This window comes from Schistocerca piceifrons, chromosome 6 (genome assembly GCF_021461385.2).
Source record: "Schistocerca piceifrons isolate TAMUIC-IGC-003096 chromosome 6, iqSchPice1.1, whole genome shotgun sequence".
NCBI classification, from domain to species: domain Eukaryota; kingdom Metazoa; phylum Arthropoda; class Insecta; order Orthoptera; family Acrididae; genus Schistocerca; species Schistocerca piceifrons.
The window spans coordinates 57,394,188-57,913,918 of NC_060143.1; the positions used below are offsets into that span (position 1 = coordinate 57,394,188).

The window sequence follows — 519,731 nt, forward strand, 5'->3', positions numbered from 1 at the left end:
GAGGAGGACTCGAAACTCCGCCGGAACCAGCCGCACAGTCCATGACTGCAGCGCCCAAGACCGCTTGGCTAATGCCGCGCGGCAATTAGTATTATATTAGTATTAGTTTCTACATCTACATCTACATTTATACTCCGCAAGCCACCCAACGGTGTGTGGCGGAGGGCACTTTACGTGCCACTGTCATTACCTCCCTTTCCTGTTCCAGTCGCGTATGGTTCGCGGGAAGAACGACTGTCTGAAAGCCTCCGTGCGCGCTCTAATCTCTCTAATTTTACATTCGTGATCTCCTCAGGAGGTATAAGTAGGGCGAAGCAATATATTCGATACCTCATCCAGAAACGCACCCTCTCGAAACCTGGCGAGCAATCTACACCGCGATGCAGAGCGCCTCTCTTGCAGAGTCTGCCACTTGAGTTTATTAAACATCTCCGTAACGCTATCACGGTTACCAAATAACCCTGTGACGAAACGCGCCGCTCTTCTTTGGATCTTCTCTATCTCCTCCGTCAAACCGATCTGGTACGGATCCCACACTGATGAGCAATACTCAAGTATAGGTCGAACGAGTGTTTTGTAAGCCACCTGCTTTGTTGATGGACTACATTTTCTAAGCACTCTCCCAATGAATCTCAACCTGGTACCCGCCTTACCAACAATTAATTTTATATGATCATTCCACTTCAAATCGTTCCGCACGCATACTCCCAGATATTTTACAGAAGTAACTGCTACCAGTGTTTGTTCCGCTATCATATAATCATACAATAAAGGATCCTTCTTTCTATGTATTCGCAATACATTACATTTGTCTATGTTAAGGGACAGTTGCCACTCCCTGCATCAAGTTCCTATCCGCTGCAGATCTTCCTGCATTTCGCTACAATTTTCTAATGCTGCAACTTCTCTGTATACTACAGCATCATCCGCGAAAAGCCGCATGGAACTTCCGACACTATCTACTAGGTCATTTATATATATTGTGAAAAGCAATGGTCCCATAACACTCCCCTGTGGCACGCCAGAGGTTACTTTAACGTCTGTAGACGTCTCTCCATTGATAACAACATGCCGCCTACTCCTTAATTGCTTGTGTTTTACATGTGCTATGGATCTGTGGGTTTTGCCCCACGTCTCTGCGTCGTTTAACGGAGCTGACACAGGTGTTGCGTGTGTGAAAGACCGTGATATTATAGCTATTAGGTATCTTTTAGGGCATCAGTTATTAGGCTGTTTTGTTGTGTTATGCCACGTATTTGGTAAACGTGTAGATTAGTATCCTGTGCGCTTAATTACACGTAGTAAGGCACGCAAACAAATTACTGTAGTACCAGTTGACGCAATGGCAAATATAGAGGGCAGTTGGACTGAGAGTGTACCCAACACGGGGAAAATCGGGCGGTCATTCCTGCAATATAGCCAATATCAGATGAGTGGTTCGATCATGCGATTGAGTGGAATCAGATCCAAGTTGAGGCCGATTCCACCACTGTGGTGATGGCGTAGACGAGGACGATGATGACCTCGCAAATTCACGCACATCCTCACTCAACAGGAGGCTGGCAAACGAACAGAGAGGGGACGACCTGTTCACGTTCTTAAAGAAAGAGGAAGCGAGGGAAGTAGAGAGGGAACAAGAATTCAAGAAAATGCTAAAAAAATGAGGTAAAAGACACAGGCGAGAGGGCAAAATAAAGGTAAAAAAGAATGGAAGCAATACAATGGCAAAAATAATCGGAAGACGGGCCAGTGAAGAGACAAGAACAGAGGGCACAAGTATTGATCGAGAAGATTAAATCGGAAGTGAAAGAGGAAAGCAGAAAGATCAGAACACTAGCTGTGCGTGCCTTGAAGGAGGCATGAAGAGCTAAACAGTTAACAACAACAGCTGTCAGAGAGGTGGAGAAGGCTCATACAGCGATCAAAATGTTAAAAGAGAAAGGTCTCGGGTGGAAAAGCAAGAAACAGGTAAGGCGAACACAAAATGCACCGTCCATTGTGACGAAATTGCGAATGATTTTACCAAATTGTGGGAGCTCATGGAACAAATATCACGATACGATAAAACAACAACTGGTAAAATCAACTGCATACCATTAGGCAGAGCTCACAGGCAGATCAGCAATGTGGTGAGTCCTGTCGTAAGTGACGCAGGCATTACGAGTTTGGAGTCAGTACCATACAGTCTGTAAGGAACATCATTACGCGGACGTACGGACGACACGTTCGATTTTAAAGATTTTGCGTCCGTCAGAAAATTCCAGAACTACAGAGACAGCCACACGGGGTAGCCGTGCGGTCTAGTGCGCCTAGTCACGGTTCGCGCGGCTGCCCCCGTCGGAAGTTCGAGTCCTCTTCCTCGGACATGGGTGTTTGTGTGTTGTTCTTAGCATAAGTTACTTTAAGTTAGATTAAGTAGTGCGTAAGCCTAGAGACCGATGACCTCAGCAGTTTGGTCCCATAGGAATTTACCACAAATTTCCAAAAACTACAGAGACAACGGGAAATACTGTACACGCAAAGACTTCCATTTCTTAGAGTGACCTCTCTCTACCTCCAAACTGACCTCTTGAGTGCAAATTGGATTTTATATGTGTGCACATTGAGGGAAGTACCGCAGAAATAATGCATGCAATCGCAGCAACATGCTCATTGCACAATGAATTTAGTGATGCGTTCTTGATGAACTATTGGTCGACCAAGACGCAGGAGTGCATTAAACAGGTTATCATACTTAGCAAGGATCTGGTCGCCTCAATATTTAAAAGCCCTGTGAAATTCTTCGAGGTCACCTCGTTGTTCAGCAAGCTCCTGGAATCCATCCTTACCAAGTGCATCCATCACCACCTCCACCGACACCACCTCTTCCCCAACACCGAACGTGGCTTTCGACCTTCCTTCTCTGATGATGACCAACTCCTACCCCTCACTCCTCTCCCTCCAGCTTAACTCCCGTCGTTCCGCCATTTTTGTCACCCTCGACCTCGAAAAGGCCTACAACTGTGTCTGGCATCCCTGTCTCCTGTTTAAACTTCAGACCTACACCCTTCCTATCAGCTATGTCCGTCTGATTGCCTCCTTCCCCTCCTGCCGCCCCTCCTATGTTACCATCCATAACGCCGATTCCTGCCCCTGGATTCTCTCCTCTCCCCTCTCCTCTGCCTCCTGTACATGGCAGATATGCCCCAACCACCCCCTCCAGTACACCTCCTGCAGTATGCCAATGTCACCACCTTCCTTGCCCTCGCTCCTGCCCTTCAACGGTCCCAACGGCTTCGCCAGAATCACCTTGACCTTTTTGCTATATGGTGTAACCAGTGGCTCCTGAAAATCAATCCTTCTAAGACCCAGGCAATAATCATGGGTTGTACCACTTGCTCCTTCCAGCTCCTTGATTTCTCCCTTACCATCTGCGCCCATCCGTCAGCCTTTCCCCCAGCCTCACCTATCTTGTCCTCACCATTGACCGTCACCTCACCTGGATCCATCATCTCCACTCTATCCAATCCAAAACCCACAACTGCCTCCGACTCCCCAAACTCCTCTCTGGCCGGATATGGGGATTGAGCCTCTCTACCATCCTCCATACCTACAAATCCTTAATCTGTCCCATTTTCTGTTATGCCAGTCCCGCCTGGATATCCGCCCCCCCCCCCAAATTCTATAAGTCCCTCCAGATCCTCGAGCACCATGCACTCCGCCTCGCCTTCCGTATACACCTCCCGTCCTCCACTCGGATCCTCTACGACCTGATTCCTTTCCCCCATCTGCTTCTTTTCTCGAATATATCCACATCCTCTACACCTCCCGCCTCCTTGACCCCCCTCATCCTCTGGTTGCTCCTCTCCTCTCCAACCCCTGCCCTTTGCCACGCCTTCACCATTCTGTCCCCCCTACCCTTCACGACTACACCCTTTATCTTCTTTCCCAAGGTGGCTTCTGTCAACTCCCCCTCCTGAATGATGCCCTCTCTTCCTACATTTATCCCTCCTATCAACTCTGATCCTCACCTCCCCCTCTCTTCCTCTGTCCTTCCCCTGGGCTCCCTCTTGCCCCCCTTCCATCCTGTATTTTCCCCACCTACCATCTCTGTGCCTCCCTTCTCTCCCCCAAGTCCTTTTCGCTCTCCCCTCCACTGCCTTTCCCACTCCTTCTCGCACTGCCCAGCCCCCCCCTTTTCTATGTCCCCTCTTCCATCGGCTCCCCCTTTTTTTCTTTTCCTCTCCTCCCCCCTTTTTCTCCCACATAGGTCTGGGTCCTCCCTCACCCCCCATTTGCCACCGTCTCCCTGTATAGTGCTGTTATAAGTGAGTGTTCAGTGTTGTGTGTCCACTATCAGTGTTTTTTATCTTGTGCGAACAGAAACCAGACTGTTGCCATGTTTTTTCTTAATTGTGCCTGTCTACTTTGTGTCTTCATTTGCATCATCACTGCAGTTGTTTTTTATATTTTAAGTTCCACAACATTCCGCCATTATACAGTTCTTTACAATGTCACCGTTTTATCGCCTTTTTTTCTTGTTTGTTTATATTCTCATTACATTTTTTAACTTTTCTGTAGGCTGTAGAGTAGAATATTACACCGCTGCCAGCAAGCCCCCCCCCCCCCCCCCCGCCAGCCTCTGGGGGGGGGGGGGGGGAGGAGGGGGGAATCGAAATGCAAAAAAGGAAAAACAATTCATCGAGGCGCTAGTCAAAAAGAACTATTTCGTCGATGACCCATAAGTGATGCCAAAATAATCCACTTATGCAGTATGAAGCTCCCACCACATGTCCAACAAATATTGATTGGTATGTGTTGGAACGATATCGAATCACTCAAAGACACTCTATGTGAACTAGATTTCACACTGGACGAACAGAGTGCGAGGTAACGCAGACATGGGTCTGATACCAGAGACAACAACCGGCAGAAATTAACTGCTATGAAGAAGGACACGCAAACGGTGATAGAACCGCAGGTGACAGCGCACACAATCATAACCAGTCCCACCAAACATGAGGCTGGAATAACCAGTACTACCGCCGTAACGATAGTGGGAGACAGTTCGGACAAAACAGGTTTGTTCCCGAACAACATGCAGTAGAAGGAGAGGTTCGATGAACAGCACCCACCAAGTCCTAATAGCGATAATCAACAGGGAAGTCGAGGGCAGCAATGACTAGTTGTATCAGTGGGACAGGTCATGCAGATACCCGCAAAATCGATCGGGAAACTCCACATCAATGACTTCCAGTATGAGGACATGTTGGACATTTTATTAGCGGAAAAGGACATTGTAGAGTCGCAGGAACTACCTCCAGTCATTAAAGAATGCATAGGTAATGCAGAACTGAAACGTATTCTGGACAGCGTAAATGAAGTTTCGGCCAATGCCGACACGGTTTTTGAAAAGTGTGCTTCCGAATTCAATTGGCCGATCCTCTCAGTGAAGAGAGCAAAAGTTAAAGGGGCCATTGAAGGCAAAGTAACAGAAGTTAAGTAACAGTGACTTCAAATGTCAGGGACACACATTAGCAGTGTACTATCAGGTGGTGCCAAAATTGGCAACTGAGCTCGTCATCGGGGTAGATTTCTTAAAACAGCAGCAGCACGTACTCAATGCCGGGAGACATGTCGTGACATGGAAAAAGGACAAGGAGATCCAGTTGCGTTTCGAAGAACAAGCTATTCATGCCCAAATCCCTGAAAACTGTCTGAAACTTCCAGAAAGAGATTTTCACTCTGCAGCGGAGTGTGCACTGATATGAAACTTCCTGGCAGATTAAAACTGTGTGCCGGGCCGAGACTCGAACTCGGGACCTTTGCATTTCGCGGGCAAGTGCTCTACCAACTGAGCTACCCAAGCACGACTCACGCCCCGTCCTCACAGCTTTCTTTGGAAGGTAGGAGACGAGGTACTGGCAGAAGTAAAGCTGTGAGCACAGGGTGTGAGTCGTGCTTGGGTAGCTCAGTTGGTAGAGCACTTGCCTGCGAAAGGCAAAGGTCCCGAGTTTGAGTCTCGTCCCGGCACACAGTTTTAATCTGCCAGGAAGTTTCATGTCTGAAACTTGGCCATGTGCAGGAACGCTCTGAAGAATCGTTAGAGGTCCTTTACGATTACCGACGCCGACAAGCATGGGAAGACGAGATTACACAGGAGATTGCGAGTAAAATTGACAATAGAATCGAGCACATTAACCGTATTCACCACCATGATAAGGAACAACTGCATAATATACTGCACTCCAACATGGAGGTGTCTGTAGAGGAAGTGAGAGACATTAAGAATTCACAAAATGCATTTAAGGTTAAAGAAAACAATAAGTTCTTTGTCGCTCATATGCGATACCACTGGTGCATAGAAAGAAAGTAGCACTCGAAATACAACGGATGCTCAATGATGCAGTAACTAAACAGGCTGTGTCAACATATTACCGCCCTCTCCCTGTAGTCGAGAAGAGAGACAGTTCGATACGACTGGTACTCGATTCGCGACAAATCGATACGAAAACGCGCCAGAAACCGATCGACCAGAGAAGCTCGAAGAGTTACTGCAAAAATTTCGTTGGGTGAAAATGTTCAGACAATGTAGAAACGATAGCCAAATATCTGATACCAATGCGAGAAAGCAATTATGACGGTTCCTTGGTCTTATTAACTTCTACAAAGAGTTCATAATGGTAAGGTCACTAGGAACCCCACGTCTCTTCGAACTTACAGGCAGAAAGACACCTTGAGTGTGGGACAGCACCCCAGAGAGCGATATCTTATCTTTGAAAGACGCTTTACTCAGACCACCTATATTGTCTCACCCTGATCTCTCACAAGAATTCTGTTCGGCAACTGACAGCTCCAGATCGGGCGTGTGTGTTTTGGTCTTTCAAGAGATCGACGAGAATGGTGTATGGATTCACAAAACCGTTGCTCTCGGTTTCGAGTTCTTACCAAGTGCGAGAGAAACAACTCGATCACAGAATTAGAGGCTCTGGCCGTCGTCTGAGGCTTTGCGAAGTTTCGATACTTCCTGTATAGTCGGAAGACAAGCGTCTTCACCGATCATAAAGCCCTGGAATTTCTCTTGACCGTCAAGATGAATAGTGGACGGGTGTTAGCATTGCATGATTTCGACTTCACAATTACTTATGTGCCAGGAGAGACCAACATAACTGACGATGCATTGTCACGCTCACCGACAGGTCTGGTGGGTAAGGTTCATGGTGACTTGGAATAAAACCATTTCAGTCTCTTCTAGATACGTAATGTCTCGTTGGAAAATCAAATTACACTATCCATGAGAGACATTATTGCAAGACAACAGGACAAAGATCTGGCATTCGTAAATTTGGAAAATATGTGGAAAGACAGGAGCAATGCGCACATCAGGCAGCTTACATCCTGAGAAAGGTTATTTTGTTTTACTGCATGAAAGCGGTGGACTCTGTGTGAGTAGTGTGAATCTCTAACACCTTAATAAACAAGATAATATGGTACACACCACACAGTTACGCGCATGTCGGTCCGCGGAAACACTTTCTCAAATTAAAGACGTTTAAAAATATGGAAAGGCACTTCAGAAAGGTATTGTCCACATACAAGGATTGCCAAAAGCCCAAACCTTCGGCACGGGCTACCCAGACACCTCTCAATCCAACTGTGCCTGTCAGACCGCGACAAATCGAGGCTGTAGATCCAATGAGATCCCTCCCAAGAACTAGGTGTGGCTTCTGCTTTATAATGGTGGCGATGGAACTGACGTCTACGATTGTAACATTGATGCCATTACGTAAGGCGACAAGATGGACGGTCTCCGCAGCATTATGCAAAGACTTTCTCCAACATGTCGGTCACATCGACAAGCTCATTTCGGACTGCCCGCAGTTCAAATCCCAGAAGTGGAAGGAGACCTTGAGACTCCACAAAATCGAACTAGTCTTCATATCAGCCCATCACCCATCGTAAAATTTCGCGGAACTTATCATGAAGGAATTAGGTAAACTATGCTGCCTCAACTGTGTGAAACAGCACACGTCTTGGACCGTCCTTCTCAACAATTTCCGAGATATAATGAACGAGTCAGCACAAAGAACCAACACCCAACCAATAAACTAAGGAAGATTATGGATTATCCACCCAGAGCATAACAACAGCATGCTTAGATGGTGGACCAAGCTTTGCGCAGAATTCGGGAAGAAGCCCTCAAAAGAAAGAAGAGTACCGACAAAAAGACAAGGCAGTATCAGGTGGGAGAGAAATGCTGCTGAAATCCTTCCGCCTTTCCAATCGACAGAAACGTGTATGCCACAAATTTTTCCCTGAAGACAGTGGTCCGTTACACATCAGCCCGGTTGCACATCTGAATGTGTATGAATTGGAGACACTCAAGACTGGGAAATCCTGGCAACTCATCACATAAGTCACCTGAAACCGTTCATCGAGTAGTATAGCATTAGAGTGCAGAAATGTACTGTTTAGCGTAATTGGGATACTTGGTTAAGTGATTTTCATTGTTGTACATAGCTTTACTTTAGAGTTTTATTGTTAGGTAATTCGTGTAAATTGAGTTGTGCAGTGAGGGCTAAAAAAAAAGTGAATGCTCAATTTATCTGCCTACATGCTAGGGCACCGAGTGAGGTGGTGCAGTCGTTAGCACACTGGACTCACATTCATGAGGACGACGGTTCAACCCCGCGTCCGACCATCCTAATTTAGGTTTTCCCTAAATTGGTTCAGGCAAATGTCAGGATGATTCCTTTAAAATGGCACGGCTGCCTTCCTTCTCCATCCTTCCTAACACGATGGGACCGATAATCACTTTGATTTGGGACAAATCTAGCCAACGTTGCATGGACCTATACCTAGAGAGTGGAGTTTTGGATTTTGTGTTGTAGTCTGAAGCCAGGGAGCATTGGCACTAATAAGGCATAAATAATGAAGTTCGTCTATCATGTAAGTGAACAGAGTCTGCACCACTGTGTGTAAGAAGATACAACATTCGACAGGATACAAGACACTAACTTTTCCATCTCCTCTCATTCGGCATAACATCTTAGGCTGAGAATTTTCTAAAATTGTTTCCAAAGTACGCTCCAGACACATTTCTGCTCAATAACGGCTAAACTAAAGACAAGCCGACAACAAGCTAGAAGAAGACGTGCATTTCTTTGTCTTTAACCACATAACTTTCATTTAAAGGCTCAAGTTACAAGTTTAATTTCACTGGTAAATAGGTAGTTGCATAGTTTCCTCAAGCAACCTAATGATGTGAATGTGTAGAGTGTATGGACTTGTATGGGTCTCAGGTGGCAATGGCTTAGTTAAGGATGTAGCTGCAGAATTAGTAACAGTGAGTTTGTTTCTGTTAGTTCTTCTGTCTCGTGTCATGTTGTTGTCTAGCCGCGCAAAATCTGAACACATACCTGCAATATTCTTCAGGTTCTGCGAGACAGCACCGCAACAAGGGCAGCAGACTGAAAGGCACTCTAATTCTGGTTTTACATGGTGGTGGTAGTATTAGGGCAAGGAGGACACCACCCCAAAGTACCGTTATCCAAGATGGCTGCGATGACGTCATCAAATATGGCGGTTGTGATGTCATCCTATGACATCATCCAAATGGCGGCTTTTGGCGGGAAGTTTGAATTTTGGTGGAAAGATAGGTCAGTTGGGCTACCTCCACTAACCTAACCCCCCGTCCCCCATAAAATAGCGGGAAGTTCAAATTCCATCAGGACAATGCAACAAACCTAAGAAAATGGCGGAAAAATAGGTTACTTGGGCTACCTCTACCAACCTAAGATAATGGTAGTAAAGAAAGGGCACTTGGACTACCTCCACTAAACTAAGTCATCCGACCGCCACCTCCTCCTAGGAAATGGCAGGGAGAGGACTCGACCTGTACTGGACACATGTCTTTATTATTTTGCATGCACCAGTCTTTATTTAAGCAATTATAGGCACTACCATCATCCAGTATGTTTGCCATGAGGTCCGGATCCCAACTGGTCTAGTACACAATATCACCACCAGAGGATGCTCTCATCCATGACGTAAACCAATGTGGCTGCAATGATGTCAGCTGATGATTCAAGTACAGTTATCGAAGATGGTGGGAAACAGCATGTTCACCATGAAGTATGGACCTAGTAGACTGTAACACCACCAGAGGGCACTGTCATCTGTTCCATGATGTAATCCAAGATGTCGATCTGGGTTGGGGAGTCCAACTGACCTAGTACACAGTACTGCCACCAGAGGGTGCTGTCATCCATGATATAACCCAAGATGACTGTGTGGAGGGGGAAATGACTCAGCCTGCGCTGGGCTGCTGGAGAGAGTAAAGAAGGTGTGTACTACATTTATTTTGGAACAATTTATTTAGGGACGGATTTTGAAAGATAGTATATTTATCACACTGCCACAAAACACTCCCCCTTATGTGCTTGGGGTCACAATACACAGTCTGCAGATCTGAAAACTACTCGTAAATAATGCAAAAGACATGCTTGCTAATTGTAAACTGTCAAAATAATGCATTCTACAGCCTACACACATGCAAACTACTACACCGAAGTAATTTCTGCACACAGTACAGAGACCTGCAAACTGCACCTAAATAATGATGTGTAGACTCAGTCAGTACTTGTAAACTGTCCAAATAATGCATAGCACAGCCTACAGACCTGCTAGCAAAATAATGCAACAGTCATGCAAAATCAACATATGCAAACACCACCCACCGCCCACCGCCCCCTGTCCATTGGACCGCACAGGAGGCTACTGGCAGCCCCTGCAAACTGATGCTGCTGCTGCTGTCAAACCATGCACAGGTCCTGCAACGATGAGGCGGCGACATACGTTTCATACTTGACACCTGAGAAATTCCTCTCGAAATTCGTGTTCACCTAGGCACCATTGCTGACTCGACCAGACGGGAGCAAAGACCTGTTTGCAGAGCCCGCCGTCGCCACCACGAGCCACTTCCCGATGCAAGCCAGCACTCTCACGCCGCTGGTACCTGCAGCCAGCAGGTGAAAGTTGCTTCTATTTTCGGGTATACAGTTAGAGTTCGCCAAGTGTTATACTGACGTCACAGTGCTCCAACATGTGCTTACACCGGTCCCATGTCCGAGACACCTCTGGGCAGCATGTGTGTCTTACCATTGCTGATGCGATACCTGGGGATAGTGACATCACCGAATAGTACAGGGTGCATTGTTCCTAGCGTGACATGCGAGACATGTCTAACCATGCTTAACTGTCCAACGTGACTGACCCAACGCCACCAAGTCGCACGTTGTATAGTGTCCCAGAAATAGGTAACGCTCTCTTTCTTGATGTCTCAGCTTGTATGCATGGAAATTCTTGCCCTAACAGAACCTTTATACGAAAATAGCGCAGAATAACTTCAAATGCATTCTTCCTCACAGTCTTAATGTAGCACCCCATCAATCATGTGTTACCCTTCCTGCTTTCTCACCAATATGTAAAGACTCCTATATACCAGCATGAAGGATGCTGTCCATTCACCAAAACTCTTTCTCCAACTCAAACAAGCGATATCAGTCAATGATTACGTGGTAACCAACAGCGTGCCAGTGCACACAGATGGGATGGAAAAGACACCATCAATATATTCTGATAAAAAGCATCACAGTTGATAGTGCGAACAATTTTACAGTAATTTCAACACTGACCAATGATGTGACAGCATGTTTCTCAATGTCAGTATCATAGATAAACCACCCTTTCTGCACTTTGCGAGTATCACTGCAAACGTGGATGATGACTGTGCAGTATGTCCATTCACTGTTAGTTCTCGAACACATACACCATCAAAAAATATCAGACAGCGCTCTACATATTTCTGACACCTCGAGCATAGTGCTTAATTTACGATCTACCTCTCTGTGTATGGGGGTCACAGAGCTGACTTAGGGTAAAATTAGAGAGTGAAAGACCCTCCTCACAATCTCATTGACCAACCCGCCCTCCAGCACCATTACCGATTTAATCTGCAACCGACCACAAGTAGACCACTACATTCTACATCTCGTGAATGAATGTAGCTTGCTGAGTCCTCACCCATCCAAGTGCACAAGATTTCTCAAGATGCGCCCATGTCAAGGAGGTTAGCACTCCTTATCGATGTATAGTAACAGATTTGAAAGTGTCGTGATGTAATAACAGACAGTTAAGAAGAACAATAAATGGATGATTTTTATGTCTGATGGAGCTCCAGGCGGACAGAGTTCGAAGCATTTTTAAGTAAATCAAACAAGCTATCAATTTATAAGTATTATTCCAGAGTCTAGGATTAGGACCTGGAAGGTGTTACTAAGAGAGAACATAAACATATGTTCTCCTAAGGCTACAATGTTCTGCTCTTAAAACGGGCTATACTGTTAGATCGTTTGCGTTTCCGATCTATCAGTCATATGGAATGTAGCGCTGTTAATATTCCAATGTAAAAATATATATTTCAAGCGCATGACATACACACTTCTTCCCTGTTTCTCTACAATAAACTGTGTTATCGAACAGCAAAGCGAAAAAACTACTTCCGTAAAACATTTTCTCTGCATTATACGAGTACAATATAGCTTTCCAGAGACGTACAGCATCCACTGTTCACACTCGATCATGGTTCAGAAATTATACGATGCCTGCATCAGCTCTATATAAAATGATCATTAGTATCGGGGGATATCTCTTACAAGGAAACAGATAAACATATGGCAGCAGTGTCTGACATGTGAAAATTGCAAGCCATTCAGCGACTAACTCTGTAAACACTACATCTGCCAGGCAAATGTATAACAGGAATTGCATTACCTCACAAGCACCTCTGGCTAACTTAATTATGGAGCTGAAGTCTCGATTTTACACCCAAGATGCGATAGGGGGATGGAGTACATTGCATAAGTCAAAGTTCGTTTAGAGGAAAGTGTCATGTTTCATCACACATGAGATGGATGTCCTCTGATGACCGACAGGTTTACCATTAACGATCGCAAGTAGACTGTGCTTTATATCACATACAAAACACCTAGCTGTATATGAGTCAACTGCAGGCTATGTCACATGGCTGATGCATCCTGACAGAACAGTGAAAAAATTGACCTGTAGCAACTTCTCCCTCTCTAGAATGCATCATTAGTCTACCATTAAATCGTACCTGTTTACAGCTCCATCTCAATCGATCACCCAGTCCACTCTCTATTATCCTTTAACGCATATGCAAGTAAGTTTAGAGGCGGATGGTTCTCTGTCTTCCAGAAAAGCGTCAAATACGGTAGTCAACTCATGTGTATCACTGGCACCTCAATAGACATACAGTATAATACTACCTTGATGGAGAAAAAATTGTCTGCTTCCCTGATTCCCTTTGTTTCCATGTCGACATTTTCTCGGATTCCCATTGCTGCCGCATACTTGTCCCCAGTACAAATTGTTCTGCGTGAACCAGAAGAAACGCAAGTACTTCCTCAATTTCCCCGCATTTTGGTGTATATTTGGTCAGTTTATACCTATTCCCCATCATTTTTCGCAAAACTATCGATTTTTTTTTACGTGAGTTCTATCCATGCGATCATGACATACCTTCTCCTTCTGCGTTCTTTAACCGCTTGTAAATGTATCACAGCTGCCAACGCCAACCCCAAATGCATAGTGTAGCACTGTACTCGATTATATCCAGTCACCTCCACATTTGGAGAGCATTTGCTCTGTTTTCTGTATGTCTGTGTGTATACAATTCAGCCTGTGCTATTCGGAGACATCAGTATACCCAGGTATTGCATCAGCAAAAGTAAAACACACGTGCTGCCCAGAGGTGTCTTGCATATGGGACCGGCGAGAGTGTGCATTGGAGTTCTGTGATGTCAGTATAACACTCGGAGAACTCCAACTGTATCCCCAAAAATAGAAGCAACTTTCACTTGCTCGCTGCAGGTAGCAGCAGGGTGAGAGTGGTAGCTCGCACTGGCTTGTGCCCGGCAGTTGCTCATGGTGGCAGCAGCACGCTCTGCAAATAGGTCTTTGCTCCCATCTGGTCGAGTCAGCTAGGGTGCCTAGGTGAACATGTATTTCGAGAGGAATTTCGCAGGTGTCAAGTATGAAAGGGGTATCGCCACCTCATGCTTGCGGGACCTGTGCTTAGTTTGACAGCCGACGGCTGCGTCACTTCACGGGGGCTGCCAGTAGCCTCCTGTGCGCTCCAATGCACAGGCGGTGGCGGCCAGTGTTTGCATACGTTCATTGCGTGACTGCTGCAGATCACGGTAGCCTGGGCTTCAGCAGTGGTGGTGTTGGGAGTAGGATTCAGGTAGATGATCAGATGATCAGATCAGGAGTGCAGGATGTCTCTTAAAAAGGTGTTAAGAGCATTTTTATCAGCTTTTTTAAATAGATATACTTTGCGTTTCTTTTTTATGGTTGTAGGAGCGATATTCAGCCTAGCAGCTACCGCCTTGTGGTCGCTAATTCCTGTATTCGTCACGAAACTCACTATTTGTCCAGAATTACTTGTTGCTAAGAGGTCAAGTATGCTTTCCCAACCATTTACGCTTCGAGTGGACTCATGAACTAATCGTTCAAAATAATTTTCTGAGACAGCATTCCATTCAATTTCGGATGACGTTTTATGCCTGCTGCCGGCTTTAAACGTATAATTTTTCCAGCATATCGAGGGTAGATTAAAGTCACCACCGAGTGTAATTGTATAAGTGGGGTGCCTATTTGAAATGAGACTCAAGTTTTCTTTGAACTTTCAGCAACTAATCTTCTGAGTCGGGGGTCAGTAAAACGCCCCTACTAATAGTTTAGTCTGATTGTCAAGTATAGCCTCTACCCATACTATTTCGCAGGAACTATCTACTTCAATTTCACTACAAGTCAAACTACTTTTGACAGCAATAAATACCCCAACACCAATTGTATTTAATCTATCCTTTCAGAACATTGTTAGATTCGTAGAAAAAATTTCTGCTGAGATTATTTCCGGCTTTAGCCAGCGTTCTGTACCTATAACTATTTGAGCTTCAGTGCTTTCTATTACGGCTTGGGGCTCTGGCTCTTTCCCAACATAGCTACGATAATTTACAACTACAATACCGATCGTTTCTACAACTAACTTAATGTGTTTTATCTGCCCTCTTTTAGACGGATGCCCTTTCTGTAGTTCGCTGAGGCCCTCTAACCTAAAAAACCTCCCAGTCCCTTCCACACAGCCCCAGCTACCCATGTAGCCGCTCCCTGTGTGTAGTGGACTCCTGACCTATTAAGTGGAACCCAGAAACGCACCACCCGATGGCGCAAGTCAAGGAATCTGCAGCCTACATGGTCACAGAACCACCTGAGTTTCTGATTCAGGCCCTCCACTCGGCTCTGCAACAAAGGACCACAGTTGGTTCTATTGACGATGCTGCAGATGGTGAGTTCCGCCTTGATCTCGCAATCAAGACTGGCAGTCTTTACTATTTCCACTAGCCACCCAAAACCAAAGAGAATCTCCTCCCATCCAAAGCGACATACGTCATTGATACTGACATGTGCCACCACCTGCAGTTGGCTGCACCCTGTACTCTTCATGGCATCCGAAAGCAGCCTTTCTACATCCGAAATGACTCCTGCCGGTATGCCAACAGAGTGCACACTGGCTTCCTTCCCCTCCTTGGCAGTCATGTTCCTAAGCGGCCCCATTATGCGCCTAACGTTGGAGCTCCCAACTACCAGCAAACCTACCCTCTGTGAAAGCCCAGACCTTGCAGGCCAAGAAGCTTCCTCTGGAACAGGGTTGATGACTATGTCCAGCTCAGAGACCTCATCAGCCACAAATAATGCCCAAAACCTGTTCGTCAAATGAACCGGGCAGGCCCTACGATTGGCACTCGGAAAGTTTTTTGCTGCCTGCTGGACTCTGGAATGATCTCCCACTCAACCACGGGTGAGGGATCAACCTAAGTGCAGGCAGCCACAGTAGTGGACTGAACGGAACGGGTGTCACTTGGGGCATGCTTGATATCTCTTGCATCCCTGCATCCGACCTCCCACAGTGATGCCCCTTTGCAGCAGCCTCAAGCTGTGTGATGGAAGCCAACACAACCTGAAGCTGTGAGCGAAGGGTCGCCAACTCAGATTGGATCTGTATACAGCAATCGCAGTCGCTCCTGTTTGAAGCTCGTAAAAATATATAACAAACAAATGGTGTACTCGCCTTCTATAATAAGAATCTTGCCAAAATCAACTCTAACTAATTGTCATGATTGATAATACATGACCATTTCATATCCATATTGTTAACCAACGATTTGCTTTCATATGGTGCTGTTCTCTGTCTGTTTTGATGTAATCTAAGATGTGTTTACAATATTAGTTTAATAAATCATATCATGTGCACAACGTCAGTCAGCATCACAGTCGCTCTTGTGATATTCCACTGTTAAATGCCAGAAAATTTGCATAACACAATTTATATACCCACAATTTAACTCTCCATGATGTGACTTGTATCACATTTTTCTCTGTATGCACTTAACACAAATCCATTTTGTGCACATCTAACTTCATTTTCTAAGACTTGTTGTTCATCATGTTTGTAGTAACCAGTTTAACGGCCAACTCATTCTTTATGCCTATCATTCCAGTGGCATGAGATTACATTTATCCCATATTTCAGTAAGTAATAGATCTTACAGCTTATCGTACAATTTATCGGTTGCTCTTTTCTGCTTGAAAGAGGCAGAAATTATAACTTAATTAAACAAGAATAGCTTGGACTTTAAAGTTGCATGAATAAATCTTGTGCCATCTTTGTTTAGCGTACACTTTTCTGCAAAACAGGAAACATACAATGAGGCCAGAGTTCCAGCTGATAACTTTGTACTAAGCTGTAACTCTAGGCAATTAGTAATTGTACTAGCAGCCATTTGTTGCTATTTTGGTATTGTTGCACTTGTTAAGCCTGCTGGTGCAGATACTGTGTACCATCAACATTAGGCCACTTTATATTTCTTCCAAGTATGTGCAAGAGAAAGCTATTCTTTGGTTGAATATAGAGCGTTCATTCTGCTTGCATCCCTTTTAGCCCATACCATGCTGCGCATTTCAGTGTTTTATATGGGCCCCACGATTAGTCTTGATAGGTATTTTTTTCTAACAATTTTGTTTGGAGTTGCCTCTCTATCATGCTTCAGTGGAACAACTCCAACTCAAAATTCTATTGTAAGGGGGAGATTATGGCTTGCCTCCACCAATACATACCAAATTTATCTGCCCTTGTCACAACTGGCGATAGGCAGCACACTTTAGCTGCATCTACTTAAAGTCTCATTATATTGTTTTGTTACTGAATAATGTATTTTATAAAATTTCAGTAGTCATCAGTAAATGGGCTAATAGTTCCAGTCTGTGAATACCTGAGAAATGCACGGCCTACACACTGCTCTGAATGCGACAGGTGTGTCATGGGAATTCAAAGCTTTGTGCTGGCTTGTGCATGTCAAGTGGCCACAGCTCAAAGCTCATGGAACCTTCCGGTCCTCTTCACTATGTTGGATTTAACGGCCTGTGACACAACTTGCCTCTTGAGATGGCCAAGGGCAAGATTTTCGAGTGTTTGCTGGGACATAACAATTTATGGCAGAAAATTAAAGTCTTGGAATGTTGGGGCAAACCACGGTGCGAACAGGGACCTCGCAGAAGGCACGTGATATTCTTTTAGCCTTGGGAAATTCAGAAGTATTAAACAGCTCTCTGATTTGGCCATCGCCGGCTGACCTCAACAGGAATTTCTAGGACAAACTAGCAAGAAAGATATGCTGTGATTAGCAAATCAGGGTGGAAATCCATTAAAAGTGTCAATGATGTGCTATTGATGGAAAAAAGAGTAACCTTTTTCCTGACTAGCATTTACAGTAAGACTGACACAAACTGCTGAATTGTGAGCTGGTGGAAGGAAATGGGACACTTGGTTTTATTGCAGATGGAGACACATCTCTGGTACAAGACCGTGTGCTGCTTGGAGATGTCCAAGTCCTGACAGGCGAAATTCTGATTCTCCACTACCATTATGATCCTCCAACTTACCACCACAGCAGATAAGTGAGATTATACATCACCATGGCTCCATATATGGGGGTTAATTCTTTAGAGAGGAAGCGTACCATTTCCACTGTTCCGCTAAACCCGATTATGCCTTAGTACGGTCTGATGTGGTATAGAATCAATCAGTTTCTAAATTAATCGTTGGGCTGTACAGGATTAATAATTAAAGTGCTGCTAGGATATGGTAGCCACCTCCTCTGGCTACCTTGTTAGTTGTCGTCAGCAATTAACTTTGATTTTCGTAGAATGTTGATTGCAATACTTTGCAATTGTTTAATATAATAAATAATCGGTTTATGTATCATTTGAATTTTTGTTTGAAGGAACATGTAGTTACCTTCAATTCAGTGATTTATTCTGTTGATTGAACAGATGGTTATATAGTAAGGTTATTGCAATTTCCTAACTTATGATACTATGTTATGGTATTTCAAGTTAGCGATTCCGTTGTGTAATTTGCAGTCAACATGGAGTGTCAAGGGGAGTGTGATGGAGTCTGGGTAGGTCTATTACTCTGATAGGTTTCTCAGTGTGCGATATTGAAAAGTGTGCACTTGAGAGTTGAGGAGTAAAATAGCTGCTCTGATGTTTGCATGCAGATCTCTCATGTTGCACATAGGAAGAGGTGCCAGACAGAAGTGTCATATGTCTAACATTTTCTTGATGACAGTGGAATTGTCCATTGTGGTGATGTTTCCATGTGTGAACTGTAGTGACTTCCCCTTTGCCCAGGGGGCTTGTTGCTTCATGTCAATGTGGTTCATGAACATTGACAGCACTGTCCCCTGCTTCAATACGACATTGCAGAAAACAGCATTCAGGAACAGATCACATCCCGAATCACAAAGGTTGTGTCACAGTCAGGAGAGGTTGTGGGCAGAAACAATGCAGAGACCGACATGGTTGCTTGCAGCACTAGGAAAAATTCAGTGAGAGTGGCAAGACCACAGTGCATGAACAATGATAAAGAGACAACAAACAACACAAGACATCAACAGATAGCAAAGCTGGACCTGAAAATGGGGGTAATCGACACAACAAAACAGAGATGGAGGCCGTGTCTTGAAAATGGGACCAACTGAAGTAACAACTAAGAATTAGAGGCCATTCCTGAAAAGGAGGCCAACTAACAGAGCAACTAGAACAAGTGAGGAAGAATCCATGACAAAAACGAAGCATTACCATGGTCCATTACCAAAACATGATGAAAAGATGGTGGACCCCATGGTCAGAAGCTTTCCAAACCAAAATGAGATGAAGTGGTGGTGCAGCTGTGTGTCAGATACCAAGTTCCAGTCTCAGATTTAGTCTAATTCCAGTCATGAGAATCTATATTGAGCTATAAACCAGACTGAAACCATGTGTTAGTTTGTGTCAAAGTTTTGTTACACTACGGCAGAGACAAAAAGAATAGACAGAACAAAAAATGACATATTTGTCTGGTTGTCACACTTATGATAAAAGAATCACCCAGGTAGAACTGAATTATGCTTCCTGAAGATAAGTATTCACTTAAGAACTGACTTAGTTGTGCATTACCATTCGTAATTTTAGATCTTGGTGAGTACATTGACAATATGTGCCAAATCCTCTCCAGTATTTTCGAAATTCAAATGAATACTAATGACTTCTCATAAATGAGTGAATCATAATGTCACAGAATGCAGTCACTCTCTAGCCACAATCAATTGATATTGTACATTTAGACCAAGTTGTGCTCAAGTGCTTCAACAATGGCCAGTATAATGTTTTGTGAATCCCAGTGAAAAGACCCACCACAGTATTCCATGGTGATAGAAGGGCTCTCTTTCCAAAATAGCAACTATCTCTAATCAAGGTGCTCATGAATGTGTGCGTTGTATGTGAGATGTTTGCAGGTCTCTTGAGCATATCAACAAAAGTTAAAGGAATGCAATCTCATATTGCAGTGGTACCTAAGAAATGATGTACCTGTAGATTGAGAATGGGTACAAGACAGTTAAAAGCATCTCAATAATTATTTTATTCTTGACACCAAACATTGTTGAAGTGGATCTCAGACATCATAGTATCTAATAGAGTGGCAAGTTACACCAACATAAAATTTTGAGTCTCATAAAGGAAGTTCAGATTGCCCGAAGAAACTATGTTAGGTAGGACCCTTTTTCTTGGCTCTAAGCACTATGGGACTTAACATGTGAGGTCATCAGTCCCCTAGACTTAGAACTACTTAAACCTAACTAACCTAAAGACATCACACACATCCATGCCCGAGGCAGGATATGAACCTGCGACCGGAGCAGCAGCACAGTTCCGGACTGAAGTGCCTAGAACTGCTCAGCCACAGTAGCCTGCCGTAGTTCTTCATGTTGTATATTAATGGCCTGGCACATGAAGTTATCTGTAATGAATCTCCACAAATATTGTCATACCTTGGTAAGATTTCAAAATGATGCAAATCTTGGCAACTTGCCTAAAATATACAGTAATGTAAAATTATGCAGTTCATAAAATGAAGAAAGCATAGTCTCATTTGACTACAATATCAATTATTCACCGTTAGTATTAGTCAAATCACATAAATACCTAGGCATAACATTTTGTAGGGATATGAAGTGGAATGAACATATAGCTTCAGATGCAGGAAAGGTAACTAAATTACTTGGGTGTGTTCTGTCTTATAATACTGCTCAAAAGTGAGATACCCATACCATGTGAGACAAACAGGGGATACTGAACATATACAAAGATGAGTGGCAGAAATTGTCATAGGTTTGTTTGACTCCCAGGAGAATACTGATATAATCTTGAAGACAGACACCAGTTATCCCACAAAAGTCTACTTACAAAGTTTCAAGAACCAGTAATACATCAAGAATGTAAAGTTATTCTTCAGCTGGTTAAGTATCACTCCCTTAGGGATCTTGAAAACAATATTAAACCAATTATAGTATACACAGAGGATTTAAACAGTTATCCTTCCCATGCTTTATACGAGATTGGACTGAGAAGAAATCCATTCTTCCCATGCTATACACGTGATTGGAATGTAGAGAAATACTAACATACGATTATGCTAGGTACCTTTTGTCATGTGCCTCATCATTGTTTGGGGTGCATGAATGTAGATGTAGAAAGTTGTAACAAACATCTGTGGCATACATGCTTAGGGCCACTGGAAAAACCATTGGTTACCAAGAACTGTCTCAGTGCAGGGAACAAAGTAACAGATCAAATCCATAGCTTCTTATTTCTGGGACTATGTTATCAAAGAGGATATCCACATTCACAAAAGTAATAACTTAGCAATACAGCTTCAGCAAAGCAAGAGATCCAATGTTGGCCATCTAGGAAACCATGATATTCAACGGCCATCTTTCTTACTGTGTTTCATCCGAGTATAGTATTATCAGGAAGGTAGAGTTAAACATTGTTCTTAGTTCGTGTACACTGTCGTATGATGCAATGTCTGATGACCACAGCCACATTGTTGATTCTGCTGGACCAGATGAATACCAAATCTGACAGGCAACTAACAATAAACGTTTTGGATTAAAAGAATGGCTAAAGCTTTGTTTTAGTTTAATTTATATTTTGATTTCAGGTGAATGTAGCAACATATGAAAGATACCAAACATATTTCAGTAATTTATAAATGTTTTAAGTAGAATCTGCCAAAGACAATCTTTTGTGTGCCTAGGCATTATGTCATTGTACACCAGTCAGTCACAACACCAGAGTGAGAAAGTGCTAAAATATTTTAAAGAGAGACTGAAATACCTTGGCCTACTTTTACAACCCTACAACTGTAATGTGCTGTAATGGAAGATACTCTCATATAATAACAGATATAGAGATTCACCTTGCCTTGTAATACAGTCAAACTAATGGCAGAATGTGACACAACCTTTTAGTAAACAAGGTGAAACATCTTGTCCTACATACATAATTGCTTATTATTGCAATTTTATTTTCTTCTCACTGTAATTATCAATTCATTATGCTGTATGCAAGCATAATTAATACCATTATTGCCATATCTTAGATAACCAATGTTTGTTTGTCAAATAAACACTAACATATGACATGACTCAACAGAATGTGAAGTTCAGAAACAAATGTTAGTAAAATAATAGATACTGATGTGTTTAAAAAAAAAAACTTGATCGTTTATGGTTGTTAAAAACACTTATTATGTAAATTTGAAGCCAAAAGAATTTAAATTACTTAATTCTGATGAAAAAGACCGTATTTATATTTTATCAAGTGTGTTTTGGTAACTCTGCAATAATTCTTTTGTAAATATCATCAAGTTAAAGTACTATTCTCAATAAGAAGTGAAATGGCTCTAAGTGTTAAAAGTTTATTTACAATTAGATGGTTGTGCGTACCAAACCAGTTCACAGTAGCAGCAGAGCAGTGACAGTTCAGTTCACGTTCACGAAAGTTGAGAGCATGCGATCATGCCAAGGATGACTTTGTCTTGTGAAGTATCACTCAAAAAAGTTTAAAAGTATTTAATGGACTGTGTAAACATATTTAGTGCATATATGTTTATTTAGAATACCAATCACATCAAATAATGTAACCAACGACTACATTACTGCAGCAAGCAGATTCAGTTAACAACTACACGTAAGACAGCTGGGCATATGACATCCCAATACACAAGATAATTAACTCAAAAAGAACTGTTACATTTTCTGTCCACAATGTACTGAATTTACACCATACTTTTTAATTTATGTTGAACCACACACTATATAAATGCATATTTTATCTGAATTGAAGACAGGTAAGAGGAGGTTACAACCTTGTAGCCTATTAATCAGCCTTTTTACAGCCAAAACAGGTGTTAGAAGTACCTCAGTATGAAACATTCCCACATAGTAAACCCTCTACATCCGTAGAGGTGACAGGCAGTTCATGTGATTTGTACGAATGTGGTTCATGATCTCCTTACTGCTGCTCAAAGATATCCCATATGGTGTAGACTAATTTGACACATGGTGAATAATTGTGGTGCTAGATGATCAACTAGACTCATCCTCATGTTTCCCAAACACTGATTGCTGGAAAATTCAATGTCATAGGAAGAGGACGGCCTTGGGAGAGCCAGTCCTGACAAAACTCTACCATCTGGTGAGCAAGATCTATGAAACAGGCGAAATACCCTCAGACTTCAAGAAGAATATAATAATTCCAATCCCAAAGAAAGCAGGTGTTGACAGGTGTGAAAATTACCGAACAATTAGTTTAATAAGCCACAGCTGCAAAATACTAACACGAATTCTTTACAGACGAATGGAAAAACTAGTAGAAGCTGACCTCGGGGAAGATCAGTTTGGATTCCGTAGAAACACTGGAACACGTGAGGCAATACTGACCTTACGACTTATCTTAGAAGAAAGATTAAGGAAAGGCAAACCTACATTTCTAGCATTTGTAGACTTAGAGATAGCTTTTGACAATGTTGACTGGAATACTCTCTTTCAAACTCTAAAGGTGGCAGGGGCAAAATACAGGGAGTGGCAGGCTATTTACAATTTGTACAGAAACCAGATGGCAGTTATAAGAGTCGAGGGACATGAAAGGGAAGCTGTGGTTGGGAAGGGAGTAAGACAGGGTTGTGGTCTCTCCCCGATGTTATTCAATCTGTATATTGAGCAAGCAGTAAAGGAAACAAAAGAAAAATTCGGAGTAGGTATTAAAATCTATGGAGAAGAAATAAAAACTTTGGGGTTCGCCGATGACATTGTAATTCTGTCAGAGACAGCAAAGGACTTGGAAGAGAAGTTGAATGGAATGGACAGTGTCTTGAAAGGAGGATATAAGATGAACATCAACAAAAGCAAAACGAGGATAATGGAATGTAGTCGAATTAAGTCGGGTGATGCTGAGGGAATTAGATTAGGAAATGAGACACTTAAAGTAGTAAAGGAATTTTGCTATTTGGGGAGCAAAATAAATGATGATGGTCGAAGTAGAGAGGATATAAAATGTAGACTGGCAATGGCAAGGAAATCGTTTCTGAAGAAGAGAAATTTGTTAACATCGAGTATAGATTTAAGTGCCAGGAAGTCGTTTCTGAAAGTATTTGTGTGGAGTGTAGCCATGTATTGAAGTGAAACATGGACGATAAATAGTTTGGACAAGAAGAGAATAGAAGCTTTCGAAATGTGGTGCTACAGAAGAATGCTGAAGACTAGATGGGTAGACCACATAACTAATGAGGAAGTATTGAATAGGATTGGGGAGAAGAGAAGTTTGTGGCACAACTTGACCAGAAGAAGGGATCGGTTGGTAGGACATGTTCTGAGGCATCAAGGGATCACCAATTTAGTATTGGAGGGCAGCGTGGAGGGTAAAAATCATAGAGGGAGACCAAGAGATGAATACACTAAGCAGATTCAGAAGGATGTAAGTTGCAGTAGGTACTGGGAGATGAAGAGGCTTGCACAGGATAGAGTAGCATGGAGAGCTGCATTAAACCAGTCTCAGGACTGAAGACCACAACAACAACAACAGGAAGAGGACACTAAGTTAACACATCAACAATAATACAGATATCGTTCATGGCTTCCATATTGCCTCCTGTAACAATATTTCTTCTGTGTGTGTGTGTGTGTGTGTGTGTGTGTGTGTGTGTGTGTGTGTGTGAGAGAGAGAGAGAGAGAGAGAGAGAGAGAGAGAGAGAGGGAGAGGGAGAGAGAGAGAGAGAGATGTTGTACCAATATTGTTGTTTTTCTGTCCTTTTTTATGTGCATGTAAAACAAGAAAAAATGATGTCTGTATGTCTCTGTGCATGTCCTAATCTCTGTCATATTATTTTAAGATTGGATTCCCTTACAATGACCCAAAGCCAATACAGCAACAGAGAGTGGAGTGTATGAAACTAATAGTCATTTAAAATCATACAGCTGGAGGTATTTGAAGCTAGGTGTTGCACAGAAGTTCTAAACATCTATTTTTGTATGAGAATCTTAAAAGGGAAGAATTTCTCAACTCAAGACCTCACTTGCCGACATGGCACACAACAAATTACATTTCACAGCATGCCTTTTCAATAGGATCTGCAGATTATCACATATAGAAAGTCTTAAAATCAGGCAGAAAAAGACAAGAAAGCAAAATGTGTGAAATATGATGACTTCAGTTAAATCTAATACACTGGACACACAAACTTCTGTCATCAATCAATACAAAAAAAGGATGATCACATGATGTGAAAGCAGTCCTCCTCATACAAGAAATATGAAAGTACAATGTCACATGATACAAATATTTGGCTTATGGAGATAACAGTAAATAATATTGTTAAGTAATGAACAACATTTCTTGTAAAACAAGTATATTTGGCAGCTAAAACACTGGAGATAAGAGGCAAATTATACACTATAATGACACTTACTCTTATGTCACTTGTACTGGAATTTTGACCTTCTGTTTCTCAGTAATACAAACTTGTTAAGTCAATTGCTGACTGAAGTTTGTGATCTCCAGCTCGAAATGTCTTTCAGTGGAAATCATTGTCAGAGCCCATAGTCTTTTCTGTGTCATAAGAGTTTCTTAGTAACGTTTTTATTCTTTTCAGAGGAGAAAAGCACCATAATGTTTTGAGTGATGTAATTGATAATGGAATAACTAGCTTTAACAATATCAAAAACTCAGCGAATGTCTTCTCTACGTTGTTGGTAATTACAAACGCAACTAGACTAACGCACCAGACAATAACCTGAATTCTAGTGTTAAATAGCTGCAACGTACTTTGTGGCATAGTTTCAGCTTGTACAAAAATGTATACATACAATGCACTGTCTTTAAGGCATTCTCAGGGAACTTAGAACAGCACAAATTGAACTTCTGTGGAAGAAACAATGATGAAACTGCAAGATAATCTGAGAAACTAAATGAGATTTTTAGCCTCCAGAAAGGACGACATTGTCTAACTCCTTTGTTTCTCTTTTTAACTCAGTTTTGTCCAGTTTCCTTTTCTTTAGTGAGCAATCAGTAAGTAAATTACTGCTGTAGCGGTCAATTACCCATCAGATCTTGGTGATATTTGTAGCATGAAAGCTAGGAAGACTCTTCAACTTTTAAATTGTTTACACTATTCATTTTCACCCACAGTCTAGTACACTGATGAAGTAGTAATCACAGTCCAGAACGTATCAGACACACAGAAAACTGTCTGATACCAATACATTCAATCACTTCAAAACACTGCACAAGTTATAACAACTGATGCACATAAACATAATGTCCACAGTTTCACCAACAATACCACATTGTTATAATCTGGCCACTTTACAACATCTGACAATGGTGGCACTAAGCTCAATTTACCCTTGACAAAAACATAAAATGAAATTACCAGTGGAAAATCCAGGCTGGAATGTAACAATATTACGAGAAGGGCAGTTGCTACTCACCTTTTAGGGGAGGTGCTAAGTCACAGATATGTACACCAAAAAGTCTGTCAGGAAATGAACTTTCAGCCAACAAGGCCTTTACCAGATATAAAACACACACATACACACCACAAACATGACTGAAGTCTGACTGCTGAGTCCATAGTGTGGCCACAGCAGTCAGAGACTGATGTGTGTGTGAGTTGCATTTGTGTGTGTGTGTGTGTGTGTGTGTGTGTGTGTGTGTGTTCTATCTCTGACGAAGGCCTTGTTGGCTGAAAGCTCAATTTCTGACAGTCTTTCTGTCATGCCTATCTGGCACTCTGTATCTCAGCTATATGATGAGTAGCAACTATCTTTTTAATAAAGTATTAGATAGATAGGTATTCGGATATCACAGGCCCTGCAGACCATGTGCTGCTTCCACAAACTGCCTCCATTCCTTCCTGTTTTGTTCCCGGTTTCTTCACGTGTCTTCAGTCCCCAGGGCTGCTAGGTCCTTCGTCAGGTCGTCCATCCAGCGCTGCCATGGTCATCCAATTGGGTGTTTGGTTTCCCCTCTAGTGGCATCTTCGCCTGTCGTCCATTTGACATACAGGCTACATGGCCCACCCATTGCTTCTTTTGCTCTTTATCTTCTGTAGGATAGTTGGCTGTCGTGTCAGGAGGTAGATTTCAAAGTTTTTCCTCCTCCTCATTCTCTGTTATCAAAAACTGGTCCCTGTATCTTCCTCATTGCTTTTCTTTCAAATATTAACAGTTTTTCCTTTTCTCACTTAGTCATGCACCATGTTTTTGAACCGCACATTACTGCTGGTCATATCACTTAGTGTTCACTTAGATCGATTTAAAGCTGAGTGTCTCTTTGAGGGAATGCATGCATTTCATTCCCACTGCTATTCTTTCCTTGATGTCCATTTTTATGTTGTTGTCCATGGTAAACCAAGATCCCAAGTACTTGAACTGGTGTACTCTCTTGAACCTCCTGCCATCTATCTCAAGAAATTCTTCCTGCTCTTGTCTTCTTCCTAATTGCATTAACTCTGTTTTGTCTTGATTCACTTTGAGCCCTACCTTCTGTGCACAACTGTCCATTTTCTGGTACATTCCTTTCAACTCATGCTTTGATTCACTTAGTAGTACTGTCATCTGCATAAGTGAGACAATCAAAGTCACGGTCCATCTGTACTCCAGCCCACTCCTGTTGCCTACACTCTTTTATTACTTTATCTAAGGTGACATTGAACAGAACACATGAGAAAATATCCCCTTGTCTGAGACCTGTCTCAATCTCGAATGTTTCTGATGTGGCTCCTCGGAAATGTACTGCTGCCTTTGACCCTTCCATACAAGCTTGCAGTATTCTCACTAGCTTCTAAGGGTTCTGAAGTCATGCATTGCATTGTATAGGCAATTCCTGTGGGTGCTTTCATATGCACATTGAAAATCGACGAACAGGCTGTAGAGATCTTTATCATATTCCCAGTGTTTTTCAAACAATTGTCTTAATGTGAAAATCTGATCTATTGGTGATCAGTTTGGTCAAAATCCAGCCTGGTACTCCTGTATGTTGTTCTCTATGAATCATTGCAATTTTCTGACAATAACGATGAATAGTACCTGATACGTTACATCCAACAAGCTGATTCCTCTGTAGTTACCACATTCCACGTTGCTTCCCTTCTTGTATATTGGGCATATTGTAGCCAATTTCCATTCTTCTGGCAGTGACTCCTTCTCCCATATCATATGGATCAGTTTATATTTTTCTAAGTGTAAGCTCTCACCTCCCTCCTTGATCAATACTGAAGTTATTCTGTCCTCCCTTGAGTCCTTTGATTGCAATCTTCATGTCTTCCCACTCTTCTTCATCTTTCCTTTCCTCTGCAGTGTCTGCAGGTAACATCTCATCCAGGTCTGGGCTATTCAATAGTTCTGAGAAGTATTTTTTCCATCTTTCTATAATTCTTTCCTCATAATGTATCAAGTTGCCGTTCTTATCTCTAATGAAAAAAATTGGGCTCTGAAATCAATGTTTCCGATTTTTTATTTATTGGAAGAATTGTCTTCAATTCTAGTTTTGGCTCTCTGCCTCAACTTGTTCTAGCAAACTGGTTAGATATATTCTCTTCTCTGCTCTTAGGACTCACTTTGTCTCCCTTCTGACATTGATAAAATGTTTCCTTTTATGCTCATTCTCCCTGTCAGCTAGCCACTTCTTCCTCATCTTCCTTCTCTTTTCTGTAGCCTTCTGGCATGTCTCATTGAGCCATTTTTTCTTCTTCATTATCTTCTTTCTTCCCAATATATCCTCCGCCACACTTAGAACCGTGGACTTTATTTCTTTCCACTTTTCCTCCACGTTCTCTATTGCTTCCAGGGTGTCTAGGACCTGAAAATGGTTTTTGATTTCTATAGCATATTGCTCTTTAACGGCACTTTCTTGTAGTTTCTCAACATTCAAAGCTGGTACTAGTGTCCCCTTCTTCTTATCCATGTAGGTGGAGATGAGTTTAAGCCTGCACACAATGAGCAAGTTGTCTGATGCACAGTTAACTTCTCTGTACGAACTGACATTCATCATTCTATGGCAATAGTGCTGGTCCACCAAGATGTGATCTATCTGATTGGTGGTTCTTCCGTCCAGTGAGCACTGTATTCTCTTGTGTTCGAAGTAAGTCAAACTTGCACTCAGTTTCTTTGAAATACCTAAGTTGATCATCCTCTGACCATTCTCGTAGTCTCATCATGCAAACTGTGCCTTCCTATAATTGATATGTAGATTTCTTCTTTACCTGCTTTTCCATTAAAATCTCCCAGCACTATCCTGATATTTCTAGTTGGTGTGCTCTCAATTGTTTGTTCTAGTTGGTAATAGAACTCTTCCTTTTCCTCATCTGTTTTATCTTTAGCCAGGGCATCAACATTGATGAATGTGATGTCTGGCACTTGGTTTCCAAGTACTATGTACGATATTCTCTTGTTAACAGCTTATAACAATATTATTAATCTTAAAATAAAATTATGCTGATGGGAAAGCGTTTCCTCTGAAATTCTGTTCTCAAAAAAATTGTTTCCATGAACCAAAATTTTTATGACTGTTCATTAAATATCAGTGCTGGTAATGTCATGAGTAGACAGTAATGCGTAAACTAGTGGCATGAAAAGCAATTGCTTTTATGAGAGATGAGAATGCTGGAATGTAATCATCTCCACACAGTGGTGCTATCTAATGGGGACATCTAAAACTGTTTCATCACAGGCACCACTTCAGGAGAGGTGCAGGTGAAAATTCCACCTATTGATATGTATGGAGCCAGGCTTGTCGTTTCTGACACTACACTGTAGCTTTCCACCTGTTGGAGAGTACCAATAGGAAAGCAATCTCTTAAGTTTGATCCAAAACCAGCAGTGTTTTTGTCCCATTATGAATATGGTGTTGAAACATGAATGATGGATGATATACTATGTTAAGTTTATTGAACTAAAATGTGTGAAAAGTAACTGAGAGTTGTGTAACATTGCTATAACCTCATGCACTGCCCCGGTATGAAAGTATTTGAGAAGCCATTCCTGTAATACTAAAACAGTAAAGGACCAAGCACTGAAGCTCTCTAGATAAAGTTTTGAATTAGCAAACAGTAAAAGAAAAGGCAATATTATATTAATAACAGTGAATATAGATGCAGATTATATCAGAAACTCATATGTATGAATAAATAGTGACCTACCTCGACTTCACATGTGTTGAACTTCAGTATCTGTGGCCGGATAATCTGTATAGCATATGGGTAATAAATTTTATACACAAACCTTCCTCATGAATCTATTTGTGAATCATACACAGAAAGAAAAATGCTGCAGCGGTCTTTAATTCATCATAGTTGAGCCAATTCGCATGAAATATTTATAACTTGTACACACAAATCTTTCTTGTGATTCATTTTGTATATTAATGAAATTGTATTACAATCCATAATGTAGTTCCACCACATACAGACAGAAAAAAATGGTGGGGTACTTGATGATATATATACAGATATAGCTGGTTGAGTTGAGTATCTATCTTTCTAAATATTCATAGACAGTTTGGAAATTTTAATTATTTATAAAATTATGATGGCAATATTTTACCAGTACCTTCCCCAAAGTTACTTGAAATAAACAGGTCTCATGCACTATACCTGTAGTGTTTTTCATGTGGAATGTAAGTCATGGCTCCAAATGTACGTACGAAAACCATCAACCAGTATTTTGGACATGCTCAAAAGCACTACCTAGAATGATTTATTTAAAATCCATATTTTTAAAATGTTTTTGAAATTTTAATGCAGCATCATTTGTTAAAATTTTGCTAACTGAAGACCTCAGCTGTAAGCAATAGTTAACAGACAAGTTGGTTGTTTTTAAAAATTGCTTAGTAAAGTTTCAATGAAATCTCACAGATATTTCAAGTAGATCCATTGCAATTTTTTTATTCAAATAAATTGTTGCTTCCAAAGATTTCTAGCATAGCAACAAGTTTAAAAAATCGTAAATTCTTTTTTTTTAATTTTTTCTTAAAAATATGTCATTGGGTACTGAAAATTGTTTACTTGCAAGTTGTGTGCAATTAACAAGAGTTACTATTGGCTTACTACTGTTTACTTGCTGGGAGCGTTAATGAAATATTACTGTGAAACCTCTAAAAATACAAATTTAGAAAGTTCAAATTGTTTCAGTTCATAATTCTAAGATTTGCTTTACTACATTTTGAAATAATTAAGTATAACAATCTCAAAAAGTAACCTATGATATTAAGGGTGTTCCTTAACATTTCTGCCATCACAGTCATGTAAATTCACATGGGCAACTGCAAGGGACAACTGAACTTCGTTTACTTCCCTAAGAGTTATGCACATTTATCTTTTTAGCAAGTACCTCTGTAGCATACTTTATATTTAACTTCACCATCATCACGAAAACTAAACATTACTATTGCTGGCAGCTGCTTTTTAGAACTTACCACTATTTACATGCACACACATTGACAAAGTTGCCATCAGTGAGAATCTGAAATCAAGAGACAGAGCTACCATTTCCTGGTTTATTGTGGAATTATCAACTGATATGAATAAAGCACATCATGTATAAATTTTTACCTCCAGTAACTCTGTTTCTCAGTGAATGTCCCTTAACACTGCTTACAGCTGTGGTCTTCAGTTGTGAAAGTATTAACACCCACTTACACAACAAGTATCTATGACCTAAGCTTTTACCTTTAAGAAACAATGGAGATCGAGTCTAGAATAGAATTTTGAGAAATCTCTGGTTAACAACCACTAGATTGCTACATGTGGCCTTGCAGCAAAATAAACCAGACGTATGTAATGCCAAATTTCACACACACCCAAAGGAGCATGTCCACCATGTACCCCTTTTTCTTGGAACCTTTTACAACTTAACCCACTTCATTTCAAATTCTTATTTTATTCATACAGTATGAAGCAATAAATCTTATTTTTAGCTAAAATTCTGTTATAACTACAAAAACTGTGCATGTTGAACTTATAATTTCTTTCTTCTTAAGTCAATTTTAGATTAAGTATCAGTGTAGCTGCAGGGAACATTAATGATAATTGTTCTTTGGGCTAATTAAAATGCACTTTCATTTCTTTTTCATTAAATATTTTAGTGCTAATTAAATTCATGGGTCTTTAATTACTCTGAATGTGTACAATCAGTACGTAGTATACATATGCCTAGTTTCAGTAATTTTTTTTCTCCAAAGTTTATTTATCTATCTCCACTTTAAACACCACTTGAAGGCAGTGGTCTGAAATACACATATTTGAAACTAACATTGCAAGATGTTTGAAAAGCTAAGGAATTTACTCTTCTCAAAGAGTTCCAAGATTATGTGACTAATGATTTAGATTTCTTATGTGATTGTACTATAAATAACAACAGGCTGTAGTATGCATCTTTAAGTCATGTTGTGCCCATATTTTATGACTGGTTGTACTTACTTTCATTTGCCAAATTGTTTAATATTTTATTGTCTTTGTCATTCACACATTAATGTACTGAATGTATTTCATAAGTGACTATTGTGTGATTATTTATTGTTATTGTAATTTATCTAATTATGCAGTGTATCTGTCTCTTGTGTTATTTGACATTTACCTGATTATTTTGCCAGACAAGACTCATAGCCTGTAAAAACATTGAAAGGTAATTACTAAATATGTATTTGTAATATAACCGTCTCAAGAGTAATAAAAGAAGGTAAGTTAATTCAAGCACTAAGAAGTTAGGAGGTTATATGCCAATTAATGGAAAAGGAACTTTGTAATACATAAAATGGTGTTCAGGCTATAGTGTAAACTTTCTTTGTAAGCGTGAATGAGATCAAGCCACCAGAATGGTGAGAACACTTTGCCATTCATACCGAATAATTTAAGGGCATCTTAACTTATAATTTCTTTCTTCTTAAGTCAATTTTAGATTAAGTATCAATTTAGCTGCAGGGAACATTAATGATAATTGTTCTTTGGGCAAATTAAAATGCACTTTCATTTCTTTTTCATTAAATATTTTAGTGCTAATTAAATTCATGGGCCTTTAATTACTCTGTATGTGTACAATCAGTACGTAGTATACATATGCCTAGTTTCAGTAATTTTTTTTCTCCAAAGTTTATTTATCTATCTCCACTTTAAACACCACTTGAAGGCAGTGGTCTGAAATACACATATTTGAAACTAACATTGCAAAATGTTTGAAAAGCTAAGGAATTTACTCTTCTCAAAGAGTTCCAAGATTATGTGACTAATGATTTAGATTTCTTATGTGATTGTACTATAAATAACAACAGACTGTAGTATGCATCTTTAAGTCATGTTGTGCCCATATTTTATTACTGGTTGTACTTACTTTCATTTGCCAAATTGTTTAATATTTTATTGTCTTTGTCATTCACACATTAATGTACTGAATGTATTTCATAAGTGACTATTGTGTGATTATTTATTGTTATTGTAATTTATCTAATTATGCAGTGTATCTGTCTCTTGTGTTATTTGACATTTACCTGATTATTTTGCCAGACGAGACTCATAGCCTGTAAAAACATTGAAAGGTAATTACTAAATATGTATTTGTAATATAACCGTCTCAAGAGTAATAAAAGAAGGTAAGTTAATTCAAGCACTAAGAAGTTAGGAGGTTATATGCCAATTAATGGAAAAGGAACTTTGTAATACATAAAATGGTGTTCAGGCTATAGTGTAAACTTTCTTTGTAAGCGTGAATGAGATCAAGCCACCAGAATGGTGAGAACACTTTGCCATTCATACCGAATAATTTAAGGGCATCTTAACTTATAATTTCTCTCTTCTTAAGTCAATTTTAGATTAAGTATCAATTTAGCTGCAGGGAACATTAATGATAATTGTTCTTTGGGCTAATTAAAATGCACTTTCATTTCTTTTTCATTAAATATTTTAGTGCTAATTAAAGATTTTTATTGAATATTTACACAAATCTGAAGTACACATATATCATTTAATCATTTTGTAAAATATGTTAAAAATATATAAACAATAAGATTCCTTGCAAGACATAAAGAATGATGCAGTGGTCCAATTACAATTACAAAATTCACTAATCAATAATTCAAATATTTACAGCCTTCTTTGGTATATTTCAAATTGCTAAAAAATTACACGTGTAATTTTTGCTAATAGAAAGACTAAAACTGATTAAAAATACAATCTGGAATATACAAGCGTTTATATATTTAACATGTATTCCACTTCACTTTCATTTCCAGCTCTAACAAGCATAGATAACTAATTATAATTTATCATCAGAAATTTACAGCACGGGGCCATTCAGCACAGAGAGGATAAAATTTTGTACGTGGCCATGATTGTTGGAACCTGTACATTTAAGTCCGATACTCTTCTCTGAGATATATTACACATATTGAATAATGTACTAGAAATCGTGCTCCTTCTTCGACCAAACTGTGTACAGACCTAACTGTTGTAGTTAGTGAGTGTTAATACAGTGAGATGCAATTCTGGTACTTTAGCAAAAGATGTAAACAATTACACAGAGATCAGTTAACTGTAGAGTCAGGAATTAAATGTGTGTATGCAAGTGAGAAATAGGTTATGGGAACCACTCTATCAACCAGAAACAAGATACAGCATGATTTTTTTCTCACTGTGTGCCAAAAGGAACTTTAGTTAGCAAAAATGTGGTGGTTAGCATTGCAGAACTAGTTATTTGCAGAGCAAGAACTCTACAGAAAAAGTACACTTAGCAAAATATAAATCTGCATCACTCCTATTCCATTCTGACACACTCCACAATTTCTCAGAACTAGTCTGGAGGCAATTCTTGGACTGTAGTTTCTCTCCCACCTGCATGCTGTCGATGTCACCAAAAGATGTGTGAAGGTTAGAACAGTGACAGTGTCAGGGTGAAACTTTACTGTTGTTTTACAAATAAATTAAGAGGTCTTGGATGGTTGACCACTGCATTTAGTGTTCATACAGACATGCAGTTTTCATTTTCAATTAAAAGTTCAAAGACACTGATGTCTGACATAATCAGATTTTTGAAAATACCACTGATATATCTTCCAAGGCTGTGTACACCAAGTCTCCATTTCATTAACATTCTACTGTTAAATAAGAAGCAGTTAACATGACAGCTGTATAACAACTTTTCTGCTGACAGAATGTTGGACTCCACTGTTATAAACTTATATTGAACACTACTTCTGGAAAATTGGCTTTATTCCATTACAGACTAAAAGAGCCTAGTGTCTGATGGGCTAAGATAAAAATTTTGTTAATTGGCTTGTTACTATAGAATGTATAACCTTTACATGACATAAACAACCCTTGTACCATAAATGGAAAAACCGATGTAGCAATTATCGACTGAGAAATGTGTCTTTCCATAACTTGACAAGGAGGTGCCTATCATCAACTTTAATGACTTCCTTTTTTTTTCAAACTTGTTAATGAAGCAGTCATAAATCACGCCTGGTAATGTACTTAACTGATGTACTGGATAAGATGAAGCAGGATAGTACCACAAAAATCAGAAAGACTTAGGAACTTTGTTGACAGTATCTTTTCATTTATAAGAACATGCTGGAAGACAAATATGCACACGTAACATCTTTGCTTAATACGTCTACCTATCAAACCAAAATTATACGAGGTATAATTTCTATGTTGAAGGAGTTATTCCCTTAAAATTAAATGATCTGAACCACCATCCCCCCCCCCCTCAAGTTATACTAATATGCTACATGTGACACAATTCTGTAGCTATCATGAGTCAATCTGTTTTACCTCGAAATGTACCGAAACAATTTAATAACAATAAAGCAGGAAGTAATACAAGTTACGAGCACTACCCCTTTTAATTTCAATCTGTCAGTAACAGATATGCTATAGAAACTTAGTATTTTTTATTCCTTTTGGCCAAAAATATATCCTAGAACACTTCTGTAACCACCCATATACAGCCCATGTAGAAAACTGATTACAATGCACAGTAAGATAATTTGAAAATGTGCTATAAATGGTGTGTGTGTTGGAAAATGGGATTCAAAATTTGCAATAATGTTTGCCATATAGATGCACTCTGAAAACTACATGTCATACTTCATGATTGCACAGATGCTGAAACCAAATTTTCTGTAAAGCCATAAAGGCATTAAAATTAGGCCTCCAGTAGTTAGACTGACCCCTACAGATGGCCAGAAACCTGGTAACACTGCCCATATTGCAATCATTCCAGAAGAATGTTCCATGATTAAAATTCAGATGTAATGTTCCAATTATATCTGGAACTACACCACCAAAACTAACCACAGGAAATACAACACAATACAATAACATCTTTTACATAATGACAAATAACCATATTTAATGGAAAAGATGTGCTGTGAATGTTAGTATGAGCACATCCAAAATGGTAAATCCTCTAAAAACACAATATACTGTACTTAATTAATACAGAGAGGGCAGCACAGGGAACCTAACACATTCACACGCTATTTTAGTACAGTCATTTGCGTTTTGTGTACATTTCATCCGTTTATAACACAGATACCTTTCATGAATATAAAAAGAATAAAGTGTTTGTCATTAAAAAATTTGGTACACGCATACAGTGTAATGGCTTTGCCAGTTTACTTTACAAACTGTGCAAAATTTGAACTCAAAATAAATACAGTTACTCACAATTATGCAAGTTTTCTTTTTTATTTACCATATTTATTAAATAAATGCCTTGCATTATTTTTTAATTTATTCATCATATATTTTAAAATGGCATTATAATTATGAATTGCTGAGTTGTGTTTTGCTTGGAACCAAATGTCTCCAGTGTTTGCTTAATGAATATGGAAGCTACATTCAAATTCCATGCCCAAGTAATTTATGAAATTCAACATACAATATAAGGGATACGAAGGTCTCAAAGCAAAATTAAGAATACGTTTGCAGTAATGTTGCTGTATAACGTATAGTTGGGTACTGAAACTCATCTACAAGAAATATGATGATGCTCAAAGAAAAAATGTATTAAGAAACAATGGCTAAAAACCAGTGCTGCCACATCAGCAATATTTTATCAAGAAGGAAAGGCAGTGTAAGACTCACATTTTGAAATAATATTTGGCAATTTCATGTTATCGGGAAAACCACCAAGGTTCACATATTTATGTGCATATATCTGAGCATTTATAAAATTTAAATAACATTTTGTTGTGCAAAGTTTCCAGTTTTTAAATGTAAAAACAATAAGTACTCCCAATAACAAAAGTAAAGCATCTAAGCAAGGACTTATTCACTAGCCAGTTCATCATTTTGCAAATTCTTTTATGCAGTTCATCATTCTGTAAATTCTCTTATACAGTAAATTCCAACATGGAAGAACAGTCTGGAAACACTTCCACAAAACAGTTGAATTCCTTATTGTAGCTGCCACGAACATCAACACAGATTAATATCAAAAACACAACACCGAGAGTTTGTCACAAATGAAAAGATGCATCCATCTACTTAAATTTGAAACAAGACTGTGTGGTGGGTATAAAGTATTAAATCTTTGAAGCTGCTATATATATTTAAGTACAAATTTTATTTACATATATGGACAAATACTACAAATATGAATATATGAAAAACGCATTTTTGACTTACAGACAAAACATTTGAAACATCGATTGCACAGTGCTGCTGAGAATATTTTAAAATTTTTTTGCCAAATAATTTTCTCTTTTTAGAGAAGTTGCATTAAGTAGTGTGCATCAGCTAATGCTATGGATGGAATTAGGAATATCCACATACAGAGGTTCGAATTAACATTATGATTGCACAAATATAAAACACATGTCACAAGAAACACAGAAAGAATATGAGGAAACTGACAACGAGTCACACAACCATTACATCTTCCTCAAAGTGCGTTTTGTATTTGCATGCATGCAACAAATGTTATAAACTAGCAAATATGTTTCTGGTTTCATGAAAGACAAACATGTCCAATACGCTTACTCTGTGTATTGTCCTCAGACATTTCCTAATCAATGAATTAAAGACAGCTTCTATCTCATGAAAAACACATCAACCATATTTGTACAAGAGGATGTTTCTTTTTTTTCGTTTTTGCAGAGTCAGAGGCCTATAACTTACAATTTCAAAAAACTGGTAAACTCTTTATAATCACAAATTACTGGTAAGTTCTGTCTGTGAGTCATGTTCCTGTTGAAGAAATCAAAAACATGACCAACACTTGTCTACAAATGTATCTGTTAGGAACAAAATGTAGTCAACACCAAAAATATACATTTCATAGTAAATGACTGATATAAATAGTGACTCTGATATTGATAATGATAACAAAGGCATATGACAGTGCAGGGTCAGGAAAAAATTGTTATAAATAAGTACAAAAGTGCTGCATTAGCTATTACATGAGTGAGAGCATGTAATTGGTCCATCAAATATCTTTACAGAGTTTAAAGTCTTTTTTTTTTCATCTTGAAAAATGTTTAGCACAGTTTAATAATGTTAAGTGCTTTCCATTATTACACTCATCATGAATAAGTTGTTGAAGCAATTTGCTTCTTCTTCACGCAGCTGGAATATCCCAGAAAACTTGTTCTGTATCACACATCAGTTTAAGCAAAGTGTTCACATGAAATACATCAAAGTCAAAGAAGTACTACCAGCACACACACAAGGACACCAGATCATGAAATAAGATGTTTAAATGCACAATGAACCAAACATCCCTTGACACAATGTCTTCACACTTTGTACACAGTGGAGAAATCTGAGATCCCTGCATTCATTTTGCTTCAGTCTCTGTGCAGATCACCATGTCCATTCTCAGGTCAATCATTGTTGCTGCAAGAGCTGTTCTAACTCATCTGCAGACCGGAGAAGAAATGCAGCAGATTCCCTGTACCCAGTAATCAACTGCCTTACTGCTACTATTTCGGCGGTGCTCAGTTTGTGGCTGAGCAGTGGTTTTGTCTTCATGCTTAGATCTGTAGGTCCTGCAACATAACAAAAAAGTGTTAACTCCACTTAAATGCTAACAATGAAAATATAACCAAAGCGACATTAGGCTACATAGTGTTGTCTTTACTGAATGTAGATCATTTTTTTGAAACCATGTTTTCCCCCATACTTAAAGCAGTAGGGTTCTGATACATCTCCAATGCAACTGACTAGTACTCCAGCTGGGCCAATCCTTCTCCAGTTACAGCATCTTTATGGAAACAACAGCCAAGACATTCAATGTAACATAGAACTTCTTGCTTGTATTTGACATGATTTGACATGCATGTGCTCAAGTAAAAGACTGTACAAATGAGCTCAGATCAGCAGCTGTCTACAAGAGCTGAAAAATGCATTGCAGTTAATGGTGAAGTTTTTGAAGATCTTTAGTGAGGAAATGTACATACTTAAGCAAAACATTAGATCACAATGTTTAATTTACTATCACTTGCATTTGTCCTGTTCTCACCTGGTTTCATTAGTTTCCTCAGAAACTATTAAGGACAGATTTCTGTTCACCTTAGACACAGTTGCAGTCGGAGCTTAGTGACCAAAAACGGCAATGATCATCTATGTGTAAGTTCTGCTTGTGTGAATGTATGTGTATTTTCTATATATAATGAAAGACTCATTCCAGTAGCAGAATGTTTGTAGCATTCTTTTTCATTGTGCCTCTCTGTGACTCAACATCTCCTCTATGTGACGAGTAGCATATTGTTGTAAAGAGGAACTATTACATGACCTTTATAGTAGACACTAATGTAATTTATAACGTGCCCAAGAAACACACAGAGATATTCACCAACCACATACTTTGGTTGCAGTAATGAAACTAGTGACCAAAAGACCTCAAGGCCAGTAAGGTAGAGCAATCTTCACCAAATCAGATCACCAGATTCTTACAACTTCCATCACAGAACAGCAACCTTATCATTTCCTTTGTCTCAATCCTCCTAATGAGATTTTTTCATTTAATCCTCCTGCTAATCTGAGGAGTCAGAAAGAATCTGTTGTAGATGATTTCAATAGTTATAGCTCTGTATGGGGCTACTCTCAAGACAATTTAAATTAAAATGCTGTACTAGAGCACACAGAACTACATCAGCTATCTTTGGTCCATGATAACAAAGTTCCTCATCTTTTAATAATGGAAAATGGCAACACAGATACAATTAGGCAAACAAGGTACAAAATCAGCTTGCACACTGATCCCTCCACACACAACGTCATCCATTATGAGTCAGTTAGTAATAGCAATCCACCCACACACCATGAGCTTCATGCAAAGACACAATTTCAATATGACAAAGTGGCAGAAATTCACCACAATGCTCAATGTGAGGATTACAGCAATCAATCCCTATCCAGATGATTGTGTAGCATTTCTGGAAAATGTCCAGTCATAGAGAATGTAGTCTAGTTACATTCTAGGTCTTAACCTCTGAAACATCAATTCTATTGAAAAAATATCAGAACATTTTCAAAAAGATTCTTCCAATGATGAAACTATCTCAAGCAGGCAGTGTGCCTCAACCTGAAATTCTGAATCCAGATGCAACCAATGGATTAAATTAACACAAGATCTGAATATAAGAATGAACTGCTACTATGCTTGGCAGTTACACACACATCTCCGTAATTACAAAACTGAGAGCTCAGTATATAGCAACTTATCTGCAAATAAAACTGCAAGTCAACTCAAGGAGGGTGGGAGACCAGTAAAGCTGGAATCAAACAAAAGAAATATGTCAGGAAAACAGCATTCCCTCTGATCATTTTGTTCTGGAAGATCCGAACAGAGAGCTCAACAAATGTAAAAATGGTAAGGCAGTAGGTCTTGATGATATCTACACTAAGCAACTCAAAAGATTTGGTCCTGCTAGTAGCAATGGCTCTTGAACTTATTCAACAACTGTGAAATCCCTAAACTATGGAGAAAAATCAGTCACTGCAATACTCAAACCTGACAACACAAGTGATCCCAAGAACGACAGACCAATCCCATTGATCGGACATTTAGACAAAATCTTACAACGAATGAGTCTAGATCAACTATTTGAGTGGTGCTCATGCCAGAACAAATAGGCTTTTAACAAGGGAGAAGTTTTACTTCCCAAGTACTGCACCTCATGCAGTATATAGAAGACAGCTATAAAAACAACAAACGCTGCAGTGGCTTTCACTGACATGCAATAAGCCTACAACATGGTTAGTCACTGTATAGGAATATAAACTCTCTCAAATAACTGGATGCTTTCTGCAGAACAGATAGTTTTCTGTTTAATTTCGAGGCCAACAGAGCAGATAGAGAAACCCAAAAAATGGCCTGTTACAAGGAAGTGTGCCAGCTCCTATACTCTATAATACTTACATTAATGATCAACCCTGCTCATAAAGAATAAATAGCATTATTTATGCATAAAATGTCACCGTATTAGCTCCAGAAGCAACATGTACTACAAATTCAATGCATTATTGTCAAGACAACCCATCAAAAACAAAATTCTGTGCCTTCCACCTTCCCAAGCAGCAATACATGTTGAAGTGATCCAGTAAGGTGTGCAAATAGAGCACTGCTTCGCTTCCAAATCTCTAATTGTAATTCTTCATTCTTGGTGTTCCAGATCCAACCACCTTGCAGGATGGCTGATGCCTTCCAAAAGCCTCCCCTCAGGTCACGAGTATAGGTGGTCTGTATGGAATACACTCAACAGGCTGTGCTCTGGAACTCGCAGTGTGATGATTGACATGCACCAGCGGACATTTGCCTATGGATGACATTATGGGCATATGGTGTGAAGAGACAATGCACTATATCCTTGTCTGGAAGTTGTGTCCACTTACATGCTCTCCCCAGGGGGGGGGGGGGGGGGAGATATTAATTAGCCAATTCCATTAACTATTAGCAGAAATGATAGTGCTTATAATACCAATCTGTCTGAAGTATTTTTGTTAATGTTCATATCCTATAAGTAAAGATGTATGTATGTTTCTGGCATTATTAAGTAAAATGCTGTAACTCAAACCAGTGATTTGTCCTTTAGTTCCTTTATTTATGATGTTGTGAGAAGTCACTTTCGATGATTGAGAATGGAATAACAACAGAATAATGCAGAGTGAAACAATGTGCTGTTCTGGCTTCCAATGTGGCCAGATACTACTTTTGATCAGGATGAACTCCTTTACTTTCACTCAGGTGGTGCAGCCAATCCAGTTTTGCATCAAGTCATTCACCTCATTCAAAAAAAAAAAAAATGGCTCTGAGCACTATGGGACTTAACATCCGTGGTCATCAGTCCCCTAGAACTTAGAACTACTTAAACCTAACTAACCTAAGGACATCACACACATCCATGCCCCAGGCAGGATTCGAGCCTGCGACCGTAGCAGTCGCGCGATTCCGGACTGAGCGCCTAGAACCGCTAGACCACCGCGGCCGGCACACCTCATTCAGCTTGGGTAGACAGACAGGTCTCTTGATCCTTTAAGTACTGCCTACAGCAGGAACTTTGGGGGTTGGGGGGATTCATATACCAAGTTATTGGCCCATCAGCATGTGTTTTGGCCCAGCATTGACAGTGACATTGTTCTTTGCAGCCTGTTCTCAGTGTTCTACCCAGCAGGCAATGCCACAGATAATGCTCTCTCCATGGACCACACCGCAGTTTCTGTGAGAACACATCCATGTTCATTTTGCAATATCCTTCCTAAATTCTTACTGGTTGTTGATGCTTTCTCTAGACTTTCGTACACTATCATCTGTCCTTCAATGTCAGCCACATGTTTCAGGCCATCTCCAAAAGTTTTTCTATTGAAAAACTGCCCTATATGCTTGTGAGGGATAATGATCCTTCCCTCAGATCTTCCATAATCTCTGCACTTGTCAAGGCATTTGCCAGGTGACTGCTCCTTTTCTTCACCCCAAATCTACCAGTGAGGCAGATCCTCTCAAAAGAAAGTTCAAGGTTCAAATGAAGGAGTATGTTGCGGACTCCTCCATGGGCGATTTCTCGACATGCTTCTTGTGTTCCTACAGGTTGGCGACAAAGGGGAATACTCCACGGTTACCAGCAATGCACCCTCCTGCATGTGCTCATGCTGCCCCATCAATGCCCACTGGTGTGGCCCTCATTCTAGTTCACTCCTGGCTCCGCTGTCTGGGCTCAGTGGTTCGACCGACGGCCAAAATTAATTGTGCTCATACTTATTGTCAGCTCCTGCCCAAGTCAGTACCTGGATCTGTGTCTCAAAAACTGTTCGCCTAAATATTATGATATACACATATTTGAAACTATCTTTTTAAGCCCATCATATTACGCTAAAATTTAACATAGGGTTCCATTTAAAAAAAAATGGCCTCATAACTCTCTAATAAAAAATAGCACAAACATGAAATGTGATGTATTCAAGTAGCCCCTGCTCCTGCAATTCACTGTCCAAAATGGTATCTTTGTATATATTACGGATTGGGAGATACAAGGGGTGTTATGACTTAGCTGCCTTACCCTGTGTATATGTGTGTGTGTGTGTGTGTGTGTGTGTGTGTGTGTTTGTAGATATACAGGGTGTTTATTTAACTGAAGACTTTGAAATATCTAGAAAACTACACACTGGATCAGAAAAAGATATAATTCCAATTCGTTTGTCTCGGAGGGGGAGATGTAGTGATACCACACTCAACCCACACCTCCACCCCCTGAGTGGATGATGGGATAAAACTTTGAAATCTTCAATGGGAACACCTCAAATGGTACTGTAATCAGAGGAATAGAAATGAGTACACAATTGTAATTTCCAACACACTACTCAATGGCTCTTGAATATCCAATGGCACATGGGACCCCCACTTCCATGCTGCAAGGGTAGGACAGGCCAGTATTTCATGATTTCTAACTGGCAACCCCTTTCACAACATTGTATTCCTCCAACATAACAAACAGCAGACTATTCAATGTGCCACTGTGGTCCACCATGTCTTCACGGCCTATTGGCACTTGTAACTACCCATTATCTTATAAATATCCCTACAGAAAGTAATCCTGAAACATCAAATCTGGCAACCTAGCTGGCCAATTAATAGGACCACATTTGCTGATCCACCGACAAGTGTAATCATGGTCTAATACTTCCTGTGCTTCAGTTGCGTAATGTGCTAGGCAAACGACATGTTGAAACCACATACATTGTCGAACATCCTGCAGTAGTACTGGTAGTTCCTGTTCCAAAAACATTCAATATTTGTGTCCATTCAATGTGCCATCAATAAAATACAAACCAATGAGTTTGTTCCCTATGATACTGCACCAATGTTAACCAACCAAGGACGTTGATGATCAACTTGCCGTAACCGGTGGGGACTGTCTACACTCCATGCCAGTTAACACTACCATGGTTTGTGAATGTAGACTCATTGGAAAATAGTACCTCGGCAGAAAGCATGGGGGCCATTTGCATTTGTTGATGTGCCCATTCACAAAATGCTACTCAGTTATGGAAATCGGCACCATGATGTTCTTGATGCAGTGACATGTGGTGTGGATGATACTTATGACGATACAGTATTGTGACAATACTACGTAAGGAGATACCGGAATCACAGTGTAATTTCCAGGCACTTATCTGTGGGCTGTGGTGCACTGCTGCTACTACATATATTTCACTAACTTGTCCGGTAACATATTTGTTCTGTTTCCTTTTGCTGGTCCACATGCTGCTATCAGACATAAAAGCATTCACAACCTTGTAAAAGAACAAATGAGAGTGAGCTTTCCCTGGAAAACGCTCGGCATATATGGTAACAGCAGCCTAAACATTTTTGCTACATTCTCCATAAATCGGGATCATTTCAATTTTTTCTTCCATGGTCCACTTCCACATCTATTCTCCAAATGATAGGTAGGTGTGCAGGCAATAAACACAGCCAAGTATTGTTATGTTTAGAGCTGCTATCTGGTCTACATCTGCACAATAGGTGAGCTCTGGTTGCAAAGTACTGCCTGTTATGATACATCACAGTTCACTACACGGCCATGGTGGCACATCGAGTAGTCCTCTGTTTGATGTGTCAGATTAATGGGGTTTCCATTTATAAGTTATGAAATACTGGCCTGTCCTACCCTCGAAGCATGGAGGTAGGGTCCCACGTGCCATTGTATATTCAAGAGCCATTGAGTAGCATGTCATAAATTATGAATGTGTACCCATTTCTATTCCTCCGATTACAGCATCATCTATGGCAAAACAATGAAAATGTTTTGGACGAAATGTATGTATATTTTGTCATAGAGTCATAATCTGCAATAAAAAATGGGAGTTCCCACCGAAGATTTCAAAGTTGTCCCTTTCCCCCCCCCCCCCCCCCCCCCCCAGATGGTGGGGTGGCGGGGTAATGTCATACCATTGGATGCCCACTCAAAGAAAAACAAATCGGAATTATAATGTTTTTTTATCTGATGCTTAGTTTTGGAGGTTCTTCCACACCTTCACTTAAAGTGAACATCCTGTATCTTCAGACTGGACATTACGTGCATATTTTACTTGTGTAAGTACAGTAACTTCTAACCACTATATGTATATTGCTACTGCAGTCCTCAGAAATCAGGCTTTCCTTCTCTTCCTGTCTTGTAGGTCTCCCCCTGACCCGCAGATCTGGGCAACTTTTCCAAACTCTACCCTTTTTCCTAAACCTCACAAGTCCATTTCCTTCACCCATCTTCCTTCCCCTTCAACCCTTCTGCCAGAAGGAGCCACTAGCTCCAAAAACTAGCAAACTGTAATAGCTTTAATATGCATGTTCTGCTGCCGCTTGGTGAGTAGATTTTTTTATCTATCCATTTACTTATTCCAAGAGAATGAAAAGAATCATAATAGTCCCAATGCATAAAAAGGAGACAGGGAATTCCTCAGAAATTACAAGTTATTCAACACACCCTGTTAGATTTTATTCTGTTTATTGCTAAACCACTTGAAACCATATGAAGAAAATATAATCATCAGGCATTATCTGAATCGCTTTTACATAAATAGACCTACTATTGACAATATATTTGTAATCAGAACAATAACTGAAAAAGTATGGGAATATAAACAGAAAATACATTACTTGTGTATTGATTTTTTTAAAGCTTATGACTCCACTGACAAGAAAAGCCGTTGGAATGTAATGATGCAATTTGGATTTCGAATTAAACTTATAAATCTTTGTAAAATATTCATGGATGATAATATAAGCAGGGTTTTGCTAAATGAGATAACATCTGACAACCTCTATGGGTATCAAGTTAAGGTGTTTGCATATGCAGATGATACAATGTTCAATGGGAAAGCACAACAGAGATTAGACTGTTATTTGTAAGCCCACAGAGAAAGCATCCAAACGTGGTCTAAAAGTAAATGATCAGGAAACAAAATACATGATACTTCAAAGAAGTAGAGATGAATAAGTCAAAAAATCACATCTAATAATTGGTATACATAAAATTGAAAGCATTAAACAGTTCAAATGTCTGGGTGCAGACATAGATGAAGAAAATAGGAACAAGTAGAAGTGAAAATGAGTTTGGAAAATGCTAAGCATCAACTACTCCACATGAAAACTTCTAGTGCCTAACTGCTGACAAGGAAAATTAAAATGAAGACATGAAGTTTAACTAAAATGGAAGAAAACCAGCTAAAAGGTTTTTGAAAACAAAGTTTATACCAAAATCTTTGGTCCATGCTATGATAATGAATCGCAAAGCTGGAAGCAAAGACAAAACACAAATTCAGATGCTATCACAAAAGACAAGAATTATCACCACAATAAAATCTGAAGATTTCAAGGGGCAATCCATGTGATGAGACTGAAATAGCATTCTAGGATAAGTCACATGGTGAAAGATGAAGGGGAAGACCCATGAGTACATACCTAAATGAAATTAAAATAATATGCGACATGATAGCCATACAAAATTTGCAAGAAGTATGACAAGATACAAGCATTTGGAGGCAAGGTGCTAGGTCGGCATGGGATCTTCAAATCCCTTAGGAGCCAAGAAGAACTTGACTAAAAGAAGAGATCAGTTGACTGCACAAAACTGGAAGCATCAAAGAATAGTCGGTTAGGTACTGGAGGAAAGGGGGCAAAGGTTAAAAAAGTAGAGGGTGATCAGGGCATGATTACAACAAAAGGGTAACATGTAGAGGGAAACCAAGGCACGACTAGAATAACAAGTTTTAGATGGATGCAGATCTCAGTAGCTATGCAGAGATGTAAAGGCTTGTGCAGGACAGACTAGTATGGAAGGCTGCATCAAACCAGTCTTCGAACTGAAAAACCCAACAACACGAATATGTAAACACTTTCTATCACCAGCAGTGGATCAGCTGTTATTAGTGAATTGGAGAATGGGAAAGGTATGGATGACATAACACTTTACTGAAGTCTTAACCTGGAGGGATATGACTGCATAAGTTCCTAGAATAGGACAACATGAAAAGAAATGTGAAGGATGCATAGCATTGGCATGTTGTTTCAATTAACAAACTTGGCTTTAAACCTATAGACTGGAATTACCATGGCAGTAAAATGAGTGATATTACCCAATTTTATCCCACTCAAAGAAGCTGGAACATGAAAGTGGTGATGATAGTGCAACATCACTAGCTCCTCTCCTGAATCCATGAAAATTGCTATCCATTGTCATCCGCAACAACACCAAAATGCATAACTCACTGCAGTGGTGAGGTTGGGGTCACTACAACAAATCTGTTCTTGCCTGACGTGACTCTTAGTGACTATGATTTTTTCCCCCAAAATTAAATGAGTCACCAATAACGTAACAGTTCCAGGACATCTCAAGCATCAGTTCTGCCATGAAGTTTTTATTCAATCTTCAGCACAAAGCCATGAAGTAGTGGCAACCACAGTTGGGCATTTTGTCACAGCAATAGTAAATTAAAATAATCAATTATAGTCATTTACAGATTGGCTCTTCTGGAGTTCAAATTATTCAATACCTTCCTCCTTTTCAATAAACTGCAAACAAAAACCTGCTCAAGTATTTATGATCCTCATCAGGTCGGATTAAAGGAAGACATCAAAGCAATTCAAGGGCATATTGTTGGATTTGTTACCAGCAGGTTCATCAACTTCCAAGTATTACGGGTATGCTTCATGAACTCAAATGGGAATCCCTGAAGGGATGACAACACTCTTTATGTAAAACATTATTAACAAAGTTTAGAGAGCCAACGTTTGAAGTATACTGCAAAATGATTCTACTGTCACTAACTTATATTTCATATAATGACCAAGAAGGTAAGATAAAAGAAATTACGGCTCACATGAAAGCATATAGACAGTCATTTTTCCCTCGTTTTATCTTCGAGTGGAACAGAAAAGGAAATGACTGCCAGTAGTACAGGAAACCAACACCATGCATAATATGGTGGGTTATGGAGTGTGACATACATGTAGATGTTAGATGAAACATTATCTTCTACTGGATCTGTGAATTTACCACTCTCTTCTCTACAGGATTTTACCACCTAACTACTCTAAGATTACTAAGTCACTGACGTTTCTACCCACAAGTGAAATAAAATTCAAATACACAAAATTCTGCACATATGGCTAAGAAGTACTGATTACAATATCAGAATCATTAAATTATAAATTCATACACATCACATTGGGCATTAACAGATATTGGCATTAAAAAAAATGATAACATACGGCAACTCGAAAGAATATCGCATTAGACAATAACAGATACTCTCATTAAAAACATGATAAAATATGGCAAATCAAAAGAATAAAGAGTAGAAATAATGACAGTAAGAATACGATTCCTTCTGAAATGTACACATAATATATTAATTCTCACTTATATGGCACAAATAATAATATTCCTTCAAGCAACTCATTACAGTGTATGACTATTTGTCTGAAAAACAAATTATATGAGAGGAGGTGATGAGTTGCAGACAGGCACAATAAAAAGATTCCAAAAATATTAAGCTTTCAGACAAAGTTCTTCTACCAAAACACAAAACACAAACACACACACACACACACACACACACACACACACACACACACACATTCACAAAAGCACAGTGCGCTACACCGGAGATCTTTGCAAAAGTGATCAGCAACCCTTCAGGCACCTCTGGCACATATGCAGCCTACACGGTCCATGTACACTTACCCTGTCGCAATAATGGACGGACATCACACAGCAGTACCTGAGCTAGACCAGGCTGTCACTTCCAAGGGACCTATTTGCCCCTGCCACACACATGGCCAGAAAATAGTGCACCTGCTGCTACAAAGGTTGGCGCCAGAGCTGCACGTCAGTTCTTCTGGCTTCGAGAGCCACTCCTAGCCCCAGGCGCATGCTACACACCCTGTCATCTTAGGACACAATCAAACTCCATTGTTGGGACTGACGGTGCTGTATTCAGCATTCATCACTGTTTCACCTGGTGCACTCAGACTGTATCTAGGAGAGACGATCTTGTTCCTATGTTGGCGTTATTCAAGACAGCTTCACCGGAACTTGAACACTTTCCACACAAATTTATTTGTCTATGAAGATCCTAATTGTGTTACTTTGTCAAACTCCAGAATCATCATACTGTCAAGTCTTCATACCCGTGAAACACTGTAATTGTGATTTTGTTATTATTGTTGAAGCAGGTGTTTTTTTTTTTCTCTCTGGTCAATAAACTTTTGTTAACTGTTGTCATTGTTTCACCTCTGTCCGTGTGAGCACCACATCACAATGTGAGTGTGTGTGTTTTATTTTCAGCAGGAGGCCTTTCTCCAAAAGCTTAATATTTTAGAGGTCATTTTCATTCTGCTTGTCTGTGACTCAACACCCTGTTTATGTGGTGATTAGCAACCAACTGATGTTACTACATCCTGGACTTTTCACTGTTTAATTATAAGAATTTCGAATTTATTTGAAAAAGATTTTGGCTACAAACTGTACTTACCATTGCTAATCATCCCAGCAGCTCCAAATGGTGGTGCTGGAAACAGCGGTGCTGAATAAGGGCCAGATGTAGCAACACGTTGGAAAGCCTGTCCAAAGTTAGGGCGGTAGGCAGTGGCAGGTGTCGTCGTTGGCGTGATAGGGGTTGCACCATTCACAACTCCAACAGTACTTGCTACCTTTGCAGTGGAGTCTGTTACTGGGGACGGAACTGAGCTCTTCAGGCCAGAACTTACAGTAACTGGGCCAAATGTCGGGGGCATGTTGGGGCTTCCATCTGGCAAGTCACTTGAACCTCGAGTATGGGCGGGACGAACATCATTGCCTGATGTGGTGGCTGGGAAGTCCAATGCAAGTGGCCTGCCCTCTGCCTGCAACAATATCTAAGATCATAATGGTCTGTCAATAATAGTGTAACTTTAGCTACCTCCTTAAAAATGACTGAGACTCTCCTCTTAACAGAAGTCAGAGATATATATATATATGAGTGAATTTTCAAAGAAAAAATCATTACTGCTAACTTCCTTAGTGTTAAGCAATAAACATAAAATATTTATTAAATCACTAAAGCATTAGTATTGGCGTATTACCCTATTTATAAAGTGGTCTGACAACAAGTTTATCTAAAGTATAACCTACTACCAGTTTAAAAAATTAGTGCAAAATGATAAAGCACTCATTAATCTGAAATTCAGTTTGGATGCCACAACGGTCAGTAAAGAATGATTCTGCTCATGGTGATTTATTATTGCCTTGTCCTACCCAGTGTTTCAGTTCACCTGGCCATTTAAATTGAAAAATATTTCACGTGGTACTGAATCACATTGACATTTGCCATTTTCAGATTTGTTGAGTAAGGCAAAGATTAAGTCATGATAAGTATCATAAATAAATGCAAAAATCAAACAATGATTGCACCTCAAACCATTAGATTCACAGTCTGAATTTCACACAGAGTGTCACTTAACTATTCTATTTCCATGCCAGAGAACTTTCAAGCACAGGAATTACGAAGTTCAGAAGGCCTCAGTTTTGTGTGTGTGTGTGTGTGTGTGTGTGTGTGTGTGTGTGTGTGTGTGTGTGTGTGTGTGTGTCAGGAGGGTGGTGGAGGAGTGGGGTGGGGGGAGTGGAAAAAAGAGACAAATAAATGTTTTCACTTAAACTAAAGTGTCTGCATCAAACAATATGCAAAATATAGTGCACAACTTTGGAAATGCTGGTGGTTCTTCATCTTTACCCACAAGGGAAACTCCCCATTACACCCCCTTCAGATATAGTGGTAAGTTGGCCCATTGGATAGCCCATCAAGAACTGAACACAGATTAAGTGTGAAAACAGGAAGAAGGTGCACTGAACTGTGAAAAAAGAAGCACAATAGAAACAGTGAACAGTTCAGACTTAATATGTGCAGTACTGAGCAGTGGTAACGACTGTCATGTCGTGGTTGTGTGTTCGACTCTGGAAAAGAAGATCTGGGTTCAAATCTCCCTGTCCCATCCCCCCCCCCCCCCCCCCCACACACACACACACACACACACACACAAATATTACGAACTTTCCATCCGGTGATTTATGTGTCTGTTCGCTGTATTCAAATTTGTGTATGTGTTGTGCCATAATGTCAGTTTGAAATAGCAACATGTAATGAAAAGACCTCCAGATGTACCTACCTCCTATTTGTTCTACACAGATATCACATGTGTGTTCTGTTTTGGAAGTTTTGACTCTTAAATTCCTTCACTGGAACATAGTTCACACTCATTTATTTGTTGTTTTAATTTCTGTGATAGGTCTATGTGGCACCTTGCCTGCTCTCACTATTCATCACATTTACTTGCAACAGTAATATAGTCTTACCATATGACTTGTATTCTGTGTTGAATAGTGACAGCAGGAGAGATTCTACATAGACTTCTCACAGAAATGAAAACAACAAATAAACGAGTGTTACTATGTTCCAACGAAGAAATTTAAGAGTCAAAACTTCCAAAACGAAATGCAAGAGGCATAACATGTGGTACCTGTGTAGAACAAATATGAGGTACGCATGTCTGGGGGTCCCTTCATTACATTTTGCTGTTGCAAACTGACATTACGGCACGACATATACATAAATTTGAATACAGGAAACAGACACGTCAATGACAAAACTGAAAGTTCGTAATTTTGTGGGGGGAAAAAATGCAGGACCAAGGGAGAGATGAACCCAGATCACCTCCTTTACAGTCTAACACCGTAACCACACAACCATAACATGATGGTTGTTAAAACTGCTCGATAATGCAGATATTAAGTTTGGACCGTTCACTGTTTCTACTTTGCCTCTGTTTTTCCACAGTTCAGTCACCTTCTTCCTGTCTTCAATGCTTGATCTTTATTTAGTTTTTGACAGGCTATCCAAGGGACCAACTTACCACTAAATGTGAGAGAGGCGAGATGGGGAGTTTCCCTTGTCAATAGTAGATAAATGGTATTTATTAGTTGTTAACTCTTATCAATGCATTTGTACACTAGCGTACAAAAACATGACAGTAACATCAATCATCTTCTGATGATGGATTATAGGCAAACTTCAGAATCAGACTATCCCTCACACGGATATGGAGATAAGTATATTTGTATGTGTGTGTGTGTGTGTGTGTGTGTGTGTGTGTGTGTGTGTGTGTGTGTGTGTGTGTGTGCGCGCGCGCGCGCGCTTGTGTGTGCACACGCACATGCACATGTGTGTATTGTTGGTGTTTTTGGAGGGAAGATGAGTGCTTTTGTTCCAGAACTGGAAGTAGACTGTAAGGTCAAAAGCCATTACCATTATCTGATCTTTAAATGAATTATGTGCCACCCACTACTCATATGAAAGTGACTGGTTGCTCATTCTCAAGTTTTTTCCATGCCACAGTTTCCATTGTATTATTTCTGATCATTTTCTCATTATAGGGCTCAGTCATTACCAACTGAGAAGTATATAAAGTCTGATATGAATTAATGACATAATTAAATATGATCATGTATGTAACACTTTGCTTTATCAAAGAAACCATGTTGAAATATGAGGCTGATTAAATCCACAGACAAACTAGTATATTGTCACACATGAAAACATTTGTATTATCTCAGTGCCAACACCACACCATGAGCTAATCTTCCAAAACCAAACAGTCTGATGCACTCTCATACAACAGCGTTACCTCTGTAGCAGTCACATCTGTTAAGTAACTTGGTGATTTTTTTAGAGTTTTTCATTTCTGACAATAGTAGAGAAGATTCCAGAAAATTCTTTGCCAGCCTCCAAATAAGCTCTGAGAGGTAAATGCTTATTTATATTTATAACAGACACTGCCTTAATATACAGTTAACATCAGCTCTAGAACACAAACTTAAGTAGAACACAAAAATGTACATTAAAAACAAAAAAAATTAAAATAGAACACGAACAGAAGAAAGAAAAAGGCAACATGGGGAAAAGATGGAAGATTAATGGAAAAAAAAACAAGAAAAGTACGGGAACTAGAGTTGCTGTGCTATTCCAGTTGGTCAGTACTAAGGTAAAAAATACATGAATAAATAAACAAACAAATAAAATCTCAGGCCTGAAGCACTTACAGGTTGTGGTGTAAGAGGCAATGGCTGACTGACAGGGTCCAGACCAAGTCGCATTCGTTTTGCATTGTGGCTCTCATTCTCGCAGGCCTGTGCCAGAATTTGCTCAGCTTGAACTGAAGTCAGATGTGCAGGGGTGGGTCGTGTCTGTAAGAAATATTAAATCTAAGTCACGTACACTACATTAGTATTCTTAAGCAATTTTAGATACACATACCACATATATTTCAGGAATTACATTTTAATGACTAGTTTCTAATCTCAATCACATTAACTGTACATACAATGTGCAATAGAATTCCAAACAGTCTTACAGAAAATGAATTTCATAAGCTTTATAAATGATCCAGAGGTTATTAAACATGCAAAGAGACTGAGTCCCCTTGTGAAATATATTTTTTAGTAAGAATGTATAACTGTTAACAATTAATTTTATCAGATAATGGGGACTCATGGAAAGTGATCCTCACAGTCCTTACAGCTTCCCATGCTCCATTTCCATCCCGAGAGCGCTTATTGCGGCGGCACGACTTAAGGTAAGTCCTGATCCTCTTGCGTGCTCTCTCGGCAAATTCGGGAAATTGCCGTGTGCAGGAGTCAATTATCGCCTGTATCTTCTCCTTGGGCTGCTTCGAAATTGGTACAATACGATCCAGGTTCTCATCCACAAAGAGGCGTACAAACATCTGAAATGTACATGAATATTTTTTTTCTTATTTATATCTCAATATGTCATACACCATGTCATTGAATCAAAAACAAGAAATCAAATCTGTCTCAGAACTGCAATGAAAATCTTGTTCTATTAAATAGAATTTGTAATGAAGGGGAATAATTACATTAAAAGCTTTGAGCCTCTCAGGGTCGTATTGCTGGGGATCAATCTTGTCCTCAGTGTCATCATCATCATCATCTTCGTCTTCCTTGTTGCCACTTGATGATGTCTCATCATGCACAGAACCTGTTTCCTGAGTAAGGCTGCGATCACTTAACAGCAGAGGGCTCTACAAAGAAGAAGAATATTTTGTTTTGTGAGTTCCCACAATATGGTACTAAAATAATCATAATATTGTTATCAGAATAGTTAAGCTGCCTGCTCTCCAAATCAGAAGACAACCAACAAACATGAAAGTAAAGTCATTATTTTATTCATTTAAGTGAAGTGGACCGTATCTGAAACAGATTTTTAAAGGATGATAGTAGAAACATCAGAAGTAGAAAGCTAGCTCATTTCAACAGTTCCAGGTAAAAGAACTGGTCCTTATTCTTTTACCACTGGCAATGTGAATCTTGCATAAAAATGTCTTAATCAGTATTGAATTTAATTCCTTCAAAACAAGGCTCAGTAATCAAATAAACTTGTAAATGAACCACATTTTTTCCAAAAGCAAAGCACTTAAAAAATTGGCAATAAAAGCTCGTTTTGAATGGAAGAGAAATGAGTACAACAATAAACACAAAAAGTACTTTGAGGAAAAGTTCAATACATTAAGAATTATATTTAAAATGTGCTTACAGACTGTTCACGCTGGGCCGACTTCTTAAGACCGAGGGCATTGTGGTATCCGCTCCACAAGACCTCATCAGCAACTCCATCTCTCTCTTCATGTAGACGTAGGTCACCATTACGACCTGCAAAATGATGCTGTCAGTTACCATGCATATACATACACATGAGAAAATGGTGGAATCAGAAAATTTATTTCCCCCATTTTTAGTATACATACATACGAATAAAACTGCCATCATCCTCTTATATCATCACAGGAACCATAATGCAGAACACAGAGGGGCAGGCACTTTCTTGATAGTTGTGTGTATTCTCCACACGCCCTTCATACAAGAAATGTCTTGCACAAATAAATAATATAACCGTTCGTGTCATGAAAACACTAAAACCAACATCACTGCAGTAACCAGGGACATTGCACACATAATGGAGAGGGATCCATGAAATAGTAACTATATTCAGCTTCATTTCAAGAAAGGATTTATTTACATTTGTGGCTATGTTATTATTACACAAATATTTTATGGCCATTCACTTGCTTTCACCACCAACATCACTGCAATTACATCACCTTTATCACCAACAAACATACAAAATGTTTACAGTCAGAAAGTAAAACACAGTTAACTCAGTGACCAGTATTTGAAGGACACCGGGAGTATCTTCTACTAAAGCCAAGAAGGCTTCTCTTTGGATCTGGCACAAACTGAATATGTCTGCCTGCAACTGGTTGTTTCTCCATTCTCTCAACAGAGGCTTCCACAAAACTATTCTCTTGGGTCCAGTTTGTTACATTGCTTGATGTATTTTGAAGGAACTTGTCTGAGTGTGACGCCTCAGTCATTGTAAAATCGCCACAGCTTCCGGAGGCTGTCACTTCATGTGAGGCTCCCTGCCCACAAACTTTTGGGGTGTTAGCTATCAGAATGTTGTTGTTCAGATCCTGCTCCTTAGTACTACAACCTGTCTGAGGTGGGAAGGAGATTGTGACAGCAACACTATTGGTACCATTTGCACACTGATGCATCACACTGACACTTCCTGTGCCGAGAGCATGTTCATCCATTTTCTGAGCACCGGCATTCTCCTTGTTCATGTTGGATGGATAATTAAACTGAGATTGGGGATGATTTAGCACAGTTTGGCCATTAAGCCACTCTCTGCCAGAATTATTATTGTCTACCTCAGTAGTTGATGATATGCCAGCATCGCTGCATACTGTTTGCCACTTGCAGCCAGTGCTAGAGTTTACACATTGTTCACTGCACTGGTGATTTTGCTCACGAGTATGCTGGGCTTCCCTGTTTCCCGCATCCAAAAAGGATGGTAGCTGATTTGTGACACGAGGAAGACTAAAGTCGAGAGGCTGTGTACCATCGCCAGGATTATTTGTCTGCTGTTGGGGAGATTTGGAGGTCACTTCAGAAGAAACAGGTGTCACTGTAACTCCACCTGCTGCCAAACGCCTTGCCCATTCTGGGGTGGTGTCAACAAGGGTACCATTCGATTCAGTGTCTGGGATTGGACCTCGACGACCTCCTTGATCACTTTCAGTGTTGGAATATGGAGTGCCAAAGTTGTTCATCCTGGAGTTGGTGAATTGTTCGTTCCAGGACGAAATGTAAGTGAACGGCTTGACGTCAACTTGTGAATGGCTACTCGAGCCATTCAATAAGCTGTATGACCTTTCATCACTTGCCAAAGGTGTGTCGTATGGAGTGTAGCAGTTGGTGGAGGCGTACTGCATCCAGCTCAATGGAGACATGAGGTACGATGGCAGGTACGGATAACCCTCTGCCAATGCATACGGCTGGATCATTCCCGTCTGTTTTCTATATGGTGCAATAGCAGTTTCCACACTGCTTTGATTTCCATTGGAGGCATTAGTGTTAGTCATGGAATGCTGTGAAAGTGCTGTTCTACTGCCAGTGTCCACCCAGTCACGGAGATGATCCTTGTTGTCAAGTGGAGGCCTCGCAATAGATCTAGCAGCTGCAGCAGTCATCTGAATAGCAGGGCCTAGACTATTTGCCAGTCCCGCCAAGAATTCAGCATTTCTGGCGTCTACATACGCACTGCTGCTTGCTCTACTCGCCGGTCTGTAGCCACGAACAGCTTCCGATGGAGTCGTATGATACGAAACACCATTGCCAGAAGATGCGTGTGGATTTCTAGAAGCGTACAAATGACTCTGTTCTTGTTTGACAGCTACTGGCTGCTGGAAAACATCACCAAACAGATGTGTTTTTTGCTGTTTCGCCTCATGTCTGTTACAAATGTCAACATTTGAGTTGCTGGTCATTTTGGAGTGGTGAGTCAATGGAAGATGTCCCTGGTAGTTCCCGTCTTGTGCAAATTGCCAGGTTGGTGCAGAATAGCTGCTCGGCGTTCCTGTGGCCGCGTTTGTCGCCTGAGTCTGTGCTCCGACAGTACTACCAAAGGCTGCTTGTTGTATTTCCGGGTAGTGCCCAACACTATGAGAGGTTCCTGAACCATCTGAGTGCTGTGCATTGCCCCAATCAAAGTACGAAAAATTTGCAGATGTTAATGCCTTTGCTTGCTGCTGTTGTAATTGTTGTTGTTGTTGTTGTTGCTGCTGCTGCTGTTGTTGTTGTTGTTGTTGTTGTAGAAGCTGCTGCTGATGATGATAATGAAGATGTTGTTGCTGCTGTTGTTGTAGTTGTTGTAGATATTGCTGCTGCTGCTGTTGTTGTTGTTGCTGTTGTTGTAGATATTGTTGCTGCTGCTGCTGTAGTTGTTGTAGATGTTGTTGTTGTTGTTGTTGTTGTTGCTGCTGCTGCTGCTGTTGCTGCTGTATCCGCTGTTGCTGCTGCTCCAGTAGCTGCTGCTGCTGGATAGCCACGAGAGATGGCCCCGTCGAGATACGCGTTGCCCGGCCCCGGCGACGGATAACCGGAGGTTCTGGTACGGCTGAGTCCGATGCGGAGGGATTCTCAGCGGCCGGGCGGCTATCACTGGTTTCGTCGCTTTGATTGTGAACGATCGGTGCCTCCGTGTCACAGCCGTTCTGTGTCGCCTCGGTATTGGCGTATCCCTCGAAAACTATGCAGCACTCGTCGTCGCCTTCCGGAAGCGGCCCTCTGCGGCGTCTGCAGGGCAGACGCTGAGTTTCCTCTACAGTCACCGTGGCGTCGTCATTTTGCGGTGGATCCGGCACCTTCTCGTCGAAGAGCTCTATCTTGCAGTAATCGACGCGTATATTCTTCCACTGCTCCGTATCGAACGCGCTGAGAGTATCAATGTGGCGCTTCGCGGTGTTCACGTGCACATTGTACTTGGCCGCGACCTGCTTGTACGAGAGGCCGTGGTTAACGAAATCGGCGCACATGCGCCATCGGGTGAGGAACGGTATCCTCCTCGGACGGCGTCTCCCGTCCGGAGGTCTCTGCGTCGTCATCGCAACGGCGCCTGCGGCGGCTACACGCGGCACTTGTTCGCCCATCCAGAGCGCGCACTAGACTGAGCGCGCAGCTTCTGCTATCCTCCTACAACCCAGCGGTCTCCCCGCTAGGGCTGCCAACCGACGCCGGCGGAATGTCCCCAGAGGGACGCGCCCGCCGCGAAGCTGCGGCGTCGCCGGCCGACCTGTTGCTCTCTGCGTTCATTCTGGACAGCAGGCTTGTGTTGGTATCTTCGAGATGCCTGTTCACCGCACTAAAACTGTGTTTTGCTTCCAATACAATAAACAGCTCGTGCTTGCACTGTGAGATGCTTATGTTTTTGAGGATTGTTCTCTTATTAACTTGCGGCTTACCTTGGCAGCCTTATTTATGTTACTAAATGGCAAACTCGAAGTACGATCAGCCGTTTCCAGTTGCAGGGGTAACAAAAATTTGATTTTCACTATTTCACTTAATTACCGAGCGAACTTAAAAATTTGAAGTGCTGTCGGAATCTACTCACTGATAGGTACAACCTTACGTTAAGGTCACATATTAAACTTAGAAACTGTGTGTACAGTGACAAAAAAAAAATATATATATATATATATATATATATATATATATATATATATATATATATATATATATATATATATATATATATATATATATATATATATATATATCAGGGATAGGATAAGGGTACTAAAGGGCACACTTTAAGAGACATGACCACTTGTTCACCTTCCATATTATGAAACATCTCTTCTACTGCAGGCTCTTTGCTTTTCATATTTTCGGAGGAGGTAGTCGGACCAAAGCAAGAAAAAAATGATTAATAAACGTGGCATCTAAAATGCGTACCTTACGAGCTACAAGAGCTTGTTCAGCAGAGTTTCACGTCAGCGGAGATAAACAAGTGCTCACAGCCCATGTTTCATAGACATTTATTACTTATTTCTGTATAAGTGACCTGTCCCTAAAATTTGTCGATGTTTTTCTGGGACACACTGTATATTACTAGGTGCCATAACACACGAAGCGCAATTTATGCTTAACTCTGTTCATCCAGTATTTGTGAATGAGAGCACTTAGTGACTTGCAATAAACTAAACACACAATTTCAAACCTCAACAAAAAGGCTTCTCGCTGACACCCCGTACAAAACGATGAAAGGTAAAAAACTTTGCCACTTACTACGTTTTGGCTGGTATGTAGTAAAACTGGCGCATCAGTACTGACGTTTTAATTTATTAGTTCTTTATTAGCAAAACTATTCGCAACATATTTTGCAGATAGTGTCCACGTATATCACTGAATGTGCTTGCAAAATTATATCATTGTACGACGTACAGTTCAAGAAATGGGACGTCATAAATACTGAGCTTTCGTTTAAAACAGAGCTCAAATTACGTACACTATACTCATTCAGTGTTTGATAATGGTAGCATTTAGTGACTTCCAACAACCCTAATAACATAATTTCTAGCCATTTCTAAACTCTTTCTCGCTTGCATGCTTAAATCAAATATTTAACACATTAACTCATTTGCTAAGTTATCAGAAGTTTGAACCTGCTTTACACGTGGCACTTCGATTCTTCAAAGAAATGGAGGTTTAGTAGTATTCTTTAAACGAAATGACACAATGTCTTAATGAGCAACGAAAGTTCCCATTTGCTACTTCCATTAGTCTAGATAGGTATTTCAAAGATGCATCTTTGCATCTACGAGGAGAGCTCATAAAACTGAGTTATCAACTCGAGAAATAAAGATACGTAATTAATTTTTTGTTTCTCTGCAATCCTGATACACATTTAATCTCCCCCGCCACAGTACCGTAGAATGACTCTAAAGCAGTCATAACAAGACCTAATGATGCGCTACCATACCAACTATGTTAGTTGGAACGTTTTTATCATACATATCAAATTACCACTGAAAAGTATTACTCTAAAAGCTTGCTTAATGTACAGCACTTTCTGCAGATCATTGGGGCCAATATCAGTCATCACAGAATTTGGTGGCTAGACAGCCAACAAATGTGTGTCTGTTTTATTACATAAAACACAATCTATGTTCTGTGTACTATTTTATTACATACGACACATCTATGTTCTGTTTAGGCACTACTTAAACCTAAAATATAATCGAGTTACTGAAGATCGAACAACATTTCCGTAAAAAATGGTCCTGCAAAATGGCCCAAGGCCAAAATTTTCAAATAGTGCATAAATAAATTCGTCAGTTGAAGGCAACATGGAGTATTTAAATTCATGGCCACTGCGGATCCGATTCCCATCAAAACCATTAAAAAGCAGTAGGTGAAATCACACGTCCATATCTGTCGCAACAAACCAAATTTGTATTTTTTATTATTATTCAGTCTACTCACGAAGTTTTAAATGAATGACACGAAACGGGTACACATTTGAAATATCTTAAGTAATTATACAGCAATCACGGACAATTATGGCCAGACAGATGAAAAATTCACTTCTTCTTTATTTAAAGAAGCAAATACGACATTGGTAACAAACTACTGTCAACGCTTATAAAATTAATCGGCTAGAGGGCTGGATCAGTGTTGAATGCACTGGGCTCGTTTTCTGAAATTCAGATTCCCAGTCGACTAGACAAAATACATTTTGTGTAATTTCCCTAAATCAGTTCGATCCGGTGTTAAGACGGCTTTAGTGGTTGATACCGGCGCATGGCAAAAACAGAATATAATCTTAGTAGTGACTAATAATCACAAAAGACCTTAAATAATGTAAATTCTTCGTAACCATACTACTTTTCTGTAGACTTAAAGCAAGTAGTCTACTTACGTAACATAGACATTTTTTGTAATAAATAGGACGGTTTTTCTTTGCCAACTGATGGCAAACCTAAGCAGGGCAGCAACAAAATCACTAAATCCCTTCGGGGGAAAGCTGAGATGTTACCATTAAGATGGTGAGCGATTTCGTATCCTACCCATGTTCAACTGCTGTCTTTGAATACTACAGTGTCGAAGATACCTCCAACCTCACACTCTACATTTAAATATTTACCTGGCGGCTAATAAACAAACGGGGATTAAATAAGGGACTTCAGCTAATGAAAACACCGGTTTACATAAAATGAGACACTAAGGGACTAATGCAGCTTGTAGGTTTTCTGCGCACGGGAAATCACACTTGGACAGGACAAATCCGAAAATGTGTGCAATACTGCAATTACTTCCTCCCATACATTAAGTCGCCGTTTGGAGCCTTATTGACGCTGATGCACTGAAAATCACTACTGAAGCGAAACTGTGACTTACAGGGCCAAAATAAAATCATCTGATCGTAACACCTGAGAATATGTGTGAGTGATATAAACTAATTGCAATTGTTACGTACACAATTCATTGGGAAATTTAAGTTGAAAATAATACGTAGATGCGTGTTCTTCTGTTTAATATTCCTCCCGTATGGTTTCTGGTGGTCAGTGTGTTGGATTTTGCCGTCCAACCGTTGCTTGAGCGCGAAAACAGGCAGCTACATATCAGTGATGTCGCTGCGCGCCCGCTTGGAAATACTGCGCCCCGGAAACATAAGAAAAAGGCGTGTAGCAGAAAATCAGTAGCTGGCTCCGTGCCGTCGCTATAGCAACCGATCGATCGGTACCAGCGCTACCTGACAAGTGGGGCTTCAGCGGAGGAGGCGCACCTGTTCCCCGCCCTTGTGGCTACAGCACACATCAACTGTTCATTCCCGGTACAGGCTGCGCGAGAAGTCTCTGTGCGATTGGCGCACTTACCTATATACATCATTAAGGGGCTGATGAATAGCTGACATTACCTCCTAGCACCACGGTGCTCAGAGTTATCACAAACAGGGATGTGTTCGATGATCATAGACACTGTCGAAGCCGGGAGGATAAAAATCGATGTTTCAATATCGAAAATGAAATCTTGGAAACATCTTCACACCCATGTTAAAGACAAAACATCTACCTTTTTCCAATTAAATCCATCCTTGCTCGGGGAGACTACAGGCCTACAGAAGGATGTAATAGGTGTAAGAGTAGATATTTCTATTGGAGACAGAGGACTGTGTACTGAACAACATTACTTCGGTATTTACCTCGTCAGCAGACTAATAATTATAGCCATTACAAGTCTTATGTTTTTAGGTTGGTTAGTACTTCCAAGTACATTTGGCAACAGCGTGCCATTAATGCTTATTTTCCTCTGGGCAGCAAGTCGGGTGTTGAAATGTGGACGCAAAACGGTTAGTCTATGATAGACGCAGTCCATTTAGTAGTGCAGTACGACCATGCAGAAAACATCACGTCGTACTATTTGTGACGTGTTTGTGGAAAGACTGTTCTACACATTAAAAAAAACAGTCAACACACTGACGTGTGTTAACGTTAAGGTACCATAATAAAAATGTCTGCACTGATACCGGTTATACCGCGTATAACCAGCAATAAATAAACCAACAGCTGTATTTCCATCTCTGATAAATCAGAAATGAAAATATTGCTGTAGTTTTATTTATAGTTGGTTACAAAAATATCAACCTGTCATTGTTTCCCTTCATTTAAAAGAATCTTTTTCTTCTGAACGTGTCTCGTGTGACCAGTGCAATACATTCGCGACTTGCCAAATGTGGCAATGGGGTCAGAAGAGTGAAATATTTTTGAACGAGCTATGGCGAGAACATTGCCCACATTTACAGATTTATTCGTTCAGTTCATGATTTTGTGGTGTCGAGTAATGTTTATCCGCACTGATTGGAATTGTTTTAAATGTTTGTAATGATAGTCCGCATCAAGTAAGTAAAAAGTCGACAATGAAACCAAAATCAGCACCTATGATCTTAGACAGACTGGTCGTAAAGCAAAATGCTGAACAGGGAATAAATTGGAAAAAATTAGATAAACAAAGCCAGTAAAATAAAATGAGTACTTGGTAAGACTACTTCAGTAGGCATCAAATATGGAGAGTGATACACAAACCAATTAAAAGAATTATCACTGTAACTACAGAATATATGAGGAACTTAAGCAATATTTATAAGATAAACAGAAACGAATAAATGCAGGAAAATGGAGGAGTTTGAAGGAAAACACAGTAAATGCCATCTCTGAGAGTGTGGTGGTACTGCATTTCAAAATATAAAAAGTTGAACAATATACAAATAAAAGAAGCAAACAGGAAAATCATTAACATTATACTCAAACTGTGCCTATGTAACAGTTTGCATTAAATAAATGAACCAAATAAATTTATTTACTGTTCAACTTTTCAATTTTCACTGCATTATGACCGCACTGTCAAAGACGTTATTTGCTGTATGTTTCAGCTTCAATCTAGATGTGTAACGTCTTCTCCAAGACATTACACATCTTTTCCAGTGTCGTTTACAAACATTGTAACTTTTTTGGCGGCAATAGTCAGTAAATGTCTGAAGATGGCCTTGTAAGCCGAAAATCGGTTAACATAATAAAAGTAATACTGTAGAACAAAAGCAGACTAGCGCTTTTCATTTATTATAACGTTGGTCTACCACGAATCGACGGAAGATTTAGTAAATTTACTTAGTAAATTTCAAGAACCAAATTTAAGCGGTGAATCTAGGAATATAATACCAACAGTAGACGCTGCGAACACAAGATTAGACTAACTACAGCCCGCACAAAGGCGTTAAGCAATCACTCTTCAACGAGCTCTATACACGAATGGAGCGGGAAAAGTCTTAATACGTCGTACAATGGGAAGTACCCTCTACCAAGCACTTCACAGTGTGTATGTAGTTGTAGATATACAGGATGTCCCAAAACACAGCGACAGACTTTAGAGACAGGTTCCTTACACCAAAACAAGACAAAAATCTCTAGTAAACATGGGCTCTGAAATGCATACCCTAATAGCTTTGAGCACTTGTTCATCTTCAATACAATGCAAGATATCTCTTCTACTGCAAGGACTTTGCTTCCCATATTTCGGGAGGAGGTAGTATGGCCCAAATCCAGAAAATATGTCCAGTTAAAATGGAGTCTAAAATGCATACTTTAACAGCTACAGGCGACTGTTCATCTTCGCTAGTGTGAAAAACATTCCTTCTACTGAACAAGCGCTAATAGCTCTGAAGATACGAATTTTAGAGCCCATGTTGACTAATTTTTTTTCTTGTTTTCGTCCATTCTACCTCCTCCCAAAATACGGAAAGCAAAGAGCCTCAAGTAGAAGAGAACTGTTTCACAGTATCGAAGGTGAAATGTTCATAGCTTTTGAGGTAGGCCTATGCATTTCAGAGTCCATGATCACTAGACACCATTTTATTGTTTCGGTGGAAAGAACCTGTCCCTAAAGCTTATCAGTAATTTTTATACCCTGCAGCTGTAGACTTAATGTGAGTGATGAAATAGTGCAACGACGTTTAGGAACACTGGTGTATCCTAGCCGCTACAGTGCGTGACAGTCTCTCATTCCACGCAATGATTTCTTTCACTAAATTATGTTTACATAACTCCAGAGGAAATGAGAATGGCGGTGGTAAGACGGTGGGGCTACATTGAGAGAAGCAGTATGCTGTTGGAATTACCAGTCTTCCTGGACTGCCGTAGCCATAACTTCCGCTACCTCAGAATAGCTTTGTACGATGTGTGCACGCCCTGTAACTAAACATTGCTCCGTTGGTGACGTCTGTCGTTCGTGGCAGGCAAGAGAAACGTAGCGATGTTCGACTTCCAATGTTGTCGACGAATCCAGTAGAAAAGGTCCTAACAAATGAGTCTGTTTCTCAGCAATAGCAGGAAATTCCATCACTGTCCATATAGATTACAGAATTCTGTTCCTAACGTGTGGATGTTTGCTTGCCACAGTGAGAGAAATGAGTCTACGGCGAGACATGGGCACGGCTGAAACATTCTACATTATCAGTTCTGTTTGATTCAGTCAATAGATCGAAGATATTTCAAAGGAGTTTCATGTATACTTTCATAGCTAACGTTACAATGAATCGCCAACTTTGAGCAATAATGAAGCGTTGTGGCGTGTCTGCTTTTCTGTCGTAGGTTGCGAGGACGTATCCTTTGTCCAATTGGCGAAAAAGAACAGGCCTATGTTCGAATATCAGGTTCAAAATGGCTCTGAGCAATGTGGGACTTAACATCTGAGGCCATCAGTCCCCTAGAACTTAGAACTACTTAAACCTAACTAACCTAAGGACATCACACACATCCATGCCCCAGGCAGGATTCGAACCTGCGACCATAGCGGTCACGCGGTTCCAGACAGAAGCGCCTAGAACCGCACGGCCACACCGGCCGGCAACATCAGGAATTACCTCGAAGAAAAGGCTCTATTGCCACACAGCACGGATTCGGAAAATATCGTTGGTTGTGAAACACAACCAGCTTTATTCACACAGAGTAATGAGTGCCACTGACAGGGGATCTCCAACAGATTTCTTACTTCCAGCTTTTCAGAAGGCTTTTTCCAGCGTTCCTTACAAGCGGATTCTAATTAAAATGCGTCACTATTATCGTCTCAGTTGTGTGACTGGATTCGTGATTTCCTTCCAGAAAGGTCATAGTGATATCTGGGGTTCCTCAGAGCAGTATTCCTTAGTTCAATGAAATGGATAGTGTCTTTTGAAATGAGGTCATAAGATCTACATCTACAAATATGCTCCTCAAGCCGCCGTAGGCGGAGGGTACCACGTACCACTAGACCTAATAGTCATTTCCTTTCCCCCTCCACTCGCAAAGAGAGCGAGGGGAAAACGACTATCTATAAGCTTCTAAAAGAGCCCTAATTTCTCTTGTTTGTTAACGGCAGTAGGATAGCTCTGCAGCCTGGCTCAAATGCCGGTTCTCTAGATTTCCTCAACAGTGCCTATTTGAGTTACCGAAGCATCTTCGTAAACCTCGCGTGCTGATCGGAACTGCTGGTAACAAATCTGGCATCACGCTTTTGAATTGCTTCGTCGTTTTCCTTTAAGCCCGTTGAAGCAGTGAAAGAAAAAGCGGCACGCGTCATCAAAGATCTCGCAGGGGAAGACTTCCATCACTGTCTCCTTCAATGGAAAATTCGTACGGAGCGTTGCAGGGATACGGGAGGGGTGTATACGGAGGTTGACAATAACTAAATACGTATGTTTTTGAAATAAAATGCTTCACAGCAATAGTCCCGTTTTATTGTAGCATCAACTCATACGCTCGGTGTTAGCAGAGTCCCCACTTGCTAAGACAATTTTAACGTTCCTGTAGTAACTGTCGCCCACCGTTGTTAGGGTCTGAGAACGGCCAGTGCACTGAGAAATGGCTGTTCCCCAGTGGCGTCCGCTTCTTTGACGACGAGGGTAAGACAGTATGGGAGTAGCATGAGCTAACAATAAACCCCCTCTTCTGCATCTCGCTCCGACCACGACACGCCGCTATCAACACCACTGCTTCGAGCCGCCTCGCTTAGAAGAAACGCCTGGTCGGACGCGGCTGAGGGCACTAAATCATGTGAGCAGCAAGTCACGCGCTTTGAAACCCCGTTTACTGCGCAGTTTCTTACCAATCGTAAAAACGCCCTGGCGCCAGCGGACCGCTCGCCATCCTTTCAGCCAGGGCAATGAATGGATAACCTCTAGGGCCTCCTAGCGTCAACCCAATCGTTCTGGGACAGATGTTTTCATGATTTCGCAATTTTATTTTATTTCAAGTTTTGTGAGCGGATTCCCTTCGAGACGCCACAGTCGTCGGTAAACGTGACGAGTGGCGTGAGAAGTGGTGTAGCAGATACACTGTAGCGGCGTGGTACGCGTGTATGGCTCAAATGGCTCTGAGCACTATGGGACTTAACAGCTGAGGTCATCAGTCCCCTAGAACTTAGAACTACTTAAACCTAACTAACCTAAGGACATCACACACAACCATGCCCAAGGCAGGATTCGAACCTGCGACCGTAGCGGTCGCGCGGTTCCAGGCTGAAGCGCCTAGAACCGTTCGGCCACACCGGCCGGCGATATGCGTGTAACTCGACGTCAGCAGAAGTGGCCTTACTAAAGCGATACAACGTCTTCTTCGGACGATGAAGATGTTCAGCTTCCATCAACATGATTTATGTCAATCAACAAAAGTCTAACAACTTCACTAGCATGTTAATGTAAACAAATGTGGTACTTATAAAGTGTTTAAAGAGTTGAATACACCGCCAGAGCTGTGGCCGAGCGGTTCTAGGCGAATGTGTGTCGTGTTTGGCCGGCCGAAGTGGCCGAGCGGTTCTAGGCGCTAGTCTGGAACCGCGCGACCGCTATGGTCGCAGGTTCGAATCCTGCCTAGGGCATGGATGTGTGTGTTGTCCTTACGTTAGTTAGGTTTAAATAGTTCTAAGTTCTAGGGGACTGATGACCTCAGATGTTAAGTCCCATTGTGCTCAGAGCCATTTGAACCATTTTGTCGTGTTTGTCAAGGTTTCATTTATTAATTTACATATTTCATTCCTGCCCTTTTTGTGGAGAGATAGGGTTTTAAGAGACCGAAGTTTGTTCAGCTGTAGGTGGTGTTGTGCTTTAGTGGCTGAGTTCATTTGGGATGATTAGTGGGTCTTGATTATTTTCTTCTTTCCGCATCTTTTCGGTATCTGAGGAAGTAACTAAGTGGCGTAGACAGCGACGGCCTACCTCCGCCGTCTTGCACAAGAAGTTTTACTGCAAACAGTTACAAGCGTCATTCACTTTCAGTAGCCCTGTTGATTATGAAGTTACGAGCGCTGGTGCACACCACAAAATACTCGTCCATTTGCAGACTATCACGGGTAATAAACCTTATTTCGTAAACAGTTTGGGTGACTTACACGGCATTTAGGAATGGTGAGCATGCAGACTAAATTCACAAGGAACGAAATAAACAGCGAAATCGGTGGCTGACGGTCATGTTTAACTGTAATGTGGCCATCAGAAGTTTCTGCGAACTATACAACAGCTTCATGAAAAAAGGAATAAATGGTAGCATAAAATGTTGCCGGGAGACATCGTGAGGTACCATTCGTCTTACTGGAAAAGCATTTGTTTCTTCTCGCACACTTGTATCTTCCCATCTGAGTTTATGACTGGTGCGTTTCTCTGCTTGTGACAGACCTCACAGTCAGCAGATTAATTTTGTTTTCTTCAAAAAATGCAGGTATTTCTAATTTATGAAGGGCAAAAAATTATGAGGTTGCTAGCGGTGAGGTTGATGCTGGTGACAATTTAAATGGTGAATATGAGGATGATGATAACGAGGAGGAGCAGGAGGAGAAGAACAAGGAGGAGCAACAGAAGTCTTTTACTCTTCGCAGAGTTACGGGGGATTGCTATAGATGGCATAACTCTGACTCGAGAACCAACACAAAGCTTTAACTTGTCGCTGTCTGCGCTCCATTTGGGCACCAGTGCTCAGGGGTGCCTGACTGGTTGAACTGCAGTTCCATGCCACTCATCAGTCCTAATGATGGTTTCGTGCAGGTCTCCATACCAGTGGTTTACCAACTACCGTTCCCACTTCAGCATAACTGATGTGCCCGCATCACCGACGGCCTCCGTTATAAAGCATACACTATCCGATCAACAGTATCTGGACAACTATTGTTTGTTGTTGTTGTGGTCTTCAGTCCTGAGACTGGTTTGATGCAGCTCTCCATGCTACTCTATCCTGTGCAAGCTTCTTCATCTCCCAGTACCTACTGAAGCCTACATCCTTCTGAATCTGCTAAGTGTATTCATCTCTTGGTCTCCCTCTACGATTTTTACCCTCCACGCTGCCCTCCAGTACTAAATTGGTGATCCCTTGATGCCTCAGAACATATCCTACCAACCGATCCCTTCTTCTGGTCAAGTTGTGCCACTATTAGTGACCATTAAAATGCGTTGCGTCTTTCAGACGACTTGTATCCCGCTGTGGACACTCAGTGAGGTACCTGTAAGTCTGTGGTGGAATGGTAGCCCATTCTTCCTCAAAAGTCGAAACCAGAGAAGATTGTGTAGCTGGATGCTGAGGTCTGGAGCGAAGTAAACGTTTACAAGAATCCAAGGCTCACTTTACCGAAACTGATGTCATCATTCTGCGAAGTAAATACTGCAATTGACGACAAGCATCAATGCAATAGAATTAACCAGCACATTCAGAACAATAAACATTTAAAGAACACTGAAATTCGCAAGTCGAAACCTAAGAAACGTACTCTGATACACGCCGTGGCTTCAGAATCTGAAACGCATAGGTCATTGGTTGAGTTTACTGTGGATATTGCCATGGAGCTAGTCCGATCAGAAATTCCAATCCACAAGGTAAATAATGCTGCATTCAAATCATTTCTTGAGAAATAAACACAAAGGTCAATACGGGACGACAGCACTCTGACAAAAAGTTACATACAGCCTATTTACGAGAATATTTAGAGAAAACATAACAGGCAGTCGGTAAATACGAAATATGTTTCGTTTTAAACTACCGATCTGAGCTGCAAACATATACTGAATGAGTTGGTTTTTTCCATTATCTAGAGAATGGGTAAAACCTATGCTTTTTGAAATGTACCAACTCGATAAGACAAATTCCTGCTCGATAAAGCAATCATTCAACGACTCAGGTATGAAATTTTGGCCATGGGCATAAAGTACGAAAAAGTCAGGCTTCAAGCACGCTACGTCCTCTCAGCATATACCCCAACCTCAACCATGTGACACGTATTGCACATGGGTTTCACCCTGTTGGCGAAAGTATCAGAAAGAATTGCTGCTCCGAAGAAGATTCCGGTAAAGGCTCCCAGTCGTCAAGTTTCGTTATCAAGAAATGACAGAGCTCCACCTTCTACATTTTCCTGTCATCACAAAAAATGTTCAAATGTATGTGAAATCTTTTGGGACTTAACTGCTAAGGTCATCAGTCCCTAAGCTTACACACGACTTAAACTAAATTATCCTAAGGACAAACACACACACCCATGCCCACGGAAGGACTCGAACCTCCTTCGTTCTCTCTATAACACAACCACTGTCTACTATCTTCCAGTATTTCCTACTGTACCATCTCTTTACCACTGTCACTGTCTCCTCTGTGAGCATAAAAAAGAGAAAATACGTCCGCAGACCAAAATCTTTGGGAAAATTTTTTTAAGTTGCTGAGGATGGTAGAACTAGGCAGTTGGTATCCCACTTTTCAGTCGGAGTCTTTTAAATTAACAGGGGCGAATTCGCATTTTTTGTGCTCCGATAGGATCTTTTTCAGCTGGTCCCCTATGTTTCCTTTCTGTGGCAGGGCATGTAATCCATATGAAAAGTAATGTACTGGTGAGTAAAATTTAGATAGTTCAGTTATGTGAAATCGAAATAACGCGAACTAATTTCACATTTCACAGTGGATTTTAAGTATTAAAAAAATCCACATGTGCTTCAGTACTATAACCCCGTGACGGTTCCCAGGTGATAACGGAGACATGAAGAAAATTTTCAGTTGTACATGACCGTGATCTTAGAGATACATCGTAAAAACCAGAGTCATCCCCTGCGCATAGACGTCTCGGAATCCGCGGGTGGGTTTTGGTACCCAAAAAACAAGTTATTGGAGGGTCCCAGGATAACGGGCACAGACTTTTGAAAACTGGGTGCTGGCTCTTCTAGATAAATACCTAGTAGACGTACCGTTAAAATTTGAGTAATTTGCTGCGGTTATTTGTAATTTAGACTTCCCCTGACACAGGATTTTACGTGAAAAGTAGGGTAATTTTGAACCTCTGTATCTTGGAAACGGATATATACATCAAAAACATTTTCAAGGCTTTCGAGATCGGGCCTTTAGGAATATATCGCACAAAGTTAAGCCATTTGCTGTGTATAGCCGTCTTGGAATCCTCGGCTGGGTTTCAGTCTGCTGGTGACGACGAAATTATGATAAAAATGTCCTTTTTCTTGAGTTTTCCGAGGAACCACCAATGAAACAATGGTGCCTCATTAAGTCCCGCCAACCCCACCGTAGAACACATGAAATGCAAAAGGAACCAACCGATTTGCTCCAATCGTGTATGCAGGAGGAAGTGTGTAACATTCATACTTTGACCTTGTACTATGTGGTAGCGACACTAAGACAATGCTTCTGTTGGGTATGCAAATGGTCCCTAGCCCAACATCTATCCAAAATACTTGGCCCTAACTTTTTATCACCAAAGGACCCGAAGTATGAGCATCGGAAAGGCTCATTATTATGCGCGGTGTTTTGGAACATATGCTGCCGCATGCATACCAACAACAGAACCCTGTAAAAAGACAAATACTTTAATGTAGCTTGTTTAAACCCAAATAAATTTCACCAGCAACTTTTTGCATGTAAACTGCTGGCCATTAAAATTGCTACACCAAGAAGAAATGCAGATGATAAACGGGTATTCATTGGACAAATATATTATACTAGAATTGACATGTGATTACATTTTCACGCAATTTTGGTGCATAGATCGTGAGAAATCACTACCCAGAACAACGACATCTGGCCGTAGTAACGGCCTTGATACGCCTGGGCATTGAGTCAAACAGGGCTTGGATGGCGTGTACAGGTACAGCTGCCCATGCAGCTTCAACACGATACCACAGTTCATCAACAGTAGTGACTGGCGTATTGTGACGAGCCAATTGCTCGGCCACCATTGACCAGACGTTTTCGACTGTGAGAGATCTGGAGAATGTGCTGGCCAGGGCAGCAGTCGAACATTTTCTGTATCCAGAAAGGACCGTACACGACCTGCAACATGCGGTCGTGCATTATCCTGCTGAAATGACAGGTTTCGCAGGGATCGAATGAAGGGTAGAGCCACGGGTCGTAACACATCTGAAATGTAACGTCCACTGTTCACAGTGCCGTCAATGCGAACAAGAGGTGACCGAGACGTGTATGCAATGGCACCCCATACCAACGCCAGTATGGCGATGACGAATACACGCTTCCAACGTGCGTTCACCGCGATGTCGCCAAACACGGATGCGACCATCATCATGCTGTAAACAGAACCGGGATTCATCTGAAAAAAATGACGTTTTGCCATTCGTGTAGCGAGGTTTGTCATTGAGTACACCATGGCAGGCGCTCCTGTCTGTGATACAGCGTCAAGTGTAACCGCAGCCATGGTCTCCGGGCTGATAGTCCATGCTGCTGCAAACGTCGTCGAAGTGTTCGTGCAGATGGTTGTTACCTTACAAACGTCCCCATGTGCCGACTCAGGGATCGAGACGTGGCTGCACGATCCGTTACAGCCATGCAGGTAAGATGCCTGTCATCTCGACTGCTAGTGATACGAGGCCGTTGGGATCCAGCACGGCGTTCCGTATTACCCTCCTGAACCCACCGATTCCATATTCTGCTAACAGTCATTCGATCTCGACCAACGCGAGCAACAATGTCGTGATACGATAAACCGCAATCGCGATAGGCTACAATCCGACCTTTATCAAAGTCGGAAATGTGATGGTACGCATTTCTCCTCCTTACACGAGGCATCACAACAACGTTGCCGGCCGCGGTGGTCTCGCGGTTCTAGGCGCTCAGTCCGGAGCCGCGCAACTGCTACGGTCGCAGGTTCGAATCCTGCCTCGGGAATGGATGTGTGTGATGTCCTTAGGTTAGGTAGGTTTAAGTAGTTCTAAGTTCTAGGGGACTGATGATCACAGATGTTAAGTCCCATAGTGCTCAGAGCCATCTGAACCATTTGAACAACAACGTTTCACTAGGCAACGCCGGTCAACTGCTGTTTGTGTATGAGAAATCGGTTGGAAACTTTCCTCATGTCAGCACGTTGTAGGTGTTTCCACCTTGTGTGAATGCTCTGAAAAGCTAATCATTTGCATATCACAGCATCTTCTTCCTGTCGGTTAAATTTCGCGTCTGTAGCACGTCATCTTCGTGGTGTAGCAACTTTAATGGCCAGTAGTGTATTTCAGAATTCCCTCCCCCCTTTCCTGGCCATAATTTGCACCTTAAAATCATTTCACTAATGATGACCGTGACTGCGGCAGTCACAGCTGTATGTGCTACCGAAGCCGCCTCTGCGCCGGCGCGCCTGCGGCAGAGTCCATCCAGCCAGTGCAGCCGCAGCCCAGCGCCCGTCGTTCCAGTTGGGAGCAAAAGCTGTGTTCGGCGCGAGGCGACGCGACCCGGCCGTTGGTTGCCTCCATCGATCTGTCTGTCGTGTGGGAAGGGCGGTCGGATTTCTCGGAAACACGCGGCCGGGCGCGTTGTGCGGCGCTGGGGGAGGTGGCGGGCGGTGGTAGGCGGCACTATTCATATCCGGCGGCCGGGGCTCGGCACGGCAGAGCTGCCGCAAGTCGATAAACACAGCTCGACGCGCGGACCCACCTGCCGCGCGCTCTTCCAGTCGGCCGCTTCCGTCGGCGCACTTCGGTAATCGAATTACTAGTCGCAAATCGGGTAACCAGATGCCTGGTGCGTCGCCAAATCTGTTTTTCGCGGCAGATCTAGTTTCGCTAGTTTCCCAGGACTCGAATCCGGTTCTCTGAGTTAATCGGCCTTCCCGCCTCTCGTCGCACCCTCCACCGCCACATACACACTTGCTTCTTGTCCAGCTGATTTTTCCGCAAAAAATAGCATTACACGGTAGGTATGTTAAAGAACACACAATATTTACACAAAGCTAGTGAGACACCCCTACCAGGGTGGTCTGATACGACTGGTAAAAAAAGCAAAATGTTTGTTTCGTAAACAACTCACCTTACTTCTCGACATAATCTCCTTTGAGGGACACACACTTGGTCCAGCTTTTTCATCCCCTCGGATAAATACGTACTGTCAAACTCCGCAAGCCGGCCGGGGTGGCCTAGCGGTTCTAGGCGCTTCAGTCTGGAACCGCGTGATCGCTACGGTCGCAGGTTCGAATCCTGTCTCGGGCATGGATTTGTGTGATGTCCTTAGGTTAGTTAGGTTTAAGTAGTTCTAAGTTCTAGGGGACTGATGACCTCTGAAGTTAGTCCCATAGTGCTCAGATTCCAGTTGGGCGCTTCCGTCGGCGCACTTCGGTAATCGAATTGCTAGTCGCAAATCGGGTAACCAGATGCCGGGTGCGTCGCCAAATCTGTTTTTCGCGGCAGATCTAGTTTCGCTAGTTTCCCAGGACTCGAATCCGGTTCTCTGAGTTAATCGGCCTTCTCGCCTCTCGTCGCACCCTCCACCGCCACATACACACTTGCTTCTTGTCCAGCTGATTTTTCCGCAAAAAATAGCATTATACGGTAGGTATGTTAAAGAACACACAGCATTTACACAAAACTAGTGAGACACTCCTACGAGGGAGGTCTGATAAGACTGGTAAAAAATATACACTTGGTCCAGCGATCCAGCTTTTTCATCCCCTCGGAAAATACGTACTGCCAAACTCCGCAAAATACACTGACGTGACGGAAGACATGGGATAGCGACATGCACATACAGAGTGTTTCAAAAAGGTACGGCCAAACTTTCAGGAAACATTCCTCACACACAAAGAAAGAAAATATGTTACGTGGACATGTGTCCGGAAACGCTTACTTTCCATATTAGAGCTCATTTTATTACTTCTCTTCAAATCACATTAATCATGGAATGGAAACACACAGCAACAGAACGTACCAGCGTGACTTCAAACACTTTGTTACAGGAAATTTTCAAAATGTCCTCCGTTAGCGAGGATACATGCATCCACCCTCCGTCGCATGGAATCCCTGATGCGCTGATGCAGTCCTGGAGAATGGCGTATTGTATCACAGCCGTCCATAATACGAGCACGAAGAGTCTCTACATTTGGTACCGGGGTTGCGTAGACAAGAGCTTTCAAATGTCCCCATAAATGAAAGTCAAGAGGGTTGAGGTCAGGAGAGCATGGAGGCCATGGAATTGGTCCGCCTCTACCAATCCATCGGCCACCGAATCTGTTGTTGAGAAGCGTACGAACACTTCGACTGAAATGTGCAGGAGCTCCATCGTGCATGAACCACATGCTGTGTCGTACTTGTAAAGGCACATGTTCTAGCAGCACAGGTAGAATATCCCATATGTAATCATGGCGGTGAATCGAGGAAGTACAGTAGATACTGACGAAACTAAAATGAGCTCTAACATGAAAATTCAGCGTTTCCGGACACATGTCCACATAACATCTTTTCTTTATTTGTGTGTGGGGAATGTTTCCTGAAAGTTTGGCCGTACCTTTTTGTAACACCCTGTATACAGGGTGAAAAGTATTTGAACCGACAAACTCTGGGAGGTTGTAGGGGACATCAAAACAAATATTTTTCCCTGATGTCATTTTTTCCTATGAGGAGTATTTAAACCGGTAGAGGAAGATTTCTCCGACGGCAAATTAATTAAACCAACAAACACTTTTCCATTTTTTTATGACCAAGAGACAACAACTAGGTAGCAGATACGGCTCAGTTAAACAGTCCCTAAGAACACCGACGCACACATTAACGAAGAACCGCACTTGATGAGGGCTAGTAACTGTGGCATGTGGGTTATCCTCACGCCAAACATGCGAATTTTGCACCTCGAAGACTCCATCACTCCCGAAAGTCGCTTCATCGGTAAACAAAACAGAGGATGGAAATGTAGGATGCATTTCACACTGTTCCAGGCACCACTGCGAAAACTATGCCCTGGGTGGATAATCAACTGGTTCCAGGTTGTGGACACGCTATAAGTGAAATGGACGTAAGAACTGCTCTCGAAGGACTGTTCTTACATTCGTCTGATTCGTCCCCATGTGACGTGCAATTGCACGAGTGCTGATTGAAGGATCCCGCTCCACATGCTGCAAGACAGCTTCCTCAACTTGCAGCGTTCTTACCGTGCGACGGCGACCCTATCCAGGCAATCTGCTAAATGACCCGGTCTCACGCAGATGTTGGTACACAGCAGAAAAGGTCGTATGATGCGGGATACGGCGATTAGGATATTGTTGTTGATAAAACCGCTGTGCAGCTCGTCCGTTGTGGTGCGCTACGTAGTACGCATCAACCATATCGGTGTACTCACTCCAGGTGTATCGCTCCATTAGTAAACAGAGACAATGCACTACTACACTGGTGGACAGCAGTTACCTACAACTGAAGAGCGTAATACGCCCTCAAACAACTGAAGAGCGTAATACGGCCTCCAACGGTTTAAATAATCCTCGTAGGAAAAAATAACATTAGGGAAAAATATTTGTTTTGATGTCCCCCACAACCTCCCAGAGTTTGTCGGTTTAAATACTTTTCACCCCGTATAGGATGACGGCAGTATCGAGCATACAAGGTATAAAAGGGATGTGCGTTGACAGAGCTGTCATTTGCACCCACGTGATTCATGTAAAAAGGTTTCCGATGTGACTACGCCCACACGACGAGAATTAACAGACTTTGGACGCGGAATGGTAGTTGGAGCCAGACGCATGGGACATACCATTTCGGAAATCGTTAAGGAATTCAATATTACGAGTCAACAGTGTCAAGAGGGTGCTGAGAATACCCAATTTCACGCATTACTTCTTGGGAAAGCTGCCATAAAGAAAAGAAAAGAAAGATAAATAGCAAAGAAAGAAAACCAACTAAAAGAAAAAATAAAAAAAGAGACAAAAACAAAACACGATCAACTATGACCTGCCTCCACGTGGCGGTACACGGGCAACGGTGCCATCGGATGTGGGAAATGGTGTGGAGGTTCAGCCATATCAGCGCCCATATACCGATCGCAGCGGCTAAGTGGTCAATAAAGACCCACCTTAAGCAATTAGGTGGTGGGTTGTAAAATCAGGGCGGCAAGTGAAAAAAAAAAAAAAATCCTCTCACCACGGACGGCTTCACTTAACGGCCGAGAGCAGTGGCATTTGCATTGAGTTCACAGTGCTAACAGACAAGCAACAATGCGGGAAGTAACCGCAGAAATGAATGTGAGGCGTACGAAGAACGTATCCGTTACGACAGTGTGCCAGTGGGCTATGGCAGCATGCGACCAACGCGGGTGTCTTTGCTAACACCACGACATCGCCTGCAGCGCCTCACCTAGGCTCGTGACCATTTCGATTATACCCTAGATGACTGAAAAACCGTAGCCTGGTAAGATGAGCGCAGACCCCACGAAGCCAAGGGTTCAAGTTGTCAACAAGGCACTGTGGAAGCTGATAGAGCCTTCATAATGGTGCACCCAATGTTTAAATGGAATGGACTGGGTCCTCTGGCACAACTGAACCGATTACTGACTGAAAATTCTAGAGCTACATCTACATCTACATTATACTCCGCAAGCCACCCAACGGTGTGTGGCGGAGCGCACTTTACGTGCCACTGTCATTACCTCCCTTTCCTGTTCCAGTCGCGTATGGTTCGCGGGAAGAACGACTGCCGGAAAGCCTCCGTGCGCGCTCGAATCACTCTAATTTTACATTCGTGATCTCCTCTGGAGGTATAAGTAGGGGGAAGCAATATATTCGATACCTCATCCAGAAACGCACTCTCTCGAAACCTGGACAGCAAGCTACACCGCGATGCAGAGCGCCTCTCTTGCAGAGTCTGCCACTTGAGTTTGCCAAACATCTCCGTAACGCTATCTCGGTTACCAAATAACCCTGTGACGAAACGCGCCGCTCTTCTTTGGATCTTCCCTATCTCCTCCGCCAACCCGATCTGGTATGGGTCCCACACTGGTGAGCAATACTCAAGTATATGTCGAACGAGCGTTTTGTAAGCCACCTCCTTCATTGATGAACTACATTTTCTAACGACTCTCCCAATGAATCTCAACCTGGCACCCGTCTTACCAACAATTAATTTTATATGATCATTCCACTTCAAATCATTCCGCACGCATAGTCCCAGATATTTTACAGAAGTAACCGCTACCAGTGTTTGTTCTACTATCATATAATCAAACAATAAAGGATCCTTCTTTCCATGTATTCGCAATACATTACATTTTTCTATGTTAAGGGTCAGTTGCCACTCCCTGCACTAAGTGCCTATCCGCTGCAGTTCTTCCTGCATTTCGCTGCAATTTTCTAATGCTGCAACTTCTCTGTATACTCTGTTTGGCGACTTGGAGATCATTTGCAGCCATTCATGGACCTCACGTTCCCAAACAACGATGGAATTTTTATGGGTGACAACGTGCCATTTCAACGAGTCACAACTGTTTGCAATTAGTTTGAAGAACATTCTGGACAGCTGCGCATGGTCTAGGGCGTCTTGTCGCGGTTCGCGCGGCTCCCTCCGTCGGAGGTTCGAGTCCTCCCTCGGGCATATGTGTGTGTGTGTGTGTGTGTGTGTGTGTGTGTGTGTGTGCGTGCGTGCGTGTTGTCCTTAGTGTACAAGCCTAGGCACCGATAACCTCAGCAGTTTGGTCCCATAGGAACTTACCACAAATTTCCAACATGTTGGACAATTCGAGCGAATGATTTGGACACCCAGTTCGCCCGACATGAATCTCATCAAACATTTACGGGACATGATCGAGAGGTCAATTCGTGCACAAAGTCCTGCACCGGCAACACTTTCGCAACTATCGACGGCTACAGAGGTGGCATGCTCAGTACTTCTGCAGGGGGCTTCTAACGTCTTGTTGACTTCATGGCACGTCTGATTCCTGCACTACGCCAGGCAAAAGGAGGTCCGACACGATAGTAGGACGTAACCCATGACTTTTATAACGTCAGTGTCCTCGTTGACTGCAACTATATCTCCCTCATTTCACGAAAATTTCTTCCGAGCGAGCCAAAGTTTCAAATTAGGGTAAAGGAGGAAGTCACTTGGGCCTAAGTCTGGTGAGTAGAGTGGATGAGGAAGCAATTCAAGGCTCTATTCATGCACTTTTTCCATTGTTACCGCTGATGTGTGGGACGGTGCAATATCTTTGTCAAAGAGCACCCATTTGCGTGCCAACCTTGTTCTTTTTTCAGCCAAACCAAGTTTCGATTGACCCAACAGTGAAGCATAATAGGGTCCAGTTATCGTTCTGCCTTTTTCCAAACAATCTTTGAGGATTATTCCTTACGATTGCCAAAAAACAGCGGCCATCATCTTACCAGTTGATATAACGATCTTTGCCTTCTTCGGTGTACTTTCACCAGCCTTTGTCCACTGATTTAACTGCCGTTTTGACTCGGATTTGTCATGAGGGTTCCAAGATTCATAAAAAGTCATAGATCATCAGATTTTCACTGTATTTTCCATTTCGAGACCGATCGTTTCTTACTTTCCAAATAACCGCCATACATAGGTGCACAGGGACTGCCCAAAAAATTCAAGCCGTACGTGAAGTACAATTATACACCGTGAGAAGTGAGATGCTAAAATCCAAAAATTGACGTCGAGAGGCAAAAGTTGAATTTTGTGCGCTCTTCAAATTGTGTGCCGCCTCGAGGGAAGGTTCCTTGCCCTTTCTGGTAAAGAAAAGCTCAAATGGCATTACCGTCTGGGAGACCTTGTCCAGGGTAGTTCCTTCATCTAGTGCAAGTCTTCTTTTTCACCGCCATTTCGGTGAGCGTGTCAGTAGTGAGGACAAGAAGATGAAGATTTGGTCAAGTGAAAAGTGTTGTCATTGTGTCAGTCAGAAAATAAAATAAATTACGATCACTTTTGATGGTAAAAAATTTGGTATTACAGTTCTTCTTCCAGCAGTTCCAGTCTTCTTCATCACTGGTTATTGTAAGGTAAAACATCACTACGCTACTCCACTTGTCGAGAAAGTTGGACAGTTTGGATAGAAAATATGTGGACCTTTCCTCCAGCTTGTCTGGGTACACGTTGCAGAGGGCCTAAATTTCACAACCCAATCCGTATCTTCTCTTGATTTCCTTTCATACAACTTCGCCCCTTTCCCATTTTAATGCCCTCAAATCTTTTGCCTTCTTTCACTTCTTGTTTTCCTCCTCCACTCCTCCTTTTCTGTGGTATCCCCCCCGCCCCTTAGAAACGGCGCCATGGGCAGGCGTCCCGGCTAACATACGCCACTATAGACTTACTATCGCACGTACGAACTACACAGAAAGTTTTCTTGGTGGAGGACTGAAACAAGCCACATGGTGAGGTGAGCAATTGCTGGACTAGTATTTAAAGACATTTCTGCATTAAGAAAATATTCCGCCTGTATATCAGCCTTTCTGAGTCAGAAGCTACCATCCTTGCTTATAGTGGAGTCGGTTTTGTCGATAAATTACACATTATATAGTGAAAAGTTGTAAATACAGTAAGCAATCACTTAATTACGTTAATTCCCAAATTAGCTGGACAGCTGGAAGCCACGGATAAAAAAACATGAAATGGCACTGCGTCGTTACAGTGGGACATTCCTTCCTCCGTTATTCTCTTTCGTAGTCACAGCTTCTTTAACGAAATGTCTTTGGTAAGCTCGTCTTGCTACACTTCAGTGGTTATTAGAGGTCGCAAATTTAATTAAAGGCACCGGAAATAATTTTTAGGGAGAAAGAAAACTTCTAAAGGTAAACGAGGTAAGTCTTAAGAGCTGTGACCACGTGCCTGGTACAAGCACCATGTCCCTCTTTCGGTTTCAGTACTGTTTGATTACTGTTTCTTCTAATTTAATATAAGTGCACAGCTTATTTTCAATAAACCTGATGCTCGACACTTGTGATTATAGTCACAGTTCATTATGCTAAAGTTTCATCTTATGCTCGCCACTACGTTTACAATACTATTTTCATTGTTGTTAGTATCATTCTGTAAATGTCCACAGGACAGTTATGAAACAAAGTTATCAAAATAACAAAAGCTGAAATGAAACATTGTTTACGGTAATTACTGTTTCTTATCAGTCAACACTTGAGCCACTTTAAATTCGAGCGCAACTTCCAGATATGACTCCTTATTGCTACCTTTTCCTCTTATTTCTCTGATGAATATCGTTCCTCTCATCCCACTTCAACTCACACTGACCCCACTCACACCCTAAAACGCATACGCGCTCAAACCGCACAACTCTATGAGTGTCAGCAGTACAATGGCAGTACAATGCCCACCGTCCGTCTCCTAATGAACTTGGTCCCCGTTAAGTATGGTCACACGGTCTTTGACGCTTACTATTCCCGCCGCCCAAGCTGAAAAAAGGCGCAGTGGTTGATGAGAGCAAGCGTAGAGGAGTCTGCCATTCAAGTCACTCCCATGAGAAACAGCACCGAGTGTCAACTTGACCGAGTGTCAAATTGATCGACGCTAATGGTATACGGTCAGCCGGCCGCTGTGACCGAGCGGTTCTAGGCGCTTCAGTCCGGAACCGCGCTGCTGTTACGGTCGCAGGTTCAAATCCTCCCCCAGGCATGGATGTGTGTGATGTCCTTAGGTTAGTTAGGTTTAAGTAGTTCTAAGTCTAGGGGACTGATGACCTCATATGTTAAGTCCCATAGTGCTGTGAGCCATTTGAACCACGTTGGTACGCGGTCAACGTTACAAGACTACGAAGCTGTGCTAGTTTCGGCTCTGTCGCAAGCTACACACTATGATCCACGCTTAAGGTAGAAGTGACACCCAGTAATCACCGAGGTTCGCTAACTACGAATGCAGATCTGACGCGGGAGCAACAGGCGGTAGGCGAGAAACACCGGCCGCGCTGCTCGACAATCGATACGCTCCATCAACAAGTGTCCCTGTGTTGCTTCGCTGTCTGCTAAAATTTTTAACGGTATCAGCTAAGTGGTATAAAGGGGAGATCGAGATGGCTCAGCTGGCTTGAATTCTTCTTCTGCGTTCATTGTTTCCGCAGCCAGCCGCAAATACACTCTAAAACAATAAAAACTATGCACCACGGAGTAATTAACCGCATGGGACGGAAGTCGGTAGACGTGATGTACACGGCACTACAAACTACGAACAAACTACAACAATTTCAGAAATACTGAGCAAGTCAACAGCATATTGGTCCAGCTCTGGCCCTTATGCAAGCTGTTACTCGACTTAGTATTGATCGACAGAGTTGTTGGATGTCCTCCTGAAGAACATAGTACCAAATACTGTCCAACTGGCGCGTCAGATACTCAAAATCCCGAGCTAGCTGGAGAGCCCTGCCCATAATGGCCCAAACGTTCCCAATTGGGGAGACATGCGGCGACTTTGCTGGCCAGTGTAGGGTTTGGCAAGCAAGAAGACCAACAATCGGAACTCTCGCCGTGTGCGGGCAGGCATTGTCTTGTTGAAACGTTAAGCCCAGGATGGCTCACCACGAATGGCAACAAAACGTATCGTAGAATATCTTTGAAGCAGCACTGTGCCGTAAGGGTGCCTTGGATGACTACGAACGGGTCCTGCTATGAAATGAAATGACACCCCAGACCATCACTCCAGGTTGTCGGACCATACAGCGGGTGACAGACAGCTTGGTATCCCACCATTGTCTGGGGTGTCTCCAAACACGTCTTCGGCCGGGAATCTCCTTGACTGGAGTAGAACTGTGTTTCGTGATGAGTTCCGCTTCCAAATGAGCTCCTATGACCAGTGAAGAAGTTTCTGGGACGACCCCGGACAACTTTGGAATATCAAGCTGACTGTTGGGCGCCTTACGGTCCGACAACCAGTAGTGATGGTGTGGGGTGCTACTTCATTTCGTAGCAGAAGCTGTTTGGTTGCCATCCGCGGCACCGTTGCAACAAAGCGGGGCGGTACATCGACGAAATTCTACATCCCATTTTGTTGCCCTTCGTTGCTATCCACCCTGGTCTTACGTTCCAGAAAGATAACGCCTACCTTAGACAGCGAGGTCTCCCCAGCTCTAGATGTTTGGAGCATTGTGGGCTGCGTCCTCCAACCATCTCGCGATTTTTACGATCTAACGCTCTAGTTGGACAGATTTTGGCACGATATAACTCAGGATGAGATCCAACAACACTATCAATGCCTATCCGAATAACTGCTTCCATAAGGACCAGATTTAGACCAACTCTTTGCTGACTTGTTCAATTTGCGTCGCTATTTCTCCTCAAGAAATCTTCCAGTTTTTCTGAAACTGTAATCACTTATTTGTCTGTACATGTACATCACAACTACCGATTTCCATCCCATTCAGATAACTCCTTCGTAATGCGACCAAAGAATAGACTTTCATACAATGGACTTAGCGGGTTCAGTCGAGCGTGAAAAGTACCTAGTTAATTCATGAGTCGTGTAATTGCAATGCATACAAGCGACTTCTTTGATTTTAAAGATGCTGCGGAAACACTGTTGTAAATGCAGGCCTGTAACACATCTAAATGCAATATGATCTCAAATACCTACCAAAAATTCTTACTCTGAAACAGAAGAATGGAAAAATATCATTGTCTTCAATACAGGAAAGGTCTTGGCTGATGCATGCCTTCATCTGAAAGACTGGCTACATTTATCAGTTGCAACATAGACAGATCTGTTGACGATATTGTCATTTCTTCCTCGGCAGACTTCGCAACATCTGATCTCAAGAATGCAGTTATGTAAGAAATATAAGTCAGTACACAGAGATATTTCCCCTGAACTGAATTTTGCCTTTTTCGTTTAAAAAATTTGAAAGCTATGACAAATGATTTTTTGTCTACATTTTTACAAGTTAAAACATTATTGCTTTATTTTTTACTTATATTACCACAAATAAAACTAGTGCCTCAGTATGAATGACACTTGAAACAAAATCATTCTTATTTGTATTTAGAACCAATCAGTTTCCTTGTATGACAATTAGAACAGTCTTAACGAATTACTTATTTTCTAATTTGTCTCATTGTTTGCAGTGCTAAGGTGAGCAGCATAAATCTGTAATACCAGAATACATTACCAACTTTTTCGATACAAATAAGTCATGTACAAAAAGAAATACGTAGTCTTTTTTATTCTCCTGGTAGAATGTGAGACCTTGTGGTTCGAGCAACATTTCCGCTCATCAGTTTTTGATGAACGGTATAGTAACAAGGATATGCTCGAACAGCACAGTACTGATGTCGTTTTAAGATGAATTCGTTAGCTCTGGAGCGGAGTGATCTCTAAAATAAATTTCCCTGTCAGTGAGAAGTTCTGTAACAATTCTGACAAATGTTGGACTCAAATTTAATAATAATAAAACCAAAATTATGATGATACGCAAGTAAAAGGCGAGATTAACACTTTATATTAAAGATGAAAGAAATATAATGAAAGAGTTGATAAGTTATGTTATTTAGGCACCTTAACTATAGAAGTCAACAGAAGGTGCGTGGGGATCAGAAAATGGAAAGAAACGCTTCCCTATGGCAGTCAAAGATGGACACTGTTGGTGTCAGATAGAAAGCACTTAGAAATGATGGAAATTTAGTTTTCGAAATGCTTAACGACGGACATTTGAAAAGGAAGACAATCCAATGAAGCTGCTTAGAATTAAAACAAAGAGAGGTAAATCTCGTAGTAACTATTCACAAGAGGGAAAAGAAACTACAGGGTCTGGCAAAAAGACCCCCATATCTGAGAAAGTAATTACAAACCAACAAATATACAGAGGAAATACTTTTAACTGTGAACAACAAATACTATGCCATTTTACATTAGGTGGTTTTTAAAATTTTGTCCGGTAAATGGCGTCCTCCACTGCTGATACATTGACGACGCCTTTTCCCGGAATTTGTCGATAGTTCTTCGTGCAATTTCCGGTGGTATGACAGCCACTTTCTGGGTGATGGCCACCTGAAGTGCTTGTAGGACTGTGGAACTATTTTTGTAGACTTGAGCCTCAAAGAAAAGAATTACAAGGTGATAAATCGGGTGACTTTGGGGTGCAGGCAATGTAACCTCGCGAAGAGAGAAGACATCTAGGAAACAAATCTGTCAAAAATTCCTAGGGATTGCCGAAAAGTGTGAGCTTTGGCTCAGTCTTGTTGGAACAAATATTGTCCGTCTTCACTGTCCCCCAACAAATTGGTTAAACTTGGTCGGTGGAAGGTGTCTAATATGCGACAGCAGCGATGTGAATTAACCATTATAATTACCCATCTTCTTCGAAAAAATACGGAATCCAACAACAAATTCGGCAACGGTGCACCAAACTATCAAACAATGGGTGGCAAGTGGTCGCTGGTGAAGTTTCTGAAGGTTTTCTGCTGTGTAGTACCGGAAATTTTGTTTATTTGCCGTACCTGACATGCGGAAGTGAGCCATCTGGAGAAATCAAAACAGCGGCTGGGGGAATGCTATGAAGAATTTCCATAAGCACAGCTCTGCGAGTTTCTAAATCTCTCTCGCTTAATTTTTAGGTAGATCTCCATGCAGGACAACCCTAGGGCACCTGTATGTTTAAGCGCTTAACGCTTTGGATATTGCTGGACGGAAGCTCTCACACGCGCCACATTTTCCTGCGTTGTTACAGTCCGAGGTGGACAGTAGATTTACTTTTCAGTGCAGGACCTGATTCCTAAAGTCTGAACCCAAACTCGAATACACCTCTACGAGGAACGGAATCAAGCCGACCAAGTTTGAACCAAATGAGAAATGCTCGCTTAGTAGTAATCACAGAACCACCATTACGAATATAGTCCTTCACAGCAACAGCACGATGCTCACCCAGCCACTGCCATTGAAAATGGCAGGTACACCGCTATCGATCGATAGCCCCTCCACATCACTATCCCCGCCACAGCTCACACAACGCCCCCTCGAAATACGACAGGTCTTCCTGCCGGACCATGTACATTATAAAGCGACTACCCGGATACCAGTACCAGTTTCATTTTCCTAACCTATCGGCCTCCAAGGGCACTATAAATTTGATTTACAGTATTTCGTGTAATTACTAACCGAATTTAAAAATTTACAAATGCTTTCCTAACAAAATCTTCTGCTTAAGAGATATATTCTTATATTATAAGATCAACACAATGAGGAAGTATTATAGTTAGAAACTGTGTGTTTGTCTTGAGTCAGCTTAATTGACCTGGACTATATTCATCAAGTATTTGAGTATGCAAGCACTTAGCGGCTTCCAGCAAACTTTACACATAAATTCAAACGTTTACAAAACTTTTTCTCGCTGAAATCCCTCACGAAATGATGAAATGAAAAAAGTTTATCACCCACTACGTTTTCGCTGTTCATGCAGTAAAATGTCAGCATCAGACATGACGTTTTAATTTACTACTGCTTTACTAGCGACTCTTTTCCCAAGACAGTCTACAACCAGTATCCACATATACCACTGAATGTACCTGAAAATGCTATCATTGTAGGCATACAAATGGGAATATTGAGAAACGACATGCGTCCAAAAAACTTAACTTTTCAGGAGATACAAAAAACATTCAAGACCTTAATATTATGCTAAAATTCCGTTTTACTTTTCATTTTTCCTTAAAATAAATGTAGAAGGAAGAATGACAATGCACTGTAAGAAATCTCGATACACTTTCTACACATTAAGTTATAATTTCTGGGCTTTCTCAATATTTTGTAATGAATAAGCACTAATCATTACTTGACTCCTATTTTATTGCCAATAAGAACAAAAATCAAACAAATTATGCCAATTTTCCATTCTCTTTCGCATTATACTCCACACACTATTAATTCTTTCACACATGTTGGTCAGCTGTATATGTCAGAGTTGGACTTCTGGATGATTTCTTCTCTTGGTAGGAAAGGTAGAAAATTTCGCCTTAGGTCAGGCATTTGCTTCTCATATACAGACATATGATCTCGATAAACCTGACTTACAAGCTTCGGTGTAATTATCGATGGGTCAGCCATTTGGAATATGCTCTATTCTGTCCCATCAATGAAAACCACAACATTAACAACGCCCTGTATTAGTATCTGGGGCAACTGCAGCTTCTGCAGCCTGGAATGTTAGAATTTGTTTCAGTTTTCTCTTTAATTGCACATAATTTCCCAAATAATTTATAAGCACGCCTCTTGTGCACTATTAACTCCACTGCTGCTGCCCTTTTAGCAGGATCATTCTCAGATGGACTTTTAATTTTTACACCGAGCTCTTCACATGTGCGACGCATGTCCCCCTGTGGTTGCCCAAATTTTAATTAAAGTGCCCACAGGAAATTTTAAAATAAAACTGATAGCCAGCAATGCTGGAAACTTAAAATTTTGAGAAAGCCCGTACCTTTTGTACATGTGTGGTTTCTCTTCGGTTTAGCTGATACAAAGGCTACATGACACTGCCGAAAATACCAGAACATAGAGGGTTTCTCTATATCATGATCGGTCTATATGTTTAAAGTACAAAATCATAGGTAACTCAGTTTTATCAGTAGATGGACGTGTGGGGGTTTCTCAACATTCCCTTTCACATAGTTCAGGAGATAGACCTTTAGATGCGTGAAAAACCAGTTTCTGCTTAAAATGGCGCGCAGCAAAACTTCACCATCAGGTACGACGTTTTAAGTTTTTACTTCTTTACTGCTGACTTTGTGGAACGTAGCTGTATGCATCACTGAACGTAACTACAAACAAGTCATAGTTCAGTACATACGACGTCATAAACATTTGAGGTGCGTAAATAACTTACTTTTGTTTAAAATGGGGCGCAAATTATCCAGATTATATTCCACCAGTCTTCCATAATGAGAGCATTTTGCGACTACCAACAAACATAGACATAGTTTAGAACTTTTTCTACACTTTTTCTCCGTTAATGTCAAATATTTAATACACAGAATAATCTATAAAGTAATCAGAAGTTTTAAGCTGTTTTGTACATAGGAGTTCGATGTTTTAAAGAATATGGGGTTCATTGGTTTGTTTAGGGACAACAAGTTTCTAATCAGTGAACTGGAACGAAAATATTTAGTAAAGAAAGGCAAGATAATGACGAGGAAACAAATAATAAGGGATGAAAAACGGCAAAATCACCCAGAAATGAATAAGACAGCATAAAAGGGGGAAGCGCACTTGCAGCAACAAGGCATAGCCCTCAGAAGCTGACTGAATGGCCACACAGAGAAATTAGCCGGACCTTTTCCTATCGCCGGCAACGCTTTGCTAATTGGACCACGCCTCACGGCCCAATGCAAACGTCCATCTTTCAATTAACTTTCTCCTGCTCTTCCAGGCGACGTACACTGTTCGACGAGCGTTTCTGGAAGGAGGGATACAGCCAATAATATTCCGCTAGAGCCAAAGAATTTTTTTGAGGAATAAATCTTCTTGACAAATTAAAACAATGTGCCGGACTATGTCTTGAACCGAAGCCATTATCTTTTGCAGATAACATTCTTACCAACTGATCGTGTAGACCCCAAGCCCAACTTTACGCTTACATCGCCCTTGTTTCTCTCCTTTGTCAAAAGCCGAAGTTTGTCTGGTAGAGCCATCAAATTTTCTACTGGATTAAGGTCGGATGATTTACGGGACAATCCGAGGTGCATTACAGCCCGGGTAATAAAAAATTGTATATATAGAGAGTTCATCCGTTCCAGGAGTTGTTAATTTCGGCCATTTTTGCCAGTTATCGACATTGATACCGGCAAAATATCGGTCCTAGGGCGATTCCCAGATTTTCGAGAACCTTTTAATTTCAATATCATAAACGTGACGTAAAGTCATGCAGGAGGCAGCTGGCTTTTATTATAATAATCAGTAATTCTCCAGTCAAGGTTACTGGGTCGCAATAAATCAACCATCAGGCAAGGAATGACTTTATTAATCATATGACTCATTTCGGAATTTATCCATCAACTGGTATCCAGGCGCAATTACTGCAAGTAGATACAGCGTTTCAAGTAGTATGTGACACAAACATTCGCATACTAGACCCCATATTCGCGAGGAGTAATCGCTCCTGGCTATCTGATGAGAGGTAAATTCTGAAATGCGTCACAACAGGCGGATGAACAGACGGAGAGTCAGATACTTCTTACTTTTGTATTCTGCCTTTCGGCAGGTCTTGTCATGGGGAAAGCCACGTCAGAGAGGTCCACCACATGAGCGTCTAGGGAAGTGATTCCAGCGGTGGTTTCCCGTTGCCTTTCACTGGTGATGATGAAATGATAATGAGAACAACACAACACCCAGTCCCTGAGCGGAGAAAATCTCCGACCCAGCCGGGAATCGAACCCGGGCCGCTTGGCGTGACAGACCACTCAGCTATGGGGGCGGACAGAGTCAGATAAGAAATGACAAAAAAACTCTTTTCGTGTGAAATAATTAAAAGTTTACAGTTTTCGGATTTTTTTTTTCCTTTGGCTATACTGTGAAACCCTCCATTCTGCCAAATTCCATATTTCTAGGCCAACGGAAAGTGCCCTATATGTTTTGAAGGGTGAGTTTTCGAGTATGAAAACATGCGACATAAATGGCCGTGCCTTTTGACTGCATTGACTTAGAAGCTTAAAATTTTTACACCGCCAAGGGACTATGGACCTCAGTATGTGACGTACGTGTACCATTCGCTGAGAGAAAAGGTTTTTAAGAGTCATACACAGCAAGACAACAAAGCGATCATTTAATGGTTATGTTTTTACCGATTGAGGCTCGGAACCCTAAAAAAAACAGAATCTCGCAAATTTGGCTGTGTTCTAAATCACACTGGTGTACACAAGCTGCTGTCCCGCTATTAAACCCAGCATGCTGGCCACAACACTTCATTTGCACGATTTATGCCAGCGGGTCGGGGGGGGGGGGGGGGGGGGGAGGGGGGCATAACCATGCGCTGTGCTTTCTAACGGGTATACATACACTGACGGAAAAGAAGATCGCAACACAAAAAAATTATAGTATACGGTTATGAAATTTCGAGAATATATTTGTCAAGGTAACACGTTTAAGTGACTATCATTCCAAGACCACAGGTTAATGCAGGCACAACATAAGCCATTGCAAATGTGAAGTGCTGGTACATTAATAACCGGTGCAATCACCAAAATGTTGAGCGTAAGCATTCAAATGTGCGTGCATTGTGTTGTACAGGAGCCGGTTGTCAGTTTCTGAGAGGGGGTTCGATGCCTGCTGCATCCGATCGGACATTACAGGGACGGATAAGGATGTACGTCGATGACGCTGGAGCTGTAATCCGATGATGCCCCATATATGCTCGACTGGAGACAGATCTGGCGATTGAGCAGGCCAAAGCAACATGTCTACACTCTGCAGAGCATGTGGGTTACAATCGCGGGCGAGCGTTATCCTGTTGGAAAACACCCCCTGGGATGCTGTGATGAATGGCAGCGCGACAGATTGACGTACAAATTTGTGAGATAACCACGACAGCGCTCCTGCTGTCATGCGAAATCGCAACCCAGACCTTAAATCAGGTGCAGGTCCAGTGCGTCTAGCACGCAGACATGTTGGTTGCAGGCCCTCAATTGCCTTCCTTCTAACCAACACTCGGCCATCACTCGCAACAAGGCAAAGCCACCAGCTTTCATCAGAAAATACAACAGACCTCCGCCCTACCCTCCAGGGACTGCACGCTACAGGCAGTCTGGCTCGCAGGTGTTTTTCAAGTACTGATTTAGTTATGTCACTGCAGCGCCAGCCCGGAGCCGCGCTGCTGCTACGGTCGCAGGTTCGAATCCTGCCTCGGGTATGGGTGTGTGTGATGTCCTTAGGTTAGTTAGGTTTAAGTAGTTCTAAGTTCTAGGGGACTGATGAGCACAGCAGTTGAGTCCCATAGTGCTCAGAGCCATTTGAACCAACTGCAGCGCCAAATGCTGCTCATAGTGCTGCTGCAGATGCAGTACGACGCACCAGAGCCGTACGCCGAACAAGATGGTCCTCCCTCTCGGTAGCGCCATATAGCCGTCCGGAGCCCGATCTTCTTGCGACCGTACATTCTCATGACCACCGCTGCTAGCAATCATGTAGAGTGGCTACATTACTGCCAAGCTTCTGCAATATCGTTCAAACTGAGTTGGTTGTCGATATGGCGTTTTTCTCGCCTTTAAGGCATTCTTGACTAACATCCGCTCTTCACGTCCAATCTTAAAGATAAAAACACGCCCACGACCGTTACAGCGTGCATTTAAAGTAAACCTGATTTGCATACCCAAAGTGGCGCTACTAGCTTCACTCTTATGCGACAAGCGCGAAATCTGAATAACACCATCTTTCAGATGCAGAAACACACCAACTAACTTTCGTTTGCCGCACGGGGTAGCCGCGCGGTCTCAGGCGTTTTGTCACGCTCCGCGCGGCTCCCGCCGACGGGGGTTCGAGTCCTCCCTCAGGCACGGGTGTGTGTGTTCAAAATGGTTTAAATAGCTCTGAGCACTATGGGACTTAACTTCTGAGGTCATCAGTCCCCTAGAACTTGCAACTACTTAAACCTAACTAACCTAAGGACATCACACTCCCATGCCCGAGGCAGGATTCGAACCTGCGACCAAAGCGGTAACGCGGTTCCAGACTGTAGCGCCTAGAACCGCTCGGCCACTCCGGGCGGCAGGGTGTGTGTGTGTGTGTGTGTGTGTGTGTGTGTGTGTGTGTGTGTGTCGTCCTTAGCGTAAGTTAGTTTAAGTTAGATTACGTAGTGTGTAAGCTTAGGGACCTTACCACACATTACCTAACTTTCGTTTATGTCGCACAAGTCCTTCTTGGTGTAGCGATTTTACCCCGTCAGTGTGTTGGCCGGTGAGGTTACATTCGGCTACAGAGGGAGGCTATGCGAGCTTGCGAAACGGAGGCAGGCAGTAGCTAGCGGAGTGAAGGGCAGCAGCAGCCTGCCGGCCGGACAGTAGTCATAGCGGGCGGGCGAAGCGCTGCTGGCCAAACGAGCGGAACTGTGTGTCCTGCCCCACCTCCCACCCACGCCGGTGGCATCAAGTAGGCAATCGATACACCAGCAACTGCGTTGACGTGGACCCCACGTCGGCTGCAGGCGTTCCCTTGACAACAGGCCTCCCCACGCCACCCACCGCTTCGCCTGCCAATAGAGGTCATACAGAACCCAGAACGTGAGGCTCAGTCCCGAGACAGGGCTACCTGCACGCTCCAAAATCTGTCTTCTTACAACGCGCGTTGCAATGAACTACGTTGTTCGTGTAACACGAGTCGCCCCTTATAAGCTTTTACAAATGACCATTGTTGTTTTTGTTGTTGTTGTTGCGGTCTTCAGTCGTAAGACTGGTTTGATGCATCTGTCCTCGCTAGTCTATATATATACGCCGAGGTGACAAACACCGACTCTCCATATCAGATTAGAACAGCGCTAAGAAGGAAGAAACGTGACCACCTACAAAATCAAGAAGATAGGGAGCTATTCAAGTCCAGGGCGTTCCTTCCACACGTCGGCAACCTTTCATCTAAAATAGGCAGGATTCTAAGGAAACATCAAGTTAAAGTGATCTTCCGGCCACCGGCGAAGATTAGTGCCCTTCTCGGTTCAGTAAAGGACGATCTGGGTCTGCGGAAGGCCGGGATCTATAAAATTCCTTGCCAGTGTGGCAAAGCTTACATCGGTCAGACGACACGCAAAGTACCTGAAAGGTGCGTTGAACACGAACGCCACACTCGCCTTTTGCACCCCAGTAAGTCGGCAGTAGCTGAGCACTGTATTACCACAGGACACGCTATGGATTTTTCTGCCACGAAAATCTTGGCCCCAGCGAAAACTTTCTGGGATTCAGTAATTAAAGAATCTGTGGAGATACGCCTAGCGCAAAATCTTATAAATCGTGATGGCGGTTTTCAACTGGACAAGACTTGGGACCCGGTAATCTCTGTAATTTCCTGTCTGGCGACATGTGACGTCTGTTTTTTGCGACGCGGGCGCGTATTACGACAAGGGGCGGACATGTAGTTTTCACCTTTACGCATGCGCCTGCGCGCCACAGATAGAACAGTAGCTCCAGAGAGCGCGGATTTCGATAGAGGACGCTCCTGTGACGGAAGCCAATGCGCATGCGTTTTCGCGCCAATTTTTTGCCATAAAGTTGACTCCGGGAACTTGCAGTCTCCAGTGACGGACACTCACCTGAAAATGGCTGGACGATTGCCAGCCGAAATATCGTGGCAAGAAGTCAACATGATCCGGCTGCAATTCCGAAATCTCATGGAACAAAGAAAGTAGCTGTCTGAACCAGTGCTTGAATACTGCTCGTCAGTCTGGAATCCGTACCAGATAGAACCAACAGAGGAAATGGAAAAGATCCAAAGAAGAGCTGCACGTTCATTTAGGGGGCACGAAAGCGTCACGGAGATGCGCAGTCAAGTGACAGACGCTGTATCACGGTATCGTCTACTGTTAAAATACCGAGAGCGGATGTTCCTAGAAGAGTCAGCCAATATATTGTGACGTATATCTCTCGAAAACTCCATGAAGATGAGATCAAGAAATATTAAGAGCCCACACGGAGGCTTACCAGCAATCTTTTTTTCCCGTGAACCATTCGCGACTGGAACAGAAAAAGAGGGCAATGACAGTGGTGCACAAAGTACCCTCCGTCGTACACCGGAAGATGACTTCCGGAGTGTAGATGTAGAAGACAAATTAGGCCTGCTTTTCCTGTCTATTTTGAAACAGGTGAAAATGAGTCGGCGGCAATGATGAAATTGCTCATGTGCAACCTGAGAACAAAGACAATAATATGGAAGTGTGGGTCCGCCTTGATGCAAAATGCTTTTGTTATTTATTTATTTATTTCCCAAACTAGTTTCAGCGACGAACAACGCCATCATCAGTGGGTTCTTCGATTCAAAAACACGTAGAAATAGCATACTTATAAAACACTGTAAAACATTACTATATGTGTACTGTTGTGTTGCAAATACTGTTTCTGTGAATAATTTTAATACCTTAATACTATACGTCACATCATGATTTTCCAGTTGTTGCTGTTTTCTGGTTTTCTTTTTAATGTTTTTTTTTCAGCATACATCATGTTATCTGCAGCTCTATGAGTGACAGTTAGTAAACAAATACAAATGCATGAACTTACGTACGTCAGCCGTTACGCTATTGGGATTGTGGTGTGTTGTCGATACAGTTTTGGTGTGTACTGAGTTGTTACGCAGTCCGTCATGTACTCACGTTCATTTGACGGCTTGCAGCTACTTTTAGACACAGAGAAACATAACTTTCGCAACTTGTTCGTGATACACAACATTGCGCCATCTTGCTGCTCGCGTGAGTCGGGGAAGTGTATCGCATATTGCGAGGTTATGAAAACTGTAGCGGGAGGGGGAAGAAGGATATGGACAGAGAAGCGGAAGAGATGTACTGGGAGTCGGGCAGGAGGAGATGGACAGACAGATAAGGGAGGGGGAGATTGACTTAGAGCGGTTGAGGAGGAGAGATGGATAAGGAGCTGAGAGACAGAAGGAAAGGAGGAGTGGGGAGGGAGAAGGAGCAAAAGGGAAGAGAGAAGGTTTGTGCAGAATTCTTGAACATGTTCTGAGTTTGAATATAATAAATTTTCTAGAGACTTCGTAAGTAACAGAACCCAGTATGTTGTCCCCGACGTTGGGTATTCATCAGAGGCAAGCATAGGAGTGCCCCAAGCAAATCTGGCAGGACCACTATTAACAACATAATACATAAAAGATCTGTCGTACAGGGTGTGCACCAATTTGCGTTTGTTTTCTGATGATGCTATGGAGTACGGGAAGGTGTCCAAATTGAGTGACTGTAGCAGGATACAAGATGACTTAGACAAAATTGTTGGTGTGATGAATGGCAGCTTCCTCTACATGTAGAAAAACGTGCGAATGGATAGGAAAAACAAACTCATAAATTTCGGATAGAGCATTGGTAGTATCCTGCTTGACACGGTCATGTCATTTAAATATCTAGGGGTAGCGTTGTAAATCGATATCAAATGGGACGAGCATGTGAGAATTGTGGTAGGGAAGGCGAACGGTCCACTTCGGTTTATTGGGGGAATTTTAGCAAAGTGTGATTTCTGTGTAAGGAAGACGACACTAGTTCGACCTATTCTTGAGTGCTGGTAGTGTGTTTGGGATCTGCACCAGGTCACATCAAAGGAAGACATCGAAGCAATCGGAGGTGGACTGCTAGTTTTGTTACCGGTAGGTTAAAGTAACACGCAGGTATTACGGAGATACTTCGTGAACTCAAATGGGAATCCCAGGAGGAAAGGCGACGTTCTTTTCAATGAACAGAAAGGAGAAAATTGCGGAGAACCGCCGTTTGAAGCTGACTGCAGAACGATTCTACTGTCGCCAACATACATTTCGCGTACGGAAGACGAAGATAAGATGAGAGGAATTATCGCTCAAAGGGAAGCATATAGACAGTCGTGATTCCCTCCATTTTCGAGTGGAACAGATAACGTGGTACCCTCCGCCAAGAATGGTGGCTTGCGGAGTATATACGTAGATGTAGAAGAAATGCTTGCTAGTCTCGAACAGAAAGGTCGAGACTTGGTTCCCACCACGTGGCATGGCACGCTCTCGCGCAACTGCGTGTAGGGAGCGAACTACCTGGAATTGTACCGCGTCAGCTGTAGAGACTCACCGCAGAGTTGCTGACGCCCCATTCTCGCTTATCGTTTGATACGGCTTGGTGAGAATTCCTGAGCCGATGCCGCAGTTCCACAGAGGCAGTCGTAGTCAACTGAAACGATAATTTTGAGACATGCGCGTGTTGACTGACGGGGGCAGAAAGTCGGGAAGCAGCAACGTACGTGATTCACACACAGAGAGAGCTATTGTCCATTAACTTACGGCGCGAGCCTGCGTATGAGGCTGAACGCTGCGATTGCGACACGCACCAAACAGTCATCAGACAAGCACAGAAAGAATACGCCGGATCTGAGTCATGGTGGAACTAGTAATCAGTTGAAGTTTCTGACTAATAAAACTGCCTTATTGCAGAAAAGGGCTGTCTAGTGATTTCACTTCGTGCTATTTCATCACGTGCCACGTCATCATGTAAACCGATCACACTGGAGAGAGTGTTTTCCTCTGCCGGCATCAGTACCCAGCTCAACGGAACTGTGTTCTGCAGGGCATATCGCTACAATAACATAAAAAACTAAACCGCTATCGAATAATTAATCAGTTGAATGGCACGTTGATGACGTGCCTTCGGAACGTGTATTAACGTCTCACGAAGGTGGTGAATATCGTAGAATGAGCACCTGTCACTAAGAGAAGGAAAGAAACTACTTAGTGGCCCTCTCGGTGTTGACGTCTATGTCATTAAGACAGAGCAAAAGCTAGAACTGCCGATAAAAGAGCCCTTGGCCTGCTGAGGGAAACTACGGAAAACCTAGATGTATCTGATCACACGCGGATATGAAAATTCCTGTTCTCATATGAAAATTCCTGCTTCCAGAATGACAGTCTAGTGTCTTAACCACCAAGTCATCTCACTTGCGTTCTCATTCGAAGATAACGCTCCGACCACATCAGCCTCGGTTAAACAATTCTTTGCTTTAGAGACAAAGGAAATAAGCCACCTTCAGTTGAATGGAAATATTTATGGCTTTTTTATACCAATGCTAGAAACGATCACAAAGGAAAGTAAAGTCGCTTAATTATTGTATAGGGTGACAATTATTGAACTACATGAAAAAAAAAGGAAATTAGTTACAAACTATGGGGTGCACACACTTTATTCAACATGTTACCATCACTACAGATATTAAGATTTAGGTTATGAAATTTTCAATACGCCCGCCATCATTTGCGATGATGTGGCGTAGACGAACAGAGAAACTCTACATGACAGACGCTGTCGATGATCTCCTGAATGGCAGTTTTGTCTTTAATATACCCCTACAAAAAGGAGTCGCATGTGTTCATATCAGGACAATACGGCGGCTAATCGAGGCCCTTGCCAGTGGCCTGTCGGTACCTCAGAGCCAGAATACGGTCCCCAAAGTGCTCCTCCAGGACATCTTAGCCACCAAGTCATCTCACTTGCGTTCTCATTCGAAGATAACGCTCAGACCACATCAGCATCGATTAAACAATTCTTCGCTTTAGAGACCAGGACATCAAACACTCTCCTGCTTCGATGGGGTCAAGCTCCGTTTTGCGTGAACCACACCTTGTCGAAATCAGGGTCACTTTGGATAATGGGGATAAAATCATCTTCCAAAACCTTGACGTACTGTTCGGTAGTCACGGTGCTATTAAAAGGAATATCGCACCGAGTATTCCGTGACTGGGTATTGCACACCACACAGTCACCCTTTCAGGGTGAAGAGACTTCTCGATCGCGAAATGCGGATCCCCAGTCGCCAAAATGCGTCAATTTTGCTTATTGACGAATTCATCCAAATGAAATGGCCGACAACAACATGTAGATACTAATTCCCGTCATGCCCCGCGGCCAACCGTGCAGTTTGTACGTCATAAATCAAACCGTTCAGTAATTTATGATTTTATTTAATATAGTTCAATAACTGTCACACTGTAAATAAAATAAACCAACAATGTAAACATTGTGCTATTTGCCATTACGTACCATTTCACATATCAAACATTATTAGTGAGTTGTCGTCAAAGACTCAAATACTACTGTCGTATCACTTACTTATTCTGTATTAATAAATGTCGCTTGATTGCGTGGACTTATGCCGAACGATCAGAAGTTTACACGATAGTGAAAATAGAGTGCTTATTTCCCTGTGCAACGTATAACGATGAATACATCAGGGAAAAAATAATAATTAACAGTAGACAGGAAAAAGGTTTGCAGTTACTGCAAAACTTACTTAAGCTCCTTACGGTGTGTATTACTCTGCGATTTCCATATTCAATTCGTACAGTATACGAGGGACAAACTTCGTGCATTCTCTCAGGCATGTACATCTATGTGACAAATTCGAAGACATGTCACCCTAATTCTTAACAAATTAAATGGCTGACTCTAACACTCACACGCACGAACAAACACGCACACACACACATGAATATACACGTTTAAAAATAGAGCAACTAATTTCACTTCATCGTTTCTTTGCAGTACATTCCTTTTAATCACCACAAGGGTTTGTCGCTTTTGTGTCGTCCTTTTCCATGAAAGGAACTGTGTTCTAAGAAGACTGAACATTACGCTGCCACATGTGTACATCTCGCGTAGGGAATATAAGAACAAGATAAGGAAATTAGGATGCATTCAGTGGCATTTAGACAGTCATTTTTCCCTCCTGCAATTCGCTTATAGAATCCATATATATTATAAATGTGGATGCCCATTTCTTCCTAAACTACTGGATCGACTTCAGCCAAACTTGGTACCCGTATACCTCTGGGGGTAAGAAGTGTATACAAGTACTACGAAAAATAATCTGATCTAAATAAAATAGAAAAACACCAGAACTATATTGATTACGTAAGTACATTAGTTGCTCCTTACATGAGAGAACTGTCTCGCTCATATTGTCTATTGTCCATGGAATCTCACAAAATTTTGCGAATAAAAATATATAAATTCTTCGAGTCTACGTCTGCACGGGAAATCACTTTGCACGAGGCACATGATTTGAAAAGAATGTCTTCAGTAGCCGTTAACTATAGATCGAGCTACGTACCTGGAATTGAGCGGTTGTCACCAGTGTCAGTAGGAAAGGAGCACGTATCAGTTAACAAACAGCAGTCTTCGAAACACGTGTGTTTTAATAACCTATAGCCTCATAATTATTACTCGACTAGTGGGAACAGCAAAAGTATATAACCGACAGTGAACTGAGTCGCTGCTGAATCAGTACAAACAAACAAATTAATGGAATGAAACAGGAGCTACATCAGAATTCTCGGACGCAAGACCAAATTATACATACAGGCACCTGCATCTGTGAGACTATGTTATCGAGACATCATTTTCATTCTCGGTAAGGATTTGCGATATTGGCAAATCAAAGACGCATTCAGCATCGACAGTTCGACATCGACGGCGCTGTCACCCGGTTGTTGATACGTAACTTTCAAATGCTTAGCATTCGTGCGGTTACAAAAGGCACTACAAATATGGAGGAGAATTCTGTGTCTCGTTAAGCGTGGATGCGCAGTAGCAAACCGTTTATATCCGTGTTGTTACTATATGGTGTAAGTGCGGACACAAGTCGTATAATGCGGCAGTTGGCCGTGAGCGTAAACAAATGACAACTAGGACAGCCTGTGCGGAAAGCAGCGGTGCAAGAAAACCAGCTTCGCTTTTGTTTCACAGGGATGTGTGTTCTGTGCTTCGGCGAAATCAGAACTGACATGCGGCCATACGAATCCCATCTGGTGTTGTGAGAGTCGTACTCAAATCCAATGATGGACGAGGAATATTCTCTTCAGTCATTAGAAAATGAGAAAAACAACGAGGAACGCGCAACACAAAAACGAAGTGGATTACACGAAAGTGTATTACACAAAACTTTCCGTAACGCCTAGAGCGCAATTGCTGGCTGACGTTGGCGATGTCGTGTCGTAAACGTGGAGTGAGTACGTACAGTGACGGATGATAAATTAATGTACCGGTCTTGGATGCCCTAGGCAATATTTATTGATCTTCACTATGAGAAACTGAAGGAATCATTGGCCCTATAAAATTTATGTTCTATGATTGCGTCACTGCTGCAACTGTTCTGCTTCATTATCTCCTAAGGTTTCCTGCTAACACTGTTTTAATGTTGAAAACAGCTTACGAAGATGGTCCTCTGGCAAACAGTCTGCTCGATTTAAAACATCAAAACAAGGCTGATTTACGTTTTTGATGCCAAGGGCGTAATTCATTCAGAGTTTGTTCCACCAGGTCAGGCCGTCAGTAAAACCTTTTATTTGGAAGTTTTAGGAATATTGAGCAACAGTGTTCGTCAAAAAAGATCCAGTTTGTGGCAGACATGAGAGTGGTTCTTCCACTACGACAACGCACATGCATACACAGCCATCTCCGTTCGACAGTTTTTGGCTAAAAATGACATGGCTAAGCTGCTCCACGCACCTTACTCGCCTGACCTGGCCCCATGCGACTTTTTCTTATTTCCACTCGAAAATGTGCATGAAAGGGTACCGATTTGACAATACTGAACAAGTCATGAAAAAAAATACGAGGGAGGCGCCATTTCTAAAGATGACTACAAAAAATGTTCCGAATAGTGGAGGCACCGGTGGGGCAAATGTATTAGTTGTAATGGAGAGAATTTTGAAGGAGATACGGTTGAGTTAAAAAAATAATTCCTTTTTTGGGTACCCCTTGTATTTAAGGAAGCTCAAAACCCTCCCAAAGGAATTGTGGATCTACGAGGTTCAGTCACAAAGTGAAGCCCATTTTCACAGTTTTGGTCCAACTTTTAACAAGGGTATGTTTTCCAGAGTGGTAAAACGCACGGTCGCCCCTGACGCACGGACGTTTTCACGGCCTCCTGATCTTAAATGTGAATTCCACGATGAGCTTCTTTTAGCAGCCCAAACAGATATAAGTCTGATGGTACCAGGTCAGGGATGTATGGGGGATCAGGCAAGGCATCCCATCCAATTTTCACCATCTCTTCAGCGGTGTGGCGACTGGCGTATCGTCTTGCAGTGTCATGCGAAAGAACAACATCCGCCATAACTTTTGTTGGGCGAACTCGCTGAATACGTGATTTAAGCTGTCTGACGCATTGGACAGTATTTATTCTTGCATCCATGCTCCAAAAACTAAACGATATCACATCCTCTGCACCGCAGAATACTGTAGCCATAACTTCCCCTGCCGATCGCACAATTTTGAGCTTTTTCTTCTTCGGCGACTTTCTGTGATGCCACTCCACTGAATGTCTCTTTGATTCAGGTTTAAAAAAAGTGAACTCATGTTTTGTCTCCGGACACATGTCTTTCCAGAAACTCAGCTCTCCGTGCAAAAGGAAGCGCTGCAAGAGTTGTGAGGCAACTGTTTTTCTTGTCTCTTTATTCGGGTCGGTTAACGTTTTTGGCACCCAAGTTGCACAAACCTTTGGGCGTGCCAGTTGTTGCATAATCGTCTTCAAACTGCCTTAACTGAGAGAGGTAATGCGACAGTAATCATCTGCTGTCAACCGGCGGTCACCACGAATGATGTCATCGACTCGCTGAATGTTGTCTTTGCACTGCAGTCACTGGCCTGCCGCCGCGCGTTTCATCAAACAAGGGTGTTTGCCCATCGTCTAACTGTTGATATCCTCCGTTGCATGACCGTACATATTTTTCAGTCTTTCATGGGCGCTTCATCTTCTGCATTCAAAAACTGTATCAAACACCGCTGCCTAATACGAACATCAATGGAGGTATAGTAAGGACACTTGTCATGATGACGGATATTTGAAGCAGACATGTTCGTAGGGAAACACGTTAACTTCTAGTGGTAATAAAAAAAAATGCCAGCTTGCATCATTTACAAGTATATTAGTCCTTCCCGTTAAAGTGTAAAGGAATCATGTTTCATTTGTAATTGGACTCGTTCAAGCGATATTTTCTTTTATATAAATTTATTGTGCTGGTTAGTTTACTGTTGTGGCTCTATTTCTGCACCTGATTTTGGATTTCCTTTCAATACAACTCGAAGAGGACTCTGGTTGAAGGATGTGAGAAGGAAATACTGCAAACCTTCAAGACAGCAAAATATTTTCTCGACATTTTCGGGAAAAGGACACAGACAGGACATCACTTTCGTCATTTCGTATTTAGAAAAAGTTGGGTTACGAGGGCAGCCTTTTCACATCACGTACTTCGCTTCTTGGTCACTGGAAAAGTGTAACAAAAAGAATGTTACATTAACGAGGCCAATGCGTCGTATTGCTGTATCAAATTTGCCTTTTAAGAACCAGAAAAACGTCTGGAAATGCCTTTCTAGCACTGTGTTATTCACGGAAGCACTGTAATATTTACTATTTAATAAAAGTCATATGTGGACACGACAGAAATTAAGAATAAGAAGCTATTGTAAACAGCAGTCTGCTAATCTTCAGGGGTTTCTAACATGGCAGCGCCGGCTTCAAAGCAATGTACTGCATAACTCTGAAGCTCCACCTCCCCTTGTTATAACTTCATGCGAGCATCGATGTCGGCCATTTTGCAAGCGACTGCAGTACTGGCATCTGTTGACACAGAAAGTTACTGCTGCAGTGGACTGAAGAACAGGCTTTGCGGAACAGGGTCAAATTCAAATTTTTCACCTAACAAACTTTTATTTAAGTGGAAAGTGACTCACCATCGTAAAAAAGTATTAAGACTTCGACCACAAAAATGGTGCAAGATGATGAAATTCTCAGGATATTTGTAAGGTATTAGAAATACGACTTCGACAGCATAAAAATGGTGCAAGATGACGAAATTCCAAGAATATACGTAGAGTATGAGAAATATAAGTGACACAAGATGTAGAAGAAGGAACAATAAGAATGAACGACGAAACGAGAATTATTCAAAATAGAAATGGCCTATAGCATGGCTGCAACCTGTCTTCCCTGCTGTTCAAGTTGCACACCCAAGAAGCCATAGTGTATACACGAAAGGTTCAGGAGTGGGATTAGGGTTCAAGAGGAAAGGTTAGCAATGATAATATTCGCTTGTCGCTCCTGAACACAGTGAGAATGAGAAGAAATTACATACCATGTCGGATAACTAGTCTAAAGAGCACTGAGTATGGACTGACACAAAAACCAAAGTCTAACGTAATGCGGACTATCTCCAAAGAGATTAGTGATGTACTTAGCATAAAAATTGTACATAACGAAGAAATGGAGCAATTCTGCTACCTCTGAAGCAAAATAATGCATGCTGAACGGAACACGACGGATATGAGAGCAAGACCATCAGACACAGAGGCCAGTCCTCGCTAAAGGAAACCTACTAAAATCGAACGCAGCAACTGATTTGATTACACTTGTGGAGCACAGCACTGTGTGGAAGTGAAGTAGGGATCAAAGCATTTGATATGTGGTGTTACGGACAGATCTTGAAAATTACGTGGAATGATAAGAAATGAAGACGTTCTCCGCAGAATCGAGGAAATGAATATGTTTACTGTTTTATCCACCTTCAGAAATCATAGGTATAATTGGTGAAAAAATTAGCAATCAGTTGTACAAAAGAATTTTTCAGTTGTGTATATCAATAAGTTATTTTGATATGTGGCAACGACATATGCAAAACTTTGCAGAGTAGCCTCTGTTGCGATGAAAATGTATATAGGATTATTTGGCGCCGCGGCGTCAAACAGGAGCAGACGAAATAAAGCTCCACAGTGAACGAGCGACATGTACATGGTGTCTGCTTTGACTTGAGACAACTATACATGTCGAAAGGTGATATTACTAAAGGGGACATGTGTTTGTAGTAGACCTGGCCATCTCGTAACCACCGCTCCTCTGTGGGCGGGGCCGGTTTTATATTTTCAAATGGCAACCCCATTTTATTGCATATTCGGATTCTACGCCAACAAATACGTACGATTTACTCAAATAATCGTTTCCCATTCGTGGTACATGATACCATAATGACAAATAGCAAGTGTGACGGTGCATTTAATTGTACATTTTATTTACAATGTAAATGTAAACCTTTGTGTTCTAACGGTTGACACTGATGTTAAAAACTTTTGAGTTTTGCAGATGTGATTGTACAGTACAAACAATATGGCTAGCTATTGACTTTCCTGGCAAATAAGCTAATTATATGGTAACGTAATTTTCTGTTCCTACGGGGTAGGCTGAGGTGAGTCCCGCGAACTGGATGACTGATTTCGGTTTGTTTTTATCCAACCGCTGGTCAATACGTGGCTACCGGCAGAATACAAACAACAACTACTGTAATACGATAAATTGTCCATGATGTGATAGCGATAGGCGCAACGGCCATGGATACTCACCGAAAACCTCCACCCCGATGGTGAGAGGCAATGGGATTCGCCGATATCAAACATCCCAATGAGAACAGAAAACTCTTACATCAACGTCGTTGTTTATGGATCCCGCTAAACGCAGTTTCTCGCCAGGCAATGGAATGGCTAACCACATCGTACTGTAAATGACATTTGCAACACTAAAGCAAATTCCGAACATAAATATCAACCGTTAGAACACAAAAGTTTACATTTACATCATAAAAGAAATGTAGAATCAAGTGCGCCGGTTCTTAATTGCGAAAACCGGCATACCTGACATTTGTCGATTACATTGCAATCTACCACGAATGGGAAATAATGGTTTGAGTAGTATCGAAGATGTACCCCATGTCCAGCAAAGGATTGTGGTGGACAAACCAGACTTTGGGCAAACGGCTATTCTTCGTCCACTGCTATATTTCATAAAATAAATGCATATATGTAGCAAAAAAATTTTTTTTAAATTTTAGAATCATGTAGAATATTTGTCTCACTTCTTCATCATCGAGTACGTGAACAGTTCCCAAATCAGAATTCTCACATGACTTACTTCTGTCACGGAAAGTACTTTTTGTAGGCGAAAGGTCTGGCACGTGGGTTTTAGAGAATAACGGATATTTTAGGTTCAAAATAATAAGTCAAGGGGAAAAAATCAAATGGGCCGCTTTATAAAGTGTTATGGACGTTGCCTTATGTTAACCGCAAGAAGCACTTAGCTAGCATATAAGGTAGATATGTATTTAAAATACTATTTGCAAAAGCAGAAAGATGAGCGCCAAACGAAGTTTTTCCGATACACAACTGAGAATGTTGCTAATTGAAATAGACTACGGTATATAATTTATGAATGTCCACACAGTGGTGTTCACAAAAGGCTTCATAGCTGCATCGGCAAAAGCAACCAGTTTTAAAATAATAAATGTATGCACTAATTTTCGAAAAGTCCCTTTACTACAGTGTTCATTATTACGTGAAAAATGTTATTCTCCAACATATTTAAGGTGGCTAAATTGAAACTATACTTGCAGTTTTTCGGGGGAAGGGGGGACAATAAGATTAAAGCATATTTATTCGATGAATTCATTATTTCGACATGGGGTAGTTCTGTTTCGGTTACTGTATAGTAAAGAAATCAAGTGACCAAAGTTCAAGCCACCTTGCAATTTTTGGCGGTTGTTATTTTGTCTCCAGTGTAACACAGGTTCAGAAATAGATGGGTTGCAGGGGAACATAACACAGTTAAACAGTGTGACGCTCTCGCTTACAATTAGATTAAAATCACGCACAAAAAATAATTCCATTTCCTCTAGCGAATCGCAGCGCTGTCAGCACTGATCGAGAATGGGGCGTGGTCGTTTCCGATGTGCGGTCCGCTACGATCGATGTTTGGCTGTTATGACATCGGTTGGCCGCCGATGGGAAACGAAGAGTCTCGAAGGTACAGAATAGCAGTTTCCCGCGCCGCCAACCTCCGAATCTAACAGGTATGGCGCTTGTGGGACCTCTACTTTCCGATGGTGGTACAGGGTGGTGTGCTTATCACTCGCGTTTGGAAATGTATCGAATAATTATTGTACACCAAACTGATTGTTCCCTTCGAGTCAATATCTGAATGTAAGGGAATCGTCTTTAAAACTCTTGTTGCGTACTTCTGCCCTGGAGGAAGAAAAGCTATAAGATATAATTTAAATGAGCTTACTTACTTACAGATTGTTCAGTCTATGATAAGGTACATTTTTGTGTGTCTCGCCCAAATCAAACGATCAATTCTGCGAATAAGAAAGAGCTGCGTAGCCTTTCAGTAAGTACAGGTTATGGTTTTGTTGAGTTGAAACTGAAAAAGCATGAGTCCGAAAGTTGTCAGTATCTTCTTCACAGTTTTAAAAGTCCATTTAGAACTTTTTGAGTAGTTCACACTAAACTTCGTATCAATTCCTTAAAATGTAGTTGTGCAAAATGACCTAGCAGAAAAATAATCATTTATATACACTGCTTATCCACAAATTCTTCGAAGTAAACGTACGTGTGTGTTGTGCTCGGCTTTTACAGAACTGATAGCAAGAGTTTTCATACACTGACAATTAATAACAAGAAATTTAGCATCTGTAAGCGATTCGTTTTTGTTCACATTTGTACTACTCTTGTAGTTCAGTATTCCGCCACCAGTCGCGCCGATACCAGCGTGATTCACATGTAACTCAGACTTCTGCCGGTAGAGGGCAACTGCGCGCGGGAACACGAGCGCCAATGCAGTTCGTCATGCGGCCAGCAGAGGGCAGCACACACTACGTCGTGACCAATAGTACGTCCGCCGCGCAAATCAAAACATACGGAATGCACACAGTCATATAAATTACAATGTAAGCATTGAACAGTGACTAAAATGAACTAGTTCGGGTGTATAACGGAAACAGTTGCAAAGAAAAAACTGTAACTAGAAATAAAGTTTTGCATTGACGCAGACAGTACGCACATATGGATTCACTGCTCGTAATCTTCGACGAATATATTCACGGCAGTTGTCCAAATGTACGTCAAATGAAAAGCCTACGAAAATCGTTCTTTCATATTTTCATCGTTTCGTTTTTATTCGGATTTTTGTTTCACGTGGGATATTTAGAACAATTACGTACGAGGGCAGAGGGTGATATATAATACGAATTATGTCTCAGTAGTAGAAAAGTACTGTTACCAAGTTACAAATTCCGCTACCTACTTTCGGTTGTGAAAAAATGTCAGCGACACAACCGAGAAAAGCATGATTTTCTCGATAACTGCCGATATTCTTAATGCCAGGAATGGGATCTGTCCGCACGTGCAAAATTCCACTGGCGTTTACACAAGTCTTTGGTATGAGGTGAAACTATTACACATTTGAAATCCTATAAAAGTTTTAACAACACTAATGATTTAAAACAGGGTCTACATATTTTACAGTGACTACAATAATATGGATTTTGCTTTTAACATTATTAGTATTTTATTAGGTGATGGAATATTAATTAGTTTTGGCCCTGTGTAATCGCACTGGCGGTAACAAAACAATATTCAAGATTACTGTTCTGCATAAATGACACTTGAAATTATCTTCGTTGTACGTGAAATATTTTCTTTGGTGATTACACGGAGGATTCTGACGAACTTGGTTTGCGCTTCCGCTACGTAAAAATACAAGGAAATGCCCTTGCTTTAGCAGACAAGATTTTAGTTTCAGACGGATATATCCTGAACAAATATTGTTGTTAAAGACATTATTTTTTTCCCTTGTGGTGCAGTGTAAACGTACTTTTTTTTAAGTGCAGCCCTGAACCGACACTTGGTCGTCGGGCTTGTTTACTTGCATATGCTCTACTGGATATTTTCAGGTGGGGACTTGGAGCCTTCGAAGTTAGTTTAAGAAACAGTGGACACAAATCAAGTTTTTGTTGGCAGTGCTTGGTGTTCAGCATAATTTATTTCAGTTTCATTCTTTTTTTCTCTCGATGAACGTTGATATACTGTTCACATTCATGTTAACAATACATCTGTTCACATTTATTGAGAGGTGTCAACTGCTACCAAATCATTTGCAGTGCTTATGTAGCAACAGATAATTTCATACCTGACAACTACAAAGGAGTATTGGTAGAATTAATCACCACGACTGTAGCAGCCTGGGGTAATACTGGAAATATTCCTTGGATATTTGAAAGATGTGGTACAACCTCTCTGTTACGCATGAGGTAAGAAACTGTCATTTCGAACGTCTGTTGTGATTTATTAATGCTTCTACTGCAAACGATAAGGACGAACTTCCCAACGGCAGTGAAAAATGAAAATCGCGATAAATAACGCCACTAAAAAAGGTCGCTTATCGAAGCAATTACAGATGATTTTGCGATGTTATGGTACACGCATTCCTAGCGTCTTCCTCCAAGCTAATTAATGTATACGGATGTCTGTCATGTCATTTAGTATGTGATTCTAAGGTTTTGTTATGACAAATTTTCTTGCCAAAGGACTAGACGTTGCCAGTTTGGTGGTTTTTATAAAACGAGAGTGCAACGAAAATATGCTGCGTCGAGGAATAAAGGTTTACGAACAGCGGGTAGTTTGCGGTGTGAAAATGTTTGGATATCAAACGTCGGTAAGTAAAGAACTGTAGAGGGGGAGAAATAAATAAATAAGCTTTTACTGAACATGTTTTGTAGCTATAAGACCATCAGACACGATTTGATAAGATACAGGTCTTAGTTGCAACGGGCTGATACCACGACAGGTTGTACAGAGGGACTATGGAGATAAGTAAACGGGCCAATAATTGTAGTCTTTAGGAAGAGGATGTAATATTGGATTCCGGCTCTGAAGTTATACCAGTCTTCCGCCTCTGGGAGATAACAATAGCCGAAGATAGCAACCGTCAGCGTCCAATATGGGCTGGAGTTATGAAAACATGTGACGTCACACCTTTTGGCGGGAGCAAGCGGAAACAAAATTACACTCGTCAGTACCGAGACAGGCTGTGACTCTTACCTTCACAGAAGCTACAACAAGCTCCTCCCAGCCCTCTCCCCTTGAACATGTCCACCGCACATGGGAACGAAACGTTGGGTTTCTCCAAGAAGTTCGTTTTTCGACAGCATAACCCATAACATTTAAAAAAGTATGTCGCCGTATGAGAAACTAATTTCCAGGTGACTGACCATTCTAGCTTATTCGAACTCCCTCATACGCTGATGTTGAACCGTTTGATTCCAATGGGCATTCCAGCCAATATCTTTGACATTCCAGACAAAAACAGCTGCAACAAATTAACTTAAGTCTGACTGACAGACTGCAGCACTAGTGACTACGATTTGCTAAGGGCTGGATCCTACCACTCATCTCGTCTAAACGCCCATCACAGAATTAATTTATGCGAATAGTAGGTCCATTTTTCGTTGGTGTTAAGTTTTCAAAAATATTAACGTAATCATCTCATGAAAATGGACTGTGACTGATTGTCTCAAGGACTGCTGCTATCGTAGAACTAACAACCGTAAAATGCCTAGACGTAATCGTAAAGAGTGAACGAAAGTGGTATCATTAGGAAAACCAAGCTAAAGGAAAAGCGGATGCAAGAACGAAACTAGTTGGAAGAATCCTAAGGAAACGTGATCAATCCGCGTTATATGAATGAAGGAAGTAAGTTCCCTAAACGTGTCTGAGCGTTTTGGAAGTTTTAAGAATGAAGCCTTCTGAATCGATTAATATACATTAATTTATTAATAGGTTGGGCTGTTGCCAGTGTCGGCATAAAGACGTAGAAGTCTAAACAAAATTCCGTGTATGTTTCACTGCAACTGACACTGAAATTTGTTATACGAGTTCAAGAGAGTTGACCTGACTGGCAGTAGCCGACTGTATTAATAAATTAATGTATATTAATCGAAATAGATGGTTTTTTTCACTCAAAAGGCATCCACGAATACATAGGTTACAACACATTTGTTCCACTGACTATTGAGTGTTGTTCGTCAGCCTGGAATCCTTACCAGTTTGAGGTAGACGAGATTCTACGAAGAGCGGCGCGTTTCGCCAAAGGTTCGTTTAGCAAGCACGAGGGCGTTACGCAGATGTTGATAAAACTGTACGAGAGAGACAGTGTGGATGAAGAAAATTACTGTTAAAATTCCGAGAGTGTACGTTCCAAGAGGGGCATGCTGAAAAGTAATGAGTCCGAATTTTCTATGTGAAAATCATTTAAGCGTTTTAAATAAAACAAACGTTAGTAACATTCTACATCTTTATTCTTCATGTCTACATATTTGCAGCCCTCTGCCGCCAGATGCCTCCGAATTGTAACGTGTAACATGGTGGTATGTAACGTAACTATGTTGGTGCTTGAGAAACAGCGTGCTGTAATTGAGTTTCACGAATTAGAAGAGTTCGTCTGTACATGGAGCACACCTCTTTTTCAGTATGGCGTCAGACCGCACACGAGCGCTGCGATCTGCAACAATCCGACGCCTTGGGTTCACTCTCATCGATCATCCTCCATACAGTCCCAACTTGGCCCCATCCTATTTTCCTCGTTTCCAGAACTCAAAGAACATCCTCGAGGACTTCACTTTGGTAGCGATAACGCGTTGCAAGCAGAGGGGAGGTTGTGGCTGCGTCAACAAAGTCAAACGCTCTACAGTGGCTGTATCAACAAACCGGTCCCTCGTTGGGAGACAAGTGTTCGTCGCCAGGGTGGCTACGCTGAGAAATAAATAAGTAGACATGAAGAATGTTCGTTTTTAGTACTTCCTCGTAACACTTCCATCTACATCGACATCTACATGATTACTCTGCAATTCACATTTAAGTGCTTGGCAGAGCGTTCATCGAACCACAATCATATTATCTCCCTACCATTCCACTCCCGAACAGCGCGCGGAAAAACGAACACCTAAACCTTTCTGTTCGAGCTCTGATTTCTCTTATTTTATTTTGATGATCATTCCTACCTATGTAGGTTGGGCTCAACAAAATATTTTCGCATTCGGAAGAGAAAGTTGGTGACTGAAATTTCGTAAATAGATCTCGCCGCGACGAAAAACGTCTTTGCTTTAATGACTTCCATCCCAACTCGCGTATCATATCTGCCACACTCTCTCCCCTATTACGTGATAATACAAAACGAGCTGCCGTTTTTTGCACCCTTTCGATGTCCTCCGTCAATCCCACCTGGCAAGGATCCCACACCGCGCAGCAATATTCTAACAGAGGACGAACGAGTGTGGTGTAAGCTGTCTCTTTAGTGGACTTGTTGCATCTTCTAAGTCTCCTGCCAATGAAACGCAACCTTTGGCTCGCCTTCCTCACAATATTATCTATGTGGTCTTTCCAACTGAAGTTGTTCGTAATTTTAACACCCAGGTACTTAGTTGAATTGACAGCCTTGAGAATTGTACTATTTATCGAGTAATCGAATTCCAACGGATTTCTTTTGGAACTCATGTGGATCGCCTCACACATTTCGTTATTTAGCGTCAACTGTCACCTGCCACACCATACAGCAATCTTTTCTAAATCGCTTTGCAACTGATACTGGTCTTCGGATGACCTTACTAGACGGTAAGTTACAGCATCATCTGCGAACAACCTAAGAGAGCTGCTCAGATAGTCACCCAGGTCATTGATATAGATCAGGAACAGCAGAGGTCCCAGGACGCTTCCCTGGGGAACACCTGATATCACTTCAGTTTTAATCGATGATTTGCCGTCTATTACTACGAACTGCGACCTTCCTGACAGGAAATCACGAATCCAGTCGCACAACTGAGACGATACCCCATAGGCCCGCAGCTTGATTAGAAGTCGCTTGTGAGGAACGGTGTCAAAAGCTTTCCGGAAATCTAGAAATACGGATTCAACTTGAGATCCCCTGTCGATAGCGGCCATTACTTCGTGCTAGCTGCGTTGCACAAGAACGATGTTTTCTGAAACCATGCTGATTACGTATCAATAGATCATTACCTTCGAGGTGATTCATAATGTTTGAATACAGTATATGCTCCAAAACCCTACTGCAAACCGACGTCAATGATATAGGTCTGTAGTTCGATGGATTACTCCTACTACCCTTCTTAAACACTGGCGCGACCTGCGCATAAGGCTTGTGAAATGAACAAGTCAGAAAAATCAGATAAATTAGGGCTCATGCGACAATGGCTATTCCAAGGCACCACCATTCACGAATGGAAGAGGAAAGGGGCAAATAATATAGGAGGCAGAAGTACCCTCCCACACACCGTTAGGGACGTTGCGCAGTACAGTTGCAACAAGTAATGAAAATACACCGTTGAAGAGAACTAAACCGGGAAGCAGGCTAATAAGAAAGGTTTGAGCTGCATCTGACGGGGCCGGATCCCGACATCCTGTAAGGCTCAGAAACCACTTCCACAGGTCCCCCCCCCCCCCCCACCCCCCCTCCTACACGAAGCTGCACTCGCAGAGGTTCGCGAAACGGACGCAGCGCTCCCTCGGTGCCCCAGCAAGCCCCCCTTCGCAACTTTCATTATTCATGCGGAGGAAGATATGTGCGAAAAGACATCCCCCGCTACACGCCGCTCCGCGATGTGCGAAAACTGGGCTGGAATATATTACCGCAGGGTAAGGCAGGGAGGTCCCCCGGTTTCGCAAACACTAGCTCGGAGGCCTCGCAGGGGCGTCCACAGCTCATTGCGAACGTGCAACGCGTAACGAGCACCCGTACCCCACAGGCGGTGCAGCACGGGGCAAAATGCATCCAAACACACGTACACGTGCATACATCGGTTGCAGTACACGCTTCCGCCCCTTCCACTGAGCCCCCCCCCCCCCCCCCCCACATACGCACACACACAACGATCCCAAAACCTGGCAGGGGTCGACGCACTCCGCTATATTTGCGGTTCTCTGCACTGTGCTGCACAGCTGAAATGTTACGACAAAACAAAGATTTGTGTGGTAACTGTGGTCGCCGCTTCGAACGTCTCCTTTTCATTTTGGAGGGAAATTACCGCATACTTTTGTATTAATCGTTCTGTCATCTGCCGAATGTGATTAAATATTGAAGCTGCTATTAATATTTGACGGGTAACCTCTGCCCACACGATCAGCAACATATGAAGGAGCAGTATTTGGAGAGGACCAAAAGCGCAGTTGTTCACATAATCCGCGGAAATTATGTTTGACATTAAGCAGGCCACGCCCAGAGCGCCCTACCAATCCCCAGACAGGGGAAACTTGAGTAAAAACGTGAAACAACGCAATACAGCGATTTTTGACTTCTTGGTGTGTCTCGAGCTGTGTTTGGTGAGATTAAAAATAAAACCGAGTTGCTCTTTGTCGTATCAGTGGAGTGCAAAAAAGTTATTCTCTGTCCGCACCCTGGACGGCATTTGCGGTGGCAGTCTATAAACCTTTTCCCTGTATCCCTGAAGTCATATTACCTTCAAGTTTAACTACATGTGAAATTTAAAACTGTGAAAATACGACCTGTCTTGGTCGTTATGTGGCAGTCAAACAGAAACTGCAGCAATTAAAATGTAAAAGTATAATAAAGTGTCAGCTTTAATCGGATGGAACAAGTTTCGTGCACATAGCTGACAGCACTGAACGACAGTAACGTACAAAATTTTATGCAGGGCGATCTTTACTAATCCAATGTCTGTTCGTCGAATGGGCCAGATCTTCAGAATATCGTGTGAGAGTGATTGTGTCTCAAAATCAGTGGTGCGCTACAAAAACAAAATATGTACGCTGATCTATGTGTGTATAAAATTCCTACCAAAAGGTGTGACAAGTTAAAGAGACATTTACTGAAGCATAAAAGTTAGTACTGGATAGAGCAGTACGAATACTGTAGGTGGAGACAATGATTATAACATTTAAAGCAGATTACAGGGCATTTTGAGTCTAGTAGCAATGAAGAGTCCTACAACACGTATTCTAGAAAAACGTATTTTCCTGCTAGGCGAAAAAGAAACCGGCGTCCGAAAAATCGTGTATTTATGCCACATTCCCTTTCAATTCGAAATTTTTAAATGTAATAATGATCTCAGCAACAAAAAATACGTCGGAAGTAAATAAATACAACATTTTGCACATTACATTTTAGAACAGTTTATTTTAGACGTTCCTAATGTCCAATATATGTTGTCCTTTGGTTGTGACTGGCACGGCCGTTGGTAGTTTGTGCGTGGAAGACGCACTGTTGATGGTTAAATGCTTCGTGGCACTCGACTGCACAGCTGACATCTCAGCTGCCTCCCACCTGCCCCTCCCCCCAATGCGACCGATCCCACTTTTCGTCGTTGCAACCTGTGCAGTTTTACACACACACACACACACACACACACACACCTTACCCTATTCGCTCTCCTTCACTAATGACCACCCCGTCGACGTGGTATCAAATTCCAATCTTGGTGCTGGCTGTCTCAGGCTGTTCTCCTATACTTACAGTAGCTTCGCAAATAACTTCGAAAATTTAGTGGCGTTTCAAGGCCGACTAATGTAGCTTTATTTCCAGCCTGATGCGGAACTTTTGATTCGCGTCATTTCGGCAACTTCCATGTCAGTTTCGCTAATTATTTATTGAAGAAACTGCGTCGTGCAGCCTGATGATAGTGAGTAGAGAATCTGACTTTGATACGATAGAAAAATCCGAGTTACTAACTGAACTACAACCAACAACGGTAACGGATAAGCCTTCTCTATTATTATGACGAGGGTCTTCTTGAACTGTTGAATTACAGAAACGGGTGAATTTTCACGTGCGTCGATGACACAAAAAGCGAGAACGCTTCCATTATTTCCCAAGCAAACATAGCTTTCCCACAGCAAGCGTAGTTCATGAGTTGAATGTCCACGTGCGCCGATAGTTCTACAGCATAAAAATGAAAGCAAAGACACACCCGTCAACTTTTGAGTGGCAATCAGAACTTCAGTGACAGATCTCAAAGTTCAATCAGTAAACTGCAACTGAAGACCATGAACAATCAAACGTCTCGCAATTACCCCGTTTCCCTCAATCGCACGGCGTCATGTGATGTTTTCCCGGTTCGAATTGGTCTCGCACACGTCCCCACTGACTGTATACCTTCACCGCACTAATTCAGCGCTACTGAATTGAGAGGGTGCATCGGTATAAGCTGATCGCTGCGAAGAACAATTCGAATGTAAATACCGTTGAGCAAAAAAGCGTCACTTACTAATTTCAGAGCACCCTACAACAATGTTACCAGTTTTATCGTCTCACAGAATTGTATATTATAGAAATATGTGACTGCACAAGTGCTTAGCTATAGTATTTCTTCGCACTAGCAAGAATCCGAGAAGCATATACACGACACCTTATGATAAAGCGCTAGATAACGACATTGCTGTACAGAGCGTAGCCGAGTTAGAAGATTGTAACTGTACTCATCATCCGGTAAAGATTTACATAGTGGCCTCCCTTGCATTTATCGTAGTTAATGTACGATAAATTAGGCCAAATTACTAACTGGAAATTTGTCCATTACGCAGTACATCTGTTCTGCTACTTCTTTTAACGATGAGTACCATAAATGAACGTAGGCGGGGCTACAGATCAGTCTGCCTCTCTTTATTTCACTTTCACATTCATTGGTTTCATCAAACTCAAACCGGACTGTCATCTTCCATGCTAACTATACGTCGGGCTACCTATAGATTAGTCCCATGTGACAACCTAAGTATCCATGTGGAAAAGGGGAGGAGGAAATCACTATCACACTTTATCGTTTTAGGCAGAGGCAATGACGAGTCATTTGACGATATATACATTAAAATCACAGTTACATTTGCCTACAAAAGTTGTACGGCTGAAAAGGCGAAGTGTGACAAGGCACTGCTACGTGCTTTGTCCTACACCAGAGACAGAAGTATGGTATGTGGGTGGTTGACACGACTCACTATAATGCCTGTGTACCTGACGTTCTGTAGCACGTGAAAAAACGCATGAAGATATCTCAACGAACTGACGGGGTTGCATCGTCCGCGATTCTCCATTGGTAGATTTTGTACAGCAGAACGACTTTTCACATGTAGGCCTATCATCCAGAGAGGAGCAGAAATGTTGGTCCAGTGAGGTGAGCTGACCTTGATCGTCGGCTTCCGAGGCGACTGCAGGAGTGGAGCGCAGCCGCTTGCGCGCCCTGGTGGCCATGGAAAACTGCGGCCTGGCTGGGTGTTGCGAGCGGACTGAAGGGTTGCTCCGGCGGGCCTACCTGCCCCCCTCCCCCCACCCCTGGGCTCCTGCCCTCACTACCTGCCCCAGCTATTACGACAGAAGGCCAAGCTGCACCCGCAGTGTGACACACACCTGTCGAAACACCCGCTCGCTCGTCTCCATTACCAGCCATTCCTCCCCACTCTCACCCACCAAGAGACGGTGGCGAACTCCCCCACATTCCTACGACAAACGGACACCTTCCCCTGCAGCAAACAGCTGGTGCACCGTTACATATACCTGGGAGCCGCATCGTCCCTCGGATATGAAGGACTGCCAAAAGTCTCGCGTCACGATACAACTAACTCTGGGTGCTGAAAGTAATTTGTGTAATTCTAATGTGACTATAGATCGATTAAAGTTAAGGCCGTTACAGTGTAGCCATATCCGTCACCATCTCCCGCTCGGTTATAAGCGACACACAAAAACATGGTGGGTCACTTCACAGATGCTGTTAATGTGTCACGCGGAGCAATGTTGGAAGCGGCCGCCAAGAGGAATGACAGAAATGGGAGATGCTGTGTAGTCAGCATATTTTTCCCGATAGAAGACCCTATATTTACTATTAAAATTTACGAACATCAGCATATTTTTTCTTAAAAGCTCTGAGCGCTATGGGACTTAACATCTGAGGTAATAATAATAATAATAATAATGGCGTGTGACGAGGGCCTTCCGTCGGGTAGACCGCTCGCCTGGTGCAAGTCTTTCGATGTGACGCCACTTCGGCGACTTGCGCGTCGATGGGGATGAAATGATGATGATTAGGACAACACAACACCCAGTCCCTAAGCGGAGAAAATCTCCGACCCAGCCGGGAATAGAACCCGAGCCCTTAGGATTATCAGTCTGTCGCGCTGACAACATTTTTTTTTATCTCATTTTGTTCGCTTTTTTTTTCGTTGTATCTGCTCGGGGCGGACGTCGCAAGACACCCGTTTCAGTTCGTCCTCGATTCATTAACTCAGTTTTTTTTTAATTACAGAGGGCAGCTAACCCTCTGACCGAACACGCTGAGTTACCGCGCCGGCTGTCTGCTCGGGGCGGACGTCGTAAGACACCCGTTTAAGTTCGTCGTTGATCGGTTAACTCAGTTTTTTTATTACAGAGGGCAGCTAACCCTCTGACCGAACACGCTGAGCTACCGTGCCGGTACCACTCAGCTACCGGGGGCGGACAACATCTGAGGTCATCAGTCCCCTAAAACTTAGAACTACTGAAACCTAACTAACCTAAAAACATCACAAACTTCCATGCCCGAGGCAGGATTCGAACCTGCGACCACAGCGGTCGCGCGGCTCCAGACCGTAGCGCCTAGAACCGCTCGGCCACTCCGGCCGGCTAAACCTAACGAAACCTGAAAACCATTACTTATAAGTAGCAAAATATTGAAAGAAAACGAGTGTGTAATACACCACCAAATAGATCGATTTCTCAGTTTCCAATGGAATTTAACATGTCGTGCATCTATTAACAGAGAAGAATAAACACTTAGAAGAAGCTATAGATGCTTGGACCGTCCCACAGCCGGCAGCGAATAACGGACTTGAAACCTGCGACCGGCTGTGAGCCGACTGTATAAGCCAATGGGTTAAGTGACCAATGACTGATCGGCAGACGACGCGTTTTGTAGCCCTGACTTTAAACTCAAGTCCTAAACTAACAACCACCGCGTGATGTGTAATGCATCCGAGAAAAAGGCGATCGACAATATGCGGCAGAATTAAAATCACGATCGCAATGTTCACAGCTTTTAAGGCTAACCTCTGCGAGGAAACTAAACACAGAAAAACTTCAGTTTCAGCGGCAAAAACAAGCTGTAATTTCTTGCTGTCATTGGTTACCTGGAACTACTATCCTCACACTGGCTACACGGCATGCATCGTTACCGACCGATGAACAGTCTTGGTTGGCACTTGGTTGCAGATTACAGGGGACACAAGCAGATTCCATACGAAAAAAGAATGATAAGAAGAAAAGAAGAGCAAATAAAAAAGTCAGTCCGACGATGAGAAAGACGCGGCAAATTATTAGGACTAAAAAGAAGCATTTAAACCAATTAACTGAATAAACACAATAATCAAAGTCTTTTGATTAGATTTAGACAAATAAAAAATTTCGCTTCATTTGACGATATTCTAAAGTATGACCTTCTATTTGTCTTACTCTACGCCATTACATTTCGGAAGGTGGTTCCTTTTATGACTAGTGATCCAACCGCAACGATTAACTGAAGCCCCTCGCACATTCGGCTTTACCCAATGTCGTGCGAAGCTTATCTAACGTAAGCAGATCTACAAGGGCAGTTCAATAAGTAATGCAACACATTTTTTTTCTGAAACAGGGGTTGTTTTATTCAGCATTGAAATACACCAGGTTATTCCCCAATCTTTTAGCTACACAACACTATTTTTCAACGTAATCTCCATTCAATGCTACGGCCTTACGCCACCTTGAAATGAGGGCCTGTATGCCTGCACGGTACCATTCCACTGGTCGATGTCGGAGCCAACGTCGTACTGCATCAATAACTTCTTCATCATCCACGTAGTGCCTCCCACGTATTGCGTCCTTCATTGGGCCAAACATATGGAAATCCGACGGTGCGAGATCGGGGCTGTAGGGTGCATGAGGAAGAACAGTCCACTGAAGTTTTGTGAGCTCCTCTCGGGTGCGAAGACTTGTGTGAGGTCTTGCGTTGTCATGAAGAAGGAGAAGTTCGTTCAGATTTTTGTGCCTACGAACACGCTGAAGTCGTTTCTTCAATTTCTGAAGAGTAGCACAATACACTTCAGAGTTGATCGTTTGACCATGGGGAAGGACATCGAACAGAATAACCCCTTCAGCGTCCCAGAAGACTGTAACCATGACTTTACCGGTTGAGGGTATGGCTTTAAACTTTTTCTTGGTAGGGGAGTGGGTGTGGCGCCACTCCATTGATTGCCGTTTTGTTTCAGGTTCGAAGTGATGAACCCATGTTTCATCGCCTGTAACAATCTTTGACAAGAAATTGTCACCCTCAGCCACATGACGAGCAAGCAATTCCGTACAGATGGTTCTCCTTTGCTCTTTATGGTGTTCGGTTAGACAACGAGGGACCCAGCGGGAACAAACTTTTGAATATCCCAACTGGTGAACAATTGTGACAGCACTACCAACAGAGATGTCAAGTTGAGCACTGAGTTGTTTGATGGTGATCCGTCGATCATCTCGAACGAGTGTGTTCGCACGCTCCGCCATTGCAGGAGTCACAGCTGTGCACGGCCGGCCCGCACGCGGGAGATCAGACAGTCTTGCTTGACCTTGCGGCGATGATGACACACGCTTTGCCCAACGACTCACCGTGCTTTTGTCCACTGCCAGATCACCGTAGACATTCTGCAAGCGCCTATGAATATCTGAGATGCCCTGGTTTTCCGCCAAAAGAAACTCGATCACTGCCCGTTGTTTGCAACGCACATCCGTTACAGACGCCATTTTAACAGCTCCGTACAGCGCTGCCACCTGTCGGAAGTCAATGAAACTATACGAGACGAAGCGGGAATGTTTGAAAATATTCCACAAGAAATTTCCGGTTTTTTCAACCAAAATTGGCCGAGAAAAAAAAAGTGTTGCATTACTTATTGAACTGCCCTCGTATGTCATTATGGTAACCGTATATGCGACGCTGAACTGCGACTTGTGCGAAAGAATCCAATAGTGTTAAGTTAGTGCCGTATATGAAACGTGCGTATTTCGTTAGCATCGTGTGTGTGTGTATGTGTGTGCTGTTTCTGGTGTGGTTATCATGTGTGATGCAATACGAAATAAAAAGGCCAGAGCCAGGATTTGGGATCCAAACACACCAAGAAAGGAATCCCATAAAGGAACAGGAAGTGAACTAATTGTTGTGGCAGTTGGCAACGGCGAACAGTTCGGGGGTGACGTTAAGCGCTCTGCTTGGAGGAAACCAGCTACAGTGCGCGAAGTGTCAACTATCAAGTAATTTTAATCGGGCTACACAAAATGGTTCGGACCAGGGCTATTAAATTCCTAAAGCCCTATCTGCTTACGCCGCCAAAAATCACTTGAAAGCTGTTGTGGAATTCACTATGAAGTTTGGTTTGATACAGCTCTACACGCTAGGGCCTATAGCCAGTGCTAATTTCTTCATCTATTGGTAGCTACTGCAACCAACATCCACTTGAACTTGGCTACTGTACTCAAGCCACGGTATGCTTCCAAAATTTTTACACTTCATACTTCCTTCCATTATAAGAGTGACAATTCCTTGATGTCTCAGAATTTATCCTGTCTACGGATCCCTTCTTTTAGTCAAGCTGTGGCATAAATTTCTTTTCGCTATCTTCTCAAAAGCTGCCATATGAGAGACGTGGCTCTAGTACACTTACGAGTTTTGCAATTTAAGCAGTAACGAGTCAAGTTGTGGCTGGCTACTGCTGAAATTATAAACCTTACGAATTTCTTTTTTCCCCAGTGCGATTCAGTGCCTTCTCATTAATTATTCGATATACCCATCTCTTCTTCAGCTTTCTTCTATAGCACCACATTTCAGAGGCTATTCTCTTCTTGTCTTAAATGCTTATCGCCCACGTTTCACTTCTGTACAAGGCTACACTCTAGCCTCCAGAAAAGACAATAATCTTCTGTCTCGTTAGTGTTCAACACTGACGTTGGTTTGTAGCAGTACGCAATCCCGCTCTTTTGTCTGTCTTCCTCTTCGTTTCTGCGTACGTAATGCATCCCACATCATTCATAATCTGCTGCTTGTATGACAATCTTGCTCGTCCCCGGCAATCCTTTCCCTCTATAGCTCCCTCTGCTATAGTTCCAATGATGTTATTGTGTCTCAACATGTGACCTCCGAGTTTGTCTCTTCTTACATGGATGTGCCTCGACAGAGATCTGGTTTCCTGTACTCTTCTCAGTACCTCTTGATTGGTAACTTTATCTTTCCAGCTGATCTTCATCATCATCCTGTAGCACTAAACCTCCAGGGCTTCTAGCTGTCTTCTCTCTTGTTTTCCTATTTTAAGTTTCACACCCGTATGGGGCTACACTCCAAAACATGCTATCATGATCCATTTCCTTATTTCAAGACTGATATTCTAGCTGGTGATTATATTCTTCCTCAAATTAAAAACAATTTTAGTCTGCTGTATTCTGCTAACAAATTCTTTCTCCTTCTATCATCCTTCCCAAATAGTTAAATTCTTCTATCATTTCTAGTTCCTGTCTTCCAGTTCTTATTCTTAAAGATACCCTTCTTCAGCACTGTATACAAGTCTTTCGCTTGTTTATTCCCGTACCACACTGACTGCAGAAAATCGTTTCCATTGTGCCGAGGACCTTCGATTTCTGGTATAGAACGTTCGGAACCAAACAATCATTGTCTGAGCTATTTTCTTGTCACGCCAGAATTAACACAGTTCTTGCGGACGCTAAACTCAGGGGGTCCTCTGAAGGAAGAAGAAACACGCAATAAATGGTTGTACATCGTTAATAGTACATCACAATAGATATGAAACAAACCATGTGACATTTGCAGACCGTCTTACAAAGCAAACTTACGTCTACGTGATCACGGAGGAGGATATATAAATAGGCGAAAGGAGCAATGACAACAAAAGCGCAAAACTACTACGATGAAGCTACCACATCCGAAAGGCAATAGCAGCAATGAATTTTACATTAACTGACTATAGGAAAAAAGTTGTCTTCAACCGTTTGCTTCTTTCATTTCTCACTCCCTTCCACGTTTAACAATGTTAAAACGTACCTCTTAAATATAAGACATACTTTACAGCCGAGAAGGAATAAGAGAAGAACTGGGTAAGATGATGCTTCGTTGATGAGGTCATTAAAGACGGAGCAGAAGGCAGTATGATGAAGAGAAGCGATAACATTCTTTGCTATGGAACCATCACGGCATTCATTTTAATCGATTTAGGGAATGCACGGGAAACAAAATCTGTATGGGCGAATAAGGGTTTGAACCTGCTCGTATATGTGAGTCCCCAGTATTAACCATTACAGCACATCTAAACTATGATTTTTAGTGTGTACTGTGCATTTGATCTGCTATGCCTGTAACTGTTACTACTTGCGTTGTTGTTAGTATGCTACATGCTTACATATTTGAATTTTTCGTATACACATTTGACACAAGAGAATCAGCTTCATATTTAAAGATTAAGTTAATTTTGCACAACTCTTTCGTTAACAAACATTTATTAGTGCTGTGATTATCATTCAGTTTCTTTCTCTGAACTGTTCGCCTTATAGCGTTAATTCGCACCATCGAAAGTGGCAAAAGCGTAAAGAATCAGTGACCATGAAAGCAAAATTTAAAGAAGAGATCCCTCGATGATTAGACTGTACCCTTAAACACACAGTGGCGATTGAGAAAGTTAAGATAGCGGCTGTCAGAATAAAACCCATTTTCTACATCTACATCTACATACATAATCCGGAAGCCACATACGGCGCCTGACGGAGGGTATCTTTTACTACTCCTAGTTATACCTTTTCCTGTTCCACTCGCAACTGGAGCGAGGGAAAAATAAGTCCGTATGATTTCGAATGAGCCCTGGTTTATTTTGTCTTCGAGGTCGTTACGTTAAATGTACGGTGGTGACAGTAGGATCGTTCTGCACTAATGGTACACTCTGGTTATCTAAACTTTCTCAGTAGTTAGTTTAGTCACCTTGAATGGTAAGGGGCGATCTGTAATAATTACTTAAGAAACTGGTAATCGGCAATAAAGGTTGTTTACAAGCGATCTTGGCTAAGAAGCCCACCTTCTCTCAAGTAATTTCTCAATAGTGTTTCGGGAAAATACTCGGGAAAAGAAAGTCTTAACCCTCCAGGGATTCCTGTTTGAATCCACATAGCTTTTCCGTAATATTCGCGGGTTGGTCGAAGTTACCGGTGATAAATCTAGCAGAACTCCTCTGAAATATTTTGATTTTTTCCTTTAATCCACCTTGTGGGGATCGTTAACACTCGAGCAATACTCAGTTATGGGTCGCACACATGTTCTGTACAGGGTCTCCTTTACAGATGAGCTACACTTTCCTAGAATTATGGCAATTAACCGAAGTCGACGATTCGACCTCATTACTACCGACCTTTCGTGCTCGTTCCATTTCATATCGGTTTGCGACGTTAGGCCTAGATATTTAAGCTAAGTGACTGTGTCATGCAGCACACTGCTAATAGTGTATTCGAACATTACAGTATTGGTTTTTCTACTCATCTCCAGTAACCTGCACTTCCCCACGTTTAGAGCTAGCTGTCATCCATGACATGAAGCCGGCCGAGGTGGCCGAGCGGTTCTAGGCGCTACAGTCTGGAACCGCGCGACTGCTACGGTCGCAGGTTCGAATCCTGCCTCGGGCATGGATGTGTGTGATGTCCTTAGGTTAGTTAGGTTTAAGTAGTTCTAAGTTCCAGAGGACTGATGACCTTAGAAGTTAAGTCCCATAGTGCTCAGAGCCATTTGAACCAAGACATGAAACAGAAGCTCTGTACAAGTCATCCTGCATCCTCCTCCAATCAGTCGACGACGATACTCACATCACAGGGTCATCAGCAAACAGTCGCAAATTGTTGCTCACACAATCCGTCAGGTTGTTTGCGTAGCGCTCCTATCACGCTTCACTGGGGTACCCCTGACGATACCTTCGTCTTAGATTAGCACTCGCCATCGAGGGCAATGTGCTGGGCCCTATTAATTAAAAAGTCTTCCAGCCACTCGCACAGCAATCGATTACGTCAGCTGAGTTGCGTATTGCTGATAAAAATAAAGGAAATGTAATTTCCTGACAACTCTGATAATTCTCTGCGGGGTATTTGATTTTCATTTCTGACAATGCTAGGTAAATGTTGAAATAAGATTTAAGATTTTTTTTCCCGAGGGCATGCAGCTTTACTGCATGATTCAATGATGATGGCGTCCTCTTGGGTAAAATATTCCGGAGGTAAAATAGTCCCCCATTCGGATCTCCGGGCGGGGACTACTCAAGAGGATGTCGTTATCAGGAGAAAGAAAACTGGCGTTCTACGGATCGGAGCGTGGAATGTCAGATCCCTTAATCGGGCAGGTAGGTTAGAAAATTTAAAAAGGGAAATGGATAGGTTGAAGTTAGATATAGTGGGAATTAGTGAAGTTCGGTGGCAGGAGGAACAAGACTTCTGGTCAGGTGACTACAGGGTTATAAACACAAAATCAAATAGGGGTAATGCAGGAGTAGGTTTAATAATGAATAGGAAAATAGGAATGTGGGTAAGCTACTACAAACAGCATAGTGAACGCATTATTGTGGCCAAGATAGATACGAAGCCCACACCTACTACAGTAGTACAAGTTTATATGCCAACTAGCTCTGCAGATGACGAAGAAATTGAAGAAATGTATGATGAAATAAAAGAAATTATTCAGATTGTGAAGGGAGACGAAAATTTAATAGTCGTGGGTGACTGGAATTCGAGTGTAGGAAAAGGGAGAGAAGGAAACATAGTAGGTGAATATGGATTGGGGCTAAGAAATGAAAGAGGAAGCCGCCTGTTAGAATTTTGCACAGAGCACAACATAATCATAGCTAACACTTGGTTTGAGAATCATGAAAGAAGGTTGTATACATGGAAGAACCCTGGAGATACTAAAAGGTATCAGATAGGTTATATAATGGTAAGACAGAGATTTAGAAACCAGGTTTTAAATTGTAAGACTTTTCCAGGGGCAGATGTGGACTCTGACCACAATCTATTGGTTATGACCTGTAGATTAAAACTGAAGAAACTGCAAAAAGGTGGGAATTTAAGGAGATGGGACCTGGATAAAATGAAAGAACGAGAGGTTGTAAAGAGTTTCAGGGAGAGCATAAGGGAACAATTGACAGGAATGGGGGAAAGAAATACAGTAGAAGATGAATGGGTAGCATTGAGGGATCAAGTAGCGAAGGCAGCAGAGGATCAAGTAGGTAAAAAGACGAGGGCTAGTAGAAATCCTTGGGTAACAGAAGAAATACTGAATTTAATTGATGAAAGGAGAAAATATAAAAATGCAGTAAATGAAGCAGGCAAAAAGGAATACAAACGTCTCAAAAATGAGATCGACGGGAAGTGCAAAATGGCTAAGCAGGGATGGCTAGAGGACAAATGTAAGGATGTAGAGGCTTATCTCACTAGGGGTAAGATAGATACTGCCTACAGGACAATTAAAGGGACCTTTGGAGATATGAGAACGACTTGTATGAATATCAAGAGCTCAGATGGAAACCCAGTTCTAAGCAAAGAAGGGAAAGCAGAAAGGTGGAAGGAGTATATAGAGGGTCTATACAAGGGCGATGTACTTGAGGACAATATTATGGAAATGGAAGAGGATGTAGATGAAGATGAAATGGGAGATATGATACTGCGTGAAGAGTTTGACAGAGCACTGAAAGACCTGAGTCGAAACAAGGCCCCTGGAATAGACAACATTCCACTGGAACTACTGACGGTCTTGGGAGAGCCAGTCATGACAAAACTCTACCATCTGGTGAGCAAGATGTATGAAACAGGCGAAATACCCTCAGACTTCAAGAAGAATATAATAATTCCAATCCCAAAGAAAGCAGGTATTGACAGATGTGAAAATTACCGAACTATCAGTTTAATAAGTCACAGCTGCAAAATACTAACACGAATTCTTTACAGACGAATGGAAAAACTAGTAGAAGCCGACCTCGGGGAAGATCAGTTTGGATTCCGTAGAAACACTGGAACACGTGAGGCAATACTCACCTTACGACTAATCTTAGAAGAAAGATTAAGGAAAGGCAAACCTACGTTTCTAGCATTTGTGGACTTGGAGAAAGCTTTTGACAATGTTGACTGGAATACTCTCTTTCAAATTCTAAAGGTGGCAGGGGTAAAATACAGGGAGCGAAAGGCTATTTACAATTTGTACAGAAACCAGATGGCAGTTATAAGAGTCGAGGGACATGAAAGGGAAGCAGTGGTTGGGAAGGGAGTAAGACAGGGTTGTAGCCTCTCCCCGATGTTGTTCAATCTGTATATTGAGCAAGCAGTAAAGGAAACAAAAGAAAAATTTGGAGTAGGTATTAAAATTCATGGAGAAGAAATAAAAACTTTGAGGTTCGCCGATGACATTGTAATTCTGTCAGAGACAGCAAAGGACTTGGAAGAGCAGTTGAACGGAATGGACAGTGTCTTGAAAGGAGGATATAAGATGAACATCAACCAAAGCAAAACGAGGATAATGGAATGTAGTCGAATTAAGTCGGGTGATGCTGAGGGAATTAGATTAGGAAATGAGACACTTAAAGTAGTAAAGGAGTTTTGCTATTTGGGGAGCAAAATAACTGATGATGGTCGAAGTAGAGAGGATATAAAATGTAGACTGGCAATGGCAAGGAAAGCGTTTCTGAAGAAGAGAAATTTGTTAACATCGAGTATTGATTTAAGTGTCAGGAAGTCATTTCTGAAAGTATTTGTATGGAGTGTAGCCATGTATGGAAGTGAAACATGGACGATAAATAGTTTGGACAAGAAGAGAATAGAAGCTTTCGAAATGTGGTGCTACAGAAGAATGCTGAAGATTAGATGGGTAGATCACATAACTAATGAGGAAGTATTGAATAGGATAGGGGAGAAGAGAAGTTTGTGGCACAACTTGACCAGAAGAAGGGATCGGTTGGTAGGACATGTTCTGAGGCATCAAGGGATCACCAATTTAGTATTGGAGGGCAGCGTGGAGGGTAAAAATCGTAGAGGGAGACCAAGAGATGAATACACTAAGCAGATTCAGAAGGATGTAGGTTGCAGTAGGTACTGGGAGATGAAGAAGCTTGCACAGGATAGAGTAGCATGGAGAGCTGCATCAAACCAGTCTCAGGACTGAAGACCACAACAACACAACAACAAGATTTATGAACCCACAAACATACACAAATTGCTGGATGTGTTGTTTATAGGAAGACAATGTCATGCTATTTGCTCCAAGCCAAATTTAGGGCCGGCCTCTTGTGGCCGAGCGGTTCTAGGCGCTTCAGTCTGGAACCGCGCGACCGCTACGGTCGCAGGTGCGAATCCTGCCTCGGGCATGGATGTGTGTGATGTCCTTAGGTTAGTTAGGTTTAAGTAGTTCTAAGTTCTATGGGACTGATGACCTCAGAAGTTAAGTCCCATAGTGCTCAGAGCCATTTTGAACCAAATTTCGGGTTCTTAAGCGTTTAAATTTGGCGGATGATTGGGACTTGAAGGAGTCTGAGTTTAAGGAGTCTGATTTTCCTAATAAAATGCTTTAAAAGTAATTTATTATGAAAATCAGACTCGTTAAAGTCCCACTCATCCGCTACAAAATCGTAGCTGAACCGTAAACAAGGATTCCTAAACAAGCTACAAAAAAAAAAAAAAAAAAAAAAAAAAAAAAAAAAAAAAAAATAAAATAAAATAAAATAAAAAAAATAAAGAAAAGAAAAGTTTCGATTGGCTACGTGCTCACTAGCGAAACTGAAATTTCAATCGGGTCGGACAAAAGTCGCTTGTTGTGGCCTCGGCGTGGCGTTCTGCTTGACGTGGAGCGCGCTGCAGACTGCGGCTGGCTTCGAGAGAATGCCTTCCGCGTTCCCACTCGCGACCACCATTGACTCGTCAGGGACTCCTGCCCCGCTTTTTTAATTAAACCGCCCAGCCCTGCATCCAGAATTAAAATTGCGTGACGAATATTTCGGCTAAAAGTTTTTAAAAAAATTAAAAAAATCCCACTCGCGGGCACGGCCGCCGTTCAGCACGGAGCCCCGAGCCGTGGTGGCCAATTTGGACCCCCGGTTATTTTTGTATCGAAATGCCGTCCCCTCTGTTTGTCCATCATTATTTATACTTCGACCTCCCGTAGCACGTTACCTACAACATACCTATCAATTTGTCTCATTACACAGCGGTCGACAAGACTTGCCGCTGGGCAAAAGAAGAAAGCGCCTTCTATTACAATCCGTTCTTCTACTTCATTGCCTTTTCAAATAGTCATAAAGTAGCAATATCTATCGAGGAAGCACTCAATTGCGCGGATTTTTCATCACCATTTTTTGCCTCCAAGATCACCTGACAATGGTACGGCGTAATGTTTACTCGTCCTGCAGATTTTGAACGCCATTGCGTGGCTAATACAGACAGATTCAGTTCAATAGTATCGTAGGTTTTGTACGTGCTATTCACAGGCAGTTTAACAATTTCCATTCGCTACTTGTTCGAGCTTACGATGTTGCACTGCCTGTGTTACTCTGAAAACGATGCAAAGTTCCTTTGGACATGCATGGATGCATGAATGTGTGGGCATGCATGTCCAATGGAACTCTGCATCGTATTCAAAGTAACACAGGCAGTGCAACATCGTATTTATCTGTCGACAACGGGCAAGCTACTTTGAAGTAAAATGTCTCACCTGTACGGGAATACACATAATGGATGTACGAGTACAGGTTGCAGTCGCATGGGTGACGACATATGGAAATTTGAGTCTGGTCGTGAGTCGTGTACGAATAGCCAAATGGTAAGGCGACCGCACGCGATAAGCGGCAAATCGGGGTTCAAGTCCCGGTCCGGCACAAATTTTCATTGTCGTCATTCCATTCTACAGATGATGGTTGTCCATATGCGCAATTGCGAATACATTTAATATACAGGGTGATTCAAAAAGAATACCACAACTATAAAAATGTGTATTTAATGAAAGAAACATAATATAACCTTCTGTTATACATCATTACAAAGAGTATTTAAAAAGGTTTTTTTTTTCACTCAAAAACAAGTTCAGAGATGTTCAATATGGCCCCCTCCAGACACTCGAGCAATATCAACCCGATACTCCAACTCGTTCCACACTCTCTGTAGCATATCAGGCGTAACAGTTTGGATAGCTGCTGTTATTTCTCGTTTCAAATCATCAATGGTGGCTGGGAGAGGTGGCCGAAACACCATATCCTTAACATACCCCCATAAGAAAAAATCGCAGGGGGTAAGATCAGGGCTTCTTGGAGGCCAGTGATGTCACGGGCTGCCTGGCGGCCGATCCATCGCCTCGGGTAGTTGACGTTCAGGTAGTTACGGACAGATAAGTGCCAATGTGGTGGCGCTCCATCCTGCTGAAATATGAATTGTTGTGCTTCTTGTGAGGGAACAGCTAATTCTCTCACATCTCCAGATACTGTAGTCCAGTTACAGTAGCACCTTCGAAGAAAAAGGGACCAAAAACTTTATTGGCTGAAATGGCACAGAAAACGTTCACCTTAGGCGAGTCACGTTCATACTGAGTTGTTTCCCGCGGATTCTCAGTGCCCCATATACAGACATTGTGACGGTTGACTTTCCCGTTAGTGTGGAAAGTTGCTTCATCACTAAACACAATCTTTGAAACGAAAGATTCATCTTTTTCTATTTGAGCAAGGATAAAATCACAGAAATCGATTCTTTTAATCTTATCAGCTGCAGACAGTGCTTGAACCAATTTCAGACGATAAGGTTTCACAACTAACCTTTTTCATAGGACTCTCCATACAGTTGATTGTGGAATTTGCAGCTCTCTGCTAGCTCTACGAGTCGATTTTCCTGGGCTGCGAACAAATGCTTGCTGGATGCGTGCATTTTCATCACTCGTTCTCGGCCGTCCAGAATTTTTCCCTTTGCACAAACACCCATTCTCTGTAAACTGTTTATACCAACGTTTAATACACAACCTATCAGGAGGTTTAACACCATACTTGTTCGAAATGCACGCTGAACAACTGTCGTCGATTCACTTCTGCCGTACTCAATAACACAAAAAGCTTTCTGTTGAGCGGTCGCCATCTTAGCATCAACTGACGCTGACGCCTAGTCAACAGCGCCTCAAGCGAACAAATGTACAACTACATGAAACTTTATAGCTCCCTTAATTCGCCGACAGATAGTGCTTAGCTCTGCCTTTTGTCGTTGCAGAGTTTTAAATTCCTAAAGTTGTGGTATTCTTTTTGAATCACCCTGTATTACGAAGCTGACTTAAATGTTTGAAGCGGTAAATCACAGAACTCGCTTGTTTGTGACAAGTGTCACATTTCAGATGTCGCTACTTTTTTGTTATAGGAAAAGAAGGAACGGTCACCGCTATTTCTTACATTTTGTACTGCGGTTTATTGCAATACTAAAACACAGTTTTAATTAATTATTCTGCGGTGGCAATGCGAAGTGGCTTCGTAGTGCGCTAAAGTGAAAGGGCCTAGAAAAACTTTAAATTTGAAGCTATAGCATGCAGCAAATTGGTGATTCATGGTAGTTCGAAATATTTTTTAGGGATCAGATTCTTACGTTTTTAATTTATGGTACAATCTTTTACTGTTGGAATGTGGGTCTCACGGGAGGCGTGCCAGAGGTAAGTCCCTGCAGTCGCACAATCTGTGCCCTCGGTGGCTCAGATGGATACCACCGGCACGGTAGCTCAGCGTGTTCGGTCAGAGGGTTTAGCTATCCTCTGTAATAAAAATAACTGAGTAAACGGATCAACGAATAAACTGAACGAGTGTCATCGGACGTCCGCCACGAACAAATTCAACGAATAATACAGAACAAAAAGAGATTCACAAAAAAATATTAAAAAAATGGATAGAGTGTCTGCCATGTAAGCAGGTGATCCCGGGTTCGAGTCCCGGTCGGGGTACACATTTTCAACTTTCCCCGTTGACTTATGTCAACGCCTGTATTCAGCTAAGGGTATTCATTTCATTGTAATTTCTTTTAATCTTTGTTAATCGTTTATCCTTGTTCATCTGCAGATCAACACTGCTCGGAATGAGTACACATTCAAAAGGCTGACTGCCAGCACATTACCAATTTTCTCAATATATAGCCATACAGTCACGTAAATTACCCGTGCAGTATGAACTCTCTATTACAATGTGTCTCGATATCTTTCAATACATGCAGCGCCTTCTGCCAGCGCGATAATCGTAATTAGACCTTCTTGCTACATAGCTATGAAAAGTAGCTTTTTTGACGTATTTCGATTGGCATCTGCAGCGGTAACAATAATTCTCCATTATCGTTACTAACACAGGGTGTATGCGCTCCGTGACAACCTGGAAATTCGGGAAAAACCCGGGAATTTTTTTACAGTTCCAGGAATTATTCATCATTTTAGTTTTCCGTTAAATTTTTGTAATTTTGACAGGTATGAGGTGATACTCTAACAAAAACTTTGCTTTAACCAGCTAGTTCAGAATAATGCTGCAGCAACAAAACTTAAGCGAGAGTAACACCAAAATAAACTTTAGCTGCAAAGAAAATGTGTCATTTACAACAATAAACAGTGCACACACAAGAGGATGATGACAGGAAAATGTGTCAAAGACTGTGCAATACTTTGTAACAACAAAAGAGTGCGAAACGAGTTATTGAGCGATTTCACACCTTATCGGCTTTTGTATGGAAAAGTCGAAGTGCTGGACGGATCATGTAGTCAGCCTACCAACCTACGAAATGTTCGGTGCACAGCAGTGAAATTTACAATTGTGCTTGTCAGAAATATTTAGCTGCTGCAATTGAAGCTGGTGCAGTTAGGAACCCGCCTAAACACTCCCTCGGAAAAGACTGCAAAAATTTTTTGACTACCAATATATCTGAAAGCTTAGCTTTTCCTGTGGTGATACTGTTTGTATTTTAATTTAAACCATTAACTTTTTGTATTTGTGTGTTCGCGCTACATCGATGATGTTGCTGTGGGCAGACTACATCACTCATAGACCGGTCTATGGCATCACGTGTCCTATGCTCTGAATATTTGCTGTCATTAGCTGGCGAGATCACATGACAGGGTTGTGTTTCCTAAAGTGTCAAGAAGTTCGATGCTGGTGTATAAATCCCTCACCATTCAAAGGATTGTTAAGTTTCACGCTCCAGGAGAAAGTATTTTGTCACTTAACTAAGAAAAAATGTACTTTCACTGGAAAAAGTGTATTTTCACCAGAGCAAAGGTGTATTTTTAATGGGAAAAAATCCGGGTTTTTTTTCTTGTCCGCGTGTACACCCTGTAATACATAAATGCGTGAAAGTGGGACAAATACATGTAACATTAAAATCTTCGTTTTATCGCGAAGCATAAACAAACAGCGTTCTATGAAAAAGTCACTTTGAAGTTGGTGAATGTGGAGTACGCTATGCTCGTTCCATAGACATTCCTACTTTATGTCAACAGTACAAGATGGTCCATGTTTCCGTTTAGAATTGGTGCATACTAATAAAACGAAGTTCATATGGCGACGTCATGGCACGAAAATAGCAATGAACGCACATTTACGTATATAATCGAATAATCATAAATTAAAGCGCCTGAAACGTCCAAGCATTCAGTGTCATTATTTGATAGAAGCAGAATTTGAACTGTTCGCTGGCCGGAGTGGCCGAGCGGTTCTAGGCGCTACAGTCTGGAACCGCGCGACCGCTACGGTCGCAGGTTCGAATCCTGCCTTGGGCATGGATGTGTGTGATGTCCTTAGGTTAGTTAGGTTTAAGGAGTTCTAAGTTCTACGGGACTGATGACCTCAGAAGTTAAGTCCCATAGTGCTCAGAGCCATTTGAACCATTTTGAACTGTTCCATAAATTAATTTTACAACCGAAATGGAAACGTCGTCAACACATGATATACGTTTTCGATTTATCAGTACAAGAAAAAGTCACGGAATAGCTCCCCGATACCGCTGAGGAGTCAGTCAGACATGGGATGGAAAACGTTTGGAAAACTATTGTCAGTAGGTGAACTATTTATACGCGAAGGTGGAGGATCTCTTTACTGCATTCGATTAATGGTCGAATCACTTCATCTTTGACGAACGAGGTAACTGTTCCACGCCACGATATTTTACAACGTGTTTGCCAATCCACGTTTGGAGGCTATTCATGGTTTCGATTATCGGCTCTCATGTTTTGCCGTTATGCGGAAATGTGAACTGTATAAAACACTGTAAATAATTACCAAACAGCATTCGGCAGTGGTCACTGTTGACTGAAGTTTGTAGAAGATCAGCAGATCCGTTCCGTGGAACGAAAAAATGGTTCAAATGGCTCTGAGCACTATGGGACTCAACTGCTGTGGTCATAAGTCCCCTAGAACTTAGAACTACTTAAACCTAACTAACCTAAGGACATCACACACAGCCATGCCCGAGGCAGGATTCGAACCTGCGACCGTAGCGGTCCGTGGAACGAGAAAACACCGAGCCATATATGAAACTAGTGTTCTTTCATTAAATTTTATAACCTCGTGCGATCTCTCATACACTATTGGAAACTATCAATTGGAAGCAAGTGGAAAAGTTTAAGAAACGTAGCACTCAAGTAACTGCAGTATTTATAAGAAATAGTAAACAGGCAGGGTCCATTCGTAATAAATAACAGGCCCACAAGAAGTTTGCAACTGTTAAGACTTCAGTGGTCAAAGGAAACATTTTGAAGCGCTGTAATATTTTATATTTGTAGTATAAAAGTAACCATTCGGCACAGTGCAAGAGCCAAAGAAAAATCACAGGCAGATATCTATCTTGTCTAATGCAGATACAATAGGTGACTGTAGCTAATGTTGTGCAACTCAAATTATGCCAACCAACTGTAATTAATAAATAATTGTTAAAATACGTTCAAAAACCAAGATCGCACAAAATATTTTTTATTCAAGACAACCGGTTCCAACAGTCTAAGCTGTCATCTTCAGGTCTTCAGCTAAGACTGTTGAAATCGGTTGTCTTGGATAAAAAAATATTTTGTGCGATCTTGGCTTTTGAATGGATTGTAACAATTAAAACAGGTCGCCCTTCAGTGTTCTCAAAATGAGAAAATTCAATCAACTGTAATTAAATTGTGTTTACGACTAATTCACACAAATGCTCAAACCTTAACCATGGTTTTTGTGTGTCCTAAACGACCCATTCGCGTACAGCGAGCGGTATAGTGGATGATATTGTGGTGTCACCGCCAGACACCACACTTGCTAGGTGGTAGCCTTTAAATCGGCCGCGGTCCGGTAGTATACGTCGGACCCGCGTGTCGCCGCTATCAGTGATTGCAGACCGAGCGCCGCCACACGGCAGGTCTAGAGAGACTTCCTAGCACTCGCCCCAGTTGTACAGCCGACTTTGCTAGCGATGGTTCACTGACAAATTACGCTCTCATTTGCCGAGACGATAGTTAGCATAGCCTTCAGCTACGTCATTTGCTACGACCTTACAAGGCGCCATTATCATTTGCTATTTATCTTGTGATGCATGTACCGTCAGACCGATGTTCACCAATTATGGATTAAAGTTAAGTATTCCAACAGCTACGTACTTTATTTGCTAGACTCAAATCCTTTAACTGTTCCAGACCTCACGCCAGCCTGCGTGAGCTTAAACGCGTGCCTTTCGGCTTCACCTCGTAGTGGCTTGGCTGTCTTGCCAAGTCACAATAGATATCATGCGTTTTTAGAGTTTCCAAGACTGACAAGGAAAAGGAGCTTACGTTAAAAGCAATTATAATGTACAAATTTATAATGTGATCATTGTTGCAGCCCCAGCCAGCAATATAGTGGAGAATTTTTGCTACGCAATTACCAGGCTACACATACAGGGCGCCTAGTAATTAGTCTGATGGAAGAAGGTCAATGTTATCGTGACAGTGTACTCCTTCCTACCTCTTTTCAGAGGTGCGTTGGACCCTAACGTCATTGTTATGAATGGCAATACACGACCGCATCAAGTAGCGCAAGTGGAGGAGCTCTTCGAAAGAGAGGATATGAGGTCGTTTGGCGAATGGACTTGCATGCCGCGTGCCCCCCCCCCCCCCCCTCCTTACCGATCAAAATCGCATAGAGCACGTGTGAGATGCATTGGGGAGGCATATTGCAGCACGTCCACATGCACCGAACGACCATTCAGTAGTCGTGAACCACGCTTATGGAGGAATGAAACGCCCTGCCACAACTTACGGCCAGCGTGGGAGCATACTGCACAGCGTGCACTCAGGTCCGTGGTGATCACACACCACACATTAAGAACCATATGCCTTCTTTCGGGGTGACTTTAGTGTAATCAATGTTTTTGAGTAAAAGTATCATTTCTGTTCGTGTAATTCCGAATTTCCTTCAGTTACCTTCTGCACTACGCTGTAGCTGTGTACGGTCCAAGCTTCATCTAGCTATGCTACGCGGCAGTGACACGTGATGTGAAAGTTACATTCGTGCTTAAGTTTTGCACACCAGTGTGTTTGCAGACGAGAGTGCTCCTCGTCGTGGAGCAGCAAGAGGGCAGCGACCAGGTGCGGCCTACCTTGGCCGACGTGACCGCGGCCACGAAAATTCGCGACACGGCGCTCGGCTCGCTCGGAAATAGAGCCGGGCGTCGGCGTCGGCGTCGGCGTCGGCCTGGGCGTCGCGCGAGGCGTGGGGCAGCCAAGGCGGGCGGTGCGGAGCGCGCAAATATTTACCGCGGGCCGCACATCCGCCGCTCGCCGGCCCACCTTTCGAAATAAACCGGCGGAGGCCGCTCCCGCTCTTGGGCAACGCGCCTCTGCCCCAGCGTCCGACAACACTATTCGTTTCATTAACCCCTCCTCCTCATCTCCCTCCAGCTACTGCACCCTCTCCCACTCCTTACTCTATTCTTCTTGTTCTGCCTAGCCACATCACCACCTTCCCTCACTTCCTCATCGCTATTTTGTATCCCACACACCCTATTTCCTTTCTTTCTTGGTCGCCCCTTGTTTACTTTCTGTCCCTACTCCCTCACCTACCGCCTGCCCCAGTTCCCTCTCCCTCCCCCCCCAAAAACCTCCAACCACCCCACTCTCTATACCTTCCTACCTTTCGCCTTGTAATATCTCTTTATATTCGATGAATTACTCTGATACAATTCTACCCTTGAATGACGTTTACTAATTTTCTATCTTCATACTCGCAGAATCCATGCGCAAAGTAGTTTCATACAATAGCTATGCCACGAGCGCATAATTATTCTTTGTAGTACTCTCTCTGGTGGTTGTTAGAAAAAAAGCTTCCGAGATTGTCTTCGTGCCGATTAGCCTGAGCTTTGTTTGAAGAATTGTAATCTGAATATTGCGATTTATGACAGAAGTTAACTCATACGAAATTGTACGATAAAACGGGAAATATATATATTGCTCCTTCATACAAAAGTTGTGTATTTGACATTTGAGAATTAATGATATTCATCGGTATATTGCGTAGTTGTTAACCAGAAGGGAACCTCCGAAGGACTGGATACGAACCTGCATTTAATAATCCAAGAGCTCCATTACTTCTTCGGAAGGTTAAACTTCATCAAAGCCAAATATGCGCTTGATCTGAGGTTTCCCGACTGATTATACAACGCTCCCAAAATTACGAGGCATTTTATTTGTATAGATTAGCAGACTGCCGCAAAGCACGAGCCTGCAGAGAAGAAGAATCATCGCCTGATTACATTCTAACAAGTACAATTTCTGAATCATTTTGAGTGACTGACCTATGACTGTGTTTCCTATTATGAATGATTGATTACTCGAACGAACTGAAAACTGCATAATTACATAATTACATAGATAGGAGGAAAAATTACAGCCTATTGCCCTTTCTCCTCCTGGTTACGTCACTGAACTGAAGACAGAGAGAGCTTAGCCGAACATGAGAGGAGATGTCGCTTTGGAAAAACTGCCTAGTCGGCTGTAGCGGAACATGGATTACAATACGAAGACCATTATACAGAGCAAGAGAGCCGGCCGGTGTGGCCGAGCGGTTCTAGGCGCTACAGTCTGGAACTGCGCGACTGCTACGGTCGCAGGTTCGAATCCTGCCTAGGGCATGGATGTGTGTGCTGTCCTTAGGTTAGTTAGGTTTAAGTAGTTCTAAGTTCTAGGGGACTGATGTTCTCAGATGTTAAGTCCCATAGTGCTCAGAGCCATTTGAACCATTTTGAACAGAGCAAGAAAACACTCCAGTCGTATTTACAAACTAAGATAATTCCCATTTATTGTTCCATCCCAGTTGAACATTTCTAATTAGATTACGTGTTTCTATCACTCTACATCTTCTTCAGATCTAAAACAAGGTAAAACTAAGTTTGTACCATATAATAATTTACAATAAGTATGAAAGACAAGAATTGCACACAGACGTAGAATTTACCTAAGCAGTTGAGTCAGCAACCCAGCTTGCCTACCTAGTACTATATTTTGCAACTGCAATCATTGTTTGAAATAGGTATGTGTTGCAGGTAAGGGGGACAGGGGGGAAGGGCAAACAGAATGATTCTGACTGGAGGATGGGAAAGGAAGCAAGGCAGTTGTGATGAGGATGTCATGAGATTAACAAGAGAGGTCGTGCTAAAATTATAAAACATATAATTATGTAAAAATTCTCGTTGAAACACTAATAGTGTAGGACAATTGCTATGTAAATTGTAATGTATGTATAATTTCAGCGTGAACTCTGTTGTTAAACTCACGACATTCCCACCATCCACTCCCTGCTTCCTTTGCCATCCCCAATCAGCCGCCAGCCGGAGTGGCTGAGCGGTTCTAGGCGCTACAGTGTGGAACTGCGCGACCGCTACGGTCGCAGGTTCGAATCCTGCCTCGGGCATGGATGTGTGTGATGTCCTTAGGTTAGTTAGATTTAACTAGTTCTAAGTTATAGGGGACTGATGACCTCAGAAGTTAAGTCCCATAGTGCTCAGAGCCATTTTTGAACCCAATCAGCCTCACTCCATTTCCCCTTTCCCCCCTCTCCTCCCCTCACCTCTACCTTCAACATATACCTATTTAAACCACTGATGCAGTTGCAAAACACAGTCCTCTGATATGTGTTTCTGAGTACACGAGAGGGTTGCTGACTCAACTACTTAGATACACTCTATGTTTATGTACAATTCTTGTCTTTTGTACTTCTTGTAAAATGTTAGATGGTTCATATTCAGTTTTACTTTACTTTAGATCTGAAGATGGTCCAGAATGATCGAAACAGGTAATCTAATTAAAGATTTGCAACTGAGACATAACGATAAACGAGAATTATCTTAATTGTCTAAACAATTACTTATTCTCTCAAGACGATTATGTTGACTACAGTGGATATTTAGAAACACCGATAGACTAAATCAAGCAAATACCAAGACACTGATGAATTCAAATCAGTGTATCTGGGGTCATTCCAGGCAAAAACTCCAAAACCAGACGTAAAGAACACATAAGAAGCTGAAAGTATGAAAATAGTCAATCTACCTCTGGTGAACAACTGCTAAAACGTGGACATGATCCTTATAACGTGGAACAGAACATGAAAATTATTAGAGTGAACCATTACAACAGAAAACTCCTAACGTTGCAGGAAAACTTTCAAATACTACGGGCACTTGCAATGAACAAAAAAGTAATAAATTACCAAATGAATGTAAGCAACAACTCAGTGATCAGATTAGCAACTAAAATAACAACGAACAGAGATGTAAAACATAAGCAGACAAATGATAAACACACACAGCGAAAGTTGGTAACACGTCACAATGAGAACACACGTCTAAGTATAGTGTTCAAACAAATCTGTAAGAAAAAACGCCGAAAATCAGCTAACTAAAGTACGCAGACCAACTAAATACGGCTTCAGGACGACAGAAATGGATTAATAACACCAGAAATCGTAAGTAGTACCAGACAGTAATTTAACCTGATCGCAGTATCATATACATAAAACAGACATGCATTAATAGGCCAGTGAGGATGCTCCACAAATAATAGAAGTGAAACGTGAATGGCACAAAACAAACTGCCTTTGATTTAGTTGCTAAGACAGAGTACACCCTCATAGATCTAGAAGCAACTAAGGAAGAGACGGGAAAAATATAAAATGATATTAAATAAAATTTAGCGAAGACAGCTCTTTATCACATGCGCTTGCACAGAGAGGCAACAGATATTTATATACACTCTCATAACTTCAACACAAAGGATAAGAGAGAGTTAAATAAAATAAAATGTGAATGACTTTGCATCATTTCATAAATAGTAGTGCCATCTATAAAGTTTGTACGGTTCCTTTATTGCAGGTCCTACGAATTTGCCGTTTCTAGCATTATATTTGAACGCTGTGTGTAAGCTGGATACGTTCCTGTCATGAGCAGTATTACAGAGCACTACTGCAATGCACAGGAAGGTTATTCCCACGGTCGGCAAGCGCCATATGTCGCTGGAGCTGCGGTGATTGTGCGAAGAACCGATCGTTGCGTGAGAGAGTATTTAACGACGTAAATATAGACCAAACCAACATTCAGGCGTGAAGTAGTCACTTTTACAGTATCAAATATTGATTATTTAATTCCACTTTTTATATAATAAATGCTAGGGACATTCCAATATTCATCAAAGTTTCTTCCAATATGCAGTGAACTAATTGGAATAAGTTGCAAACGACAGTGGAAACTTTACCGACAAAGAACGAATCCTCCCGATGCCGTACTGTTTGCTAGTGGTTCCTGATGGGCCGAAATAAGTCAGTCGGCATAAGGACGTACAGTAGGTTCAAATGCCTCCAAGCACTATGAGACTTAACATCTGAGGTCATCAGTCCCCTAGGCTTAGAACTACTTAAACCTAACTAACCTAAGAACATTACACACATCCATGCCCGAGGCAGGATTCAACCTGCGACCGTACCAACAGCGCCGCACTGTATATCTGAATTGAGTGTCACTCATGCTCTCGGTCTTCATTATTATACGGAATTACAGGTTTTACACTGTGTTATTGTGTATTATTTTACGGTGTTTATCAACAAACGCACTGTACGAGGTGCATTCAAGTTCTAAGGCCTCCGATTTTTTTTCTCCGCACTGGAAAGAGATGGAAACATGCGCTTTGTTTTAAAATGAGGCCGCATTCATTGTGAAAGCCCCAGAGATGGCAGCACCGTACAACAGATGGAATTTTACTGCCAGCGGCGAGAATGAGAACTGTTTTAAATACTTAAAATGGCGACGTTTTCCTTACTTGAACAGCGTGAAGTCATTCGTTTTCTGAATTTGCGTGGTGTGAAACCAATTGAAATTCATCGACAGTTGAAGGAGACATGTGGTGATGGAGTTATGGATGTGTCGAAAGTGCGTTCGTGTGTGCGACAGTTTAATGAAGGCAGAACATCGTGCGACAACAAACCGAAACAACCTCGAACTTGCACAAGCCGGCCTGACGACATGATCGAGAAAGTGGAGAGAATTGTTTTGGGGGATCTCCGAATGACTGAACAGATCGTCTCCAGAGTTGGCATTTCTGTGGGTTCTGTGCACACAATCCTGCATGACGACCTGAAAATGCGAAAAGTGTCATCCAGGTGGGTGCCACGAATGAAGATGGACGACCACATGGCTGCCCATGTGGCATGTTGCCAAGCAATGTTGACGCGCAACGATAGCATGAATGGGAATTTCTTTTCGTCGGTTGTGACAATGGATGAGACGTGGATGCCATTTTTCAATCCAGAAACAAAGCGCCAGTCAGCTCAATGGAAGCACACAGATTCACCGCCACCAAAAAAATTTCGGGTAACAGCCAGTGCTGAAAAAATGATGGTGTCCATGTTCTGGGACAGCAAGGGCGTAATCCTTACCCATTGCGTTCCAAAGGGCACTACGGTAACAGGTGCATCCTACGAAAATGTTTTGAAGAACAAATTCCTACCTGCACTGAAACAAAAACGTCCGGGAAGGGCTGCGCGTGTTCTGTTCCACCAAGACAACGCACCCGCACATCGAGCTAACGTTACGCAACAGTTTCTTCGTGATAAAAACTTTGAAGTGATTCCTCATGCTCCCTACTCACCTGACCTGGCTCCTAGTGATTTTTGGATTTTTCCAATAATGAAAGACACTCTCCGTGGCTGCACATTCACCAGCCGTGCTGCTATTGCCTCAGCGATTTTCCAGTTGTCAAAACAGACTCCTAAAGAAGCCTTCGCCGCTGCCATGGAATCATGGCGTCAGTGTTGTGATAAATGTGTACGTCTGCAGGGCGATTACGTCAAGAAGTAACGCCAGTTTCATCGATTTCGAGTGAGTAGTTAATTAGAAAGAAAATCGGAGGCTTTAGAACTTGAATGCACCTCGTAATGGCATCCCGAACATTTGACGTAGATTTGCTACCCGCACATTCATCTATAGCCACTAAAGTAGAAATATTGCAGGTCAGAATTTTTCCAGAGGCGGTACTTCATTTGCTGCGAGGGACGACATCAACGAAAGGACTACACAAGCAGGTAGGAGGATGTCTTACGTGTCGATTAGGAAAGTTAATTCATGAACGGGTTTCTTTTTCTTGCAGCCTCAGGTGAAAAGGCAAGCACATTTCAGTTTTACTGTACAGCTTCCACGTCACCGTCGATGGACTGTGGCTATTCTGAAATAGACACACTGGGGTCTAGATCACGAGTGCATCTTGCAAGCTCAATAATACGCCTACAAATTCTGGACCCCGTGAGGTTTCGATGTTACTTAGGATGTCTCCTGCAGATGGGGACGAAACGTCAGTAAAGAGTTTTATGCACTGGACCACGGCCTCGCAGCCGATAAGCTGTAATGTGTGTGTGTGTGGGGGGGAGGGGGGGGGGGGGGGGGAGTTGGTCTACTGTAAGCTCACCTTTTAAAAATATTGTAATCCAGTCGGTTATTTAATTTTTTAAATTCTGGATAAATATTTATTGTTTATAATGAGTTCTTCTGATCAGATTCCATAAATGTTTTAAATATTTCAGTTAAAATTAACCCAAAGATTTAAGTCTTAGTAATAGATGTCACTTTCCACAATGAACGTAATATTCAGTGTTTTCAGGTTCAGGACCTTACTTAGACGTCAATATCTTTTTGAAGGTATGTTGTGAGTAAAAGCCTAAAACAGTTAACGAAATTCGCATTTTTTAAATTTTTATTGTAGTGGCCATAAAGTTACCCCAGCTTGGCAGTATACGTTATTGAAATTACATTGATCTTGCTAAGAGCGTGCTAAAATATATTTCGAGGTTCTGGACCCTACTTACACATCAGAACCTCTTTAAACTGTATGTTGTTACGAGAAGTCAACAACAATTAACGAATTTTGTTTTTTAACAGTTTTTACGGTAAGCATGGAGTACCATCCCTCAATCCCACTGGTAATGTGCGTTATGGAAACTGTGTTGATACTACTAGAAAAAATTCACGAAAGGGATGTCGTGTAAATCTCCTTCTGGGAACCATATGTAGTAAATAAAGGCATGACCAAATACCACTTGAACTTACCATTCTTGGCTACTCAGCGGTGTCTCCCTCTTAGCATTACGGAGGCAAACGCATAGGACCCGCGCCTCCCGTAACTAAGTATGCTCATCAGGTAGCAGAACCCTTGCTCTGCCTGGCCTCCGAGCAAGTCTACCAGCAGGTAGAATCCCCGAGACTTCTTTGTCTCCTCGGAAGGGTTGTTTGTGTCTACTACAGACCGTTTCATAGAGAACAAGTCCCTCGGCGCTGTTGCCGTTACTGCTAGTAGAATGGGTTCAAAAATGGTTCAAATGGCTCTGAGCACTATGGGACTTAACTGCTGTGGTCATCAGTCCCTTAGAACTTAGAACTACTTAAACCTAACTAACCTAAGGACATCACACACATCCATGCCCGAGGCAGAATTCGAACCTGCGACCGTAACGGTCGCGCGGTTCCAGACTGTAGCGCCTAGAACCGCTCGGCCACTCCGGCCGGCAGTAGAATGGGAAAGAAAAAGTTCAGAAAGGTTACGTTTTCGTATTCCAAATATTGTTGAAGTATAATGTAGAACAATGGACGTGCAACATAAAGAATTGCAAAAGCTTCATTAAAACTGCTTCTGCTGAAGACACCGATGTGCTCGAGAGTCCAAACGACCATAACCACACAGAAATAGCTGGTGACAAAATTCAGAGGCACAAAATAGTTTGTGATCTGAAGAGGAACGCTACAGAAGATGTAAGTGAGAGACCGTCAAAACTTACGCGTAATCAAAACATAAGAAATAACCATTAAATACGTCGACAGCTTTTGTAAATCCCTTTACAAAGCTACGATTAAAATTCTGCCGAAATTACCTACAATTATTCACAACGTTCATGTTATTCTGAACACAATATGTGCGAAAACCACATGTTGCTACATAATAATGCTGACAAAAACACAGTAATATTTTGTGAAGCTCAAAACCTCAAAGTAGTCAATGTGAGACAACATGATGTTGATGGAACTTCCAATACTGCACGAAGTTTTTTGATAGCTATTTAGGATCCATGGGGTTGTTAATGGAGATTACATTCCAATGGTTTTCTTCTTTCTTGAACGGTATCTGTATGGTTTTTCAACAGTTGTTGATAAATGTGACAATCTAAGTCTGAAATTATCTCCATGAACAATGTTTTCAGACTATGAAGAAAGAATTCTGGAAACAGGAAGTGATGTTTGGACTAATGTAAGAATTTAAGGATGTAAATTTCATCTAAGAGAGCTGGTGGCGATAGATACTAACAATGAGACTTGCACATGACGACTATTCCGAAAACGAAAACGGAAAGTTTCTGTCTTACATTTTTGGCTCGCCAAAGCTGGATCTTAGTATGTTTGGTGACAGCTTTATTAAGGCCTTAATGTCAGCGATGCCTGTTTCTGGAAAAAAAAACCAAACGTTTAGCGACTGCTTAGTTGATCCTTCTACGGGCGAAAAATTCACTCCCATGTGGACAGAACTAAATTGCAGCAGACAGAGATCCACCAACGCTTGCGAAAGTTTTGCATATCAAGTACAGAAGTCAGCTCTGCACCTACAGTCCAAATATATTCACATTTCTTGAGGTACTGAAGCAAATTCAGCTCGACGCCAAAATTGCAATCAATGCCTCAAAAATTAAGAAAAAGGAAAGGTTTTGTCCGGATTTAATATACATGAAGCAACAATTGGCGAACTTCAACCCTGGAAAAATTGCAAGAATGCAATATGTGAAATCAGTTTCCTATAAAGTAGAACCTGGAAGCACAAACTGAAATCTCAAATACTGCCAGTTGTAAAGATGGGCGTACGTAATAGGCCGGTACGGCAGTAAATTTGTAAATATATTTACAAATAGAAAACATTCTAAATTTGTAAATCCTTTGCGGTGTGACACGGTTTATCTCCTCGTGGTGCATCCTGGGTAACGCTATAAAAACTACTAAACCATATTTAAACATTAGGGGCTCATTTTCTTTCGATCCCAACGTACAGGAATAATCAGAGCAGTTTTTCTTTATTACTTACGACACAAAAATGTTTTACAGCTCCGGCTAGAAGTACGTGTTTTACTACCTGCTTGTAAAGAGAGGACTGGGTCCCTTTCTTAACGGCGGGGAGCGTGGATCCTGTTCCCCAAGCGGATCCTTTAGCGTCCGGGAGGCATGATTTCTATTCTTCTGACCGCGGACGAGTGGGACCTTCGCTCGAGGCAAGAGCCAGCCAGCTTCAGACATGTTGCGAATACAAGCTTTGTCCAGTGTGGCGCTGATGAAACGCTCTGTCCCTAATCTATCTGAAGTGGATTTTTGGACAACATGGTTGTGGAGATGAAGCAGCGATTAGTATGATTAATCAATTATTCAAAAACAGTTTTAATCGCATTTATTATTATTATACCGCCAACCGGTTTCAACCCGACGTAGGGATCATCTTCTGGGCGTTTACACCATTGGTCGACTGCTGGTGGTGTCACTCCTGTCTACATAACGGCAGGAAACTTACGTTGCCCTAAATCCATAGTTCGTAGGATATCATGTGGGGAAAAGACAAACCTAGTTTCGCACGAGAGATGCTTTCTAAATCTGTGAAGGATTTTGGACAGAAACTCTTTCGCCTCAAAGAAATTTATTATATTCTAATTGAGAATGTTTTCAAGAATTCTGCAGCAAACTGGTGTTAAGGATATTGGTCTGTAATTTTGCTCCCGTCTGACCATTCAATTTTTATCCCACACACTTCCTTCCATGCTAAATTGCCGTAAAACTCCATTGGGCTACACTCGGAGCTCCTTTTACGCCTGAATATTTCTCTCCGCTGTTGTTGTTGTCTTCAGTCCTGAGACTGGTTTGATGCATCTCTTCATGCTACCCTATCCTGTGTAAGCTGCTTCATCTCCCAGTACCTACTGCAACCTACATCCCTCTGAATCTGCTTAGTGTATTCATCTCTTGGTCTCCCTCTACAATTTTTACCCTCCACGCTGCCCTCCAATACTATATTGGTGATCCCTTGATGCCTCAGAACATGTCCTACCATCCGATCCCTTCTTCTAGTCACGTTGTGCCACAAACTTCTCCTCTCCCCAATTTTAATCAATACCTCCTCATTAGTTATGTGATCTACCCATCTAATCTTCAGCATTCTTCTGTAGCACGACATTTCGAAAGTTTCTATTTTCTTCTTGTCCAAACTATTTATCATCCATGTTTCACTTCCATAGATGGCTACACTCCGTACAAATACTTTCAGAAACGACTTCCTGACACTTAAATCTATACTCGATATTAACAAGTTTCTCTTCCTCAGAAACGCTTTCCTTACCATTGCCAGTCTACATTTTATATCCTCTATACTTCGACCATCATCAGTTATTTTGCTCCCCAAATAGCGAAACTCCTTCACTACTTTAAGTGTCTCATTTCCTAATACAATTCCCTCAGCATCGCCCGATTTAATTCGACTACGTTGCATTATCCTCGTTTTGCTTTTGTTGATGTTCATCTTATTTCCTCCTGTCCATTCCGTTCAGCTACTCTTCCAAGTCCTTTGCTGTCTCTGACAGAATTACAATGTCATCGGCGAACCTCAAAGTTTTTATTTCTTCTCCATGGATTTTAATACCTACTCCGAATTTTTCTTTTGTTTCCTTCACTGCTTGCTCAATATACAGATTGAATAACATCGGGGAGAGGCTACAACCCTGTCTCACTCCCTTCCCAACCACTGCATCCCTTTCATGTCCCTCGACTCTTATAACTGCCATCTGGTTTCTGTACAAATTGTAAATAGCCTTTCGCTCCCTGTATTTTACCCCTGCCACCTTCAGAATTTGAAGGACAGTATTCCAGTCAACATTTTCAAAAGCTTTCTCCAAGTCTACAAATGCTAGAAACGTAGGTTTTATAACTCTTCAACCCAATGACATAGCCGGTCTGACGTTCCGTACGCTCGTATTTTGTTCATCAGGCGACAGTGAGAAACAGTGTCGACGCCTTCTGGAAGTCCAGGGACACGGCATCAACGTGGGACTGAGTACCTCAGCCCGACTGAACGCGCACGCCTCTGTTATCGGACAGACGCGTTTGCTGGCTTCGGTCCAGACGAGTGCAGGGAGGGACGTTAAACTTCGGCTACGGATGAGGCGGAAGGTTGCGTGACGGTGTAAGGTGTGTGCTGACGGTCCAGACCGGCAGGCGACCTGTCGTTTGGGGAGCTGTTCCCGGAGGCGGTATTCTGGGCCGCCCGGTTTTAACCCGCGGGCCGCATTCTTCCCGCGGTGGCGATAGGCATCTCGCAGGCCGGCTCGGTGCTGTGCTACACACCCCGGCCCGCTGCGGCCACGCACTATTTCTGGCCGTGAAAGTCAGCGCGGGCCTCCACAACAGCTAGCCGGGAACCAGGCTCCCCCCAAGCAACGGGATCGCCACAGCACACCCCAGCCTGCTGTCCCATCGTGACCGAAGATTCACGGACAGCAACACTCACGTTTCCTGAAGTTCTCTCTCTCTATCTGTGTTGCAGGGTGACAATTATTGAACTATATGGGAAAAAAGTAAAGTAGTTACAAACTACGGCGTACACACACTTTATTCAACATGTAAACGTCACTATAGATTTTCGCATTTAGGTTATAACTCGACATGTAAACGTCAGTACAGGTATTCGGATTTACGCTACGACATGCCTGCAATCACTGGCGATGATGTGGCACAGGCGAATAGCGAAATTCTGCATGACCCGCTGAAGTATCGGAACATCGATGCTGTCGATGTCCTGAATGGCTGTTTACAGCTCAGCAATGGTTTTGGCGTTATTGCTGTACACCTTGTCTTTAATACAGCCCCACAAAAAGGAGTCGCATGTGTTCAGATCCGGAAAATATGGCGGCCAATGGAGGTCCATTCCAGTGGTCTCTAGGTACTACAGAGCCAGAATGCGGTCCCAAAAATGCTCCTCCAGGACATGAAACACTCTCCTGCTTCGGTGGGGTCGAGCTCCGTCTTGTCGAAATCAGGGCCACTTTGGATACTGGGGATGAAAATATTTTCCAAAACGTTTACGTACCGTTCGTTAGTCACCGTACCATCGAGGAATATCGCACTGATTACGAGTATTTCGTGACTGGACATTGCACACTGCACAGTCAACCGTTGAGGATGAAGAGATTCTATATCACGAAATGCGGATTCTCAGTCACCCAAATGTGCCAATTTTGCTTACTGACGAACCCATCCAAATGAAAGTGGGCTTCGTCGCTAAAGCAAACCATACAGCGCATACTAATTCCCATCATGCCCCGCGGCCAACTACGCAGTTTGAACGGCCTAACGCAAATAGTTCAGAAGTTATGACAATTTTATTTCATATAGTTCAATAATTGTCACCCTGTGTATTACATTACTAGCGTTATGCCCTCCGCTTCGCCCGAGTACGCGCGCGTCACATATATTTCACACATAAATATGTATGTTGTGGGTTGGCAGGAGAGCCAACACCGTGTTACTAGAGGAAGCCGAAAGGCACGCGTTTTAGCTCACGCAGGCTGGCGTGAGGTCTGGAACAGGACAAGGAAATTAGAATTTAGAAAAAACGGACGTAGCTGGTGGAATACTTAACTTTAATCCATAAATGGTGAACGTCGCTCTTGACGGTACATTATTCATAATATCAATAGGAACTGGTAATGGCGCCTTGCTAGATCGTAGCAAATGACGTAGCTGAAGGCTATGCTAACTACCGTCTCTGCAAATGAGAGCGTCTGTATACAGTGAACCATCGCTAGCAAAGTCGGCTGTACAACTGGGGCGAGTGCTAGGAAGTCTCTCTAGACCTGCCGTGTGGCGGCGCTCGGTCTGCAATCACTGATAGTGGCGACACGCGGGTCCGACGTATACCACCGGACCGTGGCCGATTTAAAGGCTACCCCACCTAGCAAGTGTGGTGTCTGGCGGTGACACCACAATATATATTTTACGAACATTTAACACATATCACAAAATATTTGTACATATATGTAATCCGTATCTCAGGCGAATGTTGCTCCGCAGTTTCATATGAGTTCTGAGGAAACTTGTAATTCTGCCAGTAGCTGATTATTGTCTCAAGGAAAAGGACTGTCGCTAACAACCGTCTGCCCTCCACTATGCGACTCTAGAGAGAAAGTTACATGTACCTGTAGTATTAAGCTGTGTGGCATGATCTTTGGCCCCGAAAATCGGTGTCGCTGAGATACTGAACTATGCAAATGATAGCTACTCATATTTTTAAAGTATTCCAAGTCAATCAGTTACAGGAAAGGAATAGCGACAGGTCGTTTTCGGACGTTTTTGTATGCAACCCTTCTCATCGTCACCCCCACCCCCAATGGTAGTAGGGACATTGACTCTCAATGTATTTTTAAGCAAGTAATGAGGCATGTATGGACCAAATTTCGTTGAAATTGCTCCAGTCGTTCTTAATTTAAGCTTCCCCTTCTTAGTCGGTGTTAGTGGCACCCCTAAGGGTGGTAAGTGGTTCTGACCCTTATAGAAACCTTCACGGGCGTAAGCACAACAACTCACGAAGTTTCATGGTAATCTGATGAATAGTGTAGGAACGCATAGTAGACTAACAAACAAATATTCCTTTATATATATATATATTTAAAAACAAAGATGATGTGACTTACCATACGAAAGCGCTGGCAGGTCGATAGAAACACAGACAGACACATACATACACACCTTAGGTAAGTCTTTCCGCTCCCGGGATTGGAATGACTCCTTACCCTCAACCTTAAAACCCACTTCCTTCCGTCTTTCCCTCTCCTTCCCTCTTTCCTGATGAGGCAACAGTTTGTTGCGAAAGCTTGAATTTTGTGTGTATGTATGTGTCTGTTTGTGTTTCTATCGACCTGCCAGCGCTTTCGTATGGTAAGTCACATCATCTTTGTTTTTAAATATATTTTTCCCGCGTGGAATGTTTCCCTCTATTATATATATATATATATATATATATATATATATATATATATATATATATATATATATATATATATATATTAGATTTTATTGTTGGCAGAGCATATTCTGTACTGATTGAATATAAGCTGAACCAAATAAGTCGTTAATTTGCTTTAGTTCGCAGCCGCTTTAACTTTCTTAAAAGGTGCAGGAAAATTTTTTTATTAAATATCATCATCATCATTATCAGTCCTTTGACATCGAATGCGTGATGAAGGGCTCGTGCTGAGTCTAATTTTATCCGTAATACGCGAAAGCGAACTGTTCAGTACGCGGGAAGTACAATAACTTATGCCTTCACCCGTGCTTTATTATATTACACAATGCATTTATTACTCTGTAGACATATCCTCAGGTGTAACGTGAGTCTTACATCATTTTTCTTGGCGTTGAAAGAGGTAAGGCAGTAGAAATTACGGTTCCCTTTACGAGAACGTTACGTGATGAACTTTGAAAATGGCGAATCCAAGAAAACGAAAAAACTAAAAGAGACTAAAATGAGAAAGCGTGAAACACCAGTGAAGCGAGGAGAAACTATCCTTGCTGTTGTGATGTTTGGTGTTAACAACTGCTCTTTACGATTGCGTATCAGTTCGATGGAGGCAAACAAGATTACGTATCCGTCAAAACAATTCACTGATATGGTATGAGATTTAACGATTGATTTAGCTTCTGTCAACGCACAGTTTTAACTCTTGACATCGAGTAAGAAGCAGTGAGCCCGATACTTTGATAAGTCGGAGCAAGAGGCCGAATTGTTCTGCTAACAAGGAGAAAAGATGTTACTGTTTACCGATATATGTGGATCTTTGATAACTTGAATTGTTTGGTAACTATTTTTCACTGCAAAAGAGGTCTGAAATTTCTATTGGTTTCGTTAAACTGAATGTAACGCTCTCACGTGTAGATGTGATTAGACATGATTATATTTAATTTATTAAAATATGAAACTATGTCGACAGCTGAAATAGTTGAACTAATAAAATTACTAGATCTTATTCTCTCCCACAACAATTTCACATTCAGTGCAAAATGCACAAACAGGATGCAGGCCTAGGAATACGTAGTCCACTGAATGGCATTATTGCTGTAATTTTCATTAATCACCTTGAAATAAACTACTGAACAACAAAGACAACAGCACCCAGAAAATTGTGCTCTACCGTACATATGTAGATGAGACATTCATGGTACATAATGTAAATGAATAAGATTCTTTTGACATCACAATAACCAATTCAAACCAGACCCTGAACATCAATGTTCACAAAAACCCAACATATATATACACACACACACACACACACACACACACACACACACAAACACATATTAGTAAATGCTCCACACACTCCAACTCACATAAACTAGATACATTCTGGTCCTTCTTAAACAGAGCACAGAAATTCCCATTCTCACTTAATGCTGCCGACTACAATACAGAAATAAACACTATCAAATACATAGCACATAACAATGGCTATCATGAACTTGAAATAGACACACTTCCATAACACACAACAAAAAATAAAAGCAAACAAACTGATACAGACTTCTTCCCGAATATACAATAACCCAAGTATCTAACTGTACCATACTGAGTATTAATTTCAGGCAAAATAGCCAAGCTGTTTAAGAACACAGGAATCAGTTTTACTTTTGCCACTAACAACAACAAAATAAAGAAACTGGTCCATGACTTCGCACAACCGACAGAGAGACCAAGAAAATCAGGAATTTATAAAGTCACATCCAGTCATTGCAAAAAATAATACACTGGCCGAACGGGAAGAAATTTTAAAACCAGTTTTAGAGAACACATCGACTGTTTCAGACTTGATGAAGCTAATAAGTCAGCCATAGCGAAACTTATACACGAAACATAACACAGTGTTAACAATAGACAGCGATCTTAAAGTACTGCATACTTCAGGAAAAAAGCTGGAAAATGGACATCTTGGAGGGAATGGAAATATTCATCCATGGCTAAAACTGGAAATACGAGACCCTCAATGAAATGACAAGAGTTAAAGAATTCACATTTCTTCTCCAGTCTCAACTCAATACTCATAAAACAGAAAATACGTAACATTAAGATTGTAATGAATGAGTCTATATTCGGGCAATGTCTTTGTAGTTATTAAAATAAAATCTTTACACTGACGAGAGACTTTTCGTTCTGCCTTCGTAATTGTGCGGCCAGAGCGGCGGATTGCCACGGGAGCGGTTCAGATTTTCTCCACTCGGGGAATGTGCTTGCATTGTTGAAGACAACTGTGCTGATTCTGACTTGAGATCCTAGTTAATGGAAGAAGAATCAGCTGAGTAAATAAGCTGATACTGCCTGATGTATGAATAGCTGTCCACTCAAACAAAACAGGGGCTGGGCCATTCACTCAGAGCCCAATGACATCCTCTCGCCAGTGCTTTAGGCAGGAGGTCTGATAATGCTCAAATTTTGCCGTTGTTGACTAGAATGGAGGACAGATCTCCATCCAAGCTAAAAGTTACCCTGCAGTCAGTATATGAAACGTATTTAATTAAAGTATGTTGTGTCAGTTGACAGTGTCCTATTCGTAAATTAATGAGCAACATTTCCTTCTATAAGTGTGACTGACATGAGATTCGATACGCGTGGGTGGTCGAGCTGATTGACTGCAGTTACCTGTCTACCACCTCCAATCACTCATCTTTCCACTGACGAAAGACTTTTTGTCCTGTCTTGGTAGCTGTGCTGTCAGAGCGGCGGTTTGCCAAGGGAGCGGTTCATATTTTCTCCACTCGGGGTATATGCTTGCACTCGTATCGTCTTCATGCCTCTTATGAGATGGCTGAATGGGCGCATCCTGAAAGCCAATAAATTTAGAAAAAAAGAATTTTCTGTCGGACAGTTAAACGATAGCGTTCCAGTCGCAGTACCTCATGTACGCGTTCCTTGGGTGAGGTTGATTTGACAATAGCGTTATTTCCCCGTCCCGGTATGCAGCAGAATATTCCCTTGTAGCCTTGATTTTGGATCTGCTGCAAGGCATCTACATCCATACGCCGCAAGCCACCTGACGGTGTGTGGCGGAGGGTACTTTGAGTACCTCTATGGGTTCTCCCTTCTGTTCCAGTCTCTTCTTGTTCGTGGAAAGAAAGATTGTCGGTATGCCTCTGTGTGGGCTCTAATCTATCTGATTTTATCCTCATGGTCTCTTCGCGAGATATACATAGGAGGGAACAATATACTGCTTGACTCCTCGGTGAAGGTATGTTCTCGAAACTTCAACAAAACCCCGTACCGAGCTACTGAGCGTCTCTCCCGCAGAGTCTTCCACTCGAGTTTATCTATCATCTCCGTAACGCTTTCGCGATTACTGAATGATCCTGTAACGAAGCGCGCTGCTCTCCGTTGGATCTTCTCTATCTATTCTATCAACCCTATCTGGTACGGATCCCACACTGGTGAGCAATATTCAAGCAGTGGGCGAACAAGTGTACTGTATAACCTACTTTCTTTGTTTTCGGAATGTATTTCCTTAGGATTCTTCCAATGAATCTCAGTTTGGCATCTGCTTTACCGACGATCAACTTTATATGATCATTCCATTTTAAATCACTCCTAATGCCTACTCCCAGATAATTTATGGAATTAACTGCTTCCAGTTGCTGACCTGCTAAATAGTAGCTAAATGATAAAGGATCTTTCTTTCTATGTATTCGCAGCACATTACACTTGTCAACATTGAGATTCAATTGCCATTCCCTGCACCATGCGTCAATTCGTTGCAGATCCTCCTGCATTTCAGTACAATTTTCCATTGTTACAACCTCTCGATATACTTCAGCATCATCCGCAAAAAGCCTCAGTGAACTTCCGATGTTATCCACAAGGTCATTTATGTATATTGTGAATAACAACGGTCCTACGACACTCCTCTGCCGCACACCTGAAATCACTCTTACTTCGGAATACTACTCTCCATTGAGAATGACATGCTGCGTTCTGTTATCTAGGAAGTCTTCAATCCAACCACACAATTGGTTTGACTGATAGTCCATATGCTCTTACTTTGTTCATTAAACGACTGTGGGGAACTGTATAAAACGCCTTGCGGAAGTCAAGAAACACAGCATCTACCTGGGAACCCGTGTCTATGGCATCTTGGACAGTCCGAATATTTTTTTCTAAATGATACATCTGCTGTGCAGACTGTGAAGCACTTGAGTGAGCAGTTGAGGAACTTTCTACTGCGATGGCTGCAACGTTTCTGGAATTATTTTTCGACAATTCCTGAAGGAGTGTTGGTAAGTGGCAGAGACACAGGTGATGCTGTACCAAATATCACCGTCATTTCGGGTGTGGAAATCCAAGCGCGAGCCCGCGGATTGTCGAATTTAATTAAGAGCGGGCTCTGGCGGCGCGCCGAGCGATTTGAAACGTCCGGGTCAGCTCCGGGCGTGGGCGTGGCGGGGGCGGGAGGGGTGGGGGGCGGTGCGGCCGGCGCTGATCGAAGCGTGCGCTTGCGTCGCTGCGCGGGCCGTCGCAGTTCGTCGCACTCTGCGGTCGGCCGGGCGTCGGCGTCGGCGTCGGCGTCGTGTGTACAGAGGGGCGACCGTCGCCTAGCAACCGCCGCAAACAAAAAACAGGCGCCGCGCACGGGTCGGAGGGCCGCGCGGGGCCATTCCCGAAGCCTCGCCGCTCGCTACGCTATCAGCGGTCGGCGTTGCGTCTTCCCAGGCGGTCAGCCGCGGCACTATGCATTTCTGATATTCTTGGCCTCATTAGCGAGCCGACTTTGTGGCGGGAAAAAAACCCGGTGAGATTTACGAGAGAAAAGTGAACATTATCCTGTCTTTGTACAACACATCCGACAGAAGCGGGTCTATGTGGAAAAGAAGTAACGTGACAAGATGGCGGAGACAGAGGGGGGAGGGGCCGCGAATGATTCTACTACTCTGGCCACTTTGTCGGAAAGGCTGTTCTTGCCACTGCGCACGAACACTTTGTGGTTCACGATACAGAAATCTTCGTAGCAGCACCTCTACTAGATGTACTTACATCTTAAAGACCTCTTTTCAGTAAATAGTCATAACCACTAATGAAATAATAATTAAATCGACACCCTAGCTGCAAATAGGCGTTGATACACATCATTGGGGACATGTTGAAAATGTGTGCCCCGACCAGGTCTCGGATCCGAGATCTCCCGCTTACATGGCAGGCGCTCTGTCCATCTGAGCCACCGAGGTCACAGAGGATAGTGCTCCTGCACGGACTTCCTTATCCCTTGCACGCTGTCCGTGAGACCCACATTCCCAACATGTCCACACTACTACATTCGTAGTGTGCCTAATAGATGAAACTTCCTGGCAGATTCAAACTGTGTGCCGGACCGAGACTCGAACTCGGGACCTTTGCCTTTCGCGGGAAGGTGCTCTACCAAATGAGCTACCCCAGCACGACTCACGCCCCCTCCACACAGCTCTACTTCCGCCAGTACCTCGCCTCCTACTTTCCAAACTTCACAGAAGCTCTCCTGCGCACCTGTCTGCGTCATTGTGAACCATTAAACAGCTAAACTGCCGACGTTTCCACCGAAAATGGTTCTGAGCACTATGGGACTCAACATCTGAGGTCATCAATCCCTTAGAACTTAGAACTACTTAAACCTAACTAACCTAAGGACATCACACACATCCATGCCCGAGGCAGGATTCGAACCTGCGAACGTAGCGGTCGCGCGGTTCCAGACCGTAGCGCCTAGAACCGTTTCCACCGAGTTGCTGCAGTCCTCTTCAGGGTGGTTCACAGTGAACTGCCCTAAAGAGGGGGACTGATGACCACAGATGTTAAGTCCCATAGTGCTCAAAGCCATTTGAACCATTTTTGCCCTAAAGAGGATTGCAGCAAGTCGGTCGAAACGTCGGCAATTTAGCTTTTTGACAGTTCCGTTGACGCGGCCCAGTACCCCAAATTATTTTATTTTTAACTGTGCTAGTAACGAGCGAAAACAGTGATTGCGCTTCACGAAGTGTTCATCTAACCGTGAACGCCGAAAGATCCTGAAGAACATCCCAGCAAAAGGGTTGAAACATCGGAGAAATTGAAGAGAAACATGGTACGGCCTGACAACCTAGAAGATTTTACCTGCAATGACAACGGTCGCCTAAGCCTGACTTACGTAATTTATGAAGCCTTGAAGTTATTTATGAATACAGCTACGGTACCTTTAGAATAATTACCTTCAGAATGTTATTATTTCGCGGTGTGCTACTTGTTTTCAGAGACCGAGGCTAAGTTTGTGTGTTATATGCTGTTAACCTGTTGATTATTAGTTTTATTTCATTGTTTTGTTCCGTTGTTTTTGTCCGTTGTTTTTGCACTGTAATATTTGTCAAATGGATCATTCCGTTATAGTGAACAGATATTTGCTGTTGCAGGAAATGAGAGATCAGGAGTCGACTATTAAATAGTTGGAAAAGTTGGCTGTGGTTGGTGGTGGGAGCAGAGGGAGGAGGGACGAAGTTTGTCTTGTTGCCTTGGGCTCCATTTATGCGACTACCATGTTTACACTGAGCTACCTAAATTAGGGAAAAATTAGAGAAACATCACGGAAACGAATAAAAATGGACACAAAAGTAATATATGCTTGTCCTGTGCCAGTGCTACATCCAACTAAGCAAACCAACAGCGCTACAATGCGCCTACTCTTCTAGCCGTGACACAAAGCGGTTTGTGTGTGTGTGTGTGTGTGTGTGTGTGTGTGTGTGTGTGTGTGTGTGTGACAGAGAGAGAGAGAGAGAGGGCTGGGGTGGGAGGAGAACTGTGAAAGCCAACGTGTTCGAATTGAGTCGAGTCGCCGAACTGCGATGGAGGGCCATTAGCAAATTGGAGACAGTTCAGACGGACGTAGCCTGCTGGTTAAGTATTGGTCATTCTCTTGCTCTTACACTGTGGTAACAATTTGTAACTCTAGTTTTGGCACCCACAAGATTCGTCCAAGGCTTCCGAGCAATATTTGTTGTTACGACTTTAAAGAGACTGGATCAACTACGCCCTGTCCTTGCCGAGCCCATTAGATGGGTGATATGATCAAGCTCTGTGTACAGAAGGCTTCGTGAAAATGATAAAGGCGACCACCCACCCCTGTCCCGTCCACCACCTGTGAGGAGGCAGTGTTTGCCGTAGACTCCCCAACGCGATAGCAGATACGTACACTATGTGATCAAAAGTATCCGGACACCCTCAGAAACATACGTTTTTCATACTAGGTGCATTGTGTTGCCATTAGACATCGAGAGAGAGCAGAACGGGGCGCTCCGCGGACTTCGAACGTAGTCAGGTGACAGGGTGTCACTTCAGTTATACGTCTGTACGCGATATTACCACACTCCTAAACATCCCTAGGTCCACTGTTTCCGATGTGATAGTGAAGTGGAAACGTGAGGGGACATATATAGCACAAAAGCATACACACCGAGCCGGCCGGTGTGGCCGTGCGGTTAAAGGCGCTTCAGTCTGGAACCGCGTGACCGCTACGGTCGCAGGTTCGAATCCTGCCTCGGGCATGGATGTGTGTGATGTCCTTAGGTTAGTTAGGTTTAATTAGTTCTAAGTTCTAGGCGACTGATGACCTCAGAAGTTAAGTCGCATAGTGCTGAGAGCCATACACACCGACCTCGTCTGTTGACTGACAGAGACTGCCGCCAGTTGAAGAGGGTCGTAATGTGTAATAGGCAGACATCCATCCAGAACATCACACAGGAATTCCAAACTGCATAAGAATCCACTGCAAGTACTATGACAGTTAGACGCCGGTAAATGCCAAACGGCGCCTCGCTTGGTGTAAGGATCGTAAACATTGGACTATTGAACAATGGAAAAACGGTGTGTGGAGCGAAGTATCACGGTACACAATGTGGTGATCCGATGGCAGAATGTGGGTATGGCGAATGCCCGGTGAACGTCATCTGCCAGCGCGTGTAGTGGCAACAGTAAAATTCGGAGGCGGTGGTGTTATTGTGTGGTCGTGTTTTCGATGGAGGGGGTTTGCACCCTTTGTTGTTTTGCGTGGCACTATCACAGCACAGGCCTACAATGATGTTTTAAGCACCTTCTTGCTTCCCACTGTTGAAGAGCAATTCGGGAATAGCGATTGCATCTTTCAACACGACCGAGCACCTGTTCGTAATGCACTGCCTGTGACGGAGTGGTTACACGACAGTAACATCCCTGTAATGGACTGGCCTGCACAGAATCCTATAGAACACCTTTGAGGTGTTTTGGAACGCCGACTTCGTGCCAGACCTCACCGATCGACATCAATACCTCTCTTCAGTTCAGCACTCCGTGAAGAATGGGCTCCCATTCCCCAAGAAACCTCCCAGCACCTGGTTGAACGTATGTCTGCGAGAGTGGAAGCTGTCATCAAGGCTAAGGGTGGGCCAACACCATACTGAATCCCAGCATTATCGATGAAGGGCGCCACGAATTTGTAAGTCATTTTCAGCCGCGTGTCCGTATACTTTTGACCACATAGTGTATTATACCTAACCACTGACTTGTCGACCGATTAATCCCGGTTTACCTTCCAAAGTCTGAACAGTGACATCTTTTCCTCCAATTGAATGTTTATTCATAATATATGTGTGTTTTACACTTTAACTGGTTTGAACCGCTTTCGACAAAAGACTTTTAATGGTCATTTTCTTGATGTATGGAAACCAGGGTTCGCTCTAGTTACCTAGTTCTGAGTGCCATAGGGGAAGCCTCACTAATTTCTCCCTTGATGTGACAACAGTTTTCCTCTGGCTGCTTTCATAGCTTCTTATTTTTAGCGCGTTCAGTTAGCAACATGAACCTGCAACAGCAGGCTAGACAGAGAAGACTATACGCCATCGATAACGCTTCTGTATAGAGGGTGCGGCGCTTAAATCCGGACAAATTTCAATTTGAATTTCCCGACATATCGTATCTCCACCGGAGGTCGCGACTGGCGTTCTTGAAAGTCATAGGATGTAGTAAGCAGGCAGAACTTCAAAATGGCCCAGTTCTTGCGGACTAGTGCGGAGTACAACCGAAGAGCCGCGATTATCGGAAGTCTTGGCGCTGGGAGTTCGCCCACTGAAATAGTTCTGTTCTTCCGCCACCCGAGGCAGCTGTTTACGACATTGTGGTGACCAAGTATAATGCTTCGGAGAAGTCTGGGGAAGGTTCCGTTAACCCGACGAAAGAGGAAACCTCATTCGAGGAAACGCTTTTCGCGAACTGTGACAATCATCGAAAAGGCTCAGGCGCTGGTTTCGGAGGACCCGGTGCAATCGCTGGGGAAACTGGCGTCAATACAGAATGTCAGCGAGCGAACAATGCGTTGGATGGCAAAAAAATGGTTCAAATGGCTCTGAGCACTATGGGACTCAACTGCTGTGGTCATAAGTCCCCTAGAACTTAGAACTACTTAAACCTAACTAACCTAAGGACGGCACACAACACCCAGCCATCACGAGGCAGAGAAAATCCCTGACCCCGCCGGGAATCGAACCCGGGAACCCGGGCGTGGGAAGCGAGAACGCTACCGCACGACCACGAGATGCGGGCGTTGGATGGCAGAGGAGGACCTTAGACGAACTATTTAGTCCAAAACTGGCTCTCGGATAACGTTGACATGTTTTGGTCAATGGAGTTCTGATCCCCGAATAGCCCGGATTTGAACCCCCTCGACAACTATGTTTGGGGCGTAGTCGAAAGAGTTAATAAGACGAGGCAGCCTAATGTTGCATCTCTAAGCACCGCTACCGAAGCAGCATTCGCGAATATGGACAGCGATGTTTTGAAGAGTGCGTGCAATCACTTCAGGACAAGATTGGAGGCGGTCTTTGCTGCTGAAGGGGGTTACATCAAGTAATGTTACTCTGATTTTCATTTGATTTTGTATTTTGTTTTAATAAATTTTGTTTAAAAAAAGCTTCATTTCTCATGATTTAAGCACCACACCCTGTATTCACTACTTGATGCGCAGATGCTGTGCAGACGCTTCACGTATCTACGCGCTGTTGTCAAACACACACTTCTTTCTGCGACCGGGTTGTCAAACACGCGCGCACGCACTCTCTCTCTCTCTCTCTCTCTCTCTCTCTCTCTCTCACACACACACACACACACACACACACACACGGCGCGTCGCAAACAGATAAGCTAAAAATTACACCATAGTTACTCGATCTTTAACAGAGTATTTTGAAATAAGAAATTCTTTAGAGTCTCATTCCCATGTACAAAATAGCTTCATATATCTGATTACTTTACAGATGAGTTAATGTGTTATGTATTTGACGTTTAGCTTGGAAAACGTTTATGGTCGGTAAGATGCAAAATCCTAACTATGTTGGTTTTATTACTGTCATATTATCCATCCATATACCACAAAAAAGTGAAAACCAGAAAAAAACATTTATACGACCCAGGATGGGCTCTAAAACGCATATTTTAAGAACTATGAGCACTTGTTCTCCTTCGCTAGTATGAAATACATTTCTTCTACTGAACAAGCTCATAGTTCTTAAGGTACACTCTTTGTAGCCCGTATTTACTAGACTTTTTTCGTTTTGTTTCATACTACCTCCTCCGAAAATATGGAAAGCAAAGAGCTTGCAACATAAGACATTTGTTTCACAGTATCGGAGACGAAGAACTGCCCATGTCTCTTAAAATATTTTACAGCCCAAGTTTAGACTTTTTTGCTTCGAATGATCGTTCCTGTCATATTTCTGAATACTGGCCATTCTTCCCGGGACACCCCTATGTTTCTGCAAGACCTTTTGGTAAAAAGTCTGGGTAGTTTGCGGCCTGGTTTACGAACAGCTAATTTTTCACGCATCTCAATGTTTATGATATCATATCTCCTGAACTACCCCCCGTAAAATGAGAGAATGTTGTAGGTATATTCATTTGTATATGAGGATACCGTCTGCAAAATGTGTTGCGAATAGTGTAATTAGTAAAGAAGCAATAAATTAAAATGACATGTCTGGTGCAGTAGTTTAAACCTTGAACGTCAGATTATACTCTTTAGTGGGTAGATTATGAAAACCAACTTAAAATTTCAAAGTCGGTCAGTAATTATATGAAATAATGAACATGAAATTTTTGTTGCCCCTGAAAGTTGTTAGGCAACCAGGAATTGGAAGCGGATGATAGTTTTAGCCATTTAGCGATATTGATATTTCAGGCAATAAGACCTTTTGAATTATAGTGCCACATAAGTTGACCGGACAAAATATTAGTCATCCCCCTCAAAGTGTGTATGTTGTGGAACTGGTACCAACCTGTCATGTGATTCTCTACCACTTATCCAGGTCATGACAGTGAAGTGATACGTATGTGCCTGTTGGCTGTATGTGTTATGACGTCTTTTGTACGCTGTATAGTTTCATCAGAGGATACAGGAGTCAGGATCAGATGCTGTTCATGAACAGAGAATTCATGATAGTAATTTATTTTACATCTAGTATCAAATAGTAAAACTAATACATAACTTTTTTGCTCTATTTGCAGCGTCTGTTGCTAAATGGTACACCTGCCTAATATCGTATATGGCCCCCGCGAGCACGCAGAAGTGCAGCAACACGGCGTGGCATGGATTCGACTAAGCAGTGCTAGAGGGAATTGACTCCTTGAATCTCGCAGGGCTGTCCATCAATCCGTAAGAGTGCGACGGGGTGGAGATCTCTTCTGAACAGCAACGTTGCACCCAGATATGCTGAATAATGTTCATGTATGGGGAGTTTGGTGGACAGCGAAAGTGTTTTAACTCAGGAGAGTGTTCCTGGAGCCACTCTGTAGGAATTCTGGATGTGTGGGGTGTCGCATTGTCCTGCTGGAATTTCCCAAGTTCATCGTAATGCGCAGTGGACATGAGTGGATGCAGGTGAAGAGACAGAGTACAGAGTCGTATCTAGACGTATCAGGGGTCCGATATCACTCCAAATGCACACGCCGCACACTATTATAGAGCCTCCACCGGCTTGAACAGCCCCCGATCCACGGATTCGTGACGTTGTCTCCATACCTGTGCACATCCATCCGCTCGATACAACTTGAAACGAGACTCGTCCGACGGGGCAACATGCTTCCAGTGATCAACAGTCTAATGTCGGTGTGCCGGCCGAAATGGCCGTGCGGTTAAAGGCGCTGCAGTTTGGAACCGCAAGACCGCTACGGTCGCAGGTTCGAACCCTGCCTCGGGCATGGATGTTTGTGATGTCCTTAGGTTAGTTAGGTTTAACTAGTTCTAAGTTCTAGGGGACTAATGACCTCAGCAGTTGAGTCCCATAGTGCTCAGAGCCATTTGAACCATTTCTAATGCCGGTGTGTACGGGCCCAGACGAGGCGTAAAGCTTTGTGTCGCGCAGTCATCACGGGTACACGAGTGGGGCTTCGACTCTGAGAGCTCATAGCGATGATGTTTCGTTGAATGGTTCACACTCTGATACTTGTTGATGGCCCAGCAATGAAATCTGCGGCAATTTGTGGAAGGGTTGCAAATCTGTCACGTTGAACGAATCTCTTCAGTCCTCGTTGGACCCGTTCTTATAGGATTTTTTTCCGGTCGCAGCGATGTCGGAGTTTTGATGTTTTACAGGATTCCTGACATTCACGGTACACTCGTGAAATAGTCGCACGGGAATATCTGCACTTCATCGCTACCTCGGAGATGCTGTATCCCATCACTTGTACGCCGGCTATAGCAATGTCTTGTTGAGGTCCCATGGAATGTTTGGCTTTGTAGATAACTGTGTAATAACCATACATGTGATGAGGGGATTCCCAGCATGTACAGTTTATGTAGCAGACCCTCATGTCAGACAGAGTCCAACGCTATATTTCGTCCTCTCTTGGGCTTCTGACTTCTACTAAACGCAGAAGTTGGTGCGTGAACGAGTGTTCTCGGCAGAACCCATCATGTTCTTGAGGTAAGATATCTTCATCCGCTATGTGCTGCATCAGTCTTCTGAGGCAGAAACGTTCAAATACAGGGTGGCGCAGGGGAACGGGAAATTTTGAACGCTACAGTTGGCAGCACTGTAGCGCCGCCACATGTTCGAAACTTTGCACAATTGATGTAAACGCATTGCCATTTAGTAATCATGGAGAATTGTACTGTTGCGGAACGTGCAGTAGCTGTGAGAGCGTTTTACAAAAATGGTGATAGTGCGACTGCCGCGCAGAGAACATTTCGACAGCATTACCAGCTTGGACGTCATGGACGTGTCCCGTCTGCGCATGCGATTACAACGTGGGTGCGTAATTTTGAAGAAACAGGATCTGCCTTGAAAAAGAAACCTCCACGCGGCATTCCAACGGTACGTACCCCAGAGAACATTGCAGCTGCTAGAGCTGCAATCGAGAGAAGTCCTCGCCGCTCCGTTCGACAGCATGCATCTTCGCTAGGGATTAAGCGACGAAGCTTACAAAGAATACTGCACGAATTAGACTTCCATCCCTGTAAGTTGCAGATTGTGCAACACTTACATGGACGAGACCCAGCGTCACGTATGGAGTTTAGTAGCCAGATATTGGCTAAAATCAACGAGGACGCGAATTTCCTTGGTAACTTATGGATATCAGACGAAGCCCATTTCCACCTGAACGGATTCGTGAACAAACAGAATTTTCGTTATTGGGCACAGGACAATCCTTGTGAGTTTCACCAGCGGCCACTACATAGCGCCAAGGTCACAATATGGTGTGCTGTATCATGTCATGGTGTTATCGGCCCTTATTTTTTTGAACGTGAGGATGGTAGTGCAGTGACTGTAAAATCCGCTCGATATGTTGAAATGCTTCAAACATTCTTTACACCGAGACCGTACGAGCTTAATCTTAGCGTCGAAAACATGTGGTTTCAGCAGGACGGAGCCACGTCACACACTGCTCGACAATCGATGGCAGCAGTTCGTCAATTGTTTGGAAGACGCATTATTTCACGTAACGGTGACATTGCATGGCCTGCGAGATCCCCTGATCTTAGTGTGTGCGACTTCTTCCTGCGGGGAGTCTTAAAGGCAAGGTGTATCGTACACGTCCTGCAACAATCCATGAACTGAAGGAGAACACTGAAAACGAAATCACTGCCATTCCCCAAGATTTGCTACACCGCGCATTCCAGAGTTTTCATAACAGGCTGTTAGAGTGTGAACGCCGAATGGGAGCACATCTTTCCGATGTCACCTTTAAAAAGTAAAGAGAGACTTTTGGACATTTTGATTGTAAAGACATACTGAATAATGGCATACTGAATACATTCACTTTCGTTAATAAATTACTAGTTTTATGAATTTATTTATGGAAATGACATTATTTCGAAATTTCCCGTTTCCCACCCTGTACTCGGGACAGCGCTGGAAGCAAACTGACTGATCGGAGAACAATGGTAGTGCAGGCTGTCGTGTTAGCGTCGCAGCTTGGTACTATGGCCGAGAGAAAGATTTTTCGTAATGGATGGGAAGGATTTGGTGAAACAGGGTGAATGTACGGCCCAAGAAACTGTGTCAGTTCGTCAGTTAATTGTTGTGAATATACCAGGCTTATCCCGTACGCTTGCAACACCCGCCACTGAGGAAGAGTTGAAGAGAGCGAAAACAGTTGAAAAGGGAAAATTGTAAGAGTGAGAGAGACAGACAGACGGACGAGAACGAAATTGGGGAACGGTGTAGAGCAGTACGCGTGTGACGCGGTCCACCGGTCGCGAGCAGCTACGCTGCAGAACGGGTTCTCAAATTTCTGAAGCAGAGCCGCGGCAGCGGCCATGTTCCGGACTGCGTCGCAGATTATTTCGCCGCACGCGAAGCGGGCCTGCTTAATGAAGGCGCGTGTCCGCGCGCGGCCGTTATCAGATCCAAACACAATCCCACGGCCCGCGACAAGCCGACAAACACGCCGCCCAGCCGCTTTTTCCGGCCGGCGGGCTGCGCGATTGGCTGGTGGGACGCGGGGAGGGGGGGGGGGGGGGGGTGACGGGTGCGCGGGTGGGTGGGTGGGGGTGCAAACGACCGGCTGTGACGGCGGCGGTAATTGCTAGCGGGCGGCAGCGAACCCGGGCCATACGGGCGCGCTCGATGCAACATCGATTGCGGGCAGGATGCTCTGCCCTGCCGACGCCGGCGGCCAACCCGCGCGCGCCTGCACTGCTGTCTGGCCCAAAAATACTCCGCACTCCCAACTGTAGCCCCCGAACATAACAATTCAAACAATTTTCTGGGGAGGGCAACCATAGCTCAGAGGCATTATGAATAACGATAACAACACTCGATGTTGTTGTTGTTGTTGTGGTCTTCAGTCCTGAGACTGGTTTGATGCAGCTCTCCATGCTACTCTATCCTGTGCAAGCTTCTTCATCTCCCAGTACCTACTGCAGCCTACATCATTCTGAATCTCCTTAGTGTATTCATCTCTTGGTCTCCCTCTACGATTTTTACCCTCCACGCTGCCCTCCAGTACTAAATTGGTGATCCCTTGATGCCTCAGAACATGTCCTACCAACCGATCCCGTCTTCTGGTCAAGTTGTGCCACAAACTCCTCTTCTCCCCAATTCTATTCAATATCTCCTCATTAGTTATGTGATCTACCCATCTAATCTTCAGCATTCTTCTGTAGCACCACACTTCGAAAGATTCTATTCCCTTCTTGTCTAAACTGTTTATCGTCCATGTTTCACTTCCATACATGGCTACACTCCATACAAATACTTTCAGAAACGACTTCCTGACACTTAAATCTATACTCGATGTTAACAAATTTCTCATCTCCAGAAACGCTTTCGTTGCCACTGCCAGTCTACGTTTTATATCCTCTCTACTTCGACCATCATCAGTTATTTTGCTCCCCAAATAGCAAAACTCATTTACTACTTTAAGTGTCTCATTTCCTAATCTAATTCCCTCGCCATCAACCGACTTAATTCGACTACATTCCATTATCCTTGTTTTGCTTTTGTTGATGTTCATCTTACACCCTTCTTTCAAGACACATAAAAATTATGACAATTACAAAATCGAGAATGATGAAGTGTCTCCAAAATCCGCATAGCTGTATCAAGGTGCTTTATTCGCAACTACCGGTTTCACGTCAGTATAGACGCATATCCAAGTTTCGAGCCGGCCGGAGTGGCCGAGTGGTTCTAGGCGCTACAGTCTGGAACCGCGCGACCGCTACGGTCGCAGGTTCGAATCCTGCCTCGAGCATTGATGTGTGTGATGGACTTAGGTTAGTTAGGTTTAAGTAGTTCTAAGTTCTAGGGGACTGATGACCCAGGAGTTAAGTCCCATATTGCTCAGAGCCATTTTAACCACTTTTAAACCAAGTTTCGAATGGTTAGATTTCCATAGTGTAGATGAACAATTACAGAGTCCCAGCTTTCAGGAAGTTGTCCACATTAAGACTGAAACCACACTGGTGGGCTGTCATAATAAATCTAAGTATACCCAAAAGTGCTTCTCAAAATGAGCATGACTGTTGAATGAGTCAGGCTAGATAACACCCCGAAGGATTTACACACATCAAAATAAACTGTTGCATCACCTCTGTTCAAAGCTCTCCTGAACACTGACGTTCAATCTGTATATTGCACAGACACAACAGTCCCTTAGATTGTTCATAGATGTCATTCAACCCGCTCAAATATATAAACAACCATGCATCCACAGTGGCTGGCCGCTGTGACCGATCGGTTCTAGAAGCTTCAGTCCGGAACCGCGCTACTGGTACGGTCGCAGGTTCGAATCCTGCCTCGGGCATGGATGTGTGTGATGTCTTTATGTTAGTTAGGTTTAAGTAGTGCAAAGTCTAGGCGACTGATGACCTCAGATGTTAAGTCCCATAGTGCTTAGAGCCATTTGAACCACGCACAGTGCCTTTGCGACGGAGTGGGTAAGGCAGCCGCTCATTTCCAGTCTTAATATAAGGAAGGAAGCACACAACTTGCGTTGTGTCCGCCATGCCTAGAAGGTCAGTTCCAAAGTTTGATCGTATCCGCATTGTTACATTGTGTCAGGAAGGGCGTCTCAAAATGAACCAATGCGATGTTGTCCCGACATGGAGGTGGTACAGATACAGGAAATGTAGATGACTTGGCTCGCTCACTCCGCCCTAAAGCTACTAGTGCATCTGATGACAGCTAAATATGGATGTCAGACCGAAGAAATCCTGAGAGGAAAGCCGCCATGCTGAATAATGATTTTCCTGCTGCCACAGGACGTCGTGTTTCGACTCACTGTACGAAATAGAGTGCATGATGTGCAGCTTCACTCCCGACGTCCATGGCGAGCTCCAACTTTGACACATAAACAGCATGCAGCACGATACAGATGGACCCAACAACGTTCTGAATGGACTCGTCAGAATTGGCATCAACTTCTATTCACAGATGATACTAGCATATGACTTCAACCAGAGAACCGTTGGAGGCGTTTTTGGGGGCAGTCAGCATCTTAGACCCACTGTCCAGCCAGTGAAGAAAGGTCGTGGTTCCCTGATGTTTTGGGATGGCATTACGTAAGGCCAACATACGCCACTAGTGGCGCAAATGGTGCAAATGGCTCTGAGCACTATGGGACTTAACTTCTGAGGTCATCAGTCCCCTAGAACTTAGAACTACTTAAACCTAACTAACCTAAGGACATTACACACATCCATGCCCGAGGCAGGATTCGAACCTGCGACCGTGGCAGTCGCGCAGATCAGGACTGAGGCGCCTAGAACCGCTCGGCCACCGCTTCCGGCCGCCTCTAGTGGTCACTGAAGGCAATCAAATGTTTATGTGATTCAAGGATGAGATTCTTCGCCTTATAGTGTTACCATGTTGGCAGCATTTCAGAAAGGGATTCGTCTTAATGAATGACGGTTCTCACGTACGTAGTGCACATCTTGTGAATATGTTCCTTCATTATTACGATATCGCTAGATTAGAATGGCGAGCGTGTTTTCCAGACATAAACCCTATCGAACATGCCTGGGATACATTGAGAAGGCTTGTTTCTAACGAGATGATCCACCAAGCAATCTGAGCAATCTACGCCTAATCGTCGTTGAGATATGGTGCAATCTGGACCAAAAGAGCCTCGACGATCTAGTGGACAATATGCCGCAACGGATACAAGTATGTATCAGTACAAGAGTATGTGCTACCGGGTATGCCGTACGCTGCAATCTGGGACACAAATTCAGAAAGTCTAGATTATTACTGTACAACTTGCAATTTTTTGTTTTTACTAGCAATAAAGAGAGCTGTAATGCTGTTTTTGTATATTTGCATTCCAGTTTTATGTAAAGGGTCACGAACTCCTAGAACCGTGGTGATGCAACACTTATTTTGAAGTGTGTATTATAAGATTCGCCAGTGACGAGCTTCATAAAACCAATATAAGTAAAACTTTAAGTCCTGTGTACTCAATTTTATTATGACAACCCACCAGTTTGGGCCGGCCGATGTGGCCGAGCGATTCTAGGCGCTTCAGTCTGGATCCGCGCGACTGCTACGGTCGCAGGTTCGAATCCTGCCTCGGGAAAGGAAGTGTGTGATGTCCTTAGGTTAGTTAGGTTTAAGTAAAGGTTCGAATCCTGCCTCGGGAAAGGAAGTGTGTGATGTCCTTAGGTTAGTTAGGTTTAAGTAGTTCTAAGTTCTAGGGGACTGATGACGTCAGATGTTAAGTCCCATAGTGCTCAGAGCCATTTGAACCATCTGAACCACCAGTTTGGTTTGACTCTTAACGTGGATAACTTCCCGAAAGGTGGGGCTTCGTAACTGTCTATCTACAGTATGGAAACATAAACCTTATAAACCTGAAGACGTGTGTATAATGACCTGAAAGTGGTAGTGGCAAATACAGCAGCTTCATACCGCTACGCAGCTTTTGGAAACACCTCATCAATCTTGCCTTTTAATTGTTGTAATTTTTATAGTCATCTGAATGGTATCGAGTGCTGAGTGCTGTTATTGTTACTTAACAATTATTTCCCTTATTAGCAGTACTAGTTTGCGCAAATTTGTTACAACGCAGGTTACATGTACGAGGTGTGATAAAAAATTAACAGAAAGTTTTTAATTTCGCGAGCTTTATACACCCGAGTTTTAAATTTTTTTATCTCGTGGGTGTCCCTAAAGTACATTTGCATTTTCAGCTGTTTTGAATATTCAATTTATTGATGACAGTCGAAAAGTTTATACGTGTTTTGCAGTGCTCGGCCAACTTTTACTTTCGAGAAAGATGGATCAAAGAATTTGTATTAAATTTTGCTTGAAACTGCAATAAAGTGCAGCGCTGGATTCGAAATGTTGACTGTGGCCTTTGGTGAATCTACTATTAGTAAGTTTACGATTGGTATAAACGTTTCAAAGAGGGTCGAGAAGACGCTGAAGATGACAACCGTCCCGGGCGCCTTAGTACATCACTTACTGACAAGTGTGGAAGAAGTGAGGAAACTTGTTCTGGAAAACGGCCGAATCACCGTCAGAGTGGTTACTGATGATGTCGGCAAATTCTTTGCCTCATACCAAGCAATTTTTTCGGATATTTTGGACATGAAATGTAGCAGCAAAGTTTGTTTCGTAACTGTTGAATTTCCACCAAAAACGACGTCGCGTAGACGTCGCTCAGGAATTACTGAATGAGGTTGTCGACGATCCATAGCTTATAATGATGATTATATTAGGTGGCGTCGAGAACAAGACCCCATCCTAAGGGAAACTAACTGAAGAGCCAAGACCGAAAAAAATTAGGTAAGTTTGATCACATGTGAAGGTTAAACAGCAGGCAGGGGTGGTCGAGCGGTTCTAAGCGCTACAGTCTGGAACCGCGCGACCGCTACGGTCGCAGGTTCGAATCCTGCCTCGGGCATGGATGTGTGTGATGTCCGTAGGTTAGTTAGGTTTAAATAGTTCTAAGTTCTAGGGAACTGATGACCTCCGATGTTAAGTGCCATAGTTTTCAGAGCCATTTGAATTTGAAAAAAATTAGCGTTTGTTTCTCCACACATTTTTATCCCAAATATGAAGGAAATTTATTTTGATATCTTATTTACCCTATCACTCTAAAATGTTTCGAGGGTACATTAATCGTTTCGAGGGTGCATTAATCAAAAGAATATAGAAAAGTTAAGATGGTGCTTTTACTGCTTCAGATGTTTCACATAGTATCACTCCACGTCATAAATAACGTGGAACTTCCACAAAAGCCCTTGTTTGGGATGTTCAACTCGTGCGTCAAATTGGCTTGAATACCGGCTGCGTCGTCAAAGCGTTGACGCTTCGTGTGAATCCCTGCACATTGGCGTTCTGTGGTAGATGCGTGTTGATAACGCCATGTCTCAGTTTCCTAGGAAAGAACTGTCCACTCGTTTCATTTTCAATCAAGCCGCAGCAGGCGTCCACGCGTCGTTGTTTTTGTTCGGAATTCGAGTTATATGCTGACCACATGACACTCCATATCCGCATCGAGTGGCGCCTGTGGGCTGAGGATGACACGGCGGCCGGTCGGTAACGTTGAACCTTCATGGCCTGTTCGGGGGGAGTTTAGTTTTTTTTTTTTTTTTTATTGTAGATATACTGCAGCCAGAAGTAACGTTTATGGACTATTAAATTTATAATAATTTATTTCCGATTTTTTTTAACCCACAGGTGCTCATCTTCAAGCATCAAGAAATACAAAACGTTTAAATGTTGTTTACGCTTCTAAGACTGCAGTGTTGTTGTCTGGTTGCGAGATCGTATGCCTCCGTACATCGAAACAGAAAAGATATTTCACATCTTGAAAAAAAAATAGTATTTGTGCCTACATATTATTCGGCTATATTTTGTTGGTGACTTGTTGCATATATGTCCTCTGGCTGCTACGAAGGGCCGGCCGTAGTGGTCGTGCGGTTCTAGGCGCTTCAGTCTGGAACCGCGTGGCCGCTACGGTCGCAGGTTCGAGTCCTGCCTCGGGCATAGATGTGTGTGATGTCCTTAGGTTAGTTAGGTTTAAGTAGTTCTAAGTTCTAGGCGACTGATGACCCCAGAAGTTAAGTCGCATAGTGCTCAGAGCCATTTGAAGCCATTTTGCTACGAAGGTCGAGCATCAGTCCACGTCTTATTGCTCAATTTTTAAGTTACGCACCAGTCTTCTTTATGTTTTTATATGAGGTTTACAAGCACATCAAAAAGAAATTAGTCGATCCCAGGAGACTGTACAATCTGATGCATTAGAATTGTTTTAATGTATCGGATTGTACAGCTTTTTATAATTATGACACGCCAATTTTTCTCATGACGGCATTGGGCGCTAACCTTTTTAAAATCAACTTGATTTCTACTGTTTTTATCGTCTGACGTTGCTTCTCTTTATCATAATGTAAGTTGTAAATTATTTCTGCACTTGTACTGTACATATGACTGGGTGTTGTGTGATGTCCTTAGGTTAGTTAGGTTTAAGTAGTTCTAAGTTCTAGGGGACTGATGACCATAGATGTTAAGTCCTATAGTGCTCAGAGCCATAGTACTCTACATGAATAAGCACTGCCCCTCATCTCCTATAAAAATATATTTATTTGCCATCATATTATGTATTAACATGTGGCAGTTTCATATGAACTTGATAATGGTCTAATATAAAGCCTGAAACCGGTGGTGTGAACTTACTAAACTTTTTTAAAAAAATGAGGCAGGAACTGGGGTGGGTGCAAATCTACATCTGCATGATTTCTCTGCAATTCACAATTAAGTGCTTGGCAGAGGGGTCATGAACCACCTTCAAGGTGTTTCTCTATCGTTGCACTGTCGAACAGCGCGCGGGAAAAACGAACATTTAAGTCTTTCTGTGCGAGTTCTGATTCTGTCTTATTTTATTAATTGTATGAGAAGATCCTGCCGTGACAAAAACGGCTTTGTTTTAATAATTGCCACCTCAATTCAAGTATCATATTCCCGGCGCTCACTGCCCTATTTCGCGATAGTACAACGAGCTGCCCTTTTTTGAATTTTTTCGATGTCCTCCGTCAATCCTATATATGCGGATCCCACAATGCGCAGGATTACTGCAGAACAGGACAAACAAGCGTATTGTAGGCAGTCTCTTTAGTAGACCTGTTGCATTATCTCAGTGTTCTGCCAATAAATCGTTATCATTGGTTTGCTTTATCCACAAAATTATCTATGTGATCGTTCTAACATACTATTCGTAACTGTAATCGTCAAGAATGTGGTTGAATTTACAGCCTTTAGATTCTCGATTTGTCGTGTAACCGAAATTTAGCGTACTCCTTTTGGTATTCGAGTGGATAACTTTATAATTTTCATTATTTAGAGTCAATTCACACTTTTCGCACCATATAGACACCTCGTCTGAATCGGTTTGCAATTTGTTTTGAACGTCGGGTGCAGAATCAGCAGCATCATCCAAATTTGGAGAAAATAGTAATGAAACATTCAGGTACCAGAAGTTTTGTGCTCGTTACGTTTCGAACTTCTCAAGCGTCAGAATTTTATGCAAAGTGAATGTTGGAACTCGTTAAGAGATGCGACAACTGCTTAGATCTGATTGATGACTACGTAGAGAAGTGTACAAAAGAGTGGTTTTCAAATAAATTTATCTGAATTATTCTCGTTTTTTAATTATATCCTAGCGTGGTTCATTTACGGATAGCTACCCCTCGAAACAACAACACATATTTAAAAAACCAGCAAAGATCGTGCCGTGTGGCAGTCAGTAATATGTTAACTCAGGGATAGTCCTCATTGATCTGACATCAGCGTGCGACACTGTATGGTTAAATGGTCTCCTGTTAAAACTGGCAAAGACAGTCAAATGCAAAACAACGTTGAAGCTCATGAACAACATGCTGAGCGAAAGGAAGTTCAGGGTCAGATTAAATGGTGAACCCAGCAAGTGCCACACCCTAAAAAATGGTCTCCCGCAAGAATCGGTCTTAGGTTCCTGGCTCTTCAACATCTATATAGCAGATTTGCCTGATCTGCACTCACGTAAATTTGCCTACGCAGATGATTTAGCTATTACAGCGCAAAGTAACTCGTTTGAAATCTGGAATCAACACTAAATGAAGATCTCGCTACACTGATAAAATACTATGACACATGGCATCTAAAAATCAATGTGACAAAAACAGTAAGCATAGTCATGCATCTAAACAACAAGGAAGCGAGAAGGGAACTGCGCCTGGTTATAAATGGTAAGGCTGTCAGCCACGAGAATTTCTCAAAATATCTCGGTATAAGTTAGATGGCAGCATGACTTTCATACAACACCTAACTGATACTGCCCGAAAGCTAAAGACGAGAAATTACGTGCTCAACAGACTAGCAGGCACCACTTGGGGTTGTGATGCTGCCACTCTACGAACTGCTGCACTGGCACTGGTGTATAGCGCTGCAGAATACTGTTCCCCAGTCTGGAGCAGAAGCCCGCACGCCTAATAAAGTTGATGTCCAACTAAATGCCACTCTGAGAACCGTCACCGGCACCCTCAGGCCAACCCCCGTCGAGTGGCTTCCGGTGCTGGCAAACATCGCTCCTGCTTCCATACGTAGAGAGAAAGCAACCCGGGACATAGTAGAAAAAATTGAAACAAAAGCAAGGCTACCCATACATGCCGACATGGGAGGGACCCACGAGACTCAAGTCCACGAAATCTATCGTCTGGAGCAGAACATTGGGCACAGAGGGTCTCGATGTTGAATGGAAGAATGCATGGAAGGGTCTGAGAAGAGGCGTCGTGGAAAACCATCACCTAATCCACGACCCAACCAAAAGGGTTGAAGGCTTCAACCTCAACAGGAAACTCTGGTCGGCTCTAAACAGGTTTCGCACGGGTGTTGGACGATGCAGACAGCAAACAACCAAATGGGGCTATACAGACGATTCGTGTTGTGACTGTAGCGAGGTACAAACAATGGACCATCTTCTGGTATAAAACATTTATGGTTTCACACACGGCTCTCTGATGTCGCTCCACATGTTAACGGACAATGCCAGGAAATGGGTCCATAATCTTAATGCTACTGTGTAATTAATTGTCTTCAATTTACGTGATTTTTGTTCCATTTAATGTTATAATGTAGTTTCCCTGACATAATTGTAATGTAATAGCTGATATAATTTGTTTCCACATTGTAAGTTCCAAACGTTTATTGTGATTTATATTGATCTTATCTGTTCTTTGTAAAATGTATCTGGCAGATCGAACGAGAAATAAAATCAGGATGGTGTTGGCGTAGCGGTATGCCAGGGCCAATGCTTTCTGCAGACAGGGTCTCATAAGGAGCGCGCATTGTACCTGGAGCGCGGAGCAGGGTAAATGTAGGAAGAGTCCACCGCAAATGAGACAAGTGAACGCGACAGACTCGACGCACTCGGCGAAAGGCAGAGAGTCAGGCACGGTGACGAAAAGAGAGGGAGAAGAGGGGTGGGATGACTGCCGGCGGTCGGGAAAAGGGGAGGGGGCAGGAGGTTTTTGGAAGGTAAGGGGAGTGTGGAAAGGAGTACGAAAGCGTGCGAAGTAGGACGGAAGAGGTGGGGTTGCGCGCGAGCCGATAAATCGTGCAGCTGGGACTCGCTAACGAGCTGCACCCCTGCCTAACACCTCCCTCCTCCCAGTCCCCCCTCCCCGTCCTTACAGACACTCGCGGGCAAAAATAAATGAATGCGAGTCTGTCCGCGCCGCGCGCAGCGCCTCGGCTGGCTGCTGCCGGCATTAGCGCGCGTCCTGGCCGCCGGGCCGATGCGAGCGAGGGTGGTGAAAAATGTTTCAAGGCGAGGCGGAGCGCCCGGCCGGCGCGGCGCAGCCCGGAGCGTCAGCAGGGGGCTGCGGGAGGCAAGGGGGGGGGGGGGGGGCGGCGGGGGCGGAGGGCTTCCGGGGGGTCGCCGCGCGGGAGGAGCAGCCCTAGAAGGACGCGAAGAGGGGCAGGAGAACCCGAGTAACAGGCGGCGCGGCCGGAGCGGACGCTCGGGAAAGAAAGGAAGGAGAAAAAAATTAATTACCAGGCTTGGTAGTGGGGGGAGACCGTCTTTGTAGGGTCCCTGAGGACATGATTGAAGACGTTCCCTCCGCCGTCGTCGTCGGCGGCGGCGGCGGCGCTAGGGGCTGAGCCGGCACCCGGGCCCTTCCGCAGGGCTGGGGTGAGGGATGATTACGACTGGGCCGGCGAGGGGCTGGGGGCGGCCAGTGCTCCGAGCTGCCGCTTCGCCTCTCCGGGCGGGGGCGGCGAAAAACAAAACTGTTCCTCCGGTTGCCTCCGCAGCCTGCGGGGGCGGCTGCGCGCGCTATCTCGGCTGCGCCCGGGAGATGTCCCGCGCTCCCGAAAACAACACGAGGACACCGTGCGGGACGCGCTCCAGACCTCGCCAGATAGCTGCCTTCCAAATTTCTCATTATGCGGCGCTGTGCCTCTTTGTCCCGGTTCTGTTGTTTGCTGAACAAAACTGTATTGGTCTAGATCTGCGTTCACAAACCACAATACACAAATAAATAAATTGAGCGGTGGCGCAAGGAAGACTAACTTTTAAAAAATACCAGTACATAAATCACATGAAAAAATCTGTTTTACCTCCTCGCATACATGATGTTTCAAAGTATTTGCTTCAAACGTGTAGGTGTATTAGAGCACATCACGGGGAACGAACTTTTAAGAGGCAAAATGTTCGCTGACATTTCCGTGTGACGTCAGGCGTGCTTTTGTATTGGTTACGCCCCTGAGAGGCGACAGGGTGTAGGTCAGGGTCGGGCAGGAATCCTGCACGTGTGCGGTGCACTTGCGCGTGTGCAGTAAACAGGTGTTCTGCGTGCACACTGGGGCAAGTTGGCCACCCGCTTCTCTCCCCTCCACACCATACCGTCTCTCCGCTTCTTCCTCTGTAATGCGTTTTGTTTGCTGGCCTGCTTTATTGAATGAAGGAATAAGGTTAGTACGAGTGCTTGAAAGAAATCATGGTTTGAAAGAGTACCTATTAACTACGATACGTTGTATTTAATTATCACAGGTGGAGTTTACAATACGTTTAATGTCTTGAACAAAATTTCTACATACAGAGACACGCAAACAGTTACGTAAATTTTCATTACTGATGTTTGCTCTTAACCGAGACTTATTAATTTTCATAACAGAAAAAAAATCTCTCTCAAACGTATGTCGAGCCAAACATATTATCTTCGCGACTTCACGATGGAGACGAGGAAACACTTTCTGTGGAAAGTTGTGATAAAAATCTGTTACACATCTTGCCAAAAGGAACTTGTCTCTCATACGAGAATTGCGCTGTAGAATCTACAGGGTAGATCTATTAATTCGATTTGCAAACTGAGATGAATATCATCTACAGAAACAGCAAATTGTCTCGAGAACTATTCAAAACCTTGGGATATGTATGCTATATCCCCGAATCGCTTGAGAATTCCCTCTTTTATTGCACTACGTACGGGAACATATTGAAATTTATTATAATGGCGTTCAATATTAAACTTCTGCTGACCAGCGAGAATACTGTCACATATTATACATTTCGAATTTTCACGTTTTTGCACAAATAAAAAATGATTTTCCCATTCCTTTTTAAAAGATAGCAAATCTCCACGTCTCCGTTTCCTTGATTCACTCTGCATTTTCCGGTTCTTGAAATACAACGTTCACTACGTAGTAGTCGCTTCGCTTCAACGTCCACAGGTTAGCCTGGTACTACACTGCCGCAACCTGCCACCTGTCACCACTGTCCCATTCGACGATTGCAAGCGAGCAGCACACGTGCAGCGCTGTGTGCTCATGAGCCGCGTGCAACGTTTGCCCGCCCCTGGTGTAGGGACTCTGCGACGTGCCCATGCCTTGTGTGTTGCCTATACGCAAGTCACCTGCTGCGTATTAAAGGCGGTGGGCTCTGCAAAATTAAAGTTCCCGATTCGCTTCTAAAACATCTTTTTCCGCTTTGAGAAACTCATTCTTAAGGGTCTTTTTTTTCACTCTGTCAATATACTGGGGTTGGTAGTATGTAGCACATCTGGTTCGTAGGCCCTGCTAGTTTGGTGAAATCTGATCCCAGAGCCGGCGATTATTAAAGGTTGCCAACGTCCCCAGGGAGTCAGCGAACACTTGTCTCTAACAAAGTTGTTTCTCATAACGTGATATATTACCCTTGACACTTGATACAAAGGTTTTGGAACACCAACAGAACCACTGTAGGATCACTTTCTTGTGCTTCTGTCTGTCTGTCTGTCTCTGCCGTCTGTGCGACGGATTCAGGAACGGGTACATGTATCAAGTTGAAATTTATGTCATATGCAGAGGTCTATGGTCCCTTGACAGTGTAAAACATTGAAATTTCTACGTCAGCGCCATGAAAAGGTATGGCCATTTACATCACATATTTTAACACTCGCAAACTAATTCATTAAAACCTGTAGGGTATTTCCCGTTGGCCTAGACTCATGAAATTTGGCACGAAGAAAGGTTTCATACTACAAATAAGGGAAAGATCCGTAATTGTTAATTTGTAATTATATCGTTTTCGTCGAAAATGAAGGGCAAGGGTTTCGCAAAAACCGTGTCCTCCCGATTTCCACCCTACCTTCCGCCCCCCAACCTCACCCCCACTGACACCTGTGACTGTCGCCTGTTACATAGAATGAAAAGTGACCTTACAGGGGAACGGTTTCAGGACATAGAAGAAATAAACGAAAATCGTCGAACGTATGAAAGAGTATTTACGAAAACAAGCGCTTGTATCGAGCTATCATTTCCTTACGGATGACCGTTGGCAAACCAATCCAGACCAGTGTGTAGTATCGTCAATATCTCACTAAACAGTGGCTTGCAGAACGGACGAAGATCAATATAGCCTCAGTGGGAACTCTTCACCAAGTAATATGATTTGTTCCTGGAAGTAAATTACTGGGAAAACATAGATTATACTAACAATAACTAACGAAAGACGTCGTTTAAATATATTACGTAGTTTAAGCTTTAAATAAATGCTGGGGCTTACAAAAAATAAAAATAATTGTTTTCGATGAAACTGACCTTCATAGGTTTCAAAAAAGTTAATCATGCTGTTACCAGTCTTAATTACTACAATAAATGGAAAATTCATTTATACAGACATTTTACAGCGGGTGTTTTGCGTGCATCGTGGAACTCCTGTTGCACGTCATTTATTTTATTCGTGCTTACATGCTACATTATCCACACTTACAAAAAGGAAAAGAATGAGTATGAAAACTTAAAGCAGTTAATTTATTTTTAGACTTGCAAATGTTTCTTTGATGACTTACAGGCAACTTAGCGATAATTTCAAATGTCTTCTTGGACCGTTGCAAATAATGTGGTAATACGATCTCGGCACGCATGAAGCGCATGGAAAAACTTATACACCCATTAACCCTATTCGCAGTAGCTGCAGATAATTTATTTGCTTCTGCTGCTGTTTGGCCTTCATTCAAACACAGCGCTCCCAAACCGGAATAATCTTGTCAACACCTCAGGTCACGACAGCGCTTAAGAAGCCAACTCGTGTGACAATGTAGTTCGGCCGCCGGGCCAGAGAGGGCAGGTACAGCGCCCATGGCCGTCGCGCCAATCATCAGCGCCCCTAGCGGCAAAATCTGCACTCGCACTAGACAGCTACCAGACAGCTGCGGACAGATGCCAGGTCACGTTGGGTGGGCTGGGGTACGGCAATAGTCTCGTAGCGTGCGTTCAAGGTATTCTCCTTGTGAGTTCCCAGCGGATCAACACGCGCTGTCGTTTAGAGGAGACTGTACTTATGTGGATGGACTGACGGAAAGAATAAGTATTCTTGTACATTATTTCGAGCTTGTTGGTGAAGGGGCGATAGTTGTTGAATAATATACGCTTGTGGGATGATGTGGAATGGTCTGAAGCAAAGAAGATAGACTGCGAAGGAAGTTATGTCTACAGGCAGAATACACGTTGACTTTTCTGCTACTGTTATGCCGGATCAGTAGTGGCAGTGAAGGTTAAATGACTTTTAGTTCGATAAATGAGAGAAAATTTGTTGTTAATTAGACTATGTCCAACCAGTTGGTATGGTTTTCAAATATAATAATAAGGTAAAGCCTTGAAAACGTTGTTGTAGTCTTCAGTCCAAAGACTAGTTCGACGCAGCATTTGATGCCAATTTGTCCTGTGCAAGCCTCTTCATCTCTAAGTAACTATTGCACCTACATTGATGTGAACCGGTTTGCCGTAGTCACAGACACTGATTTCCCTATACACATTTTACTAACCCCCTGCCCCCAAACACACACTTACTTTCATTACCAGAAAGCCTTTTTTTTGGAAGAACGTTCTGAGAATGTGATCTTGGAGCACAGCAGTGCATGTAAGTGAACGACGGATTGTGGGAATCCTAAAAGAAGAAAATCGAAGTGTTTGAGCTGTGATGTTGCAGAATAATGCTGCAAATTGGCCATAAGAAACGAGGAAGTTTTCCGTAGAATCGGAAAGGAAAGAAATACAGTGCATCGACAACTGTAAGTAGTAGAAGGACGGACAGGATAATACGACATACGGTATAACATGGGGGATGACTTCCATGATACTGAAGGGAACCACAGAGCGCAAAGTTATATAGGAAGACGGAGTTGCAATGTACTGGTATCGTTGTTTCCAGTACGAAGACTGGTTTCATACAACTCTCCAAGCTACCCCATCCTATGCTAGACTTTTCTTCTCAGAATGACTACCTCCACTTGAACTTGCTCACTGTATTCACCCCTTGTCTAACTCTACAATTTTTACCTTCTACACTATCCTCCATTACCAAATACATGATTCGTTCATGCCTCAGGATGTGTCCAATCTATCGGTTCCTTCTTTTAGTCAAGACAGGCCATAAATATCCTTTTTTCCCCAATTCGACTCCGTACCTCAACGTTAGTTACTCCATCTACCCATCTAATCTTCTGCAGCAAATAAATAATAAAAGCGATCAGAGCTAAATAGTAGCCATTAAATACATGAACGAGAATAATTCGAACCTCGCAAACTTGATATTTGGACATGAGCACATTTGTGATCAAATGAAACTATATACTTCCAGAGACCTTTTCAAGTCTCTCAAACATCTATGTTGTATATACGCAGACTGAAGCGACGAATGAAAATTTGTACCAAGGTTGGAATTCGAACCTCGGGATCGAATGCCGGCCTTGGTACAAACTTTTGATTCGTCGCTTCAGTCTGCATATATAATTCACATTTAGGATCAGTATGATATTTGCTTTGGTACCAACACCTGAGAGAAAAAAGGGCAAAGAACGGTTGATACACGACGTTACAAACTGCGAGGAAGAAATGGTGTTTTGGGATTTAAGACCCCGTCGACGATTGGATCTTTAGAGACGGTGCTCAAGGCTGGATTGGAGAATGGGGAAAGAAACTTTTCAAGAGAGCCGTCCGACTATCGATATTGAGGTTTTCTTCGTAAGTTGACGAAAAGTCGTCGAGTAAAATAGAAGAGATTTCTGGCGTTCCCTAAGGTAGTGTTATATGCCCTTTGCTGTTCCTTATCTGTATAAACCATTTAGGAGGCAATATGAGCAGCCGTCTTATGTTGTCTGCAGATAATGCTGTCGTTTATCGACTAGCAAAGTCATCAGAAGATCAAAGCAAATTGCAAAACAATTTAGAAAAGATATCTGTATGGTGCAAAAATTACCAATCGACCCTAAATAACGAAAATGTGAGGTCATCCACATGAGTGCTAAAAGGAATCCGTTAAACTTCGATTACATGATAAATCAATCAAATCTAATGGCCCTAAATCCAACTAAATACCTACGAATTATAATTACGAACAACTTCAATTGGAAGGAACACATAGAAAATGTTGAGGGGAAGACTGAACAAAGACTGTGTTTTATTGGCAGGATACTTAGAAAATGTAACAGATCTACAAGGTGTACAACCTTGCTTCCGCCGTTTGCCGATATGTTGCGGCAACAGTAAGTAGCCGTCAAAAGAAGCAGATCGCAGACGTCAGGCAGTTAGCTTGGACCTCGGTCAACATAACCTCATTCAAACATTAGTCGATTTGTGTCTGCATCATAAAGTTGTTCTTGATTGAAAATGTCAGTTTACGAGCGTAATTCTCGTCATTTGCGGGAGGTGTGACTGTTTTGTATCAAAATGATGAAAACAGCGGCTGAGTCTCGTCGAATGCTCTCAAGTACATATGGTAAGGACGCTATTAGTGAAAGAAAAATGGGTTCATTACGACAACTGTAAACACAAAAAATCATGGTGATATCCCGGCCATGCTTCCACGTCGACGGCCAAACCGAATATTCCCGCTCCAAGATCATGCTCTGCATTTGGTGGGACCAGCTCGGCGTCATGTTCTATGAGGTGTTAAAACCAAGTGAAACAGTCACAGGTGCTCGTTATCGAACGCAAAATGGCTCTGAGCACTATGGGACTCAACTGCTGAGGTCATTAGTCCCCTAGAACTTAGAACTAGTTAAACCTAACTAACCTAAGGACATCACAAACATCCATGCCCGAGGCAGGATTCGAACCTGCGACCGCAGCGGTCTTGCGGTTCCAGACTGCAGCGCCTTTAACCGCACGGCCACTTCGGCCGGCTCGAACGCAATTAATGCGTTTGAGCAGAGTATTAAAAGACAAACGGCCGCAATACAGCGAGATGCACGGTAAAGTGATTTTGCAGCACGACAACGCTTGATCCCACGTTGCAAGAGAGGTCAAAACGTACTTGGAAACGTTAAAATGGGAAGTCCTACCCCACCCACCGTATTCTCCAGACATTGCTCCCTCTGATTATCACCTGTTTAGATCAATGACGCATCGCCTGGCTGACCAACACTTCCGATCTCATGGAGAAGTCACAAATTGGATGGATACGTGGATCGCTTCAAAAGATGAACAAGTTTTTCGACGCGGGATACATAAATTGGCTGAAAGATGCGAGAAAGTAGTGGCCAGTGATGGAAAATACTTTGAATGATACATGTGTAACCAATTTGTTTCATTAAAGCCTCAAATGTTGGGGAAAAAACGACGGAAGCGAAATTATACACCTTGTACTAAGAAGACTGCCCACACTACGCTTGTCCGTCCTCTTTTAGAATACTGCTGCGCGGTGTGTGATCCTTACCAGATATGAATGACGGTGAGTACATCGAGAAAGAAGAGTAGCACGTTTCGTATTATCGCGAAACAGGGGAGAGTGTGTCACTGAAATGATACAGGAGTTGGGGTGGATATCATTAAAACGAAGGCGTTTTTCGTTGCGGCGGAATCTTCTCTCGAAATTTCAGTCACTAGCTTTCTCCTCCGAATGCGAAAATATTTTTTTGACGCCGACCTACATAGAGAGAAACAACCATCGTAATAAAATTAGGAAAATATGAGCTCGCACGGAAAGAAATAGGTGTTCGTTTTTTTCCGCGCGCTGTACGAAACTGGAATAATACAGAATTATTATGAAGTTGGTTCGACGAACCCTCTGCCAGGCACTTAAATGTGGTTTGCACAGCATCCATGTAGATGTAGATGGCGAATGGGAATAATCCGTTTGAAAAGGTCATTGACGATATCCTCCTATATCCTTGAGCTATATTAGTTTGTGTAATCATGATTAGGGTTCCTTTTCTCTGTGCCCAGTATCTTATTGCAGCCTCATTTCTCCCATTGTCAGTGACGTAAGTTCTTCGGGGCTGACTGTCACTGCACTAGTGTGCTAAAAGTGACTTCGATCACGGAAGCTAGGTTTTTTTACCGTTTATTGTTTCACCCCTACTGTATGAAACTATTTTTATTTGAAACAACACAATGTTTATTACGGTTTTAGTCATTGCTCTCTACCGTCTTTAAAGCTTGTTTTGCTTCCGCGACCGCATTTTGTGTTTATATCTGCGGAGATACACGTAGTGGCACCAGAAGCACGAACATACAAGGTCACAATGCGCGACGAATACTGCGTTCAAATTTATACTGTGTCAAGCTGCGACAGTAGCCTCGAGCATGTGGCTCCAAACCTTTTCGATCCCGTGCCTCTGTATTAGCAAACATTAATATCATGGACGAACCGACGAAAAAAAAGACTATAAACTTTGGAATGAGAGGTCGTGCGTGTAAAATGGAAATAAACACAAATAAAACATACGCAAATTTGTGCATTTCAATATGCTGCTGATGTAGATCCGGGGGCATGGTGAACCCACTGCGCGGAATAACATATAATGTAAATGACAGGGGGATGATATTCGTGAAAGAGGCACGAGTGACGTCACGCACATCAGAGGAATGAAGAGGTGGAATCAGAGAGTCGCCATCTGCATGCGGATTGCGATACAGCCGAGCGACCGCTACGGTCGCAGGTTCGAATCCTGCCTCGGGCATGGATGTGTGTGATGTCCTTAGGTTAGTTAGGTTTAATTAGTTCTAAGTTCTGGGCGACTGATGACCTCAGAAGTTAAGTCGCATAGTGCTCAGAGCCATTTGAACCATTTTTTGAACATTCAGATTTGATTTAATTAATGTAGAGGTACTTCGATATATCGATATGTTTATATTGCAATGATATTGTTCTTATTTGTATTCTTTCTTTTGTCACTATGATTTTTGACGTACTTGTAACTCTGATTTTTGGGCGCGTAAGCGGTTATTAGAGAGTCAAGCTTTGGTCGTCATGTTGAATAGACGCAAATTGTAGTCAGTTTATGAAATGTGAACTTTATCAGTGAGGAAGATATTTTCAAGTATGTTTTATATTGTGAAGTGATGTTTTCGAACGAGTTACGTGATATTGCAACAAAAGTAATAGCCGGCCGAAGTGGCCGTGCGGTTAAAGGCGCTGCAGTCTGGAACCGCAAGACCGCTACGGTCGCAGGTTCGAATCCTGCCTCGGGCATGGGTGTTTGTGATGTCCTTAGGTTAGTTAGGTTTAACTAGTTCTACGTTCTAGGGGACTAATGACCTCAGCAGTTGAGTCCCATAGTGCTCAGAGCCATTTGAACCATTTTTGAACAAAAGTAATAAACAAGAAGTGTAACTTAAATTCGGAGTGCTGATTACTTTTTTACATCACTATTGTCCTAACTTGCAAAAGTTTAATATTCAAGAATGGTTTATGAAACACATCTATAAAACTTTTGAATATCGCAGAATAACACCTCGGCCTCTTTGCATCCGAGCTTGGAATCATCACTACCTAGATTTTCGACGACTGAGCCATGAGTTTATCCATTATTTCAAGAAATGACTTTATTAACTGTGCTCTAATGACACCTGCCACATAATATAACTTTGTTGTTGCCCGAAAATGCAATATTTAGCAGCGTGAGCAACACTACAACCATAATTAATTTTTGACCTTTGTTGTGGTAGGGTTGTTAGACCGGGGTGCGCCGATCAGGGATCGTATCCAACTGGCACGTTAACGACATGGGCCGGTGTGCCAGCCAGTCTGGATGTGGTTTTTAGGCGGTTTCCCACATCTGGCTACGTGAATATCGGGCTGGTGCCCATGTTCCACCTCAATTACTGGATTCGAAACATTTCCCAAAAGTTTCTTTCACTTGGGATAATGGTAAGGACAGGCAGGTGGGGTACGTCAATTTCGCCCCCGGGGGGAGGGGGGTTTCCGGCCACCATTTACCGCATACGTTGAGAACTCCTGAATAACTTGCAGAACCAGTGAAAAGACGGAATAAGGACAGGAAAAAGAAACTAAAGGATCGCAGACGGATGAATCTGAGTTGTTGTTGTTGTGGTCTTCAGCCCTGAGACTGGTTTGATGCGGCTCTCCATGCTACTATATCCTGTGCAAGCTTCTTCATCTCCCAGTACTTACTGCAACCTACATCCTTCTGAATCTGCTTAGTGTATTCATCTCTTGGTCTCCTTCTACGATTTTTACCTTCCACGCTGCCCTCCAATGTTAAATTTGTGATCCCTTGATGCCTCTGAACATGCCCTACCAACCGGTCCCTTCTTCTTGTCAAGTTGTGCCACAAGCTCCTCTTCTCTCCAATTCTATTCAATACCTCCTCATTAGTTACGTGATCTACCCACCTAATCAAAAATGGCTCTGAGCACTATGCGACTTAACTTCTGAGGTCATCAGTCGCCTAGAACTTAGAACTAATTAAACCTAACTAACCTAAGGGCATCACATACATCCATGCCCGAGGCAGGAGTCGAACCTGCGACCGGAGCGGTCGCTCGGCTCCAGACTGTAGCGCCTAGAACCGCACAGCCACTCTGGCCGGCCTACCCATCTAATCTTCAGCATTCTTCTGTAGCACCACATTTCGAAAGCTTCTATTCTCTTCTTGTCCAAACTATTTATCGGCCATGTTTCGCTTCCTTACATGGCTACACTCCATACAAATACTTTCAGAAACGACGCTTTCCTTGCCATTCCCAGTCTACATTTTATATCCTCTCTACTTCGACCATCATCAGTTATTTTGCTCCCCAAACAGCAAAACTCCTTTACTACTTTAAGTGTCTCATTTCCTAATCTAATTCCCTCAGCATCATCCGACTTCATTCGACTACATTCAATGATCCTCGTTTTGCTTTTGTTGATGTTCATCTTATATCCTCCTTTCAACTGTCTCTGCTCTGCTGTGCCCTGTCAAACTCTTCATGAAGTATCGTATCTCCCATTTCATCTTCATCTAGATCCTCTTCCATTTCCATAATCTTGTCCTGAAGTACATTGCCCTTGTATAGACCCTCTACATACTCCTTCCACCTCTCTGCTTTGCTTAGAACTGGGTTTCCATCTGAGCTCTTGATATTCATACAAGTGGTTCTCTTTTCTCGAATGGTTTCTTTAATTTCCCTGTACGCAGTATCTATCTTACCCCTAGTGCGATAAGCCTCTACATCCTTACACTTGTCCTCTAGCCATCCCTGATTAGCATTCTTGCACTTCCTGACGATCTCGTTTTTGAGACGTTTGTATTCCTTTTTGCCTGCTTCATTTACTGCATTGAATCTGAGTAGGAAGTGGTGAAGTGGCTAAGTTCGAAGGAAGCAGCGCCAGACAAGAGCGTCAGCCTAACGCCCCCGAGCGTGTGGCCGGTAGGGTTAGTGGTGTGCCGATGAAGTTGGTGGAGGACGAAGACGGCCGGCGGGTGGGACCTCGGGGGTCCGTCCGGGCGCCGACGGCGGTCAAAGAAGGCAGGCAGCTAGGCGCGCGTGCGTGCCTCGGCACGGCAGCCCGGGCCATGCATAATTCATGGCGGCCCGGCTGGGCCGCGCCGGCGCTGGCGCACGGTCTGCGCTGGCGGCAGGTAGGGCACGGCAGCCGAGCAGCCAGCCGGCGTGCACCGCGCTCTGCCGGGCCCGAACCGACCAGCGACAGGATTGTGTGATCGAGTCGACATAATGCTAATAGGCAAACCACAGGCAGACACCGTGATCGAACTAGACAAGACGTAATACAACAATACGATGCCTTGGTATGCACACTAACGACTAAACTTTCGTAAGTGCATACAAACAGTTTTCGACGACGCTGTCGACTATTACCAGAGATGTAAAACTGCCGTAGCGTACCATGAGTAAGCGTAAACTGCGGTAGTCTTCCTAGTAGCTTTGGTCAGTTATTGTCGTACCCGCATTACCTGTAAGGTAGGTGTGTTGCGTACCTATCAGGCGTTACCTCATATTTATCACTTTCTTTACGTATGCAGTCAGTATCTTACTACAACCCCCTTGAATCTAGTAGCAGTAAACCGTCTAGAAACTGACACCGTGATCGAACTAGACAAGGCGTAATACAACAACACCCTGCCTTGGTATGCACATTGACTAACGACTGAACTTTCATAAGTACATACAGATAGTTTTCGACAACGCTGATCGACTATTACAAGAGATGTAAAACTGCCGTAGCGTACCATGAGTAAGCGTAAACTGCGGTAGTTTTCCTAGTAGCTTTGGTCAGTTATAGTCGTACCCGCATTACCTGTAAGGTAGGTGTGTTGCATACCTATCAGGCGTTACCTCATATTTATCACTTTCTTTACGTATGCAGTCAGTATCTTACTACAACCCCCTTGAATCTAGTAGCAGTAAACCGCCTAGAAACTGACACCATGATCGAATTAGACAAGGCGTAATACAACAACACCCTGCCTTGGTATGCACATTGACTAACGACTGAACTTTCATAAGTACATACAGATAGTTTTCGACAACGCTGATCGACTATTACAAGAGATGTAAAACTGCCGTAGCCTACCATGAGTAAGCGTAAACTGCGGTAGTTTTCCTAGTAGCTTTGGTCAGTTATTGTCGTACCCGCATTACCTGTAAGGTAGGTGTGTTGCATACCTATCAGGCGTTACCTGATATTTATCACTTTCTTTACGTATGCAGTCAGTATCTTACTACAACCCCCTTGAATCTAGTAGCAGTAAACCGCCCAGAAACTGACACTGTGATCGAACTAGACAAGGCGTAATACAACAACACGCTGCCTCGGCATACACACTGACTAACGACTGAACTTTCATAAGTGCATACAAATAGTTTTCGACAACGCTGATCGACTATTACTAGAGATGTAAAACTGCCGTAGCCTACCGTGAGTAAGCGTAAACTACAGTAGTTTTCCTAGTAGCTTTGGTCAGTCATAGTCGTACCCGCATTACCTGTAAGTTAGGTGTGTTGCATACCTATCAGACGTTACCTCATATTTATCGCTTACTTTACGTATGCACTCAGTATCTTACTACAACCTCCTTGAATATAGTGGCAGTAAACCGCCTAGAAACTGGGCGACGTTATAGAAACGACCGGGTAACCTAAGGAACCATTTTGTTCTACACATTTAACCTCCTGTCTGTTATTCAATAGTAAAGAGCATTTATAACAAAATGCAATTTATATTCTGTAAGAACATAAAATACACTATAGACTAACACTGAATGATGTGCGGTTCTCATTATGTGAAAACAAAGAACCAAAAAAAAACAAAGAGAAGCCGTCGGCTCGCAGTTTCCCGCTTACATGTTCATTTATGTTTCTTTCCCTACCACTGCTACCAGTAATCCTACTATATACCACATCATTTAGCTGTACCAAAAATACCACAACGCAGTTTTCTGTACGTCCGAACAGGCCTCGCAAGGACCAACTCTACTGACCGACCGCCGTGTCACCCTCACCCAACGGCGTCACTGAATGCGGATATGGAGGGGCAATACGGTCAGCACACTGTTCTCCCAACCGTTGTAGCCGCTACTTCTCAGTCAAGTAACTCCTCATTTGCCTCACAAGGGGTAGTGCACCCCGCTTGCCAACAGCGCTCGGCAGACCAGGCGGTCACCCATCCAAATTCTAGCCAAGCCCAACAGCGCTTAACTTCGGTAGTCTGACGAGACCTGGTGGTACTATTGCGGCAAGGCCGTTGGCACAACGTAGTTTTGGTAAAGTGCACATCTATTACACAAACTAGTCAGGTAAACAAAAAATGGTTCAAATGGCTCTGAGCACAATGGGACTCAACTTCTGAGGTCATCAGTCCGCTAGAACTTAGAACTACTTAAACCTAACTAACCTAACGACATCACACACATCCATGCCCGAGGCAGGATTCGAACCCGCTACCGTAGCGGTCTCGCGGTTCCAAACTGCAGCGCCCAGAACCGCGCGGCCACTTCGGCCGGCTCAGGGTAAACAATGAACCCTTTAGATCACCATTCTCACACTGTTGACAAATCACTGCGCGAGTTTTGAGTCAATGGTATACTTTACGGTATGCGAATGGACACAACGCCTGAGCTTTGTTACTACCAAGACAGTTGTTAGACGAAAGCAAAGAAGTATACTGCTCAGGCTATCTGGGGCTTTTCGGACGACGTGACTAGAAGCTTCGTGTGCAGTCTTGGAAATATATGTGATAGACTATGCCATTAGATATCGGACCGCTGTATATTGGCTCAAGATGGGAAGACTTCACATGATAACCATCATAAAAGGGGAGGAAATACGACAAACGCCACTTGCAGAGGTGGCGGCAACTAGCTGGCAACGGGATGGGATAGCAGTGATAAGGGCCGAACAGTTTATACCTTATTCCTCAACAACATGGAACGGTTAAGAATGAGACATGTTGACCCTAGCAGAGTCATTGTCCACTTCTTGAATTGACGTAGGCCTTACCCGATGCATTTCAAACATATGCACCTCAGTGAAAGAGAATAATGTACATGTGGGAAGAGAGGTTCCCCAGAGCACGTTGTATTGCACTGCACAGGCTATTACACAGTACCACACCATTAGAGATGAGATAGCGTGGAAAGAAATCAACAGAATGGCAACTCAGTCTCAATGGCCTTGCACCTTCAGTGCATAAAAGAAAAAAACAGACGTGACGAGATGCAGGACACAACAAATAATTAACATGACAGACTGATAAAGGCGATGATGACGACAAACTTGACTGAATCAACTAGTATGCAAGGTGTTTCAGCTGCCCCTACCTATGGGGTTTATGCAACCTACAACGCCTTCAAAAAGTACATGCGAGCGAGATTCTACGTGCAAACTGTTAGTCCTACAGAAAAGAATGAACAGAACCTTTTTCTAGAAATTTTAATGTAGTTAAATTTTGTTTTGGGTCACATTTTTGTTGCAGGCCGCGGTTTTCGAGATATTCAAGAAAAACGCGATTGAAACTCACTTTCGTTCTGTTTTCTTGAACAATTCAAAAAGGTCCTGTTCCTTTTTTTCTTTACGACTAATAGTTGGGACTATGGAAACCTTGCCCAGGGTTTTGAAGGCACTGCAGATAACGTAAAATCCATATGGAGGGGCAGCTGAATCGCTGCGTGTAAGATGGGACAGTTTATTGTACTTAGAATCAATTAAAACGTGTACAGTGGAAGTAGGCACACAGCTTAGCGAGTAGTTGTCCTTCGTGTCACAGTAGACCGTGCCCTCTCCATTCACCACTTTCGCCTTCCACCATTGGAGAATGGCCTTACAACTAGACTAAAACTGGACACCATTTTAATAAATGTTTTTATCCTATCAAGACTGCTTTAATTTTTAAAAACGTTTCACTTTCATTGCTGTTTTTCCAATGATGTTTTTTTATTACATAGCTTAGTAACAATAAGAACCAGCAGTGGGTGCATGGCCCGATGTCTCTCTGAGGTATCCCCCACAGTGGGCTTCGGTGGTGGCAATCTACAACTCATCTGTAATATTTCCTAGCATCTTAAAACTTCGTAACGTCCTTCAATTTCAACAAATTACTAACAATCATAATTATCACCCTCAGTTTCCGTTATTTAATTTAATTTTTCTCTGTAACACATTATTACATAGATTTTTGTTACTAAATACAATATTTGCTTGGAATAACGAAAATTTATGTTATCGCACGAAAAATTGTAAAATGTGCGACTTGTTTTAAAATACTACGCAACAGGTCTCTAAATATAAAATAAATAAAATGAAAAAAGGAAAAAGGTAGTTAACTCGTCCAAAGACTGGCTTGATACACTTATCCGCCCTAGTATGTCCTGTGCAAACCTCTTCAACTGCACAGCTGCAACAACATACATCCATTTCAACCTCACTGTGAAGCCATGGAGGTTCTTTACAATTTTAACACCCGCCTACCTCCCACGCACCCCTCCACACACATATATAAACATTCTCCTCCACCAACCAGTCCATTATTCCATGACGCCTCAGACTGTGTCCTCCTTTTTTGTCAGGTTGTGCCATATTTCTTTTCTCCTCCATTCAGTTAAGTATCAGGCGCGGATCTGGAGCCGCTACTTCTTAGTCGAATAGCTCCTCAGTGACAACGCGGGGCTGAGTGCACCCCGTTCCAGTCCTCCCACAAAGGAAAAATCCCGGGCAGTCCGGAAATCGAACCTGGGCCCACCACATAGCAAGTCAGACACGCTGACCGCTGAGCTACGGACACTAGAATCCAATACAGATGTTTTATTCCGATTGCACCCGTACCCAGGGGCAAGAGCGGGGGGAAGGGGTGTATACCCCCCACCCCCTCAGTTCTTAGGGAAAGGAAAAAAATATAGTGTAGTCAGGTGTTTTTCTTTCAAGAAAATGATTTAAAAGTCGGTATTACGCAGATTTTTAAAAGGGTCGTAACAGGAACGTTTTTATGGCTGTTTCACGTCGCCATTCGTCTTCTAAAATATTAAAAATACGCCTTACCTCCGTGTCTAGGCCTCTCCCCCTACAAACTATCGTAACGGCGCCCTTGGATACAAGGCAATCTTGTATTGATACGGCAACAAAAAACCAATCCATAGAATGGTGTCACCCCTCTTCTTCAAGGCACAGTAAGTTTAAAGATCAGTGACCAGCAAATAAAAACGGTGATAGCCTTCTGGGAATGTGGCCATATTATCAAGCAGGACATTGAGACTGCCCGGAAGCGTTGAGAAACCGACTAGAAGAACAGACCGCTCAAGAATTTCCAAGAAATTTAAATTTACCTTCACAATTCTTGCTCTCTTACTTCTTTGTGAACATATCGGGTGACTGGCAAACCGAACTATGAACTAGCGTGTCGTTATAAATCCACCGTATATCTCACATCTAATGCCCTGTGACTAATGCCTGTCTGATCCAGTGAACGACAATTTTCCGTATCACTGATTTTGATGACAAGCGCGAGGTGAAAAAGGTTTGTAAATAATTGGCTAGGGCAGTGCACAACTACCATTGTTGAAGTCTAGATTACACATTATATTTAAAATGAAATTTAAAAAAATTGTAACGCGTTTAAGGCACCATGTGCTCTTAGTCCACAGAGAGCACACTAAGGAAAACTCAAGAGGCAAAGTGTCCTTCGCTGCTAGCAGCACCAGTTCCAAGTCGCTCGGCAACTTCCACCTTTCCCCTCCTATCTCCCAGGTCTCCAGATGGTACAATGAATTTATTCAGCCTTACATTTCAAGAGTTGCTGTCCTTGTAGGGCTGGACTTTTACATATTTTAGTTATCTAATCTAGATTTCAATTTGGAGAGTGGTGATATGCATATTAAGTGGAAGGCGAGAGAGCCCTGTATCTTGGACGGAATTTTCTTGACATTTCACGTCTACATATATATGATTACTCTGCAATTCACTGTTACGTGTTTGACAGAGGTTTCATAGAAAAACTTTCAGACTCCTTCTCAACCACTCCTCTTTCGAACAGCACGAGGGTAAACTGAACATCTAAATCTTTCAGTGCGAGCTCAGATTTATCTTATTTTATCATGATTATCATTTCACTCTAAATAGGTAGGAGCCATCAAAATACAGGGTGATTCAAAAAGAATACCACAACTTTAAAAATGTGTATTTAATGAAAGAAACATAATATAACCTTCTATTATACATCATTACAAAGAGTATTTAAAAAGGTTTTTTTTCACTCAAAAACAAGTTCAGAGATGTTCAATATGGCCCCCTCCAGACACTCGAGCAATATCAACCCGATACTCCAACTCGTTCCACACTCTCTGTAGCATATCAGGCGTAACAGTTTGGATAGCTGCTGTTATTTCTCGTTTCAAATCATCAATGGTGGCTGGGAGAGGTGGCCGAAACACCATATCCTTAACATACCCCCATAAGAAAAAATCGCAGGGGGTAAGATCAGGGCTTCTTGGAGGCCAGTGATGAAGTGCTCTGTCACGGGCTGCCTGGCGGCCGATCCATCGCCTCGGGTAGTTGACGTTCAGGTAGTTACGGACAGATAAGTGCCAATGTGGTGGCGCTCCATCCTGCTGAAATATGAATTGTTGCGCTTCTTGTTCGAGCTGAGGGAACAGCCAATTCTCTAACATCTCCAAATACAGTAGTCCAGTTACAGTAGCACCTTCGAAGAAAACGGGACCAAAAACTTTATTGGCTGAAATGGCACAGAAAACGTTCACCTTAGGCGAGTCGCGTTCATACTGAGTTGTTTCCCGCGGATTCTCAGTGCCCCATATACAGACATTGTGACGGTTGACTTTCCCGTTAGTGTGGAAAGTTGCTTCATCACTAAACACAATCTTTGAAACGAAAGATTCATCTGTTTCCATTTGAGCAAGGATAAAATCACAGAAATCGATTCTTTTAATCTTATCAGCTGCAGACAGTGCTTGAACCAATTTCAGACGATAAGGTTTCATAACTAACCTTTTTCGTAGGATTCTCCATACTGTTGATTGTGGAATTTGCAGCTCTCTGCTAGCTCTGCGAGTCGATTTTCCTGGGCTGCGAACAAATGCTTGCTGGATGCGTGCTACATTTTCATCACTCGTTCTCGGCCGTCCAGAACTTTTCCCTTTGCACAAACACCCATTCTCTGTAAACTGTTTATACCAACGTTTAATACACCACCTATCAGGAGGTTTAACACCATACTTCGTTCGAAATGCACGCTGAACAACTGTCGTCGATTCACTTCTGCCGTACTCAATAACACAAAAAGCTTTCTGTTGAGCGGTCGCCATCTTAGCATCAACTGACGCTGACGCCTAGTCAACAGCGCCTCAAGCGAACAAATGTACAACTAAATGAAACTTTATAGCTCCCTTAATTCGCCGACAGATAGTGCTTAGCTCTGCCTTTTGTCGTTGCAGAGTTTTAAATTCCTAAAGTTGTGGTATTCTTTTTGAATCACCCTGTATATTGATATTCAGAGTAGAAAGTAGGTAATTGTAATTTCGAGAAAAGATCTCGCCACAACGGCAATAGCCTCTGTTTTAATGGTTGTCACCCCCACTCGCTTATCTTACCAGTGACACACTGAAACGAGTTGTTGGCGTTCGGTGAATTTCCGTGTGTGGATGCGTCCATAAGCACTAGTACTTTGTAGACATACCAGGATGTGGCTTGGAGTTGGCTTCGGAATGTTTTCCATGTACACATGACTGTGTTTCTAGGCGGCCTAAGAAGATTTCTCATAATGTCTGCAGAAAATATTCTGAGGATCGTGACAAAAAAATACCACCGTTCTTCTACGAGGCAGTAGCAAGTAGAGAACCGCAGCAGCTGGAACAGTTGCAGTGGCAACGCCTGTTACTGATGCAAACACATACAACTCGCTAACTATAGTGGCAATTGGCTGAAAGAGCTGACGTTAAATGAGGTGGTCGGCACCGAAAACAGGGTAAATGACATCTGTGCTGGCAAATAACGACTAGAATGGAAAAATCAAGAGTAGCGTCAGCACTAGAAATGGATACGGCTTCTCCTGGAGTGTTTCGTCTACTGTGTTTCCAACAGTAGAAGTCAAACCGGAAAGTATTCCAGGCGCAAGGTCAGTGGAGCTCTTGGTTACCTTGCGGAAAGAAATTAGGTGGTTCCTTCCAACTTGGCAAGGCTGTCTTATTTTCAAGATAAGAGAGAGCCAGACAGAAATACCCAGACACTTAAAGGGTAACGTGTTTTTCGTTAGAACTGAACGAACAGCACTTGAGTACGAAGAAGGAAGCAAGATTAAGTTTTGACCTACCGGCGACGATATTAGAAACGAAGCACAACTCTGGCTAAAGAAGAATGTGTTTGTAAATTGGTAATAATAATAATAATAATAACAATAATAATAATAATGTGTATTATTTCTCAAATCAAGATTCCTTTTTCTCAACACATATTAATCGTATAGGGATGAACGAGGAATCGTTAGAAAGGATTTTTAACCGGCTTCTGACACTACACACAGATTTTGCGCTAAAACTTACTATTTGTGGAGAATTTTAACATAAAAGAAACTTTTATCTATCTTAGGCAAAAGGGCAGGTTTAGACCTATATTTCGCGAAGCTAACTAACAAGAATAAAAGATTACCTTGTCCTCTCATTACAAATATCATTTTATTTGTTTTAATGTACTTATTAACTGGATAATTTGTATACAAACCATTTTCTTTCTTTCAATGTACTTATTATCTGGATAATTTGTATACAACATTGTCATAGATAATAACCGTGACCACTGCAGTGTCTATCTTTCCACCTTTTCATTCTTTCATCTGTCTTTAACAGTGGAATTCCCACTCTTAATGTTAGTACTCTTGCTTTTGATTTTCTTTATGTGAATCAGTCCCTCCGACGACCACTTCTTTTCATCTGCTAGCCAGAAGCGAAGTCCAGAGAGTAGCGTCATCGTAAAGGTGTGCAAAACAGTCGAGCGATCGATCTGAATCGAAAAATAAACACAGGCAAGTTCAGTCACTCTACTATCAACGGCGCATACCGAAGGATTTAGAAAATATCGAGGATCTGAGGAACAAGTGCAGGGCCGTGGTATTACTGGACCTCTCGCCTTTAACTTTTCCTCCAAGTCTGTACTTAGGCTGGGCGGTGAACCCGAATCACTGCTGGATATTTACTCGTAAAGTGTTTCATCCAAATGAATTACATTTACAGCCACTTCCTTGGCCACTGATGGCCTCAAATTGAAACGATTGCTTTTTTGGTTTGTCTTTTGAGGTTGTACCAAAAATCTTGTTTACTCCACACCGGTATACTCTGAAATGGACCTCGAAGCTCTAAGCAGAGCTACACCGCAAGTAGACTAAAGCCACCTGCTTAATTTTTTCATACGCACGTGAAAACATTAATTATGCGATTCAAGGACAGTCTGCTGCTTTAGAGTAAATCGCATAAAATGTTTTTCACTATAATAATGCCTATTGGTCTCTTTCAAGACATTTTCAGACTTTTGGATAATCGTTTTTGCACAATATACAATTAATTGCCTCAGTCTCCTGACCCACTCTAAGCAGTTCTGCAAATGTTGCTCTGTAACACCATATGAAAGTAAGCCAACCATCCGAATTTTCTGAATAACAATAATTTATCGTATTCGCTGTCGTTACTTTAATTAAAGTATCCGTTTACTTTGCATTCTACACTACTGTGCAATTTCGACTGTGTAATCATTTTCAAGTATATAACACTTCAAACGACATATTTGCATTACAGCCAAAAATTTGTTTGGCCATACATTGTTAAAATGTAGTGCTATGTCCATTTTAAGGAAGTATGAGGAACCTAATAGATTTTCTACTGTAATCAAAATATGTGCGTTTGACGGGTTATATACTTGAAAAAGGTTACACAATAGAAATTGCGCAGTAGTGAAGAATGCAAAGTAAACGGATACTTTAATCGAAATAATGACAGCGAACGCGGCAGGTTACTGTCATTCAGAAAATTTCTTTTGGCTGTGGACCAAGTTGCAACTAAACATTGTTTTTAAATGCTCTAGGTATTTTTTATTTGCAAATAAAAATAATATTTTGTTTATGTAAGGTCTAACCAATTTATTTTTCGTTTCCTTGTACGCATACACGTTTTAGGATTTTATGTGCCGTCATCAGGGGAATTGTGTCTTGTGTAATGTCGGAATTTTCTCTAATTTTATGTAGTAGTAATAGTATGGCTATGACATTCCTTACTTTTGTTCTTTTTCGTCGTATTACATTAGCATGACTAAGCCACGATGAAAAATTTTATTGGATATTTTTAAGGACAGATTAATTACCATTTAGGAGAAGAAAAATTTCGGTTTAGGAAAGCAAAAGGAATCATGGAAGATAATGGCACAACGAATGATCTTAGGAAAACATACTGTAATGAACAAGAAAATACATGGAGCATTTATTGACTTGCAGAAGGCTTTTGACAGAGTGGACTGGAAGATACTGTTTGGAGAAGTGAATAAAATTGGAAAAGACTGGAGAGATAAAAGATTGATACTTAAAGTATACAAAAAGCACAGTACAAAAATAAATATCAATGGCACTAACAAAGAGGCTAGGATAAGATGTGTCCAAGTAGGCTGGCCTCTCTCTCAATATTTATTTAATTTTTATTGAAACTGAAACAAAATACAATCAAAAGCGGCACCAAAGAGACCAAAATTAATATTAAACATATACCGTACATTGTACTCGATTTGCTGACTGTATAGAAGTCTTAGAATTTTCTGGAAAGGATATGACCTGTATGTTAATAATTTTGTCTGATACCTTGGATTATCACAAATGAAAACAAACTCGAGCAGTACTAAAATAATAGTGATATACAAATCGAACGTAAAAGTAAGTACGATCATGAAGATAAGAAATAAAATACTAATGTTAGTAAAGGAATTTTGCTACTTGGAAAGCAAAATAACAGAGATGACGGATTAAAAGAACGACTGCACTGACTACAGAAGAGTTGAGAAATAATAGTAAACAACCACCTTATAGAAACAAGAAATAAATTCATCAAGACATTTCTATGGAGCATTTTAAGCTATGGCTGTGAATGGTGGGCTCTGGCAAACGAGAAAAGAAAAAAAATTAAACGCAATAGATACGTGGAAATGAAAAAGACTGAAATAAAATCTAATGAAAAAATTAAAAGAAAATAAAGAGAAAAGGACATTAACATGATTCGGAGAAGAATAATTAAACTGATTGGTCATCTCATTCGACAAAACAGCTTCATAAAAAAAATTCTTAGAAGGATAAATCTTGTTTAAAAATTAAGTAGTAGGCGGAAATAATTCATATCATGGTGTTATCTGTGGAACACCTGCAGGAACTGAAACCAATTGGTAAATGGTGGTGAACTGAAGAGTGTCAAAAATGGTTCAAATGGCTCTGAGCACTATGGGACTTAACATCTGAGGTCATCAGTCCCCTAGAACTTAGAACTACTTAAACCTTACTAACCTAAGCACATCACACACATCCATGCCCGAGGCAGGATTCTAACCTGCGACCGTAGCGGTCGCGTGGTTCCAGACTGAAGCGCCTAGAACCGCTCGGCCACACCGGCCGGCGAACTGAAGAGTGTCCTCCTCCTTGCAAGGACACATTTTTTTGTTTTGTTTGATCCCGACACTTGTTTCATTACAGTGGCGGCATCTTTAGTAGCCGCTTCCGCTATTATTTCTTTTCCTTTTTACGTTACGTGTGCCCTGTGGCTGCCGACAAAAACCAGTCTGAAGTATCTAGTAATACAGCAAGTCATCGATGCTGTAACTGACCTGTCCTGAGCCGCACTTGGTTACTCGTTGTCAGTTAAACGTATTGTTGTTGTTGTTGTTGTTGTTATGTTTACAATTACATGGTGGCTACGTGGACAAAAAAAAAATTCCCGGACTTTTCCCGGATTTACCGGTTAAAAACAATTTCTCCCGCATGAAATTACGTATAAAGCGGGTGAAAATACATCCGTGTTAAGTAACAGTATACTTTCCCTCGGAGCTGTAAAACCTATCAGTCCTTTGAATCGTAAAGGTCTTATACCGGCGGAGGACGTCCCAGCACTTTAGGAAACGAAATCCAGGAAAAACAAAAAGTTGTTTGATGCGAGACAATATGCACAGAGTTTATTTTCGTATTGCGAAAGTATATACACAAATTCCACAAATTACAGCACGGTAGCTTCCGAAACTCTAAAATAGAGACTGCGTTGAGCGATGTACCTTTGTCAGCCAACCATAGCTCATGTCACGTGATCTCGCTAGCGAATGACGGCAGTTATTCAGAGCACGAGGCCTACGAGAAAGACAGGCCGCGGCGCGTACGTTACGAAGGTAGGCCGAGCTCGCTCAACTCAGCAAAGTGCGTTTCTACACCGGTTAACTCGTAAGCAGATGTGTATGTACGAACGAGAATTGCATCGTCTATTGGCATCCACTGTTATTAGTCCTACAATGATAGGAAGTCAGTAGGCCTACTAACAGGCTCCAATTCGGCAATTAAAATCGTGCCAAAATGATTATTAGTTGCGTAGAAAAGTCGAAGTGTTCTGGCATGAAGAGACTTGTGACATTGCTCAGTAACACATTATGCACATTTTTTTGAAGGTCAATTACACTTTTTGCCGTCGATTGCATAATTTTTTATCTATGAAAGAACAACATTAAATATGAAAACTAACTTGAAGCTCGGTCTTTTTTAGCGTGTGTTACACGTTAAGTCATATCAAATACAAATGTGCCGGTAAAATTTTAAAGAGTGGCATAAAGGACTTATTTCTGGGCCCGACATTTTTCAAATGGCTGATCCTCAAAGTGTTACGTTTTGAATGAGAGTTATAACGCCCTGCGATTTAAGAAATTCACTGCACATTCTCACACGTAACATAAATCATCTTGCGTGGAAATTTACTTTGAAAGTAACGCATCTCACGCCACTATTCGTAATATTTTCTGGTGATCTGTTAGAAATGTAAACAACTGTAACATCACGCACATCGAATGCACGTTAGTTGTTACGGACGTACTGCATAATCTTCGACCTAAAGCCTTTGACACTTTTCGGTGTCGGCAAACTGGTCTGTGCATTGTGTAAATTACCCATTTTCTATGCAACTAAACTTTTATTTTGGTGTTATTCTCTGATTTATGTTTCATTGCTGCAGTATTATTCAGTAGTGGAGCCATTTGAGTAGTGGACTAAAGTTCTTTGTCAGCGTATCAGATCTTACACGTCAAACCTACGAAACTTTAACTGAAATCTAAAACAATGAAAAATCCCGGAATTCTAAGTAATTCCCGGGTTTTTCCCGGATTTGTCCCGGATGAAAAAATTCCCGGGTTTTTCCCGGATCTCCCGGATGTCCCGGGCCGTATACACCCTGAATTACGTTTTCTTGTGCTCTCACTGGCGAATTCTGGATGTTACTATATTGTTATAGCTTACGTGCACTTTTCACTGCACGTGATGGCGGTGGACAAAGACCGCTGTATCAACAAGGCGTTGCCTTTAGTGTCTGACGATGATACGTTATTGTTACAATCGCACTCGAAGGTGCTACCGGGCGGCGGTGCTCGCGGTGGGAAACACGCCAGCCAGCAGTCGTTTCCGCAGCGTGGGAGTCGGTTGCGACGGGCGGCCGGAATTGGCATTCAGCAGGCAACCCAATCGGCCGGAGTGCGGCGCGGGCTGCGTCGGCGGCCGGCAGGCGCTGCTGAACTTGTTGCGCGCGGCGCGACCTTGACTCCATTCCGACTCGGACGCTCTCGCTCTCGCAGCCGCTGTCGCCGTCGTCTCGCCGCGGCCTTGCCTGTCTCGTCCCGACAGCTGCCGACGCCGGCCGGGCCCGCACCGCGTCATCTCCGCCGCGCTACCTCGCGCCTCTCCAGATCCCCGCCCAACCGCAGCGGGCTTCATTTTATTATCACTAGTCGTGCATTCACGCAACACAATGTAGAGTTTAAGAGTTAGGACGGTCAATTTCTTGGATGTTAAAGACAGAGAGGAAAGGGAGAAAGTTACGGACCACGTTAAGTCAAGTGGTTGTCAAACTTCGTTGCTCAAGAGCCAATACTGACGATGATGGGTGGCATCTCGGGCCGCGTATGTACCAATATTACACTGAAGAGTCAAAGAAACTGGTACACCTGGCTAATATCGCGTACGGCGAGCACGTGTAACTTCTGCAACACGACGTGGCATGGACTCAATCAACGTCTGAAGTAGTGCTGGAGGGAATTGCCACCATGAATCCTGCAGGGCTGTCTATAATTCCGTAAGAGTACGAGGGGGTTGAGATCTCTTCTGAACAGCACGTCGCAAGGCATCACAGATAGGTAGAGAAGTTGCATCATTAGAAAATTGCAGCGAAATGCAGGAAGATCTGCAGCGGATAGGCACTTGGTGTAGCGAGTGGCAACTGACCCTTAACATAGACAAATGTAATGTACTGCGAATACATAGAAAGAAGGATCCTTTATTGTATTATTATATGATAGCGGAACAAACACTGGTAGCAGTTACTTCTGTAAAATATCTGAGAGTATGCGTGCGGAACGATTTGAAGTGGAATTATCATATAAAATTAATTGTTGGTAGGGCGGGTACCAAGTTGAGATTCATTGGGAGAGTCCTTAGAAAATGTAGTTCATCAACCAAAGAGGTGGCTTACAAAACACTCGTTCGACCTATGCTTGAGTATTGCTCATCAGTGTGGGATCCGTACCATGTCGGGTTGACGGAGATTGTTGTTGTTGTTGTTGTTGTGGTCTTCAGTCCTGAGACTGGTTTGATGTAGCTTTCCATGCTACCCCATCCTGTGCAAGCTTCTTTATCTCCCAGTACTTACTGCAACCCACACCCTTCTGAATCTGCTTAGTGTATTCATCTCTTCGTCTCCCTCTACGATTTTTACCCTCCACGCTGCCCTCCAATGTTAAATTTGTGATCCCTTGATGCCTCAGAACATGTCCTACTAACCGGTCCCTTCTTTTTGTCAAGTTGTGCCACATACTCCTCTTCTTCCCAATTCTATTCAATACCTCCTCATTAGTTATGTGATCTACCCATCTAATCTTCAGCATTCTTCTCTAGCACCACATTTCGAAAGCTTCTATTCTCTTCTTGTCCAAACTATTTATCGTCCATGTTTCACTTCCATACATGGCTACACTCCATACAAATACTTTCAGAAACGACTTCCTGATATTTAAATCTATACTCGATGTTAACAAATTTCTCTTCTTCAGAAACGCTATCCTTGCCATTGCCAGTCTACATTTTATATCTTCTCTACTTCGACCATCATCAGTTATTTTGCTCCCCATATAGCAAAACTCCTTTAGTACTTTAAGCGTCTCATTTCCTAATCTAATTCCCTCAGCATCGCCCAACTTAATTCCACTACATTCCATTTTCCTCGTTTTGCTTTTGTTGATGTTCGGAGGAGATAGGGAAGATCCAAAGAAGAGCGGCGCGTTTCGTCACATGGTTATTTGGTAAGCGTTATAGCGTTACGGGGATGTTCAGCAAACTCGAGTGGCAGACTTTGCAAGAGAGGCGCTCTGCATCGCGGTGTAGCTTGCTGTCGAGGTTTCGAGAGGGTGCGTTTCTGGATGAGGTATTGAATATATTGCTTCCCCCTACTTACACCTCCCGAGGTGATCACGAATGTAAAATTAGAGAGATTCGAGCGCGCACGGAGGCTTTCCGGCAGTCGTTCGTCCCGCGAAGTATACGCGACTGGAACAGGAAAGGGCGGTAATGACAGTGGCACATAAAGTGCCCTCCGCCACACACCGTTTGGTGGCTTGCGGAGTATAAAAGTAGATGTAGATATGCTCAGTATATTCATGTGTGAGGAGTTTGGTGACCAGCGGAAGCGTTTAAACTCAGAAGAGTGTTCCTGGAGACACTCTATAGCAATTCTGGACCTGTGGGGAGTCACAATGACCTACTGGAATTGCGGAAGTCCGTCGGAATGCACAATGGACATGCATGGATTCAAGTGATCACACAGGATTCTTACATACGTGTCACCTGTCAGATTCGTAACTAGACATATCAGGGGCCCCATATCAATCCAACTGCTCACGCCACACACCATAGCAAAGCCTCCACCAGCTTCAACAGTCCCCCGCCCGCTGACACACGGGATCCACGGATTTACGACGTTGCCTCCATATCCGAACACGTCCAACCGCTCGATACAATTTGAACGCGACTTGTCCTACCAGGCAACAAGTTTCCAGTCATCAACAGTCCAATGTCGGTGTTGACGGGCCAAGGCGAAGCGTATAGCGTTGTGTTGCGCACTCACCACGGGTACACGAGTTGGCCTTCGGCTCTGGATGCCCCCATATCGATGGTGTTTCGTCGAATGGTTCGCACGCTGACACCTGTTGATGGCCCAGCATGAATGCTACCAGTCCTTTTATTTATTATTCACCTGTTCATTCCTTCGTCATTATGATGCTCACTGTCCTGCTGCGAGTCCAATGACTGCCTCTCTGCACTTTGCTCAGGAAATCCATTCCTTCGTTTATCTTCTATTTCCTGAGTTGTATGGTCGATATCGCCATGAGTGGAAGGGCTGCATTTCTGTGACGTTGAAAGATTCACTACATTCGTAGTTGGTCCCGTTCTTGCAGGATCTATTTCCGGTCGCAGCGATTTCGGAGATTTGATGTTTTACCGGGTTCCTAATATTCACGGTACACTCGTGAAATGGTCGTGCTGGAAAATCCCTACTTTATAGCTGCCTCGGAGATGCTGTGTCCCATCGCCCGTGTGCCGACTACAACACCACGTTCAGTCTCACTCAAATCTTGATAACCTGCCACTGTAGCAGCAGTGACAGATCTAACAGCTGCGCCAGACATTTGTTGTCCTATACAGGCGTTACCCACCGCAGCGCCGTATTCTGCCTGTTTACATATCTCTGTGTTTGAGCCGGCCAAAGTGGCCGTGCGGTTAAAGGCGCTGCAGTCTGGAACCGCAAGACCGCTACGGTCGCAGGTTCGAATCCTGCCTCGGGCATGGATGTTTGTGACGTCCTTAGGTTAGTTAGGTTTAACTAGTTCTAAGTTCTAGAGGACTAATGACCTCAGCAGTTGAGTCCCGTAGTACTCAGAGCCATTTGAACCATTTTTCTGTGTTTGAATACGCACGCTTATATCAGTTTCCTTGGCGCTTCAGTGTATTATTATTGGTAACTTACATAAATTAGTAAGTTACGACCCCGCAGTTGTGAGTCAGCAGAATAGCTCACTCTACAGATGTCTACAGTTGTCTTCTCTGATGGCAGGAATTTACAAAATATCACAAAGAAGAGCAGAGTCATGTAGAAAAGGGGCGTGGCACTGCTGGTTGGTTGAAACAAGGTGGATTTTACATCACTCGCAGCACGAATTAAAACATGAAAATTGGCGATAATATTTCTAACATGCTCCAGAATTATTTAGTGGCAAAAAATTTCAACATTTTTGGCTAATTTTACGTATATCCCCTCTTAATAGAGAAGATCCAACGAGGACTGATGCTTTTCGTCAGAGGGTTGTTTACTCGGTGCGAGAACCTTATGAAGACGCTCAACAAACTCTAGTGGAAGACGCCGCTAGAGCGGTGTTTTGTACGACGGAGAGTTTTGCCGCTGAACTTCCGAGGTCGTAGGTACTAGTAAGAATCGGGCAATATACTACTTCGTCCCACATATGTGTTGCGAAACAGACACGATCAGAAAATAAGAGGAATTGGAGCTCGTATGGAGGTTTATAGACAGTCCTTCGTCCCAGGCACCATACGCGAATGGAACTTGGGTGGTACGGATGTAGACATGAGTATATATTCGCAGTGAAAATTTGTGTCAGACCTGGACTCGTACTGCGAGCGGTTGCCTTACCATTGAGCTGTCTGGGCAGGCTACATGGCCAGACCCAAATTTTCATATGTTGTCAACCATGTGTCTACAACCTGCACTCCTATAGCTTTTATGTGTATGCATATCCAAAAGAAAATTGCATCAAATTTCTGAGCAATACAGGCACTGCAATATAGTATTTATACACAGGACACGTCACTTTCATTTAATATGTCTCCCCTGTACTGGAATATACGAGGTGCATTCAAGTTCTGAGGCCTCTGATTTTTTTCTCCGGACTGGAAAGAGAGAGAAACATGCGCATTGTTTTAAAATGAGGCCGCGTTCATTGTCAATACGTCCCAGATATGGCAGCACCGTATGGCAGATGGAAGTTTACCGCCAGCGGCGAGAATGAGAACTGTTTTAAATACTTAAAATGGCAACGTTTTCCTTACTTGAACAGCGTGCAATCATTCGTTTTCTGAATTTGCGTGGTGTGAAACCAATTGAAATTCATCGACAGTTGAAGGAGACATGTGGTGATGGAGTTATGGATGTGTCGAAAGTGCGTTCGTGGGTGCGACAGTTTAATGAAGGCAGAACATCGTGCGACAACAAACCGAAACAACCTCGGGCTCGCACAAGCCGGTCTGACGACATGATCGAGAAAGTGGAGATAATTGTTTTGGGGGATCGCCGAATGACTGTTTAACAGATCGCCTCCAGAGTTGGCATTTCTGTGGGTTCTGTGCACACAATCCTGCATGACGACCTGAAAATGCGAAAAGTGTCATCCAGGTGGGTGCCACGAATGCTGGCGGACGACCACATGGCTGTCCGTGTGGCATGTTGCCAAGCAATGTTGACGCGCAACGACAGCACGAATGGGACTTTCTTTTCGTCAGTTGTGACAATGGATGAGACGTGGATGCCATTTTTCAATCCAGAAACAAAGCGCCAGTCAGCTCAATGGAAGCACACAGATTCACCGCCACCAAAAAAATTTCGGATAACCGCCAGTGCTGAAAAAATGATGGTGTCCATGTTCTGGGACAGCGACGGCGTAATCCTTACCCATTGCGTTCCAAAGGGTACTACGGTAACAGGTGCATCCTACGAAAATGTTTTGAAGAACAAATTCCTTCCTGCACTGCAACAAAAACGTCCGGGAAGGGCTGCGCGTGTGCTGTTTCACCAAGACAACGCTCCCGCACATCGAGCTAACGTTACGCAAGAGTTTCTTCGTGATAACAACTTTGAAGTGATTCCTCATGCTCCCTACTCACCTGACCTGGCTCCTAGTGACTTTTGGCTTTTTCCAACAATGAAAGACACTCTCCGTGGCCGCACATTCACCGGCCGTGCGATTTTCCAGTGGTCAAAACAGACTCCTAAAGAAGCCTTCGCCGCTGCCATGGAATCATGGCGTCAGCGTCGTGAAAAATGTGTACGTCTGCAGGGCGATTACGTCGAGAAGTAACGCCAGTTTCATCGATTTCGGGTGAGTAGTTAATTAGAAAAAAAAAATCGGAGGCCTCAGAAGTTGAATGCACCTCGCACATAATGGATGTACAAGTATAGGTTGTAGACACATGGCTGACGACGTACAGAAGTTTAGGTCTGGACTGAGTTCGTGCTCGAATGGCCTAATAGTAAGGCGGGAAATCCTGATTCGAGTCCTAGTCCGGAACAAATTTTCACTGTCGTCATTCTGTTATATAGCTGATGGTGTGCATGTTAGCAAATGCGAAAATTTTTCATGTATTTCAAAACGGCTGTAGTTAACCGCATTCCCTGTTCCTTCGGACCTGCAGGCGTGTTCCTAGGAACATCGCATCGTACTTCTGAAGAACACGGGCACTGCAATATCTCACGGATGTATATGTCGATGTCTGAGTGAGGTTGGGAGGCTACGGCAACCAGTACGGCTAGTACGGGCACGCTGCGCCATTTCCAGAGTAATGAAGAGCAGAACGTGTAGCTGGTTTCCGCAACGCGTCGAAGAGCTGGAAAGTGGGACGCGGCGGCAGTGGCGCATTTTGGCCCGGTGGCACTCGTCTCGTATTCCGCGACGGCTTGCCCGGAAACCACGGCCGCCGTTCCGGACCGGAATAATTCCTAACCGCGGCCATTTTCGGCGGCGAGCATCCGCGACCGGGAAATGCACTCGGCGGCACACAACAATGCGCGGCGCGCGAGCGATGATTGAGTGATTCGGCGTCACGTTCCGGGAGCCAAATTACTCGCCCTCGTTACGACGAGCTAATGGGAGCCGGCCCGGTTATTCAATAATGGTAATGGGGCCATTAGAGCGGCGGGGGCCCGGGCGCCGCCAAAAAACAACAGGCGCGCTCGCTCCTCCGCCGCTGCCGCGTATTTACGAGTGCGTCCGAGTCGCGGCTGGCGGCGGCAGGCGTTGGGAAACTGTTTACCCCCGGGGAAGTGTTTATGTGCAGCCAAATTAGCCCCGTACCTGCCGCGCGTGCGCCGACGATGTTGACGTCGCGTTAATATTCCGGGGCGTATCTGGCTGCGCCGTCGCGAGACGCGCCAGGGAAAGCCGGCGACGGAGGAAAGCGGCGAGACACGCCTGGAGCCTCCAGGAGGCCCGCTGGCTGCTCTCCGGCGCTCTCCAGCACTGCGCGCGGCTGGTCCGTGTAAAAAGGTTTCACTCGTACGGTAAGGACCCGAACGTGCTGCATGTGAATAGCGATAAGTGGAATTCTGGGTAAAATGACACTCTGCTCTGTGGAGCAGACGGATTGACCCTTTATTTTACGAGGGAAGCTTACGTGTCACAGATTTTTCTCGCTGCGCAGCGGCGTTAGCGCAACCACTAAAAGATAAGAACAAGACAGAAAGAAAAGTTCTTCGCCTCCGTAGCTCAGGGGTCAACGTGTCTGGCTGCTATGCAGAAGACCCGGGTTCGGTTCCTGGGATTGCCAGGGATTCTTCTTTGATGAGTAGACTGGAACGGGCAGCTCTCAGCCTCGTCATGCCAACTGAGTAACTACTTTAGTGAGAAGTAGCGGCTCCAAGATCAAGAAAAGCTGACAACAGCCGGAAGGTAGATATGCTGACCCCATGTCCCTCCACGCCGCATTCGAATCACGACATTGGGAGAGAATGACATGGCGGTCGGTAAGTTTCTATTGGCTCGCCTGGGCCAGAATAAAAACAGAAAGAAAAGACTTCATTTAGTTACAAACAACAAAGATAAAAAAAATGGTTCAAATGGATCTAAGCACTATGGGACTTAACATCTGAGGTCATCAGTCCCCTAGAACTTAGAACTACTTGAACCTAACTAACCTAAGGACATCACACACATCCACGCCCGAGGCAGGATTTGAGCCTGCGACCGTAGCAGTCGCGCGGTTCTGGACTGAAGCGCCTAGAACCGCTCGGTCACCGCGGCCGGCAACAAAGATAAAATCTGGAAAAAAAGGTCATGTTGCATACTAGAAGTCCGCACTTACTGCATTCGGGTCTCGTTATTTGCTTTTTTTCCCCCTAAGTTTCCACCAAAATCTTCTTGCGCTACTATGGGACATGTTTCTGCGGGAAAGAATAATAATGATAGTCATGAAATGCTATCGCTGTATAATGGAACGACGACAGTGAAAAGCCGGCCGGGGTGGCCGTGCGGTTCTAGGCGCTACAGTCTGGAACCGCGTGACCGCTACGGTCGCAGGTTCGAATCCTGCCTCGGGCGTAGATGTGTGTGAAGTCCTTAGGTTAGTTAGGTTTAAGTAGTTCTAAGTTCTAGGGGACTGATGACCTTAGAAGTTAAGTCCCATAGTGCTCAGAGCCATTTTTTTTACAGTGAAAATTTGTGCCGGACTGGGACTTAAAACTCGGATTTCCCACTTATCGCCAGCGGTTGCCTTACCACTAGGCTATCCGAGCACGTTACACGACCAGACCCAAACTTCCGTATTTCGTCAATCATGTGCTGCATCGTACTCGTACTTCTTAACAACACAGGCACTGGTGACCCTTATTTTCATGATAATCACTGTGGTACATTTGCGGTGAGGAATAAATCGAGGCAAAGAAGAATCGTGATGGACAATTAACACAAATACAATGCATGTTGTTCCCGGGCAAGTGGAATGAGTCGAGTACTATGGCTCGCACAAAACGTATTAGATGGCGGGGCCTATTAGTCCAAATGCTGCATGAAAAAATCAACAATGCGGCATGTGTCGGTAACGTAATACGGTAGATCTGAAAATGATTCGACCTTCATACTTATTTTATATCAAACGGTACTTTTTCGGACATGAGTCCCTCATCAAAACTTAAGTCCCCTATAAAACCCAAAGAAGCCTGTAACAGGATTTCTGAAAAACCATGTATATGTAAACTGATACATATTTTCTTTGCCTTACGCAACATCTTCAGCAATTAAGTACATCTACAACCTAAGAAAGTCCACACCATGTCAAATACACAGCTTTACACGTTTGCATACTATCAATTCGATATTGCTAAGATGATAACATTCCGTAAAATTCACAGGGGATTTGTACAATGTATGACATCATTATTGTTGGAATTTGTCGTTTTTCGTCGAGAAGGTCGGAATTCATAAATGTTATAAACATGTGTGTATGCCTGTGTCTGTGTGTGTCTTCCACATCCCCTCCTAAGCCAATGGGCCGACTTCAAAGAAAAGTGGTACACACATCCCCTACTGTCTGACAATAGTCGCTGTATGTGTAAGAATTACCTACCTATCATAGTTCGGGGATATGACGTCACAAACACTGCGATGCGTGAAAAACTTCCACCTTATGTATGACGTTTAAATGCTACTAACTCTACTCGCAACACATTTTGCAGACAGAATACATATATGCAGCTGAAGGTATAAATATAAATATACCACCCTACGACATATAGTTCAAGAGATATGACGTCATAAACACTGAGATGCGTGAAAAAAATTCGTCGTCATGCATGAAGTTTTAATACATTCACTCTTTACTGCCAAGACACTCATGCTGTCGAGTCAACTTAAGGAAATGCTTTTGACGGGTTTCAACTGCGAAGCGTCGTCGCCTACTATAGAGCTATCAAGATGTGTTGCCACACAGACGTTTACAAAATCACGTTGTACACATGCGAAACAGCTGCGGTCAGCGAACAGAAACTGTCCGGGATATTACACTACAAACATAGTTCATGTTGCGTTTTCGTTTCTAACAGAAAATTGGCAAAATGAATACCCGAGAAACGCCGGTTTTGTCAGCCAGTATCTTCATAAAATTGATGGAAAAACTGTGGCTGACTGAGATCGTTCTTATCTGGGAGTTTTATTTTGTGCATAATTATTTCAAATAGTTCAGACAATTTTTTTCAGGTGGGACACGAATCAGAGTGTTTATGTTGTCTTATGTATGGTTGGCTATTTAACATTTTTTTAAGCCTGAAAACATATGTGTCGTTTCTTTATACCGTACACGGAAAGTTCATTTTTCTCGTGACGTACAAGGGAGGGCAACTTTCAAATTATAACCTGTATCCTACGTTGCGTTCTTTTATGGGTATGTTTGCACTTACTGTTTGTAATGACTTAATTTGTTATTTGTGGAAAAATTCAGCATTGCATCAGTATTCTGTTCCGCATTTAAAATTGGAAATAAGGAATCCATCCAACACAAGCTCCAACCCATAAGAATACTTGCTGCAACATCCCCCTTGGTTTCATTTAGTCACCATGTTTCTGCATACGTGATTGGGGAAGTCGCTTATGTCTACCGCTCACTGGATACATCACTGCTCTCGAAGTTGTTCCTACCTTAAATAATTATTTTTATGATTGCCTATCTGTTTACCAGAAGATCACACTAGTAGTTTTGCATACCACCACCTACTTGATTTTCTCCCCTTAAGCTTTCTGTTCCTCTTAATAACGGCGAATGTGTAGTAACTGTAAACTACGAGAAAATTATAGTAGCGACAGTGATTCTGTTTTCATATCACCACCTACTTGATTTCCCCTCCTTAAGCATTTTGCTCCTGTTACCGGCGACAAATGCGCAGTGTGTAACTGCAAGGTAATTACAGAAACCCCAGAAACTGGATGTGCTGAAAAACGACTTACCTTGAAAGTGCTCCTCGTCAGGCATCTCGGGTTCCGGTGTCGACACGTTGTCCTGCGAATAGAAGCAAATGTTTTAGAATTTCAGTCAGAATAGTGTGGATATAGTGAGTAATTAATGCAGTCACAAACAAAATACAGTAGTTTACTGATCTAGGCTTAGAGGAACAATATTTTGTGATATATTGTATCGGAGTTCTAATATTACAATATACACTGACTGGCAAAAAGTCATAGGAAGGCACTTGGTGTTACGTTAAGAGCAAAATTAGTATTGTATGTATGTATGTTGTATGTTAACCGGGGACCTAGAAACGTCGGAGATGCTCCGTCCCTGCCGCAGCTGCAGTGGTCCACAACCCCACGACTACTACCGCAGTCCACTTCACCCCTCCGCTGCCACACTACGAACCCAGGGTTATTGTGCGGTTCGGTTCCCGGTGGACCCCCCCATCCCCCCGACGAAACGCCTCACACGAGACGAGTGTAACCCCTATGTTTGCATGCTAGAGTACTGGTGGTGTACCCGTACGTGGAGAACTTGTTTGCGCAACAATCGTCGAGGCGGGATAAGGGGAACCAGCCTGCATTCGCCGAGGCAGATGGAAAACCGCCTGAAAACCATCCACAGACTGGCCGGCTCACCGGACACAAGTCCTGCGGGCGCATTCGTGCCGGGACCCAGGCGCTCTTTCCCACTCCGGAAAGCCGTACGTTAGACTGCTCGGCTAACCGGGCAGGCTAAAATAAGTACTGGTGTCGGAGGTGCTGAGAAACAGCTGAAATCGTTAAAATGGAACCAAGTTTCAAGGTCCGATGAAATCCCTATCAGATTTTATGCTGAATTGGCACATGAATTAGCTCCTCTTCTAACTATAATACACTGCTGGCCACCGTAAATGCAACACCAAGAAAGACAAAAGGTAGCACAACAAAATTTATTTTGTATATAACATGTTGACCAAGTATCAAATGATTACGTTTACAGACGTCTGTGACATGTGGTTCCTGCCAGAATCAGTAGCCAGAGTAGCCGCCATTGTTGGAGATCACCGCTGCCACACGTCTCGGCATTGAATCAAAGAGACGTTGGATGTGTTCCTGGGGTACAGCAGCCCAAGCAGCTTCCACACGTTGCCAAAGATCATCTGGTGTGGCAGCTGGGGATGTAATCTGGGTCACTCGTTGAGCAACCATGGACCACATGTTTTCTATCGGCGAAAGATCCGGAGAGCGAGCCGGCCAGGGAAGCAATTCAATCTGGTTATTGACGAAGAACCTTTGGACAATGCGTGCCACGTGTGGTCGCGCATTATCCTGTTGAAATATGGCTGTGGCCGAGCCTTGAAGGTAAGGAAGGACAACTGGCTCCAGCACCTCGGATATGTAGCGCCGGCTATTTAAAGTACCGGCAATGCGTACTAGAGGCGTGCGAGAGTAATATCCAATACCGCCCCATACCATAATACCCGGTGCAAGACCAGTGTGGGGGTGCATAATGCAGCTGTCCAGCATCCTCTCTCCACGGTGTCTCCACACTCGAATCCGACCATCGTGGTGCTGCAGACAGAAGCGTGCCTCGTCAGTAAAGACAACGTCATTCCATTCTGCCGTCCACAGCCGTCTGTCATCACACCATTGGCGACGGAGACGTCTGTGGTTCTGCGTCAATGGTAAACGAAGCAATGGACGTCTTGCGGACAGACCACTCTGCTGTAAACGGCGTCGAATGGTACGCGCAGACTGGTACGCGCAGACACTGGATGATGCGTTACAGACGCAATGTGCTGTGCTATGGTTCGGGATGTCACTGAGCGATCCGTCACTGCCATGCGCACAATTTGCCTATCAGCACGTGCAGTGGTGCACCGAGGTGAATGCGATCGACCACGTCGGTCCGTCGTAGCCTCCTGCATCCAACGGTCACATAACCGCATTACAGTTGTTTGGTTTCGTCCAACACGACTAGCGATTTCTCTGTATGATAATCCACAATCTCGGTAAGCCACTATCCTTCCTCTGTCGAACTCGGATACTTGATCAAAAGATGTTCGCTGTTGTCTACAAGGCATAACTGATCGTCTTGTGAAACAACCACAAGGTAAACACACGTGCCGAACGTACACTCGTCGAAATCGCCAAGCTTTAAATGGCGCTATGAGGTGGCGCCACAGGCGCGCGTGATGTGCGTCTGCGCTGAAATTCTAATCAGATGCATATCTCATCGCTGCAAACCCATGGTGTAAATTTCACTTGATTCGGATGCTTCCTTCAAGGTGTTGCATTTACGGTGGCCAGCAGTGTATATCGTAGATGTCTCTAATAAGAAACCGTGACCAGATCTTGAAAAAAAAGCGCAAGTCACACCCGTCTACAAGGAGGTTAGTAGAAGAGATCCACAAAACTACCGTCCAGTATCCTTGACATCGATTTGTTGTAGAATATTAGAACACATTATGAGCTCAAACATAATGATATATCTCGAACAGAACAACCTCCTCCATGCCAAACAGCATGCATTCCGCAAACATCGATCATGTGGAAGCCAACTTGCACTTTTCTCACATGAGTCTGAAAGCTTTGGACCAAGGCAGGCAGGTAGATGAATATTTCTTGATTTCCGAAAAGCATTTGACTCAGTACCATGGCTACGCTTATCGTCAAAAGTAAGATCATATGGCGTATCAAGTGAAATTTGTGACTGGACTAAGGACCTTTTTGGTAGGGAGAACGCAGCATAACTCTTTGGGCACTGTTGGCTGGAGTATCCCACTGGGTCGAATATGCCGTCTGCCAGAAAGGGTGTTCTTCCTCCGCGCACACTAGCCCCTTTCATTGCGAGTATGTGATAGTTGTGTTGTATGTGTATCTGTTGTGCACAGGTGAGTGTAACGAATTCGTGTATAGTCTATTGTTGGTGTTGTGATCAAGATGACGATGAGAGAAGGAACAGGGTGCAAGCCGGTGCAGGCACATGGCTTACTGCTCTTGAACAGCACCAAGGAATTCTGTTACTATCTAGGGAGCAAAATAACCCAGAACGGACGGAGCAAGGAGGATATTAAAAGTGGAGTAGCCCTGGCATACAGGGCATTTGTGGTAAAAATACGTCAACTGGTATCAAATATAGGACCTAACTTGAGGAATAAATTTCTGAAAAAGGTCCATTTGGACGACAGCACTGTATGGTAGCAAAATACGGACTGTGGGAAAACCGGAAAAGTAGAGAATCGGAGCATTTGAGGTATGGTGCTACATAAGAATGTTGAAAAATAAGTGGACTCATGAGGTATGCAATGAAGACGTTCTCCGGAGAATCGGCGAGGAAAGGAATATGTGGGCCGGTTGCTGTGGCCGAGCGGTTCTAGGCGCTTCAGATTGGAACCGCGCGACCGCTACGGTCGCAGGTTCGAATCCTGCCTCTGGCATGGATGTGTGTGATGTCCTTAGGTTAGTTAGGTTTAAGTAGTTCTAAGTTCTAGGGGACTGATGACCTCAGATGTTAAGTCCCATAGTGCTCAGAGCTATTTGAGCCATTTGAATATGTGGGAAACGTTGACGAGAAGAAGGGTGACGATGGTAGGAGATCTGTTAAGACATCACGAAATAATTTCCTTGTACTAGAGGGAGCTGTAGAGGGTAATTACTGTAAAGGAAGACGAAGACTGGAATTCATCCAGCAAATAACTGAAGACGTAGGTTGCAAGTTCTTCTCTGAGATGACAAGGTTAGCACAGGAGAGGAATTAGTGGTGGGTCGCATCAAGCCTGTCAGAAGACTGGTGGCTTAAAAAAAATTAAAAAAATAATTAAAAAGACCAGAAAGAGGGCCGCCGAGTTTAACTTCCTAACACAACATACTGGTCATGATATAAAATGTCACAGGCCATCACTTCGTGAGATACTGCGCAGAGGTTTGGATTTTAATGGGGGACATTGGCACAGAGACTGGTGATCGGGAACTTCACGCCACAATCTCTCACCCCCTTGCCGGCTAAATACTCGGAGCGAAAATTTCACACATCATAAGGATTCGAACAGGCTTACCTCCGAGTCGAGCGCCACATGCAGGCGAGCGTTAGGGACCAGGTTACATGCAAGTAAAGAAACATGAAAGGGAAGGGTGTACTACTCTACGGAAGAGGTGTAGCAACACCGTGATTCTGTTATGCAACAGCGATAGAATTACTAGAAACGTGCCACCGTTTCTTTCAATGAGACACAGTCGGAAATGCGTCTAGTATATACAATACCATAATAGCAATGCAGATTCGAATACTTCTGTGTGTGTGTGTGTGTGTGTGTGTGCGTGTGTGTGTGTGTGTGTGTGTGTGTGTGTGTGGAGATCGATACGCTCAGGTCGACTGGCAGGCGCGCGAGTCCGCGAGATGGCCCACCTGTTGCATCTATCAATTTTCCGCGTCTTTAACGGCGACCGCGAGAGTGTAGGGGAGTGGGTGGGGGTGGGAGAGTTAGGAGGGGAGTCCGCGGCCTGAGACAATTTATGATTGCGCGGGGGGAGCGCCGAGAGGTGGCTGTAATTGCCAAGCTTATCTGCGCCAGCCGCAGCCGCAGTCGGACCGAAAAGGCCGAATAAATAGGGCGTGCTGGCGCTGACCCGCGCTCAAGGTCGCGCCCACAAGTTGTCGCCGCCCGCGTTGTCGCGGCATGTCGTGTACTGAAATTAACGGAAAGACAGCTTATTTACACGTTCCCTCTTCTAGGCGACTAGTGAGTGATGTTCAGTTAACGCGATATTCGTCATACACTGACATGACAAAAGTCAGGTAATACCTCTTAATATCGTGTCGGACGTCATTTTGCCCAGTGTAGTGCAGCGACTTAGCACGGACTCAACAAGTCGCTGGAAGTCCCTTGCAAAAATGTGTGTATGTGTGTATGTGTGTGTGTGTGTGTGTGTGTGTGTGTGTGTGTGTGTGTATGTGTGGGTGGGTGGGTGGGTGGGTGTGTGGTTTGAGGTTTTCGGGCGCTAAACAGCGTGGTCATCAGCGCCCAAACGCATAGAAACAGGAACACATGCGGTGAAGGGACGAAGACGGACAGCGAACAAGGAGAACGGCTAAAAGACACAGATCTGACGCAGTTCCAAATCCTCACATACAGAGGCAAAACAAGAGGAAAAGAAACGCACTAAAAAAGGAAAGGAAACTCAAGGAAAAGAGAACAGAAATCGAAGTGAAACAAGTAGGTAATCGTGACTGGCAGACCTCTTGCCTAAAACCTGGGTGAGCCAGTCACCCAGCAGCACATTAAAATCCTCTCCCTAAACTCCGAGGCAACAAATTGGACAGGACACAAAACCGTAAGACCTTAACCACAGACGTTGCGTCGTCTTGCAAAATAGAGGACAAATCCGGTGGCAAGGAAACCACCGCCCTCTGGCCAGAGAATAAAAGACAGTCAAGTAAAATGTGGCGGACAGTAATCTGGACGCCACAAGCACTGCAGATTGGGGGGTCCTCCCGCCGGAGTAAAAAAACATGCGTTAAGGGACCGCGCCCGATGCGGAGGCGAGTGAGGAGAACCTCATCCCGCCGTCCTTGCAGAAATATTGAGCCATAATGCGTCAATAGCCATACATAGTTGCGAAAATGTTGCCGGTGCAGGATTTTGTGCACGAACTGACCTCTTGATTATGTCCCATAAATATTCGATGGGATTCACGTCGGACGATCTCCGCTCGAACTGTCCAGAATGTTCTTCAACCCAACGGCGAACAACTGTGGCCTGGTGATATGGCACATTGTCATTCATAAAAATTCCCTACCTGAGTACCTCAAATGGTCTCCAAGTAGCCGAACATAACAATTTCCAGTCAACAATAAGGGGGGCTTGTTCACAACCTGGGCCCATGGCTTCGGGGGGTCTACGCCACACTCGACCCCAACCATCAGATCTTCCCAACTGACCAGACCACTGTTTTCCAGTCGCCTACGGTCCACCCGACATGGTCACGATTCCAGGAGAGGCGTTGCAGGCAATGTCGTGCTGTCATCAAAGGCACTTGGGTCAGAAGTCTGCTGTCATAGCCCATTAACGCCAAATTTCGCCGCACTGTCAAAACGGATACGTTCGTCGCACATTCCACACTGACTTCTGTGGGTATTTCGCGCAGTGTGGCTTGTCGGTTTGCACTGACAACTCTACGCTAACGCCGCTGCTCTCGGTCGTTAAGTGGAGACTGCTGGCCACTGCGTTCTTTCGCGTTGTCCGTTAGGAGAGGCAACAGCTGGAATTTGCTATTCTCGGCACAGTCTTGACACTGCTGATCTCGGAACTTTCAATGCCCCAATTTTTCAGGAATGGAATGTCCCATTTGTCTAGCTCCAACTACTATTCCGCGTTCAAAATCAGGTAATTCCCGTTGTGCGGCCACAACAACGTCGAAAACCTTTTCACAAGAAGCACCTGAGTACAAATGACAGCTCCGCCAATACATTGCCCTTTTATACCTTGCGAGCGCGATGCTACCGCCATCCGTCTATCACCTCAGTGTGATTTTCGTTATACACTGAAAATACAGTATCATATCAAAAGTATCCGAACATGCAACGCAGCACACAATGCTGTAAATTGTCTTTATATCATTCCGCATTTAGCGTTTCCTTAAGCGCTATAAAGGGATCACCCCCTAACCACGACGCTCCCTTCACCCCCCAAAACGGTAACACTACTTCCTCTGTACTTTACAGTTGGCACTACACATGATGGCGCGAAAAGCTGTTTGTTGTTGTTGTGGTCTTCAGTCCTGAGACTGGTTTGATGCAGCTCTCCATGCTACTCTATCCTGTGCGAGCTTCTTCATCTCCCAGTACTTACTGCAACCTACATCCTTCTGAATCTGCTTAGTGTATTCATCTCTTGGTCTCCCTCTACGATTTTTACCCTCCACGCTGCCCTCCAACGCTGAATTTGTGATCCCTTGATGCCTCAAAACATGTCCTACCAACCGATCCCTTCTTCTAGTCAAGTTGTGCCACAAACTTCTCTTCTCCCCAATCCTATTCAATACCTCCTCATTAGTTACGTGATCTACCCACCTTATCTTCAGCATTCTTCTGTAGCACCACATTTCGAAAGCTTCTATTCTCTTCTTGTCCAAACTAGTTATTGTCCATGTTTCACTTCCATACATGGCTACACTCCATACAAATGCTTTCAGAAACGACTTCCTGACACTTACATCTATACTCGATGTTCGACTATCATCAGTTATTTTGCTCCCCAAATAACAAAACTCCTTTACTACTTTAAGTGTCTCTTTTCCTAATCTAATTCCCTCAGGATTACCCGATTTAATTTGACTACATTCCATTATCCTCGTTTTGCTTTTGTTGATGTTCATCTTATATCCTCCTTTCAAGACACTGTCCATTCCGTTCAACTGCTCTTCCAAGTCCTTTGCTGTCTCTGACAGAATTACAATGTCATCGGCGAACCTCAAAGTTTTTACTTCTTCTCCATGAATTTTAGTACCTACTCCGAATTTTTCTTTTGTTTCCTTTACTACTTGCTCAATATACAGATTGAATAACATCGGGGAGAGGCTACAACCCTGTCTCACTCCTTTCCCGACCACTGCTTCCCTTTCATGCCCCTCGACTCTTATAACTGCCATCTGGTTTCTGTACAAATTGTAAATAGCCTTTCGCTCCCTGTATTTTACTCCTGCCACCTTCAGAATTTGAAAGAGAGTATTCCAGTTAACATTGTCAAAAGCTTTTCTAAGTCTACAAATGCTAGAAACGTAGGTTTGCCTTTTCTTAATCTTTCTTCTATGATAAGTCGTAAGGTTAGTATTGCCTCACGTGTTCCAACATTTCTACGGAATCCAAACTGATCTTCCCCGAGGTCCGCTTCTACCAGTTTTTCCATTCGTCTGTAAAGAATTCGCGTTAGTATTTTGCAGCTGTGACTTATTAAACTGATAGTTCGGTAATTTTCACATCTGTCAACACCTGCTTTCTTTGGGATGGGACTTATTATATTCTTCTTGAAGTCTGAGGATATTTCGCCTGTCTCATACATCTTGCTCACCAGATGGTAGAGTTTTGTCATGACTGGCTCTCCCAACGCCATCAGTAGTTCTAATGGAATGTTGTTTACTCCCGGGGCCTTGTTTCGACTCAGGTCTTTCAGTGCTCTGTCAAACTCTTCACGCAGTATCTTATCTCCCATTTCGTCTTCATCTACATCCTCTTCCATTTCCATAATATTGTCCTCAAGTACATCGCCCTTGTATAAACCCTCTATATACTCCTTCCACCTTGCTGCCTTCCCATCTTTGCTTAGAACTGGGTTGCCATCTGAGCTCTTGAAATTCATACAAGTGGTTCTCTTCTCTCCAAAGGTCTCTTTAATTTTCCTGTAGGCAGTATCTGTCTTACCCCTAGTGAGACAAGCCTCTAAATCCTTACATTTGTCCTCTAGCCGGCCCTGCTTAGCCATTTTGCACTTCCTGTCGATCTCATTTTTGAGACGTTTGTATTCCTTTTTGCTTGCTTCATTTACTGCATTTTTATATTTTCTCCTTTCATCAATTAAATTCAATATTTCTTCTGTTACCCAAGGATTTCTTTAGCCCTCGTCTTTTTACCTACTTGATCGTCTGCTGCCTTCACTACTTCATCCCTCAGCGCTACCCATTCTTCTTCTACTGTATTTCTTTCCCCCATTCCTGTCAATTGTTCCCTTATGCTCTCCCTGAAACTCTCTACAAGCTCTGGTTCTTTCAGTTTATCCAGGTCCCATCTCCTTAAATTCCCACCTTTTTGCAGTTTCTTCAGTTTCAATCTGCAGTTCATAACCAATAGATTGTGGTCAGAATCCACATCCGCCCCTAGAAAAATCTTACAATTTAAAACCTGGTTCCTAAATCTCTGTCTTACCATTATATAATCTATCTGATACCTTTTAGTATCTCCAGGATTCTTCCAGGTATACAACCTTCTTTTATTATTCTTGAACCAAGTGTTAGCTATTATTAAGTTATGCTCTGTGCAAAATTCTACAAGGCGGCTTCCTCTTTCATTTCTTCCCCCCAATCCATATTCACCTACTATGTTTCCTTCTCTCCCTTTTCCTACTGACAAATTCCAGTCACCCATGACTATTAAATTTTCGTCTCCCTTCACTACCTGAATAATTTCTTTTATCTCGTCATACATTTCATCTATTTCTTCATCATCTGCACAGCTAGTTGGCATATAATCTTGTACTACTGTAGTAGGCATGGGCTTTGTGTCTATCTTGACCACAATAATGCGTTCACTATGCTGTTTGTAGTAGCTAACCCGCACTCCTATTTTTTTATTCATTATTAAACCTACTCCTGCATTACCCCTATTTGATTTTGTATTTATAACCCTGTAATCACCTGACCAAAAGTCTTGTTCCTCCTGCCACCGAACTTCACTAATTCCCACTATATCTAACTTTAACCTATCCATTTCCCTTTTTAAATTTTCTAACCTACCTGCCCGATTAAGGGATCTGACATTCCACGCTCCGATCCGTAGAACGCCAGTTTTCTTTCTCCTGATAACGACTGCTGTTTAGGCATTCAAAAATGGTTCAAATGACTCTAACCACTATGGGACTTAACATCTGAGGTCATCAGTCTCCTAGACTTAGAACTACTTAAACCTAACTAACTTAACGACATCACACAAATCCATGCCCGAGGCGGAATTCGAACCTGCGACCGTAGCAGCCGTGGGGTTCCGGACTGAAGCGCCTAGAACTGCTAGGCCACCGCGGCCGGCTGTCTAGACATTCGCCAAACCGATATCCGCTCATTCGATTGCCGCAGAGTATAGCGTATTCCACCACTCCATACAACTCGTTTCCAGTAATTCTCTGTCCAGTGGCACTGCGTACCGAAATGTGTGGTTTATGAGGAGCGCTCGACCATTATGCCTCATTCTTTTTAACTTCCTACGCACACATTATGCCAATACTGCTGGTGGTACTTTGGAACTCATGATTATCTGTTCCGCCGATATCATGTATCTGCCAGGTCTTGGTTTAGCTGTTGTTTTCGCGTTTCCACTTCAAATTCAAATGGTTCAAATGGCTCTGAGCACTATGGGACTTAACATCTGAGGTCATCAGTCCCCTAGAACTTAGAACTACTGAAACCTAACTAACCTAACGACATCAAACACATCCATGCCCGAGGCAGGATTCGAACCTACGAACGTAGCAGCCGCGTGGTTCCGGACTGATGCGCCTAAAACCGCTCTGCCACAGCGGCCGGCGTTTCCACTTCACTGTCACATCATAAGCCGTCGGCTTGGGTAGGATCTGTTACTTAGATGACGTCTAATGACTAGTCCATGTTCCGACTCACTAATCGCCCGTGACTAATTTAAAAATAAAAGTCACAGTTGCAAAATGGTTCAAATGGCTCTGAGCACTATGGGTCTCAACATGTGAGGTCATCAGTCCCCTAGAACTTAGAACTACTTAAACGTGACTAAACTATGATGTTTACAGGTTCTTAATGGTTGATTACACGCTAGCAGAGTTCCTTGACATACATCTCATTTATGGGGAGGCACGATGTAACAGATGGCACACACATCCATGCCCGAGGCAGGATTCGAACCTGCGACCGTAGCAGTCGCGCGGTTCCAGACTGCAGCGCCTAGAACCGCTCGGCCACAAAGGCCGGCCACAGTTACAAACGTGACTGTTTTATTTTTAAGATAATCATTAAAAACGGTTGCTTATCAATCAGCCACCGATGGAATGGGATGAATGTTATAACACTATTTTTTTCAGGGTGTAATATATCCGAAGTACTACCTTCCTTGAGGTTCAAATGGTTCAAATGGCTCGGAGCACTATGGGACTTAACATCTGTGGTCATCAGTCCCCTAGAACTTAGAACTACTTAAACCTAACTAACCTAAGGACATCACACACATCCATGCCCGAGGCAGGATTCGAACCTGCGACCGGAGCGGTCACGCGGTTCCAGACTGAAGCGCCTAGACCGCACGGCCACACCGGCCGGCCTTCCTTGATGCTGGAGGTTTTGGGTGGGGATGTAAACGAGTTAATGTTTACAGTTGTCTTGACTGCTTCGTGCTCGGGCACGGATGTGTGTAATGTCCTTAGGTTAGTTAGGTTTAAGTAGTTCTAAATTCTAGGGGACTGATGACCTCAGGTGTTAAGTCCCATAGTGCTCAGAGCTATTTGAACTGCTTCGTGGACAACTCGTAGTCACTGGAATATGATTTGTAGCACTGTTATATCTTACTGCTAGCTAGGGTAAGTATTCATTACTGGTAGCAGTGTCCACATCCATGGATAAACAGCTGCGACGTCTTTCTTTACATTATGTTGTGTTTATATGAATGTTTCTATGATGTTTACATGTTCTTAATGGTTGATTACACGCTAGCAGAGTTCCTTGACATACATCTCATTTATGGGGAGGCACGATGTAACAGATGGCGCCTTTGTGCAAAACTATTTGTAAGGAGGAGGTTGCGAAATCCAGGTCAAATTTGAATACTTGATGTTTGTCATCGTGAAACATCTGAATTGTTTTGTGATCGGATAAATCTTTTCGAGACACACTTCGTATCATTATGTTTGTTGCAATGGTAGAAACGATACGGAGAGAAGAAAATATTATTTGACGCTGTATATCGTATGTTATTTGGTCCGCGTCGTGTACTGTGGCAGCGGCAAGCTCGGCCGCAGAGGTGGACGGGTCCAGAGCTGGTCGGTGGTCCGGCCGGACGCGGCTTGTGGGCCAAGGAGACAGCGGTGCAAAAACCAGAAGGCGGGCGGAGTTCCCACCTGACGGCTTCCCAACTGGAACGCCAGCTGATCTCTCGCCCAGCGGCTCCGCAAGGCCGTCGCGCCGCGCCGAGCCGAACCCAGCCGGTTCGTTCTCTCTCGTCTTAGGACGCCGCGCACTTTCTGCTCGCACTTGTTACACAGTGACAATCAGCAGTGCCACCTTACAAACTTCAGGTACAACTATATCTAGAGAGCGACTTCCGCAACAAGTAACATCCCTTTTTTTGGCTGGCTCTGAGCACTATGGGACTTAACAGCTGAGGTCATCAGCCCCATCCCTTTTTTTCTCGACTCGACATATGGAGACGAGGTTTTCGTCAAACGATAGTATATTGAGGGGCAGTTAATATTGTTACTTGGGTAACGCTCGTAAACTCACTGGCTTATGAAGGCATAAATGACGGACAGAGTGGCCGAGCGGTTCTAGGCGCTACAGTCTGGAACCACGCGACCGCTACGGTCGCAGGTTCGAATCCTGCCTCGGGCATGGATGTGTGTGATGTTCTTAGGTTGGTTAGGTTTAGGTAGTTCTAAGTTCAAGGGACTGATGACCTCAGAAGTTAAGTCCCACAGTGCTCAGAGTCATTTGAACCATTTTTCAAATCACGAATACTTCTGAGAGACGTAATATACGTACGGTATCAAGCAGATTAGATGCAAACTTCCTGGAAGAATAAAACTGTGTGTGCCGGACCGGGATTCGAACAAGGGACGTTTGCTTTTCGCGGACAAGTGCTCAACCGACCAAGCTATCCAAACTCGAGTCACGACCCGCCCTCGCAGTTTTACTTCCAAAGTACCTCAGTTGCGAATACAGGTTGTGACTTGAGCTTGGATAGCTTAGTGAATACAGCACCGGCCCACGAAAAATAAAGGTCCCAGGTTCCAGTCCCTGTCCGGCACAAAGTTTTAATCTGGCAGAATGTTTCAAATTACCGCACACGCCGCTGTAGACCAAAAATTCGTCCTGGAGATAAGATATAGTGTAGCTTCTTAGGCTAGGATGCAGAAAAAGGGACTGGCGTCACTCGAATTCTTCCAGACATAGCCGTGAAACCTTGAAAGTGAGTTGAATAGATAAAAAATTCTAGTAAACAGATAGGGCACAGATTCTTCTAGCCGCGCGGGGTAGCCGTGCGGTCTTAGGCACCTTGCCACGGTTCGCGCGGCTCTCCCCGTCGAGGGTTCGAGTCCTCCCTTGGGCATGGGTGTATGTGTTGTCCTTTGCATAAGTTGGTTTAAGTTAGATTAAGTAGTGTGTAAGCCTAGGGACCGATGACCTCAGCAGTTTGGAACTTACAAAAAATAAAAAAAAGGTTCTTCTACTTAGTTGGGGAACGGTTTAAACCATTTTCATGGTATCCTAGACATTATGTTAAAGTATCTTATTTTGCTATAAATGACTTTATATTATAATTCCAAAAACAGTGTACTATAACATAGGGCCACTTGTGCGTTGAACGACCTACCTTAGAGATTGAAGACTGCACGTCTTGATAAAATAGCAAAAAAAAAAAAAAAAAACAAAGAGCTGGCGGGCAGTGAAAAATGTACAACCAAACTTTCTATTAACTTCTGATCGTGCCCTTCTTTCTAAACTATGGCGCTTTTTTCCAAGAAACTTCTTGCGATAATATACCACATGGCAATCATTCTGCGAATACGTAAAATTAAAAAAAAAAAATCGGCTAAATCGGCAATGCGAAGCCGGATTCAACCGAAATAACAAAGTTTAACGTCACATTTATTGTAAAGTATTTAACAAGTATTTTGGCATAAGGCATCCACGGTCTCTGGCGGCTCGTTGCAGAGTTATTGCGTTTCGTGTCGTTTCTTGTCCCAGTTAGTTTTGTGTCTGTACTGTACTGAAAACAATGCACAAATGTGCAGATGACGGTGTGCGCTGTGTGTCTCGTATGGAAACAAACTTGTTCCACTCACTCAAGGTACTTCCTGTCGTCAACAGCACAGCCTACTTTATTCCTGGCCCTCAAGCTTGCGTTCAATACTGCTCGGTCCTCTCTCTGGTTTATTTTTCAGGCTGTGTTAGTTGTACACTACTAGTGGTACACAGCAGTATGGATAGGTTTACTGATGAAGAATCGACCGATATGCATTCCTTTTACGAGCTCAAAGAAAATGCAATGGAAAAGCGGCACGGCGACACTATGCTCAGATGTTCCCGCAGCGACGAAAATCACATCAAAATAAATTTGCATATGCGCATGGGCGTCCGCGAATAACCGGATCCTTTCGTGCTAGTACATTTTGGTAATTGCATATTACAGGCTTTTGCACTGTAGTGAATATTTTTTCACGGAAGCAAAAATAATTCCGGTAACAAACCAAACAAATCACAATTACATTACTACCCTGTAACCACAGGTCTCTTATACCGAAATACTAATAAAAATACCCCTGAACAACCTCCGAAATTTTGTCGCCGGAGTTCTGGTTCACACTGTATTCAACGTGCGAGCGAGTTGGCACTGTGGTTAAGATACTGGACGGTGGTTCAGTTCCTGTCTGGATTATCTTCAGGTGTTTCTGTAAATCGCTTAAGGCAAGTTCTGGAATAGTTCCTTGAAATGCAAGGTAAAGAGTAATATTCTTTCCTTTCTCCTTTGATACACATAACAATTCATTAAACAATTTCTGAGGTTTTCTCAGCGTGATTGTAAGAAAGTATGTTCTCACATTAACCAGAAAATTTGCGGAGTCCATTTCTATGCATACTTTTTAATATATTAAATATTAGGGATAGTGTATAGTGCAATTATTCCAACAGCCATCTGCGAATAGCGAGCTTCGACAGTAGCAAGACGAAATTATGTTGTCGCTAATTAAAGAAAAAAGGGACCTCGATAGGCACGGAAAACTAATTTTTGGTCTAACTGCTACACAGCTAAATGATACGTATGTATATTTCGGCACGCCTGTATTTCGCGAAATGCTACCCTCGCAATGAGGACTGATAGATTTCAAAAGTAGTAGTTATTCATCGAATCATATAAATTTTAGAGGCGAAAATTCTCCCAAAATGCGCCAGAGTTGCACAGTGGTAGAAAGCATGCTTTATGCTCTTCATATTCACACCAATCCTAAGAACAGACGTTAGCTGGCAATCTGGTTTAAATACATATATTTTGCAAATTATTGAATTATAAGCGTATTTCTTCTTCACTTCAACTTGGTTGTAAGTTTCCTACAAGCGGAAATGGAAATTAAGCAACTAGAAAACGTGAAGCAGCCTTAGGCTGTCTTACCCGATTTTTTCCAATAACAGCGCTACGCCTAGAGACGTTATCAGCCAAGGTGTCGGGAGGGGGTATTTTTGTACCGCGAAGTTCAGCCTCCGGGCTAGGCGGATGTCTGGCGTTACTTTGGAAGCTCCGGCCCGGGCGTCAACAAGATAAAGCAGATCCTATCGGAGAATAGTGGGGCCCCGAGGCTCTGCGCTGGCAACGTCAGCTGTGTCGGCCTGGCTAGACACACACGGGGCTACCGCATCTATGTCTGCAGGTGCTGCCTTGTATCCGCGTTATTCAAAGCAGAACGGGCAACCGATAACTGTTGTAATATTTGCCAGACGTTTACACCAGAGTTATTCATAAGAAATTGCGACACTGTTTCCGTGCCGTAGATCACTCGTCTCAAAAATCCTTCAATTTAATTTTCATGTTAGTTATTACAGAGTCCACATACTTCCACACTGTTATATAGGCCTGCAAGACAAGGCTATTTATTCAGTAAAACTCGGCTGGTCCCGACGGAGGTTCGAGTCCTCCCTCGGGTATGGGTGTGTGTGCTTGTCCTTAGGATAATTTAGGTTAAGTAGTGTATAAGCTTAGGGACTGATGACCTTAGCAGTTAAGTCCCATAAGATTTCACACACATTTGAACATTTTCAGTAAAACTAAAATTTCTTTGTTTCTTGCCCTCCCCCGCCCCATTTCTCTTCCCTGTTTCTAGGTAGCTGGATCCAGATATTTCCCGAGCATCTAATGCCTTTTTTTCGCTAAAATTATAAATTTTTAGATGTTCGAAATCAAATAGAGACGACGGCCTGGGTGCAGTTTGTATGTAGTCTCTTAGGGGACGCGTTACTTACGTACAGGCTATAACAGCACAACACCACATGTTTGAGTGGCGTTCAATAAGTAATACGGAATTTCCGGTGGGACATCGTAGTACAGTCCCGCTTCAGACCCTATAGTTTCATGATCTTCCGATAGGCGGCGGTGTTATACGTAGTCTTCAAAATGATGTCTGCAGCGGAGGTGCGTTCCAAGCAGACAGTTGTCATTGAGTTTCTTTTGGCAGAAAACTAAAGCTTCGCAAATATTCAGAGTCGCTTGCAGAGCGTCTACGGAGACCTGACAGTGAACAAAAGCACGCTGAGTCGTTGGGCGAGACACCTGTCATAATCGCGACAAGGTCGCGCAAACCCGTCCGATCTCCCGCGTGCCGGCCGGCCGCACACAGCTGTGATACGTGCGGACACTCTTACTCGAGGTGATCGACAAATCACGAACAAATTTCTCATTCCCAGTGATAGCGCAAGGTCTGCATACCTGAGACGTGTTCACAAAACTTTGCTGGGCTGTGCCACCTCATCCACTCTACATGCAGGATCTCGCACATTCCGACTTCCATCTGTTTGCCCCCACGAAGGATGCACTCCGCGGGAAGCAGTACGTGGCTAATGGGGAGGTTATTGATGCAAGCAAGACGATGGCTCCGATGTCGACCAGCAGAGTGGTACGTTGCGGGCATAGAGGCCTTCCCAGGCCCAAGATGGTATAAGAAGATTATGTTGAAAAATAGGGGTTTGTAGCCAAAACGAGTGGGCAATAATATGCTGTATTGGAATCGTGAACAAAACCAGCCAGCTTTCAGAGAAAAATGTGTTGCATTACTTACTAAACGTCCCTCGTAACAAATTGAAGGAAAAGAAGAAACCAGGCTGAATTAATTGGAATAATCTGTGAAGGAAATGGCTTACAAAACATAAGGCCGATTCCTGAATTTGCGCATCAGCCTGAGACCCTTAATAAGCTGGCTTAATTGAAGAGACAGAGACTGGGCCGTTTCGTCGCCGGGTCGTTTAATTAGCGCTACAATATTGCAGAGTGATATTTTCATTTGAAATTCCGAGAGCGTACGTTCCAAGAAGAATCGGGAAACACGAGCCTTTCGGGAATGAATCAGGGAAGAGAGGAAATGATAGTGGTACCAAAAGTACCCTCCACCATACACAGTAAAGTGGTTTGCAGGTTATAGTTGTAGCTGTTCATTACGTGCCAGCGCAGAAACAAAAAAACAAAAAAAAAAAGGTTCAAATGGCTCTGAGCACTATGGGACTTAACTTCTGAGGTCATCAGTCCCCTAGAACTTAGAACTAGTTAAACCTAACTAACCTAAGGACATCACAGGATTCGAACCTGCGACCGTAGCGGTCGCGCGGTTCCAGACTGTAGCGCCTAGAACAGCTCGTCCACCCCAGCCGGCGTGCAGAAACGTGAAAAGCTTAGTCGAAATAGTTAGAGAACACTGTGAACTTCTTGTACTGATTCTTTATACTTATTCAAGAGAAGGGTGCGATTTTCACCCTCACTAGCCGTCTATGTACTCATAGCTGAATTGGTATTCATCATCTAATAGTGATGTTGTCGACTTCAAACTATAATCATTCTAGTAATAATTGGCACAAATTCGCCGGCCGGTGTGTCCGAGCGGTTAAAGGCGCTACAGTCTGGAATGGCACGACCGCTACGGTCGCAGGTTCGAATCCTGCCTCGGGCATGGATGTGTGTGATGTCCTTAGGTTAGTTAGGTTTAAGTAGTTCTAAGTTCTAGGGGACTTATGACCACAGCAGTTGAGTCCCATAGTGCTCAGAGCCATTTGAACCATTTTTGGCACAAATTCTGTGTTATCGAAACACAAATACTGGAAACGTCTTTGCTATGATGAGAGCTGGTACTCTTATTTGCTGGTTGGTAGTTCTGCTGTTATAGCTGCGAGTCCGATGAGTAGAATAATTTAATGAAGAAAGCCGTACCCTTTGTCTGCCTCCCTAGCTGAGTGGTCAGTGTGTTCGGCCGCTATGCAAAGCACCCGGTTTAGGTTCCTGGTACCACCAGGGATTTTCCCGTGGAGGGAGGACTCGAAAAGGAGCTGCTTGAATGAGAAGTAATGGCTCCAAGGTCTATAAGGACGAAAATGGGCGGGAGAGCGGTGCGTTGACGACATGACCTTCCATACGGCATCCTGATGGTGTCATTGGTAGAAAATGACACGGCAGTTGATCAGTCCTGCTTGGCCCGTCTAGGGCAAGAACGCGGAACTTTGCTTTCCTTGTCTTTCCCCTGTGGAACGTAACGTTTTCCCTGTTTCTTCACTGCTATGAACTGTACCTTTAATTTTACTCCCCGCCTGGGTTCCCAACTAGACTCCGTATAAAATCGAATTGACAACTCAGCTGAGCAGCCTAAAGAAAGGACAAATGGCTCTGAGCACTATGGGACTCAACTGCTGAGGTCATTAGTCCCCTAGAACTTAGAACTAGTTAAACCTAACTAACCTAAGGACATCACAAACATCCATGCCCGAGGCAGGATTCGAACCTGCGACCGTAGCGGTCTTGCGGTTCCAGACTGCAGCGCCTTTAACCGCACGGCCACTTCGACCGGCAAAGAAAGGACACCATTAACCCTTAACTCACGAGGTGACTTTTCTGGAACTATCCTACGAGCTGGGGTCTCTGGGACTCCTAAGTTCAAACCGAGATTTTAGGGTCAAATCGTTTGAAATTTTTAATTTAAATTATACAGAATTTATTTTTGCCATTATTTAAGTGGTATTTAAATACTCGTTGTTGATGTTATAGTACTAAATAGAGACAGCAGAATTTTGCTTTTTATCACACAAAACCACATAGTTTTTTGCTGTTTTTAAATACTATACATAAACAAACTGTTGGAGACCTGGATTTTACGTTCGGAAAAATTGTAGTATCCCTGTAGCAAGTAAGCTTTCGTATAAAACTAAATTCCAGGGTTTAAACTTGCACATAAAAATTTCGCTCCATAGGTACAAAAAGAAAGTCTGCAAAACTGACATTCAGTGCTAGGTTCCACATTTTTCTTTATAGTCAGTCAGAACACATCTGATTTTAACTAACACATTAAATACATCAGTGGAGAAACAGGAACGTCCCTATCACAATTGTCCTGAAGTTCTTTCTCTGAATGATCCTCCGCTAGCAGAACTGCGATCACTGGCTATTGTAAAATCGTCGTCTTTTTCATATATTTCTTGATCTATATCATTGACATGTTACTCCACCAATCGACTAAGAATTTCGTCACGCTTAGGATGGTTAACACTGACACTTATCTGCCGGCCGGAGTGGCCGTGCGGTTCTAGGCGCTACAGTCTGGAGCCGAGCGACCGCTATGGTCGCAGGTTAGAATCCTGCTTCGGGCACGGATGTGTGTGATGTCCTTTGGTAAGTTACGATTAATTAGTTCTAAGTTCTAGGAGACTGATGACCTCAGAAGTTAAGTCGCATAGTGCTCAGAGCCATTTTTTTGAACACTTATCTGGGAACACATTTTCCACTATACTGAAGAAAAAAAGTTCGTAGTTCACGAGACGCGACCCAACAAGTGTAAACAGCACGTGTCAACAACAAACAAAAACGGCGATAATGCAACCGACAATAAAACATTGGAAGGTTGGAAATTTACGAAGGTTAGAGGGGGTATTGAAGGATTCCATCAGAACTAACCCCGAAGGGTGAATTAGAGAATCTTCGCGCGGACTGGGAGACAACGCCTTGTGAGTTACGGGACCAATCACGCCGAGAAAACCTGAGAGACAGTTCCCTGATAATTACCACACACTTGTAGATCGTTACGACATTGAACAGTGAAAATAAGCGAGGTCTGGAAACGTTCTTTTTGACAGCATGCAGTAACATTTCCAGAATATTACGTCAGATTCGATGAAAGACCACAGGAGGTGGAGGCTACACTATCCACAATATCGGTGCCACACAGCGAATGGTAAATCAAACTTAGCCCCAGAACGAAAGTGTCGAGTCTTATGGAAACAAAGGTCAGAACAGAGTGAAGCGTGGAGCCTGGTGTTGTGGGTTGCGCAACGAGAGAGGCAGGTGTTTAGCTGGTGTGAGGTGTCTCAGGCTGGGTCGCTAATGACGCGTGAAAGCGGCTGGGCCTCCGCAGGTAGCGCGGGGGCCCGGGCCGAAACATTTCAAAACACCTTCCTGCTTCCCATTTAACTTCCCTCAGCAACTTCCTAACGCTGTCACGCTTGATGACAAGGCAGATTACAATCTTCACAGGGCGTCCCTCAAGGGGAGACATAAAACACTCTGCAACTCAGAGAAGGACGACGAAGGATTCACGAATACCCCTACCCGAACTCCGCGACTTGCCTTTTCGGGGGGGGGGGGGGGGGGGGGGGGGGGAAGAGCGCGTACATACATTTGGTCTTCTACATTTTGGAGAACGACAAATTTGCACATGAGTTTGCATTTTCGTTTTCACTCTCTGTTTGAATCGGCTTTACCTGAAATCTTGCATATTTGTGCGTAACATAAGAAGAGTACATACTATTTTACATTCGAAGAAATAGTGTCGGCTCAGATTCTGTTACAAAAATCGAAGAAAGACAAGAAAAAATGGTGAGATGAACCGATTGCACTTACGAAAGTGTGTTTCGTACTAACAAGGGGAGGCCGCCAATTGTGAAATTCAGATTCGAATCATACTGCGCGTAATAAGAGCTCATGGCCAGAGGTCTAATGTGGGAAAGCACCAAGATGCACTTCTCAGTCGTTGTAGAGAAAATCGACAGTTAAAAGAAACCGTTGCGGTGAAATACTCTCTACGATCAATAATTTTCTGCAGCGTCGTGGCGCAGCGGTAAGCGCTCGGGTTCGTAATCCGAAGGTCGCCGGATCGAATCTCGCGCCATGCAACCGTTTTTTTTGTATTTGTTTTTGTAATATATATATATATATATATATATATATATATATATATATATATATATATATATATAATTCCCGGCAATCAGTTGCAACAATTATGCATATAATAAGATGTTGAAAGGCGTTTGTCGTGGAAAAACTGGCGACTTCGAACATCATTATGTTTTCCGCAAACAAAGTTGTATTTCACAAATGCTATTAATTATCTTCATAATGTTATCCACGTATAGTTAACGGAAGACGTAGAAACGATATTCCGAAACGAATACGTATAGCGTAAGTCAAACGTTCGAATTAGAATAGAGACACCACGAACACAAATTTGCTGTGGCAGGTATGAAATATAAACTCCGTTACTCGTTCGTTACACTTGAAGGACAGATGCTGAATGGGCCGAAACGAGCCGCCGCATAACAGCGTAGTTGCGTGCTAACTTCAAAAGAAGGTAGATGCGGTCCCTAGCGCAACTTATAACATCGTCGAAAATCAGTGCGGACGGGAGAGCTTTGGTACACCCTGTTAAAAAAAAAAAGGGAAAAAATGGAGGCGGTACAATTGGAGAGCGATCCGCCTTCACCAACATGCATAAGCAATTCATTACTAGTATATATATATATATATATATATATATATATATATATATATATATATATATATGAATTACAAAAAACTAATAATAATAAAAAAAGTTTCATGGCGCGAGATTCGATCCGGCGACCTTCGGATTACTAACCCGAGCGCTTTCCGCTGCGCCACGACGCTGTAGAAAAGTATTAATCGTAGAGAGCATTTTACCGCAACGGTTTCTTTTAACTGTCGATTTTCTCTACAACGGCTGAGAAGTGCATCTTGGTGCTTTGCCACATTACACCTTTGGCCATGAGCTTTTATTATGCGAAGTATGAATCGAATCTGAATTTCACAATTGGCGGCCTTTCCTTGTAAGCTGAAAAGTGTCTTTTCAATAAAGGAAGTTGCAATTGAAACTCGTTATTGTGTACTTTCTCTCTTTTACGCCACCCTTCGTCACGCTTCAAATATATCATTTTTTTAAAATTATAATAAAATTTTACGATACTCTTTTGTATAAAATAGCTACACTCCTACAATGTGGCTTATCGACATGTTGCAGGGACTGACCAGAAGGATATCAAAGTACTGCTGTTGGCTGCGCAGCTTGGGTACTGAGCAGGTGTAAGTTTCGGAGTTAGTGTCAGCTCAGTTCCTTCGATATCTTTAACTGTAGGCCGATTTGCTGATGATTCCAAAATCTCGACCAGTGCAAGGGTATGGGCGATATCCATCTATGTGGTCTCCCACGCAGGGGCTCAAGAAGGTAGGTTTCACATGGTGCCCCACGCTAAGATCATTGCGCAACAAGAGTTGCACATGTTCTGGTATTTCTACAGAGACAGTTCTGCTGCAGTATGGATAACAGGTGCATCACAGCGGCGACTGAAATAGCACGGCAACTGGAAACGTCGTCACAGTTGAAGTTGGCGGAGCAGTACGATTCTCGTGAGCAGGAAGTCTAAACTGCTCAAAAGATTCACCATAAAATTATGGATCAAATGCCATGTCGGGTCCAGCCATGGTGAAATGACGCCAACAATTTGACTAAGGCTGCGCAGACGTGGCTGTTGCTGATTCGGAAGGTATGTCATATCGACATCGATCACATATGGCAATGTCCAAGCACTCTTTTTCCGCAAGCTGAAACAACATCTGGAGGTAAACAGATCTTTCAGCGATGAGGACATTCAACTAGCAATCGTCGAATGGCTCCGTGACCAAAGGGTGGATTTCTGTCGTCGACAAACTGAGTGATTGGTAGAACGTACCGACCGCTGTTTACCGAGTCTTGGTGACTACTTTGTAAAATAGTGCCATGTATCTGTGTCATTTTCAAGAGTTGTGCAGCGTACAAGAAAAGTTGCTTGACCTGCCATAATATCGTGTAACTTACATTCTGAATTCCCCTCGTATACACAGTAGATGCGACTAACGGCCTTTTCCAGTTTCTCCATTTCTAGTACAGATTTGACACGTTCGTTCCACTTCGTTATAACTGCTTAAGGTTATCCCCAAGATAACTGCTGTTACTAGTCCCAGATTCCCATCTTTAAGCCTGCTATAGACTATTGACTTCCCTCAGCCTTGTTAAGTTTACTAACAAGGTAGATTACAATCCAGCCAGGTCGTCTCTCAACTGCTTCGATTTCTTGACTTCATGCCGACTTCGTGGTGATTCCAAATTCTCTAGCACTGCCGGAGTGCGCACAATATAGGGTGATTCAAAAAGAATACCACAACTTTAGGAATTGAAAACTCTGCAACGACAAAAGGCAGAGCTAAGCACTATCTGTCGGCGAATTAAGGGAGCTATAAAGTTTCATTTAGTTGTACATTTGTTCGCTTGAGGCGCTGTTGACTAGGCGTCAGCGTCAGTTGATGCTAAGATGGCGACCGCTCAACAGAAAGCTTTTTGTGTTATTGAGTACGGCAGAAGTGAATCGACGACAGTTGTTCAGCGTGCATTTCGAACGAAGTATGGTGTTAAACCTCCTGATAGGTGGTGTATTAAACGTTGGTATAAACAGTTTACAGAGAATGGGTGTTTGTGCAAAGGGAAAAATTCTGGACGGCCGAGAACGAGTGATGAAAATGTAGCACGCAACCAGCAAGCATTTGTTCGCAGCCCAGGAAAATCGACTCGTAGGGCTAGCAGAGAGCTGCAAATTCCACAATCAACTGTATGGAGAATCCTACGAAAAAGGTTAGTTATGAAACCTTATCGTCTGAAATTGGTTCAAGCACTGTCTGCAGCTGCCGCCAGGCAGCCCGTGACAGAACACTTCATCACTGGCCTCCAAGAAGCCCTGATCTTACCCCCTGCGATTTTTTCTTATGGGGGTATGTTAAGGATATGGTGTTTCGGCCACCTCTCCCAGCCACCATTGATGATTTGAAACGAGAAATAACAGCAGCTATCCAAACTGTTACGCCTGATATGCTACAGAGAGTGTGGAACGAGTTGGAGTATGGGGTTGATATTGCTCGAGTGTCTGGAGGGGGCCATATTGAACTTGTTTTTGAGTGAAAAAAAACCTTTTTAAATACTCTTTGTAATGATGTATAACAGAAGGTTATATTATGTTTCTTTCATTAAATACACATTTTTAAAGTTGTGGTATTCTTTTTGAATCACCCTGTATTTCTCCATGCGGCCTCTTTTACAGATGCGTTAAACATCCCTTTTCTCTTCCCTATCTATAGAACAGATTTTACACGTTCGCTCCACTTCAGATCAATGCATAAGGCTATTGCCATATTATCTACTTTAGAAATGACAACATTTTTCGTCTGGTCTGTTATTAAATGTATGTATTTATTGAGGATCGCAGTTCCGGTTATTGTGTCATTCTCAAGTAACAGCTCGAAACGCATCTACAACAGGTTACGTAACTCGAGCCGCATGAGCTGTCCCAGACGCTAAAAGGAAAGTGAGATACATGTAGTTGTAGAAATGACTAACATTTAGTACGCTTGAAGTTCCCTGTTCCTTTTGTAATAGCAATCTCGTAACAGTGTCCTCGTACATGAGTTCCTCTTTTAGCGACTTGGAATAATCCCGTCAACTTCCAAATGCAACTGTGCATGGTATCTTTGAGTCTGTGTTTGCATGCGACAAGTCTTTGACCAGAGGATGTTTCGAACCTGTCGAAGCCTCTTTTCCGCCAAAGGTGGAAATAATAAGGTAACGCGTGGCGGGAACAGTTGGGGAAGGGGGGAAGACAGACAGACGCATCGCCAATGGAATGGTCTAAGAACACTTCTTCTTTGACGGTGTTGGTGGTTGACGGAAACGCAGTTAGACTGCCCAGGTATACTCCAGTCCGATGTGAGGAGCTAGTGTGTCTTCTCTATGTACAACGGATAGCTGAATGGTCTTTAACTGTTTATAATATCGCAGAAATGGTTCAAATGGCTCTAAGCACTATGGGACTTAACATCTGAGGTTATCAGTCCCCTAGACTTAGAACTACTTAAACCTAACTAACATAAGGACACCACACACATCCACGGCCTTAGAATCTGCGACCGTAACAGCAGCGCCGTTCCGAACTCAAGCGCCTAGAACCGCTCGGCCACAGCGGCCGGCTATCGCAGAAATGTTTTAATAATTGATTTCATAGAAATTCCGTTTTAGTTAAGTGAAATGATGACACTGTCTTTGTGCAGTGAACCACATAGCTACAGGGCATCCTATTCCCATTGCTAAAACATCGATAAAATATGTCGCTTTTTATTTCTTATAGACTACGATTTAATTAAGTGAACTGATGCCACTATCTGTGCGCAGTGAACCACGCAGCTATAGATCACCCTATTCCCACTGCAATAACAGTAAATCTTCCAGACTGCTTTCATTCATTGTTTAAACATCGCTGGAGTGTGTCGCTTATTGAGTTCTTATAGACACCGATTTAATTAAGTGAACTGATGCCAATTTCTTTGTGCTGTGAACCATATGGTTCACTTTGTAAAACCAGCCTTGTTTATAATATCACAGGAGTGTGTAGATTATTAAATTCATAATAGGCCCCGATTTAATTAAATGAATTTATGTCACTACGTGGCCTTAGCTCAGTTGTGCCATTTACAGGATCCATTATTCTTGTGTGTTGCAGGCCGCTGTGACTGAGCGGTTCTAGGCGCTTCAGTCTGGAACCGCGCTGCTGCTACGGTCGCAGGTTCGAATCCTGCCTCGGGTATGGATGTGTGTGATGTCCTTAGGTTAGTTAGGTTTAAGTAGTTCTAAGTTCTAGGGGACTGATGACCTCAGGTGTTAATTTCCATAGTGCTCAGGGCCATCTGAACCATTTTATTCTTGTGTGTGAGTTCAAAAATGGCTCTAAGCACTATGGGAGTTAATATCTGAGGTCATCAGTCCCATAGACTTAGAACTACTTAAACCTAACCAACCTATCACACACATCCATGCCCGAACCAGGATTCGAACGTGCAACCGTAGCAGCAGCGCGGTTCTGGACTGAAGCGCCATGAACGTTCGGCCACAGCGGGCGGCTGTGTGTGTGCGTGTGTGTGTGTGTGTGTGTGTGTGTGTGTGTGTGTGTGTGTGTGTGTGCGTGTGTGTAATACATTCTGTTTTGCATGCTTCTTGTGGATAATGCGATGTGCTCTCCAGCACCAATTTACTACTAACAGCAAGTTTTCTTTTGTCTTGATAAGTATCATGTCATTGAGTTTATGTTTTTGTTTTACTGTATCACAGGCTAGAGGTATTATACATAAGTTATCCATACAATTAATGTCACGAAGTCTGATTATTCTTTTGCTCTCGAACAGGCAGCTGCTACACCCTCCTGACAATATTATCTGAACTGCTAAATGGTTAATTACCAATCCTGTTTACCAGGACAACTAACCACTGTTTTTAAAAGTGAGCTTCTCACAAGCTCACTGTGAACTGCGTCAATGAATACTCATTCCTCTCATCGTGTCAATCGCATTTACAAATTTCATACGCATGTGTGGACCAAAGCCGAAACCGCCACCCCCGGCTCAGCAACGAAGTTGTAACGTGCTCTTGCAGAGGAATTCTTTGGCAGTTTTACAAAAAGAATGCTCGGGAGAAGCGACGCGTCGGCAGCTCCGCCCGCGTGCGGCTGCTGGTGTAACAGGATGACGGCTCGTGTGGGTGGAGGCTAGCGGGGCAGCCGCGATAATTCTGAAATCTGACGCGGGGGTGGCCGCTGGGGCCGAGGCTGCGGCCGCCACCCCCACAGCCCCCGTGCCGGCCGCCGCGAAAGAAATACAATCTGGTCTCGCGGGGCAAGGGCGCCAGCGTGCCAGCTCCTTCCATTTCCGGACGCTGATGAGAAAACAATGGGTGCACGCGCGCCCGGGGCGGAGTCGCATCCCACTCCACCCTTCCCTCCTACAGCCCCTCAGGAAGCAACTGACCCAGGCAGCCGCTGCCGCTGCCATAACACTTCTTTTCCTGGCGTTGCCGTCACCACGGGCGTGTCCTCTTTGTCGACCTGCCAGGATACTTACGTGTATCTGATTCTGACACACACACACACACACACACATCAGAAATGGCGGTTATTGTTGAAGAAACCAGTTTTCGCTTATATTGGCTTTTTCTACATCTACATCTACATCTACATCTACATTTATACTCCGCAAGCCACCCAAGGGTGTGTGGCGGAGGGCACTTTACGTGCCACTGTCATTACCTCCCTTTCCTGTTCCAGTCGCGTATGGTTCGCGGGAAGAACGACTGTCTGAAAGCCTCCGTGCGCGCTCTAATCTCTCTAATTTTACATTCGTGATCTCCTCGCCGGCCGCGGTGGCCTCGCGGTTCTAGGCGCTCAGTCCGGAACTGCGCGACCGCTACGGTCGCAGGTTAGAATCCTGCCTCGGGCATGGATGTGTGTGATGTCCTTAGGTTAGTTAGGTTTAATTAGTTCTAAGTTCTAGGGGACTGATGACCTAAGATGTTAAGTCCCATAGTGCTCAGAACCAGTGCTCAGAGCCTCGTGATCTCCTCGGGAGGTATAAGTAGGGCGAAGCAATATATTCGATACCTCATCCAGAAACGCACCCCCTCGAAACCTGGCGAGCAATCTACACCGCGATGCAGAGCGCCTCTCTTGCAGAGTCTGCCGCTTGAGTTTATTAAACATCTCCGTAACGCTATCACGGTTACCAAATAACCCTGTGACGAAACGCGCCGCTCTTCTTTGGATCTTCTCTATCTCCTCCGTCAATCCGATCTGGTACGGATCCCACACTGATGAGCAATACTCAAGTATAGGTCGAACGAGTGTTTTGTAAGCCACCTCCTTTGTTGATGGACTACATTTTCTAAGGACTCTCCCAATGAATCTCAACCTGGTACCCGCCTTACCAACAATTAATTTTATATGATCATTCCACTTCAAATCGTTCCGCACGCATACTCCCAGATATTTTACAGAAGTAACTGCTACCAGTGTTTGTTCCGCTATCATATAATCATACAATAAAGGATCCTTCTTTCTATGTATTCGCAATACATTACATTTGTCTATGTTAAGGGACAGTTGACACTCCCTGCACCAAGTGCCTATCCGCTGCAGATCTTCCTGCATTTCGCTACAATTTTCTAATGCTGCAACTTCTCTGTATACTACAGCATCATCCGCGAAAAGCCGCATGGAACTTCCGACACTATCTACTAGGTCACTCCAAAAGAAATGCACAGTATTTTTGTAAAAATACAGTTTTCATTCTGCATGTGTGAAAGCTTTACAGTATGTAGATACATCCTTCCCGCTTGTTTTCAAACTTAGTTCAACCTGTTCCCTTGAGTGGCGCCGTCACAGCATGTCTTCAAGATGGCTGCTACACTTGACGTTCGTCAGAAGCAACGTGCTGTCTTAGAATTCCTGTGCTGTGAAAACGAGACAGTGTGAAACATCGACAAGAAGTTGGAAAAGGTGTATGAAGATGCTGCTGTCGATGGCAGAACAGTTAGTCGGTGGGCAAGCAGGTTACGTGATGAAAGCGGGCACGGCAATATTGAGGATTGTCCTCGCAGCGGCAGGCCTCGTACTGCACACACTCCAGACAATGTGCAGAGAGTTAACGAATTGGTGACTGCTGACAGATGCATCACAGTGAATGATTTGTCATGCTACGTTGGGATAGGGGAAGGAAGTGTTTGCAGAATACTGAAAGTGTTGGCGTTGAAAAAGGTTTGTGCCAGGTGGGTTCCCAGGATGTTGACAGTGGCTCACAAAGAAACAAGAAAAACGGTACGCAGCGAACTTTTGGAACAGTATGGTAATGGCGGAGATGAATTTCTTGCAAGAATTGTGACAGGTGATGAAACATGGCTCCATCATTTTTCACCAGAGACGAAGAGGCAATCAATGGAGTGGCATCATGCAAATTCAGCCAAGAAAAAAAAAAAAATTCAAAACCACACCTTCTGCTGGAAAAGTTATGGCTACAGTGGTTTTCGATTCCGAAGGACTCTTGCTTGTGGACATCATGCCAAGTGGAACCACCATAAATTCTGATGCATATGTGATGACACTGAAGAAACTTCAAGCTCGACTGAGTCGTGTTCGACCACATTGGCAAAAGCAGGATGTTTTGCTGTTGCACGACAATGCACGGCCACATGTCAGTCAAAAAACCATGGAAGCGATCACAAAACTCGGATGGACAACACTGAAACACCCGCCTTACAGTCCTGACCTGGCTCCATGTGATTATAATCTCTTCGCGGAACAAGGTTTGAAGATGATGACTCCCTTCTGCACGCTGCCACACAGAGGTTCCAACAGGTTAGTCCAGAATTTTACCGTGCGGGTATACAGACGCTGGTTCCAAGATGGCGTAACGCAGTTGAGAGGGATGGAAATTATGTGGAGAAATGAAAATATTGTTCCTAAAGGATGTATCTACACACTGTAAAACTTTCAAACATGTAGAATAAAAGATGGATTGCCGGCCGCGGAGGCCGTGCGGTTCTAGGCGCTCCAGTCCGGAGCCGCGCTGTTGCTACGGTCGCAGGTTCGAATCCTGCCTCGGGCACGGATGTGAGTTATGTCCTTAGGTTAGTTAGGTTTAAGTAGTTCTAAGTTCTAGGGGACTGATGACCACAGCAGTTGAGTCCCATAGTGCTCAGAGCCATTTGAACCATTTGAAAAGATGGATTAAAAAATTAGTGTGCATTTCTTTTAGAATGACCCTCGTACACGCTAATTGAACCCATTAAAACCGCTCATAATTACCAGTTTCTGAAATAATTGATTCCTATTATTTCTCATTATAAAAATATAAATTGAACAAAGACTGGAAAATATCATGCCATGTGTCTGTTGTTCGTTTCTATCTGGATTGTCGTTAAAATAGCTCTGATAGCTATTCCCATTTTCTATAATAACGCAATATTTCAAACCGATACAAATTTTAAAGATAAAAATTACTGCTTTTTTTAAAACAGTTCATATAAAAACGAAAATTTTTTGCACTGCTGTTAGGGCTAAATGATATTTCGTATTTTTTACTCGGTTTTCAGTAAAAAATAAACACCTGTTATAACCGAGACCAAACAATTACCGAAACCAGTTATTCAGAGCTAAAATACCGGAACAGGTTTTAACTAGTTGGCTTTTCCCATCCATTGACTCGCAATGGCACTCTCGCGGGGCAAATTAATCTTTTTGTACATTTTATGCAACTAATCATCAGTTTGTCATGGTTTATATCAACGCATGCCATACTGGGGTGCGTAGCGGATGGTACTTCAGGTATCGCTACCATTTGCCTACCGAGGAGGATGACTGACTAGCCTCTTGGTCTCCCTTCGAAAGGACAGCGGTCCAGTTCATCTGATCATCCATACTCATGTTTTCCAATATATCCCTGCATCATGCAAGGCAAATCCTTGGATGATTCTTTTGAAAATGGGACGGCTAATTTATTGCACCCGTCTTTCCAGATGTGTGTGCTCCATTTGTAATGACATCATCGTCAACGAAACGCTACCACCTAATACTCCTTCCCTGTATCGTCCCTCCCCCCATCCCTATTCCAGCTGCCAATAAGACGCAGGAAGGATTGCAGCAAGGAACACTAGCATTTAACGTCCCGTCGACGACGTGATCATTACAGTGCGAGTGGGAAAAGATGTGGATGAAATTGGTCGTGCACTTTCAAAGAACCATCCTGGAATATTCTTTAGTGTAATTTTAGAGAATTCGCATACCGAAGAGAAAACTGACGAGATGTTACTTCACGTCACGATGAGTCGTTTTTTTCCGTAATGCAGTCAACATACAGCCAGACAAGAGGGAAGCGAGACGAGCAGGATCGATCCCCGAGAGGGCGCACAGTGGTGCAGTGCCTCCGGTGGCATTAGTGGCCGGCCGGCGTCGCGAGTGGGCGGCTTCCGCCTTGGGCCAAAGGCCACCGCGCGCTTTCCCACCGACAGAGGTCGCCGCCGCCCACGCGTGCGCCGCACCGGGCTTCCAAAGGACCCGGGCCGACGCTGTGAGAAACGCTAAAAAGTGTCCACACAGCGCGCCACCTTCAACACTGCGAGACTTTGGCCATCTCCCACGCCGGTATGATTGCGTCTTTGTCGAGACGGACCATAAAGCGACGTTCACGCACGCAAGTGAAGTGACGCCGCTGCTAGTGCCGAACTGCAGTTTGTTTGTTTATTTACAACATGCTCCATCTACATCTACATCTACATCTACATGACTACTCTGCAATTCACATTTAAGTGCTTGGCAGAGGGTTCATCGAACCACAATCATACTATCTCTCTAAACATTCCACTCCCGAACAGCGCGCGGGAAAAACGAACACCTAAACCTTTCTGTTCGAGCTCTGATTTCTCTTATTTTATTTTGATGACCATTCCTACCTATGTAGGTTGGGCTCAACAAAATAATTTCGCATTCGGAAGAGAAAGTTGGTGACTGAAATTTCGTAAATAGATCTCGCCGCGACGAAAAACGTCTTTGCTTTAATGACTTCCATCCCAACTCGCGTATCATATCTGCCACACTCTCTCCCCTATTACGTGATAATACAAAACGAGCTGCCCTTTTTTGCACCCTTTCGATGCCCTCCGTCAATCCCACCTGGCAAGGATCCCACACCGCGCAGCAGTATTCTAACAGAGGACGAACGAGTGTAGTGTAAGCTGTCTCTTTAGTGGACTTGTTGCATCTTCTAAGTGTCCTGCCAATGAAACGCAACCTTTGGCTCGCCTTCCCCACAATATTATCTATGTGGTCTTTCCAGCTGAAGTTGTTCGTAATTTTAACACCCAGGTACCTAGTTGAATTGACAGCCTTGAGAATTGTACTATTTATCGAATTCCAACGGATTTCTTTTGGAACTCATGTGGATCACCTCACACTTTTCGTTATTTAGCGTCAACTGCCACCTGCCACACCATACAGCAATCTTTTCTAAATCGCTTTGCAACTGATACTGGTCTACGGATGACCTTACTAGACGGTGAATTACAGCATCATCTGCGAACAACCTAAGAGAACTGCTCCATTACACACTGCTTGTACTACTACTCGTACGTGTGTGTATCTGTGTGTGTGTGTGTGTGTGTGTGTGTGTGCTGTGTGTGTGTGTGTGTGTGTGTGTGTGTGTGTGTGTGTGTGCTGTAAGATGATGATGATGAGAAAATGGAGAGGGCGAATCCCTGTGCCGGCATATAGCATACTTCTCGCAAATAGTACCAAGGGAGCCGCCAAGCTTAATGTCTCCATCCGACGGACGGATCACCGTTAAGTGTCACATGCCCTCACTTCATGAGACACTGCGGATAGGTTTGCTATTTGGATCACCATTTACAGTTTCACCTGCCTTCACTTCATGAGTCACTGCGGATAGCTTTGCTACTTAACCGTGGACGTTGGTGCGAGGTCTGGTGATCAGGAACTTTAAACCACCACCTCTCCTCCCCTTGCCGACCAAATGACGTACTGCAGTGGCATCGCAGTTGCATGTGAGAACACTAAGTTTTCGTAGGCGTCACTGCAGTGGTGCGGTTTTGTGCCATGCCACTAGAAGATAAGGTCGGTTGTACGTAGTGACTCCACTAGCCTCTCCACTCCTGTCGTATTCAGCTGTTTGTATTTAGAAACACCAGCATTCTTTGCAGCTTTGCTGCCGTAGCACGTTGGATTTCAGTGTGTCTTCATTTCGTTACAGAAAAAGAAGTAAGAAAACGCACAACTCTGCCGTTTCTGTAACTACACGAAGAGCTACCTGATACTGCTGTTGAGTGTGTGTGTGTGTGTGTGTGTGTGTGTGTGTGTGTGAGTGAGAGAGAGAGAGAGAGAGAGAGAGAGAGAGAGAGAGAGAGACAGCTTTCATAGTCAAAATTTTTTTGTAAACGATTGATACATACCTCAATGTGAAAAGATTTTTGCGTGAATAAATAAATAAAATAAATATCGAACCAAAGAAGCATTGTAGAGCTTGCGATGTGCATGCTGGAGACGGCCCCCGACTATGATGAGCCAACTGCCGCCAATTGTATTGGTTCGCATAAGAGCTTCTGCAAAGTTTGGAAGGTAGAAGACGAGGTAGTGGCAGAATTGAATCGTGCTTGGGTAGCTCAGTTGGGAGAGCACTTGCCCGCGAAAGGCAAAGGTCCCGAGATCGAGTCTCGGTTAACACACAGTTTTAATCATAATCATATCAGCGCACACTCCGCTGCAGAGTGAAAATCTCATTCTGGAAATTAGTACACCCTTTTAGAGGTTTCCAGTTCACACAAGACTTTCTGTTGCGTTGCAACAGTGCACAGCGCAAGCGGTTCTTAGGTACCAGGTATCGATCGATGGTAAAACACCCATGTTAGTGGTGTAGCCTCCAAGGGCCGCAGTGCTGATGTTGATCTGGCATCCAATCGAACAGACAGATGGCGAATACTCACCTCTAATACGTTATACCAGCCTACCCGACCTGTACAGGTAGAGTGTGGCCGAGCGTTATCCTGTTGGAACAACACACCACGTTTCTGTTGCAAGAATGGCGAAAGTACGGGTGTAACTACTTTCTACACGTACCGTGCGCTGATTAGCGCTCCTGCTGAAACACCATTGGTGAACGAGAGTTGTAGCTTATTGTACCCAGACCATAAGGCCTCGGGAGGGGCCAGTGGGTCTTGGACGAATTCACTCTGCGACAGCGCTCCACCAAGTCTAGTCATACGCGCAAATGACCATCACTTGTGTGCAAGTAGGATCTGATTTCATCGCTGAAGACCAAAAAAATGGTTCAAATGGCTCTGAGCTCTATGGGACTTAATATCTCAGGTCATCAGTCCCCTAGAACTTAGAACTACTTAAACCTAACTAAACTGAGGACATCACACACATCCAAGCCCGAGGCAGGATTCGAACCTGTGAACGTAGCAGCCGCGCGGTTCCGGACTGAAGCGCCTAGAACCGCTCGGCCACCGCGGCCGGCTCGCTGAAGACCACGGTGCGCCATTCCACCTTCCACGTGATCCTCCGACGGCAACAGTCGATCCGTGCACGTCGATGCTGTGGCAGAGTGTGCGTGCCCGTAGTCTCATTGCTAAAAACTGGTTCGCAACAGTTTATGCTGACATGTCTGTGCTCGCAAGATTCTTGTCTGTGCTGTGGTAGCTATATAGTCTGCCGCTGTTGCCCTTACAATACGACGATCCTGGCGAGCGCCTGTGCTGCGTGGTAGTACAGAATCTCGTCTACGGGCGTGAGAATGTTCACGTGACCACTGATACCAGCATTGTTGCACAACTGACGCCAGCACGTCCAACTTGTGTGGCAATTCTCCGTGAGGACCATCTCGCCACTCGTAATGCCACAATTTGTCTCTTTTCGAACTCGTTCAGTGCGCTGTAGGAAGCTTGAGTGCATCTTCGTGGCTTAGTGGCATCGTGGCCTGCTTGCTTCACACGTTTGCACCACACTGAGCCTTCTCGCTATGACAGCATTCCCTATTAATGGACAGACACAGATGGCGCTCTGGTAGCTACGTCGCTGCACTATATTTTGGCGTGCGACGTTCAAACCATTATTAGCACATCTGCTATTACCCAATGCCGTCATCGGATCAAAATCGACATAGTCTTGCAGGTGTAATAATTTTTTCCAGGAATGTGTAGCTCCTCTCTGGAGGCTGGTCTTGCCGTGTGGTGTCGCCTCACTGTGTTTCTGTGCGTCATATCTCTGGAGGACACAGCAGCAGACGGATCCTGAAGACAGAACCACGGTAAACATAAAAGCAGCTAGGGACAGGTGCCGGCGACGCTGCCCCTCTCACCGCCGCGCCTCGGCGAGCTGGCGGACACCGGCAGACCCTGGGCAGGTGAAAGCGGCCGGCGCCGGCGACTTCGACTGCGGCGCCTAAAAATACGAGCGGTCCGGCCGCGCCGCCCTGGTGGGCTGCGTGCGGGCCGCCGCCCCACCGCTGCCGCCCGCGGCGCCTCTGTTGTCGCAGGGTGGGGCGGCGCGCCGGCCGAATGTCACAGGGTCACCCGGCCGCCGCCCACGTCCACCCCGGGGGCCTGCACGGGCACACGCGCAGGTGCCCACGTGCGCACACGCCGCACGTCGCCGCGAGCACCTCCTGGCTGTCCCCGCACCACGCAGAATAACGCTGCACGTAGCCACGTCCCATTTGGATACCGTAATTTCCCGTAACTATGGTCCGGGCACCTAACTAAGAAGAAGTTGCTAGTCGCAAATTATATTGTTATGCAGATCATTACAGTAATGTTTTCATTTCTTTTGTGCTGAATTTGGAAGTCCGATAGGTGCTGCTCTCTAGGGACTGGAAAAACCTGCAGGTTAAAACCGATACCGGTATTTTAGTTCTGAATAGCCAATATATCGCGGTATTTGTTTGGTCTCGATTATAACAGGTTTCCATCGTTTTTTGCTAATGTTGTTGTTGTGGTCTTCAGTCCTGAGACTGGTTTGATGCAGCTCTCCATGCTACTCTATCCTGTGCAAGCTTCTTCATTTCCCAGTACCTACTGCAGCCTACATCCTTCTGAATCTGCTTAGTGTATTCATCTCTTGGTCTCCGTCTACGATTTTTACCCTCCACGCTGCCCTCCAGTACTAAGCTGGTGATCCCTCGATTCCTCAGAACATGTCCTACCAAACGATCCCTTCTTCTAGTCAAGTTGTGCCACAAGTTCCTCTTCTCCCCAATTCTATTCAATACCTCCTCATTAGTTATGTGATCTACCCATCTAATTGTGGTGTCACCGCCAGACACCACACTTGCTAGGTGGTAGCCTTTAAATCGGCCGCGGTCCGTTAGTATACGTCGGACCCGCGTGTCGCCACTATCAGTGATTGCAGACCGAGCGCCGCCACACGGCAGGTCTAGAGAGTCTTCCTAGCAGTCGCCCAGTTGCACAGCCGACTTTGCTAGCGATGGTTCACTGACAAATTACGCTCTCATTTGCCGAGACGATAGTTAGCATAGCCTTCAGCTACGTCACTTGCTACGACCTAGCAAGGCGCCATTATCAATTGCTATTTATCTTGTGATGCATGTACCGTCAGACCGATGTTCACCAATTATGGATTAAAGTTAAGTATTCCAGCAGCTACGTACTTTTCTTGCTAGTATAATTACTTTACCTTTCCAGACTTCACGCCAGCCTGCGTGAGCTTTAACGCGTGCCTTTCGGCTATCTCATAGTGGCTTGGCTGTCTTGTCAAGTCACAACACTAATCTTCAGCATTCTTCTGTAGCACCACATTTCGAAAGCTTCTATTCTCTTCTTGTCTAAACTATTTATCGTCCACGTTTCACATCCATACATGGCTACACTCCATACAAATACTTTCAGAAACCATTTCCTGACATTTAAATCCATACTCCATGTTAACAAATTTTTCTTCTCCAGAAACGCTTTTTGCTAATAACCGGGTTAAAAACCGAAATATCAATTTTCCGTAGCAGCAGTGCTAAAATTTTTGGCTTTTAAATAAAACTTATTTTTCAAAAGTGAGGAACTTTCATTCCTAAAATTTCCATTGCTTTGGATTTTTGAGTTCTTGTAGAAAATGGGAAAAGCGATCAGAGCTCTTTTAATAACATATGACATAAGAATCGGTACAGCCCTGCAGAGAGAATAATTTACCTGCTGCCTTGTGGCGTGGCATATTACGCTACGCTAGTACGTGTATATGTCCAAGACGTGCCCACGCTGTCGTCCTCGGATATGGGTTATATAGCAGAATGGGATCATTCCTAGTTTGTACGTACAGGGAGTACCAAGAAGAAGCATCCGATTTGGCACGCCTATATTTCTAAAACCACAAACATACACAATTAACTTTCTTTTTTTTTATGAACGGGGAACTGGAAAACGTTTCCTTTTTTTACCTTTTCATTGATGTTCAATACGCCTTCCTTGAGATGCACGGCATATGTCAATGCGGTAGTCAAATTGTTTCCACACTGCAGCGAGCCTGTCTTCAGTTACAGCTTCCACAGCTGCTGTTATGTGATGCCTCAGTTCATTCACTGTTATTGGTAACGGAGGCACATAAACAGTCTTTTACAAATCCCCACGAGTCACAATCACATACAGTGACCTTGGAGGCCAGTAATTTAAGGCTGAATCATTTAGTCCAGTGCGAGTGATCCAAAAATTCCCGCACTTCCAGATGCCAGCGTGGCGGTGCCCCATCCTGTTGGTAGATGAAGTAGTTCGAATCAGTCTCCAACTACGGGAAAAGAAAGTTCTCAAGCATATCGCGATATGCTCTTCCTGTATCAGTGTATTCGGCAAAGAAAAACGGACCACACACCTTTTTTTCGTTAAAGTGCAACAAAAACATTAAATTTTGGATAGTACCTCTCATGTTGTACAACTTGATGTGGTTGTTCCAAAGCCCATATTCTTACTGTTGTGACTTGGCAAGATAGCCAAGCCACTATGAGATAGCCGAAAGGCACGCGTTTAAGCTCACGCAGGCTGGCGTGAGGTCTGGAACAGTTAAAGGATTTGAGTCTAGTAAAAAAAGTACATAGCTTCGGGAATACTTAACTTTAACCCATAATTGGTGAACATCGGTCTGACGGTACATGCATCGCAAGATAAATAGCAATTGATAATGGCGCCTTGCTAGGTCGTAGCAAATGACGTAGCTGAAGGCTATGCTAACTATCGTCTCAGCAAATGAGAGCTAATTTGTCAGTGAACCATCGCTAGCAAAGTCGGCTGTACAACTGGGGCGAGTGCTAGGAAGTGTCTCTAGACCTGCCGTGTGGCGGCGCTCGGTCTGCAATCACTGATAGTGGCGACACGCGGGTCCGACGTATACTACCGGACCGCGGCCGATTTAAAGGCTACCACCTAGCAAGTGTGGTGTCTGGAGGTGACACCACACTTACATTATGATGGTTCACCTTTCCATTTAAATGGAATGTTGCCTCGTCACTAAACACTAAGCGGGGAAGAAAACTGTCCTCCACCATCTTGCCAAGAACGAAATTACAGAACTCTACGCATTGTTGTTTGCCATCTTCACGAAGAGCTTGCAGTAGCTGAATTTTGTATGGCTTCCTGTGTGAACGTCGGCGCAACCCACGCCAGACGGACGTCGGGGGCATAATGAGCTGTCTAATCGCACGGCGAATAATTTCTGCGGACTACTTGTGAAACTATGGCAGATGCGTCCGATGTCTGTGTCAGACACTCGGAGGACGGCCCGGCGAATTGTCTTTGCACAAGGAACCTGTTTCTGGAAATTGTTCATACCATCGTCTAATGCTCTGTGCTGTAGGAGCATCCACACCATACCTAGTACGAAAGTTACGCTGAACACTTATTACTGACACGCACTGCGCGAAACGTAGAACACAAAACGCTTTCTGTTGTCCAGATACCATTTTTACAAGAATTGGAGTGGGCGCATAGTGCTGCTACCTAACGCGTTCGAGAGTTTGTTCTTTCCAATACTACGTTGCTCACACACATATCTCATATAACACAATAGTTATGATTTTTTTAACAGGATGTTTCTTTTAGATACACCCTGTATTTTACGAAGTGTGGTAGCAACGAAGAACAATTCTCCATTTGCTTTAAAACATTAAAAACGGGAGGAGGCACGACAAAATTGCGCATCATACAATGAGAAAACATCTGCAAGGTAACTTGATTGATATGTCTATCGTTTTATCGAAGCGCTATAAACTTGGGATTATAATTGAGCCCTTAACTTTGTGATTTCGTCAGGGTGAAAAATTAATACCATCCGAGAGTCACGATGCATGTAAGTCATCAACTGGTGACTTTTCGCTGTAGCTGTCGTCGGACCCGCCCCCTTCAGCTTCGCAATCTTTGTTGCACCTCTTTCTAATACAAATTGCAGGTTAAATTACAGAAAGTAATGAACAATAAACATCAAAAAGGTGGGCAGCCATCACCTTCACGCCTGAGCTACACTGCACATATGTTTAAGAAAAATACTTGACAAAAGCTGTCAGAGGCAAACTGTGAACAAAATTCAAGATTCTTCGCAGCATCATACATCTTAAATCGAAGGCACTGCGGAGTAATAATGCTAAACGGCAAGGTCGGCCAGTCATATTTAAGCGTCAGGATTTGTGTCCCATGCTGTGTGGTTGTGTGGCCTTAAGAGCCGTAACTATAATCCACCACAATGTATGTGAGGTGGACTACAGTTAGGAATATTGGCACCGAACTGTGGTCCAATTTATACTAATTAAAATCTGCATTGTTAATACAACTGAACATAGAAGTACGCACCACTTATGAATTCATGGACCCTGCGTGTCAGTTGGGGACTGTTCAGGCTGGTGGACTCTCTGTAATGGTGTGGGGCGTGTGCAGTTGGAGTGATATGGAACCCCTGATACGTTTAGATATGACTGTGACAGCTGACACGTACGTAAGCATCCTGGCTCATTTCCTCTATCCATTCATGTCAATTGTACATTCCGGCGGACTTGGACAATTCCAGCAGGAAAATGTTACACCACACACGTCCAGAATTCCAACACAGTGGCTTTAGGAACACTCTTCTGAGTTTAAACACTTTCGCTGGCCCCCAAACTCCCCAGACATGGACATTATTGAGCAGATCGGCGATGCCTTGAAACGTACTGTTCAGATGAGATTAATGGTGTTAATTCCCTCCAGCACCATGCCACGTCGTCTTGTGGCACTTTTGAAATGCTCGCGGCGGCCCTACACGATATTAGGCAGGTGTACCAGTTTCTTTGGCTCTCCACTGTAGCAGTCAATGTTTAAATTAAAAGTGCGTGAGAAATGTGACGCAGTTTTTCTCTTTTACTTTATCTTCTACTTTTCGCGAAATCGTTCCTCCACTGCAATAACCTGAACGTGATGGCAGCACTCGTCATTTGTTACACCCTCTGCTTCCTGAAATATTTGCGTAGATTATGGGTGCAACTTGGGAATGGACTCCCGTTATCTGTTGGCAGATGCGGAGTGCTGTCGTGGAATTACAAATAGGGGGATGTTGGCCGCATGATGCGGAAGGGAGTCGGAAGCCGGGAGATGGGCGGTGAGAAGTGTGAGGTCAGCAGCGGTCGTTTCGCAAAACGCCCGGATGGAGGGGAGTGGAAGGCGACGGGGCCGGTTTCTTATTTTCATGCCTCCGGGGGAGGCCCTGCGCGACATTTCGTGACGTATTACCACCAGTCACGCGACCACCTCCTTACAGGGCCGACTAATGCCTTCCCGTACAGTCGCAACCCCCTCACCAAGTGCTCCTTGCCATTTTTCGCTCCTATTTACGCCTGCTTCGCTTAAACGCTTGGGACGTTAACACTTGTCTGGTGACTGCTGGCAAGTCGAAAGTATCTATGCCAACAATGTATCATTCTTCGTTCAATGATGCTGACTCAGTGTTTACATACAGGGGAATCACTAAATAATTGTACCAATTTTAACGTTTCAAGAAATCGAAACGAGGTTTCGGGTAAACGATAGTAGGCAGAGAGGTACCGGTCCTTAATTTTATTGTGTGGGAAATACAACAAATGAAGCCTAATGGAAGCTGAAGTACTGATGTATGTGTTCTTCAGTATGTTGTTTGGTAGTAAGTTCGTATGGGACCAAACAGCTGAGGTCACCGGTCCCTAGGGTTACACACTACTTAATCTAACTTGCGCCAAGGACAACACACACAAAGTCATGCCCGAGGGAGGACTCGAACCTCAGACGGTGGAAGCCGTGCGAACCGTGGCGAAGCGGCTTGAGACCGCGCGGGGTAAATGCGCAGTATGTTGCAGTTTTCAGTCCGAAGACTGGTTTGATGGAGCTCTCCTGTGCAAACCTCTTCATCTCTGAATAGCTACTGCAACCTATACCCATCCGAACCAGCTTACTGTATACATCCCTTGGTCTCTCTCTACAACTTTTACCCCCCAAACCACCCCTACATTACGTGCTGCTGATTCCCCTCAGGACGTGACCTATTAACTGATCTCTCACTTAAGTCAAGTTGTACCATAAACATCTTTTTCCTCAATTCGATTCAGTAACTCCTTATTTGTTACTGGACCTACTCATCTACCGAGCGAGGTGGCGCAGTGGCTAGCACACTGGACTCGCATTCGGGAGAACGACGATTCAATTCCGTGTCCGGTCATCCTGATTTAAGTTTTCCGTGATTTCCCTAAATCGCTCCAGGCAAATGCCAGGATGCTTCCTTTGAAAGGGCACGGCCGACTTCCTTCCCCGTCCTTCCCTAATCTGACGAGACCGATGACCTTGCTGTCTGGTCTCTTCCCCCAAACAACCCAACCCAACCTACTCATCTATCTTGAGGATTTTCCTGCACCACTTTTTGTCTGAAATGCATATCGTCCACGTTTGGCTCCTGCACAAGGCTGCACTCCAGACATATACCTTCAGAAAACCTTCCCAGCGCTTAAGTTTATATTAGATGTTAACAAAGTACTCTTTTTCAGAAACGCCTTTCGTGCTACAGCCAGCTACCCTATCATCGTCGACCATTAACAATTATTTTGCTGCCCAAATTACGAAACGCGTCTACTATTTTTAGTGTCCCATTTCCTAATCTAATGCCTTCTGCATCACCTGTTTTAATTTCACTACACTCCATTGCCCTTGTTTTATTTTTACTGAGGTTCATCTTGTAACGTCTTTTCAAATTCTTCATACATCCTCCTTTCAAGGCATTGTCCATTCCGTACAACTGCTCTTCCAAGTCCTTTGCCGTCTCTCACAGAATTACAATGTCACTGGGAAACTTCAAACCTTTTATTTCTTTTCTCTAAATTTCAATTCACTCTCCAAATTTCTCCTTTGTTTCTTTTACAGCTTGCTCAGTGTGCAGATGAATAACATCGGGGATAGGCCACAAACCTGTCTCATTCTGTTTTCAACTACTGCTTCCCTTCATATTTTTCAACTGTTATAACTGCAGTCTGGTTTCAGTACAAGTTGTTAATAATCTTTCGGTCCCTGTATTCTATCCCTGCTGCCTTGTCAAATTCAAAAAAGTGTATTCAGGTGAAAATTGCCAAAAGCTTTCTCTTAATCTACAAATGCTATAAACGTAAATTTGCTGTTCAGCACTCTGTCTAAAGAGTAACAGAATACTCACATAAAAGAAAGTGTGAACGTATGTGACGCAGAAGACATTGTTTACTAGATGATTAATACGGACGCAGAATCACGAAAACGGTATTCATTGTGTATGAGATAGGGTAACTGAAAAATGTAAAACTATGTAACAGTAGAAATGGGGTATGTCGTAGTTACTTTTTCCGTTGTTCTGTACCATTTCAAATGTAGACACTCTCAACGAAATACAAGCTTTATATCGTTAGTAACGAGGTAGAAGATACAGGTACGTCGCACCAGAGAGTGACTAATGGCTATGCCGGCACAAAAATTAGCACTTTCCCTGCTGTAAGGCGCTTGTATGAGGCGTATTCGGAACGTAAGGTCCGATTAGGCGCGAAATGGAGACCACTGTGAAAATCCGATGGAACTTCGCACAGATGGATTGGGCAGTGTCTTTAGTATGCCTGTCGATAGCATCGCGTCGTTCTTTTCAGTTCAGAGCGCAAGGTGACCACGTAGAAATGTTTAAAACAACAGTGTCTCCTGCCATGTATGTGGATCTTGTGAGAGATTTCGCCTGAAGCTATGCAGCCCAAATAACATATAACATCATACGTTTCTTCCTTCAGAGCAATTATCAGCCGCATTCTGCAGGGGTAACAAAGACGCTCCTGCAGCGTTTTCGATGGGAAGTGTTTGATCACCCACAATACAGCCCTTAATTGGCTCCCTCCGTTGTTCATCTCTGCTCACATGAACCGCTGGGTACGAAGACAACATTTTGGCACAAACAACGAAAGGCAGACCAGCGTAGAGAATTGTCGGAAAGCATAGGCGGCTGTTTTCTGTGACGACGGTACTGGTAACGTTTTACAACGCCACGACAAATGTCCAAGTCGGAGCGACGACTATTTAGAAAGGCAGCTGGAAGGTGTGGCTAAATGTTGCGAATAAAAAAATTTTCACTGTGGTTTTCATTTCACGACCAATCGGACCATAATTTCCGAAGAGCCCTCGTATATATGGAACAACATACGTCAGTGTGAATGAGGAATGCTCTCGCACTCCCTCTACGCGACGCAGCTTTTAAAACAATAAATCAGGGCATTCAGTGGAGATTAACTGAAATAAGTACACTTTCCATCGCATGATTGAGTCATATGAAAACCTTGCCATTACAACGCACATTCCTTTTAAAAACCGTTTTTCAATAACGCAGCCGTCAACACGAGCATCATGTTACGCAAACCACGATGTGAAAAACAAAATACAGGTATGTAAACTGCCGTTATCCGCAAAAGACGAGAGATTAGTTGAGTGTTATGAGGCTGGTACTGTGATTCTTTAATGTAGATATTTGTGATTGCCAATATTTATATTTAAATATTGACTTTATTTACAGTGTGTAATATTTTGTAAATAACATTATGCTAAACTCAGTCAACATTTATGACTGAGACCTGTGTCAACAATTAACACTGCCATTTATTCTGAATCCATGAATAAATGGACAGTAAATATTTTCTAGTATTTCTTTCTCTCTCTCTCTCTCTCTCTCTCTCACACACACACACTCACTCTCTCTCTCTCTCTCTCTCTCTCTTTAAACATATATTTCGTTTTACTGTTCTACTACAACATTTTATTGGAAAATTACTTTTTGTGCTGAAGCTTCACAGAATGAATTAATTAGGAACTGGTGAGGACGTCAATAAGGGTTTGATTTGAATAATTATTTAACTCATTGTTACGAAATAATAATTTTTACGTTATCTTAAGCTGTTTATCTTTAACGTCTATCTGATAGTGACGTTTTACTGAAACAGGTAGAGAAATTAAAGGTTCAATCATATAGTTGGTATAGTGGTAAAATAACGTCGCTTCTTTCTCTGTTCGATACTATACGTTGCTAATTATCTTGTAAACTCAGAGGTAACATAATCTCCACCAAGAAATGATAAGTAAAATGACTGTATGCAAAAATGTTATTGAGTATCTAATATCAAGGAGAAACAGGTATTTGTTCTAAATTGAAAGAGACACTGATCTGATCACTTCAGTGATAACTTTGTTCTCCCTGGTAAGTATAAATAAATAATCATCCCACTGTTTTCCTGAAAAATCGAAGACGTATTGTCCAACAGTACAGAAGAAATTACACCCTGACAGACTACAACAGCATCGACATACCGATAGAGAAGTCGAACAAAGTTCTGTTTAGATGCCATCTTAGTTTTTTGTTCTCCCTGGTAAGTATAAATAAATAATCATCCCACTGTTTTCCTGAAAAATCGAAGACGTATTGTCCAACATTACAGAAGAAATTACACCCTGACAGACTACAACAGCATCGACATACCGATAGAGAAGTCGAACAAAGTTCTGTTTAGATGCCATCTTAGTTTTGGTGATCAGTGACGCAGTACATGGCAAACAGCGGAAAACTAGTGAAAAGCACGGGACTTTAGACAGTGAATGTAGAAATTAAAATCATCCATTGTCATGCCGGAAGGTAGTGCACCAAAAGAAGGTCTAATTAATAGGCAGACGGACAAGAAATTGATTTACTTCTTATTAAATATCTGGGTATAAACTTACAAGTGAACGAAATGTGTTCCAATTGCGACAGCGCGAGTCTTCACAGCAATACTAAAAAAAGAAAAAAATTGTGTACTTAGGCTAAATGTCCGTGTATGGTCATGGTTGTCCGACGACAATGTACAGCATTTAAGCGAGATACTAACAGATCCAGGCAGCGGTTCCTGTAAAACGTACTTAATAAATGATGACTTCCTTATTTATGTTTGATCATTACCGTTCCTCTCAACAAGGTATTACAACTACACATCGCAGACTAAAACTAAACTTGAATGACACACAGAAATATTCCCTGAAGCATGGCGTCACACGGCACGTAGATGGTGTTGCGACATTTTTGTTTGTATTTTTCAGTTATCTTTCGCATATTTTGCTTGCGACATATAGTTTATTTCTTGTGGCTGTTGGCTTAGATCATCTTGTTTGCTGGATCTACACTCCTGGAAATGGAAAAAAGAACACATTGACACCGGTGTGTCAGACCCACCATACTTGCTCAGGACACTGCGAGAGGGCTGTACAAGCAATGATCACACGCACGGCACAGCGGACACACCAGGAACCGCGGTGTTGGCCGTCGAATGGCGCTAGCTGCGCAGCATTTGTGCACCGCCGCCGTCAGTGTCAGCCAGTTTGCCGTGGCATACGGAGCTCCATCGCAGTCTTTAACACTGGTAGCATGCCGCGACAGCGTGGACGTGAACCGTATGAGCAGTTGACGGACTTTGAGCGAGGGCGTATAGTGGGCATGCGGGAGGCCGGGTGGACGTACCGCCGAATTGCTCAACACGTGGGGCGTGAGGTCTGCACAGTACATCGATGTTGTCGCCAGTGGTCGGCGGAAGGTGCACGTGCCCGTCGACCTGGGACCGGACCGCAGCGACGCACGGATGCACGCCAAGACCGTAGGATCCTACGCAGTGCCGTAGGGGACCGCACCGCCACTTCCCAGCAAATTAGGGACACTGTTGCTCCTGGGGTATCGGCGAGGACCATTCGCAACCGTCTCCATGAAGCTGGGCTACGGTCCCGCACACCGTTAGGCCGTCTTCCGCTCACGCCCCAACATCGTGCAGCCCGCCTCCAGTGGTGTCGCGACAGGCGTGAATGGAGGGACGAATGGAGACGTGTCGTCTTCAGCGATGAGAGTCGCTTCTGCCTTGGTGCCAATGATGGTCGTATGCGTGTTTGGCGCCGTGCAGGTGAGCGCCACAATCAGGACTGCATACGACCGAGGCACACAGGGCCAACACCCGGCATCATGGTGTGGGGAGCGATCTCCTACACTGGCCGTACACCACTGGTGATCGTCGAGGGGACACTGAATAGTGCACGGTACATCCAAACCGTCATCGAACCCATCGCTCTACCATTCCTAGACCGGCAAGGGAACTTGCTGTTCCAACAGGACAATGCACGTCCGCATGTATCCCGTGCCACCCAACGTGCTCTAGAAGGTGTAAGTCAACTACCCTGGCCAGCAAGATCTCCGGATCTGTCCCCCATTGAGCATGTTTGGGACTGGATGAAGCGTCGTCTCACGCGGTCTGCACGTCCAGCACGAACGCTGGTCCAACTGAGGCGCCAGGTGGAAATGGCATGGCAAGCCGTTCCACAGGACTACATCCAGCATCTCTACGATCGTCTCCATGGGAGAATAGCAGTCTGCATTGCTGCGAAAGGTGGATATACACTGTACTAGTGCCGACATTGTGCATGCTCTGTTGCCTGTGTCTATGTGCCTGTGGTTCTGTTAGTGTGATCATGTGATGTATATGACCCAGGAATGTGTCAATAAAGTTTCCCCTTCCTGGGACAATGAATTCACGGTGTTCTTATTTCAATTTCCAGGAGTGTATATTGGTCTAGTGGAAAGGGCGATGAAGATTGCAATTAAGTTGTTCTGCCTTGACCACTGACGTTCGACAACCTGATGTACAATAAGGTGACGAAATTGTGATATGCACTTATACAGATCACGTAAACAAGGCATAAAAGGGCAGTGCGTTGCCGGGGCTGTCATTTGCACTCAGGTGATTTCTGTGAAAAGATTTCCGATGTGCTTATGGCCGCACAACGTGAATTAACAGACTTTGAACGGGAAAAGGTAATTGGAGCTAGACGCACAGGAGATTCCATTTCGGAAATCGTTAGGGAATTCTATATTCCGAGATCCACAGTGTCAAGAGTGTCCGCATTAAGTCTCATCGCGTATTACGCAGTGGCGGACGGTCTTCACTTAACGACCGAGAGCAGCAGCGTTTGCTTAGAGTTGCCAGAGGCAAACAATACTGCGTGAAAAAACCACAATCATCAGCGTCGGACCTGCGTCGAACGTTTACGTTAGGGCAGTGCTGCGAAATCTAGCATTAATTAGCTATGGCAGCAGGCGACCGCCGCAAGTGCCTTTGCTAGCACCACGACACCACACTGCCTGCAGGGCCTCTCCTGGGCTCGGGGCCATATCGGTTGGACGCTAGACGACTGGAAAACTTCGGTCTGAGCAGATCAATCCCGATTTCAGTTGTTAAGAGCTGATGGTAGGGTTCGAGTGTGGCGCAGACCCCACGAAGCCATGGAACCAAGTTGTCAACAAGGCACTGTGCAAGTTGGTGTTGGCCCCATAATGGTGTGGGCTGTGTTTACACGGAATGGACTGGGTTCTCTGGTCCAAATGAATTTTTGTAGATGACAAATCTGCCATGTCACTGGGCCGCAACTGTTCGCCATTGGTTTGAACAACGTTCTGGTCATTTAAAAAAAAATGGCTCTGAGCACTATGGGACTTAACTTCTGAGATCATCAGTCCCCTAGAACTTAGAACTACTTAAACCTAACTAACCTAAGGACATCACACACACCTATGCCCGAGGCAGGATTCGAACCTGCGACCGTAGCGGTCGCGCGGTTCCAGACTGTAGCGCCTAGAACCGCTCGGCCATCCCGGCCGGCTCTGGTCAGCTCAAGTGAATAATTTGGTCATCAAGATCGAACATTTATGGGACATAATCTAGAGGTCAGTTTGTGCACAAAATCCTGCATTGCCAAAACTTTCGCAAGTATGGACGGCAATAGAGGCAGCATGGCTCAATATGTCTGCAAGGGACTTCCAACGATTTATTGAGTCCATGTCACATCGAGCTGCTGCACTACGGCGGCAAAAGGAGGTTCAACACACGATATTAGGAGGTATCCCTTGACTTTTATAACCTCAATGTGTAGCGAAGATACAAATCGAGGTCTGTATTAGGTTGGAAGGTGATGGATTCGTAGCGAGTCGCTTGAGCCGCCAAATGTGTTCAGGACAGTTTCCTTCCGTTTATTACGTGACGCGTTCCGCAGTTTTGTATTCATCCTTGATAAAACATTTATCTCTTTGATCTGATATTTTCAAGTTTTTATATGTTCGAAGCCATTAATAACAAAAAAAAAATACGAACCCAAAACCCTCTGTTCCCGTTAATTTGTTTGTATTTGTTTTGCTGCTGTTCTCGTGTCGTAACTGACTTCATCGATCGGCAGTTTCCGTGAGTGAGGTGAAAGCTATCGAGCTTAGCAGTTGCTTGAGGCTCCTAACTGCGCCATGTTGATGACGTCATCGATTCATCTGCACGGTATATTTTACGTGTGAAGCACATTTTCTCACTGAAAAATATGGCAGCATGCAGATCATTTGCAGGATCCTCTTGAATCAGGAATTTTTTTTATGCTTACACTTAGTCTTGTTCAATCTGTCCGCTCTCCCCCTCCCCCTCCCTTTCCATATCTCTCTCTCTCTCCCTACACACACACACACACACACACACACACACACACACACACACACCCACACCATCATCACCTTTACTACCACCACCATAAGAAACCACTCTACGAGGTAGAAGGAGACATCATGCACATACGACTTCAGCTTGTGTTTGAAGTTAATACCTTTAAATTTTTACGGCTGAATACTTCACGCTTTTTTGTGTTACACCAGGGCACTGCACGGCCACAATGGACAACTGATTCGTAGTATCGTTATGAAACAACAAGATGCTTGGTGGAAGTATGTATAGTGGTGGGTTCATAGTCTTTTCTACAGACATCGAACAAAGCGGCGAAATTGTTAAGGTACTGGACATGCATTCGGGAGGGGTAGGGTACAAATTCCAGTATGGTTGTCCAGATTGACGTTTTCCATGATTTCCCTTAACTTTTCAAGGACAATGCCAGAATAGCTCATTTAAACAGCACACGGTCATTTTCCTTCGCCCTTCTTGTCCGATCCGAGTTTTTGCTCCCTTCCTAATGACCTCGCCGTAGACGGGACGTTAAATAATAATTTTCCTCTCTCTTTCTGTTCTATGAACAGAGGTATCGAAGTAAATTACGACAGCACTTCCAGTCTCTATGATTATCTCAAGATCCATAGCTCTGCGAGAGTTAATTACTTAGACAAGTACTAAAGTCGAACGCAAGCATTGGTGCTGACGTCTCCCGTGACAGAAATTCCGTGCCTTACTTTCCACATGTGAATAAGTGTATTCCGGTTTACTTCGTCGCTATTTGTCCATAAACACTGAAGAATAAATATAACATAACAAAATCACGAGAATTACCTCTGTAACTGTGTATTCGAGAGTGGAACACACCGGCTAACTTACTCCTTTCACGAACAAAACGTTGCAAGTTATGAGAAACTAGGAGTCAACTGTTTCTCTTTTTATTGCGGGTTACATTAATTGGTAATTAGCGTGACCGTATTAGTTTTTAAGTGGAAAGAAGGAAGGGGAAAAAAACGAAAAGGAAAAGGAAAGATAGAAACGCTGCAGGTAGACGGAACTTCGGGAAGAAGTTTTATGACACAATACCTGATCCCAGTTAGCCTTTGCAGACAGCCACCTGTTGCGCAGTACGGAAGCATGCAATAAGACGAGAACAACACTTACAAATAAAACATTGGGTGCTCTACCTCTAGCAAATAAAATCGCTATGTTCCACACCACGCTTGTACTCTTCATTTTATTTGTACTCCACTATTGCATAATAGCGTAACTGAGAGCACGGTAGACAAATGAACACTATAACACAGGTTCGTCTTTTTCTCTCCCGTCTGTTGCTGGTCGCGAGTGGGAACAACGTACTAATTCTTCGTCTCTGACAGGCGACCTTTGAGGCGTTTCTAGCAAGATCCTCATGAATCCCGACACTCAGAAATAATGCTGTGTGTGGCGCATTGGCTAAATGTGAATGTTTGCCGTTGTCAGAAAAAATAAGCAACTAGTGCTCTCTTGTCATTGAAACATTCATTCTATGTTTATTGTACCGTCATTTTCGGGTCCTGGCCCCTGCGATAATGTAAATTAGTAATTCAAAGTAACTCATGTTATTATTTAAATGTATACGGGTTGTCAGAAACTGTCTAGAAAGCTTGTAATTGTGTTCAGGGTAGGCTGCGCTGCGCTGATAAATAATGGTTAAGTAACAAATTCGATACGTTGCGCCGTTTCCGATTTAATTAGCGTTGAAATTAGCGAGTCATATCATTGTGCATGCAAATCCAAGCAGCCTGTCAGAGACGGCGTCGCTAAACGTGTTCTTCGTTTGGTTTCCTAAAACCGAACAAGAGAGCTATGGAAATGCCGTGTGGCTAGCGCCTCCCGTCCGGTTGGCCGTTCACCTGGTGCAAGTCTTTCGAGTTGACGCCACTTCGGCGACTTGCGTGTCGATAGGGGGATGAAATGATGACGATAAGGACAACACAACACCCACTCCCTGAGCGGAGAAAATCTCCGACCCAGCCGGGAATCGAATCCGGGCCGTTAGGTATGACATTCTGTCGCGCTGACCACTCAGCTACCAGGGGCGGACAAGAGAGCTATACGAAAACTGGACATGGGACGGTGGCAAGGATCGAACCTGAGAGAACATGAGAACAGCTGATGCTAACTGTATCTACCAGGCCGTTTGAAACTGCGAACGCAACGGCCTAATTGGCCAACTTCAGTGCTAATGTAACCAGCAACGGCACAAGAATCTAATTTTTTTCTTAACAATTATTTCTCAGAACAGCCTACCCTACAACACCCCTACAATCTTCTCAGCCTGTTTCAGACCACCTTGTATAGAACATTATTGGAAAAATAATGGGATACCCCTAATATCGTGCTGGACCTCTTTTTCCCCGGCGCAGTGCAGCAGCTCGACGTGGCATGGATCCAGCAAGTCTTTGGAAGTCCCCTGCAGAAATATTGAGCCATGCTCCCTCTACAGCCGTCCATAATTGTTTAATTGCTTGCGGAGTTTTGTGCATGACCTGAACTTTCCAATATGTCCCATAAATGTTCCATAGGATTGATGTTTAGCCATCTGGGTGGTCAAATCATTCGCTCGAGTTATTCAGTATGTTCTTCAAACCAATGGCGAATGCATAAAAATTCCATCGCTCTTTAGGAACATAAAGTCCATGAAAGGCTACAAATGTTCTCAGTTGGTTGATATGGACCAGAGGACCCAGTCCATTCCATGTAAACACAGCGCACACCATTATGGATACAACACCAGTTTGCACAGTGCCTTGACAACTTGGATCCATGGCTTCGTGCGGCCTGCACCACACTCGAACCATACCATCAGCTGTTACCAATTGAAATCGGGACTCATGACACCAGGCCACAGTTCTCCCTTCGTCTAAGGTCTAACCGATATGGTCACATACCCAGAAGACTCATACTATATTAACAAAACCTTAACTGAGTACTCCATTTATCATATAAATGTTACATCAAGGAAATTATAATATGGTGATCCCAAAAGCAAAAAATAAGTCAAGGGAAAAGTGCATTCCAGAAGCTAAATTTGTAAATAAAAAACAGCGCAAAATAATTCTTTTAAATAATTAGACTACACGTCATCTTTTACACTGCAAAATTAAGAGGTACTGATGGTTCTAAATGCTCCATTGTTGTTGTTGTTGTTGTTGTTGTGGTCTTCAGTCCTGAGACTGGTTTGATGCAGCTCTCCATGCTACTCTATCCTGTGCAAGCTTCTTCATCTCCCAGTACCTACTGCAACCTACATCCTTCTGAATCTGCTTAGTGTATTGATCTCTTGGTCTCCCTCTACGATTTTTACCCTCCACACTGTCCTCCAATGCTAAATTTGTGATCCCTTGATGCCTCAAAACATGTCCTACCAACCGATCCCTTCTTCTAGTCAAGTTGTGCCACAAACTTCTCTTCTCCCCAATCCTATTCAATATCTCCTCATTAGTTACGTGATCTACCCACCTTATCTTCAACATTCTTCTGTAGCACCACATTTCGAAAGCTTCTATTCTCTTCTTGTCCAAACTGGTTATCGTCCATGTTTCACTTCCATACATGGCTACACTCCATACAAATACTTTCAGAAACGACTTCCTGACATTTAAATCTATACTCGATGTTAACAAATTTCTCTTCTTCAGAAACGATTTCCTTGCCATTGCCAGTCTACATTTTATATCCTCTCTACTTCGACCATCATCAGTTATTTTACTCCCTAAATAGCAAAACTCCTTTACTACTTTAAGTGTCTCATTTCCTAATCTAATTCCCTCAGCATCACCCGATTTAATTTGTCTACATTCCATTATCCTCGTTTTGCTTTTGTTGATGTTCATCTTATATCCTCCTTTCAAGACACTGTCCATTCCGTTCAACTGCTCTTCCAAGTCCTTTGCTGTCTCTGACAGAATTACAATGTCATCGGCGAACCTCAAAGTTTTTACTTCTTCTCCATGAATTTTAATACCTACTCCGAATTTTTCTTTTGTTTCCTTTACTGCTTGCTCAATATACAGATTGAATAACATTGGGGATAGGCTACAATCCTGTCTCACTCCTTTCCCAACCACTGCTTCCCTTTCATGCCCCTCGACTCTTATAACTGCCATCTGGTTTCTGTACAAATTGTAAATAGCCTTTCGCTCCCTGTATTTTACCCCTGCCATAATGCTCCATTATGTTTTCAAAACAATAAAAACTCACAAACAAACAAGATTAACAGTTTATAAAGTTTCAGCACGACCAACCCTCTGTTTGCGATAGCGAATCATGGGCTATTGGAAGTGAACAAAGGGCAGACTTGACAGCCACTGAAATTGACTGTGTAATGTGAACATTTGGGTGTTGTCTTCTAGACTATAAGCATAATAAAACCATAATCAAAGAGCTTAAGGTATCACATGCAAAATAAAATCATCAAGAATACGGACAAAATTGGCTTTAGTACATTACTACAATGAAATGTTTCGAATTCTCACTACAAATTGTAAATTATATACGTAGAGGAAAAACATTTGTGGCGTAGGCCCTACAAGAGGTGGAAGAAGGTCGTAACAGACTTATTACTTGGAATGACGATTGTTACGTTTTACTTTCGTAACGTTCAGTCTGATATATCACGTAGTAAAAAATGGACATTCATCCACTACTGATGGCAACGAATTCCGTAATTTAAGTTTCTCGTTTTTTAGCTTGTGGACGATGAGGCGCCTCTGGGATGGGCATTGATGTAGCCAAATAGAATGACACACCGTAGCACAACAATCGAAATGCGTTGCCAATGCAGCCGTGATTCCAGTTTTTTGCCATTTCAAAGTGACAGAAAGAGATGAATGCAGAAGTCATGCCAGTCAAATATGCAGTCGACGAAAAGCCCCTAACCAAAAGCGCTGCAGCACACGTATTGCGGTAGGCTCGGCAATAACCGCGCAAAGGATTACACATTATGAAATGGAACTAGCATTTAGCGACCCAAAGTCTGTCCATTCGATGCACTAATCCCGTCGACCCATCATCACGCACGGAACGATGTAATCTGGTCTCTGATGCGACTTTTTCGGTCCGTCTGTCCGTATTACGTCCATCCCAAACCAGGCGGCAAAAAAAGAAACGCCGCACAGTACACAAACCGCCATCGACCGAACAATAATAATTATAATAATAAAGTTCGCGACGGTCTATCGATATGAAATTAATGGTTTTTGCGAAGGGGAGCGGACGGACGGTGGTGGGGGTAGCTTTTCTGACCGAAATTTTCGGAGAAAACAATACAGGCAGCTAATTATGTTTGCTCGGCGAGCCAGGCATTGTACGCGGGCTAAGGCCACGCCGTTACTAAATCAAATTCGTTCGCAGTAATTAATTAGCGCAATTATCTTTAGGAAAGCCGCCCTACCGCATCCCCCCCTCCGGGCCACCCGCGCAGTCCTTTTATTGCGTGCACACCGCCGCCACACGCGCGCGCACGCACGGACCGACATCGCTGGGGACACAGAGCTGGTGTGGCGCGGAGAGGCGGGGGTTCCCCGCGCCCCGCAAGGCCGCGGCTAATTAATTAACTATCCGCAAATAATGACGCGCAAGGCCGGCCCACCGCCCCGGGCCGTCTCGTGACCTCCCTGTCGCCGGCCCACTGCCACCAGTCCTCCCTTTTTTCTAACTTGTTTACGGACGGTGTTGCTCTTCCTGATTCCAATAGTGTCCAAAAGTTCTTTTTGATTTTCCGTAACAGTTTCACTGCTAGTAAATGCGATACCCTACCCCCATGAACAAAGGACCTTGCCGTTGGTGGAGAGGCTTGCGTGCCTCAGCGATACAGATGGCCGTACCGTAGGTGCAACCACAACGGAGGGAGTGAGACGGGGTTGTAGCCTCTCCCCGATGTTATTCAATCTGTATATTGAGCAAGCAGTAAAGGAAACAAAAGAAAAATTCGGATCTGGTATTAAAATCCATGGAGAAGGAATAAAAACTCTGAGGTTCGCCGATGACATTGTAATTCTGTCAGAGACAGCAAAGGACCTGGAAGAGCAGCTGAACGGAATAGACAGTGTCTTGAAAGGAGGATATAAGATGAACATCAACCAAATCAAGACGAGGATATTGGAATGTATTCGAATTAAATCGGGTGATGCTGCGGGAATTAGATTAGGAAATGAGGCACTTAATGTAGCAAGTGAGTTTTGCTATCTGGGGAGCAAAATAACATGATAGTCGAAGTAGAGGGGATATAAAATGTAGACTGGCAATGGCATGGAAAGCGTTTCTGAAGAAGTGAAATTTGATAACATCGAGTATAGATTTAAGTGTCAGGAAGTCGTTTCTGAAAGTATTTGTATGGAGTGTAGCCATGTATGGAAGTGAAACATGGACGATAAATAGTTTAGACAGAGAAGAGAATAGAAGCTTTTGAAATGTGGTGCTACAGAAGAATGCTGAAGATTAGATGGGTAGATCACATAACTAATGAGGAGGTATTGAATAGAATTGGGGAGAAGAGGAGTTTGTGGCACAACTTGACAAGAAGAAGGGACCGGTTGGTAGGACATGTTCTGAGGCATCGTGGGATCACAAATTTAGCATTGGAGGGCAGCGTGGAGGGTAAAAATTGTAAAGGGAGACCAAGAGATGAATAGACTAAGCAGATTCAGAAGGATGTAGGTTGTAGTAAGTACTGGGAGATGAAGAAGCTTGCAAAGGATAGGGTAGTATGGAGAGCTGCATCAAACCAGTCTCAGGACTGAAGACAACAACAACAACAATTGCGATACCCGCTATTACTTGTTCGTTCATTTAATGAAGTAAGATACAGGAGGACAATTATTGAACTATAAGAAACAAATTCGTCATCTCTTCTGAGTGGTTTGCCGTAGGACGTTCAAACTACACGGTTGGGCGCGGATCATGATGGGAATTAGTATGGTATGGTTTAGCGACGATGCCCACTTCAATCTGGATGGGTTCGTCAATAAGTATAACTGCCGCATTTGTGGGACTGAGAATCCGCGCTTCGCGGTCGACAAGTCTCTTCACTCACAACGGGTGACTGTGGTGTGCAATGTCCTGTCACGGAATAATCGGTGCGATATTCCTTGACGGCACGGTGACTACCGAACAGTACGTGAAGGAATGAGATTTTCACTCTGCAGCGGAGTGTGCGCTGATATCATATCAGCGCACACTCCGCTGCAGAGTGAAAATCTCATTCTGGATACATCCCCTAGGCTGTGGCTAAGCCATGTCTCTGCAATATCCTTTCTTGCAGGAGTGCCAGTTCTGCAAGGTTCGCATGAGAGCTTCTGTAAAGTTTGGATGGTAGGATACGAGGTACTGGCAGAAGTAAAGCTGTGAGGACGGGGCGTGAGTTGTGCTTGGGTAGCTCAGTTGGTAGAGCACTTTCCCCCGAAAGGCAAAGGTCCCGAGTTCGAGTTCGGTCCGGCACACAGTTTTAATCTGCCAGGAAGTTTCAGTACGTGAAGGTTTTGAAAGATGATTTCATCCACATTATCCAATGCGACCCTGATTTCGACAAGATGTGGTTCATCGCAAGACGGAGCTCGACCCCATCGAAGGAGGAGAATATCTGATGTCCTGGAGGAGCACTTTGGGGAGCGCATTCTGGCTCTGGGGCACCCGTAGGCCGTTGACATGGGCCTCGATTAGCCGCCATATTTTCCGTATCTGAACACATTAGACTCCTTTTTGAGGGGTTATATTAAAGACAATGTGTACAGCAATAACCCCAAAACCATTGCTGAGCTGAAAACAGATATTCAGTAGGTCATCGACAGCATCGACGTTCAGACACTTCAGCGGGTCGTGCGGAATTTCGCTTTTCGTTAACTTCAAAACTTGTTGTAACAGAAGAAAGAAGTAAAATGTAGCTATGAGACATTGATTTCTTGATCAGTATGCATCAGTCTTGGGAGTGTATGATTTCCTATTGGTCAGTTTGTAAATCAGTATACAATGCACTTCACTCTTCACAGTCATTCGCACTTCGCTGCATTGTTTAACAGAGGCCTAAATAAAGATGCTTATCCAAACGTTTATTTGAACGCCAAAATACTATACCATATTTCAAGCGGTAGAAAATTATTCGAGTATTTAACTAGTATTCTTGGATTGCTCACTCTTCAAATCCCCCTACACAAAATTTGGTTCCACCTCACATTAAGCCTTTTGGAACTGTTACATCCTCATATTCCATTGACGTCTGAACTAACTCACGCAATCAATGTTTCGAAGACCTATATTTAATGCAGTATTTGAAACATGGTGCTGCTTTTAACTTTTTCACATACACAAAGAGTTTTTACAGGTGAAAGAAGCTAAAAAATGACAAAAAAACCTAGGTTGGCTCGGAATTAGGTCTGACACACACTCAGCCACGGAATCAAATGTGTTAGACTTACGTGATAACTACTGCCATATACAGGGTGTTACAAAAAGGTACGGCCAAACTTTCAGGAAACATTCCTCATACACAAATAAAGAAAAGATGTTAAGTGGACATGTGTCCGGAAACGCTTAATTTCCATGTTAGAGCTCATTTTAGTTTCGTCAGTATGTACTGTACTTCCTCATTCCAACGTGATCAAACTATAAATTTTCACAATCAACATGTGTGGGCTGACGAGAATCCGCACGCAGTTGTGCAATCACGTCATCAACACAGATTTTCTGTGAACGTTTGGGCAGGCATTGTTGGTGATGTCTTGATTGGGCCCCATGTTCTTCCACCTACGCTCAATGGAGCACGTTATCATGATTTCATACGGGATAGTCTACCTGTGCTGCTAGAACATGCGCCTTTACAAGTACGACACAACATGTGGTTCATGCACGATGGATCTCCTGCACATTTCAGTCGAAGTGTTCGTACGCTTCTCAACAACAGATTGGGTGACCGATGGATTGGTAGAGGCGGACCAATTCCATGGCCTCCACGCTCTCCTGACCTCAACCCTTTTGACTTTCATTTATGGGGGCATTTGAAACCTCTTGTCTACGCAACCACGGTACCAAATGTAGAGACTCTTCGTGCTCGTATTGTGGACGGTTGTGATACAATACGCGATTCTCCAGGGCTGCATCAGCGCATCAGGGATTCCATGCGACGGAGGGTGGATGCTTGTATCCTCGCTAACGCAGGACATTTTGAACATTTCCTGTAACAAAGTGTTTGAAGTCACGCTGGTACGTTCTGTTGCTGTGTGTTTCCATTCCATGATTAATGTGATTTGAAGAGAAATAATAAAATGAGCTCTAACATGGAAAGTAAGCGTTTCCGGACACATGTCCACATAACATATTTTCTTTCTTTGTGTGTGAGGAATGTTTCCTGAAAGTTTGGCCGTACCTTTTTTGTAACACCCTGTATACAGTGACGTTTCAAGTGACTTAACTGATCAATAAAATAGTATTGACTTTATAAAAAGCATGGCAAATTGTTACTTTCCATATTTATAATCTTCACGTATTTCATCTACATATTTATTTTCAGCAGTTCTGTATCAGTAAGAGCTGATCACATTTTAAGATTTTTTTTCGACGCTTACTGTTGGTTTAGCATGCTTCGTTGGCTCAGTTTGTAAGTGCCACATTAGGAGACAAGTGTATGGGGATCGATCCCTGGTCAGTCCTACGATTTTTTTCTGTTACCTCTTCCTTCATTTCTTGAAATGTTTGTTGCTGTGATAAATGCCAACTTGCACCGTTAATCGGCGTCCAGGGCGAACTAGAGGTCAGCTCGAAGGTTCCGAGGGAGGCAAGATCGTGCCACCTCCATGCGTAGTAAACAACCGTGGCTTTCAAGTCGACCGTTATGTTGATGGCAGCTTTACTACTATTGCTTTCCCTTGCTCTAACTTATGTGTAATCTTAGCGCGTCAACTTTTCCATTAAGTTCTAGGAGTTCCATTTAATTTAGCATCGACATCTCAATGAATATGTAAATTCTACTACTCGCATTTTTTTACGATACGATTATTAAGTTACGTAATCCGCAGTCACCGTTTTATAAGGTTCGAAATGGCCTGGGAAGAATCCTCCCAAAAGAACAAAACTAATTTCTTGGCGCTATTCCTGCAAAATCCGCGACTGTGCTTGTCTATAATAACATCGACGCCGACGGAACGTTAAACCGTTAGCCATGTTTTCTTCCTGGCATGTTTTTTTTTCACTTTTTATTATCACGTAATGCCGTACTGGTAACTAATTACGCACAAGACTGCAATCCAGACTGGCGAAAGGAGCTGAAAGTTGCACGCAGCGAAATAGTGTCAGAGAGCCGATAATGGAAGAAGGCGAGAGAGCGCGAACCTCACGGGCCCGGAGAGACCTGTTTGTTTCTGGAGAGACGGTACGGCCGGGCGACCGGTCTGGGGTCGGAGGGCGCCTCTACGCAACTCTTGACCCTTACACCCTCACCTCGAGCTTCAGCGGTGTCTAACAAGCAGCAGTTCGAAGACGCTACTTGGGGTTTAAACAAAGGTCACTGACCTCTTTGAAATCACATGGTGAGGGAGAAGTCAAAAGGTACAAGGCAAAGTACACAACAGCGAGCACTACACTCCTATTGTACATGTCAGATTAGAGAGAAGGTGACAGAAATCCTGAGTCCCATTTCCAGCTCATGGAGGATACTGAGAGATTTAGCCGGCCATTACGAAAATCTTGTTTGTAGCTGATTTCACTTTTGAAAAGATGAAAAAATTACCTTTCACACAGCTACCTGGAACGTACACAGTAACTTAATATGATTAATGACATACGGGCCTCCACTATACCATGTTCTTTTGGCTACATTAAAGCTGCCGCTATATACAATACATATATGAGTTCTGAATTCGCTTATGGCTTTGTGGAAAACATTCAAGGTTTCATAGTCTCATCCTGACGAAAAACTAAAAACTTACCTTATCAGATTGTATGAAGTGCATTTTTATATGTGTGTTCCACGCCAGTACGTTATTTTATTTTTCCACTACTAGTGTCGAGCATAGCTCATTTCAAGGGATACCAGAATAAAATTAAGCCACTGTAAATACACATTTTTGTGGTTCAAAAATGGCTCTAAGCACTATGGGACTTAACATCTGAGGTCATCAGTCCCCTAGACTTAGAACTACTTAAACCTAACTAACCTAAGGACATCATAAACATTCATGCCGGAGGCAGGATTCGAACCTGCTACCGCAGCAGCAATGCGGTTCCGGACTGAAGCGCCTAGAAGCGCTCGGCCACAGTGGCCGGCACATTTTTGTGAATATACATTATACAACCAGCAGATCATATACATCTGCTGTTGTTGTCTTAAGACTGAAGTAATGCAGCTCTCCATGCTATTCGTTCTGTCTAAGCCTCGTTATAACTACTGTAAACTACAACCATTTCAACCTGCTTACTGTATTCAGTCCTTATTGTCTCTCTACAATTCTTAATCGCCTCGCCCCGTCCCTAGACATGCACCATTACCAAATTGACAATTCCTTCATGCCTCAGGATGTGTTCGTATCAACCGATAGTGCCGTCTTTTGGTCGAGCTGTGACACAAATTTCTTTTTTCCCGCAATTCGATTCAGCATCGCTTTTGAGTGGTCTAAAGTCAAAACAGACGTACGCACTCAGACACACACACACACACACACACACACACACACACACACACTCGATTCAATACCTCATCATCAGTTACTCGATTTAACCTTGAGCGTTCTTCTTTAGCACCTTGTTTGAAAAACTTCTACAGTATTTTGGTCTGCGCTGACTGTCTTCCACTTCTCATTCCTTTCAGGATTGCAGACCAAATACCTTCCGAAAATCATCATCATTTCCTTGGGCCTTTGTCCGACGTCAACGCGGGGTCGGGCATGTTACTATGGATTTGGCATTGTTAGTGGCAGAGGGTGGCCGGATGTCTTTCCTGTCAGCACCCCGCACCCACCTGGACGAAATTAGTGTACCCCAACTGTCTGCATCTCGCGTAAGTCGTGAAATAGTGCGAACGTTTCCTAATGTCTGCAAGTCGTGTAACTGAGGCGGGACATGGGGACCAGCCTGGTATTCACCTAGTGGGATGTGGAAAACCGCCTAAAAACCACATCAAGGCTGGCCGGCCCTCATCGTTAATCCGCCAGGCGGATTCGATCTGGGGCCGGCGCGCTTATCCGAGTCCAGGAAGCAGCGCATTAGCGCCCTCAGCTAACCTGGTGGGTAAATACCTTCCGAAAACAATTCCTAATATTTAAATTTATGTTCCATGTTAAAAAAATTCTCTTTTCCAGAAACGCTCTTCTAGCTATTGTCAGCCTGCATTTTATATCGTCTCCGCCATAGTTATTCTGTTGCTACACTAACAATCCTAAGCATCACTTTGCTTAGTTCGACTACATTCGATCACTCTCTTTTTATTTTTGTTAATGCTATACTGGGTGTAACAGGTATAAGTGCAGAAATTTTTATATGAGGTGCTTTAAAATATACGCACATCAGTGTGTTGTCTTTTTCACTGCGTTGAAGACTTTGCACAACACGTCACATAATTTACTACCTGATATTTTCTGCACAGTCGTAACTGCACCACTAAGTGGACCACGCCTGTCGGTATGCATGGCCATTTCGCTTCCACGCGTCACTCTTCCACACCTGGCGTGCAGCCCAGGGGAAATTAAGCATTAATGGCTTGCACTTGACACATGACTAGGAGGTACTAACCAACCTAACAACATACTGCTCCTAGTACCTATAATTATCAGTCACCAAATGACGCAAATACTGATATAATGCTGTTTAGTACACTGTCCTCAGTCAACAGTAGATGTACCTGCACTTATTCCCGTTACACCCTGTATAATTCATTTCAGGCATCTGTTCTGCATCTTGCCGTTGTTGAGTTCTTGACACCCTTTTTGTATATGCCGTTCAGCAGGTTTAGTAAATAATAAAATTAAATCAGTGCATTTTTGTTTGTTTGTGTATGTCCACATTATTTTCCCTCCCGACAGACAAACACACACACCTATATACGTGTGTGTGTCTGCTGGGAGGGAAAATAATGTGGAAATACATAAATAAAAGATGCAACTGATAGAATTTACTACAGCTGCTGAAAGGCATATACAAAAAAGGATGTCGGAATTCAACAATGGCAATATGCAGACCAGACTATTACGTGAGACCACATAAAGAATGTCTACAGTTGTTTCAAAATGAGTGAAAGCAGAAGCACCCTATATTGAAGAGCACCGTGTGAGTGGAATGAGAAACACAACCGGCTGTTGCCCCTCGAGTGGTGAAAACAAGTGGAGGCATGCCAGAGACGAGAGAATGAGTCAGTACTGCAAGACTTCGGGGACGTGAGTGAATTTATGAGCAACGTGGAATGTCCAATATAAAAGAGGCGTGCTGCCGGGGTTGCGGGCAGCTCCGGGGACAGCGCGCCTCCCCCGGGGGCTGTAGCGGCAATATCGGGCCGGCCTTGGGGCTGCTACGCCAATAACGAGGGGGCCGTCTCGCAAACGCCCCCGCGTCCGCCCCCGCCACAGCCGCTGACGGCGCAGCGCGCCCTCCACCCCGCCGCCTAAAATCGGGCCTGTTCGGAGGCGGCTTGCCAGGACCAACGTCTCTTGTAGCAGGCTGGAATTCCCCACCGAGGGCATGATGCGATACAGCGCAGCATACCATATGGATACAGTCCGTGTACTAGCAAACAGCGCCGCGCGGAGTAGCCACACGGTCTATGGCGCCTTGTCAGGGTTCACGCGGCTTCCCCCGTCGGAGGTTCGAGTCCTGTCTCGGGCATGGGTGTGTCTGTTGTCCTTAGCGTAAGTTAGTTTAAGTTAGATTAAGTAGTATTTAAGCCTAGGGACCGATGACCTAAGCAGTTTGGCCCCATAGGAGCTTACCACCTCCACCACCACCATCACCAGTAGCAAACAACCAGCCTTAGTGGTAGTCGTACCACAGTTTCTGTCCTACACACGGCCGGCCGTTGGTGGCCGAGCGGTTCTGGCGGTACAGTCTGGAACCGCGCGACCGCTACGGTCGCAGGTTCGAATCCTGCCTCGGGCATGGATGTGTGTGTTGTCCTTAGGTTAGTTAGGTTTAAGTAGTTCTAAGTTCTAGGGGACTTATGACCTCAGCAGTTGAGTCCCATAGTGCTCAGAGCCATTTGAACCATTTGTCCTACACACGCTCAGCGTCTCACGTTTGTCTCGGAAAGACTCCAAGGGTTGCTATTACGTTGTCGTCTATCCTAACCTACATGCATGCGGCAGTGTGCGTACCTAATATGTTCCAAAATGCCGCGCATAAAAACAGGATTTTCCGGTGCATATACATTCGCTTCTGTTGGTGATAAAAAGGTAGGGTGAAGTGTTTTGATACCTCTTGGCCTAGGGACAGTTTGTAACTGCAACAGAATGATCGACTTACTGTCACTGTCCTATAGCACAAGGTCAACGTATGAATATTCAAATGGTTCAAATGGCTCTGAGCACTATGCGACTCAACTTCTGAGGTCATCAGTCGCCTAGAACTTCGAACTAATTAAACCTAACTAACCTAAGGACATCACACACATCCATGCCCGAGGCAGGATTCGAACCTGCGACCGTAGCGGTCACACGGTGCCAGACTCAAGCGCCTTTAACCGCACGGCCACACCGGCCGGCGTATGAATATTGGACACTTCCTCCTGCTTAGGCAAATGCAGCAAATGGGGTGGTTCTTTTTGCATTTGATGTATACGGTTGGCTTAATGGGACTTATGAAGCCTTCATTAACTCATGGGCAGTTTTTGGAAAACCCCACAAAAGGATTTTTTACTGTATTTTCGCCGTCACCAAAGGACCAAACCCCGACCGAGGATTCAAAGACGGTTGTGCCCAGAAAATGGCTGAAAATTTTTACGATATTATCCTTAGATCCCGATCTCGAACAACCTCGAAAATTTTCTTGATATCTTTATCCATTTTCAAGATATTGATGTAAGTTACCCTACCTCCACATGTAAAATGCTGTACGAAGCGAAATCTAAATAACACGTAACTCTAGCAAATTACTCAAATTTTAACGATATATTCTCTAGGCAGTTATCTAGAGGCGCCATCTCCCCTTTTCAAAAGTCCGTATCCGTTATAGAGACTGACCCCAAAAACTTGTCTCTTGGGTACCAAAACCCAGCCGTCGATTCCGCGACAGCTATGCATGGCAAATGGCTGTAATTTTTTAGACGTATTCCTAAGAAACAACGGTCGAACAACCATGAAAATTTTCTCCATACCTTTTCCCTTTTGCAAGATACATAAGTTCATCGTTACCCTATTTGTACACGTAAAATACGTAAGTAAAATCCGATGTGAGGCGAAAACATAGTTCATAAAATTACGTAGCACGGAGAAGAGACAAATATGCTGTAAAGTGTCTCCGTTATCATCTGCCAACCCCATATTGTAGTACTGAAGCACACGCAGAATCTTTTTGCACGTAAAATCGTCTAAGGCATGAAATTGGGTTTGCATTATTTTAATTTCACATATGGAAACGATCTAAATATTACTGACCAATATATTTCTTTTATAAGACTTACACGCTCTGCTGCAGCGCAGAAAAGAAGGGAACCAGCGGAAAAATGCCCAATCGGAGCACAAAAAATGCGAATATGTTCCTGTTTACGTAAGACACTGAGTGAAAAATAGGGTACCAGCTGCCTCAATCTACCGTCCGAACCCTCTTAAATTTTTTTCCCAAAAACTTTGGCGTTCCAATATATTCGCGAACGAGATAATGGTAGTGCGGGGGAAAGAGAAGGACACAGTGGCAGTGGAACACAGGTGACAGTTATAGAACAGTAGAACAGTACTAGGAGGAGGGTGAAGGAGGCCGTGCCAGGTGGGCGAGAAGAGGGGGAGAGGAGAATAAAGAGAAAGTCGAAGTGGATGAGACCCAGTGGTAAGCACAGACGGAATACATGACAATGACAACGAGGAAGAGAGAGATAGTGACGTTGAGAAGAAACGGCGACAGTAGGAAGCAAGAACGAACGAGATACTGGAATTAAGAGAGAGCAAGAGGGAGACAGTAACAGTGAGAGACTGTAGCAGCAGGACAGAGCGAAAGGGACTGTGGTTGTGACACAGGAGAGTGACAGAGGGACACAAACAAATAGTGACAATGAGGTGAGTTGAGAAGCTACATCGTCGTATTCTTTGGCCCCACGGTTATTCTGCAAGGACACGTTAATGCGAAGGATGGTGTGACCATTTTGGCTGATCAGGAGCATCCCACGGTACAATGTTCGTTCCCCAATGGTGATGCAGCGTTCCGAAACAACAACGCCCCTGTCCTCACAGCTCGCATCGTCCAGGAATGGTTTTCTGAGCACTTGGATGTGCTGTCGCATCTCCTAGGACCACAGCCACCTATTATTGAGCCTCTGAGGTCTACTTTGGAGAGAAGGGTACGTGATCGCTATCCACTTCCCATCATCATTACCTGAACTTTCCAATATTTTGCAGGAATAACAGTATAAGATGACCATGAAAAGCATACAGGATTTCTATTTATTCGTTCTGGGACTACTGGAAATTGCTTTTAATGCCAACGGGCTTTGTACAGCGTATTAGGCATGGTTATATGTTGTTTTTACGGTGTCTCGTCTTTTCTTTTATCCTCCTGCTGAATTAGTGGATTTCCCCATTTTCGACCCGTATCGTTTGAGCAAGCAGTGAAGGAAACAAAAGAAAAATTCGGAGTATGAATTAAAATCCATGGAGAAGAAATAAAAACTCTGAGGTTCGCCGATGACATTGTAATTCTGTCAGAGACAGCAAAGGACCTGGAACAGCAGCTGAACCGAATAGACAGTATATATGAAGACAGTAACTGTTCCCGAAAGAACAGAATACTGTTGATGACCGTGCAGCTTTTCCCTGGAATAAATGATGACTAACTGAAACCCTCAGCTGCCGACAGGTGTTGTTGATATACCTCAATGTGGACAGCTGAAAATGTGTGCCCCGACCGGGACTCGAACCCGGGATCTCCTGCTTACATGGCAGACGCTCTATCCATTTGAGCCACCGAGGACACAGATGAATAGCGCGACTGCAGGGACTCATCCCTTGCACGCTTCCCGTGAGACTCACATTCCCAACTGTCCACAATTCTACATATGTAATGTACCTTATAGACTGTGTCCTCGGTGGCTCAGATGGATAGAGCGTCTGCCATGTAAGCAGGAGATCCCGGGTTCGAGTCCCGGTCGGGGCACACATTTTCAGCTGTCCACATCGAGGTATATCAACAACACCTGTCGGCAGCTGAGGATTTCAGTTAGTCATCATTTATTCCAGGGAAAAGCTGCACGGTCATCAACAGTATTCTGCTCTTTCGGAAACAGTTACTGTCTTCATATATATAGTTAAAGGCTACCCAGCCATTGATCTTTGTCTGTGCGAATGCGCATAGGTTGCCCAAACTCTTACGGGAATCGCCAAAGCGTGCGCGAGTAACGAGTGAATGGGCAAATGTCTATAAGGTACATTACATATGTAGAATTGTGGACAGTTGGGAATGTGAATCTCACGGGAAGCGTGCAAGGGATAAGTCCCTGCAGTCGCGCTATTCATCTGTGTCCTCGGTGGCTCAGATGGATAGAGCGTCTGCCATGAAAGCAGGAGACCCCGGGTTCGAGTCCCGGTCGGGGCACACATTTTCAGCTGTCCGCATCGAGGTATATCAACAACACCTGTCGGCAGCTGAGGGTTTCAGTCAGTCATCATTTAAGGAATAGACAGTGTTTCGAAAGGAGGATATAAGATGATCATCAACAAAGGCAAAACGAGGATAATGGAATGTAGTCGAATTAAATCGGGTGATGCTCCGGGTATTAAATTAGGAAATGAGACGCTTAAAGTAGTAAATGAGTTTTGCTATTTGGGAAGCAAAATAACTGATGCTAGTCGAAGTAGAGAGGATATAAAATGTAGGCTGGCAATTGCAAGGAAAACGTTTCTGAAGAAGTGAAATTTGTTAACATCGAGTGTAGATTTAAGTGTCAGGAAGTCGTTTCTGAAAGTATTTGTATGGAGTGAAGCCATGTATGGACGAAGAGAATAGAAGCTTTCGGAATGTGGTGCTACAGAGGAATGCTGAAGATTAGATGGGTAGATCACATAACTAAGAAGGAGGTATTGAATAGAATTGGAGAGAAGAGGAGTTTGTGGCACAACTTGACTAGAAGAAGGGATCGGTTGGTAGGGCACATTCTGAGACATCAAGGGATCACCAATTGAGTATTGGAGGGAAGCGTGGAGGGTAAAAATCGTAGAGGGAGACCAAGAGATGAATACACTAAACAGATTCAGAAGGATGTGCGTTGCAGTAGGTACTGGGAGATGAAGTAGCTTGCACGGGATAGAGTAGCACGGAGAACTGCATCATCTCTGGACTTAAGACCACAACAACAACAACATCGTTACTGGAATGATTCCCCATACGTCTTCGTTCTGCTTATACGCTTTCCTTACGCGTCACGTAACCGAAGCAGTCATTCTCGCAGTGGGCGACGTATGTTTTGGCTAATCAGTTTATACTGCTTCCGACCTTTTCACAATCGCCCATTTCTGTGCGCCGTTTCCCTGTTTTGGACATCACCTCGAACTAACTTGGGTAAAAGTGATTCAGTTTTAGGCTTTCTCAGAGTTGCGACAGGTACAGCAGGTGAGGAATTAGTCCGGCTGGCAGCCAACAGGCGTGCACACGAAGGGCAGGAGACGGGCTGGGCGACTCAGTGGAAAGGCCAGTGAGAGAGACGCGGTGCGCGGCTGGATGTGGGACAGGCGGCGCGGCTGCCCGTGTCGCAAGGCGGCGGTGCCGGGCCGGGCCGGGCCGGGCCTGCGGCTATTCCCGGGGACCTTGACACCGGGCCCCAGCTGACGCCACACGCCGTCTCGGCTGGCACACGCCTCGCCCGCTGCAGCGCCGCGTCGCGACTGCGAGCACCGTGATGGGCCGCGACCACTCCGAGTTCTGCACCAGCTCACGAACGGCCGCCCTTCAGTAATGTCCTAACATAAAAAAATCTATACGCTTAAAAAACAGAGAGAAATGTCGCACGTTGTGTCGTAAAACTACCGCAGGCTACTATAGATTGTCGTAAGTAAGCGTAGGCTACGACAGTTTTCCTAGTAGCTTTGGTCAGTTAAGATCGTAACCGCGTTACCTGCCTGTCAGGTGTGTTGCATATCTATCGGGCGCTACCTCGTTTCAACCGCTTTTGTTTACATATGCGATCAGTTCCTTACTAGATTCCCCAAGGAACCGAAAGTGGTCCATCGTCTACTAACTTAGCGCGGACGTATAAAGGGCCGCTTAACCAATGGAACATGTTACTTAAAAATAAGCAGTATTTAGAGAAAAATTCAAGTTCTCATTGTTTAATTCAGGTTTTATTCGAAAATTGTTGTTCAAAATGGCTCTGAGCACTATGTGACATAACTTCTGAGGTCATCAGTCGCCTAGAACTTAGAACTAATTAAACCTAACTAACCTAAGGACATAACACACATCCATGTCCGAGGCAGGATTCGAACCTGCGACCGTAGCGGTCGCTCGGTTCCAGACTGTAGCGCCTAGAACCGCACGGCCACTCCGGCCGGCGAAAATTGTTGATTTGTGACGTGGAACAGACGGATGTCGTAGTAAAAATAAAAAATAAAGCATTATCATACAGCGATAGAAAACGGTAAAAAAAGTATAATTACAAATATGCAAAACAAAAACATATCAAACGTAGCTTTAATACTTCGACAACCGGCCGGTGTGGCCGAGCGGCTCTAGGCGCTTCAGTCTGGAACCGCGCGACCGCTACGGTCGCCGGTTCGAATCCTGTCTCGGACATGGATGTGTGTGACGTCCTTAGGTTACTTAGGTTTAAGTAGTTCTACGTTCTAGGGGACTGATGACCTCAGATGTTAAGTCCCATAGTGCTCAGAGCCATTTGAACCAATACTTCGACGACGTTATACCCTGGGGAGCCAAAGAAACTAGTTTTTTTTATGTCTTCAGTCCTGAGACTGAATTGATGCAGCTGTCCATGCTACTCTATCCTGTGCAGGCTTATTCATCTCCCAGTACCTACTGCAACCTAGATCCTTCTGAATTTCTCTTTTAAAATTTTCTAACCTACCTGCCCGATTAAGGGATCTGACATTCCACGCTCCGTTCCGTATAACGTCAGTTTTCTTTCTCCTGATAACAACGTCCTCCTGAGTAGTCCCCGCCCGGAGTTCCGAGTGGGGGACTATTTTACCTCCGGAATATTTTACCCAAGAGGACGCCATCGTCATTTAACCTTACAGTAAAGCTGCATGCCTCGGGAAAAATTACGCCTATAGTTTTCCCCTGCTTTCAGCCGTTCGCAGTACCAGCACAGAGGGGCCGTTTTGGTTACTGTTACAAGGCCAGATCAGTCATTCATCTAGACTGTTGCCCCTGCAACTACTGAAAAGGCTGCTGCCCCTCTTCAGGGACCACACGTTTGTCTGGCCTCTCAACAGATACCCCTCCGTTGTGGTTGCACCTACAGACGTTATGCCCTGGATAGCCAAAGAAACTAGTACATCTGCTTAATATCGTGTAGGGCCTCCGCGAGCACGTAGAAGTGCCGAAACACGACGTGGTATGGACTCGACGTCTGAAGTAGTGCTGGAGGGAATTGACACTATGAAATCATGCAGGGTTGTCCACAAATCCGTAAGACTACGAGGGGGCGGCCAGCGGATGTGTTTAAACTCAGAAGAATGTTCCTGGAGCCACTCTGTAGCAATTCTGAACGTGTGGCGTGTCGCATTGTCCTGCTGAAATTGCACAAGTCCTCGGAATGCACAATGGACGGTGCAGGTGACAAGACAGGATGCTTACGTACGTGTCACCTATTAGAGTCGTATGTACACGTATCAGGGTTTCCATATCACGCTCCACACCATTACAGAGCCTCCACCAGCTTGAACAGTCCCATGCTGAAGTTCATGGTCCATGGATTCATGAGGTTGTCAACAAACCCGTACACTCCATTCGCTCGACATAACTCGAAACGAGACTCGTCCGACCAGGCAACATGTTTCTAGTCATCAACAGTCCAATGTCGGTGTTGACGAACCCAAGCGAGTCGTAAAGCTTTGTGTCGTGCAATCATCAAGGGTACACGAGTGGGGGCTTCGGCTCCAAAAGCCCATACCAGTGATGTTTTGTTGAATGGTTCGTACGCTGACATTTGTTGATGGCCCACCACAGAAATCTGTAGCAATTTCCGGAAGGGTTGCACTTCTGTCAAGCTGAAGGATTGTCTTCAGTGGTCGTTGGTCCCGTTTTTGCAAGATCTTTTTCTGACCGCAGCGATGTCGGAAATTTGATGTTTCACCAGATTCCTGATATTCACGATACACTCGTGAAATGGTCGTACAGGAATATCGCCACTTCATCGCTACCTCGGAGATGCTGTGTCCCATCGTTCGTGCACCGACTGTAACACCACCATCAAACTCACCTAAATCTTGATAACCTGCCATTGTGGCAGCAGTAACCGATCTAACAACTGCGCCAGACACTTGTTGTCTTATATAGGCGTTGCCGATCGCAGCGCCGTATTCTGCCTGTTTACATATCTCTGTTTTTGAATACTCATGCCTATACCAGTTTCTTTGGCGATTCCGTGTACAAACATGTTTCTGTAATTGCTAAACGATTTTCACACTTATCAGCTATAACAGGAAACTTTGGCCTTTGATCATGATGGGCAACGTTCTGCTGAGTACAAAATAACAACAATAACTATATATTTTTGTGTTTACTGCTTGAAAACTGCACTTGCATCAAAAGTATTTGTTTTTGTTACATAAAAGCGCAGCTAATTTTTAAAATTTATGAAACGCAATTTATATTTTTTAAGGATATGAAATACACAATGGACTAAAACTGAACGATGTGCTGTTCTAATTATGTGCGAAACAGACAGACAAAAAATAAGGAGAAGTCGTCGCAGTTCCTCTCTCACACATTCATTTATGTCTCTTTTCATACCAGTACTACCGGTAACCATACCGTTTACTAAGTCATTTATGTACTGTACCAAAACCACCGAAACGTAGTTTTGGTAGAGCGCAACTCTGTCATAAAGGTACGAGCTGCTATAGTCGCCGGCCAGAGTAGCCGTTCGGTTCTAGGCGCTACAGTCTGGAACCGAGCGACCGTTACGGTCGCAGGTTCGAATCCTGCCTCGGGCATGGATGTGTGTGATGTCCTTAGGTTAGTTAAGTTTAATTAGTTCTAAGTTCTAGGCGACTGATGACCTCAGAAGTGAAGTCGCATAGTGCTCAGAGCCATTTGAACCTTTTTTTTTTTTTTTTGCTATAGTCACGCTGTCAGAGGGGTAAGGAGCAGTAGACTTCTTTTAGTAAGGAATGCCATTTTTGTCTGTACTTGTAAGCTCATTATGTCCTCCTTGTTTCGTCCGTCATCCGTAATTTTGCTTCCGAAGTAGCAGAATTTCTCCTCCACCGTCTACTACGTGGTCCCCAATTCTGATGTTCGTCCTAACTCAGTTAGTTCTGCTTCTCAATCCTTTTTCTTGGGCTTACTCTCGGTGCGTATTCTGTGGTTAGTAGACTGTTCATTGCACTGAACAGCTCCGTTAACTGTTCCTCACTTTCGTAGAGTATAGCAATGTCATCAGCGATCTTGTCTTTGATATGCTTCCACCCAGAATTTGAGTCCCACTTTTGAGCATTTCCTTTATTTCTTTCATTGCTTCTTTGAAATACACGTGGGCGAATAATGAGAGAGACTGTATCCCTGCCTTAAGCCCATTTTAACGTGAGCTCTTCTCTTTTCGTCTTCCATTCCTTGATTCCTTCACTTATTGTGTATTAACGTTTTTTGCCATGGCATATACCTTTTTTTCGGAGTATATAGAAGAAATTAGACTACCACACGTAGATGAATTCTTTTTCTAGGTCCGTAAATACTATGGAAGTGCTGCACTCATTCAATAAAGCCATTGTGAACAATGTATATTTCCCGTAACAAGAACTGCAATGATATCATGATGCTCCTTAGGTTTATTCAGTTTATTGAATGGCAGCTAACTCTAAATATAGATAAATGTAAATTAATGCAAAAAATGGCTCTGAGCACTATGGGACTCAACATCTTTGGTCATAAGTCCCCTAGAACTTAGAACTACTTAAACCTAACTAACCTAAGAACATCACACACACCCATGCCCGAGGCAGGATTCGAACCTGCGACCGTAGCAGTCCCGCAGTTCCGGACTGCAGCGCCAGAACCGCACGGCCACCGCGGCCGGCAAATTAATGCAGATGAATAGGAAAAAGAATCCCGTAATGTTTGAATACTCCATTAGTAGTGCAGCGCTTCACACAGTCATGTCGATTAAATATTTGGGCGTACAATTGCAGAGCGATATGAAGTGGGACAAGCATGTAATGGTAGTTGTGGGGAAGGCGGGTAGTCGTCTTCGGTTCATTGGTAGAATTTTGGGAAGATGTGGTTCATCTGTAAAGGAGACCGCTTATAAAACACTAATACGACCTATTCTTGAGTACTGGTCGAGCGTTTGGTATCCCTATCAGATCGGAGTCAGGGAGGACATAGGAGCAATTCAGAGGCGGGCTGCTATATTTGTTACTGGTGTGTTTGATCATCACGCGAGTGTTAAAGAAATGCTTCAGGAACTCGGGTGGGAGTCTCTAGAGGAAAGGAGGCGTTCTTTCCGTGAATCGCTACTGAGGAAATTTAGAGAACCAGCATTTGAGGCTGACTGCAGTACAATTTTACTGCCGCCAACTTACATTTCGCGGAAAGACCACAAAGATAAGAGAGATTAGGGCTCGTACAGAGGCATATAGGCAGTCATTTTTCGCTCGTTCTGTTTGGGAGTGGAACAGGGAGAGGAGATGCTAGTTGTGGTACGAGGTACCCTCCGCCACGCACCGTGTGGTGTATTGCGGAGTATGTATGTAGACGTAGATTGCCTTTCTTTCCCTCGCTGTTCGCGAACTTTCCTCGCCACTCCTCTGTCGCCAGAGCTCGCAGCGGGTCGAGCACGGCTCCGCCGTGTGTTGGATGCAGCGCTGAGTTCTGCAGATGAGCACGGGGGACAGCCAGGCGGCCTGTGGGGGGAGCCGGTCTTACGTCAGCCCTGAGGAGGCCGCGCGACTTGTTTGCCCGCGGTTGCCCAACGCGGACGTTCCCAGCCCGCTGTCAACAGAATTTGGACACCCGCACGCACTTCTAGAGCCAGTCCGACTCGACCGCGGACAGAGTGAGGGACACCGAAAATAAATGTTTGTACGCCGACACTAAACAATAACAATAACCACTTAACTGTTACATGCTGCAACGAAAGTAACAGCTGGAGTAGCCCGAGGAAACATAATGAAAACCTCTAACGTTCTCAACGTACAGCGTGTCCCTCTCAAAAAAACGCTAAAGGAGACATGGTGATGAACTGGCACCATATGCTAGAGCATCTCAAAGAATTTACACTACTGGCCATTAAAATTGCTACACCAAGAAGAAATGCAGATGATAAACGGGTATTCATTGGACAAATATATTATACTAGAACTGACACGTGATTACATTTTCACGCAATTTGGGTGCATAGATCCTGATAAATACAGTACCCAGAACAACCACCTCTGGCCGTAATAACGGCCTTGATACGCCTGGGAATTGAGTCAAACAGAGCTTGGATGGCCCTGCCCGAGGCAGGATTCGAACCTACGACCGTAGCGGTCGCGCGGTTCCAGACTGTAGCGCCTAGAACCGCTCGGCCACCCCGGCCGGCCTAACGCTGATTCATGATCCTGTTTTTGTAAACTGTGTTCCTTACATTTTACCTAACTGATTTTCCTTATTAAATTATATTAATTTTCATAAATTATAATTTCGAAGTTTTTATTTTTTTAATAAAAATATTTCAACTTAGTTTTAATTTTTTATTCTAATTAACTGCTAATTTTTCATCATGTGGATTCGAATGTCATATTATTTTGCAATATATATATATATATATATATATATATATATATATATATATATATACGGTTGGAACATGTGTGGTGGGATGCCTACGGCGCGACAGCTGATGGGTGCACATAGCTAATACAGCAGGGAAACAGTAATCTCTACAGTAAGCAGGGCAATGCCATGGCCCTGCCCATATATATATATATTTGGGGTGGAAAACAAGCAAAAGTATTACACGAGCGGTCATAATAAAAATAAAAGCACTTTTAGAAAAGTGACATAACTAGAAAACTTAATTAATAATTACCTGAAAACACCTCATATTTGACGAGAACAGAACTACATTTCCAAATTACTGTTGCATAGAATATAATGAACTCTACTGCCAAAAAATACTTACTCAGAATCTAAGAGAAGCTTATACAGTTTCAATGTAAGCTTTATAGAATACATTAAGTAGATTTTTCTCAAGTATTGCTCTTATGAGTGTGTCACTGTTGTTGCCGGCTAGAGATATGCATTTTTTTAATGTAATTTTATTTTATTTGGGGCCATTTACAGAGACCTGACACCTAGATGCTAAGGCACGTGACGCTTTTTCAGTCTCACCTTTTACATACACAGAACACGGTGAATTCTTCTAATTTTAATAAGTGTAACGATGTTGTAGCTTTAAACAATTGTAAACTTACAACTAATTATAGAATGGAAATACTTAAGCCGGCCGGAGTGGCCGTGCGGTTCTAGGCGCTGCAGTCTGGAACCGAGCGACGCTACGGTCGCAGGTTCGAATCCTGCCTCGGGCATGGATGTGTGTGATGTCCTTAGGTTAGTTAGGTTTAATTAGTTCTACGTTCTAGGCGACTGATGACCTCAGAAGTTAAGTCGCACAGTGCTCAGAGCCATTTGAACCATTTTTTTGAAATGCTTAAAACTAACAATTTATGAAACAAAAGGAAAATAGAAAGAGGCTAGGAAAGAATTTAAATTTAATGGATGATTGGTTAGAGTAGAAGGGAGAGGTGAGTCCCGCCACCACAAGAGGACGCGGGTGAATGTCGAAGTATGTTCAGCGAGCCGTTGACTTCCGGACGCCTTTAATTGTGCTGAGTTATTATAAACTCCATTTTAAAACCAAAAACAGAGTTTATATGCGTTGTAGAGAGGGAGTCTGTTAATGACGTTGTAATGTGTGTTTTTTTAACTATTATAATTCCTCATATCTAAGTACAAGCTTAGTGATTCGTTGCGGTATGATCACAGTCGCTATCTAATTTTAATACATACATTTCTGTTTTGTAGGGCACTAAAAGGTTGATTTTCTGGTCCCTTTATGTGTCTAAGCTTACTTTACGATTAGGCTATATTTACACTTTGACTATGTGGATTTTGTGCTACGTGCATATTGACTCTTGCTTTTTTTATTGCCCGTATTCGTCTACCCTGTGGAGTTAAACTTGGTGAGATATGTACGGATACTGTTTTGATCTAGAGATGCGGAGACCGCTCGAAGACACTGTACAATTCCGGTCGATCTAATGATAGGAAATACAAGCGAACAATACTGCCACCACACGCAAGTACGGTTGGAACATGTGTGGCGGAATGCCTACGGCGCGACAGCTGAGGGGTGCACCTAGCTAATACAGCAGGGAAACAGTAATCTCTACAGTAAGCAGGGCAATGCCATGGCCCTGCCCATTTGTTTATTTACGCCGCCGACGCACGTGACGTCGGCGACACGTGCCCAGCTAGGCTAGACAGCGGGGTGGCGGCATTCCGGCGCAGGCGAGGCGAAGCGCGGCGTCGCCCGCAGGAGGGGCGCGCGCGTGGGCGGCGGGCAATTAGTGGGCGGCGCAATATTTGCGGAGGCCAGGCCGGCGCTGCGTGACGTCAGCAGGGCAGGGCGCGGCCCACGGCTGCCAACCGGCCGGCCGCTAATGTCCCGCGCGGCCCTGCGCCGCGCTGCGTGGAACACGCCCACGCCCACCGGAGTCGGTGCTGCCGCCTCCGCGTGCCCTTTGCCACCGCACGGATCGCCGCTCCTGGCGCCGCGGCGCGGCCGAGGGCGGAAGCTTACTTCACCACTGCACGCGCTCGTAACGACATCCGGTGCTGAATGCTTCCCATTATAAAAATAAGAATAATATACAAAAGAATGGAAAAGAAAGTTGAGGATCTGTTCCATGACTATCAGTTTAGCTTTAGGAAAGTTAAAGGCACGAGAAGCAGCTCTGACATTGTGTTTGATAATAGAAGCAAGATTGAATACAAATCAAGACACGTTTATACGATTTGTCGAGAACGTCAAATGGCGCAAGATGTTCGAAATTCTTAGGAAAATAGGGGTACACTACACACAAAAACGGGTAATGTACAATATGTAAAAGAGCCAAGACGCCACGATAAGAGTGGAAGACCAACAAAGAACTGTGCGGATTAAAAAAGATGGCTGACTTGCGTGTGACGAGGGCCTCCCGTCGGTTAGACCGCTCTCTTGGTGCAAGTCTTTCCATTTGACGCCACTTCGGCGACTTGCGCGTCGATGGGGATAAAATGATGATGATTACCACAACACAACACCCAGTCCCTGAGCGGAGAAAATCTCCCGCCCAGCCGGGAATCGAACCCGGGCCCTTAGGATTGACAGTCCGTCGCGCTGACCACTTTTTTTTTTTTTTAAATCTCATTTCGCTCTATATTGGTCGATGAATTTGTTCGTGGCGGACGTCGATGACAACCGTTGAGGTTCTTTTTTGATCCGTTCACTCGGTTTTTTTATTTCAGAGAGTAGCTAACCCTCTGACCGAACACGCTGAGCTACCGTGCCGGTACCACTCAGCTACCGGGGGCGGATGTAAGAGAGGTATGTAGTCTTTCGTTACTACTGTTCATTCCATATATCGAAGAAATAGTGATCAAAATAAAATAAAGTTTCATATGAGGGACTAGATTCGAGGTGAAAGGATATCAGTGATAAGATTCGCTGATGACATTGCTATCCTCAGCAAAAGTGAGGAAAAAATACAGGATCTGCTGAATACAATGAATAGTCTAATGCGCAGAAAATACGAACTGAGAGTAAATCGAAGAAAGACGAAAATAATGAGAAATAGGAAGGGCATTCCTGGCTAAGAGGAATCTACTAGTATCAAACACAAGTCTGAATGTAAGGAAGAAATTTCTGACAATTTACATTTGGAGCGCAGAATCACATGGTTGCGAAATATGGACAGTGGGAAAACTGAAAAGGAGAGAATCGAAGCATCTGAGATGTGGTGCTACAGACGAATGTTGAAAGTTAGATGGATTGATAAGATAAGGAATGAAGAGGTTCGGCACAGAATCGGAGAGGAAAGAAACATACGTGAAACACTGACGATAAGAAGGAATAGAATGGTAGGACATCTGTTAAAACATCAGGGACGTTCCATGGGAGCTCAGAGGGTAAAAACTGCAGAGGAAGACAGAGATTGGAATGCAGCCAGCAATTAACTGAGCGCCGGCCGTGGTGACCGAGCGGTTCTAGGCGCTTCAGTCCAGAACCACGCGGCTGCTACGGTCGCAGGTTCGAATCCCGCCTCGGGCATGGATGTGTGTGATGTCCTTAGGTTAGTTAGGTTTAAGCAGTTCTAAGTCTAGGGGACTGATGACCTCAGATGTTAAGTCCCATAGTGCTTAGAGCCATTTGAACCATTTTGAATTAACTGAGAACGTTGCTGCTCTGAGATGAAACGGTTGGCACAGAAGAGGAATTCGTGGCGGACCGCATCAAACCAGTCACACTCGCCGTTACGGGAAATATTATTACGCCATGCAATGCTACTCCGAGGAACTGTTAGAATAACTGAGGCACAAGACGCTGCTTCCCTTCCTCACCGTATCACCACCACTGCTATGTTTTCGATTGGCGACCCAAGTGCAAAGAAACTTTCGTCGAGTTTACAACGAAGCGCCCCCGTCGTTCAAGACTATAAAGAAGTGGTGTGACCAGTTTTTGGCTACTGGGAGTGTTGCGAAAGGGCACGGTTGTGGTAAGCCTGGGATCATATGAGGAACAAGTGCGGCGGTCATTCGAACAGAAGTCAGTGCGACAGGCAGCACGAGAACTTCGTATGAAACGTTCAACAGTGCACAAAGTGCTTCATCAGCGATTACGTTTGTACGCATATAAAGTGCAGGCTGTGCAAGAAATCAAGCCTGATCATCGACCAAAGCGAGAAGAATTTGCATGTGTCATGTTAGATCGCATTGCCGCGGACGAGACATTTTTACCACGCGTGATGTTTACTGACGAGGCAACCTTTCACGTGTCAGGGGCTGTCAATCGTCACAATGTGCGCATCTGGAGGTCCGAAAATCCACATGCACGTAGGGAACACATGCGCGACAGTCCGAAAGTTAATGTGTGGTGTGGCTTGATGATAAATCGCATTGTTGGGCCGTTTTTCTTTCAGGGGCCGACTGTGGATGGAGTCATCTACCTGGACATGTTGGAACAATTTGCCGTGCCACAGATAACAGACCTGCAGCCAAATGTGATGTTTCAACAGGACGGTGCACCACCCCATTGGAGCCTTGATGTCCGAAAATTTTTAAATGACACATTCCCCCGACGATGGATTGGCCGTGGAGGTTCAATTCCTTGGCCGCCATGTTCGCCCGACATAACACCCCTCGACTTTTTCTTGTGGGGTTATGTGAAAGACTGGGTATACGCTACACCAGTAAAGGACCTGCAAGACTTGAAACAGCGCATAAGAATTGTCATCACAGAACAGATGCTCCGCAACACATGGCACGAAATCGATTATAGACTTGATATTCTTCGCGCTACCCGTGTTCAAGTGTACTGAACCGTCCACCTGTGTATGAAAACTTGATGAGCTGCTGTATGATTTCCCTGTTTCCTCTCAGATTTTATGATTTCAAATGTTGGAGCCTCATTGTGGACACCCTGTACTGCTGATGACGGACAGTTACATGAACAACATTGTGCTATTACGAAAATAAAGGGAACGCAATGATGATGTTGAATCTTTACTGAAACATGTATGGGTGAAACAACAAGAAAACTGCGTCTATTTAAGGCAGAATCCGTTTCAAAACATTTATTTAAATGCAATGTAGACACAAAAAGTGAGTTTTAACGTTGAGTATTTTTGGTTGCTAATGCACGTACGACTTCTCAGTGGCGGACAGAAATTGGCTGGTATTTGTAGGGAAAGCTTCAGAGTGCGATATGTAGCATACTACAGCGCAGTCCAAAATTAAAGCAACAAACCGCTATTTCCACGTCCTCTGTCCAGTTCACGACATTATCGTACAAACTGTCAACCAGATGTCCGTACCACTGAACTCAACAAACTAACGGACGAAATCTCGAAGATCCAACAAACAGAATACTTGCGCAACAGACCCTACCGAAGCCAAGTCGGTCCAAACAGACGTCACGATGCCCAGGGGGACACAGATATGATTAGCACCACGAGTGATGAAGAAGAAACAGATACAGACCAGGGCACCAACACAGATATTGAAGCGTCCAGCGCGGATGATCCATAGTGTCAACCAAGTCAAATTCAAAGAACAGAGTGGAACAACCGACAAGAGGTGCACAAGTCACACACAATCCTAAAATCAGATTGCACCTTATATATAAATAGTTAACAGCATCTCCATGTCCAATAAGAGCTTAAAGCTAGGTACCTCTTCAAGGGACCTACGCCTTCCGTTAAGAGGCAGCGCACAGTCTGTATGGAAGGATCTTAATTGTGGTCCCTCTCTTTTGAGCCCAACCCGACGGATACCTATGGTAGATCGGGGAAAACCACCGCTCAGGCTGTGTTGCTGGCGGGGCCGGAAGGTGCTAACTGCCACACCACGTATCATTGTAAGTCTCATTGGCTCAGTGTGAACTGTTTGTACAACCAACCTACACAGCCTATACCTCAACCTCCACTATACTAAGAACTTCTCATCTGAAGCTTAAAGTTGGGCACCTCTTCAAGGGACCTACGCCCCCCTGGTAAGAGGCGGCGCACGTCCTGGATGGAAGGATCTTAATTGTGGTTCCTCTCTTTTGAGCCCAACCCGACGGATACCTATGGTAGATCGGGGAAAACCACCGTTCAGGTCGTGTTGTCGGCGGGGCCGGGAGGTGCTTGCGCCTGATGTACTCTACTAGGAGCCTTGTAGGCTCAACACAAACCGTTAGCGTCATTACCTTATTACTTTTACCACGAGTACCCTTTCATTAGCAACTTTGAGCCAAACACAAAATCAGTTACCTCTCTATTGTATATCGTAAATAGTTTAGCAGGCTGGACATGGAGGTCTTAGTCTTAGTTTCTAGCTTTAACGTACCCTAATCTCTTCTAGTTAAGGTAGTTTTTAGGATGGTAGATGTTAAAGGCATGGTGAGCAACGGCCAGCGTCTTGAGGGTCGTTCCAAGACCCGGGCCGCCGCCCACAACCAGGTGACGGGCAATATTATACCTATAACTTCTCTATTCAGTTCTCTTCCTTCCTTCTTTCTAAATATTTAATTTCGTTTTGTTTATTAATATCTTACTTGATTTTGTATTAGTTATAAGTTTTTCTAATGCTGCACAAAAAAAAAGATATCAAATGGATCTAAACAGCCCGCCTCCACGTGGCGGGACACGGGCAACGGTGTGAGTGGGGACGGGAGACGGAGTGGTGTTACTTTCAGTCACACCGGACCCCGGACCCAGCCACAGCGGCTAAGTGGCAATATACGACCCACCATACGAAATTAGACGGTGGGTCATAAAATATAAGCAGCTAGTGAAAAAAAAAGTGTCCGTACCATTGTGTTCTGCACGGAAGATGGCATTCCGGTCAACGGACAACAGTGCCAACGATGATGTCTGGACACCTATGAAAAGAGGTTGTGTTTGCCGGGTAGCCCCACATCCACAATCGCTGTGGTGGGGGGCTACAAAAAGGAAGGAAGCAGGGGAGTCGCAAACTTATGTAACCCGATGGCGTAGTGTGAATCGTTCTGTTGTTTCTCGGATGTGGCGACAGTTTGTGGAGACCAAAACTGTATGTCAAAGACCAGGGAACGGCAGACCACGTGTGACTTCAGAAGAGAGGACCGTTATTTGGCTGTAAGAGCACGACGGTACCGCCTTAGCACAGAATGGGACCTAGCATATGAGCTCGCAACATCCTCTGGACGTGTTGTAACGAGGCTAAAGCCGTCGGCACACGGACCGTGCTGTCGAACGTTAACGTTGAGCGTGCCAAGTTGAACGTGCTGCTGAACGCTCAGGAATGATGCGACTTGTGCATACGGTACGTACGCCCCAACATTGTATACGCGATAGCAACGCACTCCAGCGGCAGTTGAGGGATGTTTCTAGTTCGTAAATCACACTGTTTACTCAACGGGCGCGCATAAAATTCCCACGTTAGCTCTATCAAAACGCACATTTCCTCCATCGTCCACGAAAAGGGAAGTACCATGTCCAATCAATAAGGACACAGGCTTATAAAAGTTCCAGTACAAACAGTGCGGTACAAATTTGGAATACTTCTCCGCATAAGATAAATATTATTTCTTCATTCCCACATTTTAGTAAAGCCTCAAGGTCAGTCTTACTTGATCACTGTTCTTACCCAGTAGCAGAATCTTTGCAACATGTGAATTACGAAGCGTAAAAGAAAAAGGAGCAAAATATCTTTAGACAAGTAGCGCAAGCTGCCCTGTACATTAAGCCAATCGAACAAAGTCACTCCTCAAAAAAAGGTGAACTTATATTTACATAACATCAAATATTATAGTATATACTTATATTAAACTAATAACAAAGTACCAGAACCTAATAAAAACGGGAATGTTACGAAAAAACATTTACAAGTCTCACGACGCGAGCCGCCGCCCCAACAAATAATTCAATACTGGACAGTGACGCTACTCAGAACACTAAGGGACTGATGACCTTCGCTGTTTAGTCCCCCTTAAACATCCCGACAACTACCACCAACATAACACTAAACCAACAACACACGCCATGTATTTAATCATATTATGTTACCACTTGCTGAAAACCTTAATCGTAGATATGTTACTGATTGAAATTTAATTATTACAAACTGTACCAAGAACAATGCGTTTTGGGTGTCGCTGCCTTCAAATAGCCTACTCTCATAATACGCAAGTTACAATAATTCTTTTGCCACGAATATGATGTTTCTCATTATTTTACTGGAACGAATCACACAGTTAACAACGGGTTTTCCAGTGATTCTCAATTTGCTGGTGCTCAGAAACGGCATATGTGCATATAGGCTTGAAATGAATGCCAATATGGCGCCTCACTACTCTGTACTGAAGGGAGACGGCGTGCGTGTGACGTAGGTGGCGTTGTGCCATCTCATTGGTCAACGCTCAGACGCACGCTCAGAATATCTGACATGCCAGATACAGCTCTGCACGTTCGGAAAGACTCCCGAACGTGCTATTCCACACTCTGACGTCAGAAACGCGGCACGCTCAACGTTTGGATGCACGGTCCGTGTGCCGACGGCTTAACAGTGTGCAGAAGTCTTCGGTAAAGTGGCCTTCATTGTCGGAGACCTGCTTATGTCTACCTTTAACGCGTCTTCAGAAAAGGGAATGTCTAGATTGGAGTCATCAAAATGGTTCAAATGGCTCGGAGCACTGAAATTGTACGGGTAAATCGGAAAAGTATAGCTGCTGTCAGGTATAGTGATGAAATCTTGGGACCTCATTCGCGGTTGTTACGAAGTGCTGTGGGCCCAGACTTCGTATTCTACATCTACATCTACATGGATACTCTGCAAATCACATTTAAGTGCCTGGCAGAGCGTTCATCGAACCACCTCCACAATTCTCTGTTATTCCAATCTCGTATAACGTGCGGAAAGTACGAACACCTATATCTTTCCGTACGAACTCTGATTTCCCTTATTTTGTCGTGGTAATCGTTTCCCCCTATGTAGGTCGGTTTAAACAAGATATTTTCACATTCGGAGGAGAAAGTTGGTGATTAGTATTTCGTGAGAAGATTCCGTCGCAACGAAAAACGCCTTTCTTTTAATGATGTCCAGCCCAAATCCTGTATCATTTCTGTGACACTCTCTCCCATATTTCGCGATAATACAAAAACGTGCTGCCCTTCTTTGAACTTTTTCGATGTACTCCGTCAGTCCTATCTGGTAAGGATCCCACACCACGCAGCAATATTCTAAAAGAGGACGGACAAGCATAGTGTAGGCAGTCTCCTTAGTAGATCTGTTGCATTTTCTTAAGTGTACTGCTTATAAAACGCAGTCTTTGGTTAGCCTTCCCCACAACATTTTCTATGTGTTCCTTCCAACTTAAGTTGTTCGTAATTGTAACACCTAGGTATTTAGTTGAATTTACGGCTTTTAGTTTAACGAATTCCTTTTAGCACTCATGTGGATGACCTCACACTTTTCGTTAATTAGTGTCAACTGCCAATTTTCGCACCATTCAGATATCTTTTCTAAATCGTTTTGAAATTTGTTTTGATCACCTGATGACTTTATTAGTCGATAAACGGCAGCGTCATCTCCAAACAACCTAAGACGGCTGCTCAGATTGTCTCCCAAATTGTTTATATAAATAAGGAAGAGCAAAGGGCCTATAATAGCACCTTGGGGAACGCCAGAAATCACTTCTGTTTTACTCGATGACGATAATGCTTGACCTCACAGAGCACGGGTCGTTGATGCTTTCTTGGAAACAGAAGGTATTGCAGGCGTGCGGTGGCCTGCTGTGAGCAGCTCTGCAGGAAGAATGGGCGTTATTTGACATCATTCACAGCCTGCCCCGTCGTTGTCAGACCTGTATTGCTACCAGACGCGGTCACACCCCTTACTGAGTACATCAACCAATTGTCGTAATGTATGTATAAATCCGTTAAGTCGGAAAAAACGAAGAGCATTTTGTGTCTACCGTTATGCATGTTGCAGTTGTTTACGATCTGTATTCTTTACATTGTTTCTACTTTACTATCACCTTGCAAAATTTCTATTTGTTGCTCTGATTTTAGACACCAGTGTATATTAACATAATAATTATTGGTTGTAGTAGATTTCTTTACACATATAAAACACACTATCATTAGGAGAAGCTGACGGCATCTAATCTGAAAGTTACTACAAAGAAGGAAGATGCGCGAAGTCAACAGACTTAGCTTTTTTGCTAGCTACATTTAGTAACAGAATTAGACGTAACAGTAACAAACATAGCAGACGAAGTAACACATTATTTAAGTGGATCAGAATAATTGTTCACACTACGATATCTGCAAATCATGAACTGGACGAAAGGAATGGATAACTTTAAATACATTAGCACTTTATGTTTGACATAACAATTAGTGCGTAAGCGATCATGCCAGTGCCCTCAACAATGCATGAGAAATGTGTGTCATGACCAACAAAAATAATTTTATATGCGAACTTGCGCCGTTACGATATATTTCTTCGAAAGAAAAAGGATGAAACGTGGACATTCGTTTCATTTATGAGCGTCACAATGGATATCGATAAGCACACTACATGAATGTTTTTGGAAGACAGTGTATCAACAGAGGTGAAAAAAATACGGATCTATTTTTTATTATAATTCTCATTAGTCTAAGTATTCTGTGTTAGGAAACTAAGTATAAAATACGATGAAACTGATGATGTTAACATGTCAAGCACAAAATAGTCCTTTACGAACGAGGGCAATTTTGCGACGATCTTCCGTTTCTCTAGCAGCAACCGAAGAGAGAACCTTAGGTTGGTTTGGCAGTGGTCATAAACATTTAGTTATTGCGTCATTGAAAATACGATCTCTGCAGTTTCGATGGAGAAAAAATGAAAATGATTCAAGCGCACACTGTTCACGATCAGAAACTTCCGATTCTGATCCATTAACTAATTTCATCAGAGTATCTTCTTCATTAGGGCTGTGATGTCGCATACACAGAAACCGCGGACGCGAAAATCCCGACATTGCTTGGGAGAGTAGCTGGGCCAGCTATTCGCTGAAAATCTCTTGTTAAATCTCTCAGCTGACATGGAAAACATGTGATCTACTTTCAGTAATGGAATAACCACATAACACGACTAAAAATAATTCCGAAGAGCAGAGAAATGGAAGAAATCGCTGCCCTTCGCTGCTGTAATAGACCGCGCAGGAGAACTGAAGGAGAAGCACAAAAAAAAAGAAAAAAAAAAAGCGAAAGCGCGAACGGAAGGCAAATGACGCGCTCGTGGGGCCCAGTACAAACTTCGCCGTTTGCTTTTACGCTCTATTACGCGTAATGCCGTACTGCATTATATGCCGTAATGAAACACGCTTCGCTTTCATTCAGTTTGAATTTCCATTTCATCTTGTTTGTTTGATTGTAGAGGAGCAGCAAAAATTACGCACCTAGCAAGGATAAAGCAGAGGGGGGGAAAAGGCGAGAGAGGTGGGCAGCGCACACGGTGGATGGTGTGGGATGAGGAAGGGGCACTCGTACGCCGAGAACAAGGAAGCCGCAGAGAGGAGGGGGGGGGAGGGTCAGCTATTCATAAGCTCGTTACGTACCCCCTCTCCAGTCTCCCACGAGGTTTTCCTCCCTCTTTTTTTTTTTTTTATTGCCCCACCCAAAAACAGACGAGGGCATCGCGAGCGACGGAGAGAGAGAGAGAGAGAGAGAGAGAGAGAGAACGGCGAGGACGCGGCCAGGAGGACAGGAAGCGCGGGGGCCAAATGCAGTGCGTGCACACCTGCCGCGTTGCCTTGGAAACAGGTGCCCGCGGAAACAAAAGCCGGCCGCCGCTGCACCGCGCACGCCCGCCAGCGGCTTTCCCCCACCCGCCGGACCGGCTGCCCCCCTCCCCCGCCCGACACTCCTTCTCCTTCGCTACTGCCCTCCCTCCCGCTTTAACACTATTCCGCTTTGCGCTCTTCCCGTGCCGAACAGCGAGGGCGCGTTATCGTGATTTGCGCGTAATGCGGAATGGCTATTATGTAATGGAGTTACACGCTGCGGAAAGAGTACACTGCCCCGCTTTTTCTGTTTGACCGAGTTTCGCCGATCATCGGCTCAGTTCTTTTGCCTCAGCAACACACGGACCCTCTGAGCTTTATGCAAGAACCCCAACTGGTTCTGGAACAACATATGCACGCGGATAGCTTCTTTGCTAGGCTCCGCATACAGTCCACTCACTGTAACTCCATCTCAGAGTCTGTTATTCATCTGCCAGTGGCTCCTCCGCTCTGGAAATTTACGATCACCTTTCTCTGCGCCCATCCACTTTCCGATATTTCAAGACAAGATTACGTTCTCTGTTTGAGAGGTGGATAAGTGTTTCAGAATGTGTCGTCAAATACATTTAGCTTGAAATGAACGCATACAACTGTACAACAGCTTAGTTTCGATTATAGGAATTCATGTACGCCTATTTCGAAAACTACTATGGTAGTATCCTTTTTAATATTTATCAACAGTCTCAGCCCTCATAATGCCACCACTTATGGATGAAATATTCGTTCTTTTCGAAGTTTCGACACATATGTACTATCAACAATGGATAATTCTCTTCACATCAGTACAATACAAACATATTTAGGTAACAATTATTCAAACGAAATATCGGCCTAAAAACATTTTTTCATAGCAGTATTAATCATTCATTAAAATATACTTGCAATTTACAAACCTTGCATATTCTCACAGGATGGCAACATAGTGAAAGAACTGGAAGCGAGGTGTAGCAAAGCTAATGCAGTGAGCGCTCAGCTACGATCTACTCTCTTCTGCAAGAAGGAAGTCAGTACCAAGACTTAAGTTATCTGTGCACCGTTCAATCTTTCGACCAACTTTGTTGTATGGGAGCGCAAGCTGGGTGGATTCAGGTTACCTTATCAACAAGGTAGAGGTTACGGATATGAAAGTAGCTAGGATGATTGCAGGTACCAGTAGATGGGAACAACGGCAGGAGGGTGTCCACAATGAGGAAATCATAGAAAAACTGGGAATGAACTCTATAGATGTAGCAGTCAGGGCGAACAGGCTTAGATGGTGGGGTCATGTTACACGCATGGGAGAAGCAAGGTTACCCAAGAGACTCATGGGTTCAGCAGTAGAGGGTAGGAGGAGTCGGGGCAGACCAAGGAGAAGGTACCTGGATTCGGTGAAGAATGATTTTGAAGTAATAGGTTTAACATCAGAAGAGGCACCAATGTTAGCACTGAATAGGGGATCATGGAGGAATTTTATAAGGGGGGTCTATGCTCCAGACTGAACGCTGAAAGGCATAATCAGTCTTAAACGATGATGATGATGATTTACAAACGTAAATAAAAGCGCTGACAGCACAAATGTGACGAAACACGTTTGGGGATTAAAAAAGAAGAATAACACTTGTTTGCTTAATAGGCGGATCTGAACTCCCATAATTTAATCTGCAAACACGGCTGTTGTCACAGCTTCAAAGCCCACCAGTGGTAAGCTTATTTTAGTTTAATCCTCAATTGTCTGTGGCAGTCTTGTTACCAAATTCATTCAGCGGCGTCCGACGCTCTTGTTTCTCCTATCTCAACACGAAACGCGCCTTGTACGTAGTAACTGAATTGCAACAAGTATTTGAACAATATGAATGTGTAGCTTAAATTCTTGTTAGAAGATTGTATCTATTTTTCTCAGTACAAGCGCCGCTATTCCGAAGCAAATCATTCAGTTTCCTGAGGCTGTTACACGAAATTGAGGCAGTCACATTTATCTATTGCTGTATTTTAGTTGCTGCGGACTGTTCTCAGCATTATGCTATGGTAAAATTTTAGAGATACACTGATGTTAAGGCGAACGCCAAGATATGTCTTTGTGTATGTGTGTTTGTTTTATTAATCGTTCCCTCCAAACTCTTCTCTTAACATTATTATATGAGTGTTGAAAGACGCCACTGGCGGGGAGCCATAGCGTTTGTTATTGTACTGTCATCAGGTCATCGTCGCCATCATCGTCTATGACAGATAATCATAATCATCATCTTTATAGTTATCTTCTGGGGCGGTGCATAGAGCTGGGCTTCCTTACTTGTAGGTTTCCAAGTATTCAAATGTTTACATGTGTGTGAATTCCTAAGGGACAAAACTGCTGAGGTCATCGGTCCCTAGACTTAAACACTACGTAAACTAACTTATACTAAGAACAACACACACACCCATGCCCGAGGGAGGACTCCAATCTCCGGTGGGAGGGGCCGCGCAGTCCGTGACATGGCGCCTCAAAGAAATATCGGAAAACTAAAGAAAAATATCGGCACAGTTCTAATGTAATTTAGGTTCAAATGGCTCTGAGCACTATGGGACTCAACTTGTGAGGCCATCAGCCCCCAAGAACTTAGAACTACTTAAACCTAACTAACCTAAGGACACCACACACATCTATGCCCGAGGCAGGATTCGAACCTGCGACCGTAGCGGCCGCGCGGTTCCAGACTGTAGCGCCTAGAACCGCTCTGCCACTTCGGCCGGCCAAATGTAATTTAGATCCAGATCCTTGGAGGGGTACGTATACATTAACCAGTCTATGATGTGACTGGAGGAAGACATGTAGGCCTCTACAACTAATTCTCAAAAGATGCTGACGTTATGTCTCTGGGTATTCTATTATTGGATGTTTACATGCCTATTCATCACTTCGCAACACAACGTTGTGCCAAAGTTTCGTACGTTTTTGTGTGATATATACGGAGGTAAGGTCTCTGACTACTCAGCGAAACATTTCACCTGGGAATTAGTATGAACAGAAAAGAAATTGGATTGCCCTCATTATTAAGAATATATTTGTTGTGGTATACTGGAAACAAATAAGGGCGAGTTTTTGCCAGAAGGCAGTACTTACCTTAGAAGTATTACTAGCCGGAGGGGGGGGGGGGCGGAGGCTCGATTGTCTGAATGTTTCAAATGTTTAAAAAATTTCCTCGACTTCGCGGAAACTGAAAGTCAGTCGACAGTCTTCCGTAGTGTATGAAGTTAATAATTCTTCCTATTGAGAAAACATAACAAGAATTAGCAAGTGTGACTTCTATGACTGTCAGTGGAGAACATGTAGATTATTTCAGATTTTAGAAGGCGTTTGTGGCGGCCTAGCGCTTGAGGTGGTGATTCGGAGTTCAGGTCTCGTCTTATGTAGCAGAGCTGTTAGCTAGTAGCTGGTGGTGGTGTTGACGAAGAGCCGGATAGCTAAAGCAAATAAATTCTGTTTGTCTGCATGGAAACCCGAAGCGTTTCGACTTCAGTTTGACTCTTGACCTACATATCTTCACATTGTTAGCAGATTTTGTATACGTGGAAAATTCTATGGAAGTTTTATGTAATAAATTCGAGGTGTTCTGTTGAATGTTGAGGATACTCGCTTTCCAATCCACTGGTAGTACTTTGGTGTCATTTTGAGTACAGCTGCACAGCTAAGGGGCATTTAACATTGATATTGGTGTAATGGCTATTTTATCGTTTTTTCGCAGCTCAAAGTGAGGCTGGCGATCCTTATTAATACTGCCTTACAAGTTTATCAGTACCAAAAACTGATTCGAAGTCATAATTTTAATTTGACAAGTGTCTTTGTTATAGAACAATGGGCTATTTGCAAGTCAAGAATGAAATTATACAAAGTTGCAGTTGCATTGAATTCCCACTTTGTCTGAAGTTCATGCGTCCCAGTAAAGTTCTTGACTCAGTTTCAACACCCCTCATACAAGGGGCTGGTGTATCGTATGTTAGTACACCCAGAAAGTTTACAAATCAATGCGAGAGGTACAGGCGTTAAACAAAAATATGGAAAAACCGCGAGGAGTGCACGCTTAAAGATAAATGCAGACGCTAACCAAGTCTGCAGGCTGCTCTGTTATATCTGATCACGAAAGACACCGATGCAATGTCCTCAATACGTTGCAAGTTCCAGTCGCGGTCAGAACTGTGTTCTGTTTAGTCGTGATGGTATTATGCTGGAGCTAAGTGAATTCATGTATGGGTAAATTGTTGGTGCTTCCGTAACCGAGGTTGCCGAAATGTTTGGTGTTTCAAGTGTCACCGTATCGAAGGTTTAGACCGCATACAGGGGAAGCGGAAAAACATCATCCGCCAAGTCCAACGCGGAAAAAGATGCGTGTTGACTAATCGTGACAGGCGATTGTCGAAAAATAACAGGGCGACAGCTGAAAAAATCAGTATCGCACTAACGAATCACGTCAGCAACAAAATAGCTAGAAGGGAGCGCCATAAGCAAGAAACTGCTGTAACGCAAATTCTCATAACAGGAAAACGTGGTGCCGAAGCCATAAAACCTGGACTGTGGAGCAATGGAAGGAAGTCGTTTGGTCGGACTAGTCTTGTTCCACACTGCTTTCAACTTCTGGCCCAGTTTACAGCCCAGTGTGGAACATGGCGGGGATAGGTAGATATATCGTCGTATTCCCTGCAAGATCGAACTAGCGCCAAGGATCATGTCCATCCAATGGTACTATGTTTATTCCACAATGGTCATACTCTGTTCCAAGACCACAGGCGTCCTGTTCATATACTTCGTATCGTCGAGGACTGGCTTTGTGAGCACGAAAATGAATTGTCGCATTTCCCCGGCCACTACAGTCACTAGATCTCAATATCACAGACCCTCTGTGGTGTAGTTTTGGGAGAAGGTTGGGTGACCGCTGCCCATCTCCATCACCGGTACCTGACCTTGCCACTATTTTTCCACGAAGAATGATAGAAGACTCCCTTGTAAACAATACAGTTTCTGTATTTATCCATTCTAAGACGACTGGAAGGTGCTTTGAATGCCAACGGGTTTCCTACTCCTAAGGGACCAAACTGCTGAGGTCATCGGTCCCTAGACTTGCGCTAAGTTCAACACCCACACCAATGACAGAGGGAGGGGTCACGCATCCGTAACATGGCGCCCGAAACCGCACAGCCACTCCGCGCGGCGGTAATGGGTTACGTTTTTGTCGTTTCCATATTTTTCTCGACCGCACTTATCCGTAAAGCTTTGTCACCTCTGAAAAGTAAAGTTACGCAGTTATTATCTGTTTATTATTTGGAGTTACAAGTCTTCATTAACGGTATGCGAAGAAATCTCTGATCATGAGTATCGTAGCACGCCGGTAGAAGAGCCAAAACGGAAAGTTGCGGCCTATTTACACTTTGCAAATGAGCTGCGCCATTTTACACTGAAGACTCATAGAAACTGGTACACCTGTCTAATATCGTGTAGGACCCCCGCGAGCAAGCGGAAGTGCCGCAACACGACGTGGCATGAACTTGACTTATATCTGAAGTATCGCTGGAGGGAATTGACACCACGAATCCCGCAGGGCTGTCCATAAATCCGTAAGAGTACGAAGGGGTGGAGATATCTTCTGAACAGCACTTCGCAAGGCATCCCAGATACGCTTAATAATGTTCAGGTCTGGAGAGTTTGGTAGCAAGCGGAAGTATTTAAACTGAGAAGAGTGTTCCTGGAGACACTCTGTAGGAGTTCTGGACATGTGGGGTGTCGCGTTCTCCTGCTGGAACTGCCCAATTCCGTCGGAGTGCGCAATGGACATGAATGGATGCTCGATACAATTTCAAACGAGATGCCTCCAACCAGCCAACATGTTTCCAGTCGACAACAGCCCAATGTCGATGTTGGCGGGACCAGGCGAGATGTAAATTCTTGTGTCGTGCAGTCATCAAGGGTACAAGACTCCGAAAGCCCGTATCGATGATAACTCGTTGAATGGTTCGCACACTGACACTTGCTGATGGCCCAGCATTGAAATCTGCAGCAATTCTTGTAAAGTCATCAGATGACCAAAACGACTTGCAAAATGATTAGGTAAGATATCTGTATGGTGCGAAAAGTGGCAATTGACCCTGAATAAGGAAAAGTGAGATGTTATTCACATGAGTACTAAAAGAAATCAGCAAAATTTTGATTACGCGATAAGTCACACAAATCTGAAGGTTGTAAATTCAACTAAATACTTAGGGATTACAATTACAAACAACCTAAATTGGAACGATCACATAGATAATACTGTGGGTAGAGCAAACCAAAGACAGCGATTCATTGGCAGAACATTTATAGGGAGCAACACGTCTACTAAAGAGATTGCTTACACCACGCTTGTCCGCCCTATTCTGGAGTATTGCTGTGCGGTGAGGGATCCGCATCAGGTGGGACTGACGGATGACATCGAAAACGTACAAAGAAAGGCAGTTCGTTGTGTATCATCTCGAAATAGGGGAGATAGTGTCACAGACATGATATGTGAATTGGAGTGGCAATCATTAAAACGTAGGCGTTTTTCGTTGCGACGGGATCTTCTCATGAAATTTCAATCACCAGTTTTCACCTCCGATTGCGAAAACATTCTGTTGGCACCCACCTACATAGGGAGAAATAATCATCACGATAAAATAAGAGAAATCAGGGCTCGCACAGAAAAATTTAAGTGCTCGTTTTTCCCGCCTGCCGTTCGAGAGTGGAACGGTAGATAGACAGCTTGAAGGTGGTTCACTGAATCTTGTGCCAGGAACTATATTGTGAATAGCAGCGATGTCGGAGATTTGATGTTTTACAGGAATCCTGATATTCACGGTACACTACCTCGGAGATGCTGTGTCCCAACGCTCGTGCGCCGGTTATAACAGCACGTTCAAACTCACTTAAATCTTGATAACCTGCCATTGCGGCAGCAGTAACCGATCTAACAACTGCGCCAGACACTTGTCTTAAATAGGCGTTGCCGATCGCAGCGTCGTATTCTGCCTGTTTACGTGTCTCTGTATTTGAATGCGCCTGCCTATATTAGTTTCTTTGGCGATTCAGCGTATTTTGGCTCCTCCAGCGGGAATTCTAATATACAGGGCTATTACAAATGATTGAAGCGATTTCATAAATTCACTGTAGCTCCATTCATTGACACATTGTCACGACACACTACAGATACGTAGAAAACCTCATAAAGTTTTGTTCGGCTGAAGCCGCACTTCAGGTTTCTGCCGCCAGAGCGCTCGAGAGCGCAGTGAGACAAAATGGCGACAGGAACCGAGAAAGCGTATGTCTTGCTTGAAATGCACTCACATCAGTCAGTCATAACAGTGCAACGACACGTCAGGAAGAAGTTCAACAAAGATCCACCAACTGCTAACTCCATTCGGCGATGGTACGCGCAGTTTAAAGCTACTGGATGCCTCTGTAAGGGGAAATCAACGGGTCGGCCTGCAGTGAGCGAAGAAACGGTTGAACGCGTGCGGGCAAGTTTCACGCGTAGCCCGCGGAAGTCGACAAATAAAGCAATCAGGGAGCTATTTTCATCTTTCAACAGGATGGTGCTCCACCGCACTTCCATCATGATGTTCGGCATTTCTTAAACAGGAGATTGGAAAACCGATGGATCGGTCGTGGTGGAGATCATGATCAGCAATTCATGTCATGGCCTCCACGCTCTCCCGACTTAACCCCATGCGATTTCTTTCTGCGGGGTTATGTGAAAGATTCAGTGTTTAAACATCCTCTACCAAGAAACGTGACAGAACTGCGAGCTCGCATCAACGATGCTTTCGAACTCATTGATGGGGACATGCTGCGCCGAGTGTGGGAGGAACTTGATTATCGGCTTGATGTCTGCCGAATCACTAAAGGGGCACATATCGAACATTTGTGAATGCCTAAAAAAACTTTTTGAGTTTTTGTATGTGTGTGCAAAGCATTGTGAAAATATCTCAAATAATAAAGTTATTGTAGAGCTGTGAAATCGCTTCAATCATTTGTAATAACCCTGTACAGGGTGTTACAAAAAGGTACGGCCAAACTTTCAGGAAACATTCCTCACACACAAATAAAGAAAAGATGTTATGTGGACATGTGTCCGGAAATGCTTAATTTCCATGTTAGAGCTCATTTTAGTTTCGTCAGTATGTACTGTACTTCCTCGATTCACCACCATGATTTCATACGGGATACTCTACCTGTGCTGCTAGAACATGTGCCTTTACAAGTACGACACAACATATGGTTCATGCACGATGGATCTCCTGCACATTTCAGTCGAAGTGTTCGTACGCTTCTCAACAACAGATTCGGTGACCGATGGATTGGTAGAGGCGGACCAATTCCATGGCCCCCACGCTCTCCTGACCTCAACCCTCTTGACTTTCATTTATGGGGGCATTTGAAAGCTCTTGTCTACGCAACCCCGGTACCAAATGTAGAGACTCTTTGTGCTCGTATTGTGGACGGCTGTGATACAATACGCCATTCTCCAGGGCTGCATCAGCGCATCAGGGATAGCATGCGACGGAGGGTGGATGCATGTATCCTCGCTAACGGAGGACATTTTGAACATTTCCTGTAACAAAGTGCTTGAAGTCACGCTGGTGCGTTCTGTTGCTGTGTGTTTCCATTCCATGATTAATGTGATTTGAAGAGAAGTAATAAAATGAACTCTAACATGGAAAGTAAGCGTTTCCGGACACATGTCCACATAATATATTTTCTTTCTGTGTGTGTGAGGAATGTTTCCTGGAAGTTTGGCCGTACCTTTTTGTAACACCCTGTATACCAGTGCTGAAGACGGGTGAGTGGAAACTTCATTTCTGAGTGATGATAAACTAAATTTTAAGACTACCTCTCGCAAATGGTTCAAATGGCTCTGAGCACTATGGGACTTAACTTCTAAGGTCATCAGTCCCGTAGAACTTAGAACTACTTACACCTAACTAACCTAAGGACATCACACAACACCCAGCCATCACGAGGCAGACAAAATCCCCGACCCCGCCGGGAACCGAACCCGGGAACCCGGGCGTGGGAAGCGAGAACGCTACCACACGACCACGAGCTGCGGGCTCTCTCGCAAATATTGTTACGTGACCGAAGCGGCACAGTGAATTGTTTGTAAAATTCGTCAGGCGCAGCGGATTCCCGTAACGTGGATAAAGTTCAGTAATGAAGAGATGCCGGAGTGTAATGATGACCACTGGAGACGCGAGTGGCGAGCAGCAGGAGCGGCGCGGCGGAGTCGGCTGTTGATGCGAGGACGTTACGTACGCGCGCCGGACAGCGCCGGGCCGGGCCAAGCCTCGGGGTCGCCGAGCGGCCTGGAATTGGGACGGCTGTCGGCGAGGACGCCGGTCGCGGCCCCACCGCTTGCGTAACACCGCCCGGCGACACCCGCACTCGGCCATACCCGCTGTCGCTAGCAGCTGCCGCAACCAAACGCGGCCCTCTCCCACCGCCACCTTTCATTTCACAGCGATTTTCCAAGTTTTAGCAGCATTAAGTCATACCATCCCGAATTTAACTCGCTAAGTTATTTTAAACTATAGCGCCAAAGAAACTGGTATAGGCATACGTGGTTCAAAGGGTTCTGAGCACTATCCCAGAACTTAGAACTAATTAAACCTAACTAACCTAAGGACATCACACACATCCATGCCCGAGGCAAGATTCGAACCTGCGACCGTAGCGGTCGCTCGGCTCCAGACTGTAGCGCCTAGAGCCGCACGGCCACTCCGGCCGGCTACGCATGTGTATTCAAATATAGAGATACAGAGTGACACACTGGAGACAGACGGTTTTTAATGAAATAATACTCAGCCAACTTTAAAAATAATGCATGTTTATTTACACAAAATCAAACCTCATTTTTTGCCATTTTAGTTAACAAAGTTATTTGTGAAAAATAATGTCGTCAAGGTGATGTCCATCATTTCGAATGCAGGACTCAAGTCTCTTCTCAAAATCCTCCATCACACGGACTAAAATCTCTGCAGGCATGGCAGCAATATCTTGAATTATTGCATTCTCAACTCGTCCAAATTTCGTGGTTTGTGGTTATAGACACAGTTCTTAAGGTACCCCCACAGAAAAAAAGTCACATACTGACAAGTCGGGAGACCTGGGACGCCAAGGAACATTGCCAAAACGTGATATAATCCGGTCTGGAAACATGCATCTAAGAACTGTCATTGAAGTGTTTGCGGTGTGCGATGTTGCCCCATCCTGCTGGAACCAAACCCGTTTTAAAGGTATCCGTCGTCTTCTTAGTTCTAGTTTCAAGAATGTTTCAAGCATACGAATGTAACGAACCGAATTAACAGTAACGGTGACCCCGTTCTCTTAAAAAAAAAAAAAAAAAAAAAAAAAAAAGTCCAATAATGCCAACAGAGCCAAGAGCACACCAGACTGTTACTCTTTCTGAGTATAGAGGGCGCTGGTGGATAAGGTGTGGATGCTCTGGAGCCCAGTAACGTAGGTTTTGCTTATTCACGGTCCCCTTTAAATGAAAATGAGCTTCGTCGCTCATTAATAAATTTTCATTTTCATTCGAACCCAAAATCACTTGCATTCTGTAAGCAAAGTCTTCTCGTACAGCAACATCAGTTTCCTTAAGTTTTTGGACAATGAGCATTTTGTAGGGATGGAATATTAATTCTTTATGCAAAATTCGTGTAACCCATTCACGATTGATTCGTAACGCACTAGTACGACGTCTAGATGACCGTCCTATGCTTCTGACTGCCGCTTGCCTTACCCTTTCAAGATTTTCTAGTGTCGTTACTCTGCGTCTCGGGCCAGGATGCTTCTTATCCACTATGTTTCCAGTTGATCTGAAGTTTTCCACCCATCTGAAGATTGTGTTACGCCTCGGAACACCTCCTTGTCGACCGACATTAAACCGCGCACGAAACAATCGCTGCGTAGCAATAATAGACTCACCACTTTTCACGAAACTGTCATAGACAAACACTCAGCGTTGCAAGTCCCACTGCTCCATAGTGACTGAGTAAATGAAATGGTGTCTTCTGTGGATCAGAACTATCCCCACCACGACCACATCCCACCACCGCGCCCTCAGTACTACGCAGTTCAAAACCGTCCGTCTCCCGTGTGTCACCCTGTATGTAAACAGGCAGAATACGGGGCTGCGGTCGGAAACGCCTATGTAAGACAACAAGTGTCTGGCGCAGTTGTTGGATCGGTTACTGCTGCTACAATAGCAGCTTATCAAGATTTAAGCGAGTTTGAACCTAGTGTTATAGTCTGCGTATGAGCGATGGGACTCAGCATCTCCGAGGTAGCGATGAAGTGGGGATCTTCCCGTACAATCATTTCAGAAGTGTACCGTGAATATCAGGAATCCGGTAAAACATCAAATCTCCGACATCGCAGAGGCCGGAAAAAGATCCTGCAAAAACAGGGCCAACGACGACTAAGAGAGTCGTTCAGCGTGACAGAAGTGCAACCCTTCCGCAAATTGCTGCCGATTTCAGTGCTGGACCATCAACAAGTGTCAGCGTGCGAACCATTCATCGAAACGTCATTGATACGGGCTTTCGGAGCCGAAGGCCCACTCGTGTACCCTTGATGACTGCTCGCCACAAAGCTTTACGCCTCGCCTGGGCCCGTCAACACCGACTTTGGACTGTTGACGACTGGAAACATGTTGCCAGGTCAGACGAGTCTCGTTTCAATTTGTATCGACCGCGCGGTCTGAGGGGTGCTGTCGCGGTTCGCGCGGTTCCCCCCGTCGAAGGTCCGAGTCCTCCCTCGGACACAGGTGTGTTGCCTTAGCGTAACTTAGTTTAAGTTAGATTAAATAGTGTGTAAGCCTAGGGACAGATAACCTCAGCAGTTTGGTCCCATAGAAACTTACCACAAATTTCCAGATTTCAAACTGTATCGAGGAGATGGACATGTACCGGTATCGAGACAACCTCATGAATCCATGGACCCTGTATGTCATCGGGGGTCTGTTCAACCTGGTGGAGGCTCTGTAATGGTGTGGGGCGTGTGAGAGATATGAAATCCGTGATACGTCTAGATACGACTCTTGACAGATGTCGCGGACGTAAGCATCCTGTCTGATGACCTGCATCTATTCATGTCCAATGTGCATTCTGATTAAACCTATAGGGTACTGCCCCTTGACGGAGAATAATGAAATTTGCGAAGAAGAAAGGTTTCACAGTACAAATAAAGGGAAAAAAATCAGAAAACTGTTAATTTATAATTATTTTAAATCCTTATTCACCATTGCAATACGAAAGAGACTCGCCGAAGATCTACGTATTCTGTGCTGTATCGCGTAAAAAGGTTTATGGACCATTTTTCTTTTCAGAAAGAACTGTAACGGGAATCACGTACCTGGACATGTCGGAACAGTGGCTCTTCCGTCAATTTATGGGAGATTCCCAGGACCCGATTTTCCAAAGGATGGAGCTCCGTCCCATTGGCACCGTGATGTACGAGACTTTCTGAATGACTCCCTTCCTCAGCGCTGGATCGGTCGCATGGGACTCGACGACCTGCCTATGCACTTCTGGCTTCCGAGATCTCCTGATCTCACACCTCGCGACTATTTCTTATGAGGAATCGTTAGCGCTAGGATTTCACCCGGAACTAGTCCCGCCCACTCACCCCCGGTTTTCCCGGTCTTTGTTCGGCAACTGGGCATCGTTTCAGTTGACCTACGTGCTTTACCGCGTTCGGCTGCACATGGAGTGAATGTTAAATTAATAGCTTGGTAGGTCTTAAATTTTGTCATATAGTTGAAAGACACGTTACAAAAAACATGCATAATTGGCCTCAGCTGTGCCAGGTACTTCCACAGCAAACATAAGAGAAAACAATTTAGCGCTGAATTCTTTAAATACGAGAACTCAGTATTCAGATGAAGAGCCTATGAAGAAACATACTTCTATGTGAGAAGAAAATCCTAAAGCTAAAATAGGAAAAATATACCCTAAAAGAATAATTTGCTTGGATAAAGAGGTTCAAATGGCTCTGAGCACTATGGGACTTAACTTCTAAGGTCATCAGTCACCTAGAACTTAGAACTACTTAAACCTTACTAACCTAAGGACACCACACACATCCATGCCCGAGGCAGGATTCGAACCTGCGGCCGGAGCGGTCGCGCGGTTCCAGACTGTAGCGCCTAGAACCGCTCGGCCACCCTGGCCGGCTTGGATAAAGAGGAACCACAGTGTATTTGACAGTTAAGTTTCAGAACTCAGACAGTATACGTGAAACAAGTATCAATATTCACTAGACTTCCAGAGGGCATCAAAATTTCTTTGCTCTTGCTAGATCGGTCCAAGCTGTTTTTGCGTGTTATTCACTGAATAGTTTTGCTGAGAAGTTTTAGGGGTGGAAGAAGAGCTAGCACAGCATGAAGGACGTTTTACAGCCGTGAAACACTGCAGCATTTATTTCCTCCATAACTGCTCTGTGACAAACATAAACATTGTTTTTAAAAAATGGTTTGAATGACATTTACGAAATTAATAAATCTTTTGGTTAAAAACAGACAGGACAAAGAATAACGACAGATTATTTTCCTGAGACGTTTGCAACAGCATATAGGGCACTAATCACACAGAAACAGCCACAATTCAAAAAAATGGCTCTCAGCACTATGGGACTTAACATCTGAGGTCATCAGTCCTCTAGACTTAGAACTACTTAAACCTAACTAACCTAAGGACATCATACACATCCATGTCCGAGGCAGGATTCGAACCTGCGACCGTAGCGGTCTCGTGCTTCCAGACTGAATCGCCTAGAACCGCTCGGCCAACCCGGCCGGCTACAACCACAATTCGTTATAACCTCGTTTATAATGCGCAGGTATGACACTGGAAGAATTTACAAGTTGAAATTCACCCATTACCCATGCAAATACTAACGAAATATGTCATATAAGGAAATATCTTACTGCTTTCATTAGGCATTTCTACTGTATGGCATTCTTATATTCTTTAATTTTCGTGAGCTACTACGAGGGCCCACACAAACAAAACGACTTTCACTTATTTCTATATAACGTTGAGTTTAGACAACAGAGTTATTCGACTGCATCCGTGGCTTTACTACCGACATGACAGATTCAAGACCATTGTTTTCGCATTGTATGTTTGCTGTGCTATTTCCCTCAAATAAACGTATTGTAATAAGTGAATTAGCTAATGAAAATTTGTCCTTATTGCCCTTAAGTAACATCACGTTATTTTTTGTTTTCGATTGCTGGCTATGCTTTCAATTCTCTATAAATATTTTTATTTCTTTAATAATGCACATTCCTATTACATTACTATCCAGAAAAACTTAAATTTCTTATCGTTACTGAATTTCATCACAGTGTTGGACTGTGACGACAACAACTTTGATTTAGCTTCTTCCAGTTTGCGGAACTGGCGGCTGTTTAGGGGAGAGCCTTACGGTATGGATAGGCGTGGAGGGGGTGGAGAGGGCGGGTGAATGGGTGGGACTTGTTCCGGGCGAAATCCTAGCGCTAAGGGCATGTTTTCTTATGGGATTATGTGAAGGAAGGTGTTTACGTCCCGCCTCTACGAGCCACTCTGAACGATCTGCGGAACCGGATCACTGCTGCCGAGCACTCAGTAACAGGAGATACGCTTTCGCGTGTGTGGGTCGAGTTTGGCTACCGCATCGATGTTTGCCGTACAGTCAGTGGTAGCCAACTGAGCATTTATAACATTTATCACATTTCTAATTATTAAATAATTATTAAAAATAATAAATTACAAATTTATTACATTGATATCAAACACTAGGAAAAAAAACTCCGAAACTTCCTCTTTTCATTGGTGTAAACCTTGTTCATTTTGGATTTGTACTTGAATAAATACGAAGTTTTGCAAATGGGTCCATCATTTAGAATAACCCTGTATATCTAACGCACTAAAACACGGTGCAGCAGTTGATGAATGGGGCGTGTTGTAGACACCTAGAGCGTTCCAAAACGTGAGCCAACAGCGAGAATACAGAGCTGCCAGCGACGCGGCAGAAGCCGTTGGTCCATTTTTCACTTCTTTCCCTTCCACCCACACAAGCGTGGCATCTCTGCGCGGGGGAGTAGTGTAGTAGGAGCGAGAGAGCGGAGTCGCGCGGTCGCGGCCAGCGCTCTGGGTACGAGGCCGAGTCAAGCGAAAAATTTTGGGTGCGACCGCACGGCCGGCGGTGGGCGTTGCGCGGTGCCGGTCGCCGTGCCGGCTAGCCTCTCGCCACCCTTTGTTCTGCCGGCGCACCAGCTAGGCGCCGACCCTCTCTAACCGCCCCCGCCACCCCCTCCACTTTTTTTTTTACTCTGCTAGTCCCAAAACTTCTCTGCTGCCGGAAGAGGCGAAGGGACTGGCGCAACCCTGAGGGAAGGTCGCTGCTGGCTGGCGATGGGGGGGGGGGGGGGGGGGGGAGCGCCGGTAGAGGGTGCGGCGCTGCCTCCGTAGCGCGCGAGGGACGGAGCGGCGAGGGGGCGAAAGCGGAAAACAAAAAAGGGGAGGGAGTGGAAGAGAGAGAGAGAGCAAAGGGAGGATCTTGAAAGCTAGGGGAAAAATGAGTTTCTGAAAAAAAGGAAGAAAGAAGACTTAGGGGAGGGGTGGTGGGGAATCGTTTTGGAATGGGGTGGGGGGGGGTGGAGGAGGAGGAGGAGTAGGTGGGGTGAGTGGGTTCTGTCGCTGTCGAGGGGAGCAAGCAGGGCCCGCTCGCCCGGGGCGAGGGTGCCGGATAAAGGGTGCGTCCCGAAAACGTGGGGACGTGGTAGCGCGCGCCGCCCACGTCAGGAGCCGCTGTGCGACGAGCCAGAATTGGCTTTCTGTAGCGGGAAGACGCGGCTATGCGCGATGCGATGCGGGGGTGCCGGAAGGAAACGAGAAGTCGGCGCGGCAGGGAGGAGGAGGGAAGGGAAAAAAGCGCTAATGAAATGTGCGAGCTGGCAGCGGCGGAAGTACGGCATGTGCTGCCAGGGGAAGGGGCGTCCGACTCCGCGCCACAGCAGCGCACGTCATCCCGAAGATGCTGACTCCCACGTGGTGCCGTTAACGCTACCCCGCCCGCTCCGCTGTTCTCTTTCTCTTCTCTAAATATGCCGCTGCGAGCAGTGGAAAGGTCGCCTGGAGTACCGCGTCGAAGTGGGACGTTCCTACGTCTATCGATTGCCACTACTGGTGATCGACATCTCTGTGTTTCAAAAAGTGAGTACTATACAGCACATCGGTGTATTTTGAAAACGATACGACAGCTGGGTCTTGCAGGAATACATTCCGAAGACGTTAAATATGACCGAAAACAATCATGATTCTAATCATATAAATAAATACAGGTAGCGTTCTCGCTTCCCACGCCCGGGTTCCCGGGTTCGATTCCCGGCGTGTTTCTCAAAATTCAATGGATTATTTATGACGAATTTCCTTAGCTAACACAGGAATTGTTGGATGTATTCCAGTCTCTGTTCTCTCTTACAGTTATTACCCTCTAGCTCACTGTAGCACGATAAAACTTCTTACTTTTCTCGAGCCACAAATTTGGTCGCTCCTGGAAAGCATGTGATCTATACAGCTTTTTATTTTTCCGAGCAGGTGAAAATTCGTAGCCACAATGCGAGGAATACGCGATGGAAGGGGAAAACACTAATACCTCGCGATGCAACAGACATGAGGACTCCTCGTAATCAACGCTACGTTTCTGTTCGCAGTCCCTTTCATTTGACTGGAAAAATGAAGAAAAGATGACGGAGAGAAGCATTTCTCAGCGATGACAAAGTGAAAGCCACGAATCTAGGTTGAACAAGCAAGGCGAAATAAAATTAAGAAAAAGACAGAAGACTCTTATTACCCTGATTCTGACATAAAAACATTGCTGGCATAGTGCCAAATTACACTTGCTTGCTCACGCAACATGCGAGAGGAGCTTACTTAATGTCGCAGCTTAGCATTAGAATCTACTTTACTTCCAGTGATGGAGTCATAATGACGAAAGTAAATAAAATTCAGTACTTCTACTGCCGTGCTCGTTTTTCTCGTAAGAGATCTACGCATCACCTACATTTGTTTTTGAATCTTCTTGTGGCGAAATATCATACGATACCGTGAACGTGTACCGCTTTTGGCGGTGCAGCAAATAATTGGTCGGTAATTTGGTTTCTCGGTGACACTGTTAACATACACCGGTGATAAATAGACATGCCTTCCTACTGTAGTCTTAGTTACATTCCCTGTCTAGTGCAACGCACGAACTTCAGCTACCCTGTCAGCTGTCAGAAACACAGTTCGGAACCTCGTAATTTAATTAACTTTCCTCTGTGAACATTGGAAAGCTTGATTCAGTTGCCGTAAGGAGTGGGAAGTAAATGTCGTGGTCTACAAACCGCATTCTGTCTTTCCATTAGACCATTGAACACGGGAACAGAAACACGAGAATAAAAATTCTATCCGCAAGAGGATGCAATATAGTACGTCTGTCTGTGTAACCTATGTTACACATTCATCTTGTTTACTTGTTTCAGTTTCCTGTGGATGTAAAACTATTAATATGTAGGAATCTGTCTATTGTCACGCCTGTGTAACTTCTTTGTTTAAAAAAAAAAATTTACTGCAGCATGGGTACTTGTCCTGAAAGTGAAAGGAACGGGTGTGGGAAGCGAAATGACGTTTATCTCTTTGCAAGGCTATTACCGTGCTGCGCATCCTGTCGATACACTTCAAATCACTGTAGAGTGCAGTCTGTGTGGCATAGGCCACTCCTTTCTGTAATACGTGTTACAGTTTCTTTCAGTTCCATTCACTGATGGAGTGTGGGAAGAAAGTCTGCCTGTATGCCTCTGTACGGGCTGTGATCGGCCTGCCGGAGATATACGTAGAAGATTGAAGAATAAACGCAATTTCAATCTTGAGAGATAATGCTCATGTACGAGAACAACCGGAAAGGAAATGTGGCGAACAGTTAAAAGAACAGAAACGTTGTCCGGACGAGCGGAGTTCAAATTTGCATTACATCGTCATTTTATAGAGTTCTACATCTGCATTCATACTCCGCATGCCGCCATACGGTGCATGGCGGAGGTTATCTTTTACTACCACTAGACATACGCTTTCCCGTCCCACTCGTAAATGGAGAGAAAAAAAAGACTGTCTATACGCCTCCATATGAGCCCTAATTTGTCCTGTCTTGTCTTCGCGGTCCTTGTATGTTGGCAGCAGTAAAATGGTTATGACGCAAATACCGGTTCTCTAAATTTTCTCGGCAGTGTTTTGCAAAAAGAGCGTTGTCTTCCCTTCAGGGATTCCCATTTGAGATCACGAAGTATCTCCGTAATACTTGAGTGTTGATCGGACTTACTGCTAACAAATATAGCACCACGCCTCTGAATTGCTTCGATGTGTTCCTTTAATGCGACCTGGTAGGGAATTCAATCACTTGTGCAGTACTCAAGAATGTGTCGCACTAGCGTCTATACGAAGTCTCTTTCATAGATAAACTTACGTAGAGCTTTTCTAGAATTCTTCCCATAAGCCGAAACAACAATTAGCCTACACTACTACCGACGTTACGCGTTCGTTCCGTTTCATATCGCTTTTGCAACGTTAAACCCGGATATTTAATCGCAGTGACCGTGTCAAGCTGCACACCGTTAATACTGTGTTCGAAAATTACAGCATTGTTTTCCCTACTCATCTGCATTAACTTACGTACAATACAGCGTCATCAGCAGACAGCTGCAAACTGCTGCTCACACTGACCGGCTGATCGTTTATGTGAACAGAGAATAAAAGCGGGCCTGTCACATTTCCATGGAGTACTCGTCACAACACACTTGTCTCCAATATGGGGACAACGTACTGGGTTCTGTTATTTAGGATGTCTTCAAACCACTCACGTATGCTCGGACCTTCATTACCAGTCTGCAGTTTTCCGGAAATCTAGGAATATTTCCGTGGTCTTGTAACAACAACGACGTTGTACTATTGTACATACACTCCTGGAAATTGAAATAAGAACACCGTGAATTCATTGTCCCAGGAAGGGGAAACTTTATTGACACATTCCTGGGGTCAGATACATCACATGATCACACTGACAGAACCACAGGCACATAGACACAGGCAACAGAGCATGCACAATGTCGGCACTAGTACAGTGTATATCCACCTTTCGCAGCAATGCAGGCTGCTATTCTCCCATGGAGACGATCGTACAGATGCTGGATGTAGTCCTGTGGAATGGCTTGCCATGCCATTTCCACCTGGCGCCTCAGTTGGACCAGCATTCGTGCTGGACGTGCAGACCGCGTGAGACGACGCTTCATCCAGTCCCAATCATGCTCAATGGGGGACAGATCCGGAGATCTTCTGGCCAGGGTAGTTGACTTACACCTTCTAGAGCACGTTGGGTGGCACGGGATACATGCGGACGTGCATTGTCCTGTTGGAACAGCAAGTTCCCTTGCCGGTCTAGGAATGGTAGAACGATGGGTTCGATGACGGTTTGGATGTACCGTGCACTATTCAGTGTCCCCTCGACGATCACCAGTGGTGTACGGCCAGTGTAGGAGATCGCTCCCCACACCATGATGCCGGGTGTTGGCCCTGTGTGCCTCGGTCGTATGCAGTCCTGATTGTGGCGCTCACCTGCACGGCGCCAAACACGCATACGACCATCATTGGCAACAAGGCAGAAGCGACTCTCATCGCTGAAGACGACACGTCTCCATTCGTCCCTCCATTCACTCCTGTCGCGACACCACTGGAGGCGGGCTGCACGATGTTGGGGCGTGAGCGGAAGACGGCCTAACGGTGTGCGGGACCGTAGCCCAGCTTCATGGAGACAGTTGCGAATGGTCCTCGCCGATACCCCAGGAGCAACAGTGTCCCTAATTTGCTGGGAAGTGGCGGTGCGGTCCCCTACGGCACTGCGTAGGATCCTACGGTCTTGGCGTGCATCCGTGCGTCGCTGCGGTCCGGTCCCAGGTCGACGGGCACGTGCACCTTCCGCCGACCACTGGCGACAACATCGATGTACTGTAGAGACCTCACGCCCCACGTGTTGAGCAATTCGGCGGTACGTCCACCCGGCCTCCCGCATGCCCACTATACGCTGACACTGACGGCGGCGGTGCACAAATGCTGCGCAGCTAGCGCCATTCGACGGCCAACACCGCGGTTCCTGGTGTGTCCGCCGTGCCGTGCGTGTGATCATTGCTTGTACAGCCCTCTCGCAGTGTCCGGAGCAAGTATGGTGGGTCTGACACACCGGTGTCAATGTGTTCTTTTTTCCATTTTCAGGAGTGTATAAATAATATTTTTTTTCCATCTGATTTTTCGTTAAACTTGAGTAATTGATGTTCTGATTTCATTTGTTTTATTGTTTCATGCCATTGTGTTAAGAAAACTGTAAACAATTTTCAATGTGAATATTAATGTTTATGTCAAATGTCAAACAATATTGTAATAGAATTGAAATGTAACAAATGTTGAGACTGTTGTAAGACTGTAACTGTGCGTCTGGTCCATACGTAGGCAATGTATTAGGATATGTAGAATGCAAAACCTCGGGTGAATACCCTGTCTGTAAGGGAGCGGTAAAAGGTGGATGGCAGGCGAGCGCGGGAAAATGCGCACGGGCACTGTACGGCACAACGGGCTCAGCAGTAGTAGTTGGAATTTGGCATTGGTCTGAGCAACACGTTCTGGATCGAGGAGGCTCTCCTGGAAGACGTAGTTTCATTGAGCCTCGGGTATGCCGTTCCAACGCCCATACAGCATGGCAAAATTACATAGGCACTAAACGGAAAAGTATTGCGACGCTATGAAGAAATAAAGTGCCGGTACGTCAAGAGCCATAGCTGTAGTTGTATGTGTGCTCTGTGCCTCGCCATCTCGCCGCCTGCCAACCGCCGCATCGATACACACAGGTTGAAACTTTTAGTACTGTATTCGTATGGACCAGTGTTACTTTTGTTCCATACTGTTCAATACCAACTCAAATTTTACCAGAACTTTCTTATCATTTAATTATCCTCACAACTAACCTAGACAGGGTCCTTTCCAAATGTTGTGCAATCCGAGTGTCCCGAAATGAAAAATTTAATTTTGTGTTAATAATAATTACTTGCAGACCTAACTATGTTAGAATGGTGTTTAAAGAACTGTTTTGTTAATGAACCAGTAAATGAATAACGAAGGTCTGATAAAGTTGGAAGATAACTTTAATATTGATTTAGTAATGAAGTTTAATTATTTCGAGACAGATATAAAGGTATTTAAATGAGTAGGAAATAAGGTAAAGAGAGTAGTAACTCATACACTCCTGGAAATTGAAATAAGAACACCGTGAATTCATTGTCCCAGGAAGGGGAAACTTTATTGACACATTCCTGGGGTCAGATACATCACATGATCACACTGACAGAACCACAGGCACATAGACACAGGCAACAGAGCATGCACAATGTCGGCACTAGTACAGTGTATATCCACCTTTCGCAGCAATGCAGGATGCTATTCTCCCATGGAGACGATCGTAGAGATGCTGGATGTAGTCCTGTGGAATGGCTTGCCATGCCATTTCCACCTGGCGCCTCAGTTGGACCAGCGTTCGTGCTGGACGTGCAGACCGCGTGAGACGACGCTTCATCCAGTCCCAAACATGCTCAATGGGGGACAGATCCGGAGATCTTGCTGGCCAGGGTAGTTGACTTACACCTTCTAGAGCACGTTGGGTGGCACGGGATACATGCGGACGTGCATTGTCCTGTTGGAACAGCAAGTTCCCTTGCCGGTCTAGGAATGGTAGAACGATGGGTTCGATGACGGTTTGGATGTACCGTGCACTATTCAGTGTCCCCTCGACGATCACCAGTGGTGTACGGCCAGTGTAGGAGATCGCTCCCCACACCATGATGCCGGGTGTTGGCCCTGTGTGCCTCGGTCGTATGCAGTCCTGATTGTGGTGCTCACCTGCACGGCGCCAAACACGCATACGACCATCATTGGCACCAAGGCAGAAGCGACTCTCATCGCTGAAGACGACACGTCTCCATTCGTCCCGCCATTCACGCCTGTCGCGACACCACTGGAGGCGGGCTGCACGATGTTGGGGCGTGAGCGGAAGACGGCCTAACGGTGTGCGGGACCCTAGTCCAGCTTCATGGAGACGGTTGCGAATGGTCCTCGCGGATACCCCAGGAGCAACAGTGTCCCTAATTTGCTGGGAAGTGGCGGTGCGGTCCCCTACGGCACTGCGTAGGATCCTACGGTCTTGTCATGCAACCGTGCGTCGCTGCGGTCCGGTCCCAGGTCGACGGGCACGTGCACCTTCCGCCGACCACTGGCGACAACATCGATGTACTGTGGAGACGTCACGCCCCACGTGTTGAGCAATTCGGCGGTACGTCCACCCGGCCTCCCGCATGCCCACTATACGCCCTCGCTCAAAGTCCGTCAACTGCACATACGGTTCACGTCCACGCTGTCGCGGCATGCTACCAGTGTTAAAGACTGCGATGGAGCTCCGTATGCCACGGCAAACTGGCTGACACTGACGGCGGCGGTGCACAAATGCTGCGCAAGCTAGCGCCATTCGACGGCCAACACCGCGGTTCCTGGTGTGTCCGCTGTGCCGTGCGTGTGATCATTGCTTGTACAGCACTCTCGCAGTGTCCGGAGCAAGTATGGTGGGTCTGACACACCGGTGTCAATGTGTTCTTTTTTCCATTTCCAGGAGTGTATATTGGAAATCTTGAGCACATAACGGTGTCAGTAATCAATTTTTTTAATACAGTGATCACAACAGTTTCAAGGTTCCCCCCCCCCTCCCCTTTTTTTTTATTCATTTGAATTCTGAAGTGTTCTAAATTGGTTTGACTAGCAAAAGTTAAAGTCAATATATATGTCAAAAGTTATCAGTGTTTTATCTTTATCAAAATTGACATTTTGTGTGTGGCCCCAAAGTGCTATTTCTAGGGTAACCTATGCCCGATTTTAATCAGATCAATAGACAGTACGAAGTTTAGTAGTATACATTATAGTGTAGTGTTATGTATTCATGGTTTTTCCATATCAGTACAGAAAGTGAAACAATCAGTTCAATAGATTTTCTGGCTCTAAAATTTACTATATTATGAAGTGTTACTACGTGTTGTTTTGCATGAATGTACATAAACTTGTACAGGGAAGAAACTCCGTTAATGCCTAATTAGGCTGGCGACCGTATTATTAACAAATTGGTAGCATCTTCTGTGTCGCTTGTTGTCCGTTCTGACGTGTAGTTGTATTTCGGACTTATTTGACGTATCATTGTTATCACAGAGTGGGTGTAAGTCTGATTTGCCTCCATTCAGGTACACGCGGTCAAAATCTATACAAAAATCCTGTCTCGTAAGGTAAACCCCACTCACTTACCATAGTTCAGGCTTTAATGAGTATTGTGTGCCCCACGCGCACGTTACAGTCTCCTTGGATTACTCCAGACGAATGACGGAATACTTACTCAAAAAAAGCCATGCCTGTTACGTCCTACATCTTTGTCCAAAACGATATGGGTCTCTAACGATCGCTACTTCTTTTACTTTCTATTGTTCAGTGTACATCTACATCTACATTTATGCTCCGCAAGCCACCCAACGGTGTGTGGCGGAGGGCACTTTGCGTGCCACTGCATTAACTCCCTTTCCTGTTCCAGTCGCGTATGGTTCGCGGGAAGAACGACTGCCGGAAAGCCTCCGTGCGCGCTCGAATCTCTCTAATTTTACATTCGTGATCTCCTCGGGAGGTATAAGTAGGGGGAAGCGATATATTCGATACCTCATCCAGAAACGCACCCTCTCGAAACCTGGGCAGCAAGCTACAGCGCGATGCAGAGCGCCTCTCTTGCAGAGTCTGCCACTTGAGTTTGCTAAACATCTGCGTAACGCTATCACGCTTACAAAATAACCCTGTGACGAAACGCGCCGCTCTTCTTTGGATCTTTTCTATCTCCTCTGTCAACCCGACCTGGTACGGATCCCACAATGATGAGCAATAATCAAGTATAGGTCGAACGAGTGTTTTGTAAGAGACCCCCTTTGTTGATGGACTACATCTTCTAATGCATCTCCAAATGAAACTCAACCTGGCACCCGCCTTACCAACAATTAATTTTATATAATCATTCCAATACAAGGAAACAATTTGAAACTTGAGCTTCTCTCGGCACAACAAAAGTTAAAATAACTTACGGGAATGCAGCCGGGTAACATTCTCGACAACTGACGATATTTCGACAAGTGATCATCCCGTCGTTTTCAAGGCACAAATGAAATAAGATATAACTATGTACAGCAACTTAAACTCTCATTGGTGGGTTGGGCTGCGCCAACAGTGAAGTCAAAAGATGACTTATGCAGAAGAGAGAGCAACACACACCGTAAGCAACTAGATCCTCTGCCCTCTGTACAAGCAACGATGACCGATGTCAGGTTGTGATTGCACATGAACATCGTGGGGACGGTAGAAGTAGTAGACAGGTGCCACCTACAGCAGCTGATGCGCCGACAGTAATGTCTTTCAGTGCACAAAAACTCCGCTGCCGGTCGGGCGGTAGGGGTTACTGCAAAGGCACCGAAAAAGAAGCGGTGATTTGTGAAGGGGAGGGTGCCGGCCCGGAGACCCAGCCTGCCCCTGGGGGAGGGGAGGGTGCGATGCAGCGGGAAGAAAGGGGCCGACCCCGCCAGAGGGTACGGATGCATCACCCCAGAGCCGTAATCAGTGGCTGGCCGAGGGCGTTTTTGTGCCGCCCGACCCATCGCTCCGGCTTACCTTCTCACATAGCCCCGACTGCTGCGTCTCAGGCAGATTCCATCCGAGCCGCCTCTTCCACCCTACCCCACCTCACTCACCAGTTCTTTTCTAAGGGGCTTCCACCCTTGGAGAATTCGGGGTCGGTATCTTTGCTGCTGTCACCACGTTGCCCTGTAGGTATTTCTACAAAATTTTCTTTATTGTTCTTCTCTCATCGTGACAGAGATATTCATAAGAGTAAGTAGACATCACATCACGAGTCGTTACAGTCACTGCTGAGCGTCGTGACCCCATGAACCAAGCGTCTCCATCCTTCCCTTGGAGCCTGCTGAAGTGGTAGACAAGAGATCGTCTTGATTTGATCAATCCACCAGTTCGCTGCTCTTGCCCTTGGTCTCTTGCCCTCTACCTTCCTTTCCGTGATTACTTTCCCTAAGTTTCTCCATTTCTTCTCACAATGTAGCCAAAGACACGAGAAAAAAAGGAGCCTAAAGATAATGAGTTGCTCAATAATGGACACATTTGCTCTTCTTTCAGTCTATTTGGTGACCAGCATCCTGCGCCAGCACCAAAGATCAAATGCCTCGATGCGCTGATTGTCTCTGGCTTTAAGGGTCCAAGTTTCGCTACCATAACTGAATACGGAGAACACGGAGTGTTTCAAGAGGCAGAACCTTTGTGGCGGTTGTTATTACTCTCCTCTCACATATCTTGTTGTGAGCGTCTTCATAGCCACTCTGCCTAGCGTCATCCGTCTTCTTATCTCATGTTGACAGTTTCTCGTTTCACAGATGGTTGATCGAAGATAGATGAAAGAATACACGACTTCCAGTTCCTTTAATGGACTTGTGAGTTGCACCTGTACTCCTCGATCAATTATTATGAGTTTGGGCTGGCTCACATTGAGGTCCAATCCATATACGAGCTCATAAAGTTCATCTTCGTTGCTGGCTGAAAGCACCGTGTCATCAGCAAATCGTAGGTTGTTAACAGTTTGAAAACCATTCGAGGTGACCGAGCGAGTTGGTGCAGTGGTTAGCACACTGGACTCGCATTTTAGAGGACGACGTTTCAAACCCGCGCCGCGCGGTGTGGACGCGTTGTTTAGGGAGCCATGTCACGGACTGCGCGGTTCACTGCAGCCCGTTAGACAAACTGCATTGTCCTGATGGTAGATGCCATCGTGCCGAGGACAAACTGATGTAGGAGTGGAGATGATCCCCAAGGATAGATGCATACTAGTGTTGATCCACTGTGCCTTCGAGAATGACGAGATCACCCAGCGAATGCCCTCTGGCCTGAACCCTCGCAACGACTGTTGCAGGGTTTTTGCCTTCAGACGTTTCACGATGTACACGCCAACGGCCACCATCTGTTCACTGCAGCAGTGAACGTGATTCATCCGAAAGGGCCACCTGTCGCCCCTCGGTGGAGGTCTAGTTTCGATACTGCCGTGCAAATTCCAACCTCCGACGCCGATGAACAGCAGTCAGCATGGGTGAATGAACCAGGAACCTACTGCACAGGGCCACACACAATAACGTTCGTTGTACTGTCGTTCAGAAGACACTGTTCGTAGCCCCACGGTTTATCTGGGCAGTCAGTGAATCAACAGTTTACCCGTCTATTCGCCCCGCAGCCAAATGGTCCAAATGGCTCTGAGCACCATGGACGAGCTACCGCGAACCTCGCGTCTCTTATATCAAACATACTCAGAAAAATCTCTGAATATATGTCTTTGTAGTTCGTGTTCAACCCATGGATCATCACAAGGTATCATGCACAGGCTGTTTCACAATCCAGGAACCACGCAGTATGTGCCAACAGAAAATTGCCAAAAAAATGGTTCAAATGGCTCTGAGCACTATGGGACTTAACATCTCAGGTCATCAGTAACCTAGACTCAGAACTACTTAAACGTAACTAACCGAAGGACATCACACACATCCATGCCCGAGGCAGGATTCGAACCTGCGACCGTAGCAGCCGCGTGGTTCCGGACCGAAGCGCCTAGAACCGCTCGGCCACAGCGGTCGGCTGCCCCGCAGCTGTCGTTCACAGCAGTCATCTGTGGCCTGTTGTGCAACGCAGTTGCCTCAGCACCGGTTTTGAATGGCGCCATTTTGCCAGCCACGGTGTACTCTAACCAGTGGGGTACGCGAACAGTTTATAGATTTCGCCGTTTCGCAAATCCTCCCACCCTTGGCCGGAAAGCCAATGATCATGCCCTTTTTGGACGTCAGACAAATCTCTCCGTTTCCGCATTACGACAACGACTGCACTGCTCCCCCTCCCCCTCCCATCCCCGACATGCTTTATACACCCTTCACTGCCAGTCCTGCCACCTGCCGTCTGTGAGCTGTTATTGCACGTTAAGGTCGAACATAGGCAGTGATAACAATAACGCGACTGGAACGTGTATAATACGCTGCGTATCGCCTCCAGAGCGAAAGATAAGCTTAGACTAGTTATAGCGTGCACAGAGGCATTTAAGCATTTTGGACTCGTCCGAAAGAACAGACACCTCGCCTTCACATAACTGATACGCCTCAATAGGCTATAAACCCACAACCACCAGTGCAGATGCACATTTACGTCCGATCTCTAGCTGTTCTTGTTGTTGTGGTCTTCAGTCCTGAGACTGCTTTGATGCAGCTCTCCATGCTATTCTATCCTGTGCAAGCTTCTTCATCTCCCAGTACCTACTGCAACCTACATCCTTCTGAATCTGTTTACTGTATTCATCTCTTGTTCTCCCTCTACGATTTTTACCCTCCACGCTGCCCTCCAATACTAAATTGGTGATCCCTTGATGCCTAAGAACATATCCTACCAACCGGTCCCTTCTTCTAGTCAAGTTGTGCCACAAACTTCTCTTCTCCCCAATCCTATTCAATACCTCCTCATTAGTTACGTGATCTACCCACCTTATCGTCAGCATTCTTCTGCAGCACCACATTTCGAAAGCTTCTATTCTCTTCTTGTCTAAACTAGTTATCGTCCATGTTTCACTTCCATACATGGCTACACTCCATACAAATACTTTCAGAAACGACTTCCTGACACTTAAATCTATACTCGATGTTAACAAATTTCTCTTCTTCAGAAACGATTTCCTTGCCATTGCCAGTCTACATTTTATATCCTCTCTACTTCGACCATCATCAGTTATTTTACTCCCCAAATAGCAAAATTCCTTTACTACTTTAAGCGTCTCATTTCCTAATCTAATTCCCTCAGCATCACCCGATTTAATTGGACTACATTCCATTATCCTCGTTTTGCTTTTGTTGATGTTCATCTTATATCCTCCTTTCAAGACACTGTCCATTCCGTTCAATTGCTCTTTCAAGTCCTTTGCTGCCTTGACAGAATTACTATGTCATCGGCGAACCTCAAAGTTTTTATTTCTTCTCCACGGATTTTAATACCTACTCCGAATTTTTCTTTTGTTTCCTTCACTGGTTGCTCAATATACAGATTGAATAACATCGGGGATAGGCTACAACCCTGTCTCACTCCCTTCCCAACCTTTGCTTCCCTTTCATGTCCCTCGACTCTTATAACTGCCATCTGGTTTCTGTACAAATTGTAAATAGCCTTTCGCTCCTGTATTTTACCCCTGGCACAGAGAACACGGACGGGGAGTGTGGTTAAGTGGTGGGAATGTGGATCGGCAGAGGAGCGTGGCGAGACAGTCCGCTCATCTGCGATTAGCTCTGTGTCCGGGTGGTGCAGTGGTTAATGCAACTGCCTAGTAAGCAGGAGCGCGGGTTGCAGTCCCTATCCGTTATATGTCTTCACTTGTCGTCTCCGATTCCGCATAAAGTCCCCATGCAGATGTTACTACCCTTTTCTTTGCTTTCCCTCCTCTCTACCTTGAATTGACAAGTACATTATTTGAGCAGTCATTCTTCCCGCGCTCAATGCGCAAATGGAATGAGAAGAACCTCAAATGCTACGCACTCTCAGCCATGAACTTCGTAGTGGTCTGCAGAGTATAGGCGTAGATGCGATGCTTCAAGAAGACGCTGGAATTAGGCTGACAACCTGATATTCGACCACAAGGAGTAGCGAAACAGTGCGGTATTCGGAAGTGTTATACTCGATGGCAGCCTATATGAGTGAGGGCAGGTGGGTCTAGAGCGGTTCTGCAGCGTGTGGAGTCTGCCCCGAGGCGTGCAGAAGACTGCTCCCCGCCTGGCGCCGTGCCACGCCCCGACACGGCAGCGCCTGACCGCTGGCGCCTCACGCCTCTCTCTGCCCGCTGCCGTCTTTGATCTACTTACGGGACAGCCGGCCGGCCAGCGCCAGCCGCAGAAACACAGACGACGCTTCGTTACGCGACAAAGCCACAAAGACGCGCCGGGTCCAGCGCTTCGGACGGCTACAGACACCGCCCCCGCCCCGCCCCCGCCCCTGCCACGCGTGGGCGTTCTGCACCGAAGGCCAGCAGTGGACAAGGCGAAGCCCACTGGCGCCACCACGCAGAATCATACTCGAGAGAAAGAGTTGCTGTCAAGTTGACCAATGTTAAACACTTGAAGTACGTTGCAACATGGCGAACACTATAAGGAGAAAGAAGTACAGAGTGGGCAGACTACGCCGGCCGCTGTGGCCGAGCGGTTCTAGGCGCTTCAGTCCGGAACCGGGAGAACGCTGCGGTCGCAGGTTCGAACCCTGCCTCGGGCATGGATGTGTGTGATGTCCTTAGGTTAGTTAGTTTAAGTAGTTCTAAGTCTAGGGGACTGATGACCTCAGATGTTAAGTCCCATAGTGCTTAGAGCCATTTGAACGATTTGGGCAGACTACGACTGCTTCGGAAAATATTCCGTGCGACATGTGGCAACATGACGGATGAGGGGGACTAGAGAATAGAGTCGCCCTCTGCCAAAACTATCGTTCGGGAGTTTTGGTACAGTACATAAAGGACGTAGTAAATGTTAAGATTACCGGTATTATTGATAGCATTTCTAGGGAAAGAAACGTAAATGAAAGCGTAAGAGAGAAATTCGGAGCCAACGATTTCTTTTCTTGTTTGTTTGGCTGTTTGTTTATCACATAATTAGAACCCCACATAATTCACTGTTAGCCCATTGTGTATTTCATATCCTTCCAGAGTATAAACTGCATTTTATAAGTTGATCGCGTGACTGGTACAGTCGGAGGTTCGAATCCTGCCTCGGGCATGGATGTGTGTGATGTCCTTAGGTTAGTTAGTTTAAGTAGTTCTAAGTCTAGGGGACTGATGACCTCAGATGTTAAGTCCCATAGTGCTTAGAGCCATTTGAACGATTTGGGCAGACTACGACTGCTTCGGAAAATATCCCGTGCGACATGTGGCAACATGAAGGATGAGGGAGACGAGAGAATAGAGTCGCCCTCTGCCAAAACTATCGTTCGGTAGTTTTGGTACAGTACATAAATGACGTAGTAAATGTTAGTATTACCGGTATTATTGATAGCATTTGGAGGGAAAGATACGTAACTGAAAGTGTAAGAGAGAAACTGGGAACCGACGATTTCTATTTATTCTTTTCTTTGTTTGGCTGTTTGTTTTCCACATAATTAGAACCCCACATAATTCATTGTTAGCCCAATGTGTATTTTACATCCTTCCAGAGTATAAACTGCATTTTGCAAGCGCTAAAACGTAGTTGATCGCGCAACTTCTGCGCTTTTGTGTAAACGAAGCAGTTACTTCTGATGTAAGTACAGTTTACATGGATGAACATGAAAAACATATATACAAACATTGTTGTTATTTTGTACTCAATACAATGTCATTAATCATGATAAAAGGCAAGACCTTCCTGTTGTTACTGATAAATGCAGAAGTTGTTTATGTACAACAGGAATTTGTTCTGTATAAGTTCGACGAACTATTGAAGCGAAGTTTGAGATACTTTTGATTTTCATTTTTTTTTATTTTGAGGCAACTGCGTTTTCTAGTTCTGTGTGATAAATCTGTACTGTTTTCTTCATTTTTACTACAACACCGCTCTGTTTCATGTCACAAATCAACAATTTGCGAATAAAACCTGAATTAAACATTGACAGTGTCAATTTTGCTATAAATATTGTTTACTTTTTAAGTAAAAGACAGATGGGTAATTGTGTGTAACGAAAATGTTTCGTAGGTTACCCAGCCCTTTATATGTCCTATCCAGCTTCTAGACCGTGCACTGCTTCCATTATTTAGTGAAACCTAGTAATACACTGATCGCATACGTTAAGAAGGCGATCGTAATGAGGAAACCCCCGATAGGTATGCAACACACCATACTTACAAGTAAAGCGAGTACGACATTAACCGACAAAGCGACTAGGAAAAATACCGTAGTCTACGTGTACTTATGACAGGTTACGGTAGCCCACGGTAGTTTTACAACTGTGCGAGAGAAGCGAGGGCGGCCCCGTTCGGTCGCCTCAGGCAGTGGCGTCGGAACGACAGGTGGAGCGGCAGAGCTGTGGGCGCGTGACCTTTCGCTGCGGCCGCGGCGCCAGCCGGGCCCAGATAAGGACGCGGGCTGCACCCGGACCAGCAGCAGCCGCCGGTTGCGACATCGGCCCGCCTCCCGGCAGCTTGCCCACAAACAGGCCCCGCTGCCAGAGGGGCTCCGAGGAAGCTGTCTGTGTCGGCGCTGCAAGTTGCCGCGTGACCGTCGTAAAGCATGAAGTACCGAGTTGCTCGGGAGCGAGTGAGTTCGTGCCTTTCCTTTCGCCAGGGAACCGCAAAACAGGTGCGTTCCGAGTAGGAATAGGCAAAACTTTTAATTACGAGGAACAGGTAACAGAGTACCAGCTCCAACCGTAACAGGTTCCAGAAACCTATTGATTGTTTACCTTCTTCTTGCGCTTGTAGCTGATTCTCCATATGAAGTTGACATAACATTTCGACGATCCACGTCATCTTCAGGTGAGACGCTGCTGTTACTGAGTCTCATCGAACAAATGCTACTCTTTACTTGGCGCTCCTATACAGGGTGAAAAGTATTTAAACCAACAAACTCTGGGGGGTTGTAGGGGACATCAAAACAAATATTTTTCCCTAATGTCATTTTTTCCTATTAGGATTATTTAAACCGGTGGAGGCCGTATTACGCTCTTCAGTTGTTAGAGGCCGTATTACGATCTTCAGTTGGTTTAGAGGGCGTATTACGCTCTTCAGTTGTAGGTAACTGTTGTCCACCAGTGCAGTAGTGCATTGTCTCTGTTTACTAATGGAGCGATACACCTGGAGAGAGTACACTGATATGGTTGGTGGGTACTACGTAGCACACCACAACGGACGAGCTGCACAGCGGGTTTATCAACAACAACATCCTAATCGTCGTATCCCGCATCACACGACCTTTGCTGCTGTGTACCAACGTCTGCGTGAGACCGGGTCATTTAGCAGATTACCTGGACAGGGACGCCGTCGCACGGTAAGAACGCTGCAAGTTGAGGAAGCTGTCTTGCAGCATGTGGAGCGGGATCCTTCAATCAGCACTCGTGCAATTACACGTAACATGGGGACGAATCAGACGAATGTAAGAACAGTCCTTCGAGAGCAGTTGTTACGTTCATTTCACTTACAGCGTTCCACAACCTGGAACCAGTTGATTATCGATCCAGAGCACAGTTTTCGCAGTAGTACCTGGAACAGAGTGAAACCCATCCTATATTTCCATTCTCTGTGTTGTTTACCGATGAAACGACGTTGGGGGGTGATGGAGTCTTCAACATGCACAATTCGTATGTCTGGAGTGAGGATAACCCACATGCCACAGTTACTAGCGCCCATCAAGTGCGGTTCTTCGTTAATGTGTGGGTCGGTGTTGTTGAGGACTGTTTAATTGGGCCGTATCTGCTACCTAGTTGTTGTCTCTTGATCATAAAAAAATGGAAAAGTGTTTGTTGGTTTAATTAATTTGCCGCCAGAGAAATCTTCCTCTACCGGTTTAAATACTCCTCATAGGAAAAAATGACTCTAGGGAAAAGTATTTGTTTTGATGTCCCCTACAACTTCCCAGAGTTTGTCGGTTTAAATACTTTTCACCCTGTATAGGATGATTTACTTGCCCCTACGGAAAGGTTTTATGCAACCCGCAGTGCCTTCAAAAACCATGCGCGATACTTTCATATTCCCTCGCTCGCGATGCGCAAACTATTAGTCCTACAGAAAAAATTAAAATAGCCTTTTTTAGGAACTTTAATGTAGTTACATTTTGTACGGGGATACGTTTTCGCTGTCGGCCACGGTTTTTGAGTTTTTCAAGAAAAATGCGTTTGAAAACACTTTTATATATATATATATATATATATATATATATATATATATATATATATATTTAATAATTCGAAAACTACAGCGTCTAGCAAAAGCGTACACTGGTACAAAATTTAATCACATTAAATTTCTACAAAAGGTTCTGTTCATTTTTTCTACGGGGTAATAGGTTGCATATAGCGAGCGAGAGAATTTGGAAATCGCGTGCGTGGTATGTGAAGGCGTTGCGGGTCGCACAGAACCCATGGGTAGAGGCAGCTGAACCACTCCGTATAGGCTGCAGAGCGCACGCGCCAAGTGCAGTGAGTACTGACCCCACTGAAATAGATATTAGCAGCATCACAAGTAGTGAAAGCACACAAAGGCGAGGTATCAATAGTGTAACTGATCTTCAAAATCTTCTGCCGATTGGGGATGTTGTGTTTTAATGTAGGTCAGTGCAAGATTCCACGATTTGCTCTTGCGATAGCCCTTGGTCTCATTAATAACATTACTAACCAGCCTAATTTCAATGGGTTCTTTCAGATCACAATCCCAGTAACGAGAACCGGCAGAAACCACCTGTGTCCCATTATATTTTACTACGCAATGCTCTGTCACTGAAATTTTTCGGTTTATTGCGACGTTGTTTCCACATACCTGTCGTCAACAGTGATAGTCTGACAAGTGTATGCTTTATTACAGCGGATTGGAATCGAATAAACGCCAGACATCCTCAGGTGCAGTTCATCTGCAAGAGAATCCAGAAGTGCTTTAATTAGGTTGGTGAACGGAACACAGTCTTGACGTTGAAACGTCTTAAAATTCTCCCTGTTACAGCTGATATGCTCCCAGCATATGGTAGGAAAGCAACTGATTCATTTCGCTTTGTTCCCGATGATGCTTCTCAGAGAACGTGTTCCATTTAAATACATACTTTAGGTGTTCAACCTCCTACAGTAAGCTTTCCGCAAGAGGTATAGTATACACTTCAGCGTGTAGTTGTGGTTGATGACAGCCAGACGAATGCAGGTACTGGGTCAGTATAAGTACTTTGGAGTAAATGCTGAGTCCCAGAGTGTCATCGTTCCATTAGTATACGAGAATCCTTTATTTGCCAGTGGTTCCTGCTACGTTACGTCGACTACTTAGCTTACGACTGGTGCAAAATAACGCGGCCCCTGCGCAGAAACGCGCACTTTGTGTGTCCTCGCTGCCATCTCTTTGCTACAATCATGGCCCTGTAATCGTCGCACACTGTAGATGCAGGAGAAGTTATTCATAATCAGGCACATCTGATTTTATGCAATGCAGTTAAATATACGTAGGAAAGGGCAAAAGGCTAAGCAAAACTCTTATTAAAATGGTGCTCGAGAGGATTCACAAATGTTCTTCGTTTTCCTCTGTCAATATCGTAGACAGCGAAGCTTCCGCTGCGCTACATTTTACACCCCCTTTTATGTTGTAGCGCTGCTGCTACGGTCGCACGTTCGAATCCTGCCTCGGGCATGGATGTGTGTGATGTCCTTAGGTTAGTCTGGTTTAAGTAGTTCTAAGTCTAGGGGACTGATGACCTCAGATGTGAAGTCCCATAGTGCTTACAGCCACTTGAACCATATTTTTATGTTGTATGAGATTTTCTTCTAGCAGCACGTGGTCGAAGTCGGACTTGTTTGCTTTGGTCGATCTTTTGTTTGTGTGTCTACTTAGTTTTCAGTACCATCGGCACCAACGGCTTTGAAAGTATAAGTTTGTAGGATTACTGATTCGCACTCACATAATCTGCTAATACAATCCTTTGCACACTTGATAGCTGTAGCTTACAAGCTAAGCGACATACAGCCTTGTGTATAGGCTTGAGCTGTCGAACTGCAGCTCCGTACCGTATTGTGGCTGTTCACAATAGAGCCACCGCCAGCACTGTTGACTCTACCCCCTTATGCGCCATTTGCGCAGGTACATATCAAATTATTTCTAGGTTTGATATCGGACAATGACGTCTACTGGTAGTCACTGGCCTCTAACAAGCACTCCGCAACTCGATTTTGAAACAGCACAACATATTTCACAGCTTGAAGGTGGTTCATTGAACCCTCTGCCAGACACTTTATTGTGAATAGCAGAGTAATCACGTGGATGTAGATGTAGATGTCTTTCCTGGTTTTGAGAATACTGCTGTAGCTCGTGGACCTTACGGGCGCCGCTGTCTGTAAGTCATTTCTTGTTCGTTGTTACATAGTGCAGAGTGCTTCAATTTCTGTTCATCGAAGGTGTTGGTAATTTTGTAATTTACGTTTTGTTTGCCGAATGTCATTACTACGATTCAGCTTTCATACTAGCAAAGATAATCATGTGCGGTTTCAGCCTGTAGACGGTGGCAAGTAAAAGTCAAGTCATCTCCTCTTCTCAGTCCTAGAGTCACGGAATCTGCGGTCTGCTGACGAGACCAGTGACATGCTATATCCAAATGTTCAGAAGTTAATAACCTTCGATAGTAACAGTGAAAGTGAACTGGTAGCAGTGTATGATGTGGCATTTCCCGACTATGTGGCTATAGTCAAAGCTAGCATACGCTGCAGCAAAATTAATACATGATGATACAGAGTGATGATGAAGCAGTATGCACCATATAACTGAGAACGTAGCGTGTAAGTGGCCATCTGCGTTGAAGAGATTGGCGCAAAATAGTAAACTGTGGCCGGCCACATCAACCCCTGCCACTCTTCCAAAGAAAAAGAGGGGGAGGGGACACAGGCAGACAGACAGACCGACGAACACCTCAACTAGGCAGAAAATACTGTCGCCACATAGAGAGAGATTTCTGCTTGCCTCTATGCCCGTAAAAATTTTCGGAGTAAATTTTAAGAGGGCGTGATACGTACACATGTGTAATCGCTCGTTCTGCCGAACTTCCACTATTACGATGTAATCCAGCACAGCGCGAGCAGTGAGAAGATTAGACAGTTCGAACTGACATTGTATGCTTGTATATGTTACATTTACAACACCTGTCTATTTCACCATCAGTGCTTCATACCCTTAGTTAGGTTGGCTGCGGCCAGACAAGTTACTTGAATAGTACGTGCTACATTTTACTACTTCTGTTCCTCCGTGCACATGCACCGCAGTACCTTGCATCTTGGACTATGTACTTGTCATCTTATCGTAATCGAAGCGTAAGCTCTCACTTATCTAGTACCTTAGCTGTGCCCATCGCTAAAACGAAAACATTCCAACTCCTCCTGTGCCGCTGTTCTCCGCCCCTGGAGCAAGCTTCCCTCACAGCCCGCGCACCTTTGAATGCCCTGTTGGTTTTAAGAAGATGAAACACTTTCCTCCATCACCCTCATAACGTTTTTCCTAAAATTAAACGCATGTGTCCAACTTTCCGTCTATCAAACAGTAAAGCGAATGCTGGCATCTTCTTCCATTTACGCTTTTTGGTCTTTTTATTTCTCAGTCACTCACGTTTCTTTCTTTACCTTCATCTTCATTAACAGAGTTTTATTGTATTTCTCTTAGTCTTCCGCTTCTATCACTTCTCTCATAACTATTGCTGCTAGTCCTCAAAGTTTAAATTTACCTTCTGTGACTTGTCTCCGTTGCTCCGTTGCTGTATTCACAAATGAATAAAAGTTGTGTTTTCTTCTCTCTTTCTGCAATATGTTTTATAGTGCTACATATTAGATGTAGCTTATAGCATGTTAAACTTAATGAATGCAGTGCATATGATGAAGAATTCCTAATTACCTGATGGTCCCATTCTTGCCAGGTTAAATAAATCAGTACATAAATAAAATAACAATTTTTTTCCTGGGTTCATTTTCGAGTTGAACAGGAACAGTGGTACGAAGTACTCTCTTTCATGCACTGTACAGTGACCTGCGGACTATATCTGTAAATGGTTCAAATGGCTCTGAGCACTATGGGACTTAACATCTGAGATCACCAGTCCCCTAGAACTTAGAAGAACTACTTAAACGCCGCGCGGGATTAGCCGAGCGGTCTCAGGCGCTGCAGTCATGGACTGTGCGGCTGGTCCCGGCGGAGGTTCGAGTCCTCCATCGGGCACGGGTGTGTGTGTTTGTCCTTAGGATAATTTAGGTTAAGTAGTGTGTAAGCTTAGGGACTGATGACCTTAGCAGTTAAGTCCCATAAGATTTTTTAAAAAAAGAAAAAAACTACATAAACGTAACTAACCTAAGGACATCACACACATCCATGCCCGAGGCAGGATTCGAACCTGGGACCATAGCAGTCGCGCGGTTCCTGACTGAAGCGTCTAGAACCACTCGGCCACAGCGGCCGGCCGGACTATATCTATAGATGTAAAGTGAATTCGATACTCATGAAAACATCCTTCTGCTACGATTCTGGTTCAGGCCTTTGTAAGTCCAGCGTGGTTGGCTCAGTGTTAATATGTTAGAATATAGTTCTCGGGTTCGATCCCTGGTCAGTCATAGCATTTTTATCCGTTACTTACCAAATTTTTCACGAGTTGCAATGTTTGTTGATGTGAAAATGCTGAGTTTTACCGTAGTTCGGAGTCCACATTAAACTGTAGGTCCGCCTAGAACTGGCTAGGTGATTAAAGATGAAGGGTATCAGACGGATGGCATATTCCTTGACTTCCGGAAAGCGTTTGACTCGGTGCCCCACTGCAGACTCCTAACTAAGGTACGAGCATATGGGATTGGTTCCCAAGTGTGTGAGTGTCTCGAAGACTTCTTAAGTAATAGAACCCAGTACGCTGTCCTCGATGGTGAGTGTTCATCGGAGGTGAGGGTATCATCTGGAGTGCCCCAGGGAAGTGTGGTAGGTCCGCTATTGTTTTCTATCTACATAAATGATCTTTTGGATAGGGTGGATAGCAATGTGCAGCTGTTTGCTGATGATGCTGTGCTGTACGGGAAGGTGTCGTCGTTGAGTGACTGTAGGAGGATACAAGATGACTTGGACAGGATTTGTGACTGGTGTAAAGAATGGCAACTAACTCTAAATATAGATAAATGTAAATTAATGCAGATGAATAGGAAAAAGAATCCCGTAATGTTTGAATACGCCATTAGTAGTGTAGCGCTTGACACAGTCACGTCGATTAAATATTTGGGCGTAACATTGCAGAGCGATATGGCGTGGGACAAGCATGTAATGGCAGTGGTGGGGGAGGCGGATAGTCGTCTTCGGTTCGTTGGTAGAATTTTGGGAAGATGTGGTTTATCTGTAAAAGAGACCGCTTAAAAAACACTAATACGACTATTCTTGAGTACTGCTCGAGCGTTTGGGATCCCTAACAGGTCGGATTCAGGGAGGACATAGAAGCAATTCAGAGGCGGGCTGCTAGATTTGTTACTGGTAGGTTTGATCATCACGCGAGTGTTAGGGAAATGCTTCAGGAACTCGGGTGGGAGTCTCTAGAGGAAAGGAGGCGTTCTTTACGTGAATCGCTACTGAGGAAATTTAGAGAATCAGCATTTGAGGCCGACTGCAGTACAACTTTACTGCCGCCAACTTACATTTCGCGGAAAGATCACAAAGATAAGATAAGAGAGATTAGGGCTCGTACAGAGGCATATAGGCAGTCATTTTTCCCTCGTTCTGTTTGGGAGTGGAACAGGGAGAGAAGATGCTAGTTGTGGTACGAGGTACCCTCCGCCACGCACCGTATGGTGGATTGCGGAGTATGTATGTAGATGTAGATGTAGATGAAAGATCGGAGGAAGAGCATACACCTGCAACACGACTATTCCTAGTAAAGTACTGTGATGTTCAAACCAGTCTCCTGGTAGAGTACGTCTTTACTCTGGCCAGGATCAGAACTGTAGCTCAGAGTAAGAAAGACTGTATACAGCGGAGAAAGATCTATCAAGGAGCGTCTAACGTGAAGGTGTTGGCCGTAATCGTCGACTAAACGTATTTACCAGGATCAGGTAATGGAGCGGCGTTGCCGCCAGGACGCGATGCCCGGCGGCCAAGTGGCCGGCGGGCTAGGAGCGGACGGCTGAAGCGGCAACGCCGCTAGCCTAGGCCGCCACGCGCAGTCGGCCGGCTCCCGGCTCCTGTGCTCCGCCACGCCGCGCCGTCTTCTTTTTGTCGCGCATGCCGCCTACCGGGCCGCCGCCGCCCCTGTCAATCCCGCTCCACGCGTTCAGCCCACAAATATTCGCGCCCGGCAGGTAGGCAACCCATTCGCCACGTCAGTTATGCGGGCTGATACTTGCCCCACCGGTTCGATTACGTGTAAGGCCTGTTTTACACGAGCGACTTTCTGGTCAGAATGGACTGCCCGTGGTGGGTGCACGTCACACGCCATCGTGTAAATCTGCCGCCAACCAAATCGCGAATGGGTCGGTGATGCAATGGTCATCTGGCTGTGCCGACTGTCGAGTTCTAAAATACTGAACGTGTTAAAGACGGTGCACGCTAGAGATGGGTAGTTCGCGAACGAACGGGTGCAAAGGAACGGTTCACCAAGATGAACGAAAGGGCCGAGGAACGAATTTCTAGGAACGATCGGTTCATAGTTTACTTCGGTCGCGGCGGTTTACTTATAGTTGCCGGGAACGAGGAACGATCGGTTCATAGTTCACTAGTTCACTTCTGTCGCAGCGGTCACTTCGGCAGTTCTCGTTCCAGCCTCGGTCGCATGTTCGGCTCAGTCTCGGTCTCCCTCGGCCGCACTCGTCATTCTTCGCATGACAGTTACACTGCCGCTTGCTCCTAGTTAGTTCAGTATTCAGTTGTTCGTTTCGTTCACTGCGCTCGCCCATTTTACGTATGTTCCAAACTGATCTTGCACTTGGGTCAGGCTATTCAGCGTCCACGACCGGTAATCAAAAAGTATTTTATAGTTACGTAAATTACATAAAAATCACGTTGTATATAATAGGTACGTCTTTTCAGGTAACACAAGGGCATATCAGCTCACTTCATTATATCGATGAACAGCAGAAGACATACTTATAACAAGGCAAGTTTTTTATGTTATTCATATATTTTTTGGTTTCATCGACTTTATTTAGCAGCTAACTTTCAATAATATGCTTAATTTTTAGAGTAAGAAAATTCATATAAAACGATTGTCGTGTATCTTTCATACACAAAACATTACATTTAGGAAGGCTCTAAGTATTTTTAAGTTTGGTAGTTTCCAATTTGCATTACCTGCTTCTTTGGAAAAATAGAAGTGGGTTGTGGGTCATTTTGGCTCAGTAGCAAAAGCGGTGCCTCTCCATTTGAAAAGATATAGATTGCCATAAAATCGTATTTACTTATTATCTCAAACATTTGTTCAGAAGGAGCTTTCAAACCAAAAACTTTATTACTGCGAACTTTATTATTATTATTATTATTGCTGCATTACCTTAAATAATGCAACATAAAAACCTAATTTTTACTAAGAGTGAGACGCAAGTATGATGAGAAAACCGCATTTTATTTTATGCTTCCGTAAAGCCTACTTCGCCTACGAACTCACGAGACAACGTGAAGTATATACAGGGTGTAAACGATTATTGTTTACAACGTAGCATAGCTACGTAGTGGAAGTCGAAACGAAGAATTTTATACAAGACACTTGTGGTCTATGAATTTGGGAAACAGCCACCAACAGGTTTACAGGACTGCATGTGCTATAGCCCATGCGCGTCGCGAGAGATTTTCGTGTTCTTTTCTCCAGCTCTCTACACATCATCATCCATTGTTTTACCATTGTTGCTTGCATTAGCTTGTTATTTCTTCACTGCCTAATATTACATGTTTGTCTGTTTGTTGTATCTGTATCTGTTGTGAGTAAAAACTCTGTACCCCAGGGAGGAGGTAAGTGCCCCTTCTTGGTGCCCTCCATCCTTCAGTCATCTACACTACTAGTTTTCAGTTTTTCATAAGAACCATATACCAAGCACAAATGAACAGTGAACGAGTAAAAATGAACGGTTCCCAAAAAAGAACGATCAGCAGTGAACTAGTTCCCAAGGATGAACGAGTTTGCCTATCTCTAGTGCACGCCAGAAATAGGGGACAGTAAGTTATCAAATTCTCGCCACATTCACTCACGTTTTAGTACCGAATTGTATTTTATGTGTTGCTTTGTCTTCGTGACACATTACAAAGGTAGCATGAAGATATATTTTCTACTAATGTTCTTCCACAACAGACCCGCCGGGTTAGCCGAGAGCGCTAACACGTTGCTTCCTGCACTCGGGTAGGCGCGCCGGCCCCGGATCGAATTCGCCCGGCGGATTAACGACGACGGCAGGTGTACCGGCCAGCCTGGATGTGGTTTTTGGGCGGTTTTCCACATCCTTCTAGGTGAATACCGGGCTGGTCACCACGTCCCGCCTCAGTTACACGACTCGTAGGCATTTGAAACACGCTCACACTATTTCACGATTTATATTAGACGCAGACAGCTGGGGTACACTCCTTCCGTCCCGGGGGGGTATGGGATGGCCGCAGGAAGGGCATCCGGCCACCCCTTAAAATTAACCATGCCAATTCCGTATTTGACCCTGCGCACACTGCGGGATAAAGGCGGTGGCAAAAGAAGAAGAAGAAGTTCTTCCACAACAGATACCAAATGCCTGAAAGAAAAAAATGTTTAAGTTTTTCAGTATCTGGACAAATAAAAAGCCTACACGGTGCGTAAATAACAAATAACGGAAACAAGGTTTTTTTCCATCAAATTCGTATCGGCAGTGAAAAAGATTATTAAAGGTGAAAAGGGGTTTTGACTGTTATTTCGTAATTAGATAGATAAGACACATAAGATATATATATATATGTCTGCTTGTGTCTGTATATGTGTGGATGGATATGTGTGTGTGTGGGAGTGTATACCCGTCCTTTTTTTCCCCTAAGGTAAGTCTTTCCGCTCCCGGGATTGGAATGACTCCTTACCCTCTCCCTTAAAACCCACTTCCTTTCGTCTTTCCCTCTCCTTCCCTCTTTCCTGACGAAGCAACCGTTTGTTGCGAAAGCTAGAATTTTGTGTGTATGTTTGTGTTTGTTTGTGTGTCTATCGACCTGCCAGCGCTTTCGTTCGGTAAGTCACATCATCTTTGTTTATATATATATATATATATATATATATATATATATATATATATATGTGTGTGTGTGTGTGTGTGTGTGTGTGTGTGTTCCATGGTACTAGAGGGAACTGTAGGGGGCAGTAACTGTAGAAGAAGACAGAGACTGGAATACATTCAGCAAATAATTGAGGACGTAGATTACAACTGCTACTCTGAGATCAAGAGGCTGCCATAGGAGAGGAATTCGTGGCGGGGCGCATCAAAGCAGTCAGAAGACTGAGGACTCAAAAAAAGTATTTTCTAGAGAAAATAAATGTTCATGTTATGATGTGTTCGGACGAGATTTTCGCTATTCTTGTCGGCCACTGTGGCCGAGCGGTTCTTGGCGCTTCAGTCCGGAACCGCGCTGCTGCTACGGTCGCAGGTTCGAATCCTGCCTCGGGCATGGATGTGTGTGATGTCCTTAGGTTAGTTAGGTTTAAGTAGTTCTAAGTCTAGGGGACTGATGACCTCAGATTTTAAGTCCCATAGTGCTTGGAGCCATTTGAACCCTATTCTTTCTATTCTCAGCACAGTTGAGGATTTATTATACGACCTTTATCATCAACATTTTGCTTTGATCATTAATAAACTCTATACTCTTTGTTAGCTCCTTAATGGTATCCTTATATTTTGAGCTTCTGTAAGAAAGACGGCTGCGGTTATCTCTCTCCTTTCTGAAGACACATTGCTCATTCCCTGAATTCCCTTTCATTACCAATCTATGGTTCAGTACTATAAACGTAATTACACCATTATGTGATTATGCCATTTTCATTCATACACCGAAATAATTGTGTAGAAGGACCATCAAATTCGGGAAATTTACCTCTGTTGCTTTTTTTTCGCTTTTTCTTCGTAACAAACTTCTTCAATAACGTCTATACCATGACTTCCGTCATTATTCTGAAGGAGCTGTCAGTGAAGAGCATGTCAATTTTACTAAAATACGAGGGCTGATTCAAAAGTAATGCCTCCACCTTCGTAAATCTTCAACAGTTGGCAGCATTGGTATGCGGCAGGTACTGGCTTATTCCGTAGCCTCTTCTCTGCAGCTCCAGTTGGTGGGAAGCCTTAGCATTGAACGGTTGTGTTGTTACAGAGTAAAGTATGGAACCCTGCGCAGACGGTCGGTCTAAGCTATTTAAGCAACATGCAGTCATTTAATTCCTGACAGGAGAAGGTGTCACCCCAAAGGAGATTCTTCAGAGAATGAAAGCAGTTCACGGTGATTGTGTTGATGTGAGTACTGTGCGTCGTTGGGCGAGTAAGTTTAAAGATGCTGAGGCGGGAACATCTGACCTGCGTGACAAACAAAGAGTTGGACGTCCTGTGACAGCAACCACCGAGTTTCACAACAAAATATTGACAGATTGATTCAGGACGATCGTCTTACCACACACGAAAGAAATTGCAAGCACAATCCGCATTTCACAAGAACGTGTGCTTTGCTTGGCTGTCAGATGATCTGTGCGCGATGGGTACCCCGGATGCTGACTCGTGAATTGAAATATCACCACCGTATGGCGTCCTCCATACAGTCCAGATTTAGCACCATCTGACTTCCATCTGTTACCGACAATGAAAGACGATCTGCGGAGACATCATTATGCTTCTGATGAAGACGTTGAGAGAACTGTGAGACTGTGGTTGCGGAAACAGTGTGTCGACTTCTTCCGTGACAGTTTCAGAAAACTTGTTCATCGTCGGCAGGAATGTATCCAACTAGCTGGTGATTATGTGGACAAGTGAATATTGGTAATTAAAGATCACATTCTAAGGATTATTTCTACGTTTGATTTATTAAAATATTCCCATCCACATCCAATTAACGAAGGTGGAGGCATTACTTTTCATTAAATCCTCGTACCCTCGTATATATTTACTTATTGATTGCCTTCAAGATGGCCTCGTTGTCTTTCTTTTGGAGTATGACTTAGGCCTCCAGGTTTGGCTGTGCAAAGAAATATACTATTTGTAGCCCAGTCGAGTTGGTGGTTTGTTAAATGTAAAATAAAATAGAATCTTCATTGAATTGTTTGTATTCATAAACTCGTAGGTAACTGCTTCACAAGATATGCCTCACAAAAGGTTCCACATGACTCTTCTTTCCACGATCAACGTTACTGCTTTATACAACCGTCTTACTTCCACTCCACCACACAACTGTGCTTCTCGCAAAGTATCAACAAGCAGAAACACAAAGATCACTTTCGAGGCAAAAAGGTGTCAAATATATTGTTACGATTAACTGAACCATAATTTAGCAAAATTTGGTAAAACAGATCTACGGATTTTCGTATTAAAACTTCAAAAATAGTCCTAATTACATAAAATATAAATATTTATGCTTAAAATAATAAATTTTAGTTAACATAGTGCTGGACGAACTTTTTCGCTTACAAACGAAATTATCGATACCCGTTGCTATCGATGTGTTCAGAATGTGTATCACTCTTGATTACAAGACAACATATCTTTTAATATCGAAATTACACATTGAATTGTCCAAAATAAAGCTTCCGGGATGACAAGCCGTGATCGACATATTGAACTACTTCCTGGCGTTTCGTCTCCGAATGCTGGAGACATCTTCAGAGGTAATACGTCTTGCTTAGTAGCTGTATCCACTGTATGCATGATCGAGTAAGCAGTTAATGAACTTCGCGGCAGTGAAGTGCTGATGACAGTCTTTATTGCTACCGCTGCATCTAGTGCAGCGTAGAAGCTTGGACGTGATTTCACTCACGGACACAGATACACAGACGGCGGCTGACCGAGTGTAACCCTCGGACAACAAGTATTCGTGCATATATTTACGTAACGCGCTTTGTGTGTTAATGAAGGCCGGCCCAGCACGTACTGTATCTCGTTACTGGGCCGCCGATTTGGGAGCCCAGGCACGGCGAGACTCGCCACAGCAGTTCGTGAAACGACGCTGAATCGGAAGAAAGGGTGCGACCTCAAAGACGCTCGGCCGTCTTATCCCTGACGTCCCGGCTGGATTCCTGACGAGCCAGGAATCCTAACCTCTCTTGAAACTTGCAGGGAGACACTCTGGCTCCTCCGTCACTTGCATTTCGAAAGCTGGATTGATTACGAAGTGGTTATAATTTCCATTAACGCATTTGTGTTTCTCTGTTATTCTGTTACGAACGTGTTATGACTGGGCTGCTGGCAATAATATACATGGAAAACCGTAACTACGCTGGACAAAATTCCTGACCTTATTCAGAGATAATTTCTGATTATTTTGGTACAAGGGACGAGTGGTATCTAGTGGCTCGTTAAAGTAATGGCATTTGGTTTGATCTCTTACCCCCATTCATCTTTGTATCTGTATTACACTGAGATTACCTGCACAGCAGTGCAAATGTCGACGGCATAGGCTCTGTGTCTATTTGGGAACAAACTTGTGCATTGCTGTTGCCAACACTTCTTCCCTCTCAAGTTTGCATTTAGTATTTCTCTGTTCTGTCTCGGGCTACGCATACCGCGGTGTTTGTTGTGTGTTAACAGTGACAGGCTGCAGTCTAGATGGGTTTACTGATGAAGGGTTGGCCGACTGGCAACTGGTGTATGGGTTCACCGAATGCAAAGGAAGAGCGACAAAAGGACGCTGTGGCGACCTGCTGCCGGAACGATGGCAATCACATCACAGTTATTTTGTATCTACGGAATAAATAAGCGCTTACGAGAAACCGGATGTTTATGGCTATTACGATTGCTTTTTCACTCTTCTGATGATCCTTTCTGCGTTATAGTGATGGAATGGTAATTCGGATAACAATTCGAATAAATCATAATCGTATTATCACTCTGTAGCCAGTTACAGTAGACCAAAGGTCTTTTATTCCAAAATATTCAGAAAACATCGCTATACACTGAAGAGACAAAAGTCATCGGATAGCGATATGAACATACGATACATATGTATATACATAGAATGCGGAAGTGTCACGTACACAAGATATAACAGAGCATTGCATTGGCGGAGCTGTCATTTGGAGGAGCTGGTGAATTGGTGAATGACCCTTGCGGAAACTGCTCCTCGGGCAACAGGTCTTCGGCGTCGACGTGACGCTACAGCCGGCAAAGACTGATCTGCCTGTAATTCTGTGCGTGATGAAGATCCCTCCCCAACTTCTGTATCGCCGCGGTTTCCGCGAGCTTCCAAGACAGGAGGAAGCAGCAAGCCCGAAGGATTTCGTTGAAGATGGCGAGGTGAGTAGCTGCTGTCGACAGCATTTCCTTGAGAAGGGATTTGGAGACTTCATCACGACCCGCAGCCTTCCTGGGGTTGTAGTCACGAGGAAAGAAGCGACCTCATGGGCGACGAGTCGTCGATAGGGTCTTCATCATCTCACGCAGCGAAGTATCACGTCCATTGTGCATTCCGACGGACTTGAGTAATTCCAGCAGGACACTGCAACACCCCACAAACACTTCCGCTCTTCCGCTGGCCACCAAACTCCCCAGACATGAACATTATTGAGCATATCTGGGATGCCTAGCAACATGCTATTCAGAACAGATCCACGTCCCCTTGTACTCTTACGGATTTACGGGTAGCCCTGCAGGATCCATAGTGTCAGTTCCCTCCAGCACAGACATTAATCGAGTCCATGCGACGTCGTTTTTCGGCATTTCTGCCTGCTCGCGGGGGCCCTACACGACATCAGGCAGGTGTATCAGTTTATTTGCCTCTTCAGTGTATATGACGGAAAAAGCCGAACCTTTTGGTGCGTTGTTATCGCGCCGTTCCACACACAAAACTCCACATCTGTGATTATTGTGCCCGTACCTGCTGTGGTTGCAGTGCATTTTATGAGGAACGCTGTTATAAGTTATTCTTCACACTCACTAATGTGTGGATTATTATGTCTAGTAAGCATGCGATATAATTTTTGTGTAATTTCGGTCGATTATGCCTAAGGGGGTGATATCAGCAAATCGCTAATTGAGATAAAGTGTTTACCTGAAAAAAAAAAGCTTCACACACTAAAATGACTTATTACAGTAAATCTATAGCGTCTGTAAACCGCAGCACAAGTTTGATGAAATACGAATACGTCAACATTCTGTTGACCTCGAGGTTTACGTAACGGTCAATACCTTCACTAAACCTCGGCTAACAAAATGTTGGCAGGCGTCGTCAAAGTTCTGAAAAAGGAGCATGCTGTAACGTAAGTCTCGTAATAGCCATTGCCATCGTGGAGAGTCCTGAATGGTACGAAAAGACGTGGTGAGGAGGTAGTGGGGAAGGGGGGGGGGGGGGCAGGGGTCGCGAGACAGGTGTGAGGAAGGACTGGAAGGGCGAGGTGCGTGCTGGCGGCGCAGCCACGTTTGCACAGCCCTGGCGGCTGTCCCCTTGGCCGGAGGTCGCCCGGTTCGAGGCCCGGGCGGACCCCACTGGTCCGGTCCGGTCTGCGCCTCTCACGGCCGCGGGAGCGACTGCACTGCTGGGCAAGGAGCGCTGCGTTTACTCGGGCACGCCACGTACAGCGCTGGCAGGTGTCCATACACAGCTGCCGTGCCAGGTGCAAAACCAGACAATCTCTTCCTCATACGACTTTGTTTTTCTTCGGTTAACGTCGTGGATCAGACTAAAACAGTCATTCGCTGTTGTTTTCATCTACTCTCTCTCATCAATATGTGCGTTTTCTAACTTCGAACTGAAGTCTATTGCAAACAACTTTCTAACCTTCTATACTTACATATGTGTCGACCACTTCATTACCAAAAAGCTTCCTGTACTTCCTTCTTAATTTTTATTTATTTATCATGTTCCGTCGCACATGCGAGTCAAAGCTACTTGGTCATTAAAACGAATCGGTATGAAGCTTCTAAAATAGTGATAAATAATTAATAAAGAACGAAGCAAATTGTGAGAGAATATACGATTAAATAACACAGTAGAGAGAAAAATTCTCAACTGCTAAAAAGTTCTCAACTGCTACGAGGAACTTCTGTACAGAAATTTGTTGTACCTCAAGAAAACCTTTTAAACTGGACTTGAATATTTAGGATTTATGACTTTTTTTTCATATCTGCTAGAACGCTGTAGAAAAACTGTTGACCACTTTGGGTTAACAAACTTTTTCCGCAAACATCTCGTAGAATGCGACGAATGGTAATATTTCTTCCCTTTCTTTGCCGGCCGGAGTGGCCGCGCGGTTCTAGGCGCTACAGTCTGGAACAGCGCGACCGCTACGGTCGCAGGTTCGAATCCTGCCTCGTGCATGGATGTGTCAGCTGTCCTTAGGTTAGGGGACTGAGGATCAGAGGCTTGAAGATAAATCCCAAGACGCTCATCCTCAGTCCCCTACGGTGGTGGGACTATCATCTCTTCCTTTCCTATCGTCTTTTCTCCTCTTCAGACTAAACTATTCCTTGTATTTCCTTCTTCCAATTCAAAATTAATTTTTGTAAAATTTTTGTTAAATCGGTTTTGGGAAAGCTGCCAAAGTAAAAAAAAAAAAAAAAAAAAAAAAAAAAAAAAAAAAAAAAAAAAAAGCACAGACCCGCCTCCACGTGGCGGGACACGGGCAACGGTGCGACCGGATGCGGGAACTGGTGTGAGTTTCATCAACTACATCACAGTCCGCACACCGGTCGTAGCGGCCAAGTGGTCAAAATAGACCCACCTTAAGCACTTAGGTGGTGGGTCGTAAAATCAGGGCGGCAAGTGAAAAAAAAAAAAAAAAAAAAAAAAAAAAAAAGTGTCCTTAGGTTAGTTAGGTTTAAGTAGTTCTAAGTTCTAGGGGACTGATGACCTCATAAGTTAAGTCCCATAGTGCTCAGAGCCATTTTTGAACATAATAAAGATGTAATAAATGATTATTAGCGTCTTCGAAAGGATACGTGCTGTAAATTACTGATATGAGTAAAAGCTGAACTGAAATGTATTCTTTCTCTTCTTCTGATTAAAGGTTTAGGCAGTACTGCCTGTTCCGCCTTTGCTTTTCACTGCCACTTTTTTCCAGGCCTTCACTTTCATTTTTCCTCTTGGATGGTACAGCTTGGCCTGGGATTCTTTCTACACTCATTCCTTCTAGCTGATATTACAGTTTTGTTTTCTACAATCTCTTCGTTAGTATTGTAAATATGTTGTTGATTCCCAAACCCTTATTTCTTATATGATTTTCGCTGGTAACATCTCTTACTTTCCTGAGAAATTCATTTCTGTTGCTTGTAGTTTACGTTTATCACGGTTCCTAGGTATCCATGACTCACTTCCATATCGCAAACGGGTGTAGCCAAGGATTTATAAAATATTAATATTGTTTCCTTCTGTGTTTTGTTTTGGAATGTTTTGGTAATTGTTGTGCATTTTGATTGACATTTGTTAATCTTATTTTATATATCCTTACCCACATAATGGCTTACATCACATCCTAAAAAATTAAAGCTGGAGACCACATCAAGCAGAGTAGTATCTATTATTATTTTTGGGCAGATGAGGTATTTCACAAGATGAGCCATTCTGTATTGATATACGAAGGTTTTTGTCGCTCATCTTGACTTTCTTCCAAAATCGTTAAATCACCTTTATACATAAGAATATTAACACGTTGACTTCTATTAATATGCATACACTACTGTTGCCAATTTTTATTATCATTTTTGTGTCGTTGTATGTGCTTTTCATAGCTTCAATAAAATGTAAAGGATATCCAGCTTCTGTGGTCACATACTTTTTCCTGTTCGCACTGCCAAAAGTTTTTCCGTAGCCAATAAAAGCTATAAGTCTCTGAAATGTCTTCTCGTCATTTCTCTACAATTCTTTTCATGGTACATATACAGGGCTACTACAAATGATTCATTCGTTTTATAAGCTCCATATATCCCAAAGTATTACATGTACAAATATGAATGAAAGATGAATAGAGCCATAAACTGGTCAAGTTCGCATTTTGCACTCCAGAAATGTTCTACTTGTGCCCCTGCGGTTACACTAGACACATCCAAGCGGGAGTCAAGTTCGTCCCACATATGGTGTAGCTACACCCTGTCAGCGACCATCACAGCAGCATTGGTGCGTTCTCTGAGCAGTTCCAGCTTGCAGTGGGGGTACGTAAACACGGTCCTTAAGCTGGCCCAAAGGAAAAAGTCAAAAGGCGTTAGGTCAGGAGACCTGAGGAGGCAAAGGAAACCGAGACGCACCATATCACCAATGCGCTCACTTCTGCGATGCAGAAGTTCGTCGTTCACGTAGCGAGGTGTCGGGTCTTGCTGGAAGATGAAATTCTCGGAATCAGCAGTCAGATGTGGAAATAACTACCACTGCAACATATCAAGGTATGAGTAACGGTCGCTGTCTTTTCAAAATCTTGTGAGGATTTTCAGTGCCCCACACTCTCACATATTCCAACAAAAATGGTTCAGATGACTCCGAGCACTATGGGACTTAACATCTGAGGTCATCAGTCCCCTAGAACTCAGAACTACTTAAACCTAACTAACCTAAGGACATCACACACATCCATGCCCGAGGCAGGATTCGAACCTGCGACCGTAACAGTCGCGCGATTCCAGACTGAAGTGCCTAGAACCGCTCGGCCACCGCGGCTGGCCATATTCCAACACTAAAATTCTTTTCTTGCTTTGTCATTTCCTCGAGGCACTGCATTCGTACCGCCAACTATTGGGCACAGTGCTGGTGAGTTCTATTCATGCATCAATGATACCTGTGCACGTAATAGCTTGAAAAATGCAGAAATTTGAAAACGAATGAAACATTTACAGTAATTCTGTATTGCCACAACATGAACGGCGACCCTATCCAGAATCAACTTTGTCAACTGGAATGTATCTAGCAAAAAAATGTCGGCGTCTAGATGAAAGTACTAGGTGCTTTCTCCGTGCTCTGGTCGGTGCACGTCCGTCACCAGAGACGGGGCTCGTCCCGCAGTGGAGAGCAGTGTGCAGAGCGGAGTGGGCGTGAGGCGGCGGCTCTGGCGATAAGGCTGCAGCAGCGGGCGTGAGTCAGTTTTTGTGCTGCGGGCTGAGTCACCGCCACGCCACGCCGCGCCGCCACCCTCGCCCGCATAGCGGGGGTGGGGGAGAGGGGGAGGGGTGCTGCAACAATCGGCGCGTCATTCAGCCGCCACGGCCCCACAATGGGAGCTCGCGCCTCGCCAGGTAAGCGCCGCATTATTACGCCGAACCGGGCCGGGCGCGACGCGGCCGATTCTAACGAGTCACCTTTTGTTCCGGTCCGCCGCCGTATCTTTTATTCTCCTCCTTCCGCCCCTCCCGGTCGCCATCCGCGGCGCCGCTGTTCGATCTTCCACGCAATTACAGTGCCGCGTTACCCGTCGCATTCAACTACAAACAACCCAGCGCCGAACTACACCTGTAGTCCGCCAATGACAATGGCCGGCGCACCGGCGCCACGGACCGTTTTTATTCCACTTTCTTTCTTCCGCCGTCAGTAGAACACTGCTGTAGGCTTTTGTGGGACTCGCACACTTCCGTATCTCCTACTGCTTTGGTAATTTCCAGGCTGCTCCTATGTATAAGGGAATAAATGGACTTTTTAAACATTAACACGTTGTTGTCTCTAGGTACCGTGAATAGAAACGAAATCTCCACGTAAGTTCTTACAAGGGAACCTCCCCATCGCACCCCCCTCAGATTTAGTTATAAGTTGGCCCAGTGGATCGGCCTTGAAAAACTGAACACAGATCAATCGAGAAAACAGGAAGAAGTTGTGTGGAACTATGAAAAAAATAAGCAAAATATACAAACTGACTAGTCCGTGCGCAAGATAGCCAACATCAAGGAGAATGTGGGCTCAGGAACGCCGTGGTCACATGGTTAGCGTGAGCAGCTGCGGAACCAGGGTTCCTTGGTTTAAGTCTTCGCCTAGGTGAAAAGTTTAATTTTTTATTTATCAAAGTTCAGGCACTCACACATAATCAACTTCGCTCCTCAAAACAAAATTCCAAGAGAAGTTCAGATTTGCTTGGACATATGCAGGATTTGACGGTCTACACACGGAAAAATTTGAAAACGTTAAAAACATATGTTTTGACAGAACACAGGGAAAACTGTGCGACTGTGAAACTGTTGCATTCATTTGCTGAAGTTTATGTGACAAACTCTTATGTTTTCGTCACTTTTTTGGGAGTGATTATCTCATCCACAAGAAAACCTAAACCGGGCAAGGTACAAGAATCTTTTTACCCATTCGCCAAGTGCACAAGTTAGGTGGGTCCACAACGTATTCCTGTCATGTGACGCACTTGCCGTCACCAGTGTCGTATAGAATATATCAGACGTGTTTTCCTGTGGAGGAATCGGTTGACCTATGACCTTGCGATCAAATTTTTCGGTTCCCATTGGAGAGGCACGTCATTTCGTCTACTAATCGCACGATTTTGCGGTGCGGTCGCAAAACACAGACACTAAACTTATTACAGTGAACCGATACGCCAATGAACGAACGTACATATCATAACTTTGCGAAAATTAAGAAAGTAAATTTTTCACTCGAGGGAAGACTTGAACCAAAGACCTCTCGTTCCGCAGCTGCTCACGCTAACCACGGGACCACAGCGCTTCTGAGCTCACATTTTCCATAATGTTGTATATCTTGCGCATGGACTACTCAGTTTGTATATTTTGCTTATTTTTTTCATAGTTCCACACAACTTCTTCCTGTTTTCTCGATTGATCCGTGTTTAGTTTTTCAAGGCCTATCCACTGTGCCAACTTATAACTAAATATGAGCGGGGTGCGATGGGGAGGTTCCCTTGTTGGCTGCCCGCCCGGTTGGCCGTGCGGTCTAACGCACGGCTTTCCGGGAGGGAAGGAGCGCCGATCCCCGGCACGAATACGCACGGGGGATTTCTGTCGAGGTCCGGTGAGCCAGTCAGTTTGCGGATGGTTTTAGGCGGTTTTCCATCTGCCTCGGTGAATGCGGACTGGTTCCCCTTATTCCGCCTCAGCTGCCGGCCGGGGTGGCCGAGCGTTTCTAGGCGCTACAGTACGGAACCGCTCGACCGCTACGGTCGCAGGTTCGAATCCTGCCTCGGGCATGGATGTGTATGATGTCCTTAGGTTAGTTAGGTATAAGTAGTTCTAAGTTCTAGGGGACTGCCGGCCGCGGTGGTCTCGTGGTTCTAGGCGCTCAGTCCGGAATCGCGCGGCTGCTACGGTCGCAGGTTCGAATCCCGCTTCGGGCATGGATGTATGTGATGTCCTTAGGTTAGTTAGGTTTAAGTAGTTCTAAGTTCTAGGGGACTGATGACCACAGATGTTAAGTCCCATAGTGCTCAGAGCCATTTGAACCATTTTGAACCGCCTCAGCTACACTATGGCGGCGACTGCTGCGTAAACAAGTTCTCCACGTACGCGTACACCACCATTACTCTACCACGCAAACATAGGGGTTACACTCGTCTGGTGTGAGACGTCCCTTGGGGGAAGGGGGGGAGGTCCACAGGGGGGGGGGGGGCGAGCCGCACAATAACACTGGGTTCGGTGTGGGCGGCGGAAGGGTGAAGTGGACTGCGGTAGTCGTCGTGGGGTTGTGGACCACTGCGGCTGCGGCGGGGACGGAGCCTCAAAAAAATGGTTCAAATGGCTCTCAGCACTATGGGACTCACCATCTGAGGTCATAAGTCCCCTAGAACTTAGAACTACTTAAACCTAACTAACCTAAGGACATCACACACATCCATGCCCGGGGCAGGATTCGAACCTGCGACCGTAGCGGAACGGAGCCTCTCCATCGTTTCCAGGTACCTGGTTAACATAACATAACGTAAGTTCTTTGCTACTGTGTCGAAAGACAAATGCGAATGTTATTCAAAGATATGTTTGTCTACGTTGGTAGTGAACCAGTCTAACAGACAAATTATGAATATCAGTACTCATCTTGCTAATCTTGCACTTCTTATTTCCGTGCTTGGTTAGAAAATTAGAGAGGAATTCCGCCATTTGCAAGACACCATTTTCGTTCTATTTACACCCGGACATGTTTCAGCACTTTTTGTGCTATCTTCAGTGGGTTTATCTGTTTATTTTCCTTCTCAAAATAGTTCAAATGGCTCTGAGCACTATGGGACTTAACATCTGTGGTCATCAGTCCCCTAAAACTTAGAACTACTTAAACCTAACTAACCTAAGGACATCACACACATCCATGCCCGAGGCAGGATTCGAACCTGCGACCGTAGCGGTCACGCGGTTCCAGACTGAAGCGCCTAGAACCGCACGGCCACACCGGCCGGCTTTTCCTTCTCACATGAAGTTATAGGGCATTTATGCCGGTAGCTACAGGTCTACTACTCAATCTACAGCTTCTGATAGTTTTCATGGTGTGGTGTTTTTACTTTGTTTGTGTCGAGGTAACACATTATTTCTTTAGCCTTTTTCGTTATATATACAACTCCTAAGCTTAACAGCTATGAGCACTTGTTCAATAGAGGAGATACGTTTCACACTGGCAGGGTGTATACGTGGACAAGGAAAAAAAATTCCCGGATTTTTCCCGGATCTCCCGGTAAAAAATACATTTTCTCCCGGGTGAAAATACACTTTTTCCGTGTTAAGTGAAAGTATACTTTCTCTGTGAACTGTAAAATTTATCCTTTGAATGGACATGGTTTAAAACAGCAGCGTAGAATTTCCCGGCACTTAAGAAAACGAAACTCGGGGAAGGGGGGGGAGGGGACACACGTTTTCAAAAGATCTCTTATGTGCAACAACATGTACGCTGCATATTTTCGTATTACGAAAGTATAAAGTCGAATTCCACCAACAGGAAAAGTTAATGGTTTAAATTAATATACATAGTGTTGCTATAGGAAAGGCAAAGCTTTCGCATATAATATTTGTCTCGAAGATTAATAAGCTACAAGAGAAGCTAAGCTTTCACATATAATGTTGATCTGTTTAGCCTATGCTACATCACACAAATGCGACAGTGAAATTTTTAATACCGACATAAATCTCTGATCTTCTGGGCTAGAAATTCTTCTAAATGGCTCGTCATCAAAGAGTAGATTCTTAATAGAGAGCAAAGGCTCTGTGATTTAAGAAATTCATCGTACATTCTCGCACCTAGTTCGTCTTGCCTAAAAGGAAAATTTACTTTGAAAATAACGCTTTTCGAACAACAATTCGCAATATTCTCCCGCGACCTGTTAGAAATAGATTCATTTCAGTAGTTGCCAGAGAGCGCCAGGTAAAAGGCGTTACTGCGCTTGCGCAGCTACGGTAACGTAGGGAGCCCGTAAGTTCGTACGTGTAAAACATTAAAGGACCTTACATTATGTCATAAAAGAAACAAGACATCAGAGGATACTCCAAGAGCATCGGAATTTCGTAAACCATATTAAAATGCATAGTTCGCCTTACAGTGCACATTCGTATGTCCAGATTCCCAATGACGTAGGCCTCGACCTGATATGAAGCTTTTCAGTGTGGTTTTTGGGACGTAAATTTTCTTGGAGTACCAGTACTGTATTATCTCATGGTTGGTTCTTTATTATGTCATAATGCCATCCGTGTTAGAAGATGAAAACGTGCGCTCGAAATGCAGCGGACAGTTGAAGCTAACCAATAGTGTGGAATTAAACACTTCGTTCCAAATAAATTGAGTGCCTCAGCAGGAAAGCTTACGAAAAGCCAAATTTCTTTAGCAAACGGAGAAAAATAACTTTATTGTTTTGCAAGGCGATTCATGCTTGACTGTCAGAAAGGTGGAAATCAAATCTAAATGGTTCAAATGGCTCTGAGCACTATGGGACTTAACATCTGAGGTCATCAGTCCCCTAGAACTTAGAACTACTTAAACCTAACTAACTTAAGGACATCACACACATCCATGCCCGAGGCAGGATTCGAACCTGCGACCGTAGCCGTCGCGTGGTTCCAGACTGAAGCGCCTAGAACCGCTCGGCCACCATGGCTGGCCAAATCTATAACTAGTAACATATTTTAGCCTTCCGTAATCACGCGAATGTATTTTAATTCACTTGATGTAAGACATTCAGCATCCTTCTATCGCATGTCATTGTACTTCGATCAGTGGAATTCAAACATATAATATTTTGTAATGGATGCCATCAAACTATATTCAGGACAAAGGAAATTAAAATGTCCTGTCGTGCCTCTCCTGCTTCCAGTCAGCCAGTTTGACATCCAGCCTCTCTTTTTTTTTTAAGAAAAAAAAACAACCCCCGCAATTAGTACTGGGTAGGATTATTTGTAACCAGGAGAGTTGTTGCTCTTCAGAAAATCTGGACTCTTTATTACCTATTACCTAATAACCTGCTCTTCTGTGTGACATAAAATTAAATATAGGATGCCTAAAACCAGTAAAGACAAGAGACTGACAAGACAATACACATTTCTTCAATCCTTAGGTCCTAGCGATTTTTGTCATTAATCTTCCTACAGCTTTACATGGCGTGCTTTCCTTTCAGCGAAAGAACTATCACCTTATCAAAGTTCGTCAAACGTTTTGCTACATGAAAAATAGAAATGTCGTTGTCTAATACCGAAAAAGCTGTTAATACAAATAGTACCCAAGACTGGTGTGGTTTCTCGATCTGATTACGTCTATTTTGTCACTGTGTGCTGGATAAAACAAAATAGGCCTTTCTAATATTGCATCAATTGCAAAACACACCAAATAAGTGAGACTGTTTTGGCAATAATGATCATTTTTATAATACGACAGAATGTAATTCACTTAGTATCAGTACGAAATACCTATTTGGCCTACTACAAGCAAAAGGCTTTACGTTAGGAAATAGTTTCACATTTCATTCATACGCTCCAGTTTCTCAAGCACAAGACAGAAAAGTAGTAGGACGGAATTTTTGTATAAATTTGGAATCGTCATATTCTTCCATAATTTGTGTGATGTCCCCGTTTCTTCTTCTTCCTTGTTCTAACAAAGTCTTGTCATCACTAATTCTGTAACGATTTCTACCACTGTCAAAACTCATTCTCCGGTTAACTTTATTAACCCTGCCACAATCACGGGTTTAGTTTTCCAGCGATTATTCTCCGGTTAGGCGTTATTACGTGTTCGTACAATGCGTTTTCCGCACTACTCTCAGAATGGAACTTCTGCGGCTGCTAGCCGGGGACTACAACTGGTCCTGTCTAGTGTAGCGATTTGGCCAAATATTTTCTGTCAAAATTTCACTTTCTTGTATACACCGAGAAGATAATACGTAATCTTTCTTACCTGTTATTCCTGTTAGTCGTTTATTTCCACTCTGGTAGTCTGAATCAAGGATTTCGCTAGTAATTATAACAACCCTGAACATTCACAAACCGAATCAACCACATAAACAAGCAGCAGTTGGCATTCACCGGTTCGGCTTTATTCCGCTCAGCTCGCATAGCCCCGTCTCGTGTTGTCGGCAGGAAAGTTTATTTCTAGATGTGACGAGGATTCCCCTGGCAGAGACATCACGTACACTATGCACGCATTTAAAAATCAACTTATAATTCATTCAGAAACCAACTTAGAATTTGTCCAAAAATCAGCATGGGTGCGTTTCAAAATCATATGAATAATCGATAGACCGACGTGCACTGGATGCTAGGTGCTTAGTGAAACAAGGTTTTTTTTCCTCAAGAATATGAATTTGCCCCCTGCCACCGAAATTGCCGCCCGATTTAGTTACCCCGGTTTGCCCCCCCCCCCTCCCCCCCACTAGATCCACGCCTGCTGCGCATGCATGAATATGGCAGCTTGGGCGCGCCAGTAAAATTTTTCCCCGTACCATGTGGCTGGTTGCTGCTACTGCTGCTTACACAGCCAACAGCCACATTTCTGTAGCCAGAAGCGGGAGAAGGTAGCGACTCAATTGCACGTGTGCATGAGCCCGCTCGTAACTGACTGAATGAGTCTCCTGTAAACAATTGTGACGTCACGCTCATCGGAGGCAATTTGTTGTTATGAAGCGTTGCATAGTATTCCGAGAGCCTTTGACACATTTTGCTGTTGACAGACCCTTGTACGAGCACTGTGTTATTTTATATGGCGCATTTCCTTTGCAATTTAAGTTTTATTTTCGTTTTTTTTCTCTCGTTCATGTTTTAATGCTGCAGTATTATTCTGCAGTAGCAGGATACAGTAATATTCTTTGTTAGAGTATCGGTTCTTACCGGTCAAAACTACAAAAATTTAACTAAAAAGTAAAACAACGAAAAATTCTCAGAATTCTAAAAAGTTCCCGGGTTTTTCCCGGTTTTCTCCGGAGTGAAAAAATTCCCGGGTTTTTCCCGGATCTCCCGGTTGTCCCGGGTCGTATACACCCTGACTGGTGAAGATGAACGTGTGCATTTTGGAGCCCATGTTTACTAGATATTTTTTCTTGTTTTGGTCCATACTGCCACCTCTAAGGTTGCCTACTCTACAATCTTAGCAACAACCGTATGATTAACTCTATTCCCCTATCAGAGTTATCAGAACAGTTTTCGCTCATAACTTTCTTGTAATTTTCGACTCTTTCGTTTCCGGTACAGGAACCCTTACCTCAAACTAATACATTCATCCTTCCCCATCGTCCTTGAAAGTTTGTAACATCATCACAGAATCGCCCTGTGTACACAAACATTACAGGCGCCTTTTAACTTTGACGCTCTGCGGTATCGTTGGACGACGTTTCCGGATATGGGTTCCTATTTCAAATTTTATGTACTCAGTCCCCTCTGCAAGTCCTACAAGTTACTAATGGAAATTTCCGAATACCCCATGTGACCGAAGATTATATTTCAGTGACTTGCGTTCCTCACAAGTCAGATGATTTTTGACATTTGTAACACTTGATTTTGGCGTAAGACCGAAATCTGGATCGTCTAATAAAGCACGTCATACACTCAAATGGCGATTAAATCTTATCTAGATGTGTTGCTGAATGTGCTTACTTCGAACTTTATTCATAAGTACCGATATCAATTGTGTTGCTTTAATTTATGTACGTGGTAGACAAATTTGCAATCCTGTTTCATCAATCAGAAGTTCAGTTTTAAAATATATTTTAATCTGGCTTGTGTTTAGGCTAACTGAAAATGTAGGATTGTGTTTTCGGAATTTGTGGGATGAACAGAAACAGTAATCTTACAATTTCTTCAGAAGAACACAAAGGATTTGACGGAAATGAAGAACCACCTGCCACTGTCCTTAACCTTGGCGATTATGCTGTGTCTAAAAGTGTTTGGAAAGAGTATGAAGACATTCACACTGCATGATTGTAAAATTTATTATGCAGAACGGGAAGGTTATGATGACATTTGTTTTGAAAAATAAGGCCAATTAAACACTTTTAACAGATGAGTAGTTTTTTAGTGAAAGAGATGTTGTAGCAAGCTATTCGTTACTTTTGAGGGTACAACGTGTACATTAAAAAACATTATTTTATTTCCCAGTCTTGACCAACCACAAGCCTGTAACTTCTGTCCTCTCGAAAGACACTGACCAGCGCTCCCCACGTCAATATCGGCAACAGTCGTTCATCTCTGAATTTATTACCAACATACGTCACCTCACCAGAATTGACAACGTCGTCGCCGACTGCATCAGCCGCACTTGCGCCGTCGCAACCGGGACGACGTTCGGATGTCGAAATCTCTCTTGAAAGTAGTTATACAGCTACAGGGCTTATAATTATTAACTTCCGAGTTGTGAACTTTCAACACTGTCCCGCGGGTCAAACGAAGCTGGTGACCTTGATTGAGATTGACGTTACATTTCAGAAGTGTTACGACCCGTGGCTCTACCCTTCATTCGATCCCTGCGAAACCCTACATTACAGCAGGATAATGCACGACCGCATGTTGCAGGTCCTGTACGGACCTTTTGACTGCTACCCTGGCCAGCACATTCTCCATATCTCTCACCAATTGAAAACGTCTGGTCAATGGTGGCCGAGCAACTGGCTCGTCACAATACGCCAGTCACTAGTCTTGATGAACTGTGGTATCGTGTTGAAGCTGCATGGGCAGCTGTACCTGTACACGCCATCCAAGCTCTGTTTGACTCAATGCCCAGGCGTATCAAGACCGTTATTACGGCCAGAGGTGGTTGTTCTGGGTACTGATTTCTCAGGATTTATGCACCCAAACTGCGTGAAAATGTAATCACATGTCAATTCTAGTATAATATATTCGTCCAATGAATACCCGTTTATCATTTGCATTTCTTCTTGGTGTAGCAATTTTAATGGCCAGTAGTGTAGTATAGTGGAGCGGAGCCTTAATCCAGGTCCGGCAAAAGTTTCCGACTGTCTGTGGAGCAGTACGTCACGTAATTTGTCTCGCGAGCCGCAAGCGTGACCTGGTGCGACGATACGGAAGCTCCGAGGCGCGGACGAAAGCTACGTTTCAACGTGTGACCTGTACCTGTATGGCGAAGTCACCGACGACACTTGGGCTGCTACAGCCGTCGAATACTTGGCTACCTAACGAGCGGCGGACGGGTGTGGAATGCAGCCCGTGGCTGGCACTAAACAAGCGTTTGACTCCCGCTGGTGGCCGGCGCGGTTTCCGCCAGCTGCCCCGGCCATTGTATTGAAATGCCCCGGAAGTGGGCCACGCACGGGGGAGAGCGGACGCGCAGAGAGCGCCTCTATACAACCAGTCGCCGTGGTGTAGCCACAGGCGCGCTGCTCGTTCCGCAACTGTCTGCAGCGTTCCACCCCGGAGCGCCACGCAGATTATGCTGTCGTGAATGCAGTTTCCTAACTCTTTCGGGAAAAAGGGTTTCTTATTAACAGTTGCGTAAGTTCGTTTCGTACGCTACACAGATTTTTGTCAGGTCGGGCCCTGCTCTTATTTATCATTTATGTATTGCTATTTCATCAAGACCCCCACTTGCATTTTTGTTTGACACAAACGAGGCATTGTATTATACACTTATCGCTATACACGCTGAAGAGCCAAAGAAACTGGTACATCTGTCTACTTACTTGTAGGGCTCCCGTCTTTTTGTAATGCCCAGGGAACGATCATAAATTATTGTCTTTCAATGAATGTGTCATTTGCGCTCGTCTCACTGCGTATTTCTTTTTAGTTACTTTCTGCACTGTACTACCCCGTAACCCAGGCTCCATGGAGCCGGAGCGCTCCGGAGCGCTCACTGCGGCAGCTCGGAGCCGGCGTGGTGGGGGAAAGCGAACTCATTGCCCCCTGGCCGCATGCAGCCGCAATAATCCGTGTTCAATGACAGCTATGACTAGCCGCGGGAGCCCTGTACCTCTATTGGAGCATACCTTTCTATTCACTGTGAGGGATGGTCGTCCGCAGTGTCTTGTATGTCATAAAGTATTTAATTCTGGGAAGAGCTACAATATACAACGACATTACACACGTCTTCACGCAGCGCACTACGATCAGTTAGAAGGCGTTGCACGCAGAGGACTGGTAGCCAGGCTTAAGAACGACATACCAGGAGACGTAAGTTTAAAAACGGTTTCGTAATACAGAGGGTATCAAAACAAGCAACATAATTCGTGTTCTGTAATGCGTTTATAATTTTCAGGTGAACGAGAGCGGAGAAAACACTACTGAATCTGCAATTCAAGCAAGCTGCAGGGTCGCTCACATCATTGCGACAAGTGGCAAGCCGTTTTCGGTGGGACCACTCGTAAAATCGTGAATGGTAGCAGTTGTAGAATGTTTGTTTCCAAGGGAGGTGCAGGCAATTGAAGGGGTTTGCTTGTCAAAGCAAACAATGTCTCGTCGAATCCTGGACAAGGCAGTGGATTTAGAGACACAGCTCACGAAAAAGGCGCAGAGCTTTGTTGCATTTTCGTTAGCGCTTGACGAAAGCACCGCACATGCTGGGCTTGCAGTCTTTATTTATTTCCTCAACATCGTACTTCCTGGTGTAGCATGTCACCACGTCTTAGCAGCTAAAGTATGAGGTTGTCGATCTTGTAAGACGAAGCTGGCACATCAGAACGCTTGCCTTGCCGCCTGCCTCAGCCAGCCACGCGACGTGCCGGCCCACTAGACTGGTCACAGCGAGCGACAAGGGAGCGCTCCGCGGCTCACAACGGAGCCGACGAGCTGGAACAGCCTGCCGTAACCATTTCTACTATGTATGGTCGTAGTTTCTAGGTGCTACGTTACTTGCCAGTGACACATCATGCGCAAGTTACTTTCGTTCTTAAGTTTTGAACCGCAGTGTATATCGGCTCCTTTTTGGACAGTGCGGGTGCCCTATGCAAAATAACAATTCCTTCAGCTACCACATTTCCCGCGTAGCACATCCAGCGAAACAGCAGGATGACTGGAGATTTAGCAACGAACAAATGCTATGAAAAGAATGTAAGCTGGCCGGGGTGGCCGTGCGGTTCTAGGCGCTACAGTCTGGAACCGAGCGACCGCTACGGTCGCAGGTTCGAATACTGCCTCGAGCATGGATGTGTGTGATGTCCTTAGGTTTAGTTAGGTTTAATTAGTTCTCAGTTCTAGGCGACTGATGACCTCAGAAGTTAAGTCGCATAGTGCTCAGAGCCATTTGAACCACCTGAGCCAAAAGAATGTAACACTTACAGACTGAAGATTTCGAGCAGCGACTGAGCCCTCCGAAGCGGTCGCGACACTAGTTTTCAGTGTTCAGCGTACCGGAGATATCAGAAGCGCCCTGAAGAAGATCCCTGCAAATGGTGTGAAACGTCGAAGTTTAAATTACACGTATGAATAATCAAGATATTTATTACCCTCACACATCCGAATATTTTTGTTTAGTATTCTTGTAGCATTTATGGCCATATTTTTTTTTTAGATTTCATCATATATTGCAGAAAGTTTTACACTGCTAAACGCCAGCCGCAAACTGGGATCGGTAACACACCACATCCCACAAAATGACAGATGGTCACGGAGCTTGAGAAAGGAGACATGATCAGGAGCATTAACGTACTGCAGTATACGGAGAACACGGTGATTTCATACTGCGAGGCTTGGCAGCAAATGCATAACTTTCTTTTATAAAGATTGTTTCAATGTTTTCAAATACTAATGAGCCAAAACATTTAAGACCACCTCCTTAATACTTTGTTTGTCTGTCTTTGAAACTAATTCCATCACTGATTTTGCGTATCAGGGGTCCGACAGTTTCTTGGTAGGTTTGTGGAGGTATGTGGCGTTGAAGTCTACGCACAGGTCACGTATATGGCGTAAATAATGGGACGCTGATTTGCGCACGAGGTGATGGCGCCCGATAGTGACCCAGATCGGTTCCATAGGATTCACATTAAGCGAATTTCGTAGCCGAGGCATCAACTTCAGTTCACCACAATGCTCCTCAAACCACCGTAGCGTGGTTCTGGCTCTGAGACACGGACTATTTTACTGCAGAAATATGACGTCGTCGTCGGGGAAGACTTCAAACGTGAAGGGATGCAGGTGGTTCACACCTGCCAGAATGTCTTCCATTACTACCACAGATCCTATACAAGCGCTGGAGAATGTCTCCTATAGCATAATACTGCTGTCACCAGCCTGCGTCCATGGCGCGCTGCACGTTTCGAGCCGCCGTTCGCTTCGATGAAGGCGTTGGTGGAGACGACCAGCGGCCTAGTGTAGCAAAAATGTGATTCATCCGAAGAGCCAACACGTCTATTGATTGATCGACGGTCGAATCCCAATGGTCCCGCGCTCACTGACGGTGTCCTTGGGTCAACATGTGAACACGTAGGGGTGGTCTGCTGCGGTGCTCAGAGTTCAACAATGTACGGTGAATGGCGTGCTCAAAAGCACCTGTGCGTGCACCAGCATTTTGCACTCTCGGCAGACCAGACAAGCCTCCGAACTGCATGGTTTGTGAAGAGTCGTGGAAGTCCAATAATTTAGCGTCTAGTGATAGTTGTACTGTCCTTCTACCTCATTCCGCAGCTGCTCACGGCAGTAGCACGTGAATATTCGACCAGCTTCGTCGTTTTCGAGATACTCGTTCACAGGCTCTGCGTAACTGTAATCTGTCCTTTGTCTAAATCACTTATCTCAATGGATTTACCCATTTGCAGTCCATATCCTCACTAGGGTGACACCCTGTCCGTGTATGCTCCGCTTGTAAACTTTAATCTGTCCTTTGTCTAAATCACTTATCTCAATGGATTTACCCATTTGCAGTCCATATCCTCACTAGGGTGACACCCTGTCCGTGTATTCTCCACTTGTAAACTTTAATCTGTCCTTTGTCTAAATCACTTATCTCAATGGATTTACCCATTTGCAGTCCATATCCTCACTAGGGTGACACCCTGTCCGTGTATGCTCCGCTTGTAAACTTTAGTTACCGCGTCACATGTCCACAACGCCACCAAGCGGCATCCAACGTTGCGGTTTTGGCGTATCAGTTGTAAGGTGGCTACAATTTCGCACCCATCCACATACTTTGCCGTGACCTACAAACACAACTCGGTATCATATGATAGGTTCTACATCGCATATATGAATATATAAAGGAGATTGACATTGTCACGTATGCCTTGTAAATATTTATTAACGCATATTGCATGAAAGGTGACGGAGTGTCTTTATTATCGTACTAGTAGAGGTTGGAACGACAGTGGAAATGAAACGGCAGGCGGATCTGAAGCCCTGGTTGGAAGGCCCACACAGGTGTGTTGGTCCTGCTTAAACACAGGAAGTAGCAAGACGGACATTGAGACACCTGAGCGCTGGGGCACAATAGAGTCGCGACCGGCCAGTTTTGTAGCCGGACGGGAAAATGGTTCAAATGGCTCTGAGCACTATGGGACTTAACATCTGACGTCATCAGTCCCCTAGAACTTAGAACTACTTAAACCCAACTAACCTAAGGACACCACACACATCCATGCCCGAGGCAGGATTCGAACCTGCGACCGTAGCAGTCGTGCGGTTCCGGACTGAAGCGCCTAGAACCGCTCGGCCACCACGGCCGGCTAACAAAATACACCACTCAGTTCCAGAGCACAAGCGAGTGTTATATGATGTGTCATACACCCCCTTCCCACTTAAAAAAAAAATTACTTGAAACCAAAATAGCGGATTTCAAGATGGCGGCCATGAATGACATTCACTCCAAAAGTTGCGGCCTACGTCAAACCTATGTTACCATCATCACATTTCAATTTTCCCTTTACTCTTCCAACTTATGAAGGTGTACAAGGACTTTTGACTCGCCCCGTATTTTGGCCTCTCATGCGTGCAGCTTCACTACCTGGAACGAAATCGGGTCCACAGCTGAAACAGCATCTACACCACCGCAACTGGAGGGACGGCGGTGACACCCTCCACCCCTGTCAACAGCCGTATCGGCAGGGCCGGCAAGTCGGGACCGCTATCGGAAACGAGACGTAATTACCAGTACGGCGATCGGGAAGGGCGCGGAGCGCGAGGAAGGCGGGAACAACAAAAACGCGGTCCCCAAGTGAGAGCCAGCACGTGCTGCCAATTAAAAGCGCGGCCGCGCCAATCAGGGCCGCTCCCCAGCGCCCCCCAGCGCCTGATGGAGCGCGCCGCCGACGCCGGTCGCCACTGTGCTAATTGGATAATTCTTCCAAATCGCTCCCGCCGTTTGCTGCTGCCAAGTGGCCCTCGACGGACCGCAGCCGGTTTGTCCGTGCGGAGGAATTAAATGAGATGGCAGATCGGCGGTTCTGCGGCGCCGCACGCTCTTTGTTTTTGTCCACGTACCGCTCCGACTGAAGTTCCCGGAGGGAAAGGGAACGAATTTGGCGAATGTGTACCACAACACAAAAGTTCTTCAGTAGGGAGTACAAGCACATATACCGAAAATCTCCTCTGTAAGACGCGATTCACACTGAGAAGATCGATATGCGATGTGACACGTGCAATAAAAGTTGCGCAGCGCGACGTTTATCGGTACGACACTCTCTTCTTGATGCGATGATTCGATATGCGATACGACAGTCAAAAAGAAATCAGGAACGACGTTTCTCTTCCAGTTCCAGCTGCAATCGTGAGCGCTTCTGAAGAGGACGTTATTGTCGCTTATCATTATTTAAGGGGAACACACCCTGCCTATCTAACCCATTAAATGAAACAACAAGTTTACTGTTACCAGTCACCGTTTTATTTATTTACACGACACGTTTCGAGGGTTTAAACCTCCATCATCGGGTGGATTTACATTAGTTAGCATTACATTTGTGTGTGTGTTGTGTTACGATTTTTGGAGGAACTTGTGGCACTGCATAGTGGATAAACAAGACCTTATTTCAGAATATCATTTAGGATTACTTTTGACAAAAAATTAAACTGATATCTAATGGTACACATTAAATAAGTAAACTAGAGTACCTCCAGTGGTCACAGGTTCCTTTTGCTGTCGTGACCACTGGAGGTACTCTAGTTTACTTATTTAATGTTTACCATTAGATATCAGTTTAATTTTTTTGTCAAACGTAATCCTAAACGATATTCTGAAATAGGGTCTTGTTTCTCCACTAGACAGTGCCACAAGTTGCTCGGGAGGTATAAGTAGGGGGAAGCAATATATTCGATACCTCATCCAGAAACGCACCCTCTCGAAACCTGGCGAGCAAGCTACACCGCGATGCAGAGCGCCTCTCTTGCAGAGTCTGCCACTTGAGTTTGTTAAACATCTCCGTAACGCTATCACGGTTACCAAATAACCCTGTGACGAAACGCGCCGCTCTTCTTTGGATCTTCTCTATCTCCTCCATCAACCCGATCTGGTACGGATCCCACACTGATGAGCAATACTCAAGTATAGGTCGAACGAGTGTTTTGTAAGCCACCTCCTTTGTTGATGGACTACATTTTCTAAGGACTCTCCCAATGAATCTCAACCTGGTACCCGCCTTACCAACAATTAATTTTACATGATCATTCCACTTCAAATCGTTCCGCACGCATACTGCCAGATATTTTACAGAAGTAACTGCTACCAGTGTTTGTTCCGCTATCATATAATCATACAATAAAGGATCCTTCTTTCTATGTATTCGCAATACATTACATTTATCTATGTTAAGGGTCAGTTGCCACTCCCTGCACCAAGTGCCTATCCGCTGCAGATCTTCCTTCATTTCGCTACAATTTTCTAATGCTGCATCTTCTCTGTATACTACAGCATCATCCGCGAAAAGCCGCATGGAACTTCCGACACTATCTACTAGGTCATTTATATATATTGTGAAAAGCAATGATCCCATAACACTCCCCTGTGGCACGCCAGAGGTTACTTTAACGTCTGTAGACGTCTCTCCATTGATAACAACATGCTGTGTTCTGTTTGCTAAAAACTCTTCAATCCAGCCACACAGCTGCTCTGATATTCCGTAGGCTCTTACTTTGTTTATCAGGCGACAGTGCGGAACTGTATCGAACACCTTCCGGAAGTCAAGGAAAATAGCATCTACCTGGGAGCCTGTATCTAATATTTTCTGGGTCTCACGAACAAATAAAGTGAGTTGGGTTTCACACGATCGCTGTTTCCGGAATCCATGTTGATTCCTACATAGTAGATTCTGGGTTTCCAAAAACGACATGATACTCGAGCAAAAAACATGTTCTAAAATTCTACAACAGATCGACGTCAGAGATATAGGTCTATAGTTTTGCGCATCTGCTCGACGACCCTTCTTGAAGACTGGGACTACCTGTGCTCTTTTCCAATCATTTGGAATCTTCCGTTCCTCTAGAGACTTGCGGTACACGGCTGTTAGAAGGGGGGCAAGTTCTTTCGCGTACTCTGTGTAGAATCGAATTGGTATCCCGTCAGGTCCAGTGGACTTTCCTCTGTTGAGTGATTCCAGTTGCTTTTCTATTCCTTGGACACTTATTTCGATGTCAGCCATTTTTTCGTTTCTGCGAGAATTTAGAGAAGGAACTGCAGTGCGGTCTTCCTCTGTGAAACAGCTTTGGAAAAAGGTGTTTAGTATTTCAGCTTTACGCGTGTCATCCTCTGTTTCAATGCCATCATCATCCCGGAGTGTCTGGATATGCTGTTTCGAGCCACTTACTGATTTAACGTAACACCAGAACTTCCTAGGATTTTCTGTCAAGTCGGTACATAGAATTTTACTGTCGAATTCACTGAACGCTTCACGCATAGCCCTCCTTACGCTAACTTTGACATCGTTTTGCTTCTGTTTGTCTGAGAGGTTTTGGCTGCGTTTAAACTTGGAGTGAAGCTCTCTTTGCTTTCGCAGTAGTTTCCTAACTTTGTTGTTGTACCACGGTGGGTTTTTCCCGTCCCTCACAGTTTTACTCTGCACGTACCTGTCTAAAACGCATTTTACGATTGCCTTGAACTTTTTCCATAAACACTCAACATTGTCAGTGTAGGAACAGAAATTTTCGTTTTGATCTGTTAGGTAGTCTGAAATCTGCCTTCTATTACTCTTGCTAAACAGATAAACCTTCCTCCCTTTTTTTATATTCCTATTAACTTCCATATTCAGGGATGCTGCAATGGCCTTATGATCACTGATTCCCTGTTCTGCACATACAGAGTCGAAAAGTTCGGGTCTGTTTGTTATCAGTAGGTCCAAGATGTTATCTCCACGAGTCGGCTCTCTGTTTAATTGCTCGAGGTAATTTTCGGATAGTGCACTCAGTATAATGTCACTCGATGCTCTGTCCCTACCACCCGTCCTAAACATCTGAGTGTCCCAGTCTATATCTGGTAAATTGAAATCTCCACCTAAGACTATAAGATGCTGAGAAAATTTATGTGAAATGTATTCCAAATTTTCTCTCAGTTGTTCTGCCACTAATGCTGCTGAGTCGGGAGGTCGGTAAAAGGAGCCAATTATTAACCTAGCTCGGTTGTTGAGTGTAACCTCCACCCATAACAATTCACAGCAACTATCCACTTCTACTTCACTACAGGATAAACTACTACTAACAGCGACGAACACTCCACCACCGGTTGCATGCAATCTATCCTTTCTAAACACCGTCTGTACCTTTGTAAAAATTTCGGCAGAATTTATCTCTGGTTTCAGCCAGCTTTCTGTACCTACAACGATTTCAGCTTCGGTGCTTTCTATCAGCGCTTGAAGTTCCGGTACTTTACCAATGCAGCTTCGACAGTTGACAATTACAATACCGATTGCTGCTTCGTCCCCGCATGTCCTGACTTTGCCCCGCACCCGTTGAGGCTGTTCCTTTCTGTACTTGCCCAAGGCCATCTAACCTAAAAAACCGCCCAGCCCACGCCACGCAACCCCTGCTACCCGTGTAGCCGCTTGTTGCGCGTAGTGGACTCCTGACCTATCCAGCGGAACCCGAAACCCCACCACCCTATGGCGCAAGTCGAGGAATCCGCAGCCCACACGGTCGCAGAACCGTCTCAGCCTCTTATTCAGACCCTCCATTCGGCTCTGTACCAAAGGTCCGCAGTCAGTCCTGTCGACGATGCTGCAGATGGTGAGCTCTGCTTTCATCCCGCTAGCGAGACTGGCAGTCTTCACCAAATCAGATAGCCGCCGGAAGCCAGAGAGGATTTCCTCCGATCCATAGCGACACACATCATTGGTGCCGACATGAGCGACCACCTGCAGATGGGTGCACCCTGTACCCTTCATGGCATCCGGAAGAACCCTTTCCACATCTGGAATGACTCCCCCCGGTATGCACACGGAGTGCACATTGGGTTTCTTCCCCTCTCTTGCTGCCATATCCCTAAGGAACCCCATTACGCGCCTGACGTTGGAGCTTCCAACTACCAGTAAGCCCACCCTCTGCGACCGCCCGGATCTTGCAGACTGAGGGGCAACCTCTGGAACAGGACAAGCAGCCATGTCAGGCCGAAGATCAGTATCAGCCTGAGATAGAGCCTGAAACCGGTTCGTCAGACAAACTGGAGAGGCCTTCCGTTCAGACCTCCGGAATGTCTTTTGCCCCCTGCCACACCTTGAGACGACCTCCCACTCTACCACAGGTGAGGGATCAGCCTCAATGCGGGCAGTATCCCGGGCAACCATAGTCGTAGTCCGATCGGGGGATGCGTGGGACGAGCTGGCCGTCCCCGACAAACCCCCTTCCGGACCCCCACAGTGATGCCCATTGGAAACAGCCTCAAGCTGTGTGACCGAAGCCAACACTGCCTGAAGCTGGGAGCGAAGGGATGCCAACTCAGTCTGCATCCGAACACAGCAGTTGCAGTCCCTATCCATGCTAAAAACTGTTGTGCAAAGAACGTCTGAACTAGCGCAAACAAATCGAAACAAAATTTAAACGGTTATTAAAATACAAGGTTGCCTAGTAAATGCAGTAATGCTGCTACTTGCGCACTGCTGACACACTGCTCGGCGGCGGAAGGAGACTACGCGATTTTACACTATTCAGGTAGTAAAACTCGATTCGTTGAATCGTTCGCACGGTGACACTTGGTGATGCCCAGCATTGCAATCTGCGGCTATTTACGGAAGGGTTGTACTTCTGTCACGATGAACGATTCTCTTCAGCGGTCGTTGGTCACGTTCTTGCAAGATCTTTTTCCGGCCGCAGCGATGTCAGAGATTTGATGTTTTACTGGATCCCTGATATTCACAGCACTCTCGTGAAATGGTCGTACGGGAAAATCCCCACTTTATCGCTGTCTCGGAGTTGCTGTGTCCAATCTCTCGTGCGCCAACTACAACACGAAGTACAAACTCAATTAAATATTGAAAACCTGCCATTCTAGCAGTAATAACCGGTCTAACAACTGCACCAGACACTTGTTGTCTTATACAGGCGTGCCGACCGCAGCGCCGTATTCTGCCTGTTTACATATCTCTGTATTTGAATATGCATGCCTCTAACAGTTTCTTTGGCGCTTCACTGTATGAATGAACGCTGAGACAGAGCGAGTGTCATTAGGTTCGTTGGGATGAATTTGTTTGTCGTGTTTCAAGTACAATAAATCGAGTGCTATTAAATCAGTCCGAACTTCATTTAACTTCATCATTTGGAACTATGATCAGAGCTATTGGAGCTTTTTTAATTTTGGTTTTTTAAAACTTTGGCCGGCCGATGTGGCCGAACGGTTCTAGGCGCTTCAGTCTGGAACCGCGCGACCGCTACGGATGTGTGAGATGTCCTTAGGTTAGTTAGGTTTAAGTAGTTCTAAGTTCTAGGGGAATGATGACGTCAGATGGTAAGTCCCATAGTGCTCAGAGCCATTTGAACCTTTTTTTTTTTAATTTTAATTTATTAGCTTTCGGGACATGCCCATACAGCGATCTCAATTGTGAAATGTCAGTTATGACGCCACGAACGTGAGGACAACACAATACCCAGCCCCCTTTCGGTTAGCTATTCTTCGAGCTATTGGAGTTGTAGGTGAGACATGTGTCGGCAGTTACACGGTAGGGAACATCGTCTATCAGGCACGTGTACCTTGCATGTAGGTTCCACCTTCATATTCTCGTAACCATCAAACCCGACTGGCTACTAAAATTCGGACAGCCGTAAATAGGCGAGTCGTCTTATTAAAAACGAGGAGCGAAACTGATCGCGTAAGTCATTACTTGTGACAGGTTGCAGCTTTTGATCCGACTTTATCGGTATTAGCCACAAGACAGCTCTGTTGATTACGAGAATAAAAAGAGTAATAACGACGCCGTCGAGTCCCTCGAAACGCCATTCATCACGATCTGCGCAGCGGAACGCGGACGGCTAAAGAAATGCACACGTTCCAAAGGTGCGTAAGGGATTGGATTGCGCCACAGCGTTACGTGACCAGCAGCGTAAGGGACCGCAGACGGGGAGCAGCGGCGAGCAGGCCAGAGTGTGACGGCGGCCCTAGGAATGCGGCGGCGGCGGTCCAGCGCCGGGCAGGTGGAGCGAGCGCCGTAGACCGCAAGGACGCGCAGCTGCCCTGCCTCCCACTGAGGCCAGCCCGGACCGGCCCAGCCCAGCCCGTCTCGCTACTGCCCGCCGCCTTGCTCCGCCCGGCGGAGCCCACTGCGCTCTCAGCGGTTCCATTCTCGCGTTACCAAACAAGTAACACGCAACAGCAGGGGCGGTCACTAGCCTCATCTTGAGAGGTGGCATGAGCCCGCTCTCATTACTCTGAGTATTCCTTCCCACGCGGACTTCCCACGCAGCGTCTCTCGTCACTCGGGTGGTCCGGTGACAGGCGAGTTCTGCTGATCTTGAAAGGGTTAAGCCGACGGGTGTGAGGGAGGCGGAGCCCACTGCGCTCTCAGCGGTTCCATTCTCGCGTTACCAAACAAGTAACACGCAACAGCAGGGGCGGTCACTAGCCTCATCTTGAGAGGTGGCATGAGCCCCCTCTCATTACTCTGAGTATTCCTTCCCACGCGGACTTCCCACGCAGCGTCTCTCGTCACTCGGGTGGTCCGGTGACAGGCGAGTTCTGCTGATCTTGAAAGGGTTAAGCCGACGGGTGTGAGGGAGTCGAGACGCCGACATTGTCATAAGAGCGGGGCCGACACGCCTACAGGGGTCTGACGGAGCGGCTGGGCTAGAGATTCCGTTACTTCGCAGAAACTTAGTGAAAACACTTTCTGGCGGGCTACGAGCGAGGCGTGAGAATGGCTTGTGTTCCCAGGCAGTCTTGGCGGGCAAATTCCCGCGTTTTCTGCAAAATCATAACGGTGATTGGCTTGCTCAGGGGATAGCTCCGTGACGTAGCAAAATCGGCGCGGAAATTGGCGCCAAGTATCTCCATTGGTGGAATAGTAGTGCGTTGGCAATAGAGTGGAATTTTCCGCCGGTTTTCGAGTTTCTGATTGGAACGTTTAACCACGGCCACTGTCGTGGGGGCGGGAATGTTCTGTGTTCAGCTTGTACGGGTGCTCTTGAGGGAGTCGGCTCTCGCCTTTCGCCGGCCGGTGTGGCCGCGCGGTTCTAGTCGCTTCAGTCTGGAACTGCGTGACCGCTACGGTCGCAGGTTCGAATCCTGCCTCGGGCATGGATGTGTGTAATGTCCTTAGGTTAGTTAGGTTTAAGTAGTTCTAAGTTATAGGGGACTGATGACCTCAGATGTTAAGTCCCATAGTGCTCAGAGCCATTTGAACCAAGCCCATCTTGCCTTTCGCTCGGAGTAGGTTACAAGACTGAGCTCTCGCTGCTCTGGACAGCCTGCCTTCCGTTGCCTGTCTAATATACTTTCATTTAATTGTAACTGTTTGACGAAGTTACTGAAGTTTCGACTTCTACATAACTTTCCCAGTACAGTTGACAATTGAGCGTTCTGCGTACAAGCGGCCTATGTTGTCTGTCTTGAGCAGTTTTGGCTAAAGTTGACTGTATCGGGGTTACTGTGTGACTTCTCTTGTTAAAATCACTCACTGTACCGTCAGTGATTGTGTAGCGAGCCTTCTTCGTCTCCCTCAGAGGCGTATTTGTGTTGCTAGGAAGTCTTTAGTCTGGAACAACCAGACCGGGATAATTTGTTTCGGGCTATACTCGCGACATTATCATCACCACGACGGGACGTCGAAGCAACCAGCCATCGCCTCCGGTATGCCAGATCGTGTCCTTGCAGTTAAGAAGACAGCTTGGTAATGTACGTCCGCAACACCGGCAAATAAGGGAATTTTGCTAGGTGATAATCAGAGCTCAGCAGAGCGCGCCTGTTCGTCTTTTCTAACTTTGTTCTGTCTTGGGTGTTCATTGTCTGAGTTATCACTACTGTAGCAGCAATTAATGTTGGGTTAGCTGGGTGTTTCTCTTAAGATTTGAGTTGCAAGGAATTGGCTCCTCATACAACTTGGTCATAAATGTCACAATCTAGTTTAGGGACAACTTCACCTTCACAGCATTTATTTGAATATCCAATTTGACGTATTGTAAACGTTTCATGTGTTTTGTTTATTATTTTGAGTTTAGTCAATATAATTCAAATTTTTATTTTGGATAGAACTGTCATTCTTAATCGGTAGAGCAACCCTTTCATTTCTTACTAAGTCAATGAAACTTTCCTTTATCTAATTAATTTCTATCCAATTAAATTATTGCAGGTGCCAAACTCTTTTCTACTACACTTGCAGGGTCGATTACAGTCAGTTTCTTCTTAATCCATGTGCAACAGCAAAAGTCGGAGTTAGAAAAGGGGGGGGGGGGCTTAGAGCATCATTTCCATATGAAGATTCGAGAAGAATTTAGTGTTAAATTCACTGCTAGCCCCCGGCACCTCGCAACCTTACGAGTGACTTAGGATTCTGCCTAAACTGTAGCCGTAGCCTCTTTTGGCGCTCAGAATTTGTTCGCCTTTTTTGGTTTTGTTTGCAATCGTGAATGATGCCATTCCTTTCATGGTCAGAATATGTTTGGATTTTTTGTTTTGTTGGAAACTGTGAATGATACCGTTCCACCGGCTGGCGCTTTGTTTCTGGACTTCCATGCGACACCCAGGTCTCATCACCGGTAGTTCAAAGACGCCGCCCGCCTTAAGGAAACGAGTGAGGAAAGTCACTGCAGTTCCCATTTGTTTGTTTTTGCGTTCATTTATCAAAAGTCGGGGAACTCACGTGGAAACTACATTTCTATACCCAAAATCAACATAATAATTTGACAAAGATCTTTCAGAAAGGCACACGTTCACTCCAACAATAGTAGAATGTTGAAAATTTTTTCCTTGATCATCGATCTGTGTTCGTCAGTCACAACTGAAGGCTGGCCTGATCGTTCTACACTGAAGCGCCAAAGAAACGGATATATGCAAATGTATTTGAATACGAAGATAAGTCGGCCGCTGTAGCCGAGCGGTTCTAGGCGCTTCAGTCCGGAACCGCGCTGCTGCTACGGTCGCAGGTTCGAATCCTGCCTGAGGCATGGATGTGTGTGATGTCCTTAGGTTAGTCAGGTTTAAGTAGTTCTAAGTCTAGGGGACTGATGACGTCACATGTTAAGTCCCATAGTGCTTAGAGCCATTTTTGAATACGAAGAAGCCGCGCGGGATTAGCCGAGCGGTCTGAGGCGCTGCAGTCATGGACTGTGCGACTGGTCCCGGCGGAGGATCGAGTCCTCCCTCGGGCATGGGTGTGTGTTTTTGGCCTTAGGATACTTTAGGTTAAGTAGTGTGTAAGCTTAGGGACTGATGACCTTAGCTGTTAAGTCCCATAAGGTTTCACACACATTTGAACATTTGAATACGAGGATATGTAAACAGGCAGAATGCGGCGCTGCGTTCGGCAACGTCTATATAAGACAACGAGTGTCTGGTGGAGTTGTTAGATCGATTAATTATGCTACAAAGGCAGGTTATCAAGTTTTAAGTGAGTTTCAAAGTGGTGTTATAGTCGGCGCACGAGCAATGGTACACATCTCCGAGGTATCGATGAAGGACGGATTTTCCAGTACGACCATTTCGCGATTGTGCCGTGAATATTAGGAATCCGGTAAAACATCAAATCTCCGACATCGCTGCAGCCGAGAGATCCAGCGAGAAAGGAACCAACGACGACTGAAGAGAATCGTTGAACATGACAGAAGTGCAACACTTAAGCAAATTGCTGCAGATTTCAGTCCTGGGCCATCAACAAGTGTCAGCGTGCGAACTATTCAACGAAACATCATCGATATGGGCTTTCCGAGCCGAAGGTACACTTGCGTATCCTTGATGACTGCACGACACAAAACCTTACGCTTCGCCTGTGACCGTCAGCACCGACATTGGATTGTTGATGACTAGAAACATGTTGCCTGGTCGGACGAATCTCGATTCAGATTATATCGGCCGGATGGACCCGTACGGGTATGGAGACAACCTCATGAACCCATGGACCATGCGTGTCTGCTGCTCAAGTTGGTGGAGGCTCTGCAATGGTGTGGGACGTGTGCAGTTGGAGTGATATGGGACCCCTGACACGTCTAGATACGACTCTGACAGGAGACACGTACGTAAGCGTTCTGTCTGATCACCTGCATCCATTCATGTCCATTGTGCATTCCGACGGACTTGGGCAATTCCAGCAGGACAATGCGACACCCCACACGTCCAGAATAGCTACACTTCCGATGGCCACCAAACTGCCAGACATGAACATTACTGAGCATATCTGCGATGCTTTGCAACGTGCTGTTCAGATGGGATCTCCATCACCTCGTACTCTTACGGGTTTATGGACAGCCTGCACAATTAATGGTGTCAGTTCCCTCCAGCACTACTTCAGACATTAGTCGAGTCCATGCCACATCGTGTTGAGGCACTTTTGCATGCTCATGGGGACCCTACACGATATTACGAAGGTGTACCAGTTTTTTTGGCTCTTCAGTGTATATCACGTCCGTTATTAAACATGAGCATCATTTTTATAACTGAAGCCTCGTTTATCAAATTTCTATGTACTTCGGTTATATGTACGTAAAATTCGACAGGGTGGACTTTCTTTGCATTCGGAAGCCATTTTACACTACGAACCTTACACTTGGTGGGATTGTTAGTTTTGTGACACATTTTAAAATCGCCCAGATAGACATTATTCGAACATTCCTGCTCACTATTAGCGTCATACTTGCCCCTATAATTACCTAAGCCTTTGATACGGCGGCAGAGAAGAGGATGATTTGTGCAACTCGTCAGATCAATGTTCTTTATGTTTTACAAAAGACCTTGGGTGTAACTCTCCTCGGTCACACAGACAGCTTCTAAGCGAGAATCGATTTCGCGTCATGTATTCTGAAGCACATGTACATTAGAAATGTTCATATGGAGTTACGTAATTGTTTTGTGCAAGGGAGACACAAAAAAATGGTTCAAATGGCTCTGAGCACTATGGGACTTGGCATCTGAGGTCATCAGTTCCCTAGAACATAGAACTATTTAAACCAAACTAACCTAAGGACATCACACACATCCATGCCCAAGGCAGGATTCGAACCTGCGACCGTAGCAGTCGCGCGGTTCCGGACTGAAGCGCCTAGAACCGCTCGGCCACCGCGGCCGGCTAAGAGAGACACATACGCAAGTTCCGAGGACTAAGTCTAAACGAACGGCGAATTCTTTCAGCGTAATGTGCCGATACAAGTGGCCGGGTGGTATTTTAATCATTTGCACAAACTTCCTGTTTCTTCAATCAGCGGATGCCATGAGCGAATGTTGTTGTCGTTTGGAGATGCTTGATTATATCGCTGACGAAACCTTCTCTGCACTCTGAGGGCAGAATGACAATTATTAGATTCTAACAGGCAGAATGCCTTCTGTACGGGATACACCGTTTTCATACGGAACTTTTTACTTAAGTCATCACCGCGCATGCGTCGGGTTTGATTCATTGCCCTGACGCAACGATAGAAGTTTTGAACTTTTTTTTTACATCCTTTGTTATTCCTATCGGTAGATGACTACGCATTAAACAGTTATAATCATCTTTAATCGCTATATCCATTTTAAGTCCACATCCGTAGCGGAGTGATCAGCGTAGATGACCACCATGCGGAGGACCTTCGTTCGATTTCCGGGGCTGTTAGGAATTTTTTTCTTGGTGGAATGACTGGAACGGGGTACACACAGCCGTGATCCCAACTGAGAAGCTACTTTTTCGAGAATTAACAGTTCCAAGTGCTGGAAAGTCGACAATACGGTTGAGAAAGAGGTGTTCTGACCATATGTCCCTCCATAATGCATCCGCATGACAGGAGATGACATGGCGGCTGGTCGACATTCCTTAGGCTTTCAGGGCCTAGACAAGGAGCGCGTTTTTTATATTCATTTTGAACTACCTGGTACATCCTTCACGATCTTGCTCGCGGTCTGTGCTAACGATGTTTACATAGTGACTCGCATAAGACGTGACACTCCTTTTATTTCGTGAAAGGTTCAAGATATCGTAGCGACGCTTGCACGAAATAGTAGTACGCAAGAGGCATGTAACTCTTTCGCATGTTTAAACTTTTTGACTGCTCTATGAACAGAGAAATTGAAGAAATTTTTTTTAATGAAGCGATATACTTTTTACGGCATTCGAAGGCTCTTGTAAACACGAGGACACTGATATAACAATTGTTAAGGTATTCTTGTGCCTGCAAATTTTCGTAAAAACATCCTAGGAACGTACTAAAACTGAAAGGAAAGGCAACCGGTATCAACGCATTGGATGTTTAGGGAATTTCGTGCACACACAATTCAGCATATTGTAGAGAAATGCAGTAAGAATTCATTGCGATCCTTTAATTACGAAGATACTACGCTGAAATGTGAATGCCATTCGAAAAAAGGTTGAGCAGCCTCTTCTATCGAAAGCCAATTTCGCAACTAAGGCAACTGGTGCTAAGGACAAACTTCAACTATGCGATCCCCTGCCAATATCACCCCAGTTTTTGTTCCATCATCATCGCTGCTTGGCCTATTTATTCATAAACTGGTATCAACTTGATTTACAATGAAATAAAAGGTACAAATTTCATTTCAGCGATTCTCTTTTGTACTCGTATGTTACAGTTAAAAAATGGAACAGTCCAAAGCTCGGTTGCTTACTGCAATAACGCCACATCTCTTTCATTGTTCCACTGCCGATCAACGTAAAACCGTAACACTGAAAACAGCCAATTGAAAATTTACCCTTTACACTTCCGTTGCACTGGGACACTTGGCATAACGAGAGCGGCACCATGTAGTAGCCGAAGACAAGAAAGAAGCGTGTGTATCAGAAAAGGGCAGTTCTTATGGAGAACAAGTTTTGAAGTCATAACTGGAACAACAACGATCTTGCATCGTAATTTAGCAAAACACAATCAGTCCAGATAGCGAAATCGCGTTTATTTTTCCCATAACTACTACATCTACTGTTGACGACAGGTCCCTCCTAGCACCATCTAAATGGATTGGTTCAAATGGTTCAGAGCACTATTGGACTTAACTTCTGAGGTCATCAGTCCCCTAGAACTTAGAACTACTTAAACCTAACTAACCTAAGGACATCACACACATCCATGCCCGAGGCAGGATTCGAACCTGCGACCGTAGCGGTCGCGCGGCTCCAGACTGTAGCGCCTAGAACCGCTCGGCCACTCCGGCCAGCTAAATGGATTGTTTTTTTGATAAAGTTGTTACGGAAAAGTTGCTCAACACAGTCCATTCTCAATCTCCTCAAGATTCTCCTTTGCACATTCTAGTGCCCTCCAATCCATCCTTTTCTTCTTCTGCGCCCCGACAGAAACGGGGACCAGCACACGCACCACGATTTTCACATCTCCTTTACGCTACTGTCCGTTACCGAGCCGGAGGACAGCGGCTAAAATCACAACTTTGCCATCCCCATTTAGGTTTCCTGTTATCTACCTCGAACGCTTCTATTTGAAAAGCACATGGGCGATTTCGTTACCCGCCCTTGCTCATGCATAGTCTGTAATGATGTCATCGTCGACGGGACTTTAAAGCCCATTCTTTCATCTTTCTTCCTTTCTTCATACTGTATCAGCGACACATTGAAAATCGACGAGCATGAAGCAGCACGTGTGGAACTGGCATCTTCGACCACAAAAATCGGGCGCCTGCCCGTGGCGCTCCGGTCCGCGAGAGGCAAGAACGAAAGGTTCATTCTCGTCTATCATCGGCCAGTCACAAAGCTGCCGGGGACTCTCTTCCAGCGCGCGTCGCCCATCTGCGGTTTCTGCGCTCGAAATGAAAACGACCGAAAACAAACACTCGGCCAGGGCGGAAGTAGCGTTCGGAGCAGTCCCCCCCCGTACCGGCGCGCCGGTGTTTTATTTCGCATTTCCCCGCAGCCTTGGCCGATGGCGTGTCGAACGCAGCTGCTATCTTTGCGGTGACAGTCGGGCCTGCTATTGACGTCGCGGCGTCAGCGCCCACGTGGCTTTTCCTTGCAGCGGCCGCTTGCGGTTTGCGCCGCGCGGCTACATCCGCCCCCGTCTTTGTGCCGCGGCCTCCCGGTCCCGCGTTTTAATCAAATACGGCCCGGCGACCGGCGGTGCTCGTAAAATCTGAAAGGACGCGACCTCCCCATTCCGAACCGCAATGTGACAGAGCTCGATGGACAGCGCGAGCGCGCCCTTGTTTTGACTTGCCGGAAATGTCCGGCGCCGCGGGCCGACGGGTTCTTCTGTGGCTCCTGGGCTGCCCTGCCGCAGATTAACCAACTGGGCGCAGCTGACGGAGTACTGCGCGCATCTCCGCCCACTAGCGGAAATGACGACGCAAGGTAAATTACTTCACAGGAAATGTATTCGCAATTGCGAATGTGGACCACCATCGGCTGTGTACTGGAATGATGACAATGAAAATTTGTGCCAGACGAGGACCCGAACACGGATTTCCCGCTTTATGCGAGAGATCACCTTAAGTGTTTCGCCTATCCGTGCACTGATCACACTCAGACCCAAATTTCTATACGTTGTCGTCCATGTGTCCCAACCTGCACTTGCACATTACGTATGTTTCCTTCCAGAAAGGTCATATTTATTGAGAGTCGAGGGCCTGGTATTAGCGAATAAATACGAAACAGCAGCGCCTGTGTTGTTAACACGGAGTCTACCATTTCGTAAATTACTTTAGACGCGAATTTGATGTCTTTAATGTGACTGTAACGACCGCTATATTTTCAGAAGGTCGGTGATCGAGTTGACGATGCCATCAAAGGCAACTACATCTGCATCTTGGCTGCGAAAGGCAATATTACGGGATGTGGTGGATGGTACTTGTGGTACCACTATCTCCCACCTCCCTGTTCCTGTTCCCTTCCTCAACAGTGCTTCGGAAGAATGACTGTCAGTAAACCTCGCTACGACCTCTAATTTCTGATTTTCTCGAGCTAATTTGTTAGCGCGACTTCTTCGAGCCTTCTCCGATATTTGAACTGATTAAACAAACTACTTACAGGCGGACCTACAGCTTGACGTGCATTCTGAACCAATGTGAAACTCAGCATTGTTCACATTAACAAACGTTGCCAAAGGCGAAAGAAGCGATGAGCAATAAACAACAGTCGTAGAACTGAACAGCGGTGGATCCCGAGACCTTTGGTTTCGTAGTCTGCGTTTTACCACTAAGCCACCGTACCTACGAACAAAGCTTTGCCGACGGCAGTCTTCTGTGATGACAGGAGAGCATCATTTCCTCGTAAAAAAGAGGTCGTCTTCTTGACTCCTACGTAAGGCAGTAAAGACTTCATAACAGATGATCGATATTTGGGTATTTGAAAATAATATTTGTCAAAGAAGAGAAAAAATAACGAAAGAAAGAAAGAGAGAGAGCAAGAGCAAAAGGGGGGAGCAAAACAAATACAGCAGACAGAAAGGTAACTTCAGAACGCAAATTTACGAAAATAAAAAATAATTCAAAATGGGGATACCGAAAAACAGGGAAGAAAAAAGAAAAAGGAGATTCGGATGAAGTAAAAAAGAAAGTGGACGTAAGAGGAGGACAGGAAGACGAAGAAAGAGAAAGAAAAAGTGAAGGTAGGAATAAAGAATAGGTTACAGTAGAAAGGAGTAAGATGGGTTATGCATAGAATAGGAGATATGATGAGAAATTAAAAGAATAAAGAATGGTTACAAGCAGGAATGAGTTATGCATAGAATGGGGAATATCGTAGGAAATGAAAGGAATAAGTAGAAATGAAACGAAAAAGAATAGAATAAAAACAGGGAAAGTAAGAAAAAATGGAAGAGTAAACAAAATAAAGAAGTGGAGGGGGAAAAGAAAGAGAGGGAAGGGGAAGGGAAAAGAAGGAAATGTGGAAGGAAGGCAGGTGGAAAAAAGTAAATGAATAGAAAGTGACATTGCTGTTCCAATTTTCTTACGAATACGGTATTTTATGCTTAGGATAAAATGTTGAAATAATAAAAAGGCACAACTAATTCAACAACCCGTTCCACTGGATAAGGAGTGGTATTTCTACCTCTGCCTGTAGTACTATTACACGAATAAGCAGAACTTTCGTGGTAAATCCACTCCTCTCCTATACGATGCGAAGCTGAAGTTTGTTAACGCGCATAGAGCATGCGAGTTTCCCACATCCACATTCACGAGCTAAGACGTTGCAACGGATGGCGTTTGGCAGGTAACACACTTCTGCCGTCTGATCTGTACGCATTAGACTGAGAATATCGTCTTAAATATTTCTCGACATCGTAGTAATTAAGTCTCAATATTGCCCCTGTGAGCACCTAAATGATACCTGATATGTTTTTCGAGAAAGTAATAATTAAGTCAGTCTCAATTTTGCCCTTCTAAGCACACCTGACATCTGGAGGTACTTTTTCAAATGACCGTTTCTCCTATTATCCCACCCTGCATCAATGCTTGCATTCAACGACCAATTGTAATGTGGCTAGATAACATTACAGCAGCTACATGGGTGTGTACAGCTCAGCACATTAACGCATGAACCATGGACCTTGCCGTTGGTGGGGAGGCTTGCGTGCCTCAGCGATACAGATAGCCGTACCGTAGGTGCAACCACAACGGAGGGGTATCTGTTGAGAGGCCAGACAAACGTGTGGTTCCTGAAGAGGGGCAGCAGCCTTTTCAGTAGTTGCAAGGGCAACAGTCTGGATGATTGACTGATCTGGCCTTGTAACAATAACCAAAACGGCCTTGCTGTGCTGGTACTGCGAACGGCTGAAAGCAAGGAGAAACTACAGCCGTAATTTTTCCCGAGGGCATGCAGCTTTACTGTATGATTACATGATGATGGCGTCCTCTTGGGTAAAATATTCCGGAGGTAAAATAGTCCCCCATTCGGATCTCCGGGCGGGGACTACTCAAGAGGATGTCGTTATCAGGAGAAAGAAAACTGGCGTTCTACGGATCGGAGCGTGGAATGTCAGATCCCTTAATCGGGCAGGTAGGTTAGAAAATTTAAAAAGGGAAATGGATAGGTTGAAGTTAGATATAGTGGGAATTAGTGAAGTTCGGTGGCAGGAGGAACAAGACTTCTGGTCAGGTGACTACAGGGTTATAAACACAAAATCAAATAGGGGTAATGCAGGAGTAGGTTTAATAATGAATAGGAAAATAGGAATGCGGGTAAGCTACTACAAACAGCATAGTGAACGCATTATTGTGGCCAAGATAGATACGAAGCCCACGCCTACTACAGTAGTACAAGTTTATATGCCAACTAGCTCTGCAGATGACGAAGAAATTGAAGAAATGTATGATGAAATAAAAGAAATTATTCAGATTGTGAAGGGAGACGAAAATTTAATAGTCATGGGTGACTGGAATTCGAGTGTAGGAAAAGGGAGAGAAGGAAACATAGTAGGTGAATATGGATTGGGGGACAGAAATGAAAGAGGAAGCCGCCTGGTCGAATTTTGCACAGAGCACAACATAATCATAACTAACACTTGGTTTAAGAATCATGAAAGAAGGTTGTATACATGGAAGAACCCTGGAGATACTAAAAGGTATCAGATAGATTATATAATGGTAAGACAGAGATTTAGGAACCAGGTTTTAAATTGTAAGACATTTCCAGGGGCAGATGTGGACTCTGACCACAATCTATTGGTTATGACCTGTAGATTAAAACTGAAGAAACTGCAAAAAGGTGGGAATTTAAGGAGATGGGACCTGGATAAACTAAAAGAACCAGAGGTTGTACAGAGATTCAGGGAGAGCATAAGGGAGCAATTGACAGGAATGGGGGAAATAAATACAGTAGAAGAAGAATGGGTAGCTTTGAGGGATGAAGTAGTGAAGGCAGCAGAGGATCAAGTAGGTAAAAAGACGAGGGCTAGTAGAAATCCTTGGGTAACAGAAGAAATATTGAATTTAATTGATGAAAGGAGAAAATATAAAAATGCAGTAAGTGAAACAGGCAAAAAGAAATACAAACGTCTCAAAAATGAGATCGACAGGAAGTGCAAAATGGCTAAGCAGGGATGGCTAGAGGACAAATGTAAGGATGTAGAGGCCTATCTCACTAGGGGTAAGATAGATACCGCCTACAGGAAAATTAAAGAGACCTTTGGAGATAAGAGAACGACTTGTATGAATATCAAGAGCTCAGATGGAAACCCAGTTCTAAGCAAAGAAGGGAAAGCAGAAAGGTGGAAGGAGTATATAGAGGGTCTATACAAGGGCGATGTACTTGAGGACAATATTATGGAAATGGAAGAGGATGTAGATGAAGATGAAATGGGAGATATGATACTGCGTGAAGAGTTTGACAGAGCACTGAAAGACCTGAGTCGAAACAAGGCTCCCGGAGTAGACAATATTCCATTGGAACTACTGACGGCCGTGGGAGAGCCAGTCCTGACAAAACTCTACCATCTGGTGAGCAAGATGTATGAAACAGGCGAAATACCCTCAGACTTCAAGAAGAATATAATAATTCCAATCCCAAAGAAAGCAGGTGTTGACAGATGTGAAAATTACCGAACTATCAGCTTAATAAGTCACAGCTGCAAAATACTAACACGAATTCTTTACAGACGAATGGAAAAACTAGTAGAAGCCAACCTCGGGGAAGATCAGTTTGGATCCGTAGAAACACTGGAACACGTGAGGCAATACTGACCTTACGACTTATCTTAGAAGAAAGATTAAGGAAAGGCAAACCTACGTTTCTAGCATTTGTAGACTTAGAGAAAGCTTTTGACAATGTTGACTGGAATACTCTCTTTCACATTCTAAAGGTGGCAGGGGTAAAATACAGGGAGCGAAAGGCTATTTACAATTTGTACAGAAACCAGATGGCAGTTATAAGAGTCGAGGGACATGAAAGGGAAGCAGTGGTTGGGAAGGGAGTAAGACAGGGTTGTAGCCTCTCCCCGATGTTGTTCAATCTGTATATTGAGCAAGCAGTAAAGGAAACAAAAGAAAAATTCGGAGTAGGTATTAAAATTCATGGAGAAGAAATAAAAACTTTGAGGTTCGCTGATGACATTGTAATTCTGTCAGAGACAGCAAAGGACTTGGAAGAGCAATTGAATGGAATGGACAGTGTCTTGAAAGGAGGATATAAGATGAACATCAACAAAAGCAAAACAAGGATAATGGAATGTAGTCTAATTAATTCGGGTGATGCTGAGGGAATTAGATTAGGAAATGAGGCACTTAAAGTAGTAAAGGAGTTTTGCTATTTGGGGAGCAAAATAACTGATGATGGTCGAAGTAGAGAGGATATAAAATGTAGGCTGGCAATGGCAAGGAAAGCGTTTCTGAAGAAGAGAAATTTGTTAACATCCAGTATAGATTTAAGTGTCAGGAAGTCATTTCTGAAAGTATTCGTATGGAGTGTAGCCATGTATGGAAGTGAAACATGGACGATAAATAGTTTGGACAAGAAGAGAATAGAAGCTTTCGAAATGTGGTGCTACAGAAGAATGCTGAAGATTAGATGGGTAGATCACATAACTAATGAGGAAGTATTGAATAGGATTGGGGAGAAGAGAAGTTTGTGGCACAACTTGACCAGAAGAAGGGATCGGTTGGTAGGACATGTTCTGAGACATCAAGGGATCACCAATTTAGTACTGGAGGGCAGCGTGGAGGGTAAAAATCGTAGAGGGAGACCAAGAGATGAATACACTAAGCAGATTCAGAAGGATGTAGGTTGCAGTAGGTACTGGGAGATGAAAAAGCTTGCACAGGATAGAGTAGCATGGAGAGCTGCATCAAACCAGTCTCAGGACTGAAGACCACAACAACAACAACAAGCCTAGAGTAGGCCTTTATTCAGCAATGGATGTTAAGTTGGTACTGGTGGTAGTAGTAATGTCGGCGATAGTGATGGTGGCGGTTATGTCAGAGATGGCAGCAGTGATGAAGGAGATGATGATGGAGTTTATATCGGAGAAAGATGACGATGATGATGGTGAGATAATGAGGTCACAGATGATGTCAGAGATAACGATGATGATACGTGGGTGCTTTACAAATGTCGTCCCTCGCTGAGACCATGCAGCAACAGGAAAGCCATATTGTCAGAAGAGATCACATGTTTCGGGGTTCCTGCAGACGCAGTTGCGCTGCGGTATGGGTAACAAGTGCAACACAGGGTGAGAGTGAAATGGCTCGCTAACTGGAAAAGTACTCCAACGTTGATGTCTATGCTGAAAGACAGTAATGTATCTGTGTCACTTTGAAGTGTAGTACATCGTTCATTAAAACTTACTGGGTCTGCCATAATAATGTGTAATAGGGGCGTTCAGTAAGTACTCCAACACTTTGTTTCTGATAGCAGGTTGGTTTTATTCAGGATTCCAATGCACATCCTGTTAACCGCTCTTTTGCCTACAAGGCCCTATTTTTCAACATATTCTCCGTAGAATGTGACGACCGTACGCCGCCTTACTGGGAGGACCTATATCCCCGCGTGGTACCAATCTACTGGTCGACGTCGGAGCCAACGTCTTTCTGCATCAATAACCTACCCAGCACCACGTACTGTCTTGTTTCCTACGGAGTGCATCCTTCATTGGGCCACACAGATGGAAATCGGAAGGTGTGGGATACGGCTGTAGGGTGAATGAGGAAGAACGGTCCATGGAAGTTTTGTGAGATCCTCTCGAGTGCGCCGGCCGCTGTGGCCGAGCGGTTCTAGGCGCTTCAGTCCGGAACCGCGCTGCTGCTACGGTCGCAAGTTCGAATCCTGCCTCGGGCACGGATGTCTGTGCTATCCTTAGGTTAGTTAGGTTTACGTAGTTCTACGTCTAGGGGACTGATGACCTCAGATGTTAAGTCCCATAGTGCTTAGAGCCTTTTGAACTCTCGAATGCGCAGACATGGGTAAGGCCTTGTGGTGTCATGGAGAAGTTAGTTTCCATTTTTTATGGCACGAACGCGCTAAAGTCGTTTCTTCAGTAGCACAATGCACTTCAGAGCTGATCGCTGCACCATGAAGGAGGTCATCAAACAGAATAACCGCTTTAGAGTACCAGAAGACAGTCGCCATGACTTGATTGACTGAAGGTGCGGCTATGAAATGCGCCTTCGGAGGAGAGGTAGTGTGGCGCCACATCATGGATTGCCGTTTTGCTTCGTTCGAGGTGATGAACCCGTGTTTCATCGCCTATGACGATGTTGGACAAAAATTTATCGCGACCAGCCTAGTAACGCGAGCAATTCCGCACAATGGTCCTTCGTTCCTCTTTATGGTCTTCTGTTAGTCGGGCGAAGAACCCAGCGGGCACACAACATTGAGTACCCAAATGGTGGACGGGTGTGCCATTACTACTAACACTACTGACAGAGACATTCAATGTGCAGCGAGATGTTTGTGATCTTTCGAGAACCTCGAACGAGTGTGTCCGCACGGTTCCAAAACTATAGGAGTCACAGTTATTATCAGCTGACTGGGTTGCGCGACCTTGTTGTGATGATGATAGACGTCTCGCCAAACGACTCACCGTGCTTTTGTTCACTGCCAGTTCCCTGTAGGCATTCTGCAAACGCCTATGAATATGTGCGATGCTCTGGTTTTCCGCCGAAAGAAACTCAGTAACAACTCTATGCTTGAAACGCATCTCCGTTACAGAAGCCATTTTACGGGTTACGTACAGCGCTGCCACCTATCGGAACCTCGTGAACCTATAGGGGCTGAAGCGGGAATATTTCACGATGTCCCACAACAAATTCCGCATTTTTTCAACGGAAACTGGTCGAGGAAAAAAGCGTTGCATTACTTTCTGGACGCCCTGTGTACTTTCTGGAGTGCCTCGTGCATTCCGAAGGTGATGTCATAAGATATTGATACTGATGATAGAATTAAGACAGTGAAGTCGGAGATGATGACAGAGATGGAGTCCCGATGCGCTGGTCGGAACAGATAGTGTTGAAAGTATCCTGATAGTGATGTCGTGTAACGGCGGAAATGCATATCCTCCTATTTCCATCTATTGCACTGCAAATTTTTTTCCTTATTTTCTTACCTGAAGATATAACATTTCTGTGTCTTTGTACATTGTAATTGTTTTACTATTTGTATATATATGCATTTATGTCGATGTATAATTGGTTTGTTTTGTGAATATTATTTGTATTTATACGCTGGGTCTGGCCTAGGGAAAACTATGCTATCGAACGAATACATCGATAGGTCGTGTGGAGAACGAAAGTGTTTAGGATCTTTGGTAGTGTTAACTCTGCCGCGTGGAGCCCGGGCTGAGCAGGAGTCTGGCGTGAGTAGTGCAGTGGAGCAGGAGTGTTGTGTGACGCTCCCGCGAGTTACCGCGCGTTCGGGGCTTGGCAGCATGTAATTGCGCTCGACTTGCTATGTTAGTTTCTGACACGGTGTCGCGGACGGGAGACATTAGCTGGCGCACATCAAGAGCCCGTTTCGGCTGGAGACGGTGTCGAGAAGAAGGCGCGCCAACACCCAGCTTCTGCAACAGCGACGGCCGACAATGAGTGACTGTCGCCACCTCCTCGATCGACGGCTTCAAACCTTCAACCAACCAACAAGGAAGACTAAAAGCACGTAAAGTTTCAGAACTGTATGGCAGACCTCAGCTTTTCAAACTGTTCCATTTGCCTCGCAAAATTACAGCAACTTAGCATGAACTTTTGTTGCTCATTGTCCCAATTGCATTACCAAGCAGGGTCCCTTCCTTTTCCGAAATGAACCCGAGTGTCGTTGAAATTCAAACGCCAGCATTAAAGCAGCATAATTCAATTTCACTGCTTTAATTTCAAAGTTCAGTTAGAGTATTCATAGCTGGCTACAATATTTAGATTACACGAGCACAAATTAAGAGTGCGAGTTTTGTTACCGTATTTTAGCTTACCTGTGGCTGCAGCTCAGCTTGGTACGTACAAAATTTTACTGTTGTTAATTGTTCAGAATCATTTAATTCAAGTTCAAAGTTAAATCTCTTATTTCTAAATTGCGTAGATTCAAGTAACTTTTGAAATGATTGTTGAGGTAGCCCAAGACTAACCGTATTTTACTGAATTTCGATATGCTTCAGAAAGAAAGCTCACTATTAACTTCAGTCACTAAATTAACTTTCGATTTTCCGGTTTTATTTATTCTTTTGCTGAATTAAGTCAGAGTGTAGCGAAATTTATTACTTCTGACAAACTTTCAGTTTTCACACTACACGTGTCAACCTTCAGTTGCCACGCTTTTAGTGCTAATTATATGTGCAATAACCTTTCTTTTTCAGTTATTATAGTAGTTGTCCATAGGACTGGCGGCCGTAATTTTCCCCAAATCTCAAATATCTAATTAGCGCCAATTAATTGTTAACGTGACGACCGCACATTTACTTTCTTTATTAACTTTACCCCTTTTCAAAATTAATTTCCACCAGTTTCATTTGCATTTTTCCTTTCATTTAGATGTAACCCTTTCCTCCCTCTTTACCGACAGATTAACTTCGGTGACGATTGCCTTTCCCAAATTTCCATTAGGTACACGCGGTTTAATTTTTCACTGTCATTAAGGTCGGTAAGTGAGGGGGAGGTTACAGTCGGGCATGATGAAGATGAGAGAATCGCGATGGCTGCAGCGGCTGATGACGATGATGACAGAGCTGCGATGGTTGCAGCGTCTGTGTGGGCACGTTTTCCTCAGCGAGTGCGTGGAGGGCTGGTTTGGCAAAGCGACTGTGTGTCGGAGCTTAGGGCGCCAACAGTGCGTGGAGCTGCCTCTCGCTCCCGGCTGGCGTTAGCTGCTGTGGCAGGAGCCGGGGTCGCCGCTGCGGCTTCTCGTGTGCAAATACGAAAATGTTAGGTCTTGCGTAGCGTCGCGTCGCGAAGCGGCGAGTGTACTGTTTGCTCTGTACCCGCTCCGCCCGGGTTTCCTCATAAGAACCCCCGGCAACTCTCTGCGCAAAGTTTCTCCTACCTCCGCTACTTTCGACCTAAGTAATTAGATACCGTACCCTCCGTGTAGTGTACATCCCAGCTCCCTGATACTCACCGACGCTAGCCACTTTTTTCGCTGCCTCGGTTTCTCAACAATTTTAATGATGAAAAAACAGAAATTTTAGGGTTTGCGGATGAAATCGTCATCTGTTAACAGGCGTTTGAGAAAATGTACGGATCAGAAAATGCGCAATTCCTAAGCTAAAAAATACGCTCAAACCAGGCCAACAAACTGATGACAGTTCATCTTTATCGAAGACTGAATGTGACAAGTGGAAGAATTTAACTATGTAGCAGACGCTCCTGTAACTAAGTAGCTGAGACAAAATTCAGTCTATTGACATTAAGTATAAGTCTACTCCTCGGCAACACGGAGCATGAAGCACATGGACCAGGCGAGAGATTTCTTTCAATTACCCTCCACACTGTCCGCATGCGATTAACTCCATATTCCAGTCAGATGGAACCCTTGACGATCGAACACGGATCGTTCGTGGCAGACATTCGAGCCAATGAACCACGGATGCCGGCCCCTGTGACCGAGCGGTTGTAGCGGCTTCAGTCTGGAACCGCGCGACCGCTACGGTCGCAATTTCGAATCCTGCCTCTGGCATGGATATGTGTGATGTCCTTAGGTTAGTTAGGTTTAAGTAGTTCTAAGTTCTACGGGACTGATGACCTCAGATGTTAAGACCCATAGTGCTCAGAGCCATTTGAACCATTTTGGCGTGGGATCAGCCGAGTGGTCTATGGCGCTGCAGTCATGGACTGTGCGGCTGGTCCCGGCGGAGGCTCGAGTCCTCCCGCGGGCATGGGTGTGTGTTTTTGTCCTTAGGATAATTTAGGTTAAGTAGTGTGTAAGCTTAGCGAATGATGGCCTTAGCAGTTAAGTCCCATAATATTTGACACACATTTGAACATTTTTTGAACCATTTTGTACCACGGATGCGGACGCTGTGTTCAAACGTTTGCCCATATCGAACGAAAATGACAAGTAAAAAAGAAAGGGGAGCATGTTTAACACACGATTATGGAACTGTGTTAAAATAAAGTGACCACTAAAAGTATGAAAGGAAATGTGTTTTCAACATATCAGAAGTGGAAACAGAGATAAGAAGCTGGGGTAAACGCTACGAAGCTTCAGATAATTCTACAGTGGGCAGAATCGCCAGCGAATACAATTTCTGCTCCTTAAGAAACACCGTGAGTCCTAGAACTCATTTTCAGTTTTCTGGAGGAATAAGAATACTGTCAATTTACTCGTTCCTAGCTGGAAAAATAAAAGTTTATTTCTGTAATTTCGTGCATTTCAAACGCAGGCATAAAATGCTCGGCATGTATACTTCATATCTGATGTAATCATAGATCTAAAAGAGAGTAAAACTGTTAGTGGTCTAAGAATGTAGATCTGATTACTGTAAACGGAAGTATGTTGCCAAATATCTCTTTGTAAAGAAATTACCTTAAAAGTGCAGTTTCTTACCCATTTTCACATTTCACAAAACCGCGAAACACCAAAGTCATTGTCTTTTTTCACTACTAACTTCCTATTATATCAGTTCTGAAGACAACCAGTGCTCTTGTCCTTATTCTTTGCTCGTCGATTCGAATCACAGTCATATACAAATCTTCGGTCACTGGAGAGGAGAAAGGGGGGGGGGGGAGTGTTGTTATGTGGAAGCTATCCTGAGGTGACAAATTCATGGGATAGCGATACGCAGTCGAGGATCGTAGGCAGTGCATTGGTGGGGGTCTCATTTCTAAGCAGGTGATTAACGTGAAAAGGTTTCCGACGTGATTATGGCCGCACAACGGTAATATAGCACACCTCGAACGCAGAATGGTAGTTGGAGCTAGATACATGGAACATTCGGTTTCGGAAATCGTTAGGGAATTCAGTATTCCGAGATCCACAGTGTCCACAGGATGCCGAGAATATCACCAACGCAGTGGCCGACGGCCTTCACTTAACGACCAAGAGCAGCGGCCTTTGCGTAGAGTTGTCAGAGATAATAGACAACAAAACACAGCGTGAAACAACCCCAGAAATCAGTGTGGGACGTACAACGAACGTATCCGTTAGGACACTGCGGCGAAATTTGACGTTAATGGACTATGGTAGCAGAGGATTCACGCGAGTGCCTTTGCAGACAGCACGACATCGCCTGCAGCACCTTTCTTGGGGATCGTGTCCATATCGGTTGGACCCTAGAAGACTGGAAAACCGTGGCCTGATCATATGAGTCCCTATTACAGTTAGTAAGAGCTGATGGTAGAGTTCGAGTGCGGCGCAGACACAACAAAGCCATGGACCCAAGTTGTCAATAATGGTGCAAGCTGTGTTTATATGGAATGGACTGGGTCCTATGGTCCAATTGAACCTATCATTGACTGTAAATGGTTATGTTCGACTACATGGAGACCATTCGCAGCCATTCATGGACCTCTTGTTCCTAAAAATGAACCTTATGTCCTCAAACAACGATGGAATTTTTATGGATGAAAATGTGCGGTGTCAGAACTTTCTGGACAATTCGAGCAAATGATTTAGCCACCCAGATCGCCCGCATGAATCCCAACGAACATTTATGGGACGCAATCGAGAGGTAAGTTCGTGCACAAAAACCTTCACCAGCAACAATTTCACGCTTGTGGAGGCAACATGGATCAATATTTCTGCAGTGAACATCCAATGACGTGTTGAGAGCCTGCCACTTCGAGTTGCTGCTACGCCGGTCAAAAGGAGGTCAGACACGTGATTAGGAGTCCCCTCAGTGTAAAGACACGGTATCGACAGAAAATTATCGATACTTCAATCATAAAAAATGGTTCAAATGGCTCTGAGCGCTATGGGACTTAACATCTATGGTCATCAGTCCCCTAGAACTTAGAACTACTTAAACCTAACTAACCTAAGGACATCACACACATCCATGCCCGAGGCAGGATTCGAACCTGCGACCGTAGCGGTCTCGCGGTTCCACGCTGCAGCGCTAGAACCGCATGGCCACTTCGGCCGGCCACTTCAATCATAAGCAGTATTCTAATTATCGTACTCATAAAAGTATCGTAATGTAACATCGATCGTTTGATATACTGACACTTATAATCAATAAAAAGATTAGAGTCAATAGACTATCAGCTCCAGCATCTTCATGCCGTTTTTTAAAATCTACTTATAAAAAGACAGGAACGAATTTTAAACTGAATAATACAAACGTTAAATGAACGAATGTTGCTACTTCCGTGACATGTTAACATTTCAAAAAAATTTTGGAAGATGAAATATGAAATCTCAGAATAGATTATCAGGAAGACTGCTGAATAGTACCCGAAAGTAAGTAAATTAAATGTTATCTACAATTCCGTAGAGTCACTCAAAAACGATATTTTCTCCGATCGTTTCGTAGATACTCTGTTTGATAACGTGCTGTGTATGCCTTCGAAAATAAATGCTCGGAGGGCTCTCACGTCGCTGAATTTATCTGGTATTCTGTGGCTGGCATATACAACTGGGAGAATAAAACTTTCATGTCTTCACATTGCTCTAAAGGATTATCCCACAGTGGTGACACAGGTGTTGCCAAATAAATAAATAATAATATTCGGTTTGTTATTTTTTCTGCTACCAGTCACGATTTCCTTTTAATTTGTATTTTGCACGATGAGTTTCCGGAAACCATTCCCATTTTCAGCTGCGTTTTTATTTATGTTTTAATTTTTTTTTTGTCTGTGTCCTTAAGCCACTTATTCGTGGGTGTTTTCAGTGTGTAAGGTGGTATACGGCTCTGTCGTCTTTACTGTAATATACAGAGTGAACATTAATAAAACCGACTAACCGCAGGGACGGATACCTGACAGGACATAGAGAAAAAAGGTAGAATGAACACGTGTCCGAAAATGCATCGCTGCCATGGTAGACGGTGAATGACAGTCCCTCTGACCATGTGCCGTGTGTTCCTTGTGTACTGCAGGTGATAAGGATAGTAGCGGCTGTCATGCTGGATACTCTAATCGTACTTTGGTTTACACAATGTTGGCGGGCTACTTTGCATGGAGCTTGTACTACAGCTGCATTTCGATATCCTGTACGGCCGGCCGCGGTGGTCTCGCGGTTCTAGGCGCTCAGTCCGGAACCGCGCGACTGCTACGGTCGCAAGTTCGAATCCTGCCTCGGGCATGGATGTGTGTGATGTCCTTAGGTTAGTTAGGTTTAAGTAGTTCTAAGTTCTAGGGGACTGATGACCACAGATGTTAAGTCCCGTAGTCCTCAGAGCCATTTTTGATATCCTGTAGAACCTGGTCCTCCAAATCTCGCGTACTCACAGTCCGTCGCCTCTCTGCATGATCACACAAACGCCCAAGAGGGGCTTGAAATGTTGTGTGATGCGATTGGTGACTGTGAGGGTACATGCTTTGGTATAGGCGTTCTGCATTTCGACTATTTTCACATGGTTGGCCGTACACCAACACCATCTCGGCCTGTTTCTGACATGAACACCGGGCATTTCTGCTGCTTACAGTACAGAGGGCATTTTTCTCAATAATCGGGATCATTATTTTGTTATAAACAGTAGGAATCATAATTCCAACAAAATTTCGGATGCTGTTCAGGGATATTTTCTGAGTATTCTGGTAAAAGGAACCCGTTGTCCATGGTGGCTTGTCACAGAGTAATTGCATTTGGCGTGATTTCTGAATCGTGGCGCGGTAGTCCTTGCTCTAGCTTTCACTGGGGTTCGATACCTCACGTTAAATCGCAGCTTGGTTATTACAGAAACCCTTTCGCGACTAGTCTGAAAAGGGCGCAGGCACTAGAGAGAATAGGGAGGAAGAAGATAGGGACAGAGAGAGAGAAAGATCGCGACTGTGGAGTGAGTGCTTCCTCGCGTAGATAAGTAGTGGAGCCGCTGTTTATGGTGTCCTGTGTGTACGGGCGGTAGGTAGTATGTCCCGGTTGGGCCCTGCCAAGCTGAGTGGAGTCCGTAGTGTTGCAGTGTCTGCAAACGGCACGTATTAGCTTGGCTCAGTTTCACGAGTGGACCGCACTTCCGGCAAAGCAGCTGCTGTTTACTTCTCATGAGAGGCACCATTCCGGAGTTAGCTTGTGGAACACAAGTTATTGGTCCTAGTGTGTGTAGCACGCTCAGCTTTAGATGGTTATTGTAGTGTATATGAGAATGGTATTGTAGCACTAACGACGAAGGACGCAATGAAAGTTTTGCATTTGCTAGGCACTTATTCTGCTCTAAAACAACTCTGACTGAAGCAAACATGTGTGAAGTTCGCCATACTGGTTACCATATTTGGATTTAGTTCCACCGACCAGGTAGTAAGACGACGGAAACACGTCCTTAAATTTAAAGAGTGTAGTAATACAAAGCCGCTGAGGTGCAATTTATGCACTTTTAAATTTGTCAGTTGAGTCTGCCGAACTTCTTTTCTTGTTAAGTAACCTTTTTGGTAATTTAAATTCCTGCCATTAAATTGCACCAAGTAATTCTGGTACTGTGTTTGCTTTTAATATTTAAATCTGTCGGTGGATCTGGCAGTTAACTTGTCTAGCTCCTTCTCTAGTTAATAGCCAAGGTCTGATATTTTCTGATATTATTAAGTGCCAAAATATTTTATTCGCGTTGCTTAGAACCACAGGTTGTAGAGTGTTTCAGAGAGAGCATTAGAGAACGATTGACAAGAATGGGCTAAAGAAATACAGCAGAAGAAGAATGAGTAGCTTTGAGAGATGAAGTAGTGAAGGCAGCAGAGGATCAAGTAGGTAAAAAGACGAGGGCTAGTAGAACTCCTTGAGTAACAGAAGATATATTGAATTTAATTGATGAAAGGAAAAAATATAAAAATGCAATAAATGAAGCAAACAAAAAAAGAATACAAACGTCTCAAAAAATGATATCGACAGGAAATGCAAAATGGCTAAGCCGGGATGGCTAGAGGACAAATGTAAGGATGTAGAGGCACATATCACTAGGGGTAAGATGGATACTGCCTACAGGAAAATGAAGGAGACCTTTGGAGAAAAGAGAACCACTTGTATTAATATCAAGAGCTCAGATGGAAGGCCAGTTCTAAGCAAAGAAGGGAAAACAGAATGGTGGAAGGAGTATTTAGAGGGACTATACAAGGGCGATGTCCTTGAGGACAATATTATGGAAATAGAAGAGATTGTAGATGAAGATGAAATGGGAGATATGATACTGCGTGAAGAGTTTGATAGAGCACTCAAAGACCTAAGTCGAAATAAGGCCCCAGGAGTAGACAACATTCCATTAGAACTACTGATAGCCTTGGGAGAGCCAGCCCTGACAAAACTCTACCATCTGGTGAGCAAGATTTATGATACAGGCGAAATACAGATCGACTGCCCCCTTCTTCTCACGTGATGTTCGGCCATGGTTCAGCCATTCCTGCCAACATCGTCGAATAGTGGCATCACGACCTCTCTCAAATGAGGACATCTGCGTATATTGTTCATGCGCCAGTCTCCGAGTCTTAGTTACTGTCCAGCTAAGTACACGGAACGCCGACCGCTGTGGCCGAGCGCTTCTAGGTGCTTCAGTCCGGAACGGCGCTCCTGCTACGGTCGCAGGTTCGAATTCTGCCTTGGGCATGGATGTATGTGATGTCCTTAGGTTAGTTAGGTTTACGTAGTTCTAAGTCTAGGGGACTGATGACCTCAGATGTTAAGTCCCATAGTGCTTAGAGCCATCTGAACCATTTAAAGTACACGGAATGAAATTCGCAGAGACTTCACGCCCTGGTATCGACATGTCCCCTGGCTGGTTGGATGGTTGGGTGGTTCACCTGGGGCAGTGGACCAAACAGCGAGATCATCGCTCCCATTGGATTAGGGGTGAATGGGGAAGGAAGTCGGTCATTCTCTTTCAAAGGAACCGTCCCGACATTTGCATGAAGCGGTTTAGGGAAATTACGGAAAACCTAAGTCAGCAAGGGCAGGCACGGGTTTGAACCGTCTTTCTCCCGAATGCGAGTCCAGTGTGCCAACCACAGCGCCACCTCGCTCCGTCATGTCCCCTGCTCTAGTATCCTTGCCAGCTGCGTGGTGAAATTGTGCTGCAGCGTCACACATTCATCCATCTGCCGCCAAAGTTCATAATTTTCCGTCGATGTCTGTAATGATGTCAATTTTTTTGTCTTAGAGTGCACCTCCAGTTGTCCGAAATCAAATAAATGATAATAAATAAACAAAAAATTGTAGTTGTAGATGTAATAAATCGCGTCCATTATAATTATGCGGGCTGTTATGCCTTGTCGGTTGATGAATTCTGTGTCAATTCCCAACGTTTCGTCTCCGCCTGCGGGAGACATCTTCAAGGAGGTCCGTAGCTCGATGGAAGGTCCAACACACCCACTGGCTCGCTACTGACTGAGTCAGCCTTCACTATTTCATCTCTCAAAGCTACCCATTCTTCTTCTACTTACTGACTCAGTCAGTAGCGAGCCAGTGGGTGTGTTGGACCTTCCATCGAGCTACGGACCCCCTTGAAGATGTCTCCCGCAGTCGAGGCGAAACGTTGGGAATTGACACAGAATTCATCTACCGACCACGGCATAACAGACCGGATAATTATAATGGACATGATATTCCGGCCGTGAAAGTCTACATTTTATGTAATAAATCATTGCTATCATCATTCTGTACGGCACTTGTTGTAAAGGTTTAATAAGAGTAAAAATGTCAGATGAAAAATACCGAATAAAAAAATATTGACTACGAGATGAAAGTAGTCGATAGCAATTTATGTCTTTCACCACACTGTGTGTTAGTCACGTACTTTCCGCATAGACGCTCACGACAGAGTGGCCCTAATTATTTTATTTGCGCATAGTAAAAGCGAAACAATGACGACTTGTCTTAGTCTAATACTAGATGGTAAACGACGCTTACATGGACGACATCACGACACTGTACGAAACTTCGCGAGTAGAGTGGTAGGTCGATTTTCTTGGGCCACCTCATCACCCCCCACCCTCCACAACCTCCACCTTGCCACGTGCAGATTTTTATAGCCCCGGCCCCCTCCAGGCTGAGCCGGATCTGGAAAAGCAGCCCCGACAACAAGTCCGGAAGGACCGGCCGCCGCCCACGCAGGGCCCGGCGCGGTGCATCAGTATGCATGAGCCGCCGCCCGCTTCTAATGGACCCGCCTGCCGCCTCCCAAGCGTCGCCTACTCCAGCACCGCGCCCCTCCCAGCCCAACTTGTCGACTGTACTGCAACTTGCCTACACTGAGTCAGCGCTCCTGCTGCCGCACCTGCCCGTTTTTTGTGCCATGCAGCGCAGATAAACTGCCGCTAAGCTGTCGTCTTACAACTAAACTCTACACGATATTCATCTTTGAAGATCACAGTCAGACTAAGCTATCAGTTCCTCCACTTCCATGAGCAAGACTAGTCGTGCTCTGAAGCATTTTGAAGCATAACAATCGGAAGTAAGAGCCACACTGACCTCGTAATCGATGCCACTGGAGGCTGTTGCACATCATGTATTCCCCGATGAGGAACAAATATTCAACAAAATGTTCAAATGTGTGTGAAATCTTATGGAAGTTAACTGCTAAGGTCATCAGTTCCTATGCTTACACACTGCTTAACCTAAATTATCCTAAGGACAAACACACACACCCATACCCGAGGGAGGACTCGAACCTCCGCCAGGACCAGCCGCACAGTCCATGACTGCAACAAATATTCCACGAGAATCAAAGCAACGGTTAAAACAAGAAAGAGTTAAAGTCATTAGCTGCCGGTGGGCACTGATTTAAATCAACGGCGAAAGTTGAAAGTTTGTGCCGGAGTGGGATTCGAACCTGAGACTCCTGCTTACTAGGCAGATGTACTGACCATTAAGCTACCAGGACACAGTGGCCATTGCAACTGCACTGACTACCTCAGCACAACTTTCGCAACACTCAAATTCTCGACTTATCCGCATACTAGTGATGTAGTGGCCCTCTTTCATCATCCTCATTACTCGTGGCATTCCGCCGATTCCCGTAATAGTTCAAGCGTGATGTGAACCTCCAATGAAGAGATCGTTTTCTTCCGTCGCCTTAATTGTATATGTGGCGTCTGTTCTTTTGGATATGCCCAAAAGAACATGCACCAGATACATAAAAGCCCGAAACGTTTTCTTACTCTCGCAAGTCGACGATTTTCTCATAACTACTACAACTACAGTTGACGACAGGTCCCTCCTAGCACCATCTAAATGGATTGGTTTAAATGGTTCAAATGGCTCTGAGCACTATGGGACTTAACTTCTGAGGTCATCAGTCCCCTAGAACTTAGAACTACTTAAACCTGACTAACCTAAGGACATCACACACATCCATGCCCGAGGCAGGATTCGAACCTGCGACCGTAGCGGTCGCGCGGTTCCAGACTGTAGACGGCTTTTCTCGTTCCTCTAAACCAATATCCTCAACGGACTGGTTGGCCAGCGACGGACTGCCCATGAAATCATGTGACTTTACCCAAAAACGCTGCAGGTTATAAGAGAAAGGAAGAACTGGATGGCCCAAAATGACTGCAAGTTATAACAGAAAGGAAGAAGTTCTGGATGGGACACTGGTTGAGGCGAGGCTTTGGAAGGTCTACGATGTGGGAGGAGATAGAGAAGGAGGAGGGGATACACGATGATAGACGATATCAAGGGAAGCATAAATTACCCGGACCTGAAGAGAATGGCAGGAAAGCATGGAGAGTAGCTATGTGAAAATCTGCCTATGGGCAGAACACTGATGATGATGATGATGATGATGAAGACCACAAAACATACATATTTTAACGGGATAAACATTGTCTGTACAATAATTTATTACGTCAACGGATGCTTACATATTCACGTTGCTGGTTTCGGCAAAGAACTGCCATCTTTCGATGTGATAAAATCCACTACAAAGCTTCGTACACATATATAACAGAAACAGTTAGACACGTCGGACACCATGAAGTCAGCTAAAATATTTCAATGACTCTTCATCATATCATAACATGGTGAAAAAGACTGAAATTAAAATATCGCCCCCTGCTATTATATTGGGATTACAGGAGAGAGGGTTAAGAAAAAATGGGGGGGGGGGGGAGGGGCAGGGAGAAAAGCATAGCTGAACAGGGCGGAAAACAGCGTACTATAAATCATTTAAAAGAATTGGGAGAAGCACAAATAATTGAAGTTAGAAAACCTTAAATTTTTGAAGTTTTGTTAAAAAGATTTTTTAAGATGTTATATGAAAAACTGAGAACTTACGCATACGTCAACGACTCTCATGCCTTAAGATCATTTTAAAAATTCATCAAAATATATAGACTTTTTTAAAGTCTAATTTAACGTTTGCTTGAGAATGGGTACACAGCCAAAACATCGATGTGCATAAAATAAAAATAAGATGCAAATGGATAACAGAGAGCGCAGCAGACTTGTTTTTCACATGAAGTTTATCATGGTTGTGGATCCTGTTATAACTAAAGTGAGTGAAGAGATTAATTTTTTGTTACGACAGCATACTATTCATGTGATTTCACACGAACGGTAATTTAGCACAGTTTCGCACTGTGTAGTGTAGTCGTCGTGGAGGAGTGAAGAGAAGGGCCAGGACACAAAGTAAAGTGTGATTTGTGTCGACCAGCACATTCAGTCAAATGAAGATATGCAACAAATTTGAAATAATAATGGAACTAATAATAGTAATTTATTTCTATCAGAGATGCAACATCTACACTAGTATTTCCATCGTCTTCGAGTCACAAGCGTAAAAATGTCCATAACAATAGTACCAGTTCCTTGATTGTGCAATTTGAAAACTCTTCAACGAAAAGTGACGGCAGTCAAATCTTCGTAAAAGGAGCTGTGAATGTCACTATCTGAATTTTCCGTCGGTGTCCGGCAGAAAAATTTTATATAATATTCTGATGTTGCAGAATAGTAGGAAAGTGCTTTCTATTTAATGTCACAATATCTGTGAATATGCTACGGAAGAAATGAGTTAGACCTAACACTTTCTCTCAAAGATCTCCAGCCTTTTTCCGCTTTAGAAGACTCAGGTTTATTGAGATGCTATATTACATGAAATCCAGTAACACAATTCCATCACAGTACTAGCTGAAAACTGCTTTGCTTGACAGCTAATGTCAACAGGCCGTTTTCCGACCCTTTACTTCACCAAATCGTACCAAAAGGCACATTTGTAATAGCTCGTCAATTCGCTGGTGGTTAGAAAACAGCATTAACATCGCACTCAAGCTATGATGCAAAAACCACCCCACTAGACACTTTACTTTCAGAATTATAAAATTAAATATGACAACGAAAGATAATTTCAATCGCATCATCTGTTGTGTTTATTAAACGTATGGAAAAAGACTACGAACTTGTGCACCAACCCAATAAATGACAAAAAATGCACCAACCCAATAAATGACAAAAATATATTAACTGATGCCTTCAAAGACGGCTACGACCTTCTCTAGGATGGGTAGGAGGACGGTGCCTGGAGGGAGCTAACTAAAAATAATGCTGCCACACAAAATCATTCAGCCGCAAAGAGAAAAGACGGTCAATGTGCAAAAGGGAATATTGTATTATGGAGCCCGCAAGTTTGGGACAGGGGCTTACCGCCCGCTAATTATTTCTTCTGTTACAGAGGCCACCGTGGCGCAATTAACGCCGCTTGCGGCTTATAATTAGGTTTTATTTTTTTTTCGAAACTCTACCGCTGACGCTGCTGTTAGGACTGCCCTCGACGCGCCGAAAGAAAAGACAGAAAAATAAAAACATAAAAAAGTTGGGCGTGACAGTTTTTCGGTATGTTTAATTTCATTCAGTTCGGAAACGCGGCCACAAAAAAAGTACACTAGACTCATTCCCGTCCCACGTACACCCGCCCCCCCCCCCCCATTTTTTTGCCCTTACCTGCCACGAGATTTATTTTTAATTTGTCCAGTAAAATAGCTGGATTATTTGCAACTGCGCGTACGCGCCTGCCCGCTAAGCACGAGTACAATACCGGCATTAGCCCAATCAGGGGCGGCGATTGCATTACGTTTTGCGACGCTATTATACATTCATAACTCGTCGCCCTTCCCAGCAAGCGTACACGCCCGGCGCCACTGAGGGAAAAAAAAGAGCGTTTTAGAATATACCGGCGGTACTAATTAAATTACAGCAATTAAAATGATATCAGTGTGTCCCTGCGAGTATTGGCAGTTAATTTAAAACAACAACGGCGACAACAAGAACGGCGACAAAAAAACAATTAATTAAGCGCGTCGCAGACGCGGCCGGTCCGGCAGGCGTTTTCGCGAGCGCTGGACAAATGGGCCGAATCCCACGTGACGGCCCACGTCCTGGCTAATAACTCTGCGAGCGGCTACGACGGCGCATGCGCTACTGCGTCACCGGTCGGAGCGCACCGGTGAATAAATGCAGGTTTGAAAACGGTCTCTTATCATCTAAACCACAGAAACTGGCATCCGCACATACACGCCGCAAGCAGCTCTGCTGTACACTAGGAAGAAATTTCCTACGTACTAGGGAGACTGAAAATTTTTAGAATGCCATGGTTCTAAATTTGTTTATATTCGACACTTTCTAATGTTGTATGTGTGTTGAGCGACGTTAGATTTGCTCTAGTAGTTTCTTAATTGTCTTTATTTAATTACTACCGACCCGCCCCTGCCTTCACGAGGGTAGCACTAACAAGGAGAACACGCCATATGCCATCACCCGATTTCCCAGGAACTTCGCTCAATAAAAGAGGAGTCAAAATAAGCGAACACATGTCTCGGCTCATCAGTAGGTACTCGACCGCTTCTGAAAAAAAACGGTCAAAGTTTTCGAAGTATTTTCGACTTACTTTATGTTCCTTTTACCAGGCGATATCCTAAGACGAACTGGTGGCTGGCTCACTGGTTAGTGACGCGGCTTCAGAATTTTTTCATTCATCTACCCATGCCCGCAGAAGGTTAGTACACGAATATTTCTTATCAAATTAGGGGACAGAAAGACGGTACATTAATTATGTAACTATAACTTTATTTCACAATCAGAGTCGCACATTTATCACATAATATGTGATTGTGTGGTCCGTTGTGGGGTTATAATTTGTTTGAATACTCATATTCTGATATTTCATTCTCATATCAGTTCTAATATTAATTCTCATATTTCATTCATGTGTTTATTCTTCAGGAAGATTTGGTGCATGCCCTTGGACGATACCGATCGTAGAAACATTCGAAACAGATATTCCTAACACCATGAACATCGCGTGATGACAGGTTCGCGACACTGACATTTCGTCGTATGACTCTCATTCGACAAGGAAACGTCATCAACAATAGTGATTTCTCGCGCTGGTAGTAATTTCGCGGCAAACCATGCATAACAGATGACTTTTTCGGAAACTGGCGCTTTCAACCGATTATGAATCAATATATAGAACAGAAATTTCACCGTAAACAATTTCAAATAATTTTATTCTTCTTTTTTCCTTTAATCCATTCATCTGACACACAGTTAGTAGACGAATAAGGACAACGATATATCAGGATACACTGGAAAACATTCGTGCGGTAATTATCTACAGAAATGGGTATATAAATGAAAAACAAAAATAAAAGTAATAATTGGGCTTCGAACGCTGGGCGGGAGAAGGTGATGATAACCACTGTGCCACCATTTCGTCGTACGATACCATGTTGTAAAGGACACATGAAGCACCTGGAAAATACTTCGAATTCTTTGACCATCGTTTTTTCAGAAACGGTCGACTATCTACAGATAAGCCGAGACATGTTTCGCTTATTTCCACTGAGCGAAGTTTCTGGGGAATAGGTTTATGGCACTGGCCGTGTTCTCCTCGTAAGTGGCTATGACCAGACGACTTGTTTATAGTATTTAGTGATGAGCGAGAAAATGTATGACCCTCCCGAAATCAAAATGTAACAAGTAATCACACAAATCACAAAGCAAACTCAATAAATTTGTTTTTCCTAATCAAGAGGTCAAACATGAATAAATCCTATCGAAAGACGCAAAGCAATTTCGTTAAATTTTTATACAAAAAGCGAAATCAGTAAATACTTATATCGTAGCCAAGTAAATTCAACGTTAGTTGGTATTCGTCAATATAATATTGCGGAACTTAATTTTGTCACTGACGTGAACTTCGGAGAACACTTCTGCCACTGAGGTAGGCAAAAAAACTAATAGCTCCAACTACTGGTTCTTTGGTGTACTACTAAACTAACACCACTATCTATTGGTGAGAAAACTTGTATTTCATGGTCGAGCGGCTGTTCACAAGCCACACATCACGCCGGTAAATGCCAAACGACACCTCGCTTGGTGTAAGGAGCGTCAACATTTGACGATTGAACAGTGGAAAAACGTTGTGTGGAGCGACGTATCACGGTACACAGTGTGGCGGTCCGATGGCAGGGTGTGGGTATGGTGAACGCCCGGTTGAAGTCACCTGCCAGCGTGTGTAGTGCCAGCAGTAAAATTCGGAGGCGGTGGTATTAGGTGTGGTCGTGTTTTTCATGGAGGAGACTTGCACCCCTTGTTGTTTTGCGTGGCATTATCTCAGCACAGGCCTACATTGATGTTTTAATCACCTTCTTGCTTACGGCCGGTGTGGCCGAGTTGTTCTCGACGCTTCAGTCTGGAACCACGCGACCGCTACGGTCGCAGGTTCGAATCCTGCCTCGGGCATGGATGTGTGTGATGTCCTTAGGCTAGTAAGGTTTTAATAGTTCTAAGTTCTAGGGGACTGATGACCTCAGAAGTTTAGTCCCATAGTGCTTAGAGCCATTTGAACCATTACCGATGGAGGGCGCCACGAACTTGTAAGTCATTTTCAGCCTGGTATCCGGATACTTTTGATCACACAGTGTATCTTACAATACCCTCGTTCGACCGATACTTTAATACTGCTCGTCAGCCTGGGATTCGTACCAGATAGGATTGATGAAGGAAATACAGGAGATCCAAAAAAGGGCACTACGGTTCGTTACAGGCGCTTTTAGTAATTGCGAAAGCGTCAGAGGGGTGTCAAGTGAAATTTATGAATGGATTGGGAACCTTTTGGTAAGGGGGGACGCAGCTTATTATCTTGGGTGGAGGGTCATCATCAGATGTCGAAAGTAACTTCGGCTGTGTCCCAGGGAAGTGTGATGGGATCCCTGCTGTTCATGTTGTATATTAATGACCTTGCACACAATATTAAAGTAAAATCAGGCTTTTTCCAGATGATGCAGTTATTATAATGAAGTAGTATCTCAGAGAAGCAGCATAAATATTTATTCAGATCTTGATAAGATTTCAAAGTGGTGTAGAGATTCGCTACTTGTTTAAATGTTCAGAAATGCAAAATTTTGACACTCCACAAAACGAAAAAAACATAGTATTCGGTGACTACAATGACTAACAGGGTATATTGAAAGTAAACAGAGAAGGGCAGCACGAATGGTCACAGGGTTTTTTAATACATGGGAGAGTGTCACAGAGATACTGAAGGAATTGAACTGGAAGACTCTTGAAGATGGACGTAAACTATCCCGAGAAAGTCGATTAACAAAGTTTCAAGAACCAGTTTTAAATGATTATTGTAGGAATATATTACAGCCCCCTACGTATGGCCCACATAGTAATCGTGAAGATAAGATTAGAATTACTGCATGCACAGAAGCATTCAGTCAATCAGTCTTCCAGAACTCCATACGTGAACGGAACAGGAAGCAACCCTAATAACTGGTACAACGGAACGTGCCCGCTACCATGTAATTCATTGTGGGTGGCAGAGTATAGATGTACATGTAGAAAGAAATCCTCAGCCAATTCTAGTAGCAGACACTGCAAGAGAGGCGTTCTGCATATTGGTTGGTTTACTGTTAAGAGTGTCGAGGGAGTATGTTCTTGGAAGAGTCAACCAATATATTTCGTCCTCCTACATATATTTCGCGAAAAGGTCATGAATATAAATCAGAGAGTCTAGCCCCGGAGGCTTCTTTCCGTGAACCATTCGCAACTGGAACGGAGAAGGAAAAGAATAGATAATGTATCATAAGTATCCGCCATCACACATTGTACGATAACTTACAGAGTGTGCGCTGTCAGTGAATAGATTTCGAGACTGCATCAATAAAAAAACTGGGGAAAGTTAAAATGATGGTTTCAGTTGTTCAGGTATTCTACATACTCTCCACTCACTTGAGTACAACACACAGAACGTGCGAACAACCATTCGAAATTTTCATAAAAGTTCTTAATCGGGATGTTGTTCAATTCGCGCGCCTCATTCGCACCTTCTTCGGTCTTGGCGAATCATCGGAGACCCATTGAACAGTTGGTAATTTTGTGGTAGGTTCGTATTGATAACACCGAGTCTCGTCAACAGCGATTTTTTCTTTTTTTTCCAGAAAATAGTTGTCCGTGGCGGGCATCCTCGCATCGTTGTCTTTTGTTCGAAATTCAAGGTGTACATTGCAAACATCGTACAAATTTTTCTCTTCTTCAAAACTTTCTGGAAAATGTCTTGAACATTTGAGTTAGAAGTGTTCAGCTCGTTGCTCCATTGAAGTTTGTGACAGAAGAACGCTGAGACACTACAGTCGCACGTCCACAACTTAACAATCCTGTTCACAACTGACTGGTCGAATGCACATCTGTGGTTTACAGTTGTCAGTTAAAGCTTCCATCGTGTTACTGCGTTCGGCGTTTATACGTCGGAAATAGAATTATCCCCGGAAACTTTTGGACGGAAATGTAGATTATAACAAACCAAGATTTAACGGCAACTTCCCTGGTTAACCGAAATTTGCCATACGGCCTTCGCTTCACTAATGTTTATTCCGATTTTGGGCTCACATAATTACATTATCCAGTCCGCCTGCTTAGCTGGGTGGTAAAGTGCTCGCCTCCCACGCAAGCGGATCCGGGTTCGATTCTCCGACGTGTTGTCGATTTTCTCCGCTCGGGGACTGGGTGTTATGTTGTCCTTGTCATCATATCATTCCTATCACCGGCGCGCAGGTCGCCCAATGTGACGTCGAATGTAATAAGCCTTGCGCTTGGCGGCCGAACTTCCCAGACTAGAGGCCTCCCGGCCAACGATGCCATACGCTCATTTCCATTTCTTTACGTTACCCATTGGTACATTTACGAAATTTTATATACTTTCAAATTTGTCTATAAAGTAATAATAATTCTGCGTGTTTGTGCAAAGATAATGTTAATTAACGAAAATTAGGTACCCTACAAATTTCATCCTACAATGACCTAGATTCAAAATAGAGTACGTAATTACTTAAAATATAATCTAGTTTTCATTTTTACTTGACATCCTTCATAACAAGTGCCACTTGTATACGACTATTTTTCAAACTTAATTTACGCGATGTCAAACAAAACATTGTTGCTCTTTAAACAAAGAATCAAAGTTAACCAGAAACAATTTCTGTTGATGTAAAGGCTAAATACGCCGCGTGTCTCTCCTAAGAGTCGCCAGGTGAATTATATCTGGTGTTTCGGCAGATACTTCCAATTTCGTTTTTTAAAAGTGCAAAGGAAGTCAGTCTAAGTAAATTCTGCTCATCATGTCTTTCATGCGATGCAAACCATCGACGAAATGCGTCGGTCTGTTTCCCATTACACATACAACAGGATTTTTAAAAGCGGAATTTTACGTGCCCATTCGGTAAAGCGGTCCAAAATTAGTCTAGCACGTTATTCGTTTTATCGATATGTATTTACGGGGACAGCAAAACACGAAGAATAAGCATTATTCAAGTAGCGACAGCACCATCCTGGCCCATGCTGACTGCTACACCCATGCAGCAGCACTGCTGAGTCGCTGTTGGAGAACTGGTTATTCTTCGTGTTTTAGTGTCCCTGCTAACATACACCGACAAAATAAATATAGCACTAGACTAGACTAATTTAGGACCTCTCTACGGAGTGGACACGCAAAATTCTATTTTAAAAATCATTTTGCTTGCAACGGGAAACAAAGCGACGCTGGGCATCGCATGGAAGACGTGAAGAGCAGTATGTGTTTGGGCTGACTCCGGCTGCACATTACAAAAGCGAAATTGCCAATATCTGCCGAAACAGCAGAGAAAATGCACGTGACAGCCCTTACGAGAGACACCACGCATACTACCTTTTACACGTGACGTATTCCATAATTACAGAAGTTATCATTCATGACTATAAAAATAATTCTCTAGACGAGAGTCCGAAAGTTATTATAATCGTTAATATGAACAATACAGGTTATGAAACATTCGAGAAAAGAATGATATATTGTACATATAATGAGTGCTTTGCATCTGTGTATCTGTAAGCTTTGAACGAGAAACACAGTACACCCATAAGCAAAAACATTATGACCACTGCCCCATCGCGACGTTGGATCCGCCTGGTGGCGTTGCATACACGTGACACGGTACCAAAAGTATGTAAGCGGAGCAGACACGAACGGGGGTTACCCTAGCGAAGATGTGGGCCGCAAATGGAGAAATCTTTGAGATAAACGACTTTCCCCTGTGAATGAATACCTCGAAAGCGGCAAAGCTTGACGAATGTCCACGTGCTACTGTCGCGAGCATCTACAGAAAGAGGTAGAAGCACGGTGAAACTACCAACAGCCGCTAAATGGTTGGATGTTAACGACTCTTCAGAGAACGTGGGGTTTGGAGGCTTGCCTGATCTGTGAAGCGTGACAGATGGTGATCTGTAACATCCCTGCCGAAAGAGTACAATGCTGGTGCACGCACAAGTGTTTCGGAGCACACCGTTAATCGTATGTGGTTGAACATGGAGCTCCGCAGCAGACCACTCCTACATGTTTGTTGACCCAACGACATCTTCATTTGAGACTGCAGTGCGCACGGAACCATCGAGATTCGACCATCGATCAGTGGAAATGTTTCGGCTCTTCGGGTGAATCACATTTTTACTACACTAGGTCGCTGGTCGTCTCCACAAACGCCGTCATCGAGGTGAACGGCGGCTCTAAGAGTATAGCGTGCCATGGACACTGGCTGGTGGGAACAGCATTATGCTATGGGAGCCTTTCTCCTGCGCTTGCATGAGATCTGTGGTAGTAATGGAAGACACGCTGACAGTTGAGAACCACCTGCATACGTTCATGCTTGATGTCTTCCCCGACGGCAATGTTATCTTTCAGCAGTTCAAAATGGTTCAAACGGCTCTGAGCACTATGGGACTTAGCTTCTGAGGTCATCAGTCCCCTAGAACTTAAAACTACTTAAACCTAACTAACCTAAGGACATCACACACATCCATGCTCGAGGCAGGATTCGAACCTGCGACCGTAGCGGTCGCGCGGTTCCAGACTGTAGCGCCTAGAACCGATCGGCCACACCGGCCGGCCTTTCAGCAGTAAAATTGTCCGTGTCTCGCAGCCGTGACAGTGCTACAGTGGTATGAGGTGTATTATACACTCCTGGAAATGGAAAAAAGAACACATTGACACCGGTGTGTCAGACCCACCATACTTGCTCCGGACACTGCGAGAGGGCTGTACAAGCAATGATCACACGAACGGCACAGCGGACACAGCAGGAACCGCGGTGTTGGCCGTCGAATGGTGCTAGCTGCGCAGCATTTGTGCACCGCCGCCGTCAGTGTCAGCCAGTTTGCCGTGGCATACGGAGCTCCATCGCAGTCTTTAACACTGGTAGCATGCCGCGACAGCGTGGACGTGAACCGTATCTGCAGTTGACGGACTTTGAGCGAGGGCGTATAGTGGGCATGCGGGAGGCCGGGTGGACGTACCGCCGAATTGCTCAACACGTGGGGCGTGAGGTCTCCACAGTACATCGATGTTGTCGCCAGTGGTCGGCGGAAGGTGCACGTGCCCGTCGACCTGGGACCGGACCGCAGCGACGCACGGATGCACGCCAAGACCGTAGGATCCTACGCAGTGCCGTAGGGGACCGCACCGCCACTTCCCAGCAAATTAAGGACACTGTTGCTCCTGGGGTATCGGCGAGGACCATTCGCAACCGTCTCCATGAAGCTGGGCTACGGTCCCGCACACCATTAGGCCGTCTTCCGCTCACGCCCCAACATCGTGCAGCCCGCCTCCAGTGGTGTCGCGACAGGCGTGAATGGAGGGACGAATGGAGACGTGTCGTCTTCAGCGATGAGAGTCGCTTCTGCCTTGGTGCCAATGATGGTCGTATGCGTGTTTGGCGCCGTGCAGGTGAGCGCCACAATCAGGACTGCATACGACCGAGGCACACAGGGCCAACACCCGGCATCATGATGTGGGGAGCGATCTCCTACACTGGCCGTACACCACTGGTGATCGTCGAGGGGACACTGAATAGTGCACGGTACATCCAAAGCGTCATCGAACCCATCGTTCTACCATTCCTAGACCGGCAAGGGAACTTGCTGTTCCAACAGGACAATGCACGTCCGCATGTATCCCGTGCCACCCAACGTGCTCTAGAAGGTGTAAGTCAACTACCCTGGCCAGCAAGATCTCCGGATCTGTCCCCCATTGAGCATGTTTGGGACTGGATGAAGCGTCGTCTCACGCGGTCTGCACGTCCAGCACGAACGCTGGTCCAACTGAGGCGCCAGGTGGAAATGGCATGGCAAGCCATTCCACAGGACTACATCCAGCATCTCTACGATCGTCTCCAAGGGAGAATAGCAGCCTACATTGCTGCGAAAGGTGGATATACACTGTACTAGTGCCGACATTGTGCATGCTCTGTTGCCTGTGTCTATGTGCCTGTGGTTCTGTCAGTGTGATCATGTGATGTATCTGACCCCAGGAATGTGTCAATAAAGTTTCCCCTTCCTGGGACAATGAATTCACGGTGTTCTTATTTCAATTTCCAGGAGTGTAGAAATCACGTTGATGTCTCGGTGTCCAAATACGCCTGATGAAAAATCTATGGAACCTATCTGGGTCGCTATCAGCCTCTACGACCGCGTACGCAAATCAGCGTCCCGTTATTTACGCGAATTACATGACCTGTGCGTCGACATCTAATGCCACATGCCTCCAAAAACCTACTAATAAATTGTAGGATCCCTGATACGCAGAATCAGTGATGTATTTCGCTCCAAGAGACAAACAACCTATTAAACATGTGATCTTAATGTTTTGGAGCATTAGTGTATGTCTTTGGTTACTATGACAAAGGCGCGAGTGAAGAAGATCTCTTTAGAGCTATAAGATGAATAATGTAATTTTTATCGTTGTGGTAAATAAGCTTGTGGAATAAATCTTGTACAGTGATAGTGTCAAGATGCGTTTTCACTCGGTTACTGAAGCCCCAGGATTCTGGTCAACTCCGAGAGAATACGACGAGCCTGAATCACGGGAAGCTTAAGAGATGAGCACAACATCTAGTTATATTATTACCCACTGAACTTTCAGTTAATGTTGGCTCTTTTATAGCAGGGCAGCTATGTAAGGGAATAGCTATGACAAACGCTAGAAGAATACATTATTAAGATTCGGTACTCAAAGAATGAAATTTACAGAATACTGGAGAGACCAACATTACAAGGTGTAAATGAGAATGAAAGTGTACATCAGTCCTTGAGGCGAACTCGGATGGCTTAGTGCTTAGAGCGACTACTCGTGATAAACAAGGCATCTGTGGTGAATCTTTATGTGGCACAAATATTTTATTATTATGTATATTATTCCTCACGTCAATATCGCTTTTTCTCAACACATACCAACCGTACAGGGATGAATGAGGTATCGTTAAAAAGGTTTTTTAACCTGCTTTGAGATTGCATACCGATTTTGCGCTAAAGCTTACTATTTGTGAAAAATTTTAACATGAAAGAGTCTTTTACTTCCATAGGCAAAGGGCATCATAGATAATCAGCTTCATACCCGTATATCATGAAGCTAACTTATTAATCACGAATAAGAGACTCCCTCTTCATAATACCTTATTACAAACACCATTTTATTTGTTTTAAAGTATTTATTAACTGGATAGTTTGTACACAACATCGTCACAGATAGTAGCCGTGACCACTGCGGGAGTCCATATCTCTACCCGCCGTACAAGGTGACTTTTCTGAAAAAATATACTTTTCCAAAATGGCTCTAAGCACTATGGGACTTAACATCTAAGGTCATCAGTCCCCTAGACTCTGCGACCGTAGCAGCAGCAAGATTCCGGACTGAAGCGCCTAGAACCGTTCGGCCACAATGGCCGGCATACTTTTCCAGACGACAAACATATTTGTCATTGTCGCCATGATTTGTGATTTACCTGCTGCTACTACAGCGTAACGTGCTCACATAGAGTACGAAGTGCAATTGAAATCTCAAATACAGTTAGTGGTTAGCCGGCCGATGTGGCCCAGCGGTTCAAGGCGCTACAGTCTGGAACCGCGCGACCGCTACGGTCGCAGGTTCGAATCCTGCCTCGGGCATGGATGTGTGTGATGTCCTTAGGTTAGTTAGGTTTAATTATTTCTAAGTTTTAGGCGACTGATGACCTCAGAAGTTAAGTCCCATTGTGCTCAGAGCCATTTGAACAGTTAGTGGTTATTGTGGACCTAGTGATACATCAAATAAGAAGAGAACACTACGTTCTAACCCATACATTTCGCTTTCATTTACTTATTTGTATTTTATATTCGTATTACTGTTACAGTCCGCTTCGAGAAAAGGTAACTGTAAATGTTACAGTCGAAAGTTAGAAATTACTAGCAATAATGCATGGAAATGTACATGAAAGGATGTATCATAAATTCATGACTACTATTTCACGACGTTCAATTCATTTTTAAAGATGTTTTCTTTTCATTCTCCCAACCACCCTTATCCTAACGATTATGCTTACTCCAAATAAGTGTCATTATTTAAAACTGTAGAGTAGGTCCCATGGTCACTACACATTCGTTCTCTGTATTGCCATTTTTCAACGTCTGATGGTTTAGCTTTGATTTGTATTGTGTTTTGAGGCAAAACTAAAATCTTACCGCTGTAAATAGTACAGAGTTTTAACCCCCCTAAACTCGATTAGAACTGACAGTGTCGTGACGCTGCATCCAAACGGCGTGAGACGCGCCGGGCAATGAGTTATTGGACAGCTTTTATCTAAACAGCAGGCGGGCGCGCGGACCGCCGGCGCGCTTTCCGCAGAACGGACGCGGCTGAATATGATATAACGGGCGCGCCGGGAAGAGGTGCCAAGCGCGCCAGAGCAATACCGCCGCCGTCCCGGGAGGACCGCTACAAACTGCGCATCCGTAATGACCGGGCCCCGGCGGCCGCGGCTTTTTGCTCGTCATCGCCATCGCCAGCGCCGCTGCACACTTGTTACGGCCAACAAAACTCCCGCGGTCCGCCCCCACACCCGCGGCCGCAGCGCGTGACGTCACAGCGTATATTTTGTGCCCCCGCCCGCAGCCGCCGCTGCCGCCGCCCCACCCCACTTCCACCCGCGCCGGCCGCCCACGCGCCGCGCCGGCCCGGGTATACACCCACATATGTTATATACCTCTCCCCCTTGTCATAGCGGAACAGGGGTACAGGGGCGGGGAAATCAATACGGGCGGGACGGGAATGACCCCTCGGCGCTGCCTCTATCCGGCCGGCGTGCGTGCGTGCGGGGCGTACGTGCGTGTGTGCGGGCGCCGGCAGTAGATCCACGCTACCCCTCCCCGAGCCGCGCACGTACGGGCTAGGCCGGGCCCCGCTCGCCGAATATATAGGGTCAATAATGCATCATTTGTCATACTGCGCAGCGCGCCGCCGCGTCCTACCTACCTGGCTGTATGTATAATGCGGCGAGGCCGTTCCCAGGCGTCCGGGCTTCGTGCCCGGACGCCACAGTGATTAACGAACGCTGCCCCCTCCCCACCCGCCACCTCTGCCCTCGCCTGCCTGTTTGTGTTTCGTTTAATCTTCCTAAAAGCGGGCATGTTCCGACAACAGCGCGCCGCCGTTGCCCCGGCAAATTTGCCACCATTCGCGGCTCGTCGCGCGAATCAATTTCCATACAATTTTCAAGCTGAGCTGCATCGAAATGTTCTAGAGTTATTTAATGGCTTTTTCCATTTTTTCCCCCCGGTTGGGCTACGCCGTGACACAGTCCGATTTCTTCTGTGCGGGGGGGGAAAAGGGGAGGAGGGCGGGACGCAACTCCACAATACACCAGCTACTGCATTCCGGTCTTCCTTACTTGCAGACATAGGCTTCCACTAGGGAGGAGGGTGCAAGAGGAATCTCCAGGAATCTGGACGTACAGACACTATATTTATTACAAATTTCTCGCATTTCTAGTGAGTCGCAGATTCAACATTGCTGACTGCGCTAGAAAGAAAAAATATAAAATAATGTGGTTTTTACAGTTCCCTGCCTCAGTCTGTAGAAACGGAACCATTATAGGATCGTTTTGTGTCCGTCTGTTTGTCTGACTGTTAAGAACCATTTTTTGAGGAACGGGTAGACGTACCAAGTTCAAATTTGTGTCAATTATTAAGGTTGAAAAATGGTCCATTGGCAAAAAAAATGTGTGTGAGATCTTATGGGATTTAACTGCTAAGGTCATCAGTCCCTAAGCTTACACACTACTTAACCTAAATTATCCTAAGGACAAACGCACACACCCATGCTCGAGGGAGGACTTGAACCTCCGCCGGGACCAGCCCCACAGTCTATGACTGCAGCGCCCCAGACCGCTCGGCTAATCCCGCGCGGCAAATTTGGCAAAAAGCAAGTTTTCACAGTGTAAGTAAACGAAAAAAAAAATCCGAAAACTACTACTTTGTAATTATATCACAGGAAAAATATTTTTGTCATTTTTTAACCGTCTGAATTTTCGTCTGTTAAGGTCGTTTTTCTCTGGAACAGGTTAGCGTATCAAGTTCAGATTTCTGTCACATACCAAATTCTATGGTTCCTTGGTGGTGCAAAAAATTTAGGCTTCTATGTCAGTTCAGTCAAAAAACTCGTCCATTCATGTCACACATTTCAATACTCGCTAACTCACTCATCAAAATCTTTTGAGTGATTCATGAATCATGAAATTTGGAATGAAATAAGGTTTTGCAGTACACGTAAACTAAAAAAAAAAAATTTGAAAATTACTGAACTGTAACTACACATATAAAAGTGTCTTTCTGCCACTGGAACGTACATCGCAGTCATCATCCGTCACAAGCATAATAGACGAACATTACTGAATCCAAAAATGAAATGTTAGCTGTAGTCATGTTTAAGTAAGCAAAAAATGTTTTACTGAGTCTCCTCTCTATATATATATGTAACTGGAATCCCCTGCTCGCCTCTTATTATATGTCCGAACTAGTCTGAGGAACTACTGAAGAGATTTTCATACAGTCTTGGAATTCCCAGAAGCAGTCTCTTGCGATTATCGATAACACGCAAACATTGTTGAGACTCTCAATTACCAGGATACTGAGCTATGTACATACGTGAGTCCTACGAGCACTTGGCCAGTTTTTTTTTTTTTTAAGTTTACTTGCTTTCCTACACTTGGAGGTGTATTAGAGCAACGTCTACAACTGCATTGCTACTCTGCAATACACACACAACCGATTGGACTCTTTCTCTACTGTTACATTCCCCGTTAGCAAGCGGGAAAAACGGACACTTAAATCTTTCTCTTCTTTTATACGATGGCAATTTCTTTCTTTGTACGTGGGAGTCGTTAAAATACTTTCGCTTTCAGAGGAGAAAGCTGTTGATCGAAATTTCGTAATAATATTTCGCGCCAACGAGAAATGCCTGTGTTTCAGACTGCCACTCCAACTCGTGCAGCATATCGATGACACTCTCTCCCCTACTTCGTAATGATACAAAACGAGCTGCCCTTCTTTGAACGTTTCTGACGTTCTCCGTCGATCCTATCTGGTAAGGAGCGCATACAGTGGTGGTAAGTTTCTATGGGACCAAACTGCTGACCGAGCGAGGTGGCGCAGTGGTTAGACACTGGACTCGCATTCGGAAGGACGACGGTTCAATCCCGGGTCCGGCCATCCTGATTTAGGTTTTCCGTGATTTCCCTAAATCACTCCAGGCAAATGCCGGGATGATTCCTCTGAAAGGGCACGGCCGACTTCCTTCCCCATCCTTCCCTAATCCGATGAGACCGATGACCACGCTGTCTGGTCTCCTTCCCCAAACCAACCAACCAACCAACCAACCAAACTGCTGAGGTCATCAGTCCCTACGCATACCGTGCAACAGTAAAAAATGGTTCAAATGGCTCTGGGACTTAACTGCTGTGGTCATCAGTCCCCTAGAACTTAGAAGTACTGAAACCTAACTAGCCTAAGGGCATCACACACATCCATGCCCGAGGTAGGATTCGAACCTGCGACCGTAGCGGTCGCACGGTTCCAGACCGTGCAACAGTACTTCACAACATAACGGACAAGTATAATGTAAGCAGTCTTTTTATTTTGGCATTTTTCCTGATTGTTTTGGTTGCTAACTAACATTATTTTCTCAATCGTTTTTTTTTGTTTCTATTCAGAATTTTTAATTTTCCGTAAAAAGCTAATGTGAACTTTTTTCAGTCACTTCTGTCAATACTAGTGGCACTACCAACTGGACAGGTTAACCTGTTCATTGCAACCTGCTCACAGGTGGATCTTTATTTGTGTGTTCCTAGATGTCCCCACTGCCAACGGCCCTGCCGCGGTCACCGAAGTTAAGTGCTGTCGGGTTTGCCTAGCACTTGGATTTGTCACGTCTGGGTCTGCCGAAAGCTGTTGGCAAGTAGGGTGCACTCAGCCCTTGTGAGGCCAACTGACGAGATACTTGATAGAGAAGTAGTGGCACCGGTCACGAAAACTGACAACGACCGGGATAGAGGTGCGTTGACCACATACCCGCATCCGGTGACGCCTAAGGGCTGAGGTTGACACGGTGGCCCAACGGTACCGTGGGGCCTTCCAAGGCCTGTTCGGACGGTGTTTGTTTATTTTTTATACGTGAGCCCAGTGTTAGAGCAAGCAGGTATTTCGCAGACTTGGCAGAGCGGACGTCCGTCTCAGCCTGGCAAGCTCCGCAGTGAGCGGAAAGTACTGTTTATCTTGTCATTTGCCATAATAAAGGTGCTTTATGAGTTAGATAACGTCTTCTATGTTTTATCGTTTGAGAAGAAATGAAGAAAGTTCGCAGAGTCCTCTCGTACTATACATTCACAACGGAGTACGAAAAATGGTGCCGGAGGCTTCCTAGCGAACACTTATATGACACTCTGGACTCGCATTCGGGAGGACGACGGTTCAATCCCGTCTCCAGCCATCCTGATTTAGGTTTTCCGTGATTTCCCTAAATCGTTTCAGGCAAATGACGGGATGGTTCCTTTGAAAGGGCACGCCCGATTTTCTTCCCAATCCTTCCCTAACCCGAGCTTTCGCTCCGTCTCTAATGACCTCGTTGTCGACGGGACGTTAAACATTAACCACCACCACCACTTACGTGACATCTAACTTTAGTAAATTATGGTAGAGCACTTGTCTGCGGAAGGCAAAGTTCCTGAGTTCCAGTCTCGGTCTCACAAACAGTTTTAATCTCCCAGGAAGTTTCATATACGCGCAAACTCAGCTGCAGAATGAAAATTTCATTCTCGATCTAACGTTATTGGTATATGAAGAAAATTTTTCTTGCTAATGACTTGTTAAATAACCTGCGTTAATAATTAGAAGAATGCAATTTCAGATGGTTGAATTGAAATGGTGCCATTCTTATTAATCACATACGCTTACAATTTTGGTATCAAAGTAATTTATGTAAACACGTTCAGTGGATACTGAACAATTGTTGTGCGTAATTCCTGTCGAATTTCGTGTTCGACGCACCATAGTTTCTTTGAATTAGTTACATTAACGAATGGCAATTCTAGAAAGCCCACCTCGAACAAATTCCTGCATTCTCTCATTCTCTGAGCCCAGCGATAGACTCACAGATTAAATATTCGCAAAACAATTTTTCTTGATCTTCTCCATCAAGTTAGGAGGAGAATTTTATCAATGGATCCGCAGCTGATAAAGTATTTTTCCGAAAAGAGCATTTCCACAGCTTCAGTTCGTTTTTTTTTTTAAATTTGTATTTGTTTATCTGCTAATTTATTTCACAGTCGCAGCCGCATTCAAAAGCGATCTTAGTTAATCTAAAGAATTACTAGCTTTTAACCAGCATGTAAGAATGTAAACTTATGTGTGCGGTGTCAACTTGCTTAAAATTCTACTGGGTGAAACACCGCATAACACTACTGTCAGTTTTCTGCCTTGACAGCAAGTCCTCGTCCTTGCATGATTTGAGAGTCGATGGCATCTTTCTTCTGGATGTTATACAATGAAGAGCCAAAGAAACTGGTATACCTACCTAATATCGTGTACGGCCACCGCAAGCACGCAGAAATGCCACGAGACGCAGTATGGATTCAACTAATATCTCAAGTAGCGCTGGAGGGAACTGACACCAAGAATCCTTCAGAGTGTCCATAAATTCGTTAAGAGTACGAGGGAGTGAATATCTCTTCTGAACAGCACGTTGGAAGGGATCCCAGATATGTTCAACAATGTTCATGTTTGGTGGCCAGCGGAAGTGTTTAAATTCCGAAAAGTGTTCCTGGAGGCACTCAGTAGCAATTTTGGATGTGTGGGGTGTCGCATTGTTCTGCTGGAATTGCCCAAGTCCATCGGGACGCAAAATGGACATGAACAGTTTCAGGTGATCAGACAAGATACATAAGTACGTGTCACCTGCCAGAGTCGTATCTAGCCGTATCACGGTCCCATATCCAACTGCACACGCAACACACCATTACAGAGCCTCCACCAGCTTGAAGAGTCCACTGCTGACATGCAGGGTCCATGGATTCACGAGGGTGTCTCCACACCCGTACACGTCCATCCGCTAGACACAATTTGAAACCAAGACTTGTCCTACCAGGCAACATGCTTCCAGTCATCAACAGCCCAATGTCGGTGTAGACGGGCCCAGGCGAAGAGGAAGCTTTGTGTCGTGCAACCAAAGGTACACTAGTGGGCCTTCGGTTCCGAAAGCCTATATCGATGGTGTTTCGTTGAATGTTTCGCAAGCTGACACTTGTTGATGGCCCGCCATTGAAATCTGCAACAATTTGCGGAAGAGTTTGTTCTTATGTTGAACGATTCTCTTCAATTGTTGTTGGCCCTGTTCTCGCAGGATCCTTTTCCCGCCGCAGCAATGTCGGAGACTTTGATATTTCACCGGACTCCTGATATTCTCGGTACACTCGTGAAATTGTCTTACGGGAAAATTCCCACTTCATCGCTACCTCGAAGTCGCTGTGTCCCATCGCTCGCGCGCCGACTATAACACCCCGTTCATACTCGCTTAAATTTTGATAAGCTGTTATTGTAGCAGCAGTGACCGACCTAACAACTACGCCAGACACTTGTTTTCTTATGAAGGCGTTGCCGACCGCAGCGCCGTATTCTGCCTGTTTACATGTCTCTGTATTTGAATGCGCATGCCTATACCAGTTTCTTTGGCGCTTCGGTGTATTTAATACTCGGCAAAGCGAGCTGGTTACCTGGCTGGGGTGACAGCACCGCCGTGTTTATGTCCGAAAAACAGTGAAGACGAGGAGGGGGGAGGTAGTAACAGCGTACTCCAGAACTTTTACAAGTGAAGCACCGTCACTACTAAGTGAAGTGCAAATTCAGAACAAGAACACGACGGGACGTAAAGTACATCTCATCTCGGCTGCTGACGACACTTCGATGGCAATATCCGTAGAACTAACTTCCCGAGTGATGCCGCTGTTTTCCACAGGATTTGCTGTTTCAGTAGCGGATGATAATGGTGACTCAACATTCGATCTCGGTCGACATATTTTATTGTATTTTCAGTTTCGTATGCTGTCAAAGTATCTCTCCTCCAGAAGTCGGGACACACTTTTTGGTGTGATACACGACCTTTCTAGTCATAACTGTAAAGTATAATGTCCCAACAATCACAGCGAAGTGGCCACGTGGTCTAGTAGTTACTGTTTTTTTAACAGAAACGCCGAGGTCTTGAGTTAGATTCGTGGTGATCGTCACAGTGTTTTTTTCTCTACAGTCTTATGAGGCCACCTGAAAAGTTGCTTAACATAAAAGCAACGAATTTGACGCTTAAGTCGCTGAAGTAGCATTACGTCGAAAGGTGACATCAGGTTAGGTAATATACGATTATTTACTAGCATAAAAAGCATAAGTCGTTTTTTTTCGTGTTATCGTGTTATAGAGAGAGATGGTGACGTACTACGACTACAAATCCTATTCTTTGCAAGATTCCGAACCAGTTTTATAGAATTGAGATATAGATTTTATGGCAGGAGTTGGAAGGTAAACAATTATTGAAAAATTTTATCGGTTGATTAAGGAGGAAATATTGGTGTTCCGTAACTGATGAGGAACTTTCGGCTGCCGTTGTCTCTACGTGTTTTTCAATTTTTCTTTGCAGGAAACTGTGCACGAAGTGACCACTCGATTATGTCTCATAAATGAAGGGCTTATTTCAACAGTGGTACAAGTCCATTACTTCCACTTTTCTGTCTATAATGCTTCTGAAATTAATGAGCCAAACAAACAGAAAGAAAGGTTCATCTCTAGCAAGAAGCCATATGCTTGAATATTTCTGGTATCTCAACTGCAGATTTTTAGTGTTCATTTAACTTTAGGACTCAGTATCTCAATATAAACAAAAATGGGTTAGGTTGTTTGCGGGAGGAGACCAAACAGCGAAGGCATCGGTGTCATCTGAGTAGGGAAGGATGGGAAAGGAAGTCGGCCGTGCCCTTTCAGAGGAACCATCCCGGCATTTGCCTGGAGGGATTTAGGAAAATCACGAAAACCTAAATCAGGATGGCCGGACGCGGGATTGAACCGTCGTCCTCCCGAATGCGAGTCCAGTGTGTTAACCACTGCGCCACCTCGCTCGGTAAACAAAAATGGGCTAGTACCACTATTGAAATAACCCCTTCCAATGTTCTATGATAATTTCGGGCTATCTGGGTAATCAAATCATTCGCTCATACTGACCAAAACGTTCTTCAAAACGTGTGGCCCGGTGACATCGCGCATTGTCATCCATAAAAATTCCGTCGTTTTTTGGGGACAAACGGTCTCCTAGTGGCAACACATAATAATTTCGATTCAGTGATCAGTTGAGCTGGCTCAGAGGAACCAGTCCATTCCACGTAAACACAGTCCACACCATTATGAAGCCCTGACTAGGTTCCACTGTGCCTTGTTGACAGTTTTGATCCATGCCTTCACTGCGCCCCACTGCAACTGAACGACAGCTCTTACCAACTGAAATCGGGACTCATATGACTAGGCCACTGTTTTCCAGTCGATTATGCTGCAACAGATACAGTCACGAGCGCAAGAGACGCGCTGCAAGCGATGTCGTGGTGTTAGCAAAGGCGCTCGCAAATTTCCTAACGGATACGTTCTTCGTACATTCCACATTGATTTCTGTGGTTATATCAGGCAATGTTGCTTGTCTGATAGCACAGACAACGCCATGAAAATGCCACCGCTCTCGGTCGTTAAGTGAAGACTTTCAGCCACTGCGTTGTCCGTGGTGAGAGCTAATACCTGAAACTGGGTTCTATCGACACACTCTTGACACTGTCACCGAGTAACGTGGCGCAGTGGACCCGCATTCGGGAGAACGACGGTTCAAACGTGCGTCCGGCCATCCACATTTAGGTTTTCCGTGATTTACCTAAGTCGCACCAGGGAAATTGCGGGATGGTTCGTTTTAAAGGACACCGCCGATTTCCTTCCCCATCCTTGACGCAATCCGAGCTTGTGTTCAGTCTCTGATGACCTAGATGTCGACGGGACATTAAACCCAATCTTCCTACCTTCCTTGAGACTGTGGATCTCAGAATGTTGAATTCCGCCGGCCGGAGTGGCCGAGCGATTCTAGGCGCTACAGTCTGGAACCGCGCGACCGCTACGATCGCAGGTTCGAATCCTGCCTCGGGCATGGATGTGTGTGATGTCCTTAGGTTAGTTAGGTTTCAGTAGTTCTGAGTTCTAGGGGACTGCTGGCCTCAGAAGTTGTCCCATAGTGCTCAGAGCCATTTTTTTTAATTCCCTGACGATTTCCGAAACGGAATGTCCCTTGCGTCTAGCTGCAACTACCGTTCCGCTTTCAGAGACTGTTAATTCCCGTCGAGAGGCAATCATGACGTCGGAAACCATTTCCCTGAATCACGTCACTACAAATAACAGTTACGCTTTTCTTCCCTTATTTCATACCCCATGTATGATGTAAATTAATGCAGATGAATACGAAAAAGAATCCCGTAATGTTTGAATACTCCATTAGTAGTGTAGCGCTTGACACATTAACGTCGATTAAATATTTGGGCGTAACATTGCAGAGCGATATGAAGTGGGACAAGCATGTAATGGCAGTTGTGGGGAAGGCGGATAGTCGTCGTCAGTTCATTGGTAGAATTTTGGGAAGATGTGGTTCATCTGTAAAGGAGACCACTTATAAAACACTAATACGACCTTTCTTGAGTACTGCTCGAGCGTTTGGGATCTGTTGTGAACATAGTTCCACGTAGTCAGCGCGTACACAACTTTCCCACTAGAGCGCGCCCCGCTAAGCACAACAGCGCAGGCGCAGCGCTCGTCCGTCTCCGCACTACGAGATGGCGCTGCCATAGAGACGGGCCAAAGTCTGCTTCCGCCGATCCGCGTATTAATATGTAACGCAGCCAATGAGATTGCTGCTAACGTAGAACCTTTTCTCTTCGCGGATCACACTCGCGCAGTGATACATGAACGCGCGAGGTATTATAACGAGTGTACAGACCTCCGATTTGTCAGTCTGCATTTGTCTGCACCAGCCTGTACCAGCCTGCATTTGGCTGCACCAGTCTGTACGAGATCTTCATTTGTCTGTACCAGTCTATAGTCAAGTTTCAGTCTGCGCCTAGTAAGATTACCATATTCCTGTACATAGCCATGAAGATGAATGTATAGACACTTTTGTCAAGTACCAGAGATATATGTGAGAATAAGATTAACGTACCCATACCTAAGGAACTTCAGATTGTCAAGTGTAAATACCACTAGAGAACCAAGTTAAGTAATTTTTATACTTGTTATTATATTAATAAATGTGTGTGAAAATTAATCAAGTTCTATTTAAAGTTGGTCACCGTCAATCTGCTACTCTAAGCGTGCAAGTGGCATTTCTATCGTCTGACCTAACGGCAGAAGATAAACACGCCACGATAAGAGCACGAGACATATTGCTGACACTCGCCTACTTCGTTAGAGCAAGTCAAATAATCTGATGGTCTGTGTACTGAAGTTCTTACAGTACGCTCACCACAGGATCCCTAACAGGTCGGATTGAGGGAGGGCAAAGAAGCAATTCAGAGGCGGGCTGCTAGATTTGTTACTGGTAGGTTTGATCATCACGTGTTACGGAAATGCTTCAGGAACTCGGGTGGGAGTCTCTGGAGGAAAGGAGGCGTTCTTTTCGTGAATCGCTACTGAGGAAATTTAGAGAACCAGCATTTGAGGCTGACTGCAGTACAATTTTACTGCCGCGAAGTTACATTTCGCGGAAAGACCACAAAGATAAGAGAGATTGCCCGCATCTCGTGGTCGTGCGGTAGCGTTCTCGCTTCCCACGCCCGGGTTCCCGGGTTCGATTCCCGGCGGGGTCAGGGATTTTCTCTGCCTCGTGATGGCTGGGTGTTGTGTGCTGTCCTTAGGTTAGTTAGGTTTAAGTAGTTCTAAGTTCTAGGGGACTTATGACCACAGCAGTTGAGTCCCCTAGTGCTCAGAGCCATTTGAATTTTTGAAATAAGAGAGATTAGGGGTCGTACAGAGGCATATAGGCAGTCATTTTTCCCTCGTTCTGTTTGGGAGTGGAACAGGGAGAGAAGATGCTAGTTGTGGTACGAGGTACCCTCCACCACACACCGTATGGTGGATTGTGGAGTAAGTATGTAGATGTAGATATGAAATATGCGTAGAGGAAAAAGAAATGAACTTTATTTTACACTGGGAGCAAATATTCTTGTATGTCTGTTTGCAAGCGTGCAAATAAGAAAAAGAGAAACGGTGTGTACGTTATGACGTACGACCAGCAGCGAGCGTGGCCGGTGGTGGGGTGGGCGGCGGCCGCAGAGGGCCGGAGCACCTGTCGCTGCGCGCTGGCCGGCGTCCGGCACCTGCGCCGTGGCGGGCGGCGAGTGGGCGCGGACGCGGACGTCGGGGGCCGTGGGCGGTCAACGACCGGCGGGCGGCGCTGCGCGGCGCGGCGCGGCGCGCTGCCTCGTGGCTGCCCGGCCGCCCGCAGCCGCGCCGCCAGATAACGACCCCCTCCCCTGGCCTGGGGGCTCCCACACGCGCCAGGCGCCGCCCGTCTTCACCCACACTGCCGCCTGCGCGTCCGGTCCACAGCCCCGGGTCTAGCCGTGTCACAACTCGAGCCCGCCAAAAAATACAAAACTGTCTTACTTTTCCGCCGTTTAACTCTATCCATTTTTGGTATACCCTGAGAATGAAGTCTGTTTCAGCTCCCTTACATAAGCTCGTCAAACTGCCGCCCGCGGGCAGTATGCGACCGTAATCAAATATTTGTGAGGCCTACCGTTCTCAACCGTTCACTACACTGAAGAGCCAAAGAAACTGGTATATCTGCCTAATATCGTGTAGGGCCCCCGCGGGCACCCAAAAGCACCACAACACGACATGGCATGGACTCGACTAATGCTGAAGAAGGGCTGGAGGGAACTGACACCATGAATCCTGCAGGCTGTCCATACATCCATAAGAGTAAGACGGGGTGGAGATCTCTTCTGAACAGCACGTTGTAATTTATCCCAGATACCCTCAATAATGTTCATGTCTGCTGGCCGGAGTGGCCGAGCGGTTCTAGGCGCTACAACTTGGAACCGCGAGACCGCTACGGTCGCAGGTTCGAATCCTGTCTCGGGCATGGATGTGTGTGATGTCCTTAGGTTAGTTAGGTTTAAGTAGTTCTAAGTTCTAGGGGACTGATGACCACAGATGTTAAGTGCCATAGTGCTCAGAGCCAATCTTCATGTCTGAAAAGTTTCGTGGGCAGCGGAAGTGTTTAAAGCCAGAAGAGTGTTCTGTAGCAATTCTTGACGTGTGGGGTATCGCAGTGTCCTGCTGGAATTGTCCAAGTCCGACGGAATGCGCAATGGACACGACTGAATGAAGGTGATCCGACAGAGTGCTTGTGTACGTGTCACTTCTCAGAGACGTATGTAGACGTATCAGGGATCCGCTAACACTCCATCTGCACACGCCCCACACCATTACAGAGCCTCCACCAGCTTGATCAGTTCCCTGGTGACATGTAGGATCCATGGATTCATGAGATTGCCTCCATACCGGTACACGTTCATCCGCTCGAAACTATCTGAAAGGAGACCCGTCCGACCGGGCAACATGTTTCCAGTCATCGACAGTCCAGACCAGATGTAAAGCTATTTGTCGTGCAGTCATCAAGGGTACACGAGTGGATTTTCAGCTTGGTGAACGGTTCGCACGCTGACACTTATCGTTGGCACACCACTGAAATTTTCATGTTGAGCGATTCTCTACGGTCATCGTTCGTCCCGTTATTGCATGATCTTTTCCCGGCCGCAGCGATATCGGAGATTTGATGTTTTACCGGATTCCCGATGTTCACGGTACACTCGTCGTACGACAAAATCCTCACTTCATCGCTACCACGGAGATGCTCGTGCGCCGACTATAGCACCACGTTCAAACTCACTTAGATCTTGATAACCTGCCATTGTAGCAGCAGTAACCGATCTAACAACTGCGCCAGATACTTGTTGTCTTATATAGGCGTTACCGAGAACAGCCCGATATTCAGCGAACAGTGTCAAGGACACGGCGATGCCGTGTGCTCGTGTGAAATAGCGTTATCAGCACCTGACAGTTTGGGAGTGGTCTATAAGGCTGGTAGAATAGCGCAGTATCGCATTTGTGAGGAATTTAGATGCGACAGTGGCCCTATGTTGACTGCCTGGTAACGTGACGTAGGGATACTCGTCATCAGGGATTCTGTCGATTGTGTCCAACCACCACATCTACATATCGTGCAGCCCATTACGGCGTAATCTCTTCACATCTGCGCCTGCTATTCGCGAACAAGTCATGGACTCCCTGCGGCATTTCTGTGTTATCCTGCACTATCCGATGGCACTGTAATTCTGTCGGAGACAGCAAACGACTTGGAAGAGCAGTTGAAAGGAATAGAAAGTGTCTTGAAAGGAGGATACAAGATGAAAACATCAACAAAATCAAAACGAGGACAATGGAATGTAGTCAAATTAAGTCGGGTTATGCTGAGGGAATTAGATTAGGAAATGAGACGCTTAAAGTAGTAAACGAGTTTTGCTATTTAGGGAGTAAAATAACTGATGATGGTCGAAGTAGAGAGGATATAAAATGTAGACTGGCAATGGCAAGGAAAGCGTTTCTGAAGAAGAGAAATTTGTTAACATCGAGTACAGATTTAAGTGTCAGGAAGTCGTTTCTGAAAGTATTTGCATGGAGTGTAGCCATGTATGGTAGTGAAACGTGGACGATAAATAGTTTGGACAAGAAGAGAATAGAAGCTTTCGAAATGTGGTGCTACAGAAGAATGCTGAAGATTAGATGGGTAGATCACATAACTAATGCTGAGGTATTGAATAGAATTGGGGAGAAGAGGAGTTTGTGGCACAGCTTGACTAGAAGAAGGGATCGGTTGGTAGGACATGTTTTGAGGCATCAAGGAATCACCAATTTAGCATTGGAGGGCAGTGTGGAGTGTAAAAATCGTAGAGGGAGACCAAGAGATGAATACACTAAGCAGATTCAGAAGGATGTAGGTTGCAGTAGGTACTGGGAGATGAAGAAGCTTGCACAGGACAGAGTAGCATGGAGAGCTGCATCAAACCAGTCTCAGGACTGAAAACCATAACAACAACAACAACAACAACAACAACAACCTGCACTATTAGTCGGAGACTCACAGCAGTGGATCTAGGGAATTACCATCTCATGTGTAGGCTCCCTTTCACACCAAAAGACAAACGGCTGTATTTGGAATGGTGCTTTGACTGAGAAACATGGACTGCTGGTGAAAGGCGTCGCATTGTGTTCAGCGATGAAACGCTGTTTGGAGTTCCCCAGATGACCATCGTCGACTAGCAAGGCGGCGACCCCCGGTGACATGTCCCATTCTTTAAATGTTTTGGAGAGGCACAGCGATGTTACCCCTAGCGTCATGGTGTGGGGGAGCCATCTTGTATAACTTCAAGTCAGGGTCGGCAGTGACAGAGAACTCTGACAGTATGGACACACTGCGCCCATATCTGCAACCCTTCATGCGACAGTATCGTGGTGTCATTTTTCAATATGACAATGCTGGTCCTCACATGGCACGTGTCTACGTGATAATGAGTTACCAACGTGGTCAGCAAGATCCCCAGATCTGTCGCCGACAGAACATGTGTGGGACCAGAATGGTCGTTACGCGCGACTGCTACGGTCGCAGGTTCGAATCCTGCCTCGGGCATGGGTGTGTGTGATGTCCTTAGGTTAGTTAGGTTTAAGTAGTTCTAAGTTCTAGGGGACTGATGACCTTAGAAGTTAAGTCCCATAGTGCTCAGAGCCAATGGTCGTTAACTGCGTCCCATCGACAGTAGCAAAATATCAACGACCTGTTACGACAGTTGTTGGCCAGCAAGCATGAGGAGGGGATACAAGCGCTTAAGACCGAATTAGTGAATACATATAGACCAGGCAGGATCGAACAACATCCTGATAAGTGGGCTGATATTGCTAATTTATTCGTAAATATGACTCGATATCTTAAGTACTGAAAAAACGTCACATATCCTCTCAGTCTGTGATGTTTCATTTCGTTTCCTCCTCCCTCCCAAGGCCTTCCACTTTTTTTGTCAGGCGCTCGTTATACGGACAAGTGTAGAGTGTTAATATGATGCAATATCATAGAAATTTATCATACATTTGATAAATTAACTGCGTGTCTATATATTATGTATGCAATATGGAACAACTCCACTGTGGTTGAAATATTCGACACGAAGTTTCAAAAAGTCGTTTTCTTTAATTACGACAAAAATCTGTAACTTACGGAACGTATCAAGAATTTGACAGGCTATGTTGTATTATAATGTGGTTCTGATTAGTGTATGTTCTTAGCAGAAGTTAAATTTCGAGGGCCGAATTCAGCAGACGAAATTTTGGGCCAAGAGCCATTTACCGAACGTTTTAATATACACCGATGGGGCGAAATACTTTCGAAGGCTGATAAGGTATTTACGGACGCTGTACGGATGCGAATCTCACTTCTCTTATCCACGTAGACCTCTGTCAACAGACTTCAGTGGCAAAGAGGCACCATATTTCACACAGAACGCTCTTCACTCTATGGTCATTGTTAAACTGAAGCATGATACTGGCAGAAAGGTGGCAAATATTGACTGCCTAGCTACAAAATTTTCGTTGTGTTCGTGTGTTAGTGCAATAAAATTCTTGCCGCATCAGTGCACAGTGTGTCCGAGACGTGCGGGAATGTATGTTTCCTGCTTCCACCTTCTAGCATGATGTAAGTTGGAAGCAGACAAGGTATCTTCCGAAATGTTATGGACGCACCGCGGTCTGATGCGGCAAGAAACTCGAGAAGATTTTGTTGCAAAGCATTAATGTTCGAATATGGAGCCATATTACTATTTTTTTTTTACGTACTGAGAATGAAGGATTCACAGCTACCTGGCTTTCTCATGCGCATGTTAAACTCCGTCGCAATCACATTCACGCTTTAGGAAGCGGACCTGCAGCGTGAGAACCCAAACACAATAACAGATTCCCGAGGTCTGCGAGCGCGCTGGCGTGCAACCGCGATCCACCGACAAACATTACAGCAATGCAGTGAAACCCACATCCAACTGAGTCTGTGACGGATCTGCGGGGATAGAATGTGTTGACATTTCTGCGGAGCCCAAGGCACTCCACGGAGATTTTTCCTTTCACGTTCGTTGGTTTCGCCGACTCACAACCAAGCTGTCACATTCCAGCTTGGCCAAGAACTAGGATTAAGCTACAGATCAGTAAATAACACAAAGAGGTGGTCTTTTTTTTCCTTTTTTTTCTTTTCTTCACGTTCGTTAGCTTCGACAGCTTACAAACGGTTTCATTCCAACCCAAACTAGATGGGCAAAGCAGCCTTAAACTGGTAAAGGCAAAATAAATCATAAGAAAGTGACTGGGCGGAATTTCGTCAATCTTACAACAAATCTTTATTACTAACTAACTGACTATCCAGGAATCAAGTAGCAATTACAGATAGCCTGTCTAAAGGCTTACAGGGGCAATAAAAACTAGATCTTCAATATTTCGCGTCATTATTGATCGAATTTAAAAATTTAAAATGCTTTCATATTCTACTCATTAAGAGATGTAATCTTACGTTAAATGTTTAGCACAATAAGACAAGTATTACAACTAGAAACTGCGTATCTGTCTTGAAACAGTTGACGTCGCGCATATTACCGGACTTTATTCATCCAGTATTTGACAAAGAGAGCACTTGGCGGCTTCCAATAAACTTTATTCTCAGTATCAAACCTTTACGAAACTTTTTCTCGCTGACCTCGACAAAATTATGAAAGGAAAAAAAGTTTATCACTTACTTAATTTCTACTGTGTATGCAGTTAAAAATTCAGCATCAGTTACGTAATTTATTACTTCTTTGCCACCGACCCTATTCGCAACGAATCTTGCACACAGTGTCCATATATACCATTCAATGTACCTACAAAATTACATCACATAGTATGACACAAAGTTCAGAAGATATGACGTCATAATCATTGAGATACGCGAAAAAGTTGCTTTTGCACAAAATGTAGAGCAAATTATCCAGTCTATATTCATCCAGCGCTTCATAATGAGAGCACTTGGCGACTGCCAACAAACGTTAAGCATATTTTCAAATTTTGGTTCAAATGGCTCTGAGCACTATGGGACTTAACATCTGTGGTCATCAGTCCCCTAGAACTTACAACTACTTGAACCTAACTAACCTAAGGACATCACACACATCCATGTCCGAGGCAGGATTCGAACCTGCGACCGTAGCAGTCGCGCGGTTCAAGACTGAGCGCCTTAACCGGTTTTAAAACTTTCTCTAAACTTTTTCTGGCTTATATGTTTAACGTCAGATATTTAACATATAAAATCATCTGTAAAGTAATCACACGTCTGGAGCTGTTTTAAACGTGACAGTTCTATTCTTTAAAAAAATCGGAGGTTGCTGACATTATAACTAAATACTAGTAACATGTGCCGTACAGTATAGAACGCAGTGATTCACTGATAGACAGGGAACAAATGCTTAGAGTGCCTGTATGTTACCTGCGAAAAGCCTCGTATCCCAGCAAGAGGCGCAAGGCACCGCAGAAATGTCTGTCCACAGGGAGTGACATTCCGCACCATTCGATTCACAAATGAACGCGGTACACGCAAAGTGGAGGCACGATCGGGGTTTGCATTGTGCCTGTTCTAAGAGACAGTTGCGGTGCGCGAATGCACGTGCTTTGATCCTGATGAAAGCACGTATCCTGCAAATAAGTCTCTCGCTTGCGTGTGTGGAATTTAATCGCTCGCCACCACCATCAGCGATGACAACTCGAGACAAATGGAACAAAAAAATTCAGGAAATAACTCGGTACGATCACGTTTAATGCTCGCACTGACTGCGCCATTCATAGCAGAGCGTTCAGGACACTGCTGAACGCTCATTGGCTGTCGGGGATTGCGTGATGCAGGTGCGGAGAACAAGTCTAAAATCGACTGCCATCGTTTGTGACGCCAGCTACAGCGTTGCAACCTCCACCCGATTGTTCACAAAGCAGAAACTCAGAGAGATTTGTAGCTCCCTAGAGACTTTCAAAATTCCCTTTAAGAGCCCCTGAGGGGCCCCGCAAGTGGCCAGTTCGTACAATGTTGGGGCGCACGGCATGGGTAGGGATGGGAAAAACTGATCGGTTAAAACCGATACCGGTATTTTAGTTACAAGTAACCGGTATTTGTTTGGTCTCGTTTATATGTTTTTTTACGAATAACAGCGAAAAAAAGAAATATAAAATTTTACAAACAAACATTTTTAAAAGGGAGTAATTTTTATTATTTAAATCTGCATTGGTTTGAAATACTTCGTTATAATAGAAAATGGGAAAAGCAGTCAGTGGCATTCTAATAACAACATTGTAGGAAACGAGCAACAAACACATGGGATGAGAATTGGTACAGTATTGCTGAGACTATAATGCTCCTGTTGCCACGTGTCGTGGCGTGTGTGTACATGAAGTGTGCAAGACCTGCCCCCACTTGGCCTAAGCGGTTAATTTCTCGCTGTCGTCGACGGGTATCCGTTGTACTGCGGAATGGTACCAACCCCAGTCTGTAAATATTTTTTACGAATTCTTTCTCGTTCGATCTGCCAGATACATTTTACGAAGAATAGATAAGATTAATATGAATCACAATAAACGCTTGGAACTTACAATGTGGAAACAAATTATATCAGTTATTAAATTACAATTATGTCAGGGGAAACTACATTATTACATTAAATGGAATAAAAAATCACATAAATTGAACACAATTAATTACACAGTAACATTAAGATTATGGAGCCATTTCCTGGCATTGTCTGTTAACTTGTGGAGCGACATCAGAGAGCCGTCTCTGAAACCATGAATGTTACAAACCAGAAGATGGTCCACAGTTTGTACCTCGCCACAGTCACAACACGAATCGTCTGTATAGCCCCATTTGGTTGTTTGCTGTCTGCATCGTTCAACACCCGTGCGAAACCTGTTTAGAGCCGACCAGAGTTTCCTGTTGAGATTGAAGCCTTCAACCCTTTTGGTTGGGTCGTGGATTGGGTGATGGTTTTCCACGACGCCTCTTCTCAGACCCTGCCATGCATTCTTCCATTCAGCATCGAGGCCCTCTGTGCCCAATGTTGTGCTCCAGACGATAGGTTTCCTGGACCTGAGTCTCGTGGGTCCTCCCATGTCGGCCTGTATGGGTAGCCTTGGGTTTGCTTCAACTTTTTCTACTACGTCCTGGGTTGCATTCTCCCTACGTATGGAAGCAGGGGCGATGTTTGCCAGCACCAGAAGCCACTCAACGGGGGTTGGCTTGAGAGTGCCGGTGACGGTTCCCAGAGTGGCATTTAGTTTGTTTTTTACGAAGTGTCGTAACAATGAAGTACAAAGCTTAATTTGCTTTAAAAGATTAAAGATGTGTCCGTCATTTCTCCATAATGCAAGGAGAGGGAAATTATGGGAACAGGAGTAAATTAAAGAACTAACAAGAATTCATTCATAGTATACAATAAAAATAGAATGTAGCTGATCTGTTGCCTGTGCCAACTTAATGTGCCATTTTCTCCTCGTAGCCCTTGAAAACCAACAAATTAACACGGAAACAGCGTTGTACAACCCCACATTTCACCCTATATTACTGACTATTCATTGTGTCCAAATAGTGGCATGATCCCCAATTACAACATGAGTTTTGAGCAGAGTTTCAAAAAACTAGGATCAATAGGAGAATCCTGTGATATTTTGTAGTATTCAACCACTTATCACTTTTCGAGAAGAGGAGCGAATGAGTTTTCTTTTATGTGCCTATTTAATTCAATATTTTGATTCTGTGTGTCTTAAAACGAGAGTGTCTAAATTTTTCAATATTTCTTCTGTTTCTACGTCTATTGCAGGAAATAGTTGTGTAAGCTTATCAGTCCGTCGCTGACAAGAAGACTGCAAACCTTCTTTCCTTCCTGTCTGGGCAAGCTGTGCAGTGACTAGAGTACATGTAAAGCTTACTGGGACAGGGTAAATGCTAGCTACAATGAAGTCGATAATTCGATCGTAATATTGGCATTTTAATTTGATATTCCTCGCAACTGACAAAATTTACAAAAAAAAAATGTGAATCTCTTTGTCCACCCACACACTCCTGAGAATGGCACATTAATAATTTGCAATTACGCGCCTCTATTACCGGCAGCTGCGTTGATAAATACTCGGCACCTCGCAAGGATAACTTCTAGATCGAGAATATTAGGTAAGTTGTTGGAAGTGGTTAGGCGTTGGTGAAAATCTCGCTTCTGAGCACACAAGAGCTCTAACCGCAGAACTCTGCACGGAACACGCGTTGGTGCAGTGCTGCGATACAGACCGTATATCTCCCTTCGAAGACGATGGCCAAGACGCCGTCTCCAAGTCCGCACCGCTCGATGGCTGAAGGCGAAGTCCCTCCACCATTCTCTCGTCTCCCACGTGTACGAAAACGCGGCGGAAGAATACTCAGTTTCGGCCAATGTCGAACGCTCTATCATCGTCGAAATCCCTCCACTGAGATCTACCCAGTGATCGAGTAGGTCATAACATCCCTAGGCTAACGAAATTCTCGTCTTCGCCACGTGTTGCCCAGCTCCGGATGCCGAGCTATCCCCAAAAGCTCCGTATTGTCCTGCGTTTCCGATGAGCGTTCACTGCCGCCCACGGCGGCCCGGCGAGCTACGGCCATCTGCAGACTTTAAATTGCAAAATCCTCAACTTCCGATACTTTTCACCAACGCTTTAAGTTAGTGGCTCAATCATGCAGACATGCAGGGAGTACTGCTCGAGAGTGCCTCATATTTATCATAATTCAATAGACTCATGATCTGATGCCCTTGCCAGTCCCTTTATTATTAATACTAATGTACGGTCGCAGGTTCGAATCCTGCCTCGGACATGGATGTGTGTGATGTCCTTAGGTTGGTTAGGTTTAAGTAGTTTTAAGTCTAGGGGACCGATGACCTCAGATGTTAATTCCTATGCCGGCCGCTGTGACCGAGCGGTTCTAGATGCTTCAGTCCGGAACCGCGCTGCTGCTACGGTCGCCGGTTCGACTCCTGCCTCGCGCATGAATGTGTGTGATGTCCTTAGGTTAGTTAGGTTTAAAGTAGTTCTAAGTCTAGGGTACTGATGACCTCAGATGTTAAGTCCCATAGTGCTTGGAGCCATTTCTTTTTGTTAAATTTCATAGTGCTTAGAGCCATTTTGGGCCCTGTTGCCATGTGTCGTGGCGTATGTGAACACGAAGTGTGCAAGACTTGCCCTCACCTGGTCTGTACGGTAATTTCTCGCTGTCGTCAACGTGTATCTGTTGTACTGCGGAATGGCACCATTACGAAGTGTCGTAACAATGAAGTACAAGGCTTTATTTGCTCTAAAAGATTAGTTATTTGTCCGTCGTTTCTCCATAATGCAAGAAGAAGGAAATTATAGTAACAGAAGTAAATCAAAAACATAGCAAGAATTCATTGATAGTATACAACTAAAAATAGAAAGTAGCTGATCTGTTGCTTCATATGCCATTTTCTCCTTGTAGCCCTCGGAAACCAACAAATTAACACGAAAACAGCGTTCTTTAAACTCACATTTCACCCTATATGACTGACTATTCATTGTGTCCAAATACTGGCATCATCTCCAATTACAACATGAGTTTTGAGCAGAGTTTCAAAAAGCTAGGATCAATAGGTGAACGCTGTATTCAACAACTTATCACTTTTCCAGGAAAGGAGCGAACGATGGACAGGCTAAGTTTTATTTTATGTGCCTATTTAATTCACTATTCTGATTCTGTGTGTCTTAAAGCTGAGAGAGTCAAAATTTTTCAATATTACTTCGATTTCTACGTCTATTGCAGGAAAGATTAGGAGTAAAAAACAGTAAACCGGTTATTTCGGAAACTGCTTTTTCTGAGCGGTTTTAACATTCAGGTTAAACTGCGCAGGAAAAAAAAAAAAAAAAAAAAAAGACTGTGCCGGCAGGAGTGGCCGTGCGGTTCTAGGCGCTACAGCCTGGAACCGCACGACCGCTACGGTCGCAGGTTCGAATCCTGCCTCGGGCATGGATTGTGATGTCCTTAGGTTAGTTAGGTTGAAGTAGTTCTAAGCTATAGGGGACTGATGACCTCAGAAGTTGAGTCCCGTAGTGCTCAGAGCCATTGGAATAAAAAAAAAACTGGTATAAGCGAAAATCGGCCGTTTGCGCAACAACGGCCATCCCCAGGCGTGGCTGCCTCATCTCTTGCTGAGACGGTGGCTACAGGGCAGCGCCCAACGGCGCGGCTGGCTGGCGCCTCGGCGTGAGAAGGAAGCGGCGGCGGTGGCAGCGGCTGCTGGCCGAGGCGCAGACAGACGCCTCGGCGGCCACGCACGCGCGCACGCACTCACGCAGCGGCCAGCGGTGGGCTCACGCGACGCCGTGCGTGCCCCGCCTGCAGCCGGCGCTGCCAGGAATGCGCTTTGAAGTCGCCCGGGCAGCGCCCCCGACCGCCACTATTTCGGCGCCGTCCCCCACTCCGCAGCTCATCCCACTTTTACACTCGACAAATCACGTTAACACTCGTGGGAACGACACTCGGTAGTCCATCCATTGTGCTTGCTCCACCAGTTCAGTTGCGTGGGGCTACCGAATGTGTGGAAGACGGGGCAGAGGGCACGAGGAAAAAATATTGGCAAGCAAAGTTATTCGGAAGTGTGCCTCCGTAGCTGAGTCGTTTAGCGCACGGAAAGATTATGGAAGTACGGACTCTTAGCCGTACCACTTACACAGAGGTCACACCGGCGGTAATTCGTCACCCGAATGTGGCATACACTGAGGTGTCGAAAGCCGTAAGATACCTCCTAATATCGTTTCAGTCCTCTTTTGCCCGGCGTAGTGCAGCAGCTCGACTTGTCATGGACTCAATAAAGCCGGCCAGAGTGGCCGAGCGGTTCTAGGCGCTACAGTCTGGAACCGCGCGACCGCTACGGTCGCAGGTTCGAATTCTGCCTCGGGCATGGATGTGCGTGATGTCCTTAGGTTAGTTAGGTTTAAGTAGTTCTAAGTTCTTGGGGACTTACGACCTCAGAAGTTGAGTCCCATATTGCTCAGAACCATGTGAACCATTTTTTTGACTCAATAAGTCGAAGTACTCTGCAGAAATATTGAGCCATGTTGCCTCTATAGCCGTCCATAATGGCGAAAATGTTTCAGACGCAGGATGTTGTGCACGAATTGACCTATCTTTTATGTCCCATTAATGTACGATGGGATTCGTGTCGGACGGTCTAGGCAGCCAAATCATTCGTTCCAGGTATCCAGAATGTTCTTCAAATCAATCGCGAACAGTTGTGGTCCGGTGACATGGCCCATTGTCATCCATAAAAATTCTATCGTTGCTTGGGAACGAGGAGTCGTGAATGCCTGCAGTCCAAGTAGCCAAAGATAACCACTTCCAATCAATGATCGGTTCAGTTGGGCCGGCCGCTGTGGCAGAGCGGTTTTAGGCGCATCAGTCCGGAACCGCGCGACTGCTACGGTCGCAGGTTCGAATCCTGCCTCGGGCATGGAATTGTGTGATGTCCTTAGGTTAGTTAGGTTTAAGTAGTTCTAGGTTCTACGGGACTGATGACCTAAGATGTTAGGTCCCATAGTGCTCAGAGCCATTTGAACCATTTGGTTCAGTTGGACCAGAGGAGCTAGTCCATTCCCAAGAGGACACAGTCCATTCCCTGTAAACATAGCCCACACCATTACTGAGGAGCCACTAACTTTTACAGTGCCTTGTTAACAGCTTGGGCACATGGCTTCTTGGGGTCTGTTCCACTCTCGAACCCTACCATCAGCTCTTACCAACTGAAATCTGGACTCATCTGACCAGGCCACGGTTTTCGAGCCGTCTAGGGTCCAGGAGAGGAATTCGTGGCGGACCGCATCAAACCAATTGGAAAACTGATGACTAAAAAAAAAAAAAAAAGCAGTCGAACCGATATGATCACGAGGCCAAGAGAGGCGCTGCAGGCAATGGCGTGCTGTCAGCAAAGGCACTTGCATCTGTCGTCTGCTGCCATAGCCCATTAACCTCATCTTTCGCCGCACTGTCCTATCAGATACGTTCGCTGTACGCCCTACATTGATTTCTGCGGTTATTTCACTCTCTGTTGCTTGTCTGTTAGCACTGACAATTCTACGCAAACGCAGCTGCTCTCGGTCGTTAAGTGAAGACGGTCGACCACTGTGTTGTCCGTGGTGAGCAGTAATGCCTACATTTGGTATTCTCGACACAGTATTGGGACGGTGACTCTCGGAATATTGAATTCCCTAACGATTTCCGAAATAGGATGTCCCATGCGTCTAGCTCCAACTACCATTCCGCGCTCAAAATCTGTTAATTCCCGTCTCGCGGCCATAAGCACGTGGGAAACGCTTTCACATGAATCACCTGACTACAAATTGCAGCTCTGCCAATGCACTGTTTTTTATACCTTGTGTACACGATACTGACGTCACCTGTATATGTCCATATCCCTGTCCCATGACTTTTGCCACCTCAATGTACTTCCCCCGACAAAAAATCAGCCGGCCGAAGTGGCCGTGCGGTTCTAGGCGCTGCAGTCTGGAACCGCGACACCGCTACGGTCGCAGGTTCGAATCCTGCCTCGGGCATGGATGTGTGATGTCTTTAGGTTAGTTAGGTTTAACTAGTTCTAAGTTCTAGGGGACTAATGACCTCAGAAGTTGAGTCCCATAATGCTCAGAGCCATTTGAACAAAAAATCAATACGATCAATTGGATCACAGGGATGGCGGTGGTTGCATATATGAAGACAATGGAATGGACGTGCTGTAATTTCGGATGTGCTTACAAGGATAAACGGGAAGATACAGCGCCGAACGAAATATGGAACACATTACCTCAATTTCTTCCATGAATCCTCCCCACATTTGGGTGTTTCGCAGTGCTGAGAAGTTTTGCTGCATGGTTAGTTTCGATTGGATCCTGAGATAAGGACTACCCCTTCTTTGTTTAAGAGTTGCAGATTCGGATGTTCGTTTCGCACGTCAGTTATTTTCATTTATTGTGGGAGAGCGTACCTGATTATTTTGTTACAATTTTCTTTTATGTCATTCTGTAATGTTACTAACGTGGTTCCTTGTCAGAAGTGTGGAATGAACTTAACACATGTTTAAAAAAAAATAAGGAAGCGGTCAGGGAGTCTGACTGCCACGCGGAGGATCCGTGTTGGATTCCCAGTACAGTCAGAGAGATTTTTACTTTGTGACAGGGGAAATGGGGTACGAACAGTTTCGTTGATTGAGGAGCTATTTCATCGAGTTCGTTCATGTACTGTGACAGAAGCCCGGATAACAGGGGACTGACGTATTAGGACATCCGTTGATATCATGAAACAGTGCGTTGATAATGGGGCTAGGCACTAGCCGAAATCTAGATTTGCCTGATAAAACCTGAAAGAAAAGGATGACTGATTGCTGTGCTCTACCATTTGGAAGTCGTTTAACAGTCGTTGAGTGCGCCCACATTCCTAATGGTAGGTAACTTGATGATAAGATAAACGTCTGAACTTCGCAAGCCACCTTACGATGTGGGGCGGAGGGTAATTCTGGTACCACTACCTCCCCCCCCCCCCCCCTTTTCTACTGTTATCACGCTTGGCGAGTGGGAAAAATGGCTGTCGCTAAAGCTTCGTATGACATCTAATTTCTCTAATTCCGTCATGATAATTTCCACAGTCGTCCGTGGGAGAAAGTAACATATTATCTGACCGTTCTCGGAACGTAGGCTCTCGAAGTTTTGGCAAAAAACCTCTCTGTAATGCAGAACGCCTACTCTTTAGCGTCTGCCACTGGAGTTTGAGCATTTCCGTTAAGACTCTCTCGCAGAAAGCAATCCGTGACGATTCGCGCCCTTCTCATTCGATCCTCTCTATCTCTTTTGCAAATCCTAGTTGGTGAGGGTCCCAGACTGATCTCATTCGCTGATAACATTGCTGTCCTCAGCGAAAGTGAGGAACAATTACAGGACCCGTCGAATGAAATGAATAGTATAATGAGCAGAGTATATGGAGTGAGAATAAACGAAAGAAAGACAGAAGTGATGAGAAGTTGCAAAAAGGAGGTAAGTGGTAAGGTGCACATCAGAGCTGAGCACCACATTCTAGATAAAATGTGAGAGAAATCTGCTACCTAAGAAGCAAAATAACACATGATGAAGCAAGGAGTATTTAGGTAGTACACGAATACGGACAACGAGCACAATCTTCGCTGAAAGAAGCCTAGTATTAAATATAGGTCTTATTTGAGAAGGAAATTCTGAGAAAGTACATCTTGAACATTGCAGTGTATGGAAGTGAATGATGCAGCTAGAAAGACAGGAAAAGAGGAGAATTGGAGCGTTTCAGATGTGGTGTTACAGAATTAAATGGTTCAAATGGATCTGAGCACTATGGGACTTAACATCTATGGTCATCAGTGCCCTAGAACTACTTAAACCTAATTAACCTAAGGGCATCACACACATCCATGCCCGAGGCAGGATTCGAACCTGCGACCGTAGCGGTCATGCGGTTCCAGACTGAAGCACGTAGAACCGCACGGCCACACTGGCCGGCGGTGTTACAGAATAATGTTGAAAATTACGTGGACAGGTACGATGAAGAGTCGTCAGTTTATGGTAAGATTTTGGTCAGACTGCATGCTGGAGACTGCAGTAGACTGTTGATGTTTACACTTACTGTCATATGAAAAATTTGTAATGTAATAACTGCAAGGGTATTTGATCAGGAGGAGTTGTATGTAAATATACTGTATTATCACATATCCATACAACCCCACAGGTGTCATAAAGTTGGCAACAGAATTGCAAGTTTCCATTAGACGCCGTCAGTGGTCGTGCGCGATATGGCGGAACCAATGGCGCGTGTCTACTGAGCCATGCTCCGTACCACGAGCATTCTCCATCGCCACAATAGAGGAGGACTGCACAATATACGATGGCTGTCGGCAGCCATACAGCCCACTTACACTTGGAGCCTATCCATCACCTGAAGTTACGCAGATGCCACCTAATCGTGGCTCTGACAGCATCGTTCTAGTTTTAAGTTCAGAGAGCCTCATCTTTGTTGCTGTTGTGTAACCTGGACTCTTGTAAGGTGTGTAGGTAAGTTTGTAGAAATACTAGTTAAGTAAACCTTCTGTTAACTGCGTTAATTTGTTCCCTAATCTTTTCTGCTCCTATCCAGCTTTCCTAGGACGACAGTTGCCGCACCACTTCGTAGCCCATCTTTCCTTGCCGTTGTGTACGATGTCGTACGCGACATATACAACAACTTTCGGTATTGCCATTGTGCGGTTCTTCAAATTCCGGAACAATGGAGGAGGTAGACTACTCAGGTAAAGCACACAACCGTGCCCGACGCGTGACTCGAATCCTCAACCTCCTTCGCTTAACTGAGGCACCTATCCACAAGCTTGCGGCCGTGAATCTGCGCGTTAAGACTCGTTGCGCCGAGCCCAGTGTTTCTCTGGCCGTGACGGCGATCGCATCTGCCAACGCCGACTTCCGCCGCGGAGGAGGGACTGGAAGGCACCGGAGCACCTCATCCTGGGGCAGCGATAATGACCTCCCCCCCCCCCCCCCAACACACACACACATGGACAGTCAGGTTGGTCGTCGCCGTTGTTCTTGGGGCGAGGGAGACAACAGAAAGAAACACAAGAGTTGCCTTTCCGGCCGGCCTGCGTGCCTTCCCACCCTCCCATTGTTGTGTCGGCGCGGCCCGAGGAAGGGGGTGCTGGCTCTGGGGTGGGGCGGCGGGGGGTTTACATATAAGAAGACCACGCACACCGCCCACCGCCCGACCGCCCGTATTTCCGAGATAAATGGGGTTTCCGACCCCTCGGCTACCAGCCAGACGGCGGGGCAGGGGCCGGGACAAAAACACAAAACGAGGAGCGCAGCGCAATGGGGAAGGACGGTGCGGTGCAGACGGTGGGTGGAGGTGGGGGGGAGGGGGGCAGGAGCAGAGGAGGCGCTGGCTGCCGCACGCACGCACACACGCGGGGCGCCCCCCCCCCCCCCCCCCCCCCACGGCCGCTGCGTCCGGCACATCGCCGCCGCGGGCGCCACAGCTGCGACTCCAAACGGCTAGTCCTGCTCCGCGGTGCTACCGCCTCCCCACGTACGATTTGGCACACAAGGCTTACTTGAAGAGACCAGAGTATACGCTATAGCGAGGACGGGGATGAATGACTCCGCAGAAAATATGACTATGCGGTGAAAAGCAATGCCTCCGAATTTTTTGTTCTGTTCTCCGTATTGGCTGAGGTATTACACTTGTCATGCATATTACTCTGAGGCCCTTCCCGTTTCGCTGACGGAAGTTGCAACCCTCTGCCGCTAGAGGGCTCCGAGTAGTAGCGTGTTACGTGGCGGTAGAGCACTTGTATGATAGGCTGAATCGTACGCCATATTTTCCCCGACTCTGAAGATTCGGTAATGTTCACCTTCTAGGTGGTTAGGCTATTCATGAAACTTTTTACCACATTTCTTGTAAAATGGCTCTGAGCACTATGGGACTAAACTTCTGAGGTCATCAGTCCCCTAGAACTAAGAACTACTTAACCTAACTAACCTAAGGACATCACACACATCCATGCCAGAGGCAGGATTCGAACCTGCGACCGTAGCGGTTCCAGACTGTAGCGCGTAGAACCGCTCGGCCTCAAAAATATTTGATGTTGCTTGTATTAAGTGTACCAAACAGTAAATAATGTGTATAGAGATATTTGGAATGCTCTTTACTTACACGACAACAGAAAAATTATAAGGACATATTGCACAGCTAAAGAATTGTAGGCTCGGAACTTGCGTGGTAATTTGTTAACGTTAAATGTAAAGAGTTAAGAATTCGGTAGCAATGTCTTCAAATATCGGTTGGGTGTTACGCAGCAATAACCTGTGGCTATTAATAAGTTTTAGCCCGTGTACAGGCACTTGTAAAAGTGGTGTTTATCTTTTAATCGTAAGTACCAGGTGATCAAAAAGTCAGTATAAATTTGAAAACGTAATAAACCACAGAATAATGTAGATAGAGAGGTAAAAATTAACACACATGCTTCGAATGACATGGGGTTTTATTAGAACAAAAAAAATATTCCTAGACGCGTGGAAGATCTCTTGCGCGCGTCGTTTGGTGATGATTGTGTGCTCAGCATCCACTTTCGTCATGCTTGGCCTCCCAGGTCCCCAGACCTCAGTCCGTGCGATTATTGGCTTTGGGGTTACTTGAAGTCGCAAGTGGATCGTGCTTGACCGACATCTCTATGGATGCTGAAAGACAACATCCGACGCCAATGCCTCACCATAACTCCGGACATGCTTTACAGTGCTGTTCACAACATTATTCCTCGACTACAGCTATTGTTGAGGAATGATGGTGGACATATTGAGCATTTTCTGTAAAGAACATCATCTTTGCTTTGTCTTACTTTGTTATGCTAATTATTGCTATTCTTATCAGATGAAGCGCCATCTGTCGAACATTTTTTGAACTTTTGTAATTTTTTTTCTTTTTGTTCTAATAAAACCCCATGTCATTCCAAGCATGTGTGTCAATTTGTACCTCTCTATCTACATTATTCCGTGATTTATTCAGTTTTCAAATTTATACTGACTTTTTGATCACCCGTTACTTTAAGAGATGCGACATTTTTATTGTACAGTTCGTGGGGGGAGTATGACGGGTTTGTTGCTTGTTAAACTGTGTAAAAAGTTTATTCTTTGAAGGTTATGCTACGTGTGCAGGTTCCCTCACAATGACCAATCCGCTATAAAAATTTAGTAATTATCATTTATCCTACAGTATCTATGTAAGGCATGGGATTAAGTATTATTCAATTTGTGTATATATATTTACGATAACGATGTATAAATACATCACAAATTTTCCTCTCTACATTGCCAGTTGCCAAAATATCTCAGGACGCGAAAATTTTTAGACGAATTTTTACTGGGGAAATTAACGAAATGGCATAAAAGTGGTTTCATGTTTGTAACCACTTTTATTAACGTATATTTAAAATACACAATTGAGCGCCAGGTATTGGTTTCCAGCTTGCTCTCCGGCAGTTTATGGCCGATCTCCTTCCTCATTCGGCGCCACTTGGAAATCTAAACTTGCGAAAACCATTTGCGCAATAGTTAGTGCAGTTCACAACTGAGTGGCCACTCGTATTTATGGCAAATTCTTCAATATATTTAAGTACAAATCTCCACTCGCATAGTGACTTATATGTTTTTAAACAAGTGTGAATATTCTATACTTTGGGAAAACTTGGCGGACACGACACCTCAGGTTTAGAAGTTTTAATGTCGGTGCGTGAGAAACAGGGCGCTATAACCGAGCTTCTAACCGTCGACACATGGAGTGCCGTCTCCTTCACATCTGCAACAATCCGACGCCTCGGGTTCACAGTCTCGACTTGGCCCAATTCAATATTCATCTGTTGCCAACACTTAAACGCTACCGTCGAGGACTTCACTTTGATAATGATGAAACGTTGCAAGTAAAGACGAGGTTGTGTCTCCGTCAACAATGTCAAACATTCTACACTGGCGATCTGAACGAACTGTCCTCTTGTTGGGAGAAATGTGTTCTTCACCAGGGTGACTGTTGTTTGGACTGATGACCGTAGATGTTAAGTCCCATAGTGCTCAGAGCCATTTGACTGTTGTTTCTCCACTCTTAACGACACTTCCCACTCACTAACATTCGAGATTTCTTACAGTAACTAATTATACGCATACTTTTCGCGTAGTAATGGAAAAAAATATATTTCCACAATCGCTTCGCTAATTGCACAATTAAAACGATTAGTTGTTGTTACTTTATTCATTCTCAATGGTCAAACGATTATTACGTATTTGTATACTAATTTTTTTTTGCAAATGTATAAGCTTATAGCATATCATAGCAACGTGGCTTGTACCTAATTAATATTTCTTCACCCTTCCTGTTATTGGCTACCTTGTCATTGTCACTGAGTCATATGAGTTAACAGTGAAAGCTCATGTGTTCCGAAAGTCCAACTGTTGCAGCGATTTCTGTTTCTACGTCACTATAATCCTTTGGTAGGGCTGTCGCGTACTGTTAGAAGTTTTTTAAATACCGTAATGTTTTCATTCTAGTTCTCCAGTACATTTGGAGACCATGTTAGTCTGAAAGTGATGAGCCTTCACCGTTCTCAGATTTCAGGATTAACCCACGCAATACCAAGCGATCTAGGCGCGCAGTCCGGTACCGTGCGACCGCTACGGTCGCAGGTTCGAATCCTGCCTCGGGCATGGATGTGTGTGATGTCCTTAGGTTAGTTAGGTTTAAGTAGTTCTCAGTTCTAGGGGACTTATGACCACAGCAGTTGAGTCCCATAGTGCTCAGAGCCATTTGAACCATTTTGAATACCAAGCGAGGTTGATTGGGGGGGGGGGGGGAGAAGATACCACGCCCACCTTTTCCAAATAATGTTATCTAGTCATGTTGTTGCTGTTGTGGTCTTCAGTCCTGAGACTGGTTTGATGCAGCTCTTTTTACCCTCCATGCTGCCCCCCGATGCTAAATTTGTGATCCCTTGATGCCTCAAAACATGCCCTACCAACCGATCCCTTCTTCTAGTCAAGTTGTGCCACAAACTTCTCTTCTCCCCAATCCTATTCAATATCTCCTCATTAGTTACGTGATCTACCCACCTTATCTTCAGCATTCTTCGGTAGCACCACATTTCGAAAGCTTCTATTCTCTTCTTGTCCAGACTAGTTATCGTCCATGTTTCACTTCCATACATGGCTACACTCCATACAAATACTTTCAGAAACGACTTCCTGACACTTAAATCTATACTCGATGTTAACAAATTTCTCTTCTTCAGAAACGATTTCCTTGCCATTGCCAGTCTACATTTTGTATCCTCTCTACTTCGACCATCATCAGTTATTTTACTCCCTAAATAGCAAAACTCGTTTACTACTTTAAGTGTCTCATTTCCTAATCTAATTCCCTCAGCATCAGCCGATTTAATTTGACTACATTCCATTATCCTCGTTTTGTTTTTGTTGATGTTCATCTTATATCCTCCTTTCAAGACACTGTCCATTCCGTTCAACTGCTCTTCCAAGTCCTTTGCTGTCTCTGACAGAATTACAATGTCATCGGCGAACCTCAAAATTTTTACTTCTTCTCCATGAATTTTAATGCCTACTCCGAATTTTTCTTTTGTTTCCTTTACTGCTTGCTCAATATACAGATCGAATAACATCGGGGAGAGGCTACAACCCTGTCTCACTCCTTTCCCAACCACTGCTTCCCTTTCATGCCCCTCGACTCTTATAACTGCCACCTGATTTCTGTACAAATTGTAAATAGCCTTTCGCTCCCTGTATTTTATACCTGCCACCTTCAGAATTTGAAAGAGAGTATTCCAGTTAACATTGTCAAAAGCTTTCTCTAAGTCTACAAATGCTAGAAACGTAGGTTTGCCTTTTCTTACTCTTTCTTCTAAGATAAGTCGTAAGGTTAGTATTGCCTCACGTGTTCCAAAATTTCTACGGAATCCAAACTGATCTTCCCCGAGGTCCGCTTCTACCAGTTTTTGCATTCGTCTGTAAAGAATTCGCGTTAGTATTTTGCAGCTGTGACTTATTAAACTGATAGTTCGTATCTAGTCATGCACCTTACATTTTAAGTTTTTGAAAAAAATGTTATTGTTTTTAATATCTACTACATTCCGGAATTGCTTTTAATTTTTGAATGCAGTTTACCCAAAAATTCAAGTCTTGGTAATGGCTGTGACTTTCCACAAGCAACGAATTTCATATTTATATTTTCACCTTCACTACGTGCGCAAAGTGGGAATCGAATTCTTGACTCTTTTCTATTCCGTCGACCTCATGGCTGCTGGATTATTGGACAGTCGGTTGACTATAGACCTGCAAATAAACATTTGTTTACGGGACGAATGTATTCTGAGGCATGCATGACCTGTTAGGTTGCTAGAACCACGCGGAATGTTTAAACCGTTCCTGTGTGTGTTGCGCCGCAGTAACGCCCTCGAATAACGCCGACGTCTGCTGGCGCCCTCCGAAAGGGGTAGCTTGGCCGAAGTTCTGTTTTGGCTCGGAGCCAGTTCGCCCTCGAAGCGGGCATCGCAATGCACGTCGACTGGGTTCGCTTTATTTCGTGTCCCCTCGCTTAGTGCTGCCGCACGGCCAGCATCGCCACGGATGGCCAAGAAACGGATGTGGGACACGTCCTACGACAAAACGAGCCTTCTTCTCCGAGGACCTTCGAATAACAGGGCGTGAGTAGCGGCCGCGAACGGTGATTTTCCGTTGACCTCTTTTCTACGGGAAAGGAAGCGAAATGGCCAGGGAAAAAGCTACATTTGCTACTCCACGGCAGCGCACTATATTTTTTAGCAGTATTTTACCAATTTCGTGAATGAGTAGAAAGGTAGCAATTTGAATTCTCGACGACAGCACGAAATTTTATCTCTATGTCCATAGTTGTAGGATGCGACCTATCTGCGTTGACTGCAAATGAAATACTAAGGAAAGTGCACTGAAACAACTGGAAGTGTGGAGCATGGAGGTGTGAGGCGTTAAGTTCATAAACGAGTGAGGCGTCACAAAAAATAAGCTAGCCGTTCGGCTTGTAGTCAAAACCTATTTTTTTTAAAAAGGAGTCCTGAGTCACATCCACAACGTCTCAATTCTATCTTCAAGACCGTCTGCTGTCGAAGTGCAAAATTCAATGTGCGTACCATGGCGATTAAAATGACGGCACCAGTAACCTTCTATCATCATTTAATTATATCTTCTTAGTGTTTTAAGAGAAATATTGTGATCTGATGTGAAGAAAATATATCAAACATTCATAATTTTAGCAAAACAATTCAGATAGGCCTACGATTTTATCGTTTAAATAAGGAGTAACTGAATTACGTTTGTATACCTAATGAAACTTAAAATTCCGTCTGTGTCTGATTGCTGCTATGATTGAAATGTGTCCCGTTTCAAAGCTTGCAAATAAGTTCGTAATTTAGGCCATATTTTCAAATGAATACGATCTTAAAACTTCCTTCTTTGTTGCCCGATTATTCTACAACGACATTTGTAATGAGGTCCCCGTTTTGACTCGCATGTAGGAGAAAACTTATTTGTGTCGTGGGATGAATTGTGGATACAAAATCGAAACGGTTCGTTTAAGCGGTTTGCAAAATACAATATATCAATCAAAACTGAGAATGGTTTTCCGGAGTTCGAATATACAACATTAGTCTCTGTAGACTAATTCAAGACATTTAATCACTTCATGGGAAACTTTGTTCAGCATAAGGTGATCAAGTAAAATAAGATATTTGTCGGATAAAATATTTCATTTGCATATCATCCAGTTGACCACAGTGTATTAATGTAGACACTGTAAAGGAAGAACAGCGTACATTTTGAGAACGCGGTGTCTAACGTTTGAGCATCCTGAACAGTGCGACTTGTCAGCAAGTTTACTGCGAAACGAGAGTGTTTCTCTAATCGTGATAAAAACCTGAAACGATGAGCAATGATACAGTCCTTCTTCTCTTCTGCGTTTCGCGCAACCTGCAGAAAGCACGCACTAATTACGGACTTTTTTTTTCTCCCAACGCCGTTAAGTCGACGACGAGGTAAACAGCTTCAGCACGTGGGAGCGGTAGGCAAGTTTGCACGTTACACGATTTTCGCATTCGACATGTGCGGAGTTTCTTTTGGTTCTTGCAGGCGCCAAGCAGTGTTAACTATAAACGAATTGTGAGGGCTGTCGAAAACCAGGAAGCAATGGCGCTGTACAACTGCACGTGGTTTTTTCCCCATCGAATGAAGTTACAGCAAACTAATGCCCACTGTGTTCAACTGGATAATACGTAAATGAAATATTTTATCCGACAAACATCTTATTTTACTTGATCACCTTATGCTGAACGAAGTTTCCCACGAAGCGATTAAATGTCTTGATCATCACCATTAGCTACTTTATTTCTAAGTATAGATCAGATCTAGACTTCAGCAAGTGCTACGAATTTAAGTTTCATGCATCAGCGTTTGCCGATGTCCTCTACCGATTTACATCTCCACATATAACGTACATATATACCAATTTTGTTTTTGTGTTCCACTACTTCGTCATCTAGCCCCTTTCTCATCACAAGCAATCCAGTAAAGAATTCCTTGAAGCATCTGTTATCGATTATCTGACGGTCATATCTGGGCGAGTAAATGGCTTAAATCGCGCAGCAGCTATGCTGAATTGGATTTCCTATGCTTTCCCTTAGTCATTTCAGGCGGCTGTCACAGAGTATAACAATGTAATGGCCGGTACATTTCCTCGTCCGTGTGGAAATCGAGTTAGTTAGTCCTCCGCCACTAACGCCCTTGACGTCAACGGGTTGTTAAATACTACCGTACCGTCAGCTACAGTTGGCTGTCAGCGTTTCTGCTAATCTATTCCATACAGAGGTACTCTATGGGAAACTCCTCGAATTCAAGAGGGACTTGCTGTACTTTGGGTCGTTGCTAATTCATGTATTCGTTACTGGGTAGCAGGCACTCTGCGAGACTGAAAGTGCTGATTTGTAACTCTCTATTAAGTTTTGCGACTCGCGTAGATTTTTTTCCCCTCGCACGATACCGCGTTGAATGGGTAGTTTTCGTATTTGATATTGTCACTTTATCTCAGATATACACTCCTGGAAATGGAAAAAAGAACACATTGACAGCGGTGTGTCAGACCCACCATACTTGCTCCGGACACTGCGAGAGGGCTGTACAAGCAATGATCACACGCACGGCACAGCGGACACACCAGGAACCGCGGTGTTGGCCGTCGAATGGCGCTAGCTGCGCAGCATTTGTGCACTGCCGCCGTCAGTGTCAGCCAGTTTGCCGTGGTATACGGAGCTCCATCGCAGTCTTTAACACTGGTAGCATGCCGCGACAGCGTGGATGTGAACCGTACGTGCAGTTGACGGACATTGAGCGAGGGCGTATAGTGGGCATGCGTGAGGCCGGGTGGACGTACCGCCGAATTGCTCAACACGTGGGGCGTGAGGTCTCCACAGTACATCGATGTTGTCGCCAGTGGCCGGCGGAAGGTGCACGTGCCCGTCGACCTGGGACCGGACCGCAGCGACGAACGGATGCACGCCAAGACCGTAGGATCCTACGCAGTGCCGTAGGGGACCGCACCGCCACTTCCCAGCAAATTAGGGACACTGTTGCTCCTGGGGTATCGGCGAGGACCATTCGCAACTGTCTCCATGAAGCTGGGCTACGGTCCCGCACACCGTTAGGCCGTCTTCCGCTCACGCCCCAACATCGTGCAGCCCGCCTCCAGTGGTGTCGCGACAGGCGTGAATGGAGGGACGAATGGAGACGTGTCGTCTTCAGCGATGAGAGTCGCTTCTGCCTTGGTGCCAATGATGTTCGTATGCGTGTTTGGCGCCGTGCAGGTGAGCGCCACAATCAGGACTGCATACGACCGAGGCACACAGGGCCAACACCCGGCATCATGGTGTGGGGAGCGATCTCCTACACTGGCCGTACACCACTGGTGATCGTCGAGGGGACACTGAATAGTGCACGGTACATCCAAACCGTCATCGAACCCATCGTTCTACCATTCCTAGACCGGCAAGGGAACTTGCTGTTCCAACAGGACAATGCACGTCCGCATGTACCCCGTGCCACCCAACGTGCTCTAGAAGGTGTAAGTCAACTGCCCTGGCCAGCAAGATCTCCGGATCTGTCTCCCATTGAGCATGTTTGGGACTGGATGAAGCGTCGTCTCACGGGGTCTGCACGTCCAGCACGAACGCTGGTCCAACTGAGGCGCCAGGTGGAAATGGCATGGCAAGCGGTTCCACAGGACTACATCCAGCATCTCTACGATCGTCTCCATGGGAGAATAGCAGCCTGCATTGCTGCGAAAGGTGGATATACACTGTACTAGTGCCGACATTGTGCATGCTCTGTTGCCTGTGTCTATGTGCCTGTGGTTCTGTCAGTGTGATCATGTGATGTATCTGACCCCAGGAATGTGTCAATAAAGTTTCCCCTTCCTGGGACAATGAATTCACGGTGTTCTTATTTCAATTTCCAGGAGTGTATTTCGTTACATCTGTTAATGCACATGATGCGGCGTGCAGGTTTATTACTGGATGCCTGAGACCTGCACCACTTACCAACGCAAATCATTTGGTATGTATTGCTCCCCCAGACATCCGCCGTGACGTTGCTTCCAGCGCGGGAAGAATAAACCAGGTGGTCACTAAGTCCAAATATCAATTGCACTGTTATGCACCAACCGTCCAGAGATTGGGGACCAGGAAAAGATCTACGAAAACCACCAATAACTTGTAACTCCATCGAAACAAGAATAGAAATGAGGAGAGACAACTTGTAAAATCTTTATTAGCTTCACCCACCTGACAACTCCCTTCCTGGCCGTCAATGGAGGTGGGCTACAAAGTATATTCTCAAACATCTAAGGAAGTTGCAGAGTTAATCTACAACGACGTGTATTTCCAATAGTTGTCACTACCGACTGCGGCTACGGAGAAGCGCAAAGAAACCTGGACGTCAGAGGAACAATCCCTATCATGCAGCACTCGAAACTGGCACCTGCGCCTCAGACTCATGGAGAAAGTTGTTGAAGCTTCTGATGTATTATGAAGGGAGGCCTAACGGGATGTCTAAACATATATATACATATCTTCGGTTCGTGTATCAACGCTACGCCTACACAAGGCCCTCAGATTTATGTGTCACACACGAACAGGAAAATAAAATCAAAAGGCACTGGAATGCAGTAAGTTAAATATAACAAGAAGAGACAAGGTTAGAAACAAAGTCCTATTGGACAAAACAGAAGTAAACGAAACGCTAACCCCAGTTGAAACGCTAAAATCGCAATGGACGGGAAATGTTTTGAGGAGGTGTGATGACAATGGAGTATTTTAACGACTAGATGTCTGTGGAAGATAAACGAGGAAGATTAAACAAAGACGAAGAATGTGAGATGACCTGAGTTATGGAGGACCATCATGGCCAGCGATTGCACGGGACAGTCATCCCTTTCATGATAGTGGCTTACTGATGTTTGATGGACGTCGACAACACAAACAACAATAACAATCAGATCTTCGCGATAGTTTTCTATTTAGGATAACAATGGCACGAGCAGTTACTGTTCGGCCTAAACGACATAAAGAACGAACCGATGAGACTTTCCTCCTTTGTACTATATCTGGTAAGACGCTCACAGACGCTTCGTCGTGTAATTCCCCCTAAGGGAAAGAGTTTCACTTCTACAATGCTGGTCATACGAGCCAACGAAATGTCGTATAGACGGCTCTCAGATCTGTGTCACACACATATAAGAAAATTACTATTGCCTGGAACAAAAAATAAATAAGGCTGTGAGGATGGGGCGTGAGCCGTGCTTGCCCGCGAAAGGCAAAGGTCCCGAGTTCGAGTCTCGGTCCGGGCACACAGTTTTAATCTGCCAGGAAGTTTCATATCAGCGCACACTCCGCTGCAGAGTGAAAATCTCATTCTGGAAATTAAAAATAGTCCAACGCCCCAGCTCCCATCAGGCTTCCTGGGGTGTTTTCCTTGCTTGTAAGGTAAATGCTCGAAATCGGTTTCACCACCTAAATACTCCCAATTGGGCCTACCCATTTACCCCGCTGTCACCTCGCCAGGTATTTGCCTGAAAAGATCTCAGACCGTCCGCTCTGCCCCTTACAGTAACGTTAACTCTGTACAGAGGCCCTGGCGCGATAATCGGCATCGACCGATCGCCGTGTCACTCTTCCCCAACGGCGTCATTGGAGAGGCGTGGGATCAGCACACAACTCTGCCGACCGCTGTTAGTTTTCGTGATCTGGACGGACTACTACTGGGTCAAGCAGCGCCACAATTCGCCACACGAGGCTGAGTACACTCCGTTCCAGTCATTTCCCCAAGAATAAATTCCTAGCAGTATCGGGAATCGAACCTGGGTCCTCCGCATGACTTTCAACGGCGCTGACCACCCAACTACGGAGGCGGATACCCCTTACAGTAAATATATATAGCTCAGATTGTTTTGTTTTGCTAGCGCCAGGAGACCTATCCGGAACTTTGAAGCATTCCTGAAGTCAACGTGTATTTTCCATTAGACGCAAATGCGCCAGACCGCGCCGATACTATCGATTTTACAGCAGGCTGTACACTGATATCGCAGGATAGCTTATCCGTCCCGTACGGAAAAAGCCACAGCTGGTGTGGGCCGTCAGTGGATTCGCAGTGATTCTCCGCCTCTTCCAGCAACGGCGCGCCACGAGAGAGGCGGGCGCGGAAACAAGTGTCTGCGACTGCTCTCCTAAGCCAATTACGAGGCGCGCATAATCAGGCGCTCGTTTCCCGCTCGCAATCTCATTACGGGCTCCCAACAGGCGGCGTCCACCGTTTTGAGACCGTGTCCTCCGTCCGGGCGAGAAGTAGATGTCGCGGTCAACGCCTCCGGCTGGCGGACTGCTGGAGAAATGCAAATACCTAGAGGGGCACTGTGACGGCGGAAAGACTGGCCGACAAGCTCTATCAGAGAGGTTAAATCCTTGTACTCTCCGACGCTTTAAGCACCTCTCAACTATCTGCTTGACTGCAGGAGAATGTGGATGAACCCGCCAACGAAACCGTGGTTCATCTTTTCCACTTGAAAACTCAACTACTTTTTTTTTTTTTTTTTAATGAACGCTCCGCAATTTGACTGTATTGTTGTTTATGTAATCACGATCTAGGTTTTGACCTTTTATGCCAGTTTCAAGTGATTGAGTTTATGTCATTAACATACATTGTAGGACATTGAGCTCAAAATATATGTTAATGATATACACTCAGTCACTTGAAATGGCATAAAAGGCCGAAACCTAGGTCGTAACTAAATAAACAAGAACACAGTCAAATGGTGATGTGTTCATTCAAAAATTATTGCATGACTTGCTCAGCAACATCAAAAACTGTCAACTACTTTCCTTTTGTTAAAGATCCCCACGCTCTGTCCCTGCTCTTCCCATCTCTACAAGTAAAAACGTTTATCTCCCGTTAACGGGGAGATCAAAAAATGTTCAAATATGTGTCAATTCCTCAGGGAGCAAACTTCTGAGCTCATCGGTCCCTACACTTACACACTACTTAAACTAACTTATGCTAAGAACAACAAACACACCCATGCCCGAGGGAGGCCACGAACCTCCGGTGCGAGTGGCCGCGCAATCCGTGACATGGCACCTCAAACTGCGCGGCTATTCCGCGTGCCAACGGGAGGTCACCAGAGGCAGAACATGTTGACAAGACGAAACTACAGTCGTCTGGCCATAACCATGGGTTCTTTGATTGCTCGGGGAGATGACTCATACAACATACAAAATATCTGCTTCCTTTATTAAATGAACACATAAACAGATTTACTTAATTTTAAATTCTTCTGGGCCTTCAGCGTTATATATGTCTTGTAAGGACATTATGTGTACATTAAGTCAAACGCTGCTTTGTGTAGCAGTTGTTATTATTGTGACTTCATTTTCATTGGCTATAGGCCATTTCCGCTCAATGGCCATTTTCAAGCACTCTGCAACATGTAGTACGGTATTTAGATCATACATCTGTGAATTTCGTAATAAATTATTATTTTGTACATTTGGCGTTAGACTTACTTCCATATTACGTCGTTGAGGCTCTTGCTGTCAGATATCTTACTTGGTGCATTTTTAAGCAAAGCACAGGCGAAATTATAAATTCCTCACTAAGTAATGTCTCAGAAGTGGAATTTTTCTTCGTCGGCTAGTATCGTTAAGATCTTGTTAACATTATGTATGTTTTACAGCTTCGAGTTATCTCGCGATGTTACGTGGTTACAGATTTGTTTTTATAAATCTATGGAGTTGTATGATAGTAAAATCTTTGCAGCCGTATATTGGTGTACGTTTTACGAAATTATCGTGGTCAATAATTTCAATAAAATTATCAAAATACTTTCTGGAAGAGACAGAAATCTATATACACACCCGCAAATATCCAGAAAAAAAGTTAAACAAACAAAAGCTATTTTGATAATGTTATTGAAATTATTGACCACGGATAATTTCATAAAACGAACACCAATATACAGCTGCAAAGATTTTACTATCACACAACTCCATAGATTTATAAAAACAAATCTGTAACCATGTAACATCGCTGACATAACTCAAAGCTGTAAAACTTACAAAATGTTAACAAGATCTTAACGACACTGGCCAACAAAGAAAAATTCCACTGCTGAGACATTACTTGGCGAGGAATTTATAATTTCGCCTGTGCTTTCCTTAAAAAAGCACCAAGTAAGATATCTGACAGCAAGAGCCTCAACGACGTAATATTGAAGTAAGTCTCATGCCAAATGTACAAAATAATTATTTATTACGAAAATTCACAGATATATGATCTAAATACCGTACTATGCGTTGCAGATTGCTTGAAAATGGCCTTTGAGCCGAAATAGGCCTATAGCCAATGAAAATAAAATCACAACAATAACAACTGCTACTCAAAGCGTTTTGGCTTAATGTACACATAATGTCCTTACAAGTTTTACTTAACTTGAAACAATCATTTGTTACAGAAGTGTTTGATAATTTACAACTGTCATTGACTATTAAAGCATCCCTCGATGCACTAATTAACAAATTTGTCTTGAAGTACATTGTTCAACATTTACAAAAGTAAATTTCAATGTTGGACTCTTTAGTCCTGCTTGATAATGTTGACTGCTTCAGCGTATCTCACGAAATGGGACAGAGCGCTTCCATGATCAGCTCTATATTGACATCCGTATGACGGCGCTGCTGTGATGAGACAGAGGGCGTGCCTTCTTCAGGCTCTCCCATTCGTCCTGCGGATTGCAGCGCGACATCACTACCTGCGCTATCGATGTGCACTGCCTACTTTGGTGTGGCGCCGCGATCTTTGGACGATACCACAGAACACAAAAACGGATTAGCAAATCGCCCTGGGCCCGCTATTTGCCTGAAGTGACTTGAGGGCCACCATGGAAAATCTCCGATAACTCTAGTTGTCACGAGGTACTCGTGTAGCACAGGACTGTTACAACCCTCTTCCACCGAGAGAAGTAGCGCAGAGGTTATGACACTGGTTTCGCATTTTGTAAAACACGCAAGTCCCCGGCTTGCAATCAAGATTTAGGTTTCTCGTGGTTTCCATAAAATGTTTAAGACAAATGCCAATCTTGTGCTCCATCACTAATTACCCCGTCTGACGAGACGTTACCACATCTTCCTTCCTTTCTTACCACTCGTAATTCTCCTCCACCAGAGCCTGTCCTGAGCAATTACCATCATTCGTGACTCTTACTTAGTTTCCCCATATTGTCCTCGAAATTATCCAGGAATACTGGTCTTGTGTTTTCCTTTCTTCTAACGTTAAATCCTAGTCTTACTTCCTTTCTTTTCCTCTTTTCTAGTTGCATCAGGTCTCATGGAAAGTGATACCAGTTGTAGTCTGATCTGTTCTACATTATTTTGGCATATCCTCAACCCAACGGAGCATTTTTCACTCCACAGTTCATATTTTTCTCCTATCCTCCCTGTCTGGGAACGCTCGTCGACAATGGGTTCAAACACAGTTCTAGGCAGTTTATCCTCGGGCTAGGGTGGCTCTCGTATAGTAATATTGGACCAAGGAGTGGTTGGTAGGAGCAATTTCTTTAAGTAATCTTTTTCCTGAATGTCGGAGAAGCTAAAGGCTTTGCCGTGATCGGAACGATGATACATAAATAGATTTGTTGTAAATTCGGTTGTTGTAGTCTTCCGTCATAAGACTTGTTTGATGCAGCTCTCCACACGAGTCCATCCCCAGCGAGCCGCTTCGTCTCCTAATAACCAGTGCAACCAACGACCACATGACCCTGCCTATTTGCAGTAGTCCATTGGTCTCCCTCTAAAATTCCTCCCTCCCCCTCCCACCCAATACTCACCTCCAATACCAAATTGATAATTCATTGATGCGTCAGAATGTGTCCCGTCAACTATTTCCTTCTTTTACGAGTTGTCAAGTCGTACGATAATTTTTCTTTTCTCTTCACTTCCATTCACTACCACCTCGTTTGCTATTCAGTCTCTCCATCTAATCTTCAGCGTTCTACTGTAGCACCATATTTCAGAAGCTTCTATTGTCTTACTGTCACTGTCTGAGCTCCTTATCGTCCACATCTCACTTTATCACTTTCGTACAAGGCTACACTCCATACAAATAACTTCAGAAAAGACTTCCTAACACTTAAATTGATATTACAGACGTTAGCTAACATATTCCTCTTTTTCAGAAATTATTTTCTTGCTATTGCTATTCTGCATTCTATATCCTCTCTAGCTCAGCCACCCAAATACCAAAACTAATCCACTATTTTAAATGTCTTATTTCCTAACGTAATTCCCTCCGCAGTACCTGATTTACCTCGACTACATTTCATTATCTTTGTTTTATTTTCGTTGATGCTCATTTTATATCTTCTTTTGAATACATTATCTACTCCGTTCAACTGTTCTTCCAAGGATTTAGCCGTCTCTGATAGAATTACAATGTCATCATCAAACCTCAGAGTCTTCATTTGTTTTTCTTGAACTTCAGTACCCGGCAACAGGCTACAAACTTGTCTCACTCCCTGCACAACTACTGCTTCTCTTTTATGTCTTTTGACTCTTATAACTGCAATCTTGTTTATGTACGAATTGTGTATAATCTTTCGCTCTTTGTATTTTATAGCTGCTACCTTCAAAATTTCAGAGTGTAGTCCAGTTAAAATTGGCAAAATCTTCCTCTACATTTACAAGTGCCATAAACGCAGGTTTGCTTTTCTTCAACCTACCTTCTAGATAACATAGCCTATATGAACATTACTGCCGTGAGTGTTCCTACATTTCCCCGACAGCCAAACTGATCTCTGCAATCGGCTTCTATAAGTTCTTCCATTCTTCTGTAAATAATCCGTGTCAGTATTTTGCGTCCCGGACATATTTAACTGATAGTTCGGCATATTCACATCTGTCAGCACCTACTTTCTTTGGAACTGGAATGATTACATTCTTCTTGACGTCTGACGGTATTCTGCCTGTCTCCTGTATGTCGTACTTTCGTTCATGATGGCAAAAAAAGGAGCTTCCATATTTAAAATACATGATCATTTTGAAAGCGACGTTGTATGTACAGGGAAGTAGTCATAGGGAACGGATTCACACCCGGCATGTAATTGTTAAATATAAAAGTTATAAAATACAGCTGTTTCTCTTTATTAGTTAAATTTTTTTGACAGGTGTAAGGTCCAACTACCATGTTTAATATGAGGGAGTGTCTGGCCCGTTTTATTATGAGGATTGTAATCTAGTGTGTCTTCGCTCAATTGTGCACAAGTGGGGTTGCAAGTAAGCAATACATTAAGGGAGGAAGTTCATAAAATTGATCGAGAGTGTCAACTTTCAATTTATTTTTTATTTATTAGTAGAATTGGTGGACAATAAGTTCCCAGCGTTTCAACGATGAAATCGAATCCGAAGTGCATTAAAAATAATTAAATGTGACTTTCCAGCAAGCTTTTAGTTAAAAAACTTTAATGTTTTGGACACATCCAGAAGAGAACGAGGTCTAGATTGAGGAAGGTTGTCACTGATGTGAACGGCAAAAATTTGGTGGATGAAAGGGCACTGGTGGACACAACAGACTCAAAAAGATGACCCACAACTTCAAGAGTGTCATGGCAAGGCTGTCAGATAGAACCTACCCAGTGTTAAGTGACATGAAAAGTGCAGTATGGCCCACTTATTTCCACGTGGTGTCAACAGATGAACATCCCATTCATCATCTGTGGCATACTAGATGGTGTAAATATATGCAGGCTCAGAGGGATAACAACCCGTACATTCACATGGAGATGCTTCCCAATTGTATCCTGGATGCCGTCCAGCCCACTTAAAGGTTTCTGAACGATCTTGAACTTCTTGTGTTCATGGCAAACAAACAATCCAAATGAGTCTCTAAATTCACTTTCATGGAAAAGATGTCCCAAAATCACATGTTCTTCAGCTACAGTTGTCAGAATTTCAGCTCATTTATTGATGGGAACGTAGGGAGGATGAAGGTGTTAGAGATTGGACTTTACGATGGGAAATTTCACTCAAGACATCTTGAGAGAAATAGATTTACAGCGCCTCTCTGCACCTTAAAAGTCAGTCGAAGACCTGGTAACGGAAAGAAGGAAGAAAACAAGAAACCAGAAGGGAACGCTTGAAGGGTAAGGGGCACCTGATTATAAATACTGAACCTTCTGAAGAGGTGACACAAGTGAAATCGTTAAGTTGGACTTCAAATTGCATTTCCTGAAAATTAAGTTTTTTAAAACTTTATGTACCTTTTTCTCGGAATCTTTGAACGCTAGAATTGTGAAAGTTTGTGTACTTATTTCTGTTTATTTATGTAAACACGATAAATGGTTTCTCAAGAGCAAATTTTGAAACGCTGAGTGCAAGCTGAGATATAGGGCAATTGCTTGGAATATTGCATAAATTTTATATTATGCTCACAGAATTAAAAATTATAAAAAATTCTCCTATTCGATGTATTCAAAAAAGCCTCCATGAGAAATCTTACTATATGCAAAAAAATTAAACAAAGAAAATTCTGTAGGTATCTCTTCAAAACTTTCTGAGAAAAAAGGAAATTAAGAGTAATGTGTTAATTTCATCTAAAGCATGGTACAAAATTTCATTCCCGTATCTTTAAAATTGTGGATTTGATGCATCTTTTAAATAGTGTGTGTTTTTCATGAACGTCCCTACTTAAAGCTCATAAAATAATGCGAAATTTCTGTTGCTCTATAATAGAAGCGTGGATCTGCAAGCGTTGATGTAGGGTATCTACGAACGTCAGTAAAGGCAATGAAGACAGTGTCGCAGAATGTAATGAATAACTCTCTACGACCGACGATAGCGAGATTTTTTCTGGTATCACTCCTGGAGTTCCCTCTTCCCTCTTCGCCAAGTATTTCCGTACATGGAGTCACATCGTTGCACGTTTCAGACCATCGTGGTCGGTGGCAAGCACAGGCCGTTAGAGGCCAACGGGATCGCTGGTACCTTATTAGAGGTGCAAACAAATTTTGTTATTATCCACTCTCCTTCTCCTCATCATTTCAGTATGCGCCTACTGACTCATTTGGAATTCACAAATCTGACTTTTAAATTCTCTCATATTCCGGCCGGGACATTTTTTTGTCGTCCCCTTCTCGTCTTCGCCCAGCGAAGAAAAGTATATGGAAACGAAATGCCGGATCCGACTTCGAGGTATCTTTCCGTCTTTGCCCCAACAGCGATTATGAGCTCTGGTGTATTTGTTTAAGAGCAAGTAAAAGGAGAAGAACACAGTTTATAACATTTGGGAGCATGCCAAGGATAGCCTGTTCTCTGTAAATAAGGAGCTACGGGCTCGGGGAATATACGGATTCCATAGCTACAAATGTGAAAGAGCTACTCCAGGGTAGAAAAAAGTATGCGAATGATTCGACAAAACTCGTCGTATTGATTCTTCCGTAGGTCTTCTCCACTGACACCTCCGCATGCGGCATACAAAGCTTTTACAAAAAGTAAATTTCACTACAGACATACTGTAAAAGGAAACATTTCTTGCATAATACAGAAATAATTGAACTCCACTTTAACATAAGCGCCAACAAATTGTGACGCTCGTTGCGCCATACCATCAACTTTCACGGTCTTGTGTCTAAGAATTTCAAGGCACGGAGTTGCAACCCTTTTTGTGATAACAGTTTGCATATCTTCGTCACTGTGGAAACGGTTATCGGACATGGTTTTCTTCGAGTGACATAAAAAGATCCAAATTTTTGGGAGCAAGATCAGGACTACCGGATCTAGGATAAAATACACCCAGCCCCATTTCAGCAGAAAAATCTGGTGCAGTTAGCTTTTCTAACGGATCGTTGCAATTTTTGCAGCGTTCCAACAGTAACGGTCAGCGTCCATGGCGACAACTCTGGGCCTGAAGTAAATAAGAACGGTGTCATTTCCACATGAATTTCGGCACCTTGGAGATCCACGAGAGTGTTCGCATTCATTCACACGTACCTGCTGATAACTGGGATGGATGAGAAGTAACCTCATGTTCAGATGAGATATGTTGCGGATGTTCGTCGATTTCCGATCCATACAGATCAAGGCTCCAAAAAGGGCGGTATTTAAACTCGTAAAGAAGAAATACAGCTGTTCGCTACCGATTTTGATCAACGATCAACGTCAGGTAACAGAATTATTTACATCAGTGTAGGTGTTTTCGCATCAATAAAAATATTATTGTAACAGAATAAACCATCCTGTGCAACTGAATGCATTGAACTGTATTACCCTTAGCAATAGGCGTCGAAGACAGTTTCCACAACACGCATTACCGAGGGAGGGGGTACTTTATGCCCACTATAAAGAACAAAATTCGTTGATTATTGTTGACTTACATTGAAAACATAATTTTTTAAAGACAAAGTGATGTGTAAGTAGAGCCAAGAACCTTGAAAATGTCTTTCAGCACACTTTTAGCAGTACCGATGCACTTTCAATAATGTGTGCTACGAATATGGCGGTGCGCTATGACAACCACAAAGAAATTACAAAATGCGAAGTTCTTTAACTGTTATTGACTTTTCCTCACAACGTGTTATTTAGAGATATTGTTGCGTAAGTAAGGTCCGGAACTTGAAAATACTGAATGTGACATTCACTGTAGAAAGTGTCATCTACTACTAAACTTAAATTTTTAGGTTAAGTTTAACTGAAAAATTTAAAAGATTTATATAAACTGGTACAAGAGTTCATTAAAAACAATACAGATTTTTTCAAACTTTTACAATATAGTGAATGGATTACAATATTTTCAGAAAGTGGGCGCAAAGTAACCCCCCCTCCCCAACTGGTATTGCGGGGGGTTAATATGTTTCACTGTTTTTTCCTGCACGTGTTAAAGTGCCGTTTTCGGGATGGGGAGGTTCGCCGATCTCAGATATCCAATCGACGGACTAACGAGGAGGGTCGCTGTGCCGGCCTAACTGGATGTGGTTTTTAGGCATTTTCTCACGTCAGACTAGGTGAATACCGGGTTGGTACCCACGTCCCGCCTCAATTACACGATTCACAAACATTTCGAAAACGTTCTCATGCATGGGGTAACTTTACACGTAGACAGATGAGGGGCAGAAATTCCGCCCCTTTCAGAATACTATACAGTGCTGTGATCCAACGTACATTCTCAGAAATTTATCCTCAAATTATGGCCTGTGTTTGATACTAGTAGACTTCTCTTTTCCAAGAATGCCACTTTTGTACGTACTAGTCTACTTTTGATATCCTCGTTGCTACGTCCGTCATGCGTTATCTTGCTGCCTAGATAGCAAATTTTTTTGACTTCGTCTAGTTCGTTATCACCAATCTTGATTTTAAGTTTCTTGCCGTGCTCATTTCTGCTACTTCTCATTTCTTTCGTCTTTCTTCGATTTAATCCCGGTCCATATGCTGTGCTCTTTAGACTGTGCATTACATTCAACACGCCCAGCAATTCTTCTTCAGCTTCACTGCTAACACTGACGAATTGAGATTTAACATGCCAACTCCGTGAACATACGCGTTGACGCAAAGAAAAAGAAAAAGATATGTGTAAAAACGTAAGAGTGAAATGTTCTTTTCGGATCCGCATGAGCAAGGATGGGCTAATATTCCGTCCGCTGTTCTTATAGCCCTTCGTGTAACTAAATTCCAGGTTAACCTCCGTATATCGGCCGACGATTGGCAGATTGATTTGACTGACTTTGATTTATTGTTTATTTAGAGACCTGTTGCTTTACATTTTATAACAGGGCGTTCATTTCACAGATTTTCATGTAGATTACAAAACATACTGGTATTACAAACAGCAGTTATTGTTTTCAGCGATTATGATGGAAGTAATAGCTAATTAAAATACATTAGAAATTGAAAAAAAAACAAAAATATTGAAATTTTAAGAAGATATGATAATAGATGATAGGAAACACTAGGAGAGTAAGAGAGAAAGAGATAGAGAGAAATTTGTGGTAAGTTCTTATGGGACCAAACTGCAGAGGTCATCGGTCCCTAAGCCTACACACTACTTAATCTAACTTATACACTTATACTAACTTACACTATGGACAACACACACACCATGCCCGAGGGAGGACTCGAACCTCCGGCCGGGGGGGGGGGGGGGGGGGCGCACGGACCGTGACAAGGCGCCTAGACCGCGCGGCTACAGAGAGAGAGAGAGAAATGTATCTCTGTCTGAGACAACCTGGTCTGAAATCCTCGGATCTACTTCGAGCCTTGCGGTCCCGGTTCGCTACAGTTTTACGAATTAATATTTCTAATGACTATTTAAAAAAGCACTATAACTATTATGTACAATGTGAAAAGCGCAGTGATGTATGAGTGTAAAGTACCTTGGCCGTGCGGGGTAGCCGCGCGGTCTAAGGCATCTTGCCACGGTTCGCGCGGCTCCCCCCGTCGGAGGTTCGAGTCCTCCCTCCGGCATGGGAGTGTGTGTTGTCCTTAGCGTAAGTTAGTTTAAGTTAGATTAAGTAGCGTGTACGACTAGGGACCCATGGCCTCAGCAATTTGGTCCCACAGGAACTTACCACAGATTAATTAATTAACTTTCAGTTCTTATATTATGTATCTTGTGTGTTTTGTACTTTACCTGTTAATGTGCTTGTATACTAAGTGTTCAGTTACAAATGTTACGCCGCAACAGCGGTATAATGACCGCGGGATGGATATGCCTGCTGTTTCTACTTAAGCTAGAACAGGTTTATAGGGTTGATTGCAATAACACTGTTTATTCTGATACAATTTAATTATTTTATATGTTATGTAAGGCTGCCTGTGGTAAATGTTGGTGACAGTGTTCTCTGTTAGAGTAAGTGTGCGTTTCGGTGCTGCTGTCTGTCTTGGTGCACGAATTGGAACAGCTTTCTCATGTGCTTCGTGTGTGTTGCAGTGTTCTGTTATTCGGCCGTGTCTGTCTTAATCGTCACGTAATGTCCTTAAGACATCATCGGCGATTTTATTTACTATTTCCTAAAAAAAAGTTCAGATGTGTGTGAAATCTTATGGGACTTAACAACTAAGGTCATCAGTCCCTAATCTTACACACTACTTAACCTAAATCATCCTAAGGACAAACACACACAACCATGTCCGTGGGAGGACTCGAACCTCCGCCGGGAACAGCCGCACAGTGCATGACTGCAGCGCCTTAGACCGCTTTTTTTTTTTTTTTTTTTTTTTTGCATTTTTGTTCGTTGTTGATCGTTGAGTTTGGTCTTTGCGGACGTCACATGACATCCGTTAAAGTTCGTGATTGTTGATCCTTCCACTCAGCTGTTTTATTACAGAGGGACCGCTCGGCTAATCCCGTGTGGCTTTACTATTTCCTAATGGTCGTTGTCTCCTACTGTCCGTATCATGTCATTGTTGTACTGCGTTGGTGTCTAATGTGCTGCTGTGTATCGGTGACAGTGAAACAGTATGTATTCTGGGGATCCGTGTTCCTCACATGTACAAGTAACACTCTGGCTGCGGCCTACGCGGTGTAAGTGCGCAGGGTAAGTGCCGTGATCTGTCAGAAAGTGAACCATAGCCCGGCTGGGATTGATATGGCACAGTCTCAGACTTTCCTTACTGTCCGGGAAGAACTGATATACTCTACGGTCTTTATCGCTGAACACCCATTCCCTTTGTCCTCGATGGTGAGTGTTCATCAGAAGTGAGGGTACCATCTGGAGTGCCCCAGGGAAGTATGGTAGGTCCGCTGCTGTTTTCTATCTACATAAATGATCTTTTGGATAGGGTGGATAGGAATGTGCGGCTGTTTGCTGATGATGCTGTGGTGTACGGGAAGGTGTCGTTGTTGAGTGACTGTAGGAGGATACAAGATGACTTGGACAGGATTTGTGATTGGTGTAAAGAATGGCAGCTAGCTCTAAATATAGATAAATGTAAATTAATGCAGATGAATAGGAAAAATAATACTGTAATGTTTGAATACTCCATTAGTAGTGTAGCGCTTGACAGAGTCCCGTCGATTAAATATTTGGGCGTAACATTGCAGAGCGATATGAAGTGGGACAAGCATGTAATGGCAGTTGTGGGCAAGGAGGATAGTCGTCTTCGATTCATTGGTAGAATTTTAGGAAGATGTAGTTCATCTGTAAAGGAGACCGCTTATAAAACACTAATACGACCTATTCTTGAGTACTGCTCGAGCGTTGGGATCCCTATCAGGTCGGATTGAGTGAGGACATAGAAGCAATTCAGAGGCGGGCTGCTAGATTTGTTACTGGTAGGTTTGATCATCACACGAGTGATGGGAGCCTCTAGAGGAAAGGAGGCGTGCGTTCTTTTCGGGAATCGCTACTGAGAAAATTTCGAGAACCAGCATTTGAGGCTGACTGCAGTACAATTTTACTGCCGTCAACTTACATTTCGCGGAAAGACCACAAAGATAAGAGAGATTAGGGCTCGTACAGAGGCATATAGGCAGTCATTTTTCCCACGCTCTGTTCGGGAGTGGAGCAGGGAGAGAAGATGCTAGTTGTGGTACGAGGTACCCTCCGCCACGCACCGTATTGTGGATTGCGGAGTATGTATGTAGATGTAGATGTATCCACCCGCCATTAAACAAGTTGGCACTTCTTGGAAATGTCCTGTCCGGCAATCTCGATTACCTTCTGCTGTTTCCCCCTCCTCAACAGTACAGAAACCGAATGGTCGGAAGAAGTCGCTTCACGGAAGCGGCTGTGGGATCTTTATTTCGTTCGCTGGAGCCTAGCTATTCGTGCACCCCTGCGCATCCCACCCATTTAGCAGCGCAGTGTTGACACAGGCGCTGGAGGGCCGACGGCCGGACAGTTTTAAAGGCCCGCCCCGGCACGCAGGTAGGCGTCGCCTCAGCCAGCGGCTCCCCCCTACAAGTCCAGCGGCGGGCCGGGCCGCCACACGGGGACACGGCGGCCTTGACTTTCAGCTAGGCGACACGTGCCGCGATTATCTCGCCGCGGCCTAGCCACCGGCTGCACCACGGCCGCTACGTGCATTTCTCTACCAACTGCGGGTCCGCTCCTACCACACAAGCCCTTTGTTTACGCCCGCTTTTCGCGAACAACTTTCCAGTCAAAATCAGTGGAGGCGGGTGCGCGACACACGCCAGAGCTGTAATAAGCCGCCAACCACGGTCCAAGTGGGTCAGTTCGTCAACCATCACCTGATTGTACCGAGTGTAGAGACGTAAACCCTTATGTATGCTGAAGATTGCGGGAGAGTGAACACTGGCGTCGTCTCCTAACGTAGGAAGACACAAACAATATAGGATAGATTGCTGCTCACCGTCGAGATGAGCTGCTGAGTTGCTGACAGGTGCAACGAACCGACCGACCGCAGCTCCCGGTGATAGCGGCGATCATGCATGCATAAGATGTGCTTACTTGTGTGAATGTGTGTGTGTGTGAATCTTTTTTTGTTTGTTGAAGAAGACTTTAACCGAAAGCTATAACGTATAAGAGTCTTTTCGTTGCACCAGTCAACGTGTCATCCTTACGGTGAGTAGCAATCTACCCTTTTCCTTATACTATTGCCGGCCGGGGTGGCCGAGCGGTTCTAGGCGCTACAGTCTGGAACCGCGCGACCGCTACGGTCGCAGGTCCGAATCCTGCCTCGGGCATGGGAGTGTGTGATGTCCTTAGGTTAGCTAGGTTTAAGTAGTTCTAAGTTCTAGGGGACTGATGACCTCAGAAGTGAAGTTCCATAATGCTCAGAGCCATTTCAACCTTATACTATTGATATTCCAACTTGGAATTTCCATTGTTTGGCTGGTTCAAATGGCTCTGAGCACTATGGGACTCAACTGCTGTGGTCATAAGTCCCCTAGAACTTAGAACTACTTAAACCTAACTAACCTAAGGACATCACACACATCCATGCCCGAGGCAGGATTCGAACCTGCGACCGTAGCGGTCGTGCAGTTCCAGACTGTAGCGCCTTTAACCGCTCGGCCACTCCGGCCGGCTTCCATTGTTTAATAGGACTCTCGCCGCGCTTTCATCTGTTACGTAATAGGTTTGTTGTTATTGTGTCAACCTTTATCTTATTGTCTGCTTCGTTTTGTGTCTCGCTGTAGAGTTGCATACGGACATGTTTTTCCTACGAGTGTTCTCCCACAAGACAGATCAGTCATCTGAAAGCAGTTTTTTGGGTTTTCAGTTTCTGGAAATGAAATGAAATGTCGTGTGGCTAAGGCCTCCCGTCGGGTAGACCGTTCGCCTGTTGCAGATCTTTCGATTTGACGCCATTTCGGCGACCTGCCCGTCGATGGGGATGAAATGATGATGATTAGGACAACACAACAGCCAGTCCCTGAGCAGAGAAAATCTCCGACCCAGCCGGGAATCGAACCCGGGACCTTGGGATTGACATTCCGTCACGCTGACCACTCAGATACCGGGGCCGGACTTCAGTTTCTGGAAAAAGGGAAGGCGAGCACTGCGCACGAGTAATAACGTAAATAAAATGTTCAAATGTGTGTGAAATCTTATGGGACTTAACTGCTAAGGTGATTAGTCCATCAGCTTACACAATACGTAACCTAAATTATCCTTAGGACAAATACACACCCATGCCCGAGGGTAGACTCGAACCTCCGCCGGGACCAGCCGTAACGTAAATAGCTCAAAATGTTTTTTAATAATAATTGCATGAACCGTGAAAAAGGGAGCTCTACGTAAGTAGAAAAACAGTTTTGGATGTTAATTTCATACACCAAAGGAAACAAGATACAAAAGATGAAATACAATGGCGCTATAAACTGCCTTCTAAATATGGTTTCATGTTGTAGTCTACAAAAAATTAGTCAAGCCTAGTATTGGAGGGCAGCGTGGAGGGTAAAAATCGTAGAGGGAGACCAAGAGATGAATACACTAAGCAGATTCAGAAGGATGTAGGTTGCAGTACGTACTGGGAGACGAAGCAGCTTGCACAGGATAGAGTAGCATGGAGAGCTGCATCAAACCAGTCTCAGGACTGAAGACCACAACAACAACAATAGTGAAACCATCACGGGCATCATTTAATACCGTGTAATTCCCCTCTTGGACTTTATAACCGCCTGGGTTCAGAGAAGAAGAGAGTGTACAAAGCTTCGCTGCTACCTCGCATTCACCATAAGCCACTACCTGGGAACTGCTGGGATGCTCTTGTCCGCCTCTCACCCCCTGTTTCGACATGTCCCCCAGAATTTCTACGGGTTTAAGTCAGGTTATCTTGCAGGCCAGTCCAATTGTAACAGTGAGGTGGAGTGTTCAGAAAACCAGTCGCATATTCATCCAGTCCGCTGAACTTTGCTGTTGTGAGTTGACGTCTTTACGTAACTGAGTGAGCAGTGATCTCTTGCGAGGTTACCGACTCCACATGTTCACTGCCTGCAGTTCCCGTCGCAATCATCTCCCACTAATAGGTTAATATGGGCATTCATTCACTGCCTGCAATTCTTGTCGGATTTGGAAGCGATTTTGATTCACAAGCCGTAAGACGCCCCTCCGGAGACAATATTGTTATCGGACCACAATTCTGACGTCGTGTTTCGCGGTCACGTCTGTTACACCACTGTTTGTACACCCGTTGAACAGGCCACCGCGAACACCAAGAAATCCAGGAACTACACTCGCCGTATGGCCATGGGCCGGCTACACACGATTGTCCCGTTTCCCCAGTCTGTCACGTCCTCCGATTTACACATGTTTCCGTACATTGCCCGCTTGAAACATTAATGTCCCACTGATCGCTAGTTCCTTACGCTCACGTAGAGGCAGTGCGCGAGCGGTTGAACACGTGGCTCCATCGATGCGCCGACTCTAAAGGCTTAACAATTCATCAGTGCGTGTGCACTGGAGTGATTAACATTTTGTCCGGTAAGCTTATGAATATAGTAATCGGGCAAATATAAATGTTAATTTTTTGAAATGTTTGAAGAGCACTTTTCTGTTCTTTTAGTTACCAGGTAAAACTAACTTATATCGGTCCGGAAAAGCCTCGGAAGACCCAACGTTACCGACCGATCTCCGTGTCATTCTCAATGGATGCGGATATGGAGGGGTATGTGGTCAGCACACCGCTCTCCCGTCTTTGTCAGTTTTCGTTACCGGAGCCGCTACTTCTCAATCAAGTAGCTCCACAATTTGCCTCACAAGCGCAGAGTGCACCCCGCTTGCCCACAGCGCTCGGCAGACCGGACGGTCACCCATCCTCGTTCTAGCCAAGCCCAACATGGCTTAACTTCGGTGATCTGACGGGAACTAGTGTTAACATTGCGACGAGGCCTTTGGCTTCAGTTGCCAGCATTGTGGAGAATTTTTTATACTGCCTTTTTCAAGAACAGCCGCCATGAATATTCGCTTCGGTAATTAATGAACTCTACTACCATGGCTAGTTACGGCCTTCAAAACGTCCGTCCAAGTGCATATAGTGTCCAACTTTTTCACCTCGAACAACTTGCGACATCTAACACATATTTGCACTCTATCAAAATCCAGACCAATACGTCCAAGAAACCACGAAACTAAGAGCAATACGTTTTCGGAACTTCACTTACAATCACCAAACTGGGCTATATGAATCAACTTCGTAACATTATTGGCCGTGCGGTTAAAGGCGCTGCAGTCTGGAACCGCAAGACCGCTACGGTCGCAGGTTCGAATCCTGCCTCGGGCGTGGATGTTTGTGATGTCCTTAGGTTAGTTAGGTTTAACTAGTTCTAAGTTCTAGGGGACTAATGACCTCAGCATTTGAGTCCCATAATGCTCAGAGCCATTTGAACCATTTTTTGTAACATTATTGCGGTCCGCGAGGAAATTTTTACCCCTCTCCACGGAAACTACGCGCGAATGAATGAATGAATGAATGAACGAATGAATGAATGAGGGAAGCGATATGTGTTTACTTCGCTATCGACAGACGGTCGTCATTCAAACATTTGCAACAACTGCATATGTAACTGCAATTTTTACTCAGTTATTTCTTGCGCACCTATAAAAGTGCTATATCGCTGAATTTGTTTCATACAGACGTGCTACTCTAGCGCAAATTTTTTCCCATTTTAAAAAACAATGCCTATATTTCGTTGAATAATCAACCTGCGGGAACACGTTGGTCTTCGTCTACATGGAAAGACAGAACAAGTATCTTTAACAAGCTAAAATTATTTGAGGTGAAAAAAGTTGAGCATCTCAGACACAACCGATGCATCTGTGCTTACATCTCACTATATACGATACCCACCCGAATTTCTCAGTATAACCATCAACGCCACTATCTCACAGATTAGATCCCGCAACTTCTCTCGGTCCGCCCTTTCCAGTATCGGAATTTCCTTCGTATCAGATAGATTTTTAGATGTTATTTGAAAATTATTTTGCAAGGGATATGTTGTAAACGCCAAAGAGGATCTCCATTTCATGTGGTACCACTTCGTAGCGTGTAGAGTGAATGCGCCGGAGACGCTAAACGCATAGCCGTCCCTTAATAAGCTATTCTGATGTTTCTTACGAAATGACAGAATAAAGATCCATTTTCCATTGTCATATCATACCTATGTGCCAAAAGTAATAGCAAAAAATCTTAGATACTAACGAACGTGATAGATTTCATCGTTACCAGATTAGCCTTAAACTTCCAAAAAGAAAATTCCCAGGTACTGATAGAATCACTGCTAAAGCCAAATACAGCTGTGTGCTGCGATGGAACTTGATCAATGAATGCCTCAGACTAGCATTAATTCTGAGAAGTCTGGATGATTTGTTGGATCTAAAGGAAAAACAGTGCAGAAACGCTTCTTTGATAAAATCATACCGTCTGGCGTGTCTGTTAAAAATTCCCGGTAAAATCTTTCATACGCTGCTTTAATAAACTGCATAGCCACAATGTCTGATGCCGTATGGACGAATCGCAATATCGATGCAAAAAGAGGGAAAGAGTAAAGGACTTAGTTCAAGTAATATCTTTGCGGTATCTTCGGCAGCCAATGATGGACTAGACTAAGCTGAAAGAGTACTCGCACTGACAGCTGGGGAGAATTGTGAAGAGTATCAACAAGGGTAGCAGAGCAGAATAAATTTCGTGTTTCTTCACGCCGATCCTGCTAACTCTATCAACTCGTTCGCAGTTGATTCGTCTAAAAAGAAGTCCACAGCCCGTTACCACCCGCCGGAGGGCAGAGGTCATCCAGCGTACGCACAACACGGCGGCCCGGACGGGCGTTAAGTTAATTTGACGAGAGATGCCGGCGGCAAATTTGTACGAATGGCGAAATGCGGGCGCGGCGGCGACCACGCCCCCTCGGTGCGCAGCTGCGGCGCACGGCAGAGTGGAAAAAGGACAAAAAAGGCGCACGTGGCTCTCCAAACACGCCGCGCACAATGCGCGTCAGTCACGCGACAATGGCGGTCGCGCGCCCGCAACAATGATACGCTTCTCGCGCCAGCGCCCCGGGCAAAATTATTACCTGATGCGCGCTTCGGCAACCGGCTCTGAATATAACCAAACGCGGCGATCCTGCGCGAATGTAGGCGGCACAATGGGGATGCAATGGTTGCAGATTCATTGAAAGGGTGTTAAAGTCAGAAAAGCCCTTCAGGGACTGGCACAACAAGGATGATTACGTGAAGAGAATGATCGCTTTGAGAAGTGCTACACTCGCGTCGCGTACAAAAGCCGCGTTTAGCAGTAACCGTCACACTGCTTCGCGAGGTACCTCGAAAAATGATCCGAGGCAGATGGTACAGCGGTGAAGAGACTGGACTCGTCTTATGAAGGAGCAGGATTCAAATCCTGCCTCGTCATAATTTCCCAGGTAGCTTTAGCCGAATGACGGCATGATTTCCAAAACAAACCACGGTCAATTACTTCACGTGTTTTACACGAGACACTATTGGTTCAAATGGCTCTGAGCACTATGGGACTTAACATCTCAGGTCATCAGTCCCCCAGAACTTAGAACTACTTAAACCTAAATAACCTAAGGACATCACACGCAGCGGTCGCGCGGTTCCAGACTGAAGCGCCTAGAACCGCTCGGCCACCATCGGCCGGCCGAGACACTATTCCTCCTCCAATGACTTGGTTAAAAAGGAGACGTAAAGATCTGAATTTCTTGTTTTCCATGAACTAAGAACTGACAGCTCAGTCTCAGACGTAACGACCATTCCACGAAATCGGCCTGTATGATGAAGGTTCTTCTACCACTACTGTTTCTCTATGTTCTTGTTACAGTTTTAGAAGTTTATTTTCCAGTTTTTCGTTTTATTCGCAATAGCATATCAACAGTTTGGCTGAAGATAAACGAATGGCAAAACTTTGTTGTTCGGTTGGTTGATTTGGGGGAGGGGACCAAACTGCGAGGTCATCGGTCCCATCAATTAGGGAAGGAAGGGAATGAAGGAAGCATCCTGGCATTTGCCGTCAGCGGTTTAGGGAAATGGTCGGACGCGTCAGAATCGTCGTCCACCCGAACAAAACTTTGTAATGTGGATTATACCGAGTCGAATCGCACATGGGGAAGGCTCGCAGAAGAGGATATTAAGAAACAGTATCCTTTGCAGAAAGATTTTCAGCGATCGCAGTTACACCTCGTGATATATATTCAACATTGTTGTTCACAAACGATATTTAGCTTTATGGTTGATTTCGATTTTTATCATTTACAACCCTCGTTATTGTTACAGTTGCATATGGAACAGGTGTTTTAGACGAGGTTACAAGTTTCTTGAGTAACAATATCAACAATGAGATTTTATGAGCCCTTAAAGAAGTCGAAATGGTTATAAAGCAAATGTTTAGTGTCAGGACTATTAGATAAATTATTAAAAAAAATTGATGGCAGCGTTGGCTCGTTTGAGAATATTCTTTACGTGATCTTCTACAACCCTCCGGTGGAATGAAGAATTGATCCTTAACAACTGCTCCTTTTAATCCATAATGTAGCTAAGGTAATTTTCGCCGGATTACGAGTTCGAAACCACTCTTATGTTAGTGTTCTCTTCTTTCGGGAAGAATAATTAGACAGAAGAAAAAGCTTGCAATGTAATTACACGAACCATAGGTGCAGGTTATTGAATCGTCCCTTGCTGGTACGTGATATATCACCAAAATTCCAGACCACTTGTGAATTATGTTAAAATACTTTCCCCATGGGAGGAAACCAGGATGAAACATTAATTTACGGCAGCTGTGTGCTTGTAGATTCCCGCTAACCGCAAACCAAGCTCAACAATACTTTCTTGCGGATCTGGCAGAAACTGGTTGACAGGAAGAGACAAGCATCATTAACACCAACACCGCATACGAGATGTAAAACCCAACTTATTGTCGGTATTTGATTTCAAAGGGCATTTTCAACCGCGGTGCCAATGTGGATTAGTTCCAATGAATTTCCAAAGATAGGATTGTATTGCGAAGGTACGCCTTGGATCTATACCCATTGAAACTAAGAATGCGCCAAATAATAACGGTGCGAATCTACTTGTAAGTAACGTTTGTTGAAAGATATTTTGCTGACTAATAATGGTTACATTCTAACAATTAGACTATTAAGGCTGCCGTAGCGATGCGTCAGCTCAATAATGATAACGATTCCGTGCATTGTATAGGAAACTGAGGGGAGATACGTGTTTGCATTTTGAAATATTCGTTACTCCGAAGAATACTTGGCAGTTTCTGCGTGTACCTGCCCTCTGCTTATATGATCTTATGAATGTTTACAAGCAGTTGTTTTGGAACATGCCAGACGGTATGAGCACTCAGTATGGTGATAATGAGCATTCTGTTACGTCTGAAGATTACACGGTGATGATGTTTACTGTCATTAGGTTGTGTGAGGATTACTCTGAGGGGTCTCGAGATTGAGTATGCTATAACGACTGAAGATCAGTGGGACCTTGTACTGATGCATTACTGCATTTTCCGCGCAAACACACACGCTGTAAAACTGCTTCCGAATCCAGGCATATTTCTCAACGCTGCCAACACAACTGCAAGCATCACAGATCGATTTATCTTCGAACGCCACTTGTAGAAGGTTTTAGTTTGGGCTCCCCGGTTAAAAAGTGACCTTGATTTGTAACTTTTCCACACTACCACAGAACCGTCCTTGAACACTTTGTTGTTATTAGGGTTATCCCATATCCTTATCACTTTGATTTAATTTTTTTCCCACTGTTCACATAGATGTCCTATTATTATTATTACCTCGATTTAAATATGTGTTCACGGGGCGCCTAATTACTCCGGAAATTCATATTTATGGGACAAAACTGTGCTGTTCAGTTTCACTGCTGCGATCAACTGTCACCAAAATGTGTATAAAGTACTTCACTCCCTATCTGTCATCCGTGAACTTTGTGTAATGCATCCCACTAGATATTTCTTTCTAAACCTGATACATCTCTTTCGGAGAAACGAACTTAACTAACATCACCTCAACACAATTTCGACATATGTAGGTTTTACCTGTATTTGATTTGTAAACAGCGGTAAATATGACGATTGCATATTGTGAATATTCGGTTAACATTGGCGCTACCAAAATCAAATGTTCTTTATGAAGTGTTTTTCGCAGGCTGAAAATTACTTTAGAAACCGTATAAGTTCGTTATGCTACACGATATGTAACGGTTTGGTTAATCAGCTAGCAGAATTCCTTTGGAACTTTGAACCTTCACTCGAAAAAGTAAGTCCAAAAGACAATACACCGTTCGATAGTCGAAACTCACGGATACTTCCAACGTAAAATACGCATACTTTCGTAAAATAAAAGTAATGCTAAAATCAACCGAAGAAATAACACTCATCTACAGAATCAATAATTAAGACTCTGAAACAGACAAAAAGTACTTGAAAATCATGTAGTACGTACTTGCACCTTATCTGTTGAGACGTAAACCGCCACAGCGTCGGAAATTCATCCGTAATATTTTGTATCTATTGAATACAGATGTAACACTGGTAGAAATACGCAACGAGAGGTTACAAACAAAGATGTTACTGGCACTTCCTTTGTTTTGTGTAGCACGTAACAACCGTGTATACTTCTTTCATTATTATATACCATAGAACTTATAATTTACCAGTAAGATGCTGTTGCCTGGATTATTGACGGATATAAACGCCGATGCGCAATATCTATGTCTCGCAGCGCATGCAACGCATTCCAAAGCTTACGTTAATGAAGTTGAATCTGTGAGTACATCGTCCAAGCAGAAGACAAAAGAAAAGCGACGGCTGTGTTTTGTTCGCAAAAAAATATCGCTCTACTGAAACACGGGAGCGTGTCCGCTATCAGCGAGCGCAGAGCCGCATAGGGACGCCCTAGGCAGCCGACGCCCACGCAACGACGCCGCGCCCCTGACACGCCCACCACAGCCGACGCGGCCGCCGTCCGCGACTTTAAAATTCACCTGTTGACTCGTAAGCCGCACGTCTCCCGATGCCGCATGCGTTGTTGGTGGGGAGAATGGGGGGGGGGGGAGAGGAGAAGACAGTGGTTGTGAGCGCTGGGGGAGGTGGGGGGGGGGAGTCGGAGGGAAAACACATCAAAACAATTCCCCACCCCCGCCGTCGTTCTCCTCGTTCCGTCTCAAGAGGCACACTCATCAATGAAGGCATCGAGCAAGAAAAGGGACACAGTCGGCGGTAAGGGATCACACAGCGCAGCGACTTACCTTGTGAACGCTGCTCGGCTTCCTTTTATGCGACATCTTCATCGGTGGTGACAGTTGGTCGACTCGCTCTCTCCGATTACTCGGCAGTGCGGGCGCAGTCTTCAGTCAGCGAGCCGGGTCGCATCTAGCACACTTCTCTTGTGACACGAGGAAAAATGACGACCAAGTTTCTTTTGATTTTTAACGCGTAAGTCTGAGGGTACGCTGGTTGTTCCGAAGAGGTAGAGAATGTGGTTCTGTATGCGGATTCGAAACTGTCAAAGGTGGTACACAAAGAGGCTACGGTGTGCCATCGTCGGTAACAGTAGGTTAGGGCAGAGTACTGTTTGTCGAGAACTTAAACGCTATCACTGTCGGAGGCGGCGCGAGGTGCCGAACGAGATAGTGCAGCATCCGGCGTCATGGTGTCGTGAGGTACACACGCGAATCACACTAGCGACGAGTGACGACGTGTTATCCGCACAGCGACGCCGGCGAGTAGCGAGGTGGTACGGGTGTAGCGCCGGCAGAGGTGGAGGAGGAGGGGGGAGGAGCACACGTGCGGCGGTCAGCTGAGAGCGTGGCCGGCGCCGGCGCGTGTCGCTGCTCGCTGCGGAGGTTGGTCGCGCACTGAGGCGGCGCTCGGCGTGCCGTGCTGCGCCCGGCCGTGCGGCCCCGCTCGCCGGCGTACGGCCCCCCGTCGGGCTGGCCCCCCTACCCGCCCCCGCCGCGCCCCCGCCGCCGCCCGCGCGCGCGCTCACCCCTCCGGCGCGCTCGCAGCCAAGGTTTTCTTCCCTTCTCTCCCAGGCCCCCCCTCGCTGCCGCTGCCGGCGTTGCGGTGCGGTGGCCCGGCTCGTAGCGAGCGGGCGCTGAAATTCGGAGCGGCCGTCGGGGGCCGGGCGCGCCGCCCATCCCACGCGCACTCACACAGACGCCGCCGCCCACACCCCTCCCGCCCCCGCCCCACCCCACGCCGCCCCTCCCGGGCCGGGCCGGGCCGACACCGCAGCTCGATGTATCACTCTGTGTGCCGCCGCCGCCGCCGCCCGCTCTGTCTCTCTCGCTCCCCCGCGCCGCGCCGCACAGTAGAGAGAGCCCCCACCCCCTACCCTGCCCCTCGCGCACGCACGGCCCCAGTACTCTACAACTACCACTACAACTACAGCGACCGCACGCCGGCGCTGCGCTGCACCAGCCGCCGGCAGCGCGGCGGCAGAGGAGGGTAGGGAAGCGCATTTTGTAATAACCGCGGGGAGAGGGGGGCCTCACCCCTGGGGTGTGGGTGTGGGTGTGGGGCCGGCCCTACCCCCCTTACCGTCTGCGTTATCCCGGACTACACACACATTCGCACGTACTGCCGCCGGCGTCCCTCGCAGGCACTGACGCTGCACCGTTGGCGCCGCGCTTCTAACATCGCGCTCGCATCAATAGACGCGGTTTTCAGTCACGCGATTCAATAAGAACTCACTTCTCTCTCCGTCTTCCCCAATGCCGAGCGTCGTTCAGAGCGGGCGGTCACGTTACTGGACTGTTTACTTGTCGCTACCTTGCTAATGTGAAAGCAAAACAGTTTCTGGGTCAGTCACTTGTTTATTTTGCCACTAAATCTTTCAATGGTTCGCCGACCGCGGTGGCCACGCGGTTCTAGGCGCTGCAGTCCGGAACCGCGTGACTGCTACTGTCACAGGTTCGAATCCTGCCTCGGGCATGGATGTGTGTGATGTCCTCAGTTTAGTGGACTGATGACCTCAGATGTTAAGTCCCATAGTGCCCAGAGCCATTTTCAACCTTTCAATGCTTCACACGACCATCTTCAGGTGCAAAATTGTTTACCGTATATTTCGGCGGAGAAGACGACCTTCAGATAAGACGAGGTCCATCCTGTAGCTGTAGCCGTCCGGCGTGGCCGAGCGGTTCTAGGCTCTACACTCTGCAACCGCGCGACCGCAACGGTCGCAGGTTGAATCCTGCCTCGGGCATGGATGTTTGTGATGTCCTTAGGTTAGTTAGGTTTAAGTAGTTCTAAGTTCTAGGGGACTGATCATCTCAGAAGTTAAGTCCCATAGTGCTCAGAGCCATTTGAACCTGTAGCTGTAAATCTTTTCCTCATCCGTCAATGCTGCCACAAATGGTTTCAAAATGTTGGCAATGTGACTCGCCGATGCCACTATCTGATGAAAGAAGATAGGATCAGTAAAGTGGCGTGCAGACACTGCGCACCAGGCCCCAACCTTCTCATCATGCAATTGTGTCTTGTAGAAGTTAAGTGCATTCTGCGCGACCCAGAATCTGTGGTTCTGTGAGTTGACGTAACCACTCAGGTGAAACCATGCTTCATCTCACGTAAAAAAAACACACCGATGTCCAAGCCATTTATAGTTATCTCGGTGAACAGCCACTCACAAAACTATAGGCCCTGAGGACCATCTGCTGGCTTTAGTGCATGAACAATGAATACTCGGTAGAGATGCATGTGCAAGTTCAGGTGTAGTATTTGTTCGCATAGTCGGCGTGGTACGCAAGTCTACATCTATATCAATACTCTACAAACCACCGTGAGGTGCATGGCAGAGGGTACGCTCCATTGAACCGGTTAGTAGGATTTCTTCCATTCACAAACAGAGCATGGGAAGAATGACTGAATGCCCCTGTGCATGCAGTAATTATCCTGATCTTATCCTCACGATCCCTATGTCAGCGATACGTAGAGGGTTGTAGTATATCCTTAGAGTAATCATTTAAAGCCGGTTCTTGAAACTTTGTTAATAAAACACAGGTGACAGACGTTGGCTTGATTTGATAGGACTCTGAAACATTTTCTAATGAACTATAAGTATATTTTCTGATGCACGGGCACGCTCAGATGGTTCAAATGGCTGTAAGCACTATGGGACTTAATATCTGAGGTCATCAGTCCCCTAGACTTAGAACTACTTAAACCTAACTAACCTAAGGACATCACACACATCCATGCCCGAGGCAGGATTCGAACCTGCGACCGTAGCAGCAGGGCGGTTCCGGACTGAAGCGCCTAGAACCAATCGGACACACCGGCCGGCTCAAGGGCAGGTTTCGGAATGTTTTTTTGTCTTGTTCAAAGCAGATCATGTCTGACGCCATTTTCGGATTAGTCATCGCATGGCACCCTTCGCAGGCGCCTTTAAATTTCTCAGCAATCAACTGACCATAACGTTTCCACGACTTTGTTGTCATGTAACTTTCCACAATGAACACACGCTGCTCCACTGTCAGTACCATCGTCCTCTTTGCACTGCTCCACTTAACACTACCACTGCCTGCACTACGCTCTGAACCGGTGTGGATCACGTGACGGGCGTACAGGTGGTATATTAAAAAATGTTCAAATATGTGTGAATCCCTATCTCACCAAACTACTGAGGTCATCGGTCCCGCCGCGCGGGATTAGCCGAGCGGTCTGGGCGCTGCAGTCATGGACTGTGCGCTGGTCCCGGCGGAGTTTCGAGTCCTCCCTCGGGCATGGGTGTGTGTGTTTGTCCTTAGGATAATTTAGGTTAAGTAGTGTGTAAGCTTAGGGACTGATGACCTTAGCAGTTTAGTCCCATAAGATTTCACACACATTCGAACATTTTTTCATCGGTCCCGAGACTTACCCACTACTTGAACTAACTTACACTAAGAACAAGACACACACCCTTGCCCGAGGGAGGACTCGAACCTCCGGCGGTGTGTTACATTCGTTACGGGGTTTGGTTATATGTATACTTTTACGTCCAGTCGTATTGACTCGTCCGGGCCACTTTTATTTGCCCCAATCTGTAGTTTTACCGTATGTCCGTTCTATTAGACGACCCCCAAACTATCAATAACCTGTAATTTTAGTTTAGAACAGCGATCATCTGGATAATAATACGCACACAGGTTCAGGTAATGACCTTGAGTATTTATAAAAGTGTCGTTTTGGTTATTCAGCTCTACGGACATACTCGCTCTGTATTACTGAGCAAATGGTAGGTTGCACACACCATCAAGCAAAAGCCTCCTTCTGCTTGTAGAGGCACTGCCGAATAACGAAGTTACATGTACAGCTAACAAGTACTGTTGTAGGTTGTGTTGTGTCTTCGAATAATTTGTACTGAAGGTGTAACTGGCGAAAAATTTGCAAGGTGTTTGCCTAATGATGGAACCCACAAAAGGAAGAAAATAGAAGCAAGATTCAAGTTTCAGGTCATAAAACAGGCTAAAGAATCGAAGAACGGTGCTGTAGCAAGGGCTTTCAATATAACAGAGAACATGGTAAGAAATTGGCGAAAGAATGAAAATGTTACTAAAAAACGCCATTCAAAAAGTGTTCTACGAGGGGAGGAATAGCTTGCTGGCCAGATTTAGAAAATAGTGTTGTAGAATGGGTACAAGAACACAGGCAGATTTATTATACTGTTACAAGAAATATGATTAGGGCTTATGCGCTGAAGTTGGCACGATTCAGTTCAGAGCACGGCAAAGAATGTAAAGCAACAGTAGGTTGGTGCAATCCTTTTATGTACAGGAAATATCTGGCAGAAAACAAAAATTGTGCAGAAGTTACCAAAAGATCTTGACCATAAAGTTACGAGTTTTCTTACGTTTGCTTTCCACAATCTCATACTAGAAATATAGAGAAACACCGATGAACTTCGATATAATAAACAACAGAACTCTGGAAACAAAAGACGTAAAAACTGTTCAAGTCAGAAGCACAGACCACGAAAAGACCAGGTTTACAGTAGTACTGACATGCATAGCAAATGCAAGATGACCTATGGTTATTTTCAAACGAAAAACCATTCCTAAAATAAAATTTTCACCAGACATTTTGTAAGTAGGCTGTTTATGTTTTCTTGTTGGCAACGTTACGTAGCGCTCTGTATGAAAATCACTGGCTGTACTGTGTGCAGTCTGTGGCTAGTTTGCATTGTTGTCTGCCATTGTAGTGTTGGGCAGCGGCAGCTGGATGTGAACAGCGCGTAGCGTTGCGCAGTTGGAGGTGAGCCGCCAGCAGTGGTGGATGTGGGGAGAGAAATGGCGGAGTTTGGAAATTTTTAAGACTGGATGTCATGAACTCCTATGTATATTATGATTTTTCAACACTATTAAGGTAAATACATTGTTTGTTCTCTATTAAAATCTTTCATTTGCTAACTATGCCTATCAATAGTTAGTGCCTTCCGTAGTTTGAATCTTTTATTTAGCTGGCAGTAGTGGCGCTCGCTGTATTGCAGTAGTTCCAGTAACGAAGATTTTTGTGAGGTAAGTGATTTGTGAAACGTATAGGTTAATGTTAGTCAGGGCCATTCTTTTGTAGAGATTTATGAAAGTCAGATTGCGTTGCGCTAAAAAAATATTGTGTGTCAGTAATTTTTCAAAAGGGGACGTTTCAATTTTTGTTCATTTTCACGAAAAGCGATGGATGGACGAGAATGGTGTAAAATTGTGGATGGGAAACGTGTGGCAGAGGCGACCACACCACGAAGCAATTCAAAGGTTGCTGTTATGACAGTAGTTTGACTACATGCTGTAACCCTTAGCTCTTCAAAAACCACATTCTTGAACTATGGAACGCTTGCATGATGAGTGGCGAGAAGCCGTATATGAAAGGTGGTGCTACGCAGTCTGCGTCACTTGATATTTTGTGTGATTTCGTGATCAAATCATGGGAAAAAGTGAAAGTGGACAAAGTGATCAAATACATAAAATAGTGTGGGATTTCCAATGCTATGGATGGCACCGAGAACTATTTGTTATGGGGTACCAATGAGAAAGCGGAAATTGATTCACAAGGTGCAGTATGGAATACATATGGCGAGCTTCTCTACAACGAAAGTGAGGATGTACTTGAGGACTGCTTTCCTTAGAAAACTGCGAGGATTTTGCAGCTTTTTAAATGCGCTGGTGAGTGATTTATTTCATTTTATAGTAGTTTTAATTTATAAAATTTCAATAAAAAATATATTACATCTGTCGTTTAAGACGAACCCCACTTTGGGTGCCTTTTTTTAATGTTTCAAATGTCGTCGTATCTGCCGAAATGTACAGTATTTACTTGGCTGACGTTGGTGAAGAGTACAGACGTCTTTTCACAGTAGCAGACTAAAGGCATTGCAGGTTATTTTGCGTCTTTTGGTATTGATAAAAATTGTTTATTTAGAAAAGCCACGTTAGAGGTTAAAAAACATGAATGTCTGATAGTGAATTTTACTTACGGAGACGGTAGAGTTTTAAAAAGTCTGCTTGCTGTTATCTGATGTGTGTACTCTCCATTGCATATTGCATTTATACTGCCACTCCAAAGATGTTACAATGTTACAGATATGTTTGGTTACGTTGGATATAGAGATAAAAGATCAGATAGTTTCTACATACGTGTTTTTATTTTTTAAAAAATATGAATGTACTGCACCAAAATTTTGACATGTGCACAATCCAGTTATATTACGTAATTACACATACAATATTTCCTGTAAATATGAATGGTCTTCAGCACGAAACACGGAAATAATGGTTAAATGTTTGTGTAGATAAATATGTTTTCCATTTGGTTTTAAAAATGTGCATGGGTTGCTCACTTCAGTTGTTATATTAATTTCTTACGTAAGAGAATATCACGACAGATCATGTACATGTATTTTAGGTTGAACTCATTGGGGGATGAATGGGAGTGGTTACATTAATTGCTGAATTGTGAATGTGACGTATCGAACGTGCATTAAAGTTAATTATGCTATAACATATGCTACTACGAGAGAATTGAGATTACCAATAAACACAGGCATCCGTGAGGCGGAACAAGAAGGGACACTTACCCCTTCTTGCAATACTGACTCCTTGTTCATTTGGAATTCTGACCTTTATCTGGACACGATTGTCTGGGGTGCGACTACACCACAGATTTAACAATGCCGACTGCCACGGGAAACACTGCGTCTTTAGGAAGCTGTAAAGCTCTGGTTTGTATTGCTGTCAGCATGCTGACAGCGCGGCGGCGTTTTCGGTGCGGTTTTCCAGTAAAGACAGATGCGGAGCTCTAGAGAACTGCCGAAATACAGTGTGTCTCTAAAGTCACTATCCATTTCGATGAAAACCCTAATTTGTGTTTCTTTTCTCTGCACAGAAACGGGTTGCCATTGTTTGTGCATGTGTACTCGAATTGCCATATAAAGACGCCAGAGCGGATTTACCCGTAAATTCCACAATCAAGCGCACACATTCGCCTGCTTGTGAACAAATTTAAGCGTACCGGCAGTTTGTGTGATGAGGCACGTCATGGACAACCAGGCGTATCGGCAAAAAACAGTCCAGAGTCCGAAGGCATCAACTCGGCGACTCAGTAGGGAACTGAATGTCCCTCGCAAAAACAGTGTGGAAAATCCTACGTTTCACTCTACGAAAACGACCTTATCACAGTCAAATTCTGCCCCATCTTAAAAGCGAGAAATTCGCCTGTCGTCGGGCAATGTGTTATGACCTCCTGGAATCTGTAGAGAACGAGAATTTAAAGGGCAACATTTTATTCTCCGATGAAACCACATTCCACGCCTGTGGGAAAGTGCAAACACAACAGCCAAATATGAGCATATGAAGAACCACATGAGGTATCGGTGTGGGAACGTGATACACCGAAGGACAATGTTTGGTTGATTATGACAAAAGCAGCCCGCCCGTTTAGCCGGCGAATTAGTGTCGAGCCGGCCGAAGTGGCCGAGCGGTTCTAGGCGCTACAGTCTGGAGCCGCGTGACCGCTACGGTCGCAGGTTCGAATCCTGCCTCGGGCATGGATGTGTGTGATGTCCTTAGGTTAGTTAGGTTTAAGTGGTTCTAAGTTCTAGGGGACTGATGGCCACAGCAGTTAAGTCCCATAGTGCTCAGAGCCATTTGAACCATTTTTTTGATTAGCGTCGAGGTCCGGTGTGGCGGCCAGTCTGTGGATGGTATTTAAGGCGGTTTTCCATCTGCCTCGGCGAATGCGGGCTGGTTCCCCGTATTCCGCCTCAGTTACACTACGTTGGCGATTGCTGCGCAAACACTTTCTCCACATACGCGTACACCATAATTACTCTTCCACGCAAACATTGGGGTTACATTTGTCTGGTGTGAGACATTCCCGGAGAGGGGGGGGGGGGGGGCACAATAACCCAGGGTTCGGTGTGGGGCGGCGGTGGGGTGAGTGGACTGCTGTAGCCTGTTGTGGGGTTGTGTACCACTGAGGGCTAAGGCGAGGACGAAGCCTCTCCATCGTTTCTAGGTACCCAGTTCAATACAGTACAATTACAAATGTAAAACTGTATGACCCAATTGTCTTTGCAAGTAACAGGTAACAGTTACCTCGACATGTTAGAACTGTTCCTCGAACCGCAGCTTCAGGATGATGGCATACTGGATACAGTTATATTTCAGTAAGATGGTGCGTCTCCACGTTTTGCACACATCGACCGCGAGTACCCGAACAGAACCTTTCCAGGGAGGAGGATAGGCAGAGGATCACCTCGGCTATGGACTTCCCGTTCGCCAGACCTTACTCAAATGGTGCAAATGGCTCTGAGCACTATGGGACTTAACATCTGAGGCCATCAGCCCCCTAGAACTTAGAACTACTTAAACCTAACTAACCTAAGGACATCACACACATCGATGTCCGAGGCAGGATTAGAACCTGCCACCGTAGCGGTCGCGCGGTTCCTGACTGAAGCGCCTAGAACCGCTCGGTCACCCCGGCCGGCAGGCCTTACTCCTTTAGACTTTTTTGCATGGGGTACATCATGTTCTAAGTGTACACTAGCAAAGCGAATGGTCTGCCTGATCTACAGAATTGTATCAGACCAGCAGCAACCGACATTATGGTTGAAATGCTAAGGTCTACATTTTGTTACTGTACTGAAAGATGAAGTACATGTTTTGACCAAGATGGCGGTCATGTAGAAGGGCAGTAGAATTGATTTTTCAGTCACTGTCTTCCTTCATTGAAATGGATAGTGACTTTAGAGACACCCAGTATAGCTTACTGTCTTTCCAACACATTTCAGCATACAGGCATCTCGTCACCAGTTTGTGAAGTAGGGATGATGGTTGTCGCTGAAACAACCGATTTTCTGTTGCACCAGTTTTTTCATCTCTAGTTTCACCTAAGTATTAAAACCACTCAAAATAACCGGTTTCTAAAATAACATATTTTCGGTTTTTTATTGCCCTTATTTCCGACAATAAAAGTAGACCTCGCACAAAGGTTGAAAAATTATACGAGTCCCTCTGACTTTTGCGTTATATGTTTGAAGACACATACAATCAAAACATGAAATAGGCAAATAAAAAGAAATCTTAGTCTGCCCACACTTCTCGAAAAGTAATGAGTGTTTGAATACTATAAAGAAATCACCAGTATTCCCTTAGTGACCCAAATTATCTAAATCTCTGTTAAAAAATCACGCCCTAATGAAGGATCATACCAATATCTGGGTATTACGAATAGTCAGTGCTAAAGGGTGAAAACTTACCCATTTGCAAGGGCTGCAGACAGATAAAGGTACTTTATATAGACACGGGCAGTAGATCAACTAATTTCTGTTTTTATTATAAATTTTAATGAATTATTGAGTTTTAAATTTATTACTTATGCCATAACTTCCTTTTTTTATTATTTTATAGAAATGGCAGACAAATATTACGGTTTTGTGTGAAATTTGTGGCATTCTTTTAGCTATTTTGAACGAAAGAGCCGGTTTTAGGCAAACACGTATCCTTACTTTCTAACGGGAATTTGAATACAACTAAGTTTTGCTGACAGAACCAAAATGCTCTTTTAAAAATTGAAAGGAACAGTCTAGATAGCGAGCAAACATAACTTTTACCAGGAACAACTACAAAACAACAATAAAAATTTCAATAAATAATTAATGCAATGGGGAATACTTAGTGACCAGTCTGTTCATAAATACTCATTCTATAATGTGTTGATCTGTAAATTGAATCGTTTCATCAGAAAAACCGTCATTGCGGTGGTCTCGCGGTTCTAGGCGCGCAGTCCGGAACCGTGCGACTGCTACGGTCGCAGGTTCGAATCCTGCCTCGGGCATGGATGTGTGTGATGTCCTTAGGTTAGTTAGGTTTAAGTAGTTCTAAGGTCTTGGGGACTAATGACCACAGCAGTTGAGTCCCATAGTGCTCAGAGCCATAGTGCTCAGAGCCAAAAACCATCATTCAAAAACAGTATCATTGTTTCAGAAGCATGTTTTCTCATAAAAAAAACATTTTATCTAAAACAGAAAATATTACCACGTTAGCAATGGACCAGTTACCCAGTTAACAGTAAAACCAGTAAAAAAAAAAAGGATACCTGTTGTAACCGAGACCAGACAAATACCGAAAAATGTCGGTTATTCAGGAAGAAAATACCGGATCGGTTTTAACCGGTCGGTTTTCCCCACCCTTACCATGAAGTCCATTCGACCTGACTGCACAACACTATACCAACCTGAGGACACGACGACGGGATTAGTTCGTCCTAAATTGTGAGCAGTCGGTTTCGCCGATCCATTTGACGTTTGTTCTCGAAGATTTCTGACATTCAGTTTGTCAAATACTGTAGGTGGGTTTCATTTTACCGAAACAACACAAAAAATATAGCTTTCAAAACCCTTTTTGTTGAACTTTTCTTACGACAAACAAAATTAACATGTAGGCCTCATAAAGTAACGAAATAAATCCACCAGCATGATCAGGCGTGAATTTTGTTAGCAAAAAAAGATGGTATCAGAGTTGAATAAGCGTTTTGTATAAGTTTATTTCGTTTTTCTCCCATTAGAGAGGTAACAAACGGTGGCATCCTTAGCTCGCTATTTTTCCTGGTTTCTTCCATGGGTCATACCTTTTCCTGTTTCAGATTTTTAATTTTTTGTACCAACCTAACGTTACTGACGAATGAACAAAAATAAATTTGCAAAGATTTTCGAGCATTATTTCGTAACTCGTTGGGTGTAATACATGAAAGAATGTACTTCCCAGGTACCAGTGAAATACACTTATCTTTTACGTATGAAAGTAATTTAGTCTTCAAAAAATCTTTAATGTACAACTGCCAAAGATTTGAGGTAAATTAGTTTTGTTTACTTCCTGTCAACAGAAGTCCGTAGGGCAGAGATGTCGTCAAACTACCTGAACACCTACTACGTTAAAGTGGCAATTTTAGTATCTCGCCCTCTGCTGTATTAGCTTCTGAGGCCGCCCATTCCGTCAAAATAAGCAAATTTCAAAGATCTTAATGTAGAAAACCCAGAAATCAGTACAGAACTCTATAAGCAGATGGCAGATCCATGTTAACATAGAACTGTGAAAACTGGGCAATAAAAAGAACAGCGAAGGAAAACTACCAGATGCTGAAACGAGAATTTTAAACTCCGAGGCATGGTAATCGCCGCTGGATAAAAAAAAGCAATGATACACGGAAGCAACGTACAATTTTCCGTGTAACTTTTACAGAATACACAGCAGTAAACTTGGATAGCTTGTGGCAGATCCGGGTTAACAAAGGGTAGCGAACACTGGACGGTAAACACCTTAGAAAAGGGAAATTGTCAGCTGCCCACATCACATTATTAAGCTATGGATAAAAAAAGAACTGACGAACGGAATAAAGTGGAAAGTTTCAGTACGAATGATAGAACACAGAACTGTAAGAGGAATTGTTTTTATTACAATATTTTTCAGCGTCAGGCGTTAGGTCACACAAATGGTAGTAAACGGCTTCGATTTCTGGCGATCTGTTAAAAATGAAAGAGAAAGAAAGAGAAAAGAAGACAGAATAGTACTAGCATTACCAAGTTACAGAATGAAACGTCTGTACACAACTATACACTCTTGAATACGTTACGTAGTAACGCGTCAGTTGAAAAGTTGCCGAGAGGACCTGACAATGTAAACAGAATTATCTGCGCGCCGATTGATGGAGATGGAGGCTGTAGGCATCAAAATTAAAGCTCCTGATTCGCTTCTAAAATATCTTTCTTCGCTTAGAGACAATCATTCTTAATTGTTCGTATGTCTACTCTTGTAGTAGATGGGTAAAGAAATTTCGACTGCTCAGTAAGAAATGAAAATTAAAACACCTGGAGCCGTCTCTTTGGCATTTAATTTATTTTCGCAGACAGTTTCAGTGTTTCATTGCATCACCTTCAGGTCCGCTCACCATTGTAAATTGGGAGGATCCGTTTCATTTGCGGTCATAACAGGAACCTACACTACTGGCCATTAAAATTGCTACACCACGAAGATGAAGTGATGCAGACGTTAAATTTAACCGACAGGAAGAAGATGCTGTGATATGCAAATGATTAGCTTTTCAGAGCAGTCACACAAGGTTGGCGCCGGTGGCGACACCTACAACGTGCTGACATTAGGAAAGTTTCCAACCGATTTCTCATACACAAACAGCAGTTGACCGGCGTTGCCTGGTGAAACGTTGTTGTGATGCCTCCTGTAAGGAGGAGAAATGTATACCATCAAGTTTCCTACTTTGATAAAGGTCGGACTGTAGCCTATCGCGATTGCGGTTTATCGTATCGCGACATAGCTGCTCGCGTTGGTCGAGATCCAATGACTGTTAGCAGAATATGGAATCGGTGGGTTCAGGAGGGTAACACGGAACGCCGTGCTGGATCCCAACGGCCTCGTATCACTAGCAGTCGATATGACAGGCATCTTATCCGCATGGCTGGAACGGATCGTGCAGCCACGTCTCGATCCCTGAGTCAACAGATGGGGACGTTTGCAAGACAACAACCATCTGCACGTACAGTTTGACGACGTTTGCAGCAGCATGGACTATCAGCTCGGAGACCATGGCTGCGGTTACCCTTGACGCTGCATCACAGACAGGAGCTCCTGCGATGGTGTACTCAACGACGAACCTGGGTGCACGAATGGCAAAACGTCATTTTTTCGGATGAATCCAGGTTCTGTTTACAGCATCATGATGGTCGCATCCGTGTTTGGCGACATCGCGGTGAACGGACATTCGAAGCGTGTATTCGTCATCGCCAAACTGGCGTATCACCCGGCGTGATGGTATGGGGTGCCATTGGTTACACGTCTCGGTCACCTCTTGTTCGCATTGACTACACTTTGAACAGTGGACGTTACTTTTCAGATGTGTTACGACCCGTGGCCCTACCCTTCATTCTATCCCTGCGAAACCCTACATTTCAGCAGGATAATGCACGACCGCATGTTGCAGATCCTGTACGGGCCTTTCTGGATACAGAAAATGTTCGACTGCTGCCCTGGGCAGCACATTCTCCAGATCTCTCGCAATTGAAAACGTCTGGTCAAGGGTGGCCGAGCAACTGGCTCGTCACAATACGCCAGTCACTACTCTTGATTAACTGTGATATCGTGTTGAAGCTGCATGGTCAGCTGTACCTGTACACGCCATCCAAGCTCTGTTTGACTCAATGCCCAGGTGTATCAAGGCCGTTATTACGGCCAGAGGTGGTTGTTGTGGGTACTGATTCCTCGGGATCTATGCACCCAAATTGCGTGAAAAAGTATTCACATGTCAGTTCTGGTATAATATATTTGTCCAATGAATACCCGTTCATCATCTGCATTTCGTCTTGGTGTAGCAATTTTAGTGGCCAGTAGTGTAGATCAGATAACCGGCGCCTGTAGATCCCTTGCTTACACGACACTACCACTTCGTTCATCGGCCGACGATTCCTGTTCTGACTGTACACAAGACTGGATTCCTCCTAATTTATGTTGCTCAGGGGGACTGAAGATGGTGTAATGGAACACTGAAACTGGATGTGTAAACAAATGAAATGTAAAAAAGAAGGCTGCAGATGTTCTAATTTTCATCACAAGGTTTTCTTGCTGAGAATCACTCCATCAGCTAACTGTGGGCAGGTAGGCTGCAGCACATCAGGGTTAGCAGACCGTGTTAGTTCAGTGAAATCTCGTCGTCCCAGCGCCGGCGAATACTAACGGACTCTTAATCGTTGCGCGGAGGGCCAGCGAACATTTTACCTCTAACAAAAATTGTTCTCCATGACGTGGTCCCTCACGCCTAGACATTGAAACAGGTTCAAATAGCTCTAAGCACTATGGGGCTTAACATCTGAGGTCATCAGTCCCCTGGACTTAGAACTACTTAATCCTACCTAACCTAAGGACAAACACACATCCATTCCCGAGGCAGGATTCGAACCTGCGACTGCAGCAGCAACGCGGTTCCGGACTGAAGAGCCTAGAATTTTAAACAGGGTGCAATTGAATTCGATGTAGGGCGGTTAATGAGAAACTTTGCGAAAAAGTAATTTCATATTACCCGTTTGCAAAAACTATTCACAGTATGACTAATCTTAATCACATACTTTTATGTAGTTATATCGATAAATTACACGTAAATGTCAAGATGTCATCCTTCTAATTACCACCTTCAGTAACATCAGTACTTCATCGCTGCAGTATCCATGGCACAGGACATACTGGGGCTCATTTCGAAGCGGTACTCATCACTAAAGACTACTCCAGTCGATGAGGTTCCAGGCCGAATACTTATTTGGAGACACCCGGACAGTAATGATAGATCAACCTGATTGTCGCACTCCATACGGCTCAACAATGACGAGTGATGCTCTGGGTGCCATGTCTTTTGATAGCGGGACCCTTTCGGCTGGCCGGCCGGAGTGGCCGAGCGGCTCTAGGCGCTACAATCTGGAACCGCGCGACCGCTACGGTCGCAGGTTCGAGTCGTGCCTCGGGCATGGATGTGTGTGATGTCCTTAGGTTAGTTAGGTTTAAGTAGTTCTAAGTTCTAGAGGACTGATGACCTCAGAAGTTAAGTCCCATAGTGCTCAGAGCCATTTGAACGATTGAACCATTTGAACCTTTCGGCTGACATCTGCGGCACAATGGAACGTCGACTATGTTCTACGTCCCGTTCTGTTGTTCTTCATGGCAAGCTATCATGGGCTTACATTTCAGCAAGTTAATGCCCGCCAGCACCGGGCGAGAGTTTCTACTCCCTGCCTTCTTGCGTGCCAAACCCTGCCTTCGCCAGCACGGTCGCCGGGTCTCTCCCCAATTAAGAACGTTCCGAGAATTATGGCAGGGCCCTCCAAAACCTCGGGATTTTGACGATTTTACGCATTATCCCTCAGGACGGCATCCAGTACTGCCAATCAATGCCAAGACGAATATTTGCTTCCATAAAGGGCACTGGCGGGCCAACGCGTTATTAACTTGCTTAATTTGTGAAATTATTTCTCTTGGATAAGTCGCACAACTTTGCTGAAATTGTAATTATTTGTATGTCATTACATGGACATAACATCTACCGATTTCTGTCCAATTCGGATAACTCCGTCGTGGTGCACTGCGTTTTTTGTCTAAGAGTGTATTTTATGGCGTTTCACCAATGAAGTGGTAGATCTAAGAATTCATTAAACCGATACTTGTATGATAAGAGGTATGGGACGGGAAAACTAATGTGTAGGAAGATCACAATTAAAAAAAGAAAAGGCACTATATTTGGAATGTTGCCGCGCACGAACATGGAAACACACGCAATGATGCTTAAGAAATTGTAGGAGTCTTAAAAACCCATGCTGAATAAAATTATAGCTGATTCCTCTGCAGATCTTCTACTAAGACGATATCAGCGAGAATGGCGGTCTTTGTACATATTAATTTCCGTATTCCGTAACTCTGATCGTAGAGGTACGTATCACATTTATAGAATTGATGTTATCTCGTTTCCTCACTTCTACAATCCTCGTAGACAACACACAAATCGAGAGCTTCGTATGTACGAGCGCCAAGTTTCGGACTGGGGTGAAATAAGATTATTTCGCCGCTCACATACGTGACTTGGCACTGAAGCTCTGTCAGCGCGAGAAAGAGGAAGCAAGGCTGAAAGTGAAATGGAAGCATTTACAAACGAGGACTTAGTTAATGCCCGGCCATAAGAGATATTCTCCACAGTTGGTAGACAACAGCGGCAACATCCTCAGTGACATGTCGGTTACAAACTGCAACAACCTGATCCATCAGCAATATTGCTCATCTGTACTATATTGTTACCTTATACTGTATCTATATTGCAGCAACGTTGACGACATCACTATTAAGGCCACAAATTGCCGTAAAATGCGGACAACGTTCTGACTGCGAGAGAATGGAAACTACCAATACTGTAAGCGAACTCCAAAGAATGTGTGGCACAGTTATCCGTGCTTTAGGGGAGAGAACCCAGAAATTAGCACAAATGAGGTAACATCAGTCCGCGTGTTAACATATAGCAGCAAGAACTGGAAAATAAACGGGTCAGACAAGAACAAACTAGAAGCTGATGTGAGATTTTTAAGTGACAGGTTATACAATTCCCAACAAAGCAAGTTCAGGTCTATCTGTTTTGCAGACAGCTGTTCTGTTTAATGCCGAAACATGTTCCAGCACCTTTATGCCATCATGTCCCATAATTTAGTTGCAGTTAGAGCTTTAAACCAAACGATGATTATAAAATCCTGCTTTAAAAAAGAAGTAATTATATACGGAAGGAACTGTGTTTTCAGTACAAATGACACAATACAGGCCAGTAAACTACAATGGAAACCATATTTAGGGTGTGCATAAAGTCCCGGAATCATTTAAAAAAAAGCATAACTTGGGAGCTATTTGAGGAGGTTCTTGGTTTGTTGTAAAATGTTTAGCATCTCTCAAAGTTTTTCCTTTGTCGTTTGTTGTCGATTTGGGCTGTAGGGTGTGAGGCAAATGAAAGTGGCCCGGAGAACAGAGTTCCAGGGTACCAAGAAACACAGCAGAGGGAAGGAAATACGGAACTTGTAACAACAACAACGCTTTACTATTATACAAATAATATTTTTTTCTGATTTTTCGATAAATTAGTGTAATCGATGTTCCGATTTCATTTCTTTTTTTTTTGTTTCATGTCATTGTGTTAAGAAAACTGTAAACAATTTTCAATGTGGATATTAATGTTTATGTCAAATTTCAAGCAATATTGTAATAGAATTGAAGTGTAACAAATGTTGAAACTATTGTAAGATGTTAAAGTTGTAATTGTGCGTCTGGTCCATACGTAGGCAATGTATTAGGATATGTAGAATGCAAAACCTCGGGTGAATACCCTGTCTGTAGGGGAGCGGTAAAAGGTGGATGGCCGGCGAGCGCGGGAAAATACACACGGGCGCTGCACGGCATAACGGGCTCAGCAGTAGTAGTCGGAGTTGGGCATTGGTCTGAGCAACACGTTCTGGATCGAGGAGGCTCTCCTGGAAGACGTAGTTTCATTGAGCCTCGGATATGCCGTTCCGACGCCTATACAGCATGGCAAAATTCCATAGGCACTAAATGGAAAAGTACTGCGACGCTATGAAGAAGTAAAGTGCCGATACATCAAGAGCCATTGCTGTGGTTGTATGTGTGCTCTGTGCCTCGCCATCTCGCCGCCCGCCAACCGCCACATCGATACAAACAGGTTGAAACTTTTAGTACTGTATTCGTGTGGACCAGTGTTACTTTTGTTCCATATTGTTCAATAACAACTTAAATTTTACCAGAACTGTCCTTTCAATTAATTATCCTCACAACTAACCTAGACAGGGTCCTTTCCAAATCCTTTCCAATTCCGAGTGTCCCGAGATGAAAAATTAAAGTTTGTGTTAATAATAGTTACCTGCAGACCTAGCTATGTTAGAATGATGTTTAAAAAATTTTTTTGTTAATGAACCAATAGACGAATAACAAGGTCTGACAAAGTTGGAAGATAATTTTGATATTGATTTAGTAATGAAGCTTAATTATTTCGAGACAGATATAATGATATTTAAATGAGCAGGAAATAAGACAATAAGAGTAGTAAATCATATATTGGAAATCTTGAGGGCATAATGATTTCAGTAATTAATTGTTTTAATACAGTGATCATAACAGTTTCAAGGTTCCCACCCCCCCCTTTTTTTATTAATTTGAATTCTGAAGTGTTCTAATCTGATTTGACCAGCAAAGTCAAAACCAAAATAGAAACCAAATTTTATCAGTGTTTTACCTTTATCAAAACTGACATTTTGTGTGTGTTTCGAAAGTGCTATTTCTAGCGTAACCTATGCCCGATTTTAATCAGATCAATAGACAGTACGAAGTTTTGTAGTAAATATTATAGTGTAATGTTATGTATTTATGGTTTATCCATATTAGTACAGAAAGTGAAATTCTCAGTTCAGTAGATTTTCTGGTTCTAAAATTTACCATATTATGCAGTGTTATTGCGCGTGGTTTCGCGTGAACGTACATTAACTTGTACAGGGAAGAAAATCAGTTAATGCCTAATTAGGCTGGCGACCGTTTCATTAACAAATTGGTAGCATCTTCTGTGTTGTTTCTTGTCCGTCCTGACGTGTAGTTACATTTCGGACTTGCTTGACGTATCAATGTTATTACAGAGTGGGTGTAAGTCTGATTTGCCCCCATTCAGGTACACGCGGTCAATTTCTATACAAAAATCCTTTCTCATAAGGTGAAGCCCGTCAACTTACCATAGTACAGGCTTTAATGAGTATCGTGTGCCCGAAAGCGCAGCGTTACAAACTAACCTGAATAAGCAGATGTTGAAAGTGACCACCATTCATCTCTTGGCAGTTTGGGCTCTGGTCAGCAAGTCGCAAGGCGGATCGAAGCTTGAGTGCTTAAATTGCTGCAACCTCATCCGAAATGTTCTGCTGCAGTCCTTGAAGACGATGAGGGGTTTAGACTTGAGAGCTCCCCACACTAAGTAATCGCGCACTCATAGATCAGATGAGTGACCCCACCCAACAGCTCTGTCAGGCGGGAAGACTGTGTAAAAATTCTCCAAGCTTCGGCCGCAGGCAGAACACGGCTCTGCGGTTGGTAAGGCCTATATAAGACAACATATGTCCGGCGCAGTTGTTAGATCAGTTACTGCTATTTGTACGAGGGCAGTTCAATAAGTAATGCAACACATTTATTTTCTGAAACAGGGGTTGTTTTATTCAGCATTGAAATACACCAGGTTATTCCCCAATCTTTTAGCTACACAACGCTATTTTTCAACGTAATCTCCATTCAGTGTTACGGCCTTACGCCACCTTGAAATGAGGGCCTGTATGCCTGCACGGTACCATTCCACTGGTCGATGTCGGAGCCAACGTCGTACTGCATCAATAACTTCTTCATCATCCGCGTAGTGCCTCCCACGGATTGCGTCCTTCATTGGGCCAAACATATGGAAATCCGACGGTGCGAGATCGGGGCTGTAGGGTGCATGAGGAAGAACAGTCCACTGAAGTTTTGTGAGCTCCTCTCGGGTGCGAAGACATGTGTGAAGTCTTGCGTTGTCATGAAGAAGGAGAAGTTCGTTCAGATTTTTGTGCCTACGAACACGCTGAAGTCGTTTCTTCAATTTCTGAAGAGTAGCACAGTACACTTCAGAGTTGATCGTTTGACCATGGGGAAGGACATCGAACAGAATAACCCCTTCAGCGTCCCAGAAGACTGTAACCATGACTTTACCGGCTGAGGGTATGGCTTTAAACTTTTTCGTGGTAGGGGAGTGGGCGTGGCGCCACTCCATTGATTGCCGTTTTGTTTCAGGTTCGAAGTGATGAACCCATGTTTCATCGCCTGTAACAATCTTTGACAAGAAATTGTCACCCTCAGCCACATGACGAGCAAGCAATTCCGCACAGATGGTTCTCCTTTGCTCTTTATGGTGTTCAGTTAGACAACGAGGGACCCAGCGGGAACAAACCTTTGAATATCCCAACTGGTGAACAATTGTGATAGCACTACCAACAGAGATGTCAAGTTGAGCACTGAGTTGTTTGATGGTGATCCGTCGATCATCTCGAACGAGTGTGTTCGCACGCTCCGCCATTGCAGGAGTCACAGCTGTGCACGGCCGGCCCGCACGCGGGAGATCAGACAGTCTTGCTTGACCTTGCGGCGATGATGACACACGCTTTGCCCAACGACTCACCGTGCTTTTGTCCACTGCCATATCACCGTAGACATTCTGCAAGCGCCTATGAATATCTGAGATACCCTGGTTTTCCGCCAAAAGAAATTCGATCACTGCATGTTGTTTGCAACGCACATCCGTTACAGATGCCATTTTAACAGCTCCGTACAGCGCTGCCACCTGTCGGAAGTCAATGAAACTATACGAGACGAAGCGGGAATGTTTGAAAATATTCCACAAGAAATTTCCGGTTTTTTCAACCAAAATTGGCCGAGAAAAAAAATGTGTTGCATTACTTATTGAACTGCCCTCGTACAATGGCAGGTTATCAAGATTTAAATGAGTTTGAACGTGGTGTTATAGTGGGTGCACGAGCGATGCGAGACAGCGTCTCCGAGTAGCGATGAAGTGGGAATTTTCCCTTACGACCTTATCACGAGTGTACCTAGAATATTAGGAATCCGGTAAAACATCAAATCTCCGACATTGCTGCGGCCAGAAAAAGATCCTGCAAGAACGGGACCAACAACGCCTGAAGAGAAACGTTCAAAGTGACAGAAGTGCAGCCCTTCCGCAAATTGCTGAAGATTTCAGTGCTAGGCCATCAACAAGTGTTAGCGTGCAAACCATTCTACGAAACATCATCGATATGGGCTTTCGGAGCCGAAGGCCCACTTGTCTACTCTTGATGCCTGCACGACACAAAGGTTTACGCCTCGCCTTGGCCCATCAACACCGACATTGGAGTGTTGATGACTGGAAACATGTTGCCAAGTCGGACGAGTAATTTTTTTTTTTTGAACGGAGGGACGCGTACGGATATGGAAACAACCTCATAAATCCATGGACCCGGCATGTCAGCGGGGGGACTGTTCAAGCTGGTGGCGTCTCTGTAATGGCGCGGGGCGTGTGCAGTTATGCTATGATACGTGTAGATACGACTCTGACAGGTGACTTGTACATAAGCATCCTGTCTGGTCACTTACATCCATTCATATCCATTGTGCATTTCAACAGACGTGGGCAATTCCAGCAGGACACTGCGACACTCCACACGTCCAGAATTGGTACAGAGTGGCTCCAAGGACACTCTTCTGAAGCATGTCTCGGACGCCTTGCAACGTGCATTTCAGAAGAAATCTCCATCCCCTTGTTCTCTTACATCTACATCTACATCTATACTCCGCGAGCCACCTTACGGTGTGTGGCGGAGGGTACTTATTGTACCACTATCTGATCCCCCCTTCCCTGTTCCATTCACGAATTGTGCGTGGGAAGAACGACTGCTTGTAAGTCTCCGTATTTGCTCTAATTTCTCGGATCTTTTCGTTGTGATCATTACGCGAGATATATGTGGGCGGTAGTAATATGTTGCCCATCTCTTCCCGGAATGTGCTCTCTCGTAATTTCGATAATAAACCTCTCCGTATTGCGTAACGCCTTTCTTGAAGTGTCCGCCACTGGAGCTTGTTCAGCATCTCCGTAACGCTCTCGCGCTGACTAAATGTCCCCATGACGAATCGCGCTGCTTTTCGCTGGATCATGTCTATCTCTTCTATTAATCCAACCTGGTAAGGGTCCCATACTGATGAGCAATACTCAAGAATCGGACGAACAAGCGTTTTGTAAGCTACTTCTTTCGTCGATGAGTCACATTTTCTTAGAATTCTTCCTATGACTCTCAACCTGGCGCCTGCTTTTCCCACTATTTGTTTTATGTGATCATTCCACTTCAGATCGCTCCGGATAGTAACTCCTAAGTATTTTACGGTCGTTACCGCTTCCAATGATTTACCACCTATGGCATAATCGTACTGGAATGGATTTCTGCCCCTATGTATGCGCATTATATTACATTTATCTACGTTTAGGGAAAGCTGCCAGCTGTCGCACCATGCATTAATCCTCTGCAGGTCTTCCTGGAGTACGTACGAGTCTTCTGATGTTGCTACTTTCTTGTAGACAACCGTGTCATCTGCAAATAGCCTCACGGAGCTACCGATGTTGTCAACTAAGTCATTTATGTATATTGTAAACAATAAAGGTCCTATCACGCTTCCTTGCGGTACTCCCGAAATTACCTCTACATCTGCAGATTTTGAACCGTTAAGAATGACATGTTGTGTTCTTTCTTCTAGGAAATCCTGAATCCAATCACAAACCTGGTCCGATATTCCGTAAGCTCGTATTTTTTTCACTAAACGTAAGTGCGGAACCGTATCAAATGCCTTCCTGAAGTCCAGGAATACGGCATCAATCTGCTCGCCAGTGTCTACGGCACTGTGAATTTCTTGGGCAAATAGGGCGAGCTGAGTTTCACATGATCTCTGTTTGCGGAATCCATGTTGGTTATGATGAAGGAGATTTGTATTATCTAAGAACGTCATAATACGAGAACACAAAACATGTTCCATTATTCTACAACAGATTGACGTAAGCGAAATAGGCCTATAATTATTCGCATCTGATTTATGACCCTTCTTGAAAATGGGAACGACCTGCGCTTTCTTCCAGTCGCTAGGTACTTTACGTTCTTCCAGCGATCTACGATAAATTGCTGATAGAAAGGGGGCAAGTTCTTTAGCATAATCACTGTAGAATCTTAAGGGTATCTCGTCTGGTCCGGATGCTTTTCCGCTACTAAGTGATAGCAGTTGTTTTTCAATTCCGATATCGTTTATTTCAATATTTTCCATTTTGGCGTCCGTGCGACGGCTGAAGTCAGGGACCGTGTTACGATTTTCCGCAGTGAAACAGTTTCGGAACACTGAATTCAGTATTTCTGCCTTTCTTCGGTCGTCCTCTGTTTCGGTGCCATCGTGGTCAACGAGTGACTGAATAGGGGATTTAGATCCGCTTACCGATTTTACATATGACCAAAACTTTTTAGGGTTCTTGTTTAGATTGTTTGCCAATATTTTATGTTCGAATTCGTTGAATGCTTCTCTCATTGCTCTCTTTACGCTCTTTTTCGCTTCGTTCAGCTTTTCCTTATCAGCTATGATTCGACTACTCTTAAACCTATGATGAAGCTTTCTTTGTTTCCGTAGTACCTTTCGTACATGATTGTTATACCACGGTGGATCTTTCCCCTCGCTTTGGACCTTAGTCGGTACGAACTTATCTAAGGCGTACTGGACGATGTTTCTGAATTTTTTCCATTTTTGTTCCACATCCTCTTCCTCAGAAATGAACGTTTGATGGTGGTCACTCAGATATTCTGCGATTTGTGCCCTATCACTCTTGTTAAGCAAATATATTTTCCTTCCTTTCTTGGCATTTCTTATTACACTTGTAGTCATTGATGCAACCACTGGCTTATGATCACTGATACCCTCTTCTACATTCACGGAGTCGAAAAGTTCCGGTCTATTTGTTGCTATGAGGTCTAAAACGTTAGCTTCACGAGTTGGTTCTCTAACTATCTGCTCGAAGTAATTCTCGGACAAGGCAGTCAGGATAATGTCACAAGAGTCTCTGTCCCTGGCTCCAGTTCTGATTGTGTGACTATCCCATTCTATACCTGGTAGATTGAAGTCTCCCCCTATTACAATAGTATGATCACGAAACTTCTTCACGACGTTCTGCAGGTTCTCTCTGAGGCGCTCAACTACTACGGTTGCTGATGCAGGTGGTCTATAGAAGCATCCGACTATCATATCTGACCCACCTTTGATACTTAACTTAACCCAGATTATTTCACATTCGCATTCGCTAATAACTTCACTGGATATTATTGAATTCTTTACTGCTATAAATACTCCTCCACCATTGGCGTTTATCCTATCCTTGCGGTATATATTCCATTCTGTGTCTAGGATTTCGTTACTGTTCACTTCCGGTTTTAACCAACTTTCCGTTCCTAATACTATATGCGCACTATTTCCTTCAATAAGAGATACTAATTCAGGAACCTTGCCCTGGATACTCCTGCAGTTTACCAATATTACGTTAACTTTTCCTGTTTTTGGTCTCTGAGGACGGACGTTCTTTATCAACGATGATAATGTCCTCTCTGGTAAGCCGTCAGGTATTTTATCGTTTCGCCCAAGGGGGGGGGGGTCCCTCTAACCTAAAAAAAAGCCGTGTGCACGCCACACGTACTCTGCTACCCTAGTAGCTGCTTCCGGTGTGTAGTGCACGCCTGACCTGTCTAGGGGGGCCCTACAGTTCTCCACCCAATAACGGAGGTCGATGAATTTGCAACCATTATAGTCGCAGAGTCGTCTGAGCCTCTGGTTTAGACCCTCCACACGGCTCCAAACCAGAGGACCGCGATCGACTCTGGGCACTATGCTGCAGATATTAAGCTCAGCTTGCACTCCGCGTGCGATGCTGGTTGTCTTCACCAAATCAGCCAGCCGCCGGAAGGAACCAAGGATGGCCTCAGAACCCAAGCGGCAGGCGTCATTCGTTCCGACATGTGCTACTATCTGCAGCCGGTCACACCCAGTGCGTTCAATAGCTGCCGGAAGGGCCTCCTCCACATTACGGACGAGACCCCCCGGCAAGCACACCGAGTGCACACTGGCATTCTTCCCCGACCTACCCGCTATTTTCCTGAGGGGCTCCATAACCCGCCTAACGTTGGAGCTCCCTATAACTAATAGGCCCGCCCTCTGTGACTGTCGGGACCTTGCCGGAGAATCGGCCACTGGCCCAACAGGCGAGGCATCCTGTGGTGGCTCGGAAACGATGTCATCACCACTAGGAAGCACCCCGTACCTGTTGGAAAGGGGTAAGGCAGCTGCCACGCGGCCAGATCCCACCTTCGCCTTTCGGCCAGGCACGCGCGAGCCCACCACTGTCCGCCATTCACCCTGGAGTGATGGCTGACCGGTAAGATGCTCACTGCCGGAAGACGCAGCGACATCAGGGGTTCCATGTGATTCCAAGGCCACCGAAGTAGGCATAGGTCTCACCACAGTTGCCCCAACGCCACTACGAGCCGACGCCTGCGCCTCGAGCTCGATGAGCCTAACAGACAAAGCCTCCACCTGCCCCCGAAGAGTGGCCAATTCTCCTTGCGTCCGCTCACAACAACCACAGTCCCTACACATGACTATGTTTACCCTACTCTATACGGTGACAAATTCCCAAGATAATCTTCTGATGAGCTACTCTGATAATCAAGAAACACTCACTGAAATACGAGACGCGAAAACTACGCTAGGTTTTCCCAGAAAAACTATTTAAAAGCTAAGCGCAGCAAATAAGTACAAAAACGCTTTATACAAACAGTACTCGCTGCTGCTGGTGCTCTCGCTCTGGCTGTCACAAGACAACTGCTGATTCAAGTGACTAGTGGCTAACGGCCGCGAAACAAACAAAAGACGGTTTTAGGGCGCTTTCTGTTCTAAACGATCAAGAAAACACTAAGAAATCTAACACGAAAACTACGTAAAGTTTTATCAAGAACTGTTAGTTACTATGCAGAGCAGATAAACACAAATAGAATCCCTTCCTTAGTGGAAGGTCGTAAACAAAATGCAAAATAAACGCTTTATACAAACAGTACTCGCTGCTGCTGGTGCTCTCGCTCTGGCTGTCACAAGATTTATAGACAGTCTGGTAGGATTAATGACGTCAGTTACCTACAGCACTACTTCAGACATTAGCCGATTCCATGCCACGTCGTGTTGCTTCTCTTCTGCCTGCTCGAGGAGGCCCCACACGATATTAGGCAGATGTTCCAGTTTCTTTGGCTCTTCAGTGTATAAGTGGAGCAGAATCAAAGGGGAATCATTCCACAGACGGTACAGGATGCAAATGGGAAAATCCATTGATATAAGGGGCATTGATAATGGACAGATGGCGTCTGGAAACGACCATCTCGGAAATGTTGAGGTTGAACAGCTGTTCACACGCTACTGCCTTGAACATTTATGGAGAATGGTGAAATGACAATTATACAACAATGTTTCGGATGTCAGCGCCTCGTCACAGAACACAGATGTCGGTGGAGGCATTCCCCTTTCTCCCCCCCCCCCCCCCTCACTGTAAAGCAGGATAGCCGGGGATCAGTGGCAAATCTGACGACACAGCACAATGATGGAGGGGGCACAAGTGTTCCAGAGCATATCGTACAGTGCACATTGTTGAACATTGGCCTATGCATCATCCCTTCATGCTTGATGACTCTTTCAACGGCCATAGTATCTGCCAGCAGGATACTGCCCTTGTCAAAAGGCCAGAACTGTGTTACACTGAGCTGAGGAGCATGACAATGAACTCGTGATTTGCTAGCCACCAAATTCAACTGACCTGATCGCAACGGAAAACATCTGGAACGCTATCGGGTGCCAACTCTGATGGTACCATATATAGCCGGAAACCTGCCAAGAGCAAATCCAACCGATTCAACGAAGAATCGCCGTTGCGTTGTTTTCCAAGTGAGGGCCAAGAAACTGTCCAGGTGGCTCATCAGTATGTGCTGCCCCTTTCCACGACTATCGACACGTCGTCTCTCGTGCACGATACTGGTTTGCCTTTGAAACACTGTGAAATGTATCCACATAAAGGCAGCACATGTTTCGATAGTCTTGTACGTAAAGCAAAGTGTCAGACAAAAAAATTTTCTCTTATGTTTCTAAGCAAAATAAGATAACTTTAAATGCGAACATTTTAGGTTAGGCTTCACCGTGACTGTTATTGACATTAAATGAAACAACAAGCTTACTGTTACCAGTCACTGTTTATTTATCTCCACGACGCGTTTCAAAGGTTTAAACCTCCATCATCAGGTGGATTTACATTTGTTAATATGGCAATAACACAACACACACACAAATGTCATATTAACAAATGTAAATCCACCTGGTTATGGAAGTTTAAACCTTTGAAACGCGTCGTGGAAATAAATAAACAGTGACTGGTAACAGTAAACTTGTTGTTTCATTTAATAACAAAATAAAATACACTTTCAGGATTTATTTGATGATTAAATATTATGTTGGTTTACGCATATAGTGGCATTTCATAAGAAACCCTCACACCCTTGAGCACGTAGTTACTTGCAAGTACATTTCTAATAGCTCTCTGTAAAAAATGGAATTTTTTTTGGCAGCGCATAATTAGTAGCAAAACTTTATCTCATGTCTACAAATATCGACTCGGGTAATATCCTATATGGTTATTGTGATGATTAACACAAATACTAAAATGTATTTTATGTGCAAAGCTCAATAAAAACATGGTAAAAATTCAAATCAACAAACAAAAGACTAATAGACAACCGTGGCAGCCTAGTGGTCGTTATTTTCTGAATATATATGCTTTTTGTAACGATAAAGAAATCGAGTTATCGGTGGAATTGTATACTGAAACTGACATCGCTTATTCACTATCTGATCAAAAGTATTAGTGGAGATTAATATGGGACGTGCAGGTACTGTGATGGAAAATATTTGTGGACATTAATATGGGATGTGCAGTACTAATTCTGAAGAATGCAGATGAACCTGATGAAGCTGCACATAAAATAGTAAAAGAGGTAAAATAAAGCATGTCCGTTTTAGTAAATAAAGACAGAAGATTAATATGCCAGGACTTTACTTTTCACCTTTCGACGGTTTCAACTCTATGGTGACACTTTCAGACAGTTGTTTGAATGTTTGTGGTGGAACTGCAGACCATTCTTTCTCAAGAGCCAAAACCAGAGAATGTAATGATGTTGGACGCTGGGGTCTGAAGCGACATCGACATTCTAACTCATCCCAAAGATGTTCGATTGGGTTCAGATCAGGGCTCTGGGCAGGCCAGTCCGTTTCAGAAGTCTTACTGTCCACAAACCGTTGCTTCGCAGATACTGCCTTATGACCGAGCGAGGTGGCGCAGTGGTTAGCACACTGGACTCGCATTCGGAAGGACGACGGTTCAATCCCGCGTCCGGCGATCCTGATTTAGGTTTTCCGTGATTTTCCTAAATCGCTCCAGGCAAATGCCGGGATGGTTCCTTTCAAAGGGCACGGCCGACTTCCTTCCCTAATCCGATGAGACCGATGACCTCGCTGTCTGGTCTCCTTCCCCCCAAAAACAACCAACCAACTGCCTTATGACAAGGCACATTGTCATACCGATAAAATCATCTTTGGCGCTACACCGGACAGGAGGTGAAGTCCTCCAAGCATTCGCCAAACCCAAACCCTACCCTTCCATCAGATTGCCATAGGATGTAGAGTGATTCATGACTCCAGTCCCTCGTTTCCAGTCATCCACTGTCCTCTGTCGTCTTTTACAGTACAACAACCGTCGCCTAGCACACACTACAGAAATTTGTGGCTAATGAGAAGCTGCTCGACCAATTTACGTCGTTGTTTTTGACTCCCTAAGCACAAAAAAATGGTTCAAATGGCTCTGAGCACTATGGGACTTAACTTCTGAGGTCATCAGTCCCCTAGAACTTAGAACTACTTAAACCTAACTAAACTAAGGACATCACACACATCCATGCCCGAGGCAGGATTCGACCTGCGACCGTATCCCTAAGCACAGTCATTGTGCTAGCTCAGTGGTTCCCAACCTCTTTTAGACCATTATCCCTGAGTGCTATTTGACATTAGCTAGTTCTCCTTCCCTCCCCCCTCCCCCCCCCCCCCAGCCATCACTTGTTCCTCTCTCCCTCACATTACCACCATCTTTACCACCTAACTAAACTGTGGAATGAAAGACATTTCTTGGAACACTTTTATTTTTAAAATGATGAAAGATCAGTGGTATTTAGTTTGTGTGTGTATGCATGTATGTGTGTGTGTGTGTATGTGTGTTTTAGAATGAATGACGAAGAAATTCGTTGTGCATAGCAAGTTCTACCCACAACTTCCTTAAAAACACAGCTAACGATCCACGGTGAGGTTACACACTTGTTATAAAACATGCTTCCCCTGAATTACTCCTCCCCATTGCAGCACTTGCTTGACCTGTACAGCTGCAATCCTATTTAAAATGAAACAAGTTCAGATGTGTGCACTGTATTTACTGTTCGTAAATGACTTCATTGCTGCACTTCTTACTTCCGAACTGGCACAAATTGGACGTCTCCAGGCTGTTAATGCTTTGAGTCTAACTACTCTAATAATAACTACTCTAATAATAATAATAATAAAACTATAGTAGCCCTCATATAGTTACTGCTGTGCCATGTTGTCAGTTCACTTACCTGTTTCGAAACGAGTAACGCAGGAATTTCCGGACTACTGCAGGTACTATCTACAACTTGGAGAACATTTTCTTGAGGTATTTGGCATTCGTTACATATATATCTCACTTTTATCATCAGCAATGTATAGGACAAAGCACAACACATGCTTGTAGTGGGTGGACCATGTGAGGAACCTGGAAACTTCATCGCATTATTTCGTCTAATTGAGAAAAAGTAAATATTGGTAACTTATCTAATCAATATTACATTCTCACAAAACTGTGATAATGGTAATGATATTTCGAGAATAATTTAGTTTGTGAGTGAACACAATCGAACCGTTTAGTTTTTACTCCTCAGAAAATTTCATTTTACCTCTTGCCAGGTTGGGAACCACTGTGCTACCTGAACTGATGTAAGAACTTCGGAATTCACATGCGATTCCTTCCATTGATTTCATGTGATGTTTCCCAAATATTCTCTGCAGTGCTCGACTGTCCTTGTCAGTTAGTAGTCTACATGGGGTCAGCATGGCCTTGATGTAGCTGTGGTTATACCATCGCGTTTGCACTTCGAGTGAAACATCACCAACAGTCGAGATGGGCAGCTCTGGATGGGCTGAAATGCCCCAGACGGATGATGATTAGTCCAAAGTCACTGAGCTCTCTCGTCCGAAGCATTCTGCCGCTATTGCTTCTCTACATGCAATACCAAACGTCCCACCTCCTTTTATACGCTACTGGCCATTAAAATTGCTACACCACAAAGATGACATGCTACAGACGCAAAATTTAACCGACAGAGAGAAGATGCTGTGATATGCAAATGATTAGCATTTTAGAGCATTCACACAAGGTTGGCGCCGGTGGCGACACCTACAACGTGCTGACGTGAGGAAAGTTACCAACCGATTTCTCATACACAAACAGCAGTTGACCGGCGTTGCCTGGTGAAACGTTACTGTGATGCCTCGTGTAAGGAGGGGAAATGCGTACCATCACGTTTCCGACTTTGATAAAGGTCGGATTGTAGCCTATCGCGACATTGCTGCTCGCGTTGGTCGAGATCCAATGACTGTTAGCAGAATATGGAATCGGTGGGTTCAGGAGGGTAATACGGAACGCCGTGCTGGATCCCACCGGCCTCGTATCACTAGCAGTCGAGATGACAGGCATCTTATCTGCATGGCTGTAACGGATCGTGCAGCCATTTCTCGATCCCTTAGTCAACAGATGGGGACATTTGCAAGACAATAACCATCTGCACGAACAGTTCGACGACGTTTTCAGCAGCGCGGTCTATCAGTTCGCAGACCACGGCTGCGGTTCCCCTTGACGCTGCATCACAGACAGGAGCGTGTGCGATGATGTACTCAACGACGAACCTGGGTGCACGAATGGCAAAACGTCATTGTTTCGGATGAATCCAGGTTCTGTTTACAGCATCATGATGGCCGCATCCGTGTTTGGCGACATCGCGGTAAACGCACGTTGGAAGCATGTATTCGTCATCGCCACACTGGCGTATCACCCGGCGTGATGGTATGGGGTGCCATTGGTTACACGTCTCGGTCACCTCTTGTACGCATTGACGGCACTTTGAACAGTGGACGTTACATTTCAGATGTGTTACGAAACGTGGCTCTACTCTTCATTCGATCCCTGCGAAACCTTACATTTCAGCAGGATAATGCACGACCGCATATTGCAGGTCCTGTACGGGCCTTTGTGGATACAGAAAATGTTCGACTGCTGCCCTGGGCAGCACATTCTCCAGATCTCGCACCAACTGAAAACGTCTGGTCAATGGTGGCCGAGCAACTGGCTCGTCACAATACGCCAGTCACTACTCTTGATGAACTGTGGTATCGTGTTGAAGCTGCATGGGCAGCTGTACCTGTACGCGCCATCTACCATCCAAGCTCAGTTTGACTCAATGCCCAGGCGTATCAAGGTCGTTATTACGGCCAGAGGTGGTTGTTCTGGGTACTGATTTCTCAGGATCTATGCACCCAAATTGCGTGAAAATGTAATCAGATGCCAGTTCTACGATAATATATCTGTCGAATGAATACCCGTTTATCATCTGCCTTTCTTCTTGATGTAGCAATTTTAATGGCCAGTAATGTACTTCGGGGGTGGGGGTTCGCATCTCGGAATTACTGTTGGTCATTTCCACTTAACATACATATGTTCGGATACTTTTGATCAGATACTGTAACTGAATAGCCAAAGACAACGTTCGCATAGTTCTAGACCATTTCATTGTGAAAATATAAAGACTAACAATGTATCGACGAATAACAGCAAACGTTACTTTGTACGAGGCATGCGGTTTCCGGATTATTAACAATAGATTATGACTTGCATATCTCTAGCACTAATTTTCAGGAATGAACCTGGGCATATTATGAACCAAAGAAATCGCAGGACCATTCTGGAGTCTCCAATAGCACCGTTCAAGTCAGAGCATGTGATGCTGACGGCTTTCTGGTTGTTAGAAAAATGTCATTAAAACTGAAGAAAGTTAACACGCCAGTTCCCAGAACAGCTAGGTATGACTTAACTAGCATCAGCTTCTCAATATTCTTGAAGAGGAACCAATGCTCCAGTTAGCCAGACAACAAAGACAGGGATTCAGGGAATCAGATGTAAAACACAGCTGGACAGAAGATAGTTCATGAAATAATAGGAGCTACCTGAGGAAAATAGAGAAGAGGAAACACAGGGTGTTTGGGAAACATAGAAACGTGTCGTTAATAACGACAAATATGTTACAGTAAGGAGGAAATGCGTCTGCTACCGAGGTAACAAAATTCATTTGCCAGTGCAACAGCAGCTTTTTCAGAGAAAGAGGTAATTTCTATCACCACGAGGCAAGAAAAATGTAGCAGAAGTTAAAGAAGTCCACTCATAAAACAAACATAAGGGAGACATATATTTGAGACACAAATACACTCCTGGAAATTGAAATAAGAACACCGTGAATTCATTGTCCCAGGAAGGGGAAACTTTATTGACACATTCCTGGGGTCAGATACATCACATGATCACACTGACAGAACCACAGGCACATAGACACAGGCAACAGAGCATGCACAATGTCGGCACTAGTACAGTGTATATCCACCTTTCGCAGCAATGCAGGCTGCTATTCTCCCATGGAGACGATCGTAGAGATGCTGGATGTAGTCCTGTGGAACGGCTTGCCATGCCATTTCCACCTGGCGCCTCAGCTGGACCAGCGTTGGTGCTGGACGTGCAGACCGCGTGAGACGACGCTTCATCCAGTCCCAAACATGCTCAATGGGGGACAGATCCGGAGATCTTGCTGGCCAGGGTAGTTGACTTACACCTTCTAGAGCACGTTGGGTGGCACGGGATACATGCGGACGTGCATTGTCCTGTTGGAACAGCAAGTTCCCTTGCCAGTCTAGGAATGGTAGAACGATGGGTTCGATGACGGTTTAGATGTACCGTGCACTATTCAGTGTCCCCTCGACGATCACCAGTGGTGTACGGCCAGTGTAGGAGATCGCTCCCCACACCATGATGCCGGGTGTTGGCCCTGTGTGCCTCGGTCGTATGCAGTCCTGATTGTGGCGCTCACCTGCACGGCGCCAAACACGCATACGACCATCATTGGCACCAAGGCAGAAGCGACTCTCATCGCTGAAGACGACACGTCTCCATTCGTCCCTCCATTCACGCCTGTCGCGACACCACTGGAGGCGGGCTGCACGATGTTGGGGCGTGAGCGGAAGACGGCCTAACGGTGTGCGGGACCGTAGCCCAGCTTCATGGAGACGGTTGCGAATGGTCCTCGCCGATACCCCAGGAGCAACAGTGTCCCTAATTTGCTGGGAAGTGGCGGTGCGGTCCCCTACGGCACTGCGTAGGATCCTACGGTCTTGGCGTGCATCCGTGCGTCGCTGCGGTCCGGTCCCAGGTCGACGGGCACGTGCACCTTCCGCCGACCACTGGCGACAACATCGGTGTACTGTGGAGACCTCACGCCCCACGTGTTGAGCAATTCGGCGGTACGTCCACCCGGCCTCCCGCATGCCCACTATACGCCCTCGCTCAAAGTCCGTCAACTGCACATACGGTTCACGTCCACGCTGTCGCGGCATGCTACCAGTGTTAAAGACTGCGATGGAGCTCCGTATGCCACGGCAAACTGGCTGACACTGACGGCGGCGGTGCACAAATGCTGCGCAGCTAGCGCCATTCGACGGCCAACACCGCGGTTCCTGGTGTGTCCGCTGTGCCGTGCGTGTGATCATTGCTTGTACAGCCCTCTCGCAGTGTCCGGAGCAAGTATGGTGGGTCTGACACACCGGTGTCAATGTGTTCTTTTTTCCATTTCCAGGAGTGTATGTGCTGGAGCGGGGCACGAGTCTGGAACCTTTGTCTTTCGGGGGAAAGTGTTCTACCGACTGAGCTATTCAAGCAAAACTCACGACTTGGGTTCATAGCTTTGCTGGAAACAATCACTTAGTTTGTGGCTAAACCATTTCTCCTCCGTAATCTTTCATTCATGAGTGCTATTCCCGTAAAGTGTCGCTCTTTGGTCCCTACCCCCAAACCAACCAACCAACCAACCCGTAATGTGTGCTGGAGAAACACTGTGAAGTTTGAAAAGTAGAAAAAGAGTTACAGCTCAGTCGATAGAGCACTTGCCTGCGAAAGCCTCCAGTTCGAGTCTCGGTCCAGCACATAGCTTTAATCTGCTAGTAAGTTTCAAATTAGCACACACTCTGCTGCAGAGTGAAAATTCATTAAACATTCTGGGGTATTTACCTGCTTGATATCTATTATAAAACTCTACGCTACTGTCAGCTCCAGTGGAACGGCCGAAGACGTCACAAGGGAGTACCTACAGGTACGGACGTAGAATAAACAGACCCACAGTTTACGACATATTTACCCTGAGGCTACTTAAGGAATTTAAATATTGATACTCATGCTGCGTTCTTCATAGATTTAGAAAAACAGACGATAGCGAATACAGACCAACCACACTAAACATGAAATAAAAAAAAATGGAAATGAGGTCCAATGCTTTTTGACAGAGCGTAGGGGAACGATGCGGGAGACCCGCACCGCCGTACTAGGCAAGGTCCTAGCGGAGGTGGTTTGCCGTTGCCTTCCTCCGACCGTAATGAGGGTGAATGATGATGATGAAGACGAATACTAAACATATTAAGAAAATCATTGGGCTAGTCGTTATAACAAACAATATGCATGGATGGATCTGCTGGAGGACACTGTCCAGTTCGAGAACAAAACTGGCCTGAGGCAAGGAGATGCACAGTGCTCACTTATGTTCTTCTCATCTACAGAAAAGTTTGATAGAAAATTACAAATTGATAACAGTAATAAAAGCGGAAGTAGTAAATAACCCCAGCTGGCTTATGCAGTTGATATCCTGATAAGAATAGTACGTACAGAGATGGATGAAGGACTGAAAATTTCAGACAGAGAAAACTAATATATGGTGGGGTAGGGCGGAGCTAAGTTGAGCATAGCGTTAAGTTGGGCAACCGAAATATCTCGGAAACTATTACGGTATATTGATAATTTTTACTTATGGACCGTCTGACAGCAACTGAATAAAACACAATTTTAGTGCCATAGGCGTTTCGCGTTTATTTTCTATATATATATATATATATATATATATATATATATATATATATATATATATATATATATATATATATATGGCTATCACAAATGATTGAAGCGATTTCATAAATTCACTGAAGCTCCATTCATTGACATATGGTCACGACACACTACAGATACGTAGAAAAACTCATAAAGTTTTGTTCGGCTGAAGCCGCACTTCAGGTTTCTGCCGCCAGAGCGCTCGAGAGCGCAGTGAGACAAAATAGCGACAGGAGCCGAGAAAGCGTATGTCGTGCTTGAAATGCACTCACATCAGTCAGTCATAACAGTGCAACGACACTTCAGGACGAAGTTCAACAAAGATCCACCAACTGCTAACTCCATTCGGCGATGGTATGCGCAGTTTAAAGCTTCTGGATGCCTCTGTAAGGAGAAATCAACGGGTCGGCCTGCAGTGAGCGAAGAAACGGTTGAACGCGTGCGGGCAAGTTTCACGCGTAGCCCGCGGAAGTCGACGAATAAAGCAATCAGGGAGCTAAACGTACCACAGCCGACGGTTTGGAAAATCTTACGGAAAAGGCTAAAGCAGAAGCCTTACCGTTTACAATTGCTACAAGCCCTGACACCCGATGACAAAGTCAAACGCTTTGAATTTTCGGCGCGGTTGCAACAGCTCATGGAGGAGGATACGTTCAGTGCGAAACTTGTTTTCAGTGATGAAGCAACATTTTTTTTTTAATGGTGAAGTGAACAGACACAATGTGCGAATCTGGGCGGTAGAGAATCCTCACGCATTCGTGCAGCAAATTCGCAATTCACCAAAAGTTAACGTGCTTTGTGCAATCTCACGGTTTAAAGTTTGCGGCCCCTTTTTCTTCTGCGAAAAAAACGTTACAGGACACGTGTATCTGGCCATGCTGGAAAATTGGCTCATGCCACAACTGGAGACCGACAGCGCCGACTTCATCTTTCAACAGGATGGTGCTCCACCGCACTTCCATCATGATGTTCGGCATTTCTTAAACAGGAGATTGGAAAACCGATGGATCGGTCGTGGTGGAGATCATGATCAGCAATTCATGTCATGGCCTCCACGCTCTCCCGACTTAACCCCATGCGATTTCTTTCTGTGGGGTTATGTGAAAGATTCAGTGTTTAAACCTCCTCTACCAAGAAACGTGCCAGAACTGCGAGCTCGCATCAACGATGCTTTCGAACTCATTGATGGGGACATGCTGCGCCGAGTGTGGGAAGAACTTGATTATCCGCTTGATGTCTACCGAATCACTAAAGGGGCACATATCGAACATTTGTGAATGCCTAAAAAACTTTTTGAGTTTTTGCATGTGTGGGCAAAGCATTGTGAAAATATCTCAAATAATAAAGTTATTGTAGAGCTCTGAAATAGCTTCAATCATTTGTAATAACCCTGTATATATATATATTGTAAGTAGGCTGTTTAGGTTTTTTATTGGTAACGCCACCTCTGTATGAAAATCACTGGCTGTGCTGTGTGCAGTCTGTGGCTGCTTTGCATTGTTGTAATACTCGCCATTGTAGTGTTGGGCAGCTGGATGTGAACAGCACGTCGCGTTGCGCAGTTGGAGGTGAGCCGCGAGCAGTGGTGGATGTGGGGAGAGAGATGGCGGAGTTTTGTAATTTGTCATGAACTGCTATATATATTATGACTATTAAGGTAAATACATTGTTTGTTCTCTATTAAAATCTTTCATTTGCTAACTATGCCTATCAGTAGTTAGTGCCTTCCGTAGTTTGAATCTTTTATTTAGCTGGCAGTAGTGGCGCTCGCTGTATTGCAGTAGTTCCTGTAACGAAGATTTTTGTGAGGTAAGTGATTTGTGAAAGGTATAGGTTAATGTTAGTCAGGGCCATTCTTTCGTAGGGATTTTTTGAAAGTCAGATTGCGTTGCGCTAAAATTATTGTGTGTCAGGTTAAGGACAGTCATGTATAATTGTTCTAAGGGGACGTTTCAATATATATCAAAACACACACATACACAAACACACACACACACACAGCACAAAAAATTATCACACCTAAACACACACGCACATACACAAACGCACACGCAAATCATACACGATCAGATCACAGATACTTCAAAAATTAAACTCGAAAGTTTGGCAATAACATTGGATCTTTGGCAAAAACATTTGACAGTCGGCAACAGAAACCAAAACATTGCATTGAAACAAGCGTTCAGTTCATAGTGTTGTGGAATGGGGGAAAAAAACCGCAAATTGGCACTCATAAGAAGAAGAACAACACCAAAAATGCAACAAGAGCGTAATATGTAAGAAATTGTCCACGCAACCTGTAAGTACAGTTCAAAACATTACTACTTAATAGGAAATACCAACCACCAGAACTGTTTATAACCTATAGGTACAGTGACAAAAATGTAAAGTAAATAGCATAAATATGTACATATTCCAGGCCACTGATGATGCCTTACAGAAAATAAATGCGAAACGCGTATGGCACTAAAATTGTGTTTTATTCAGTTGCTGTCAGACGATCCATTAAGTAAAAATTATCAATATACCGTAATATTACACGCTACTGAGGAACACAGGACTAAAAAAGTTGAAGATCTCGGAAACTATTCACCGCACGCTAATGCATCAAACTGCGGAAAGAATCGGTAGTGGGAGGGGAACCCATCGCACTACCGCCACTGGCGACTTGTCGATCGAGTGAAGAAGACGCGTGCATTGTTTATTTTTTGATCAAAAAGTAAAATAATCGGAAACCGGAATATTTCTTCTACTCTAGTCAAATGTTATCCGTTTTCAATCAAGTAAATGTTAAACTTACATAACTTTAGTATATTTTTGAGATGTATAAAAGTTCTGGATATAATTCTAACAGATGTTTCATAACCTCATTTTCGTCCGACGATTTGGAAAGCCTGCCGGGAGGCATGGACTTCGATGACGGCTGCTAGAAAGCACTTGTCAAACCCGCGAGCGCTGCCGTCGCCGCCTCAGCGCTGCGCACGGAGACACGCCCACCGAGCCGACCTATGAGAGTAGAGGGCCTGTATACAGAGAGAGTGGCCGTAGGTGAAGTTGCCCGTGATTGGTTGATTTGCTTTGGCGGCGTTTTTCTGCCACCGTCTCTCGCGCTTCCTATGTTCGTCGTGCTTTTGAGTTGAATTGAAGTTCAGAGGACTTTTGGAAACGATTAAAAGGTATTTGAATTATTGAGAGACTTGTTATGCGTTGTGCATGCATGTTCGATTTAGTTGTATATCGTTTTTAGTACGTAATTAACGTTTGCGTGCATACTGGCAGCTTCATACGCTTTTCTGAAGCCAATATCTGACAGTCCTTGCTGGAAACGGAAAGTTCCTGTAATTGTTGCCATGCTCATTCGACTTTATAGCGTCAAACTTTATTTCGTTCCGAATCAGAACACTAGCCATTATTTTGGTTTCAGTATTATTGCCTGACTGTTGACGCAGCCAAGTCGTAAGCACGTTTTCCGCTGTTGTCGTGGTTGCTGAAACATTATTCGTAGTAAATAATCGTAGGTACTCTTGAAGACAGTTTTTAATAGGCCTACTTACTGTGGGGTAGAAGGGATACGGTAGTTTTCTTGTTATATTTGGTCGTTATTACAGTAGCCTACATTTAACATTACTTGATTATTGTAATCTTTTTCGTTTGTTATCTACGAGAGATATTCAATACATATGAAAGAAAGTCGTAAGCAGTTGTTCACTTGTGACATGCAAAAAGTTTGGAGACGTTACAAGAAGAACTAATACTTCTCACACTTTTTGCATGTCACAAGTGAAGAACTGCTTACGACTTTCATTCATCTGACGTAATACAGGTACGTTAAATCTTTAGCGTTATGCACTTCCGATACAAAACAAATGCTATACACTATTCTATTTTATTTACGGTACTTTCATTGCAATATATCTAGTAAAAGAACTTTAAAGGAGATAAATGCAAGTAACGAATAATTTTTACAGCCACTGTATCAAATTTTCCTGTGCTGTAGGTAGTAGGCTACTATGAGTATATTATAGCTGTAAAGAAAGGCATTTAACGAATGATTTCGCCATATTGTCTTGTGCTTTTGATTCGGTGAGCGTGTACTCCACTACTCCACTACTGGCCATTCAAAAGTCCCTGCCGCAGTTTGGCAGAAAAATGGCCGCCGTATCGTCCGGTTGGCCCCTCTCTCCCTATACAGTCTCTCTCTATATGAGAGCGCCAGCGGCCGCCCTCTATAGGCCGCGGAGTCACGGCACGCTCTTCAGCAGTGTCTCAACTGCGCTTTCGTGAACTTCAATTGCTTAAGAAAGACTACAAGAGGTTCTTACACTACTGAAGACTTAAATGATGCTGCAAAGGCTGTCAATGCTGAGGGAAAAAGTGTGAATGCCGCAGCCAAAGAATTCGGTATCAAACGAATGACTGTGAGAAGGTTTTTTAAGAAATTAATTGAAGGTGATAATTCATCCAAGGGTTATGTAATACCGAGTCGGGTATTTTCTCCCATGCAAGAGGACTCTTTAAAAATACTTGTTACAAATGGGATAAATTTTCAATGGATATTCCCCAAAAGATGTTCGTCGCCTTGCCTATGGGTGTGCTGCTAAATTTGGCATTAAAATTCCATCCTCCTGGACTGCAAATAAGATGGCCGGAAAAGAATTGCTTACGATGTTTTTAAAACGAAATCCGGAGCTATCCATTCGAAAACCAGAACCCACCAGCCTTGGTAGGGCAACATCATTTAATGCTGAGAATGTCAAAGTTTTTTTTTGACCGATTAACTAAAGTGGTGGATTAACATGGGTTCAGTGCAGTCAGACATATGGAATGTATATGAAGCAGGAGTGTCCACTGCGCTGAAGCCAAATAAATTTGTAGCTGCCAAGGGTAAGCGTAAGGTCGGCGACATGACCACTGGGGAGCGAGGGACTATCGTTATAGCAGTAACTGTTGTATCTGCTTATGGAAATCCAGTACCTCTTATATTTGAATCTCCCAGACAAAAATTTAAGAGACGCTTTCTTAATGGTGGTCCCTCTGATTATATAGGAGCAGGCAACGCCAGTGGATGGATTAAAGACGAAGATTTCCATCAGGTTATGCAACATTTCATAAAACAAGTGAAACCGTTCATGGAGAACAGTGTTTTGTTAGTATTAGATAATCACTCCTCTCACTTGAACGTGAAGTCGCTAAATTTGGCCAAAGAGAACGGAGTTGTAACGTTGTCTCAGTGTTTGGACAATTGAAAAAGTATTGCGGTGCTGCTCAAGATACATGTCTACGAAATAACCCGAGCAGGCCTTAACTATTTAAGATATACCAAAACTTATTGCTGATTCGTTGCCAATGACTCAGACAAGTATAAATGCAATACTGGCAATTAAAATTGCTACACCAAGAAGAAATATAGATGATAAACGAGTATTCAATGGACAAATATATTACACTAGAACTGACATGTGATTACATTTTCACGCAATTTGGGTTCATAACTCCTGAGAAATCAGTATCAAGAACAACCACCTCCGGACGTAATAACGGCCATGATACGCCTGGGCATTGAGTCAAACAGAGCGGTCGTGCATTGTCCTGCTGAAATGTAGGGTTTCGCAGGGGTCGATTGAAGGGTAGAGCCACGGGTCGTAACACATCTGAAATGTAACGTCCACTGTTCAAAGTGCCGTCAATGCGAACAAGAGGTGACCGAGACTTGTAACCAATGACGCCCCATACCATCACGCCGGGTGATACGCCAGAATGGCGATGACGAATACACGCTTCCAATGTGCGTTCACCGCGATGTCGCCAAACACGGATGCGACCATCATGATGCTGTAAACAGAACCTGGATTCATCCCAAAAAATGACGTTTTGCCATTCGTGCACCCAGGTTCGTAGTTGAGTACACCGTCGCAGGCGCTCCTGTCTGTGATGCAGCGTCAAGGGTAACCGCAGCCATGGTCTCCGAGCTGATAGTCCATGCTGCTGCAAACGTCGTCGAACTGTTCGTGCAGATGGTTGTTGTCTTGCAAACGTCTCCATCTGTTGACTCAGGGATCGAGACGTGGCTGCACGATCCCTTACAGCCATGCAGATAAGATGCCTGTCATCTCGACTGCTAGTGATACGAGGCTGTTGGGATCCAGCACGGCGTTCCGTATCACCCTCCTGAACCCACCGATTCCATATTCTGCTAACAGTCATTGGATCTCGACCAACATGAGCAGCAATGTCGCGATATGATAAACCGCAATCGTGATAGGTTACAATCCGACCTTTATCAAAATCGGAAACGTGATGGTACGCATTTCTCCTCCTTACACGAGGCATCACAACAACGTTTCACCAGGCAACGCCGGTCAACTGCTGTTTGTGTATGAGAAATCGGTTGGAAACATTCCTCATGTCAGCACGTTGTAGGTGTCGCCACCGGCGCCAACCCTGTGTGAATGCTCTGAAAAGGTGATCATTTGCATATCACATCATCTTCTTCCTGTCGGTTAAATTTCACGTCTGTAGCACGTCATCTTCGTGGTGTAGCAATTTTAATGGCCAGTAGTGTATTGTCAACGGTTTCCGAAAGACTGGCGTCTTCCCGTATAATGCGAACATTTTTAGTGAGGATCAGTTTTCACCATCATTTGTAACATTCCGTCGAGACCCAATAAATTGTCGAGTTGGAAAAAGATCGTCCAGAGCAAGCTGTAGACCTAATGTCCAACACTGAACCTAATCACATCCCTTCTATGTGCACCAGCCAAACTGAACCCGAACCTGGTACGAGCAATAGAAAAACGATCTGTTCGATCTAACGCATACATTTTTTCCAGAAATTGCTCGACCATATCCAAAAGCAGGTCGTAGGAAAGCTACCAAAACTAACAGAAGAGAGAGGAAAGCTACTGCTTGCTCTACCAGACACTGCCGAAAAGAACGCATTGCAAGAGGAACAAAATAAAATCACTACAAAAATTAAAAAGCCAAGGAAGAACACTCTTAAAAGAAGAAAGCAACGATAGTGACTGTTTTTGTCTGGTTTCTTGCGAAGGCTATTCTGAAAGTTTTAACAGGGGAAACATGGATCCAGTGTCAATTTTGCAGGCAGTGGGCACATATAAAATGTGCGCCAGATGCTGGTCTTACTTTCATTTGTGTAAACTGCAACAGTGACAATGACAATTAAGTTTCCAAGATCTTATTAATATTATCGTTTTAAATGTAAGCTATATTGATAATTAAATAAATAGTCAAGTCCGATTTTGAATAGAAAGACCTAGTCTATTCCAAAAGTTAATCTTGAGATACATTAACGTTTTGTTGGATCTATTTTTTGTTTATTTTTGAGAGAAAATTACTTTTAGTTTTACTGCTGCGTCATTAAAAGATTATAAATAAAACGTTGATTGTCAAACAGAAATTTTATTTCATGTCTGGCTAATACTGAACCCATGGTTTGGCTAGATATCTAAGTGCTCAATTTGCCCCATATCCTTGCTCAAATTACAGGGTGTTTCAAAAATGACCGGTATATTTGAAACGGCAATAAAAACTAAACGAGCAGCGATAGAAATACACCGTTTGTTGCAATATGCTTGGGACAACAGTACATTTTCAGGCGGACAAACTTTCGAAATTACAGTAGTTACAATTTTCAACAACAGATGGCGCTGCAAGTGATGTGAAAGATATAGAAGACAACGCAGTCTGTGGGTGCGCCATTCTGTACGTCGTCTTTCTGCTGTAAGCGTGTGCTGTTCACAACGTGCAAGCGTGCTGTAGACAACACGGTTTATTCCTTAGAACAGAGGATTTTTCTGGTGTTGGAATTCCACCGCCTAGAACACAGTGTTGTTGCAACAAGACGAAGTTTTCAACGGAGGTTTAATGTAACCAAAGGACCGAAAAGCGATACAATAAAGGATCTGTTTGAAAAATTTCAACGGACTGGGAATGTGACGGATGAACGTGCTGGAAAGGTAGGGCGACCGCGTACGGCAACCACAGAGGGCAACGCGCAGCTAGTGCAGCAGGTGATCCAACAGCGGCCTCGGGTTTCCGTTCGCCGTGTTGCAGCTGCGGTCCAAATGACGCCAACGTCCATGTATCGTCTCATGCGTCAGAGTTTACACCTCTATCCATACAAAATTCAAACGCGGCAACCCCTCAGCGCCGCTACCACTGCTGCACGAGAGACATTTGCTAACGATATAGTGCACAGGATTGATGACGGCGATATGCATGTGGGCAGCATTTGGTTTACTGACGAAGCTTATTTTTACCTGGACGGCTTCGTCAATAAACAGAACTGGCGCATATGGGGAACCGAAAAGCCCCATGTTGCAGTCCCATCGTCCCTGCATCCTCAAAAAGTACTGGTCTGGGCCGCCATTTCTTCCAAAGGAATCATGGGCCCATTTTCCAGATCCGAAACGATTACTGCATCACGCTATCTGGACATTCTTCGTGAATTTGTGGCGGTACAAACTGCCTTAGACGACACTGCGAACACCTCGTGGTTTATGCAAGATGGTGCCTGGCCACATCGCACGGCCGACGTCTTTAATTTCCTGAATGAATATTTCGATGATCGTGTGATTGCTTTGGGCTATCCGAAACATACAGGAGGCGGCGTGGATTGGCCTCCCTATTCGCCAGACATGAACCCCTGTGACTTCTTTCTGTGGGGACACTTGAAAGACCAGGTGTACCGCCAGAATCCAGAAACAATTGAACAGCTGAAGCAGTACATCTCATCTGCATGTGAAGCCATTCCGCCAGACACGTAGTCAAAGGTTTCGGGTAATTTCATTCAGAGACTACGCCATATTATTGCTACGCATGGTGGATATGTGGAAAATATCGTACTATAGAGTTTCCCAGACCGCAGCGCCATCTGTTGTTGAAAATTGTAACTACTGTAATTTCGAAAGTTTGTCTGGCTGAAAATGTACTGTTGTCCCAAGCATATTGCAACAAACGGTGTATTTCTATCGCCGCTCGTTTAGTTTTTATTGCCGTTTCAAATATACCTGTCATTTTTGAAACACCCTGTATCTCACCTATGGAGTACGTTGAGCATACTTGACTGCATTTAAACAACTCTAGCTCTTAAATGCGACTTGTTAGAAATAAGTTGATGAATTCTTCTCGGGTTAGATGATGAGTACGAAACTCATCGAAACGTTGCGACAAGACGACGCCACCACTCGGCTGATAACCCGACAAGAATTCATCATTGGAATACGCCGAGAAAGACTGCAATCGCATGGAAATAAGTTACTACGGACACTCTTTCAAAGGGATAAATTACTTACCCATTAGTATGCATAACAATCCATTAAGGCGTGTCGTTGAGGAGCTATAACCAATCAAGTGAAAAATTGCTCAACTAGCCACGCCCTGCTCTGATAAAGAGGGAAAATGGAAAGACTTCTGTAGTAGTAAAAGCTCTGAAATTTAGAGGAAAAGACCCGTTAAATAAGATGAAGCATTTACATTCTACACCACAACAGTCAAACCAAAATTAAGGGAAAGCAGCGAGGAGATAGCTGAGCTAATTTTTGTCTTGCACAAATACTGAGAAAGAATCACTAGGACGAAGCATCAAAATTACACTGTTCTAATCCATTACTCAGCCAATAAGCGTTTGCTAATATTAAATATTACACAGGAAGACGAACAGATATTGAAATCTTCGTTGCAGTAACCTCAGTTGTATTCATTTCGATTGAGACTGTTTGAGATAGGCCTGCATTGAACGGCGGGAGAAATTAACATTGACTAGGTGTGACACTGTTTTCCAATTCGTGTCTGTTAGGTTCTTTTTACCACAAATATTCTTAAGCCCTGTTGCATGACAGCGAGTAGTACACCATTCATGTACACACGTTGGACAATCCGCTTTGATACACAAACAAACAGTGCATCTCCATTCGCGGTGTGTTTATGAGCGCATCCAAACACGGTAGCTCTTTTCTGCCATTTCGCGATGTCTCCATGTCGACTCATCTTACTGATCTGATTCCATGAAATCGATGGCACATACACATCATTTCATTGACATGACACAGAACAACGGCGAAAGGTCACTTGGTCACCTGGTGCAATGTTACACCTTCCCATAGAGCTGCAAAGTGACCAGTGTGCCCTCTTAAGAGGGTGAATAATAATTTACACGGTAAGCTTATGTTGCGACATTCATGATGGGTACAGTACCCTCCTGTGACGACAATATTTTCAATTGACCATGAAAATGCGAGTACAATTGCAAAATGATCCATCGGCAAAAGTATTTTCTAAGCAATTACTAGATATTGGAAACGGCGAAATTGAGCGGCATCAAAATACACAATACATCAGATTGCTGGACAGTTTCTGCACTGCTGTTGATACAAAAAGTGAACTAGTCTTGAGTGTCTTCCCGGATATATTGAACAATTACTTAGATCATAATTGGGCCAGTAATCGTGCTATTTTGGCAGCAAAAAATGTTTATGTTGACGAAATTAATTTCCAGACACAACAGTTGTTTCCCAGTGATTTGATACCTTTTAAATCAGTCGACACAATAGTTGATGAAAACGAAGCCATAAATTTTCCAACTTAATTTTTAAATTCTCTGGATATACCGGGAATGCCACCATACAATGCCAATAATGGAAATAACAGTTAAAATCGATGTTATCAGCCTCATATCTAAAATTAAGTTTTTATGTATTATTAATTTATTAAATATTTTGTAAATATGTCATTGATTACAAACTACAGTTAATCTGAGATGAATAAAATTTAAATTTAAAAACTGTATGTTGGTTTGTGATTAATTTCAACATTCCGATACTTTATCAGTCACTTTCAAATTTTGGCGTAACGTTTCATTCTCAGTTCCGTATGTTTTAATATCGGCTAAACTATTTTCAGCTTTATTAGTGAATATTAATTTGATGGTATTAAAGAGATGAGTACTAAATTAATTCAGCCTATTATAACCACAGAAACGTATGGCCGGGTCAGCTAGTATAGGTTTTATGGGCTGCTTCATGTTTGTGTCCCGCAGATAAATATACGTATTTCTCAACGACTGTGAGTAGTTTCGAAACAATCTCCTGTTTCATTCATATGAAATTACGAAACGAATTTCGATCTTGAAATGTATGTCATCACTTCTAGTGGCGTTATCTACTGCAACGTCAAGGACATGGGTACTATGCACGTGGATACTGACATTGGACACTATACTTCAACGATATTCAATTGATGTGACGATGATGATGTTTTGGGTTGTGAGGCGCTCAACTGCTCGGTTATCAGCGCCCGTACACATTCCCAACCTTTGCTCAGTCCAATCTTGCCAATGTCATGAATGATGATGAACTGATGAGGACAACACAAACTCCCAGTCATCTCTAAGCAGGTGAAAATCCCTGACCCCGTCGGGAATCGAAGCCGGAACCCCGTGCTCGGGAAGCGAGAACGCGACCGCGAGACTACGAGCTGCGGACGATATTCAATTGAAAACCGAAAATTTTATAGCGATTCAGTTGAGTTAACGAAAAACTTCTGTCAGTAGGGGGGGGGGGGGGATGTTTGCCGTCAATGGACCACCTAAAGAAAATGTGTAATAAATTCCTCTGATAATGTAATAAATATTTTATTTTCGGTTTAATGTGAACCTTTTCTTTTGCATGTCACTACAGTAGACACAGAGGTCACAAATATTCACTATTAATGAAATATTTGAAAAACGAAACCGTATGTCACCTGCTTCATTGGGCCAGGCAATCCCGCGAATGAGCCGCAGCGTAATACCTGTTAAATGCTACACACGTCTAAATAAGTAGCAATAGGTTTCACATTTTTGTTTTTTTGGAGGTTTTTGTTGGCACCTGAAACCGACAATAATCTATTCGAAACCAACGTGGCTAGAAGTAGATACGCCGGGCCTAGTGTAGCAGGGGATACAACCCGTCGGCTTTGAGCAATGACGTCACAAGTCGCCAGAGAGCATGTATTACAAAGATGAAAGAGCTGAGGAGAATGTTGAGAAACAAAGAAATGCGAGTGAGATAAACATTGATCTTGTCAAAAGCCGAAAAGCGATTCTTCTTAGTGTTGTAGCTCCCTTCAGTAGCTGATAAGTGTTTTTTGGCTTTTTTTTAAAAAAATCTCACGAGATAGAATAAACTGATCCTACTTTATTAAGCAATTGATTGCTTAATGAAGTAGGATCAGTTTATTCTATCTCGTGAGATTTTTTTTTTAAAAAAGCCAAAAAACACTTATCAGCTACTGAAGCATCTGTATCTTAGGATCAGTTTATTCTATCTCGTGAGATTTTTTTTTAATAAGCCAAAAAACACTCGCCGGCCGAAGTGGCCGTGCGGTTAAAGGCGCTGCAGTCTGGAACCGCAAGACCGCTACGGTCGCAGGTTCGAATCCTGCCTCGGGCATGGATGTTTGTGATGTCCTTAGGTTAGTTAGGTTTAACTAGTTCTAAGTTCTAGGGGACTAATGACCTCAGCTGTTGAGTCCCATAGTGCTCAGAGCCATTTGAACCATTTGAAAAAACACTCATCAGCTACTGAAGCATATTGGTGGAATAAGAAAGTGAAATATGGAAAAATAGTGAAATATACATAAACGATCGCTTTTAGATTCACATTCAATTATTTTAATGATAGCGCTTATTAGAACACAGAACTGCTTTATTATCTATGCCTCGAAGTGAAGACATTACTATCTATGACTAAGGAATGACGTCATTGTTCAAAGCCGACGGGTTGTATCCCCTGCTTCACTAGACCCGATACGTCGCCTTCGCCGATAAAAAAAATCACATTTGACTGATTATCAAAACACTTACATACTATTAGAAAACATGTAATGAAAACCGTTACTTTAAATTAGTTTACAGTTATTTACTTACGCCCAAGACTAGACAAAATTCGAGACAGCATATTCAAGGCAGCTCGCACTGCATTGCTTAAAAATAGCTAGCATCCATCTAAGGCAGATAACTTTGTACTGCCAATGTGATACAATTATACGAATTGATGAGCTCTAGAAGGTTAATCACTATTAGCATACCACTATGATGTTTCAGTCAGTAATACTAGTCAGTTACAAGAACACAATACAAATCCTACCTTTTCTCACTGTTCATTGATGTCTTTGTGGAACAACTGACGACTAAGACGGCGTAACTGTGGCAACACGGACAAAGCTAATGATCGCTAGCATCCGCCTATTGTCGATCTCCACAGAGAAATCGAGCCGAACCATCGAATGACATGCCCCATCGATAGCAACCTTACCCGTATCTGAGATCGATGTGCAGCAAATGTAGCTGTTCAAGCCACTGACAAGTACAGAATCATCTTTGCGATTTTCTCGACCCTTGTTCGACGATCGTTAAGATAGTTAACGCAACTATTTTACGCGCGTCCATTTTTGTAAACAAACTGTTTGATCAGTGCGCCAGATGCAGCCAACTGCCGCTGGAGAGCGCTGCGGTCGCAAATCACGACAATGTGAGACCTAGCGAGTCGTTTCCCAGCGTGCAGCAGCGACGACCGATGCCACGTCTGGTGTTTACCGTGATGTGTGAGGACGGCGTAAGACCACGGCCAGATGGCCAAACAACTAAAATCGCCAAAGCTTTTTAACTCTGCATCGGTCACTGCGCGGTCAGTATGGCGGTTTGATAACCATGAAAGGGTAGAGTACCGCCCGACATTGAAAATAGGTACAACATTCTTCGTTATTCTTGTCAGAACAACATATTTTTTGTAATAATAACTCAATTTCACTTATTACACCGAAGCCGGATACCAGTGTAGGAAAGAAGGACAATTTATTTGTTTAACTCATCACATGTGCACACCCACAAAATAAATCCCTACATCCAATTTGGTGAGATCTGTGAAATGAATGAATATATGGTCGTCTGCTAACCGCAGATAGTGACTGTGCAATATATGATCATCTTTGAGACGGTCCTTTGGTCACCTTTGGTGGAATCAAAGAGATGAAATTTACCTGAGCTTTGAGCGCCTGAAATGTGGCTGGCCAATACGGTAGCATGGTGGTCCCCCATCTTGAGGGTGGTGCGAGATGACCTGAAGAACGGCCATGTTTCAGCACTCTGGCGCTGGATCTTGTGTTGGTAAGACCTGTCTTAGGTGTGCTACGTAAAGACAAAGGAGTGGAGAGATGGTATGCATGTGGAATACTTAAGAATAGTTTGGAATAATTATTTCTCTATTTCAGGAACTTTTGTGGGCGGAATTAAACGACAGGCAGGTAATATTAAGGGGATCGTAGTAATCTTCGTAAGTGACCAACGGTCACAGTGAAACCACGTGTAGCAATAAGTTGAAATACTTGCGAGTGCTAGTACTAAGTTGAAATACTTCCGAGTGCTAAAGTTAAGCTGAATTACTGGCGTGTGTACTATAAGTTGCCAATATTTAAGAAATGGCGTGTGCAGGACTTGAAATTAGAGAGGAGTACTTCCACGTGGTGAGTACTGTGTGAGTCTCAATCTGTGTATGAGACAAAGGATAAAGAGAAGTACTCGTCCATGGTATCGGTTGAGGACTCGCGTGTGTGACGAATATGATCTTAGTATTACTTTGCGTGTTATGTTTCCGTGTGACGCTGGATCAAACTCTAATACTCTGAGTGAGAAGCAAGGTGAGTCAGCCGTCTATCCAGCAACGCCACTTGGCTTGCATTGCACAGGAAGATGTGCATATATCCTCCAGAGTTCGTAGTATGAAAGAAAAGTTACGAAGTGGGGCAGTGTCGTGTGAAACTGGGATGAATACTAATTGAAGTGGGAAAGCTGAAAGTGAAGTGATTCTAACGTTGTGACTATTCTTTGTGATGCATTGTAGGTCGCCAGTGTGATGTATTTCATGTAATTTAAGTATGTGTGGTTTGCATGGTAGAATAGCAAGATAGGTTCAGAGGCAGTGGGTTATGCATGTTCCTTTTTGTACCGCTCGGTCTGGAGGAAATTTTCGTGATGATGGGTGTGAGAGTCGAAGTGTGAGATACAGCAAAAGATCCACCAACCTATCCAGAAAGTGCACTGTAGCGTTAGATAATTACGAGACCATAAGACAGAGAATCACCAATGTAAATCCATGCGCACTGGGCGCAGTTTCTCATGTGTAATTGTTGTATAAAATGCAATGGTGTGTTTATGTTACCTTTGAATCGTAATAGAATTTATCGGACTAAAAAAAGATAGTGAAAAGAAAAAGATTGGTGGT

General features: G+C 44.1%; 1 protein-coding gene and 3 non-coding genes across 5 annotated transcripts; 2 read left to right on the forward strand and 2 right to left on the reverse strand.

The window, feature by feature from the left end:
* Window positions 1-37,690: 37,690 nt before the first annotated feature.
* Window positions 37,691-470,244, reverse strand: LOC124802692 (nucleolar protein 4-like). 2 transcript variants are annotated; one of them, XM_047263631.1, is made up of 8 exons: window positions 469,659-470,244; window positions 209,536-209,587; window positions 55,148-55,263; window positions 54,471-54,635; window positions 54,102-54,317; window positions 53,635-53,778; window positions 50,036-50,405; window positions 37,691-39,051 (listed from the first exon to the last, which is right to left on the reverse strand). In XM_047263631.1, exons 1-8 carry the CDS (start codon window positions 469,698-469,700, stop codon window positions 38,891-38,893), a joined length of 1,266 nt encoding a protein of 421 aa, XP_047119587.1. In that variant the 5' UTR covers window positions 469,701-470,244; the 3' UTR covers window positions 37,691-38,890. The 2 variants fall into 2 exon arrangements, with proteins under 2 accessions (XP_047119587.1, XP_047119588.1); XM_047263632.1 differs by lacking the exons at window positions 209,536-209,587; window positions 469,659-470,244 and adding an exon at window positions 55,359-55,402 and having other exon boundaries at window positions 50,036-50,417.
* Window positions 274,986-275,059, reverse strand: Trnat-ugu. Its single transcript has one exon. It is a non-coding gene; the product is annotated as a tRNA-Thr (tRNA).
* Trnat-ugu lies at window positions 275,169-275,242 on the forward strand. Its single transcript has one exon. It is a non-coding gene; the product is annotated as a tRNA-Thr (tRNA).
* Trnas-uga lies at window positions 275,607-275,680 on the forward strand. The gene has a single exon. It is a non-coding gene; the product is annotated as a tRNA-Ser (tRNA).
* Window positions 470,245-519,731: the final 49,487 nt, after the last annotated feature.

Bases quoted from the DNA above. Each gene is read 5' to 3' on its own strand.
- LOC124802692 (XM_047263631.1), bottom strand. From the start codon at position 469,700: ATGAAGATGTCGCATAAAAGGAAGCCGAGCAGCGTTCACAAG. The intron at 209,588-469,658 runs GTAAGTCGCTGC...TTCTATTCGCAG, and splicing joins AGCCGAGCAGCGTTCACAAG to GACAACGTGTCGACACCGGA. The intron at 39,052-50,035 runs GTAAGTACAGTT...GTTATGTTGCAG, and splicing joins TGCTGGGATGATTAGCAATG to GACCTACAGATCTAAGCATG.